The 576,716-nt window shown below is 39.3% G+C and overlaps 1 protein-coding gene across 1 annotated transcript; it reads left to right on the forward strand.

Moving 5' to 3' along the window:
* The first annotated feature begins 50,730 nt into the window (after nt 1–50,730).
* Nucleotides 50,731–460,460, forward strand: KHDRBS2 (KH RNA binding domain containing, signal transduction associated 2). Its single transcript, XM_068407910.1, has 9 exons — nt 50,731–50,821; nt 135,859–135,986; nt 200,624–200,740; nt 276,866–277,012; nt 341,034–341,161; nt 343,585–343,780; nt 419,102–419,184; nt 435,487–435,545; nt 460,363–460,460. The coding sequence occupies exons 1-9, from the start codon at nt 50,731–50,733 to the stop codon at nt 460,458–460,460; spliced, it is 1,047 nt and encodes a 348-aa protein (XP_068264011.1).
* Nucleotides 460,461–576,716: the final 116,256 nt, after the last annotated feature.

Raw genomic sequence — 576,716 nt, forward strand, 5'->3', positions numbered from 1 at the left:
GCTGGCTGCTGTCAGAGTAATGGCACAGGCTCTTTGCTAGTGTGTGCTTGCCTGGCAGGCAGCGGTGTTTGCATGCTGCTCTCAGGAGGGATGTCTTTCTCTGCCTGCATACACAATGTTCAGGGCCTCCCAGGCGTCAGTGGCGGGGAAATGACCTGATCCAGCTCAGTTATGCGGCTGACTGGAGGGTCTGAAGTAGAAGCAACAAAAGCTGACACATCCAAGCAACGGCAGAGGCTGGGGAGCTGTTTGTCTGAGCTCTTAAGGAGACAGTTTTCTTCCCACTTAATTCACATTGAGACAATTATCCTCAGAACTGGAAGGGGTAAAAAGTACATTTTGAAATGAAAGCCTGACCTTTGTAGAGGTGATGACATTTGCCAAAAGGAAGATGCCTTTTTCTTAACGTGTATTTTTCAAGCCCTGATTACAGTGTACTTAACATAGTTTGTAGGAGAGAGAGAGAAAGGAAAGGAAGGCGGAAGCAAGAATGTTTTTAAACACGCACAAAAATTTTAACACTAGTGCTGCATCTATAACTGGATTTAGGAATTAAAATTGGAGAGGGTCTCTGAAGTCATTAAGATAAATCCCCTCCTGTCACACATGTTACTTTGCATTAGCACAGTAGCATCTTGCTTACAAATAAGCAGTAGCACATTCACATGCAGTAACTCTCTCTGTTGATCGGATATCTATATTATACATTCTTCTCATCACATATCTATTGACTAATGGAGATGCACCGTGTTGTAGAACTTTATTAAAGGTTTATTTTTCAAATAAAATTATTATTCATTAGACATCCAAATTGACAGAAAAATGTTGAATGAATACAGACATACCTGTGAAAATATAATTTCTTCAGATGACATAAACAGATGTAAGTCCATCAAAGCCAAAGGATCTATGCTGATACTCACCAATGTACATCTCAAACAATTTTAAAACTCTAGAAATTTAGTTAAACCCTGACCATCGCCAATTTCTTTGGTTTTCTTTCTGCTTACCCCTCCACAGTCTTTATAGTGATATGTGATATTACCTTGTATGCTGTAATGACAGACAGAAATAATTTTTCTGTTGATCCTGTTGATTAGGAGCACCATACTTAAACTGGACTCCTTTTCATGCCTACTGTCCTACTTTTCTTCTTGTCCTCTCTGTTCATACATTCTTGGCCAGCTGCAACAGTCCTGCCTGTATCTTGGCCTCAGACTGTGCTGCTAAAGTTCTCCATGGCTACGATTGGTGATAGACACTGTCGTGTTCATACAGTTTTACAGAAGAAGAAGAGAAAATAAGATGCATTTGTCAGTTGAAGTATTAAGTGCTTTGTCTCAATCAGATCCATTTTTAAATCCCTCCATCGAGAAATTGATCTCCATTAATTTTATTCATCGTTACATCCAGGTACAATAGAGCAGATAGCTTTTGGCCAAAAGGTAGCAGCACTAGTGAAAGAGATTAGCTGGTATTGTTTACTTACATACAGCATCTAACTCTGACAATATTTGAGCTCCACCATTTTCCTGGATGCATTTGTTTTAGGCTTCTGCCAAAGAGAAGGAATGCATCATTCTGGTGTTAGATTTCCTCAGCTGTAGGTCATGGACAGACAGCTGTGATCGGCCCATTTGATCACTAGTGCTTTCAGCACACTTCCCAATACAGGCTGAGCTCCTGGCCCATCCTTGGAAGTATGGTACAGTTGTTTTCCGGTTTGTTTTGGGTAATGCCCAGAACATCATGATGAGCAACTGCTCCTTTGTTCTGATAAAGCTTGTGCAAAAACTCACAGCTTTGATACTGTTTTCTCTTGTAGCTAACATATGGTTGGCAACCACAGAAAAATGAAAAATGTTATTGATATGAATGCATGTTATATGATTCCTAATGTCTATTTGAGGCAATGTCCTGACTACCTAACTTTCAGCTATTCAAAATCTCATCTCCTATTCAACTATACTGCTAAAAGCCATGGTTTGATAATGTTTGTCTTAAGGTATTCTCATCTTCTGTCCTTGAAACTGTTAGTGGGACTGAACCCATCCATCCAAGCCACATATTTTCCCTGGCCCAGCTGTGTTACTGCAGCTTCAGTGGTGGCACTGTGATGGGAATAAGGGATCAACAAATAACCTAGTATGATGCTGAAATAAGGGTATATGGAAACATGACTTCAGTTCCCCAAATAACCAGTGAAGAGGAGGAGGAAGCTTTGAATGTCTCCAGAGTGGGTGCTTCCATTTTAGTTAGGAGTTAAAAGTATGTCATTTGGGCAAACAGGATCTTTCTTTGGGAATTTAAAGGCACTGTGTCTCATCCTTGACTATATGTAAGTACTGTGGATGCTCCCTTGAGGAGGACAGCTTTCCTGGGTTCTTAAAATTTCAGTGTAGGTGGATGGATCCTAATTTTGTTTCTTTCAGTTATGAACTTGCTGTCCTCTCTGCAGTCTCTCAAACTGTCTGAAAAGAATCATAGCTGAATGAAAGCAGCTACTGAGTAAAGCTGGAAAGTCTGAGCAAAGCTTGTCTGTGAAGGGAAGCAAAGATCCCTCCAATTAGCATCCTGAATTGTGAAAGTGCTGGAAAATCTCAGAACTCTGATTTGTTCCTTTCCCTTTGAAACATCAAAGATTGGTGGTGGCCACAATTCCCCGAGACTTTCTATAGCAAAGAAAGCCTCTATAGCCTTCTGTTCCTGGAGGCAAACATAGGCATCGTGATAGTTCTTTGTTTCATCACGTAGCATCATTGCTGTTATTCAAACAGGGTATTTTGGGAAATGTTAGTGTTCTGGCATCCATTATCTCTCCACTTGCTGTAAGAGAATGTAGCATTTGATACTTAGACACTCTTGTGAAAGAAAACATATGAATATGCATATAGGAGATAATTTACCATTTATCATCACTTTGACAGTCACAGCTCCTTATATAAAAGCAATTCCATGCTTCCCTGTTTTGCCGTTTCTGGATGTTAATTAAACAAATGAGGTGAATAATGTAGTAAAACAAGCTGAATATTCAGGTAAAACAAGTAAAAATCCTTTTTCTCATAGTGACATATATTAATTTTTGTATTACTCTTCCATCAGAAAAGATGTAAAGTCTATTACTTCAGGCACTGAAAACAGACTTCCCACAATGATAGAAAAAGCATTGCAAGGAAAAAAAAAATCTTTCTTTTTTGAAAGAACCTGATAAGGACTGGAGAGAGTCTTTTCCCCATTTATATTGCATATTATTTCCCTCCTACAGTCAGTGGGATGAAGGAAAAGTGAGTTATGTAAAGCTCCCAGTAATTAAGTTGTCTTGAACTGGTGATCTACTACATCAAAAGATAAAATGACCGTGAACTACAATGTATTCCACTCCAAACTACTTTCATTATATTTGTAATGCAGAGCAAGAATGCTGTTAAATTAAAACAGGTTTGCTTGAATAAATTTAATCAGTGTGCACACAATATGTTATTGCTCATTTTCAGAACTTTCATGTTTAACTCTGTAGCCATTTAATTTTTGTTGTTGGGGTTTTTTTCCTTTAAATCTATACTGTCCAAAAAAATTTCCAGCTTTTGATGTTGCATTTATAGAGAATGGCCACTAGAGTGCTGCAGGTATCCATTGAAGCTGCAGTTGTGTATATTTATTATCAGTATTTCAGTTTCAGATGTGTTTTTAACATATATATCATATGTATGCTTTTTAAAAAAGTAGATTTTGGTCCTAACTATATACCTAAAACCCTTTAGGATGGCTATGTGTATAAGCAAGCTCAGATCCAACATTTTTGTATGTATAGAAAGGAAGGGTATGACTGTTTACTAGGTAGTCTGCAATTGGATAATGGTTTAGAGGATGGATTGTTCCGTTATATGTCACTGTCTTTTAAAGGGCTACGAAGTAAACACTGTTACATACCCATTTTCTTGTTCAAGCTGTCTATAGCATTAGCAATATAACTGTAATGCGTGTGCTTGTATAAGTAATTAGTTATCCTCAGGTCTAGTGTCCATTTCTGAATTAATACCAACAGAAGATACAAACAAAACATGTTTCTGAAATTTGTTTGAGTGCTAATATGAAAATCACCATAGACATCTCAGTCCTTACTCAAAGTTTTGGAGAAATCTGTCAAGCAGAATCAGTCCAACAAGGAGTCACATTTTTCTGTGCCACATTCCGTGAGATAAGCCCTGAATCCAGTAAGAGTCACTCGCCCTGACTTAGCACCGTACTTGTTCCCCCCTGCCAGTGATTAGTCCTTTTTACAGCAGTAGTTGTAAGAGTAGTAGCCTGACTGGGAGAGACAACATGAGACCCTCTGCTAGAGCCTATTAAGTGTTGAGAAGCCAAGTGCCATCTCATGTTTCTGTGGTTTCAAGGTTGACCTTGGCCCTGTCTAGTACAGCAAAAGCCTCTCGGTCAGACTCCTTCACAGCCGCAAGTCAGAGGATGGGAATGAAGTAAAAAAACCCATCAGGAGCAGTTTGAGATACTACAGTTCTGGCTGTCTGGTTTAACTCAGTCTAAAAGAGCTATAGAAACATCACTTTAAAGCTACAAGAAGACAAGGCCAAAATATTACTCAAAGGTTAGGAAAGGAAAGATTAAAGTCGGGAAGTCTTGTCAGAAAGAAACTAGTACTGGGGTGAAGATGAAAACTAAGCACATCCAGCCTGCCATGAGGAGTCTGTCAGGACACAGGACAGGAAAGGGGGAGATTGCTGGGACAAATAGATTAAGAAACACAATAACAGTTAAAGAACTGGACAAGCTGGCACTGCAAAGCACTGTTACAAGAGAAAGCTTAAAAAAATCCTTGTAAGACCCTGAAAGATGAGGAGGACTGAGGTCACTGTAACTATGACGACCAGCAAAATGGACAGAGGAAAAGAGCTGGCAAAGAAAACCGAAACCAGAATGATTTGACACACACACATGTTCCTTCTGATCACTCAGGGGAAAAGGAGAGTGGAAGGAAGAAGAAAAAGCATTTCAATGATAAGCAGAGAAGGGCAGAGTTTCTTTTGCCTTCCTCCTTTGACTTATATTAAATTCCTTTCCATTTCACACCTTCCATCCTAAATTGGCAGTGTCAAACTCTGCTGTAAAGTTAATGAAGGATGTGGTTTTAAAGTGTTTGATCTTTAATATATCTTTTAAATGTCATCATGTGCCAGGAATTTCTAATCATATTCCTAAGTCTTTTATCAACCTTACAATCTTCTTTTTCCACTTTTATACTGATCTTGCATGGTAAACTCAAAGACCAAGCATGGAAATGTCTGATAATCCACAGATACCAGGCTATCTCAAACACATGGATTAATAAGGATTTACCTAATCTCCAGTGTGAAATTAATCCATGGAAACCTATAAGAACAGGCTGGCTCAGAAAGTATAACCAGCATGCCAAATTCTTCTTTCATTGAAATGCATGCCAGCTTGTTGACTGATGTTCTACTATTAATTTACTCATTCAAGACATTTGTATTTTAAGTGGTTTCATATTTTAATGCAGAACATAATCATCAGTGATTGTGGTGAGGTAGGGGAAAGAGAAATAAAAATGCTGTATGTCCTAAGGAGGGAGCAGAGGGAATCTATGACCCTGATCTTGGCATAGAGACAGGAAGCTCTTTACAGCCACATGAACACCTGTGAAGTCAAAGGCATCTTGTCTGGACAAAACACCTTTGGCCTGTGGAGCACTTTGAAGGGACAGCTCAAAAGGGCCCAGAACACTTCTTGCCACACTGGCTCACGTTCTGTATAGTGTGGCACATTGAAATGTCTGGTGTCAAAAGTTTCTGGTTTAGATTGGCTAGGAAAACTTCTTAGCAGAAGGCATTGTCAGGCTACCGCAAAAACAAGAGTACTTCATATTTTTTAGGAAGCAAGGTAGATGTTCAACCACAGCAGAGTTTTTAACCTTTGAAAAGTCTGCATTGGTGCCAATAGGTACTCAATGACTTAGTTTCACAGAAGTTTTCTTCTGGGAGTTGGCAAAGTTTGATCCTTAGTAATTCATGAAAAATATTTTCTGTTGCAAGACTTCCTAAAACAATAATATATGGCTTTGCTCAGCTGCAGCTTTAAGTACCAATTTGATCTCTTTCAAGACAACCAGTGTTTAGACAAATCAATCAAACTTTTCCAGTGTTTGTGTTAAGCTTCTACACAGAGGAAAGAGGTATGTTTACCTTACTGTGCTATATCTGTTGCTGGAAGTGGGGTTAAGTTTGATCTCTACACTACCTTTTTATAGGTAATGCACAGTCCAGAATGTGAACGGGTAGTGACATGAAAAACAAGGATTAGGCCTGCAGAGGTCTTCTCATAGGTTATTACGTACTTGGAATCAGTGCACTAATAAGATCATTGTTTAAAATTTTATGAGATTTTTACTTCCATGACAGAGAGTGACAAGCCCTTTTCTATATGCATTTAGGACTCTGTATATATCCCTTTGCCTTTGAATAGCATAAGCACTGCCTCTGTTGCACTTCACAAAATAGCAGAAGGGATTGTTTGTTCAGAGTAAAAAAGTTATTTGTTCCTTTTAATCTAGGACTAGTTGAAAGTCCAGGCATTCCGTAAACTCCTCTCTAATTCCCCTAAGTGGCTTAAATTATCTGACATTTTACGCAGCTGAATTTCACTCCAGGTGCAGTAGTAGGTGATTACTGAAGGAACTATAAGCAAACTGAATGACCATACTTAGACTACTTTGTGGAGAGGGAGAAGGAACAAGAACCAAGGATCAGGAAAAGTGTGTTGAGAATTTCTTGGTGATCTGCAGTTAAATGCAGACAACCTTTTAGAGCCAAAGTTGTATTTATTAGCACTCATATTGAGTTGGCATCTATATGTGGATAATTCTCAAAATTGGTTCTATTCTAAACTTCTCCACGCACACCAAGATTTTATTTGACATGTTTCTTAGCAGGATGTTTAGTCAGAGATGAGCATAGATAAAAATGTTTTTCCCCTTTCTGCCTACTTGTCTCTGTTATATTCTTTTTTGTTCTCGATAGAACTCCTGGGAATGTAATATGGGGACCATTACTAAAAAAAAAAAACTCTTTAGATTTCTTGGTGTACGTTGCACTGAACAAATCCGCAAAGTTTAGCCACTAAGCAAAATCTTCAGAAATCTCAAGTCTCTCTGATTTGCCAAAAGCCCAACAAATATTTTTCATATCTATTTATAACAGTGATGCAAAGACTGTTGTTGCTCCTCTTTTTGACCATATTACATCTTAGATGAAGATGTCAGTGCTGTCCCTGAGTCTCTCACCCACTCCATTTTTCAAATAATTTTCTTTCAAAATATCTTCCTTCCTCCTTTTCCAGTGTTTCAAATTAACTCCCTGACAATGCCTACAATAAAACTTTGCTGATCTCCTTTGAAAGTCCCTTAAGCTTCTCTTTTTGGCATAATGACTGCAGGATTTTCATAATGGCTAGCTACCACTACTACTATTTTAAGTTCTGAAGTTTCTTCGTTTCCTCTGATTTTCATTTTCTGTCTGTCTCTGTACATTATTTCTTATGCTCAAATTCGTAATTCCTGATCTGTGGGACAAGGATCATCTCTTTGTTCAGTGTTTGCACTAGGCTTAGAATGATGCAGTCCTGGATGCAGTGCTGATCTGTGACCAGTAAAACAAAAAGCAAACAATGGTAGGAATAGTATCTTTGAAGAAAGAGCTGGTTATTGTCCTGGTTTGGCCTAAACCAGGCCGATTTTCCTTTCAGTGATTTTTACTTTCAGCTAAGTCTCCTCTAAATAACTGCACTTTCTGAAACTAACTGCATGTTTTTGCAGACAGTGTCTGCTTCCAGGACTGATAACGCTCGAAGTTTGTAGTTATCGCTGAGGCACCGGTAGGGATGTTGTGCAGTAAGGCTCTTGCTGTACTTTTTTCTTAGAGAAACCAAGGTCACCGCTGGATTCCTCACTGCTTACAAGTGAAAAGCCGAAGGGGGGGGTGTCGCAGCTGCAGGGGGGAGCAGACAGGGCAGGTGACCCAAAATTGACCAACGAGGGTATTCCATCCCATACACGTCATTCTCGGTATAAAGCGGGGGGATCACGAGGGTCTCGCCCCTCTTGCTCGCTCTTGCTTTTTCTGCTATGGCCGGTGTCCAAGGAGGACTCCGACTGTTTTCCTGCTGCCCCCGATCCTGATCTGTGCATCCCTGAATCCAGCTCTCGACCGTCGCTAGGCCCAGCCTGGGCCTTCCCGGAGCCTGCCCTGCAGTGCTGGTGGTGACGTTGCCGACATCGGGGGAGCTCGATCTTGGTTTTGTATATATATTTGTATATATTTGATTATTCCAATATTATTATTATACTCTTTTTCATTATTATAGGTTTATTAAAACTGTTTTAACTTTCCAACCCGTAAGTCTCTCTCCCTTTTCCCTTTCCCTTTCCCTTCGGGTGGGGGGGGAGGGTTAACAGAGAGCGTCTGCTGCAGGTTTAATCGCCAGCCCAGCTTTAAACCGTGACAGTTATGTTCCCTGGCAAAAAAAAATGTCATTTTCTGGGACCCAAAATGCACAATAAATTGTCAAGTTACAATTGGTTACACTCAGAGTGGAAAATGTGTCATCATGTCCTAAATTAATTTACTTTAGCTTGTAAGAGTGCACCCACCTGTTGAACAGCCATTCCAGAACGCCCAACCAAATAACTACTTCAGCAAAAGTAAAGCCTCCAAGAGAGTTATATCGTAAAAAATATTGTATTACTAGATTTTGGAGTTGTGTGGTCTAGAAATTGCATCAGAGGTACGACAGCTCATTTCTACAATAACATAAATTTTAATGGGGCTTTTTATAAGCTCTGGAGAAAACAAGGGCTCTATAGTGCAGTCAATTAAATCTCTATTTGTGATACAGTAGTCTCAGAGAAGACATATTGGGTCTGTTGATGACTGCATTGTATGGGAAAGACTTCAGTTCTCAGTAGTATTTGCTGAATCAGGGTACGTTCTTTTTCTGAGAAGTAGAAATAAAATTATGTATATTCTATTTCTGTTGCACAAATGCCATCACATAGTACAAAATATGAATTTTGTAAGATGAAAAATATGGAAATAAGACAAGACATCAAATCGCTAATCAGGACATTCTGAACAAAAACTAAGGACAGATAGTAAAGGAAACACTAAATGGGAAGTCAGCTAGAAGAATTCAGTAACAGTTGAACGTTTCCAGATGTTAATATAAGTGACGACAAAAGATAACCTTTTTTAAAAGAAGTTTGTTCAAAAAGGATGAAAACATATTAAAGTATATTTGCATCACAAATACAGTCCAAAAAAAAAGTAAAATCACTTTTTATAAACAAATGTTGTATTTCTGCCTGAATGTGCAAATTATTTTACAATTACTCTAATCTATTCTTGCAACTAAAACTGAAAATGACTCATTATTATGTTCTACATTGTGTAACATTTTATTAATGAGGATTTAGTTTTAGTGCCACGCCATTAAAGACCGAGCCTACTCTTTACAGAAGAGATGTTTGATCCTGTAAATACTTTCTTCATCCATAAGCCCACTGAATTCCAGTGAAATGTTCAGGATCAGACTGCAATACAGATTTTTAGAACTGTAGACAAACATCATAAAAAAAAAAAGCCGAATTAAAAGATAGCTAAACCACGAACTTTGTTTTGAGGTGATAGTAATTAACACAGAAATACAGTTGAAATCATCTTCCCAATATAGGCTTAATTTTAGCAGCTCGTACTCTTAAAATTTTGTTAAAATCCCTCTTGTTAATGCCTCATAATATTTTAGAGTTGTATTTTCCTGTGAAGCCTGGTAAAAAACAACAGAGGAATTTATTTCACGGTCATAATGTTGAATTTAAATGAAATATGGTTTTGAATACACAATTGTAACCTAGCCAATGTAATGTTTGTTGTCTCAGTCACGAATTTCACATTTAGGATTTACAGTGATGAGACTGAATGAGAGTTTCATGACTGAATGCAAATTAGTTTGGGTCCTTCTTGTGGTTATCCTGTCTTTCAGCATATATCCAAACTGCAGTGAAGGAATGAATTCAGTGGGGTGCATATACAAACTTCTGCTGGCCTTAAACTAGTGGTCTTGAGTACTGGTACTGATAGATATCTGGCCCTGACACCACACAGATTAAGACCCACTAGAGGAACTGCATTTAAAGCCAGTGGTTCCTACAACCCTGCTATATGCCAGACCTGAGACAGGACAAATGTGCCTTATTCTTTCCTTCTCCAACATGCTTCTGGGCTTTGTGTTCACAGACACCAAACTGAAATATGTGTAGTTGCTGGCCAAGCTGGCGAACAATATGGAGCTGCACTGAGGCTTGGAAAGGCACTGCCACCGTTTACGTGTAGATAGACTTAATTATTGTCTTATTTCATGCTGTTGCATCAGTATAATAGAGGAAAAAAATCAGGCTCCAGGTCACTAAATAAGAATGAACAATTTTTTTTTATTTAAAAAATCAGCACAATAGAGCTTGAGTAAATACGATCTATTCATAATTACTTTCCACAACAATCATAACAGCTACAAAAAGCTAAGAAACTGCTTACGTATAAACCCCAGTTTGGGCAAGACTTCTTGGAAAAGAGGAGAGACAGGACTTAGTTCAGCATAGCGTTTAATCATGTATGAAACATTTAATGTTAACCTCATGAATAAACGCTCTGTGGTTTGGAGATCTAAATGGGAAAAAAAGCAACAAATAAATAGATGAAATATTTTTCTTTGACATTTTTCTATTTGGAAATATGTTAGGCAGCCCTTCGTACTGGAGTAGAGTATTTTTGACAAAGTCTGTCAAACTAAGCAAACAAACAAGAGGTTTCAACTGCTTCATGTAGAAGTGACTGCACTGCATGATTTATTTGAAGGTAACCACTGAGTCACCCTCACAGAGGATTTGGCTGTTCACAAAGAAATCCTGTGGCTTTTTCCTATTCTGGACATCTAAGGGCTTCTCTGGCATCACCAGATGATTCCTTTTCATCGTCTTGTTGGGAAATGTGACTCTCCTCCCACGAGCAGTACTTCCAGCAGAGTCAGGAAAGCAGCTTGATGCCACTGTTGCCTGCTTGGTGGGTCCAGCTAGAGGGATGCCTTGGGAACAAAGAAGGGCAGAAAGGTGCTAGAAGGAGAGCAGCTGCTGATGCCAGCAAGGCATCTCAAAGCCTCTAAATTGTGGTGAGAAGCACACCCTACAGGGGACAAGACCTGTGTGCTGTACCTGAGCCCACACCAGAGCAGGGATGATTATGGCTCTCAGCCTTGTAATTCCATTGCCACTCTCTTCAGTAATGTGCAAATGCAGCCAAGGGTGGCCAAATATGCTCAGAGAAAATACCAGTGAGGAGATAAAACCAAGTCTGAATTAGCTGCCAGCCCCAGAGAAATTGTTCTCCTGTGTCTATTATCTGGAAAATATTTACATGCTTGAAAGACCATTACTGGCTTGGGAATAACTAATTAACTTAATTTCATGGTGCTGCTTTCCTGAATTTTTGTCAAAATAAATATTGATTTATAAAGTTTTAAATGCCTAAAAATGCCTATTCTATTTCATACCTTAGTCTTTATCGTTAGCTTAGTTATAAGTTTGAATACTATTTAAACACCTTCATAATAGGCAATAACAAGCAGTGGAGAAATTTTTCCTGAAATGTCTTGCATCCTTACTGCAATACTGTTTCCCTTCAGTCTATGACAAGAATCTGAACTTGTACTTGATCACTCGAATGTACAGTAGTTCTGCTGATGTTTCTCAAATACATAAAATTAAATATATGTACAAATCTTTCCATGTTTAAAATCCTGATTAAAAACGAAATCAGTAGAGCAAAAGAAAGAAGAGACTGAGGAACAGGAAGAAGCTTTAGTCTAAAACTGAAAATGAAAACTGTTGAATAATTGACTACCAAACCAAGGAAGAGTACTGTTGTAGAAATTTTTATTGACTATTTATAACATAACGCATTGCAGAGGTCCCAACCCCATTCTGACAAGTGAGAAATACAGAAGAAGCAATTCTTGTCCCTAGCAGTGCAAGTAGCGGAGACAGATGAAAGGGGAAAGATTATTATCAACTTTATTTAAAAGATGAAGAACAGAGAGGCACAGCCAGTACCTGTAACTTGCCTGGTATAGACAGGACATTTTTTAACAGAACACTGATACTGGTTTCCAGCTATTCTCCTTTTTATTTGTTCCTGGTGACCTCAAATTATAAATTTAGCAATGTGTCCTGGCCTGGAGAGCTCACTGTGTAAAAGAAACAGAACACCCAGAAAATGAAACCCACCTGAAGACCGCAGCAGTGGTAGGTCATAGCCTGTGTGTGGGTTCTGTTGATTGCTACCTCTAATCACTGCAGATTTTAACTGGTTTTTTGCTGGATAGAAAGCATCAATTAGAAATGAGTCTTCAGAGGTGATCTGAGTGGAAAATGGCATCAAGAGAGTCATTGATGTGTACCACATTTGCTTATATATGTAGGACAACTCTTAGAAAGTGTATGGAATGAATCACAAGGTTTTGTAGCCCTGACCAGAGTAACAGAACATCTACTACCAGCAAAATCCTGGAGGTGATAAAACATTGATTTGCAGAGCAAGAGAGCAAAGCTTTTTTGAAACTGAGTTATTAGAAATTAAACAATAGCTCTTCCGTCTAAGAAATTCAAAATAGTTATGTTTATTTTACTCACATATATTACCTCTGGCAGTGATTCTGATTAAGAATATGAAGGTAAGTTGCTATCATCGTGCATCAGAGTTGTGTCCTGGTGATTTTTTCCCCCTCTTTTAAGGTCTTTGAAGTTCCATGAGGTTTCCCTTGAATTTTCTCTCTTCCTTGTGAGCACTGCTATTCTGTATTGTCTGGACTCAAAGGTCTTGAATAGTACCTTACAGTTCTAATTCTTGCAGCTGAAAAGATCATAAGATGAATCATTGAATGTTGTTCAAAGAGCTGAACTCAGAAATGTACTGTGTTTCTCAAGAAGCATAGCAAGGATGAAGCCAATCTTTAACAAAACAGAGTTGATGATTGAAAAAAAAACAATTTTGAAGAAATAGCACCTTCTTACAATTTAATCCAGAGTGTTGGTAGTGCTGGATTGTGACAATATTAGGCCCGACCCATTGAACTCATCCCTGTTTGTATTTTCATGGTTTTGAACAAAAAAGAGCAGCAGGGTTCTATGACATGGCTGAATTTAGTAGTTAGTAGTATTGACTGTGAAAGCCTATGTTAGGTGCCCAGTGAACATTTTTCTGTAAGAATGAATTTAGTTGTTGGCTTTCTGATAGCTGCAAATGTGGTACCATTTTGACATGACAGTGCCACATCCTTACAATTTAACATTATAATGTAGAGTTTTAAAGTACTCTCATAGCATCAACTGTCAGGAAACTTGCCTATGGAAATGTCTTTGAGAAGAGGCATGGAAATTTGGATGGTGATGGTAAATTATGTCAGTCTGATGCCTATGCAATGAATCTAGTAGACTATAAAGACAGCTTAAAGCTATTTTAACTCCCTCAATCATTTCTGTACCAAAGAAAAGGGTGGCAGATTTGAGAAGCCTGCATAGACATAGATTGTGATAATATGGGAAAAATTCAAAATCATATCTTAGCGTTTTTCACCAGTGATAACAAGCTTTGAGTACTTCAATATCTTTAACAGTTTTATTTTCTGAAATGCTCAATCAGTGTGTTGACTTCAGTGGTGACTATGAGCAGACATTATCTTTGATGACCACTAGTCTTGAAAACGAGCATTGAAAAATGTTCATTTAGATTCACATAGAGGCATAATATCTACGTGAACAAGAGATTTAAAAAATGACTTAAGCATTCAAAAATAAGTGCCCTTTGCAGGAGCTGCTAAATTTGTTGCTTTTGTTTGGTTTGGATTTTTTGCTAAACACAACATTTTGTCTTGCTATAATGCTTTCCTCACACTTTTGGTAAAAAAATAAAGGTCCAATGGAGGCTTCTGTATTTTATGAATAGCTGGCTCATTTCTATTCCATAGATTGCAGGATCGAAAGATTCCTTGAAACTACTAGGAAAGTAGTAGAAAGGGCAGAAAAGCCCCATCAGGAGGAATGAAGAGCTGTCTACTTCAAGTATTCAACAACTTGGGCACTAGGGAAGACTTGTCTGTTATTGCAGACACTGGAGCAGTTTATCTGCATGGCACAGTGCAGTGTTGGCAGTGCCAAAGGTAGCCTGAGGAACAGGGGAGGGCTAAACTCTGCTAAAGAGATGCTCTAACCTAGGCTACAAAACCCTACTGAGAAGCACAGTGTATTAATTTAGGTAAAGTATCTACAACCTGTGCTAACACACTCCATGTTAGAACAGTTGTCCTCACTGGGCAATGTCTTGTGCTGCATAGGTGCAAAGAAAGTGATTTGCTTGCCGACTGAAAATTAGAGGAGAAAAAACAGCTAGGTTTCATAGGCACTGAGTTGATGGCCTGACATCTAGACCGTCTTTCATTTTCCTTGCAGGACAAGAGGTAGAGAATATGTGTAAAAGCGGAACATATCTTTCAGCACACTTGCCATCTCTTGCTTTCATTTCACAGTTCAATCTGGTTTTGAGATGCTCTTTGGGGTTTACATGATGTGTGAATCTTAAGCTGCTGTTCTAGATGAAATTCTACTTCCACTTCCTGGTCCTATCTAGGCTGCACCACGCCAGAGTATCTCAGAGGTTACAATTGTATTTTGCCTTCCATATCATGACTGTTCTTTAAATGCACACTTGACATTATCTACTGCTGCTACTGAGCACAGAGGAATAAAAATATGAAGTAGTCTAATGGAATGTCCTTTGAGCATTACAAACTTTGCTAAACCCCAAAAAGCACATAAGACAAAATTTATCTCGTTGGTACATTTAAACTTGTATATTTTGTTTGTAGCTCAAACTTCTGAATCCCTGGTACAATACACTGTATTTGTTTACAGTAGTTTCTGTATGATGCTAGCTAATTGGTATTACCAGCAGGGCATGTAGCAATTATTTATGGTTTCTGTCTGTTGATTTCAATAAAAACAGGAGTGGTTCATGCTGAAGTTTTACTGTTTGGTTGTCAAAAGGTAACACAATATTATTAAAAGAGTTAAGGTTAATTATGCATCCTTTTGAACCATGCATTTACAGCAGTCAAATTTTAGCTTCCAGATACAGTCCAAGAGTGTACTATTAAAGTAATCAATTTTCTTGTAAAACTCTAAAGCTCCATTAGTTTTGATTTTTTAAATAATGGGCACCAGTTTAAGAAATTACTGAGACCAAATATATATATATTTGGTCTTACATTCTCTTACATAGTATGGATTCAGAAACATCCCAATCTGGAAGAAACAGATAGGAACTCTCTTTGTTTTTCTGGGAAAATAATTCGGATGACATTGCATTCAGGTGTAAATATTGGAATACCAGGAAAATATCCACAAGATATAGAGAATTCATAGGAAAAAACAAAAAAGAAAATAATAAGACAATATTTAATGAGACAATATTTTAAAACCAGACGCTAGATTAAAGCAGCAGTTCTTTCCTTCCTTTCTTCTCTGGTTAATGATTGTCAAGGTCAGCAACAAAGATTATTTCTGGAGAAAAACTAATTGGTTCTCTGCAAATCACAGATGTAAAGTAGTATTTTGTAGGATGAATGATTAGAATATCTGGGCATTTGAGAAAAATAAGGCAAGAGCCAAATTGTCAGTGTAAAGTTATCCATGAAATGATCATTTTTAGGTCTTTCTTTACTGTGTAAATGTGTTTATATTTATCTCCCTATTCTACTGTTTTACCTAAACAATTCTTACACAAGTCTTCTGCCTTGTTTACTAGGTTGTTTATTTGCAGATGGCTGCTCTTTATTCACTGAGGTCCAAAGGGCTGAACCTCTTTAGGGTAGCAGCTGTCTTTCATACTGACACTTTTCTGATCTTTTTGTCTCTAATGTTATATCAGCAGCAGCCCACAAGCAACATCCTGTAGCCTGCAAAGAGTACAATTACAAACACAGCTATTTATGGCTAACACAGATGTTTTATTTGTTTGTTTGTATTTATGTATATTTCATCTTTTCTCCCTGTTGGCTTCAGGTTGGTCAGGCCAGCCCTTCTACCCTTTGTCATTCTCATAATCATGAGAAAAACATGTTAAACATGATATAGCTTTAATGTTTTCTATTTGCTGCCACACCTGTTTTCATGTTTGTGCAATTTTTATCATTGACTTGTTCTAGAGAGCGAATAAGCCTTCTTTTGCAGTATAGTTACTGCAAGTTGATGACATCAGCCTGTTACATCTCTGCTAGATTCTGCATCACTGTCAGTCATTCTCTCATGGTGAATCAGAAAGGTGCTGTGAAGTAATCCATCATTCAAGTGACTAGCAGGAATATGTTGAATTTCCAGCTAGACTGGGATGGGACATAGAATTTTATGATGAACTTCTCTTTATATTTCTCAAACATTTACTAAACTTGAGGAAACAAGAAATTAGAATACTGAGAAAATGTTGCTGAAAACAGGCTTCCACTTCTTTGCTGTTACCACCTTATGTGACTAAGAGAAGCCCAGACACTTAAGTGTGAAGGATGAAACCCTGTCAGTGGGCATTTTGTCACTGACTTCAATTGAATATGGAATTTGCTCGTGGTTGTATCTCAAAATGTCAGTGTAGGAAACAAGCTTGGCATGTGCTATTTATCCTAGAGGGACTAGAACATCACCCTCTTGCCACAGATACACCAAAAATATGTAGCATCACAGGTGTCTCTCCTGTATGTCAATTCATTGATGCAAAACATCAGATATCTGATATATTTGTCACCTTATTTATCTAAAAAAAAATCATATTTTAGTTTTGGTCTTCTGTTACTGAGTAATAGTGTGAAAATTTAATTCAGTCAAGTCTCATATTTATTTTTAAATAAGCTTTCAAAATCCAAAATGCTTTATATGCATTAAGTTCAGTACTAAAAAAAATATTTTTTAAAAACTATTTATTATTGAAAGAATTGAACCTCTCTTCTTTCCTTTTCTGTTCTGTTCACAACTAATGTCAAGAGTTCCATGTGATGAGGTTTCCTATGCTATGTAAAAAGCTTGGGAGAAGATGGTAAGTCTTTGATTCGTAAACTAATTCAAAGCAGGCAGTTCACTGTGTGAAGTTAATCTTGCAAGTAACAGATTAATCCTGATTTCGTGACCCACACTGGAGTATAATATGACTACTATCTATATTCCTACTTGAATTGTAGGAGTATATTCATATTGATTTATAACTGTCAAAACCATGGTAACATATAAGTGTTCACTCATTTGTATCAAACCATTACTTTTAGAAATAATCTTTTAAAAAACTAGGAGGCATTCAGTTGAATGCATCAGAATGTAATGTTCTGTAAGTGTAAATTTAATGTAAAAAGTAAGTGACCAGTACTTAGGAGCGCCATATAAATTTTCTATGTAGTAAAATTATGAAAATGTCCCTCCAGGTTCTGAGTTTTACTACTGATTACAAGAAAACATCACTTGCATTTCTTTAGCATAAATTAGGTATGTTTGAAAGATTACTGCTTCAAGCATACAAATGCCAGCAAGGTGATGTATTCAATATAAGAGTATTTATGCAGAGATTTCAAGCTCGTTTGAGAGACGTAAGTAAAGCAGCTGAAGTGGACTCATTTTATGCAAAGTAAAACTATAAAGATGAGGAGTCAGGATTAAATAAAGCAAAAGAGCAAGTGAATAAACTAATTGGGAAATAAGCACTGGACAGAATGATAACTCTACACAAAATACAGTTTTTCCACTGTTCAGTGTTTTACTTTGGAGGATATTAAGAACTATTTTAGTATTTTCCATTGGTAAGCATGAAATATATTGGCAGGTATTACAGAAAGTAAAATTTATAATAGTATATTTAACAATATAAACCGACAGTTTAATTGACAGCATAGTCAACAAGTCTCTGATTCAAAATAATTGCTCCCATCAGTAAATTCACTGCATCATGGATGCCATTCTTTCATATACAGAACAGGATTTAACATTATAGACACCTAAATGTAGATGGATCCCAGCCAAGAAAATATTTAATAATTATGTATTCATTTATACCTTCTACAACATTGCGATCTTCAGGTTAGAAACAATTTGTTTTATCTTCTCTAGAACCTGCCACTCATAAAGCAGACATAAAGCTAAATCCTCTTTAGGACGTAGCCACCTCTTACGCACCTGGGGTAAAATCCAAAATAATATTTAAATGTCCCTTATGCTTATATTTCTTATGAAATTTCCTCAGACATTTAAAACTCTGTTCCGTGTATGCCAAGGGCATAAGTTTTTCTTCCTGTCTGCCTTCTAAGGCCATCTGAGATTCATAAACTCTGGGTCTTGGTGCCTCTAAGGAATTTGGTATACATGTTCTGAGTATAATTATGAAATGGCTTTGAGCTTTACAAATAATACAACTTACTTTTCAGTGAAAATTCATTCAATGACACCTAAGGTTTGGCATAATAATCTAGCATTGAAATGTTTACCCTTACTAGAAAATGACTGAATTTAGTTCTAGAACTGTTTCAACATGTATCTACAATTTCTGTTTTCCACAGTGTGTCCCAATAGCCACACTATTTGTTGACTGCTAATTCTATGAAATGCAACTCTGTCAAAACTCCATGGAATCAGCAACAAGACCCACTGGGCTGGAAGGCAATCAGCAGCCTGTCTTTCTTGCCTAATCTCTTAAATTTTCAGTCTGGAGACCCTCTTCTGCGGTGAGAGGGTAAGATCACAATTTTGAGATTAAGTTTGAGGACATTTTTTTTTCAGATTGCTGCTTGGGTTTCTCAAATTCCTTGGGAAAGTGACTTAATTTCCCAGCTCAGAATTCAAATTCCATTTCCAATCTGGATGCTTGTCTGCTAGACATTTTGATGTGAAGAATTACAGCACCTACCGCCTTTTTCTGTCTGCCTCTGATCTCCTGCATGGAATATGGAAAATAGGAACATGGAATATCAGTGTTTGTGTCTTATGTGAACCACAGGAGAACCAGATGTTTCCAAACAGTGTCATCACTGAAGAAAGTTCTTCTTCAGTGGCTAGTGTGAGAACAGAAATGAGAACACCAGTTCATAGTGTAATGGACATATTACCTGCGAAATCTCTGGTCTCTGTCTCCAATACTACTTCTGTATTTTACTTAAAACTTTATTAAGAAAAGACGTGACCTAGGGTCTTATCTCTCAGACACGGACTTTTGATAATAGACTTCAGCCATACCTCCTTTTACTTTCTCTCCTTCTACAGTAAATCATGAATTCCTTACTATGCATCAGCGAAATTTCAGCAGCAGTGAACAATATGTTGGATGCTTTCATAAGGCTGAGTCTCCTTTAAATGTGTGTTAGCCACTAAATTATTACATTTTTTAAAACCGGGATGTTGCCATAGAGTACAGAATTTGCTCCTGTGAATTGTGTTAAATAGGCTCTGAGAAAACCTACTAAGTAGAGCAGATCTGTTTTCTGAATCTTAAAGGGGTTTAGATGCTGAGCTGTGCAGAAGCAGAACTCACAGTTGTCTTTCAGTTCAAACTTTATATTCAAAACCTGAGACGCATATGAAATTAAAGCAGCAGGCATTCTATGTCTAGGAAAGAAACTTTCATTTAAATGTCATTTAAAGTCCTTTTCTTTGCTTTAATTCATAAAGATCAACCTTGAGGATTATTGGGTTTGACTGGGATCTTTAAACTGTAGGCAGTAAAGGTAAGTCATATCAAGCACATCTGAAGACCTTAAAATAAATTATGTATTATGAGTTACACTAACCGGAAACCACATTTTCTTTCTATTGGTTTTTCTATTTAATTACAAAAAAAAGGTATACTAAGAAAAAAAGGCTAAGAAAAAAAATAAATAGAAAACCTCGAAGGTATCAAGGAATTTATTCAAATAAGAGATAAAAAGAAAAAGACTGTGAATGATGCCTGATGGAGAGTTCCCAAATGAACATACACATCTTGCCATGAAAGCCAAATTGTGGGAGCAATAGGTCTTCCACTCCACTTGAGCTGGTGAGACCTAAGTGACTCTTAATGGGAGTCCACCTTAGAATGTTCTTTGAGGCTTCCAAGAAATCATCTTTATGTCTACAGTTTGGGGATATTAAAAAAAATGAAACACACAGATTCTCTTCTATCACACAGGTAGGTCTTCTGAAAAGATAGATAAAAGCTACTATTTTGCAGCTGGTTTTTTTATGTGCAACAAAACCAGAAATTTGTTGCAAGTCACTATTTTCATCACTGCCCTTTAAAACATCTTACTGTGATTTTCAGTTGTGAATGGGAGATGTGTATGTGTGTATGACCATCTCATATTTTTAAAGACTCTGTTTCTCAAAACATGCAATGGATGTATTTAAACATTTGCATTTGCTTTAATTCTACAAGATGTCACTGAAACTCACTCTCACACTACACAACTGAAGTAGTCGTGTTACTGTATTAGGAAATACCCATGAAGTTTGCAAGTACTGCTAAATTTTGATGTATAATATGTCAAATGCTTTATTTTACAGAATGACACAGCCACTAAGAGCCTAAGAAACATGTGCTTGGAGATTACAGAGAAATTTCATTTTACATTTCTAGAGAGCTATTCGTTTCCAGTATTTTTCCTGTGAATCCAACAAAACCTACTCAGCACAGAAAGTGACCTTTAATAAATAGCTTCTAAACCTTTACAAGTATCATAACTGAATTTCAAAATCAGGAAAACCAATTTTTCCACATAATAAAGCTTTTGATGGCTGTATTGAATGCTTTGAAGCCTTTCAAGAAGTTAAAAGTGAGAGATAAAATTTTTCTTTCCTTACAAGCCATTTTCTTTCTGTGTGACTGCACTGTCTCTTTTTCCTACAATAAATCTGTCTTATTAATGGCTAATAGTACTCCATGAATTTGTCATTAGATGTCAATTCAACAGTGACCAGCTTCTAGCTCAACCACTACAGGTTTGTCATGACGCTTGAACTCCTTTTATTCCCTCACTTTCAGACAAAAAAAAACCCTAATTTGCACCCATATTTTCTGTTGACTTGATGTTTTCAGAAAATGTGTTGGTTCATACCTAAGGATCTGTAGGATTTTCTGCATTGGGGAAGATTACAATGCAAGTTATTTATTGCCTTACTTAGGATCACAAAGATGTCTTAGCCACTCAAACTAAAAGGGAAATAAATGGCTAAGTATAGCACTAGCAATCTTCTAAGTTGTTTGTTCCCCCCTCCTCATTTCATTCCACTCTCTCTTGCAAAATGAAACACTATGCTATCATAATTTGGAATTAGAAGTCTGTAAATAATAAATGAATAAAAGGCTATTACCTTCCTTAGAAAACCCTTGAGTGGAAATGCATAATACACAAACACAAGCACTTAATTCTCGCTTTAAAAAACAAAAGTGGTCATACTGACCCCTCTGATCTTAAAGTTCATTAATCAATCTTTAATTTTCAAGCAGAGTACAGTTAGATATGCATTGTGGGTTCTTCCCCTTTTCTGTTGAGACAATGCTGCTCGAAAGATCGTCTGGTCCAATCCCCCTGCATGATCTAGGTAATCCTGCTCCGGCAGGGGGATTGGACTAGATGATCTTCCGAGGTCCCTTCCAATCCCTAACATTCTGTGATTCTGTGATTCTGTGATTTTCCCTCATAAGACCTTTTCTTTCACACTAGTAATCAGTGAATCAACAGTTAGATATTTAAGCTAGTGCTACCACAAGAGGTAACAAATCCTAATGATGCTTTTTAAAAGGCATTTATGCAGATTTTGTTTATAAATTATAACCTCCCATATCTTTTCGTGTTACAGCATTCAAGCTTTGCATACCTGTTGATACAAAAAGATCTTCAACACATACTAGGAATCAAAATATATATTCATTGTGTAAGTGTATCATTAACAAATAGCTCATTATCTTCCCTTGATTAAATGATGTTATGTAGGGCTCTAAGATCTCCTTATAATTGGAAAACTATGTAACAAGAAGTAACTCATCTGACCTATCTTACAGGTGAACCTTTGGATAAGGTGCTTTAGATGCTGTTGACCCAGTCATCTACTGAATGTCCATGGCATAAGATGCAAATCTGTAATTTACTGGATACAGCACAGTTCACATTGTAGAGATCATCTCCATATTCCTTATTGAAAGCGAAAGACTTTGCCTGGGAGAAACTTGCTAAAGTTGATTTCATGTCATTTGGCCTAGAAGAGCTCACCGATTCATACATTGGTATCAGCTGACTTTGAGAGACATGCAGATGATGAGCGTATTCCCGCAATTTTCTAAAAGAGCTAATGAAAGCTTCTATGACACATAGAAAACACCCAGTAATAGCAGTGCTCCCTTCTCGTCAGTTTTTAACCTTCAGCTTTTTCTTGGTTATGATAGAAATAGCAATGTTACATTCCAAAAAGGCACACAAAGTAGCCAGTATTAGATCTACCTCAGCGTCAAGGAAGCATGCTGTTTCATGAATATCATGAATCCACAGCTTATGCCTGCACTTTCTCATACATCAGTCAAAATGTATGGTTGCTGAACACAGGACAAACCACCAAGATATCTCTGTCTTCAGCACTGATTATGATTGATTTTGTATCTACAGTCTGCAGTGCATAGTCCATGCAACATAACATGAATATCTGCTTATTTGTAAGATAGTCTAAGATAATTTACCTCAAAACAATAATTTCTTAGTTTAAAATGGAGTGACTTCTGTTACATAGAGAACTTTATTGTGTAGTTTCTCTCAGTGACCTGCTATTGCTATTTTCCTTAATTTCCCATTCCATGACCAAGAATTTGATATGGATACACAACTGATGTGACATATTGATCGTATCTGCATTTTTGGAAGAGCCTCATTCCAATAGGACACTTACAGGAGATTTGTCTAACAAGCCATCTTTGTACTTACTTTGTTGTGCAGTTGTTCTAAGCAAGGTTTCATCATCTGTTCACTCTTTCAGTTCTCCTGCACAACTGTAGATCACAGGAGTTTGATTGTAGTTACACAATGTTTCTCAGCTGTCCAAAACTTTTTTAGCCATAGCAATTAGAGAGTACTACAGCACAACAGCTTTTGATGCTCTTTGGCTGTGAATCCTTATTTACTGTGATCTCAACCTGTCTCCTTTAAAGGCATAGCCAAAGTGAGTTAAGCTTCTAATCTGAACCAAGAATCTGCCTTTCAAGCAGACATGGATTTTTGGATATGTGGTTGGCAAACGCATATGGAAACAGTGTGCGTAGGCCAGCTTATCATGGAAAAGGTGCAATTTAGAGGTAGCACCCTTACCATAATGCTATGATATCCATGTAACAAATTCATGTACGCTGGTAGTTCTGCGTTATTACCATTTCTTTAGCACTACTCCGCGATACACACTTCAACAAAGATCATGGTTTGTAAAAATGAGCTGTTTCAAAGGACAGCACTGAAATATGCTTGGCAAATACCATCACAAGCATTTCTGGTATACGTAACTGCCTCTTCTGAGTCAGCAAAAATAGCAGCATAATTATTCTGAAGTAAAGGGATTTTTTTCCATTTTAAATCCAGAAGTGACTTGTATATCACTTTTTTAAAACCTGACTATATGGTTGGAACGACATTTATAATAACATCTTCATTTCAGCAATCATCTTGAAAAAGCTACTAATCTGGAAAGATTATTGCTCAATTAAAGTATGCAAATAGATTTGTATTATTCGAATTTAATAATTTTAGGTCATATTGTCCCCAACTGATGAACTGATAGAGTTCTCCTGGAATCAGTTATAGTTATCAACCAACTTGCAAATATGTGTACATGAAAGACAGTCAAGTTCTTCTGAAATCTGCTTGTGGGCTCAGGTGGATTTGTTATTTTTCCATTAAAAAAAAATTCTTTCTGAGATTTATTTCACCCAAAATTATTCCATTGTTTTTATTTACTGTTGCACTTTACATCTTTTTCTGTTCAGCCATGAACAGCCGACAAAACACAAAATAAAGAATGATTTTTACAAAACACAAAATAAAGAATGATTTTTAAAAGTTTTGCTTAAAATTCCACTTGGTTTATAAAAAAACTTACAGATCTATTCTGCAGATAAACTATGACTGTTGATTTACATCTGAATCATAAAGGAGAATGTCCAGCTTTATAAATATTTAAATCAAAGTAATAATTGGAAGAAATGCAGTAGGTGCATTTCATCTTCTTAATGGACAATGTTTTTCTTTTATACTGGATCATAATGACTCAGTAGACAACAAAAGAGACACCCTGTCTTTCTTCAGAACCTATGAAATAGAACTTCCTCTGCTTCTATGTACTATGCGTATCAAATTTCCAATTTTGCATACTCGTTTTAAAAATGTGATTTGCAATATTTCTGACTAGCATTGCGGAGATGGGTGTTTTGAATCTACTGATGTTTTGATAGTAAATTATTCTAAATATCTAAGCAAAGTAAATCAATTTAAGCCTTATGGACACAGGCTGCAGGATCTGTTCTAGGCTACAATGAATTGTTTGGATATTGTAGTTTTTCTAATGGTTAAAATTTTTCTTCTGATTTCCAGCACAAACGGAATGTATCATTCATTAATAATCTTTTCTTGAGTTACTGTTGTCTAGTTCCTAGACAAATGCTGTATTTTACTTTTAATGACTCATTTTTTACCCTTACGTTTAACTTCATATGTTATTTATTAAAAGCAATCAGCTTAGTAAGCTCTTTCATCTGTCATGTTAAATTGAGCAAGCCAGGCTTTTTGGTCATTTTTCTGCAGGTGGATTCTCTATTCCTATCTCTATTCCAGTAGTCTTTCCATTTTTTAGTTTAACTTTCTTAAACTATATAGGAAGGATAAAATCGCAGGGTAGCAGGACATTTGCTGAAACAATGTTATTCTTAGTTTTAAGGTTTTTGTTTGGTTGGTCAGCAACCTCTTGGTATCTAAAGAAAGAAGATGATGAATGCAGAATGTTAGTGTTTCTGTGTTTCAATTTCACCTTCATCACATTTTATGGAACTGCTGCTGTTTAGCTTAGCTGTCTTTTCTAAAGTGATCTATAGTATGCTCCATGGAGAAAAAAAATAATCTTTTCCTTGGTCAAAAAAGTTCTGAAAAGAAAATTTTGTGTATTTTTTGAGTGTTTCATTCCTACCAAATTGTAGCAAAGTAACATACAGAATTGTGAGACATTGTTTCATTTGTCCTCCTATGAGAGAGGATTACCTCTACCTAGCTCATTCTGGTAGATGTTTCTTTAACCTTCTTTTAAAGATCTTTTAAAGATGGGAAGTTCCATCTAAACATGAGGAAAAACTTCTTTACTGTGAGGGTGACACAGCACTGGAACAGGCTGCCCAGGGAGGCTGTGGAGTCTCCTTCTCTTGGAGATATTCAAGACCCGCCCGGACGTGACCCTGTGCAACGTGCACTGGGTGACCCTGCTTTGGCAGAGGGTTGGACTAGGTGATCTCCAGAGGTCCCCTCCAACCCTAACCATTCTGTGATTCTGTGATTCTGTGATCCTAATGAGATCGCCAAAGCCTCCCTGGGCATTCCCTTTCACCATTTTCACTCTTGCATTAGAGAAAGTTTGTTTACTTGTTTTTGTGGCGGGCTAGCCCTGCATAACAGCAAAATACCCATCCACGTGCTCACTCGCACAGCAAGATGGAGGAAGAAAATAGGACAAGAATGGTCATGGGTTGAGGTAAGACAGGGAGATCACTTACCAATTACTGTTGCGGGCAAAACAGACTTGACTTGGGCAAAATTAATTTATTTTATTGCCAATTAAAATAGATTTGGGTGATGGGAAACAGAAAGATAAACATTGTAACAACAACTTTCCTCACGCTTTTTGCAAGGCACAACTTCACTCCAGACTCCTATACAACCCCCACCCTGCCGAGCAGCGCAGGGGGTTGGGGGGTTATGGTCAGTACATAGTGGTTTCTCTCTGCCACTTCTTCCTCCTCACACTTTTCCCCTGCTCAGGCGTGGGCTCTGCACAAGCTGCAGTTCCATCAGGAGATAACCATCTGCTCCAGTGTGGGCTCTTCGCCGGGGCTGCAGGGGAATCTCTGCTCTGGTGCCTGGAGCACCTCCTTCACTTCCTCCTCTGACTTTGTTGTTCCCGCTGCTGTTTCTCACTCTTCTTGTTCCCTCCTCCTCTGACTGTGGGGTGTTTTTGCCCTTTCTTAAATACCTTTTCACTGAGGCACCACCACCGTGGCTGCGGGGCTGAGCTGTGCCCTGCGGCGGGTGGGTTTGGAGCCGGCTGAAACCAGCTGTGTCCAGCACCGGGCAGCCCCGGCCTCTCCTCACAGGGGCTGCCCTGCAGCCCCTGCTAGAAAAACCTGGACACCTACAACCAATACACTCCTTTTTTTCAATTTCAAATTAAAATCTTTGTAATGGAAAATTTTGAGTCCATTAGTTCTGGTACTGCTCTCCACAAACAAGGTTGATAAGTTATTCCCTCCTCCAGTCTTATTTCCTAGACTTAAAAAATTCCACTCACTTTGTTTTCCCCAGAAATCGTGTTTTATAAATCACAGTGCTCTCTAGATTCTTCAATTACTCCATGTCTTTCTCAAAGTACAGCAAATCACAGACCACCCGAGGCCTAAACTGAGCAAGAAAACTTTTATGGACTACAGAAAAGGCATTTTTGGCAGCTAGCCTACTACCCACCCTCCTGCTTACCTCCTGATTACCGCTTCTGGGAAAGCATGACATCAGCTTCAGTGCGGGGTACAATACAACTCCCAAAACACTTTTATCTGTGCAATTGATTATTCCTATATAATTAAGATGCTTGGCTGACTCTCATACTTGGGGCTTCAAAAAGGAAAGAAAGCATTGGGGCTGACATGTGTCTACACTCTTAAAACTTCAGAATTACCTCAGTGGGTCAGCTCTTAAGAGGTTGAATACTCCTTGATTTCTTTGTAGCAAGCCTAAAACCAAAAATATCTACTGTTTAAAACCTAACATTCTTGGAGACATTTATATTTTCTGAATTTGAATACATGCTATGAAACAATTCAATTTTGTTTTTAGTGTGAATCATAGAATCATAGAATGTCCTGAGCTGGAAGGGACCCACAAGGATAATCGAGTCCAACTCCTGTCCCAGCATAGGACAACCCCAGAATTCACACCATGTGTCTGAGGGCATTGTACAAATGCTTCTTGGATGCTGTCAGGCTTGGTGCCATGACTGCTTCCCAAGGTGAACGAAAGGTTTTCTGAAGAAAAGCACATACTTAGAAGTAAGTGACTCAACAATTTAAGATAATAATAAAATAAATATCTTCAGTGCTTGGAATGAAATAATAGTGATAGAAAAACTAACGTTATGTTGAAATAGTTTGTCAAAAACATGTATACCATTACCGAACTCAATAAAGAAATCTACTTGATTAACCCCACAAAGGAAAACATTGTGTTATGTATCCTGTTACTCACTGAAGACATTTGTCTTGTGTTGCCTAGACAGGCTGTCACCATGTTCTCATCCGTCTTGGTTACCCAAAGGATACAACAGAACTATTGATTTGTATTCATTCTTAAACAAATCGTGAAGAGATTTCAGGACTGATAGACAGTTCTGTTGTATTCCTGTGCATAATAATTGCTAATTGAGGTAAATTTATTTATCAGGCAGCTGCAGTATATTTTACTGTGCCTGTTGTTCATCATGCATTCAAATAAGAAAATACCAAGTTATGGTGTACTGATTCCTTAATGCAATGATTCCATTTTGTACACATTTCTGATTAGTGTTCACAGTACCTCATTTGAAAGAAACATGCATGGACAAAGTTCTAACAGTATTATATATATCATTCCTAATTTAGCTCAACTGATTGAGATGTTTTATGCTGTACCTTAAGTTAGTAAAACCAATTTACTTGTCTCTAAAGCACAGGTTTAAGCAACTTGGTAAACAGGAGAGTCAGGCTGTGTTTGAATACTTATTTTAACTTTGTAAATTTAAAAATACCTTTTCAATAGTTAAACAGATGTGTGTTTTTTCCTGTCATGTTCAGTGCAAGTGCATATTCAAACCACACTAAGTGAACGATTTACAAATTCTAACATTAAGCAGCCCACATGGTGAGCCATTAAGTCTTTAAAGTTCAGACTCAATGACTGGGTGTGTGCAGCAGGCACATATTTTCTCATACGAAAACATAATGGAAACTAATTCATGCTGATTAGCAATACCCTTCATTTCTTGTCCTACAGGAAAGAAGAGTCATGTTCTTGGACATTTTTAGCAGTACTTTAACAACTACACAGCAGTTTCAAAGACAGAGCCTACCTCTTCTGCCTCAGATAGGCAAAGAAAGCATTACATACAATGGTGCTTGAATATAACACAAATTCTTAATCTTAGAGTTGCCCAATTTTAACTTCATTAACACTTGAAAATACTAAATGTTTTATGAGTTGCCTTTATATGAAGGGGATAAGAGGCTATAGTTTAGAGTGAGGGAGGTAAATATGTTTCATGGACTGTATAGCTACATCCCTACCAGCAAGGCGAAGCAGCCTAGCCCATTCTTTGGCACTGAGGGCAGCTAGTGTTGAACAGTCTGTGATCACACCACTAAACATGTACACTCCAGATGCTGATCTCATGCTAACTAGTGGTTAGGACTAGGCTCCGACCCCTGCAGACCGCTGATCCCTGCCCGGCTGGGAGAGGGCTTGCTGTTCTACCCCAAACCATTCGCACAGTCTAACAGGGCAAACAACCGCCTGGCAGGGCAGTGTGCCAGTAACATATAGATTTCCAAACACTGTTTACCTTGTTGTAAAATAGTTATAATACTAACAGGCTTTTTAAGCAGACAGAGATAATATCCAGGGTACGTAAGCAGTGACTCAGGACATTTATACTGATCAGTCTCTGCCAAGTCAAACAAATGAGAGCATTTTTACTGCTCTTTCAGATCAATATGTATTTCATTTCTGGAAACTGTTGGCCTACATCTCAGCAGAAGTTATCTGTGAGGCATGTGTAATCCCAGCAAGGAAGCCATAAGAATTTTAAGGAATAAATCCTATAGCTGTGAATTGCTGCTTCTTCTGTAGCTGTAGTCTGGGGCCCACAAGGGCACCACCAGTCCTGACTGTCGTGGCCTGCCCCCCTCACCAGGCCTCCTCTCACCCTGCCCACAGCCCAGGACCCCATGTCAGCTCCCCCAGGCCATCAGCCCCTGCCCCAGCGACACTGCAGCAGGGCAACTCTACAGCTCCCTGCAGCCCTGCCCTGCCTGGCCATAGGCCCCACTGCGCCAGGCCCACTTGCAGGCCCACGTCCCAGCCTGGCCTCTGCCTGTCCCTGTCCCCAGGGAGGCACCCGATGCCCAGGGCTGGGGCTGCCCCAGCGCCCCCCGGCTGCTCTGCTCCTGGCTGGGGTGGTGGGACAGGCCCTGGCTGCCAGGCCCTGCCCTGACAGACCCCTGTTGCTACCAGCACCCAGCCTGGGGAGCCAGCAGCGCCCGCTGTACCTGTACATATAAGATCTGCCACAGAAACCCACTAATCCCATCTTTTTATGGCATTTCAGAACATTCAAGAATATTAGATCCACTTCCAAAATCCTCTTCCCCATCTTGAAGACACAAGATCTGAAAGTACACAAAAAGAACAGTTCACTTCCCACATGCAGAAAAAGAGAAAAATCTATTCAGACATCAGATGAGGCATTACTGAAGAGGGGAAGTTTTCCTTAAATAACCTGAGTAAACAAGGTATGTGTGTGTCTGTGTATGCCTATATATACATATATATACGTACACACACTGTATTTATATGCACAGTAAGATATACATCTCCTGCAGCACAATTATTGACTTGTAATACTGATGGACTTTTAAAGAAAAAGAACATTTGTTAAATAACAATTAAGTGAAAACTGATAAGAATCCAGTATATTCAATATAAGCCACAGCTGAAACAACGACAGTATTGTGTTAGAACTTACTTTTCAAGCCGAGGTTAAAACCAAGATTTTTCTAAAGAGAAAAGTGCATAGCATATTAAAATGGAACTATCTGGTCTGTTCCTCACAGACTACAGCTGTCTGAGGTTTTCAGTATCCTCAGCATGCATTGATCATCACAGCCAGTAAGAGCTGTGTTGGTTTACTGCTTTGTAAAAGATTCTCAGCAATTTGCCTTTTAGGTGAGAGTGCTTGAATTTTTTGGATGAGGTTTTCATCAAAACAATGACTCATCATAACACAGAACAAGAAGAAAAAGGTTCATTATTAAATGCATGGAACTGATCATTGATGGGTAACATGCCGCACTACTATTTTCATGCTTAACAGTGAAAGTCAAGCCAAAGCATGTTTTATAAATATCTTGCAATGTATACCATCCAGACATATATGAGGCTTCTTTTATGTATACACATGTGCAAGTGCTGTTGCAGTTCTGCATGTCAAATATACATAAACATCAGCAAAGACTTCTTTGCATGTATTATTAGCTGAATCAAAACTATGTCTTTTTAAGCCCTCAAATATACGTTTCCTGATTCACCACATATGCTTTTAAAACCTTAGTGTTCCCTAAAACTCAATACATATATTTCACAGTTATAGGATGCAATGCAGTTAGAGATGTCTTTATCTTTCAGACGGACAGTATTCAGTGGCTCAGCATCACCATATAGGCTTTTCATGTGACATCACAAGTGTTTCCCAGACATGCTAACAAGATATGTCTACCTGTTTAACTGTTAATGCCCCTTATTTGTCCCTGTCTCAGTACACACATACCTGAGACAAGAAACTGAACTACTCCAACTACTTGACATTGCAACATTCACATTTGAAATTATAATGTAACTGAGCGTGCACTGCCTTGACACTGAAGGGGATTTGGTCTTCTTTTCATCCCAGTCTTCCCTGATGCTTAAAATGGGTTCAAGCTATTTGCCCCAAGGGCGGTTTTAACATGATCATTTTTAGACACTCTGTTCTTCCTGTCATGCTCACAGCCTAGCCAGCCCTTTCATTCTAGCAAAGCCTTATGCATTCATTTGCATGTAAGAGAGTATTAAATTACTCTACAATTCAAATATTTCAGAACAGGAGAGGAGAGACATAAGTCATATTAAATATAGGAGGCAATTGTAACACATATGGTATGCATGTCCATCACTTTTTTTTGTTATTCCAATGAAAATGAAAAAATCCTTCTCTTTTATTATCTTATAAATTAATCAATCATATAACTTTTTTCTTTTTTCTTTTTTAATTTAATTCTTTTTCTGAAGAAGTGGCTTTAATCAAACATAGTGCAGCACAGTGTGATATCCTCTTCTCAGTGTGACTTTAGATGAACCCTGTTTGTAATGTTTCAGTTTTGCCTATCAGTTTGTTTAAACTGATCAGCTTGAATTAGGAGGATTTATACCAGCTGTTTTCCTCTATTTTTTGCATACATTACATGGATAAATAATATAACTTAGAAACAAAAATCATAATGTTGATATCAGCCCATTAAAAGTAAAATGAAAGTAATTCACAGTGTTAATGTAAGCAGTGGATTCCCTATCATAAGATATCCTAAACCAAAACTGGCTGATTTCTGAAATTCATGTTGTAGCCATCCACAATTACTAAACTCTGTAAAGGAACAGATGAGTAAAAATATTAAACTTTTATACCTTGGGAATCAGGCTATGTCTTTAAATGTTGTTACTTTTTTGACAAAGGAAATGAATGATATTTCAGTTTGCAGTATCCATTTTACGTAGTTTCTCCTTACAAAAAAGAGGGAAGGTAAATAGTGGAAATAACTTATATCTCTATAATAGACCCACTCTAAAATAAAAATCAATGAAATCTTACAATACTAGCTCTACTAATTTGTCCCACTGTTTCACAGGTAGATTTCAATTTGCAAAAGGTTAGCATGAAGTAAACAACTTCTGCATCTTGCAATTAAAAATTATAGGAGACACAAGCTAAAGTACAGAAATTGTTTCAGGTCACAATACATTTGGAAAAAATACAATAAATGCAAACTGTTTGAATATTTGAAAGCTCCCTAAAGTTGACCTCGATAGGACTGGATCAATAGCAGTCAAGGAGAGGCCACTGTTCTGTTCCCCTCTGGGCCAGATGTTTCATTTCCTGCCAAGCTTGTTGCTGTTAATCATTATGGGGTTTGGCCTTATTATAGCTAGCTCAATGAAACACCATTGAAAAAATCCATGACATTACAAAAAAATGTATGAAGCATTCCTATGTCCTTTCAGCGATAAACGTGCTTTATCCACAGATATTTTACTAACTTTTGAATGAATACATGACTACATAGGATCTCAGCAGCACATGCTGATATAGATAAGAATTAGTAAGAATCAAAAATTTTGTTGTGTTCAACTGTAATAATTCCCCTGTCTTTCATATGCAACATTAGTTCAGATTTGACACTTGCCACTGACCTCAATCATTACTACTGAAAATATAAGATTAGCTGTGCTAACAAGTAGGGGGGAAAGATTGGCATCTGATATAAATAAGTCACTAGAAAAGGGCTTTGGAAAAGTATCTCTTTTGTAAAAGGTGTCACATACAGAAACTGAGAAATAATACAAAATCATTTTTAGTACAGTTTGAATTTCGGTTGGGAAAATTCAGTGGAATATGAAATGTCTTATGAAAACCAAGTTGGGAAAGATCCATGTTCATTTATGTCACTTGTCCAATGTAATGAGCTGTAATTCATGCCTTCCTGCCTATTACATGCATTTGTCTATATCCACATCATGTCCCTCCTAATCTTCATGAGTGAAGAGGTTGCAAGTAGAAGATTCTAGATATCCCTTCCGGATGTCTATAATCACACCCATATCTCTTTTTCTTATGACTACCTTTGCCCTGGGAAGCAAAGGGTTGAGATTTTGCTCCCAGTACCTCTCACTGCAGTGGATGTTAATGTGGCTGCAGGAGGAGCAGGGTTCCATGCTTAGATTGTCTGTGGCTTTGGTATGCTGCCAGTCAAAAAAGCAATAATGGAAACCCCAACAGGAAAAAAGCAATTCTCTGTAGTTTATTGCCCAGTCAAATCTGAAGGTAATTTCCTGGCATCAGCCATTGGTATTTTCCTGGCACCAGATCTTTCCCCCTGTCATATAGTTCCTACAAATAATGCAGGTATACAAGCTACCCCAAAAAAAGGCTCCAATAATGTTTCATAATGAAAAGTGTTTATTAGGTAACCAAAATAAAAGACCACTATACATACGACAAAAATGAGATCCTACTGTTAGTTCTGTAATACTGGGCTATCTTGGAACTGGAAGACTAAAAGATTTTTATTTCTTTTTATTCCCTTTATGAGAGAACTATTATTTGTACAGTTTGTGATATTATATGTGCAAGGTACCATATAATCACATATAAAAGCAATAAGAAATCTTACTGGCATCTGTCCAAAACTTTGAAAATAAATTATGTTTAAAATGCAGAAATACACTAATATTTTATGAAGAACTTTTTGGTACATTAGCTACTACGTCATGTAGATTTTTAAAATTGTTATATACATTTTATTTTGCTATTTGTTTTAATTGTAAAAAACCTGCTACTTGTTTGCTGTAACTGGTACAGGCTAGCTGTAAGTTTTGATAATATCTAAACCAGAAAAAAGTGGCACATCCCAAATCCTCCAGGTAATAAAGAGGCATGACGCAGACCCACCAGTCAGGAGGCTGATAATGCATTGTGTTTCTGCACATAGACTATTTAGCTTTGGAAAACTGGGGGCTTGGCAACCCAGAAAGAAGAGCTGGTGTCAAAAATTAAGGATTCATTAAAAGAAGTGGCCTCAGAAAGAAGAAGGGGTCCAAGAAGAAGAAGGTGAAGAAGTGCAAGCAGCAGCAAAACACAAACTGGCACAGCTTTCTGCCTGAGCTTCCCAGACCAGCAGTGATGTGTTGCTGGGATGGAAAGTGAAGACCTAGTGAACAAAGTGAGTTAGTAAGTAAAAACTCAGTCAAGTCAAAAACAGCTTTTGCAGAACTGGATTGTGTTTTAACGTCCTGGGATTCATTTCAACAGAAATTCTAGATCTCAAAGCCTGACTTTAAGCTAGTTAGTGCTACATTCCTTTATAGTTAGTGGAGAGAAATAAGCACCTCTAGAAGAGGATTCACCTCATTTACTTTAGGTATCTATTTATCTGCATTGACTGCAAAGTGAGTTTCAGGTTATTAAAACAGATTTAGCTGACAAATTTTCAGATACTGCCTTAGGTTAGATGGATCCCAACCTCCATGTCTAAATTCAGTAAAACTTCTTCAGATCATATGTGATTCATATTCACAGAAAGATCTTTTCAGGTCACTGTAAGCTACAATACAGGTAACTTTAGGAAGAAATGAGGCTGACCTTTGATGATTAAATTGTGACATTATCAAAAAGATACTGGAAACCAAGGGATTACTTTCTGAAACTGTCTTGAACTGACTACTAATTAGTGTTTTATTTGATAGCCCTTTCATAGCTGGATGTAGCTGGACGAAAATAAACCACAAAGGGAGCTCATTTTTGCTTATCATTAATTTTTACTTAGTGTCATAGACACTTGTGAGATACTGTGGTAATCATCTTAATTTGTCATATATTGTAAGTTGATTTAGTAAGTGTATTCATTTCAGGAGTCTTTTTTTGTTACTTCTCACAAGTCTAATCAAATGAATACTTTTTACAATAAGTTGAATCATGTGATATTGCTCAAACCAATCTGGTGAACTTCTACTTTGTTACAATATTAGATATCACTACATTTTAATATAGAGGGTGAGATAAATTTTTCAATGCCCTGAGGCCATTTTCCATGTTGTAGTGAAGCAGGGCTCTGAGATGGCTTGTTTAGATTTTGAAAATCAAGCCAGTCCTACTGCCATGTTTACAAGAAAAAATGACTACAGTTTACAAAATAAACAACCAGAAATACATAACTTTTCTCACTCTTGCTTTAATATCTACACTCGTAAACCATAACTAGATTATGGCATATGTGGGTGCTTCATAGTTCCTGGGTCCAGTCGTCTGCCCCTGTTGCATTCTGCAGTTGTATCAGGTCCAAACCAAGGTATGCACCTACTGAATGATGGTTTCCACACACAGGAAACGAAAATATATAGGCCAGGTGGAAATGTAGGTACAAACCCTCCTCAAGGAATGGAACCCAGGAAAGTTCTATATTTTAGGAAGCAAATTTTGATTGTTTTAAAGATGCGTCCTTTTAGCCAGCAGTAGGGCTGCTTTTTCATGAGAAATCCAGTGCAGCCTTTGCTTCCCTCCTAGTCCTCACAGACTTAAAGCCTGTTTTGTTCTTAACAGATGTTTGAGGCATCTCTGTTCTCGGTAACTTAAAGAATTGATGTTTTGGCAGTACCCCTTGCAGACAGTTTAGCTACAGTCTTGCTTTAGAGTTCAGACACTTAAAAATGTCTCACTACTTACAGTAATTAAAAAAAATTGCTTTTACCTATAAGTTAATCTCCTTAACCATGTTTTAGTGACCGAGGTATGGTTTTCTCATAGGCTTTAATTCACCTCCAAGAACATAATATTCTTCAGAAAAAACTTGCTTTTGCCTTGATGAGGATCTTAGGAGATGTTAATGCTAGCTCTCTGACAGGATCTAACAATAACGCTTCTGAGTGAAGCAGTTCCACACCACAGGGTAGACTCTTATCATCTTGAATGTGTGATCAACCATGACTCTAGAATTTCAATGAGGAAATAGACTGTCACAGAGCTGTGTGAGTGGCTAGCTCTGGCTATGTGGGATGAAAATCTTCAGTTCAAAGAACCTGTGCTTGTGCAGAAATTACTCATTCTTCTCAACTATACTGTGGCGTTGGCAGTACAGTCAGCTGTCAGATTGCTGTGGTAGTAGGTTTGCAGCACAACTCTTTAAGTGCTTTCTACATAGATACTTACATTAGGAGCATTCTTGGAACTACAGCTTGCTTTCAGAAAATGGGGGCTCTCAAATCGTGTTGAGGTCACTGATAGCACATATGATGTACTTAGTTTCCCCCTCTCAAATAGAAGCATGTCTGCCAAGTAATAGGGATAGCTCTCAGTGCTACCACCAGCGTTGCCAGATGGAAAGGATTTTGAATACAAATGCAGTAAACAGCATATGAATAATTTGGCCCTGAGGCACCCAGTGGAAGGACAAAGAAAAATCTGTTTAGAAGGACAGAGTGAGGGCAGTCTTTGCTAGGATTCAAAGCCACTGAATGTCTATCAATGATGGCTTTAAGCATACAAGGAACATGAGGGACCCTGTGTATGCTTATGTCTTGGTAGCACATACAATGTTCCTAGGCAACCCATTGAAAAAATTTAAGATAACAGAACCCAAGGTAGAGCTTAGCCAGGAAAGCAATACACATATTTTTAAACTATTTTGTACAAAGCCTAGACCTGAATGCGTGTAAAATATCTGTGAAGAAGGGACTGCTTTAATTTCTGAGGAGTGTAATTTTATGGCCTACACCACTGGCCTTTTTTTTTTTAATCTTTTTAACTACAAACCTGTGTTTTTCTATTTTGACTTATGAGGTACCAGATAATTCCTTTTTATTTTTAATTGAATAGTTTTTATCTGATACTGCAATAAATTATGTTGGCATAAATACCGTTATTGAATTCCTTTTAGCTGGGCATCAACTGCATACAGTAATTCACTAAACTAATAGTATCTGAGGAAGTCAAAAGAATAGCACAGTCACACCAGCTGCTTCTTAAATTAAAACAATTTCTTCTTAAGCCTAAAGCAAAGCATAGAACTGTGTGGAAAAACTTTCAAACTTTCAAAGGAAGGTTCACAAAAGCAGGATGACACCTACTGTTTTCTAGGCTGTTATTTATTTTCTTTTACTCTAGTATGTATACAGATATTTTGAGTAAGATCTATGTGCTACTCCTCCCACCCTGGAGCTGCTTATTCCTTCTCCTGAAACTGAATTTCCTGTCCCTGAGTAGCCTTTAGCAGGTACAAGCACAGAGTAGAACACTGGAACACTGGTAGATATGAAGGGTTCATATGGAGCTGTAGTAAACAAGTTGCATGAATTCCATCTCTTCTCCTCTTACCCCAATCTGGACCTTTTTAATTCTCTTCTTTCATTTACTTGCAGTGATGTGCCTTTATCAATCTTATGGGGGCTTTTTTAAAACCAGTCTGATAATAGCATATGTCGAATCTAATATCTTCCAAGTTACTGATGTAAACCACCAACTTTGCCCACCATCTAGTTTGAACAACTTAAATTTCTGCAATACTGAAAAGACCCCCCTAGGAGTGTGGAAAAACTACGAAGAACTTTGATGAACAGATGAAGTCAGTGTTGGGTAACTGATAGTTACAGTTGCTACTTATCCTTTCCCTTTGTGTCAAACTAGAATAAATTTCTTGTGAAAGGTCAGAAGGCAAGAAGATAAAAACAATTTACAGGAACAGGGAACTTAATAAGGTTAAGAGGACTTGAAGAAATCCACTGTTTTCCAAGGGAGAAATTTCTTTGAAATTGCCTAAGAAAGATAACAACAATTTGATGATTGTAGCACAGAATTGTCTCTTGAGTAGGGAGGAAGTGTTACCTCTCTCTAGTTTTGTAGTAAGTATAATTTGGGAAATAAATAAAAAAGTAAACTATTGGAAGCCTCTTCCTTGAGTAATTAAAATCTTATTTATAAAATCATAATGTGATTTCTAGCAAGAGCACAGCCTACAGTCTTAAATGAGAAATGCAGATAACATCCTATTACAATCAAAGGATTTTCTCTCTATCTAACTAGGTGCAGCCACCTGATTCATATGCCCAGAGCTATGTGCCTTGGGGGAACAGGGAGCAAAGTTAGCAAGCTGATGCAGAAATTCCATAACTGGCATCTGGTCTTTCTTGAAGTTGCCTACTTCCAACCTGATGAAATATTCCTTATAGTAAATACACTGTATTTAAGCCAGCACAACTCTCTCTGCTTAAACCAGGAAATTTATAAACTATAAACAAGTGCGGCAGGCAAAATTTAAAGATTTTCTTCCAATATTCCTATTTTATGGGGATAGCTGAAGTTTTTCTGCTAAATGGGTGGCTGATTCTAGCTATATGTGATCAGATACTAGGCTTTGTATGGTAACATATCCACAACTGCATTCAGCAGAAACACATAACCTCAGTATAGAAGAAAGTGGATTAATTATTTTTTCTGTCAGATGGTTTAGTGACTCAGGAAAACTGTAGTATCCAAGAGGGATTAAGTTCTCTGTGTCTTACAGAGAACAATTGCCTAGTTTGGTAAGACATCTACCCTCTCATGAAGAGTTACTGCCAGTACATTATCTAGTACAGCTTGAATCTTATGCTTGTGTACCTACCTAAGTACTGAGTTAAGAAACCTCCTTCCTCTCCCTTTCTTATGCCTCTCTTCCTATTTATTTTTTCTTGTAATTAAATGTAAAAACTGCTTTTTATGGGAGAAAAAGATACAAGCAGAAATGAACTGAAAAAGTAGATGCAAAGTTATACTGTCATTATGCATTCAACATTCATTAGTCTCTTTCTCTCAGCTACACACATGCTCTTTACAAATTTCTCTGAATATAGATTTATACAAGAGGATAAAAAGCAGTTTGGTTCAGCAGAAGACAGGTGTTCAGCAGAAGACAACAGCAGCGTAGAGACTAAACATAAGACATCCAGTTATTTCATTTATATTAAAAAAAGAAAGCAAAGTAGGATTTTGTAATTGTGCAAAGAGATAGAAGACACATGGAATTATTTTTAAAATTCATTAGTCAAGATGATATACAGCTATAGCCTCAGTTGTCTGATATATAAATTGAATGGTATATAACAGAAAGGGGAACAGGATGGATGGAATGGAAACTCTTCTGAATTACTGGGAAAACAAATAACTGAAATCAAATGACCAATCTGACATAGTCTGATGCATCAACATTTTCTTTTGAGAAAGTTTTAAACTCCCAAAAGGAAGTGTCTAAATAAGTCTGCTCTCAGAAAACAAACAAACAAACAAACAAACAAACAAACAAAATTCTACTTCATTTTCTACGGCAGAGAAATACTCCTCCTCCTTTTGTTTTAAAGACCAGCACAAAACTAGACCTTCACGTAGAGTCAGTGGAAGGCAGTGCTGGTGGACGTGACAGCAGTTCCAGCAGATTGGAGTACATCTGCTGCAGTGTCTTTCTGCTTGATTCAAAGTCCATTTTCAATGACAATACTTATATCAAAACCAATCATCATTCAGGTAAGGAAGGAAAAAAAAACCAACCAGAAAAAACTAAAACCTGCATTCATGACGATTTGTTTATTTTTCTCTTTTTAGTAGGCTTAATCAGAAAACTTTTGGAAACATTAAAGGATTCAACTAACATTATAAATACTGTAGTCATTTTGTGCTTGCATAGGTCTTTTATGGTGTGTGCAGTCTGTTCTGGGAAATTATTCCAAAGGTCCTCAACAGATGTCCACCCTATATTTAAAATATGAATGTTTTGTGGTATTATCATGAGCGAGTTATGTTTAAAATAATGTATATGAGGACGAAAAAGTAAATTGCAAATACAGGTGTAGAGAAAAGTAGTTTTGCATAATTCATTAAAAAAAATATTTTAAAATAAATCTCTTCAAATCCCTCAGGCTTTGTATTTTGAAATTCCTAAAAAATTAATGTAATTATATTTTAGGTACTCTTAGGTAGCTGATATTTACATAGTTTGGGAAGTATCATTGCATTATAGATTTCTCACAAGTTTTTATTTTAACAGCTTTTGTTTTCCCATTTGTATGCAGTACGATAAATTTATAGAAATGCATAGTAATTATTAAAAATATTTCGTAAATCTGTAAGTTTGAATTGCCCTTGAGTAATCAAAGTTTAAAATACTAAATCAACATCCTATAAAATTAAGATCAGAAGGCAATATTATTGTCCAGTCGTTACATAAAATTAGTATGTTACTGACTGAACTGGGACAGTGCTTAAATATACGTAACAGTGGTATAATCTGTCCTTAAATTTCATTCCCTCAAAAAAAATTATATAATCACAGAGTTCATAGAGCTTTGGAATGACTTATTTAGAAAATTAAATAATAGCAAGATGAGACTGCACTTAATGCTCTATTCAGAAAAAGAATGACTCACCGTCCATTTGCTCCATGGGGGAACTGAGCTCTGCAATAGCTGAGACTAATACAGCACAGCTCCTGAAATAAAGCAAATCTCTTTGCTCTGGAACAAATGGCAAATAAACTCTGTCATTATAAGCAGATTTAACAACATTTGCTGAGCTTTTAACATTTTCATTCTCATTACTTTATAATTGGAGCTGGTCAGACAGAGAAAACATTTTTTCACAAACTTGCTAAATGTTTGCCTGCTTTTTAAATTTCCTCTCTTTTAAGTTTCCTGACCTTCTCCATTTATTATGTACCTCTCTAAGAGACCTATTATGAGAAAAACTAAATACTGATGACTTCTCCAAAAAGAAACTGCTGGGAGCCTTAAATGGCTTTGCTAATTTTAAGAAGCAAGAAGAAAGGGAAATGTCACTAAAAGTTTTGAAACTACTTGTGATCTGAAGGTTTTAAAATTTGGGTTCATACTGATTTTTCTAAATCTTATTGGTGAGAATGCTCAGTGTGGAATAAGGATATTTTAGGAGTCGAAGTGCTCTTACCTAAAAAGAGAAACTGGGAATTTAAAAGCATTTTCATAGAGGACTTGATCTCTAAGGAAAACTGACTCACAAAGTTTCTATAGTTTTTTATTCTTCTGAACTGGAAATGTCTATACATCCCATTACCCATTAAAAAACTGCGTTCAGATATGCTCAGTTTTGATCAAATAAATTGCAAAATAATTTATAACATTTTCCGTGGTTTATAGTTAATAAAATGCTAACTTGATTTTCAAATAATTTTCTGTCTTCTACACAGTTTCTTTTGTATACTGCTAAGAGCCTTAAAATCATTCAGTGACTGTTCCAGAAAATGTTTGTGCTATGATCCCGTAAGAAAGAAATATATGTGAAGTATTGATTCTATGATTTCTTTAAAAACAGACATCTTTACGAGTGGGGTGAGTACCACTTCACAGCCATCTGCTGAACTAGAATATACATTGTCAAAAGAAGATGTTTTCTGTGGGTTTTTTGTTTCATACTAGTGGTAATACCTGCACTTAATCCTAAATTAGACACCTAAGTAGTTCCTAAATTTTAAGGCACCTACTGAAATGTTCTGCCTAATATAGTTCTTTATACAGAAAGTAGAGAGGTTTAGGTTCCTTTAAAGCTCTGAAGCTTCTCTCTTTCAAGGTCCTCGAGGGTAGTTACTTCCTATCCTATATTTAGCAAGTAGTATTTTTCTTAAACTGCTGTGTTGCTAGTATTACACACTTTAAATGGATTTATAATAAACAATTACAGAAGTTTATACTTAGGAGTATGTAAATTGATAAAGATACTGTATAGTGTCAAACCCTTCCCCATGTCAGGCTTCATTTTGATCAAAATTTCCATAATGTTTGACTATGGTTTGGAGAGTTAGTTGAACTCTTTCTGACCTTTTAATATTGTGAAGTATCTTGAAACTTGTTTAGTGAACAACTTTCTTTTGTGTTCCAGTTTGTTGATGATTCATATGTCCTGTAGTTTTATATACTTGGTTTTAAGATTGCCAGGTGGATACCATTCAGAGGTGAGTTGTCTGGGATTTTCTTTGTGTACTTCTACACTTCTGATAAATAAGTGGAAACTGGCTAAATTCTGTAAAGCTATGTATTGTAAATGCATAAATAGACATACGTTAAATCAAATGCTGTATTTGCTCCATTTCAGATGTTGCAACATTGCAATAGACCAATGGATTAATAAAGTATAATTTTATCTTGTTGTCTGGCTATGGACTTTGAGTACCTGATCAGTAAACTGATTGAACTCAGGCAGTTGTCTCCATTGTGTCCTTCTCAAGGAAAAAAAGTTAACAAAATCAAGCTGCTGATTAATCAATTACAGATAAATATTCTCCAAAAAAAACCTAAACTAAGACCAAACAAACCAGTTAAAAAGCTACAAATGCATTGCAAAAAAAAAAAAAAAAAGCTTTCTTGTGTCCATACCTACAAGCTTCCCTTTTTTTGCTTTCTACTTCTGATAAAAGTTCACTTCCTAGATGAAATGGCAAAAGTAACTTGTTACATTCAGTCTACATTTTCCCATACGTGATTTAATCTCCTTATTTCTAGTTTATATCCTTTGTATCCTCTAAACAATTCTGTTCTCACTTGGGTATAATACTTTCTTCAGTTATTTGTAGATTTACTTACATCTTAGGTAAACTACATATATGTATCTCTCATCATTTTCTCTTAAATAAACTCTATCACATTATTTTGAGTATGGTCTGCCTTTCTACCTCTGTATGCCTGAAGTAGAATACATTTTGTCATGCAAATTACATGCACTTTTTGGAAGACTTATTTTTCTGTTCCATCATCTGTTATATAATGACAAACTCCTCTGGCTTCTTCATTGTCATACACTACTGAAATCTGCTGGAATTTATCAGCACTAATGTTGTTATGAACAAGCTAGATTCTTATGCCTGATCTAGTTATTGACTTCATATCCAGTGGAGAAAAATCAGATTTTGCATAGGATGACTCATCTCAACCAAAGATACATACCTGCAGGTCAGATGAATAAACTGCTGGAAGAGCCTATTTCGACCTACTGACTGTAAAGGGTGTCTGTGGTGACTGGAGTAGACTAAAACATCTGATTTTTAAATGCCTAAAGCTAGGTGAGACTACCAACTTCTGTAACTTGCTGTGCTGAATAATCGGCGCTTAGCTATAAACTGAAGGATTAGCTCAAGGAGGAGTTCTAGGAGTCTAGAAACTGTGACTCAATTATTCTAAATCATGTATCATCTTCTTTGCACCTCAGTTTGTCCATCAGTTTTTATTATTGTTGTTGTTATCCTTCAAGAGAGAAATTTGTATTAAAGGACATTTGCATACTGGAAAAGGATGGCAGAAACTATACGCAGAAAGGGAGGAAGTAAAAGAAGGGTACAAAAGGAATAGTTCTGCATCATGTGAAAAAGAAAATTATAAAGCAATGTAATCAGAGGTTTTGTATGAAAAATTAAGACATCTATTACTTATTGATTGTAGTAAAGTTAGAGGAAACAGGTGAAGTGGAGACTGTGCTATGATCACAGAGCAGATTTTTATGAAAGTGGTTGAGCTACCTGCAATGGATGAACTGTAATATAAAGATCAAAAGGAACAGCAGAGACAGAACTTCAAACACGGGCAAGCAAAATATAAGATCTGGTGTTTACCTACATGTGGAGAGGAGAAAATTATCGTTATGTCATAAACTCACAACCATTCTGTCAGTTTTGGTAGCATCACACGGAAGAAAGAAAACAAATATTCTAGACTGTGTTTTATTCTTTGCTGTTGATTTCCATCTAAGCATTTTTTTTCTGTCTTCAACTGCTGTTCTATAGTTTATTAGAGGTTAGGCTTTCTTCCATGGTGTTTAACCTGGGTCTCCTTTTCAGTTACTTCTTCTTTACATCTCAATAATCCAAAACATGAAATAGAGCTGTAACATACATAGTTTTATTTGCTGTGTGTTTTGATGAACTAAGAACTTGTAATGTGGGTATGTTCAGGTGCCCCATTATCAAACAGTGAAGCCACATGGTCCAAGGACTAGTATCCACAGGCCAGGGTGCAGAGATCAGATGGAGTCTGGATACAGACAGTATCCCAAGAAGGAATTAAATGAACTAAAGTAAAGGAGGTGGGGACATTCCCTCTTTCTTGCACATGTATTGCTGCTTCTTTATTTCTTGTATCATCTATTATAATTCCACTTTAAGGGAACGATATGGTTAACATAGGTGGTAGGAGAAATGCCCTAGTTTTTTTAATCCTGATCTGTAGTCAGTTCAGGAGCCAGATAACCCTTACTTGTAGCTAAAGCAAGTGAAACAGAGAAGAATTTTGAAAGCAAATGGAATACCTGGAATTGAAAACTCTTGTCAAATCTGATCTTTGGTGTGTGAGATCAGAGCGATCAGGAGCGAGTTGAGAGTTTGTGGGTGCGAATTAAGGGGCAGGCTGGCAGGGGTGATACTGTTGCGGGTGTCTATTACAGGCCACCGGATCAGGATGAGGAGGGTGATGAGGCCTTCTACAGGCAGCTGAGAGCAGTCTCGCAATTACAGGGCCTGGTTGTCATGGGGGATTTCAACTACCCTGATATTTGGTGGGAGGCCTACTCAGCCAGCCATCCTCAGTCCAGGAGGTTCCGCCAGTGCATTGATGATAACTTTCTGATGCAAATGGTGGATGAGCCAACTAGGAAAGGAGCGCTGCTGGATCTGATCCTCACTAACAAGGAGGGTCTGGTTGAAGAGGTGAAGGTTGAGGGCAGCCTTGGTTGTAATGACCATGAGATGGTAGAGTTCAGGATCTCATGTGGCAGGAACAGAATAGCTAGCAGAATTACAACCCTGGACTTCAGAAGGGCCAACTTTGGCCTTTTCAAGCAATTGCTAGGGGAAATCCCATGGGAGAGGGTACTAGAAGGTAAGGGGGCCCAAGATAGTTGGTTAGCATTAAAGGGCTGCTTCTTCCGAGCTCAAGATCAGAGCATCCCAACAGGTAGGAAGTCAAGGAAGGGTACCAGGAGACCTGCATGGTTAAACAGGGAACTGCTGGGCAAACTCAAGTGGAAGAAGAGGGTGTAGAGATCATGGAAGGAGGGGCTGGCCACTTGGGAGGAATATAAGTCTGTTGTCAGAGGATGTAGGGAGGCAACTAGGAAAGCTAAGGCCTCCTTGGAATTAAACCTTGCAAGAGAGGTCAAGGACAACAGAAAGGGCTTCTTCAAATACATTGCAGGTAAAACCAACACTAGAGGCAATGTAGGCCCACTGATGAATGAGGTGGGGGCCCTGGAGACAGAGGATAAAAAGAAGGCGGAGTTACTGAATGACTTCTTTGCCTCTGTCTATACTGCTGAAGGCTGTCCTGAGGAGCCCCGGACCCCTAAGGCCCCAGAAGTCAGGATAGAGGAGGAATCTGTCTTGGTTGATGAGGGCTGGGTCAGGGACCAATTAAGCAATCTGGACGTCCATAAATCCATGGGCCCTGATGGGATGCACCCGCGGGTGCTGAGGGAGCTGGCGGAAGTCATTGCTAGGCCACTCTCCATCATCTTTGCTAAGTCGTGGGCAACGGGAGAGGTGCCTGAGGACTGGAGGAAAGCGAATGTCACTCCAGTCTTCAAAAAGGGCAAGAAGGAGGACCCGGGGAACTATAGACCGGTCAGCCTCACCTCCATCCCCGGAAAGGTGATGGAACAACTTGTTCTTGATGCTGTCTCTAGGCACATCAAGGATAGGGGGATCATTAGGGGCACTCAGCATGGCTTCACCAAGGGGAAGTCATGCTTAACCAACTTGATAGCCTTTTATGAGGACGTAACCAGGTGGATAGATGATGGTAAAGCTGTGGATGTGGTCTATCTCGATTTCAGTAAAGCGTTTGACACGGTCTCCCACAGCATCCTCGCAGCTAAACTGAGGAAGTGTGATCTGGATGATCGGGTAGTGAGGTGGATTGTGAACTGGCTGAAGGAAAGAAGCCAGAGAGTGGTGGTCAATGGGACAGAGTCCAGTTGGAGGCCTGTGTCTAGCGGAGTCCCTCAAGGGTCGGTACTGGGACCAGTACTATTCAATATATTCATTAATGACTTGGATGAGGGAATAGAGTGCACTGTCAGCAAGTTCGCTGATGACACAAAACTGGGAGGAGTGGCTGACACAACGGAAGGCTGCGCAGCCATTCAGAGAGACCTGGACAGGCTGGAGAGTTGGGCGGGAAGAAATTTAATGAAATATAACAAGGGCAAGTGTAGAGTCCTGCATCTGGGCAAGAACAACCCCATGTACCAGTACAAGTTGGGGACAGACCTGTTGGAGACCAGCGTAGGGGAAAGGGACCTGGGGGTCCTAGTGGACAACAGGATGACCATGAGCCAGCAGTGTGCCCTTGTGGCCAAGAGGGCCAATGGCATCCTGGGCTGTATTAGAAGGGGTGTGGTTAGCAGGTCAAGAGAGGTTCTCCTCCCCCTCTACTCTGCCCTGGTGAGGCTGCATCTGGAATATTGTGTCCAGTTCTGGGCCCCTCAGTTCAAGAAGGAAAGGGAACTGCTAGAGAGAGTCCAGCGCAGAGCCACGAAGTTGATTAAGGGGGTGGAACATCTCCCTTATGAGGAGAGGCTGAGGGAGCTGGGTCTCTTTAGCTTAGAGAAGAGGAGACTGAGGGGTGACCTCATTAATGTTTATAAATATGTAAAGGACAAGTGTCATGAGGATGGAGCCAGGCTCTTCTCAGTGACATCCCTTGACAGGACAAGGGGCAATGGGTGCAAGCTGGAACACAGGAGGTTCCACATAAATATGAGGAAAAACTTCTTTACGGTGAGGGTGACCGAACACTGGAACAGGCTGCCCAGAGAGGTTGTGGAGTCTCCTTCTCTGGAGACATTCAAAACCCACCTGGACGCGTTCCTGTGTGATATGGTCTAGGTAATCCTGCTCCGGCAGGGGGATTGGACTAGATGATCTTTCGAGGTCCCTTCCAATCCCTAACATTCTGTGATTCTGTGATTCTGTGAGGTCCTAGGTGTACTCACACACACATATAAACTGTACTGATTTAAATTATTATATTGACTTTAATGTGATGTGTCAGAAGGGTAATTCATTATCATTGTGCTCACACTGACCAGTCATTCTACTGTATATTCTCAAACGATTTCATAATTTTTAAATAAGCATTTGAAAACTTTGGAGATTTTCCTGCAATTGTTTGCCTCCATTGCCTTTTGACTTCAGTGCTACATGATAATACACACATATTTAGTTGGCACTGGCAAAAATATGTGATTGCTACCTGTTCTATCTTCAAATAAGCTATAATCTTGTATGCTGTGATCCACTTCAATATCAGACTTAGTAGTAAAATGTAGTACAGATTAACTTTAATTTGGCTTGACACTTCAAACTAAAAAGTTGTAAAATGTGTCTTTGGTTTTTAGTAGCTATGAAAAAAAATTGATCTCCAACTAGCAATGAAGTCATGCTTGATGTCATTAGAGGTCTATATTTCCTGTCTGACAGATTTTAAAGCTTTTTTTTTTTTTAATGAGGTATAAGGTAAAATCTAGAAAAGCATCTCAATGGCTTTGCAGCCTAAGTATCACTGAAAGTCAATTTAACTTTGTAACTTCTGAAACATGGACTTACAGGAAAACTGTCTCTGTCTACTTTGCTGTAAAATGATGTTCAAGCAAACCTGCTCTCCACTCCTTCAACCAAACCTGCTCTCCACTCCTTCAACCAGAAAAAATTAGTTTGATGAATGTAGCACTTCCCACTGTTTAATAAATTTACAGGTGTTTAAATCAAAGCTTCTTATGATCTAAGTAGGTTAAGTACAATTAAACGGGCTAAAGTAACACTATTCTTCTAACACCCCAGATGGAAAGCCCCAAAACTCATTTTCCATATACCTGACCATATGGTATGTTTTGAAAGCTACCACACCAGGATTGCTTCCGAGTGAGTATGGTTTTTATTTGTCTTGAAGGTGCTTTAAGAGAATACACCTATCCACCCGTCTTCTCTCTTTTTGAACTGAGGGGCACCAGCCTGAATGATTCTGATGAACAGAGCCGCAGAAGTATGATCTGAAGACATAGGTGATCTCTCAAGCAAGAAAGTCCTGACCTGTGTTGCAAACAGTATGCCATTTCTTGCTACACTGTTAACCAGGAAAGAAGACGACCTATTCATGCGGTAAATTGAATCAGGGTAAATTATTAACAAAATATCTTAGTTCTATGCTTCTTTTTATTTGTGTTTTTTTTTTTTTTAAAAAAGGAGGACTTATGCCTTCCCTTTATCCCTACACCCAGTTTGCAGTAGAGCTGATTGATTGCCAATTAAACCTTTCAGTTCTGCTATCAGTCCTCTCTGCTTCTCAAGTGTTTCACAAGTTTGTTGAAATCACCCTGCTTTCCTGCTCCTACTCTTTCTCAGCAGGGTAGTTAGTTCTCAGGTATTTTATTTCCCCCCCGCCCCCGAAATTCTATAGAATAATAGCACATTGGCCACTGACATTCTCTACATATTCTTGTAAACCTGTGTAGTTCCTCAGTTATCTGCATGCTGAGTGGAAATTGCATAAAGGTTGTCTCCGTGTGTCTTAGGATTTTGAAAACATCACAGACCAAATTTTTATGCAATGGTTGTAGAGTGTCTTCAAAACCTTGTGGATGCCTTTACAGAGATTTTGTCTCGATTTTTACTTTTCTTCATTCCTTTATCCTCTGCCAAAAAAAAAATTCCAAGCACCACAACAAAAAAAACTTGAAATGAACAGTAGTAGGCAATTTAAAAGGGTATTATTGCAACAACTATTTATTTAATTATAATAAATACTAACTTAGTAGTCTTTGTGCTAAGTACTAAGAAAGATTCTCATAGGGATTGAGCAAAACACACCGTGTTGTGTGGTAGACTGCTCTTGAGGTCCCACAAATGAAGTTTTAACAGCTTAAAATGAGCTAAGCATCTTTTGTTTACTCTCAAAATCAAAACACATTACTAAACTGTTGGGCGAAAATCCTGGAAAAATATAACCTATAGTAAATGTGCACTTAGAGTTAAATTCTAATTAAAATCAATTTGCTTTACTCCAGATGTAGACACTTTAACTGCATAATAGCTTTAATTCTGTAATCTGGGGCCGTGGGAGCTGCAGAGAGCTACTCCTGGAGGCACAGCACGGCATCCCTCGGCAGAGATTGCCATTTCCCCTCAGGACCACCAAGCACCGCCTGCACTCTCTCCAGCTGCGCACAGCAGCCACGGGCAGACATTTCCAGCGCACTCTTTTAAGCAGCAGTGCCTGATCGCTGATGCTCCGATCACATCCTCAGGGGAGATGCTGTCTCGCAGCTCCGGCACAGGCACGCCGCTGACGCGGCAACCCGTTAGCAGAGCACCTCCCCGGCCCCCGCGGGGAGCTGGCGGGCTGAGGAACACGGGGAGCGCGGCGGAGCTCGGGGAAGGCACCCTGTGTGGGGTCGGCTGGGGCGGGAGGGGAGCGGGCAGCGGCAGGAAGCGGCGGGCAGCGGTGAGCAGCGGCGCCTCGGCTCCGCCCGCGACTTCAGCACCGCGGACAGCGCCTGCTGTCACACACAGACAGAGTCACAACGGCCGCACGGGAACAGCCACACACACAGACGCGGCCACACACGCTCGGCCACAGAGCAGATGCAGCCTCAGCACACCCGCTGGCACACGCAGACACACAGTCGCACACCGACGGAGGCACACAGACACAACACACGCCTGCGTGCACAGGCACAGTGGCCCATGCAGAGACACAGGCATGCACGGGCATAGACACCCACCGGGACACGTGTGCACACACAGGCACACGGGCACAAACCCACGTGCACACCCTCACAGACGGACGCAACACCCAAACTCACACACAACACAGCACACACACACAGACACAACATGCTCCCACACACACTTTCACACACCCCGCCACACACGTGCTCACGCTCCCACAGGCACAGCCACAGCCACAGCCACGCACTGACATGCGGTGACGCGGTGACACGCTGACACAGACACACGTGCACACACATGCACACACTTGCACACACAAAACCACAGACGCTCGCACACACACACACAGATATCACATGTGCTCACGCTCCCCCCGACGCACAGGAACAGACACACAGAACACGTACAGACACACACTCACAGACATACACGCACACAGGCACACGCGCACACACACAGACACACTCGCGCACACACCCGCTATCCTTCATGCGCACCCCCGCGCCCCGCGCCCGCCGTCGGGGGCCGCCTGCCTGGCGACAGCCAATGGCGTGGCAAATCTCTCTCGTGGACCCCCTCCTGGCGAGGCGCAGCCACCAATGGGAGCGGCGGGGGGGCGGGGCGCGCCTCGCCCCGCCTCCCTAGTTAAGGCCGCCTGTGGGAGGGTCGCTCAGTGGCGGGAGGGGGGGCGAACGCAGTGCGAGGCGCGCGTGTAGCGGCACCAGCCGATCCGCGCACGCCCCAGCCCCCGCCCCCCCCCCCGCGCGGCGCGAGGGGAAGGCGGAGGCGGTGCCGGGGCCGCTGAGGGCAGGGCAGCGTCCCGCCCCGCCCCGCCCCGCCCTGCCCTGCCCCGGGAGTGGCGGCCGGCGCGGCGCACCTGCGAGCCGCGGGGCGCCGAGGCGGTCGGGCGACGAAGAGGCGGCCGGAGGCGCGGAGCGAGCCGTGCGCCCGCGCAGCCCGCCCCGGCGTGCCCAGGCGCCGCGGCCCCGAGGCGATGGAGCAGGAGAAGTACCTGCCCGAGCTGATGGCAGAGAAGGACAGCCTGGATCCCTCCTTTGTTCACGCGATGCGCCTCCTGGCCGACGGTAAGGCTCCGCTCCCGCCTGCCGCGGCCCAACGGCTGCCGTGGGGCGCCGCGGCCACGCCGCTCCTACAGCCCGGGGCGCTCGGCGGGGCGGGAGCCGCCCCCTGTGTCGGCGCTGCGCGGCCCTGGCCGGGCGCCAGCGGGGGAACTCGGGTCTCCGGGCGGGCGTCGGGCCGGGCCGGGCGGCGGTGCGGCTGCGCTCCCAGCCAGCCTCGGCGCTGGCAGCGGTCAGCGGGCGCCCGCTCCACCGAGGGGGTACTTGGCCGCGCGTGGGAGCGGGGAGGCGCGGAGCGGCGCGCCTGGCCCCCGCCGGGGCCGGGCAGCGGCAGTTCGTGGGGCTCGTGTGCGCCAGCGCCCGCCCCGGGCCGCTCGCTGAGGGAGCCTGTCTGACGGGAGCCCGGCCGCTGGCAACCGCCGTGCGCCTCCGGTCACCGCTTTGGTCAGTGCCCTTCCGCGGCTGCTGGGTAGGGATGCATCGCCTCTGCTGCGGCGGGGGGAGCCTCTGCGGGAAGGGCTTCTATGGCTCCCGGTTTAATTTACACAAAGGCAGATGCTGGTTTCTCATTAAACTCGTTATATCTTGTTTCCCATGCTTGAGTAATAAGGTTTATATGGTAATACTATTATGCCGTTAATGTGGCACTGTTTTAGTTGACTACGCAACATCAAGCGTTGATTGGATATGGCTTATCAATTTCACGATGCTGTTTCATCCAGGACATGATGATTTTCTCTTGGTTTTGTATGGTGATCCAGAACATACTGCTTGTAGCATTTTGTTGTTCGGTGTAACTAACTCTGCTTTCGTTGCTTTAGTTGAACTAGTTCGACTGGCGATTCTTTAAAAAGTTTATAATTTTGTCTCTCTTTTAATAACTGCTCAACATTGTTACTGAGTGCAGGCCTTGTGGTACAGCATTTCAACTTCTACAGAAGTGTAACCCAGTAACTTCCCTTTATATTTCTGTTTCTTCTGAGGTACATAATAATTTTAAAAATCCCTGTTAAATTTGGAACCTAATGCCAAAGGAAGTAGTAAAGAATGATGCATAAATCAAGACACCCTGTCAAGCGCTTAAATGAGACTAAGGCAAAGAAATGTATGATCAGACCATTGACAGAGTCACAAATTCAAATTACCTCACATTCAGAGGTGGTGAATAATTTCCAGAGTTCTGTTATGTCTCAAGGAAAATCATAACTAATTAAAACTTAAAATATTAGCAGTGAGCATCTGTCTCTATGTCAGCAGTCTTTATATTGTCTTTCCTTAATATATGTTTTAATGATTGTGAATGAAGATACCGAGTCCGGGTTTTGCTAGAGTGCTCCTGTTTGATAGTTTGGACATTCAGTATGAATACCCACACATTTAGTACACTTTTGACATAGCTGCCTTGCTGCTAAAGAGGCAATCATGCTACTTTTCACGGTTGTTTTTCTAATAAACATACGATAAACAAAGTCCTTATTTCTTAGAGGGACGTTTTTTGCACCTTGCAGTTCGATCTTTTCCCAGAGGGGGGAGGTATCTACTGAGAGTGTGCGCGTATGCAAGGGAGAGAGAGAAAATGCGTGAAGGACATAATCGAAAGCGTGCAAAGTAAAGTTTAAAAAAAAGGAGAATAAAATACGTTTTTCTTAGGATCAAGTCCATGCGGAAATTGCATTTTGGGCAACTGTGAGACTCAATAAATGATTAGTTTTCTCATTCCTTTTTAGTATAACTAGGACTATGTATATTTTAGTGGATTTTTAAAAGATGAAGGTGAGCTGTCTGTGGAAGCTGTAGGGAATGCTAATGCCAGATTCACACCAGATACCTGGCATTAGCCTTCAAAACACCATCTGTCAGGCTTTCTAGAGATTTGTTTAGAGTCTAACATACGATGACTGTTAAAACACTTTCATCAAGGTAAGAGTATCACTACTTAAGGAAACAAGAATTAATGCAATGGTTGCTGCTGGATATAAATGGAAAGGAAATGTATAGAACTGGCAAAAATTTTTTTGGGTGCCAGAAGCACATGGGACAGTCGTGCAAGGATCTCTGTAATACTGTAATTCTAAGATATGTCAGTGATGAAGTGATGCTTCCAGACTCTGGATTTCTGGTCTTTGAACTATAATGTACGATCAGCTACGTACATAACAATAGCAGCCAGGTGTTATTTGTATGGTACACTAAGCTTTTTTGATTGCCAGTAGATTTTGTATAAAAAGCGTTAAGTGTAGATTTGAAGGCTTTTGCTTCAGAGTTGAGAGCCTCAAGCATTCGCTCTGACTTGAAAGTGCTGTGCTTTTTCATGTCAGTTGCTAGAACCTGAGGTTGGGAAGAGACATGCTGCTGTGTGAAACTGCAGAAGGGCACACAAGTGATAAGCACTCCAGAAATAACGGTTTAATTTATGACACTGGATTTACTTGTAAAGTTAAGACCCCACATTTTTCCCTGTTAATGTGGTGGGTTTTTTTGTTTGCTTGATTTTTTTTTTTTTTGTTTGTACATTATGGTGTACTTATTTTAAAATCAACAGATTATTTATGTTTTTTTTTATTAGGGAGGTCTGTGTCCTACAGGTTGACTTGTGTCAGATGCATACTTGAATCAGTAGCTATTTACCCCTCACCACTGAGGGATGAATAGAAATTACATATTGTAGTCCTTATCTGGGTTTGAGCCTTCATGGTGCCATGTGTGGTGAAACCCACAGAAAAGGGACACTTCCCGTGGTGGAGAATTTGCATACTTCCAAAACAACACAAAGAAAGGTGAGGAAAAAGGTACTAACGCTTCTTAGATACAAAGTGTGAAGGTATAAAACAAATAATTTCTCTAAAAATCTCCGAGGGAATCTGTGGTGGATTCTGAAATTAACCCAGTCTCTAAATGACTAATCTAGTGCCTTAATCAGAAGATACTTTATTTCCCCCTGGGTCATTACCTGTTTCATATAGAAGCAGCTTCTACATGATTATTACACTATTAGAAATGGAACAGCCATTTATAAGTCATCTATTAGAAGAACCTGTGAAGTGTGAATGGTTGGTGATATTTACCTCAGTCTATAATAGTTTGTTGGAACTTTTGCAAAATGCATTGAACATATTTATTCTGATAATATAATCTAGTCAGCAATGAAAACAAAAGACCACTTTTAATGTAACAGGTAGCCAAATTCTAAAGAATAGGCAAATCTCCATCTGTTGGAGAGGGTTTTTCTGTATTAACTGAGCTACTTTGTGTACCAGGCTGTTATAACAGCTGGACGAATCACACTGTTTCGTGAATAGTTTTAAATGATTTTATTGTAAACTGGTTACAGGTAGTTATTTTCTTACCTAAGACTGTACTGCTTCTAGTAGGGAGATAGCCTGATCAGTTCATGAGGACAGATAATGCTTGGTCAGATGAAAAATGTCAAAAGTGAAGAGCGTGTTCTTAAGCGGTACCTTTTGTACCAAAATTGTGCTTATGCCACAGCACACTCTAAAGCTCCAGTGAGAACTGAGAGCCTCTCTGTTCTAGTGCTTCTTCCTACCACAGTAGCCAATGAGCTGCTTATGTGTGTTACTTTTGCATGTATATAAATATTTATTGCTTTGTGTAAGGTGTTTATGATTATGTATATAAAAATAAGTGTGTGGCTTTAGCTGTGAAGGTGTGGATGACATAGAAAGCTACAACTGGCTGGAACTGTTTGGTAGTTCAAAACTTGTTTTGTATCAGTGTTATTTTTAATAAGCTAAAGTGTCAGCTAATTGTCTATATGCTTTTTGGGACAAGTAAATTTTATATATGTGTGTGGCTTTGGAATATCTTGCATAGTATATTATTAAAGCCAGCTACGTGTTTTGTAACATAAACATAAAGGAAAAAGACCTATTGGAAAGAGCTAGCCATAGTAAGAGCATCTCTCCCCATGGAAATACCAGCATTACTTGGGTAATGAGGTAGCTAATTTCTCTCTATGTAATGACAGTACAATTGACCTCAGACTTTCAATTGGCATTCTGAAGGCAATCAGAATCAGGCCTTCAATCTTGAGTTAAGTCTCTAGATTATTCCACATGGCATAGCATGAGTTTGTTGAACGTCCAGTCATGTCAATTAGACTCATATAGCTCAGCATCATAAAGCTTCTTGTAGGCCAGGGCATGATTATTCAACAGGTATATAATTACTTAGTCTTTACACTCAATGAGCATTAGTACAGTCTTTCATAGAAGCCTGCAATAATTGTTCTCACTAGTCTGAAAACTGTTGATGTAATGCAAATTCATTTTCTCTTAGGTTCAGGATTTCAAATAATATATTGGCTTATGTGGGTTTTAAATTTCTTTGGACGCTTGGAGATTCATTTGCTTTCACGTAGGAAGGCAGATTTAGTTCATAACTGTGTGTTTCTGTTGAAAACCTGGGGTAATAATAAGGTTGCTATATGGAAATTATTTGTCTTGGCGATATAGAATGTGGCAATTTTACCTTAGCCCAAGATGTGAAAGACTGTTGGTCAAGCCTGTGACCTGCTAAAGTCAGACCTCTGATACTTTTTATTTTTTATCAAAGTTTCCATTGAAAACTACTTGTGAAAACTGTAAATTTATTAGTTTACTCTGTTTAAACAAGCCTTTGGATTAAAATAAGATTAATGTAAAATGTTAATGTAAATTCATACATTAATATTAATCTGTGAGTGGTCACTTTTCTGCTTATTGTTTCTTTTTCCTGATGTTTAGATCAGGTGAGAAGAAATCTGTGTCCACAAAATAGTTTGTATTAATCATCGTTTACTTTTCTGTCCCAAGAAATGCAGTGTAAATAACTGGAAGATTGACTCAGGAAACGCGCTAATGTTTAAAGCATGTATTTTAGATATCTTGGTTTCATTAGAAACTAGATTTATATATCTGTTATTTGGATTTTTTTCAATAAAAAAGGAGCAATATCAGTGCCAACTCTAGAAGAATACAAGGTACTTACGATTTCTACAAGGCAGCAATGTGCAAGGCATTACAGCCTTGGTTCAAAGTTCACTGAAGTTAACGGGAATCTCTCTATTGCCATTAGTGCGCTAGCAGGCAGTCCTTATGCAAACACAATATATTTACTGATGCAGCTAATATCTTTGTAGTCATGAAAATCAGAAGTACTGCAGGATTTAGAACTGAGTTTTTCTTTTTTAACGTTTTTTTTAAACATGAATTTTTTTTTTTTAATCGTAGTGTGACAGCATGGTATGTGTTCATAATCTTAGGAAGTGCTTTTGCCTTGGAGAATGTAATGCGGATGAATCCCAGGTGATAACCTGATTTAGAGAAAACAAAATACTATAAAATGTTAGAATGAGTATAAGAAAGCAACCTTTGTAAGCGTTTATATTGACCCTAAGTTGTTAGTCATAAAAGCTGGGCTTCGTTAAGAGGAGAAAAAAGATAGATGTGATTAAAAAAAAAAAATCTCTTCTTTTCAGACATCTGAAGCAGCTTAGGACCATTTGATCTGTGATCTTAGAAAACATGTACTTTGAAACACAGTAAATTCTCTTGCAAAGAGGGAACAATATAAATGCAATAGCTGAAGGTTAGATTCTGATACCCTTGTGTAAAAAAAAAAAAAAATAGTGCTTCACTCTTTAAATTGTGCTATTTGAATCGGTGGAGCTGCTTAAGGCACAATTCAGTGCGAACAGCAGAATTTAGTATGAACTGTTTAAGGGAAGGTCAAAGGCATTTGCTGAGGCTTATCTGGATGGCCATAGCATCATCAACACAGAGGGCACTGGTTTTTGGCAACATGAATGTTTTCCTTGGAGAGAGAAGTGTGTTTTTTATTTGTCCTGGGAATTCTTTTAGTAAATTTCTTTCATACTTAAAGTCTCCTCGGTATATTTGTTTAGGGAACACCTACTGTCCATCTACATTGTCCATCTCTCTTCCTTTATGCCTCAAAGTAGATATTTTTAAACTCAAGAATTTGGAATATTGATATCGAAGGGGGATGGGGTGGTAGCTGGGCTTGCACCACTGGGGCAATGCTCTAGTGTTGAGGTAGACCAGGAGGCCCCCCATCCCCCTGGGGTGAAATCAGGGGGTGAATCTGGGATGAAATCGGTGTGCTCAGCTCGCTCCCTGAAATGCCTGTACACCAATGCACGCAGCATGGGGAATAAGCAGGAGGAGTTAGAAATCCGTGTTCGGTCGGGGGGCTATGATCTAGTGGCAATTACAGAGACTTGGTGGGACGCCTCGCATGACTGGAATGTGGTCATGGATGGCTATGTCTTGTTCAGGAAAGACAGGCCACTAAGGAGAGGTGGTGGAGTTGCTCTTTATGTGAGTGAGCAGCTAGAATGTATTGAGTTCTGTCCAGAGGCGGATCAGGAGCGAGTTGAGAGTTTGTGGGTGCGAATTAAGGGGCAGGCTGGCAGGGGTGATACTGTTGTGGGTGTCTATTACAGGCCTCCGGATCAGGATGAGGAGGGTGATGAGGCCTTCTACAGGCAGCTGAGAGCAGTCTCGCAATTACAGGGCCTGGTTGTTGTGGGGGATTTCAACTACCCTGATATTTGGTGGGAGGCCTACTCAGCCAGCCATCCCCAGTCCAGGAGGTTCCTCCAGTGCATTGATGATAACTTTCTGATGCAAATGGTGGATGAGCCAACTAGGAGGGGAGCGCAGCTGGATCTTATCCTCACTAACAAGGAGGGTCTGGTTGAAGAGGTGAAGGTTGAGGGCAGCCTTGGTTGTAGTGACCATGAGATGGTAGAGTTCAGGATCTCATGTGGCAGGACCAGAATAGCTAGCAGAATCACAACCCTGAACTTCAGGAGGGCCAACTTTGGCCTTTTCAAGCAATTGCTAGGAGAAATCCCATGGGACAGGGTACTAGAAGGTAAGGGGGCCCAAGATAGTTGGTTAGCATTCAAGGACTGCTTCTTCCGAGCTCAAGATCAGAGCATCCCAACAGGTAGGAAGTCAAGGAAGGGTACCAGGAGACCTGCATGGTTAAACAGGGAACTGCTGGGCAAACTCAAGTGGAAGAAGAGGGTGTACAGATCGTGGAAGGAGGGGCTGGCCACTTGGGAAGAATATAAGTCTGTTGTCAGAGGATGTAGGGAGGCAACTAGGAAAGCTAAGGCCTCCTTGGAATTAAACCTTGCAAGAGAGGTCAAGGACAACAGAAAGGGCTTCTTCAAATACATTGCAGGTAAAGCCAACACTAGAGGCAATGTAGGCCCACTGATGAATGAGGTGGGGGCCCTGGAGACAGAGGATAAAAAGAAGGCGGAGTTACTGAATGCCTTCTTTGCCTCTGTCTATACTGTTGGAGGCTGTCCTGAGGAGCCCCGGACCCCTGAGGCCTCAGAAGAAGTCAGGATAGAGGAGGAATCTGTCTTGGTAGATGAGGGCTGGGTCAGGGACCAATTAAGCAACCTGGACGTCCATAAATCCATGGGCCCTGATGGGATGCACCCGCGGGTGCTGAGGGAGCTGGCGGAAGTCATTGCTAGGCCACTCTCCATCATCTTTGCTAAGTCGTGGGCAACGGGAGAGGTGCCTGAGGACTGGAGGAAAGCGAATGTCACTCCAGTCTTCAAAAAGGGCAGGAAGGAGGACCCGGGTAACTATGGACCGGTCAGCCTCACCTCCATCCCCGGAAAGGTGATGGAGCAACTTGTTCTTGGTGCTGTCTCTAGGCACATCAAGGATAGGGGGATCATTAGGGGCACTCAGCATGGCTTCACCAAGGGGAAGTCTTGCTTAACCAACTTGATAGCCTTTTATGAGGATGTTACCCGGTGGATAGATGATGGTAAAGCTGTGGATGTGGTCTATCTCGATTTCAGTAAAGCGTTTGACACTGTCTCCCACAGCATCCTCGCAGCTAAACTGGGGAAGTGTGGTCTGGATGATCGGGTAGTGAGGTGGATTGTGAACTGGCTGAAGGAAAGAAGCCAGAGAGTACTGGTCAATGGGACAGAGTCCAGTTGGAGGTCTGTGTCTAGCGGAGTTCCGCAAGGGTCGGTTCTGGGACCAGTTCTATTCAATATATTCATTAATGACTTGGATGAGGGAATAGAGTGCTCTGTCAGCAAGTTCGCTGATGACACAAAACTGGGAGGAGTGGCTGATGTGCCGGAAGGCTGCGCAGCCATTCAGAGAGACCTGGACAGGCTGGAGAGTTGGGCGGGGAGAAATTTAATGAAATATAATAAGGGCAAGTGTAGAGTCCTGCATCTGGGCAAGAACAACCCCATGTACCAGTACAAGTTGGGGACAGACTTGTTGGAGACCAGCGTAGGGGAAAGGGACCTGGGGGTCCTAGTGGACAACAGGATGACCATGAGCCAGCAGTGTGCCCTTGTGGCCAAGAGGGCCAATGGCATCCTGGGGTGTATTAGAAGGGGTGTGGTCAGCAGGTCAAGAGAGGTTCTCCTCCCCCTCTACTCTGCCCTGGTGAGGCCGCATCTGGAATATTGTGTCCAGTTCTGGGCCCCTCAGTTCAAGAAGGACAGGGAACTGCTAGAGAGAGTCCAGCGCAGAGCCACGAAGATGATTAAGGGAGTGGAACATCTCCCTTCTGAGGAGAGGCTGAGGGAGCTGGGTCTCTTTAGCTTGTTGAAGAGGAGACTGAGGGGTGACCTCATTAATGTTTATAAATATGTAAAGGGCAAGTGTCATGAGGATGGAGCCAGGCTCTTCTCAGTGACATCCCTTGACAGGACAAGGGGCAATGGGTGCAAGCGGGAGCACAGGAGATTCCACTTAAATTTGAGGAAAAACTTCTTTACGGTGAGGGTGACCGAACACTGGAACAGGCTGCCCAGAGAGGTTGTGGAGTCTCCTTCTCTGGAGACATTCAAAACCCGCCTGGACGCGTTCCTGTGTGATATGGTCTAGGCAATCCTGCTCCGGCAGGGGGATTGGACTAGATGATCTTTTGAGGTCCCTTCCAATCCCTAACATTCTGTGATTCTGTGATTCTGTGATTTGCAGTCAGTACCAAGAGAAGGCAGAATAGCTGGATAGCTCAGTAGAAAATCCCAGTCAACAGTTAACTTCTCAAGTGCAGAACACCTGAGTAGTGTGGACATTCCTAACCAGGAGGTGGCATGATTGGGCTCCATATGCCAAAACAGAGCCTCATATCCTAGCACCTTCTGGGAAAGGGCTAGTCTGGCCCAACAGATATGTCAGATTCTTGTGTGTTGGATACATGCTTTTCTCCTTTAAGCAATATGCAGACGATACATACTCGCAGAGTTGCTATAGCATGCTGGGCTATTTAATAGTCTATAAAATCTGATAGGATCAGCAGTGACCAGTGCATAAGACTCCTAAGAAAGACTGAACATATACCTAGCCCACCAAAGCAATGCTGTAACAGTAAAATGGTTCCTCCATGACATCTGAGGACACAGGTTTCAAGCTTAAAGCATGAGATGTGTTGGGTCTTATTTTAGAAGGCATAGATATAGCTGTTGTTTGGTAGTTCCGCTCCAAGCTTTATCAGAATAGGAATACATCACGCCTTTCTGTGTCTTGCAGCTGTACTGTAGGCTAAAAATACTGCATAGATGAAACTGTTTTCTTGACCTGCAGGGTCACTGCAGTTATCCGGCACTTCAGTTCAGGGTAAGAATGCCTTTTCAAAAACAAGCAGTTTTTAACTGTTTCAATTTAAATATCTTTTCTCCAGCAAACTACTGAATTTGAAGGAAAATTCAGTGTCCTCATGGCTGACCTCAGAATATAAATTTTTCTTTTAAAGACTTTTGAGAATAAATAAATAATAAGAAAAGTGTTTTCCTCGAGAATTTGAGGTATTAATAAAGCATGCATGATAGGAAAAAAAAATGCTGGTTTGCAGGCTGATCCTGCCTAACCAATGTGAAGGTATGTGTTTGTCTGTTGTTCACCTTGCATTTTTCAGTCCTCGGATGGGTATTGTAGCATAGGGTTAGGAATGTCAGTGCACTGTATCAGAACAAGTGAGGAAGCAGACAGTTTTTAAAATGAAGTGTGTAAACTAGGGAACTTTAATGATGCTACAGTGTGGTCTTTGGCTATATAAACAAATAAAGACTGTTCAGTCTGACCAGAGAAATGGAAAACCTTGACTCTTGGGTAAGAGTCTGAGGTGCATAGTACATGGCGTTTTGACTTGTTTCTTCCTTGTACTATATACCTTCAATGAATACCTTCTAAAACTTCCATCTGTGAGATGTAGACTAATGCTGAATTTCATTCTAATCTTTGAGATTTAAGTGAAAAATGGCTTTATAAGAAATGTATATTATTCTTATTACTTTTAATGCAAAATTATTCTTTTTAAATTTGCAGGCAAAAATAATCCCAGTTATTACAGTCCTCTAAATCCTGTTGTATTTTAATTAGAATCCTGCTGGAAATGAGTACAGCTATTTCCTTATCCTAAAAAGGACTGGAACTAATAAAAACTGTGAAGAAAAATTGTCTAAGATTTTTAGCAGATTAAAGACCTCCAAGCCCCCCAAAAAAACTCTTAGAATAATTTATACCTGTTCCTGGTTTCACAAGTTTTGGTGTTGAAATGGAATATTTTAGTTTGAATACTGAAAAATTTATCAAATGAAACTCATAATAATGCTAATATGGTAATACTGAAGATCATCCACATTTAAATAAGATGTTACAAAGTTCTGATGGTCTTATATGGCTGCATGTAATATAACGAAAGACATCTTTAAAACTTCAAATGCTTCGCTGGCAATGGCGATTCCTGTTTGTTCTTCTTGGGTTAGCATGATCCAAAACCTAAAAGACACAGGGCAGGTCACTGCTGCCTTTAAATTTCTCTGCACCTGCTCAAGCGTTCATTGATACTCTAGCATCTGTTTCTTGTTGTAAAGGTTGCACCTAAAGATGTAAAGCTCAAAAGCTTTTGGTATATACAATACTTTGAATTCTGGGAATTGGTGTAGCTATTGGAAAAAATAGAACTTCATGCTGGTCTGTAGAAGATTGATTAAAATCTGCATTTCTCCTTTTAGCTCTGCTTTGGATCTAGAAGGAAAAGAATTCTACTTGTCTTACAGCAGAAGCAGTTTAGATTTGCTAACTGGTGAAAGCAAGTATGTCTTCAGCAAAAACAAAAGCAGGGATCAAAGCTCCTGGCTCAAAATCAGTCAACTTCCAAAGAGCAGCACTGCAAATTAGAGGAAAAATAGCTTTCCTAGGAGATGTGAGCACTGGAGAAAGAAAACAAATCCCCTCTTGGTGTATTCCCCTAGTTTAATGCTCCCTACGATTCAAATGTACATTTCAAAGCCCTCTCTCAATGCTTGAAGTTAAAGAACTTCCTGTGGAATAAGTGACTGTGTGTGTATGTTTTGAAAATGGCTTTTTGGTGTTGAAAAATTTAGTTACTTTCTTACCTCTCATGGTGTAAATTTTTATCTCGCATATTTCTGATAATGTAGGCTCATATTGCTGATTTTTTTTGAATATTTCTAAGCAATTTTTTTTCTTGCATTTGGTCTTTTTTGAGATTGCAGTAAGAACTTCTTGGTGTTGTCTGGGTGTTGTACCACGTATCCTCTGGGGTCAGAGCGTGAGCTCTAGCTGGGGAAACAGTGAGACTTTATTTTTCCTAAATAGTTAGGACTATGCTGATTTGCTGCAGCTATGAAGCTGGCTTCCTGACTTTCCAGTTTGCAACTCAAACTGATTTTTCCCCGGTTCTGCAGAAATGAGCAGCACCAAACTCTTAAGCGACTTACTGGCTTTTCTCTTGATGTTTGAAGGGTAAATTAAGGAATGATAAAGTGAAGGAGAGTTCGAAGAGACCTTTCTCCCTGCCTGTCTTCAGGTAGCTGTTCAACAGGAAAATGGAGAGTTGCTTTTGGTAAATGATGCTTATTATCCTTGTGTATCCATAGGACTGTACAGCTATCAGTAGATTTAGCTTTCCCATAGGTGCATGTTTGCAATTATTTCACTAATATTTGTATGTAAACTAGTGGGCTTTAGCCCATTTCAAAATTTGAAAGAACTTCCTCCTCATACTCCTAGATCAAGGTAAATATATGAATTATATAACCATTTATTGTTGTGCTCGAAAGCCATTGGTGGGTAATCTGCCATGCTCAGTTCTTTTATTATGTGGACTCCCTTTCCTGATCCTACACATTCCTATTTAACAAGAAGATTGGTCTGTCTCTGTAGATACACTATTGCAGAATGTCCTGTAACTTATTCTGATTCTGTTTTGTTAGAGGTTATCCAGATGCTGTGTTGCTGCTGTTACTGGGGTGGTTGGTTTGTTCTTTGCTTGCTGCAAATGGTTTAGTGCAAACAACAACAGATGAGGTTGTGCAAAATCCTGTAAGAAGTGTTCTAGTGATCAGTGGGAAAGCAAAGGAATCTGTAGGTCAGCAGGGAATGTGGGAAAACAGGTGCTCATGTTATCTGTTTTGTTACTCTTCTTTTTTTCAGAAGACTAAACTGTGAGGTAACCTGGATATACAATAGTTTCTGTTGAGTTGTGCATGACAAAAAGGTGTTTGTACAGTACCAGCTTGTTAGAATGCACAAACCATCTGTTCCAGCATGGAAATACTCTTGCTGCCCCAAAGTGTATGAATAATCTGAAATATGTCAGGTGCAAGGGAGAAGAGGCCTAAGTTTTTTCCACTGCTACAAAGATTTTGAGATAATGCTTTTTTTTTTTTTTAATAAGGAATGCTTGTACTGTCAACTATCCATGTGCTTCTTGTGGCAGAAGTGGAAGGAGATGCCTTAATCGGAAAGTAGAAATGGACTGGCTTGATTTAGACACAAAGCATGATCTTGATGTGATTCTGCATCCATCCAAACACTAAGAAGTCCTGAATTGGAAACAGAAAATAATTAGAAGCTAATACCAACTTTTGGCTGGAGCTTTCCAGTTCTTGACTGTTCACCTCTGTCCCTTCTCACAGCCTTTAAAGATTTTTTTATAAATAATGAAAAAATAGGATGGAGAGAGAAGAATGGGGAAAAAGGAACAGAAAATTCAGGAAAGGTGGAAAAAGGAGAGAAAAATAATAGGAGATTGTAAGGAAAGTAGAGAAGGGGGTACAGAAAAGGATATAGAGAAGAAATTTAGAACAATAAAGTGAAGAACTAAATTCTGGTTTAACAGGTGTAAAATGTTCAGTTACTTTAGCTCTAAGGAACTGATGGAAGCTAGAAATATTGAACCTTTAATAAGGACTTCTGGAAGCTTTTAATTAAGTTTATTCAATGAGAATGGATAGATAAAAGTAGCTGCTAATAAGCATTTGAAAATGCTGTTGGTTATGTAAGAAAAATTAAAATGAGGTTCAACTCTTTCTGAGAAGCTTCTGTGAACAATTACATAATTTTGATACTGTTGTATTTCATGTGTTCAGAGACACGCTACAGGTGTCTGCCATACACGCATATGTATTAAATTAGGTAGTAATTAAACACAACTATGTATTTTGCAGGGATGCTCCCAATTTTATGCTAAACAGCAACTGAGATCTTCCTTGTAGTAACATTTACAGTCCTTCTGGAATACTATAGTTAGCCAGTTAATAGTTTATTTATGCTTTTCATTTTAAAAGGTAGTACTGTACCATTGAACAGATTGAAGTTTTAGATACTGAGTTTGCTTCTTTCTTTACATAATAGAGCCTTCAGACTTTGGATTGGAGTGTATTAGTGTTGTGAGCTGTGAACTTGGACTTTGATTTATTTATATCAGTGGTCTTCTCATTACAGATGGGAAAGATTGTCCAGATTCTGCCATTTCAGTGCTGCTCTTCCAGCTTGTTCCTTTGCATTGCCTTCCCCTGGTGACTGATGCCTCCCCCAGCCTTCCTCTAAGCAGCTAATGTAATCAGTGAACTTCCCACCCTTGGCCACTTATATTCTGTTTTATACTCTTCTCCTATGCTGAGAAGCTCCGTGAAGAGGAGGAGGTGTTTTATCTTTTTCCATGGAGACTTGAGCTGGGAGTAAAGCTGGCAGCTTTACTGGAGAAGGATGTCAGAAACGCTGAGCAGAAGGTGTTATGGTGAGGAAAAAGGCAGGTGACTGGATAGAGTATCTTTAGGAGGGAGGAGGATTGGTTGGTGGGGGGAACTCAGAAAGACAGAGCAGAGCACATGGAAGATGTCAGATGGAGATTAAAGTGAATACTTTTTTCCCTTTAAAGGGCATAATGCTTATCTAAGTGATATACTTCGCTTACTATATACCCATCCACACGAGCAGATAAATAGTTACTGGGTGTATATATATTTTTTTTCTACCTAAAAAACCTGGTGTATTTAATACAACAGCAGTAGAGTAGTGCACTATCCTATGGAAAAATCTTCACTTCCGTCATGTGATTATTCATCTTTGTAGGCCATAACTCTGTGTCCATACCCCAGTGCATGGATAATTCAGTGTAACACTGCTAATGCTCCTTTGAAAAGAAGGTGGTATTATCATGGTGATGTATGCTTCAAGGCTGACTGTTGCAGAAATGGTGACTGCTGTATGTCTTCCATCCATAGAGATAAACTTAGGTGCTGGAATTTCCAAGCATTCTGATTTATCCTCCAAATTAAATGTAATTCATTTTCTGCCAGTGATGTGGTTCAAAGTACATGAGTACTACTATGCCTAGAATTAATAATTTCTCATGCCAAGGATGAGATGATGGTGAACACTTTATCTAGCCTTATGGGGTTCCACACAAGAAAGGTTAGATATGCTGAGATTATATTGAGAAAGCATTCAATTGTGGAGTGTGCAGCTGAGCAGAGAGCAGCAGCCTTCACAGTGATGTGAGCACCAATTCACAAGCAGCAGACTGTCCTATGTCTTTAAAACTAACTTCTGTACTATCCATAAACTGAAATGCAAAATTTTGAGATCACAAAACCAGCTTCAAACAGCAAATGGTAAAAAGATTGTATAAAGCAGTGGGTTAAAGGGGACTGGCAATTCTGAGGTAAGATTGCTTTGCTATACTATCAGTTTTTGCATCTTACTTGCATGGTAAAAGAAAACAATTGGAATGACTCTAATAGAGTCATTTAAGTTTCAGTGAAGGTTATTTTTCTCATCTTATGTAATAAATATGTCATTAAAAATGTATGCACATTTCATAAAACATTGGAAGTCTATGTTACAATTTATTTACTGTAAGGCTTTTCTGGCTAGCTTTACCACTTGCAGTAGTTAAGGGTAATTCAGGTTTACTTACTGGTTTAAAACAAAGAAGTAAAGTGAAAATTAGGAAAAGTTACAATGCAATAACATTTTTTTTCTTTTTCCCCCATATTGATTAGCAGACTATACTCTAGATGTCAGAGACCTAAAATGTGTGACTTCGATGGATTAAAAACTTCTGGATGGCCGAGCCCAAAGAGTGGTGGTGAATGGGGCAAAGTCCAACTGGCGGCCAGTCACTAGCGGTGTTCCCCAGGGCTCAGTTCTGGGGCCGGTGCTGTTCAATATCTTTATAGATGATCTAGACATAGGGATTGAGTGCACCCTCAGCAAATCTGCAGATGACACCAAGCTGGGTGGGAGTGTGGATCTGCTGGAGGGTAGGAAGGCCCTACAGAGGGATCTGGACAGGTTAGATAGATGGGCAGAGACCAACGGCATGAGGTTCAACAAGAACAAGTGCCGGGTCTTACACTTCGGCCACAACAACCCCATGGAGCGCTACAGGCTGGGGGAAGAGTGGTTAGAAAGCGGCCCGGCAGAAAGAAGCCTGGGGGTGCTGATCGACAGCCAGCTAAACGTGAGCCAGCAGTGTGCCCAGGTGGCCAAGAAGGCCAATGGCATCCTGGCCTCTATTAGGAATAGTGTAGCCAGCTGGTCTAGGGAAGTGACCATCCCTCTCTACTCGGCACTGGTGAGGCTGCATCTTGAGTACTGTGCTCAGTTCTGGGCCCCGCACTTCAAGAAAGATGTTGAGGTGTTGGAGCGAGTCCAGAGGAGGGCGACCAAGCTGGTGAAGGGTCTGGAGGGTCTGACCTACGAGGAACGGCTAAGGGAGCCGGGGTTGTTTCACCTGGAGAAAAGGAGGCTCAGAGGTGACCTTATTGCAGTCTACAACTACCTGAAGGGAGGTTGTAGTGAAGTGCAAGTTGGCCTCTTCTCCCGGGCGACTAGCGATAGGACAAGAGGACACAGCCTCAAGCTTCGCCAGGGGAGGTTCAGGTTGGACATTAGGAAGAATTTCTTTTCAGAAAGGGTTATTAGACATTGGAATGGGCTGCCCAGGGAGGTGGTGGAGTCACCATCTCTGGATGTGTTTGAGAAAAGACTGGACATGGCACTTAGTGCCATGGTCTAGTTGACAGGGTGGTGTGAGGGCAACGGTTGGACTTGATGATCCCTGAGGTCTCTTCCAACCTGGTTGATTCTGTGATTCTGTGACTTAACTGAAATTTCAGGTAAAAAGTTTGTTTTCATGTTGCTAGCGTTAACAACGTAGATATGTGCTGCTTGTGTCTCGTTTGTGAGGCAAGTGCATTCCAGTGTAAGCCCTGCAGTCTTATGTTCCCTGGTTGTGTAGGTCAGCCTACCTCTTGGAGTATAGTGCTACTCTCTTCCCTCTCACATGCTTTTGTTTCTCAAGAAAACAAAGATTTGGCACAGAGAGAAGAGATGCTGCGTGTTCTAGTTTTGTTCCAGCGGACTTGCTCCCAGGTTCCAAAGGACAGACTTAACCACTTTGACTTACATGAAATATTGACCACATCTAGCATTCCAAGTTGGATTGTGGTGTTCATTCACTTTTCTTTCCTTATATAAATGAAAATCCTAGGAGACAGATTCCTGCATTAGTTTCTGGCAGTGTGAGCCTTACTGCTAACAATTTTTTTCGAATTGTTACCAGCTGTCATTTTGTTCATGATTTGTACCATTCTTTAACATTATTGGCTATGGATCAGTATTGGACTCCAGAACCATTTTAAGAGGCATATTTTTATTTTAACATTATTTTTTCACTTTAAGTTGAGGATATTGATTATTTGAGATCTATCCTAAGCCATACTTCCCTATATACCGCTTAAACAGAACCACTGAACTATGGCTTACTACAGAATATCTTATGTCAGATACAGCAGATTAGTAAACTAATAGAATTGATATGCAGGTTCATATTATGCGTAGTAGCATCTTCTCATTAGGTTATTTCATGAAAGGGAGAATAATCAGCTAGGAAAAAAAATAGCAAAGTCTTACAGCTTTATGGTTTGTTTTCCTATGTCCCCCTTCCCCCTCCCTCCCATCAACATAATCAAAATTTTGCCCATAGCGTACCAGAAAGATGACTTTTCATATGACAACAATAAGGGTTTTTTCCTTCTGTTTGACTTTATTTTTGACATGGGCTACAAGCCTCGGTGGCTTCCTCAATACAAATATTAGTTTGATAAATTTCAATAGATGTTTCGTAATCTGTAATCATGGTGATGTTAATGTATGCCTTTTAGCATTTTTTTGAGAAATCATCATCTTGGAAACTTGGACCAAAATTTTCTTTTGTACTGAGGGCTTTACCTGAGGTCCTTAAAGTGCTTGGCCTCAGTGCTTTACCTTAATGTAGCAGGTGAAAATTTATTCTGCCAGCCACCTTGTGATAAACATTCATCTCTTCAACAACACTGGCTGTAGGAGTCCCTGTTTTATGTGAAACCACATTATTTATGGATTTTGCTCCACTGTGTTTTTCCCCACGTTCTGAAGAATTGTAAGTGCCAGATCTTTCCAGACTGATTTATGGTCACTTTTAGATCAAATTGCCATGAGGACATCTAGTTTGATACTCGTGTCTCCCATTGAATCCTGTTTAAGTATAGTAACTCTTTGTTTTCATTACACTGAAAATACAGAAGCCATTGGCCCTTAAACTGTTGTAGGTGGGCTATTCCAGTACTCTCCAAGATGACGTGTGACCATTTTGGTCATCTATATTCCACAATACTTAGAAAATTTTGAGATCACTTCACTACATACTTACTTTTCTCATTACTCTGTATTTAGATTTGCTTGTGGTGTACTTTGGACAGGAGTGCTCGTCATTGCTTCCTTCAGACAGCTGGATTAAGTGGGATTTCATTACACAGTTCACTATCCCAAGGCACCTTTGTACCTTTCCTTTTGTCCTCTGGGGCACACAGCTTCTAATTCTGTTTTTTCTCTTACCCTACGATGGTAAGTCTCCCTACTGTTGAAAAACCTGCTCTTCATCCTAAGATAATATTCACGTTGTTCTACATTGTCAGTCCTTTAAACACTGTAGATAAATATAAATGGAGTTTAGTATTCATTATTTTGAGCAGTTTCACGTTTTCTTTCCTTTGCTTGAGGTAAATGAAAACAATTCAAAATGTCAGGAGCATCTGAAGATGGGTTTGGGGGGCTATGACCTCACTGATATTTCATGGGAAAAAAGCCTACTTCAAAATTGTTTGATATTCTTCTCACTATAGAAAGCACTGACTTCTTCCAGAGTCTAGAAGTGGTGGAATTAAGTATGACAGTATTTAAGAAGATAATAAATGTCAAATAAAAATAATGAGTTCAGATGTTGCTTAGCTCAGAACAGAAGGTACAGATAAGAAAACCTGAAGCTTTCTGGTAAAACTAATAGGAAAAAACTTAACCTTTTCTAGAAGATGCCACTAAAATTCCTGCGGAGGAAAGCCAGTGAAAAGCTGGTTTTTGAGTTTCTGTTGTGTCAGACTTGTCAGATGTCACTCTAGTGCAGTAAGGAAGAAGCTTACAATTGGATGTTTTAGCAGCCCATATAGGGTTTGTGCATGAAGACAGACTCTGCTAAAAACTGGATCAGGACTCCAGAGTTAAACGGCTAATATATGCTAAATTGTTGTCCCATGTAGCTCTTCTCATAGCCGACAGCTTTCTGGGAGGATTCTGTTCGGGCTGCCCTTACACTGGGAATAGAATTTAACTGCTATTTTTTTACAAGGAAGATTGAGCTGTAGAGTAAAATGCTAAATTTCAGTCACACCGTTAAGAGTGATTGTCCTGCTTTGCTAAAGCCAGTTTTTTGTTTGAATTGGAATGTTTGAACTATTTTCCATTTTTCATATTGCAGTATTTAATAGAAGTTTTATTCTTTTTAAAGTCAGATTATCAAAAGGTACATTTAATCTTTGTACTTTTCAAGTGGGATATTATCCTTTGCTAGTCCACGGTACAGTTTGTCAGGGAAAATAAATTGAGCTACACTTGAATGTTGTGTTTTTTTTTTTGCTTTGAGGGTATTTTGTTACTTTCCTGAGCTCAGGTGTAAATGTGAATATATTGCAGAAATTGTTGTGGTATTCATGTCATCTGAGAGAAATTCTTATTTTGAATTAATTTTTATTATAACTAACTTAAATATTCCCACAGCCTCTGCCAAAGTCTAACTTTAAAAATACAAAACTTTCCATATTAGGTGTTTCTTTACAAAATCTCTACTTTGCTATTAGGTTTTTTTTCAATGTGTTCATAAAAATTCTGTATCAATTTAGCAAACTATTATATTCTTTCAAAAGGGCATCAGGCATTATGCCAAGTGCAAGGTCCTGCACCTGGGTCAGGGCAATCACCGGTATCAATACAGACTGGGGGGTGAATGACTGAGAGCAGTGCTGTGGCGAAGGACTTTGGGGTACTGGTGGATGAAAAACAGGACATGAGCCGGCAATGTGCGCTTGCAGCCCAGAAGGCCAACCATATCCTGGGCTGCATAACAAGAAGCGCAACCAGCAGGTTGAGGGAGGTGATTCGCCCCCTCTACTCTGCTCTCATGAAACCCCACTGGGAGTACTGCGTCCAGCTCTGGGGTCCTCAGCACAGGAAAGCCATGGACCTGTTGGAACAAGTCCAGAGGAGGGCCATGAAAATGATCAGAGGGCTGGAGCACCTCTCCTGTGAAGACAGGCTGAGAGAGTGGGGGCTGTTCGGCCTGGAGAAGAGAAGGCCCTGGGGAGACCTTATTGTGGTCTTTCCATATATAAAGGGGGCTTATAAGAAAGACAGAGAGAGACTTTTTACCAGGGCCTGTAGTGATAGGACAGGCGGCAGTGGTTTAAAACTGAAAGGGTAAATTCGGATTGGACAGAAGGAACAAAATGTTGTTGACAGGAGTGGTGAGACACTGGAACAGGTTGCCCAGAGAAGTTGTGGGTGCCCCATCACTGGAAGCGTTCAAGGTCAGGTTGGATGGGACTTTGGGCAACCTGATCTGGTGAAAGATGTCCCTGCCCATGGCAGGGGGGTTTTACTAGATGATCTTTGAATGTCTGTTCCAACCCAAACCATTCGACGATTATTGACACCATTTGCTTTGGGTCAATTTGTACACCAAAACAGAGGGAAAAATGTTTACACATCCATATACAAAATATATTAATTGCAGCTAAATGCTACTAAAAGGGTTTTTAGTTCATTGCAAGTTTGCAGAGACTGTAGACTAGTCCTCAGTTTGACTAAAATATGGGGAAAGGAACAAGGTCATTCTCTTGGGCCGTGGTGTTGTTTTGTGGCCGGTATATATAAACAAAGCTTTTGTTTTTGTACAGTTGCAGTTCTTGAGTACAGGTGTACCACTGTGCTTACCTCTGCATCTGTGTAGGTATTTGTCATGCATGTTTTTTGACAAGTTAAACAGAAAAAGGAATTGGAATTTTAGAGATGAAGAGTTGAGTCACCAAGAGATTAAATTACTTGCACAAGGTCATAGAGGAAATCTGTGATCAGACTGGGAACTGCTCATAGATGTCCCGAGTCCGAGTCTGGTTCCTTTTCTTCAGGATAAGCACTCCTTTTCACACAAGATAAAGGATTGCTTTTGAGTAAACCTTTCATTCTGTAACGTGGCTACTCAGTTGCAGTGGAGCAGGCGTCTTGCTTTTTATCACATATACTGCTTCCAAGGCCTCAGCCTTCTGTAGCTGTGAATGTATGGGCAAAAATTCCTTCTAAAGTTCAGGACTGCAAGGAAAGCTTTTTTTTTTCCATCTATTGTTATGACCTCTTTATTTGTGATTGTTACTTTAATATATTTCTGTATTGTTTTACCTTCTTTTTCCATGAAAAGCAGTTATCTCCCTAACAAGTAGTACTTACTAGACATCAGGAGAAAAGAATGGAAGAGAATGATCAAGGGTAACTTACAAGATGTAGCATTTTCTTTTCCTATGCATAGTTAATAATTTAATTTGGATATTAGAAAGAGTAAGGCTTTTTAAATTAGACTATTCTAAATCTAACAATACTGTTATGGATTCAGAATCTGGTAATAAGAGGATTTCACTGTACAATATGAAGTCATCTGAATGTTGTGGATTGCAGTACAGATGTACCATACGACTTTGCAGTATCTGTCTGGTCCTTTATTCTACAGTGTTAAGTGCATTATTTTATTTTTTGTTTTAAACTGCATTATGATATGGTCTGCTTCAAACAGCTGTCCATGGAGGAACACTCCATTGAGTAGTGGGATTTGGGTAGAAAATACACTGTGTGAATGAGAAGAAGCAGATAAGGTATTTTGGGCATTTTTTTTTCTATTTGCTACTGGATTGAAAGTGACATGGTTTCTTTAGTGGTCTCCAAAAATACATTCTTGACTCCTGATTCTATTGCACAGGCACCTTCTGGGGTCTCTGCCAACAGGTAGAGAGGACAACAACATTTAAATTTTCTTTTTAATATAACAACAAAGCCTTTCCCAAAGCTTAACAAAAAATACTATTAAATAATGATATCCTATCCCTAAGTTGGAAAATTAAATAATTATTCTATTATGGTTTATCACTGATAAAATTTTGCTAAATAACACAATACTGCTCAGTAAAAGCAAGTTCTCTTAACTCTGAAACTGCTGAGAGTATCTGCGTTGTATTGGTTCTGCCTTCAGCTACAGTTTGGGCAGCATGTTGCCAGTGATATCAAAGTGATTTTAGATTTTGTAACAGTAAAGTGTTTTTGAACTGATCACTTGCGGAGACATGAAGTTTTGGATACTTTTTTTTCCAACACCAACTTTGTTCATTAATTCATTATTGGGGGGTATAATTTCAACCATTAAAAATTTTAGTGTTGTCATGTGTTTGTCCTAGAAGCTTTCAGTGCAGATAGCAGCTCACTATCCATTTCTTTCCATGGAAAAAGTGAGTGAATTCAGGTAAAACTGTCTCATAACCTGTGAGACATCTCTGTTGCTTACGGTATTCCATAAGGTACTTTTTGATCTGACTGACAAAAGGCCCTCTGGAATTCAGTCCCTCATTTGAATGCCGACTAGTGTAAATGGCATTACAAGCTCATGACCTCTGAATTCTAAAACCTCCTCATCTCTCATGATTTGAATGTTTATAGCCTGAGGTGCATGGACTGGAAAAGGATGTTTGGGCTAGAAGCATGTCACAGTACTGCCAAGATAATGATCTTACCCTGAGTAAGAGTTATTCTGAAAGAAAAAACAGGACCATTTTACAGTAACAATTTATTGAAGACCTTTAAAAAATAATTTTCAGGTGCTAGCTAATAATGGTTAAATAAGCTTAGATGTCTAGAATTAGGAGCCTTGTAGTATGAGAGTGTGTCTTAGTATTTAAGCAGGCAGGAATCCAAAGATGATCCTATAATAAAAATATTACCATCACTTTAAGAAAAAACCTGACAACTTCAGGTGGAAAAAAAAGTAGAGACTTTGTCCATTTGGGTTTATTTCTAAAGAGATTTTTCAGCTATTTTGTACCACTTTACAAACAAACCAGTAGTTAGAAAACATGGATACTGATGATTCAGCACTTCAGAGTTTAAAGTTAATTTTTAAGATTTTTCTTTTGTGCTTCAACATGAGTCGTAACTCATGTTCAAGTCCATTATTTCTAGCCCTGTGGAAGTGTAGAATTAACCTTATGTTGTAAGTATATTGCGTGAACATGAGACTGAGAGATGATGCAGCATGTGCCTCCTTGAGAAAATCTGAGAAGACATGTTTGAGGAACATAATTACTGCTAGTGAACAAAAGAAGTAGTTCAGCCTCTGAAGAATATTTAATCTTTTAATTGTTGGTATTACTTCATTTGAAATGACTCAATAACCCATGCCCGCTAAGCATCTTTTCTGGGTGCGATCTTTCTAATGGTACCTCACTCAATGGGCCTGTTGGGTACAAAAGCCCTGTAGTGCTTTCTTCCCAAGAACTGCATGTATGGAAGCCTGTTAATTGGGTTGCATGTTGGACAGAGGGGGAAAAATTCCTAGTATCTGTTACTTATATGTATATTTTCATAGCAAGTTACTCAATCTTTTCACCTTTTAGTGAGGATCTTGCACCAAAAAGTTCTTAATTAATATTTACTTTCTTTTATTGTTCTTAATTAATATTTACTTTCTTTTATTGTTCTTGTTCGTAATTCTTGCACTTTCCCTTTCCTGAATTGTTGTCCTATGCCATGTGATGCCCTTGTCTCACTTAGATTACAAACTCTAGGAGGCAGGTGTGAGGTGCTATGTAAATACAGTGTGGTAGTACATATAAATGTTTTGTATCACTTGTGGTTTGTCAGGAAACTGATCACTGCAAAACAGACTTGCTTGTAAATGGCATCGGGAAGGTTTGGAGTCTGTTCTGGAGATGCCCCCCATGTAAGTGTCACTATTCATTTTACTTGCTCATTCAAAGTTTTGTTTTGGTTGAGATCTTTCCTGTGGACGTGTCCATAAGGCACTTTCCATTGCCATCTCTAATAGGTTGGTTTGCTTTGGTAACCTTTGGTCTTTTCCAGTTAAGTATTGAACCCATCATCTCTCCAACTGTTCTCTCTGTCAATATCTTCGGAAGTTGTTCTTGATTACCTCTGCAAATGTAGCAACCAATAACCAGTGCATACTGGTCTGGATAGGAAGGCCTTCCTGCCCTCACAACAGGATCTAGACTGCACTGCTCTTTCTTTTGCAAAACAGTATAATCCAGTCATTCGTAATGTACCTCTTGCAACACACTTATATTTTTCTAGGCATTTATTCGTTTCTTAAATAGCAATCTGCTTTTGCCCACTTCTGACTTTATTCTGCCTTTTGTGCACCCACACATTGTATTTTGACTTCAACAAATGTCAAACACATTAAGTTCTAAAACACGTACCTTAATCACTCTTCCATCACTACTCTTGCTTATATTTTCAGAGATGAGGTACTAATGTCACCTCATAAAACTAAGCAAAGATACAGTAACAGCCTGCATGCTTATCAAATCTACTTCTTTAAAACCAGCATCCTGTTTTTTTCAAGTTAAATAAACACTGATGTATTCAAATTATTAATTTACAAGGTTGCAGCAAAGCAGACTGATTGGCAGGACAGTGGGAAAAGAAGGGAGAACGCTGTGCTGGATAATATCAGTTTCCTTTTGAGGAAACAAAAGTTTTTGAGCAGAGAAAACCAGGATGTGTCAAAGACACCAGAGCTTAGTTGAATGAATGCCCTGAAGAGCAAGTAAGTCCATGTGAACAAAAAATATTTAAAGAAAAATCTACAAAACCTCAAACCCCTAGATTGATAGTCAAAGATGCAGAATGGCAGTAGGGGGTTAGGCTGAGTTATTGTACAGCTACCACGGGTTGGGATGACAGAGGAGACTTGACATAAGAGGGATAGGAGACAAGGTAGAGAATTAAGCCAGAAATAATTGGAAGGGAAGCTAGTGTAAGAGTACAAGCATGTAGAAAGTAAAAACAAGACAGCATATAGCTGAAATGAATTGCAAGAGAAGAAAAGTGAGAACAGGTGAGAAAGTTGAGGAATAGGGGAGGAGTGATCCTCATATTGCTGTTAGCAGTCATAAAAAGACTACAAAAGATAAGATAGAAGCAGCAGCAAAGTCTAAGGGCAAAAACAGGGTTTCAGTAAGGTCACAGAAGCAGGAAGGTTTTTATATATGTATTTTAGTGTTATGTGATGGAAGCTGCAAGGGAAAAATTATTTGCATCAACAGCAGGAGGAGTTCTGAAAATGCATCTTACCGTGCTGAGAAAATGCTAACAGTGGTATGCAGGAACATACCACACAAATGTACGCCTGACATGACTTTTTGCTGCTTGACAAAAGCCAAAATGACACTTTTATTGAAGAATGTTACTTTGCTGCTATTAAATCCTCTCCATGATAAGTTAAATGATTTAGCTAGAGATGGTGTCACTTTGTTATATGTTACCTTATTGGCTGTTAATCACACCTTCATATTCCAGCTTTCTCCATAATAGAAGATTTTTTTTTATTAACTATGATTTGTCAGGTGCTTGTTTTATAACACCTATTCCTGGTACTCTTATCTTGCTACTGCTACTTGCTCTTTCAGTGGGAAAGGGCAATTCAGGAAAGATTTACTGAGGACCCAGCTGGGAATCTTCTAGCACCAGACTGCCATGTGTGTTTCTCTGTCATTGACATGGTATAGGCCCTACACAGCTCCCTTTGAAGAAAGGCTTTGTCTGCATCTGTGGAATTTTTGCTTTGACATTAGGTAATGTGTATTTTTTTCCACAGTCTGAAAACATGGTCTTCTCTAAGAATTTAGCATTGTTTTATTAGAACATTTGCAGTTGATGCTCAAGCTAGGAGCATGATCGTAGCAACAATATTCTACCTCTAAATATCTGGTGCAGAGCATGCACAGAAGAGTGGAAGCTGAATGTATATTAATGTCAAGGCCATGTTTTTCACTCTTGGGATCCTCACTGTTCGTTACGTTTGACATCACTTTTCTTCTAGACCTGTACAAAATGTGAAACAGGGAGAAGTCTTCAGTCATATAATACAGGATGCAAAGACAAGGACTTTTAGAAACCAAACTCCATCACTAAGGAATGCGGTTCTTTGCTGTACTATAGTGGTACAGTGATAATGGTAATCATAAAATCATACTGTAAGGCAAATTGAGTTAATTCTGCAGAACCGGTTGGTTTCAGGTGGTCTTTGCAAGGTCTGGAGGTTGTGGGGAGGAAAGAAAAACCATCTTCTTTAGTATCCCCTTTTTTATCATTTAACAGACTCATACAGAATGGCGAAATGTACATAAAACACAGAACTCCCTGTGAAGACCACCTGATTCAAAAGAATAAAAGGCAAAAAAGTTTAATGGCTCAGGTAGAAAAAACAATTATAGTGTTTTGTTATGTTTAAATGGTACTTCCTGTATTTGGATTTGTGCCCACTGCCTCTTGTCCTGTCTGTTGCTGCATACCACTGAGAAGAGTCTGCGTCCATATTCCTTACACTCTCCCTTCAGCTATTTATAGACATTGAGGTCCCCCTGAGCCTTGTCTTCTCCAGGCTAGACAATCCTGGCTCTCTCAGCCTTTCCTCATATGTGAGGTCCCCCGGTCCCTTAATCATCCCTGTGGCCCTTTTTTGGACTCTTCAGTATGTCCGTGTCTGGGGAGCCCAGAACTGACACAGCACTCCAGATGTGGCCTCACCAGTGATGAGTAGAGGGGAAGGATCCTCTCCCCTTGACCTGCTGTCAACACTCCTCCTAATGCAGCCCGGGAGGCTGTCGGCCTTCTTTGCAGCAAGGGCACGTTGCTGGCTTATGGTCAACTTGGTGTCTGCTAGAAATGTTAAGTCTTGTTTTGCAAAGCTGCTTTCCAGCTGTTTGGCCTCCAGCTTGTACTGGCACATGGGGTTATTCTGGGTGCGGGACTTGGCGTTTCCATTTGAACTGTGAGGTTTGCATTGATGCATTTCTCCAGGCTGTTGAGGTCCCTCTGAATGGCAGCATAACCCTCTGGTGTATCAGTCACTCCCCCACTTGTGTATCATTTGAAAACTTGCGGAGGGAGCACTCTGTCCCCTCAACCAGGTGAAGATATTGAATGGCATTGGACCCAATATTTAAGTGCCTTAATCTTGAATTGAATGCTACCTTTACATGGATTCCAAATGTAAATCTATTAAGTAGCAAGAATATGGAGAACACATGCAAATATTGTCAAGATAAGTGAGTAGACTCTTTTTCCTTGTTTATGATTTCTGTGTGGTTAATGGAGTTAGGAAGATGAGTATGACAAGTAGAACAGCAAGAGTCTGTGCGCACTTAATTTGACACGTGTTCTGTGCGAGTTGTTTTTAATACATCTTTGTCTAATAGTTGAAATGCTACTTCCACAGTAAACTTCTAACTTCCTGGAGATTTTTTTGTTGTTGTATTTTCTTCTTTTGCTATGAGTGTTTTTCTGGATTTTTTTTTAAAGTACTAATCTGTTTGAATCCAGTAGTCTGGATTCAGCTTGCAGCCTCCTTTGAAGCTTATTGTTTTGTTAGCGCCTGATTTCCTGTATTATAATTTCTTCTAATTTTCTTTGATAGTTTTGTCAGTGGTGTCACCATATTTTATGTAGTTCTTCTGGTCTTACCTTGAAATATAACCTGCAAAACACTTGCTTTTTGTTTAAGTAAAAAAAAAAAAAAAAAAATTCATAACTGTGTTTATGTATCAGCTAAAGGCTGTCTGGTTACTACAAGTTGTGTAGGGTCTGCTGTTTTCTCTGTACCTGGGAGCAAGGCTAAAATGTTAAACTGATTCAGGAGTTTTTGTGGGTACCAGAGAGCTAGTTTTGAAGAACTGGTGTTTTGGTGCGATGAAGAATAAACAGCAAGCAAAAGACAAGCAGGACATGAGCCATGAGCCCTTTGGAACAGTAAGAAGGTATAGAAGCTTTGTAGGAAATGTATTTGCTCAAGGAATAGGCGGATCGAAATGGGATACCCTCTAATAAAATTCTGTTATTGCAGTATGGTGAAGCTGTTTCTTTTTTGTCTTTTGCAGCAAATGGTAAATAAGAACGTGCAGAAATGTTGGGCAGCTGAGTTTGGGACTCAGTGAGCAACAGAAAAGGGAAGAGAGGGAAATGAAATGACAAAAATTGTAACACCATTCTGGGTTCAACAACTTGGGGATTGAATTTCAAGAGAGCTCTGCACCCCTGTGTGCACCATAAAGAGGGTGTTCATTACATGCGGGATGAAAGTGGACTACTCCTGCAAGTCTGCACACCAAATAAAGCATTACTGCCTCTAACATATGCCATTTAAGACTCTCATACTAATATATATATGTATGGATGCAGAAAGGGAATGGTGTAACTTTTTACCAAGAACTGTTAACACTGAGTGACTGCAGCTGTTTTCCCTGCTCACATAATGAATGATGCTGCAGAAGTGAGGAGCACTGCAGTTTGCTGACTCCACATTGTGGATGCCTCCTCTGTGGGCTCTCTGCTCTCCTCCAGCATGTAATTTTTTGTTTACAATGAGATCAGTGTTGTTTAATTCTATTTATTGGACACTGGAAACTCCGTCTCCAGGTTCAGCAAGGCTAAATGTTAACCTAGTGCAGAAGCTTAAAAAATAGTTTCCTATTAAAACTAATGCAGGTTGGAGTTGCATTAATCTCCAGGGATGATCGTATTTGCCAGCTGGGTGCCTGTTCCTGTTTGGCATAAGAACCTTCATATTCTGTATCTTGTTATTTTTTTCCTGACAATATCTTGACTTCTTTGTGCTGCAGTTCTTCCCTGCAGGAAGGAGGCCAGCATTTCATCTCTAGAGTTTTATTTTTAAAAATATATCATGTCTTTTGAGGCGTGATGGGCTGCAGGCAGTGTTTAAACTGCCACTTGCCAAGTCACGTTTTGCTAATCATTTATACATTCAGGTCAGATAATAAAATTGCTACTGGAAGTTCTTACAGCCAGCAAAGAAAATCAAATGCAATTATCTCAATGACACCAATAAATATGGGCTCCTTAACCTGAGCTTTTAAAGGATACTGGTTATAAGCCCATTTCATAGCAGTCTAAAAGATAATTGCATTTTGAATAAGTCAAATGCCTGTTTTATGTTTTACAAACTGTAGTAGTAAAGCTTTGTTTGATCTTCAGCCTGAAAAGTCTCCATCACACCATCTCTAAGTCCACCAAGGTAGTAGAAAACTATAATTCAGAGATTAAATTATAAGGAATTAAGAGGAAAAATAGGATTTGAGAGGATGAAACTTTAAACTTTTTTATACTCTACAGTCCTCTTTGAAATTTAAATGTGGCACTGAAAGCTTCATAGGGTGCCCAAAAGGTCTGGATATCTTCTGTGCATGCAATTTCTGCTTAAATCTGTGTATATTATTGACAGAACCCTTATTAAAGTAAAACAAAATTAATTAATAGATCTTGTTATGCATTTTCTCTCATTTTTAGTGTATTGTTCCAAGTTCAATTTTGTTAAACTGCTCATTTGGTTTTACCAATTGAAAAAAATATCTGTTCAAGTTCAATAGAAGGAACATATTTTGACAACATCTTCCCTGGCATCCCATTAAAAGCATGACATAGCATAACCCTTCTACAGTACTGGTGCAAGAGTGATTTTATATTCAGTAGAAATTAACATTGTTCATCTTAAAGATACTTGGTTTAAAAAGCTGAACAATTTTCAAAGGTCTTTAGAAATTTGGAACAGTTTCACAGAATCACAGAATGTTAGGGATTGGAAGGGACCTCAAAAGACCATCTAGTCCAATCCCCCTGCCAGAGCAGGATTACCTAGATCAAGTCACACAGGAACGCATCCAGGCGGGTTTTGAATGTCTCCAGAGAAGGAGACTCCACAACCTCTCTGGGCAGCTTGTTCCAGTGTTCAGTCACCCTCACCGTAAAGAAGTTTTTCCTCATATTTATGTGGAACCTCCTGTGTTCCAGCTTGCACCCATTGCCCCTTGTCCTGTCAAGGGATGTCACTGAGAAGAGCCTGGCTCCATCCTCATGGCACTTGCCCTTTACATATTTATAAACATTAGTGAGGTTTGTTTTAAAAGCAGACATGCCATGATTTGTAATAAATCTGAGTTAGCCATTATTCAGTATCTTCTTAATGTTTACAAATATTTTGATCATTTCTGCTACTAATTTACTATTTTGTTTTAATTTGTTATTCTTTCCATTTCTTCTTTTGAAGACTGGTAGTCTTTTAGCTTTTTCAGTCTTTTGAAATCTCGTCTTGAATTTTACTTACTAGAAGCATTGCCGTTATCTCAGCCAGTTTTCCAAGCCCTTTACAGTGGGGTCTCCTAACCCTTTGATATGTGCAGCTCCTTTTCTCCTTTTTCTTCCCCAAAGACTCCTGCCACTGTCTCTTTGCCTCCCTCTTCTTGTCTTTCTTCTTCCATAGTTAATCAGCTGCCACAAAGCAGTTGCAGTCTCTGGCCCCACTTGCAGAGGCCCTGCTGACAGCTGACGAAGCAATACAAAGATGCTCATCCCAACTAGAAAGACTTGATGTCACTGACACAGAGTTCCTGGACCATGGTGCAGAGAGAGAATTGCTTTACGTGCAGCAAGTACAACTTCAGTTGTGGTAGTTTGCTTGAGCTTTGTGCCATGTCTGATGAACTTAGTACAAATTTCATGAAGTTCAACCAGTTTGAAAACATCTGATTGATCTAAGTAATGCAAAACTATTCCAAGATCTTTCACTCTTTAAGATAATCTTACTGTGTTAATCATTTAATCAAAGCAACATCTTTTTTTTTTTTAAACAAAGGCTCAAATAAAAAAGGAACTTATTAGCTCTGGATGTCTTGATGTCATCTGTTACTAGCTTTAACGACCCTTTTTGCTAGTCAGAAATGTGCTTAGTACTGTTTCCTTAAATTTCACCTTAATCTAAAAGTGTGACTTGGCTTATGGTGCCAAGAATTTTAAAAGAAATGAATAGCACTGTTTCTAAAACACATTGCTAGTAAATCTAGATTTCTTCTGTAAGGCAAAAATATACCTATGAATTATTGGGTTTTGATAATTAGATTTTTTTAAGGTATCATTTTTCAAATTACAGTATAAAATAGATGAATAAGAAAAATTATAACATTGAACTAACATAGATGAAGTATTCGTTTTAGGTAATTTTTCTACTCAAATACAACTACTTTCCTCTACAAACATATTTGCTTGAAATTTTGAGAATTAAACTCACAGTGTTTTTTTACTGTTCTGAATTAAAAAGGAAACAAATTTGCTGTTCTCATGCTGTTAGCCCCATGCTACCCCCACAGATTCCTTCTCCAGTGTTGACCCTGCACATATTTAAATTCATTTACAATTATCAGTGATTGAGAGACTGAGTCACATGTCTATTTGAGATATATTTGTCTTGTAGTTCTCTTCGAGCCAGTAAGTGAGAATGCTTCATGTCTTTGCAGCTTTTCTGTCAAATCTGTCAAATTGGCAATGTCAAGCAAAGACATGTCAAGCAGTCAAGAAACTTGAAAGACTTTCATCATCTAGACGCAAGTAAGTATCAGTGTAGCTTGGAGAACAGAGTTTACATAGAAGTAGACTCATAGGTAACTGCAAACAAATCAACGGTAGCTAGCAAGCTGTTTTCTTTGTTCCTCATCACAACCTACAAAAAAAATCATGGAATACTGAATGCAGTTAGCCACAATAGTAGTGATGAGCCATAAAAACTAGTATAATAAAAACAACCCAATTAGATAAAACAGATACAAATATCCTTTCCGTCTGCTCTCCAACCCCAAGTTTCCCTTCCTATTTCTGACTCTGTTACTAAAGCTTTACTAACTTTTGCAGGCATTCTGTTTTGCATTGCTTTGAACACAGGAGGGGGCTGCCAGTGTGTGTTCTCCCCTGGGCCAGCTATTTCTGGTTTTCCTATGCTTAATGTTTTTTTTTTTCTAAAGCAAGCTAATTGTTTTCTTTTTCACTTCAATATTCCCCCATTTGTTCTGGAAATAGTGTGGAGTACTAAAGTGTGTATACACACATATGTGTGTTTTATGTACATATATATGGAAGAACCAATGGAGAAGCAGTAGTTAGCCAAACAACTCCTAAAAGCCTACAGCAAGTCAGTTCTGTATTAAAGATAGCATAGCAAATGGTATAAACCAGGGTAGTGTAGTTCAGTGGTCAGTCACCAACAAAAATGTAGAATCTGCTTCAATGAGCAGTAACGTCTTGGCATAACTATGCAGATATTGTAGCTTTTTGCTCCTAAACAATTCCTCCCTAGTACTCACATATATATTAGTTTGCTTGGAGGTAAAATTGCCAGCTTATTTCTCTTCTGTGCTGCTTCAGCTCATTTTCCCCCAGACAGCATTTTCAAGAATGACTGCCAGATAAGGTCACTATTCCCTAATCTGCTAGGATCTTCAGAGGCATTTTGCCTCTGCTCCAAACCACTTTCTGTTATGTCAACAGGCCAGAGATGGTAGTAAGAAAAAAAAAAAAAAAAAGGGGGGGGGGGGAAGCTGGAGTGCTACCTCAGCCCATCAAGTACTTAGAGAAAATGAGGTTTGAGCATTAGCTTCATGTTTTCTAACAAAGAATCAGTCCCAGTTTCAACCCTGATATTTGAGTTACACCATTGAAAACTGCCATGACATGGTAGTGAACAAATGGCTGTGAGTGTATTTTGACATGGAGGGTCTCATTTGCAACACAGTATTTTAAAGATCAGTTATTAGTATATATGCTTTTCTTTTTGTTTTAAATAATTCCTGAATATTTTAGAAAGTGATTATCAGTATTAAATGTTATGGGAGATTGTATTGGTGATCTCTGTCTATACACACATATATATGTGTGTGTGTATACACACACACAACACAGCTTTCTAGTTGTATACTTTAATTGTTTCCCTTCCACTTTCTGTGATTCCCTGAAGTGAGAATCAAAGTTATTATTTCATAAACATCTGGTTGAATAATGTATTATTTCTCTCCATACAAATACTCATATGAAGTAAAGCAGAAGTGACATAGATTTGGATGAAGTTCCTCTAAAAAGTGTTATGAACTAGGTTATAAATTTAACAGGACAGAGACTTGGCCTGTTGTTATGTATCTCTGAAGCGTCGTATGTACTTTAGAGCATTATGCAAATTTTAAATACTCTGAGCAAAACCATTTATGAAAATGGAGAACTGGTAGAGCACGCCATATTTCTTAACCAGTAATTGCTGCAGGAAACTGCAGTGTCACTACTGGGGTACTGTCCTTACAAGAGCAGGCAGGAGATTGTGAGTTACAGTCCGGGAAGTTTCTTGAGAATTTCAGGTAAACCGAAGATTATAATTAAAGACAGAATAGCACATTTGTGTAGTATGACGAGGTGAATGTAATAGAGTTCCTCTAAGGAAGATTGTGCTTTTTCAGCTTGCCAGAGTTCTTTGAACTAAAGTGGGTAAAGTACATAAAGGTTAGCCATCAGACATGATGTTCCAGAATTTTCACAAAGCCGTTGATAAGATTCTTCATAGTAGGCTGCAAAGAAAATGAGTAGCGACAGAGGAAGGAACATAACTTTAGGTATGGTTTGAAAACTGATTATGCTGAAAACAATTGTAGAAGTAGTCTGCTTCTGAAACAGCAATAGGACCAGAGTTAATGAACACTACTGATTCTGATGCAGAAGGGGGCTGTACAAGTGCAAAATTTCCATATATGTCTAACTTGTGATTAGGTACAGCTGTTCAGAACTGTATGAAACTCCAGATTATAAACGTGACGCAGTCAGATGCACCTACATTTGGGTAACTAGCTTAATGGGTAAGGCTTTTAGGACAGGAGGCTATCATTTGCTGTGGATATTTAGTGCAGGGTGAAGTAGTAAGGGACCAAGAGAAAATAATTATACTGTCGAATATTTTACTTGGTAAGAATGAGATATGAGAATACATTAATTCTACCAGAAGCAATTGGTGCGTTTAGTCATTTTACTTTAAAGAACCAGTGAAGTACAGAATGCAGTTAACCATGACATGACTGATTTGCAATGAATTATGAAAAAACAACTTTAATTTATTTTACAGGAAGGTTAAAGAATTGTAGAACAGCTTAGGTTGGAAGGGACCTCAGAAAATTATCTGGTCTAACCTTTTATGGGAAAGGGAGCCTATATGAGATTATCTAGCACCCTGTCCAATCACATCTTGAAAACTTCCAGTGATGGGGACTCTACCATGTGCCTGGGAGGTTGTTCCAGTGGTTGAAGACATGCTTTAGTGAAGTATTCAGGAAAATTAATTGATCATATCTTTTTAACCTTTCCAAAAAATAATAAAACAAGCAGACAGTTGTAAAATTAAGGAGTGCATTAAAAACCTATAAAATGATATAATCATGCACTATAGTAATACCATGAAACTAATTAACTCTACAGGGCATTTAATAAAAAACTGAGACTTGACTCTCATTTTCTGTAAGTACTGCATACCTAGCAACAGATAAATCAAGATGACTCTCCATTACAGAATGCTTTATATATTCTTTTAAATCTGTATAAGGTGGGTGGAAAAAATGCTATCGGACCAGGAAAACAGTATTTTACTGTTTCTTTTCTCAGGTGGAAATGACTAAGCAAGTTCATGGTCAATGGAAGTTCAGACTGCATCTGTTTACAGGTTTGAGTAGGGACTTCAAAACTGCTGGTCTTTCAGTGTATCGTAACTTCTGAGAAGTGTTGGACTCAGTTGGTTATTTCAATGGGAACAATCCATTGCTGGAACGATCCTAAAAGTTGACTCTCTATGTCCATGTTTGCCTTGTTTTTGTTGGTCATGAATTGATCCTGGTCATTTCGTAATCCAGAAGTCTCACATTGTTATTGCAAAGGAACATACAGAGATGGTTATTTACCTGTACCTGTACATGTATATAAATATTAACACAAGGTCTAATGCCTAACAGAATTCACATAGTTTGGGTGCACTGTTGTGAATTTTGTAGAACAGACTAATGACATAATGCTTAATGACCACCACCCTGCACTGGATCATGTTTGCCTGATGTACTGGCAGAGGCATGAGGCTTGGATGAAAGGATCTGAAGCCTCCTCACTTTATAGTGAACTGGAACGCATCTCTGCTAGGGAGCCTGCGTAGGATGTGGAAAAGTGGTGAGGGAATTGAAGAGTGCACGTTCTTCTGTAATGCCCTGCCCGTTCTTCTTGCCGTACACACAGGCTCTATCTGTAGTAGTAAAAGAAACAGGACCAGGACTCGGGTACAAGGCCTGGCACTTTTTCCCACTTTGTTAAATTTGTGGGATATTTCCTGACGTACTATTGGGCAGTCCAACTGAACTTCTCCCAGACAAGGCCTGGGCCTGGTTCAGAGTTTAGCACGAGCTGGGCACTATTCGTTGCAGGCACTTGCCTTGGTTAGAAAGAGTTTAGGTGAACAGATGTGAGTTGTGTGTGACAGCTGGTCTTGGGGCCAGAGAAAGGTTGTTGGCGTTATTGTATTAGTAAGTATTGTGTTAGTAGGTGTAAATTGAGATGTTGATAGTGTCAGATCCCTTTCATTTGTCCTTCCTCCTGCTGTCAGATTTCATGAGACTACATCCCTCATTGTATGTTTTCCCTCTCCATTCTTCACAGAACAGCTTTCATACTACAGTCATGACTTTTTTTCTGCCTTTGCTCTTGGGTGCGTTTTAGGTGCTTTTTTCCACCCTATTTCCCTAAGCTGCTACATTTGCTGCTCCCTCCTTAAAGCCTCAGTTATTCTGTATTATTTAATAAATGATTCAGAGCTGCTACAATTTGAAAGAACAATTTAAAAAGCAAAGCACATACGATCTGTCTCCTAGTTTCCTAATTTTCTCCCCTCTTCCGTTACATGCACACACTTCAACATGGCTTTACTTTTGCTGTATTTTAGGTTCTAATTTCCTTAGGCAGGAAGCATCTGTGCCTTGTTCTGGACTTTTTTTCATGAGTAATGGGAAATGGTGATAGGAACATCTTGCTTTTCAGAAGCTTCTGCTAATCTTTCTGAAGACATAATGCTACTGATAGCCACAAAGTTGTCCGTCTAGGATGAGCTCTGGTCAGTTTTGTGTTGGAAGAAGATAACAGGGAAACGGGATGTTAGGGAAGAGCTTCAAATGGTACTACACGCAAAAAAAGTCTTGCTGCTTCCAATTTACTCTTCCTCCAAAAATATTGAAGTTATATTCTTTATTGCAGAAAATAAAAATAAGCATTGAAAATATTGGATAATAAAATAAATTAAAAGTAATTTTGATTTAAATTACATCTTCAGAATCCGTAAATCATAGAGTTGGATGCTTATAACAGCATGCTTGTTTCCATTGACTGACTGCAAACCATTAACACAAATTAGAAGCCACTCTCAAACTTCCTTGCAGACAGTGGCTGAAGAGAAAGGCTGTTTTGTTGGGTTGTAATCACAGTGGCTGTAGAATACACACACAAAAGGAAAGTGAAGGAGCCTCACCGTTTTACATTGTTTGGGTTTCCTGGATTGTGAAGACAGGTTTAATCTCACTGTTTGCACATCAAAGGAACGGGCCAGAAGTTGTGGAGTTTATGCTTGCTTAAAGCTGCTGATGCTGTATTAAAGATTTAAAATTTCAAACAACTGTTCAATTTGACAATGGGCAATATGTGCAAGATACAATGCTGTCCACAGGTCATTTTTTCAGCAATGCTTGTCCATGTGCCGGAAGGCTGGAGTGACAGGATTTAAAGGAGTTAAGGGTCTCTGAAATATAAACAAACCAGGAGAATACACATGGCAGCACAAGGGAACAGAAAATCCACTCAACTTAGCTATTGAAATGCATTATTTTTTCTTAATCTTTTTAGCTCTCTTGAAAGGTACATGCATAACATATATATTTGTATGAGTAGTTTTCAACATTGCACCTGCCCATGCTAAGAGATTCTTAAAAATTATTCCTTCTGAAGTCAGCCTGGGGCTCAGCACAGGAACTGCTCAGTTCTGAACCCAGCATCTGTCAGCATTTGGTTTGGTCAGATTATTCTTGTGGAGTCAAGTGGAACACCCAATGTTCGGTATCTTGTACCACTTTAAAAAGTCATTCCAAAAGCACAGATTTCTGAAAATATGGTTATCCATTTTTGTTTACATGATAAAGTTTGTCAAATATGGTTTAAAAATAGTCTTAGACACTCAAAATTGGAAAAATACGGCCTAAGTTCATGTGGTTATATTTCTACAGATATAATTGTATTATGCTGTACACTGCTCCCTGGTAATATTATTTATGTCAAGATTCATATGGCATCTGGAAGACTAAGCATGACATGAGTACTTAATTTATATCTGCCTGAACTGACTAGAATACTGACAACTCTGATACGAACATCTCCCAGGATGTCTAAGGAAAGGGCTACACTTTTCAGATGTCTGTGCTGCATGTGGTAATGGATCCAGAAAAGTGCTGTGAATGCTGAACAGCTGCTCAGGTGGTTTGGTCCTGGAAAAGAATGGATGTGGTGTCTGTACATCCTTCTCTGCATAGTTATCAATTCCTACGTTCACTTTGGAGCCAAAGTCATGCTCCAAGGAGATTTTTTGATGTGAAATGAATTGCTAGGACACCATGAGCAGGCTGAGAACTGAAGCTTTGAATAAAATCTTCCTTATGACAGTACATAAAATATAGAACAGGAAGTCTTAAAAATTGTCAAATAATTCGAAGAGGCTGTTGTAAAAGCCCACAATAACATGTGTTGCTCGGAGAAGACAAAAAAAGAGTTAAATGGAAATAGATTTTGCCAAGGACTGTTAATGCTTTAGTTAACAAATGTCTCTTCTTTTTGTTTAAGATGAGAAAATAGATTTTAAAAAAGTTTTAGTTTGGACTGTAAATACATTTGGGTTTGTTTTCTGTAATCACTGTGAACTTGCCAGTTTCTTGGAATAGGGATGTGAAGAAAATTATATTTCACTTGTAGTGTGTTGCTAAAATTAAGAACAAGCATATTTTATAAGTCTTACATAGATTGGCCTAGCTGACTTTTAGTATATTGAAACAGATTGGTGCTCATAATTTTTGTTCAAATCAAGGTTAATGGACAAGAAAAAATATGGTACATTACATCATGATTGATGATTGAAAAATATATGAAGAGGTATTTCCCACCTGTCAAAATGTCTGTCTGACAGTCGGCTAGTTTGGGTGTTCCCAACCCGCTTGCAGTCAGACAGTGCCCTGTATCTGTTGTTTGTATCTAGAATGGTTGGCTTCTCTCTTGCAAGAACAGTAAAAGTGGTGAAGACAGATAACTCAAGTTCTGTGCTACCACAGTTCTATTAAAATGTCATGAATTTTGAGTATCTAGGAGTCCGAAGAACGGCAATGCAGGTATTCTGAGGCATTGAGTCAGCCTGGAGGTGAGATCCAGGCTGGAGATGAGATCTCATCTTCTAGATGAGAAAATTTTGAAAACCTGAGCAGAAATCAGGCTGAAAATAGTAACATCTGAAAGACATCTTCCTTCTGAAATATATTTTGCTTTATATCACAAAAGAAATGCGATACTATTTTTGAATCAGTATTTAAATAAATGGGAAAAAAACACAAATTGTTAAAACTTTTTCAGTAACTGACAACTCAGAGAGGTAACTGACAGACCATCGTTTTCATCAAACTCTGAACCATGCCGCTAGATCAATGTGCTGTAAACCCCTCTGTTATAACACATTTAAAATGGCCATTTCCTGGTGAATTAGGTGGCAGGCAATGTCTGCCGATGCAGCATGGCCTGTGTGGACTCTGCCTGCCTCTAGTTGGGGTAACTGTAATCCTCAATCACTGTTCTCTCAGATTTGCTCTTTTAAACCAATATTTCATTATGTTTTGTCTGTCACAAGTTGTGTTTAACCTGTTTTTTTTCCTTCTGGATTGTAGGGGCTGGAAATAATTCAGGCTCAACAAAGCCCATCAGTGTAATATGTCCAGATGCTGGGACAATCTGCAGAGTGAGGCGACACATTCACATTCTGCCTTGCAGAACGAGTTGTTTGGGGTGATATTTTTCTTGCTATGGGTAATATTTGGGTGCACTTTAGTTCTTTAATAAGGCACCTACATTTATCTATCTACATGCTCTCGTTGATGGAGATCTAGCTAATGCTGCCCGTGGAATGGGGAGAGGTTCAGCTTAATGTCCACTTCAGTAAGCTGAGCTATTTTCTTGGCTTCATTGTCTCTGCTGATAAGATATCTCAGGTGGGATTGGTTCATTTATCAGAACATGATCGAGTGCCATTTTAGATGTCCTATGGTATCGGAGACATCAGCAGATCTGACAGGTACAGATATGACATGGGGCCTGTGTGAGACCTGTGCCCTTCCAGAGTGGCAGCTGGAGGGTAGAAAGGGTATCTGACATCTCGCTTGGTAGTAAATCGCTATATTTAGGTAACTGAATCAAATCCTTACAATTTCAGTAGATGTCAAAATTGAGATGTCTTAGTCTGAAGCTGAATTCCACTCAGATCTGAGACATCCATGAAAGGCTTGCAAGTAAGACATGGAAACATACAGGAGATTTGCATTCTGCTGCACTGGCAGCTTCAGGACAGGTGAGATGGACCTTCGATATCTCAGATTATGCTAGGGACTTAAGTTTAAGCAACTGAAGGAAGAGCAGAGTATGTACTATAGTCTAAATTTCTCAGAGTTGAAATCAAAATAAAAAATAAAAGTAATATAAAGAGAATCAGTGAAATCAGTTAAATATTATGTGGCTATTTCAGTCCAGGGAAGTGTTTGTGACCAAACTGTCTGAAATCTGAACAACAGTGCAGTGTTGATGCTATTTCATATTCCAGAGTTATATCGTGTTTATACAGTGCAATTTAGTTTTAAATTTTATCTTACATCTGAGACTGAATTCATAATTGTGATTACTAGGATTTTAAAGCTTTATTTCATGTAAAATCTACTTTAAAACCTATACTGTGAAATATGTATTAAAATTTTTGAAAATGTTTCATTTTAATATTGAACAATATATGAAACTTTTTGTTTCAAAAATTATCCTGTATACTTGCTAATAATGTATGTGAATATAAAGTGTAGGTTGTTCTTTTTTAGCACATAACATATGTGACCTGAGTTCCTTTTTCATACTGACATAGCTGATTGATAACCAGTATGTATTAAGGGAGAAACTAGCAGGAAAGGAAACGGTGGAAAAGATAAAATTCCCAGGATAAACAGCTTCAAATGAATTAAGATAGCAGTGTCTGCAGTATCATTTCAGAAGTAATACTCATTTGGCTCTATCCAGGCTGGCATGTTTTGTTCTGAGGGCTGGCAGCCTAGGAACTAAGGAGATCCTAAACCTTAAAGTGATACAGAAGAGTTGGTGTATTAAAACATTCAAAGTAACTGGCTTGTATAAACAGAGTGTGTTGGCAGGACAGAGTGGCTGTCCTTACGGCAATAGTCAGCTGCCTTATACTGTAGGAAGTTTAAGAGTAAGGAAGGAATCACACATTGAAGTGTTTTGTTGCCTTGTTTTTTCAGTCTTTGCTTCCTGAACATTCAGTCTTTGGGTAAAAGAATATTTTCTCCTTTTTTGTTGTTGAAGATTCTATAGATAAGTTCTAATGAAAAGTGCATTTGGGTCATGAGTAAAATTGTTAGCTAGTAATTTTATTAATTAGTCACATTGTTAAAGTTAGTTGCAGGAAAAGCAAATTTATGGCACTGTGAAGTAATTAAGTGCAGAATAACCACAAACCTTTTAACATTCAAGTACAAGAACAAAATGATCTAACTTTGGCTGCTTTGTAGTCTAATAGATTAAACTTGAATTTCTGTGTTGGAAGATTTGTTTTTTAGTATGCTGCATAGAACTAAGCGTATTCATGCACGTATTCAAAATGTGCATAATAATATCTGTCAGTTTTATTAAGTTTCATTGTTAGAGGCTCTGAAAGTTCTGAAACTGGCCATCAGAGAGTGATGGGACCATCTGTAGTGCTAGACTGAAGCTTTGTAATTATGTTCTACATTGAAGTCTTGTGGAGAAGCTGAGGTTCAGTGCTGAAACAAATGCATCAACTGAGCATTGTGTCCGTATGGTACCAGCAGCTTTGTTAAACTTACTAATAAAATTCATTACTCAATTCTGACCAGTAACTTATCTGTAACTCTGTTGGTTAATAATGATGCTCAGACCTTAAGCGCAGAGGAGACTGTTAGTATTGTGGGAGAATTCAGCAGAACATTTACTGTATAAGCAGGTTTAAAAATGGTTGATTTGTGCCACATTAGCATGATTTCTCTGACCTTAAATTTCAAAAGTACATAGAGAACTTTGGTGGACCCCAGTGTTGCAAGAACCTCATACTTCATCAGCAGCATTTAGAGAAATACTTGAAATACTAAACATAATATATTATGTTAAAACACATTCAATTATACAACAGTCTTGAAAGAGATCAAAACTGCCGTGCTTATTACTATTAACATTATAAATATGGCCAAAAATAGGTGAAAGCTGCCCTTCCTTTTTAAAGCTTTTTTAATAGTTCAAATGACAACAGAAGAAAAATATCTTTAACATTCTCTTCTTCAGCTAGTTCCTGGCCTATGTTTCAAAAGTACGTGTTTATCTTCAAAATCACCTTCAAAATGTGTTCACCTTTTTTTTTTCCCCTGCCTGTATGAGCGCCACTGTGGCTATGAAAAAAAATCTTGTCATAGTTGTGATGGCTCTCATACACGGGAAAAAATTAAAAGCATTGTGCCCAATAAGTCTCCTGAAATTTAACACAAAATGTAATGTGACATAACATTTGTAGTTTAACTCTTATGCTTTAGTTTAATCTTGCTTTTATATTGATAAGTCTGGGTAAAATGACTACTTCATTGAACAGTTGAATTTAAGGTTAGCGTCATGAAGTACATTATGATGTATATATTTGCGGATTACTTGGAAATGCTTATTGGAAACCAAGGAGGGAAGATTGGTGGTGGGAAATCATGATGCCAGGATTGGAATGACAGAGGAGGGAAGAAGTCAGAGAAGAAGAGTTTTTGATCACATGAAGTTTGGAGAGGAGGCTGGAAGGAAGCATGCCGAACATGGAGCAGGAGGAAAGCCTCTGCCAGGGAACCTGTGAAACTGCCAGTATTGCACAGGGTGTTCATGATCAGTTTTTTTAAGTGACACCTCTGTTCCTCCTCAAGGTTGACTCAGATGTTCTGGTATCCAAATACATGAGCAGTGCTGACTGCAAACAGTTTGGTCAGGTTTTTTCGTGATGCTCAGTGTGTTACCAATAAAATTTAGAAAGCAAATTTCTTAAGTTGGTCATCATAAAATAAAAGCACCAGCTGTATGTATACAAAGCAGTTCAGGTCTTAATCTCATCTGAATTATTGGGAAGACAAGAGGACATAAACATTTGAAGATACCTCTTCATAGCATCCATGAGGTTTGCGAAGGGTAAAACAAACAAAGAATCATATCAAAAAGGGTTGTGGAGAAGCACAGAATGATTACAGTGAATTTGGTATTCTGATATTGTGGACAGGTATTTACTTCATGTCATTGATTTAATATAAAGCAGTATTAAGCTTTTTAATAAGATTAAAAGTGGCCATGGATAAGGTGTATTGAAATTCATAGCTGTATCTAATTATTTTTTTAATTAAAAATGAGAATGGAGATTAAATTCAGATTTTAAATTCTGCAGGCAAAATAGTTAAGGAGTCTAAATTAGATTTCATTGCTATTTGGACAGCAAAGAGGCCTAGCCTGTTCATAAGATTGTGCTTATATTTTGAGCTCTTTTTGACCATCACTTTCATATACTCTGAAATCCACAGCAATACTAGAAAGGAGAGAGATGTGAAAAATAGCCATACTACATCTGCCATTCTGTTATTATGGGGCTAAGAGTCAACAGTTGCAAAACTAATGTTTTAATTGAAATTGAATTATGGAAATCTTTTTTTGTCTTTGTGTTTGATGTCAAAAAATAGGCCAGAAAACATTAGGGCAGGGTTTTATCTCAAAATATAGGGGATTCTTCTCAACCCTTGACTTAACTGTTCATCACTGCTATTTTTGTAAACTTTCCTAGTGGCGTCAAAAGGCCATAGTAATGAACGTCGGACAGTGCTTACAGAAGTATATGTCATTATTAAAATTTGTTAGTGTGAAAGATAATACAAATTATATTCCAGTAAATAAAACGCAGTTGTAATTGGTGAATGTTTAATAGTGGTCACGATAGAAGTGAAAATTGCTTTATAATCATATATTAACTAACTTCTTAGGGATGAAGAAGTTTATTCATATTTAATCCATAGGGGAAAGCATTCATGATTTTTTTCTAAAATATTGAGCCAGTCACTGACTCTTCAGGTAAGGGTTCTCAGCATCTGTTTCTATGAACTCACGTTTCCTAAGAGGTAGATTGTACATGCTGCTGAGACCTATTGCTTGTTGTTGACATGTTTAACAAGTGTATCAATATATGTAATTCATTGTTTCCAAGTACCTCTAAATATACCATAATTTTCTTTAGACTTCTTAATACCACTGATACACTGAAACAGTGCTTAGATTTAACTTTGATATGCTGCACAAGACTGCTATATGTTACTTAAATCTCTTAAATCTTATTAGTGACAAGAGGAGATGACTCAGAGCCAATTTGGTTTTCAATGCAAACAAAATGCAGGCATTCTACTTGGAACAAATTACCCTGTGAATGTTTATCATTGTAAAGATCGATTACAAGAAAGATGTAATTTTTCAGAGTTTTATGGGAAGGAACTGAGCTAGCCATAAGATGAGAGCAATTGCATATCTATCTACTACTTCATTCTACTGCTTTGGGAGAAATATTATTGGCTTGGTCATGGACCCTTAAGAATTAATAGTTGAATTCAGTAAATTATAATAACGCTTGTAGGTTTTTCAGGGAAAAAAGGTTGCTCCTTAAATAGTAAACTGGAAGCATCTTGATGTTACTCACTTTGCTCTTGTGACCTACATAGAGAAACAGTACTGTTATTACCAACACATTTACCTTTATACTAAGAATATCAAACTCTAAATCAGTTACCAAATCTAGAAGTAGCATGACATGAATGGCATCATGTAACGTACACAAGCATTGAGTTTGTCCCTCTGACATATCCTCTTCCCAATTCATCTGAACTTACATATTGAAATAAATTGCATTCTCAGACCAGTAATGCTGTTAACACATTGTGAGGCTGTTATATTTCCATGGGACTGTGGCATCTAAATGTAGGATTGTGCAGTCTTGTTGTCTTCAACAAGAAGGAGAAACAGAATAGAATGAGAAGGAGTACCTGAAGTTTCAGGCCTTTTTCTTCATTTCAGATGAGGAGGGGAGAGATACATTGAAGTACATTGTGCCAGGGGAGGTTTAGTTTGGAAATTACAAAAAAATTCTTCACCGAAAGAGTTATCAAGCAGTGGAACAGGCTGCCCAGGGAAGCGGTTGAGTCACCATCCCTGGAGGTATTTAAAAGACGAGTAGATGTGGTGCTTAGGGATGTGGTTTAGTGGTGGGCTTGGCAGTGCTGGGTTAACGGTTGGACTCGATGATCTGAAAGGGCTTTTCCAACCTAAACGATTCTATGATTAGGACAATTTGCTTTCATTTCCTATGTCCTTAATCACAGGTATCTTACCCCTTTAGGCTTTATGTTTTAAAAGATAGATGTCAATAGTTTTAACTACATCAATCACCATCATCAACCCGTCTGCACTGTGCATCTCATTAAATATATATGTATCAATTACCATTCATTCAGAAGGCTTACGGCATTCCCTTCACTGCCCCTCAGGAGGGAATAGTACTAGATTCACTATATTTTAATCATTTATTTGGAAAGTATTTTTGTATGTTGTAAATACACGTTTGTGATTTTTAAGGAAATACTAAGAAGCGCTGCGGACAGAACTCCTGGAGGAGAACCCAGGGTGGTAGGGGCAGCCGGGGCTCAGGAGCCAGGGATGGGAGAGGGGCAGTTCCCAGACACAGTGTGTTCCTTCAGAAAGTTTGGGAGACACTATTGCTTCAGCCTGTTAAGCTGTTAAAGTACTTCACCTCTCTAAATGAGTACCCAAAGATACTATTTTATTGTTCAGGTTTTTTTTACTGAATTCTTAGATATTCCAAATTTCTACCAAATTCTGTGTTCTTTCCCTGTGCAACAGCAGACTTCAGTGTTCATGCACATTAATGTTTCAAGTTGATATTTCTCAAGTATGTATTTTATGAATGTGTTGATTTATCAAAGATTTGTAAACTAGTGTTAACTTATTTCCAGTCCAATGATGGTACATGCAATACATTACAGCAAGCCCCATGCAAATTTTGGCTAAATAAAAATGTCTCAGCAGCATAAAATACTAAAAATATGTTGAATTACAGAAAAACAAGGCTCTTTGGAAAGTTGTCTTCAGTATCGCCATGCCCTAAACTGAATCAGCCATGTTATAAGATTCCTCTGTCCAGATTGATCTTGAAAATGCCAGGTGATGGAAACTGCACAACCTGTTTCTCTGGATACTCTATGCCAGAGCTGTTTTGGGGAAATATTTATTCTCCAGTGGTAGCCTTTTTGCAGATACCTTTTCTATAGTTTAAACTGCTGTCATTTCTTCATTCAATTATTCCTTTTTTAGCTTTGCACCTTTGATTCCTAACGTTCAACACCCTCAATGCAGCCTGGAGAGCAGTTCAGTAAATTAATTCTGCAGACCCTGTGTGTGTACTGGTCGGCTTAGTATTCAGTTTTTCCAGCTTTATATGGGATAATGGTATGTACTCTCTCTATGTATTGTACTCTCTGACTGTGAACTCATTAAAAAGATGGTCAGGCACGTGTATATTCATTTTAATATCTGCTGATGAAAATGTTCTATTGCAAACATCAGTCAAAAATTATGTGGATTAGGGACACTCTTGGGAGGATTTTATGTCCATAAAATAAATTGGTACTTTGTGATATATATGATCTTTCTCACATAAGTTTTAAGTGATTTTAAATGAATTTCCAATTAATTGCAGCGTGGTGAAATTCCAGTGTGGTGTATATAAAAATGAACTTGACAGCATCCTTGAAAATTCAGTCTAGCACTGTTCCTGATCAGTGATAGCTCAAATGCTTTTTAGCTGATGAGAATCTCAACAGGAGCTGGTGCAGTGGAGATGTGGATGTGTGCATCTGCATGAGTGTAACACAACAGGAAGAGGAAAGAGTATGCAGAACAAGGTTTTTCATTATCCAGATGATCCTAACAAAATGACAATATTTAGTTGTTATAAATTAGAAGACAGAAAATGGCCGTCACCTTGTAAATGACTTTATACCTGTCTCCCATATGTCCCTTTTCGCACCTAGCCTTAGACTGGCAGCACGCACATTGCTGTGGTCGTGGGGGCAGCCGGGGAGCAGCAGTGCGAGCTCCTGGGCAGGTGCTGGGTACTCCCTGCTGCAGTGGGGCATAGGTGCTCTGACCCCAGTGTGCTGTGGTGCCAGCCTCGGTGCTAGCATGTGCACTCTGTGCCTTGTGAAAGATGGAAGCAACACTTGAAAGGATTTTATTGAGGGTTACAAAGTTGTGAAGGTGGGCTGTCCGTGCAATAAAAAATGACCATATTTCTGGCCGTCATGCAGCAAACTCTCTATGCGCGTAGCTTAAAGATGTTAATGATTTCTTGTTTTCACCTTAAATCTTGCTATGTTATTCCACTGTTGTAACAGTAGCATGCTCTTTCAAACATCTAAAAAGCATCTATGTAGAATTACTTTTTGTTTCTTCCATGCAGTGTTCCATATGTTTTAACACTTGTCATTTTGTTCTCGGTCTTCAGGAGGAATCACAGAGATTCTCTCCTATTTACATAATTTCACATGGGTAATCAAAAAGAAAACACTCTGTAGGAGGATCCAGGAATTAGAATTTATTGTTGCTCTAATTAATGCTTTAACAGTCTAATCAACATATAACAACCACTTATTTTCATTCCAGTTGTAACAATGCTAACACAATCAAAATAATACTATTTCTATTGTGACTCATTAGTAATACAATGAAATCAACAGCTGAAAGTATCTGCTCCTCTCTTCTGATTTGTCACCTCTCTGATTATCCATAGTCCTAGGTCAAGGGCAGGATGGTTTAGTGAGTTGTCAGCATCCCGCTTCTTCACCAAGAATACAATATCAATGGTGGTGGAGGGTTTTCTGCCTGATACTGAGTTTGCTCAGGGTTATTTTTATCTTTTCAACCCCATATTTGGTTAATCTGTAGGGCTTCTTATAGCACAATCGCTGAGGTTTGTTATAGTCTTTTCCCTATATGATACCGTTTCTTTTGGTAAAGGAGAACCATGCAAGTGGAAAGCTGAGGAAAAGCTAAGCTTAAAAAAAAAGTTAAGTGATAACCAGCAGAGCTTATACAAGCTCTAAAGCACGAAGTAGATGCCTGACCTTTGGGTAGTCTTGCTGTTTTAGCTAGGAGAAGCTAGAAGAGAGTTACCTCATCTTAGAGCAAGTTGCAGCAAAAGTTTCTCAAATGTAAGTTCAAGACCAGACAGGGGCAGTTAAGGCGTGTGACCTGGTACAACTAGTTACTGTTTGTCCTTCCACCCCTTATTCCATATCATTCACGTCATACTCAGATCACCACTACCTTTTCATTTTCAAATATATATACACATATCACTAGTTTATGATTCATCTCTATACAAAAAGTTCATTAAGTTCATTTGGTTCAGGATTGTGGGTTTCCATCTGGCTAGCAGTCTCTCAGCAGTCTCTCTGGCTAGCAGTCTCTCTTTCATCATGGTTCGTGCCCACGGGTTGCAGGTTAAAGATGTCAGACTCGAGGAGGTTACTGGACGCCACTTGATGAAGCTAGTTCCGGTCTCATCACCACTGTCTTAACCTGAAAGACACTTATGCAGCAACAACATACAGTTCAGACTTAAGTAGTCTCACCCATAATCAGATCACCTTCAGGGACACATCGGACTTCACCATCTTGCAACATCACCCACCAAGTACATCCAGGTCCCTGAGCAAAAGCAATCCCACGAATGGGTTTACCTTTGCCCGTTGCAGGAAGAATCCAGACAGTTTTTCCCAATAGATTCCTTTCATGTACCACAGGGACTTTATCTCCTTCTACTGTATGTAGAAGGTCTGACTGAGCAGGGCCAGCTCTATTGATAGAGCCCCTGGTGTTAACTAACCAGGTAGCTTGTGCCAGATGTTTATCCCAGTTTTTAAAGGTTCCACCCCCCATTGCTTTCAGGGTAGTTTTTAACAGCCCATTATACCGTTCAATTTTCCCAGATGCTGGTGCATGATAGGGGATGTGATATACCCATTCGATGCCATGCTCTTTGGCCCAGTTGTCTATGAGACTGTTTTTGAAATGAGTCCCGTTGTCCGACTCAATTCTCTCTGGCGTGCCGTGTCGCCACAAGATTTGCTTTTCGAGGCCCAGGATAGTGTTCCGGGCAGTGGCATGGGGCACAGAGTATGTTTCCAACCATCCGGTGGTCGCCTCCACCATGGTAAGCACATAACGTTTACCCTGGCGGGTTTGAGGGAGTGTGATATAGTCAATTTGCTAGGCCTCCCCATATTTATATTTCAACCACCGCCCCCCACACCACAAAGGTTTTAACCGTTTGGCTTGCTTAATTGCGGCGCATGTTTCACAATCATGGATAACCTGTGCAATAGAGTCCATGGTTAAGTCCACCCCTCAGTCACGAGCCCATCTGTATGTTGCATCTCTCCCTTGATGACCTGAAGTGTCATGAGCCCACCGAGCTAAAAATAGTTCACCTTTGTGTTCCCAGTCCAAATCTATTTGGAACACTTTAGCAGCTTGATCCGCTTGTTGGTTGTTTCGATGTTCCTCAGTTGCCCGACTTTTAGGTACGTGAGCATCTACATGACGTACCTTCACGACTAGTTTCTCTAGCCGAGCAGCAATATCTTGCCACAATTCAGCAGCCCAAATAGGTTTACCTTTGCGCTGCCAGTTGCTTCGCTTCCACTGCTTTAACCACCCCCACAAGGCATTTGCTACAATCCATGAGTCAGTATAAAGATACAGCCTTGGCCACTTTTCTCGTTCAGCAATGTCTAAAGCCAGCTGGATGGCTTTTACCTCTGCGAATTGACTTGATTCACCTTGTCCTTCTGTGGCTTCTGTGACTCGTCGTATGGGACTCCATACAGCAGCTTTCCACTTCCGATGCTTTCCTACAAGACAGCAGGATCCATCGGTGAACAGGGCATACTGCTTCTCATCCTCTGGTAGTTCATTATATGGTGGGGCTTCTTCAGCACGTGTCACCTCCTTTTCTGGCGGCATTCCGAAGTCTTTGCCTTCTGGCCAGTCCATGATCACTTCTAAGATTCCTGGGTGATTAGGGTTTCCTATTCGAGCCCTCTGTGTAATTAATGCAATCCATTTACTCCATGTAGCATCAGTTGCATGATGGGTAGTAGGAACCTTACCCTTGAACATCCAGCCTAGTACTGGTAATCGAGGTGCCAGGAGAAGTTGTGCTTCAGTACCAATTACCTCTGAAGCAGCTCTAACTCCTTCATATGCTGCCAGTATCTCTTTTTCAGTTGGGTTGTAATTGGCCTCGGAACCCTTGTATCCTCGACTCCAAAATCCTAGGGGTTGACCTCAAGTCTCCCCTGGTACTTTCTGCCAGAGGCTCCAGGTAGGACCATTGTCCCCAGCTGAGGTGTAGAGCACATTTTTAACATCTTGTCCTGTACGGACTGGTCCAAGGGCTACTGCATGCACAATCTCTTGTTTAATTTGTTCAAAAGCCTGTTGTTGTTCAGGGCCCCACTGAAAATCATTCTTCTTTCTGGTCACTTGATAAAGAGGGCGTACAATCTGGTTGTAATCTGGAATATGCATTCTCCAGAAACCCACAATGCCTAAGAAGGCTTGTGTTTCCTTTTTGTTAGTTGGTGGGGACATGGCTGTTATTTTGTTGATCACCTCTATCGGGATCTGTCGACGCCCATCTTGCCATTTAATCCCTAAAAACTGGATCTCCCGGGCAGGTCCCTTGACCTTGCTTCTTTTTATGGCAAAACCAGCTTTCAGAAGAATTTGGATTATTTTCTCCCCTTTGTCAAAAACTTCTGCTGCTGTATCTCCCCACACAATGATGTCATCAATGTATTGCAAATGTTCTGGAGCTCCACCCTTTTCTAGTGCAGTCTGAATCAGTCCATGGCAAATAGTAGGACTGTGTTTCCACCCCTGGGGCAGTCGATTCCAGGTATACTGGATACCTCTCCAGGTAAAAGCAAACTGTGGCCTGCACTTTGGGGCCAAAGGAATAGAGAAAAATGCATTAGCAATGTCTATGGTGGCGTACCACTTGGCTGCCTTTGACTCCAGTTCGTATTGAAGTTCTAGCATGTCTGGCACAGCAGCACTCAGCGGTGGCGTAACTTCATTTAGGCCACAATAGTCCACAGTTAATCTCCATTCTCCATCAGACTTTCGCACTGGCCATATAGGACTATTAAAGGGTGAGCGAGTCTTGCTAATCACTCCTTGATTTTCTAATTGTCTAATCAGTTTATGAATGGGGATCAGGGAGTCTCGATTGGTGCGATATTGTCGTCGGTGCACCGTGGCAGTAGCAATTGGCACCTGTTGTTCTTCAACCTTCAGCAACCCCACAACAGAAGGATCTTCTGAGAGGCCAGGCAAGGTAGACAGCTGTTTAATGTCCTCAGTCTCTACAGCTGCTATACCAAAGGCCCGTCTATACCCTTTTGGGTCCTTGAAATACCCTCTCTTGAGGTAGTCTATGCCAAGGATGCACGGAGCATCTGGGCCAGTCACAATGGGGTGCTTTTTCCATTCATTTTTAGTTAAGCTTACTTTGGCCTCCAATACAGATAACACTTGAGATCCTCCTGTTACTCCTGAAATACTGATAGGTTCTGCCCCTTTATGATCCGATGGCATTAGGGTGCACTGTGCACCAGTGTCTACCAGGGCTCGATACCTTTGTGGTTTTGATGTGCCAGGCCATCGAATCCACACAGTCCAATAAATCCGGTTGTCCCTCTCCTCCACCGGGCTGGAGGCAGGGCCCCCCTAATTAAGAAATGGATTCGTGCTGCTTACAGGGACTGGACCTTCATTTCTCCCGTGACTGGGGTCCTGTTCACTGGTAACTGGAGCAGCCATCCTCCTAGAAAAATTCTCTCTGGTATTTCTTTTAGCTTGCAACTCACGTACTCGTGCCTGTAGGGTACTGGTAGGTTGTCCATGCCATCTGCTCATGTCCTCCCCATAACCACGCAGGGCAAACCACAGGATACCTCGTGATGTGTTCCTTTTCCTTTGAGCTGGTCCTGTAGGAGAGCGTTTTCTCCTAACAGCTGCAACGCGCGCCTGTGTAGGTAGAGAGTCAAGTTTATTCTCGATCATGGACAGTTTGTCTGACAGTTGTTTAAATGAGTCCTTGTTCTCCTTAGTCAGTTTTTCCACAGCCAAGATGCGTGCCTGCAGTGGGGAAGAAATACTATCTTCATACTGTCGCATACAGTTAGCCATTTCACCCACACTAGATCGTGCCATAGCATCTTCTCCCCATACTAATATTGACAATGTATGGGTATATGTCGGTGGAACATTCTTCACAACCTTCCGGAACATGGATCGGTTGCATTCCACTTCATCAGGATCTACAGGATCTACAATGTCCCGTGGGTGTCTATAAATGATCTCTTGCACAGCCAGTTCTCTGAGGTAGTTAATACCTTTTTCTATAGTGGTCCATTTGCTTAGGTGACTCATAACATCATCTTTATAGGGATACCTGCTCTTTACAGCTGACAAGAGTCGCCTCCAGAGACTGATAGTGTTTGACTTTCTTGCGAGCGCCTTATCAATACCACCATCTCTGGACAGGGATCCCAACTGTCTGGCTTCTCTGCCATCTAATTGCATGCTGTCTGCCCCATTATCCCAGCATCGGAGCAACCAGGTAATAATAGGTTCATGGTCATAACAGCTGAAGTCTTTCCTTATATTTCTCAGGTCCTTCAGGGATAAGGAGTGGTAGGTTATCTCTACTTCCGAGTCCGAGTCCTCTTGTGATAGTTCTGCTTTAGAAGGGCCTTTCTTCTGTGATGGGTCTGCTTTAAAAGGACGATCGAGGAAACCCCCATCTGTGTCAGGCCCTAACTCTGCCTGAGAAGGGCCCTCACCTGGGTCATATGATGGCTCTGCCTTAGAAAGCTCCGAGTCATCATCCTCCTCTTCACAAGCTGATTTCTTTTGGTATTTCTTCCTGGTTACAGGAGCAATTGGTACAGATTCGATAGATGCTGGGGTCTGAGTAGATGCAGTGGCTGTCGTGGGAGTGCTGAGAGTCTGAGTAGCTGCAGTGGCCATCTTGGGGGGTGTAGCAGCTGTGGTACAGGCTGCCAAGGTTTCAGTGGGTTTAGTGGCTGTAGCGGCAGTACACACTGTAGGATCTGAGGCTGTAGCGGCAGTACACACTGTAGGATCTGAGGTGGCTGCATAACACTTACAACTGTCCCTGCACCAATATTTAATCTTATCCCACATCAGAAACACATTCAGGACAACCAAAAATAAAAACATGCCACCTAGACAGCACCATCCTAATTTCGCAAAATCTAGTGGAATCAGCTTGGCAGAAAAGGAGAAGGTACTATTTCCCGAAGTAAAACTGGAAGTGTAATCATTAACAGAATCAGCTAAAGGACGCCTGGAGCGTGCAGATGAAGTTGCTGCTACTGATTCGCGATTAAAGCTGCCCATCATTGTGTCATAGAGATAAGAGATCGGAATATTAACTGCCCAGTTTATCACAGCATAAATCAGTATCAAACCCCATACCAAAACAATACATTTCGACCAGCGCCCACTGCTAAACTGCATGTAAACATTCATAAGAAGCAAGCAATAACACAGTGCCCACAGCAGGTAAGGCATCATTGCAATACTCAACTGTGAAAGAAACTCCATAAAAAGATGAGGTAACACAGCATTCAAAAATGACATTACCATCTTCACTATCTGTTTTAACTTTCCAACCCCTCCTAAATCTCAAAGGAAGAAATCTGATATTCTCTCAGCTGAGTTCTCTGTGTCTCCTCCCACCAGAGCCAGGATTCAACTTATCAGAGCAACCTGTTGGAGCTTCTCTCGAGCCCCACCTTGGGCACCAATAAATCTGTCACAGTTTAAAGCTGGGCCAGCTATTAACCAGGTGGCAGATGCTCTCTGTTAACCCTCTCCCCCCCACCCCAAGGGAAAGGGAAAGGGAAAAGGGAGAGAGACTTATGGGTTGGAAAGTTAAAACAGTTTTAATAAACTATAATAATGAAAAAGAGTATAATAACAATAATAATAGAAATAATCAAATATATACAAATATATACAAAACCAAGACTGAGAGCTTGGAAATCCTTCTCAGGCAGAGTTGCTCCCCCCAGCACGGGCAGAGGGGAAAAGGCAGTACCTCCCCCCAGCACAGGCAGAGGGGAAAATTCAGTAGCTCCCCCCAGCACAGGCAGAGGGGAAAATGCAATAGCTCCCCCCAGCACGGGCAGAGGGCAAAATGCAATAGCTCTCCCTGCCATCACACCTGCAGGCTTTTAACTGGAAAATTGGCAAAGCTGGTACCAATCAGTGGGAGACAGGAGGGCCCCTCCCTCCTGGGCCCCACCTCCAGGAGGCAGTGGGTTAGTGATAAATAGGAAAGTGAGAATGACATGTATGGGATGGAATACCTCGTTGGTCAATCTTGGGTCATCTGCCCTGTCTGCTCCCCCCTGCAGCTGTGACCCCCCTTTGGCTCCTCACTCGTAAGCAGTGAGGAATTTAGCAGTGATCTTGGTTTCTCTAAGACTAATTGGCCTGGTTTGGGCCAAACCAGGACACTGTTATAAAATTGGAGGCCTATTGCTACCACTTGGTCAAACCAAATTTCCTGATTCAAAGGGCTACATCACTACTGGGCTGTGATATTAAAGCAGGTCTATTCAGAAGTTTACTATTGGAGTGGACAAATTTGTCCTCGGGTTGCCTTAATAGTGGTATTTCAGAGATACTTTACTCTTTTTCTGTGGTTAAAATTATTAGAGCAGCCTGTAAGTTATGTACTTATTCTCTCTATATATAATTCTGCAAGTTATCTTTTATAATTTATTTTAATAATTAAATACATATTGTTTCATGAATTGTTAGCAGCTATCATACATTGTTCCATACCATTGCTATGATTGCACAGACTGTAAATCAGCCCGGGGAAGCAGAGCGACTCCTCCTTCATTAGAACCCATAAAACATCACTTCAAAGTCTTCCATCCTATCCATATGTGCTTGTGACTTTTTCACAGGCTGCCACTCCCTTTTACTCCCCACGTGTCCTTTTAGTGTCAGAGAAGGTGAAGAGTGAAAAACGAGGGGGAGCATGTGTGAGTCGGAAGAGAGTGGTGACAACTTGAGTAGGATCTCTTCTGGTAGCTAGTGTTAGAACGTGTGGGAATGTTTCAAAGCTGCACTGGGGAGGTTTAGACTGGACATTAGGAAGCATTTCTTTACCATTAAGGTGTTTCAACACTGGAACAAGCTTCCTAGAGAGATGGTCGGTGCCTCAAACCTTTCAGTGCTTAAGAGGCATTTGGACAATGCCCTTAATAACATGCTTTAATTTGATGAGCCCTGACTTAGTGAGGCGGTTGGACTAGATGATCGTTGTAGGTTCCTTCCAATTGAAATAGTCTAGTCTATAGGAACATGGAGAGAGCCAAAAGCAAGTATCAGTTGAAGGTGGAAGATGAGTGCTGTATAGAAGTGGCCAGGAGACATGTTCCAGTGTGCTGACCCTTTGGCTGTATTCCACTTTCAGGGCTCTCTTCTCCAGTCTTGCCAGCCAGCTTCTCATCTGTGCCATTTGATCACTGTGTTGCTGTCCTCCCTCTCACGTCTTTCTGTTGCCTCCTCTGCCTCCTGGCTTTTGCAGCAAGAGAACTTGTAACCATGCCCTGTGGAGCCACAATAAGCATGTAATGAGTAACATGAAAACAAATGTCTTCAAAAATGGCTTCCATTTGAGGTGGTAGATGCTTTATTCATTAAATGTGTCAGTGTTTCATGATGTCATTAAAAGATGGAGGACCTCAATAGTGCATTTCCATAATTCGGATTGAAGGGATTACATCTAAGACTGGCTTTAGAAGTATTCGTCTAAGCCTGTTTGAGTGCTGATGTTTGTTAATAATGACCATATGGCTGTCATCTCTATTATCCTTAATTTACTGAAAAGTCCTAGGATTTTCCTATCTCCGATCATTGTGTTTTGCTGTCTTTTTATTGTGGCATGTGTCTGCATTTAATTCACTTTTTTCTTCAAATATTTTTTTCTCCTTGTTAATAAATGTCCCACTAGTTATTCTGCTCATTTTACTTTGATATTTACTTTAAGGTCCTGTATTTTTTTTACTTGAGTGTTTCTTCAGAACTCTTGCTATCAGTGAAAGACACGCTCAAACAAATGAAGGTGATTTTAGTTGTATATTTAAGCAATATGTGTAAAGATTTGCTGATAAACCCTGAAGAAGTGATTTAAAATAAGTGAGATGATCCATTTCTGTATTTCTGTGACTTATGTAATGATATATACACCTAAGATGATCAGATTCATATTTTTCCAAGGAATAATAAACACATTCAAGTTTTGGTAACTTAACATGGTGTTTCAGCATTAGGTTGCATTGGATAAAGATTTCAAAATGTATTCATGTATTCAACAATTTATATATTCATTATGAAAAACAGCATATTAATGTTTATAAGAAATATTTATAACATCACACTATAAAAGAATTCATCATCAGGCAATCAAGACCGTTTAGTTTCTGAGGAGTACGTAAAAACAGCAATGCAATTTATTTTAACTTTATCGCAATAAACATAAATAAATGCTTTTTCAGTAAAGCATAGACCTACTGTCATTGGGAAAGAGAAAACGTACAGCAGCTAATTTATGTTCATTGTACTTGCTTTGCCTAATCATGAGAATTGAAAAGAAATTTATGTGAGCAGAGGTGTAAATTGCATGGACAGGTATTTTGTTAATGTCTTATTATTCTGCTGATTATACCACGATATGCTTGCTAGGTATATGTACACAGGTGTAGTAGGGTTTAACCTGTTTAGTCAACACTTTTTTGCCTATAGTTTGATAGTCAATATTTTATGTTGGTTTTTAAAATATTTTTGATTGTTTGAAGAATCACATTATTTTTTGACCTAGAAACTGTATTAAAACATAGCTTTTTTCCACAGCATAGTTTAGACTTGTAGGAAGACAAGTGGGGTAGGATTATATGGTACTGATTGTATGCATACCTCTTTTCAAATAAATCTACTTACTCTACATTTTGTATTGGTTTGCATTCCAGCCTTCTTTGGTATCTTCAGTGTCACTGACATTAAGATAGATTTATCTGTATGGTATCAATATAATTGCAGACAGCATATAGCACTTGGAATATTTGGAAGAATTCTGATTTTGCTTAGGGACTTCTGAAAGTGTGTATAATAGTATACAGATGGCTGCCAAATGTCAGCCTTCAACAAGGTACATCATGGTTTTCACTGAAAACAAGGTATCATTGACAGTGCAAATACCTCATATCTTTTTAGAGTATCTGGTATTCAGTGGAGTAGAAAATCAAATGTCATCAGCCTTACCACGATTTAAGCGATTTATGTGGACCCATTCGGATGAAGCGAGCACGTTTTGAAGGTGGCGACAGCAAGTAACCAGAATCTAACGTGTGAGAACTAGAGACTGATGGTGAAACTTGGGACCCAGGGAGAGCAACCAGAAAGCTTTGCACAGTGAGAGTCCAGCATGCTGCTCGGCAGTGCTGTTCTTAGGGTAGGAGTAATAGGAGTGAAACAAGGGTATAATAATGTCTGTAAGAATTAGACTGATCTTTTGAAGATTCACAAGAAGTACTGTGTTCAAGACCACCGTTAAGGCAACCCCAGATCTTTGGATTTTTATTATGTGCCATTTATTCATTCACTACCATTGCAGTGAATGAAAACTTTTTTAAAAGTGTATTTAAATTAGAAAGAAAAATAACCAAAATACAGAAGATACTTCGGTGTAGGTGGACAGCCAGTTTTTGCCATGATCATTTTGGGTTCATTGTGAAGTGACTACCATTACGCTCATGTTACTTTATGCCTCCTATCATTGCAGAATCTTCCACGACTGTCTTTAATTAAGGGACTAACATCTGCTGTGAGGTCCTTTTCTTCTTTCTACGTTACCAATGACTTAATCAGTTTTGGACTATGACAAACACAACACAGTGCAGAATAATTCAAAGCATTGGCTATATTTGACACCTATAATGTTTACATTATTGTTTTTGTAATTTATTTATGCATCTTGCCTAGCTAATAGCAAGACTGGACTATTAAAGTGATTACTAATGCTTTCTTCAACTTGCTTCTTTACAATTATGATTCTAACATAATTACTATAAATAAATATTTGTCTCTAAACCAAAAAAAATGGTGATCATTACCCTATTAGTTTATTTTCTAGTTGAATCTTGAATAATAAATTCATTTAACTTGAACACATAGTACTCGTGTTTCCTGCCTTAGTTTAGTATGAATTCATACACAATGAGCAGCTGAATTTACTTACATTGCTCAGCAATCCCTACACAAAATTACTGGCATTATTTAAGGCCACCCTAGGACAGAGATTTGATGGCCTTGTAAAGGTATTTTGTATGATTGAGTGATTTGTTGAAGAATACTTACTTTTATTTATGAAGCCAAAATTCCATTGTGCTTGATGACCTTTTGTGTATAGAAATGATTTTAAACAGTCACAGTAGAAAGCACGTCCTGTAGCATAATGAATGATGTAATTGACTTCAGAATTTCACTGATACTGTGCCCACAATACCTTATGTTCTATGAAATAGTTTGAGAACTATAATCGTCGTTAAAAATGTAGAGTTGTACCTACACGACTAGCTTTTCACACACAACAGTGGAGATTTGGAAGGAACAAAAAAAATAAAAAGAATTATTTCTTCTTCATTTCTGCTTGTCTTTATTAGGTGTATGGAAGATATTCATCTGCTAGCAGGAAAAGGAGTAAAGCGTTATAAAATGTGCCTGAACTATAAATAAAACCAGTGACTTTATTAATAGAATATGGTTATTAACATTCTGCTATGAAGAAGTTTAGTTTTTAGCCATCTGTATTTATGACAATTCATATACAGGAGAAACGTTCTAAAATTAGGAATAGCTTTTGCTGTCAGTGCATAATGCCATGCAAGATGAATATTTATCAGTTGCTAAGGGTATGGGAGTTTGATCTCAGGTTCTGACTAGGGAATACCACATTGCCTTTAGTGCCAAGTACATACAAGACGATTCAGGGTGCTACCTAAACCAAGGGGTGTTGGGAGAGAATGTGTGTTCACTTCCCTCTTTCCTGCCATAGACACGCAAGTGAGCAATGTGGGATCAGTCTTTCCTATGTATCTATCCAGCTAATTTTCTCATGTAGATGGTTTTCATCTCTTGTTGTTTCCACATCCTTCTCTCTGGATGACACCTTAAATCTGCCTTATTTATATCCCTTCAAAGCACTTCTGAAGTAACCCTCTTAGTGCGTATTGTCCTTTCTTAAAGTTTCACCTGTGATTTTCTCTTTTCACACCAAACAGGATATATGTTTCTGTCTTCAGATCTCTTCATACCATATTCTCTGTTCCGCCACCCACCCGGCCATTCACCATTCGTTACTGAGATGTCATCTCCCAGCTAAGATCTGCCTGCTGAGCTAACCTTCATCCCACTTCTTACAGATCCTCAAGGAAATATCTTTATGCTTCTCATGTGGTGGTCCTCGATGTTAACACCTGTAAACTGCGTCTCAGTCCCTGCACCTCTGTTTATTACAAAAAAATTATCCTCACTTGTTGTAGCAACAAAATTACTGAGTAGCAGTGACTGAATTGTTATACCTAAAACCTTTTCTTTCTCTCATGATACATACTGTTCTGTTTTCCAAATTGAGGAGCTTCCCGTTTACCTTTTTACACAATGTAATGTATTGTTATAAACAGTTCTTAAGACAGAAAAGTCCTTGTGAGTAGAGGCTGTGTTATATCCATTCTGCTCTTAATTGATTCATCAGTTCCGTATCAGAAAACAATTCTTAAAATTTAAACAAACACTTTTATTTGTATCTCTTTCCTAATATTTAATAATGAAGATTTAATAGGAAAAATAATATATAAACTGGCATTGAAATAAAAGATGGTAATGTTTACTAGAGGCAAATCCTGAAAAAATACTGCAAATAAATGAGCAAATAAGTTAGTTTTATTTTGCAAATAGTAATAGTTGTATTACTTTTTTATATTCATTTGTATTACTGTGTATGATTATTTAGTATTTAAATATTAAGAGTGTTACATAATGGACCCTCTTTAAAGGATGTGCCCTGCAGTGTAGATTTGGTTCTTGATCCTTATGTTTGAATAGGGTCCAGGTTCATGTAAATGCCTAAGGGAAATTATCCTCTAAGAAGAATTTTTCAGACTACTTCTAATCGTCACTTTGCTAATGATCTCTTTTGTTTCTCTCTGTAATGCTTGCACTTTTCATGTAGTCCTTCAAACATGGGATGAAATTTCTTTAAAGGTTATGATGCCATTACTTCATCCTTCTGTAAATGGTTTCTGAAGTGTCACCTCCCCTTCAGTGCCCACAGAACACTGCGGCACGACACTCTGTAGGCAGGTGGCAAGTTGAGATTTCCCTGGCCATGCCAAATAGGCTGGTTTTGCTGTAACTGCAAATTCCCATTCCTGTATCATCATCTTTGTTTTTGTTCTCCTAATATGTCTTAGTAACTTGATTAGGAATTACCGGGAACAGGTTCAGTCTGGTTTGTTTGTTTTTGGTTTTGTTTTTTTTTTTTTTAATCTCACTGTAATGGAGACCAGATTTATGCCTGTACCCAAACGTGTAGTCTTAAGTAAAGCTGTTCAATAACTATATTCTTTAATATTGTACTATGAGATTTACACGATCAAGCAGAGTTAAACTCTTTCAGAGGTTTATTATACTTTGTAAATGTTTGATCTAAGTCCAGAATTAATAGACTTGAATTGGGTGCTCATCCCATTAGATACTTGAATTCCTTCAAAAATCTGGCTTCTAGAAGTCAATATACAATCAGTTGAGTTAAGATTAGAATTGGGTGCCTTCTTGAATTTTGAGGGTAGGAACTAGGCTCCTAAATAATGCCATTGTGTTGAAAGTGTTGCCCTTCCTATTTAGCACCAACATAAAAAGAGTTCTGATTAGGAAAACATTTTTTGCATTTTTCCCAGTGAAGGGAAACAGAAAAAATTCTTGTTCTCACCATTGAAGAGAGACTCCAATGTGGCAAATATATTTAGGATCCAGACATGGGTTTATCCTTTGGTTGTCAGGAAATAAGCAGATATCCACAAGAGTTCCTTCTTCCATAAGTAAAAAAATAATTGTAAATGATAAAAATGAAGGATTTCAATATAAACTCAACTGTTCTTTGTGTATAGAGGTCAACAGCAGAAGAAAAAAATATTGTTACTACATGTGGAAGATTTGTTACCTCAACAATTTCTTGCTGTGATAACAATATAAACAAGATTAAGACTAGGCCTTTCCTTTCGTTAAACAATAATATTGAAGAGTGTAGTAGGTGTATGTTCATTCCTGAAACACCACTGCTTGGTTGGGATTTTGCATAACAGGAAAAACAGACAAGCAAAACCAGGGGGTGAATTATTTCATGTTCACTGAAAAGTCATGCATTTTTCTTGTCTTAGTCCTACTGGTTTCCTAATGGCGTATTTCTTGATCTGAGCATATTTGGTGGAATCTGAATCTCAAAAGAGCCCTTTCATCCTACAAATGAGACTCTGTTGGTACAATGGTGGGAATCATATGCAAGTTTCATAGTGTTGGATCTAGTGCTATACTTGTCTGCAGAGAACTTCGTGATCCAGTCCTGGCCTTATTTGTAAGCATTAAGGATGAAGCTTCAAAAGATGTTTAATCGTCTGACTCCTCTTTATTTCACTATGAATTAAGCACTTAAATGCCTTAAAAATCCAGGGCTAAATTCATTTTTCCTTAAACATGACAGTTTTAGAGCATATCTGTTACCACTAATGTGTTTTTATATTTCTCTTTAGTTTAGGGTTTTCACAGCACATTATATGCTGATCCCCGTGGCACAGAGTTGTTAGAGCTGCTGTCACACAAGTGAAAGATTCTGCTCCAGTTTCATGTTGTCTTTTGTTTACCCCATTCTGCACCGCTTGTGATTTGATTGCGTTAGCTAAGTGTTTCTGTGGACTCTTACATGTAGCTTTCTCAGACACTTCTTCTTTAATAAAACCAGCATGGTTTCTTCTGAAATGTTTTTTTTTCAAATCCATAGAATTTGTCTTTATGAAGTGTTTTCCGTATGGTATGAGGAAGAGAAGATTAATGGAGGACAATAGACAACACTCAAAATATAGTGTAGATCACAAAGGTAAATCTGCATATTTTCCATTTCCTCTTGGCAGATAGCCAGACAACCAGATACGAAAAGTTACGTTATTCCAAGAGTTTCAGTTAACTACATGAATAATTACACCATTTTTATTTGCACATACTGGAATCTGTCTTCATATTATAAAAATAGCCTAGCCTTTAATTCGTGTCCTGCAGTTTTAATTGGTAAAATAAAGATGTTTGCTGTAGCAGCATACATCTTTTGATTAATGAAGGCTAAGTCACTGGAGTGTTCATGTTAGCAGCATCAATTTCTAGGTGGAAAAGCTAGAAAAGAATGCAGAAAGAATAACAAGCCTGTTATTATTCCATGTCACTTTATTGATATGTTAATATTCCAAAATCTGAATTTTTGCCTGCCAATGTGCTATTCAAAGAATATTTTCTATTAGCAAGTTGCTGATGTTTTTTTTGTTTGATTACAGAATGATGTTTTTTCCTGCACTGTTCTAAACGACTGGTAGATAGATGCATGGACTCAAATGTAACATGACTCTCCCCCTCTGCGCCCCCGCCCCCCCCCCCGCCAAGAGCTGAAATTAACCAATTCTATGGAAAATTCCTTTCATGTCTGTATGTGTAATTTCAGTTGCAGAAGTATTTTAAAGTAGGATGTTGTTATTATCTGAATTGCTGAGACAACTGAGTTCATTTGCTAGACTTGGATGCCTTGGACTTTTTAGGATACCCTAGTAAATACCACTGTGGCATTTAACATGTAGTCTATGCTGAAACTCCATTTATGTGAAGGATATAATTTGATGTAATGTATTGTTTTTATTTAGTTTCACCCTTGGCAGGTTCCTTGCAGGACCTGATCTTTACACCCTCATTTCATGTTGGAGCGAGTCCAGAGGAGGGCGACCAAGCTGGTGAAGGGTCTGGAGGGTCTGACCTACAAGGAACGGCTGAGGGAGCTGGGGTTGTTTAGCCTGGAGAAGAGGAGGCTCAGAGGTGACCTCATTGCAGTCTACAACTACCTGAAGGGAGGTTGTAGTGAAGTGGGAGTCAGCCTCTTCTCCCAGGCAGCTAGCGATAGGACAAGAGGACACAGCCTCAAGCTTCGCCAGGGGAGGTTCAGGTTGGCCATTAGGAAGAATTTCTTTTCAGAAAGGGTTATTAGACATTGGAATGGGCTGCCCAGGGAGGTGGTGGAGTCACCATCTCTGGATGTGTTTAAGAAAAGACTGGACATGGCACTTAGTGCCATGGTCTAGTTGACAGGGTGGTGTGAGGGCAACGGTTGGACTCGATGATCGCAGAGGTCTCTTCCAACCTGTTTGATTCTGTGATTCTGTGAGTCATTGATCTGCTACAGTTTCCTTTATCAGGTGTTGCTTCTTTGCAGCAGCACTAACCAGATTGTGTACTGCACATAAGTATATTAAGTATACCTGGGACCATTCTTTGGTACTGAAACTAACTGGCATGAAAATTGCTGCATCCATGCTATTAATGTCTCTTACGCGCCAAAACAGAGGGTGCATGCAGACTTTTTATTGTGAATGGTCCCTGGCCTTTGATAGTGTGCTCCACTGTGGTGCCGCAAAATTGTCTGGGAGAATGCTAGGAGAGTTGTAAGTCCTGCCAGATCCATTCTGGCCATTGGGTGTTATAGTTGGTCAAGTTCTAGTTCACAGCGACACTCCCCGACAGTCAGGGATTTTGTGATTTGAAGAAAGCACTGGTTTGCTTGTAATATAAAACTATCACCTACTCTTCTGCCTTTTTACAGTAGTTCGGGCTCAAGTGAAAGAAGATAGGCTCTTCAGTGCCCCTGAGTGTCCTCTGCACCCTCATTCCTATTAATGTATGCACTTGTCTATACGCTCCCAGTCATGATTGTCCTGTGTGTCCCTGCTCTTCCAGGAGGCAGGAAGAATTGCCAGGCTCTGAAGTGTTTGGCAGTTACCACTTTGATGCCTGAGAATTGCCAGCTTTGGCTGTGGTGGTGTATTTAGATCGAAAGGTACCATCTAAACCTGAGAATATTGAGTGAGGAGCAATGTATGCTAGCAAGTTAAATTTGGTTCACAGAGGCAAAAGTTATTATGCATTTTAACATTTCATATATATATAAAAACATATGTATTTATATATATAGATAGCATAAATTAACAGTTAACATAGAGTACAAAGCGTGCTTAATCAGTGAGAGGGTCTATGTTTGCCCATTTCTCTTTTAGCTGCCGTTCAGAAACAATTCTTAAGCAGTCTTCAGACTTGTTCCCTTGATTTCTCATGTCCTGCCCAATAACTTGCTGTCTTCTTCAAACAGAAGACTGATGAAGTATGACATGAACTTTTTTTTTTTGTTTTGTGTTGATGCTTTTTTTTTTTTGTTACTTTGATGGATCCTGTCATTTTCTTGATTTTCTGCTTCGTATTTCCTTGAGCGTCTCTTACCCATCTCCTGATACCTTTCTTCAGATTCCTTGCTTCTACCTTCCAACTTCATCCTGATTTTCTTTTCCAGAAATATTTTATAATGAAAAACAAGCTGTATCTTCAGAGTGCCTGATGTAATCTGTTGTACAATATTTTTCAAGCTGTCAGAGTGCTTCATTTTACTTTCTAGAATTAAAGAAAGTCTTTTTAGACAAGAAAGGATTTTAAACCATTGGAGACTTCTGAGAAACCAGGAGAAAATCAAAGTGCAAATATTACTCTGCGTGTCTTCTCTATCCTATCCCCTCTTTTTTTATCTTTTAATTATTTAGATATTTTTCTTTTAAAATTGCTTGCACTTTCTATTTTTGTAAGTGCATTAAAAGACCCATATTTCTTTCTTGAAACATCCCTCTAAGCACATCCTTCTAACATGGACATTAATATTCTCAGTCATCCAGCTGGGCAGCCATGAAGCTGTTTGTCTGCAAGAACTGACATGTTCCCAGTGATTATCAACAATTCTACCTTTCCAGTACTAAGATTGCTGGATATTTTCTGATTGAAATGAAAATCTATCTTATATTTTCCTTACTCCATAAAATTGAAATGATTGATCTGTGAGTGCTTCCAACTGTTGCTGTTGGTTGCATCCATCCTATGACAAAGGGAAAGCTATGTGATTTTTATCAGCATTAAAAAAATCCATCAATATACATACCAAGTACTGCTGGAGTATTTTTTGTGTAAAATCACAGAATCACAGAATGAACTAGGTTGGAAGAGACCTCTGGGATCATTGAGTCCAACCTTTGACCTACCACCAATGTGTCAACTAGACCATGGTACTAAGTGCCATGTCCAGTCTTTTCTTAAACACCTCCAGGGATGGTGACTCCACCACCTCCCTGGGCAGCCCATTCCAATGTCTAATAACCCTTTCTGTGAAGAAATTTTTCCTAATGTCTAACCTGAACCTCCCCTGATGAAGCTTTGAGGCTGTGTCCTCTAGTCCTGTCACTAGTTGCCTGGGAGAAGAGACCAACCCCCACCTCACTACAACCTCCTTTCAGGTAGTTATAGAGAGCGATAAGGTCTCCCCTGAGCCTCCTATTCTCCAGGCTAAACAATCCCAGTTCCCCCAGCCGCTCCTCATAGGACATACCCTCCAGACCCTTCACCAGCTTTGTTGCCCTCCTCTGGACTCGCTCCAACACCTCAACATCTTTCTTGAAGTGCGGGGCCCAGAACTGAGCACAGTACTCAAGATGCAGCCTCACCAGTGCCGAGTAGAGAGGGATGGTCACTTCCCTAGACCAGCTGGCTACACTATTCCTAATAGAGGCCAGGATGCTGTTGGCCTTCTTGGCCACCTGGGCACACTGCTGGCTCATGTTTAGCTGTCTGTCCACCAATACCTCCAGGTCCTTTTCCACCAGGCCGCTTTCCAACCACTCTTCCCCCAGCCTGTAGCTCTGTATGAGGTTGTTACTGGTTTGTAACCAGTAGGACCTGGCACTTGGCCTTGTTGAACTTCATACCATTGGTCTTGGCCCATCTGTCTAACCTGTCCAGATCCCTCTGCAGAACCATCCTACCCTCAGGCAGATCAACACTTCCACCCAACTTAGCGTTGTCAGTGAATTTACTGAGGGTGCACTCGATACCTTCATCCAGATCATCAGTAAGATATTGAACAGGACTGGGCCCAATACTGAGCCCTGGGGGACACCGCTAGTGACCAGATGCCAACTGGACGCCGTACCGTTCACCACCACTCTCTGGGCCTGGCCATCCAGTCAGTTCTTAACCCAGTGAAGTGTGCATCTGTCCAAGCCATGGCCTGCCAGCTTATCCAGGAGAATGCCATGGGAGACAGTATCAAAGGCTTTGCTGAAGTCCAAGTATACTACATCCACAGCCTTTTCCTCATCTACTAGGCAGGTCACCTGGTCATAAAAAGAGATCAGGTTGGTCAGGCAGGACCTGCCTTTCCTAAACCCATGCTGCCTGGGCCTGATCCCCTGGTTGTCCTCTATGTGCTGTGTAGTTGCACTCAAGATGATCTGTTCCATGACCTTGCTGGGCACCGAGGTCAGGCTGACAGGCCTGTTGTTCCCAGGATCCTCCTTCCGGCCCTTCTTGTGGATGGGTGTCACGTTGGCCAGCCTCCAGTCATCTGCAACGTCCCTGGTTAGCCAGGACTGATAATAAATAATGGAGAGCAGCTTAGCAAGCTCTTCTGCCAACTCCCTCAGTACCCTTGGGTGGATACCATCCAGTCCCATAGACTTGTGAGAGTCCAAGTGGCACAGCAAGTCTCTAACTACTTCCTCTTGAATTACAGGGGGTCTATTCTGCTCCCCGTCCGTGTTGACTGGCTCAGGGGGTAGTTGCTTTAAGGATAACCGGTCTTACTGTGAAAAACTGAGGCAAAAAAGGTATTAAGCATCTCAGTCTTTTCCTCATGCCTGGTCACAATGTTCCCCCCTGCATCCAATGAAGAATGGAGTTATTCCCTTGATCTCCTTTTGATTTTTATGTATTTATAAAAACACTTTTTATTATCTTTTACTGCAGTGGCTAGATTGAGTTCTAGTTGAGCTTTTGCCTTTCTAATTTTCCTTCTACGTGACCTAGTGACATCCCTGTACTCTTCCTGAGTTGCCTGCCCCTTTTTCCAAAGATCATGAACCCTTCCTTTTTTTCCCTAAGCTCCTGTGAAAGCTCCCTGTTCAACCAAGCCGGAATTCTTCCCCCACAGCTCATCTTTTGGCTCATGGGGATGGCCTGCTCCTGTGCCTTTAAGATTACTTTCTCCAAGTGTGTCCAGCTTTCCTGGACCCCTTTGTTATCAAGAATTATTTCCCATTGGACTCTCTGAACCAGTGTCCTAAATAGGCCGAAGTCTGTCCTCTAGAAGTCCAAGGTAGAGGTTTTGTTGACCCCCTTCTTTCTTTCGCCAAGAATTGAAAACTGTCATTTTGTGGTCGCTGTGCCCAAGACAGCCTCCATCCACCACATCTCCCACCAGACCTTCTTTGTTTGTAACCAGCAGGTCTAGCGGGGCACCTCCCCTGGTGGTCTCTCTAACTAGTTGTGTTAGGAAGTTATCTTCTACACACTCCAGGAACCTCCTAAACTGCCTCCTTTCCACTGAGTTGAGTTTCCAGCAGACATCCAGCAAATGGTTATAATTTGTTGAGAAAAGAAACACTTCCACGAAAATGTTAAATTCCTTATTAGCTTAGCATCAAATTGCAGTTCTTGTGTTGGGCTGAGCCTGAGCAGACCTGTTTTGCAACAGAACAGATTGTCTTGCAACACTGTGTGCCCCTGGAAATTTTCTTCTTCTTTGAGAATGAGCCTGTGGCATTTTTTGAACTCAGGAGGCTGTTTCGTGTGCCAGTCAAGGCAGCTGACAAACTCTTCAGCATGCTTGAATCAATGTGGGTTTGCCCGAATTCTTTCTCTGCCCTGTACATCCTTACGAATAGGAACAGACTGACAGATGTTTCTTTTTACCAGCTGCTGAGATCATCAGTGACAGACGTGTAACCAGGCTTGTTAGTCTGAGACATAAAATGCAGGCAAACTGAGCAGTTTCCTTTAATGTTTTCATTGTGAATTGCATTCTTCTCTGTTTATTAAATATTCCATGATACATAAGCTGCCGCAGCATAAGCCTTTTCATCTGGGCGTGGTTAATTAGGATGTTAGTTGTGAAGCAGGACAGTTCTCAAATCTGGCCAGCCGTAGTGGCCAAACCAGGACACATAGAGAGCTCACTACTGTTTCACCAGTGTGCTGGGAAAAAAAGAGTTCACATCAGAAGGTCTTCTTTGTATGCCTGTAAATGAACAGTAATAGTTAGGTAATTCACAAAGGTGGCACATAAAGTGGAAGAGACAGGAAAGAAGAAAAGATGTTGCCAGATACATAGAAGCATAACGAGCGTTTTCGTTAGCTTGACAATTCTAAGTATGGCAGTTGTTCTTTTTCACACTTGCAAAGGCTTACCTGCCAGCTACCTTTACTGGAGGAAAGAATTGCTTCTAAACAAAAGCAGGACAAATGCCAGATTTGTATGGCTAGCTTCTGGATAACAAAATAAAACAACTTTCAAACTGGTGAAAAAAACAAGCTTAAAGGTACTTCTGCTTTTTAGATGAAATTTCTTGTCTCTGTTTACTTAATTTCCTGAATTCTATTCTAGTTCTTTATCCTGTTCTACACAAATATTCATACTGGGTTCATAGTGCCTCACCTGGCTGCTGTACATTATTCATTAAGCAGTTTAATTATAGATATGCTAGTAAAGAGAAAGGTAATGAAGAGTCTGCACAGTGGCAGCCTGTGGGCTCCTACATCAAATATCATTATATTACATTCCCTCCTATTCATGTAACCTGTGCTTCTGCATTTTTCAGGTATTTAGTGTTCTCAAGTCCTAGGGAAAAACAAGAGTATTGAAATGTCTTTTATGGGAATTTTAAGGAAAAATTTCCAAGGAAATAGTTAGTTTGTACAATTAAGTGATCTGTTTGTCTGCCAGGCCCTTTTCCCCAAATAATTTTTGAACATGTTGGCTAATTTCAGCCATATTTGATGTAGGCGCTTCACATGCATGGATTTTTATCCTTACATCTTGTTAAGAATGAAGACTGGTTGTTGTGTCTAGAGGAGATATTCCAAATAGCAGCCGTGTTGAGGGAAAACATCATAGCTCAGCCCCACATCCATTCTGAAAGGTAGCAAACAGTTGCTTAAACTAACCTCTGAGTCAGCCAAAATATCTGCTGCCTCCTTACCCACCTAAGCAGATGAGATATGTGGGAGGAAGGCGAGATGAAAAGGAACAAATAAGGATATTGTGTGCAAGGACAGGTCATGAAAGATACTGTTCACAAATTTATAGGAAACCGAGATTCATTAATTATGCTCTTTTTACCATATATTTGTCATAGTGACATCAAGGTAAAAGCAATGCATGAGGTCAAGTATTTAGATCTTAGTCTTCTGGAAAGACTGGCTTCTGGAAAACCTTACCTCCCATAGAGCTGAACCCAATCTTTTCCACACTGATAATACAGTGACTTACACTATGCTTGAGGAGTGGACTCACTTCTCATAGGGTCTGGTATAGACTTTTAGGCCAGCTTTTATATACCCTGGGCCACAAGCTAGGAATTGCCTTGAAAATGAGTGTCATTGCTTTGAACTTGACTTGAAATGAAGAAAAGCCACACTTGGGAGCTGAGAATGTATTTGGTTTTATGATATGTTGCTCTTATAGCTGCAGCACTTTGAAGTGGAGTTGAGAACAAGAAATGCGTCTTTTTGACAGGATGAAAAAATGATACCTGGCCATTTTATGCCAGCGTGGGGTCTTCCAGCCAGCTGGAGTTAGGAGTTTAATGCCTGGGTGTCATTTATGGATATCTACTTGTGTAAGGGCTCAGCAAGGATTCAAACTTACTCCTAGCCTGTAACAAATTAAACAGCTGTGTAGATTCATCACAAGCACACTTGACTGCTATTGGGAGCTTCTCAAGTTGCTTGCCAAGTTTCCTGACTGTCAGAACTCCTGCTTACTCTGGGTTCAGTTTCATCTAACTGGTCTTTGTTCATGATCTTGTCTGTGACACATGTATACTTGGTGTCTGAATCCATACTGTCTGGTTAGTACAGCTGCTGACATGGATCTTAACTCTCAAAGGTTTTGGTTTTTTTTTTGTTTGTTTGGTTGGTTGGTTTTTTAAATAAGAAGCAAAGGATCTAGTGGAAAAAAAGGGAGGTTTCCCATCATTGATTTTTGGATATGTGCCAGGAGCATACACTGTACTTGTATCATTTGAAAACATTATCCTGGGCCCCTTTCTTCCCCTTGACAAGATAATAGGCTTTCACGTTTAGCAGTGATGAAGTGGGTTGCAGACAGGTTCAAACAGGTCATCTTTGCCTTTTAAAATTGATTCCTAGAAACATAGTTGGAGGAATTGAAGGATATTTGCAGGAAATGAAACAAGTCTTCTTGACATCTGTATATATTAATTTGTTGCTGTGGCCTCTACAATGAAAAGAAGTACTCTTAAGGCAAGGTGACAAGCCTATGAAAAACATGCATCTTGTTTGCTGTGATATGAGGCTGTAATACCACTCAAGGATGAGTTTTAATTCCCTCTGTCAAATAACCTGGTGTAATGAAATCACATTACCTGATGCTAACATGTTTTCTTTCCTATCAATACAAGTTCACTTGCTTGAAATTTTCTTTTCTAAAGGTGCCGTAGAGAATCCTATTTCCAGGCCGGACTCAGGTTTCCTCCTTTTTGAATAGTTTGTAGATACTTGGTTTATATTCAGTCATAAGAATTGCCCTAATCTTGCCTCGGTTGCCAAGTGCTCTTTCATGCATAGATAAATGGTAGCCAAGAACACTCAGGGTCACTTAACTAAAACTAATACGTAGTTGTTAAACCTATTTGTTACAGCTAGCACTTGTTCCTACTTCTGGAGTGATTAGTGGGCTAGTTTCTGTATCCTTACATTATGGCTGTTTCATTAAACTGAACAGGAATGATACACTGGCCCAAGCATTGGCACCTTGTTAGCATGCCCCTGTCATGTCTGCAGATCAGTATTTTATCGGTTAATACTTAGATATGGCTTAGAAGAGCAGTATGGATGAGGAAGACCTAATGAGTGTGGTGTGGGCATGAGTGTGTTCTGTCAAATTTATTGAAAATTCTGCAGAAATTCCCAGGAGACTTTATACAATAAAATCTTTACAGATTATTAAAATGTCTTAAATTTTACTCATTTTCAGCACTCAGCTTCTTCAGTTTTCACTGCACATTTATAAGTGTGTGAATTTATGTTGCTGCATAAACCATATATTTTTAGATTTTGCTGACAATTTCTTCTGAAGAGGCAGCACAGGAAGGCAGATCATCTTTTAGTATATGTTACTGATGCTTTGGAGCAAGGATCTATTTGTACAGACTTCAAAGTGGAGACTCAGAACAAAGATATGCTGTCCAGTGGGTTTGTGAGTGAAGGGTTACATACCTTTCTGCAGTTAGATATCACGTTTAGTCCTTCAATTAAAATATCTGTTTAGCAAAGGTATTATTTGTAATTGTTGCTCTCAGTCTGAAATAAGGTAAATTAAAATCTATTGCAACGGAAGCAGATCAGTAATCTTCCATTGTGATAAGAAATGGTGTGATCTTTTGGATGAATTATGAAATCCTGGTAAGATTTAGTGCATCTCTGAACATCATTGACCTTGACATTTGCCAGAAACAAACTTAACGTATACATTGGCTATATAGTATTAATGAGCACCTGGATGCAACTTTTCTGTAAATCACAGAATCACAGAATGAATTAGGTTGGGAGAGACCTCTGGGATCATCGAGTCCAACCTTTGACCTAACACCACGGTGTCAACTAGACCATGGCACTAAGTGCCCCATCTAGTCTTCTCTTGAACACCTCCAGGGATGGTGATTCCACCACCTCCTGGGGTAGCCCATTCCATTGCCTAATAACCCTTTCTGAAAAGAAATGCTTCCTAATGTCTAACCTGAACCTCCCCTGATGCAGCTTGAGGCTATGTCCTCTAGTCCTGTCGCTAGTTGCCTGGGAGAAGAGGCCAACCCCCACCTCACTACAACCTCCTTTCCAGGTAGTTGTAGAGAGCGATAAGGTCTCCCCTGAGCCTCCTTTTCTCCAGGCTAAACAATCCCAGCTCCCTCAGCCGCTCCTCATAGGACATACCCTCCAGACCCTTCACCAGCTTTGTTGCCCTCCTCTGGACAAAATAAACTTTTGTGATGAAGCAATGAATGTTTAAGAGATAATGTCATTGTAGAGAGGTAGATATGGTATATTTGATCATATATAGCTGCACTGAATCTTTGGTTTCTTTCTTTTGTGCTTTTCTTACCAGTTATGGATAAAAAGTATATTTATTTTGTATGTAACTATTCATTTTATATATGTGTGTGTACACACACAGAATATTTTCCTGTCTGTATAGCAGTCAGAGCCAATCTTCTCTGTTTGCTGACAGAAGCACATTAGGAAGCAAAGGTCGTATTCTGAGACACTCCAAATCTCTTCCACCTCTCAACAATTCCTCACATTTACTTGGGGTTTGATCATCTCTTCCTCAGTGAACTTCAGTTTTCCTGTCACTCTTTCAGATACAGTCGACTTTCTGAGCCCAAGATCACATCCTAAATGGAAACTACTGTTTTGAAGGCTTGTAGACTCCTTTCAGATACTTTGTGTGAGCAGAGGTTATTAGCTCATTAGTGGCATGGCTAACTGGAAAACCAAGAGGGGTCAGTGAGAAGCCTGAACTCCAAGTAATATTTTATACCAGTTCTTAACTTCAGTAAGTGTGGCATCTTTTAATAATTTTCGATGCTGTGTACTTCCAGATGTCAGTCTTATTCTGTAGCTGTTCTACCTCACAGTACAGAAAAGCCCTAAAAGTCTAAGTAAGAGCAGGAAAAAAAAAACCAAACAAACCCCGCTGTTCATCTCTTTTTTGCTCTGAGGACAGAATAGCAGACTTTTTTATCACTAATAAGTTCTAGGACTGAAGAGAGAAAAAGAAGGTATTTCCTCCTTTCCAGAAACTGTGAAGAGACAGAAAAGCTTCCTTTTTGCTAGTTGCTCCAGCTAGGCAGAGCCACCCTCTCAAGAATACCATCAGCTTTCAGATAGCCAGGGATAGGTAATGAATATCTCACTGGGGACTTACCAGTGACTTCATTGATTGATTTATCTTTCACCCCTACTTATCTGTTCTGCACCATACAATATATAACAATATGTAACACAGCATTGATGTTTTCTGTTCAGATTAATCCAGGAGAGCACTTCAGCATGTCTTAAAGTGCCTTGTTGAATGGACTTTAACACATTAGAAGCTACAAAAATCTTTGTTGACAAAGAACTACATTCCTACACATCATAGCAATGCAGTTTTCTAGGATGTTAAATTAAAGGACACCTAGGAATATGTTCAGAAATAACTACACTCTTGAGATTTTTGTGGGTTTTGCTTTCTTTTTGTTCTGGTCTGAGTAAATCTTCATCCTCTCTACTTCCTCTTTTTACAAGTAGTTTCATTTTCAGATGAAAGAAAACCAGAATTAAATAAAAAATAGAATGGCAACTTTCAAGTTTGCCTTTCATCTAACTGGTGGCATATTCATAATACTATCTAAGCCGCTCTGAAGGTAAGAGGTAAGAAGAGAGAACTGATACTGAGTTCAGCTACTTAGTGAACTGCACACTGCAGTTCTAGCAATACAGCAGCTGCCAACACCAAACTTTCATCCCAGCCTATGCAGGCTAACTCCCCAAAGGAATATACGTTGGACTTCAAAGACACTTTTGAAAGAACCTTAGTCTTTAAAATCTTACCCAGTGACTTGCTTGCTTTTTAACATTTTGATAAAAAGTATATTTAATCAATGTTGTAATTGCTCAGTCCGTCTAATATCAATGTTTTCACAAAAAGCAATAAAAAAACATATCTTGTAGCTAACATTGCTGTGACTCTTTAATTTTATCAACAACTACTCAGTAGGCCATTGCACTCAAAATGCATCCCAGATCTTTTCTGTATACTGCACATGCTGATGCTGACCTTGAATGATTGCTGTTTGTTATTTTTACTGAGAAAGACTGACAATTTGCTACCGTAAATTTCATCATAAATACTATTTTTTTTCATGATTACAATTGGTATGTATCTAGAATTACTTGGAATAGTGTATTGAGGAATTACTTGGCTATCAAACTAGAATTACATGGATTAGTGTACTGAGGAACTACTTGGCAATCAGGCTTAAAATTCTCCCTAGAAAGCTGTGTGTCTGAGCAGATGAGGTTCATAAATTTATCAAAACCTGATATATCCACTTGAGAACTTTTCTAGTTATTTACACTATTAATATTCTCTTTATAGCTTTTCTAATCTATATTGATCTAGCCATAGATCAGTAGATAAATACATTAGGTAATTGTATTTCTACTGATACTATAATTTGGAGAGGAAACAACCCCTTTGGCATATCTCTGCAAGTTGCTGAGAGCTCTGTGGGTCGAGGCAAAATAGTAACCAGGCAGTAAAAATCAGTTCCCTATGTAGAGAAGAGGATAGGAAATCTAAGTTCAGTTTTATTCAGTCTTTGCTCACTTTCATTTTCTCCTTATTTATTTTCTTGTTAATTCTCTTTGGTTTTTAATCAGTTAGAAATATGAATATGATTCTATGAAGTTCTTTAGATCTTTAATTTCTTTTCCACCTGTATTATTACATTATGTTAAAAAAGTTTCCTAAGGATACAGGGCTTATGCAATCATGTTGTTTCTATGTCCTTTTCTAACTTTATCTGCGATAACATTTAAGTCTTTTGGACAAGTTTAAGCAAATTTGACAGACAAGTATAGGTCTGAAAGATACTGTGTTTATAGGATCATAGGATAGTTCAGGTGTGAAGGGACCTCAGGAGGTCTCTAGTCCAACCTCTTGCTCAAAGCAGGGCCCACTATAGGGTCAGACTGGGTCATTCAGGGATTTATCTAGTTGGGTCTTGAAAGCCTTCAAAGGAAGAAATGGCACAACATCTCTGCGCAACTTACAGCGCTGCTGGGCTGTCCTTACGGTGAGAAAGTTTTTTCTTATACCCAGTCCAAACCTTTCTCGTTTCACCTTTTCCTTGTTGTCTCTCATTCCCCCGTTACACACCGCTATGAAAAGCCTGACTCAGTCTTCCCATAGGCACTGGGGAGTTGCTGTTAGGTCCCCCAAAGCTGTCTCTTACCCACAATAAAGGTCCAGTTCCCTCAGCCTCTTCTCACAGGGCACATGCTCCAGCCTCAACCTGCTTGGGTGGCCTCTGCTGAACTTGCTCCACTTTGTCAATGTCTTTCCTCTTCTGGGGGAGAGGGAGGCAAATCTGAACCCAGCGTTCTAGATACGGTCTAATGAGTACTCGCTAAAGGGTGTGGTCACTTCCCTGTGTTTCCTCTACTTTTTGTAAAATAGGCAACTTGATAGAGGGTAACGGTCATTAGGACCAATAGTGAAAAAAGCCTGCAGTATGAATGAAATTTTTAATAGACACTGCGTTTTTAGATGTGCCCAACTTGAAAAGACTTTCAGTACGACATCTTGCCTTATGGAACATCATGGAATCTAATCATAAGAGAAAAATCTGTAAAAGACATGATTTTGTCAATATGGATGCTTTCAGTAGTTCCACAATGTAATTACACATTGTATGTAAAAGTAATTTTTTCGTTTGTTTTCAATTACTAACATGACAAATTGATGCTTTCCACTCCTGACAAATAGTGAATACTCATTTTCTGTTCCTTCTCATACCATTCCTGATTTTACAGGTCTCTGTCATTCCTTTGTGACTTGCCTTTTAGAATTCTTTCCCAACATTATTTTAATAGCCACTTTTCTTGCCTGAGAGCCAGTGTGGTTCAGCTTGAGTTAATACAGTTATAAAGGTTCTGGTGATTTTGAGTGTAGACAAATCCAGTTCATATCTGTCTACAACAGATAACATAGACATATAGGTTTGACCCGCAGTTTTCTTACACGTATTAAATTAATCGCTGGCAGAGGTATTGCCTTACTTGTGTCTGTTGTAATAGGAATTACTCCTTTATCCTCCCTGAATCATCCCAACTAGCTGTGTGAGTTAATGAGTATATGTACACGTAGTGGAGGAATGTTGTTAACAGATGCATGTGTTTCTGGACAAATGCAGTGAGCCACTGGCTAATTTTTCAGAGCTTGTGGCTGATTGTGCTGTCCTAATAACCCCTCCAAACTCCTATTAGACACTGAGTGTTTTTACCTTTAAGTTACCTGTCCTTCAGGGTTTGGCTGTCCTTTTCATGACTGAAAACCTCTTACAATGTTCCCTTCTCATGAATTAAGTTAACTTTAATTTGTCCAGCTGTTTTTATTGAGCCATCTGACTTATTTTTCTCTCTCAAAATCCAATAGCCCTGCTTTCAATTAAAACTGAAACACCTTAGGCAGAAAATGAGCCTTCATGTTAATTGTTAGTATTTGCCGTTTTAAAAATACGCTGGGATTTTGTGTGATTTTAACATTATTGTAGGCATTCAAGGTTCCAACTGTGTAATTTTTTAATGATTTTTAAAAAAGCTGTTTGTAAGATAGAGATGTCTGTGATTTAGCAATTATTAACTAAAAGCACATGTAGAAAAAGTGTACTTCTCAGACTACTAGATAACCTTGCTATGCATAATATTACATACAGGCAAGAGGCTGGTGATATTCCCATTCTGGAAATCACGCCCATTAATGGAAACAGATCACTCTTTAAAAGGGCCTGACCTTGTAACAGCAGCTCATGTTTCTTTAATAAAGTGATGCCAGTACTACAAACACAAGAATGAGGAAAGCCAGATAGGTAAGGTGTAAGGTAGGCTTGCAGAATTCCTCTAATTCGGAGACAAGTGTTGTCAGCAGAAAGGGATGTGTAGATTTCATTTTTTGGTAGGTTGGACAAGCTGGCAAGAAGAACATTATTTTTTGATGAGTTTTGACATGACTCTGAGTGTAGCAAAAGGATGTTTTTACTGTGGGATGCCTAATTTTAATGGAAAAACTATATTCATGACAGAAGTTTTGTAATAGGTGTCAAGTACTTTGAAGTGAACTATAATTAACATAATTTTATTGGCACTGTAAGAGTAAAGCAGATAGTTTTGAAAAAGTAAGAGCTACTCCCTCAGCTATTCCATTTTATACTGAATCAGTGAAGAGAAGGAAAAAGAAGCTATTCCCCTCAAAAAAATCATAAACGGGCTGACAGTATTTCCAGAATTTTACAGCTCCAAGTCTGGAGAGAGCTGAAGATCAGTTTTCATAGGGAAGAGTGTATCTAAAAAGATGCTAGAAGTGCCTTTAGTCCCTGACACTTCTTTAGTGGTGATCTCCTTTGCATGACTGTGATATGTATGTTCTCTTCCAATTAAGAGGGATGAGATACATGTGTATTATAAAGAAGCAAGTGTGAGAGTACTGTTATTGATGAAAGGCGAGAATGAAGCATGCTTGGGGATTGACAGGTACTGTAGGAGGTAATTGAATAGCTCTCTGTCTTCCTGCTTTATTTCAGTTAGCTCAGAGCCAAAGTGGGTGGAAAATGTGTGAAGTTTCTTCTCAAGGAATGCTTTCTTTTCTCTTTTTGCCTAAGATCAGTGTTGTTGAAAATGTACCGTTGAGTTCCTTGTGTTTGTCCTCACTGGAAGAATGCTGCTGATTATGGACCTTCTTTTTCCATTGTTCCCAAAATCCTATACTAACTCTGGATTTCAGTAAACACAAAATGTGTAACGGTTGCATTCATAAAAATAAACACGTAGTTTTAATATCTAAAGGTATGGGTTATGTTTTCTAGTGTGCATTACATGTTATCATAGTTTTCCCAGTTGGTCAGCAGGTCATAGTTTATAACTGACGCAACTTGCTGCACATCAGTGCTGTGAGCCAGCAAGTCAGCAGCTTGATCCTGGTCTGAATTCCTACATGGCAGTGTCCTTCTCCTTCTGGTCTGTAGTGTTCCTACTCATGGAGTGACACAAGGAGTGTACAGAATAGAGGGATACTTTAGGTAAATACAAAAATGTAATACAATTTGTCTTGGTCCTGTAATTAATGTATTGTATCACCTCTGTCTTTTGAGAAAACTCCTCTTCCCACCAGTCTTACCTGAAAGTAACAATGTTCTTGCTACACCACTGTTTTTCAATGACTTGGTAGTCTTTGGACGTGGTCTGAAGAGTCTGTAGCATGTACTCCCACTGAGGGCATTAAATGTGAGGCCCTGTACAGAGCATATGATGGGGAAAAATTTCTCTATAAAGTCTTTGAGGGTTACTTTTGAAGTCTCTAATGAGGAAGGAGAAGACTATGAGCTTTTCAAAGGCTTGCTACCAGCCATTAAATTTGGACAGACATTGTAGGCAGTCTCTTTGCGATAGAGCAGAGTAATTGTGAATTGGCTTCACTTATGGACAGGTTAGATAGATGGGCCGAGACCAATGGCATGAGGTTCAACAAGAACAAGTGCCGGGTCTTACACTTCGGCCACAACAATCCCATGCAGCGCTACAGGCTGTGGGAAGAGTGGTTAGAAAGCGGCCCGGTGGAAAGAGACCTGGGGGTGCTGATTGACAGCCGGCTAAACATGAGCCAGCAGTGTGCCCAGGTGGCCAAGAAGGCCAATGGCATCTTGGCCTCTATTAAGAATAGTGTAGCCAGCCGGTCTAGGGAAGTGACCGTCCCTCTATACTCGGCACTGGTGAGGCCGCAACTTGAATACTGTGTCCAGTTCTGGGCCCCGCCCTTCAAGAAAGATGTTGAGGTGTTGGAGCGAGTCCAGAGGAGGGCGACCAAGCTGGTGAAGGGTCTGGAGGGTATGACCTATGAGGAACGGCTGAGGGAGCCGGGGTTGTTTAGCCTGGAGAAGAGGAGGCTCAGAGGTGACCTTATTGCAGTCTACAACTACCTGAAGGGAGGTTGCAGTGAAGTGAGAGTCAGCCTCTTCTCCCAGGCAACTAGCGACAGGACAAGAGGACACAGCCTCAAGCTTCGCCAGGGGAGGTTCAGGTTGGCCATTAGGAAGAATTTCTTTTCAGAAAGGGTTATTAGACATTGGAATGGGCTGCCCAGGGAGGTGGTGGAGTCACCATCTGTGGATGTGTTTAAGAAAAGACTGGACATGGCACTTAGTGCCATGGTCTAGTTGACAGGGTGGTGTCAGGGCAATGGTTGGACTCGATGATCGCAGAGGTCTCTTCCAACCTAATTGATTCTGTGATTCTGTGGTCACTGCCACCTTGTGAGAAGAGTGGGAAGTTACAAGTAAAGTTATTCTGGGGGATATTTGAGGCAAACTGTGAGGAAACAGGTGATGTGGAAGGACAAGAGGTTTTCTAATAAGCCATTGGTGTCATTGGTACCAGGGCAGAAAGGAGAAAAAGTGATTAAATCTTCAGTTGATTGTACTGTGGAAATGCAATATGAGGAGAAAAGGCACACCCCTTTAAAATGTTCAGTACAACATTTTATAGACAAGCATAACATAGAACCATGTATGAAAAAAACAGCACCCAAGTTTCTATGCTCTTATCATCATAACCCTAAAATGCCTTGCACGAGTCCCTTTCGATTTTCAGATGTGTTTTATAAGGAAGAATAGATCCTTGGCCCCGAGCTTTATAGTTTGATTAATTTTTGCGGTTGTTAGTAGGAGTAGTTTTCATGTAAAGTAGTATCATTTCTGACACGAGTAGCATGGCACATAGTAGTACCCTTCTTGGTACAGTGTGCTACTGGGCCCTGCGCTCGGCAGGACTGCGGGACCTCCGCCGGGATCGGCTCCTTGTCGCCTGCCGTTCCCTGGGGGAAACCCGGCCTCCCCACTGACGGCGCTGTCTTGTCCCAGAATAAGCTGGGACTTGCTGTTCAGGGCTTAGAGCTCGCCCCTCCTCGCGTTCCCTCCTCCTTTGCTGCTCCTGCTGTGTTTGGCGCTGAGTGCTGCGGGACCTCCGCCGGGATCGGCTCCTTGTTGCCTGCGTGGAGGACACCCGGCCTCCCCGCTGACGGCGCTGTCTTGTCCCAGAATAAGCTGGGACGTCCTGTTCTGGGCTTAGAGCTTGCGCCTCATTGCGGTCCCTCCTTCTTCGCTGCTCCTGCTGTGTTTGGTGCTGAGTGCTGCGGGACCTCCGCCAGGATCGGCTCCTTGTTGCCTGCCTGGAGGACACCTGGCCTCCCCGCTGATGGCGCTGTCTTGTCCCAGAATAAGCTGGGACGTCCTGTTCTGGGCTTAGAGCTCGCGCCTCATTGCGGTCCCTCCTTCTTAGCTGCTCCTGCTGTGTTTGGCGCTGAGTGCTGCGGGACCTCCGCCAGGATCGGCTCCTTGTTGCCTGCCTGGAGGACACCTGGCCTCCCCGCTGACGGCGCTGTCTTGTCCCAGAATAAGCTGGGACGTCCTGTTCTGGGCTTAGAGCTCGCGCCTCATTGCGGTCCCTCCTTCGCTGCTCCTGCTGTGTTTGGCGTCCAGTGCTGCGGGACCTCTGCTGGGATCGGCTCCTTGTCACCTGCTGTTCCCTGGAGGAAACCCGTCCTCCCCACTGACGGCGCTCGCTCCTCCCAGAAAAAGCTGGGATGTCCCATTCGGGGCTTGGAGTTTGCTCCTGGACGCGATCCCTCCTCCTTTGCTGCTCCCACCGAGTGGTGCGGGACCTCCGCCGGGATCGGCTCCTTGTTGCCCGCTGTTCTCTGGAGGACACCCGGCCTCGCCGCTGTCGGTGCCTGCTCCTTCCCGATGAGGCCGGGACATCCCACTGGGTCCTTGGAGCTCTGCCCTCGTCATGAGCAGTGTCACGAGGAGTGTCCTGAGACCTGCTCCTGCTCTGCTGCCGTCTCCTGCTCGGGGGGTTGTAGCCCTGGGCATGCTGAACCCCGCTGTGGCTGTCATGGTGCCGCCTTGGGGACCTGTGTTGGCCCCTCTCTGAGGCCCCAGTGTGGCCACGTCCACGTTCTCTGCTGGAAGAGCTGCGGTGCTGGTTGCCTGAGGAATGGCGCCGCCTCCTTCCTCCAGAGCGGGACCGAGTTCTCCCTCCTTCATCATGGCTGGCGGAGCTGTTGTTTGGCGTGATGGGGTACACGGTATAGTTATTTTCTCCCACCTTGCGGTAGATGTATTGGAAAGACAACTGGCAGATTGGGCACACAGCTATTATGCGGGACCACTGCAATATGCAGGAAAAACAGAAATTGTGCCTGCACCAGCCCACAGAGGCTTGGTCATTAATGGTGCCCCAGCAGATTGGGCACTTGAGGTCCTCAGAAGCATCCTGTGGTGCGGCGGCCTGGGGCACCTGCCTGGTGCCGGCAGCAGCCGAAGAGGTGCTGTCTTCTTCCAAGTCCTCCTCCAACGCCATCTTGCACTGCAAATTAAAGAGATACAAAGCTCATGACCTGCCCTGGAGATGAAACTGCAGGAAGCAGCAGAGCTGTGGAAGTTGAGCACAGAAGAGTTGCCTGCTCTGCCTCGAGGCTGTGCTTGTGCTGCCAGAAACATCAGAGACCATCCCGGGATAGATGAATGACACCAGGGGTGTCTTTGCATGTTCTGCTCTCAGGGAAGGGTGGTGACTGACCTCTCCAACACATGCAGGTAGGAATTGGGAAGGCAAGAAAGCGATTCCTGGCCTCTCAGGAACACCAGCCTGAGCCTGGGGCTGCGGCAGGTTGGGACCAGCACCCTGGGCCCTGCTGGTGTCCCCGTCTGGTAGATCCTCTCTGTGCCCTCAGAAGGAACCCGCAGGATGGGGATCCTTTGATCCCTCATCTGCAAACGTCTACCCTCGATGGATGAGGACAGCACTGTGGCCCTTCAGGGCTGCCCCGTGCCCCAGAACAATTGTTGTCATGGGGGTCACAGTGACTTTCTGGTGACATCACAAGGCTTTTGGGGACCACACCCAGAAGACACAAGCCTCAGGGAACAAAAATTTCCCAGATAGCTCATCTCTCAAGACTGCCCCGCTGTCGAGTAGAATCCTATTGCCATATTTTTAATATAAATTTGAACACCAGGTTTCACTGTTCACATCCAGCACTACATTCTGTTTTAGAAATAAGCCATCTCAAGGCATTTCTTAGTTCTCAGCCAACTTTGCAGGTTGAGGGAGGTGATCCTTGCCCTCTGCTTAGAACTGGTGAGGCCACACCTGGAGTACTGTGTGCAGTGCTGGGCTCCCCAGCACCAGAAAGAGCTGGACATACTGGAAAGAATCCAACAAAGTCCATGAGGATGATGAAGGGGCTGGAGCATCTCTCCTATGAGGAAGGGCTGAGAGAGCTGCCTCCAGGCTGTTCAGCCGGGAGAAGAAAAGACTCCGGGAGGGGGGATCTTTTTCAATATATATCATTATCTGAAGGGAGACTGCAAAGAAGACAGAGCCAGGCTCTTTTCAGAGATGCCTAGTGACAATGGACACAAATTGAAACATAGGAGCTTCCCTCTGAACATCAGGAAACCCTTTTTTACTGTGAGGGTGTGACTGAGCATTGGCATAGGTTGCCCAGGGAGCTTGTGGAGTCTCTCTGCTTGGAGATTCTCAAAAGCTGTCTGGCTGTGGTCCTGGGCTGCTGTCTCTAGGTGACTCTGCCTGAGCAGGGGAGGTTGGACTGGATGACCTCTGGAGGTCCATTCCAACCTCAACCATTCTGTGATTCTGTGACTCAAAGCACACTTGTGCAAGTTGAGAAAGCATGTCTGGGTTGCTTGATATGGGAAGATTTGAATGTTTCTAAATGTTCATGAAGATACAGGTTTGCCTCCTGGGATTCTATCATCTGTGAGGCCACGACCTCTTATTTTTTTTTCCTTCAGGGGATTTGTAAGTGACTGCACAGAAAACTAAGCAAAACAAAAGCATGAGAGCTGCAATGAGTTAAATATTGGAGTGAAACCAATTAAAGTCCCACACGTAATTTCACTCTTGGTAAATCTGCAGACTCTTGTTCACATACTAGTAATGTCTGAAAAGCCCAGCTGAAGTAGTCTTTCATTAACTTGAGCAAAGACACCACTTTTATTCCAAAACTTATATGTACTCTCAGTCAAAAAGAAAGTGCAAAACTGAGGAGGGGAGAGTCACAGAGGCTCGTGGAAGTTTGTAATGGGAGCAGTTTGTCCCAGGCTTTATTTCCCCTCCGTCTTGCCTACTGACCATTCAGACTTACAAGTGTCTTCAGCACCTCCTCAGGGGAGTTTAATAGCATTTAAGGCCAGTAGCATCCTGGCTTGTATCAGAAATAGTGTGGCCGGCAGGACAAGGGAAGTGATCGTCCCCCTATACTCGGCACTGGTGAGGCTGCACCTTGAATACTGTGTTCAGTTTTGGGCCCCTCACTACAAGACAGACATTGAGGTGCTGGAGTGAGTCCAAAGAAGGGCAACGAAGCTGGTGAAGGGTCTAAAGCACAAGTCTTATGAGGAGCAGCTGAGGGAACTGGGGTTGTTTCATCTGGAGAAAAGGAGGCTGAGGGGAGACCTTATCACTCTCTACAACTACCTGAAAGGAGGTTGTAGTGAGGTACATGTTGATCTCTTCTCCCAGGTAACAAGCAACAGGACGAGAGGAAACGGCCTCAAGTTGTGCCAGGGGAGGTTTAGATTGGATATCAGGAGAAGTTTCTTCACGGAAAGGGTTATCAAGCAGTGGAACAGGCTGCCCAGGGAAGTGTCACCATCACTGGAAGTATTTAAAACACGTGTAGATGTGGTGCTTAGGGACATGGTTTAGTGGTGGACTTGGCAGTGTTAGGTTAACAGTTGGACTCGATGATCTTAAAGGTCTTTTCCAACCTAATGATTTTATGATTCTAGTTTAATGTATGTGTACAAATAGATACACTTTCCTCACTTGCCTTTGAGAATTACCTCGCTTGCTAGTGTTCACAATGCATCTGAGAAATTAATTCCTTCATTTCATTCCAATACTTACTGCACTTGCAACACTTTTCCCTCTTTGTTCACCTTTGTCTCTCCCCTCTGCATCCCCATAGCACAAACCTTTGTATAATTGCATTGGAACTATCTTAAAAGAGCTTCCTATTTATTAAACCTGCCTGAACTAAGTATTTTATTGACGAATATTGCTTTGTAAACTTGTGCTTAATTGATGCTTGATCCCACTGAATGCAACATACCACATTTTTTTCCAAGTATATTAAAGTAATTTGAAACTTGTCCAACTGATATTTTTAGTGATTATTAAAATAACTTTTTAATACTAAATTGAGGAAGGTGTATCCCATCTGAGTTCTTTTAGGTGTGTTCTCTGAGAGGTTTCAAAAGAGCTTATAACCGTGGCATTTGAGATCTGTCTGCTGGTGCAGGCTTTAAATAAATTATTTGGTCTAGAATAGGCAGCATAAGCGTTTATTAACTGATTGTGACACGGGCTGTTGTCTTACATACATTTTTCCTTACTCTTATTGTAAGTCAAAGAAACTTGTATATGTGTTAGATTGCTGTCACTGTGTTACTCTTCTTCATGTTTGCTTTCTGGGCCTTGAAACTGCATGTTTCTCAGACCCACAGCTGTCCCTTTTCAGCTATAATTAATTCATAATTAGCTCATCATAGGTATTGCCATTTTCGTTTCTGTCAATAATGACACTGCTGCAAATGCAGCTTTTTCTATAGTACCTGTACTATCAGCAAGCTCTCAGGCACCATGTGAAGTGTTCTTTGTAGGGTAATAATTTCATTGTTTGTTATTATCTGTTGCTTATAGAGCTTTAGGGAATAAAGAACTCAAAAATATTCAACCTGAATATATTTTGGGGTTGTTTTTTTTTAAAATTCTGTTGAATGTTCTACATACCATCATTATTATATATATAACGATTACTTACTGCATTTCTTTAAGGAAGAAACTTTTTGTGCAGAAGTTAACTTCATTTCTTATCTTATTTTGTACAACCTTTGAATAATTTAGAAGCATTTGAGTGGAAAGTCAGTAACAACAAGAAGTTTCTTCAATTTTTTACTGCTCTTACTGAAAGTTAGCCGTTGCAGTTAGAATCTGACGATTCTGGCAGGTCACATTTACAAAATAGCATCAAGCTGTGATGATGTGATCCTCTTTAAAAGACTGACAGCCTGAATTGTAAGCTTCCTCTGTTCCTGCTCCCGCTGAGATCATTTGGCTTCAGTTTCAGCTGGGGAAGAATTAGTGGAGGAGTATGACCTGTGGACTGTCACCTCTGCCTCTCAGCACTGGTGGCAGTACAGGTTTTTTCAAGTCATGTGAGTGCAAACAGCACAGGTGTTCAGTACACAGTCTGTATTAAAATGTGTAAGTTTAAAGTTTCTGAGGGTGACAAATATCATCTCACTGATTGCTCTCTTTTTTAATATTTTTCAGAAATTGAAAAATTTCAGGGTTCTGAAAGCAAGAAGGAAGATGAAGAAAAGAAATATCTTGATGTTATCAGCAACAAAAACATAAAGCTGTCAGAAAGAGTTCTGATCCCTGTCAAACAATATCCAAAGGTACTGTAAATATAGTCTAACACTTGTTTAGTCTTTCTTAATACAATGATGCAAAAGTCATAAACTTAACCATTTTTTATTGACTCTTAGTATGCAGTCTTCACAACAGTAAAAAAGAACGACTAGAAACGAAGCTCCTATTTGAATTTACCTGTTAATAGCTATTATATGTTCTAACTTCTGTCTCGGGACCTTTCAGAAAAGCTATTGAAGTGAATGAGAATTTTTTTCTTTTACTTTAAGTAGGTTTTGTAGCTGGTCCTTAGCAAACTGTTGAAGTGTTTTCTGATAGTTGCTTTTTTCACATGTACCATCTTTTTAGAAAATAAAAGACCAGCTAACAAAAAAATTGTAGCAGAATAAAGAAAAAATGTTTCAATAACTCTGAGAAGTCAGATTAAGTGTGCTGCAGCTTCTTCAAGTAGGAGTTGAGGGATTTTCTCTGGTGTAGTAAGTTTTAAAAGATAAAGTAGCAGGATTACTGAAAGCTATGACTTTGACATGTATGTCTCTGTTTATAAAAGTCAAATGTCATTCCGCCACATACTTTCTTCATATTATGTTTTGTTCTCCTCACTGCTACATTCTATGATTAAAAAGCATTTTTTCTTGCAAAAGAGCCCCAGATTCAGCTGTTTCTCTGAAGTTTTAGATTTTATTTTACATGAAGAAAATGTTGATTTTTTTTGTGTGTGTGCAGTGTTGTATTTTATGTAAACAGTTGTTCTAATAGTATTCAAACTGAAATGGTAAACATCTCCATTTATTTCTAGAGTATTTTTTACTTGCTGATTTATTATCACATGGTATTTGGTTCACCATTAGCCTTGATTACACTCTCAGCTTTTTGCTTTATACTTTCATCAGTAAGAGCAGTAAATTACAATGGGTAAAAAGCCTATCAAACAAAATGAAAGGTGTAAAAAATTGAGGTTCAATGATTCCAGCTGACATTTACCTCCTGACTAGTGAATATAAAACTGAAATAATGTAATCATCCAAACGGTAAAGACCTTAGAAATGCACACAGTGCTATAGGGAATTACTTTCTTGCTGCATAGCCTGAGGTGCTTTGACTACCACTAGATTTGTGGTATTTTGTGTAAATGCTATAGGTGACCTGAAGTTCTTAATGAGAATGTAATAGTGCTGTAACTTTATAACAGCAATGTGATAACTATTCAGAATACTATTTGATGAAGATAGTAGAATGAAAGACAAACTATTTAAAAGACAAATGTAATCATCTAATATAGTGCCTGAATATGATTAAATTAACCTTCATGTACTTTAATGAGCTTGCTATATTAATGAGTAGTAAATGATATAAAGTATTTCTACAGGTTTTGAACAGTGAAACAAAAAAAAAATCAGTGCAGTGGAAATGAAATACTTATTCATTAATGTAAAATACACTCTTGGAAAGTTTCTGTAGTTAATTTGCTAGCAATATTCCATGCTCAGCATGGAATTATTCCCAGAACTGCAGGTTTCCTGCCACCATCTGGTAACTATCCTTCAAGGATTGCATTTGCCATTTGTATCAAACTGCTGATTGCTGTGGTCTAGTGTCTTATCTTTTCTTGATGAATTGTATACATTAGGATAGTCAAAATCTGTACACAGTGGTTGCTTCAGATTGCTTTATAAATAACCAAAAAAAAAAAGTAGAAATTGGGTAAAAAAAAAAAATTATATATTTATCAGAATATGGTAATAAGAGTGGATTATCAGACCTGTACTTATAAACAGTTAAGAGAATTGTTGTATGATTGCACCTGAGAGGCATTTATATTTGAAGGAACATTATTTTAAATTATTCATTCATTGTTTGATTGTAAGCTTTTTTGGGCAATGCTGGGTGAGCAGGGTTCTATAAATCTGAAGAAAGTGTCTAAGAGTATAAAATTTTGGAAAAAAATTCTGACTAGTTAAAAAAAAATTCATGTGGTTTACAGACTCTCTATTTAGGAATGAGATCAATCCTTTAAAATTTGCTCTTATTTTAACTACGTGTAGAAATATAAATTGCTCCAAGGGAACGCTTGGCCTGAAGTTTATTATGTTTTTCAGGTTAAGCTGCAGGGAGGGTAGATCCCTTCGGCGACAGCTGTAGAGTCAGAAGCAGCATTTTAAGGTTTGAGCAAAAGTTAAGTGAACACAAAAGGCTTCTAGTGGCTAAACAGCTCTTGACATTGCAAAATAAGTATTATAAAATTGTCTCTACTCAAGTGTCTATGGTCTGATTTCTGGAATTGCTCTGCAGACAACAGGAAAATAAAATCAAAGGCTGTGATTAGCAACAGCTGTCTTGTTACCAGCTGTGTTAAAGGTACAGGTCTCTCTCTTCTGTAAAAGAGAGATCTAAAAAAGAGATAAGGATATTACTTGATAGTTCAGTAATGATCTTTTCTGAGATTAATTATTTTAAGTCTTAGCAGCCCAAGTAAAAAACAACATCTCATTTACACACACTCTTCTATGCAGCAGATATTTTTAATGCCCTCAAAATTTCTTCTGAAACAGTGATGCACTGTCTTGTGCTCATTGATCCTTTATCCTGTCCCATAGTGCCATTTTTTTACTTTCAGGATATGTGAATTCCAGCTAAGGCAGACTAACAAAAATACTCAGAAGACTATTTGTTACTGACTTTTCCATTTTTCAGCTTTTGTAGCTGTTCAATTTAAAACTTGCATGAAAATACCTAGGGCTTGCTCATAAAGATTTCACCATTTATCAGTTGAATGTTGTATTTCAAATATATCAAATAAGGGAAAAGAGTATGTTATTTTAAAAAGAAAGAAAGAAAGAAGCAAACAGATGTCTGAAATGATCTTGTTGCTGAAAAACAAAAGCCACAATTTAGAGGCTTGATGGGCAACTTTATCATTTGCATGCCAATACCAAGCTCCCAGAGAGTCTGAGTTACTGTATGGGCTTAGGGTCATAACTCCTAAACTAGTTTAACTTACACCTTCACTTATTGTCATGAAAATTTTTCTAGAAAACCTTTGATTTTCAGTAAGCATTTTCTCTTCCTTTGAGTTACAAAAAAGAGTTACTTTGGTTTGAGTTACTACCTCATCAACTCCCAAAACCACTATTGTATGTTCAAGATGAAGGAACCCAAGTCAGTTCAAATATATAGATCAATGATTTCTTTCAAGTTGTTGCTTCTAGAAATTAAATTCTTATTTGGTTAAATCTGGTTTTGGGTATTTCTTTTTGTTCTGATCTATCAACAGGTAAATTAGTCTAAATCTGATGGAGCTGAAATGACACAAACAATTCAGAGCCAAAATGCTGAGTTGTTTAACTGTATGACAGTTCACATTCGAGATAAAGAATTTCCAGTTTTAACAAATTTCAGTTACATTGAAATTGCACATTCTGGAAAAAAAACAAACAACAGTTAAGTAAGGAAGAAATTTTCCAAGTTACTTAGTTACTGAAGATTGAGAGGTGTCGTGAAGTTGGAGATGATGACACTTGGAAATAATGAACTGTCCTTTTTTCAGTGAGGGACAGAAATCAATACAATGTCTTCTGAACAGAAGACTGTGTTTAACAATTTTCTAATTATATGTTTATTGAATAAAGATAGATTTGTTTATAAATAAAAGAGGACAGGGTCTTTATTATATAAATATAATTATATAATACTAAATGAAATTAATTACAATTTGCTCTGATGCTAGAATGAGTCATAAAGTTATAAAGTTTTAAAACAAAATCTCAGTATAAGTACAGAATTATATTTTAGTTTTCCTCTACTGGTTTGTTAGATAATGAAAACTATTAAAATATAAGATACTGGAAGGATGTCCTGCTAACTACTAGGATCTGGTAGGGGTGACAGAGATGATAAACAGGTTGGTTCTTCTGAATGACTTCCATGATACAGAGCTGCAAACTGTGGGGCACTGTCTTTAGAGGATGCAGTGTAATAAAGCCTCTTCCCTGCACAGAGGCTCAGCTGATCGACGGTAACGGTCTTGCTCAGAAATATGGTCTGGCTTCATCTGAGCTTCGTAACTCCTGGATGTTTAACTGCTGTTTTCGGGGGAAAAAAAAAGGACATAATCCACCCCCCTCCCTTTGAAAGGCTGGCACCGTGCTTTAGAGTCTGTTAGGGGAAGAGACTTAAGATAATGCCAATGAATACAGTAAATTAAGTTAAATTTCAGATTCTTGATATTCTCTGTTTTGCTTATCTCATGACAGTTCCTTGAATGATGAATAACTCAACTGAACTCACCGTTCTCATTCTTAGTCGTTTTTTAAACTGGTTGTGTTGTATATAACATGTCAGGTTGGAGGAGACACTGCTCTTGAAATGAAATTTATTTTGTTCAAGTAAAATCTTGTACAGTATTTTAATCTCTCTGATATATTAAAACAGAATTCACAGGTGATTTGAACAACAAAGTACTGTATTTCTTTTGTATATGTTACACCTCAGAGTGAATCTCTCTGCTAAAAACTTTCTTAGAGGGCATTTGAAAGAAATTTTGGATGAAATAACCATTTGCAGGAGCATAACTGGTTTTGTACTTTTCCCCTTCTAATAAATTTGGCATAAGTCAATGGGATTATTTTGTTTGTTTTAAATAGTCCCTTATGGAATTACAAATAATTCCAGTGAGCTTGAACACAGAGATTGTATTAATGAAAGTCCTGTCCAGGTACCAGCAGTAAGGCAGCTATCAAGCACTTGATCAGTAATTTCTTAATTCTACCAGGTATGTAATTCATTAAATAGATAGAATTCATTGGTGCTCAGTAACTTGAAACATTCCTTTTTCACACATTTATAAAATGTATCCTTCCCTTATGTATGTTGTTATTTAGATCAGGTTAGAAGTATAAATAAGAGGCTATCTATATTAGTATAGCAGAAATTTCTGAGGACAAGAAGATATATATCAATTGAGCTGAGATTTGTTTCTGAAATTTCCCCCATTAACCATTTTTCTCATTAATTACTGTATTTTGTAGTGTGTCAATTCTACATTAAAAATATACAAGCAAAAAAAATGCTGCAGTAATTCAGAAGACTCCTAGCTGTGGCAGATCTATGGATATTACTCTCCCCAAAAATGAAAGTAAGAACTTACTTTCCTGGTATATTTTATTCAGCAGTATTTCATACAGAGAAACAAAGTCTCTGATGTTTCTGTTTCGTATATTTGGAAGTTTAATTACAGGCATGAACTCAAAAGAAAAAATACAATTGATGGTAAGGGGAAGATGCTACATACTGGGGCCGATACGGTAAGAGAATTTAAAGAAAACAGGTAAAGATTTTGGATAGAAATGAGTAAAGAGAAACTTCAGTCACAGTATCAGGAGAAAAAGACCCTCATTAATGAGGAGAGAGTGAAAAAGGATAGTCATGCCTGAGACAGAGGAAAGAGCAAATAGACTGGAGGATGGGTCAGAAGGTTCGATGCACAAAAAGGAAATACTCTATGTGCAATGATGTTTCATTACATGTGGAAATAATTAGGATAAGGGACATAAAAGAGGTAAGAGACAGGCAGAGTAAGAGAAATGAAATGGCTGAACTCAAAGACAAGGCAAAAAGCAATTCAAAACTCAAGAGAAGGGTCAGGAGTGGGTGTGGGGGCCAGTCTGAACTGGTGGATATGCTAATTGTCTGGCAAGCAATTATCTGCTGATTGACATCTGCTGCCAAACAAAATGCTGTTTTCCAAAAAATTGGACGTCCTTCATGTTTTGATTTTTTTTTTGTTAGTTCTACAAAAACTTTTGAGAAATCAGGGTGAATTGGTTTTCTCTTGGCATGAATTTGTGAATTAATTTTTAAGTATAAAACCAAACTAGTTCCTCATACAAGTGTGTGAGCAAAGGGAAAAAACATCTAGCATGGAGGCAGTTCAGTTGTCCCTTAGTGTTTCCAAATGTGTGTGTTTGTGTATATTAAGAATCTATTTGGTCTGATCGTTTATTGCGCTCATGTAAGGTAAATTCATCCAACTGTGCTGTTATTAACAATAGTATACAGCTTAAGCAGCTTTCTAAGCCTCTGTGAGCAATTTCTGCAGTTCCTTGAACAGATTTTTGTCATTTACTAACCAATAGCTTGGTTTTCATTGTTTTGTATAATCATCTTTTTTTTTGTGATAACTTGTTTAAGGAGCATCTAAACCTGGCTTTGCAAATTTGTTCCTTTGTACAGTTTAAGAATTTGAGACCTTGTTTAAAACCTTAGCTTTATGTAGCACGTAATATAGAAGGTTTTTGTTTGCAAGCTTGTCCAGTGCACAGTGTAAGTTAAAATGATGTTGACTTTGGTGAAGTTCTGCCCTCTGTGTTTGGCTTCAGCTTACCTGAATTTTGGCCTTTAAGGGATGGCTTGTTTTGTTCATTACTTTTGCTTTCTATCAGTGCAGATACATAAAATAGCTGACATGTCAGAAAAATAAACAATATGTATATAAAAAACCTTTAATATCGCAGTGCATATTTTACTATTTTAAAGATTCAAATAAAACTAAAAAAATTCTCACAGTGCTGAATATTTGTTTATAACATTTTATACTTCATAAACCCATGACAATCAAGCAAATAGCTCATACAAACTCACCGGTGCTGAAGAATCCATTGTCAAGGGTGAACTTTTCTGTTCTTGTTCTCTCTTTAACCTAGGGCTCAGACAATGAATATGGTGATTTTTATTTTTATTTAGCATTCTCCTTTTATGTTTTGTTTCTCTCAAACCTGACAGTTGGTATTCTGCTTTCAAAGCAATTGTCATGTTAATAATCTCTAGGTGATCTGTGTGTTTAGTTCCCTTTTAAGTAAGATAGGAAGAAAAAGATATAGTGATACATCCATTAGATGAATGGACAAGAAAATATAAAATTTGTAAGGAAAATGGGACCTGAGCTGTCAGTTCTGTGAGTAGCCAGGACTTCAAACTGTGATTTATATTGCTGTAATGAAATGAGGACCTTGTTGATGCATAAGGCAAGAGGAAATTTGATCTATCACTCAGACCTGGAGATGTTTCAGGAGACTGCAAAAAAAACCAGCTCCAATATTTTTAATAAAAAGAAACAGAGCTAAGTGTCTAACTACAGAATAGGGATTTTTACCTGCCCTACCAGCGTTTTTTTTTCTCCCATATAAGACAAGAAAAAACGTTTTTACTTGGAAGGATACTAGAATTTAGACTGATGCCACACTAAATCTGAAGATTATGCTTGTTCTGTTTTTCAACTGAATTCTTTAAAGAGAAGCCTGAACAATGGAAGGCAGAAAATTATTAATTTGGATAAAGTGTACTGCACTGAAATTGATGCCGTGAATAGTTGTTTAAATAAAGAATGCTTTCTCATATAACTTGAGAGATTTCTACCCCTCCCAGGTCTTGATGAAGTAAGTGAACGTGCATCTTTGTAACAAAATATAATTTTTTATTTTACAAATTTATGGAGGAGATTCAAGCTTCCTTTTTAATTAAAGGCCATTTTAATTTTCATTTTCTAGTGTAATTGTTGCCCATAACCTCTGATCCATGCAACACTGGGAATAACAGGGGCAAAAACTTGTTTATGTTCTGTTTGATCTGGAACTTAATAGTATTTGATACTTTCATTAAATCTCTGGTTTCTGGGTGTACGATATACATAAAATTATTATAGAAAATTTACATAAAGTGTTTAGTACCTAAGATTCAGAAAAATCTCTTGAAAAGGTACTTGAATAAAAATGATTCAGTGATGAAAGACCAGGCCCTAATTAAGCTGCTCAGATATTAGAAAATGTATCTTTGAGTTGTATACTATTTCATTTCTGCTTCATACCAAATTTCCTATTAATCTGTGTTTTCCATCTTGATCATTAATTTTATTTCAAATACAATAGCAGAAATATTTCAAAACCCAAATTATAGTTTTTCAGTATTGTTGACTTCTTTGCTACAAATAAGTAGCTGTTTGTAACCAAGGTATTTGCTTTAAATCGCTTCTGTATGAACTGTCCAACTAATTCTGAAAAGTTCACACACTTGAATAGAGGAAAAGTGTAAAAGCAGTTATCTTAATTTTTGTTTTCTTGATATCCTCCTGTATTCCAGCTGAAGAGAAAAGACAAAACCTCTCAAACCTCAAAACCTCATTCCACCTCTCCAAAAATTTCTTACGAGTGATGTAGTTCTGCTCTTCAGTACAGTTTTTCAGTATTTCCAACTGGACTCAAAACCCAAAATACGTACGAATCCTCTGTCCTGCATTTAATGACAACATGTATTTGGAAAATTCAGACAAATACTGTAGCTGTACTTTCAGTAAAATACATGAATAAAACATCACACAGACATTTTTCTTTCTGACTTACTTAGGACTTGACTTTTCATCCATCTCTCTACTTACCATTTCCATCAGGAGATGAACCCTGACTCCAGTGTTTCCAGGGCCTATGCCAATCTTGCAGAACTCTTGAGTGCACCCAGAAAGTAACTCAATTTTAATAGGTTCCCATTTTTGTTAATGATTTATTTGTTTTCATAATGCTGCTGTTGAAATCAGCTCCCACAACATTAGCTAACCTCTTTGTCATGCTGAGAAATTTTGCTCTCTACAGACCTCTAAGAATTGCTTCATAAAATTGTTCCCGACTGCAGAGGATAACATGTATTCCAGATAACTTCGTAGAGATTCGCCTCTCTGTTCCGTTTAACCATCCGTGGCTGTATAAATCTTTAGCAATGTAATTAAAACTGCAGCAACATAATTAAAAACAAGTGGCACAAAAAATATTCCCAACATTAAAGGACTTTTTTTTTCCTGCTTTTGGTTATAAGACTTTTGAAAGTTTTTTTGCAGGGTATGTTTCCTTCATTTGTACGTGCAGATATATAGTTCAGCCTCCAGCTTTTACTGTTTTCTTCCTTGAACTCACCCTTAAAATTACAAATAGGGGCACCAGATTTCTACTTTGTGATTTACAAGGACTTACTCTGTGCTGTTATGGTGGAACCACAGTATTGTCTTCCATATTTCAAGGTAGGCTTTTAGAGTAGTTATAATTTAATATTTCATATCGCAGAGCACTCAAAGGCCAAAACTAAGTTGGAGGCACCCTTTGTACTCAAATTCCTCAGTAAGTAAACTGGTCTTGCTCCAAGGAGTTGACAGGCTGGAAGACACAGCAGAACTAGGAAATGAGACAAGTAAAAAGATCAACGAGAGAGAAATGGTAGCTGGTAGCAACAGTGTGGAATACAGACAAGTCCTAGCCACTTGCCAGTGGGAATGTTGGTCACGTCTTTTGTTTTCTAAGCCGCCAAAACTCTTGCATTCCTCTCTATTCTTCTTTTATTATTCTTATTTGGGGGGCGGGGGGTGGGGAAGGAAGAAAAATATAATTTATAACATCCCTTTAATAAAATAAGTTTGAGAGCAGGCAGGAATTCAGCTTGCATTAACAGACAGTTCTAATCCAGGAGCATGACTTCATGTTAATGGTGCACAGATTGTGTATGATTGATTGCAGAGATGTGCTCCACCTACACCAGAAGATATTTAGAGGTTTTTTTGCAATTACAGCAGCATTGTTTTTTCCTCTGCTATTTGTATTAATTGAGGATTTTGGGGCTAAAATCTTATCTTCAGTATCATCAGTGCAAGTTCAACATTTTCAGAGGACCTGGCTTTTGGAAACTGAGGGGAGTTCAGCAAGCAAGTCTATTGGTGGTTTATGATAAGAAATAGAATCTAGCTTAATTCCACTTACCTGTGTTGTTGCTTAAGGACTAAAAAGGGTAGTGAACAGTAAAAACTGAATTTTGTCTCTAAATACACAGTGAAACATATCTAGTAAAACTAGTTTGGGTGAGATTTATCAAAGTACTGTTGACTTCAGCAGGAGCAGAGCTAAGCCAGTGACGTGTACTGATCAAAAAGCTCACCTACTTTGTGATCAGTTTTGGATGACTTGTTATTTCCTTTCTTCCTTCTAGCTTTTAAGAGGATGAGTTACCAGTTATGTTAGCATATATGACATCAATATCTTGAAGTTACAGGGAAGTAGAAGAAAATAATTTATGATAAACTGGTTCTTTTACATGATTTTTTAAATATCCTTAAAAATAGCAAGTTTAAAAAAATATACAGAAGTCTATTATCATTTCATAGACAATGAGAAAGAAATGCACCTTGTGGAAGAGAGTTTGTATAATATGGTAACTTAGGTAAGAACAGAATGCGTAAGATATACATTATGCAGCATCTTGATGAAAGAGAAAGATGCTTTTCCTATAAGTGTAAACCAGAATACTTATTGCAAGAAGTTTAAAACAGCTGGAAAGACTTTTGTTGTGGGTGGGCAGCTAAGCTGCTTCCTCATTCCCCTACAGGAGGATGGGGAGATAATCAGGAAGGTAAAAGAGCAAAGACTCCTGGATTGAGATGAAGACAGTTTAATAGGTAAAGCAAAAGCTGCATGTGCAAGCAAATATGGAATTAATTTACACAAAGCAAAACAAGGAATTCATTCACTACTTCCCACTGGCAAACAGGTGTTCATCCATCCCCAGGACAGCAGGGCTCCACCACACGTAATGGTTATTTGGTAAGACAAACACCATCACTCCAAACATCCCCCCTTCCTCCTCCTCTCCCCCAGCTTTATACACTGAGCATGACGTCATATGGTATGGAATATCCCTTTGGTCAGTTGGGGTCAGCTGTCCCAGCTGTGTCCCCTCCCAACTTCTTGTGCACCCCCAGCCTATTCGCTGGAGCAGCAGAGTGAGAAACAGAGATGGCCTTGAAGCTGTGCAAGGAATAACTAGAACATCGGTGTGTTATCAACACTGTTTTGGTCACAAATCCAAAACACAGCACCATACCATCTGCTATGAAGGAAATTAACTCCAGCCAGACAGATCCAATACAGCTTTTCAATTTGAAATGATGCTATCATATAGAATATGAGATTTACTTTCTTTTATTGTGGTACTGTTTCATATAAATATTGTTAATAATAATAGTAATGTTTTTAATAGGGAAATCTAGTGCAGTATGAATATAATATGCTATTTTTTTTTCTCTTATAGACGATTAGTCTACTTGGGTGTTAGCAGAGAATTAGAGAACAGGAAACTGATAACTTTAAGTGATGTAGTAGTGTTTAAAGAGTGTATTAGCAACTTGCTAAAGTTGCTATTAAAATAAGTATTTACTTCTTTTCAAACATTGAAAAAAGATTTAATATTTAAAGGGAAAAAATACAATTGGCACTTTGGAATTACTGCAACAGGTATTTGCTGATCATTTTTTCATATGCCTCTGCTGTTCTAGTCTGAACTGTTCAAATGTGTTGTAAATGCAGAATCTGCATGAACTAATCAGTTCTTGAAATCAAATGTACTGTTTTGTCTTACACAAACACTCTTGAAGAATGTTTCTGCTTCTCGAAGCTGAAGATGAAATCTATTTTGTGTCTCTTCGGGCTTTTTTCCTCTGTTCAAGTGAGTTACAAGGTCACTTCAAGGTAGTCCTTACCATAATTTATAATAACCCTCAGCTACAGTTAGCTAAAAATTTTGAAAATTGTTTATAAAATAAAACATTAACACAAAAGCTAATGCTCTGCATTGATACCTTTGCAGTAGACTTAATGTAAAGCGTTTGACACGGTCTCCCACAGCATCCTCGCAGCTAAACTGGGGAAGTGTGGTCTGGATGATCGGGTAGTGAGGTGGATTGTGAACTGGCTGAAGGAAAGAAGCCAGAGAGTAGTGGTCAGCGGGACAGAGTCCAGTTGGAGGTCTGTGTCTAGCGGAGTTCCGCAAGGGTCGGTTCTGGGACCAGTTCTATTCAATATATTCATTAATGACTTGGATGAGGGATTAGAGTGCGCTGTCAGCAAGTTCGCTGATGACACAAAACTGGGAGGAGTGGCTGATGCGCCGGAAGGCTGCGCAGCCATTCAGAGAGACGTGGACAGGCTGGAGAGTTGGGCGGGGAGAAATTTAATGAAATATAACAAGGGCAAGTGTAGAGTCCTGCATCTGGGCAAGAACAACCCCATGTACCAGTACAAGTTGGGGACAGAGCTGTTGGAGACCAGCGTAGGGGAAAGGGAGCTGGGGGTCCTAGTGGACAACAGGATGACCATGAGCCAGCAGTGTGCCCTTGTGGCCAAGAAGGCCAATGGCATCCTGGGGTGTATTAGAAGGGGTGTGGTCAGCAGGTCGAGAGAGGTTCTCCTACCCCTCTACTCTGCCCTGGTGAGGCCGCATCTGGAGTATTGTGTCCAGTTCTGGGCCCCTCAGTTCAAGAAGGACAGGGAACTGCTAGAGAGAGTCCAGCGCAGAGCCACGAAGATGATTAAGGGAGTGGAACATCTCCCTTATGAGGAGAGGCTGAGGGAGCTGGGTCTCTTTAGCTTAGAGAAGAGGAGACTGAGGGGTGACCTCATTAATGTTTATAAATATGTAAAGGGCAAGTGTCAAGAGGATGGAGCCAGGCTCTTCTCAGTGACATCCCTTGACAGGACAAGGGGCAATGGGTGCAAGCTGGAGCACAGGAGATTCCACTTAAATTTGAGGAAAAACTTCTTTACTGTAAGGGTGACTGAACACTGGAACAGGCTGCCCAGAGAGGTTGTGGAGTCACCTTCTCTGGAGACATTCAAAACCCGCCTGGACGCGTTCCTGTGTGATATGGTCTAGGCAATCCTGCTCTGGCAGGGGGATTGGACTAGATGATCTTTCGAGGTCCCTTCCAATCCCTGACATTCTGTGATTCTGTGATTCTGTGTAATGATAAGGCAGAAGGTAATAGAGCTCATCATCGAACAATTCAGGTTTCAACTGTACCTAAATACACAAGCAGTTCCTTGAACATTGGAGCTAAGGAAGCTATTTCTACACATCTGTGTCTTGTGTTTAGCTGTGAGCTCTGATTTAATGTTTTTCCCGTGGCTGTATGGTGACAAAAGTTCTTCTGTGGATCTTCAGACCTCTTATAACATGAGCTTATGGCACAGCCTTTGCCTTAGTTTGAATGTGTCCTTCTATCCAGCTCCATGCTCTCTCCAAACTTCGAAGATCTTGTCTTTGAAATAGCCACCTCTTCCAAACTGAGTTGAAGTCAACCTATGAGGTCAATATTTACTAGGAAAAAAGACTACACAAGGTGCATGATCACCTTGTCTTGGTTCCCTATGAAAGGCTTGGAAAGCACATGGCCTGAAAACCTGTGGGTCATTTGTCTCCTCACACAGGGCACAGAGAAAGCCTCGGCCAAATACTGCAACAGGGGCATACAAGCAGCTTTCTCCAGAGCCAGTGAGCCTCAAGCAGGTGAGTGTGGGTCTGTCTGGACCAGTTAGTTTAGTGACAAGGGTTTCCTCCCTCTACAAGATTGTCATTTGGATGGTTCTGTAACTCCATTGCAACTTGCCATGGATTTTGGTGGCTTCTTCCCTATTTCTCAAGCTTCAGAGAGAGAGAGCAGCTCTCATCAGAGATCTCTAAAACATAATTATGTGTTGCTATCTAGAGGACTATGGTGATGAAAGGAATTTAGATTCAAAATGCTCTCTTACTTGCTGCGTTGCAGCTATTTAGCCTGGAGTGTGTTTAACCTCAGCCTACTTTCCTGTTTTGTTTTTACTCATATTGAGCAAACAAAATAAACAGGTGATGCTTTCACATGATCAACACGCCAAGGATGTGTGCCAGTTTCGAAGAACTCTGTTTTCATAAATATATCTTTCAGGGGTTTATTAGAATATATATTTTATTCTGTTTTATTAAAACTTATTAAAAATAGGTTTCCCATTTTCAGGCTTTATAGCCCAGTAGTAGCATCAGTATATAAATATTCTCAGGAACTCAAAGAATCAGTTGCAAGATTTAGATTTTCAATTAATAGTAGAGCCACAGGTTTATTCTGAAACTATTGTGTTTCCATGGTTTGGGATTGGGAGTCAGAAGGAAAATATTATAACCTGGGAGGAAACCATGCCCTCCCTCTTCTATTTCAAGAAGTGTAGCAATGCACAGTGCTGTCACTCATACTTTCTTAAAAAAAGACGAGGGGGAGGTAATTCTTCCATCACTTTTCCTAGATACGAAATCATAGTTTTGTTCCAACAGGATATATTTAGAATGGGTGACAAATATAGCAAAGACATGTTTCCATCTACCTACTGAGATAATAATCCTGTTATCTAGGGAAGAAGTAAGTAGCACTAAGGTAAATACTATCACATATGAATTATTCTACTGCAAGAAATGTACACCATGGCATACATAGCATGTTTTCACACCATTTACTCACTAATCACTGGTTTCCAAGCTGATAGATCATCTACTGTCTGATGAGAAAAACTGCTTATTGTTTATGTCAACTCAGCAAAAGAGAATAACATCTTCTTCAGCTGGTTATTTTTAACTGAGGAAAATTCACTGGAGCAATGCTTAATGAAATATTAAAAGAAAAATGATATAAGGTATAGAGAAACATTCAATAATGATAATAATAATGAACCTGTTTCTTAGAAATTAAAGACATTTAATTTTAGTTTTGAATGAGCTATTTCTCTGTCATTTATTGAGAAACAAACTGGTGGGTAGCAGAGAGCCAGAAAAAAATTTCTTTCCGAAAGAGAACAATTTGTTACTGCTTTTACCAGTAAGGAATTCTTTCTGTCTTTTTGTCATTTTTCTTTTTCTGATATACTGGCAATATTGTTTCAGATTGGTAAAAGAGAACCTTGTCTTAGGCTACTCCTTATGACCTCGCTTTAAATACCGATATTCTGATTGAGTGAAAGTGGCCTTTGGAAGAAATAGAAATTTTTTTGTGTAAGCTGTAAAACTTTAGCTCAATTACTTACATAGGTACTAGATACTATAAATGCATAGCTTTACATATAAATTAAAAGGTAGATATAATGTAGGACCACTTTTTATGTCATGTCCCAGCATGATGAAAGACAGTGCTTTTTTGTTTTGCTAGTTTTCAGATCTGAGAGTCTGCATTCTCAAGCGTTTCCAGTGAATTTGTTATGCTGCTTAAAATAATTGGCATACTTAAGTGGATGGGTTATCTGCAGATTTCTAGGGTATGAAGTACTTTTACAGATACGAGGAAGCACACCGGATTTTTGCTATATAAATGTGTTCACATATGAAACTTATAACACTGATGTATAATGACTATATTGCCAAAACTACATTTGACACCTAGTGTCTTACTCAGAATAGTATTAAGGTTTTTTTCATGGGACCCTCACTTCTTTTCCAGAAGTCCCTAATATAATTTCTGGGTGTGAAGATACTGAAGGTGATTAGTATATACAGCAACTCTTTTCTCCAAACTGCAAAATACACAATTTAAAATTCAACCATATAAATCACACTTTGGATGAGTTTTGTCTTGCTACGTTGTCTTACTTTAGTCACAAGTTGCTTGTGATTTACACCATGTCACAGACAAGGGAGTTAGAAAATTTCAAACTGAAATTTAAGCCATTTTTTGGAAAATGTCACTAATGAAGCCATTAACAACTGTGTTGTGCGCTCCCATAAGAGTAGCTAACTCACGTAGAACAGAGTTATAACCCCTGAAATGAGGGGTTCATAATGTAAGTGCTGACACTAACAAAATTCTAGAGGCATGAGTGATGTCACTGTAATTGGCTCAGCACTAGTACAGATCACGTTTTAGTATTCTTTCCGCCTCTGCGAGAAGAGATGGTTTATTTCTTTCAGGCATAATTACATTTGTCACATTTTTTGAGATTGCGAAAATCATACTAGCATAAAAAGGCAAGATGATTTTCAGAGCACTTAACATCATGTTGTTCGTAATGTCATTAGAGAGAAGAGATGATGGGGGGGGGAAGTAGAAAACAGAGCTTTCTACTTTTCAGATAATTTCTCTGTCTTCTGCCCCTTTTTTTTTTTTAAGCATTTCTTTTCAGAAGAGTCTATAGGATAATGGGAACAGGAAATATGTTCTCCTGTGGATATACCTGAAGGATGAGATAAAGGGAAGAGGGAATCTCTACAAATCCTCCTATGATTGTTCCCTCAATGAACAGAAAATTCTGTTTTTTTTTTTCCTGGGAGCTGGTTCCCAGAACACACCATGTTTCTGCAAGGATGTGTTTTGGTAAGCTTAGGCTCAAGCTCACAGACCAAGTACACAGAGTCAGTTGTATGTGCAGGGGCAGAGATAGTTGCACATCAGTGCTCCATGATGCTGAATTTGTCTACTTAGTAAGCAAGTTGACTCAATCTGCTCTAGATAAGGGATTTCAAGGTAAGGGGATATGTAGGCTGGAAAAGGAATGATGATGGGGCAATCAATGTGTCCATTTGCTGGCAATACAAAGTGATTACCTACATGCCTATGTCCAGTTTTAGTTCTCCAAATACAAGAAAGACACAGACAAACTGGAGTGTGTTCAGTGGAGGGCCACCAAGATTATCAGGGGTGGAGCACTTGCCCTGTGTGGAGAGGCAGAGGGAGCTGGGCTGAACAAGTCAGGAGAAGAGTTGGCTCCAGGGGACATAAGGGCAGCTCCCCTAGTGTCTGGAGGGAGGGTGTTGAGGAGACCCTTCACAGACATGCATGGTGAGGGATGAGAGACAGCAGGCATAGCTTGAAACAAGAAATGTTCAGGCTGGATAAAAGGAGAAACTTCATCAGCGTGAGGAGAGTGAAGCTGCAGAGTGGGTTGCCCAGAGACGTTGTACAGATAGAAGACATTCAAATGGTATTTGACTGCAGCCCATTAAAACATACCAACTACCTTTAAATTAGCTTGTTGGGTTTTTTTTGGTACGCTTTCTTTCCCCCCCCCCCCCCCCCCCCCCCCGCCACCTCAGTGGTCTAGTTGCAATAGGTCAGAGTTCAGTAAGGATTTGCCAACTGCAGGCACAGATTTCTGAGTGGGCTGAGCAGCTCAGGTCAGCTTTAGTGCTTTTGTATCTTCATTGTTAGCAGTAAGCAGTTAGTGAATTTAAAGGTAATTTAGGTATGGCCAAAAGTGCCCACAGCTGTTGCATACTTAGAAATGCTCTTAATTCTGTGCAGGATAATGTTACTAGGGTTTTAGTCTATACAGAGGCCCAGCATATGATCCAAAGAAATCAAGAAAAGGAAAAAAAAAAAAATCTTTGTTTTCTCCCACTATCAAAAAGTAACATTCAGAACTGAGAGAATAGAGAGAGGAACTAATAAAAGTGATACCAGTATAAGAAGAGACTCATTATACTTATATAGTTGCAGAGACTTCGTTACTTTCATGTAACAGCTGGAAAGAGAAAACTGCCAAACAAATCACTTTTCATAGCAGATATTCAGTGCAATGAAGAAACAAGACTATTTTTAAATAATATATTACTTTTTTATTTGCATTTCTGATGTATTAGGAGTACTGTAATCTCAAAATGCCTATTTAGTCAGACAAGAAAATGAATGCTAATAACAGGCATCTATGCATGTGAGCTTTCTACTGCCAACGGGATCATATGGGATGAATTAACTGGTACCACAGAGGAAGATAGTTATGTTCTGGGGAAGGAGATTCAGAAGTCATTTTTGAGATAACAGTTTGACTTTGAATTTATCACTGAACAAAGTGATCAATCATTAAAGTACTTTGGAAACTGTAAAAGATTCTGTGAATGCATTGCCCTTTCATGCTTGTCTAGTTTGGCTAAAGGTAATGTTGGAACAACAGTGGGACAAGTCCCTTCACTCTAGTCAGAGAGGGAAGGAAAAAGAGAGAAGGGATCGTCCTAGAAAGGATTCCATCTCAGCTATGTCCCCTGCACCCCCTAAAACCGACATGTCTGCAGACTGTATGATGCACAATTTTAGAGAGAGGCACTCAGTAAAAGAGCACATTCTTTTTTACTGAGAGCATTTACGATAGTTGTACATGATTTGGGTTAAAATCATAGAACGGTTTGGGTTGGAAGGGACCTTAAAGATCATCCAGTTCCAACCCCCCTATCACAGGCAGGGACACCCTTCCACTAGATGAGGTTGTTCAAAGCCCCATCCAACCTGGCCTTAAACACTGCCAGGGACGGGGCATCCACAACTTCTCTGGGCAACCTGTTCCAGTGTCTCACCGCCCTCACAGTAAAGAATTTCTTCCTAATATCTGATCTAAATCTACCCTCTTTCAGTTTAAAACAGTTACCCCTCGTCCTATCACTACATGCCCTTCCAGTTTTCCTGTAGGTCCCCTTCAGGTACTGGAAGGCTGCTAGAAGGTCTCCACAGAGCCTTCTCTTCTCCAGGCTGAACAGCCCCCAACTCTCAACCTGTCTTCATAGGAGAGGTGCTCCAGCCCTCTCTCATCATGTTTGTGGCCCTCCTCTGGACTCGCTCCAACAGCTCCATGTCCTTCTTCTGTTGGGGGCCCCAGAGCTGGACACAGTACTCCACGTGGGGTCTCAGGATAGCAGAGTAGAGGGGCAGAATCACCTCCCTCGACCTGCTGGCCATGCTTCTTTTGATGCAGCCCAGGATACGGCTGGCCTTCTGGGCTGCAAGCGCACATTGCTGGCTCACACTGACTTCTCGTCAACCATCACCCCCAAGTCCTTCTACTTAGGGCTGCTCTCAATCCATTCTCTACCCGGCTTGTATTTGTGCTTGGGATTGCCCCGACCCACATGCAGGACCTTGCACTTGGCCTTATTGAACTTCACGTGGTTTGCACAGGCCCAGCTCTCAAGCCTGTCAAGGTCCCTCTGGATGACATCCCTTCTCTCCAGCATGTCGACCACACCGCACAGTTTGGTGTTGTCAGCAAACTTGCTGAGGGCGCACTCAATCCCACTGTCCATGTCGCCGACAAAGATATTGAACAGCACCGGTCCCAGTACTGACCCCTGAGGAATGCCACTCGTCACTGGTGTCCACTTGGACATTGAGCCGTTGACCATAACTCTTTGAGTGTGACCATCCAGCCAATTCCTTATCCACCGAGTGGTCCATCCATCAAGTCCATGTCTCTCCAATTTAGAGACAAGGATGTCGTGTGGGACAGTGTCAAGTGCTTTGCACAAGTCCAGGTAGATGACATCAGTCACTCTTCCCTTATCCACCAACTCTGTAACCCCGTTGTAGAAGGCCACCAAATTTGTCAGGCATGATTTGCCCTTGGTGAAGCCATGTTGGCTGTCACCAATCACTTCCTTGATTTCCATGTGCCTCAATATAGTTTCCAGGAGGATCTGCTCCATGATCTTGCTAGGCACAGAGGTGAGACTGACTGGCCTGTAGTTCCCCGGGTCTTCCTTTTTCCCCTTCTTGAAGATGGGGGTTATGTTTCCCCTTTTCCAGTCAGTGGGAACTTCACCAGACTGCCATGACTTCTCAAAAATGATGGATAGCAGCTTAGCAACTTCATCCGCCAGTTCCCTCAGGACCCGTGGATACACCTCGTCAGATCCCATGGACCTGTGCACCTTCAGGTTCCTTAGGTGGTCTCAAATCAGATTGTCTCCTATAGTGGGCAGTTCTTCATCCTCACAGTCCCTGCCTCTGCCTTCTGAGACTTGGGCGGTGTGGCTGGAGCACTTGCTACCTCATCCTTGTAAGACTAGAAGCTTACTTAAAGAAAGAGAAAAATAGGCTTTTCCAGGGTGATTAATTTAATCCTAAATGTTCATATGTAAATAGGTTTCCTAAAAGCACCGTTTCGTCTTTTTTTGCTAGAAAGCAGACAACTTCAACTCTAAATTTAGTGAAATGAAACCACCTAAGAAAAGGTAGTTACTGTACTCTTAGAAGTACCACCTAAATATAGAACCTGATCAGAAACATTGAAAGCCATTGAAAAAGCCTCTTCAGTTCAGTTGTTTCTCTAAAGGTGTTCTTTTGAAGGTGCTAGCTCTCTTGACCCATGTAACTTTTTACATCTTAGAAGCAGAGGTTTTATTCCCTGGTAATTGCACATCTTCTGAAGGCAACACCTCATAGGTCCACTTTCCAAATTTCTATATAATGTTGAAGTAAGTTACTATGGGATAAAAGACACTGAAAATCAAATGTTTTGTTGCATGAAGCATGCACGTGTGCACACATATTCAACAACCTTTTAAGATGAGCAATTCACATGACATATCAAGTGACAAAATATGGATAATTTTACCACCATCAGCCTGGGAAAGATTTGTGTTGCATAGAGACAGTATGCAAAGGATGCACAAACTACCAGATAATTGTAAGAAAACTAGCTTATTCGTGTCTAGTGATACCCTGTATCAAAAAGAAAAAAAGAATTCACACTAGACTGTACGTAACATTAGGCTTTTATGACAAGATAGGTTGTTTTTTCTAAAGGAAATATGCTCCCAAGTTTTTATTGTAAAAGCAAATATCTTTATATCTAGAAAGCTGGATCATTATCAGCTCCCCTGTCTTATCCTCAAAAAAAAGGCATATATATGGCTTTTTCTCGTGACAGTGAGAAAATAAAAATCATTTTTGCTTGCAGGCTAATTTCCTGGTCTAGGATGATAGAGATGCGCTGATGGGGTGTAGAACAAGCTAGTTCATGCATTTAAGAAAGGCGTATGAGCCACATTACAACTGCTACAAACAAGGCAAGAGAGTTGTAGAGATTTTCTTTAATTCAAGTTACTGTGTTGTTGCACCAGCAGCAGTCATACTTGGTCTTGCTCTTTTCTGGTGGTCACTATTAACTTCAGCTGTTATGTGACATATTCTTGAGTACTCTGGCAGCAGTGACTTCGATGTTGCTAAGGGTCAAGCTGCAGTTTCAGGCAGTTTTGGGTTTTTTTTCCCCAATGTGCTAGTTTAACTACTATCAGTGTGATGCTGTTGTAAAAGTGGTGTACATAGATGTATAAACTGAAAAATGTATATAATAGAATTCTGGAAGTTATTTTGAGACCCAACTGCTTATTCTTCATCTTACTGTGTAGTGTTCTTTTGTAATATTACTTATCAGTGTGATTAAATAGATATAAAAATGCAAAATGTAATGTCTTTTTCTCCCCCCCGCCTTGATTCTTTACGTTATGCTCTTGAGTTGTGTGTTTGCAGCTATGACAGACACATCCAGTACATGGTACATTCATGATACATACGGCTTGGAAGTAGCATCCCGAGAACAGGCTCCATTTCTTACAGGAGAACAAGGCTGGGCAGTTTTGAAGTACTCTGAGCAATGGGAGGACGTTTTTCCTCTAAATCAGAAATTCTGTTGCCAGCTGATCATAATCAGATGCCCTGCATGCATCACTGCTTTTTGGTTATTACAGGGAGTGATAATACATCTGGAACGATTTGTATTTTTACTGATATTTGGGTAAGTAGCCTACAGGAACTTTTTTCTCATTTATCACATTCTTACATTTAAAATATATGATGCTTAAGGAAAAGAAATACTAACACTGTAGGCATCTGTTTGTAAATGAAGGCTGCATTTATGTCATATAGTGAAGAAACAAATCAAGTCACTGAGGAGACCTTTATCAGAGCAAATTTTGTTGGCTTTGGGGTTTTTTTTTGGTCAAAATGAGATCTCTCTGGAAACAGTCTGAAGTGACATTATGTATTGGTATAACAGCTTGAGATTAATGGCATATTAGGAATTTGATGGTAGCATTGCAAAGGCTTGCATATATTTTAGATTTTTACATGCTCTGTTTAGTTTTACTGAAGACAGTGGGAGTATTCTTAGGATGCATAACAATATTTTTTTCTAGAATAAAGCCTTCACTTACAGCAAGGAAAGTAAAAAAAAGAAGTGATATTGTAGAGTCTGCTGTGCTTGAAAGAGATCTCCACAAAACTGCTTTCCTAAAATCATACACATTAAGTTACTGTTAAAACCTCTCGTGAACACGTTCTCTTCAACAGTTAATTTCAGCCTGGAAATAACTAACTGTAGAAGCAAGGCCTTTATTCTTCTACCTCAAGTAACTTGAAAATCTGTTGAAAAATACAGTTTCTAACATGAATAAGTAAATTACAAGTGAGGTTTTTTCTTCAGTTAGTATGCTGGTTCTCATTTTCTGAATAATTGCCTCCCTCATACTTTATAGCTAGGAAAATAGAAAGAAAACACGGTCTATTTCAGCCTTGTACTATAGCTGTATATAACAGATGTGTCAGAAATATCAAATATTCCTTTCAGGGCTTGAATGTTGAAAATATGTAGGACTTGATTCACTAATCTACAGCTTCACTGTTCTCCACTTTTACATTACTTATTTCATGGCCTCTGGAGTCTATTAAATATTCAAGAAATGGGCTAAGATAAAGCTGGAAGTTTATCAGCCAGCACGATGACTTATAATGGAAACCAGCAAGTATAGGACTCAGGAGATATTGTAATATACCTATTAACTGACCCTTTGATTTTAGGAAATTCTCAATTAAAATATTTTTGTAACACTCATTATTAGTCTCTTAGATAACTTACAGGGAGAATGAGGTACTCTGTTTTGGTGGGGTGCTGCTCATGGACACATCCTGAATCTTTTTTCTGGATGAAAGGAGGAATATTCTCTGAAACTGACAGAAGAATAGCAGTAACAGTACTTCCAACAATTACTATCAAACACCTTTGCAGTAAGCCTTAAAGGAAAAGAGTGTATTGGTCTTAAATTAAAAGTAAATTTCTCAGTCTAGTGAGAGGAGGACTGAAAAGATGATGAGGAAACAAAAAAGGTATTGTGCAGTTTTTCTTTCCAGGGAACAGAAGGCCAATGGTTATTTTGAAGCTTCAAGGATTGTTTTTTAGGAGTCTGGTTAGAAGATGTAGTAGATTTCATGTGAATTGTTATTACTATGTTATTCTGGCATCCAATATATTTGCCAAGTTTTAAATGAAATTTCCAACACAGGAAGTTTAAGGTCATCATTTGACATACATCTTGTGTTAATTCGAAAAACAGTGAAAAGTGGTTGTTATTGTATCCATCTGTAGCAGTGTAAAGCAATTTTACTAGGCTTTGGAATAAATACATATAAGATGATACGCATTTTTCAGCTGAGTCTGACATCTAACTTCATGAATAAAAAAGACCCTATTAATCATGAGGTGATAGAGTCGCTTACATTGTATTTATCATTCTTGTAAGAGAGTGAGTTGTCTCTTGTTAATGTTTTGAGGCGATGCATAGTAATTATACAGAACAAATAAGTCAAGAAAGTAAAAAATACAGTTAACTTGGACAGAAGCTTAAATATTGGCCTCTAACTTTTATGTTAATACTTTAGAAATGATGCTGTGTGCAAGTGGTAAATGTAATTTCTTAATGCATAGTTGAGTGATATGCATATGTGAGTGCATATATGAAGTAACAGTTAATTCCATGGCCTGAAAACAGTTTAAGGTAACTATATATGCTTGATATGCAACATCAGGTGTGCTCATGCAATCTACAGAAAGTGTACAAGGACTGTGCAACAAGGATACAGAAATAGTATTTTCAAATAATCTTTAATAGTATAAATGATCACTAGCTCAATATCACAGTATTTGTTCCCTGGAATCAACACAGCACATTGACATGTATAACCAGAGTATATGGGGAGGGGCACAAGACTACAGATATTTATTGAAGTACTAATTTTTGTTCTATACCAGATGATTTTGTGGGAAATGCAAAATCTTTACTTCTGGGTCAGACTTTCAAATACGAGCTTACTCATATGCCCCTTGAAGCAAGCAGAAGTCATGACTACCAGACTACCATTCTGATATGCAAATGAAATAATCTTATTTCCGTTGATTTGTAATAATCTTAGTGTCTTTTTAACAAAAAAATAATAGATGAGAAATCCCAGTTTATGCACTCTGTCCAACCTTATTTTGTACATATATATGCATAATTCTTGGGGATTCCTGAATGTTTTACCTATGCCTTTAGATCTTGCTTGCCTTTCTTCAAGGAAGGGAAGAATTCAAATCCTTACTCTTAATGATGAGTTGATTGCATAAATGACTTTCTAGTGTAAGACAACTTATTTTCTCCTCCCCTTCTTTGCACTTCTTCTTCCATCATTTTCCTTTGAAATTTCATTCAGTGCATTGTACTGATGGATAAAGTTTTTCTGTAGGTATTGGAAACAGTCTTAGAACAAATATCGAAAATTTGGGACCTCATCTTACTAAACTGAACAGTCTACCCAAATTCAAAGGAACACAGGCTGGATTCTTGGCTAAGTTTGAAGGAACAGAGAACATTTAAACAGGTAGCTATAAGTAAAATATGGTTTCACAAACTAGTGAAATACATCCTTAAGTCTTACGCAGCTTGGATTTAGATTCTTTTTTAAAGCTTCCCACCTCTTTCAAGATCTCCTCTTTAGTGCTATTGTTCATGCTATTGTGTTCTGAAAAAAAAAAAAAAAAAAAAGATTAGAAATGCTTTAGTGCTACTCCATATTTCTTTTCTTACCTCTTAAAAGTTTTGAAGTATGTTAGTGTCTTTTTCTTTCTTAGATGTGTAACATGACATTCTTTAAAGCTGCATTGCATAAAAATGGACAGGGTTTAAACTTTATGGATGACAAGGTGTGCATGTATCAAAAGTAGTTGCTATTTTCCCTTTTAGCTATGTTACAATAGCTGTAAGCAAGCCTTATATATTATAGAAGTAGTCTTCCTAGCTCTGGTTTAATATCAGTATACACTGTAATTTAGGAGTTATCAATATGTATGACAGGGTGGCATACTTCAGCTTTCAGAGCTGAAAACAGATTTAGTACAAAATGGAGAGCTAAAATGAGATACAGCGGGGCGGGCAACATCATTTCCATGATCCTTTTAAAATGTTTTTTAAAGTCTTTCTGATGGTTGTGTTTTTCTGAGAGCTTTTGTTTTCTTCTTCCTCTTGTGCATACCATGGTTTCTGGCTCTTGGTCTTTTCTACTAGGACTTAAGTCTATCATAGGATCTTGGTGACTGTTTTGTGTCTTTGTGTATGTAGGAGGAATAGAAATTTTGTGGGCTACCATATAGTATAAATCTGCATTCGGACTTCATGATCCACATGGTCCTTCTCAATTCTGTGTGTGAAAACTCCCCACATATTTTCATCTTACTGGTTAGGGAAATCTAGAACTGGAAATTTAAAAACACTTCTTCTCCCCCAAGCCCATCGTTGCCTTTGTGTAGAGCCAGCTGTAAGCGTCAGACTTGCATCAGTTTTCACAAGGGGAAGAGGCACTAACGTAGCACACATGAGGCAGTCACACCTCTGCATCTGTGTGGGAACGGCAGTACGTCTTCACCTGCCATTGGCCGCTGCTAATAGCAGTTATTTGTCTAGTAAGACATTAATTATGAGAGCAATTTTTGAGGCCATAAACTAGAATTCAGCAGGAGCTGAAATTATAAATTATATATGATGAGTGATACGTAATGAATTAGTTTTTATCAGCTGTCCTGAGTTACAGGACATGCAAACCAAAGCAGCAATCATTTGCTCAGTGATAAAGGAGCTGAGAGTTAACCACTGCAAGTCTCTCGCTCACGTTGCAGACCTTTCTGTACTCTTGCTTGTCATCCCTTAGTGCAGTTCTGTCTGATAGCTGTTTGCTGATACTCCTGTTGGAAAGTAGTTACCATGAGTATGTATGACCAGTTTTCCAAGCTGTTAGGTGGCTATGGGTAGGTGTCTGCTGGGCTTTAAGGCACCTGAAGTGATCTATATGCAACTCTGTTGATTTAAAGGGAGTTCATTCCCTGCTTCCTCAGATAATGTTTGAAAATCTCCAGGACACCTGCCTGTACCTGCGCATAGCAAATTACGTGTGCGAAATGCACAATCTTAAAGCCACACCTTGCATGTGAAGTGCCAAGTCATCAGCAGATGCAGTCCCAGTAATATCAAGGGCACCATTTTTCTCTTGGCTTCTTGCTAGTTGTAAAACTGTAGAAGCCAGACTGCGTAACAGGTGTTGCCATTTTACTTTCTGTATTCATTATATAGCCGACACCTGATTATGTGTCTGTTTTGTCCATCTTTTTGTTGGTTGTCCCTCACACACTCTTGTTTTCCCATCTATTTCAGATAGACCAGTTTATCTCTATAATACCTAGCTCTTCTGTTATGTATTTCCTTAAGAACAAATGATATGGATTCTTGTCTATATGTATTGTTCTGTCCTGATTGTAAATATGTAGCATTTCTATGTATGTTTTAAGTATGGACACCTTCATTCTTTTCAGGTACACTGTTCTGTCTGTGGAAATGAAAAAAGAAATATGGATTTTAATGCTTTAATAATGCATTGTAACAGGAAGGTGAAAGGGATATTTCAGAGATTCTTATGTATAGGAGCTAATATTGCAGGTTCTTCAGGTGGGTTTATGTGTCTAGCTACTGGTGATAAAATATAGAGTAAAGAATTTCTTAATCCATGGATATAGCTGTGCATTTGTGCATATACTGTCATACAACATAAACTTTTTCTTCTGACTCTGCTCCAGTGTTCACTGTAGTATTTTATGCATCCTCTGTTAAGCAACTGTATTTCTCATTTTCTGGAGCACTGTCTGTACAACTATTTAGTGGGCTCCTATACTCTGGGCATCACTGGGTTTGCCATTCTCAAACTCCTGAGAGATGCATGACTTCTTTCCTTCTTACTAATTCCTCACATCCCTCATCCTTCTAGTCACACAGAGGCTTATCACCACTGAGTTATTCAAAAATCTGCCTCCCACACATGTAAACTGTATAAATTAGAAATGAAAGTTAAGTATTCCCTGCCAGAATGTTTTTGACATAATTTTCTTCAAAATTTAACTTCAATTTTAAAAAGATACTAAAATTATTTGGTAAACATAACCCTTGCAGAGTGGGCATTTTGAGGGTTTCTATTCAAACTGTGTGTAAGGTAGTGCGTTAGGTCCTGCAGGCAGAAGCCACTGTGACCATTAGGGTTGTATCATGTGCATTCCATCCTTGGGATTGAAATCTTGTATGTTCAGAAACTGCTCTTTTCTTCCCGATAAATCCTGCTTTCTTCTTGGCCTCTTCCTGCTGTGTCAGATAATGCATCAAGACATAGTAATGCTTTCAGCCAAGCATATGGATGTCCTGAGGATGACTTCTTCCAGGCATTGGTGTGTTGCTTGTAGACGATAACTGTGTATCTCCACTACATATGTCAAATGCTAACAGGCTGCTTAAAACAACGCTGACTTCATGAATCATTAGAAGAGGATCTGTATTAGCAGTACATGTTTAACTGACGTTCGTTCACTTAAAACACAGGAAATTAAACAAATGCAATGGAAAAAAACCTTACATGCAGTTAACCATGCAAATAATTAGTGTAATTAAATATGTCTTTTCAGGATTATTTTTGGAAAATTGTTGCAGAAAACATATGAAAAGCATTATAAAATATAAGTAGTGTTTACTTATATAAGAGTACAGTTGTTATATCTACTTCGTAAATCTTCAAGAAGGTATTAACTTACCTAATTTTGTACTTAAGTTATACTCTTTTTCATGGGAGTGACTGCTGTTTTATTTATTTCAAGTGCAAGGTCCTGCATGTGGGTCAGGGCAATCCCAAGCACAAATACAAGCTGGGTAGAGAATGGATTGAGAGCAGCCCTGAGGAGAAGGACTTGGGGGTGATGGTTGACGAGAAGCCAATGTGAGCCGGCAATGTGTGCTTGTAGCCCAGAAGGCCAACCGTATCCTGGGCTGCATCAAAAGAAGCATGGCCAGCAGGTCGAGGGAGGTGATTCTGCCCCTCTACTCTGCTATCCTGAGACCCCACGTGGAGTACTGTGTCCAGCTCTGGGGCCCCCAACAGAAGAAGGACATGGAGCTGTTGGAGCGAGTCCAGAGGAGGGCCACGAAGATGATGAGAGGGCTGGAGCACCTCTCCTATGAAGACAGGCTGAGAGAGTTGGGCTTGTTCAGCCTGGAGAAGAGAAGGCTCTGTGGAGACCTTCTAGCAGCCTTCCAGTACCCGAAGGGGATCTACAGGAAAACTGGAGAGGGACTTTTTGCAAGGGCATGTAGTGATAGGATGAGGGGTAACTGTTTTAAACTGAAAGAGGGTAGATTTAGATCAGATATTAGGAAGAAATTCTTTACTGTGAGATGGTGAGACACTGGAACAGGTTGCCCAGAGAAGTTGTGGATTCCCCCTCCCTGGCAGTGTTCAAGACCAGATTGGATGAGGCTTTGAGCAACCTGGTCTAGTGGAGTGTGTCCCTGCCTGTGGCAGGAGGGTTGGAAATGGATGATCTTTAAGGTCCCTTCCAAGCCAAACCATTCTATGGTTCCGTGGTTGTTGAATATACATCAGATCAAAAGAATAAAAAAGCCGAAAAGTCTATATATTATGCTGGTGGGATAGGTCACTATGATAGCAGGTATTTTATTTTATTATTTCTTGTTTTCATTTGTATCTTTAATTTTATATTAATTTAGATAGTACAATAAATGCGATGAGTCTGTGTTTGTCTTTATATTAGTCTCTCTAATGCACTTGTTCTTACATTGATAGAAAAATGTTTTTATGCTGCAGAATGATATACTATAGCTGCATCTTTTCATCTTGGGTTCAGTGGAATTTTTTTCTGGCTTCCCTACACTTACTGTCCAAGTGAGTTACACACATAGAGGAGGAATGTATCAGACGTATATGTTGTCACTGTAGGATACTCCTCAGAGTCCATTAGATAACTTAAGAACTGTTTTGATGCAACCTGACTAGACTAGTTTGTTTAGGGAAATGTGGATAAAAACTGGATCTATTTACTATTACCAGAAGGCACCTTAACACATGGCAGCGGTCAGGGTGGGGGGAATGTGATGTCAAGCTGTTCACTTTACCCACTTCTCCATTTTTTAATCAGTCTGGATTTTTTTCTTCTTTCTCTCATTTTTTCCCTTTTATTTCCATAGTAGTTAAATTAATGTTCTTGGTAGATAAACTACTCTCTCCCAGGGAGGGGGGGATGACATTTGGTGTTGTTTCTTTATGCATTAGAAAGAAGGAAAAAGAAAACGTTCCAATTTCTGTATAAGATTTTGATATGATTTATTGTTCATATGTTTGTTATAGTTCTGGGAAAAGAAATCACTATATTGCTTCAATGGGTTGTGGGTTGGAGATTAGAACAGTAGTGTATTTCATTCAATCAGACCTTATGGATTTATAAACAATCAATACATCTAAGACCTCAAAGAGTTAGCAATGTCTTTTAAAGATGTATTGTTGCAGTAGCAGCATGTTTGTCGAGATAGTAAGGGGCCATATGCCACTTCTGAACTGCACCTGCAATTTGCACTGATGTCTGTTCAAGATGCACCTGCATGGGTTTAGTCTATATGCCCTCTGAAACTGAGGTTAGCCAAAAATTATCTATCCAGTTCAGTGCCCCATAAAGTTTTTGTGACTTGAAAGGTTCCTGCCTTTCTAAGCAGGGTAGATCAAAGAGAAAATGACGATGTGGCTATAGAGATATTATACTCCGTAGAGAGAAGCTGTTAACATGAATTCCCCATCCTCTGAGCAGTTTCATGACTCTTGGTCACACAGCTTGCGATTCCTGCTTTTTAAGCCTGCTAAAATAATTCAATTTCTCCCAAGCAGACTAACCTACTGAGCAGTTACTAACCTTGAAAGTCATATCTTTTTATATATATATTTTTAGGAACCTCTTCTAGCTTGGCATACTTTTTATTCCCTTCTTGGTTATAGCAAATGCATTATAGTTTAATTTTGGAGAAATAAAGATATAATTTTCAGCACTTGATACGCTCAACTGATAAAATGAGAATAAATTGTCCTCATTCAATTTTGAACCTAGAAAGATTTGTTGACAAGTACTCTGTCACATTCTGTCATTTCATAGAAATTTCCGTCTTGTATAATGATCCCTTGTTAATACAGGAGGATGAATGCAGAAGCAGGACACTTCTACATAATATTTAGTCCATCTGTATAAACTTCAGATGTCTTTTCCACTAAGATTATTTTTCTGTTGTTCCATTTGAATTCCTCATGCCTTCATTGCCTTCTTAACAGGGTTTTCTGTTTCAGTGGGTGTTGTAATTGCGAGAAACTAAATGAACCCCCACTATCCCCATTTGTCTTTAAGGCAAGCTAACCACTTAACACAACTTTCAGTCCAATTTTGGTCACTGAAGCATTTTACTGGTTCTGATTAGTCCCACAGAGTGGGAGCATCCTCGTCTTGTCAGTTCAGAAGAGTCATTAAAACCTGTGTAAGCTGTGGTGATGCATGAGCTAGGGGTATGTAAATTCCCTGTTAACGAATGCATTCTTCATCTTGGCAGTTTTTTGCTACCTGCTGTTAACTCTGTAGGTAACCCAGTGCAGCTGATAGAGGAAAAAATATGGAAAGCAGATTGCTTGTAAAGAAATAGCAGAGGTGATCCTTAAACATTCATAATTAAACTTCTTTGGAAGACATTGTATTAAAACTGATTTTCACATCATTTGGGTAGAATAACAATGCAACGTAGCTTCTGTAAAAATAGATTATAACAAATCTGAAATTTTCCCTGTGTATAGAAACCAGAGGAATTAGAACAGCAATTAAGTAACACTACTTAGTAAAAAGATATATTTTAATAGGAAAGATTAAAGTAATATATGTCTTTTGAGCTGTTTTCGTTTGTGCTGCTGGAGCTCAGTGCATGAGGTTGTTCATCTTAGCTGATGCCAGTGCAGAGCTACAGGGGTGATGTGCATTTGAGCTGACCTTGAAGAATATCTCCATTGCAACCGAACCAAGCAAATTTCTTAAGGGTTGGTTTTGTTGTTTGTTTGTTTTTAAACTTGCAGTGATTTTGAACAGTTGTTTTTTTCTAGTAAATGCAAGATCAAGTACTGTTCTTTGTGCTCATTTCAGTTCTCCAGTGGCTACCCATCATCTTGTCAGGACAGTGATACTATACAATACAATTCAGTACAGAACCCTACCAGAGTTTGATCTAATGTAAAAAATATTTGACAATACTTAAACTTGACTGTTGATGCAATCCACATTATAAGAAGGAACAATTGTATTTAAACTGATTAGGATTGTCAGTGTGCAAAAATTCTGTGGTATTTTTTCTCAGTCCAAACCATTTTCCAAAAGCAATCCACTTAGCAAGTACCTGCCAATGTTAATATAAATTTGTTCATTGCTCTTGTAATGCACATCCCAACTATATTGTAATGTCCTTTCAATATTGTTTGAGTAAGTACATATCTTAACTCAAGGCTTTTAATTCTGTTTCAAAAAAGTAAAGGCAAACTTTTTTTTTAGTTACTTCAAAACAGAAATTGTGGGACTGTGGGACTTAAATGTCATTAACAATATGAACAAAAAACCCTGACATTTTGAATTTATTCATCAATATATAGAATAGTGATTTTACACTGAACTAGACTTCTTGCATTGAAAACTAAATCTGGTACTGTAGGAGAACAAAGGATAATATACTAATGCCACACCGCATTCCTGTATTTTCCTTTGTAGTTGCACACATATCGAAGACGAAGCAAATGGACTACATAGGTTACTAGGTTAGGTTCTATACAAAATCCCAAGGACAGAAGGTCAAAAATGCTTGTCAAGTTGTTCTTGTACATCAACCCAGAGAACTGGTGTAACCTCTCTCTGCTGGCATTCCTTCAATGTCACCAGTTACTTATATGAGCAAGGACCTGAGTGGAGTTGGTTTGCCTCACCACCGGCATTTGATACAATAGCAGATGCTCAAGGCATTTTTCAGATCTGACAAACAAAACTGAATCAACAGTGAAGATGCCTGCCTTTCTGAAGAGACAGGCCAAGGCCAGTCAGGATGCCCAGTTTTAAGTGACTGTAGATCAGAGAATCACAGAATCAATCAGGTTGGAAGAGACCTCTGGGATCATCAAGTCCAACCATTGCCCTGACAACACCATGTCAACTAGACCATGGCACTAAGTGCCGTGTCCACTCTTTTCTTAAACACATCCACAGATGGTGACTCCACCACCTCCCTGGGCAGCCCGTTCCAATGTCTAATGACCCTTTCTGAAAAGAAATGCTTCCTAATGTCCAGCCTGAACCTCCCCTGGCGAAGCTTGAGGCTGTGTCCTCTTGTCCTATAGCTAGTTGCCTGGGAGAAGAAGCCGACTCCCACTTCACTGCAACCTCCCTTCAGGTAGTTGTAGACTGCAATAAGGTCACCTCTGAGCCTCCTCTTCTCCAGGCTAAACAACCCCAGCTCCCTCAGCTGTTCCTCGTAGGTCAGAACCTCCAGACCCTTCACCAGCTTGGTCGCCCTCCTCTGGACTCTCTCCAACACCTCAACAACTTTCTTGAAGCGCGGGGCCCAGAACTGAACACAGTACTCAAGGTGCGGCCTCACTAGTGCCGAGTACAGAGAGACGATCACTTCCCTAGACCGGCTGGCTACACTATTCCTAATAGAGGCCAGGATGCCATTGGCCTTCTTGGCCACTTGGGCACACTGCTGGCTCATGTTTAGCCGGCTGTCGATCAGCACCCCCAGGTCTCTTTCCACAGGGCCGCTTTCTAACCACTCTTCCCCCAGCCTGTAGCACTGCATGGGGTTGTTGTGGCAGAAGTGTAAGACCCGGCACTTGTTCTTGTTGAACCTCATGCCGTTGGTCTTGGCCCATCTATCTAACCTGTTCAGATCCCTCTGTAGGGCCTTCCTACCCTCCAGCAGATTGACACTCCCACCCAGCTTGGTGTCATCTGCAAATTTGCTGAGGGTGCACTCAATCCCTACGTCTAGATCATCTATAAAGATATTGAACAGCACCAGCCCCAGAACTGAGCCCTGGGGAACACCGCTAGTGACCGGCCGCCAGTTGGACTTTGCCCCATTCACCACCACTCTCTGGGCTTGGCCATCCAGCCAGTTTTTAACCCCACTGAAGAGTCCACCCATCCAAGCCCCGGGCAGCCAGTTTGTCTAGGAGGATGCTGTGGGAGACAGTGTCGAATGCCTTACTGAAGTCTAGATAGACTACATCCACAGACTTGCCCTCATCTACTAAGCGGGTCACTTGATCATAGAAGGAGATCAGGTTGGTCAAGCTGGACCTGCCTTTCATGAATGCATGTTGGCTGGCCCCGATGCCCCGATTGTCCTGCATGTGCCATGTAATGGCACTCAGGATGATCTGTTCCATCACCTTGCCTGGCACCGAGGTCAGGCTGACAGGCCTGTAGTTCCCTGGATCATCCTTCCGACCCTTCTTGTAGATGGGCGTTACATTTGCTAATTTGCAGTCATCTGGAACTTCTCCAGTTAACCAGGACTGCTGGTAGATAATCGAGAGTGGTTTGGCGAGTTCATGTGCCAGTTCCTTCCTTTCTCTGGGGTGAATCCCATCCGGGCCCATAGCCTTGTGGGTGTCCAGTTGGCACAGCAGGTCACTAACCGTCTCCTCCTGGATTACGGTGGGTTCACACAGCCCCCCGTCCCTAACTTCAGGCTCTGGGGGCCGACTCTTCTGAGGACAACCAGTCTTGACATTAAAGACCGAGGCAAAGAAGGCATTGAGCACCTCTGCCTTTTCCTCATCCCCTGACACTACACTACCCTCCTCATTCAGCAAGTGGTGGAGGCTCTCCTTGACCCTCCTTTTGCTGTTGATGTATTTGTAAAAGCTTTTTTTGTTATCTTTGACTGTAGCAGCCAAATCAAGCTCTAATTGAGCTTTGGCCCTTCTAATCTTCTCCCTACACGACCTGGCCACGTCCCTATAGACCTCCCAAGTTACCCGACCCTTCCTCCAGAGCAAGTAGGCTCTCTTTTTTTCCTTAAGTTCTAGCCTAAGTTCTCTGTTTAACCAAGCTGGTCTTTTTCTCCGACGGCTTGTCTTCCTACACACCGGGACAGCCTGCTCCTGAATATTTAGCAATTCCCTTTTGAAGCATGTCCAGCCTTCCTGGACTCCTTTGCCCTTCAGGACCGACTCCCAAGGTCCTCCAGCCTCTTAAACAGGCTAAAGTCAGCCCGCTGGAAATCTAAGGCAGAAGTTCTGCTCTTGCCCCTCCTTACTTCCCCCACTATCGAAAACTCTAACATTTCGTGGTCGCTATTCCCAAGATGGCCACCGACCCTCACATCTCCCACTAGTCCTTCTCTGTTCACAAACAACAGGTCAAGCAGGGCCTCTCCTCTAGTGGGCTCATTTACCACTTGCATGAGGAAGTTGTCCTCCACACATTCGAGGAATCTCCTAGATTGCTTCCTCTCTGCCATGTTGTATTTCCAGCAGACATCCAGCAAGTTGAAGTCGCCCATGAGTACAAGGGCCAGCGATCGGGCGGCTTCTGACAGCCGCTTGTAAAACACCTCATCCTCCTGCTCATCCTGGTTGCGTGGTCTATAACAGACTCCCACCGTAATGTCCGCCCTGCCGACCTTCCCCCTGATCTTTACCCATAGACATTCAACCTTGTCATCCTCATCATCTTCCTCAATTTCGACACAATCCAAGCACTCCCTAACATACAGCGCTACCCCACCGCCTCTCCTGCTTCGCCTGTCCCTCGTAAAGAGCTTATAGCCATCCACAGCAGCACTCCAGTCATGAGAGTCATCCCACCACGTTTCTGTGATGGCAACCACATCATAACCTTCCTGCTGTACAGTGGCTTCTAGCTCTTCCTGTTCGTTGCCCATACTGCGTGCATTGGTGTAAATGCACTTCAGCTGGGCTAGCGGTCTTGCCCCCAACGCAGGCCTGTCACCCCTAGGTTCATTTGTAGTTGCCCTGGTCTTATCCCCCTCCCCCATCGAAACTAGTTTAAAGACCTCTTGACCAGCCCTGCCAACTTCTGGGCCATTACCCTTTTCCCCTTCTGACTTAGCTGTTCCCCATCTGGCATAAGCAGGCCCGGTGCCGTGAAAGCCACCCTGTGGTCAAAGAACCCAAAATCCCACCTACGGCACCAGTCTCTTAGCCACGTAGTAATCTGTTGTATTTAACAGATATCTGTGTCCAGGCGTCTCAGTCTCACCTCCTCAATGATTCCCATAGCCAACGTTCCCAAGTCTTACCTGTTCATTAGCTAATAGCTGCTAAATGTTTTTGAATGATAGTGTGTTTGTGTGTGGCAATATTATTTAGTCAGAATCTGGCAGTGGTACACAAGACCACAAGAAATGGTCATTCAGTGTAACCGAGGTAGAAACACACCCTTACTTTTAAGTTTCTGCATAAAAGTCTCTGCATGTACCTATTACGTTACTGTAATAGGTACACACCAAGGCACTGCTGAGGCAAAGAATCTAACTACATAAATTGACTTGGTACCTCAAAAGGTGGGAATGGCCACAGTTGTTTCTTTTCAAATCTTGCTTTGTTGTCTGACTTTTAGCAGTGGAGATCTTGGTACCCTGCTGGGCTCTCCAAAGTGTATATGCATTTAGAGGTTCCTGATTTTGGAAAACTTAAATGCAGTAAATCCTAAGGTATAATTTGTTGATCGGCTAGCAGCTGATGGCTATGTAGAAGACTTCAAAGTCTTAACAACTCACAGATTTTTTTCCTTTAATAAGGTAAGCTGTTACCTAACTGCCATTTTAACTCTATATTTCATCATTTGTGGGTCAAAACAGCAAAATGATGGCTAATAATCTGTTCAGAAATTTTGTATCATCTTTAATGTATACCTGTATTTAAAAGCTGTTAACAGCAAGGTTTTCTCAGTGCATTCGCTTTCAATCCAATTTGTATCTGCACATTTTATAAGTTGTTATGCAGAGAAGGACTCTGTCTTCCAGGTGGATTCTGGCCTACTGAGTCTTTGATTCTGAAAAATAAGAATTGATGTCAGGAGCAATATCTGAATGAGCAAAGAGAAAACAAACAAACAAGGAAATCTTTACCAAACAGCCTGGGACATAATGCTTTCTTTTTGTTTTCCCATCAGCTTTTCCTTGTTCATAATCACCCATTTCGAACAAAAATTAGTTTTTCCTTTGTGGTTCAATACACTGAGAATGAGATATTTGGCTGTTGCAGCTAGAACATAAGAATAAGAAAAATGAACGTTTTCCTTATTGATTTTTACCCATTCAACTGGTTTCTTTTTCTTTCACTTTTTAATGTCTGAGCAAAGAGCTCAGTTATTTTTTAGTGCTTTATTGAGGTCTATAGGCAACTGTTAAGACCTGGTCGCAACTAGTTCATAAATCCCTTGGAGTAAATTAAGGTGAAACGACACCAAATAACTGGTATGAAATTAAGAACAATTTATTAATACAGGGAAAGTGGCATGGTCGTAATTGTCTTGGGTTTCTAAAGGCATTGCGAAAAGAGAGAAAAGGAAAAAGGAAAAGAGAAAGAGGATAGAGACTATGAGAGAGAGGAAAAGAGAGATCACCACCCTTGGATCCAGCGACGTAAGTTGTCTGTAGAGTTGGTAAGTTGCTTGCAGAGTTGCTCCTCCGGTAAATCGCTTGCAGGATCAGTCCTCAGGTGGCGGGCGGGAGCGCGCACCAGCATCCCAAGTGAGAAGGTCTAAATACTTTAGGTCATTTGCATGCGAGATAGGAGAGGGTGGTAACATCCCTCTTGTCTCCCCCTCCTCTGCTCGCTTCTCATGCTAATTGGGACGCCTGCGCTTTGTAGTCTTAGATTGTTCTCGAAATGAGTCGGTGGTCCCCCAAGGGGTGTCTGGTGGTCAGGATCCCCCCTAGTTGTGGTGTCCGCTGTATGACCCCGCTTCTGCACAAGCGTGGTTGATGCCTTGCAAAGTTGTTTCACATGTAGGCTGGCCCCAAGGAATCCGGCCTCTGCAGGACTTATCTCTTCCTTCAGCCAGAGTTGTAAATCACAACAATTAAGGCACAGCAGGGGTATTGTTCTGTTCCCAAGGCCCTTATCTCTTGCCAGACTTGCAGGCCTCCGTAGTACACGTACCCTCCTCCAGCCAGAGTTGTCAAGCAAGTTGTTTAAGGCATACAAACTCTGTCTGTCACAGCAGCTTCAGTGTAGAGACATCACACTTTAAGCCCACATCAGCTTTCTCTCTCTCTACCTTACCACAGAGAATCTATGATGGTATTTAATAGGCTGTTTTAGAGTAGAATAAATAGTATAGAACTGATAAGCTTGAGATACACGTTATATATTGTCATATTGTTGTATGTTTGAAAAATGATTTGCAGAATAATATAATTTATTCAGATATTGTGAAGTATTTCTCATAGTTTCTTGTAAGTTATTCATTCACAATATAGCAGAGACTTTCTCACTGGAACTGTGTTGTTTTCTCTCTAGAAGTTCCAGCAGCATAAAACTACTACTAATGTACTTTGTAGTGACCTGCCATTTCAGTAATTTGTTTTCCAGACAATGAAAATTGGTTTTCCTCTTATCTGTAATGATCTGCATACACATAATGAGTGTACAGTGATACTACTAGTGCAGAGCCAGCACTTTTTTTGAGCATCACCATAATGACAGTATGGTGAAGGGTTTTGTCTGTCAGAATTATACCTTTTATGTTCAACAGGACAATTCAGGGTGGCTTCTTTGTATTCATTACTGCAGGTTCTTTTCCTTTTTACTTGTTTCAGATTCCTAATAATGTTAAAATTTTATAAGCATTTTTTAAACATTTTGGGCATGGTCAGAAAAAATACAATACATAATTCTGATGTTTATCACTTGCTTACTAGCCTCTAAGATTGTTTCCTGTAAAGACAGCTTTTGTGAAAGTCATAATGACTAGCAAGTGAAACTTAATAAAGGGCAATTTTAGTTTAAAAGAGCATGTTTTGCAGGGTTCTGCCTCTGCTTAAATACTTTTTGATTATTACTCATTTTTTACCTATTTTAAAATAATAATAATATTTGGTGATTTTTAGATTTCAAATAATTACCATTATTGTTTTGTTTCTCACAATCATTCTGTCTTTCTGGTATTCCTGTTTCTAAGATACGTTTTAAGGTCATGAACCTTCGGTCTTAATCAACTGCACCTATAAAAAGCTTCATCTACTTCATTGTGACTTCATACTGGAAGTGTATTACATTTTAATATTGAGTTTGATTCAGAAACAAGTATAATTCAGAAACAGGACACATTACTCCAATAATGTAGATTCTCCCAGCTGTCTTCCCTCACAGAGAGGAGGGGAAGGAAAACAGGTATTTGGAAAACATCAATAAGAAAAAGCATGAGGTGGACCTAGTACCTATTTATATACTTGTAACATCAGTAGACACATTTCAGTAAATGACTTGTTTCCCATTTCATAGAGAGGAGAGTGAAAAATAAGTTGTCTTAAATAGAAAAGAGGTAGAGCAGTGTTGGGAGATGAAGTATCCTGGAGCAAGACCCCAAAGGAACTGGTGTGAGTCTGTAGGATGGTCGGACAGTGTTCAGCAGAGGAACAGGAACTGAGCTGTGGTTGAATAGGCCTTGTGGGAGAAAGTGAGTATCTCAAAGGAAATGGTACACCAGGATGAGAGCCTCTGGAGTGTATGAGTAGATTTTTAAGACTCAGCAGTCTTTTTTTTTTGTTTGTTTTTTCTCTAGAGATCAGTCTCATGTCCTTATTCCAAGACAGCATCAGCTATACCTTAATGTGTACTGACAGATTTTTGCCTAATGTGCTTTTAAAAATAATTTAGTTTTACTGAATTCTGTTTTCTTCAGTGCATGGCATGTAAACTGGTTGTTCCTGTTTAAAGGATATTCTAATTACTTTATAATTTCTTTCTCTTTACATTATCCACTAAAAATTGATAGGCTCAGAACTTCCATGTTGTGCCCTGTTCTCACAACTTCTTATGTTACCTCTTCTTCAATCCTGCTCCGTGATTTCTAAGCGTTGGGGTAGCTCCACGTCATGGAAGGGTAGTAATTCTTTTACTCTTTTGTAACTGGCAAGAAGGAACAATCTTTCACTCATGATCACCCAGCTTCATATCCTGCCAATCACTTCACCAGCTTTATCCCCCATGTGCTGTTCCAGCATCTCCAGAGATCAGTTTTTAAATCCTCATTTCCTCTGTGGTAACTCATCAGCATCTGTGGTGCTCATCAGCAGCTTGCCATTAGCCTTCTCAGTGTCCTTCTTGTGATGACTGTAGAAATGCAGTTGTGACGTGATTTAGATTATACTGTAACTTAAGAAGTAGGTCATAGCCTTAAATGCAGATTCATAGAGAAAGCATAAACCTAGTGCTTTTGGAAGGCAGTACCTTTGTATTGTAAGTAGCACCAAGGAAGACCCAATGCAGTGCTGAGTAGATGAGTAAATCTTTGGTTCAAGCTTTGTGTATGAATTTGTATATAATGTCCCTGACTATGTCTTTCCTAGGGAATACTGTGGGAATACAAATCAAAATGGCTTAAAACACATGTTTAAATACTAGAATTATTAGAAGAAATTGTAGTAATGATAATAGTCATAGTACTTGCCATCTACCTGCCCTTTTTGTTAGTTGTGATGGAAGTATCCTAGAGAGCTCTTGGAACACTCTAGTTTTAGTGACTGGTCACTAGCTACTCCTGCATATGGACATATGTATGAACAATAACACAGTTTGTATGTGCATTGAAATCCAATCAGATACCACTAAGACACATGGATAAAAATGGAGCAATAAAACAGTAGGGCTTATGCTGTAAAATGCTTTGCACTTCATAGGATAAATAGGTCTGGGAATTACATTGTGCAAATTGATTCCGTGTAGCTGTGGATCATCATCATCTTGAAAATTTTCTGTAGATGCTCTCCTAATAAAACTAACAGCCAAGGACTTAACATGTAAAGAGCAGTAGAACACTGGAAGAAGTTTGTAAGAAAAATATTATTTATGTTATGTATTATATATAAAGTCACATATATTGTTATATATACATTTTGTATATTATATTTTTGTATGTTATGCCTGTACTCTCAAGGATATTGTAAACTACACCTTTTGGGCTGAGATCCTCTTTAAAGCTATGGAAGTCTACATGTCACTATGGTTTGGGAAACAATATTTGCTCTTAAGAGTGGTGTTCAAACCCTTTTATTAAAGAAGGGATATAATTAAAATGATTAATTATACAGTAGTGGACCACAGGGTCTAGTCACATTACATCATTCCCAGAGTAATGACAATTTTTTTTCTAGTCAATAGAAAGTTCAATTATACTTCACTTCAAAATGTTCAGAAAGCTGAAAACTACAAATAATAAAGCCAGCAATCATGCAGTTATTGAATTTTAGTTATCTAGTCAGAGGAGAGTGAACAGAGCTCTCTGTAAGGAATAGGCAGCATAGAAATCAAAAGGTCACATAGATCATATCTTGATTCAAGAGCATCCTTATGATATCAGGATTGATGAGTATTTAAATAAGAAACACTTAGTGAGCCTAATATTCCTCGAAAACTGGTTTCAGTTCATTGGGATTTCTGGGATTATTTTTGCGGTGCTTCTGTAGCAATATCAGTATTGGAGCCACTTAATTTCCTAATTGTATGGAATGTAGCAGATAGCACTGCTGTGCCGAAGGACAGCAAATACTCTACAAACAGCACATCCAGACTCTCATTCTGCCAAGACTCTCGTTACTGAGGACTAGTTGGAGGGTAGGCAAAGGTTACTGCTCAGCATTGAACTACCCGCCCAGTGGCCTTGTAACGTACAATTGATTTCTCCAGTGACGATTCCCCAGAGGTCACTGAGGTAGTGGAGTGCAGGTGTAGAATGAACCAGATTGTGCTGTGTAAATCTGCAACACTGTTTAATGGCATCACCCCAGGACTGATGAGTAGCAACCGGCTGGCGTTCAGAGATAGCACAGGTTTAAGTGTAGAGCTGGGCTGACGAAAAGATGAAATTTTGGCAAGAAGAGCGCATAAACAGCTACTGTTCTTTTAAAAAGGGTCTCAGTGTATTATTGCAGAAGTCCTCTTGTTTTCAAGATCTCCTATGAAAGATCTTTGCTTAACATGAATTAATTTTAGTGGCCATGAATAGCTGAATGTCTGTTTTATGTGCATTTAGATGATGGAACTTCATCTTGTAATGCTGTATTAACATAATCATTGGCATTACAGGAAGGGAATTCCTTCACAAATTATTTGCTTTTATATTGTCTGCTATCAGCTTAACATGCTTTTCAAGAATACTGAAAAAGTTATTGAAGATACTACTTCATGAAAAGAAGAAGGATAATGAAATAGCGTTACTGAATGGCAAGACCAGCTGTTCTGGACAGTTTTCAAGGGAAGGATCTGGTGCTTTGAGGCATCAAGCTTCTGCAGCATCTTTTAACTTTTCTGGGCATTAAACACATTGCTGGAAGAGAGATAATTTTGTTTTGATTTTTTTTAATCATAAAAATAAGTTGATAGCTTATGCTGTGATGTTAGTTGTCTTCTGTCATTTGACTAGACAAGTTATTCCAGATATTAGTGACCCTTTCTCTGCCCTACATTTCAATCTTCGTTTCATTCTCCAGTTCTTTACTTGAAACCGTGCAGAGGAAATGATCTTACAGAAATGGCTTAGTACTTCTGAGTAATCATCTGAAAGAGCACTGATTTCTCTGAACACGCATTGCTAAAACTGGTTGCTACCTTTCAAACAGCTTTTTAATCAGAAAAAAATTATTTTCTTCTCAAAAAGAAGCTGTTTCAATGAAACCACTTTTTTCCTCTTAAAGTTGTATCAAGGTTGCGCCAGGTTGCCTGAAATTGTGAAATGACAGACAGAGACTTGGAGCTGCAAAGGCTCAGAAGTCAAAGAATGGCAAAAGGTCAAGAAATGTCCACGTTGGCAATTTTCTCCGTAAGCTGTCCTTGACTTACTGTCTTTGGGATCCAGTTTCTTTTGCCATGCTCTGAATGAAGCCAATTGTTAGAAATAGTTTTGAGATACAAGAATTTGTTGAGGACTAGAGATTTGTGCAGGGTGTATCAAACATGGAAATCAAAGCCAAATGTTCTTCTCACAGAACCTGCCTATGTTAGAAGATATGAAAGTGAAAGACAAAAGTCAAAATTAAAAAAAAAAAGTCTTTCTTTTGTAATAACAACAAAACATGACTGCAAAGAGGGGAGAGTGGAATTGGGAGTTTTTTTTGTTATTTTTTCCCAGCCAGATCTTTAAGGGGGGAAAACTTGTTTACATTCATTATCTTTCAGCTTGTACTCCCACTCAATTTATTTACTACTTTCAGCTGTATCTTAAAGGGGGCAGACAATTTAAAGACAACTAAATTCTTGCAAGTTCTGTGGACAGTGGAGATGGGATGGAGACCCCATGCAGAGAACATGTGCAAATTCTTTCCATAACAAAAGGGCCATGGTTAGGAACTGGGGCTGTTACAGTTCAGACTGCAGGGAACCAGGGTACAACAGCATCAGAAATACGATGTTATTCTTCATCAGCTTTGTGGAACAACTTTCCTTAAATACCAAGCTTAAAATAAAATTATATATGCAAATTAGATCTGACTCATAAGAATCATCCCATGACTTGAATGAGAAAAGATAAATTCTAATGTTAAAAATGTAGTTATTTCTTTATATTGAGTAGACCATTATCTAAGCTCTGACTACAAAGCATAAAACACCATCACATCACTACTGTTAAAACAAAAAGTTTGTGAGCTTGAGTAAGTGAAGGGTTTTACAACAGTATGGAATAGAATAGAATAGAATAGAATAGAATAGAATAGAATAGAATAGAATAGAATAGAATGGAATATTTCAGTTGGAAGGGACCTACAACGATCATCTAGTCCAACTGCCTGACCAATTCAGGGCTGATCAAAGATTAAATATTAAGGGTATTGTCCAAATGCCTCTTAAACACTGACAGGCTTGGGGCATCGACCACCTCTCTAGGAAGCCTGTTCCAGTGTTTGACCACCCTCTCAGTAAAGAAATGCTTCCTCCTGTCCTGTCTAAACCTCCCCCGGTGCAGCTTTGAACCATTCCGACGTGTCCTGTCACAGGATACCAGGGAGAAGAGATCAGCACCTCCCTCTCCACTTCCCCTTCTCAGGAAACTAGAGCGCAATAAGGTCGCCCCTCCGCCTCCTTCGTGTTCTCCAAACTAGACAAGCCCAAGGTCCTTAGCTGCTCCTCAGAGGACATTCCTTCTAGCCCTTTTACTAGCTTTGTTGTCCTCCTCTGGACACATGCTTCTTAAATTGTAGGGCCTGGAACTGCACACAGTTCTCAAGGTGAGGCCACACTAACGCTGAATACAGTGGGATAATCCCCTCTTTTGACCGGCTGGTTAGGCTGTATTTGGTGCATCCCAGGATGGGGGATTGCCCCCTTGGCTGCCAGGGCACGCTGCTGACTCCTATTGAGCCTGCTGTCAGCCAGCACCCCCAGATCCCTTTCTGCAGGGCTGCTCCCCAGCCACTCCTCTCCCAGTTTCCACTTGTGCACAGCATTAGTCTGTCCCAGCTGCAGAGTCCGGCATTCGGACTTGTTAAATTTCATGCCATTAATGACTGCCCAATGCTCCAGTCTACCTAGGTCCCTCCGCAAGGCCTCTTGTTCCTCGAGAGAGTCAGCAGCACCTCCTGGTTTGGTATCATCAGCAAACTTGCTAATGGTGCTAATTCAATAATTGCTAAAAAGTAATTTTGTTGTTTTGGAGACTACTCAGATTACATTTTTAAACAATTGAGAAATCTGTTTCTAATTGATTTTATAATTGCCTTTTAAACATATTAAACTGTTCGTGGCAGCGCATTACTACTGTCTGAGAACATGAAACAAAACCTTAGTTGCAATATTATTTTTTTAATATTTAAGTTGTGACAGCTTCTAATGACTACTGGTTGAAACACCTCTTTCTTGGAAGAGAAGAAGGTATGTTAATGAAACACATCAGATATTTAATTTACATTCATGAAATCATAAAATAAGGTGAAATAATAAAAATATAAACCTGAAACAAAACAGTCAAGTTTTAAGTAATTTTTGAAATCTTGAAAAAATTTAAAAACTTTGAAGAGTGGATCAGAAACCTATTTCATAATTTAATAGTTAAGTTTCACTGTTTTTTCCACTTTGATCAGAAGCAAAAAAAAAAATCAGAATTTTTCATACAGCAGAAATTGCTCATTTTGAATGATTCCATTTTTAAGTTCTTTTGGAGAAAAAAGTAGAAACGAAGGTAGAAAGACTTACAATTGAAACAAAAACTAAATCCCCAAAAGTAGTGTAGAATGCAGTTAATAAGCAACAAGAAAAAATGTAGATATTTTGATTTTAAAAACATTTTTATGTTAAGCCTTCTGAATGGCTTATTGGAAGGTATTTTTTTCTGTTTCCATGCAGGGACATCTCTTCCTACTTCCAGTTTAACATTTTTCCTCTAAGCCTCACAAGACCCCTATCAGAAAAGAAAGCAAACATTTATGATAATTTGCTTGGTAATGAAAATCATGCTCTTCAAGGAGTTCAATACAGATAATCAGGTTCTTAGGATATGTGCTGTTTGAAATAGGGATGGTGTGTTTTTTAAGCCGAAGGTATCATAACTGTAAATCTCCATGCTTCCTGATTAGAACTGTTTACTGAAAATAATTTTTTCTTCCTAAAAATTGCATTAACGTTGTTTGATATCCTCACAGTTTGCTCGCGTTATGTTGAAGTATCTTCTTCTCAATGATTATGTTGTTTCACTGAAGTTAAGAAGTATTTGTTATTTAAACAAAATATTTGATGCTTCTGAATTGAGGATAGGTTAATACGGTGAATATGAAATAAATGTTAAAGAATCTGACTAACACTACAGTTGATGCAGCAGTGATTGTTGTAACTAATTTTTTCCCAAATGTTTTCTGTTACACAGCATAACTTTCCAAAACCTATACCATCTGGCTGAAAAATTCCCCATTTAACTATGGTGGAAAGGTTATATTTTGTCTTCGAAATAACGCTGTTTATTTATCACTCAGTACTGCGAAATAATCAACTCCTCTCAATAGAGGTATAAGACAGCTTTAATTTCAGTGTCAGAAAGGGTTTATAAGGTGTTCAATGTCTCTGTGTAAGAAAAAAAAAGGCAGAAGATTTAGACTTCTACACTTTTTGGCATGAAAGGGGCATATTTGCTCTGGGATCCTTAGGAAAATTAAGTGCAATGAGTTTTGTTGTCCTAATTAGTTCTATATTTATCTGGTTCAGAAATTAATTCGAATTAAGACCACATCAATTCTGAGTAAATGTGTCCAAACAAGAGCTAAATGCAGTTTAACTACTCCACTTTATAATTTGTTTTAAATACATTTTTTAATACCACTATGTAAACAAAGCCTCAGTCTTTTAACTGGCACCTTCTTCCACACGGGCATCTAGCAGTGGATTTTCTTTGCTGTTTTAAATATAGAGAAGATGTGATTGCAACACATGATCCTGAGTTGTTAGATGCCCCCAAACTGACTAGCTCAGGTGGGTAGCTGAGCAGCACTGTCTGCAATGAAGGCTGTCCTCACCTGGATGAAATCAGTGCCAGACTGAATAGCTACCATACCTTTATGGGTACTGGGTTAAGCCTTCCATCTGCTAGCGGTGTATTTTGCAGCTGCTGCCTCTAAGAGTCGTCTTTCTATGTTGTTTGCCTGTTGCTTTCAGCCTTCCCGTTTATCTGTACTATGGGTTTATAACAGCAGAAACTATCATCTCCATAGGTGCGGCCCTCCCCACAGGTATTCTGACACAGTTACCGTGGAAGTTCAGACCAAGGTAAAGCTCCGTTCCTTGCCTAAATGATTTGTACAGTGCAAAATCTGTAGCAAAACACTCAATATTGGCATGGGACAGTCCATCTCTTCCAGTTATCTTCCTTCTTAACTCTTGACCTGGGTGTAGTCCATGACAAGAGACTTTACCTCCTGTTCTGTGGTTTCTAAGCTTCTTCATTAGCCTCTTCAGTGTGCCTGCACCCATCACATCCAGAAAGACAGAGTAATACCCATCTTGTCCACAGTTTTCCTGAATCATTCAAATATTTCTATCAGATTAATTCAAATATTTCTAATAGTTTAAGTATGTTTCTATGATGCATCATTCAGACATTATGAAATGTTAGTTCATATTTTTTTACAAAATACATGAATTAACACTCATTTGATCTGTAGAATTCTTGGTCTTTGCTTGTATTTATGTTTTGTACTGAATTGAATGTTTTTCATTTCACATAATGCCTATTTTTTAATGAGAGTGTGTTACTTTATTACCAAGATTTGAAAAATGTGGTTTGACAAAACTCCTTAGGTTTGGTGATGCACTCCAAATTGTTTTTCCAATCTGCTGCTACAGCTCACAGTAACGTGGTGGTTTACTTAGCTGGATAGAAAGGAAAAAGTCATATTTTGTTCTTCTTCCTTCAAAACACTTTAATTACATTTATTTGGAATTTTATGCTTCCTGTCTTACCGGTTTTAAATTAGGACAAAGAGTGAGTTCATGCCTTCTCTCTCGTAAGGGTATAGTAGTAATCGGTAAACTTGTCTCCGCCTTACAGGGGAAGAGATTTACGTGATTAACATTTACGTGTAATACTTTAAACACTGAATGACTTTGTATATAGGAAATTCTATTTTAATGCAAACATTTCACAGGGTTTTAAGAGTCTTACAATATTAACCTAATCAAGATGAAACTTTAGTACAGCAGAGACAATAAATATTTTGCTCTTGGATTTCAAAGTGCACGTGACTGCATCTCCACTAGCAAATTAAGCAGCGCCAATGCCTGTTAGGCTCTGCAGCCAGCTATTACGGTCTAGCCACGTCCATAGCATTAAGTCTCCTATCCTCTGTAACAAGATGACTTAATAAAAAATGCATCTTGGAAATCGTTCCTGGCCCAGTTAATTCCCAAGGGCTGCTCACGGATTGTGTGGGAGAGGGCTCATTGATGCCTGGACAGTTGTAACAATGTTAGCAGTACCGATGCCCAAGTACGGTGCTGAGTTTGTCTCCTGACACTGTGTACGTGCATATATGCAGCCTGCACATCCTCCTCTGCTCAGTGGTTTAATAATTTAAAAAGTCTAGCCAAGGCAGAAGCAAGAGCTGCTTGACTGTGGAAGTGAGAGTGGTGCTCTGCCGGCTTGTGCCAGCGTGGAGAAATGCAACGCGGGGTTTTGCAAATCTGCGCAGGCACGTAATCCAAATCACAATATGTTCATTACATTGCAATTATTTTGAATGAAATGAGCTGGAACTTATCACCACGAATCTTTGAAACATAGAAAACAGTCCTATGTTGCATTTGATATACTGTATAATGTATATTTGAGTCAGCTTAAAGTTTAAATTCTCCAGTTTATGGTTCTTACACAATTTCCTTTGGGATACTGCTGCCCAGTGTAATATAGCCCACTAACTTTTGGCAATTTTTAGCTTCCTCATATACATCTATATGAGCTAATTTGGATTGTGCCAAAGTGGAATTAATGAAATTAAACAGAAATCGATTGTTTGACAAGGCTAGAACAGAGTCTTTACTTGTGAAGTTTGTCCTAAATAGTGTTCTATTTTAATAATTTTAATATGTAGTGGGTTTTATTTTTAATGGGATAATGAGATTGAATTTGCAGTTGCAACTAAAAGGAAACCAGTCTGATTAGCTATGTGCAGTCACTTTAACCAAGTAAGGTTTCATAGTAATTAGCTAAATGTGTTAGAATTAGCTAATGATACAGGGTAAAACAAAGAGCTAAGAAAGAAACTGCTTAAAAGGGGAAACATGCCCAATATGTTTTTAACCAGTACATTTTTTTTCTGGCTTGCATTTTCCATAAGTACAGGGAAATCTCCGTTATAAGGAACCATTTTGTATAGAATGGGAAGATATTTATAGCTCCTAATAAATTATTGTTTCTGCTTAGTGCTTGATTTACAGTATTTGTTTTCAGATATGCTGTACTAAATTTTGCTCGGAGACGTTGGCACATTGATTACCTCTAGCTTTCAGATCAATGGGGACTGTGCTCTGCTTATAAAGAAATGAGAGATTACAGTAAAAGATTTTTGATGGAGTTCATTTAAGATACAGAGACTTATTTGTATACATACAGGTCTACTGACAATGGCATTTAAAAAATTCTTTTTAGTATAAAACAAAAAATATTGATTAGCTCTGAAAGCTGTCATTTAGCAGTTTACATCAGACCACTAAAAACATTTACATGAAAATAAGGAGAAACTGAGTACATTGAATATTTCGTTAATTTTCTTTAATGACTTATATTTTTCTCCAAAGTATACAGTAGACTCAGATTGTGTAAATTAAGAGTAATTGTGATAGTGAAAAGGTATTTTTGTCATGTTTTCTTAAGACTTGCCATAAATCAGGTGCTGTAAACATCTCTGAGTCACTTTCTTTTTGACTCATTGCTCATCTTCTCCATATCTTATGATTTTTGTAAACCAATTTGATTGCTTTTATGTTAATAATAACCAGTTCTGCATCACATTGTACCTACCTCTCAAAATTATTGAGGACTTTGCCAGCTATCTCACACCTACAGCTTATAATTGCCTCAAAACCTTATAAAGATAAAATAAATATTAATAAATATATATTTTACAGATAAGCCTTAATGTCTACATCCAATATCAAACACATTTTCACTTCGTCAACTGTCATGGTGAATTCTGTCATATCGTGAATAAATTTGACGCTTTTCAATGTCAAAGTAAAAATAAGGAATTTTAATTAATGTTACTACTTGAAAAGGCTATTTCACAAATTATTTATTTCAGTTTAGCTATTAATTCTTTGTCAACATGGCAAGGCTATAAACTGCTATCTTTGAAAATCATATTTACAAGAGATAGATAATAACTTTTTTAGATTAATTCTTATAAAGTATACATCAGACCAATTAATTGTTATATTTTTAGTAAATCAATAAGAAAACAAAGGGAGAACCCCATTCTGCACTCTTCTTGTTTTTTCCATCTGAAGCAGACCAGCATGAGTGTGAACTGTATAAGAATCTGAGTGTTGAGCAATAGTTCTGTGACAGGGTTACATCCGTATTAGTTACGTTACATCTATTTATTATTCATAAAAATATTATCATTCCTCAACAAATAGGGAAGTAGGATTAGGTCTTCAGCCTAGTTTTGTACATTGCATTCTGAAGAAACACAGGGAATTAGTTTATTCATCGTATTCTGTCTGCATGAAATAAAAAATACACGTTGACAGCTCCCTCTGAATAGCGGAAGGAAACATGCTGCCGTAGATGGGTGTAATTCATTTTTCAGGGCTGATAATTTATTTAAATGAAGAATATAATTTATGTCATTGCCATCACTGTTGTAAAATGCTGTGTTTGCGTCTGAACAAGATCTTGTAGATGCAAATCCAGAGGACTGTCAAAAATTGTATCTTTAGAGATTAGTATTTGGATCAAAGCATACTGCAAATATTTATTTTTTACCATACCTGTTTAAGACAATTATGTTTGGACTAAAATAGAAGAATTCCGTATATATGCCTAAAGTGTGAAAGGAGAATATTGTATCACATCTCAAAGTAAAATGTTGCATTAAAACTTAATTACTTTTGCAGTACATTACAATATGAACAAAATGGTTTTGCTTTTTTTTTGTTTCTAATGATTTTTGCATAGTAACATTTGGGTGACCGTACACCTGATGAAAATAGAATGTGATTTAAGTAAAAAGAGGGTAATACTTGCTTCACTATGACACACAGATTGTCTCTGACTATTGAAAACTCTTGCAATATATTGCAAATCACATAATCCAATTACTGCATGCCATGACTCCCGTGCCTTATAACGAGAACATTACTCTGCTGTGGTTTTGCTCTTCCAGCAGTGACCAACACTGGACACCTAAAAGCAAATGTGCATACAAATAAACTGTGCAGGGATACAGCTCCAAAATATTATCCCAACTTCCAACACGGATGTCCTGAGGTCAGGGTAGTCTCTTCTGATGAATCTGTCAGTCGCTTTTAAAACTCAGATTTGGAGGAATCCTGTGCAGAAAGTTTTCTTTGGCTAGTTTTGATACTGCTGCTTGCTAGGATCTTCTGTTGTCCCTCAGTTTCTGTCCTGCAGGAGGCTCTGGAGATCATGTCCAATTGACCTTCTTCATGCTCCTCATGATTTTAGAGATATGTTGTAGTTCTCAGTTGTGTTTTCCAAAATGAAGAATCATAGCTCAGGACTCACTCTGTACAGAAACACTGGGTTTTTGCCCAAATTGCCCACTCCTGCTATGGCCTTTCTGAAATCAAGAGGCCATAACTGTAAATAGTCTTCAAGGTGGTGTGGTATTATTGATCTATAATGTAGCATAATGCTATTCTCTGCTTTTTTCTTTACTCCTTCCCTAATAATTCATAACATAACACATACAATTTGCTTTTTTCACTATTACTGTGCACTGAGCTATCTTATTTTTCCTGATATAATTTCTGAGGAGTTAGAATCAGCACATCATTTTATTTAAAAAGGTGGGATTTTTTCCATGTGTTTTACATTTATTTACATTGAATTTCAGCTGTCGTTTTATCACCAAGTATAACATTTAGTTTTTTATAGCCAGTCCTGCCTTCAGAGCCCTGATTTACCTTAGCATCATCAGTAAAGTTTGTCTTCTCACTGTTTACTGCTTTTTCCAGCTTCGGTCTCCCACTGGATCCCTGCAGGACTCCACTAATGGCTTCCTCCCAGTGTGAATACTGGCCATTTACTCCAAATCTTTCCTGTAGTTTAAACACTTTTTTTTTTAGTCCATGAGAGGGCCTTCTTTCTAATCCCATGTCAGCCTGGTTTCATCAAGAGCCTTTGATAAAGGACCTTGTGAAATTAATGTCCTTTATATAAATCAGGTATATGGTATCAGCTTACTTTCTTTTCCATATTTGTTCTTTGGGGAACACTGATATATTGATGAGAAATTATTTCCCTTTAAAACAGCCATCTCAGCTCTTCACCTCTCTAATGTGTTCATTTTCCTGTTCACTAATTTTACTGTTTATTCTGATTTTTAGTAATCCAGTTGGAAATTCTTAGAAAATTGCACTACCTTCTTCCCAACCACCTGTCACATTTTCCTTCATTATGAACCCAGATGGAGAAAAAGCATTTTATTTTTGTGGTTTGACCTCATCTTTATTGAATACTCCTTTTATAGCCTGAACATCTGTTAGCCCTACCAGCTCTCTGTCTGGCTTCCAAATCTTAAAAAAATATTTTACTTTCATTTTTTATACTTTCTCCAAGTTGTTTCCCAAACTTTTTCTCTTACCTGTTTTGTGTGGATTTGTTTTTTGTTTTTTTTTCTTTTTTTTTGGCTAGTAGTTTATGGTCATTCTCGTTTTCCTTATTTTAATACAACCTCAGATTTTAAAAGATCTTTTTCTTAATTCCAATATTTGTGTGAGTTAAATACTATTCCATATCCTGCCCATGTAATCTCTTTGATTTTTAGGCATATCCACAGCTGGATCCTTCATACTTCAAATGAGGTCTTTTCCTTTTGTACACACTCGCCCTATCCTAGACGTGTCCCCAGTTCCAGGTGAATCTCAGTTCTTACTCCTAACACCGTTATTTCAGCCTGTGATTGCAGCCTTGCTTTGGCGCATTCCCTTCTCTCTGAATCTGCACATGGTGTAGTGAGAATGTTGCAAAGAACGCTGCTGTGCAGGTCCCAGCTTTCAGCTCCCAAACGTCCTACATTTGGCCTCCTGAAGTTGTGTCCAATATTCCTCAGTTTTTGTTTTATATAAAGACTGCAAATTGCTGCTACTATCATGTCTTTGGAGTCTGTGCAGACTTCTTATGAGGTCCACAGGGTGCACGTTCTCTTCAGAGCCACAAGTACAGATCTCTGACCATGTCATGGTAGCAGGGTCATGGCATGTTGTCACTTCAGGCGTTCCACCTGGCCTGTCTTGAGAACATGAAAGAATGAAGTTGCCCGGGGCTAGCAGTTTCCCTGGGTGACTTGTCCTCTTTCCCACTGTAGTCTGCAGACGGACATTGAAGATAACATATTTCAACATCCAAGGTAACATATTTCAGTTCTTTTTTTTTTTTTCCTCCATACTTCCATGATTTGGAAATAGGAAATAGAACAATCCTTTTCCTAATTTATTACTGTTATTTTTCCCAGTCATTTTTCCTGTAATTCCTTTTTTTCTTCTCATAGTACTTTTTTCTGTGTTCATGTATGATATCAGAAACTTTCATGTGATAAATATTCTGTGGTATTTCTTAGAGAATAGCACAGTTCTAGGCTCACCAGGCTTGAGTGATGTGACGCTGGAATTCGCCAGTGGAAAGCTCCTCTAGGATCTGGGCATCCGTGTTTGTTAGCATGCTTGGCATTCATTTGGTTTGTATTTGCTAAAGATTAACAAGACAGCTGCTTTCTGTTATTCTAAATGTGGGGTGGACAAGCCTAAGAATAACCAAACAACGTGTAATGTCCATACTGTACATCTACAAGCATTTGATAAACCTTAGTCTGGAAGTTATAGTTTTAAAATACAATCATAAATATTCATTTGCTGTTGTAATTATTAAAAAACCCATAGGATGGTACATGCCATAAGAAAGACATGGCAAAGGTGAAAATTGTCATCTGAGGCAATCATTTATGAATTTAGATGCTTTAAATGAAACTTAGAGTTATGCACTAGCTTTTAAATAAAATAATCTTTTCATAAGGCAGTTTTTCATATGAATCTAATGATGAAAATATATACCGCTTTAATTGTGATTTCGTGGATGGTGCTTAAATGTGAGTACATTTGCTAGGTTGTCAACATCATTGTACAGCATTTTAAACAGAGAAGATTACATGCATCAGTAGCTGTCTACTGATTCCATTGTTGTTGCACGTTGAAGTGCACTAGTCTGTTCTTGTTTTGGTACAATATTATTTACAGTTGTATTCAATTATAAGGGGAATAAGATGGTTTTGTAAATAAATTTGCAGTGGGAAAACATTCCCAGAAACTTACACGTGGAACAAGTCCTTAGTTTTTACCTTTAAGAATGTATGAATTTGTTTCCTCTACTTTGCTATAATCTAAATGATTTAAGACATAAACAGTCTTTATTAAATTAAAAAACTTCAAAGGACTTTTGAGATTTCCACAGAATATAGTGTTCCGTGTAAAGTTGCACTTACATTTTTCCCCCAGAGTCTGTTGGAAGTTAATTTTGCTTATTGTTTCACATATTTTTTGTCACATATTTGTTGTGGGTTTTTTAGTTCATTTCAGTGGTTACAGCATTTGCAGACAGACAAATATAAGGGATCGCTCAGGTTATAAATGCTTGAGGGTTGGAAATCAAAACATTTCATCATTTATAACTCCATGAAAGAACTTCCATGTAGTGATTTTCTGGAGGAACATAAAAGAGTATTTAAGGTGCAGGTTCCCAAGAGGACTAGAAGTTGCTCTTCTGTCCATTGCAGGATCTAAACATTGAATACCTAGCTCCAGACCTGGAATTTATGAATTTTGTAAATGTGTGTGAGATACCAAAGTTCATGCAGTTAATGAAATGAATGAGGCAGCTAAACTGGAGATTTACAGCAGCCCACACTGAGTGACTGAGGCTCAAGGCAGACAGACAAGAGCATTGAACGGGGCTGATGTGCTTGAAATTTGGCAAACATAGACACCATCCACCCAACTGGGTCAGATGCCAACGTGAAAGCGACTTTCAAAAGCTGAACCATCTTCCTAGATACCAAGATAATCACTGGGGTATGGCTAACTGTGTCACTTTAACCCTTCCAGGAGAACACTCCTGGCTCCCTTGAACACCTGGAGCTGGGGAAATACTGGATTGACAAAGTGAATCGAAAATATTCACTGCCCTTTTTTTTGCATTGGTAGCTATCTTTAACACATATTTGCAAACACATTCATCCTTTTTGAAGATTGTAGATGTACTGAAGCAGGGTAATTACAATGGAATAAATATTAAGTTAAAACTAGATAGTTATTAAATATACCTGAGGCATTTCTTAATCTTGTGTTAGAGGAGAATTCAATATTACTTCTATAATATTCTTTTAAGTGAGAATCAGATCTTAGTCTGGGGTGTGGGGATAAGAAAAGAAGATGCAAGTGAAAAAAATTAGCAGATCATTTAATATTTTATCAGGTAGGAGCATCCTAGCCACAGTTTTGTTCACTCTGGAGTAGTTGTATGGCAATGGCAAGACTGTGAGATATTACAGCTTGTGTTATTCAAAGCCTCTCAAGCCCCCCAACTCATGCTTGCCAGCTCATTTGTCACATACAGTATGTCTTGTTCTTCTTCCGAGGTGTTGCCCTGGAAGTACTTTTTTTATGTCTTACATTAACTAAGTCTGAAACACAGTTATGTCACTTGCAAAGGAATGCCATCAGCAAAGCATTGCAAATCAGTCTTAGGTTTTTAGATGCTTTTGATGCTCAAGTGTTATAACACTCTATAATTTCTGTTTCTTTTGATGAGACTAAGTAGGTATTCTGAATTGCAATTTGTGAGTACTATGGGCTATCAACTTGGCAAATTGTAAACATTGAAAAATAGTGATAAAGGGAAAAAGATGACATTCCTTGTATGCATATTTAACACAGTGATTGATTCTTCACAGGTAGCAAATCTGTTACATTTATATCAAATTACAGTGTGATTACTCTATATATATCTTAAGCTTGTTCTTACAATCAGCAGTGTTACATGAAATGTATATTCAGGGATGTGCTACTACTGCAGTTAGCCCTGTGTACTGTGAAGTAGGAGGCTCTGCAGACCCTCTGGTTTTCACGCTATAGAGCAAGCCAGGGCAGTTTCAGTTTGGAGAATGGAGAAGGTCTTTCTGTGCCCAGTATTTTTGCTATGTAAACCAACGGAAAGCCATCTGTGTCAGATGTTGAGTTAACACTGGTTATTTTCCTTCCATAAGCTCATCACTGTGAGCAAAAAAAAAATAAGAAAAAGTCTCTTGAGTTAGTGTGCAGTCTGCTCTTGGAACAGAGTGCTGCAGCATGTGGCTTTTGAGAATAAGCTCATGAACAGTGGCAATATATCTAACAGTATTTATTCTGTGTTATCCGAGTTTGTATTCTGTCCTGCCACATTTGATTGTACGGACAAGTAGAGGACAGTATCTGTTGTCTTAAATTTGTACAATTTTCCCTTGACACGTAGTTGAAATTCAAGTATGAATCAGAGAGTTGTCCTACCTGAACACCTCGGGAACAGAATTCAGCACCAGTTCGAGTCTTTGAATTAACACGGTATTACTTAACTGTTTTCACCTTGTCAATGTTGTTTTGGAATGCTTTGCTCCTCTTAAAATATTTCATTGGATTACCACCTCACATCAGCAAAGTCCTCATTAAAAAATCTTGAAAGGTACTTGGTTTTCCTCTCTAAGCTTAGAAAAAGTAGAAGGTAATGAGGTACAAGGAAGAAAGATTATATTTTCTTGCATTTGTCCTTAGTAATAAAGAACAAAAAAAAAAAGTATAGAAAATGTAGCGGGGGAGGGGGAAGAACCAGAATTTTGTAAAATGTTTTTGAGTGCTTTCGTAGGCTGGTTTAATTTCCATAGAGCTATGTGAGTTTGCATATGTCAATCAATTTAAAGTAATACTTTGCTTTGATTATGAATGTGACTTGAGAATAAAATTAATGTTTGCATAGTGCTTGGTATATGTAAATTGATACATAAATGCAGCTGCAAGTGTAATTACTTTAATAACAAAAGGCAAAATCAAGTTGACTAATAGAGTTTTTAATTAGATTAACACAAACCATTTGTGATTTAATACAATGCTGTCTACAAAATTAGATACTATATGGATGTATGTTAAATCAGTTCATTAACATACTGGGTCCAAATTAACTGTTGCTATAATTTCCTTGACTGAAAAGAAATTTGAGTTTTATGCTACATTTTTACTAGTCCAGTATCACTAACATAGATGGGAAAGATAGATTAGTTTTGCGGCTGGGTATTCAACCCTAACTTATCCTGGTTCTTGTTGACTTAGAACTTAACTTTGCAAATATAGCATCTGGCAAAGAGAAATCTTTCACCTAATACAAAATCATACTCAGCTCAGTAAGAGTGAGATGATGTGCTTGGAAATTCCACTGTATTACAAGTCCTTTAGATCTTCCTTTTACGTTCCAAACTCTCCAAGTTAGAAAAAAGTTGGTAGGTTGCTGCCAGTTAGCAAAGAGCAGATGGTGCTTATTACTGTGACCGGTAAATTGTGTATCTGTGGGAGTAATAAGCCCAATTAGCCAAATGTTGATTGTGCTTTTAAGTGTTGTAGTCTTAGTACCTATTTCCATACCTGTGCATATGCTCAATGTAAACTTACTTAATTGTGGTCTTTGAAAAAAGCTTAGTGGTGCACTTCTGCAGTCTGGACTGTTAGCAATTGTTAAAATATCATTTTAGATAATGTGCTTCAAATGAGCCAGTCTTAGATACACAATTCCAAGAACTCCGTGTTACTTACCTTGTATTTTATTTATTTCTAAATAGTAAAAGTTGACTACTTCAGGCTTGGCTAGGATGAATTTTAAAAGGCAGGTGGCTTTTTGTCCTAAAGAGGCCTCTTGCCCTTGATTCAATAGAATATGACTTAAATACAAGGGCAAAATCATTGTTAGCTCAGCATACTCTGCAGATTTTAAGAATGCTGCTCTTTTTGAACTGTTTTCCATTAAGGAACAGTCAGCCCTCAAAGAACTCCCTGACTCTTCAGAGACATGGGTTGGCATCAGTCATGATTTCTGACTGGTGACTAGTTTGCTAACAACTCTAACCTCCCCAACATGGGCAAAAAACCCTGAGAGCCATTCCTGTCTGCCCTTCGCCTCCCACACTGCCCCAGCTGGGCTGGCCAAATAGGGATAAGCTTAGGAAAAAGCAGTTTATTCCAAGTTGTAGAAGAATTGTAAGAAAGGCAAAAGCCAAAGATATGACAAAAATGTGACATGAGTACCCTCTTTCTCATTTCTGAGTTGAAAAAGCAGGCTCTGGCATGGTCCTCCTCTCAGCAGAACCTGGTCCTGCTGTACTTGAGTGCACTTACCAGTTTCATACCCAAGCCCGGCAATGTTAATGGCAGTAGTTTCTGCAATCACTCCCTGACCACCCAAATAAGTAATAGTAGCCACGTACATTCAATAAGGCCTGTTTGATTTTTTTAACGTACTTGACAACTCTTCAGGGTCAAGAGCATGTCTTCCTGCTTGTCTGTGCAGTGCCTGGTACGATGACTCTCTCTGGATATCTGCAATTAAAATAATAACCCCCTTAAACTTATTAATTGCAGATTTAATATAGTTCTGCAGCTTTAATTAGTTCCTTGGCTTTTCCTCAGTTACTTCATGTCAGAGTTGAAAACAAAATCACACAAAATAAAATGTTTGGGTGTCTGACAAATTAGCAGATTATAATAAATCGCACTGCTAATGCACATATTAGAGAAATAGTTATTCAAATTTTCCTGAGTTAAGAAAGTTTAACTGAATAAAGATATATCAGACACCAAACTTTTTTTTAACCAGAAAATTTATTTTAATTTTAAGACTCATTTAAATTGCTTTATTTAAACACCACAACTTGTCACCAAATTCTGACAGAAAATTGCTAAAAATGAAAATTAAAGGGATATTTTTGCTATCTTAATGTAGACTTGTTTCTGGAAGATGTTTGTCTGGAGTCTCTGACCATCTTTTTTGTGGAGTTGTGCCAAAAATATATTTTCACTGTAGCTTTAGATGCTTGCTCTGAGCTAGTAAATAGCCAGACAAATATTGCAGCATCTTCTTCAAGCACACCGTAAATATGAACTCCCAGCACTTTTCAAGATAAAAAAATGTGTAATAAAAAAAGTGTTTATTTCTTAGGTAAATCTTCTAGTCACAGTAGCTTTAATGATTCTTTGTTGCCTGGATTTAATTTATTCTTGAGGTAATTTTGTTTATTTAAACCAAAATTAATTTGGCCCAGAATTTTCAAGAAGCTGTATTTTCCCTTTGAGCATTTAATTTTGAGTCCATTTTTCTCCCCACAGCTTGGCATCAGGCTATTGTAGTCCTACCAAACAGGTTTCTTGGAAGCTCTTCTCCAGAGACTGCAAACATCACATCGCTGTAATAGAAAAATAATGTTGCGTCCTCATCTGGAACACTAAGTTCATTTTGGAAAAGCCAAAAAGTACTAGACAGTGAAGAGGTATTGGAGTAAGCAGCTACATACAGAGGGAGGCAAACTGGAAATCTGCGGAGCTACTGAGCTATAGAATAGAATAGAATAGAATAGAATAGAATAGAATAGAATAGAATAGAATAGTTCCAGTTGGAAGGACCTACAACAATCATCTAGTCCAACTGCCTGACCAGTTCAGGGCTGACCAAAAGTTAAAGCATATTATTATAGGCATTGTCATGCTTACAATGTGTTGAGAAAAATAGAATTTTCTTTCATAATTGTCCTGTACTACCTTAACATGAAGGGAACTCCCCTGTGCATATCAAAAGGTGAGATACTCTTAAAAATAAGCTCTATTCTAAAATAAATAAACCAGCAGAAGTCCTAGAATAGGACCAGAAGAAAACTAACTTATAAGCAGGTCTCAATCAGTGAAGTTTTATTCAGGAGTGAATAATACTATGTCTTCTCTTTTTTTTAGTACAGGACTGAATTTAGAAGGATTTTTTCTCCCATGAACAAGGAAATGTTTTTGTGAGGATAAGTAGCTCTGAAAATGGAAAGACACTTTGTCACCCCACAAAGGAGCTGATAGCAATGGTGAACAGAACTCACTAAGAAATAACAAACCTATTTCATGTTGCCAAGCCCCTGCTATTTCTGTTTTGCTCTTTCTAGAAGAAATTAATTTATTCTCCCAGTTCAGGGCTTTGTGCTGCTTTATCTTACAGCTGGAAACATTTCTCTGTCCCATTCCTTATTTATCTAGGTTTTGTTACTGTTCTGAACACTGATCTGTGTATAAAACAGAAACAGTCACTGACAGAAACACATTTTCTTAATGGCAAGCATATTCCTTGTTTCTGCTTGTAAAACCCAATTAAAATAGTGTTTATAAAATAAGAAAATGTTACTGTTCTAGTAGGGATGTATTTGGGCTACATCAAACAGGGAAACAAATACTCTTCTAAATGTAAACATGCATTTTTTATCAATCGTTGTATTTAGTTTGAGGCTTGAATGTTAATGCTGTAAACTGTAAGTTAGATTTGTTACACCAATAGTATGCTGTCCTGAGGTAGTCAAAATCCTTACTAATATTAAATGGAGTTTTTAATCTTGAAAGAACTGCAGGTTAGAGCTTTATGTTGCAACATAACAGCAAATTATATGATTCTTTGCTTAATTGGTTATCGGCATTCTTGCCCCCATGTGCAGAAGGGAGGTGAAGAGAAAGGTATAGGTGTGGTTTTAAATAGGATGGGTTTTATGGGGAGCACTTAATGCTGCTATATGGTGGAGTAACTTTTGATGTACTTCTGATGGTGCCATGTGGCTGGGCAGGCAGGACTGTGTCCCAAGTGCGTGTGACAGTTCTCAGCCTAAGGCTCCTGCTGGCTTTGGGTAGCACCCTGCCAGACACCCCTTGTCACTGCGCCAGAATTTGCATCCTGTGTCCCAGTGCTTGGGAGGTTCGCGGTGTATCTTGGCACGCATAGGCAGAGCAGCAATGCCAGCCCACCGGTGTGATGAGTCTCACAGGAGAATTGGCCGTTTTATGTCTCTCTGCTTATTCAAAGGCCAATTTACCACATACTGAGAATAAAGTGAGTCCCGTGTATACAACCGAGGTAAGGATCAGTGTTTGATTACAGTTCTCAGCATTAAAAAATGAGGTAGTGATGAAGTCAACAGCTTCTCTCTGCCTAGCTCCCTTAGCCCTGTTTGCAGCTATCAGGGTGGGCTGCTCCCCAGTGAGAGGGCTCCAATGCCAGGAGCCAAGGACATTTAAATATTCTAGTATTAGCTACAGATTCTCTACAGCCCAAGTTCACTATTTTTCTTTTCCCCATCTTTTATACAGCACAGATACAATAGTGGAGCTGTGTCTGTTTGCCTTGGATGCCCGCTTCAAAGTTCAAACTCCCATTGCGCTCATCTCCTGGACAATTTACTTGAATATTCCCTATACTGAAGCAACTTTTCCTGAGTTTGCAACATTATATAAATCAGATGTTATGTAAATATCAACTTATATATGTGTGTGTGTGTGTGTTTAATTTCAGTTCTGTTATAATTCTGCTAGTATTATGACTTTTGAGAACAACACTTAACATATCCATATTAAGGTAAGTTCAAGCATAGCAATGAGAATACATACACATAATGATGTTCTTGAGGTATGCTTAAGACTATATCACTACATTGTATGTAAGCTGCAGGATATATTTTAAGAACTAGTTATTGTACACATTTTTTTTACAGCACTGGTTATAATTAATCTCTGGCATTTCATAGAAACCATGTATGGTATATTAGCATAATAAATGCTGACACTGGGAGACAGACTGCCTGTGCTGTGATCCAGCTTGACAACACCTGGTTAGTTTTAGGGATTCTCTTCTCAGTGTCTTAGCCTGAATCGAGTGCAGTGTGTTGATGTGTAGCATGTTTTACTGTAAGGGGTTTTGGAGATGAACAAGTCTGTGATGATATATGTATTCATGCATGGAGTGCAACCCTAAGCTTTTCATTAATATAGGCAGATTTTTGGTAAGAAATTTCATGTAATTAGTTCTTAAGACTTCTTCATTTTCTTTATACTTCTAATCTTTGGTTTTAAATATTCAGTCCTAGCATATAGACTCGAGCAGAATGTCTCACACTGTCAGTAAGTATTCGCTGTAAGTGTACAAGCACAAAGCTTTGTAGAGGGATGGAAGCAGCACAGTTTGGGGAAAGATAATAATTTTTGTGTGTCCATGTGTGCACTATCATTTTTGGCTATTTCCATGAGTGAAAAATAAAAGTTTTGTGAAGAAGAACTTTGATGGAGACTGAGAAGCCAGACTGTTAGCTTTGAGCACCTTACAGTCTCATTGCTTATGCAGGGTGGAGTATGAAAGTAATCAAGATGCAGATAAATCTGGTGAAACTGTGTGTATATTGGTTGGGGAAGACATTGGGGAGACTGGCTGTGGATACTCAAAAGATGTATTGAGCTGTATTCTCTGTCAGGTTTTATTTTGCACAGGAGAAAGTTTATCACACAGATTTTGACACAAAAGGCATCATGTGCATTTGATTATAAGTAAAGCAGCCCCTGCTGTCACCTAATCATTTTCCCCTGAAGACATGCATCTGTCTCCCCCAGACAAATGATAAAAAAAATCTAAGAAAATAATGTGAAAAATCTTTGCCATAAAGCAGGAAGAGTTTCTTCAAGCACACAGAAAGCCTGGCTCACGTTCATAAATGTGATTGAAAAGTTAAGCCACCTATAAAAACACCTAGTAACACAACAATAACCAAATTTTTCAAGTGGAAGTCTGTTTTTTCCCCAGCAATGAAAGCTTTCTGTTAATACTCTTTCTTCTGTATGTCATCATTTCTCAGCTGTCCTCTCCTAATAAGACCAGATATTATCCCAGAGACATACAGCAACTATTATTTGGAGAAAATTTGTACACATGGTGGAAATGGATCAGAACTAAGACTGCAAAATAAGATCTGCAGTTCCAGTGGCTGTACAAGGAATGTGTGTTTGTGGGCAAGGGTCGTCATATGCAGTCAAACCGCCTGAATTTCCACATTTTCCTTCACTGTCTCTATATGCTTTGGCTCTGTGTGTGTGCGCGTGGCTGTAACTGGAGCCTAAGCTTTCCAGTATTAAAATTGATTCTGCTGAGGTTCTTGTCCAGCATATCTTAATAAAATAAGTAAGAGGAATAACATTGTGTTTCAAATTTCTTACAATTTGTGCTGTTAACTGAAACTTACTTGTGTGCTGGTTTTACTCACATATAAACACGAAGGATTTAATTTTTCATAACTTATTGAGTCAAAGTTAATCTACCAGTATTTTCAGATTTTTGGGAGTTTTGTGATTATAGGCTGGTGCTGAGGGTAGCCAGTGGTCCTAGAGTGACGCTGGGAAGACCAAGCACAACGTTTGAATGTCTGATATAGTGCACTGGCTTTTCTGCAACTTTAGACAAAACCAAATTAAGAGCAATTCAATTATTCAGTTGTAAGTAACTGCTTGCTTCCTGATACGTGTTTTTTAGAAGGTGGATGAAATGTGAGTGTCTGTCTGCTACATAATCAATAGAATTAAAATCCCCAGCCATTTGTTTCCTGTGAAGTGATTAAAATCCACTTAGTACGTAGTTTATGCTGGCCATACCGCTCCTTTGCAGCAATATGTCAAGGTAATTATTAGACAGTTTATGAAGTACTTAAATATAAATGGTCAGCATAAATCTTCATAGAGGGTATTTTAATAGTTTTATTCCATTCGGAGAACAAATGGAGTCGAGCTTTGGCTGGCCTTCTCATAGTCTCCTCCAAACTTACATAGTGGTATAACTCATCCAGCTTTTCTTAATATTAAGTCACTGAAAGGATACAGCAGTACATGGTTCTTCTCTGTTTGGTGATGTATAAGTGGCACAAAAGATTTGGTGCTGTAACTTTTGAACAGCCATTCTGCAGGTAAGGTGGTCCCTGCAGAAGAATGAAAGCTCAGCTGTCTGCTCTTCCATCTCTAAGAAACCTTCACGTACACGAGATGTATAGTTTTTGAAATCTTATTTCTATCCACAGATTCAGTCCAAAGTCTAGTATTAAAGTTGAAATTCAGTCCTTGCCATTCCTTCTCCACCGTTTGGTTTATTTTCATATGAAATTTAATAATCAATTTGAAGCCAAGAACAACTTCTAAGCCAAGTTGTCCCTGGAAGAAGCATAGCTACAATTTCAAGACATAGGATTGTTGATGCTGTGATAGGGGCATCATCTGTAATCCTACCTGAAAGTGGAGTAGGATTTATTGAAGAGTTGATAACTTTTATTAATCACAGATAGAGTTGGAAAAAAAATGCAAGTGTACAAGCTTGAAAAATCTTTTTTTGGAGCTTCAAAGCTTGACAGGTTTTTCTGCAACATTACCACTTACTACTTCCCCCTGTACATGTTATCTTGCTGAAATCAGTTATGTTGGTTTAGGTGGCAATAGGTTTCACCTTACGTATTTATTTTTCCTGTGATTACATGTTATTTTCTTTGATGGTTTAACCAATATTTAAAGGAAGTTACAAGTGATTTATAATTAAGACACTGGACTGAAAGCCAGCGTGCGTTCTGGGGTATGTGGCCTGATTCTGAGTTTGGTTCTTATTAACACGGCTGAGGCATTTGTGTTGTTATGGTCTTGCTGGCCAAAGTGGAAACAAGAATATTTCCCCATTTTCTTCGTTTCTTAAATAGAAGGTAATGCAAAACAAGTTATGTTATAACAGCTTTTTTAGACATTCAGGTATATTTTTGACAGCAGCATATTCTTGATTGCTATTTCTCATTGTCTTGTTCTTTATCTCTGAAATAAAAACAAGGAAGTGCTGATACAATTACATACCTTTTTCCTTGGCTAAGCCTATTATTTGTTGAAAAGCCACGCCAGAGTTACTGTCTGTTCAGACTTTAACATAATTTGTAAACATCCTAAGCAAGTGCTGATGGTTCCCAGTCAGCTTCCAAAGACAGCATGCCATAGAGTTTTAAAAAGATTTTGGAAAGCATAAAAAATAATCAATTGAAGAGACTATTGATTGCAGAATTAACAAATTACTGTTACTTAATAGACTCCCCCATTTTTGCTAGTTTGTGTGGAGATAACATTAACACCTCATCTATTTAATGTTCTGTTCGCTCATTTTCATGTAGACATCTCTCCTCTTCATACAGAAAAAAACCATGTTGTATGTGTCACATGAACTGTGCGGTGTTTAAGAATATTAACATCATGTCAGACAAAGCCCAGCACTCTTTAAAATCCTCTCAGAAAATAGCCTTGTGTATCTACAGTGATCTATCGTTTCTGCTTTGTTCCATTACTGGCAAAACAGATACTTGAAGCCAATACACAAAATAGCACTTATTTTATAATCAATGTGCAAAAGATCAATTCCTAAAAATCCATCTAAAGCTCTAACTTTGCAGAATATATTACTTTGCCAATAAAGCTCGCTAACTCAAGAAAGAATGTATGCGTTCTCTGGGTTTCACCTATACCATCTGATAAGCAAAGATCTTTTTTAGCAGTTTGCTGAACCTAAGCAGCCAATGGCCATTTTTGTCCTAGAGAGGAGCCTCCTGGTCTTCAGTTAAACCATGAATGCTTTTACTGCCTTTCGCTCTAGATGGGAGGATACCTCGGTTCTCCAGACTTATGTCCCAATGCATTAGGCTCAGAACTAAGTAGGAGTATGTTTTTTTAAAGGAAAGAAAACTTTTCTCTTTTAAGCAGCTTGTTTATAAAGTTTTATTATGTTTTTGAAAAAGTACCTCTTGGTGTAAAATAGTTCTCTTATTTGCTTTCTAGTTCAATTTTGTTGGGAAATTGCTTGGACCAAGAGGAAACTCCTTGAAGAGGTTACAAGAGGAAACAGGTGCAAAAATGTCCATCCTGGGGAAAGGATCCATGAGGGATAAAGCTAAGGTATTGTATCTGTATTCTGGTTGCAATTACTGTCAATATGTTTGTTCTTTAGCTGTTACACTTCCATTGCCTGTCTACTTATTAATGACTCAATTAATAGACTCATAATAGACTCTGACTCCAAGACTTGTTTGTTTTTTTCAAGTTACATCAATTGCTTAAATACAGTTTTTCTCTTGCTATGCAAAGCTTGCTTCCCATATAATTGTAGACCACCAAAGTTACTATAGTACTACTGTTATTTAAATAATTAACCTAAAAGAGAAACGAGCTTAAAGTTCATTTGTTTTGAGAGAAGTCCATTACTTCTGTAATATTGGTGTACATAAATAGGTTTTCTCTGTTTATTATTTCTTTAGAGATGGGACTTTTAAAGACTGAATATTTGTTCAGAGCATAGTTGTAAAAAAGATATCAAAGTGCACATTTTGCTTAAATGTGTGTAAAAATGCACTATAGATAAAATAAAAAAATGTGTTTGGGATCACTGCCTGGTCAATGCACCTGAAGTAATTATTTGCAAGGTAAGGCAGCTTCGTATATATCTGATCCAAAGAACAAGTACTGATTGTAGTGTGGTGTCTTGCTTTACAGTCTGTAGAACAGCAGTATTATGGTCAACACAGAAATAACGACTGCTAATTTCACTGAACTATGTATTGCCTTTAGTAATGTTGTGCATTATTCTGCTTTCCTTTCTGTCCCCTCAGCCATTCATCTCAGTAGCTAAAATAATGAAGGCAATAATATGGCATAATAAAGGAAAGACTAATCAGGATTTTATGGTTGGCATTATTTGGTCTTGGTAATGTGTATCAGCAGCCATACTTGCATTATGAGTTCTCCAATTGCAATAGTGAAAAAAACCCCACAAAACAGACATATTAGGCACACAGAATGTATTTCATTTTTTTCAGAGATTTCTTTATGACATTGGGCATGCTGACAGTTCAATTATCTATTTAACATTATATTTTATGATAATAAATATTGACTACACTAAAGATTTTATTTCTAGGCTTTGACAAGTAAAATATTTTATGACTTTTGGCTTACTTCTGGAATGATAAAAAAATGACTCCCTGAATGAATGAATGCATGTGCTGCTAAGTAGCAGTAATTTGCATCAGTATTGCATCTGCCAGCTCCATTCTCAGCCACCCACTCAGATTATTATTTCCAAGAGCAGCAATTGCACAGACAGGGGGGTGTGAAGGGCTTGTTACCAGCTAAAGGTGTTTAAACAAACATAAATAGAGAGACTTAAGTCCTCTGATTTTGAGATCAGTCACTCATCATATCATTTGAATTTCATCTGATCAAAATGAACAGTGCCAGCATGCCAGTTATTGCATTCATTCATGAGTATGTCAGCAAAAACAAAATTCAGGGTATTATTTTTCCTCTTCAGAGTATTTAGTCCTTAAGTGTAATCCGAAGTTAGGTATGAACTTCATGGAAGCTGATTCATGTGAGAATGGTGTAAAAAATGAAGTTCTAGAGTAAAATAGCATTAAATATGGCAGTGATGAAAACAACTTCTGTAGAGAAGGTCTCGTAAGCGACTCTTATCTTAATCCAATTTAGACATTACTGACTCAAAAGAAAACAAAATCCCTGTGCAATTATAGTGAGAGATAGGAATTTTCTGATCTGTGTACATCACTGTTACCAGTTCCAAGCAAAAGAGACTGAGAATGATCATGGGATGGGTAGTAGTTACAATTAGCATTTCAGAGAGGATATTCTACGTTGAGATACTGGTAAAACTTAAAGAAAATATATTTGACTGTGAGCATAAATAATAGTGTGAATTGCTACATCACTAAGGAAAATACAACTTGCTCTGGTTAAAACAGTTTTCTTGCCATAAAACAAGCCCACTAGTCTCATTTACGCAGTATTTAAATTTTATTGATTTAAATACAAATTACCAAAGTCTGGAGGCTTGTTGTGGTTATTTTGTAGCATGCAAGAAATCAGCTTATGTATATTAGCAGATGAGTCTTCCTTCTGGAGGAATTTTCAAGAAAAATCTATGTAATTTCTATCTGCAAACTAGAATTTCCTTAAAGCTGTCTATATTATGCCATGAACCATAATACTTCCTAGGCAGACTGCAGACACGTGTGCTTTTCCCCTCCAGTCCAGCGCAGCTGGGTGCTGAGCTGCGTTGGAGCAGCAGAAACACAATTTCTGCTGGAAAATACTGAATACATTTGTGCCCTAAATCCTTAGGCTGAAGAAGAACTGATCCACTGATTTGGGCTTTTTTAGTGCCAAAATGACAGTAGGCAAATGCTTGGCTCTACATGAACCACTCTGGCCATATTCTATAATTTTGGGCATATGGAGGGGCAGTTTCTGGTTCTGGGAAACCGACTCTGTCAAGGGAGGTATATATGAGTTCCAAATTTCCTTATCTTTGAAAAAGAAATCTGTGGGTAAATTTCAGAGACTAAAGAATTTGGGCTGTTCCTTTTCAGAATCTCAGAGGATACTTAAGAGTGACTTGCGATTTTTTGATATCTGCTGTGCCTACAGTGTGGGAACAGGATAGATTAATTCAAAAAGGCAATGCAACTTACTTAAAATTAATATTATGAACAACTCCAGCTGTGCACTAAATACCACAGAGCTTATATATGTGTCACAGAAAGTTGTGTTAGAAATTGTTGAAGAGATGCCCAAGTGTAACTGCAGCAGTTTTGCAGTATGTTGTTTGGGATATAAGGAAAACTTATAATTCTTCCAGAGTAGCGTGGCTTAAATCTCTGTGCTTAAGCTAATGCCACTGGCTCAGCAGAAGTTTAGTTTTCCATAACAGGAGAAAGATCCTAGAGTGCTGTGACAGGAAAAACAAGCACCATCATGAAACATGGACAGTCCACTAGACACAACAGAAGGTGATACTGGCTTTTAGATACTTCTTCCTTTTGATTTGGCATGCAAAACTGTAGCTAAAATTTGAAATATTTATTAGCTGAATAACTCCCATGTATTTTTAAATCATAGAGAAGATGTTGTTCAACATGTTGAGCATAGCTGTGACCACTGGGAATTGTGCCCACAGTAAGAGCACAGCCAATTTCCAGTAAGTTCTTAGAACAAGTTGAGCTCTCACTGTCTTGCTGGCTTACATCCTGCCACTAAAGGTTGTCATTCCTGTAGTAACACAGTATTATAAATATGCAAATGCATTCTTCAGAACAGGTAGTGATGAGATTAAACATAGTCATATTGAGTTGCTTGGCTTTTGATTCTTTTCCATTTCTTTTTCTTCTTTTTCCAAACAGCATGGGAGGTGATTGTAAAGGTAAACAATCAAACTGAAGGACAGGAGAAATCTCATTACAAGTGGAATGAATTGATTGCTTTCATACATAGATGCAGATTTTCTCCTTTTCAGCTATGCAATGAATGCTTTTCACTGTGCCGTTAAAAAAGATAGATGTATGCAGTGAGCTGGAATAGCTTTTTTTACATAAACTGTAGCAGTAAGAGCATGGATTCACTCTCTTTAAAAGAAGCAGAAAAATATGTAGCAATGTTTCCTAAACAATTCTATTTCCTTACATAGTTACCTGCCAGAGTTTCATAGGAGAGGGCAGTCTTGGGACCATTCCTCCATACTCCCTGGTTTTAGATTATTTATATGGGTCGTATTTTTTATTCAGATTAATTATACACCAAAGTGCAATAAACATGCACTAGATAGTATACATAACGTGTTCTTTGTGTTTTGTGGAACTTCAGAACATCGTATGTGAAAAAGCAAAATGGCAATGATTTCATACAGATGGGAGTGAAAGGAAAATTTTTGTAGGAAAACCAAGAACATTTAAAGAGACAGATAAAATAACCACACGGGTGTCATTAGAACTACCTTTAAGGGCTGCATGACCTGACTGCAGATTTCTGGAGCTTGGGGAGTGTATGGGGGAAGAGTCAAAACCATACTCTTCCCCTTCCACATTTCCCTAAGAACCCTCTGCTGACTGGAGAGAAAATACTGATCTAAGGGACACTGGTCTGAGGTGGGACCTCACTCTTAATAAAACAGGAGTGAGAACAGATCAACAGTGTTAATCACAATCCAGCCATGGTACTTAGCTGCGACATGACTTCATCTCTTTTTATTATGTTTGTTTCAGAGATTAACTACACCAGAGTAGATGAGACTGTATATGGTGAGGCTTGCCTGGAATGACTATATGTAGCATGATACCAGTAATTAATTGGTATAGATAATGCTGGTAAAAGAGAGCAAATGAAGGCCATGATCCCAGATCAATAACTGAAATGGTGAACAAGGCATAGAAAAAGCAAATCATGTTGCGAAAGGGAAGAGGATTGCCTTGGAAAAAAAAACGGCAGGTATAAATCTTTTGCAAAAGAAAAACTCTACCTTGTACAGAATTTTATCTTTTGTCTTGTGTCTTTTCTGTTGCATGTGTAACTTTATGGTGGGAACATTCAAAGAAAGAGATGGTGGAAGTTTTCCAGTAAACACAAGATTATGTGGAAAAGAGGAATGTTGAGGCTCCAAAATTCTGAAACAAAGAAGGGTTGTGAGAGAAATCTTGAAGATGTGCAAGTGTTGTAGTTGAAAATTTTTCAGGGTAAAATGTTTGTGCTTTTTTTTAAAAGAACTTTTTTATTTAAAAATTAACCTAAGTGAATAAGTTTGGAAGAGCTCAATAACCTAAGAACAATGCAATGTTTTGATTTTGCTTTAATAACATTTTGAGTGTTACCCAAAGGAAAATTTTTGATTGCTTTTCATTTTGTTAAAGAAATGGAAAATGGATTTTTAACCTGATTATTTTTTCCTGGAAACTCATTGTTTATCACCTGCAAGACACTTCTTGCAAAATAGATTAAATTGAAGATGCTTACATTGTCTTTGCAGAAGTATTGCATTATATTCTTTCCCAATCCTATTGCTTTACTGAAGCATGAGAACAAAAGTGTCTTCTTTAGTGTTCTAAGTTTCAAAAGCCTTTGAGCGTCACTGCCTGTTACAATCGTTTAAGCGTATGCAGTATGGTTGCTTATGCAATATTTCATTCCAAATGAGAGTGGCAGCATTCTGAACAAGAATAAGAAATTACAAAAGACACTAGAAAGTAAAAAAAAAAAATTCACCTAGTGATCTGTTGCACCAGGTTTTACACTGTTGCTACTCCACTCATTCCAGTGAGGTTGCTCACTCTAGCTTATAGCTATGGTAGTTAAGCGCAATGTGTCATCATGAGATTTCACCTCTTAGAGTTGGAGATACAAATTTGGGAATTTCTATAAAAAGTCCATTTTAGTTCTTTAAAACAGAACCTGTAGGTTTACTATCAGCCTACTGGGAGTTTTGAGCTGGACTTTATGCAAAATCCCTGAAAAGTTTGTTTCTTAGGTAAGATGTTTCTGTTTCATTGAAGTACTTGTTTATCATTTTTGGCTGTAAAATCTCTAAGGAAAGATAGAGCAATGTGTGGCATTGGTTTTAGAAAACTGGCTCACATCCAGAGGCATCAATAGCTAGTTTTAAATCACTAATTGGTGCTCACCCACTTAATCTTTTTCTGTTAGGTTTTCCTTTGCTGTGTGTAAAAGTATTATTTACTTTGTATTTTTATCCCTATAGCCATGGTACCTTACAGCTTACAGCCATTTTATCCCACAAACAGGTTTATGACCAAGAGCAGGATTAGGCCCTCAGCATGCCTTCAAGATATGAGCAGAAGTTACAGCAGCACGCTGCTTCTGCTGCAATGCATTTTTTTTTCTCTTCCTAAATCTTTCCAGCTTCCTGATACTGACTGCTGTGAGGCTCTCAGGGCAATGACAAACAACCAGCAACAAAGAAAAATACAAGCAAAAGGAAACAAACAAAAAGCAGAGCACCCCATATTTTGAAACTAGAATCTTTAAAGGATCATTTTCACAAAGATGTTAACTCTTTAAAGTCTACTGTAATCTGCATTCTCTGTTTTTCCTTTAAGTGGGCACGTCAAAAGGTACCAAAGACTTTCAAACTCTAAAGCTAGGTTAAACCTGAACAAAAATTCCAAAGAACATACTTTCTCCTTATACAGAGAAAACGTAAATCTGTTGGCAAGCACAGATTAAGAGACCATCTTTATCACTGTTTCCTCCAGTTGTAAACTCCTTTTTGCCCTGATAGTGGAGCGAGTTTGAGGTAGATACAGATCACAACCCATATTTCTTAGAATAGCTTTTATTCTTTAACCTGTTTTTACTAACAGCAGATAACTGTTCTCATTGCATATTCACTTATTCAGTCTCACATCTAAATTGCACTCTCACGATTACCTGGTTAGAGCAACATTTGGGAAGCCAGCTCCAACTATATACTCAGAAAATAGAGGGTAATACTGTCAGGTCAGTGGTAGGTGTTCAGAAAGTCCATCAGAGGGTCCTTTGTTTCATCAGATGCGTATGTAATCCCATAGCCTTTATCTGCATATAGCAGTCATCTCGGATGCGGGCTGAGTTATAGAACCCATTGCTGGGTTCTATAACACAGTGTGTGCTGGTGCTCAGCTGCCTCTTGGTGTTTTCAGACTACGTTCTTGAAGGTTCACCAGCACCAATAGTCTCCAGGGCTTACCAGTCCTTGGGAAGCTTTCACATGCCACCTTCTCAGCATATACTTTCCTTTTCTTGAAACTATTTCTCCATCAAAACTTATGGATACCTATAGAATCAATTCATGCAAACTCGCATGGGTGGGATTTTCATGAAAAATGTTTGGATGCTTGTCTTTTCATTGCTTCTCTTATGTGTCTCATCATGTCCACACATGCTGTCTGACCCTTGTTATGTTTCACCAGCTCCTCAGAGCTGTGCAAATTAACTTGTTCCCGGAAGGCTGTTCATTCTCTTTCCTTCTGGAAGACTCCATGTTGCCCAGAGTGCAACAACTAGGAAAAGCAAGTCATCTTCTCTGCTTCCCAGTCACATCCTTTTAACTAAATTTGTGTATTTTAATGTTACAGTAAACAGAAGGCTTTCAGTCTTATATCTTCCCTCTGGCACAAAAAGAATGTATTTATTCAGCAAGAATCTTTCTAGCTGGGAGTCAATAATCTCTTCATTTTTTACCATGTTCCTGCATATTTTGGGTTGCTTGCCTCGTGGCTCTCTGCTTGTTTTTCCACAGATCACGTGTTAGTGCCACACTCCTGGCAGATGGGAGCATCTTTGGTTTGGTAGTTTTTGCAGCTTCCATTGGTTACCTCTCTATCTGTCTCACTGGCTGAGGTGGGAACAAATTCAAAAATATGAGGCCATTGAGCCATGACACAGTTAACTGGCCCTACTGGGATAGATGCTTCCATTCCTGATATTCAGATGATCCTGTCTGCATACCTAATCAATGAGACACCTTCTGATAGATAGTCCCTTGTCTATCAGAAAACTCATACTGTGTTAACAGGCATCTCCTTAATATCATTGACCAGTAACTTTGGATTTAGAACCTGGCTAGAAAGATCAACTGCCTGTTATACTTGAATTTATGCAGTTTCAAATGATCTGCAACACAGTAACCGCTGACTGCTTCAGTTTGTGCTATAAAATTTTGGGCAAGTTGATTTGTTTCCATTTCTTTCAAGTTTATTTGTTTCCTTGCGGTATGGATTTTTCCATCCAAAGGTGGTTTTTCATATTTATGTCGAAGATTTAAGATGTTTTTTCTGACTTCCCTCTCTGAGTTTTAGAACCCATTTAAGTACATAGCCCATCTTGCTGCAAAGAAAGCAGGCTTTTACCTAGTCCCTCTTGGGTTAAGAACAAGTCTCCTTTGTTTTGTCTGGATGGCTCGACCACTCTGACCTTCCTTAGAGGAGTCAGGCTTGAGGAAAGCTTTTTGAAAGCTTTTTATCTGTATGTATATGCCTAGAGAGAGAGAAAAAGATACGTGTGTGTGATACATAGCTCTAATTCATGGTTGAGCATAAGTCATTCTGTATTAGCCAGTTCCTCCCGCTCTCTTCTACACAGTGACTAGAGATGTCTGTCTTTTAGCAACAATTTGAAATTCCCATGCTATTTAACATTCACCTCTTCTATCCCCAAAGACGCAAAATTGCTTCCAAAGTTTCAAGATTGTTTTGTAACCCATTTCCTAAATGTTTCTACAGATTGGTAGGAAATTCCCAGTAGGTGACACCATGTCACGGTTTAAAGCTGGGCCGGCTATTAAACCTGCGGCAGATGCTCTCTGTTATCCGCCCCCCCCTCCCCCCAGAGGGAAAGGGAAAGGGAAGAGGGAGAGAGACTTCTGGGTTGGAAAGTTAAAACAGTTTTAATCAACTATAATAATGAAAAAGAGTATAATAACAATAATAGAAATAATCAAATATATACATATATATATATACAATATATATATTGTATATATACAATATAGCAGGGCAGGAGCAGGGCAGGCTCCGGGAAGGCCCAGGCTGGGCCTAGCGACGGTCGAGAGCTGGATTCAGGAACGCACGGATCGGGATCGGGGGCAGCAGGAAAACAGAGGGAGTCCTCCTTGGACACCGGCCGTAGCAGAAAGAGAGTGAGACCCTCGTGATCCCCCCCCTTTATACTGAGAATGACGTGTATGGGATGGAATACCCTCATTGGTCAATTTTGGGTCACCTGCCCTGTCCGCTCCCCCCTGCAGCTGCGACCCCCCTTCGGCTCTTCACTCGTAAGCAGTGAGGAATTCAGCAGTGACCTTGGTTTCTCTCAAGAACAAGTACAGCAAGAGCCTTTCTGCACAACATCGCTACCGGTGCCTCAGTGATAACTACAAACTTCGAGCGTTATCAGTCCTGGAAGCAGACACTGTCTGCAAAAACATGTAGTTAGTTTCAGAAAGTGCAGTTACTTAGAGGAGACTTAGCTGAAAGTAAAAATCACTGAAAGGAAAATCGGCCTGGTTTAGGCCAAACCAGGACATTCCACCCCTTATTCCATACCATTCACGTCATACTCAGATCACCACTAACTTTTCATTTTAAAATATATACAGATAACATTAGTTATGATTCATCTCTATACAAAAAAAAAAGTTCATCAAGTTCATTTAATTCAGGATTGTGGGTTTCCATCTGGCTAGGAGTCTCCCAGGGTAGGAGAGATGGTACGAGCTTTGTCACAGTTCGTGCCCACGGGTTGCAGGTTAAAGATGTCAGTCTTGAGGAGGTTACTGGACACCACTTGCAGCTAGCTCCAATCTCATCACCACTGCTTCAACCTGAAAGACACTTATGAACACTGTTAGTATCATGCAGCAATTAACATCATGCAGTTCAGAATTAAGTATTCTCACCCAGGATCAGATCACCTTCAGGGACACATCGGACTCCACCATCCTGCAGCATCACCCACCAAGTACATCCAGGTCCTTGAGCAAAAGCAATCCCATGAATGGGTTTACCTTTGCCCGTAGCAGGAAGAACCCAGACAGTTTTTCCCAACAGATTCCTTTCATGCACCACAGGGACTTTATCTCCTTCTACTGTATGTAAAAGGTCTGACTGAGCAGGGCCAGCTCGGTTGATAGATCCCCTGGTGTTAACTAACCAGGTAGCTTGTGCCAAATGCTTATCCCAGTTTTTAAAGGTTCCACCCCCCATTGCTTTTGGGGTAGTTTTTAACAGCCCATTATACCGTTCAATTTTCCCAGATGCTGGTGCATGATAGGGGATGTGATATACCCATTTGATGTCATGCTCTTTGGCCCAGTTATCTATGAGACTGTTTTTGAAATGAGTCCCATTGTCCGACTCAATTCTCTCTGGTGTGCCATGTCGCCACAAGATTTGCTTTTCGAGGCCCAGGATAGTGTTCCGGGCAGTGGCATGGGGCACAGAGTATGTTTCCAACCATCCGGTGGTCGCCTCCACCATGGTAAGCACATAACGTTTACCCTGGCGGGTTTGAGGGAGTGTGATGTAGTCAATTTGCCAGGCCTCCCCATATTTATATTTCAACCACCGCCCCCCACACCACAAAGGTTTTAACCGTTTGGCTTGCTTAATTGCGGCGCATGTTTCACGATCATGGATAACCTGTGCAATAGAGTCCATAGTTAAGTCTACCCCTCGGTCACGAGCCCATCTGTATGTTGCATCTCTCCCTTGATGACCTGAAGTGTCATGAGCCCACCGAGCTAAAAATAGTTCACCTTTATGTTCCCAGTCCAAATCTATTTGGAACACTTTAGCAGCCTGATCTGCTTGTTGGTTGTTTCGATGTTCCTCAGTTGCCCGACTTTTAGGTACGTGAGCATCTACATGACGTACCTTCACGACTAGTTTCTCGAGCCGAGCAGCAATATCTTGCCACAGTTCAGCAGCCCAAATAGGTTTCCCTTTACGCTGCCAGTTGCTTCGCTTCCACTGCTTTAACCACCCCCACAAGGCATTTGCCACCATCCATGAGTCAGTATAAAGATACAGCCTTGGCCACTTTTCTCGTTCAGCAATGTCTAAAGCCAGCTGGATGGCTTTTACCTCTGCGAATTGACTTGATTCACCTTGTCCTTCGGTGGCTTCTGTGACTCGTCGTATGGGACTCCATACAGCAGCTTTCCACTTCCGATGCTTTCCTACAAGACGGCAGGATCCATCGGTGAACAGGACATACTGCTTCTCATCCTCTGGTAGTTCATTATACGGTGGGGCTTCTTCAGCAAGTGTCACCTCCTTTTCTGGTGGCATTCCGAAGTCTTTGCCTTCCGGCCAGTCTATGATCACTTCTAAGATTCCTGGGCGATTAGGGTTTCCTATTCGAGCCCTCTGTGTAATTAATGCAATCCATTTAATCCATGTAGCATCAGTTGCATGATGAGTAGTAGGAACCTTACCCTTGAACATCCAGCCTAGTACTGGTAATCAGGGTGCCAGGAGAAGCTGTGCTTCAGTACCGATTACCTCTGAGGCAGCTCTAACTCCTTCATATGCTGCCAGTATCTCTTTTTCAGTTGGAGTGTAATTGGCCTCAGAGCCCTTGTATCCTCGACTCCAAAATCCTAGGGCTCGACCTCGAGTCTCCCCTGGCACTTTCTGCCAGAGGCTCCAGGTAGGACCATTGTCCCCAGCTGAGGTGTAGAGCACATTTTTAACATCTTGTCCCATACGGACTGGTCCAAGGGCTACTGCATGCACAATTTCTTGTTTAATCTGTTCAAAAGCCTGTTGTTGTTCAGGGCCCCACTGAAAATCATTTTTCTTTCTGGTCACTTGATAAAGAGGGCGTACAATCTGGCTGTAATCTGGAATATGCATTCTCCAGAAACCCACAACGCCTAAGAAGGCTTGTGTTTCCTTTTTGTTAGTTGGTGGGGACATAGCAGTTATTTTGTTGATCACCTCTATCGGGATCTGGCGACGCCCATCTTGCCATTTAATCCCTAAAAACTGGATCTCCCGGGCAGGCCCCTTGACCTTGCCTCTTTTTATGGCAAAACCAGCTTGCAGAAGAATTTGAATTATTTTCTCCCCTTTGTCAAAAACTTCTGCTGCTGTATCACCCCATACAATAATATCATCAATGTATTGCAAATGTTCTGGAGCTCCACCCTTTTCTAGTGCAGTCTGGATCAGTCCGTGGCAAATAGTAGGACTGTGTTTCCACCCCTGGGGCAGTCGATTCCAGGTATACTGGATACCTCTCCAGGTAAAAGCAAACTGTGGCCTGCACTTTGGTGCCAAGGGAATAGAGAAAAATGCATTAGCAATGTCTATGGTGGCGTACCACTTGGCTGCCTTTGACTCCAGTTCGTATTGAAGTTCTAGCATGTCTGGCATGGCAGCACTCAGAGATGGCGTAACTTCATTTAGGCCACGATAGTCCACAGTTAATCTCCATTCTCCATCAGACTTTTGCACTGGCCAGATAGGACTATTAAAGGGTGAGCGAGTCTTGCTAATCACTCCTTGATTTTCTAATTGTCTAATCAGTTTATGAATGGGGATCAGGGAGTCTCGATTGGTGCGATATTGTCGTCGGTGCACCGTGGCAGTAGCAATTGGCACCTGTTGTTCTTCAACCTTCAGCAACCCCACAACAGAAGGATCCTCTGAGAGGCCAGGCAAGGTAGACAGCTGTTTAATGTCCTCAGTCTCTACAGCTGCTATACCAAAGGCCCATCTATATCCTTTTGGGTCCTTAAAATACCCTTTCTTAAGGTAGTCCATGCCAAGGATGCACGGAGCATCTGGGCCAGTTACAATGGGGTGCTTTTTCCATTCATTTTCAGTTAGGCTCACTTTGGCCTCCAATACAGATAACTCTTGAGATCCCCCTGTTATTCCCGAAATACTGACAGATTCTGTCCCTTTATGATTCGATGGCATGAGGGTGCACTGTGCACCAGTGTCTACCAGGGCTCGATACTTTTGTGGTTCTAATGTGCCAGGCCATCGAATCCACACAGTCCAATAAATCCGGTTATCCCTCTCCTCCTCCTGGCTGGAGGCAGGGCCCCTCTGATTAAAGATTGGATTCGTGCAGCTCACGGGGATTGGACCTTCATTTCCCCTATTCATATTTGGGAAATAGGGACCTGAGGCCCATCTACCCTGACTGGAGTCCTGCTCATTGGTAACTGGAGCAGCCATCCTCGTAGGAAAATTCTCTCTGGTATTTCTGTTAGCTTGCAACTCACGTACTTGTGCCTGTAGGGTACTGGTAGGTTGTCCATGCCATCTGTTCATGTCCTCCCCATAATCACGCAAGGCAAACCACAGGATACCTCGTGACGTGTTCCGTTTCCTTTGAGCCGGTCCAGTAGGAGGGCTTTTCCTCCTAAAGGCTGCAACGCGGGCCTGTGTAGGTAGAGATTTAAGTTGATTCTCGATCCTGGACAGTTTTTCTGACAGTTGTTTAAATGAGTCCTTGTCTTCCTTAGAAGTCACTTTTCCCACAGCCGAGACACGGGCCTGCAGTGGGGAAGAAATACTATCTTCATACTGTCGCATACAGTTAGCCATTTCGCCCACACTAGGTCGTGCCATAGCATCTTCTCCACAGACTAATATTGACAATGTATGGGTATGTGTCGGTGGAGCACTCCTCACAACCTTCCGGAACATGGATCGGTTGCATTCCACTTCATCAGGATTTACAGGATCTACAATGTCCCGTGGGTGTCTATAAATGATCTCTTGCACAGCCAGTTCTCTAAGGTAGTTAATACCTTTTTCTGTAGTGATCCATTTGCTTAGGTGACTCATAACATCATCTTTATAGGGATACCTGCTCTTTACAGCTGACAAGAGTCGCCTCCAGAGACTGATAGTGTTTGACCTTCTTGGAAGCATCTTCTCAATACCACCGTCTCTGGACAGGGATCCCAACTGTCTGGCTTCTCTACCATCCAATTCTATGCTATCCGCCCCATTATCTCAGCATCGGAGTAACCAGGTAATAATTGGCTCACGGTCATAACGACTAAAGTCTTTCCTTATACTTCGCAGTTCTTTCAGGGATAAGGAGTGGTAGGTTATCTCTACGTCCGAGTCCGAGTCCTCCTGTGATTGTTCTGCTTTAGAAGGATCTTTCTTGTGTGATGGGTCTGCTTTAAAAAGACGATCAAGGAAACCCCCATCTGTGTCAGGCCCTGACTCTGACTGAGAAGGGCCCTCACCTGGGTCATATGATGGCTCTGCCTTAGAAGGCTCTGAGTCATCACCCTTCACTTTACTAGCTGATTTCTTTCGGTGTTTTCTCCTGGTTACAGGGGCAGCATGATACCTACCGCTGTTGCTGCACTGACATCTAATCACATAGCACACCAGTAACACATTCAGGACACATGAAAATAACAACATGCCCTGTTTGAATTTTGTAGGGATCAGCTTGGCAAAAAAGGAGCAGATACTATCAAAATCAGTTAAAAGACGCCCGGTGTGCGCAGCTACCGATTCGCGATTAAAGCTGCCCATCATTGTATCATAGAGATAAGAGATCGGAATAATAACTGCCCAGTCTATCACGACATAAATCAGTATCACAACGCATACCGAAATGACACATTTCGACCAGCACGCCCTGTTAAACCACATGTAAGCACTAACACACAACGCATACGACAAGTAAGGTATGATTACACTTAACTGTCTTAACTGTAAAACAAGCTTTAAAAAGAAAAAAGGTAACACAAGGTTCGCAAATGACATTATCATCTTAGCTATTTGTTTTGATTTCCAACCCCTTGTAAATCTCAAAGGAAGAAATCTGATACTGCCTTGGCTGAGCTCTCTGGATCTCCTCCCACTGGAGCTGGGATTCGACTTATCAGAGCAACCTGTCGGAGCTTCTCTCGAGCCCCACTTTGGGCGCCAATAAATCTGTCACGGTTTAAAGCTGGGCCGGCTATTAAACCTGCAGCAGATGCTCTCTGTTATCCCCCCCCCTCCCCCCAGAGGGAAAGGGAAAGGGAAAAGGGAGAGAGACTTCTGGGTTGGAAAGTTAAAACAGTTTTAATCAACTATAATAATGAAAAAGAGTATAATAACAATAATAGAAATAATCAAATATATACATATATATATATACAAAACCAAGATTGAGCTCCCCTGTAGTCAGCCACGTCACCACCGGCACTGCAGGGCAGGCTCCGGGAAGGCCCAGGCTGGGCCTAGCGACGGTCGAGAGCTGGATTCAGGAACGCACGGATCGGGATCGGGGGCAGCAGGAAAACAGACGGAGTCCTCCTTGGACACCGACCGTAGCAGAAAGAATGAGACCCTCGTGATCCCCCCGCTTTATACTGAGAATGACGTGTATGGGATGGAATACCCTCGTTGGTCAATTTTGGGTCACCTGCCCTGTCCGCTCCCCCCTGCAGCTGCGACCCCCCTTCGGCTCTTCACTCGTAAGCAGTGAGGAATTCAGCAGTGACCTTGGTTTCTCTCAAGAACAAGTACAGCAAGAGCCTTTCTGCACAACATCGCTACCGGTGCCTCAGTGATAACTACAAACTTCGAGCGTTATCAGTCCTGGAAGCAGACACTGTCTGCAAAAACATGTAGTTAGTTTCAGAAAGTGCAGTTACTTAGAGGAGACTTAGCTGAAAGTAAAAATCACTGAAAGGAAAATCGGCCTGGTTTAGGCCAAACCAGGACACACCACTTCCATTTTAAGAGGATTATGGCTAAAGTAGCATTGCTCTCAGATTGTTACCAAACTATTCAACAGTATTCCTTTCACTTTGGTATAAAACTGACTGTCTTCTCAAGACATACTTGAATTAGCCTCCAGACCATTTCATGTCCTAAATGTGGATGACGTGTCACCTTTTTTTCCATTCTGAGTTTCATAGAATCACAGAATCGTCTTGGTTGGAAAGGACCTTTAAGATCATCGAGTCCAACCATTAACCTAACACTACCAAGTCCACCACTAAACAACATCCCTAAACAATATCCCTAAGCACCTCATCTACTCGTCTTTTAAATACCTCCAGGGATGGTGATTCCACCACTTCCCTAGACAGCCTGTTCCACTGCTTGATAACCCTTTCCATGAAGAAATTTTTCCTGATATCCAATCTAAACCTCCCCTGGTGCAACATGAGGCCGTTTCCTCTCTCACAGGCTTATGCTGCCTGTGAGCTCTGACCTGGATTTCAGGATCTAGGTCTGAAGATCAGACAGTGAGGACCATCTGTTGACTTCTCCAGTCAGGTTCCAGTTCTCTGGATCTTCTGCTTGGTTACTGTAGGAGTATATGAACAGGATTTTGTTGTCCTTTTAGAGAAATCATTTATGTCTCTCAGTAAACGACCTGTTCCTACCCTCAGACTTTTACATGTTACTTATGAAAACAGGTATTGCAATGTTATAGCTAGAGCTCAAGTTATTGCAGTTTATTTTCATATAATTAGATACTTACCTGTACCCAGTGTCCCCTCCTGAAAAGGGACACAGGTCACAAGGTAGCTGTTGTTCCTCAATACTGGAGCTTGTTTTCACTGGTGCAAGATCTGGCCTACCATCAGAGTCAAAATCAGCCATAAGGAATTGCGGGGTCACAGAAGCACCATATTGATCTCCTGACTGTCTCTCAGTCAGTCCCTCCCTGAGGCACCAGTAACAAAAAGATGTCGGTGAAGATTGCTGTGCTGGCGTTTTGCTCACTGAATGTTCCCCAGGAGAGAAAATCCTAACTGAACAAATCAAATAAACTTTATGGCCTTTTTGTCTCTCAGAGACAGATTTTAGACTATAAATTTTGGGCTGTAAATATTGGAAACAGTCTGCCTCATTGATTCTATAACTTACCTGTGATTTCTTGGAAAAAGCTATAAATACCAAACAATTTGTGCAAGCTTGTGTGCTTGTTAGAGGAAACTGAACTGTAGCCTCTGACCTTGTTAATATGATGGTTTTTATGAAATTATTTGATATTATAGAACAAAGACATGTTTCTTCATACACATGGAAAACTGGAACATAAGATTTTATTTTAAATTGGAAAGATGGCAGAAAAATCGAGATTACCATATCTTCCTAACCTTGACCTATATTAATTACTGATGAAAAATTAAAGTTCATAGGTTGGTTACATGCAAAGGTAGGCTAAAACAATCAGGAAAGTGGGACACTCATTTAAGTACTTAAAATGTTTGCAATTTAAATAAAATTTGAAAGTTATTGGAATGATCTCCTTTGACTCCTAAGGAAATCTATAAGATCTCCTCTGATACTTTCAGTATCCCAGAAGTGCAGTTCTTGTACTGCTGTGGCAGTTTTGCTAATGACCAGTAAGAGGAATAAATCACTCTTAGTATTTTGCTGAGTTGAGTGAATGAAGTTCAAATGCAATCTCCAAATATTTCTCTATTAAGTTTTAGACTAAAGTCCTGGTCTGAAGAGTGAGATGTTAGAATGGTTGCAGAGATTCAACCAGATATATCACTTTAAGTATTTCTTGCTATCTTGATTCATGGAGTGATGTGATACTTGCATGTAATTAGTGATGGCATTTTCAAAACGGAATAACCAAGAGGGCAATTTAACTGTGTTAAAAATTTCGTACTCTAAGGCTGATAGTTAAGAAAATTGCATTGTCCTCACAAAAGAATTATAACAGACCTCAAACAGATGCTGAAAAATCCCTGTTTTATTACTGGTGCAACACAGGGGTGATATTAAAAGTCTTAATCGCCTCCCTCACATCCGATGTTAAAACAGACTTACATATTTCTTAGCTCTGACAGGACATTTGTAAGACTTATACTGCTGTTGTTAAAAAGGTGGGACACATTCTTCCCTTTCTGCTAAATTAGACTGCTTCCAAAGGGCAAAACGTTGACATAGTGCTTTAGGTTTATTTTCTCTTTTGAGTTGAAAGTGATGGAGGACCATGAAACTTTAAAGAAGGCAAAGCAAATAAGTGGCAAAAGAGAGGAATGTGGGAAGGGTAAAGATGGACCTTAGTGAAGAAAAATAGGTATTATTTGTAGTATCTGAAGATTACATGCTTTCTGGTTTGCCAGCTTGTAAACATCTAGTAAATTTTTGACCCGAAAACAGTTTAAATTTTTTGTTTGTGAATGTCGTAAGTTTTTCTAAATGCCCTGGCAAAGTAAGCAAAGCTGTGTACACGTGTATTATGCATTAGAAACAAGCTGCTGAGTAAGTCAGCTGCGATCTCCCTCAGTCTGTAATGGTGCCAATTTGACACCCAAAAGTCTGAATTTGACATCCAGATCCATACCAAACTCTTCTTGATTTCGGGTCATTCAGATTTCATCAGCCAGAGAATCATTTGGCACTTGTTCACCATTCAGTTGCTGCCACTGTCCACGGGGGACTCTGGTGCCTCACATCACCAAAAAGATTTGGTTGTGAGACCATGCTCCAACTGGGAGGTCCCCTTCTCCCTCACACGGCATTCGCAAACCTGAACAGCATAGTCAGTGTGAGTCATGACACTAACATCAGTGCCCTTGGAGCAGGCAATGAGTTTTCTTTAAAAAAATCAGCACATTCATGCGTGAGAGAGAGGACCAAAAAAAAAAAAAAAAAAGATATAAGGAAATTATAAGTAAATGAACTCAATGGCTTACAGCAATTTGGGGGACTATAGATGTTTTCACACTGATGTTTTTTCCCATCTCTGCTTTTTCAGAACAGTGATTTATATTCGAAAGTATTTTATTTATCTGCATGAGGCTTCATAAAAACCAAGCTTTATCTTGCTGAGTTTTGTTTTACGATTATTGTTCTTCCTGTTTTACATATAGATAAATGCAAAAAGAACTGCTTTGAATTATTTGCAGCAATTACGTTAAATCCCGGTTTTTCGTGCATAATGTTATCTGTACTCTTGAGGATCATGATAAATACTTTTAATATACTTTAATGGGTTACTGTTACAAGGAATTTTGCATTGCCACAATAGAGGCAGCATTACAGTAAATTAAATTACAGTGCACACAATTAAATAGAGTAATGAAAAAAATCAGACTTGGAGCAACAGCTCTTTGGAGTCCTCTGAAATTCAGTTCCACGATAAACATAATAGGAGAAGATGGTGAGTGGAATTTAGATAGCTAAGCTAGATATTATTTTGTTTGTAATATCTCCATCAGGGATTAATGGTCTCTTATCCAGAGACATTGATTAGTCTCTGGATTATTTTTCTGATTGATTACTGTTGTAATGTAGCATTCCTTTTTCATTTATCTACCCAACATCAATATAACTTTAAAACTATAACCATTGTAGTACAGTTGTTATGCAGTCTGCAATAATTTGTGGCTTCTCAATAACAGCTTTAAGGAAATCTCTACAGATTTAACTTGAGTTCATAGCCATATATTGCCAGAAAAAAACCCGCCTTTCTTTCATCTTCCCTGAAAAAGAGAAATATTAATTTTACATATTGTCTGACAACAGCTCCTTTCCAAGAACACTTGAGCATGACATACATTTCTGTTTTATCAAACATAGCTAAAGGCACGTGTGCATCTCCGGACAGTCATTATTTTGAGTATTCAATGAAATGCATGTGCAGAAGGTATGATATTAACAATGCAAATGGTATTATTGGGTTTTTTTCATTATTTTTCTTATTTCTGTTATTTTTATTGGAGATTAATATGAATTCAGTCCAATATGGCACTGGCATTTGGAGTCAGGAAGAATATAAATTTTGCATTTAGTTCCCATCACTGTGTGACTCTGACTTTCTTTCCTAGATTCTTGGTTTCCCCACAATAAAGGATAACACTTCTTGTCCATCTACTTTAGAGATGTCTGCAGAGAATTAAGTCGTTGATAATTATAAATGTCTTTATGAACGCTGCATGTTATTGCACTAAATTCAGAGTTTTCTGAGTTCGGATGAGTGAGCTGTTGTCCCTTCAGAATACATCCCACTCCTAAGGACACCTGTGGCTGTGCTCAAGACTTTCATGTGCTCAAGACTTTGAGGGTGATTGATAGAGCACTGGAACAGGCTGCCCAGGAAGGTTGTGGAGTCTCCTTCTCTGCAGATACTCAAAACCCTCCTGGACACGACCCTGTGCAACCTTCTGTAGGGGAACCTGCTTTGGCAGGGGGTTGGACTAGATGATCTCCAGAGGTCCCTTCCAACCCCAACCATTCTGTGATTCTGTGGGTTCTTTTCCCTTTTTTGTACTGGTATGATATTTTACCTATTTGTGAAGTTGGATATTCCATTCGTTTAAATCAGATCAACTCAATTTATAATCCAAAAAAGAATAAAGTTTTATTTTTATAGAATTTGGGGAGGAGGTGGGAGGGGTAATGGTTAACGATTAATATATGCACATGAAGCCTTAGCCTGATCCCCATCTTCTGTCATCTTTTGCCTTTCACGCTATCCATGAACTTTCTTTGAAACCAAGTCTTTAGAAGTAACCCTGTCACTTAATACCAGACCCTGATCTCATAAACTGTGTTTGGAAGACATAAGAATGTGGCTGGGTTTTTTTTAGCTTACGAATGCACAAATGCTTTGCTGAATTAGATCATGGAAGGAGGGGCTGGCCACTTGGGAGGAATATAAGTCTGTCGTCAGAGGATGTAGGGAGGCAACTAGGAAAGCTAAGGCCTCCTTGGAATTAAACCTTGCAAGAGAGGTCAAGGACAACAGAAAGGGCTTCTTCAAATACATTGCAGGTAAAGCCAACACTAGAGGCAATGTAGGCCCACTGATGAATGAGGTGGGGGCCCTGGAGACAGAGGATAAAAAGAAGGCGGAGTTACTGAATGACTTCTTTGCCTCTGTCTATACTGCTGGAGGCTGTCCTGAGGAGCCCCGGACCCCTAAGGCCCCAGAAGTAGTCAGGATAGAGGAGGAATCTGTCTTGGTAGATGAGGGCTGGGTCAGAGACCAATTAAGCAATCTGGACGTCCATAAATCCATGGGCCCTGATGGGATGCACCCGCGGGTGCTGAGGGAGCTGGCGGAAGTCATTGCTAGGCCACTCTCCATCATCTTTGCTAAGTCGTGGGCAACGGGAGAGGTGCCTGAGGACTGGAGGAAAGCGAATGTCACTCCAGTCTTCAAAAAGGGCAAGAAGGAGGACCCGGGGAACTATAGACCGGTCAGCCTCACCTCCATCCCCGGAAAGGTGATGGAACAACTTGTCCTTGGTGCTGTCTCTAGGCACATCAAGGATAGGGGGATCATTAGGGGCACTCAGCATGGCTTCACCAAGGGGAAGTCTTGCTCAACCAACTTGATAGCCTTTTATGAGGATGTAACCCGGTGGATAGATGATGGTAAAGCTGTGGATGTGGTCTATCTCGATTTCAGTAAAGCGTTTGACACGGTCTCCCACAGCATCCTCGCAGCTAAACTGGGGAAGTGTGGTCTGGATGATCGGGTAGTGAGGTGGATTGTGAACTGGCTGAAGGAAAGAAGCCAGAGAGTGGTGGTCAATGGGACAGAGTCCAGTTGGAGGTCTGTGTCTAGCGGAGTCCCTCAAGGGTCGGTACTGGGACCAGTACTATTCAATATATTCATTAATGACTTGGATGAGGGAATAGAGTGCACTGTCAGCAAGTTCGCTGATGACACAAAACTGGGAGGAGTGGCTGACACACCGGAAGGCTGCGCAGCCATTCAGAGGGACCTGGACAGGCTGGAGAGTTGGGCGGGGAGTAATTTAATGAAATATAACAAGGGCAAGTGTAGAGTCCTGGATCTGGGCAAGAACAACCCCATGTACCAGTACAAGTTGGGGACAGAGCTGTTGGAGACCAGCGTAGGGGAAAGGGACCTGGGGGTCCTAGTGGACAACAGGATGACCATGAGCCAGCAGTGTGCCCTTGTGGCCAAGAAGGCCAATGGCATCCTGGGGTGTATTAGAAGGGGTGTGGTTAGCAGGTCGAGAGAGGTTCTCCTCCCTCTCTACTCTGCCCTGGTGAGGCCGCATCTGGAGTATTGTGTCCAGTTCTGGGCCCCTCAGTTCAAGAAGGACAGGGAACTGCTAGAGAGAGTCCAGTGCAGAGCCACAAAGATGGTTAAGGGGAGTAGAACATCTCCCTTATGAGGAGAGGCTGAGGGAGCTGGGTCTCTTTAGCTTAGAGAAGAGGAGACTGAGGGGTGACCTCATTAATGTTTATAAATATGTAAAGGGCAAGTGTCATGAGGATGGAGCCAGGCTCTTCTCAGTGACATCCCTTGACAGGACAAGGGGCAATGGGTGCAAGCTGGAACACAGGAGGTTCCACGTAAATATGAGGAAAAACTTCTTTATGGTGAGGGTGACTGAACACTGGAACAGGCTGCCCAGAGAGGTTGTGGAGTCTCCTTCTCTGGAGACATTCAAAACCCACCTGGACGCGTTCCTGTGTGATATGATTAGGCAATCCTGCTCCGGCAGGGGAATTGGACTAGATGATCTTTCGAGGTCCCTTCCAATCCCTAACATTCTGTGATTCTGTGATTCTGTGATTCTGTAATTTAGGCCTTACAGGCAAGTCCTCCTTTCCTGTGCTTACAGACCCTTGCTGTGAAAGTCAATGGCTGAGTGTTGTGTGTTTGTTCTTTGGTGCTCCAACGGATGAATTATTTAGGGGATATCTATAGACTTTGAAGAGTTCACTTAAGAGTCATTTTTTTGAAGTGGAGAAAAAAATTTAGTAAATAAGAACTGCTCTATTTTTCTGTCCAACTACAAGTCCCACTTCATCTCCTATTATATTAAAGAAGTCTGTTACCAAATGCTTTTTATCTGGCATGAGAAGGAAAGAAAAAGGATGTTTCCTTTGTATTATTCGTTAATCCTTCTCCAGAGGACCATTTATAGGGTAGGGAGATATAAGGAATGGCCAGCAAGCCTTACCTCCTTAAAGAAAAACATAATTAACCATGCATATAACTCTCAGCTCTAGTGTAACACTGATATTATATTCAGTCTCTGGCTATTTAGAGACTTGATCCATAGGTACATATGTAAGTCGAAAAATAATGATGTTTCACATTTCTTTAAATTGATGTAGCAAATGTGTACTCCTGAATAGTCTGACAATAAATTATTAATTCTGTTTTACTGTTTCAAGGCCAAACTGTTGGTGTCAACTTTTGCAAACAGAATTAATATTTTATTTTGTTCTTTCAAAAATTTAACTGCGATTGCTGAAACACAATCCACTGAAATTAATCTCTTGCAATTGTCACACAATGAAACATAGGACATTTTTTTCAACTACTTTTAAGTAGGAGGCTCAATCATGGTGCTAAAAAGTCCATGGTAAAATCGATGTGATGTTGAACCTCTGAATCAAAATCTTTTTTTTTTTTTGTCCCCTTGATGATCCAGACTCCATATAATTTCTAATGAGAATCATATGAGTTTCCATCTTTTACAGTTCCTATACTGGGAACAGCTATCTTTAGTTTTGTCTGTTTTCTGCCATCTTCTCTTTCCTCTCTCTTATTACACGTGCAGAGCAATGTAATGAATCTGCAGATTTGCTTTCTTCTCCCATGATGCAGGTACCTATCACAGGGAGTAAAATGGTGTCTCAGAGTGCTGGCTTTGGGCTAGCTAGATTATATACAGTCTTTGATTAATAATGCAGATGGATAATGCTTATTATAGAAACCAAATATTTTGAGGGGAGAAATTTCTTCTCATGAGTTTTCCACTGTTGCAGTTTTGAATGTTCTGCTTGTCCTGCGGCTACAGCCCAGCACTACCACGCAAAAAGACGGATAAATTCTCACTTGTGAACTCTTTCTTCGAATGGCACAGAATGTACCTGGGGAGAGAGATTCCTCCTTTAGTTCTCTAATGCAAGTTACTCTGTAGGCCCTCTGTACAGGAGTGTCAGCAGCCTCCCTAAGACAGTCTAATCCCTCTTTGGACATCCACATCCCCTAAATACATGGAATGAATTCCACTGTCTTCACTGACTTACACAACTAGTTTAGGCACCACACCTGACTTTTGGGGAGCTAAAAGTATGTGAGGTGGATACTGGCTGTTCCCAATCCCACAGTCCCTGAGGGAGTAAGACTATCCAAAATTCCTGTTTCACTTTGAGGAAGCCAATTCTGTTCCAAGTTGTAGAAATAAAAAAAAAAAGGAAAGTGTATGTAAAAACATTTCTCCTGAGAATCCACTTTTCTTCAGTGTTTTAGGGCAGAATTAGTCTTTTATAATTTTACAGTTAGCTTTTATTTTTTCTTGTGTGAATAGTAATTTTATTAATTTCATCTACCTGCATGTATTTCTTACATCTTTGGTACATCCCTACACCTTGAGAAGATAAGACTGCCTGCACTGTAATCCTCTATGCTTAACTGAATTAACAGAAAATATTTAATAGATGTTTCAGTTCACATAGGCATATGAAACAGCAATTTGCAAACTGTCCCATCACACTAGAGAATACATACCCTACTATTGTCAAAATTTAAAAATAAAAATCAACCAACTAAACAAACAATAAAACCTACAATGTGACTTGGAGAGAAAGTAGGAGAGATCAAGGGCAACCGTCTCTTCTAAATGCATGAAAGAATTCCAACAGAATTGATGAACATGTATTAGAACAGAAGAATATGTATTGAAATAGAGTGAATATAATTTCACATTATTAAGTACACAGATCTGCATTCCAATCCAATTTTTTTTTTCTTAAGAATACAAAAACAAATACCCCAAATTTCAGCCTAGCTGTCTTTGTAACTTGAATTGTTCTGTGGGTTGTAGTGAAAATATTTTATGAAGGAAGAGAGTTTTGCTGATCTTAGCTGGTTGGGGCACTCAACTCATTATCCATCGATAATGTGCAACACGAAGGACATTGCATGTACATTCAGAGTGTATGATGCATATAAGTGTCCAAGTACTTCAAAGTAGCTTTTTGAAGTGTTGAAGAAAACTGCAGCTGATATAATCTTCTGAGTGTTAAAGTGCGATTAAAATTTCTCTTTAACGCACAATCCTATCTTTTTCAAATTTCAAAACGGTAACGGGGCTGAAAACATTGGTGCCATTGGGAGGATACCTGCAAAATACCTACATATACGTGGTGTGCTCCCAGCATAAGACGGACATGGAGCTGTTGGAATGAGTCCAGAGGAGGGCCACAAAGATGATCAAAGGGATACAGCACCTCTCCTATGAAGACAGGCTGAGAGAGTTGGGCTTGTTCAGCCTGGAGAAGAGAAAGCTCTGGGGAGACCATCTAGCAGCCTTCCAGTACCTGAAGGGGGCCTACAGGAAAGCAGGAGAGAGGCTTTTTATAAGGACATGTAGTGATAAGACGAGGGGTAACAGTTTTAAACTGAAAGAGGGTAGATTTCTATTAGATATTAGGAAGAAATTCTATTCTGTGAGGTGGTGAGATACTGGAACAGGTTTCCCATAGAAGTTGCGGATGCCCCCTCCCTGACAGTGTTTAAGGCCAGGTTGGATGGGGCTTTGAGCAACGTGGTGTAGAGGAAAGCTGTCCCTGCCCGTGGCAGGGGGTGTTGGAACTAGATGATCTTTAAGGTCCCTTCCAACCCAAATCGTTCTATGATGATATACAGTGATATTCCAAAATGTTTCTCCAAAATCATCAGGAATCTGAGGTGTCCCAAATACCATTCGTACGCGGTTGCTGTTGATGTTTTTGACTTCATGGTGGTAGCCATATTAATTGGAATAACACTCATAATAATATTGCTGGCTTCTTATTTTGAAGTATTTAGGTGAAACATTACCATTGTATATTCTACATCAATTTAAAACAATTTAGAGAATGAATTTATAAGTTATGGGGGTTTTATAATGAGATTCACATAGAGTAACTGCTAATTTTCTTTCTTTGGGGTTTGTCGTTTATTACTTTCCTGCTTAGTCTACCAGATATACTATATATTATTATCTATTGATGCATATTGAGATACAATAATTTTCATGCAAATTCGTTATTAAATGAAAATGTTTACATTCGTTACGTTGAAGTATATCAGTATTAAGGATTGCTAGAATAGTTTATAAATAAGGTTTAGAAGTCTTTTCACAAATAGATTTAAAGTGTTCACTCACGACTGGAAGCTCATATCCAGTACTTCAAGTATAGTGAATAAGGTGTCATTCATGATCTGGGTTATATGAATTTTTGCCTAATTCATATACAGAAATATATTTCAGATGTATCCTGGCAATTTATTCATGCAGGGGGTAGTCTAGAATCATTTTATGTATGTAGTGTAAGAATGCAGCAATAAACCCTTCTATGTAAAGTCAGTTACTTTTTTTCATGTGAGCTTCAGTGAGAAAGGGCTTATGACTTATCATAGACCAGGTTATTTGTTGTATGGACTTTTGTTTCCAAACTGGTCTTCTCCATGGCTCAGCTATAAAATTTTCTTGTATTATATAGAAATAAGGGCAAATTTTCACATTTTGTATTGTAGAATATAGTACAGCGCTGAAATCTAGGAGTTGTCATACCACACTGAATTATTAACTCATCTAGCATTATTTCCTGGCTCTGGAAATAGTATTCAGTGGTTTAGGAAATTATGAGGGGAGAAATAAGGGCAAATAATATTCCTGGATAATTGAAAAAGGTAATATGAATGAGGAGAGAATTCCGTTCTATCATGCATAAGTTATCACCTTATACCATGAAATACAAGATCAAATGACCCTTCACAATACATTAGTGAGCATAGAAGCATATGTTATGCTTTTCCATTCAGCATGCCTAATTAAATTTTTCCAAGCTATTTGTGCCAAGATTTCTTGTTGCATTGTATCAAGAAATGTCACTAGAAAAAAAAATATCTTTTGTGTCTGTGCAATAGTTTATATTTATGGGACTGAAAGTATGGCAGCAGTATTGCAGGCAAGTATTGAGATTCTTGATACCAGAAAGAAAATCTAAGAAAGTATATGTTTAGATAAGAGTTGAAACAAAGCTCTGACAGGCTATACCAGTCTAACAGGTTTCCATATCCTGAGCTTGATTTATTTTTTTCATTTTCTGTAAGTTAAAGAAAAGGGTTTATAGACTTCAAGGAAGTCTCAGATATTATGGGACATGAAAAACTGGGACTTCTTCCATACACCATGATATATTTGTGATAGTTTGTTCCTTTATTTCTGTGAATGATTCATGATGTATGCTCTCATTTTAATTTTAAATATAGAAAAGTCATTCATTATGTATTGAATAGGCCACAGTTGAGTGCCATTAAGAAGATGAATGTGCTTCTGGACTGATAGGCATGTATCTGAGTCATTTGAAATGTTAGAAATTATCCTGTCAGCTTTTGGAATCTCAGGGGATAAAAACAAAAATGCTGAAACGACACATAAAGTGATACTTTTATATTGTTTATTCTTTTCTGCTTTGTTTAGATGCCTTTGGTGTCTGGATTGCTGTAGTCATTAGTTGGATCTTTGAGATGCTTGTAGTTATTTACATGTGGTGTGGTTTTTTTTTGATGTAGGATTTAATTTTTTTATTACTATTTATTACTCTATTCTCAGTTCAGGGAGGTTGTTATTAAAACTAGGCAGTTTCTAAACTTTTAGATGTTTATTCTTTCTATACCTGCACAACTCTCAGTGTGACCCTGACCTGGAGATGGTAAATTCTGCAAGAGGCAAAGGACAAGCATGTTTCTGAAGTTTGGGGAAGCTAGATTAGATTGGACCTAAGGAAGACATTTGTTACAATGAAGGTGGTGAGACACTGGAACAGGTTGCCCAGAGAAGTTGTGGGTGCCCCATCATTGGAAGTGTTCAAGGTCAGGTTGGATGGGGCTTTGAGCAACCTGATCTAGTGGAAGGTGTCTCTGCCCATGGCAGGGGAGTTGGACTAGGTGACCTTTAAAGGTCCGTTCCAACTCAAACCCTTCTGTGATTCTATGATGCTATGATATAAATACAGACTTAGTTTGAGAAGCCATAAAGATATCTCACCTAGCAACATCCAGCCTGAATGTTTATGTCTCCTGAAGGAGAGTAAGAGCATAAAGTTTTCACCTTAAGCTCCAAAGACTTCACAAGCATATGCTGGAGCTTGAGTTTGAATTCAAGCCCATATTTAAATAAAGTCTAGATATGGTCAGGTAGTTTCCGTGACTTTGGACAGGGTTGAGTAGAAGAAAATCTTAAATGTCTCTTATTTCTATTCTGCTCTTATTGCTCAAATAGAAACTGATGTGGGAAACCTCTGTTGTCTCAGATTTTGTGTCTGAAAAAACTCATTAGTATAGTTTTCAGTTCTGCTCATGATTTTTCATATTAACAGTTCATTATGATTTCCGAGATATTTTCCCGCTTCTTTGTCCTGTTATATAATTTTTAATTTATTCATATGCATATTGAAATCTCATTAAGAGGTTTGGGTGGGATGAATTTTTGACAGGGTATAGTGTAATCATTGGGGAAGGGTTGAGTGGAGCATCTCTCCTATGAGGAGAGACTGAGGGAGCTGGGTCTGTTTAGCCTGCAGAAGAGAAGACTGAGGGGGGATCTCGATGATCCCTGAGGTCTCTTCCAACCTGATTGATTCTGTGATTCTGTGAAATACCTTCGGGGTGGGTGTCAAGAGGATGGGGCCAGACTCTTCTCAGTGGTGCCCAGTGACAGGACAAGGGGCAACGGGCACAAACTGAAACATGGGGAGTTCCATCTGAATATGAGGAAAAACTTCTTTACTTTGAGGGTGACAGGGCAGTGGAACAGGCTGCCCAGGGAGGCTGTGGAGTCTCCTTCTCTGGAGATATTCAAAACCTGCCTGGACACAACCCTGTGCAACATGCTCTAGATGTACCTGCTTTGGCAGGGGGTTGGACTAGGTGATCTCCAGAGGTCTCTTCCAACCCAAACCATTCTGTGATTCTGTAAAACTTTACTGAGCATGAGAAAGACAAAACAATAGTAAGTTTTTTCTTACCTTAATCAGACATTAAGATTAAAGTTATTGAGATGAGTAAGAATAACAGTTCCTAAATACTAGATTGTTCTTTATATTTTTCTAAATTTTCATCTAAAAATAAAAAATAGGCTATTTAGCCCTTATAGATTATGTTCTTGTGTAAAAGAACCTAATAAATCTCACATTGCTGTTATTACAGAATTATATCTTATTATCTTATTATCTCTTGGTTTAGCTTTCACTGTCTTACACAATGAAATATGTTCTTATTGTCTCTCCATTCCTGATTGCTTCCCTGGCCTTTATTTTTCTGTTGTTCCAAAATCTTATGAATATTAATATAATTTCAAAAGTGGTTAGAGCATTCTTTTTAGGCATTTCATAAGCATGTTTCTGGCAGACTATCAGTTCAGGTGAACAGTCTTTAAATACTGCATTTCAATTTAGTTTTGGCACAGATAAGAAACTTATCAAGCAGCTTTTGTAAAAATGACAGCTCCAAGTATTTTGTGCAAGATAATATAAAGAGAATGCTGAAATACAAAGTAAAGTGACATTTTTCTAGAGGTTATGCAGATTGGAATAAGGTATAAAATATTCTACAGAACAGCACATAATTGTCTTTTGAATTTGTATGTAAACTCTGAAACCAAAAGTATTCCTGAAAATGGAAAATAATTGGCTTCTTAATAACATCATTCATCAAAGATAAACTTTTGAAAGAAGTATCATGACCAACATATTTATCTACAGTAAAAAGAAATAAGTTAATTAATATAGATACAGTGCTATCTCTGACATGGTATAACACAGAACATAGATTAAAAAAATTTAAAAACTGTCCTCCTATATAATGAAGCTAGTAAATGCATCTGGATGTCATCCAAGAAAAAGAATACTATCCACTAGAGACTGAATAGTGTATGATTTGAGAAAAAATAAACATGCCTCTACTGCCAAGGCCATGCAAACATTAGCAGTGGTTTTTATCACAGAATCACAGAATCACAGTTAGGGATTGGAAGGGACCTCGAAAGATCATCTAGTCCAATCCCCCTGCCGGGGCAGGATTGCCTAGACCATATCACACAGGAACGCGTCCAGGCGGGTTTTGAATGTCTCCAGAGAAGGAGACTCCACAACCTCTCTGGGCAGCCTGTTCCAGTGTTCAGTCACCCTTACAGTAAAGAAGTTTTTCCTCAAATTTAAGTGGAACCTCCTGTGCTCCAGCTTGCACCCATTGCCCCTTGTCCTGTCAAGGGATGTCACTGAGAAGAGCCTGGCTCCATCCTCTTGACACTTGCCCTTTACATATTTATAAACATTAATGAGGTCACCCCTCAGTCTCCTCTTCTCCAAGCTAAAGAGACCCAGCTCCCTCAGCCTCTCCTCATAAGGGAGATGTTCCACCCCCTTAATCATCTTCGTGGCTCTGCGCTGGACTCTCTCTAGCAGTTCCCTGTCCTTCTTGAACTGAGGGGCCCAGAACTGGACACAATATTCCAGATGCGGCCTCACCAGGGCAGAGTAGAGAGGGAGGAGAACCTCTCTCGACCTGCTGACCACACCCCTTCTAATACACCCCAGGATGCCATTGGCCTTCTTGGCCACAAGGGCACACTGCTGGCTCATGGTCATCCTGTTGTCCACTAGGACCCCCAGGTCCCTTTCCCCTACGCTGCTCTCCAACAGGTCTGTCCCCAACTTGTACTGGTACATGGGGTTGTTCTTGCCCAGATCCAGGACTCTACACTTGCCCTTGTTATATTTCATTAAATTTCTCCCCGCCCAACTCTCCAGCCTGTCCAGGTCTCTCTGAATGGCTGCGCAGCCTTCCGGCATCTCAGCCACTCCTCCCAGTTTTGTGTCATCAGCGAACTTGCTGACAGCGCACTCTAATCCCTCATCCAAGTCATTAATGAATATATTGAATAGAACTGGTCCCAGAACCGACCCTTGCGGAACTCCGCTAGACACAGACCTCCAACTGGACTCTGTCCCGCTGACCACTACTCTCTGGCTTCTTTCCTTCAGCCAGTTCACAATCCACCTCACTACCCGATCATCCAGACCACACTTCCTCAGTTTAGCTGCGAGGATGCTGTGGGAGACCGTGTCAAACGCTTTACTGAAATCGAGATAGACCACATCCACAGCTTTACCATCATCTATCCACCGGGTAACATCCTCATAAAAGGCTATCAAGTTGGTTGAGCAAGACTTCCCGTTGGTGAAGCCATGTTGACTGCCCCTAATGATCCCCCTATCCTTGATGTGCCTAGAGACAGCACCAAGAACAAGTTGCTCCATCACCTTTCCGGGGATGGAGGTGAGGCTGACCGGTCTATAGTTACCCGGGTCCTCCTTCTTGCCCTTTTTGAAGACTGGAGTGACATTCGCTTTCCTCCAGTCCTCAGGCACCTCTCCCGTTGCCCACGACTTAGCAAAGATGATGGAGAGTGGCCTAGCAATGACTTCCGCCAGCTCCCTCAGCACCCGCGGATGCATCCCATCAGGGCCCATGGATTTATGGACATCCAGGTTGCTTAATTGGTCCCTGACCCAGCCCTCATCAACCAAGACAGATTCCTGCTCTATCCTGACTTCTTCTGAGGCCGCAGGGGTCCAGGGCTCCTCAGGACAGCTTCCAACAGTATAGACAGAGGCAAAGAAGGCATTCAGTAACTCCGCCTTCTTTTTATCCTCTGTCTCCAGGACCCCCACCTCATTCATCAGTGGGCCTACATTGCCTCTAGTGTTGGCTTTACCTGCAATGTATTTGAAGAAGCCCTTTCTGTTGTCCTTGACCTCTCTTGCAAGGTTTAATTCCAAGGAGGCCTTAGCTTTCCTAGTTGCCTCCCTACATCCTCTGACAACAGACTTATATTCCTCCCAAGTGGCCAGCCCCTCCTTCCACGATCTGTACACCTTCTTCTTCCACTTGAGTTTGCCCAGCAGTTCCCTGTTCAACCATGCAGGTCTCCTGGTACCCTTCCTTGACTTCCTACCTGTTGGGATGCTCTGATCTTGAGCTCGGAAGAAGCAGTCCTTGAATGCTAACCAACTATCTTGGGCCCCCTTACCTTCTAGTACCCTGTCCCATGGGATTTCCCCTAGCAATTGCCTGAAAAGGCCAAAGTTGGCCCTCCTGAAGTTCAGGGTTGCGATTCTGCTAGCTATTCTGTTCCTGCCACATGAGATCCTGAACTCTACCATCTCATGGTCACTACAACCAAGGCTGCCCTCAACCTTCACCTCTTCCACCAGACCCTCCTTGTTAGTGAGGATCAGATCCAGCAGCGCTCCTCTCCTAGTTGGCTCATCCACCATTTGCATCAGAAAGTTATCATCAATGCACTGGAGGAACCTCCTGGACTGGGGATGGCTGGCTGAGTAGGCCTCCCAGCAAATATCAGGGTAGTTGAAATCCCCCACAACAACCAGGCCCTGTAATTGCGAGACTGCTCTCAGCTGCCTGTAGAAGGCCTCATCACCCTCCTCATCCTGATCCGGTGGCCTGTAATAGACACCCACAACAGTATCACCCCTGCCAGCCTGCCCCTTAATTCGCACCCACAAACTCTCAACTCGCTCCTGATCCGTCCCTGGACAGAACTCAATACATTCTAGCTGCTCACTCACATAAAGAGCAACTCCACCACCACTCCTTAGCGGCCTGTCTTTCCTGAACAGGACATAGCCATCCATGACCACATTCCAGTCATGCGAGGCGTCCCACCAAGTCTCTGTAATTGCCACTAGATCATAGCCCCCCGACCGAACACGGATTTCTAACTCCTCCTGCTTATTCCCCATGCTGCGTGCATTGGTGTACAGGCATTTCAGGGAGCGAGCTGGGCACACCGATTTCATCCCAGATTCACCCCCTGATTTCACCTCAGGGGGATGGGGGGCCTCCTGGTCTACCTCAACACTAGAGCATTGCCCCAGTGGTGCAAGCCCAGCTACCACCCCATCCCCCTTCGAATCTAGTTTAAAGCTCTCCGAATGAGCCCTGCTAATTCCTGTCCCAGAACCCTTTTGCCCCTACGACATAAACCTTTCCCATGTATTACAGTCACACCTGGTGTCTTATAAAACCAGCCATTATCAAAGAACCCAAAGCCCTGCCTGTAGCACCAGTCTCGTAGCCAGGCATTAATAGAGAGAATCCTACTATTCCATCCCACGTCATCACCTGAAAATGGAAGGAGGGAGGAGAAAACAACTTGTGCCCCAGACTCTTTCACCAACCGTCCTAGGGCCTTGTAGTCTTTCTTCATCCCCCTCAGACTAGGGGATGCAGCTTCTTCCCCACCTGTCTGGAAGATCAGCAGGGGGTAGTAGTCTGTGGCCCTCACCAGGTTGGGGAGTTGCCTGGTGATATCCCTGATTCGGGCTCCAGGCAGGCTGCAGACCTCCCTGTGATGGGGGTCAGCTCTGCATATTGGGCCCTCAGATCCCTTTAGGAAGGAGTCTCCAACCACTAAAACTCTTCTCTTCTTCCTTGTGGAGGAGGTAGCTAAACGCCCGTCAGTTTTTTCTGACTGTGGTGGGACCTCTGATATAGGTTGCCTCTCCACCACATCCCCATTGGACCGGCTGTATTCCACTAGGGCTTCATATCTATTGCTCAGAGGCACCTGTGGAGGCAAGTTAGGCAAGGAGGGCACTCGCCTTTTGCCACGGCCATAGACTTGCCTCCACTCACTCCTCTCCTCTAGGTTACTGTTTTCCACCTGAGAGGGGCAGAGTACAGTGGTCCCTCGATCCTGGGAGCTCTCCGGCAGGTGCTCCCATTTTTGTTGCAGGGAGGGCAGAGCCTGGCTCCACCTGTCTATCTCCATTTCAGCCTCCCGAATGCTCCTAAGCCTTTCTACTTCGGCTTGAAGCCTTTCAACCTGGTTTTGCAGCTGTGCCGCTCGGCCAAGCAGTTCATCTACTTGCTCACAGCGCACACAGCCCCCTGACACCACAGAGACGGTGTAGCATTCCCTGCAGCCCGCAACCTGCACCATCGCCTCCTTCCGTGGGAGCTCTGTCTGGGTTCCCACATCCATTTTGGTCTTCTTCCACCGGGTAGATACCATTGTTCTTTCACTGAACTGGGAAATACCTGTTGGTGGCACCCCTGGTTCACAGCTCCTTGGCACCTTCCTCGCCTTGTGCACTGGGAGGGAGTCAGTGCCCTCCCCAACGAGTTGCAAACAACTGCAGCCTCTCCTGCCCTGGGACACACCCAGTCACTGCTGACTCACCCAGGCACTGCTGAGTCTCCCTCACCCTCTCCCCTCTGGCCAGGGACTAGTCCCTGCCCTCCAGGAGGCTCTTATCAACGGTAACAGGGGGTGGTGCCTCCGGCTACGCCCCCTCCTCTCCTGATTCGTTGCCGGGAACCTCCGGGTCCGGGGTCAGAGGGAAGCAGCTTGGGGCTGATGCTCGCGGGGGGCTCAGGGGGGGCCCAGAGTACGAAAAACCGCCCGGTTAAGCCCGATGTCGCCCTCGCCCCCGCACTAACCTCAAGTCGCTGCCGCCGCTTTTCGCTGCTGCCGCCGCTTTTCGCTGCTGCCGCCGCTGTCAGCTGTTTGTTCTGGTTTCACCGCGTTTAAATCGCCCGCGGTGCCTCCGGCTACGCCCCGTCCTCTCCTGATTCGTTGCCGGGAACCTCCGGGTCCGGGGTCAGAGGGAAGCAGCTCGGGGCTGATGCTCGTGAGGGGCTCAGGGGCGGCCCAGAGTACGAAAAACCGCCCGGTTAAGCCCGATGTCGCCCTCGCCCCCGCACTAACCTCAAGTCGCTGCCCTACTTACACCAGTAATCATGTTCCTGCCCTACTTACACCAGTCCATCTTCTGCACTGCCACTGACCACACAAAACTTTGACCATCTCATCTAAATCCCTGCTGTAAGTGAATACAGCTACAGATTGAGACGCATAAAGGTAGGTGGCTACATGGAAACGAAGTGTGTAAACTCCTGTTGGAGTCGGTGGAGGTTTAATGGGCACCGTCACTGGGTGCAAAGATCTCTTCATCTGACTAAACCCAGATGTCTTGCTTAAGGCTAGCTGGATTGCTCTCTGGACTCCTTGAACAGTGTTGAATATTGATTTGCTTAAACATGGGTGTCTAGTGCCTTTTAAAGTGCCCTAGGGTGTTTCACCTGCCCTGTACTGTGAACTTGGACCTTAGCATACACTTGCCTCCCACCCTTCATGGTTGTGAAACTTTGGATAACCACTGGTGTGACCTGGCACACTCTGTGTTATGTGCCTCGTACTGCCTGGATAATTACCTGTCATGTGTGTAGTATGGCTTTTGGCATATTGGTATGATTGTGGACCAAGTATTTCTTCAAAATGGAGGGGGTTAATGTTACTCTTGTGACAACTCTTAATTTCTTAGATTCTTCTGAACTACTTCTGGCTAGATTTTATTTTTTTGTCTGGTTAGTCTTTCCTGGGCATACCTTTGTTCTATGTAATGTTCTGAATCAGAAGCACTTTAGCTGGAACGTAACGTGGAACTTCTAAATCCTTCTTCTACCTCTGATGTCTACTATGAATGCCAGTTTCAGAGTTGCTTTAATATCTGGTTCTGCAGTTTCTTAGTGTTTTCAGTCCCCAGTTTTGCTGCTGGACTGAACTTCTGAGTCTCCTAAACATTTGGCCAACTATTCAGTAGGATTCATTTCACTCCACCAGCACTGCTACTGTGTACACAGCAGTTGTCTTACTTGCTGTGTCCTTTCTTGTTGTGCTTGAAAGCCCTTTTCTGTTCTCTAATCGCTAGGCTCTGGCAGCCTGGGGCTTTGAAGGGCAGGCGTGGTGCCAAGTCCTCACATGCTGCCGGTCTTGATTTCCAGAGTAAGCCCCATAAAGAGGGTGCTGTGTATAATAACACTGCCAGCATTAGGAAGCACGGCTCAGTGTTTTTCCCATGCACACAGTATTCTCATGAGCAAAACCCGGGTATTGGTAATCGTGATGTCAATTAAAGCAGACACAGCAGTCCTTGGGGATTGGCAGCAGCCACTGCATCATTCTTTGTCTCTCCTCTTCCTGGCCCGAGGGGGCTGTCTTTGAAGGGCGTGCGAGAAAAAGACAGCTCCATGTACTTTACAGAGCAGTTGATGTATATAAAATAGCCTTTTAAAGCATAATATTCCACATGGAATCCAAATTTACCTCCAAAAAAAGAGATACAGAATGGCACTAGCTTGCTTGGTGAGGAAGGGGTAGCCAGTCCAACAGCGCGTTGCCTGCAGCCTCCCGACCAGTCCGCAGTGCCATAAAAATCACACTGGGAAATTCTGGAAATCCTGAAAAGATGAGGTGGCAGATGATGGCCTGAAGTCACATAATTCAGTAGGTACAAAGCACTGTTTCACAAAACCGGAATATAAAATAAACGTCAAAACCCTGTCAGAAGTGTTGTCTTCTGACCTGGGCCTGTCCCACTGATGAGCTCTTGCATACTTTGGTTTTCAGTTTCTTGGTAGACAGAAAGCATGCACCAGTGCGTGGCCACACGCTCATTCTAGAAACTTCTAATTTGTTATAAAGAGCCTAATTCATTTATTTTTGCCTAAATGGAATAATGGGAAAGAACTATCAAAGAATACCCAGCAGCACTCTAGTCAGGAAAATCTTCATGACACTTGCTTGGGAGCACCATTCTTGTGAATTAAACATTTTTCTGCTTGCTTTAGTTTTGAATAATTCTTCTCCTCAAGCATGCATCATATGTGCTGTCTTTCCAGTCTGGGTGATACGGATAAAATCATTATGTTTTTCCAGTCAGGGTATTCATCTAACTAGTCGTCCTTACTGATTTTTACCATTCCCTCTAAACAGGAGGTGGGGAAAGATATTTTTAATATCTGTTGGTATATACTGAGATATATTTCTGGCAGAAGAAAAGTTTCAAGCCACAATATCCAGTATTTATATTGGAAGCGGGTTTGACATGCCGTGTCTTTGCAACCATAGTGTAAGGCTGTAGGAAAGACTCAGGCATGCTCTGGTTTGAAATGTGTTGTAATAAAGGGATAACTTCAGAATAAGCTCCTCTCAAACCATAGGCATGCGTAGCTCAGAAGATCCCATTCTTTGTTTTCCCTTTGCTCATCAATTTTCTTCTAATGCAGATCTGCCAAGTGGACTTCATCCCCATCATCTCCTTCCATTCCACCGATCATCACATAGGCTCAGGGACCTGTTCCTTACAATGCTGTGCCTGTTCTATCGTTTCCCTTTCACTTTCTGTAACGTTTCGCATTAGATCTTCAAGTCAATTTTGGTTTCATTAAGAACAAAAAAAAGTGTGGGGCATGAGAAACAGGTGTTCATGAGCCTAGAAATGAGTACGGTAAGAATGCTTGCGTGATGTAAAAAGGGGGATTTACCTTTTAAAAGTAACTAGTTAGAAATAACAATAAACCAAGAATAATTAATGACCGTGGGCCACGTTCATTTAATTTCCAGAAAGCCAGTGGCACTCCGGCAGTGTCAAGGGGAACTCAGAGTTCTGGTGTCACCCTGAGAGCACATGAATTTAGAGAACCAGGGTAGAAGGCAGGGTGCTGGGGAAAGGTGGGCTGTATATTTATTTAAATAGTGAACCAAGGGGGCAGGCACAGGAGGAGCTAATTTGTCTTCTGTATTCATCCCTTTTCTAGTAGCTGCTTTAGTATTTGAACATTCAAGTTTTGCTAGAAAATTTTAGAATCACATCCAGAAAGACTCTTGGTAGTCCACTTTCACTAATTCCCTGTGCCTAGAATGCTCATACACTCAGGGAAGTGAAATAACATTGTGGTCAATAAACACTAGGAAAATTCAGCTCACTGGCTAATCTCATGTAAAAGGCATTGACATCAAAAAGTCTGCTGCTGGGTACTTTGGGAGGAAAAAGCAAAGGTCAAAATTCAGTAAATTAAATACTCATTGCAGATTATTTACACAGCTCTACTTCATGCCCATAAATTAGAGACCTTTCAAACCAAAATCTGTGCCATTGCTGCCATGTTAACATATTTGTGTATGTAACTTAATATGAGCAATAAGGTCCAATTTTACTTTTTTTTTGTTTTCCTTCAGACAAGACTAGTAATATTTTCCTTTTCTTTAGAGTGCTCCTAGAAAACTGAAAGATGTTAAGCCCTGTGGTGTCTAAAGGAGGTTTTTTCCTTGTCCAGCCTGCTCTCAGTGAACCCAGGAACATAGTATTTGTGTTGAAAATTGCTGCATGTGGGACTTCATTAATTATTCTTTGTGCAGCTTGGTATGTTTTTTCCTTTTTCCTTGCTCTTCTACTGATCAGATAACTTTCAGGCAATTTAAGAAACAGCTAAAGAAAGGTTAGCCATTTAAGCAGAGTGTTTTTATCCTTTAAGTATTTGAATTGCTGACCTTCTCAGCAGTTAACATATCAGACTTTTCTAAGTGCTTAGAAGGTAACTGGGTTTTGCCATTAAGAAAAAGAGGAATATTAATTAAAATTTAAAAATTAAAAAATAATTAAAAACTTTTCAAGTATGGATCCATTCACTTCTCAAAAGGAAGAAGAACTTCTCAACAAAAATTTATGGCATTTATCCTCTGGAAAATAGTATCATGAAATGAGGTCTCAGCTGGCAGAGCCCTGAGTCCATAAGCCCACGCACCATGCTGTGACATGGAGACTTTTCCCATTTGTGTTTATACACAGTCCAGTTTTACCAGTGTGACATTGTATCCAACTTAGACTAGATCCAGACCTACACCAGCCAAGTCTGCACCTCACCAGGTTGTCCCATGAAGTGTTACCAACTCGCCTTGTCATCATCTTGGAGTTCCATGGTCTAAGGAACTTGTTTCCATGGTACACATATTCTCTGGGATTTAAGGTAAAAAGTAAAAAAGAGAGGAGAGGAGAGGAGAGGAGAGGAGAGGAGAGGAGAGGAGAGGAGAGGAGAGGAGAGGAGAGGAGAGGAGAGGAGAGGAGAGGAGAGGAGAGGAGAGAGGAGAGGAGTTGGACTGGGGCTGCCTACTTTCACATCTATTTCATAGTGAGGATTTTGAGATATCCAGCACTGTGGGACACAGCGGCTGTGCAAAGTCCATGGGACTTCCCCTCAGTGGCACTTCCCTTCTGAAGCCTTCAAGGCAGAAGAAGAATAGAGGATGAAGGGCAGAAGTGGTCATGGAGTGTTTTTAAAGTCCAGGGAGGACCAATGCTATGGTTGGCTAATACGTGGTCATACTGATGCTTATTTTCCTAACCGATCCTTCCAGTTTTTCTCCCTAAAGGACTCTATGGCTTAATACAGGAGTAAAGATAACATGCAGAGTTGTTTGAGTGGGCAGTTGTCCATCCCCTGCAGCTTAGGGCTGCTCCTTCGGTCTCCTCAGAGCAGGCAGCGCCTTTGTTGCCAGACCTGTGGCTGGAGCCGGTGGGCTCTGCGGGGTGTGCTGGTGTCTCTGCCTGGCCCTGGGCAAAACTCTTCTCCCTGTGGCTTCAGAAGGTAAAAGTGCAAAGAGAAGTTACAATTGAATGCATGACTAATTGTTAGAGGAACAATAACCAACCTGTTTAGGATTACTCTATTTTGTTGATTTTCAGTGCAGAGGTTTGGCTGCATTCAGCATTTCTATGAACTGGTTTTGCATTTCAAATAAGCTGTCAATGATAATCTTTTCTCCTAATAACCTCTGAAAAAGGATCCCTTAGCCAGGCTGTACCCAGTACTACACTGGTATGTGGAAACGTGCACATTTTTATTACCAAATACAGATTTTCTTAAACAAACCACATACACTTCTGCTATTAAAATATTTTGTAGGAACGCTTTTTAAAAGAAGCAAGCATGCATCATCGTAATGCGTGTAACGTGAAGAATAATTGTAGTCTTTTGGAAAGCACTCAGTATTGTAGCCCCTTTTCGATGCTTCACTATATAGAAAATAACTGTGATGAAAAATGCTATCAGTTGTTCATTGTCACTCTGTTTCTGGTGCTTTCCTAGTCTGCTGTTGGCCACTCTTCTTGCTGGCTTTCACCCCATGGACAGTTCTCAGACCATCCGCAACCAAACCTGAAAGCTCTCCTGAGATGGAGATGGGTCCTTACCGGAGGCAGTCTCACCTAGAGCGGTGCTCCAATTCGTTTTGCATTGTTGAAAGATGAAATGTGTAAGCATTATGTGCTACATTGTATTTTCTTAGGCAACGTGTGCTTTTAAGGAGTACCTATGTTTTATTTCTCCACATACAAGCAGAAAATTTTCCCATTACCTTTCAACAAAAAACAGACTGTGCAACAGCAATTTTCTTTCCCCTAAGGATTGTAGCCTGTTGTCTGTATTAATCTTCCACACATTATTGTCACCTGCATGCTTTGTTCCAGTATGATGAATTTTTCCACCAGTTATAGAAAACTAGTGATATTTGAGAGAAAATAATCCCCCTGACAGAACGTTGTGGACAGAAAGATGGAAGTGGACAGGGATAAATTTGTGCCATATGGTGAGTCCTATGGCTTGTTTTGTTTTTCTTCTCTATTTTAGTTACTGAGGGATTTCTGGATCTCAGTAACAAAGCACCTGGGATTGTTCCCGTTTCTTTCTTTCTGGTGGAGGTGATTTTATATACTTTATAAATTAAAGTCATCCTATGGACTTCCAAGGGATGCTTGTCCATTTAAAGTTATACACATTCATTAGAGTGCACATTAATAAGGCCATTCGTCATGCAGCACCCAATGCATTTAATCCAAATGAGAGCTCTAAGAATCATCAGAATAGAAAAGGATAAATCATGAGTGTTCCCATCCATGTTGCTATTTTTCTTTCACAGTTGTTTTTTTTAATTATTTTCAGAAAAGAAAAGTCTTGATTGTTATGCATCACTACAAACCTCCAGCATATTCCAACAGTATAACCTGAGCGACAAAGACAATGTACTTTATTGTCCGTGATAGCAGTGTGTACCGCAGCGCTGGGATCCTGTTATTTGTTCCAGATATTTTGTGAGATGCTGACTTACGCCATTTAAACAATGTTAATGAGGGTTATGAAGTAGATTGTCATTGCATTTATTTTAGTACTGCCTCTAACTGAAAGCAGTGTTAATTTTCAAAATTAAGAGGAGATATTAATGCTTCTTTTCCCACTAAGTAGTTTACTGTTAAATGTAATTAATAGCCACATTAAGTATTCTAGTTCAAAATCTTCTCCTGCCTTTTTTTTCCCCCCCCAGTCTTTTGTCTGTCATTATTACAAATGTGTTTTGGTTAGGATGATTTTTGCTGAGGTTTCAGTTATATCACCCTACTGACTTGTTTTTTCTTGCTGAAATTGAGCTCAATACCTGTATTCCAAGGTAGTGCACAGATATTTCTTGAAAGTGTCATTCTCTATAAAAATGTGATATTTTCTTAGGTATTTTGCAGTTTACTGGTTTACTAGCAAGTTACAGATTTATTGCTCCTCTACTCCAAGCTGAAAGAACCCTTTGTTAAAAACAGTGAAATATAAATGGCCAATTACATCTCCTTGTGATACTGCAAACTTGAAAACTTTGTATCAAGTTTATTTCTTTCAAAGGTGTACAGGGTTTTGTACCAGTTCCCACCAGTGTTGCAGAACCAGGTAGAGAAAACAGTAGAGTGTTCCTAAAGAAAGAAATCTTAATATGGCAAGTTCAAGGAAAATGTTTAGCTTTGATATTAATTAAACGCTTAAAATTTTCTTTGTAAATATGCAGATGTAAAATTACCCTCCATACCCCTCATTTTCCTTCCACACCATTTAGTATTTTCCCTTTGAGATTAGAAAGCTGATGAAAACCAATGAGGAAGAACAACATTAGCAAACTCATCAGCTCGTATGTTCTTGGTCAGGAGATGGAGAGCTGTCCTAGCCCTGGAGCGGGCAGCTCAGCAGGGTCCCCATGGGTTGGGAGGGAGTGGTCCTCAGGGTGATGCTCCGCTGAATGGAAACGAGACGTGTCATGGTTTGCTGTTGCTGGAGGGTAGCATCAAAGCATTTCCTTCTTGGGGCGGAAAATAGGGAAGGAAATTGGCTCTCAGAAGCAGTCTCTGAGACAGAGTGCTCCCTGGGGCTCTTCCTGTTACTGAACCAGTTTATCGTGCATGCTGTGTTCAGGTTGACTAAATCCATCACCCCTCGCTAGATGGCTAGTGCAGGACCACAAAAGGAGTTCGTGTCACACCTGAACTTAGAGTACACATGCTCTTAGGTCTTTGTCCTATACTCTAGGTCTGGAAAGTGGTGCATTTCTGGGGAAAAAAAAAGAACTACCCTACAAAACTTTTTTAGCACATTCACCTGTGTAATAAATTAAGTGAAATGGAGTCAAGCAAGCAAGCGAGTAGCACATTTTTTTCACATAAAATTCATTAGAACACGTAAGGAAATTAGGAAAATCAAACACATCCATGTATGAATATAATGGAATGTATTTTTTACGTGTAATACAAAATAATATTATGAATAGAAGATACTTCACCATCAGCTGCAGAAACACACTATGGAGGAACTTACTGTAAGTACAGAATTACTTTGATGGTTAACCATGATTAAATAAGCAAAATTAAAGTAGGAGCAAGTGTACTCTTTTCAAATTCAGTGTTTTAAAATTCCTGCTGTATTTTTCTTATCTTTCATGGAAATTGAAATGAAACTTAGAGGCACTTGAGTCTTTTGTTTCCTGCCAATTTCAGCTGCTGGCAGCCAGTGCCTATTTTCTCAGCCTGTTGATAGGAGAAAGAGTAAATAAAACAAGTAGCAAAAATAAATGATTGGATTATTTCTTTTTTAAAATTTACACAGCCTTAATTTTAAGACTGAGTTTTCACCTTATAAGGAGTCTTACAAAGCTAAGCTAAGATGAAATGCATGATGTGATATGTATATATATGTAATATGTAACTCCTCTAAATTAACAAAGTAATATTACGCAAACCATATTCTGTTTCTCATTCTCTTTATTTTCTCACTATGGGTATCTTTATATATGTTAAAATACAATGCAAATATAAAGCCTATAATGTAACACATATCCTATATAACAGCATAACATTGTGACGTCCTGATATGATACACTTGAAAATCAGATCATTTTCCGTTGTTCTGTTTCATGTTGAAAATAGAGAAGTGTATCCAACGTAGGTCTAGTCATAAACTTCTCACTACTCCATTCTGCAAAAGAAGCAAATACTCTAGTTTTAGTTAGCTGTTGTACTGTAAAACCTTGTTCCTGCCAGGGAGTTTTCTTGGTCTAAACAGTTATGAAGGACAATGACCTCGAATAAGTTTGCAGGTTATAGAAGTGGGTGTCACGGTTTAAAGCTGGGCCAGCTATTAAACCTGTGGCAGATGCTCTCTGTTAACCCTCCCCTCCCCCACCAAAGGGAAAGGGAAAGGGAAAAGGGAGAGAGACTTACGGCTTGGAAAGTTAAAACAGTTTTAATAAACTATAATATTGGAAAAGAGTATAATAATAATAATAGAAATAATCAAATATATACAAATATATACAAATATATATACAAAACCAAGATCGAGCTCCCCTGTAGTCAGCCACATCACCACCGGCACTGCAGGGCAGGCTCCGGGAAGGCCCAGGCTGGGCCCAGCGACGGGTGGGAACTGGATTCAGGAATGCACAGATCGGGATCGGGGGCAGCAGGAAAACGGACAGAGTCCTCTTTGGAAACCGGCCATAGCAGAAAGAGAGCGAGACCCTCGTGATCCCTCCGCTTTATACTGAGAATGACGTGTATGGGATGGAATACCTTCGCTGGTCAATTTTGGGTCACCTGCCCTGTCCGCTCCTCCCTGCAGGCGTGACCCCCCTTCGGCTTTTCACTCGTAAGCAGTGAGGAATTTAGCAGTGACCTTGGTTTCTCTGAGACTAAGTACAGCAAGAGCCTTTCTGCATAACATCCCTACCGGTGCCTCAGCGATAACTACAAACTTCACAGAATCACAGCATCAACCAGGTTGGAAGAGACCTCAGGGATCATCGAGTCCAACCATTGCCCTGACACCACCCTGTCAACTAGACCATGGCCCTAAGTGCCATGTCCAGTCTTTTCTTAAACACATCCAGAGATGGTGACTCCACCACCTCCCTGGGCAGCCCATTCCAATGTCTAATAACCCTTTCTGAAAAGAAATTCTTCCTAATGTCCAACCTGAACCTCCCCTGGCGAAGCTTGAGGCTGTGTCCTCTTGTCCTATCGCTAGTTGCCCAGGAGAAGAGGCCAGCTCCCACTTCACTGCAACCTCCCTTCAGGTAGTTGTAGACGGCAATAAGGTCACCTCTGAGCCTCCTCTTCTCCAGGCTAAACAACCCCAGCTCCCTCAGCCGTTCCTCGTAGGACATACCCTCCAGACCCTTCACCAGCTTTGTCGCCCTCCTCTGGACTCGCTCCAACACCTCAACATCTTTCTTGAAGTGCGGGGCCCAGAACTGGACACAGTACTCAAGGTGCGGCCTCACCAGTGCCGAGTACAGAGGGATGATCACTTCCCTAGACCAGCTGGCTACACTATTCCTAATAGAGGCCAGGATGCCATTGGCCTTCTTGGCCACCTGGGCACACTGCTGGCTCATGTTTAGCGGGCTGTCAATCAGCACCCCCAGGTCTCTTTCCACCGTGCCGCTTTCTAACCCCTCTTCCCCCAGCCTGTAGAGCTGCATGGGGTTGTTGTGGCCAAAGTGTAAGACCTGGCACTTGTTCTTGTTGAACCTCATGCCGTTGGTCTTGGCCCATCTATCTAACCTGTTCAGATCCCTCTGTAGGGCCTTCCTACCCTCCAGCAGATCGACACTCCCACCCAGCTTGGTGTCATCTGCAAATTTGCTGAGGGTGCACTCAATCCCTATGTCTAGATCATCTATAAAGATATTGAACAGCACCGGCCCCAGAACTGAGCCCTGGGGAACACCGCTAGTTACCGGCCGCCAGTTGGACTTTGCCCCATTCACCACCACTCTCTGGGCTCGGCCATCCAGCCAGTTTTTAACCCATTTAAGAGTCCACCCATCCAAGCCCCGGGCAGCCAGTTTGTCTAGGAGGATGCTGTGGGAGACAGTGTCGAATGCCTTACTGAAGTCTAGATAGACTACGTCCACAGCCCTGCCCTCATCTACTAAGCGGGTCACTTTGTCATAGAAGGAGACCAGGTTGGTCAAGCAGGACCTGCCTTTCATGAATCCCTGTTGGCTGGCCCCGATGCCCCGATTGTCCTGCATGTGCCGTTTAATGGCACTCAGGATGATCTGTTCCATCACCTTGCCTGGCACCGAGGTCAGGCTGACAGGCCTATAGTTCCCTGGATCATCCTTCCGACCCTTCTTGTAGATGGGCGTTACATTTGCTAATTTGCAGTCATCTGGAACTTCTCCAGTTAACCAGGACTGCTGGTAGATAATCGAGAGTGGTTTGGCAAGTTCATTTGCCAGTTCCTTCATTACTCTGGGGTGAATCCCACCCGGGCCCATAGCCTTGTGGTTGTCCAACTGGCACAGCAGGTCACTAACCGTCTCCTCCTGGATTACGGGAGGTTCACACAGCCCCCCGTCCCTAACTTCAGGCTCTGGGGGCCGACTCTTCTGAGGACAACCGATCTTGACATTAAAGACCGAGGCAAAGAAGGCATTGAGCACCTCTGCCTTTTCCTCATCGCCTGGCACTACATTACCCTCCTCATTCAGCAAGTGGTGGAGGCTCTCCTTGACCCTCCTTTTGCTGTTGGTGTATTTGTAAAAGCTTTTTTTGTTATCTTTGACTGTAGCAGCCAAATCAAGCTCTAATTGAGCTTTGGCCCTTCTAATCTTCTCCCTACACGACCTGGCCACGTCCCTATAGACCTCCCAAGTTACCCGACCCTTCTTCCAGAGCAAGTAGGCTCTCTTTTTTTCCTTAAGTTCTAGCCTAAGTTCTCTGTTTATCCCGGCCGGTCTTTTTCCCAGACGGCTTGTCTTCCTACAGACTGGGACAGCCTGCTCCTGAATATTTAGCAATTCCCTTTTGAAGCATGTCCAGCCTTCCTGGACTCCTTTGCCCTTCAGGACCGATTCCCAAGGGATTCGGTCCACCAGCCTCTTAAACAGGCTAAAGTCAGCCCGCCGGAAATCTAAGGCAGAAGTTCTACTCTTGCCCCTCCTTACTTCCCCCACTATCGAAAACTCTAACATTTCATGGTCGCTACTCCCAAGACGGCCACCGACCCTCACATCTCCCACTAGTCCTTCTCTGTTCACAAACAACAGGTCAAGCAGGGCCTCTCCTCTAGTGGGCTCATTTACCGCTTGCATGAGGAAGTTGTCCTCCACACATTCGAGGAATCTCCTAGATTGCTTCCTCTCTGCCATGTTGTATTTCCAGCAGACATCTGGCAAGTTGAAGTCGCCCACGAGTACAAGAGCCGGCGACCGGGTGGCTTCTGACAGCCGCTTGTAAAACACCTCGTCTGCCTGCTCATCCTGGTTGGGTGGTCTATAACAGACTCCCACCGTAAAGTCCGCCCTGCCGACCTTCCCCCTGATCTTCACCCATAAACATTCAACCTTGTCATCCTCACCATCTTCCTCAATTTCGACACAGTCCAAGCACTCCCTAACATACAGCGCTACCCCACCGCCTCTCCTGCTTCGCCTGTCCCTCGTAAAGAGCTTATAGCCATCCATAGCAGCACTCCAGTCATGAGAGTCATCCCACCACGTTTCTGTGATGGCAACCACATCATAACCTTCCTGCTGTACAGTGGCTTCTAGCTCTTCCTGTTTGTTACCCATACTGCGTGCATTGGTGTAAACACACTTCAGCTGGGCTAGCGGCCTTGACCCTGACGCAGGCCTGTCACCACTAGGTTCATTTGTGGTTGCCCTGGTCTTATCCCCCTCCCCCATCGAACCTAGTTTAAAGACCTCTTGATCAGCCCTGCCAACTTCTGGGCCATAACCCTTTTCCCCTTCTGATTCAGCTGTTCCCCATCCAGCATAAGCAGGCTCGGTGCCATGAAAGCCGCCCCGTGGTCATCGAACCCAAAATCCCACCTACGGCACCAGTCTCTTAGCCACATATTAATCTGTTGTACTTTCATAGTCTTTTCCCTATTTTCACCAAACACCGAAGGAATTGCAGAGAATATCACCTGCGCACCTACCCCCTTTACCAAACGCCCCAGGGCCCTGAAGTCCCTTTTGATAGCCCTGGCACTTCTCTCTTCAATCTCATCCCTACCCACCTGGAATACTAATAGTGGGTAGTAGTCAGAGGGCCTCACCAGTTGAGGAATCCTCCTTGCAACATCCCTTACCCGAGCCCCAGGGAGGCAGCAGACTTCCCTGTGAGTCGGGTCTGGCCTGCATATGGGGCCCTCCGTTCCCCTTAGCAGGGAATCGCCTATAACAATTACTTTTCTTTTCTCCTTTTTGGAGCTGGTTGCAACCCTCTTACTCGGTTGCTTCTGTTCACGTAGCCCCGTAGAGGGTCTTTCACCTAGATTTGTGTCTTCCTGACACTCAGGAAGACGCTCAGGCTCCAGCACCTCATACCTATTCTGCAGGGGGACGTGGGGAGGGGAGGAAGGTTGGGATGGGATTCGCCTGCCACCCCAAGCAGGGACCTGCCTCCATTCCCCCCCATCCCCTAGGTCTCCTCCTGCTCCTTGTGGAGGAGGAAGAGGATCCTCCACTACCCGCGGAGCATTAGGCCCGTCCGTTTTCCCTAGGACAGGCAGGGAACAGCACTGCCTGCCAACCTCTTCCTGGGATGCTCTTGTACTCCTTAACCTTTCCACCTCCTCCTTGAGTTGGGCCACCAAGGAGATCAGGTCGTCGACCTGTTTGCACCTCACACAGGTGAGGTCTCCGTTACCCTCGAGTGCCAGGGCCAGGCTCTGGCACTCCCTGCAGCCTGACACCTGCACCTCTGCATGCTTCCGCGGCAGCTCCGTTTGGGTTGCCATGTCTTTTCTGGCACCCGCAAGGGACTTAGGGCCCCGCCGAGTGGAAACATACCTGCCTGCCTGCCTACTCTGCTCGCCCTGCCTGCGTGAACTGCCGCACAAACTGCCGCTCTCCTGTTCACCACGCTCCGGGTTGCTCGCGCTCCCCAGGGGGCCCTTCAAGTCTCCCACGGTGTCTCCAGCTACGCCCCCTCCTCTCCTGGGATGGGACTCGGGGGCTGCTGCTCGGGTGGCCCTGAGTACGGAACCCGGCTGATACAGCCCGATCTCACCCTCACCCACACTCACCTCAGTCGCTATCGCTGCTGCCGCTGCTGCCGACTGACAGCAGAAGATTCACAGCTCCTTGGCGCCTTCCTCTCCTTGTGCACTGGGAGAGAGTCAGCGCTCTCCCCAGTGAGCTGCAACGGCTGTGGCCTCCCCCGCCCTGGGACACACACAGTCACTGCTTACTCCCCCTCTACGCTGTGGAGTGTTATCAGTCCTGCAGGCAGACACTGTCTGCAAAACATGCAGTTAGTTTCAGAAAGTGCAGTTACTTAGAGGAGACTTAGCTGAAAGTAAAAATCACTGGAAGGAAAATTGGCCTGGTTTAGGCCAAACCAGGACAGTGGGATAAAAGTTGCTTAGCTCATTTTTATTTCATACATACCGGCATGCTACATAAAATCCGAGTATTGTAGTTTATCTTGATAATATAATAATTACTGTGATCTTCTAATTGAAAGAGGCATTCTGTAATGCCAGAAAGCTGTCAGCTCTGCCTAACTAGGAACACAGAAAACCATGATGGACATTTGAAAAATTCAGTAGCAAAATAATTGGTGCAAAATCACAGTTCAGCAAAGCACTAATCAGCATGTGCATAATCTGTTTAAACACCTGTTATGTCCACTTTATGTTCGGTGCGTAGGCTTTACAGATTCATTGGGAGTCAGATGTGAGAATAATCTGTACAGCGCGTGCACAGAGGTTTGGTCCTCGGGGATACTTTAAATCACAGCACACCTCTAATCTCTGGTAAGAGTAAATGGAGTGAGCCACCGTGCTGTGACGCAGGACAGGGTGTGCTGTTCAGGCATACGCTGGCCGTGGGCTGAGCAGCGTCCATTGCTTACGGTGAAGTCAGTTCTGTCTTTGACGCACCATGAGGTTGATTTGCACAGGCTCTCAAACAGCGGGCATTGTGTTTGACATCACTGGGAAGGTGGCCCAGTAAAACTGCTGGGCAGGAAGGATTCGGTTACGGAGGGAGGAGAGGGTGACCGAGGAAACCCAGGCATTTGGTGGTCCTGTACTGAACACAGTGCAAATTCATTACATAGTTGTATCTCTGTGTGTATGTTAAGTATGCTTTGGTGAAGTACGTAGAGAGAATTTGATTCTAATATTAACATTGAATTTAAAAATTATATACATCAATCATAAGATCCTACTGGAGTTTCTCATTCACCATTTAACTCCATGATATGTGTCTTAATATTACTGCTGCAGTGCCATCCATTTTGCTCTTTCCTTTTAGCTGACGAGAAATTGCATGGTAAAAAGAAATTTAGCAATGTATTTCTTGTATTTTGGACAAAATACAAATAGAGGAGGAAATAAAAATACAAATCTTTTGGAAAAATGAAAAACAAATCAGTATGTCTGACCTTTATCTTTCTCCTCACAAAAGCATTTCATATTTAAGCAGTTCACATGTCAGTAACAATAATCGAGTTACTTAACTGCACTCTGGCAATGCTTCTACAAAAAAACATACAGCAGCTATCTCATACATTAGCCTGAAGCTCCATATACTCTCTGACTTACTGTCCCGGTAGGAAACAGAGATTGTAAATGTTCCAGGAAATCAGTGACGCTTCAGCATATGTTTAATGCTGAAGTGCTAACCCAAAGAAGGATGAAGTTAAGACTGAGCATAACAACTCTGTGTCAGAAGATCGCACTTCCCTGCTCTAGAAGGGGACTTGCTGATCCTGCTTTGTCTGTAATCGTATTACAGGGCCATTTTAATGATGTGATTAAACTCATTCAAGGGTTTTGCTCCCATTAATGGCATCTGAAGACTGCCTCTGAACAAAAATAGTCTCTGGTAGTTAGAAATTTAGTCCACTTTATTTTCCTTCCTCAATGTTTACCATTTTTTTTTCTTTTTTTTTTTTTTTTAAAAAAAAAAGAGAAAACATATGTTCCTTCTAAGTCTTGGCTTTGGGTAAGCAAAAAGCCCAAGCTATTTTAATTTCCTCTCCTAAAATAGAGTCCCAGTACTTCTGAACATCCTAGTCATTTGTCTTTGTACCTGTTCCAGCTTAACTCCTAAGCTCATGCATGCTGCATTGGCTGCAGCATCTATTTTCAAGGAATGTTTTTTGTTCAATATGTCTCACTTTGCAACAAACGTCACTATAAAGAGTCCAATAGAACAACTCATTTAATTTATTGTTTGTTTTAGAAACATAAAGCCAGATTATACCAACACTAACATACAACATTGTCCAAGGATATAAGTAAAAGACTAAGTGCTTGAGCCAGCAAAAATACAAGTGAGACTCTAAATAAAAATGCTTATTTTTCAGTACAGTATAATTTACACAGAGCACAGTAATAGATATTTAGAAATTCAGAATAAAATAGAAAATATTAGGTTTAATATTGTATAATGTTGGTGGGAGTTCCAGTATTTCCAAGCTATAAATTTATTAATTCACTATATCTAGTAAAATATTATGTATCTTTTCCATACTTGAGGATTGATGTTTGTATTTTTTGGGGCCACTTGCAGTTTTACTATTGTGTTGGGTTCATTTTGTAGATATGCTTTCAGAGATGCAATGCCTATGAAAAGGAAAAGAGGGATTTGGGTGAGAAAAAAAGTGTACTTGTCTTATCTATGTAAGCCTAGTAAAGCATTGCATAAGGCCTTTTAGTCCTGTGATAGAGTATACAGATGCTTTCAGGGACTGGCCAGGAGAGCATTAATACAGTAAGCACTGTGATCCTGAGCGCTGCGGCTGCTGTGATGGTGAATAATGCAGAGGGTATAGCACATTTTGCTTCTAGCCTTTGTGATTTCTTCTCCGTTGCCTCTATATTTAGATCATTTTGGTTTACAAATCTTTTTTCATTTAATTAAACCTTAGCACAAGTGACATATTCAAAATGAAAGCAATTCAAGCTGTGGTAGAACCTGAAGTGTAACCCTTTTATCACTCACTATCTTAAATGTTTTTACTAATTCATATCCAATTCACGGCCATGGAGTAGACATTGACAATTGCCTGAATCGTTCTAATGGAGCCACTTTCCTCTCGCTCCTTAATCTCACTCTCTTCTCCCAGACGGGCTAAATTGGTAGCGACAGTGTAAGTCCATTTTCAGAGTGTGTGCTTTAAGGAACACAATGTGTTTTATGTTTTGAAAAGTAGTCATCCAGTCACAGCAGGGGGATTGGGGGCACTTAATTCAGGAGCCTGAGTTTTGTACATAATTAATGGAGAAGGCAGGACGGGCCTCCCAAAGGCAAACGAAGATAACCTAATCTGTTCTGTATTTTTCTGTTCTCAGTATAGGAATGGATGGGTTGTGGTACTGTGCCTAAAGCCAGGCAGAAGGTGACAGTGGGCACACTGAAATGTCTGAAGTTGTGTCAGACATAGGATTTCACAACTAATACTCTATCCAGTTGAGGTTTAGACACTGCACTATCTTTGGAGGAACAAGTACGCCCTGAATGAAAAGAGTAGTGGCCTTTGGGAAGTATGGATGTGATTTGACTTCGGCAGACAAACTCTCAGTTGTGCATTTTTAGAAGAGTCATGTACCCATGAACTGGCAGAAGGACGTGCTTGAGGAGCTTTGCAAAGTAAGGAGGAAAAGGATTTTTTCTGCTTATTTTGATCACTCTGAAAGAAGGAATGCTCTTATTGTGCCATGAGAGAGACAAAATAAAAGAAAGCAAGACATTGTAGCTGTGGGGATTTTTTTTTTTTCCAAAAAGAGGCATGCTAGCTCTGCTCACTTAGTAGAAATGAACTCTGAACGGAAAATATCAGCACTGTGCTGATCCTGAGCTAATGCATCTGCCTAACAGACAGTATTAGTGTGGGGTCTCTGCTGTGCTTGTTGCAGCTATGCAGCTCCTGGCTTTCAGCTGATGTACGTGTGTTCATCTCAGACTGTGGGCAAGACACACCATTTAAACATGTTCTCCTTAGCCAAGTGAAAATGTGACTCCTGAGAGGATGAGATGTGCCTTATGGTCACTCTGAAAAGAAGTTTCTGTTTATTCCTAGTGATTTTATGTGCTTTCAGAAGCCAGCTGGTGCAGCCTGAACTGCTCTTTGAGACCTTGGGCACTCAATATAGCTCATCATGTCCTTGCCTTTCATTTTCAAGTAATGATGATGTTAATGACACAGGAGCTTAAAACATGATTTTTCAGAATAAAAGCACAAAGGCAAATCACAGAATCACAGAATCGTCTTGGTTGGAAAGGACCTTTAAGATCATCGAGTCCAACCATTAACCTAACACTACCTAGTCAACCACTAAACGATATCCCTAAACAATATCCCTAAGCACCACATCTACTCATCTTTTAAATGCCTTCAGGAATGGTGACTCCACCACTTCCCTGGGCAGCCTGTTCCACTGCTTGATAACCCTTTCCATGAAGAAATTTTTCCTAATATCCAATCTAAACCTCCCCTGGTGCAACTTGAGGCCGTTTCCTCTCGTCCTATCGCTTGTTACCTGGGAGAAGAGACTAACACCCTCCTTGCTACAACCTCCTATCAGGTACTTGTAGACAGCAATAAGGTCTCCCCTGAGCCTCCTTTTTTTTCAGGCTAAACAACCCCAGTTCCCTCAGCCGGTCCTCATAAGACTTGTTCTCTAGACCCTTCACTTGCTTCGTTGCCCTTCTTTGGACTCTCTCCAGCACCTCAATGTAAGGGGCCCAAAACTGAACACAGTATTCAAGGTGTGGCCTCACCAGTGCCGAGCAGAGGGGGACGATCACTTCCGTAGTCTTGCTGGCCACACTATTTCTGATACAACCCAGGATGCTGTTGGCCGTCTTGGCCACCTGGGCACACTGCTGGCTCATATTCAGCTGGCCATCAATCAACACCCCCAGGTCCTTTTCCACCAGGCAGCTTTCCAGCCACTCTTCCCCAAGCCTGTAGCATTGCATGGGGTTGTTGTGCCCCAAGTGCAGGACCTGACACTTAGCATTGTTGAATTTCATACAGTTGGTCTTGGCCCATCGATCCAACCTTTCAAGATTCCTCTGCAGAGCCTTCCTACCCTCCAGGAGATCAACATTCCCACCCATGTATGGGTATAGCTGTCACACAGAGTTACAGATTTATGAAGATCCATGGCATCATATTAAGTGGAATTATGCTAGACTACAAAGGGCAGGAAAACTTATTCAAATAGGAAGTCGTTCTTTAAAGCCTTTTAAATTTTCTGAAGTCATGAGAGAGTTGAATTTTTTAAGTGAGACCATAAGTCTTTATCAATATTCTATGGCTATTTCTTAAACTCATCTTTTAATGTCTAGCCTTGCACCAACAGCAAGGAGAAGAACTCTCCTAGTACTTCTAGACCTTGCTGCTGGTGCTCCTTGGTTAGGTAATACCAGGCCTCCCTCTCTGCTTCTTTTAAATGAAGAAATAAGTAGCGTTTCTCCAGTTTGTTCGCAGATAATCTGTGCCGCACTTGCTTTACCTGAACATAATAGGAAATAGCAAACAGGCAGTTTTCTTGTTCAGAAACCCAAGCTTTCCTTTAAAGATCCTACCTCCAAACAGGACCTTTTTCTTGGCTTCCTTCTAAGAAGATTTTCACATGACTGCTTTGTCCCTTGCCTCTGTTTTTCTTTTGCTGGGAGGCAAATAGACCTCTAGCTGCAGCCAAATGGGTACTGAGTCCTGCATTCTGCACTGGTTTGCAGGAAAAAAACCACACTGGATTGTTTCATTTTCCATTCAGGAGTCTTGTATGTCTGCTGGTTTTAACTTTAGCCAGCTTGGTAGTTACATGTTTGCTCGTGTAGCCCAAATGAGTGATGTCAAGCATGCCCACCAGATCTGATAGCTATTGATGAAAGATACGGGTACTGGCCAGCATAAGCTCTATCCAGCACAGATTATATTTTGTTGAACAGCTCTTGTAGCTATTCTACCAAGTTTTGTTGGCAGTACTACTGATGGCACATGCATATCCATCACTATTTTGATCTCCAGCTAGCTCTCCAAGGCTGCCACAGAGGCTCTGCTATGGTGCTTCTGTGGACACTGAGCTGCCTGCACAATAACAGCCGACGGTCCGCAAAATAGTGTCGCACAACCTGAGGGCTGTGCCTGATCAAGTCTTATGGTTTTTAATTTGTCAGAAACTGGAGCAGAACAGAGATAATTCTCATATCAAGCAACAGTGAAGTGGCTGCAGTCATCTCCTCAAAAGATGAAAACAGATCAGAGAAAATCTGGTGCTGTCCTCTAAAACCACCATTATCTATTACACAGAGGATAGTTGCATCCCTTTGCTAATCCACTAGTAGCAGAAAATCAGCAATGAAGATCTTACAGGCCTTCAGGTAGCCTATAAAACCTAAGTAAACAATGGACCAAAAAAGAGAAAGGTATTATATTCTGCCTTTGTTACTGCATACTGTTTTATGAACCCTGTCCTTCTAGCCCTCTATCTCTTTTTCTCCTGAAAATGAAAGCTGAATTTCTGTGAGCAGGGAACAGAAGGATTCTGTTTCCAAGTTGCCTGTTTCTTTATGAACACACTTGGGAAGCAGCTAAAAAGATTGCCCAAAGTGTATGTTTGCAAATATGTTTGACCCATCTGGGTAGAAGGAATGAATGGAAATAAGAAAAATAAAGTACAAAGCAGTCTACTGAAAATAAGCAAGAAAAACCCACACTATTTAGATGAGCTTTGTAATGAATTATACTGGAAACGCTAAAGGAGACTGCTGTGCGTAAACCATTCATTGATTATTCAGATTCCACAATGTTAACAAAAAAGTGTTGTAAACTTAGAGGATGCAGGTTTTCAAGTCCAAAACCTGAATATTTTGATTTTCCAGTGCAGAAGACCAAGTCTGAATTAAAATACTTGCATGCTGTGCTTAGATTCAAAAAGTGATAGAAACAGTGGGTGGCTGGCTCAAAAGATAGGGCATGGATAGATTACAAAAGTAGTCGTCGGTCACAGGCCTCATGTACTGGCAAATGTGATGATTTATTTCATTTTGGACATTGTTTCTGCACTGACCCTTTGTGCTCTGGCCTGGAAGTAAATGATGCTCAAAACCATGCTTTCAGGTTTTTGGACAGTATTTGTGGTTTATAGTAGTCTATTTTGTGTATTGAGAGGGGATTCCATAAGACAAAGGAAAATCCTTCAGATTTAAGATAAATCCAAAGCACTTTATAGCAATACATCCCCCGAAGTCCTGTATGTTCACAAATTAAAACAAAAACTTAAAGCTAAACCAACCCATCACATCAACATGTACTCCAAAGGCTTCCATTGGCTCTGCAGAACCTCAGGGAGCCCTAGCTGTTGAACTTGGACCGGCTAGGTCTGGCAGGCAGCCCATTTGCTTCTTCTGTTCAGCCTGCTGGGAGTATTTCCAACGCAGCATCAATTTTTTTAAATTATTTTTTTCAGAAACATGTTATGCAACAGCATGCGATATCTTGTATAGCAATAGCAATAATATTATCTGGCTCTACATTCATTTCATAAAATATATACTCTATAGGCACAGTTTCTTAACCTCTTAAATTTTTCTGTATTATTACTCCCAATATGGCTTCATAAGGTAGGCAAGAAGAAAGCATGCTGGGCCTCCTCAAAGTCACAATATTTCAATCATCAATCACATGTGCTGACTTAGGAAGAAGGACTCTTTCTGAACATTGCAGATAAACCCACTGCATTCCTACAGCTACAAACGTCTGTCCAGCCACTGATGTCTTGATAGCTGCATAATCTGAAAAAAAAAAGAAATAGCCTTTTCTGTTTTCTGTGCAAAGTAAAGCTGGGGGGATCTCAGTTAGGAAAGTCCATTTTGTTAACCTCTTCTTCCTACACATTGTCTGGAGTCCTGTATTGTCCTGTGTGATAGATGGTGCTAGCAACACTTAAGTCAAATATACTTGCACTGTAGGAATGAAAGAAGAGCAATTCCTAAGGACAGAACTGAGCACAAAGCCAACAGTTTTGGGGGTTTAATTCATCTGACAGTCTGAAGCTATCGTTCAGATAGTCCAGGATCATTGCTGCATTATAGGCAGGTGGTTGGTTACATTTATTTTCCATATTATCCACTTGAAAGTGGCATTTAATTTCTCCTCCTGCACAGCAGGATGCTACGGTTGCTGCATTTCCACAGAAACAGAAGAATCAGATCTCCTGTCTCTGCGGCGAACATGACAGTTCGTCTCATTTGTCACCCTCCATGTGTCTGAGGAGACGGTGGCAGAAAGATTGAAAAACAGCGTGAGAGGGGATTAGAGGAGTTGTGGGCAGTGGACTCTCAGGGACCCTGTGCCCTGGGGGGAGATGCTCCATCGCCCGTTGTGCCTGGCTCGCCAGGTGCTTCCCAGCCTACTGCCTGCGTGGTGCCGGCAGCGTGGGCTGGCAACGGCGGGCAGCATGGGCAAAAGCGGGCACCGGTGAGCACAGTCTGCCCAAACACCTGTAGCAAGAAATGGTTGATGAGAGGACGACTTTGTTGCTGAACATTTCTAGCACAGAAATACTCTCTGGCAGAATGGGATTCAGAGAGGTACTGTGACATAGCATGCTAATAGCAACATTCAAAAAAAAAACCACACAAAAAAATCCTTTCCCTGCAAATGAAGGAGGGAAGGAAGGCATCTTTCCTTCCTGTTAGTCATGTGACACGTAAGTCCCCAGCTGGTGGAGTGCTCCCTGTGGAAACACACGTGCTGTCTGGCACCCCAGGAGGCACAGACCCAGGGTCAGGTAGTAAGGACACAGGGAGGGACAGTGCCAGCCCTGGAGGTGGGTGGCCAAGGGGCGCAGCAGTCCCTGAGCATGACCAGGGGACCGAGGAGCACTGTTAATGGAACAGATGTCACACTGTGGTTACTGGGAGATGCATCTCAAGCGCTTTTCCAGACTGCTATGTGTGTCTCAGGTCCTTGCAGTAATATAACATGATGGCCACTGTGCTGTTGTTCAGACTGCAGAGGGGCAGAACCTGTCCTCGCTTGATGGATTTACTGGTGGTGAAAGTATATAACTGGTAAACCACAACTGAGAGAGGTTTAATTAATCAGCTGTTGTTGTGCATCAGCATCCCCAGAGGTCCGAGGAGAAAGGTCAAAGCCCGAACACCACGTGGCTTTTCTGCTGGGAAACTCCATCATTGTCAAACCCCTCTGTAACTTACGTAAAATGAAAATAAATCATACCAGGATCTGTTGCGCAGTGTTGCTTTTGCAATCACTGGCTTTTTCTGAGTGGAATAAACATTCCACCACACAGCAGAAAAATATGTTTGAAACTGGTAATAGCAGCCTCTCAACCAGCGCTTGCCTGATTGCTCAGGTTTCCACTTCCTTGTTTGTTCTCTGTGGCACCAGCAGTGGAACATCTAGGTCACGTGTAAAATAGTGCAGTTTTCATCCAGCTTGCCCAATAAAAACAGGTAACGCTTAAATATGTGTTTGAAGGAGAAAATTGATATATACAATGTATTAGATTCCTGCTGGTTCTATTACCTTTTCCCAGAATAGTTGAAGTGATGTCTATAATCTTTCAGCTAGCTACAAAAGTGATGCCAGCAGTCTTTAAATTTGTCTGGCATGGCTCCAGTACTTTTTTTTTTCCCCTCATCCTAATCATTTTCATAAAAGAAATCTGACCGATGTTAGGCCTATTTTATACATTGTAGAGTTGCCAATTGTACTTTGATTACTTCTTTATTAACATGATTTGTGCAGATCCAATTTAGATCCTTAAACTGATTTATTCACCTAAACTTCCAAATCACCTTGAACACCGCTGTCAGCCTGAGATGAGTCACCCTGCAAAAGTGCCTGTTTCTTTCCATTGAGAGCTCCGCATGACTAGTTTAGGCTTAAATATCTACCTTTTGGATGTCTAAGTTAAGGTAAATGAATCCTACTCAGGGAACTCAAATAACTGTCCAGATGTCCTGTCCCAGATGTCCCAGATTCTTTCAGACTGGGACCTTTGTCTCAGATCCAGCACATCGAAAAGACTCAGGGTTGAGCGCAGCCTGGGTAGTGTAATTATGTCCTCAAAGAACTTGAGTCATTTGTTCTTTGCACACTTTCAATTAAAAAAAAAAAACATTCCGATGGAAAATGTAGCACAAGAAGCTAAGTCTTTTAGGAGCTGAAGCTCTGCTGAGCTTCTGTGGTGCACGTATTGCTGATTTAGGATTTATTTTTTATTTTACCCTCTTTTCAATTTAGGAAGAAAGGGAAGAAAGGAGAGGAAACGGGTTTTTTTCAGCGTTTAGTAGCAGTTGGAACATTTGAGGATGCTCATACAACAATAAAAATACCCTCATCTTTTGTCTCAAAGCTATGGAGAAAGTTTGCCATAAACAGGGCTGCTGTTCAATTTTATTTTGCGTTCATTTGTACTGGTATTGAAAATGAGCAACAAGGGAGACCACAGGTGCTAAAGCAATAAAGAACTGGAAAACAAATGCAATGCTTCATTTTCAGCCAGAGGCAGGTTACAATGTTTCCTGGGAAAAGGCTTTTAATAGAAGGAGATTTTGTGGTAAACTGGTGGTGACATTAAGCAGAATTGACTATAACTGATTCACGTAATCTGCATATTTTATGATTGTCTGAGATATAGCTACCACTATATGAAAATTTTGCAACACTCAAAGCCTGTGCACAAGGTTATGTCTTCTTGCATAAATCTGAGAGCATAAAGGGGGTTGGAGGAGTGTTTTAAATTGCCAAGGATGATCTGCATGATAAAACTTAAGTGCAAAATGAATATTAATATTTAGTGCAGTAAAATTAGCTGACTCTTCAAAGATTGCTGGTACTTAACCTTTTCTGGAGTACAGTGATCTTCTTTACACTGAATTTTTAAATTATTTTACCCTTGCAATTTTATGTTTGTTTGGTGTGTTTGTGGTAGTTTGTTCTGGTTTGGACGCTGTAAGAGCGCTCGTGGGAGATGGGGAGTTCTGGGGAGAGGAGCAGGAGCAGCATGCTGTGAGCTTTGAGAGGACATGCCCTGTCTGCACTTAGTCACTGACATCTTGGCCAGGCCAGTTTAGTACCAGTGACCCCTTCAGCCAAGGGTAAGCTCCTCTGAGGTGAATGGACACCTAATGTTTCCTTTGGGGCAGTGCGAAGAGCAACATGAAATTCTGAATGTTGGACTGAACCAGAGGAAAGCCCTTGCCATCAGCCAGGCTACTTCCTCTGTGATACTAGGATTTTTGTGTACCTTGCCAAAGGAGTCAGTCTGTCTTCCAGTGAGGATACATCTTCGTTCTTCTTAGGTAAATTATGTATTCTAAAAATTTGCAGTGAGGGACACTGGAGTTCCTACTGGAGTCACAGAACTTAAGTTACCCCAACCAAAAGGTACCATCATCCCCACCCCCAGCCAAGTTATCTTAAGATAAACAAACTTGTCAGAACTCATTTTGACTTCCTTTACTTTTCCTTTATGAGTGGTAGCTTCTTAAATCGCTCTCTCATGGTTCAGAGTTCAGGTCAGGTCTAGACTGCACAGCCAAGGAGCTGGATGTTACCAGAATTGCCCATGGTCTGAGTTCCCTGCACATTTCATGAAAATGAGCCTTCTAGTAAATTGCTATTAGAATTGCTATAATCAGTACTCATTAAAAAATTCAGGGTTTTTAGTCAGACTCATTTACAGCTTATATTGGACTAATATCCTTACAGTTTTCCATTATAAGAAGATTAGAAAATGTGTTCTTCCATCTTTGCAAAGCAAATCACCATCATAGCTGAGATGACTGAGAATCTGTTTGAAAGCAATTTTATTTGCATTCAGTAAATCTGTCAGACATAAAATCATGATATATGTAATATTGCTAGAACATACTCATCTGTTAACTACTTCTGACATTTTTGTGAGAAATCATCCAAGAACTTGCACTCTCAGTAAAATTTATTTGTCTAAATGAATATAATGTGAGTAGTTAGATTTTCTGGATAGTAGAAGAAAAAGTAATTTTGCCATTGAAAAGGGTGTTTATGTTCTTTGTCATTATGCAAAGCCTAATCCTACAAGGAGAGAAAAAGCAAGTGAAATCTGCAAAGTCATGTGTGGCTGTCACATGTGACAGGAAATGTCTCATTTGTAAGACATTAAAATTCTAGCTCAGGAAAAGGTTATGTTTGTGAAAAAGAGTTTGACACACTGGTTGATTTTTCAGGTATTTGATTTGTCTGTTATTTGAAACACTTTTTCAGAAGATAGTGCCTTTTTGAAGTAATTTCAGATATTGAAACATTTTGGTCTGTGTAAGTGCCATTAGAGATACAGCGTTTGCCAATTATTTATGAACTTCCTTTTCCTCTTTCATTCCCAAAAGTCCAGTTTGTCTCCACCAACATGGCTTCCCTCCGCCGATGTGGTTCCGCATCACTGCATGAGAATCAAAGGCATATAGAAAATAGTGTTCTCTTTCTGTATTTGGTGGTAGGATGCTCGAATCTATTTACTGCTTTCATTTGCAATGTTGTGGTTAATCAAGGGACAGCCTTTAGGAAATAGTTATTGTCAATCAGCCCAGTTGCAGGAAAATGAACTTTATAATACAGCTTATCAGCCAGGTCTTTAAACTGCTGGAAGCTGAACCATCCTGGTTCCCCTGCCTAGGCCAATACGGCAGTCAGGGAGAAGTCGTACCCTTATCCCAGGTGTTTAGGGAAGGACCTTTCCTGCATCACAGGTGCCATTGCGTTTCACAGTACAAAGCATTAACATGGAAACCTGCTCAATGGTGCAAACTAGCTAGAAAAAGGAATGAGGAGTTAAACAGGATGATCAGTTCTAGCTTTTAAACCTTGTGCTTGCATGGGCTTCCCAGATGGACTTCAGAGGGCTGGTCAGAGACACAACAACATTACCCTTCAAAAAGTCCCGCTGTGTGGGAGGGTCGGGGGAGGCACCCACCACAGGAGGTGAGGAGGTGAAGGCAGGAGTTGGTTCTCCACATCTTGCAGCAGTTGTGATTCCTGAATTTGCAGCCAAAAGTGGCTGTAAATCTCTCTCCTCTGCACTCTCTCAGCTCTGATTATAATGAGCAGAGTGGCTGAAATGTTGCCTTGCTTTCTAGATGAAGCACTCGTAATACGACATTGAGCTCATTTGAATACTGATTAGTAACAGGATCTTTTAAACAAGATGTGCAGCCTAGGGAGAAACATTATTGGAAGTGAATTCCGTATTTGACACAAAACTGCCTTAAGCATACACGTCTATGTTGTAGATGTTGTTTAATAAAAATATACACCTAACACATCAGCAAGCAATTGCAAATACCATAGGACAAAAACATACTAGATTTGTGTGTTGTTTTATTCTGTATGTATACAACACATCATGCCCCACTAGATGTGTTCACGTTTCCAAATGAGACAGAGTAACATAAGAACGGGCTCAATCTGCAGCTCCTGCGAGTCACAGGACTGAAAACTTGGGTAAGAACATGCAAACTAGTGAAAGTTGAGAAGTCTTCCAAGAATTAGTTGTTTAAGGACATCCTGAACTGCAGGAACATCAGGATTGCCAAGACTCGGCACTAGTGAGGCCGCACCTTGAGTACTGTGTCCAGTTCTGGGCCCCGCACTTCAAGAAAGATGTTGAGGTGTTGGAGCGAGTCCAGAGGAGGGCGACCAAGCTGGTGAAGGGTCTGGAGGGTCTGACCTACAAGGAATGGCTGAGGGAGCTGGGGTTGTTTAGCCTGGAGAAGAGGAGGCTCAGAGGTGACCTTATTGCAGTCTACAACTACCTGAAGGGAGGTTGTAGTGAAGTGGGAGTTGGCCTCTTCTCCCGGGCAACTAGCGATAGGACAAGAGGACACAGCCTCAAGCTTCGCCAGGGGAGGTTCAGGTTGGCCATTAGGAAGCATTTCTTTTCAGAAAGGGTTATTAGACATTGGAATGGGCTGCCCAGGGAGGTGGTGGAGTCATCATCTCTGGATGTGTTTAAGAAAAGAGTGGACATGGCACTTAGTGCCATGGTCTAGTCGACATGGTGGTGTGAGGGCAACGGTTGGACTCGATGATCCCTGAGGTCTCTTCCAACCTGTTTGATTCTGTGATTCTGTGACTTTTGTGTTCAGCATCTCATATGGAAATATTTCTGTACTCCTAATCATCCTTTTCATCTTGATCTTTTTTGGTCCTAATACTTTTTTAAATTGGGGCACCAGAACTGTCTTCAGTATTGAAGGTGGGGGAATAGTACAGGTTTTTCAGTTTCATTTCTTTTCCTTTCTTAAAAATACCTAATAGACGACGTCCATTTAATTGATATTGGACACTGAACAAATTCTTTCTGTAGAACTGAACGTAATGCCTCCAGGATCTCTCTCCTGAAATAATGTTATCTAGAGTCTTTCATAGTGAGCACAGATAGAGCTGGTTTTTATCACTGGAGAATTTTTATTACTGTTCAACTCATTTTCTGGATCACTTATGAACAGTTTAACAGAACACGTCCCCAAATGGTTCTTGTGGGATTCATCTGACAAATTCCCTAAAATGAACACCTATTTCCTAACTTCTGTACTGCGTAACTTAATGAGCGCTCCAACTGCTACCTCATGTAGGAAAAGGGCAGCAGCACCGCTTTTTTCTTCAGTAGGAGTGTATTCAGAACATCTATCTTATTTAGTCCCTCGCTAGTTTATGAATCCCAAAGAAGCTTAAGCCTGAAATAACTATCAGTTCTCCTTCACCCTAATGTGGCACTGCTGGTCAGACACTTCTGTGTCTGAGGAGTATTACTGGGGACACCTCTGGCGTCTATAGATTTCAGTGATAGGAAGCAACGGAACAGGAATTTAGATGGCCACAATCTGACGCTTAGGATCAAAATCATGCCTAAATCCTGGGCATTTAAGTTCTGTTGCAGCTATAAGGTAGGTGGGCCAGGTTATGCATTTAGATAGGGAAAGGCTTGGAAATCTCTTTATGTAGGCACCTACAATAGCAATTAGGCACCAAAGTAATGCCTACGTGCATCAGTGGATTTATTCTCTAGGCCAGTATTTGGGGAAGCATCCTGCATCAAATGGGTGGTTAAGCAAGTCGTTACCTTTAAGTGTGTACTTGGAGCTTTGTGAAATTGGGTTTAACTGTAAACATAAATGAATTCCCAAAGTGAAGCTTCAGTTTTCTTCATAGTCAAAGCTCAGTGCACACATTAGCCCTCTGCTGATTCACCCTTTGGAAATACAAGTTTTTCATTCAGCTTATACATAAAATAGCTTAGGCATGGATTTTGCCCTCCAGAATTTTCTCTATGATAGAAATACTCTTTCTACTATTTCCTTCAGGTGACTATACCCAAAGTCTTTAAAGTACTTGACTACTACACAGCTGGAGTTGACTTATACTTCAGTTCAGTAGTATAGTATATAGAAAAGAATTCATTCAGAACCTTGAGAACTTCAAAAGATTTCTTTTCATACAAGTCCCCGTACTTAAAGACAGAATACCCTTTGCAACTCTTATGATATAAATATTTGTCTTCTTTATTCCTTGGAGAAAAAGCTGCGTTCTCATAGGAGCAATAATAATAATAATAATAATAATAATAATAATAATAATAATAAACTTAAAGACAGAGAAGAAAAACGAAAGAGGATATAGATATTTAATTTAAATTTTCCTGTTTATATAAAAGGTGCAAGCTGGAACACAGGAGGTTCCACATAAATATGAGGAAAAACTTCTTTACGGTGAGGGTAACTGAACACTGGAACAGGCTGCCCAGAGAGGTTTTGGAGTCTTCTTCTCTGGAGACGTTCAAGGCCCACCTGGACGCGTTCCTGTGTGACATGATCTAGGTAATCCTGCTCCGGCAGGGGGATTGGACTAGATGATCTTTCGAGGTCCCTTCCAGTCCCTAACATTCTGTGATTCTCTGATTCTGTGATTCTGTGAAATGGCAGATATTATTTTTGATTAAACATAGGTTTTGAGAACACTGTTTATACTTCACAGATATCAAGATGAATGTTTCCTGAATAATAAGAGTTGTAGATAAATAAATATTCTACTATTATTGTCAGTATATAGAATTCTTAGCATAAATACAAATAATCTTCTTTTCAAGATGTCTGATAATTTGTCATCAGCTAGCTTGTTGAATAACCTAAAACATCAGTAGAGCTTTCTAGTGTCTATAACTTTTGTATCACTTAAAGGTGACTGTTCACCTTCTCTGTCTCTGAAAAAAGTAATTAAAATTTATAAAACCAAGATAACTTGTCTCTAAACAGAATGGAATAAATAGAGCTAGAAAGATGTAATAGAACTAGTAAAATGGTTTCAGGAAATTAAGAATGATAACAGAGGAAAAGAAAGTATGTTTTCCTCCAACCAGTGTAAACAAAGCTATGTCTGCATTGCTCAAAGGATCTTTTTCTCTTGTGCCACAGGCTCATTGCTTTATTTTTGACACAGTAAGCTCTTAAAGTTCTTACAATGTCATCATTATTAACTTTTTTAAATCACTAAGTAACTGTATTTATCCTTTTGAATGTGTTGATTTGGCACTTGACTGCCAGCAGCCTGGTGTAGTTGAACAAAGCCCTGTATCATAGTGAGGAGCCCTTCCTGAAGCAATGGTGAAGTTTGGGAACACGGTCTGTGGTAATTAGTGTTGGTCACTTTGTGCAGAACTGCATCCTCAGCAGTAGCTCTAGCAATCACAACTCACACTGTGGCAGAGCCCAAGTGATGTTTTTTTAAACCCTGAAATAGTCAGGAGTATAATCTAGCAATGAAATCTGCTGATTGAACTAGGGAGTATGTTGAAAACAGCAGGCCTCATCCAGGTGTGTATTTAGGTTGAAAATTAGACATTTGTCACTGAAAAACAATCTCTGTATCCCAGGAGTATTTATCAGACCTGTTCAGCAAAGGCAATAAGTAATTTATGTTTTCTCTCTGCCGACACTTGCAGCCCTGTATCTCAATAAATGTGGTGTTGCTGTCACTTGTCATGGGCTGCAGGCTTTGTGCTAAGGCAGCAGCGGAGGGCTGGGGACCTGCCAGGCTGGCTCTGGGCTGGGCTTGGGCTGGCCGTGGCTCCCTTCGAGCTTACTTACTTCTAGCAGCAGTGGTCTAATGGCCGAGTGATTCTTACCTATGTTGTTTTAGCTTTTGCTTGGATTTGTCCAAGTGTGGTGTAATGCTGATCTGTATTCCTAACTAATACATAGCAATAATAAGTTGTTGTTCTGTGTAGAGGGTGATGCTATGGCCCTAGAATAAAACTGCCACATAGGGCAATACAGGGGTTAGATAGAAGTGGAGGCCTCAAAAGCAAAGGCACAGGATGATAAGGAAGGCTCCAGGGCTGTAAACAGGGAATTGACATCAAAGTCAATTACTGGTTATTAAAGGAGTGCAACCCTGGGAGCTGGGTAAAGTCACTTTGTGAGTAACAAAGAGAGAAAAGAAAAAGTGTACAGCATATGTAAAACTTGACATGTACAGTGAATTTGGATGGGGAATGGAGCTGCAGAACTATGGAAAGAAGCGATTTATGTAGCATGTTCACAAACCTAAAAATTACCCCAAGTGCTTCCTGGAGAGAGGAGAAATTATCACCATTGGTATTAGCCCTCATGCAGCAAAGGACTCAAGGTGCTGCCAACTCCCAGCAGTGCCTCTGCTGCCCAAGTTGGAGCCATTAACCTTAGGATCCCCCAGGGCAGTACAAGGGTGAGCATAATACCAAGGAAAGGGGCAGGCACAAGAAAGTTTGTGTGTATGTCATATTACTTCATATAAGGTACACTTTTGCCCATAGTAAGAGTGTAACAGGTTAGTGGGAGTTCAAACCTACTTTGTAATTTGGATGCAACAAATTGGTAATTAGCCTCTCCTAAATAAAAACATGACATTTTGTACTCTCATTGATTAAAGAAAAGTCTTCCTGCTGAATCTGAATGCCCCCTCAATGCAGCGGTCCCCAGTTGTGATCATAAGTTTTAAGATGAACATAATCTTAGGAAGCATCTTTAGATATGGTAGTTGTGCATTTCTTGAGGAGCTTTAATTTCCTGCATAAGCTTTTCAAACTTTTTGTTGAAATTCATTAGTTATGTTCATTGAATATCTTCATCTTGTTTAGTTCTAGCAGCAGTTGTCTAATGACCAGGTGATTCTTAACTATACTGGTTTAGTTTTGCTTAAATTTGTACAAGTGTAGGAACATTTGTAAGTTTGTGAACTCTGTCTCTGCACTATCAGCTTTCTGGCAGGTAATTTATACATAGATCACTAGTTGTTCGTCACAGTAGCAACTGGTTGTAGCCTCAGTTTTGGCACATAGCACTTCAGTGTGTTAACCTTTCTCCTGAATGTTTATTTCTTTTCACAGAATTTATATTTTTTGTTCATGTAATGCTCACCCCAGGTGTTCAAGCTCTTCCAGTAGTGATCCAATGGTTGTGTTATCGTCACATTCTTCTACTGATTTGTCTTTGTCTTCCTTCTCACCTGTCTAAACAAAAATATGATCTAGGCACAGCTTAGTACCTCTTTGCCCATTAAGACGCTGTTGTATTTCATTATGAAATGCATGACGAAATAAAGCACCCGTGAATTGAAGGGCCTGTTTGCTAAAGGCCCTACTGAATGTACACAAATCTCTGCTCCATTTCACCACAGTAACTATGAGAATTTTAATGATGCATCAAGTACAGTCTCTGTGGCTGACTGCAGGTGTTGTACACCCACTCTCTTAGCTCTGCTGTGTGAGCTCTCCTCACGTACTCACCATCTCCATCTTTATTCTTCTTCCTGGAATGAGAATAACTTGTCTAAAAACAAGAGTGAAGAGATGGCTGAGCTCTTTCAGCTTCATGCTGTGCTCTGCTGAGAATTGTCCCATTCCTCGTCATCCATTCACAAATTGTTCCTCCGTTATTTTTGTTCTGTATTTCCCCAATGAACACTATTTCTTTGTGGGACCTAGGACCTGAAAGCTTTTTAACCCCAAAGCAGGTACCACTGAGAAATTATATCTATTCTGATTTACTTATTACGGTATAGTTCACTTGTTACTTTTACTACAATCAGGGTTGCAGAAAACATCTTGATTTTTGCATTTATGTCCGGATTAAAAATTAATAGGTTTGCGTTTGCTGAGCTGCACGCTCATTAATTTTCTTCTGTAGCATTGTCCATTGATCTTATGAATAATGCTTCTGCAGCAACAGCACCGTGATTATAATCTTTGTCTAGTCTCTCTGCTATGCTTTTACTTGAAAATGCTTGCAAGATATGACATCCACTGCATTTCTCATATTGTTCTTCAAGTACCCATTGTTTCTTTTCATAGCACTATTTGTTACATTATAGGAAGTTCCATGTGTTGTATTGATGAAATTTATCTCTGAAATCTACACAATTCCTGCTGCAGGTTTCTCTTCTATTATTCTTGGCTATTCTGTTATTTCGATTTTGTGAGGACACCTTTTATTCATCAATCTGGATTGTGTAATTTTATTTGCTTTACAAACTCTATTTGTTCTTTAAAGTTCCTTCCAGTAGTTTTATTCAAGCATTTTGGCTGGGGTACCAGCCAGAAATCAGTTCTCTGTTAGCACACATCCCTTTAAAATTATAAGGCTGCTTTCTCATCCAGAGATAATTCATAATTTTTCTTGGCCTTTATGCTCTAATCACTCACACGCTTCACTTTTGCAGAGGTTGGTACTCCTCAAATTTCTGCTATAGAGTTTTATAATTCATTTTCCCTGCTTTGATCAACTGGAAATTATAAAACACAGAAGGTGTTTCAAAATATCTGTTATCTTTTATGAGGGAGTGGGTTATGGAGCCATGAATCAGGTTAAGGACAGGTGGACTTCAGCACTGTGGGACAAGCATGCTGTGAGGCAGCAGGTGAAGATGAAGGATGCCTGAAGCACATAGTGTGAGAGGATCTGGGTTTGGGTAAGGAATATAATGCTGCCACTCTTAAGAGATTAATGGAATTGGCATGCGGAAGGGAGTCAAGAGATCAGGACAAGGGGGCAATTGTCTCTGGAGGGTGGTATGTGTTTCCTCTGCTGTGCTGAACCTGCAATGGAGTTAAACATCACTACCATGCAGTAAATAAGAACCATATCACAGAATCACAGAATCACAGAACGTTAGGGATTGGAAGGGACCTCGAAAGATCATCTAGTCCAATCCCCCTGCCGGAGCAGGATTGCCTAGACCATATCACACAGGAACGTGTCCAGGAGGGTTTTGAATGTCTCCAGAGAAGGAGACTCCACAACCTCTCTGGGCAGCCTGTTCCAGTGTTCAGTCACCCTCACCATAAAGAAGTTTTTCCTCATATTTACGTGGAACCTCCTGTGTTCCAGCTTGCACCCATTGCCCCTTGTCCTGTCAAGGGATGTCACTGAGAAGAGCCTGGCTCCATCCTCATGACACTTACCCTTTACATATTTATAAACATTAATGAGGTCACCCCTCAGTCTCCTCTTCTCTAAGCTAAAGAGACCCAGCTCCCTCAGCCTCTCCTCATAAGGGAGATGTTCCACTCCCTTAATCATCTTCGTGGCTCTGCGCTGGACTCTCTCTAGCAGTTCCCTGTCCTTCTTGAACTGAGGGGCCCAGAACTGGACACAATATTCCAGATGCGGCCTCACCAGGGCAGAGTAGAGGGGGAGGAGAACCTCTCTCGACCTGCTAACCACACCCCTTCTAATACACCCCAGGATGCCATTGGCCTTCTTGGCCACAAGGGCACACTGCTGACTCATGGTCATCCTGCTCTCCACTAGGACCCCCAGGTCTCTTTCCCCTCCACTGCTCTCCAACAGGTCTGCCCCCAACTTGTACTGGTACCTGGGGTTGTTCTTGCCCAGATGCAGGACTCTACACTTGCCCTTGTTATATTTCATTAAATTTCTTCCCGCCCAACTCTCCAGCCTGTCTAGGTCCCTCTGAATGCCTGCGCAGCCTTCCGTTGTGTCAGCCACTCCTCCCAGTTTTGTGTCATCAGCGAACTTGCTGACAGTGCACTCTATTCCCTCATCCAAGTCATTAATGAATATATTGAATAGTACTGGTCCCAGTACCGACCCTTGAGGGACTCCGCTAGACACAGACCTCCAACTGGACTCTGTCCCATTGACCACCACTCTCTGGCTTCTTTCCTTCAGCCAGTTCACAATTCACCTCACTACCCGATCATCCAGACCACACTTCCTCAGTTTAGCTGCGAGGATGCTGTGGGAGACCGTGTCAAACGCTTTCCTGAAATCGAGATAGACCACATCCACAGCTTTACCATCATTTATCCACTGGGTTACGTCCTCATAAAAGGCTATCAAGTTGGTTAAGCAAGACTTCCCCTTGGTGAAGCCATGCTGAGTGCCCCTAATGATCCCCCTATCCTTGATGTGCCTAGAGACAGCATCAAGGACAAGTTGTTCCATCACCTTTCCGGGGATGGAGGTGAGGCTGACCGGTCTATAGTTCCCCGGGTCCTCCTTCTTGCCCTTTTTGAAGACTGGATTGACATTCGCTTTCCTCCAGTCCTCAGGCACCTCTCCCGTTGCCCACGACTTAGCAAAGATGATGGAGAGTGGCCTAGCAATGACTTCCGCCAGCTCCCTCAGCACCCGCGGGTGCATCCCATCAGGGCCCATGGATTTATGGACGTCCAGGTTGCTTAATTGGTCCCTGACCCAGCCCTCATCTACCAAGACAGATTCCTCCTCTATCCTGACTTCTTCTGGGGCCTTAGGGGTCCGGGGCTCCTCAGGACAGCCTTCAGCAGTATAGACAGAGGCAAAGAAAGCATTCAGTAACTCCGCCTTCTTTTTATCCTCTGTCTCCAGGGCCCCCACCTCATTCATCAGTAGGCCTACATTGCCTCTAGTGTTGGTTTTACCTGCAATGTATTTGAAGAAGCCCTTTCTGTTGTCCTTGACCTCTCTTGCAAGGTTTAATTCCAAGGAGGCCTTAGCTTTCCTAGTTGCCTCCCTACATCCTCTGACAACAGACTTATATTCCTCCCAAGTGGCCAGCCCCTCCTTCCATGATCTGTACACCCTCTTCTTCCACTTGAGTTTGCCCAGCAGTTCCCTGCTTAACCATGCAGGTCTCCTGGTACCCTTCCTTGACTTCCTACCTGTTGGGATGCTCTGATCTTGAGCTCGGAAGAAGCAGTCCTTGAATGCTAACCAACTATCTTGGGCCCCCTTACCTTCTAGTACCCTGTCCCATGGGATTTCCCCTAGCAATTGCTTGAAAAGGCCAAAGTTGGCCCTCCTGAAGTCCAGGGTTGTGATTCTGCTAGCTGTTCTGTTCCTGCCACATGAGATCCTGAACTCTACCATCTCATGGTCACTACAACCAAGGCTGCCCTCAACCTTCACCGCTTCAACCAGACCCTCCTTGTTAGTAAGGATAAGATCCAGCAGCGCTCCTCTCCTAGTTGGCTCATCCACCATTTGCATCAGAAAGTTATCATCAATGCACTGGCGGAACCTCCTGGACTGAGGATGGCTGGCTGAGTAGGCCTCCCAGCAAATATCAGGGTAGTTGAAATCCCCCATGACAACCAGGCCCTGTAATTGCGAGACTGCTCTCAGCTGCCTGTAGAAGGCCTCATCACCCTCCTCATCCTGATCCGGTGGCCTGTAATAGACACCCACAACAGTATCACCCCTGCCAGCCTGCCCCTTAATTCGCACCCACAAACTCTCAACTCGCTCCTGATCTGCCCCTGGACAGAACTCAATACATTCTAGCTGCTCACTCACATAAAGAGCAACTCCACCACCTCTCCTTAGTGGCCTGTCTTTCCTGAACAAGACATAGCCTTCCATGACCACATTCCAGTCATGCGAGGTGTCCCACCAAGTCTCTGTGATTGCCACTAAGTCATAGCCCCCCGACCGAACATGGATTTCCAACTCTTCCTGTTTATTCCCCATGCTGCGCGCATTGGTGTACAGGCATTTCAGGGAGCGAGCTGAGCACACCGATTTCACCCCAGGGGGATGGGAGGCCTCCTGGTCTACCTCAACACTAGAGCGTTGCCCCAGTGGTGCAAGCCCAGCTACTACCCCATCCCCCTTCGAATCTGGTTTAAAGCTCTCCAAATGAGCCCTGCTAATTCCTGTCCCAGAACCCTTTTGCCCCTACGACATAAACCCTTCCCATGTATTACGGTCACGCCTGGTGTCTTATAAAACCAGCCATTATCAAAGAACCCAAAGCCCTGCCTGTAGCACCAGTCTCGTAGCCAGGCATTAACAGAGAGAATCCTACTATTCCATCCCACATCATCACCTGAAAATGGAAGGAGGGAGGAGAAAACAACTTGTGCCCCAGACTCTTTCACCAACCGTCCTAGGGCCTTGTAGTCTTTCTTCATCCCCCTCAGACTAGGGGATGCAGCTTCTTCCCCACCTGTCTGGAAGATCAGCAGGGGGTAGTAGTCTGTGGCCTTCACCAGGTTGGGGAGTTCCCTGGTGATATCCCTGATTCGGGCTCCAGGCAGGCTGCAGACCTCCCTGTGATGGGGGTCAGCTCTGCATATTGGGCCCTCAGATCCCTTTAGGAAGGAGTCTCCAACCACTAAAACTCTTCTCTTCTTCCTTGTGGAGGAGGTAGCTATACACCTGTCAGGTTTTTCTGACTGTGGTGGGACCTCTGATATAGGTTGCCTCTCCACCACATCCCCATTGGACCGGCTGTATTCCATTAGGGCTTCATATCTATTGCTCAGAGGCACCTGTGGAGGCAAGGTAGGCAAGGAGGACACTCGCCTTTTGCCACAGCCATAGACTTGCCTCCACTCACTCCTCTCCTCTAGGTTATTGTTTTCCACCTGGGAGGGGCAGAGTACAGGGGTCCCTCGATCCTGGGAGCTCTCCGGCAGGTGCTCCCATTTTTGTTGCAGGGAAGGCAGAGCCTGGCTCCACCAGTCTATCTCCATTTCAGCCTCACGAATGCTCCTAAGCCTTTCTACTTCGGCTTGAAGCCTTTCAACCTGGCTTTGCAGCTGTGCCGCTCGGTCGAGCAGATCATCTACCTGCTCACAGCGCACGCAGCCCCCTGACACCACAGAGACGCTGTAGCATTCCCTGCAGCCTGCGACCTGCGCCATTGCCTCCTTCCATGGGCGCTCTGTCTGGGTTCCCACATCCATTTTGGTCTTCTTCCGCCGGGTAGATACCATTGTTCTTTCACTGAGCTGGGAAATACCTGTTGGTGACACCCCTGGTTCACAGCTCCTTGGCACCTTCCTCGCCTTGTGCGCTGGGAGGGAGTCAGCGCCCTCCCCAACAAGCTGCAAACTGCTGCGGCCTCCCCCGCCCTGGGACGCACGCAGTCACTGCTGACTCACACAGTCCCTGCTGACTCCCCTTGTACCCTCTGGCCAGGGACTAGTCCCTGCCCTCCAGGAGGCTTTTTATCACCCAATCAACAGGGGGTGGTGCTACGCCCCCTCCTCTCCTAATTCGTTGCCGGGAACCCCGGGTCCGGGGTGGCGGGGGGGGGGAAGCAGCTCAGGGCTGCTGCTCGGGGGGCCCAGAGTATGAAAACCGCCCGGTTACAGCCCGATGTCGCCCTCGCCCCCGCACTAACCTCAAGTCGCTGTTGCCGCTGCCGCCACTGTCGCTGCTGCCGCCGCTGTCAGCTGTTTGTTCTGGTTTCACTGCATTTAAATCGCCCGCGGTGCCTCCGGCTACGCCCCCTCCTCTCCTGATTCGTTGCCGGGAACTCCGGGTCCGGGGTGGCGGGGGGAAGCAGCTCGGGGCTGATGCTCGGGGGCCCCAAAGTATGAAAACCGCCCGGTTACAGCCCGATGTCGCCCCCGCACTCACCTCAATTCGCTGCCGCCGCTGTCGCTGCTGCCACCGCTGTCAGCGGCTAACCTGATGCTTAACGTGAGGGTCAGTTACTAAGAGAGATTGCCGTCACTGATACAGAAGCCCGGGGAATCTGTTTCATTCATTTTATGAATCAGAACTGATCAGGTCCCAGGTTTGTTGTTTTTTTTCCTAACATCCAGTGCCTAAGAAGTAACTGTATTTTGATTGTTTTCAGGGTAGTTCTCTACAGTGAATCCATCAGGCTTTCAATGCACATTGTCTTTCACTGCAATTTGGCTCATATCTACGCAAATAAGTTTAAGTAGTTACAATTCCCATGCTAGGGCTGTGAACGAAAGACTGGGCTGCTGGGTAGACCCTAGCCAAGGCCATGCAAGCTGAACAGCATGTGGAAAACTACTGGACATGACGTGGGAAAGCATAGAACATAAAAAGCTATGAAAATCTGACAAAAGTTGCAGATGGCACCATGAGGAACGACTGGACCTCACAGGTGGTTAAGGCAGAATTATATGAGAAATAGCCAAATTCCACAGGTAATTGGACGGTTGCATTAGAGACTTTTAGGGGTGCAGAGTCTTGCAAGGCCAACAGCACCTAGATAACCTTATAAATAACACCATATAAGATAGATTTATGATAATCTCACTCATTTTGCCTTCGTGTAACAGATGCTAGGAAGTCTCATAATCGGTCTTGGTCCTTACCAGTACTGCATGGGGTGTTCATTCATTAGTGTTCTAGTTTGAATCAGAACTGCAGTATAGAGGAGAGCCTCCTGATCATTCCCAATGACTGGGCCATTACTTACAGCGAGCAGAGATCACAGGGCATGAACTGGACTCCTCTCCTATGAAACTAAACCAAAGTTGGGCTTCAGGAGGCTCTCTGACTTCTAATGGGAACTCAGTTTGTGCAACCAATGCTACAACTAGCAGGACGCAAAACCCACTGAAGTACTAGAGAAAGGGTAGGGCTGTCTTGCTAAATATAAGTAGTGTGGGTGTTGAGTACGCAGCACTGACCATTTTGCTGTGCAGTTGGGCTGTGCTGCTTGCTAATGAAAACTTACAAAGGTGTTGTCCAACTTCAAGTGCTCCTGGGAGAGCCTATTCATCCCTACTGCACTTAGAAAACTGCCGGCAGGTATAACCTTCCGTATAGACCAATGTCTCCTCAACAGTGTGAGTTATGTCTGTTGTTTTGCTTGTTAGATGCCTGATGCCTGACATATGATTAAATCTAAGGCTACATTCAGTCCTCAAATACTCAGTCGTATTCACTGGCTTTGGGAAGCAAAGCTTGGTACAGTGCTCACATGGTCTATGAGTTCTTACTCTTCCATATTTTTCCTGAAGTCATTTAAGTTTCTCTCTGTCAACACACACACTTGCAATGAAAGAAGCATTTTCTGATGTTTTACCCTGTTGTGGGAAGAAGTACTGTGTGAAAATTCAGTCTCTAACCCTATGCGTTCCACCAAAAACGCCGTCATAAGATATCTTCAGAAAGAGATGTTGAGGGTCTCGCGGCCCTAGCCTGCTGTTTCTAACAGCTGTAGAAATGACTGCTGAGTTGTGACAGAAAACATGTGCTGAACCTAGGAAGGATGTTATGAAACGACGTGTTTTAATAATTCCTGAATTTGTTGAGAAAATAAAAGAGAAACATTGTTACCATTGTTACCACCATTCAAGCATATACCTAACTTTCTGTAAGACAGGTTTGTGTATAAAATCATGTTACTGGTTTTAGCTGCACAAAATCCTTATCAAAATAATAAGCCAAATATTGCCTTTTTCTACATTTGAAAAAAAATCCTATTTATATTTTTTACAAAGTTTGTTGGCAATCTTCTCCTGAAAGACAACTTTTGGGGCTTTCTGGAGGTTTTTTTTGAATCTTAAAAAAGTGATATGAAAGAAACTTTCAGCAATTACTAGGATGTCACTTTATAACTATTAAAACTTAATTCAGTTGAAATAATTCACGTCAAAGTATTCCAGAAGCTGCAATGAAATTGTTTTTTTCCCAGAAAACTGAAAAGTACTTTAACATCTCATGATAGACTGTTATATTATGCTCTGTTTTTTATGGATATTTCATTGAGATTTTGGTGATAAACTAAAATGCCAAGGATACTTTAACTGTAAAGATAAAAATATTCTACCATCTGCGCTGCTTATCTTAAGTTTTAGTTTTTAGTTGAAGACAATTATGTCAATTTTCAACTTTTTAAAATAAAATAGTGGCTCACATTTATTGAGTTACGATTTTATCATCATCTGCAAAACATTGACATATCATGGAGTCAGATCTAGGGCTCTGGAGCTAAAGGGTGTAACCATTGTGTATTCTGTGAAAAATCAGAAAGTCCTTGGGGCTGGATCTTCTACTGTAGTTAAAAAGAACAGTGCGTATTGTTTGAAGCATAGCATTATGCAAATATTTTTGGTGTCAAGCAATGCTGTAAGTTAGGCAAGGTTTAAATAAGTGAAGTTAATGCAGAATTAAATAAACTAAGTAAATAAGAATTGTAAACTATTGTTAAAATTTTTATATCTTAGATATCTAAGATAATATCATAAAGTATTATTTTAGTATATACTAAAAAGCTATAACTTTTTAGCCAATTTTAAGCAAATCAGTTTACTCCTTTTTCTGTGGTTGTTTTCCATCTATAAAATGTGCATATATATACATATTTTCTTGAAAATTACATATGTCAAAATATTTTTGAAGACTTGAGTTTTCAACTCATCATTTCTTCAGCATACTTGTTGCTGTCTTGTGTAGTAATGACATAAATTTTTCATTATGCTGTCATAGCCAATGACATTAACATGATCACTATTTTATATCTTTGCTTTTTATGCAGAGATAACTACTTTGAATGTGTATTGCAATTTACATTCACTATCTCAAAGCCTTGTTTCGGAGAGTGCATTGACATTTCAGAACATTACCCTAACATAAAGTAGGATTATTAGGCTTATTTTATAGCTGGAAAACTGGGACCCAAAGATCGTCAAGATAAATCTAGGTGAGGTGAATCACCATCTTAACCAGTGTACACTAGATTGCGTAGGTACCATATGTCAAAACTGGGACTGAAATTCAGACCTCAAGTCTCAAATAGAAGTACTAGGGCATACTTCCCTTTAGTGACACTAAAATGTACAGCCTGCAGATATTCATTAAATAACTTAAAGACTTCGATAAACAATCGTATTTGTTAAAGTGCTCCAAAATGGTTAAATGGATCTTTATTTTATTGTTTTGTGAACAGCTAAGACTCAGACAGATTAATGCAGCTTCTCCATTATGGATTTAATATTTCAGTACTTGCTTCTGGAGTATTTAGCATTTTTTCATTGTGCTGATTAAAATCTGTTGTAGATGATAATTATGCTGGTTTTATCATTCAAACACTCAAAAGTGATTTTCAAATCTTTAAGTGGCTTGTACTACACTTTTATTTCTCAAAGGGTTTAGAAGTCTGTTTATATTATATCCTTCTGTCATGTTCTCTGTAAATGCTAAATCGATGCAAAATTAGTAGATTCCCAGTTCTAAAAAAAAAACCTACCCTTTTTTCATAGGAGGAAGAACTAAGGAAAAGTGGAGAAGCCAAATACGCGCACTTGAGTGATGAGCTTCACGTATTAATTGAAGTGTTTGCTCCACCTGGGGAGGCGTATTCTCGTATGAGTCATGCCTTGGAAGAAATTAAAAAATTCCTCGTTCCTGTAAGTGGTTTTATAGCATTCTTCTGTGACTGGTTATGGTTTTGCTGCATTGAATTTGTGCCTTCTTTAAGCACCTTCAGCTCAAGGAAAAAAAAAGTTCTGTTGAACATTCATCTTTCATTTTTTTGTCTCAGGGAAGTGCCAAACAGGCCATTAATTGTCACAGTTGATCCCCTGATATATTTTCTAGATGTTTTGTTATTTCCATTTGTCATTGTTTTTTGCTTTCCTTTCTTGGTTTTTGGAGGGAAGGGTGGATTACTTTTTTTTCTGGTTGCAGACATTCGTCATTAGTATGTGAGTACACTTTCAAGATTTTTGAATATTTAAGTCTGTAAAAACGTTTTTGTATATGTCATGATTTATCTAAATATCTTGCTAATGAAGTTAATGAATTTCTTGTGGAGCAAACAGCATGAGCAAAACTTTCCTCAGATGTTTCTGTTCAGCCAGCTCGTCATGACTCAGATCACAGTTTAGCAATCCTCCATCAGCTAGGAGAGTGCAGAAACATATTATAAAGCTGGGAACTTTTTCAGATCGATTTGTACTAAATATATCACATTCTGAAATATTTACCTTTTTGTCTATTGATTTTACATCAAACTCTCTGAAATTTATTTTCTTCACATTTATACAGTATTCCATGACATTTTCATACTTAAAATTTGTCCTACAATTTAAGCATATGCATGCTAAATAATAAGTAAAGGTTGCTTTGTGTAGTACTAGAATTACGTGTCTAAGAATTGTCTGAGGTCTATCCTGAGACTATTTAACACTCTGAAAATGTTCAGAACTTCCATTCCTTAAAAAAAATATAGTGGGAGCTTGTTTCTATTTGTGATAAAAAAATGAAGTGCAACAACTGTTCATATCTCTCGATAATAACGGAAGGTTTCAATTAATGCCTTTTTATTATGAGTAATGTGAAGCCAAGATAAGAGCTGTTCATGTGAGGCATACACGTTTGCATGGCAGAACTTAAACGTTTTATTTCGTGGGAAATTCTTGGTGGGGGGAAAGGAGAATACATTACAAGTACAATATTTAAGTACAGTATTTAAAATGTTCAAATTTTTTAGAGCAACTAAACATTTTTTTAAGAATACAAAATAAGTAACTTAAAATTGTTAAAAATAAACAGCTGGATATTTGTTTTCAATAATAAAGTTTACTGGCATCAAGGGAGTGCCCATAAATGAGCTACATTTTAAACAAGTTGACTCTGTCTTTCTGATTCTCCCTTTCCATCTCCTTATTATGCTTCCAGTTTGGGAACACTGGTAATAAAATACTATTTCAAATTCTGGGAAATAACCATGAGACAAGAAAGCATTTTTTTCATGATTTCTGACTCTGTATTGGACATGCAATACAAGGGACAAATTAGGTCAGTGTTGTAATGCTGGCAGCATAACATGGAATGACATTTTGGCTGCAAGTTAATGGTGAAGATCTGCCAAGCCGTAACACAGAAAGACAATTTGTAGTTAAGTAACATGTTCCTGAAAAGTCTGGAGTGTTATAGCTAAAAATGGTAACAGAGCCAGTTACAAAGATTGCCAGTCTCTGTCCTTTGCATAACCCTATTTCCAGTTGTTAGTGACTTTGCCAAACTTTAATTTGTTTCTGCAAGAGGTTCCTGTTTAAAGTTTTCTTTGTACATCCTCTTCATTCTGGAAGAGAGCTCCTGCATTACAGCATGACGCAGTGGTGATGGTACCCATTCGTATGCCCCCTGGGTTTGTAACATCCATTACATATTCTGTCCACCCTGAGAAAACCTGTTCTGGGTGAATAAGGGAGAGAGAACAGTGTGTGATGAGAGTGGTGTTAAAATTTGTGGCATGTTGCTGCTGTGAATATTCAGCATCTGTGCAAGCATATATTTTGCGTGACACATTATTTATTGATAAGGATTATATGTATTTTCCAGCACAAGTGTAATAGCTACACTGGAGGAAATATAAAAACAGATTTTTTATTACAAGATTTTGAACTTGGTTGGCAGCGGCAATAATCACTCCAAACAAGTTACAATTGTACTTTATGACTTGCTTGTTAGTTTTATCCCCTCTGCTTCATTTCAGATTTACAACAATTTACAAAGCAATTATTAGCTGGCTGGTTACAACATATGTCAAGGGGTTTACACTCAAAAAGCTTGCACTAGATAATTTCCTTTTTGTTCCCTATTTACAGCATCTCTTGAATTTGTTTTATGATGTTTTGTTGTTTCTAAGACCTAATTTATTGCAGCAGTGAATGCTAGAATTGCATGACAGGCACGAAAGCAGTAGAATCTAACAGTTTTATTTATACCAAATCAAGGATGTAATAAACTATTCAAATGAGTTTTCACATTACTTATAAATTTTGTGAAGTTTAAGAGAAATATTGCCCTCAGAAATTACACTGATTGTGTCAGTAAGATGGAAGAATGTTTTTATACTTTATCTGTAAGTTTTAATGAGACTGAATTTTAAAATAAATGCCTAGAAAACATAATAATAGAAAAAAGAGAAAAATGTAGAATAAGACTGAGAAAAAAAATGAACATTTATTAACTGAAGCAAAGTTTTAATGAACAAGTACTTTTGATTTAATTGTGATTACTTAATTTTCACCTGCGACCTTGCCCAAGAATAGTATCAAAATTTTTACTGGTGAAGATTTTGCCTCTGAGGCAGAGGTAGAAACTAAGTATCACTATTTACACTGGCTGTTCCACATGTTAACACGTTTCAAAGCTGCAGGCAGCTCGGCCTCAGGTGATGCAACGGGATCCCCCAACAGTCATTTCAGTGAATGACTGAACCCCCAATGTCTGCAGCCTTCGGTAGTTTGCCCACTGAGACGCTTTTAAAGCCAAGCTGCTTCATTTACTGTCTGCTGCTTCCATTTCGTGAATGGCTTGAGGTCTGCATGGGAGCTGCCATCGGGGCGTTGCTAACTAGTGGATAAGATTTATTTTGCAACTGACTTTGCTAGAACTTTTGTGGTTTTATGCAAAATTTCAGCTTTTGGGTGGCGGCTGTCTTATATCCAATTACTAGCTAAATATTGTGCTCCATTTTATTTTGATGTTTACTCTCAGTATGAAAATTCTAATATAATCGAAATATGACAGATCAAAAGACCCATGATTAAGTAAATAGAATTAATACCTCAGAGTTTTGAAACACAACTACCTGGTCCATTTTTTTTGCTCCTCAACCTAGTAAGAATAAAACCCAAAATATGCTCCCCCAAGTCAAGGTTTTAGGGTAAAGATCAAATATGGAATTGATGTTAACATAATGTAAATTATCCAGTATCAGCTATGTGGAAAGTACAAACAGTAGGGATGCTTGGGAGAAGGACATGTGTTTTGCAGATTCACCTCTGTGGCCAACACAGATTTGATAAAATCCATAGGTATCTGACTGCCAAGTACTTCTAACTCCAGACTGCCAGGGAGCTAGGTCTGGGTGAGGAACCTAAGGCTGATGTTATGTCTCAGTGCCTCAGAATGGGATGCAGGGTCAGTGAACTAGAAGATGAGATGTTTAAAATGGCCAATATGGGGGGAAATAGCTTAGAAGCTTTTCAAGCTCTGCTCATTTTAAAAGGTTCATAGCTATTAAATGCTGTGAAACTTTTTTCACTCTTAATGAGCAATGAAGTGGTACATACATCATTCTTATCAGATATGACTATATCATTCTGACTTGTATCCAAATGTACACATATGTTTTCTGAACAAGTTATTGTTTCCATATAGTAAGGGGCTATACTGTCTTTAGGAGTTCTGTGCTTCCTAACACATGCAAAATCTTTTTCTGGTAACCATTTTTTATCCCTTTAAGCATAGCATTTTTATTTGACATGGTTAGCATCCCTTGGGACGAGAAGGGAAGCAGATACTGATCATTCAATTTATGTGAGTGCTCTGTAATAGGGAGCTATTACGTAGAGGGCAGGTTGCAGCTGTGGTGACATGACCGCTTTAAAAACATTGTTTAGAACTGTGCGGTCAGATGATCAGAAATTGAACCAATTACCACTTTAAGAGGTATTGTTCAACTTATTTGCATACATTTTCCTAGCCACTTGTATCTGCTTTAAATTGAGGCACACTGACAGCACTCAAGGGCTAGGAATAAGCACATGGTGATTTAATGCAGTCCAGTTGACGGACTATCACTCATGATCATCTGCCTGTATACCTCGGTATTTTCTGAGAGTGTTTATCGGATCAGATCAGATCAGATTCCTTTATTAGGAATTAGTGTGATGAGGCAGCATGTGAATGCAGGTTTTTATGTTGTTGTTGTGAATTCAGGCTACAATGTCTTCCAGACTTTCTTGTAGATACCTAAATCTCTTATTAAGTAGTTAACTTGAATCCTTTTATCTCACCTTGCTCCATACCATTGATTAAAATAATTTTCTTACCAATCATTGAAGAAGAATAAGTGTTCTCACTGTTCCATCTTCCAGCATCAGCTCTTTGGTCTTCCTAACTAAAGATGGAAAATTACTGAGGAAAAAGGCCCTTTCAGTGAAATAAAAAGTTACTAATTTCATACTGGAAGTTATTCATACCAGAAGTATATATGAAAAAATTGCAGTTTGGGGGGAATTGAAAACAAACTTCGATACCAGTTTTTTTTTTCAGTGGGAACAATTCAATAATCTTACAGTTTAAACCCTTGAAGGTCTTTCTCTAGCTAATGTTTGAAAAGAAATTATTTTACTGGAAACATATATTTACTGTATATATAGTAACTCATATACTACAGACCACAGTTACTAATGATCTGTTATACCATGTTGTTCTGGCTTTATTGTAGTATATACAGCACACAGTAACAATTTTTTCTCAAAACACAGGTTTGACTGGTTTATAACAAGCATATGTAGGTATATGACATTTATTTTGCACATTTTTTTATTAGCCATCAGAATTTCTTCTGTGCTACAGTATAATATGTAGCCATATTTACATAACCATTTCACACTCCATGGTTTTGTAATCTTACTTTTGTTTCTAAATAAACTATATTACTGGGGGAGGTTCAGTCTTTTTGTCTGCTTTCAGAGAACCTTAACAGGCAAAACATTTCCCTAACTATGGTGGTGAGCAGTGGCACAGCTCTGTCTCTGAAAGAGACATCTTTTAGACCTGTCAAAATAAATAATTTATACTTGCACATTCTGCAAAGATACGTGCAGTAATAAATAATTACTACAGCAATTATCTAAAAACTGTGATAAGGAAATTATCTGAGCAGCTGTTTCAGTTGTGCTGGGTTCTGTTTTTCCCAGTGTGCAACATCTCTGGCAATTTCACACACAAGTTTTTATAATCAAGGAAAAAAATTGAAAGATTCTGTCAAGGCCAAAATGTCATAGCACTTTAGCTCTTTAGAGCTTTTTTTCTTAAACGTTACTTATCAAATCAAATTATTATAAATATGTTCAAACGTAACTGTACTCAAGAGAGTTATCGTAACTTGTGGACAGTGGTTCTTAACTTTTTACAGACTGGAGTTTTTCTTAATCGTGATATTGGCCAACTGAGCAGCAGCCCTTGCGTAGTTTAAATCACTCATTTTAAGTTTGATGAAAATAACCCTAAAGCTATCCCTCAAAGTGAAGGTTTGGGGGTGGAGATGTACACTGAAATGGCCTTTTTAATTGAAAATTAAAGTTCAGTATTTCTCAGTTGACTGAATTTTTATGTATTTACTGATATACAGTATAGAATACTGGTTCTTTCTGCTGTGAAGCTGTAAAATGGATAGCACAGAATCACAGAATCAATCACAGAATCAACTAGGTTGGAAAAGACCTCTGGGATCATCGAGTCCAACCTTTGACCTAACACCACTGTGTCAACTAGACCATGGCACTAAGTGCCACATCTAGTCTTCTCTTAAACACCTCCAGAGATGGTGACTCCACCACCTCCCTGGGTAGCTCATTCCAATGCTTAATAACCCCTTCTGTGAAGAAATTTTTCCTAATGTCTAACCTGAACCTCCCCTGGTGCAGCTTGAGGCTGTGCCCTCTAGTCCTGTCACTAGTTGCCTGGGAGAAGAGGCCAACCCCCACCTCACTACAACCACCTTTCAGGTAGGTTGTGATAAGATGCCCCCCGAGCCTTCTTTTCTCCAAGCTAAACAATCCCAGTTCCCTCAGTTGCTCCTCATAGGACATACCCTCTAGACCCTGCAATGCAAAGAGCACATCATTCCTCAAATGTCTTTAAATTTGTGTCATGACGAGTGGCTCACCTGTTAGCATGTAAGACCAACAAGTATTTTTTGCCTAGGCTCAGCTCCCCGGCTGCTTCAAGGTGGTATTGATACTTTACAGCCTCACGTGTGCTTTAAGGGTTGATACTCCCACTCTGAGTGGATTAAGACCTTTTTAGATATGCCAGAGACATATTTAGTCTGTGAAAGCAATCCCTTGGTGATCTCTCTCTCACACACAAAGGAATCAATATAAAAGGCAAGTCTTATTGCCAGAGCCAGCCCTTTGTTTTGCCTTTCAGATTAACCAGAGACATTAACCTGATCAGGGATTTTACACTGGCGATTACACTGAGTATTAAGACATGGCTATAGTTTAAAGAAATATTTACAACTTGCTTGGTGAGTCTATGTTCATCAGCAATTTTATAGGCTTGTCTTGCTGCTTCCTCTTGCTAGGGTGTATTTTTTCACCAGTGACAGATCAGAAGCAATTATCTGGGTGTAGGTGATAAAATTCACACAGAGAAATTTGAATCCTACATAATTCCTCCTGGTTTCTTGGTAGCGGGTCTGTAACATGTAGCAAGAAGTTGGCTATGGTATTGCACATTATACTGTACAAACCCCTTTGCCTCAGAGGGACCAGGAGACCCTCCTACACATCTGATATTTCATTTAAGAACTGTGTGTGTGAGTACAAATTTGGCCAATCGTCTCATCAGCAAAGGTTGGGTATTTGACCCAGTGAACAGGCTGCAACTTCATGGTCTGAAAACAAAATTCCGCGTGGTTCTATGTAAAAGTAGGCATGAGAAATGTATCTAAAATAATTGTTTTTCATGCAAAGAATTACCTCATAACGATGAAAAAAAAATTATGTGCAAGATGTTGTTATGTGTTTCCATCATATATACTAGGGGTTTTTTTCAGCCATCAATATGAGGAATTAAAAGGACAATATTGGGGTTGTAAATGTAAGACTGAAAGCAAGCAGATAAGAGTTACTTATTTTGGCTCTTTCAAGGAATTGGTTTGTGACTTAGCCAGGTTACTTTATCTCTGTTTCACTTATTTCAGCAAAAAAACAATGGGATTTTTGAGATTTAATTCATTTGTGGAGGTAGACTCAAAAATTTATTTTCTTGCTTTAATTCAAATTGAAAAGCATAGTGTAAATAATACCCAGGCAGTGTGTTGGGCTTTATGGTTTGTTTGGGGGTTTTGTTTCTTTGTTTGTTTTTAAAAAAGGGAGAAGAGAGAAGGTTTTGGTGGCGTTTTTAAACTTTATATCTTTTTTTTTTAATGTAGCAAAGGTCAGTGTAGCCAGTTCTGAGGATGCTGAGTTATGCTCACTTAGGAAAGCACAAAAGAAGAAGCAGAAATACAGAATAATCTTTCCTCTGTTGTGTTCTTTCAGCTTCCAGCAGTCAAAAATTGAGTCTTTTCCAGACTGTATCCAAACCATCTTGCCTTATAGTCTGTGGTAGATTTTTCTTCTCTTCCCTGAGCTTGTCAAATGCTTTTTGAACCTTAGTTAAGCTTTTGGCCTCAGAAAAACGTCAGGTGGCAATGAGTTTGACAGTTCAGTTATGCACTGAGTGTAAAAACAAAACCCCAAAAGCCCACTTCCTCTCATTTGTTTTAAAGCAGCTGCTTAACACTTTATGAGTGCCCTCATCTTCAGGTGTGGTTAAAAGCAATGGAAAATCTTACACCCGTTCTCACTCTTACATTGCTCTGGATTTGTTTCTTTTCTAACTCCCCCCCCCAACTTTTCTTGTACAGAAGCAGAGGTAGCTCTGATTATCCGTGTGACATACACCTGACTATTCTTTCCACATCTTTCTGTATTTTCCTTATCTTATCCCCCTTTTTTTTTCTTTTGGGATGAAATGGCCAAAATGGCACACAGTAGCCCCATTTTGATAGTCAAGAAGTAGTACAATGATGATCTTCTGTTATTTTATGGTTTAGTGTCAGGTTTTTTTTCTAGTACTATCTACCGTTCTTCCCACTTGTACTAATTCAATGCTTTCTGAATGGCATTTGTAAAAACTCCAGGGCATCTTTCTTGAATGATAATAACTAATTTAAAGCTATTTACTTTCAGTATTTTAATGTTTATCAATACTTAATTATTTTCATGTGCATTATTTTGCACTTAATTTTTTTCTGCTGGTTTTATTTCTAATAATTGGTAGAATGAGATCTTTCAGCAATTCTTTGTAGTAACCTTTAGATTTTATTGCCCTGAATAACTTTAAATGAAATGCTGTCACTTCACTATTCAAATTTTTTAATATAATTTAAAAATATGATGAGTGAAACAGATTTTTTTAATCACTGAATAAACTCTTCCCCTCAGAAAACAGAAAATTATGAAAACAGCCCAGCTATTCTTAATATTCTTTCTCCTATATCCAAAGAAAGAATTATTAATCAACAAGGTACTCTCACCTTTTGACAACTTTTGTTGTGGCTGATGAGACTTTTGATCTCCATCCGTGGAAGTCTTTAGAAATGGGTGTCTCGTTTGCTTTATGCCATGCCATATGACGTAAACCTGTTCAGAAATTATCTGTATGAAGAGTAAAGGTACATTCATCCACAGAATGGACTTCTAGGAGACCAGTGACAACAGCCTGAATATGGTCAGTATGTGCAAACATGAGAAGTAAAGGATATATATTTGTATATATTCCTGATGTTTTGAAAGTTTTAAAGTGTCCTAATGTCAAGGAATAATATGACAGAACTTCATTGGCATGAGAGATTTTTAAAAGCAAGAGTTAAAAACAAAAGATTGTAGATTGACTGTGAAGACCCCTTTCTACAGAAAAACAATAACTTTCATATGTTTTTGGTTCAGCCTCAGTGAGGAAGGGATGGCAAGAACTTATAAATAATCATGGTATGAGATTCAGGGAAAGAGGCAGAAGACAGATTAATAACAATTAAATTTACAAAATAAAAATTCCATATTTAATTGAATAGTTGTGAAGCAAATATGTGGCCAGCAATGCAATGATAATACAAATGAGTTCAAGAAACATTACAAGTAAAAGGAATCCTAAAAAAGATATAGACTTCAATCCCTGGGGATGGTAACTTTATCAATAATATTAATGATGCAGAAAAAAAGCAGAATGTTTCCATAAATGCGAGTTGTGTAGCTGGAAAAATATAGGATGGTGTAGTTGTATCTTACTGAAAGGATGCAATACTTTGCAGTTACTAGAACAGTAAAAAAAGCCTGTTTAGGAAAAAGTCAGAAAACTGGAGAAGAGGTCATAGTGTGCTGGTCTGAGACCAGTTCTGTGAGCAGCAGAGCTAATGACGGCTGATTTCTAATGACTTCGTGTCTCGTGTTTGGATTTTGGGGGGTCTGTTAGGAGATGTGTTCTCTGTCTGAAGCTTTTATGTATTCTAGACATTCACAGCTTCATTCATTTGTGGGGGTTTTTGGTTGACTGTATGTGGGCATTTGCCCTTCAGTAAGGTCACTAACAGTATCTTCTTCACCCTTCTGGATGAGCACTTCCATGAAACTGGGAAGGATTGACAAGCAGTGGTATAGGAAAATGGCCAGTGAAAGAAAAACTTGTGGTAGCAGCGTGACTACATGGTGATTATGCTGTGATCAGCCTGACACCAGACCTTCACTGGATAGTTACAACTTATAAAAAAATTGTGAAAGGAATCTAACCACTGCTTTAATGTTTCTGTGGCTTGATAAAAATAAATTTTTCAACAAATCTGATTTTCATATTTAATGAGAAAGTTTGTTGATAAAATTGTATTAGTGACACCTGATATTTCTGTAAAAATCTGTCACTTGTATGATGTAACAGGGCTGAAAACTTCTAAATAAGGAAGTTTCCCTAAATAGGTGTGTCTGTAGCAATTTTCTTAAGTAGCTGGTATGTGAAACTTCTTTGTCTGTCAAACCTGGTTTGTGTATCAAATTTTAAAGATACAGATATGCATCTTGGTATTAGATTATTTCATTTCAGCATATTCCTCTCTCAACAGAGCAGGTTCCTTTGGGGGAGACCTGCAGAGGGGCACAGGTGTTGCAATACTTAGACCCTATAGCAAAATCTGTAGCCATTAAGCAGGTGAAGAGACTTCTTGTGTGAGAGAGATGCCTCAAAGTGCATCCCCAGCCACCAGCCCCCTTACGCTAACATGCAAAAAATGCTGAGAATTAGGATGCATCTTATATCCTGCCTCCCTGCTAGGTTTAGACACTTTACTTTGGAAACATTAAGATAACAGACATACCTTCAGATAAAGTAAGCATGAAACTAGAAAAGGATTTTGATAAGAGAGGAATCATTCTCTGGACATGCCCATAGTCCATTGACTACAAAGTCACGTTGGTGACTTAGAATCATAGAATCATAGAATGGTTTGGGTTGAAAGGGACCTTAAAGATCATCTAGTTCCAACCCCCCTGCCACAGGCAGGGGCACCTCTAGACCAGGTTGCTCAAAACCTCATCCAATCTGGCCTTAAACACTTCCAGGGTGGGGGCATCCACAACTTCTCTGGGCAACCTGTTCCAGTGTCTCACCACCCTCACAGTCAAGAATTTCTTCCTAAGATCTAATCTAAATCTACCCTCTTTCAGTTTAAAACCATTCCCCCTCGTCCTGTCACTACTTGTCCTTGTAAAAAGCCCCTTTCCCGCTTTCCTGTAGGCCCCCTTCAGGTACTGGAAGGCTGCTATGAGGTCTTCCCGGAGCCTTCTCTTCTCCAGGCTGATCAGCCCCAACTCTGTCAGCCTGTCTTCATAGGAGAGGTTCTCCAGCCCTCTCATCATCTTCGTGGCCCTCCTCTGGACTCATTCCAACAACTCCATGTCCTTCTTATGTTGGAGGCCCCAGAGCTGAATGCAGTACTCTGGGTGGGGTCTCATGAGAGTGGAGCAGAGGGGCAGAATCACCTCCCTTGACCTGCTGGCCACACTTCTTTTGATGCAGCCCAGGATTCGGTTGGCCTTCTGGGCTGCAAGCATGCACTGCCGGCTCATGTTGAGCTTCTCGTCAACCATCACCCCCAAGACCTTCTCCTCAGGGCTGCTCTCAATCCATTCTCCGCCCAGCCTGTATTTGTGCTTGGGATTGCCCCGACCCACATGCAGGACCTTGCACTTGGCCTTGTTGAACTTCATGTGGTTCACACAGGCCCAGCTCTGAAGCCTGTCAAGGTCCCTCTGGATGGCATCCCTTCCCTCCAGCGTGTCGACCGCACCGCACAGCTTTGTGTCTTTGGCAGACTTGCTGAGGGTGCGCCCAGTCCCACTGTCCATGTCGCCAACAAAGATGTTAAACAGGACCAGTCCTAATACGGACCCCACAGGAACGCCACTCATCACTGGTGTCCACTTGGACATTGAGCCGTTGACTGTAACTCTTTGAGTGCGACCATCCAGCCAATTCTTTATCCACCGAGTGGTCCATCCATCAAGTCCACGTCTCTCCAATTTAGAGACAAGGATGTTGTGTGGGACAGTGTCAGATGCTTTGCACAAGTCCAGGTAGATGACATCAGTTGCTCTTCCCCTATCCACCAGTGCTGGAACCCCATCGTAGAAGGCATGATTTGCCCTTGGTGAAGCCACGTTGGCTGTCACCAATCACCTCCTTGATTTCCATGTGCCTCAGTATAGTTTCCAGGAGGATCTGCTCCATGATCTTGCCAGGCACAGAGGTGAGACTGACTGGCCTGTAGTTCCCCGGGTCTTCCTTTTTCCCCTTCTTGAAGATGGGGGTTATGTTTCCCCTTTTCCAGTCAGTGGGAACTTCACCAGACTGCCACGACTTCTCAAAAATGATGGATAGCAGCTTAGCAACTTCATCTGCCAGTTCCCTCAGGACCCGTGGATGCACCTCATCAGGTCCCATGGACTTGTGCACCTTCAGGTTCCTTAGATGGTCTCGGACCTGATCTTCTCCTACAGTGGGCAGTTCTTCATCCTTCCAGTCCCTGCCTCTGCCTTCTGCGACTTGGGTGGTGAGGCTAGAGCACTTGCCGGTGAAGACTGAGGCAAAAAAGTTGTTGAGTACCTCAGCCTTCTCCATGTCTTGGGTAACCAGGTCTCCCGTTTCCTTCCAGAGAGGGCCCACATTTTCCCTAGTCTTCCTTTTATCACTGACATACCTATAGAAGCATTTCTTGTTGTCCTTGACATCCCTGGCCAGATTTAATTCTATGAGGGCTTTAGCTTTCCTAACCTGGTCCCTGGCTTCTCGGACAATTTCCCTGTATTCCTCCCAGGCTACCTGCCCTTGCTTCCACCCTCTGTAGGCTTCCTTCTTGTGCCTTGAGTTTATCCAGGAGCTCCTTGTTCATCCATGCAGGCCTCCTGGCGTTTTTGCCTGCCTTCCTCTTATGTCTCATAGGTACATAAGCCTTTTTTTAGAAGGAAGTCTATATGAAGTATAGTCTTTCTGAAGAGTCACGTGATGGCACCAGAGTCTAGTGAACAGTTTTCTTTAGAGCTGGCTGGAGACCTTATGGAGAAAGAGGAGTGAGGCAGTCTGGTACCCAAAGGTGTAAATGGGAGTCAGTTGGGAATGATGGGACAGAATCTCACTAGTGTATAGAGGCAGGAGCTTGTTCAGAGAGGAAGGGTGAGGATAGATGCAGAAGTCAACAAAAGCATGCTCAAGAGGAAATATCTCATATTTCCTATTTAAATGACTTGAATATATTTACTATCTGCATACTTGCTTGCCATTTTCTCTCAGCTGTTTGAAAGCTCTTTGATGCATGCAGTTTATTTTTACACTTCTTACTAACTAAACACGGAAAAAAAATGGAACTAGCTCCTTTAAACATGCCAGAACAAGATTTGTGTCTGTTGGCCACTAATTCAACTTCAGGAAAATTTTCATGGCTACATAACTTGTGAATGACCCAGTGAGTAACAACTCAGTTACAGCACTGTTGAAAATCAGAGTTTTTAGGGCCAGATTGGAGGAAGTGAGAAATTTTTGGAGGCAGGTGGTGTGACAAGCTGGGCAGGATCTGTGGTTATTTCTGATTAAGGTACATACTCACACTTCTGTTTATAATGGATACTTACGACAGAGTTAGCCTGAGCAAGACAGTACAAGAAGGAACTGAAAACAATGGAAAGTCATTATTTTTCAGAATTTTCCTTTTGATTGTTTCTTCACTTTTCTAAACTGTGTTAAAATTCAAAAGTAAGGTATTGAACAGTAATTGATCCTGGGCTCTTAATTAGGCTCCAAGATTAGGGTTAAATTAATGACCTCATTAATGTTTATAAATATGTAAAGGGCAAGTGTGGTGAGGATGGAGCCAGGCTCTTCTCAGTGGCATCCATTGACAGGACAAGGGGCAGTGGGTGCAAACTGGAATACAGGAGGTTCCGCATAAATATGAGGAAAAACTTCTTTACAGTGAGGGTAACTGAACACTGGAACAGGCTGCCCAGAGAGGTTGTGGAGTCTCCTTCTCTGGAGACATTCAAAACCCGCCTGGACGCGTTCCTGTGTGGTATGATCTAGGTAATCCTGCTTCGGCAGGGGGATTGGACTAGATGATCTTTCGAGGTCCCTTCCAATCCCTAACATTCTGTGATTCTGTGATTCTGTGAAATGAATAGACATATACTGTCCGAGAACTGTCAGTGGGACTACTGGCAGGGAAACAAAGGCAGAAGGTGATTTTTTTCCAGCCAGTGAGGGCTTCAGAAGGTGATGGAGAACTTTGCAGAGAAAAAAAATATCACTTTTGGAGTGACAATTAATAGCTGTTCATTGTTTTCATTATTAGCTTTACATCATTACTTTTGAGGAAGTGAATAAATAATGCTTTGTTCTAAAGACATTATTTCTGAGTTGTTTTAATCTACTCACAAGTCCCTAGCCTGTAGGATTTCCTTAGGTGCCAAACACACGTGGGCCAGCAAGTTAAAACAGATCGGGAAAAGCAATCAAGAGGTGTAAAATAACAGTAGTTACAGCAGGTTCAGGAAACCAGAGCTATTATGTCAGAGGAGCTGAGAAAATCCCCTCAGTTTCGAAAAGGGCATTTGCATATGTAACATGGTGCTAAGTTACACGATAAACAGCTGTAGTCTCTGCCCAGTCATTATCCTTAAACTGATCAATTAAAAATCAGTGAAAGGAACCAATGCTAAATTAAACAAAGATTTTGCTCTCAATTTGATTGAGTTTTCTTTTCTACCTACAGACACATAGAAAGACAGATTGTGCCTTGGGTATTGGCTGGGCTACACTTTTCTGTGTATCTTGCTTTGAAAAGCATTTAATAGATTTACATCAGTCTGTAAAACGAACTGCATCCAGGGTAGGAGCTTGCATACCAAACTGAAAGCAGGTGCAGTTGAAAACAGAGGTGATATAAAGCTCTGAAAAATATTTGTGGAATGGGAATCCTGACAGTCTGCTTCACTACCGTGTCTTCAGTGTGGTACAGTGGGTGATTCATGTCATAAAATGGTATGAGTCCCTGATACACTATTGCATACCTGCATGAGAATGTGGTTTTACCGTCTCCATCTGTCTCCCAAACAGTGTGAATATGTTGCAGTATGTTTAAAGAGATCTCTGTTTTAATTTAGTTAATCAGTCTTCAGTCAGAGCTCAACTTTTCACATGGTCAGAAATCATATTTTCTGCTGGAATGCAAAAGTCCATTTTGTTTTGTATTGCAATCATGTACTGCAATATCACTTAAAAAAATAATTTCTCCTGTGTCACATTTCAAACTAAACAGCTATCTGAGTCATATCCTTATTATTAAAATGGCAAACAAACAAAATCTGAATGTATTTCATTTTCTGCCAAACCCTAGCCTGTTTTTATGTAAATTACTGTATCTAGGGGCCATAGTTGAAGGCTATGTATACAGTATATCAATTAAATCTTGACTTGTACTTCAGCCCTTTAATCAGTTCTGAGCTAGAAGTGATTTTATGTAGTTCAAGGCCAGAGGGAACAAAGAATCTGCATTGAGTTTGTGTATATTAGTATATATTATTATAGTGTATGTAGTGTTCCATGTAATGATACATATTACTGTACTTATTAGAAAGTATATTACTATAACATAGCATAGTCTATTATTATATAATGTTAGGCTGTTAGATTTCATCCAGCTACCCCTATACCAAGACCACCAGATACGGTTGTGCATCCTGCTCTCAGGTCATCCAGGTGCTCTGCACGACAATTGCTCTGCTGCTGACTGACATCCACAGCAGGTAAGGAGAACTACCCGAATGAGCAGCTGAGGACTTTTATTTATGGAAAAAGGAATCTTTCCAACCAGTTTAATCAGACACTGAGAATCAGGAAGGGAGGGAGAATCCCTTTTTAATGCTAAACCTGTCAGTTTTCCTTCTCTGTACAGGAGTAAAGCATTATGTGATACACCTGAGAGGTTCTCTCTACTGGCATAAGCTGACTGGTGTCCTGTCTCAAAGGGTGGCAAGTTTCTTGCGGCACACAAGTATTTCTAGGGAAAATAGTTACAAGGATAGGAAAGAATGCATCTGCCCGGTATCGCATTACGGTCAGAAAAGCTTTTTGACCCTTCTAAGCAACTTACGCACGTCTTCTTTAGGCATGTGTTGATCATGATGGGAATAATCTAGGCAGTTCTCCACCCCCAGAACTTGTGAGGAGGAAATCAAGGGAGAATTTATAGATTCACAGATTCTGAAACCGGGAAGTACGAATATTCCCTTTGAGCCACAGCCCACGCAGAGGCGGTAGAATTTGTCCTAGAAACTGTACTAAATATATGTTTCAGAAAGATATCAAATCTCACTTCAAGTGCTCCAGATGATCTGGAGTTCATCATCTTCCTGCTAAGCTTTAGCTACCCTTACTGGCAGGAAACTATGTCTGTTTTCAAGGTTGGGGATTTTTGCCCCTAAATTCAGTTTCCAGTCAGTAGTTCTGTGTCTTTTCCACATTTAAAGAACCTCCTCTTTCCAGCTATCGGTTATCCTCTTGGGTCTCCAGAGAGAGAAAGTGTTAAAGAAATCATATGTTTCCTCAAACCAGTTCTTCAGTAAACAGAATATTGTTGTTAAGCCTCATTTCATAAGGCTTCTTTTTTCTATTTAACTTCTCTCTCATGTCAACACTTGAATCCTGACCCTGTAGTCAGAAGAGCCATGTAGATTCGTAATAGTAATTTAGCCTTCACATTTTTACCACCTACTAGTTTACAAAGCAGTACCAACAAAGATTTGATATAATTGTCCAAATAGTAAGAATATTTAATAGTGTTGAGCCAAGAAGCAATTTCTGACGACATTGCTCTGCATTTTGATTTCACTCAAATAATAATAATAATAATAAAATAACTAAACCACAATACCAGTTTGCAAATCGTTCAATGTAATCCCTGCTAATACCATCTCAGTTTTATATCAAGACATTAACTGATAAAAAGCTGAGCTTTTTATCTATCCACATCAGGTGAGATGAATAAAACCTCAATTTTCATTGCAAATACAGAACTGAAACATGAGTTAAATGTCTCAGTGTTTTCTGTAGTAGCCTTTACAACTTCATCTAGAAATGTAACTATGTTTGACCTACTTTTTGGAGTGGCGTGGAGGAGAATTGAAGGGAGTAATCATATTGTATTTCCAAATCCCTGTATGTTGCCTTTAATTGCACTGGTCACTCTCATTTCACTGGTATCTTTTCCTTCCACTGTCCATTACCTATGTTAAAAAAAATATTTGTCCATCTTTCTTGCTAACTCTTTTACGTTGTTTTTGTTCTGAAATAGGCATTTAACCTAAATAACTTACTGCCCAGTGCTGCCTTTATAATATCTGTGGCATTTGGGTTATGTGGGCAGCCTACAGGGTGTTCTTTAGCAGCTCCCAGCTTTTGATAACATTTCTGGCTGCAGACTCACATTCCCAGACAGGTATGCCAAGAACAACTCAAGTTTCAAAAAGATGACCCTTTTAAAATGTTGAATGTACATAGTATTCCTGATACAAAATTACAGAAAACATATAGAGATCAGTGTGTACCTAGGCATCAGCTAATTTTCAAGCTGAGCCAACACTGTCTGTCAGGATAGTTTCACTGCTGACTTGCTCTACATTGAACTCAGACTCACTCTTCTTTGAGCAATTACAACCTAGCCTATTTTAGCAACATTATAGTTTTGTTTCAATTGCACGTTATGATATCTAGCAGATATCCCCAAGGTGAAGTCAGTCCCATTATACATTTTTTCTTCCTATGTAGTTAAGAGCAGAAGTTTTAAGAAACATTTTGGGTTTTTGCACAAAGGAAGTGGTCTATAACATGTGCACACCTATACTCCATCCTTTGCCTGAAGAAAGCTCTAACTTCTATTATCCAAGGGCCTGAATCTTCTCTTGTGAACATTGTCCTTGCAGAAAAGTACCATCTTCCTGTCTCCTTTTTCCCTGCTAGATAGTGCTTAAAAAAAAGGGATCTGTTCTGCACCTGGTTTTGGGTACCATTACATACTGTGTGCCAGTTGCTAGATCCCACCAGTGAGCTTTTCTTTGAGCTGGTGTTTGTCCCATCTCTCCCATCTGGAGATGGGACCACATATAAGGCATAAAAGAAGGGAGAAAATGAAAATAACGGGATGGGGAAGTGAAAGGAAAACCAAGGGGAATAAAGAAAATTAAATTAATGTAAATGAATCAAAAACAAAATTAAAAAAAATGATGAATAGCAGTGGTTGCAGCATCTATCAAAAATTTAGATGCCTTAAATTTTGTTTAAATTTTCAGGAAAACTAGCTTTTAAATGAATGTTAGCATAAATATTTGTAATGATTTTAGTTATGAAAAATGAATTCCAGAATCTATGAGAAAACAATACCTGTTTATATTGTTTATTTTTATATTTTTCATTTTAAGTGTGATGGAAACATTTCATAGAAGGGTATATGCAACAACAGGTAAACTCCACATAAAAATTACACATTGCCATTAATATGTTAATAACCTTGCATGTTCTTTATTTCAAAGAGAAATTATGATCAATTATTACAGCATGCTCACACTTTTGATGGAATATTAATAGCTTTAATTTCATTGAGATTGACAAACCAACTGGGGTCCAATTTCCCATTTGAATTTTAGCACATTGCTATTAAAAAAACTTTAAAATGTCACAATATCTGCAAAGATGTTGAGGCCAGCATGACAACATCACATTTTCATGCATGTTGGTTGAGAAATAACTGACCCTAACTGTAAAATTTCCAAATTAAAAAAAAAAAACAAACCCACAAAAAACCACACAATCGTTGCCATATTTTCTTGAACGACGTCAGAGGTATCAGGGGAGGGTTAGAACAGCAGGGGTGGTGAGAAGGCAGGAATAAGCACAGCTGGAAGGAAGGATCAAACACGCAATAGAAAATATCAGGTGACTCAGAGAAAAAGGCACTAAATGGCATTTTTTTATTTCTTTCCATAGACATCAATATTAAATGGAAACAGACCAGTTTTATTCCAAAGAAAATTCTGTAGTGAAGTCACAGAGTACTTCATCAGAAATAGGATGGGAGTTTAGTCATTAACAAAGCTTTCAGGGGGACCAAAGTTAGCTATGTATACAAATACTTTATAGTTGATGGAAGTTAGGAAATATATCTGAATTTTATTCACCACAATGCTAGTACCTATTTTTTTTTAGCAATTCATCTCATAATGTGTTAACCATCCAAAAATTAACATTTGTTCCTCTTGCAGTTAAGATTTGAAACAGCATTACTCGAAGACTTGGGTAAGGGACTGCTAATGGTTGTCCAAGAGTAGAAAACTGTAAAAGCTCTGCTGAAAATATTTCTTTCTTGAAGAACGATGTTAGCGTTGTGGGCACACATTTATATACAGAGCTGCACATGCTCACACACCCAAATGCATTGGCTCCTACAAAACACAAATACAAACTCACACGAACTGGTCTGGGCTCTTCCCACTGTTTTATGCTCCAGAACAAAAATGTGGAGAGCCTACAGACTTAGGCATTACAAATGCATTAATTCTTCTGAGGTAACTCATCAACAGTTATCCACTCCAGAATACTTCTATTGATAATCTGAGCGTACCTACATAAGATTAAGTGCATACAATTATGCACTTAAATATCATCACTGTAATTTGAGAAATTTGAAAAATTTGAGAAATAACTGACCCTAACGATGGTAAGCAGGGTATCGATGGAAAAACAATATAAAAAAATAATCACCAAGTTCATGGCCAAAATTTACCTCAAGAAACAATAATGGTGGATCTGATATGTAAGCAGTTGTATCAGAACAGTAGGAAATGACATGTAAGAATTTTTGCAGATTTAGCCATTGAGAAAGTCTAGATCATTTCTTCTGGAGTGGTGGAAAGTTTGCAAGTGAGAAGGCAAAATGTGGGGCTTTCAGAACTATCAGGTTTTAGTGCCCAACTGTAGCCACAATCCTGCAGGGAAGGTTGAAATTTAAGCTGTTCCCCTCCTGTCCTGTTCAAATGAGACAACACGAGAACTCTGCAAGATCTGAGAGGGCAAAGACAAAATGACCCCAAAGGTGCTGAGGTTATAACCTGATAAAAAGGGCACACTGCTACAGGAAGAATTCCTAGCTTAGAGTCCCTGTTCCCAGGGCTGTTTCTGCATTTTTTCCAATGACACTTAAATAGAAGCTCTATATGCAATCCTCTTAATCAGGAGCAGAGCCTGTGACTTGCTTATCACAATGATGTGCTTTCATAATTTGGAGATCTATTACTTTGATGATCCAAAACAAAAGGTCTTACTGTGCAAACTGATGGTTTTATAATAACATCTGTCTTATGGTAAGATTTATTTGTTTAATTCTAGCAACCAGAAAAGTAGAAGGAAATCTCAAAACTAATGCTAATGAAATCTGCTTGCCACCAAGATCTCACAGGATTATAGGGTGTTTGGAGGCTTTGTCATCCAGGAGGACAGAGTGGGTGGCAATCAGGTAGTCAGTTGTCCAGGGTATTTATTTGCAAAAGGTTATTCAATACTTGGGCACAGGGCAGAGCATTCCCTGATCATTGCTCGCTCTAAGTCAAACTCAAGGAGCAGGAACTTTTGACAAAGGTTGTTGGAAATAAAATATTTGTTAACTAAGTTACGTGTTTGCAGTTCTGAACACTAAAGGCCATACAATGGAAGGAGAAGTAGCTTCAGAAGTTCTATGCACCCCAGTTGGAAGGCGAGTATTGGCAAGAGAAAGCCTGCTGGCCTCTACTTGTGTCTTTTCAGAACATCTGCAAATAATAAGCAACTCTCACTATTACTCACCGTTGCAGAATTCCTGGAGAGACTCTTCTAGGCAACTGCAGGCTGGGGAGATCAAGTATATAAAACAAAGGTGGAAAAGAAATGCTTTCAGTGTCAAAGGAGAGTGTTGGAATGATCTTCCCCTACAAAGGATGGATGAAAGGCAAGGCAGGATGTGCTCATACTTGCTGGAGGAAAGGGAAGGAGAAAATAATAGGATATAGTTGCTAGCGATTCCTTGTTCAAAACAATTTAGCTAGCATGATTTGGGAATGCCTAGGTACGTAATCAAGGAAATTATAATGAGTATTATCAGCAGAAACAGCCCTTAATAATGTTGCCGTTTACTTGGTTTTGGAGAACAAGAGAGGAACGTCCCTTGTTAGTGTGGCTTTCTTTATCAGTCTGCTGTGATTCACAGAATCACAGAATCAATCAGGTTGGAAGAGACCTCTGGGATCATCGAGTCCAACCATTGCCCTGACACCACCACGTCAACTAGACCATGGCACTAAGTGCCATGTCCAGTCTTTTCTTAAACGCCTCCAGAGATGGTGACTCCACCACCTCCCTGGGCAGCCCATTCCAATGTCTAATAACCCTTTCTGAAAAGAAATTCTTCCTAATGTCCAACCTGAACCTCCCCTGGCGAAGCTTGAGGCTATGTCTTCTTGTCCTATCGCTAGTTGCCCGGGAGAAGAGGCCAACTCCCACTTCACTACAACCTCCCTTCAGGTAGTTGTAGACTGCAATAAGGTCACCTCTGAGCCTCCTCTTCTCCAGGCTAAACAACCCCAGCTCCCTCAGCTGTTCCTCGTAGGTCAGACCCTCCAGACCCTTCACCAGCTTGGTCGCCTTCCTCTGGACTCGCTCCAACACCTCAATATTTTTCTTGAAGTGCAAGGCCCAGAACTGGACAAAGTACTCAAGGTGCGGCCTCACCAGTGCTGGCTCATGTTTAGCCAGATGTCGATCAGCACCCCCCGGTCTCTTTCCACCAGGCCGCTTTCTAAGCACTCTTCCCCCAGCCTGTAGCGCTGCATGGGGTTGTTGTGGCCAAAGTGTAAGACCAGACACTTGTTCTTGTTGAACCTCATACCGTTGGTCCCGGCCCATCTATCTAACCTGTCCAGATCCCTCTGTAGGGCCTTCCTACCCTCCAGCAGATCCACACTCCCACCCAGCTTGGTGTCATCTGCAAATTCACTGAGGGTGCACTCAATCCCTACGTCTAGATCATCTATAAAGATATTGAACAGCACCGGCCCCAGAACTGAGCCCTAGGGAACACCGCTAGTGACCGGCCGCCAGTTGGACTTTGCCCCATTCACCACCACTCTCTGGGCTCGGCCATCCAGCCAGTTTTTAACCCTTCGAAGAGTCCACCCATCCAAGCCCTGGGCAGCCAGTTTGTCTAGGAGGATGCTGTGGGAGACAGTGTCGAATGCCTTACTGAAGTCTAGATAGACTACATCCACAGCCCTGCCCTCATCTACTAAGCAGGTCACTTGGTCATAGAAGGAGACCAGGTTGGTCGAGCTGGACCTGCCTTTCATGAATCCATGTTGGCTGGCCCCGATGCCCCGATTGTCCTGCATGTGCCGTGTAATGGCACTCAGGATGATGTTTTCCATCGCCTTGCCTGGCACCGAGGTCAGGCTGACAGGCCTATAGTTCCCTGGATCATCCTTCCGACCCTTCTTGTAGATGGGCGTTACATTCGCTAATTTCCAGTCAGCTGGAACTTCTCCAGTTAACCAGGACTGCTGGTAGATAATAGAGAGTGGTTTGGCAAGCTCATTTGCCAGTTCCTTCATTACTCTGGGGTGAATCCCATCTCGGCCCATAGCCTTGTGTGTGTCCAACTGGCACAGCAGGTCACTAACCGTCTCCTCCTGGATTACGGGAGGTTCACACAGCCCCCCGCACCTGACTTCAGGCTCTGGGGGCTGAGTCTCCTGAGGACAACCGGTCTTGACATTAAAGACCGAGGCAAAGAAGGCATTGAGCACCTCTGCCTTTTCCTCATCGCCTGACACTACATTACCCTCCTCATTCAGCAAACGGTGGAGGCTCTCCTTGACCCTCCTTTTGCTGTTTACGTATTTGTAAAAGCTTTTTTTGTTATCTTTGACTGTAGCAGCCAAATCAAGCTCTAATTGAGCTTTGGCCCTTCTAATCTTCTCCCTACACAACCTGGCAACATCCCTATAGACCTCCCAAGCTACCTGACCCTTCTTCCAGAGCAAGTAGGCTCTCTTTTTTTCCTTAAGTTCTAGCCTAAGTTCTCTGTTTAACCAAGCCGGTCTTTTTCCCCGACGGCTTGTCTTCCTACACATCGGGACAGCCTGCTCCTGAATATTTAGCAATTCCTTTTTAAAGCATGTCCAGCCTTCCTGGACTCCTTTGCCCTTCAGGACCGACTCTCAAGGGACTCTGTCTACCAACCTCTTAAACAGGCTAAAGTCTGCCTGGCAGAAATCTAAGGCAGAAGTTCTGCTCTTGCCCCTCCTTACTTTCCCCACTATTGAAAACTCTTAACATTTCATGGTCACTATTCCCAAGATGGCCACCGACCCTCACATCTCCCACTAGTCCTTCTCTGTTCACGAACAACAGGTAAAGCAGGTCAAGCAGATTGCTTCAGTTGGGATTCCTTCTCCTCCTGGGAAGGATAGTTTGACTACAAGGTCTTTTCAGAAATTCACTGATCATCTCTGTTGTGTTTTCACATATATATATTTATTCGTACCCAAGTTTTCCATGGGGTCTTTTGCTTTTTTGAAGAAAAAGAGAGGATTTGAAAGGCTTCTCGAACTAAGGTCTCACTGCAGTTTTTGGAACAGTAATTCTGACTTACTTTCTTGAGCCTGGGCAAAAGAGTAAGAAAATTATGCAATTCCAAGCAGCATAATGCAGTTTAAAACTACCTGGTGATACATGTAGTTTGTGGGAAATAATTGAAACTGGACAAGAAGGAGAATAACTAAATTACATTTTGACCTAGGATCATACCAAAATATTTGTTGCAGTTGATCAGGGTAGAGTTCCACTGACTACAAATTCCTCTGCTGACAGTGTTGACAGAGTGAGACCCTGGGATTATGTCCCAGGGACATACAAGACTTGCTTTCTTTTGTGTTGGATCTTTACGGTAGGCTTCGTATGGCAGGAAAGGATTTCCAGGTTTATATGTATAGGTAAGGGATAAAGGTGACTACATTGTGTCCATGGACAGGTGTCATAGCACTAATAAACAGCCCAGGAGTCAAGGATCTATTACAGTAATTTCTTCACGCTTTGAAGAGCACTCATTGCGCTCAGAGAAATAGTCAACATTACAAAGAACAGATCTGCAGATGGAGACAAGATCCTCTGCAAGGCTTTAGATATTTTAGGGAGATACTTTAGTAGAGAATTACTAGTTGAATTAAAATCAGAGAAGCAATTTATTTTCTTCAAGGTTAAGTTAGAAAAGATGGAGCCTGATATTGCCATAAAGTGTTGATGTTAATAAAAAGCACTCTTTTTGTCTCATTACTTTAATAGGGTTTGCTTAGGTACGTTCTGCTTTTGTAAAATTGTTAGTTGAATTTATACATTGTAAGGCCATAAATATAAATTAGCGAACAACTTAACGATCTCTTTTCCAGTTAAAAAGCATGATTTGGAGATTATATCCTCAGGAGATTTCTGAGAGCGCTGCTAATGACATTTAATTTTCATGAAGTTCATGTGACTGGGGTTAGGAGCAGGGTCCTATTTTCTCCCTTCCTGAAAGGTCCCTGCAAAGAAATAGGGTACTTTATAGGAAAGGAAGTATAAACCCCTCCCCAAATACACCTCCCCCCAACTCTGTAATAGTCTATATAGTTCATTTTTTAAAAGACTTAGATCTTGAACTGGCAGAGCCACACAGTGGCTACTAATGCACTAGCTCAAACTGTAGGACTACATTTACCAAAAGGATGTAGGAAGCATCTTCTAGATGATGATTGGCCAATAGAGAATTGTCCAAACTATACAAATGTCCCAAATAAATGAAGACTGTAAAAATAGTATTTCCCTTCATGTACAGGGATGTTTACAGTTGTCAATATTTTAAAATCGTGTATCAGCAGCAGGTTGTTAGTGAATCAAATAAGAGGTAGCATTGTCTTTTTAACTAAATTCTAACATTGATTAAATATTGAATGTTTACTCTTATAATTTCATTGTTTTCTTTACTGTAATAAATACACATTGCAGTGTATTAACTTGGTGATTGCTTTACCATTTTTCTCTCTGACTTTCCATTGTTACTTCATGCGCTCCAGGAAAAGATGGAGTTTATGTGAAAGGTTGACTAAGTTACCATTAAGTCTTTATCTTCTTTTTTTATTTTTTTTTTTAAATTTTAAATGAAGCATTCTGCTATGATATAGTAAGTGGAAAAAAAATAATAAGAAATGTATTTTCACCTGTTTCCTTAAAGAAATGAGGCTAATGCCGCTGTGACATCTATGTGTCAGAAAATCTGAAATCGAAAAATTTCAAAGTGGAGGAGTACAGGCTTTAAAGATGTTGTCTACAAGCTATGTGAAAACTGGTTTCTTGGTCAAGAGGAACCTCAAAATAGTATCTTCATCAAGGAAAAGCAAAACTGTAACTTTTTGCATTTTAGCTTTCCCAAACATCGTGTAGCGGTAGTAAATCCATCATGCTGTCTTAAGAGCCAAATAGTCAAGGCATGTGAGTCACGCTTGCAGTACAGAAGCGAGTTGGGTACGACGTGGGCTGATGGCCTGGGAGGGATCAGAAGTGATGCAGCCAGCGTGTTGGGGAAGGGTGGCAGACAGGACACTCTGGGGCCAAGGACGTGGGAGTGCTCCCTTCGGGCTTTTATGGTGAAGTTTCAGGTAGAAGTCAGCAAGGCTGGATTTAGTTCAGCAGAACTCCATGGGGAGCAAAGGAAACCAAGTCTTATGTGTCTTCTGCTAGAGGGAATCGTGAAGATTACTTTCTATTATCTCAAGGCAAGATGACTGTGAATGGCAAATGCAATTTTGTACCAAGTTCCTTAAAAGTCTTAAGATGATGACCCCTTGAAGACAGTGAACTTTTGAGCAATGCTTAATGCGTACACAAGGGCATTAAAACCATTTTTTTTTTTTACTGATTTTGGACGGTCACAGGTCTGCTGAGGAAAGGAAGACTGTTATTAGCCTCTGAGCCTCACAGACCACTTAACTGCCTGCAGGCATACCAATTAAGTGGAATTATCATCCCAATTAACCATTGTCCCTTGCCAGTCAAAACTCATTTGGTTTAATTCAGTTCCCTAGGAAAAGTCCCAATTAACCAGATTTCCTAATTATCTGCATCCTGATTAAGTGAAGTGTACTAGTACAGCCTGCATTAATAAAGGAGCATTTTCCTGTCGTTGCTTAAATCATTTTCCAAAATTTTGGTTTACGGGTAATATTCTCAGAAAATGAATGTCCCAGTTTGGGTTTTTGTTCTAGTAGCTACAGATTTAACAGTCAGTTGGGCCAGCAACATAAGTAATTTCAGCAGGACTTGCTGAGAAAGTGTTATTTGTAAACAAAGGCAACAGAGGTGTTTGTCCTGTGTTGGGCTGAAGATTTCGTTCCGGGGTGATGCAGCCATGAGGTTAGTACTCAGCTGGTGAAAACCACTATTGTTTCTTGATCTCAAAAGATCTTTGCAGACTTACGTGAGCTGAGCTACGGGGCCAGATTTTTGAATATATTTGGACACAGAATTAGGCACAGAATGTATCTGAAAAAGTGTGTTCTCTGCCACACAAGACACATTCAGGTATATTCAGCCCTTAGTCATTATGCTGTTTGCTTCGAGGTACGATTTAGTTTGTTGAGAGCGGACTTCTCAGATACTCCATGGGTCTGTGACCTGTGAATAAACATGAAGCTGAGTTGCCTGCCAGTAATGTGTGACCCTGATACTTCACATCACATAAATGAAACAAGACAATAGAAGTCGTTGGAAGGTGGGAGAGCACTTGAAGAAATTAAGAGCCTAAGATACTTCATTCATTAGATTAGATTATATTGTGAGTAGAGTGTATTGGCTTTGTAATGTTACGTAGCTGAGTCTGTTAATTATGATGTTATAATGATTTCATCCAAAAGTCTCAAATATTGACTACACAGGAACATTTGGGGAAGGAGACAGAGGTGGATCAATTACAGGTATAGAGCGAAGTTCCTCTATGAATTTCTTCTAAATCAGGAATAAAAGATCTGAATACAATTCCGCACCCAGACATTTTATGTGCCTTGTCATGACATCTTAATTGATTTGCCTGAACTTTCCTGCACTTCCTTGTCAAAAAACCCCAAGACTCTTTCTGAAGCCTTGTATGACCACAGTTACCCTCAGTGACTTGCTCGACATGGGCTTAAAATCAAGCAAACTTGGTCTTCAGTTCTGAACAGGTGATACCAGGCTGGGGGGAATTTATCACTGTCCCTGTTTTGGCAGAGGTATGACCTAAATCTGCTAGCATATGATAAATATGCATAGATGGAGCTTTTCAGAGATACAGAGGTTTTCATAGTGACTATTTATAATCCCATACATCACTCATTTGTCATTCACAAAAAACAGGTTTCCAAAATAGTCTCAGGACCTAGCACATAAACCCACAACCACTTTCATTCTCAGATGGGTACCAGGAGGCCTCAGCTGGTGGAAAGGAGCTTTCTTGGATGTCTGGAGGAGCTCTGCTACTTTCAGCAACTGTAAATGTTCCACTTTTTGAATGAACATGGTTTAGCATTTTCTTTTATGGCAGTCTGACCATGACCAAGATGAGTCAAGTCAGCACTAGGAGCCCCATATGCAAGAATTAAGCCCTGCAGTAACCCAGGAAACAACAACCTATCAATCCTGAAATATGAAAAGTGTAGCATACAGCAAAGGGACATTATTGTGCAAAAATGATCACCAAAGCAATCAGGAAGTAAGCAGGCTCAGAAAAAAAAGGATAAAAGCCTGTTTTATCTTTTCTGGGTGGCTTAGGTATCTCTATTTATGTTTTAATAGATAAAAGCAGTAGTGAAAGAGGAAAGGAAATGTCAGTGGCTTGATTGCTTTCACAGTTTTTACTGTGGGAGATATTAAAAACATTAACAATAGATAGTATCATAAGAGGTTTCTGAAAACGTATAATTCTCTCCAGCCAGCTGGGAATGAAAAAGCTTGAAAATGTTTCCCATGTGAAAAATTTCTCTGTCACAATGAAATTTTCATTTTCTCTCTTTTATACTGTGACTTCTCTGTCAGACCCACTTGGGATGTATTGAGCAAGGCAATATTTAAAAAATAATAATTCTCTAGAGTACTCCTTCAGCACTGTCACATAATTTGAAAACAGCTGAACCACACACTTGTCACTCTCTCCAAGCTGAGATGAAATATTTTCATTCATGTTTGTTCTTGAGGTTTCCCAGCTGTCAAGATTTGCTTAAATTTTTAGGTTTCTCAAACCCTAGATAACACGCAAAATCCAAATTGGAAATCAGCACATTTTGAATAAGTATTATAGATTGTACATGTATCATCCTCAGAAGTGAGGGATCAACATTCAACTGATACTTACCTTTTTATTTTTTGAAGATTGATGAAGCAAAATAGGATTTACTTGATTTTCTGTTGGCTGGATGTGTTGTATAGTTGTGCTGATGACAATGATTGAAGGTGTGAATACAAAAAGATAAAATTACCAAAGCCAGAATTTCAGGAATTAACCTGCCTAAGATTAGCCAGGTACCCATATCCTTATGGACATGGGTACATGGTTCCTCTGCAAGCAAACAGTGCAAGGCAGTTTAAAATGGAAATATTTCTTTTAGCTGTATGCACACAATTTATCACTGAAAAGAAAATTAAAAAACACTTTCTCTTTTTTGATTGTTTTTTATGTTCAGGGCCACTGCAAAGTTAACTATTGTTTGTACGGGGAAAGTGTAGAAATGTGGTATTTTGCATTTTTTTTCTTTCTTCTCACTGCTATATTAGTTGTTAGAGCACATCAGTGTTCAAAAGTCCTGCCTCTTCCAAGCATTTTAGCTGCCAAGTTCTGTACTAATTGCCAATACTCAAGGGAAATAGCAGAAATGCCTTTGAAGGATAAAGTATAATGGTTGAAATGGAAACTTCTGATGGCATGATAGAGGAGTACCAGCGGTATAGAAGGAAAGCCTTGTAGAAACCTGGAGTTTTTCCTGATTTTAATTACTTTGAATTGTTTCGTTTGAGTAATACTATCAATAGGAAAACCCTCAGCATGAAAACTAACGTGCTAATTATAATTTTGTGGGATTTAGAGATGGAAGATAGTAATGCAGGTAATCTGTATGCCCCTGACAATGCTGACTTGTTCTTCTGGAAACAATCTGTGTGCCTTGTAAAAGGACCATTAAAAATAATATACAGAAAAATCAAAATTATAGACTTGAAATTTGTTTCATTGCTTTTGGCAGTAGCTTGTGAAAATGTTGTTTCATTTAAGTAACAAAAGAAATATAAGTTAAAAAATATTGCTGTGTTCAGTTGCAAGCAGTACTGTTTTGAATTTTCATCAGCATCCTGAAAGAAATAAGGCAGTCTGGATTTCATCAGAGAGTTATTAATGACAACTCCAAATTGTGGCAATTGTTTATGGTCTTATCCCATTTTTAATCTGCTGATACCGTGTGCCTCTGCATGTTCTGTGAAAACAAATTCTAGAAATTCCCTACCTGTTGTGTGAAATATTTTTTTTTGTCTGTTTAAACCTCACTCCTGCTCACTCAATGAACTGCCCGCTGCTACTTGGGCTGGGGGGTGGTGGGATGTGGGCAGGGGAGGAGAGAGATTTGGAGTGTTACAGTTTCTTATTCAGTTTATCCATGGTCAAATTATTTAATGATTTTGTAAACCTCAGTCTTATCCCCTTCAATATTTACTGTGTCCGGTTCTGGGCTCCCCAGCACAAGAGAGAGATGTACATACTGGAGAGAGACCAGCAAAGGGTCATGACAATGATTAAGCGACTTCAGCATCTCTTGTATGAGTAGATGCTGATAAAGCTGGGACTGTTCAGCCTGGAGAAGAGAAAGCTCAGGGGCATCTCATCAATGCATATTGAAGGATTTCCCCTGAAGGGAGGGTGCAAAGAAGACATGAGCCAGGCTCTTTTCGGTGGTGACCAATGACAGGACCAGAGGTAATGGGCACAAACTGAAACACAGGAGGCTCCCTCGGAACTTAAGGAAACACTTTTTCACTGTGAGGGTGACTGAGCACTGACACAGGTTGCCCAGAGAGGTGGTGGAGTCTCCTTCCTTGGAGATATTCGAAAGCCATTTGGACACAGTCCTGGGCAGCTGGCTCTAGGTGTCCGTGCTTGAGCAGGGGCATTGGACTGGATGACCTCTGGAGGTCTCTTCCATCCTCAACCATTTGGTGATTCTGTGAACATTCACCTCTCTGAACCGAAGAGTCCAGGTATCTGAAGTCTCACCTCATAAGATAGCTGCTCTGTCCCCCAGTTCATTTTAGTTGCCTTCTTGTATTCCATCTCTCCATTACATCCTCCATTATATAGTTATCCATCCTCCGTGTAACACCATTACATCCATCCTGAGATGGGCAGACCAGAATTTCACTTGGTACACACGATTTTGCATCAAAAGTAAAATGAACTGTCTTGTTCTTAGTACCCCTTTTGATGATTCCTGAAGCTTTTCTGGCTTTCTAACTGTCACTTCATATTGAGCTATTTGGGATATTAGGGTCGATGTTTTCACTCGTGTGGAGCACGTAATCTGAGGTACTTTTAACCTCATTGACCAGAGAATTCAAGATTAAGTGTTTTGAGAAAACCCTGTTCATTGTAGCAAGGGTCTCATTGACTTCGATTGCAGTTCTGATAGCTGCATGAAGTCAAGTTCTGGGAATCTCCATTTGGAAACTGAAACATCTAAGAACAAGAACTGGCATAGCTGACTTGCCCAGTACAACTGATCTTTCTATCCCATGTTCTCCTTTCTCATTCACTGTATAGTTTCTGACTTTTGTAGCTGATAAAACAACAGTTCTGCAAGCAATGTTTTTCAGTACACAATGTGCCTTGAACACTATTAGATCCGTACAGTGACTGACAAGGGCTCTTGTTCAAAAAGCCATTTCTTCCATCCTGTCTATGGGTGTATTAAAATTAATATAAAGTGTGTAGTTCCAGAATATTGCAGGAAATCAAAGATAAAGGATAGGAATATAGGCCAATACTTTTCCTGTCTTTCAACTGTAAAAATTCATGTAGAAATTAAATAAAACAGTTAGTAATTAATATAGAGCTTTTGTCTAAAGATTTTCCAGAACACATTAGCAGCCTATTTTTACTTTTGTGATTAAATATTGTACTTTATTGAATGTATATTAATATTTCTTTTGGCAGTTGTAGACTCCTGTAAAATTCTTGTATTTTAAGATTTTAAGTCATTTAAGACTACAGAGAACACACAGAAGTGACCCCATACTTTTTTATTTATGATGTTTTCAAAACATTGTTGGCAGTTGTGAAATCCCTTGGGGAGAACTGAATCAAGTAGTTGTAAGAATGAACTATAGGAGCTTGCAGTTCTTTGTGTCAGTAACTGTTCTCTGCTCTTTATTCTCTGGTAATTCTTAAATAAATTTTAAATCATTGAACATACCTATAGTTATTAAACAATTTAGAGAAAATTAAAGCAAATCTAACTTCTCTTTTCTCAGTTTAGTATGACTAATATTAATTCATGCTTGTATTCAGTAAACCTGTCGTGTTTGGAGACCTTCACCTCCAGTTGCTTCTAGAGAAGCTATGAGTATTATATATTAGTTCAAAACTAGAGATGGGTATTTCATTATTCTCCTTGCTATATTTTAAGCTTAGGGAAACTGGAAATATTCCCCAAATGAAGATAAAAGGAAGCTCTAACAGGACCATGAAGTCTGGAGTGTTGATAGGGTGGTCCTTCCACTCTGGGCTCGATGAATGTAAATATATAAAAAGTCCTGAAAGTATAATCCAGAGTACCGGAATTTTAATAAATTCTAACTGACAAGGAGAAGAATTAACTTTTAACTAATGCTACTACGTTAATACTGTGGTTAAAACACATATCCAGAGAGTGGTCCTCAGCTTAGGGGATATTGAATTCTTAGCTGCTGGTTGTATTAGTGCAACAGAAAGAGTGAGATTTGTCTTCTCTCCGCCATACCGTTCTGCTCATCTCCTAGTGTATGGGTTGACGATTAACATACACTCCTGGGAAATGTGGTTCTGAACTCCATCAAGCAAAGCTGATCCCAGGCTCCCAGAGCAGAAGCTCCAACAGGGAAGCTGTTGCTTCAGGGGTCGGTATTGGGACCGGTCCTGTTTAACATCTTTGTCAGCAACATGGACAGTGTGATTGAGTGCGCCCTCAGCAAGTTTGACGATGACACCAAGCTGTGTGGTGCGGTCAGCACTCTGGAGGGAAAGGATGCCATCCAGAGGGACCTTGACAGGATTGAGAGCTGGGCCCGTGCGAACCGCACAAGTTCAACAAGGCCAAGTGCAAGGTCCTACACGTGGGTCGGGGCAATCCCAAGCATAAATATAGGCTGGCCAGAGAATGGATTGAGAGCAGCCCTGAGGAGAAGGACTTGGGGGTGATGGTTGACGAGAAGTCTATGTGAGCTGGCAGTGTGCGCTGGCAGCCCAGAAGGCCAACCATATCCTGGGCTGCATCAAAAGCAGCATGGCCAGCAGGTCAAGAGAGGTGATTCTGCCCCTCTACTCCACTCTAGTGAGACCCCACCTGGAGTACTGCGTTCGGCTCTGGGGCCTCCAACATAAGAAGGACATGGAGCTGTTGGAGCGAGTCCAGAGGAGGGCCACGAAGATGATGAGAGGGCTAGAGCACCTCTCCTATGAAGACAGGCTGAAAGAGTTGGGCTTGTTCAGCCTGGAGAAGAGAAGGCTCTGGGGAGACTTTCTAGCAGCTTTCCAGTACCTGAAGGGGGCCTACATGAAAGATGGACAGGGACTTTTTACAAGGGTGTGTAGTGATAGGATGAGGGGCAACGGTTTTAAACTGAAAGAGGGGAGATTTAGATTAGATATTAGGAAGAAAATCCTTTCTGTGAGGGTGGTGAGACACTGGAACAGGTTTCCCATAGAAGTTGTGGCTGCCCCCTCCCTGGCAGTGTTCAAGGCCAGGTTGGATAGGGCTTTGAGCAACGTGATCTAGTGGAAGGTGTCCATGCCCATGGCAGAGGGGTTGGAACTAGATGATCTTTAAGGTCCCTTCCAAGCCAAACCATGCTATGATTCTATGTGCAGTGTTCTCTATTGCTGCTTTTTGCATTTTAAAGTGAGCAACACCAACAGGTACATTTCTTGAGACACCTGATGCCGTAAGTGTGTATTGGGCATGTGCTGATGTATGCTAGACAGTCTCTCAAGGCACTACAAAGAAGGTAGACCTGGAGTTCAGAAATCAAGCTGAAGAGCTCATTCCTTTTAAGCCTGTGCTGGTTGTGAATGGTTGCCAACACAGAAATCTCTGCTCTGGTGAACTTTGGGAAAACAGTATAGGGAATCCGTGATGTTTTGTTGCCTTCAAGGTCAGAAAAATCTGGACAGGAAAAAGTTGAGGATTTTAGTTACAGCTTTAGAGCTACCTCTGCCTTACTCTCAATTTTGGTGTCTATGGCTTTGAGTATTCAAAAACACTGCATAAGGAAAAGGCGGACTTGATCTCACATGTAGAAAATTCTTATTTTGTCATCTACATTTTATAAAGGGAAGGCAGACATTGTAATATGCAAGTGTAGGTAACAACTCTGCTATTAAATTTTCCAGTTTCACAAAGAAACTGTTTTGATCAATATTTTAATTTCACTTGGGCAGGATGGGGAAGATACCTCAGCAGATGGTTGTTATAAACTCCATACCTCATTCTGGAATTAGCATACAAAGCTATCCAGCTTGGCACTAACTACATACCATAATTTTCCTGCATGTTCGTGCCAAAAGAAATCTGGCATAGAGAATATTTTTTCTAATTACTTTCAGATTTTATTAATGAACGTTAGACCTGCTTAACCTGTGATTGCTCTATCCATAAATTTGTATGTTTCATAGTTTTATGAGAAAAAAAAACAGTGAGTTTTCATACAGCAATGACCTAAATCACTAATTGTTAGCATTATTGGGTAACTTAATGAGAATGATCAGTAAGCTTTCTTGCTACTGTAACATGCTATTGCCTGATGGTGAGTCTGAGTGAAATCGTTATGCCTAAATTACAAGTAAGCTTTTTGAGAAGAGAGAAGTGCAAATTAAGGGGCAGGCTGGCAGGGGTGATACTGTTGTGGGTGTCTATTACAGGCCACCGTATCAGGATGAGGAGGGTGATGAGGCCTTCTACAGGCAGCTGAGAGCAGTCTCGCAATTACAGGGCCTGGTTGTCATGGGGGATTTCAACTACCCTGATATTTGCTGGGAGGCCTACTCAGCCAGCCATCCTCAGTCCAGGAGGTTCCTCCAGTGCATTGATGATAACTTTCTGATGCAAATGGTGGATGAGCCAACTAGGAGAGGAGCGCTGCTGGATCTTATCCTTACTAACAAGGAGGGTCTGGTTGAAGAGGTGAAGGTTGAGGGCAGCCTTGGTTGTAGCGACCATGAAATGGTAGAGTTCAGGATGTCATGTGGCAGGAACAGAATAGCTAGCAGAATCACAACCCTGGACTTCAGGAGGGCCAACTTTGGCCTTTTCAAGCAATTGCTAGGGGAAATCCCATGGGACAGGGTACTAGAAGGTAAGGGGGCCCAAGATAGTTGGTTAGCATTCAAGGACTGCTTCTTCCGAGCTCAAGATCAGAGCATCCCAACAGGTAGGAAGTCAAGGAAGGGTACCAGGAGACCTGCATGGTTAAGCAGGGAACTGCTGGGCAAACTCAAGTGGAAGAAGAGGGTGTACAGATCATGGAAGGAGGGGCTGGCCACTTGGGAGGAATATAAGTCTGTTGTCAGAGGATGTAGAGAGGCAATTAGGAAAGCTAAGGCCTCCTTGGAATTAAACCTTGCAAGAGAGGTCAAGGACAACAGAAAGGGCTTCTTCAAATACATTGCAGGTAAAACCAACACTAGAGGCAATGTAGGCCCACTGATGAATGAGGTGGGGGCCCTGGAGACAGAGGATAAAAAGAAGGCGGAGTTACTGAATGCCTTCTTTGCCTCTGTCTATACTGCTGGAGGCTGTCCTGAGGAGCCCCGGACGCCTAAGGCCCCAGAAGAAGTCAGGATAGAGGAGGAATCTGTCTTGGTAGATGAGGGCTGGGTCAGGGACCAATTAAGCAATCTGGACGTCCATAAATCCATGGGCCCTGATGGGATGCACCCGCGGGTGCTGAGGGAGCTGGCAGAAGTCATTGCTAGGCCACTCTCCATCATCTTTGCTAAGTCGTGGGCAACGGGAGAGGTGCCTGAGGACTGGAGGAAAGCGAATGTCACTCCAGTCTTCAAAAAGGGCAAGAAGGAGGACCCGGGGAACTATAGACCGGTCAGCCTCACCTCCATCCCCGGAAAGGTGATGGAACAACTTGTCCTTGGTGCTGTCTCTAGGCACATCAAGGATAGGGGGATCATTAGGGGCACTCAGCATGGCTTCACCAAGGGGAAGTCATGCTTAACCAAATAGATAGCCTTTTATGAGGACGTAACCCGGTGGATAGATGATGGTGAAGCTGTGGATGTGGTCTATCTCGATTTCAGTAAAGCGTTTGACACGGTCTCCCACAGCATCCTCGCAGCTAAACTGAGGAAGTGTGGTCTGGATGATCGGGTAGTGAGGTGGATTGTGAACTGGCTGAAGGAAAGAAGCCAGAGAGTGGTGGTCAATGGAACAGAGTCCAGTTGGAGGCCTGTGTCTAGCGGAGTCCCTCAAGGGTCGGTACTGGGACCAGTACTATTCAATATATTCATTAATGACTTGGATGAGGGAATAGAGTGCACTGTCAGCAAGTTCACTGATGACACCAAACTGGGAGGAGTGGCTGACACAATGGAAGGCTGCGCAGCCATTCAGAGAGACCTAGACAGGCTGGAGAGTTGGGCGGGGAGAAATTTAATGAATTATAACAAGGGCAAGTGTAGAGTCCTGCATCTGGGCAAGAACAACCCCATGTATGAGTACAAGTTGGGGGCAGAGCTGTTGGAGAGCAGCGTAGGGGAAAGGGACCTGGGGGTCCTAGTGGACAACAGGATGACCATGAGCCAGCAGTGTGCCCTTGTGGCCAAGAAGGCCAATGGCATCCTGGGGTGTATTAGAAGGGGTGTGGTTAGCAGGTCGAGAGAGGTTCTCCTCCCCCTCTACTCTGCCCTGGTGAGGCCGCATCTGGAATATTGTGTCCAGTTCTGGGCCCCTCAGTTCAAGGACAGGGAACTGCTAGAGAGAGTCCAGCGGAGAGCCACGAAGATGATTAAGGGAGTGGAACATCTCCCTTATGAGGAGAGGCTGAGGGAGCTGGGTCTCTTTAGCTTGGAGAAGAGGAGACTGAGGGGTGACCTCATTAATGTTTATAAATATGTAAAGGGCAAGTGTCATGAGGATGGAGCCAGGCTCTTCTCAGTGACATCCCTTGACAGGACAAGGGGCAATGGGTGCAAGCTGGAACACAGGAGGTTCCACTTAAATATGAGGAAGAACTTCTTTATGGCGAGGGTGACCGAACACTGGAACAGGCTGCCCAGAGAGGTTGTGGAGTCTCCTTCTCTGGAGACATTCAAAACCCGCCTTGACGCGTTCCTGTGTGATATGGTCTAGGCAATCCTGCTCCGGCAGGGGGATTGGACTAGATGATCTTTCGAGGTCCCTTCCAATCCCTAACATTCTGTGATTCTGTGATTCTGTGTTTAGAAGACATACTAATCCTCATAAGGACAACGTTGTCATTGTTAAGGTTATTTAATAAAACTCCTCTCATTTTTGTAACACACTTGATTTTTTTTAGTGGGGGAACAATTCCTCAGTGTATGTTTCTGTGAAGGGACGAAAGGTAGTATCATCAGCAGAAACTCTTCCCCATCCATTGTCCATCTCATCCGCTGACTCAGTATACATAGCATCCTAACAAGTATTTTCATTTCATCCTAACTCTAAAATAAAATTTAAAAACCACAAACCACTATGCAAATAGAGGCCATTCCCTATAGGATAGTGTGAAAGCATATTGGCCCCAGGAGAATTTTGTGAAATTCCATGCCTGCTTGTGTAATTAGTATATTCCGAAGCCAACAACACGTTGTTCACGTACCTCTGAAGTAAGGATAAAAAATACCTCTGACAGACATTAAATACCTTCTAAAGAGATTAGGTAGTTACAGAAAAGGACCGAACACCAACAAAGACCAGGAGCTTCTTGCTTACTGTGACTTCTCTGTGAACAAAGGTTTTTCATATGAGAAAAGTAGTATGGATAACATTTCAATATCAAAGACTGATGATTAAAATAATAAATAGAATCTGAACAGGGAAATTGAGATGTCTGTTTTAGACCTTAAAATACAAAGACTATTGACACGCTTTTCAACAACATAGAATCAAAACAGGTGGAGTTGAGTCCTCTGAATGCCCTAGCACCAAACTCCTGTCTTCTTTTCCATAGTTCATTAAAGACAGCTAATGAGCAGCAAAGGTAAACACTTTCCTTCTTTGCATACTGGGACACAGGCACCCAGTGGCAAGAGCTGTGTGGCAGCAGTCCCACCGCCACCAAACTCTCTCTGCCAGAAGAGGAGGGGAGGCCCAGGGGAGTTCTCCCACCACCAGCTGGTACACATTCTGCTGTTAGAAACTCCTCCTAGATTTTGGTGTTTAATAGTCTGTATCTTCAGCTTCTTTGGCCTCTGACTGGTGTGGCATAATACAGGAAGTTGATGTCTTCATGGAAGTGTGACTAATAATGTTATATCAAACTTGAGTTTGTTTCATCATTTATTGTGTCTTACAGAGACATAACTGGAATCATTTGTCAAGGATATGACATTAAAAATGAGAACCCTACTTTGAGTTTGTCTCTTGAACTCAGCTTTGTAACTCAGTCATTCATCTCGCTTTGGAATCATTCAAAATATCTGATGTAACAAATTTGGATGCAAATGTCTCAATAGTTTTTTTGCCAGTTCATTCATTTAACAAATGGCTAACTTTGTTTAAAAAGAAAACAGAACCATAGAAAAGAGGACGGCCATTTCTTCATGAAAAACGATTTTTCGTGTCTGCACTTTACTGAGATAGTAGGTATCCTCTTTTTCCTATACTTGAAAAAGAAAGTTTGGTATGCTCATCTTTGTGATATGTGTGACTGATGTGTGGTGTGTGAGTCAGGCCACAACCTCGCAGATGTGTGTTCAGCAATGTGAGAACTAGGAGAGTTTCCCTATAAAGCTCAAGTCTGGAAACACAGGTAGGCTTTAAGACCTACTAATGGGATAATAGAAACCAGGGAGTAAAAAGTCCAAGAAAGCAAGCAGTGCTTGCTGTTTTCCATTGGATATGAATGAAACTTTATGTGCTTTGTAAACTTATATTTTAACCAATATGATTGAATGAAGAAGAGGAGAAATGAGCCCTTTATGATTATTATCTTTTTATTCAGGGCCAGGGGAAATTAATTTATAAATAATGTGCCTGCCCTTTACACTGTTATTCATGTTTGTGAAAGCTCCACTGGCTGTTCTGGAATAACGATAGCTTGACCCAATGTTCAGTGCAAGAATTCTGATGCTTAAACTGTGCTGCTGTGAGTGGATTCCTCTATCTGTTTCCAGCCTGCTAGTATTTACTTTTATATGTATGCTAAAAAAGACAGAAAATAAGGCTAATGTGATAATTAGTAGAAATAAAATAATATGTTTTGCATAGCAATTTCTACATGTGTTTCAACTTCTCTGTATTTTACATTTTGCTTATGCACGGCTGAAACTTTTTAGTGCATAGTTTATCTTTTTCTTTGGGAATGGACAGGACAGATAGTTCACATGAGGGCAAGAGTAGGACAGTCCCATAGGGGTTCTGCATCACTACGCCAGACTAGGAATGTTTGTCTTATTAAGGGGGTGCTAATCGTGATGTTGTTTTAACCCTTTTATTCCTGATGACTAAATATATACCTCATAAAGAAAAATCAGATCAGCTCCCCATGAACTTGTAGGTGAGTTCCCAGATGCCCATGAACTTGTAGTCAAGCACTGGGAAAGGGTAAGAATTTCTGCTTTTGATTCACTGTATAATCTTATGGGGGATATTTAACATTGATGCAACTTGATACCTAATTAGGAAAATAAGCATAATCATACTTAATTACTGTGCCTGTTTCATAGGGGAGTATGAAGATAAATTAGGTATAAGAACTTGAAATATTAAAATCTATGTAAGTGCATAATATGATCCACTCGTTCAGTCTGCTGACCTCAACTTATAATGAAGAAGCTGCAACAAATAAATATATTGGAAGGATTTATGTTAACTAATGATTTTTCTCCTATAATGGTGCTTAACGTATCTACGTCAGAGCCTTCTCAAATTGTGAGAAAAGAATTGGTGGCAACAACTCAGAAAATGACATCAAAAGAGAAAGAAAGGCAAGAAACTGAAAATTACATGAAATTCCTTTCTTCTTAATGACTTACAATTCTGTTGTCAGTCTTACACAAATAGTTTTCAACAACAGGGACAGGGATGACTGTTGACCGTAATATTTGTGTCTGACATGGTAAAATAAGCAATGCCTCTTGAAATGTTGCATCATTTAGCAGTAAGCTACAATATATGTACAGATATGTAGATTATTATAACCGTGTGTTGCTGAAGTGCAGCAAGTATTCATTGCTAAGAAACAGCATGCATGGACGGATTAGCTCAAACAAGCACAGCAAGCGTTGATGATGGTGATGATACAAGTGACCCACTTAGGCAGGGAAAAAAGAAGAATGATAACTATGCGAAACAACAGTCAGGTGGCTATACTAAACATAATAGACTACTTAACATGTCTGTAGCCCAAGGGTATAGACTTAGCTACAAGCTGAATATTGGTAGGTCGTTTATCTAGCATGTCAGGAAACGAAAAGGCTGTTCTTTAGTAAAGAGGAAAAAAGAAGTACTGGGCAGGAACTGAACGTATTATCCTTATGGTGCCCACTGTTTTCCCAGGAGATGAAAATGGGTGAATCTTGTGTAGAAGAATAAAGGAAGCTTTAGGAAAAGGAACCTTTAGAGAGATTGTTAATTTAAGACTATCCTCAGGTACCCTCATTCTGTTACATTCCCTTTCACTTGTCCTTTCTTACAAACATGATGACTGATCCACGCTAAAATAGTGGGATGCCCTGTGTCTAGCCCATAGTCCTGTGGTGGAGTGCCCCCATCCTAGACTATGAGTTAGAAGGTTTTGAGTGGGACTCCACTGATCTCAGATAGTGATGCTCTTCCATGTCCATTGTAGATGCCATGAGGTGGAAAAGATGTTTAATTCTTTCCTTTAGCAAAATCCTCCTAATTTTCAACTGAGAAAAATTGTGTCTCCTTGGAAAAAGAGGTGAGACCGATAGCGACTGCAAGATTGGAATAACAGGTGGAATCGGAATAACAACAGTGAAAGCTGAATGACATTTGAAATGATGAGAGGGTATAAACAGACCAGAGGAAAAAGGTGGGATTGAGAAAGTAGAAACAAGGAGTGATCACAGGGTGAGTGGTGAATGGAAAAAGGAGGGGAAATTATTTCCACACTGCAGATTTCACCCGTGGCCTTGCAAAACCCATGGCCAGACTTAGGGCAGACCGACAGGATAGACGATTGCAGTGACAGAGAGCAGCAGCCGGGGAGGATGCAGATAGTCTCTCAGGTGCTGCTGGAGTCACTGTAACCAGTGACATCCTGACAAAGCCCATGTCTCGGTAATGCGCCCCATGGCACCGTGAGATGCCTGCAGAGCCTGTGTCTGCCCGAGTGTGTCTTTGCTACGGTTGGTACTTGTTTGACAGTTCTTGATTTCGTGGTGACTTTGTTCCTTATGTCTTGTTTATTCGCTTGTGATGTTTCCTACACCATCTGTTCCTTCCCTCTCTGCTTTTTCTTCTGTTTGTAAGATCGTAAGTTGTGTTCAGTGTAAATATGTATGTATACTCCTCATCTAGTGTTTTAAATAGCTTACGTTTTTGATTAGCACAGAGCTTAAGTGCCTGCCCTTACTTTGACCTTCAGACAAATGGCCAGATTTCACTCTTTTTTACCCTTATTGTAAATCCTATATAACTCTATTGGATGTAATGCAATTCCACCATACACTGCTATAACGGCAAGATAATTTAACTGAGATGCAAGTCACACGCCCATTCCATCTGGCCGTAGGAAAGATGGGTGTGTGGCAGCTCAGGAAGAGCTCTAATTCTCTTCTATGCTGCACAGGGCTCACAGCCCCAGCACTGGTCACAGCCATGGTCACCACCACGCCGGTGTGATTGCAGGGGGCTGCAGAGAGTGAGCTGTCAAAACAGGAATCACAGCTACTTCCTCTGTTTTGCTACAGAGCTTTCTGTTTGAGAATTCATGCTCACTTTCAGCTATAAGTCTATCATACGACAGCTCAGCATGATGGGCATGAGCTCCAGTATTTCATGTACCATCCCAGCCTTTTGCCATCCTTGTAGCCTGGTTTCTTGGACCATCCTGCCTCCATCTCCTAGTGCAGTTGCATACTTATTAGCAATATAGTTGCCACCAGTCCCTTTAATATCTTTAGCAGTGGTGTTCTGAACAAGAACTCCAAGATATCGCTGGCCTCATTGCAGCTTTTAGGAGTGAAGCAGGAGGCTGTACTTGTGTCCTTTAAGTAGTCAGAGGATCACAATGCACACAACTTTACAAGCAACATCAGCAAGTTACTTCTTTGCTGCTCCATGCCTGGGTCATGCAGGCTCCTGTCGTTGTCGGAAGAAGTGATGTGCTCTACAGAACGGGGAAAGAACAGCGAGTCCCCACAAATTTGTGCTGATATGAGCGTTTAAAGAATAGGTTGTTTCTTAGGATGTCAGAAATGCTGAACAACAGCAGTGTCGGTGGGAGGGTGGGGAAGGAGAAAAAAATCCCTGTGTGTCATAGTTCAACAGCAGTAACAGCACATTTTTGCACTAGAAAATAAACTTGTGGGTTACCTTGTCTTGTCACAGAGCTGGGTGAGGGAAGCACTCGAGAAGCTCTGGAAAGCAAACTGGCATCTTGGAGCCTGATCCTCTTGAAGGCCAGTGGTTCTTTGTCATTGACCACAGCAGCTGCAGCACCCCAGCATCAGTGCTTTCTTCTTTTACTAATGTTAATAAAAAGTGAGAGGCAGATGATAGCAGTTATAACTTGACAGTCTCTAGGTTTAGTGACAAGTTTAATAATAATAATTTTTCTCTTCGTGTGATGCATTCAGTGATTCTTTCTAATGTTCGTAAAACCTTTCAAAACAGTAACATGACTAACCAAAAGAGTTTTTTCAATATATAAAATTTCTTAGCAACATAATTCAAAAATCTTTCAAATAAACATGGATTAAATAGAATGATCCAAGTAAATAGATATTAAATATAATATATTTGACATCAAGCAGGAACTATTCATGCACACAATCAATGAAGGAACTCATTAAACGATATTATTACTTACTATTCTGCTTATGATTCAAGTTAATCAACTAACAGAAGCATTTTTAAAAAATTAACAAAAATTTTCTTGTTTTCATTTTATTTTTTGATTTTTTTAATCTTATGTGTACATGAGTTAAACTGGAGTTTGTTTTTAGTGATTCTAGCCCTCCATGAAGGTAGGAAACTACAGCATGTATCTTCTCATACTGTGTTCATATAGGAGGAGTGGACCTGAGCACATACACTGCTTCCACAGTGTTTATGCTAGTTGTCAAAGACCTCTGCCACATAATAAATGTGAAGCAGGAGATTAGAGGATAGTGTCACCAGAGATATTGCAAGGTTATTCACTGACAATTGTAAATGCATACCCGTAGTTTCACACACATAGCCCCTGGATAATTTGAAAAATCAGAGCAAACAAACAGTGCAGGTGATTGCATTTGTTGTTAATACAAGGAGCAGATTACCCTGGAATCCTCTCTTTCTGATTTCCAGAAATCTTCTCCATCCCTGCACATAATCCCCACCATTTTTTTGTCTCTTTCCCCGTTGAATAATCTCCAGTGGCTCCAGATAAAATTCCTTTCCTCTGTTCATGTAAGTGCAATTCTTTCCTGGTCTGAGTATGGTGAACAGATTTTAACTGCCCAGGACAAAGAAGTGGGAGATGACTCAAGGAAGAGATTCAAGTCCTAGAAAGGCAGCGGTTTCAGGGTTTCCCACAAACAGAACAGACAAAGACTGCTCTTTTTCCTCTAGATCTTCTCAACTGGATTTCTGATGAGCCTTTTGTTGGGGGTGGGAAGGAAATCCTCGAATGACACACTCTTCTCCACTGACATGCCTCTGCAGCAATCAGATTACACTGTGAGCTCTGTCTTTACTGGGGAAAAAGCCTAGAAATGTTATGTTTTCATTTCAAATAAGAAGTTATGACTCCATGATTTCTTTGATGTTCCAGGCAATGATTGCTGGAACTGGCACAGCCTGACTTACGAAAAGAAAGTTTAATAACTTCTGATAGGTTATTCTTCAAACTAGTGTTAAAGGCATTCACATTGATTTTTGTTAGAAGAATTCACTGAAGTCAGATGTCTCTTTTCCCTGATTTTACTTGCCTCAGATTTTTCTGTTACGTAGAAAAATAGATGTTGTTTGTAATGAAAACCAATCTTCAGCCTCTACTATAGCACTGAATGGAAATATTTTCCTGACAAATAGCATGTGGTGTTGCTTCCTATGTAATACATAAAGAAGCAGCTTCTTTCCCTGCCGTGTTTAATGCAGTGACGAATATTCCGTCAGCCTCACAGTAAAAATCAAGAAACTTGTGGTTTAGGCTGGCTTTAGGTGAGTGGGCTTGTTCAGGTGTTTAAGTAAGCAAAGGAAGAGCGTTACAATATGCAGGACATACGTGTGTTGCAACTCTGTCATACTAATAACAATGCTTGTTCTATAACTTGCCACGTACTGTGGCAGTCCTCCTAAAACAATTATGAAATCTTTATAGTAAACACTCTGGTTTTCAGCTGATTAGGATGTTTCCATGAATGCAGACGTAACATTTTGCTTCACTGTAACAAGCCCATTTGAATAACAGAAACTGTAATTATGGGACCTTTGTGATCGTTTTATGATCTTTACTGAGTGCATGCCGAAGCCCAAGAACGAGAGGGAATACTTATGCAGACTCTGATGTGATAAATGCCTTTCTATTTACCCAGGTTAAATTGTGCATCTAGAATGTTGCTGTAAATAGCTCTGCCAAGGTCACTTTATGGCCAGTGCCCAGCAGACTTGTACATCACATGAAAGTGTTCAGTAATTTAGGCTATATTTGAATTTTAGTAATCTGGCCTTTGAAAGCCTCCAAGTACCTTTCCTGTCAGACTAATAGATTTAAAAGATCTGGATGAATGAGCAATGTAGTTGTGTTTGTTAGATGGCTAGCGTGCTCTATAGTTGACACTTTTCCTATACTGTTACAGAATAAACCACTAATTTTTGCTGTACTGAAGGAAAGAAAAAAGAAAAAAAAAAAAAACAAAAAACACCAAAAGCAGCACAGATTATTTACCACTAAATACAAGACGAATTGATCTATTTTAAATAAGCCTGTGATACCATAAGGAACCAGAGAAATATCAGAAACAAAACTTAAAAATTGAGCTGATAGATCATGTACAGCATATCCGTCCTCATGTGAGGACATTCTCTGTCCTAACGTCTCCAATCTACCCAAGGCTGTCTTGGCTCTCTCTCTCTCGGTTCAGTTATAAATTGTCTTAGGTGATCCCTAAAAGACTGCTCTATCTATTATTTCCCTGTCTTCCTTACAGAAAATTCCTGCAAATTCAGGTAAATGCCCCTATTAAAGGACATATCTCAAAACCGTTCCTGTATTTTCATATTTTATGTGTATTCTATTCTGCAGATAGTTATAATTTACACTTTTAGGCAGATACGCATTGCTTAGTGCGGTCCACACATTGCTTAGCTATTTGTTTGCTTTGTTTGTGTACATGTTTAGTGAGATTTTTAATACCTGAAAAACTGGAAGCAATTTTAAACAGAAGCTTGTAATTGAAGGGATCAGTCAAGGAGTCCTAACTATGTTTGTTTCTTAGTTTTGAATTGCATAAATGTATACGTTACCTGGTGGGTATTGAATTCAAAGAATAAACTCCAATCGTAGCACCAACTTTACATAGTGTTAATGAGAATATACATGGAGCCATTCACTTGTTGTGGGGCAGAGCAGTGCCAGCAGGTTAGTGTAACTGGAAAATACTCAGGAAAAAGTAACTGAGAAAAGGAAGACTAAAAGAAAACTCACAAGGAGGAATGTAAGTGTTTTATTTTTATATATATATAAAAATAAACACACAACAGATGATTGAAATAACTTTTAAATTTACAGTGATTATCATAAAAAGTCATGATTTCTAGATCACTCCCCCATTATGACAATTCTGATAGAATTATTGTATTAATTTGATACGGAATGCTGATCTTCAAATAACTGACAGCTGAATATGGGTAATATGATTGCAGAAAGTCCTTTAAGTTGCTAAAATTAGTATAATGTTACCAGCAGAGAGCTAAAACAAAATGCTTTGTCTGGCGTTAAAAAAGAGACTAACCCTGAAGTCATTAGAATTCTCTCTTAAAAACAACAGATAACAGAAAATGGGTTCTTATTTTTCAGTGTTCTTACTTGTAGTATGAGGAGAAGACAAGTTCTCTAAAAGAGTGTGTATCTATAACAACACACAAATAATCTCGAAGTCTTTTAATACATAAGGGTATTTTTATATATATACACACATATAAATATATGCACATGTATGTATGTATATGTACACACACATATATATGTTTTCATTGTGTTTGTTGTTTTCCAGCTTTTAAATAGCAGTGCAATCTTGACCTAGAGAGAAAACATGTAATATTTTAATACTTTAGCCAAACATAATTGATAGAAAATGTCCTCATGCTAAACTGGCATCAATCAGTAGAACGGTGTAATCATGAGTACTTAATCATAGGTAGAAAATCCTAAAACAGTGAAGAGAATCTCTTCCTTAAGCATTTCATTATCTGGAGACCTAAGTGGACATAAAGCAAAGCAAGGTAATAACATAAAGCATCATTATCATGTTGTTCTATTCAGGCTTGAGTGACACTGAAAGAGCTGAATTTGTCTGACAAGAAATACATATTATTAAATCTGGTATGTTTTAAAATAATAACCATATTATCTATCTTATAGCACTTAATCTTTTATTTCATGAAATGAAAAAAATTCGGTCTGTGACAGAATGGTTCACACAAATAAAAAAAACCTCCTTCTAGCATGATTATAAGAGAAAGAAAAATCTGGATATGTGATCCAGATGGAAGCCATTGTAATGAAGTTTTCATTTTGAATGGCAGTGTGTTTGAGATCTGTTTTCCTTTCACCCTATAACCTCGATAAATCCTCAGCACAGGTGTATACTATGCTTAGAATGAAACAGTGCACCTGGGCAAAAAATGTGTGATATCGTGAAAACTTGAGTAGTTGTTTCTGTCTCTGTAGAGCTGGACTGTGCTAGTACTCAACCCTAGATGCATATGAATAATTCCAAATTAGTAACTGGTGAATTGGTTTGTTATTGCACCTTCTTGGTCTGTGCCAGATGAATGTGAAACATATAAACTAATTTTATATCAGGCTTGGTACTTGCACTAAAATGAGAAGTACTGATGATGTATGATGATTTATTTCTTACTTCTACTTCAAAAACCTGTTTAATCACATCAGTGTCTTAAATGGATGAGCATCTTTCCATAACTTACACATCTGGTGTATTAACTTTAAGTGAGTGTTGCAGTACTCTGCTATCTTAATCCAGGAAATTCATTATCCAACATCTGTTTTCGAAGGCAGCTTACAATATCACTGATGACAACTAGTTTCCATAGTTTCCACGGGAGTAATATATTGTATTTTCCACATCAGCACTCACTGCTGAATAGGAAACAATTCAAGTAATGGAACTATACAATAACAAAAGAAGAGGAACTACAAAGTTTTGCAGATAATTAAGCTTTTGTAATAGATTTCAGCAATGAAAGACAAAACCATTGTCATTACAGGAGAAAAAAGAATCTAACATTTCTCATAGGTTACTGTAAAACTCAGGTTCTAGCACTGGATTTACTTTTGTCCTAGTTATGCTAGCCTACAGGCTCAGATCATTGACTTTATACTTAGATAGCCAGCTATTTGTTGAATTTTATACAGAAAACGTCACACATATTTCTTCTGTTCTACTTTTACACCCCAAGGTTTTCCTGTAAAGCAGGATTATAACCCTTAATTGCTATAGAACAACTCCATTCCACATTAATAAAAACACAAAATATTTGGCAGTACAGAGGATCAATAAACACGTTTAGATATTAACTGTTGGAGTAGAAATATTTGTAGTTAAAATACCTATCACTTGGGGAATGAAAAAGCAAAATCCAAGGATTTTATTCCCACGAAACAAATTGCATAATCCAGTGCCGAATATTTTTCTTGCCTGATTTTTAAATTTAAATGCATTCATTAAGTGTGTGAGTTTACTTACTCTGTCTTAGAGTAAGTATGCCGTGGGACAGAATTGGTCAAGTATGCTACCGCAATAGAATTAAAAGCTGTAAAAAGTAAAAGGTGAAACTAAGTTCCCATTTGAAATCTTGCCTTTAACTGTAGACAGACATGCTGTCTGTGCAAATGTTCCTCTGGCTGTCAGTGGTGTATGCCAAATACCGCTTTCAAAAAATTCGTATAACATGACTCACCAACATTTCTGCATTTTGAAATGGCCCTTTGAACTGAAAAGAAAAAAAGCTTCAGACAGACTTTTCCTTTCATTGGTATAGTTTAGGTAACCAGAAAAAAATCCTTCAGTAAGTCAGAAAGTTTGGTACTTTGTTAAATTACAACTGTGTATAAAAACAGTTAGGAAAAGAAAATGTGTACCACGTTGAAAAAAGCAAATTCATTTTCAGAGCGATGAACACTAGTTCCTTGCAAAATCTGTGTTTCTGTATACAAGATGAGTACAAATACGGGCACTCACAGTTGCACATAGAAAGAGTATATTTATAACTGTGCAAATACAGTTTTTTGTGTTTCCAGTCCTTTGTGGCTGCACAACCATGTGCTTTGAAAACATGGGTGTAAATGCATGCTGTCTTAACAAAATACAACATGGAGATAAAGCCTGGCTAGTCTTAGCTGGCCATGTTCTGTGGTGATCTGAAACTTCCATGGCAAGAAAATCTCAGACCTAAAAGAAACAGAACTACTATGGAGATTAAATTACATCTTAAAGGAGGTGGGCGTGATGCTGCAAATAAGAATTAATATACATTTGAAGGAGAGTGTGATGACAGTTCAACACAACCTTTTTCTAAATGACTTCAGCCCACATTCTGGGAGCATTTAATTCAGCATAAGAAATGAGTCATTCAGCTGCAGAGTTTTGTATGGGTTACTAGTATGAACCCGAAACTTGTTTTTAAGCTGCCAAATAATTCATAACATAGGGTTCCCTTTCGCAGAATCACAGAGTGATTGAGGTTGGAAGGGACCTCCAAAGGTCATCTGGTCCAACCTCCCCAACAAAGGGGAAAAAAGGCAACATTTTCAACTGCTGTGTTGGCTGCGTAAAACTGAGTTTTGGCACGTTGCGTTCTATAGCACGTACAGGCTTTTCCCTTCATTCTGCATATTTTAGGTTGGTGCTGGGAAACGGCCCTACAGGTGTGAAGGAAAGATTGCTTTGCCAACAGGACAAAACCTGGACAAATTTGAAGTGCTCCTGGTTTATGCAGGGCACCTGGCAGTGTTTGAAAAGCTACTGGATAGGCTTCTATCTTTAATTCTGTTACATCTAGGTTTATGCTTAAATGTTTAACAAGAACTGATATATTTACAAATACTCTGCAAGACGCTTAATCTCTTGCCAATCTTAAATGAACCCAAATGAAGTCAATCGATGAGGTGAAATTTCCACTTAAAAGAAAACGACCTGGTGAACTCCCCAAATAGTTGAAGAAACGTGGCACTTGTAAGGCTCTGCTTCTACTAAGAAAGGCTTGTTTGGAGATTTTCCAGAATTGAAAAAACTATGGGATAGACTCGATAAGAGAGGAAAACTAATTTATTGGTCAGTAATATGTATTGTGGTATTTAAAAAAGATTCTTCTAACAGCTCGCTCAGCCTACTCTTGCTTCATAAGCCTTTTCACAAGGGTACAGATGATAGTCCTTACCAGTCTGGAGTCAGTATATACTCAAGAGCACAAATGACATTCGAGGGGAGCAGTTCATTATAGCACAGTCCAGAGTCTCCAGAGAAAAGGTAGAACCACTTGGAAGTAAATAAATCAATATAGGTTTGCTTTTGTTTTCACAGAATCACAGAATGTTAGGGATTGGAAGGGACCTCGAAAGATCATCTAGTCCAATCCCCCTGCTGGGGCAGGATTGCCTAGACCATATCACACAGGAACGCGTCCAGGCGGGTTTTGAATGTCTCCAGAGAAGGAGACTCCACAACCTCTCTGGGCAGCCTGTTCCAGTGTTCGGTCACCCTTACCGTAAAGAAGTTTTTCCTCATATTTACGTGGAACCTCCTGTGTTCCAGCTTGCACCCATTGCCCCTTGTCCTGTCAAGGGATGTCACTGAGAAGAGCCTGGCTCCATCCTCACGACACTTGCCCTTTACATATTTATAAACATTAATGAGGTCACCCCTCAGTCTCCTCTTCTCCAAGCTAAAGAGACCCAGCTCCCTCAGCCTCTCCTCATAAGGGAGATGTTCCACTCCCTTAATCATCTTCGTGGCTCTGCGCTGGACTCTCTCTAGCAGTTCCCTGTCCTTCTTGAACTGAGGGGCCCAGAACTGGACACAATACTCCAGATGCGGCCTCACCAGGGCAGAGTAGAGGGGGAGGAGAACCTCTCTTGACCTGCTGACCACACCCCTTCTAATACACCCCAGGATGCCATTGGCCTTCTTGGCCACAAGGGCACACTGCTGGCTCATGGTCATCCTGTTGTCCACTAGGACCCCCAGGTCCCTTTCCCCTACGCTGGTCTCCAACAGGTCTGTCCCCAACTTGTACTGGTACATGGGGTTGCTCTTGCCCAGATGCAGGACTCTACACTTGCCCTTGTTATATTTCATTAAATTTCTCCCCGCCCAACTCTCCAGCCTGTCTAGGTCCCTCTGAATGACTGCGCAGCCTTCCAGCGCATCAGCCACTCCTTCCAGTTTTGTGTCATCAGCGAACTTGCTGACAGCGCACTCTAATCCCTCATCCAAGTCATTAATGAATATATTGAATAGAACTGGTCCCAGAACCGACCCTTGAGGGACTCTGCTAGACACAGACCTCCAACTGGACTCTGTCCCATTGACCACCACTCTCTGGCTTCTTTCCTTCAGCCAGTTCACAATCCACTTCACTACCCGATCATCCAGACCACACTTCCCCAGTTTAGCTGCGAGGATGCTGTGGGAGACCGTGTCAAACGCTTTACTGAAATCGAGATAGACCACATCCACAGCTTTACCATCATCTATCCACCGGGTTACGTCCTCATAAAAGGCTATCAAGTTGGTTGAGCATGACTTTCCGTTGGTGAAGCCATGCTGAGTGCCCCTAATGATCCCCCTATCCTTGATGTGCCTAGAGACAGCACCAAGAACAAGTTGTTCCATTACCTTTCCGGGGATTGAGGTGAGGCTGACCGGTCTATAGTTCCCCGGGTCCTCCTTCTTGCCCTTTTTGAAGACTGGAGTGACATTCGCTTTCCTCCAGTCCTCAGGCACCTCTCCCGTTGCCCACGACTTAGCAAAGATGATGGAGAGTGGCCTAGCAATGACTTCCGCCAGCTCCCTCAGCACCCACGGGTGCATCCCATCAGGACCGTCCAGGTTGCTTAATTGGTCCCTGTCCCAGCCCTCATCTACCAAGACAGATTCCTCCTCTATCCTGACTTCTTCTGAGGCCTTAGGGGTCCGGGGCTCCTCAGGACAGCCTCCAGCAGTATCGACAGAGGCAAAGAAGGCATTCAGTAACTCCGCCTTCTTTTTATCCTCTGTCTCCAGGGCCCCCACCTCATTCATCAGTGGGCCTACATTGCCTCTAGTGTTGGCTTTACCTGCAATGTATTTGAAGAAGCCCTTTCTGTTGTCCTTGATCTCTCTTGCAAGGTTTAATTCCAAGGAGGCCTTAGCTTTCCTAGTTGCCTCCCTACATCCTCTGACAACAGACTTATATTCCTCCCAAGTGGCCAGCCCCTCCTTCCATGATCTGTACACCCTCTTCTTCCACTTGAGTTTGCCCAGCAGTTCCCTGTTCAACCATGCAGGTCTCCTGGTACCCTTCCTTGACTTCCTACTTGTTGGGATGCTCTGATCTTGAGCTCGGAAGAAGCAGTCCTTGAATGCTAACCAACTATCTTGGGCCCCCTTACGTTCTAGTACCCTGTCCCATGGGATTTCCCCTAGCAATTGCTTGAAAAGGCCAAAGTTGGCCCTCCTGAAGTTCAGGGTTGTGATTCTGCTAGCTATTCTACTTTTGCTTCTACTCTTTATACAGAAGGAAATGTGGGACTGGGATGGGCTTGCTTTTGGGGTTCTTGAGGTTGAGGAATCCTGGGACACAGCTTGCCAAATATTTCAAAATAACAGTGCTTTTATTTCACAGTCACCCCGCTGGCATGCACATGGTGATGGTGCTTGTCCAGAGAGCGTTTTGGGGAAGTTAATTGCAAATGTTTCCTTTAGCAGAGACAAGGAAGTAGATGCTCAAAGGAAAGAGTAGAGGCATGAAGAGGTGTCTGTCTTCTCCTTTTCATCATGTGCAGAAAAGTAAACACTGATGGTTTAACTGCTGGTAAACGGGCCTACAAGAACAGACAAGCAGACTTGAGAGCAATTAAAATTTTCCAGTTTGTGTACCTTGAAATCACCAAGTTCAGTGATAAAAAAATCTGGGTTATTAACCACAGCAATATCAGGTATGATAGTTCTCAGAATGCCTCAGTAAGGCTCTGGGATGACAGCAGGAAAGCCTGGACTTCAAAAATTTCAGGTTAAGACAGAAATTTCCAACCCAAGTTGTTTATAGGAGGTTTTAGGAGTCTGAGAGAATCGTGAGACTTTTACCCAATTCACTTAGCTCAAGCAGTGGTGAGTGTAAATAACAGTGCCGGTTAGTCAGACATGCCTGGGAGAGAGCTGGAATGGAGAATTTAATCGCGTAAACCCCAGGCTGGGAGGCTTAAATTCAATAAAATAATCTACCTTTGCTGCTAAGTAGGATTAGTTGTATCCACCAGAAGCTGAGAGTACTCAGCACCTTGAGGTGTGATGAAGTCATATGTGTTTGATTTGGCTTGCTATGCTGAATTTAAATGCATAATGAGACATTGATATCCAGTACCTATCCAGATTTAGCATTAAAACAAATGGCAGACATTGACAATTTAATTAAATTAAATATATTTCAGTTTTAATTAAATACATTTCAGTTAAAATAATTGATCATTTGAATTATGAAAAAAAGAAATAAACTAGTCTCAGTTAATTCCATTTACAGCACTCTTCAACAAAACAACAGTGATGAAGTTACTGTCATTTCTCTAATGTCCACTCTTATTTTCTATAATGAGGTGAATTATTATATTGAAAGATGAGGTATTTAGTTGTCCTAAACTTGACACATTGAACTAAATTTAGGACACTTTACTTGAATTGAATGGAAAAGCAGAAGGAACGTCTAGCACGGATTTCCATGCTTCTAAAATCAATAATGCTGAACTGGGTTGATTATGGCTAAATAATAGCTTGGAACTAATGGGTTCACAATAACTTGTATTCTGTTCCAAATACTTATGCTGTAAGTCTATATAATTGTTTAGTTGGAAAACATGTAATGTAAGGTGATGGCTATTTATTCCATTGATGTTAAGATAGCTCACCATAGGTTTTCTAGCAGAATAGAAGACAGGTGAGGAACCAATAATCAGTGCATCATTCAGCTAATAGTTTTGTGTTCACAGCTGAGTCTTATTAGCACTAGCTTTTATTTTTAATTAAAAATTAAGTTACATTTTTAGTTATATGACTAAAAACCCTCTATCTCTACAACTTGCCACCTGCCCCAGCTTTTTGTCACAGAAAAGCACTGAAATCAGTGGGATCTTTTTTCTTAGTCAAGAACACAGGTCTGATTTCAAACCCCAATCATGCTTCTAGAGCAAAATCAGGGGTGGGATTTGAGACCATCAGGGGTTGTCCTAACAGCCAGCAAGGCTCTGAGTGCCTGGTTTGCATGTGTTTGTGGGGTTTGTATGTGTGGGGTAACTATCCTGAAGGCCTGAACACAAGTGGAGTCAGTGGCTCTCACACGTGTGCTCTGAATTTGTGCTGAATGGGAAATCTGCTTGGCAAATCCAGCTTAGTGTGGTGCTTGGGTAACAGCTGCTGGGATCCTCTTTCCAGATGGAATGAGTGAGTCCAGTTTTAAGGTGGCACTGAGCTCAGCAAGGTACTTCAGCACCTTGAGTACCTTAACATATGAGTCATGCTCACTCATATGTTAAAACACCTCCTCAATCTGACCTTGTATTTCCAGGACAGAAAAAAAAGAGAAAGATTGCTCTTTTATGTCCCATTTCCTAATTATTCAACCATATTTTCACTATCCCAATTCAGTCTGCGAATTTAAGAAAGGAGATTTATGGCCAGGATAATGTTAGCCATATTAAAAATTAATAATATTCCCTTAGGAGCCAGTCTACAATACATGCTGTATTTTAAATACCTATACTTGTTTTCATACAATTTTAGTAAACAATTACAGAATCTTTTTGCTTTAGCTTTTTAGGAAAGACTGAATGATTAGTTCTAATATGAAAGAGTGATTAACATTTGGCTTGGAAAAAGTTCTGTGAGCATTCGTTTCACCCAGTTCTCATGTGTGCACTATCTGCTATAACAGAAGAAAAAGGAAACAATATTTCATCTCTGTGAATAAAAAAGGAAGTAACTTAGTAATTCCTTTTTTCTGAATTTCTGATTCATAGCACAGAATTAGATTTAATAAGGTTTTTCTTTGATAAAGGACCAGATTAATAGCTTCAAAGAGACCTAGGCATTTCGATACGATTCAGCAACGGGCATTCATAATAAGCAGGGAGGAGCACCATATGTGCACTTATGTACCGTTATTCAAATAGTATAAAAAATTAAAACAAATGTAAAAAAATGTTTGCAAGTGCAGAACTGTATGTATTGCAGTAGTTAAGAAACTAGGTAGGGTCACCCTTTTAAAATACTTTTAAATACTTTTAAATACTTTTAAAATACTTCAATATGTCTATAACAGTAAAATAATGTGAAATGGAAAGAAACTGAACGTGTGTTTTCCAAGCCCATTTTACCTCCTTCCCCTATTTTCCCTTTCAGTGCCATGTATAGTTGCTGATTGTGTTGCCTGGAAATCATGGAAAAGTATTGAATGCTATTTGTTTCTTTTATTACAGGAAATATGTTCAGATATTAGGAAGTTGGAGTTTAATCTTCAATGATAAGATTATCATCGTGAAACTCTTTAAAAGTTTAGTTTAAATTCTATTGTGTTGCGTTTCCATAAAATTAAATCAGTTTATATGAAAATCCACTGGTGGGCTTGCGAGTCAGAAATGAAGTTGAAGAACTTATATGCTAATGAATCTGGTATTATCTAGGGAAAATGATAGCTAAGTCTGACGTTCTTTATCCCATTTGTATCTCTCCAGTACAGCTGACGTTTTCCTCTTGAGAATAAAGGACAAGAGGACACAGCCTAAAGCTTCGCCAGAGGAGGTTCAGGTTGGACCTTAGGAAGAATTTATTTTCAGAAAGGGTTATTAGACATTGGAATGGGCTGCCCAGGGAGGTGGTGGAGTCACCATCTCTGGATGTGTTTAAGAAAAGACTGGACATGGCACTTAGTGCCATGGTCTAGTTGACAGAGTAGTGTCAGGGCAACGGTTAGACTCGATGATCCCAGAGGTCTCTTCCAACCTGGTTGGTTGATTCTGTGATTCTCTGAATACAGTTTTCACCTCTGTCCAATGCATATCATCAAGATTACCTGATGCAGGAATATACCGTATTTGGAGCAACACTTAAGTGTGTGCAGAAGCTGGGATGAAATACAGAAGCTCATATACTAAATGGAATATCTTGCTATAAATGCATCTGTTTAAAAGCTGTTTTTCCACTTCTGGGTGCTGTTTATAAATAGATTGTTTACCTGTAAGTCTTCTGGCAGCATTCCACAGGACAGCCTACATCTCTCCCCCCACCACACTGCCACTCCTTGGGTTAATAGTTGTGCTTGATCTGGATCTTCAGTCACTTCTGTTTAGATGTTCTCAGTGAGAAGGTCCTTTAGCTGTGGAGCTTATTTCACTTTTCCCCTGGAGCCTAGATTGTTTGTTTGATCTAAAGCCTGTCTCCTTGTGCAGCCACGTGGAGAGGGCTGGGTTAGATGCACCGGTCTTGAAGCAACGTAAGAAGCTAGAAGATTTTGAGAGGCAGAACTTTTTGCTACCTGGTAATAAGCAGGAATTAGCTGATATTCTGTTAAAAAAAAAAAAAAAAAAGCAGAGGTAATTGTGTTAAAGTACCTGAAACCTTCCTTAATACATGCTGCAGAGCAGAAAAGGAGACATTATAAATATAGATGCCATGTCTCCTGGTGGATAATTTTATTTACAAGGGTTTATGCAATAACAAAATAAAATATATTCAAATTAAATAATAACAAATATAGAACTGATAAAATTTTACCATGTTACATCTTAAATTGTTGAGCTTGAAATTCTGACAATATTTTCACCTATATGTGGCTGCATTAATTGTAGCACTTGCTCAGTTTTATACACTTCATTCCTAATCTTTCATACATCATGTCTTCAAAAAGGGTGGAGAGACACTTGGGAATGAGTGTATCTGTACTTGGTACATGGTCTAAGCTTTTCTTTGTAAATGATTTTCTGCCTCCTGTTACTGCTTGTCATTTCCTTAATCATCTTTCCTTTTGTCTCAGATTTTATTCTAAAAAGACAAAACCTACGACATCTTACGCTTGATGCATACCTGCCTAATGGAATTATTAAATCAACTTTTTTAAACTTAGATAATTGAGAAAGTACTTTTTGCTAATTTATTGAGCTTGCCGTTTATTTTCTTTTTCCAATGACATGATTTCAACTTTTCTTATTTGATGTTTCTTCCCTTTCCTTTCAATATTTTTTGTTTATTTATTTCTATATTTGCCCTCTTTCTCACTTGAAGTTTGGCATAAACTTCAGAAAGTTGAGTCTAAATTATTTTTAGATTTTTAGTTTCTGGGACAGTTCAGATAGTGACCCTGAGATTCAATAGCAGCTTCTTTTCACTGTCTTTTCCTCATGCTTATTGAATTTAGTGTGAAGGGGGACTCCTCGCATACCTACCTGCTTGTTCTCCTGTGGTCGTCCTCTGTATCATTACATTGGCTATCCATGAATCTCTCAATACTGAAACTAATCTAGATTATAGCAGTTCGAACCAAGCAGATTTAAAATATCTTTGATTCCAGCACTGAAAATTGCTCTTGTATTTTTACAAGAGTGCTATTACAGACCATCTTCCCAGCATGTTTTGTTGTATTTTTTTCCTTAGTATGCAAAAAAGTCTTGGCTCTGGGGAAGATGTGCTGTGCTGATTACTTTGGGTTAGTCAGATTTCTGTGTAGCAGGAGTGCACAAGAAATACAGATACTGTGTTTTCTGCCTCGACCTCTGACGAGGGAGAATGTAGAGGCACTGCAGCCTCTCCAAAGCCAAGCCCTGTTGGCAGCCTGAGGTTTCTGGAAGGAGTTTCTATGCCTGCTGCTGCACTGACAAAGGAAGGAAAGTCTTCATCCTTTTTCTCGCTGTCAGTCCAGCTTTGCCACAGTCTGAGCCACCAGTTTCTTCTCTGCCAAGCATCTGTGCCAGGCAGCAAAGCTGCTGGTGCTGGTGCAGTGCCATCAGGAGAGGCCATAAAAGAAAGGGCTCTCAACAAACCTGTAGTAAGATATTTTCTTGCCTAAACTTCTCATCTTTCATTGCTCTTTCCAGTCTCCTCAGGTTGAGCAGCATCTTTTGTTTACTGTGGCACATGGGACCAAGACAGCGTAGCTGTAGCCGGGCTGGATGAGACAGGCACGCTAAACAAGAGTAAATGTGTCTGAATTTTGCTGGCTGCTGTTGCCATCCCTGTTATCCTTGACAAGGGGGCTGCAAACCTACAGTAGTGGGTTAGCAGGAGGCAATACAGCACCTGGCACAGCTGGGGAAAAAAAAAAGATGTGTGGGTACTACGTATAGCTTGTTACTTTTTTTGTCTTTAACATAGACTATAGTAGACAATGACTCCAGCCTTAAGAGCAATTAGTGATCTCATTAGTAGTGGAGCTCCAACAAACAGCTGGGGAAGAGCAGTGGCAGTCCTACTCCTCTCCCTGCCTCCTTTGAAGCAACTGGGTTTTCCCAGAGGACCAGCCATATCACATCCCTTCCTTCCTAGGAGCCAGTGTAAACACCCAGTGCAAATCCATAATGATTTCTTCAGGAGTAGGTGGCTACACCACCCTTCCTGCAGCCTGCTATATGCCCTCTGTTCATATTACCAGTTCCCTTATATATCCCCTTCAAGTGATAGCTGTAAATAAGCACAAGTCTCTGGCAGACAGGATTCACTTGGAATTAAATTCAGGGATAGGGAGCTGTCAGCTAACTGATTCTGTGGCATCGTAGCTGTCGTTTGAATGAACTACGGACCACAGTATCCATTTGTCTGGGGGCCTGTGAGCAAGAGGAGTGGAACAAATTGGGGCAAATGACTGAAATTTAATACAGGTTTCTGCAAGTTTTCCAAATGTCATTCAGCCATCTTCAGTGTGGTTATTTTGTGTGGCTAACAGCATTTCCATGTAAACTGGAATAATCTTCTGTTAAAAGCTCTCTTTAGTATGAAAAAAAAATTAAATTGATTGTACAATTAGATGAGGCTTCTTTTGCTCTGTTCTAGCAAAGACTAAAATATCTGGGTCGAAGTTGCATAGCAGTTGCCTATGCACAATTTACACTCTGGGATTGGCAGCTTCTCTTCAGGTGCCGAGAAGCAAGACATCCCCCCTCCCTTCGGCGCTGCTTGTAGAGTGTGGTGCCCCATGCTGATGATGCCAGGCAGATTTAATTGTGCATGCTCAAAGAGAAAAATGACATCCATGCTTGGGTTAGTGCTCTCTGTGGCAAGCTGACAAATCCCCCAGCTGTCAACCAACCTCAAAGGCAAGTGTACGTGGCTCCAGCTTATGTCTCCTTGCATTCTGCCCATAGGCATTTATAAGCTGAAACTCATATTGGCTGCAACACATTCAGACTGCTACTGAGAGAAATGTATGGTCTATTTTACGTGTTGCAATCTCTAAGGGTGACCCACACAATTAAGGTTTATTTTTCAGACAGACTACAAGCAGGTAAAGACAGCAATTTTTTGCACATGTGGCAAGTGAAAGGGCATAATGTTTATGTGGGTCTGGCTAAGTTGCTGATTGCTTAGGGAAAATCGTTTCTTCCCTGGGCTCAGATGGATTATATTTATATTTTTATGTATTTGTTGAGGCTACTGGCTGCCAGAGAACTGCATGCACACAAAATGGCCTTACATAAGTGCTGACATATATATGGGCAAATGCAGAGGCATGTGTTGCTAATGCAATATTGGAGTCACGGAGGAGGACTTCTGGCAGAAGGATTGTCGCTTGTGGTGCACTGCAGGCTGTCCATCTAAACCTATCATTGCCTGGCACCTATGCTCTAGTGAAATAATCAGATCAATCTGCGAATGGGCAAAAAGCCATCTTAACAGATGGCTTTGTAGGTAACCAGGAAACCATGCATATACATTAACATGGGTTCAGAGAGCATGGATCTTATCTAGGAACATCAAAACAGCTGTTGGTTTTCAGCTCCTCCGTATACTGTTGAGAACATATGCCATACCCATCAGACACCCATGTAGGGTGGGCTAGAGCCAGCTCCCACGGTTCTGATAAACTTTGTAGGAATTGATTGGTTGGGCATGGTCTCAGCCTCAGATTAATCTCGTGTTTTGCAATGAACTTTGGATTATTATTAGAGAGGCAAAGAATGAAGTTTGAGGATGCAGTTGCATCCACCTAATTTACATGCCCAGCTGAGACGCTGTCTCACCCAAATTTTAGGTGATGGAGAGGGCGAGAGGGCTATCCAACCTACCTGGCACTATTGTGTAAGTTTCTTAAGCAGACAGTCATAGAGAGAGGCTTTGGATATGTGCAGGGAAAAGTTCGATATGTTTACATTTTTTAAATGCATTGGAGTCTTAGGACAGGATCTTAGAGTATACAGAAATAACAGCAAATGCCAAATATCTCTGTCAGCTCAGGATTTAGTTGACCAAGCTTTGCTGATACTGAGTAGCCAGTGCTATTTTTCTGGTTTGTAACAGTTTGATATTAAAGCACTCAGCTAGAAAGTGGGAGTTCCTGGGTTCTTGGCCTCTTCAGTGTAATTAACTACAGATCCTGACCCCCTGAGTCACCTCACCATGCTTTGAAGCTGAATCATAGCACAGCTCACACTCATGAGGCCACAGTGAATGCAAAGAAGCAACGAGTCCAGGGAGATCCTCACCACCAGTTACTTTCACAGGCTTAATGCTTCCCCATATACACAAGGGAGCATAAGGACGATGTCTCTTTTAGTGTCCAAAATTATTATGTATCTAAAAACAAAGAAGCAAACAAAAAAGGGCCATATTCACATCACCTAGCTCCACCTAAAATTCACTGGGACGTCTCTGTCCTGTTGTCTGGCTATGGGTTTTCTGAGTATGTACTCGAAATTTTAGGCTAATTGAAATTTAAGCTGCCTGAAAACAGCCCCAAGGCAGCAACATTTAGGGGAGATACTCTAGCTTCAGTGAATCTATGCAAATACATGGAGCCCTGGTGCTCTTTTACTGATGCTGGGAGCTGGGCAGGATACAGAAGTGCCGCAGAGTCCAAATCCGTCTCCTGTTTCCTTTCAGCTACTTGAGCGTGGGAATAGAGGATCTAAGGGTGGGGTGTACATATGTCTGTGAATGTGGTGCTCTCTGTTGGCAAAAAGAGCTTCAGAGAATATTAGATGCCTGAGAGAGAGAGTTTCGTAGTTCAGGCAGTGCAGACTGAGATTTCCAGGACAGTAGGACCTCTGCATAGGCCAGGTAGGGAGCACTTGAAGAGTTACAGGGAAAATAACTACAAGAAAAACCTTTATTTTTGTGTCTACTTTCTCACTCAGTTAAAATCAAGGGATTTAATGACTTAAATAGAAGCTGTTAATATGTAGGTGTTTGTAGAATTAAGATACCTGTAAATCTGTCCTTGTAGTAGCAAAACTATGTGGAGCATAGTCTGCTCTTTGCATGATACATGGCTAGCTTAACTGTGTAAGGAATGTGTGTATTCTATAAAACGTTATCTGTATAAGGGACCAAGTGAGCGCTATTCATACTTCAAAATTGTCAATGTGAAGAATTGTGATTATCATTTTAGGTTTGACTTGCATAACTCTGCATCTTTAAGGTAGTTTACATTTAACCTAAATTACTGTCTCCTTAACTATGGAGTTAGAATGAAATTCAGCTGTCACAGATAAGAGTAATGGTATTTATTAATAGTGCAAATCATTCATGTACATGGAAAGAACTTAAACGTGCGAAGCATATCAGGGCAGGAGATCACAATCCTCAAGGGATTGAGTTATGCTTGACTTCTATGAGCCTTTTTTATGCTAATGATAAATATATATTCCCAAAATGTCTGTGCCTTGCCCTTTGATTTCTTTATTATCTCTCCTCCCTTGTCACTACGTGTTTCTTGTTAATTCAGAACAGGTTTTGCAGCTTGCGTCATACTTTGCTATATTTTTTACCAAAATGGTTTATTGAGTTCTCTAGCAGCTTACATGCTTTCCCCTCTTTGCAGGACCTCTCTGCCACTGCTGCCAGAAGGGTGCCCGGGGTGAGCTGCCACCATTCATGCTCTGATACTAATGGGTTCCCTTTTTTCCTAGAGCAGTCAAGGCAACCAACCTAATTAGTCATTCCCAACCCTCATTAATAAACATAATTTTGGTAATATGGGGTAAATGTGTTCATGTACTGTAGAATACTGAATGTTTTCTGTAAATACGTAATTTGTTTTTTAGGCACTTACATAAACATTACAATTTATGGTGGCCCTGGGTGCCACTGACTTTGCTAAGGTTGTAAATCCTTGGTATTTCTAAAGTCAAGAAGCATGTTTAGGTGAAGAGTCATGGGCGTGGGTGGTTAGCTCACCTGGAGTGGTTGTTTGCAAACATTGACCACCTTGATATGAGTAGGTGGCACCCTTAGTATGATCAGTAAATGAAAAAGCTGTTTATAAATTATAATCTATTTAAGGATACGAACAACAGCAAAACATATAGGTTACTACAGATTATCATCTGTAAGAATAGCTACAAGACTATTAGAGAGATTTAAGAAAAGCTAAGAAGTACAGAACATTTCTCATGAGCTTATTTTAATACGAGGAGTAGGGTTTTTTTCTGAAACACAATATAGTACTGCAGTGTGTAGCTACTTCACTATACTTTCTTCAGTATAGGTATGCTTTGCAAATTCTTGTACTCTCTCTTGGGACTAGATATATATGAAACATCAGCAGCATAATTTTGCTGGTGTGCTAGGCCCTGAACACAGCTACAATTAAATATTCAGCAGGATACTCTGTCTCTAGCTAGACTCGTGTAGCAGTTACGAAAGATTAATTCAGTGTTATGTTGCTGTTTAATGAAAGAGTTGCAGTGAGCATTTCTGTTGAAAATTTCAGATTTCAGGTTTAGAAATTATGATCTTTATTATGCTTTTTAAAGAACACATAACATAAATGATCTATATAGAGTTATAATTTTTTATTGAAATATTTCTCTTTCAAGATACCCATCCCAGAATCTTTATTACTGTCCTCCTTGCACTTTGTTGTCTTTACCTTGCCATTTCAAAATATATTGTACATATTTCTTAACTGGACATGCAGTAAATAACCTGTAGAAAAACTAGGGCATTGCATAACAGAATGGTGTAGATTTTCAGATCTTGCTGTATTATAAATTTAATTTGGATTTCCTGTTTTGTCAATACTAAGATTTTAAATATGTGTATCTGAGGAAGGAATAGCAGCTTTGAGGCAATTTCTGGTAGAATTCATTTATATGGCAATGTTCCAAAGGAGAGAGATTGAAGCAGCAAAACAGAAAGTTCCAATTTCTGTTCCTTCCAGGTCCTTTCTCTTTTTTTTTTTTCCCCCCCACGTCTTTCTCTTACAAAATTTACTTGCATTATTGATGAAGTTCAGTCCCAGCACTGGTGTGGAATCTGAAGGGTAAACTCAATCAGCAAGTTTGGAGTCCTAATCCTTGTAAAGCCAGTGTGAATAACAGATGATATTAAGCAAGGCACAGTAGATGGTACCTGTTCAGCAATTGCTGTAAATGTGCCCTCATTGATTCTATCTGTGTTTTCCCCGCTGTGTTTTACAGAGCACATTGATTTAGGAAGATGTCTTTGCTTATTACCATTAAAGTTAGAATTATAGAAAAATTTGCAATAAGATTTGGGGATTGGTGTGAACTAAAAGCCATTATCTGGTTTATTAGCAAATTAGTGATTTTTTTTTAATTATGATTATGCTGCAAATATCACGCATGATATTGTATAAATGGGATTCTTTTCTAAATGTCATTAATAGATTTTACTTACGCTGCATTCCCTAGAAATTTAGAAGGGAAATCGTGACCAGGCCTACACTCTTCTAGAACACAACAGGGTCAGCATCATATCTTTAAACGGATTTCCTGAACCTCCTCAGGAAGGAGAAGGAACAAACAAGGCCCCAGTTCTATCTCACTGTTCGCTTGGTTTTTAACTTGGCTAAAAAGAGGCGTCACTTGTAATGCGTCCTGGACAGTCACCCACCCAAGAAGCAGCAGGCACTGTAGCATTTTCAGACCCTTGCATGACAGTCAATGGCAGTTGCCTGTGGAAGGATGGAAAGACTGAAGGGCTGAAATTCAATAATCCTTTCTGTTTTGAGACACTAATTAGTTGTCACACAGTTCTGCTGCCAGCAAGACGGCTGCTGCAGTGGGATCTTATTACCACGATCAACAGGCAGAGCGCTGAATACAAAAAGAAGGAAGCTAAAGAAAAAGGAACTTCTGACTGAGACAAAGGTTGCAAAATAAGTAAAAATTGCCCAATATTATGTATTTTGTATCAGTAAGAAAAGGAAATTCATCTGATGTTTTGTTTACTAAGCCAGCAGAAGCTTACAGTGCTGGAGTTGATACCCTGCAGTCTTAGAATGGTCCTATTTTATATCATTTAACAATTTTGTATAGTAAACATAGCTTTGTTACTTATGAGTCCTAAAGAGAGAGCTCCTTTCAGAAGTTGTTTATTGGATATACAGAACAACTGAAGGCTATGTTCAATGATGCTAATTGATATTGGATTAAACCATCCAATCAAATGACTCTAGTGTAAATTTTGCATGCTAAGGTACAATGTAAGGCGGAATTTGTGTTTCAAGTGCGTAAAGGTAGCTAGGGATGTCTGCCAAAAAAATGTAAAATATTTATAAAATGCATTTTTCAGTCTAATTTCAAGTTGTTTGTGAATGGTACCTTTTGTATGTGAAAGTCCATTTGCATCTCGTATACAGATGTGTTCTTATTGTCTGCTTTGTGTTTATGCCTTCTGTGTTTTGTCTCTTATTTTGTGTGTACATATTCTTTATGGCCACTATAACTACCCATATAAATTTGTCTGTCCACATATTATAGGTAGTTGTCCACTCTCACTGTATGTTTTTTCAGCACGCAAGTGATAAAGCAGAGCAATTCACCCAAATACCATCCATGTATTTTCTGTTTTGGGTGGTTTGGCAGCTCAGCCAAAATACAAAGTTTCAGCAAGTTTCACCATTTGCATTTCAGGATTATAATGATGAAATTCGCCAGGAGCAGCTGAGAGAACTGTCATATTTGAACGGTTCAGAGGATTCAGCACGTGGACGGGGCATTCGAGGAAGAGGGATCCGTGTGCCACCTGCAGCTCCTTCAAGGTGTGGTAACCTGAACTATTATGCTAACAGCTTTAGAAAGTGTAAACAATGGTAAAACAAACAGTTAAAAAAAAAAAAAAAGAAAGAAAATCACATACACATCATGGTCAGTAAACCAAAATGTTTTTCTTCTGATAACTTCTGTGGTCTGTGTTGTGCCAGGTTCTCTGATCTACAGTTCACAGGCTACAGTGGGTGGTATCCGAGTATCAAACAACAAATCAGAGCAGATTATGAAGCCAGTGAAAGGATACTTCTAGGAAAGAATATTATTATGCAGGCACAGAATTGGTATGGTCAGTAGCATAAAATCATTGGTCAATAAAATAGTGTAGTCAGACAAGGCTGCATAGTCTGGATGGAACTTTATTTACCAAATAATTACTTTTTTGTATGCATATTATATCTACAATATATATATTGCATTATATTTTATTTGTTGTATCAGTTTTCAGTTTTATATAAATTTCATTGGCATCATCTAAAAACATTGGTGTATGAATGTTTCCTGAATTCTTCCAAATATTTTTTCATATACCAGTAACATAGCTCTGCTTGTTCATAAGGCCAGTGTCTAATCTTAATACACTCTTTGAGACTCATTTTTCACTGTGAACCTTTAAGAAATTTGTTGCCTCAGGCATCTGAGTTACCTAGCTACTTCTAGGCATCCATAGAGATCATTTCAGGATGGATCCTAAGAAATCCACTTTTATTTTGGAGGAAATAGGATATGGAGGTACCTTATTTTATGCTGACAGAGGAGTTGTTCTTTGGTAATTGAACTGGCTGATCTTGCCTATGACCTGTTTTTTTCCCCCCTGAAGGTGTCTATCATATTTTCCCTCAGTTCTTCTTGAATGGGATTTTTTATCAATGGTATGATGCCCATAGATAGGATTTTTTACACTTGTTATTCGTGACCATCTTCCACTCAAAGTCTTTTTGGGCTCAGAAACCAGTCTTCCTTACACCTGAGATCTCTGAAAGGTTTGACTTAATAATGATGTTCAGACTGGCAGCTTTTAAATTAGGTTCAAAGCATAATCAGTGGAGTGCTGACCCCCACTTCCTGCAAAATACCCAAATGATTGGATCAGTTGGACAGATACAGGATCTTGGATGCTTATTGCGGCCTTTCCATATGTGAAGGGGACTTATAAGAAATACAGAGAGAGACTTTTTACCTGGGCCTGTAGTGACAGGACAAGGGGCAAAGGTTTTAAGCTGAAAGTTTAGTTTGGACACAGGGAAGAAATTGTTTTTGATGAGGGTGGTGAGACACTGGAACAGGTTTCCCAAAGAAGTTGTTGATTCCCTGTCCTTGAAAGTATTCAAGGTCAAGTTGGACAAGGCTTTGAGCAACTTGATCTAGTGAAAGATGTCCCTGCCTATGGCAGGGGGTTTGGATTAGGGGATCTATGAAGGTCCCTTACAACCCAAACCATTCTATGTGATTCTGTGATTCTAAAATTGGCTACTGAAACTTGTAGTAAAGTAGTCAACATCACAAGCTAGCGCTATGGGTTTGGTTGTCTCAACAGGGAACAAGCCACAGCTCATACTGCTGCAGTAGACCTGAGTTCCATTCACAGCTCTGGATCTGGGTGTCACACATGGTTATACCCAGCACTTACAGTATTCAGAAAGGGCAGCACACTCAGGAGCGTACTGCTCTGAAACAAAACTCACAGATTGCGACCCTGATATATCCCCCTTCTAATTTATCAATGGTATAGTTTCAAGAACCTCTTTTTAACCAGTAGCAGCTTCTTCTGACTTACCGGTTAGTACAGCAAGGTGGATTTAGCGCAAATAAATGGGAGGATGCTAAACCTCTCTGTGTTTATCTGTATGTGCTGTTCTCTCTGCACAGTGGGGGAAAGCAGATTCCTGTGCTACCTTTCCCTTGTGCTGAACTAAATTAGATGGGAAGAAAAGCTCTTATTCTCCTATTATACTCTTGCTTTAGATTGCCTTGCAAGTTTCTGCAATCCTGCATCATCTTCTACCAATCAGTTTCTCCCACCCATCAATAAACACGAGAATGAGAGTGATGACTGCTCTTGTAAAATAGTTTGAGAGCAACAGAAAAAGTTGCTTACTTTCTTCTTCCTCTAAAACTATTCTGGAGTAACTCTGCAACTCCGTGAATTACAATGATCCAGAATTTCATTAGTACAAGCAACAAGAAGATCAGGTGTAAAAGGCACTGGATGGCTTAAAAATAATGCCTTTCCATAATATGAGTTCTGCCTGAGGTATTGCCTAAAAGTGCATGACATTGTAGCTGCCAAAACCCCAGAGTTATATGGTACTTTAAATAGTAGTAAAAATGTAAGAGCCTTTAAAATGGGGTAGCACTTGCATGTCCTCCCTTGCTGTACACGCCAAAGCGATCATTCATTTTTTGCTCCCCGCAGGGGACGTGGGGGTGCAATTCCTCCGCCCCCACCTGGACGAGGTGCCCAAGCACCCAGAGGAACACCGGTGACCCGCGGAGCCCTCCCTGTCCCACCAGTGGCGAGGGGTGTGCCCACCCCTCGAGCAAGGGGCGCCCCGGCTGTCCCAGGCTACAGACCACCCCCGCCACCTGCACACGAAGCCTATGAAGAATATGTAAGTAACCACATGTATGAATAACAGATGTGAGCCAAACTCTGTGGTGAACATCAAGTACCTCTGAATTGGAAGACTCTAGGACAATTATTCCTTTGTCTCTACTGCTTACTCCCTGCTGGTGAATTACAGCCTGGGTGATGCAGCGTGTCTGCAGACCTGTTTTGGGTGGTTCGGGTTCATAGTATTGTTCACAGCTTAGTTTTGGATATGAGAAGGTCGTGCTTGGTTGCTTTCAGGGTATCATGAAAGAGCAATACAGATATTCTGAAGATTATATTATAATTAAAAGTCAGTTGTTACTGTAGGCAAGTTCTTAGGAAAAACAGATTATACTCTTTGTAAGAAAGTTTTTTTTTTGTTCTTCCAAATCCCTTTTATTACATATAAATATATGTATGTATATTTGTATTCAACATTGTGTTACAGATACATAACAAATAGTAGAAATTCAGGTAATTTTCATGAAAGCTGATACAATGATGCATATTTAGCAAGGAGCAGTACTGTCACCTTTTCTTACGAGCTGTTAAAAATAATTGTGTTGTAAACATCAAATCTTTCAAGTCATCCTCCTTAATGTTCCCTCCTGGAACTATCACCATAACAACAGATATCCAAGTAGAAGAAAAAAATACCATCAAATATGATTTCTGACTTTTTCCAGCCGTGGCAAATCCAAGGGTAGGATGAACATCCCGTCCATTCCACAATCCTAGCACTAGGAGAACAGTTGAGAAGATACACTATAATTGAGAAGATGCAGTTTTATTCATTAATGGTCTTCCTAGAACAGAAGAAAGGAAACTGAAACAGATATTCATCTTTGTTGGTAAAGCTTTACTCAACCATCTATGTTTGTAGAGTGGAGATTAGATGACAGCCACTTCAAATCAGGGATGCACATTCTGTTAATGCCAAGAGTCACAACTGGACAACAGCTGCAAAAAAGGAGGGGAAGAAAGTCACTCTCTGTTACTATTTACCTCAACACAGTTTCCATCTTTAAATGAGATAAAAGCCCTGCTAAAATAGGAATATAAAAAGCATACCCTTCCTTGATAGTATATTATCTGTTAGTATAAAAATATACGAGACCTTCCTTTCTGTGCAGAACTGAGTCTTTTCCTAATCCATGAGTGACAAATTTCAAAACAGAACCCTTATAATGTAAGATTAAGATTATAAATTAAGTAAATATTTTCTTTTTCTTTTTTTTTTTTCATTTACAGTTCTGATAGATGTCCTAGGGTATTAAACAGTTTTTAGGGAACATTTCTCACGTTTTTTCTGGATGGTAAATATATGGAAAGCAGGAGGAGAAATTGAGGCAGCTGGGTTATCAAGATTACGAAAGCATTCAGCCAGTTCCACATTGTTTTGAAATGCTTACACTCAGGAACATAAAATATACACACAAATGAAGGACTCATTTTCATTTGTGATAGATTATTCCAATAAAAACGAACAAATGTGTTTGTGTTTCTATTTTGCCTACTTAGTAGCAAGAAACATCTTGTCCTGTACGACAAATTCAGATGTTTTGGAGATCCTTCGGTCTCCTATGTCCTTTCAACATCTGTTTTCCACACCTGGGAATATATGGGCTTCCCCTGACTTGATGTCATCCAACAGTTTGCAATGAAAATCTCTCGCCATTTTGCAAAGACTTGTAAGTGCAATCCAAATCATCTTGGTATCGTACGGACTGGGAGAATAATTAAAACTCTCTTAGTGTACAGGTAGAAGTAAAAATTCACTGTCATATGTCTATATATGAATTTGTAAATCATATTTTAGGGGAAAATATTTTTAATTTTGCAGGAAGCAATCAACACAGTTTTTCTTCCCCAGTAAACACTATGTCACGTATCTGACTGGATACTAAAAGCGAGTTAATCTATTTGTTGACCAGCAACAAATGTCATGTGTAATTGTTGTTCTTTCACGCTGAATCCTAGAGATGAAAAACTAATTTACAATGAATAATTTATCCAATTTACTTTGTCTCATTTTCTGCTTGTAAGCGTATTACAATTTCTTCATGTGTTTATGGTTTTCATTTTTGACTACAATATTTCACTGCAATTTTTGACTACAATATGCAAGCACCATTGGTTTCATTAGTTGTGCACATGAATGCAATGTCATTGATTGTGAGTATCCATATTTTTGATTTTTCTTTGCTCTAACAGAAAATAGTCATTTGAATGCTGAGCTGAAAGTGAACTCAAGAAATAGAATAGGATGGCTGCAGCAGATTTTTTTAAATACTTAAACAGCATTTCCTGAAGAAAAATCTTTAGATATTTACTCAGCTCTACTAATCAGAGATTGTATTGACTGACCTTGAAACATCTGACTGTTCAAATCAGTTTGGATAAGCATTTAAATGTTTGGATCATTCCTTTGTAATTATCCAATGTCTAAATATTTTGAGGTTTCCTCAGGGTCTCTGTGAGAGTCCGTAAAAGAAAATGTCTAAAGGTTTCTCAAGAACAGTGAAGTCTTGTCGTTGTGGTGAATAGATTCGCATTCAACATATTGAATGTCAAGCCCAGCCAAAGGGAAAATAATTTAGAACAACTTTCAGAAAATAAGAGGGCTAGAGAGGGAGGGGGGAGTGACACACCTCATACCTTTTTCTTTACTTGCTTTTGAAACAGATATATAGCTTTTATTGGGTGCAGCGTAGATAGTCTCTCAGAGGAACTTCAGAAGGCTATCTGCAGGAGGAGGAGGGACAGACATTAGAAAATATAAGCAAAAGGAAAGAAATAGTTCCTATGTGAACTTTCCTCACTTTGAAAACAGTTTGTTGTGTGTGAATTTGGATGGAGAGCTTAACTGACAGCTGCTGTGCAGCTTCTGGAATCAGAGAGGTTGTCCTGGGTTTGTATCCCAGAGAATAAGAGTGCTGTTCAAAGTAACTAACCTTAGTTCAGTGTGACCGATCTGTACGTGCTCCTCTTCTGCTGAAGGAGAGGTCCACCACAGTGCAGTTCAGCGCAAAACCTTGAATTGGTCATTGTGAACTTCCTCAGAAGCAGCTTCTTTCACAAAGCTGAACTTAGCCCTTTGCCATTGCTCTCTGAGATATGATTTTACACCTCTGATCCACAAGCACTGCTATACTGAAGATGTCCCTACCTGCTGGAAAGGATTCAAAACGTCATTAAAAACCAGCTTTCTGGAGCTCAGTTTCTGGTTGGGTTTTTTGGGGTTTTTTTTGTTTTTTTTTTTAACTGAAAACCCCACAGTGTGTCTCACCATTACATGCATTATGGATCATACTCATACTCTTTCCACAAATGCAGTACACAAATTAATTTGAATTATTGCTTAATTCTTCTTTCCATGTATAGCAATACATGCCATTGGCAGCAATGGCTCAATCTGGAACTTTCTAAGAGTACTGATTTAACACTGAGCTGTGTTGTTACTCCCAGGATGCTGAAGAGCCTGACGTGGATGGTAGAGAGAGCAGCAATGCTAAGAGGCTCCTTGGGGAGAACTAGTGACAAGACGGCTGTTTGGGATTTATCAAACAAATTATGTAAATTAGGTTCATACTCTACATTGCATTGGGCAGAGATGTTTTGAGTAGAGAGAACGGTACTGGACTTGCATTTTAATTGCCTCTTTTAAACTTACATCTTGTGCATTTGTAGTCTGAGGTATTACTCTTGTCTGTTAGACAGCTGATGTCCCATCTACAAATCTTAAGAGTTTCTGTATCAGTGCACCAAGATAGGAGATGGTAAATGAAAATGAGTTCAAACATTGTTTCAGTCCTGCATCATCACCTGTATTGACAAGGCCAATGGGAAGATTGATTTTGTGCCTTTTTTTCATTACAAAAGTTAAGATATGTTTGGTTGGACATCTACTTTTATCATCTACTTGAAATACAGTAAGGAAAATTAACACTGGTATCATCTTCACAAATTGAGGGGAGACTTCTAGAGTCTTTTCTCAACAAGAATAAGCAATTTTAAAGGCTAAGATCTTGTTGGCAACTTATGAAACAGCAAAAAGATGATAGACATGCCTGATTGAAGTTCATCATTTATACAGAAGTGAGAGTGAGAAGTGCTTGAGTAGATCTGCTGCTGGAAGGGACATCCTACTGAGGCAATAGAGCCAATGTTCAGCACAGTGTGTTTTAATCTGAGCATCCAGACTTTTTCACTTAAGATGAAAGCTAAATATTTGAAGGGTGCTTAGCCCAAATATAAGCCAAAAATACCATTGCTTTCAGACCTTGTTTTGCAAGGCATTTGACTCTGGAGCTATATTTCTGTCTTCTGAATCAAAAGCTAGTAATGAGCTGTGATATTTTTCTTTACATTTTTTAAGAGCTATGGTCAGCCATGCTAAGGGGTCTATTGCAAGTCTAGAAATGACTTAGCACTTGTTCCCTTACCCTAGATGCAAAGAATTACCAAAACAGAATAAATTTGGGACTAAAATACACATTGCTTTTATATTTTACCTGCACTTGCATTTTTACCCCTGGATAAGAAAGGGTACTTTTTACTCCTGGATATGAAAGGGGACTTTTGCACTGAAAGCCACTCATCATAATATGAATACTTAGATGATCTTCTTGTATTTACAAAGAAATACATAATTTGTTTGCAAGAAATAGGCCAGTCTGTCGAGACACCAAGAAACTGGTACAGCCCCTAGGTCTAGGACAACCAGATTAAAGAGCAATTTTAAATGCAAATATTCTTTCTCACCTCTCATTTCACTGATCAAACCAGCCAAACGCAGCTTCTTGTTATCTTCTGGAGTGTGTGAAGAGTAATGTTTGTAGAAAGTCACTGGAAAAGAACCACACAATAAGATAGATTGTGCTTTTAATGTCATGCTGTTCTTCCTCTCATTTCAAGCTATTTAAAACGAAAGCAAATGCCACATTCAACTGTTTATTCTAAGCTCGGTGGTTATTTACATTTTTCAATAGTTTTCAAACAAACTGAAACAACTAAGCTCATGTTTATTCAGCACCAACCTAGACAATGAAAAGACTGACATTAAGAGGCATTTTGTCACACTTTAACATTTTGAAAAGAATGATCAACATTTACATGTGACTGCGATCCCCAAAATTGTGCTTGTGGAGGCTTTGTTTAATATTTTAAACTAGAACTCTGTGGGATTTTAAATCCATTATATCTGCTACTTTGAATGTAGATGTAAACTGTTTATAAAGACCTGCACTTCTGCTTCATAGCATGTTTGTGCGTGTGTTAGTGCTTTAATGCATATGTTAAAGTGAGCAATTGGTACTTGATTCTGCTACTTTTGAAGTCAATTCCTATAATCCCAGTAAGACATTCTCAGTGAGAGTGAGATCCAGACAACTAAGATGACTTGTTCCAAACCTTAAAATAGTGAAATATATAGGATATAATGGTAGTCAAAGGGGATTATTTTCTTTTTTTTCCAAGTTTTAAGATGTACCACGTACTTACATCTATGCCTCCTTTGGATGAAAAAAAATCAATGAAGAATGCACTGAGACTAAAGAGCATTTGAATAAAGCTGAGATTATAGACATGGGAATCTGCATGGCTGAACAACATATTGATTAAATATGATTGATTACCTATTTATGCCCAAGGCACATAGAAAAAGAGCTAAGCTATATTCAACTTATATCTGCTGTGACTTGAAAAATCAAATTTTATTTTTACTATAATAGCGATAAACAGGATAATGTTTATATTATCCAAAAGATACTATTGAGCTTTAGAAGAATACTGTGAATGATGGTGTCATGAAGGTAGAGTGGATTTTTCTGTTAGTTATTCAAACTTTGGTGAATTTGGTCTGTCGATAGTATAAATATAATTATTGCAAAAAAATCCATCAACATAAATACAGAATTAAAGTAGTAGCAACTCTTCGGTGTTTTTCTAAAAGCAAAAACCACAGTCAGCATTAAACCTTCAGTGTCAGGGAACCTGCAGTTCTAGAGTTTTTTGCTTACCTGTGCAAACTGTAGTTTGGGTCTTATTCCTAGAGATGACAGTCAGGATAAATAAAGCTTGCCCCATGAAACCAAAGGAACTGTCCTGAGAGCAATGCATCAATAAATGTGAATGATGCTTTCAGACTCATCACTGCTATGAATTTCTCACAAGTTGACAATGTGCTGTAAAGCAGACTCTATTATATCATTTTCTTGATTTGTCTTGATTTGATTGTAATAATCATATTTATTCAATGGGTTAAACTTTACTCATAAAATACATAAAACTAATGTCTACTTATAATGCTGCAGAAAGATTTTGTGGAGGATAAACTCTTTTGTCATCCTTTTAATGCTCTCCTTACTTCGCAAAAATAATTCTCTTCTTGACATTAGTTATCAAGTTTTCAGTTCAAAATTATTTTCCATGCTAGACAGAGTATAAAAGAAAATGCTGATGCAGCTGTGCATGTTTTAGTATTATACATGATGTTAATACAACTACAACATAATAAATATTTATATTTGTTATATAGAGATATAAGTTAAGGACATCTCTCAACTGATCATCCAGCCTTCAATATGGTCCTTAAATATTGCTAGTGTGCATGGTTGTATTCGTAAGATCCTACATAAAAAATATATGGAGTATTCTCCATAGAGACAGCATTTGTCTGCATCATGTGATCACCACCTGATCATTAAACAGTGTGATTGTTCAGGAGCCTGTTACCAAAAATACTTCTCTACTGTCACTTGGATCTGTCACAGCTTGTCACTTGGCTGTTTATCTAATGGAGACCAGTCTTGGTTGGTACAAAATAACTCTATAGGCATTTGCTGGCTAAATTTTATTATGTGACTGTATCTCCACCCATGTTATCCTTTTTATGACAGGTTGCAAAGGTGAGTTATAAACTTACTTACTTTTTGGTACAAGCTCACACAAACTTAGAGGATTGCTGTTAAAGACTTGGGAAAGTCCAAATTAATTAGAGTTGTTGAGAGTTCGATTACTGTGTGAATTCAGCTCAGGTGGAAGGCTTGGGTTTTCTCTTTCACTTCTCAAAGTTTCTTATCCAGATTTAGTCCACTGAGGTATTAAAAAGTTGAATAATTTTGGACCACAAGCTTCATCATGACTGGTGAATTCCCAGGGTGCCAGGCACACATAAACTCCGTGGTAAGGAGAAGGGCTCAGTGCAGGGTGCTATTTCTTGCAGACTGCTAAGTGCAGAGACTTCAGCTGTGCCAGGCAATTACAGAAGCCTTGAGCTTTGCTTTCAGGAAAGGCTCTGGGTGTAAGATGCTATGGCACTTAACATTACCACACCAGGCTGCCTTCGGTATACTAGACTTACTCATGTGTTTTTCAGTCTAGCCTTTTGGTAAACTCAGCGTAGTGACTTTTTATTATAGTAGATAAACAGAGTGCTCTTTGTATCGGTAGATTTAAAGCATCCTCCTAGACAAACTGGCTGCCCAGGACTTGGATGGGTGGACTCTTAAATGGGTTAAAAACTGGCTGGATGGCCGAGCCCAGAGAGTGGTGGTGAATGGGGCAAAGTCCAACTGGCGGCCGGTCACTAGCGGTGTTCCCCAGGGCTCAGTTCTGGGGCCGGTGCTGTTCAATATCTTTATAGATGATCTAGACGTAGGGATTGAGTGCACCCTCAGCAAATTTGCAGATGACACCAAGCTGGGTGGGAGTGTGGATCTGCTGGAGGGTAGGACGGCCCTACAGAGGGATTTGGACAGGTTAGATAGATGGGCCGAGACCAACGGCATGAGGTTCAACAAGAACAAGTGCCGGGTCTTACACTTTGGCCACAACAACCCCATGCAGCTCTACAGGCTGGGGGAAGAGTGGTTAGAAAGCGGCCTGGTGGAAAGAGACCTGGGGGTGCTGATCGACAGCCGGCTAAACGTGAGCCAGCAGTGTGCCCAGGTGGCCAAGAAGGCCAATGGCATCCTGGCCTCTATTAGGAATAGTGTAGCCAGCCGGTCTAGGGAAGTGATCGTCCCTCTGTACTCGGCACTGGTGAGGCCGCACCTTGAGTACTGTGTCCAGTTCTGGGCCCCGCACTTCAAGAAAGATGTTGAGGTGTTGGAGCGAGTCCAGAGGAGGGCGACCAAGCTGGTGAAGGGTCTGGAGGGTCTGACCTACGAGGAACAGCTGAGGGAGCTGGGGTTGTTTAGCCTGGAGAAGAGGAGGCTCCGAGGTGACCTTATTGCCGTCTACAGCTACCTGAAGGGAGGTTGTAGTGAAGTGGGAGTTGGCCTCTTCTCCCGGGCGACTAGCGATAGGACAAGAGGACACAGCCTCAAGCTTCGCCAGGGGAGGTTCAGGTTGGACATTAGGAAGAATTTCTTTACAGAAGGGGTTATTAGACATTGGAATGGGCTGCCCAGGGAGGTGGTGGAGTCACCATCTCTGGATGTGTTTAAGAAAAGACTGGACATGGCACTTAGTGCCATGGTCTAGTTGACAGGGTGGTGTCAGGGCAACGGTTGGACTCGGTGATCCCAGAGGTCTCTTCCAACCTGATTGATTCTGTGATTCTGTGATTCTGTGATTTCATGTACATCTAACAGAGTACTACTGTTTTGTGTATTTATTTATTAGGAATTTTCACTGTAGCTAAAATATGAGCTTTATTAATATAGTAAAATGCACAGTTTGGGAACCACATTATATTAATTGAAAACTTTTATAGGTTGTTCCAAAATAGTATTTTGATTTTACTGGAATTTTAAAAGCATGTGTTTAAAAAATACTTCCTGTTGCAGGAAGCTTTCATCAGAGTTCATCTATGTTCTTCTCTTCGGTTCATTTGCAACATTTTCATCTTGCACAAAATACTTCTGCATGAAACTGCAGAGATAGATACATACTTAGCAACTGCACTTAAAGACAAACATTACAGAGTGCAGTTCTGTTTCATTCTCTGGCTGATGGGCCTTTTAGCCAGTTGCCTCTATCCATACACTTAATGCTTACTCAGGATAATTGAAAAAGAGGATTTGTATTTTGTACAGTAAAAGGCCTGAAAAGTAGTTTTACAGGCCTATAATCTTTTTTCCCTCATTACATTCAGTGCATTTGAAACTCTGAATTTCAGTTATACATAGGAAGAAAAAGGGTTGTGCTGCATGAATCATCTATCATCTGATGTATTTGGGTGCAGAAGCACCTGTCCAGGAGTATGCCTGTTCTTTCTGGGTATTCAGAGGAGGCTCAAATATATATGTGAGCCTAGATTTTCATGGATATAGGCCTGCATATATATACCCCGTGTGTACATTGGTATAGACAAAGCTGGCTCAGGCTGTGCCTTGGATGCAGGCCGTGTACAGACACACGGCATCAATTGCTTCCCCACCGGCAGCATGTGAATGTCCCGTTGTCTACTGCTTTTGGAAGGAGGGGAGTTTATGACTCTCCAACTGCCTTAGCATTTCCAGTAAATCTTTGCTTGAGTATAGAGATACAGGCTTACATTCTGATATGGATATGTGTATGTTATCTATAGCTACACCACAGAAAAATGTGGTCCATTTCTTCCAGCATGTGTGTTTATAAGGACTTTCTATGGCATAGAGCTCCTCTGCAGCCAGCAACGTGCCTGAGTAACTGTGTAAGGAATCAGTCTGAAGGATCAGATAAATAAAATTGAAAGCGTATATTTTCTTTTCCAATAATACAGTTTTGGGAAAAAAAAAAAAGTAAATGTAGAAAATAAATGTAGAAAGGAAAAAGATACTAACAAGTATTTAAAAGAACAGTTTTACTTGTATAATAGATGGACTGGATGAAGCACACGTTTTTTCCGTCTTTAACTTCTTTAGCAGTGGTGGTATTAAAGTGACTGGGACATTCATATGAATACCTCTTTGTCAGATAAATAGGTCAACGTTGTTCTCAGATATGGTCAGTTTTAAAACAATCAGATCAGTTATATTTTATCAAAGGTGCAGACTTAGTATACCTCTTTAAACTGTAGCAAAAATGTCGAGAAAATTGATCTTGTTGTGAAACACAGTACCTTGAGTTTGACCTATAGGGCTCTTACAGAGTGTAGCAATCACTAGAAAAGGGAGATGCAGTATAATGGCTCTGGGACAATAAACTAGAAGGCTAGAGATGAAAAATGTTCTTTCTCTGTACAGACCTTTTTTTTTCCTCATGAAATTACAGTTGCCTGCATTTCAATAGCTTCTACAGTCGTTATAAGTGCTGTTACTCATAGACAGCTAATAGTGCTCTGACTACCTGCTGTTGTTTTGTAGCTCTTGGTATGGTGTAAAAATCTGTGGAGTGCAACATCTGAAATCATAAGAGTGCAATGTTTGTTAAGTAAATACTTCTTATATATTAGTGTCATAAGAATATATAAGAATACATTAGTATCCCGAGGACATTCTTCCAAACATACCCCTGTACCCTTATGCAATACAGTATAACTGCATTTAAATATTTCTCAAAATCAGTATATCTGTCCAAGTGGAGTTTACAATATGACATATCAGTTCCTAACAAGGTGCTTTAGCTGTAGCATTGGTGTTCGTACAGTCCTCCAGCTCTCCTGGACCAATTTCTGTAATGAAAATATTAATAATCCTTTAGATAACATGCTATCATGAATTCTTTTGATCACCAGATGTCTGTCAGATGTAAATTATTTAAGTGTGAGTGAGAACACAGAAACTTTAAGGTTAGAAACCCCATATCCTGTTATCTTTTATTTGAACTTTCCGGTCCCTGATTGTTAATGGAATCATAGAATACCAGGTTGGAAGGGACCTCAAGGATCAAGGATCATTGTTGTCTCTTACTGTACACCCTTGAAACTTCAGACATCCAAATTTTTAGAAAGCTGAAGTTAAGAAAAAACACAGCCAGATATCCCAAAACTGAGTCTTTTTTGGGGGCAATATATAAATTCATGTCATGTAGTGAACTATTTTAATACTTTAGTTTCTCTTTCTCCGCAGTAGAATCACACAGCTTTTCCCAGTTTCCTTTCTTAGTTTTTTTTCCAAAAAACCTCAAAAAATAGTTATTAACACTGCTTATTAATCTTTCTGAGGACTAAGCAGTAAAATGAGCAAGTATACATTTGAACTGTACACGTTTGGGTATTTTAAAAATAAATTGTCAAAGTCTGATGCTGCACCATTTTTCTCAACACTGGATTTCTAGAATCACATGTAGCCCATGCACTTGTCTTTATCAAGACTTTGCATGCGTATACCAGTCCTCACACATGCTGCAGCTGGGAGTTTTCTGAAAAAAATAATACGTTTAAAAGAAAAGACATTGAAATTCAAACTATATTTCTTTTCTATTTTATCAACCATTTACCATCAATCTTTCTACTTTTTGGACAAACACTGCCTGTACTATTTAACTGACATGCACAGTTAAAATGTATGCTTGTTTCTTTTAAAACAAGTCTTATTTTAAGAATAGATAATTCTGTTTTTATTACCTCTTTGCATGTTATTGCAAAAAATGGCTTCAGAACCAGGTTTGGTTTGGCTTGGTTTGCTTTTATTGCCCAAATTGCTCAGGTATGTAAAAGCTTACCCTGTTGTCTTAATTTTATTTAATTATCAATAATAATAAAAGAATAAGTGCTTTTAAACTGAAAATAAATTTTGGAAACAGGGATTTCCAAGTATTTTGACCGAACTACATCAGTTAACTAGATGGTATGCAAATAAAGAAAAGGGATTATAAACTAATAAAAGTAAGTGAAGGTTCTGTATATCAGGCTGTAGGGGAGATGCAGATGGGACCTGTGTTTCATTACAAGTTAAATTGTGCCAAATTTAAATGTGGACACTGTAGCTGGGAGAAAAAGAAAAAAGCAGAGAGTCGCTGAAACGCAGTTGTTGAGCCTGAGTGCATCTATCAAATAAATTAGAAGTCACAATACTTCGGTCATTTTTCACTTTCATTGAACAGCTATTTCACTTTCTTACAAGGCCACCCTTCATGCAAACACCCTAAACAAATAAATCCAAAAAGTCATTCAGCGTTCTTCTAACTTATTTCTCTTGAGGTACCTATTACAAGTTGCCATTTTGGAAAAAGCAGCAGAGGTGGCTTGTATGTGCTAAACATAACACAGAGCAACAAGAGAAAAAAAAAGGTAATTTTCATTGTGTTTTATTCATTTCACTCAGGTTGTGATTTTTTATTTTCTAAAGGGTAAAAAGTCTCTGATGCAAGTGATTTGCCTTGTATTTTCATGGTCTTATTTTGTGTAGTACTGGAGTATAATTACAAGTGATGTTACTACATCAGTTGTAGCTGCAGTCAATAAGCGTATGGCTGAATCAGTGGTAAATACGTGTACTAGTTCTATTTCCATGCACGTTGCAATATGAAGGGGAGTGGGAGTGTTTTCCTCCTGCAGAATCTGTTGCAGCCCAGTGTTGTTGTATCCACTTGGGTGGGGAGCATCAGGAATGAAGCTTTAAATCCCTAAAGGCAGAGGAAGAACTGAAAGTCTGTCTTGCATCTTGAATTAATGAAACGCTGCATAAAAAAAAAGCAGTAAAGGACTACTTTTACTCTACTTTTCTAAATTTCTTTTTAAAAGAAAGACTTGACTTCTTGCTTGCAGAATTCATACAGAAGTAATGTGCACACCTTGGTGTCACCACAGAGGGCTCAGTGCTGAGAGCAGGACTTGCCTTCCTGCAATCCGAACAATAGCACCTAAATCTTGGAGAGGATCAAGCTCTGTTTTCCCCCTTTCCAAGAGGATGGCTAAAGGGTACTGAAGGGTACAGCACTGTAGGGTACCATTCTTAGGTACCTCAATTTTCCTGCGCGTCATACAAGAAAGAACCTCCATCTTGGATGTCATTACTTCCAGTGTGGTTCTTGTGTTTATCCAGGATCCAGAAATTTAAGATCCTAAATCACACAAAGTTTGCAAACAAAGCAGTCTTCTAAGTCCTTAAATTACTTTTGAAAACAGAGCTTAAATTCTAAATAACTTAGGTTATTTTTTTTGCATGCCATTCATGTTGTAGAAAACTTATGAGGAAAAAAACTATTCTGGCTTTTAAAAAAAATCCTACCTATCTGCTTTGACCATCCTATCAGCTTCCTAGGAGGAAAGCAGACTACAATGTGGCAAGGAGACAATACTGTTTTGATAGTCCTGATTGAATGAGGACATTGTTGAGGTTAAATTCAGTTTTGAAAGAAAATACTTTGAAAGGGTCTGCTTTCTTTCCTCGGGACTTCGGTCAAGCTGTAGACAGAGTACACAGTCATTTGTTGTTTGTGTTGGAGGAAGGAAATTGTTATGAAGAACTAAGCTTCCACTTTGTTTGGAAAATACCAACTCATCCATACTTGATCAGAATTTATATATTTGGGGATAAACTAACAGGTCACTGGATACAGTCTGAGAAACTCTTAAACATTCTGTAGAGCAGAAGTAATTAATGAAAGCTGAACGATGTTAAAATAAACTTTCCAGCTGCAGTAACATGAGGTTTTTCCTTCCCTAGTTGGGGGGCGGTCGTGTTAAACATTTCCTTTAAAGCTGTGTATCTGTGTTGCCACAGTATGAGTGTACGAATTTGTATGACTTAGATGTTTAGTAGGTGTGATATAAAACTAGAACATTATTTTGGGGAGGAAATTACCTTTTGTTATTCATGTATTTTCCATCCTCTCAAAATGATGCATGCTGACATAATAATTTGCTTTGTAAAGAGCACTTTTGCTCTGCTGAAAGTGATGGTTAATTTTACACTAAGTTTTATCACTGGAGGTTGTGTTCTTGAACTGTCCTGAGATTTACTGACCTTCTTAGAAAAACAAAATGAAAAATCCAAGGATATACTTTGTTTCTAACTTCAAAGCATTATGAACCCAATGCTTATTTATTTCTTGAAGCCTGCTTGATGCAGCCTAGAATTTTATGACTGCTTTATCATTTTCTTATCCAGTAAAAAAATTCCTGAAAGTCAACGTAAAAAATTCTGTAAAAAAGACCAAGTGTTGCTGTAGCCTACTTGATCCTCTGTGAGGAAGGGAATATAGAGGGAAAGAAAATGAAAATCAAATTGACAAAACCAGCAGTATTCTCAGGATGGATTCAGGTTTGCATATATGATCTATAAGTTGTCTAATCATCATGGTCCTTAAGACTGCATATTCAAAAAAAAAAAACAAAAAAACCCAAATTTATTGGGCTTTTGGAGATAAGGATAGTCAGTATTTTGTGTTGGCAAGTGGCCATGCAAGTCTGTATTCCATCTACTGAGCAGAGTTCAGAAGTATAAGCAATGTAATAAGTCAAAAATCTGTGAATGCATCACTGCAAATCCAGAGTGGCTCTTCTGAAAAATGAGATGAAGATCAAAGTGAGCACAGTTGTATTTCTAGGTAGAAAATTAGATATTCCAAGAAAATTACTGTTAGATAGGCTGAAGCAAGCTTTGGTCCCCTGAGATACTTCTTACTTCTGGTTGGACCACCCAGCAAATTGCCGAAAAAGTTACTGTCATTTTATTCTTCTCAGCTATAGGTTTAAAAACTCTCCCACCTAGGAGCAGCAGTAATAATTTTCAGGCCTTATGCAATCAATAAGGAATTAATGTAAAGCAGGTGCATTTTCTCATGGATGAAGTTAGAAGGACAGTGGGCTGAAGCTCCTAGGTGTTGCTGTCCTTACTCCAGTAAGGAGTTCAAGAGAAGGGGGAATCTGAAATCTGTGTAATTATCTTTTACTCCACATAGACTGGGTCTGCGATGAAAGCCAGAAACTTCAAAGTAACATTTCAGTATGTGCCAAGCAGGGAGGGACTTCCCCCAGAGCTGTGGTACAACCTGCTCTTTCAACGTAATTTCTGAAGTCACCCAGTTAGCAGGAGCAGGGTATCTCTGTCAGACAAAGAAGAAAATGTAATAGATTGCCTAAATATTAGTACAATCCATCTGCAATGGCTTGATTTATTTTTTTAATTGATATAGTGCTTCTAGGATTTTAGATTAGCAGTTTGGATTTAAATAGCCCTAAGGCAAATCACGAGACAAATTGACTCTTTGGATTAGAGTTGCTTTCCTTTATAGTCCTTGGAGGGGTACAAGAACAGATAAACCTCCAACAAAAAGCCTTGTTTAAATTTTAGTAAGCAACTGTCAAAGACACAGGGGGTATCCTTTACCAGTCCTGGAGAAAAAAATGCATCATATGTAATCTGTCAACTAAGAGGCTTATTGAACACAACTGGAATGTAAAGATTATTCCAAAGGGTGCTGGCCACTGTCTGAGTTGCCCTTGTGATTTACAGCCACAATACCATGCCCTGCATGGATTTCATGACATAATAATCTGTCAGTTCTCAAAGCTATAAAGTCATCCCTTGGAGATAACTGAGTGAGTCTCACACTGATGGTCATTTCAGGACATGACTATCATTTCTTTGCTTAATAATAAAATGGTGATGTGATTTTAAATGTCATGCTTTAGGTATAAGACTAACAATCCTGTTAAGCTATAATGCAAGTGATGATAGATATTATAAGATACTGTAAGTACTAATCTAGTCTGAAGTAATGTATTGGATCTATTTCAAAGTGGATAGATAGGAACTGACAAGGGCCTATAAGCAGCTTGGAAAAGAAATGGGATGTCGTAACCAGGTTCTTTAGTGACATGTTAAAAATATTCACAATCATTTTTACTTAGATATGGAGAACTAAAGAGTTCCAACAATCTTCATCTGTGAAGTGCTATGATTTTATTTATTTGTGTTTATTTAAGATCCCAGAGTTGTTTGGATAGTGTACAAATACGAGACACAAACACACATTCTTCTCCAAAGAGTTTCCATTGTGTGTAAGAATTTCTTGTAGTGGTGTTGCCGGTCCTTAATGTCATCAGAATGGTGACTGAGCACCTTACAGGAACACGTTAAATGAGGCTGAATCATTTATATACAAGTCCTTCTTTACATTGAAGTCTACTTAAAGATTAACATCATTTAACGTAGTTGTATCTAATTGAGAACTTGTATATGTTTAGAGAAATTATTAAGTTTTCTTTGTAGTTAGAGAGCAGGAGAGGATGCTTGTGACAGCTTCATGTTGGAGCACATTCTATCATCTCTGACTGGTTCCTGAGGAGTTTCTGTCTCAGGAACGAGGCAAGCTTCACCTTGTGATTTACAGCTGCAATACCAGACCCTTCATGAATGTCATGACATAATTGTGTGTTGGTGCTAGAAGCTGCAAAGTTTTAACTCCTTATAAAAAGTTCAGTTCTTCCTGATAGTGGAAGTTTTCAGCCAGCCTCCGGGCGGTAGAAGATCTTTGAGATTTTTCAGTCCAGTCAGCATCTGGAATATGAAAATCAACAGTTTTGAGGCTTTCTAGAGAGAGAAAGAGAGATATAATGTATGCAGAGGAATGAGGACTTAGATGTCACATGTGATAATAGATAGATTTTGCTAAGAACTGAATCAACCTTTATGCAGACATGCCATGTTATGGCATCGTATACTGGTGTTCAGGCCTGTGCTCTCACCCTGTTTAGATTAATAGTGAATAAGTAGCTGGGGAAGCTCAGAAACTATGAAGTTCTCAACTAGACCTAATCAGAATATACTGATGTCTATGAACAGGATGTGTTAGACTATCAGATACACTTGCAATAGTCTTTAACAAAGCCACAAGAAGTTCTTACAGAAGTATAAATTCTACTGAACTTTTCATTTGAGAAGATGGGTTTTTCTTAAAAGTTAATATACAAGAAGTGGTTGGGAATGCAATGAAAATATACTCAGGTCTCTATTCACAAATTGTCTTCATATTGTCTAATCATTGAGGTGCTTCCTATACACTTGAACTTTCTTTGAGTCATATACTCTGCACATGAACGTTGTTAGCATAGTGACTGACTATTTTAAAAATGTGTTTATGTTAAGTGCATAGATTTTCTTTTTTGGGCAAATAAGCACAATATGGATAATAAACAATTTGTATCTGTAATTAACTTTTTAAAACGCAAAACAGAAACTGATAGCTATATGCCTGATATTTTTCATTGCAGGCTTACTGCTATCATACAACTTTTCCTTCACCATAGATTTCTGACAGCAGAAATACAAGGGTAGTCTTTGTTCCAGTCATTCCCTATAAATATTGCTGATTCATACAACACACTACTATATGGATGCTGATCCTCTTGATCTGCTTGGCCTTGATTTATTCTTGGTACTTCTGACTTTACTAAAAAGCCATTTCATGTTGTGGGTGAGACAGGAAATTCAATCATGCCCCAACACCATGTTTTGTATTCTTCTTATTTTTGTTTTGCCTCCTCTGATCTCACTCAGAAGCTTTCAACTACAAATTAGAGATGGTATATATGGGATATATAAGCCTCTTTCGGCTTATCTGGTTTTCGGTATCTTTGGTCTAAGCTTTGAGAAGTGGAATATAAGATACAGAAGTCTCTTCTGAATCCATGACTTGTGTCTGCAAGCTGCAGTTTGTAGGCAGTATGTCATCACCGTCATAATGAATGTGGTATTAAAAAGCACATTCATCTTTCCCTATGACACTTTTTCAGCAAGGTATGTAAGAGATTCTACAAATAGCTCTTAGTATCAAAGGATCTTGCAGCGAGAAGAGAAATATCCAAAAAACAAATACACCATTCATATTGCATTCTCTTGATTACCTATCCAAACTCATAGAATTAGTGTCGTAGATTTCATGCATTATTTATATTACATCAAGTGTATAGTAGGCACTTTGGAAACATACATTAAAGCAAAGCCTGGGCCAAGATGTGTACATTATAACAAAGTGTGGACCAATGGCTGAGGGTGGGAAGGGTAAGTGAAAGCTCACTGCTATTGATATGTAGCAGGGTCCAGTCCTTAAGGAATTAATTTTGGAAGGAAGGTTGGTTGAAATGTTGATGCAAAAGAGCCATGAAATTTCGAACATCTTGCAACAAGTAAATCCAACTTATACACGTGACTTTTAGAAAGTCTCTTAGGAACTAACTAAAAAAAGTCTTTTCAAGGAATCTTTTCATCAAACACTAGGCCCAAAGTTGCTTTATTCCCATATTTTGAATTGTGGTTTTGCTTTGAATTAAAGACAACTCTCCCTATCCCCTGAACTTTCAGAGATCTTAAATCTGAACTGAGCAGAAGCTTTTTGTGGTTCTGAAAGTCGCCGATTATAGTCAAAATCATTAATAAGGAAAACCAGCTGTAGTGAATGAGTAATGATCCTAACTCTAATATCAGAATATTCCTGTAGAATTGTTTCTTCTTGCACTGAAATAAAAGAATTGATGTGGGTTAATGTCAACACCAAAGTTATTCCACAAACTGTTTTCCCCCAATTACACCTCACCTAGATGCAAAAATCCATCCTTTTCTTTATGAAAATACACAAAGGTACACTCATTAAGCATCAGGAACTTAATAGAAAAGTCATCTTTGATCTGTACAACAGATGCATTTTCTATTGACTTGAAAGTCATGCCTGTAGCTAAAATTATATAATAAAGTAGAAAACAAATTAAAGGGAGGGAACAATGAAAATAGTACTCAAAGTATTAAAGAACAGATTGAGAATTTGGGGTTGGATCTCGGGGAGTGAAATCTTCAACGAAGACTAAGAATCAGAATTCAAAATTAGGATGTCACAGTCTTCAGTATTTGCCCCAGACTTGAGCCTCCTCATATTTCAGTCAATACCACAACAGCCCGCTAAGGGAGTCATTAAAAGGAAAACTGTATACAAACAGAGGGTTTGTTCATCGATCATTTTGGTGTGTTTCTGTAGTACTGGCAAAGAATAAAGGTCATTGATATGAGAAACACTTGCTCCCAAAACGCTTAGTATTCTATACGGACTTATTATGCAGTATTATCAAATCACATTAGATTGCATAAACTTCTCTGCGGTGTAATCAAATGGAAAAAAAATTGCAGATGCGGTGCATCAGATTAGTTTCACAAGAGCAGTATTTATATCTTGCAAGCAATGACATATGCTGAGAGAGATACTGTTTCTGGCTTGGGAGACAGCACGTTTTTTTTTCCTGAGAATTATCCTGTTTCCTAAAACTGTAGCAAACAGATATTTCAGGAAGTGTACAGTTGCAAGACTATCTCAGACTGTTTTTGCATCCGTACAAATTATGCATTCACTGATAATTAAAGTGTTTTGAAAGAGAATCAGCAAGAATAAAATAAACCTCCAGACTGTACAATTTTCTAGCATCTGAAAGGAAATTGCTAAAATACATCTTGAGTAGACAGTGGACCAGCTTTTTTATTCTGGATTTGAATTGGTACACATGTACTGAATCAAGTTTAGACAACACAAAGAACCTGAAGGAAAACTTGAAGCAAGAAGGGAAAAGAGATATGAGGGAGCAATAAAAGTAAGATGATAAAAAAAAAAAAAAGCAGATGAAAAGCAGATGATGAAAGCAAGCAAAGACAGCAAACTTGAATTTTCAGAGAAAAATTTAAAGATGGTGTTGAAATAAAGGAATGAAATCTAAGGAAAGACGGAAGTGTTTGGAACAGTGGAAGAAAATGCCTGTCTATGACAGAGAGATTAAAAGCCCAGCTAAGAGAATGAGAGCAAAGCAACAAACCCTGCTATGCTTGTAATGAGGATCAAGGGTCGCTCATAAAGAGGAGGAAAGAGAACCAAAGTAATGGAGTGGAAGAGAAACTGGAGAGGAGAAGTGAGTGGGAGAAGATGCTTTGAGTAGAGAAAAATAAGAAACAATAGACATTGAAAGTCTCCAAATTCTTTCGATACCAAATAAAATTTAGTGGGTGCCAAAGGACTTAGCATGTTGGAGAATCATGCATGAAGAGGGGTGATTTTATTATTGTACCTGATTCTCCCTGTTTACTCTCCATGGTTTCCGGTAGTGTCTTCTTGCATTGTTGCCTTGTCAGTCTAGGCCAAGTCAGGACTGGCAAGCTACTCTTCTCCTATTGTCTGCAACCTCCAGCAGTTTCTCACATTGTTGTCACATTAGCTTAACCTCAGGACAGGGCTGGCCAGCTGCACACATGCCGTAAAACATATTTATATCTGAACAAGACTGGTCCATTGTTCATGATGGATGATACTTGGCACAATTTCTCTGAATGTGTGTTTCTGAAATATATGAAGTTAAATGGTTCAATCAACCTGATGCATTGCAGAATGTCTCCCAACAGCCAATGCCTTGCAGGATCACATCTTACATGACTAAAAAATTGAAGCCATGATGTATTATGAGGTTGTATATCTTTCTGTCCATCTTTGTCACATCACTAAAGACCAGCAAAATCCCAAATCGCATTTTTCTCAAAATCTAAAAATTAAACAAACAGACAGACCTTCACACTATATGTGATATATAAATTTGTAATCTAAGAAACACAGTGAAATTCAGGCTGGGCAGAGAATGGATTGAGAGCAGCCCTGAGGAGAAGGACTTGGGGGTGATGGTTGACGAGAAGCTCAACATGAGCCAGCAGTGTGTGCTTGCAGCCCATAAGGCCAGCCGTATTCTGGGCTGCATCAAAAGCAGCGTGGCCAACAGGTCGAGGGAGGTGATTCTGCCCCTTTATTCCGCTCTCGTGAGACCCCACCCAGAGTACTGCGTCCAGCTCTAGGGCCCCCAACATAAGAAGGACATGGAACTGTTGGAGCGAGTCCAGAGGAGGGCCACGAAGATGATCAGAGGGCTGGAGCACCTCTCCTATGAAGACAGGCTGAGAGAGTTGGGCTTGTTCAGTCTGGAGAAGAGAAGGCTCCAGGAAGACCTCATAGCAGCCTTCCAGTACCTGAATGGGGCCTACAGGAAAGCGGAAGAGGGGCTTTTTACAAGGACAAGTAGTGACAGGACGAGGGGGAATGTTTTTAAACTGAAAGAGGGTAGATTTAGATTAGATATTAGGAAGAAATTCTTTACTGTGAGGGTGGTGAGACACTGGAACAGGTTTCCCATAGAAGTAGTGGCTGCCCCCTCTCTGGCAGTGTTTAAGGCCAAATTGGATGAGGCTTTGAGCAACTTGGTCTAGTGGAAAGGTGTCCCTGCCTGTGGCAGGGGGGTTGGAACTAGATGATCTTTAAGGTCCCTTCCAACCCAAACCATTCTATGATTCTATGAGATGTATTTCTTTTGGAGTGAGAACAGTATTTTGTCCAGGATCTATATATTCATGTTATTAGCAAATAATTGTTTATTGGGCTTCAATAATTTTGGATTATTTTCTTGGAACATTTTAGTAGGGCCTTCTTTTTTTCCTAAAAATCTCATCTCCCATCATAATTTCAAAATACATCCCTTTGTGAGATTATAATTTATGATGTTAACATGAATGAGATGCTTACTTTCTAACTGTCACCAGGCAACAGTTTAGACTATCCATTCCCTTATACTTATTTGGGTATGACTATTTTGAATAGCCAGATCTAGTTCCTTCTCAAAACATAACAGTTTCTCTTGGGCTCAAACTGTGGTTCCACGTATAACCTCTATCTTATGAATTTTTAGGCTTGCCTAAAGAAAGGCTTATTAAAAAGAGCATCAATCAAATACTTAAAACTGGCTTAATAATATACATTGACCTTCAAATATTTTTCTCTGGTACAAGGAAGTGCAATGGATGAATCTGCTTGCTTGTTGTTTTCAACTCTATGAATGTTGTTGGTGTGATTTGAAAAGTATCCATTGTTACTTGTCATATGAATCGACCATATTTCTTGGTCTTTGTGCTTAACGTCTCAAATGTATGCATTATGTACTAACCATTCATGTGGAGTCTATTGGTCTATTACAGCATTTTGAAAATTTCACGTATACTGTCTGATTTTAATTTACCAAGCATGTCATCCTCCCACTCCCAACACTAACCATTTTGATGTTAAATGTTTTTTGCTGTGTTCTTCAAACCAATATCCCAGATCAATTTATGACTCTAGTGTAGGAGGCAACTTGCAGATACTTACTGGATTTTATGACATTTTTATTTAAGTATTTTAACAAAGTGGCTCAGCTATTACCTGGACTACTTCAATTTCTGCTAGGGAGCTATAATACAGACACAAAAATGAAAATGGGAGAATCTAAAGGATGAAACAAAACTAGTTCAATAAGAATCAAGATATGACAAGAAAGGTTGCAAACGTCTTCCTCCTTCCTACACAGTTCTAGTAGTAGTGATCACACAAAATCCCCAGGCATTTAAGCAACCAAAAAATACAGATTTGAAATGCTTTGTGCATTTAACAATTTTATTCAGTTATGTGCAATTTAGCCCTTTGAGCATCATTTATTTCTAGGAGCACTTTACTCCCAGTAGCATGTCCCTGTTTTCCAATGACTTACGCCAACCAGCAGAAGAGTGGCAGAATAAAGTAGCACTAGAGAAAGATAAGTGGGGGCTTACGTGCTGTTCTGCTGAGCTCACTTTTAACACTTACTTGCAATACTAAATATTTTGATCTGAACTTGCACATCCTATTTGGATGTGGTTGCATGTATTTAAATTCTGGAGCCTTTGAACTAGTAGAATATTCTGCCTGTGCTTTGAGTCATCTGAAGCCCTGTGGCAGTGTTGGAGCAGCATTGCACTAAACCTCATCTGAATGTATGTTACTGAGTCAGATGCAGGCATCCTCACACTTTTTACTGACTTCACATTTACTTTCAAAATACCACCTAATCACATGCGTAGGAAGGAATAAATAACCTAGCTTTAAAAAAATCCTTCACAACAAAGTTCTGCATTTTCCCTGGCAGGATTTAAGGAAGGTAGTGACTCATACTCCAAAATATGTATGGCAGCACATGAAGGTGTTCAGTCATTGAAATAATATCGAGCAGTCCACCACATTTCTGATAGTGGTCTAGTGTGTGTTATACTGATGACAGTAATGTGTTACAAGTACAAACTGCTAGAATGTGCTGAGATGAAGATTAGTTTGCTGCATATATCATTAGTGCTATAGTAATCTGCAAGAGTAAGTCTTGGTGAGTACATTCTTTTTTATTGGAGAAAAGAGGATTATATTCAGAACTGTCCCTAAAAGAATTTCAGGAGGAGGCGGACTGAGGAATTGGTGGTTCTTATTATGTGTTTCATGTAGGTGTAAGGATGAAGGCAAAATTTTTGCAGAAGTGACAGAACACATATAAATGGTGAGATAAGTCAACAGTACATTTCTTGTGCAAAGACTTAACTACATTTTAAAAGATTATTTAAAATGGCAGGTGAAGAAAAGGTGGCATTCTTAGGATCATACACAGAGACTGAATCATGACACCAGTAATATCAGAGTAATTCCTAAGAAAGCCTGGCACTAACAAGGAAACAAATAAGGTCACAGGGGCGCATTCCAGAAAATGTGAGAGCTGTCTGATACTGGGGATAGTCGGAAGAGAATCCTGGCCACTAACAACAGCGACCAGAGTAATACTTTATACTCTTACGATTTTTTCCTTCTGAATAATGTCAGATAATATCATCTTTTTTAAAAAAAGTTGTTTATTTTCAAATAGCTATGGCTAACACAATGTCCAGTGAATTTTTTTTCAATATAACACCACAATGTAAAAGCCTCAGACTAAATCTCTGTCTTAGATGGAATCTCATTCCACAGATTATTATTAAATTAATTACATGTTATTGTCACAGAAAGGTGCCATTTTTCAGGATTATCCAAAAATGAAACAAAGCGTGCTGTCATGTTATATTTCATCATAGCTAATTTAACTAAGAATGTGTAATTTTTCACTGGCTTATTTCCTTTACTACAGTATCTCATCAGCAACAGGACAGGTTTACAGGTTGTTTTCCCTTCTCCATAGCATTTGCATTCTTTCCTTAAGTTCTGTAAGACAGCTGGAAGATATCCAGACCATAGTTTAAATTGCATTTCCAGTCATTTTATTTTACCTCTTCATTTTTCAGCTCAAGTCCCTAAATTGTATACCAAATGCCTTTAAATGAAGAAAGTGCAATGAAAAATCCCCCTTATTCAAAACACTTCCACTGTATCTGCATAAGCCCAAGCCTTTTATCAAGTACCTACTACTTCTTCATCAGTGATCAAAAGAAATGAGTGTGTGTGCATGTTTTATTAGAGGACTGTGCATGACTGTAGGAGTATCCTACAGTGGTTTAGATCTGGCTTGCAGTGGTTTAAATTAGGCTTTGGAGGCCTTAGGTTTAAGGCATTTTTAAGTCATATCTACAGAAAGACTTGGAAAGTTTATCAGCATTCCTAACTGCTTAATTCATTCTTAGGTCTTTCTAGAGGCAGTACATGGAAGATACTGAGGACAACAGGCTTTAATTTTAACCAGGGTGCTTTGTCCAGAGTATGATCTCCTTCCTGTAGTATGACTTGTCAGCCAGAGGCTCTGTTCTGCCCTACGGCATATTTACAGAAAACACCAAGATTTTAAGACAGACTAAGAGTGAGGCTGAGACTGTATTCCCAGGAGGCACACATACACACACCTCTATGCAGTATACGTATGCACGTATAGCTGGCCAGCCATAAAGAACAGATGGAGGGGCACACTCAGCACTCACACAAACACAGGCAGCACCAGCAGCCTCATCCTGAGCAGGATGAAAGTCCATTAGTGGGAAATACGCACATATGTACACAAACATGCTATAATTTAATTTGTTTGCTTTCATTTTACAATATGCTAAAAAATGCCTCATGCAGTTAAGGAAGAACCAATGGAAACAACTTGCAGTAACCCATTTACTTTTCAACACAAATTTCACTAGGATACTGAGTAAGCAGTAGCCGTTACTTCCTATGATAAACTCATTTTACATCCTTGCATTGTGACAAGTGGCAAAATAGGGATTCTCTGCAGTTTAGGAGGAAGCAGCGGACTAAACACCATTTAGGGTTAATTCTAGCAAGGAAGACAATGAAACAATAATTTTAGATGTGAGAGAAGCTAGAGGCACATAGGTTGAGGGACTTTTTTATGCAGCTTAGAGTAAAAGGACAGTTATTTTCCTCTCATAGCACTAAGAATGGAGCCATAATGGCTTACAATTGTTTAAAGGTCATAAACTGCAACCATATATCAGCAAATTAGCTAATGTTTGCCTCTGGGTAGAGATACATGATGAAAAACAAATGAGGAAAGGTACTCATGCATTGCACTTTGTAGCTACTGGAAAAATTAAAGTTCTATCTTCATAAAAAAAACTGTTAAAGGGATGTTATGAAGGGTTGTGCCCTGGTAGCAGAACAATTACTGTTCCAAATGGGCATGTTTTTTAATAAATGCTACTATAGTAAGTCTGCACCTCAGTGCTAGCAGTTTTAAATGATTCATGCTGTAACTGAGAAGTTGTATCTGCAGTGTGAAACCATGAAGCAGAATACTGTATTTCCAGCCCTTTGTAGACAGTGACAACCTTGAGTACTACAAATACACATAACTGAATAACCAAAGAATATCACACAGTGGTATCACTATACTAATAATTTTTGAGTGCAGAGACAGTAATGGTAAGCAAGACCCCAGACCTTTCAAACCATAAATTGGTTTATTGCCATTTTGAATAAAATAGAGTAACAATATAATCATAACAAAGCAATAACATTTTGATCTCATGACCCCACAACCTCCAGGCTTTTGTGTAAAGTGCATAGGGGGTTCCTGAAACTTGCACAATGATTCTTCAATTCCCACGTTGCTTGTGCTCAGCATCTTTTTATTGTCTTTTTGCTTCCGAATTACATTATTTTTAATGTGAGATGACTATGTGAATTGTCCGTGTTGTGGAAAAATCTAAGTAAAACTTGTTTCTCTTTGCTGTTTAACATCTTCCCAGAGAAATTCAGCAGCTGAGATGCCTTGTATGTTTTTTGTCACAGCATGACTCATGAGCTCTTTTTTACATTCTCATCTCTATTTGTTTACAGTACACCATGCACAGTAATCAAGGGTCTGATCAAATTTACATTTCTTTATATCAGTATGGGGTAAGTGAGAAATAGAGTACGTGATCAGCTCATTCAAGTAAGGTGGAGTCCACATACACAAAACAGTATTGTTTTGGCTTGTTGTTTCTACCATTAACTATTGCTAATTTCAATTGTATAATGACCACTAATTTTAAATGCAGTGGGGACGTATGGCTAGCTCCGTGAAATTCAGAGGAGGCACTTAAGTTTCCATACAGCATGTGAAGATCAGCGTGCTAAAACAAGAAGGCCCTTTTAAATCACATACCTCTCCAGGACTCAGGAGCCACTCTCTATTGCAAGACTTTCCTTCATTTTAGTATCCATAACCCTAACTATAGACACCTCACCTCAAGCCTACACAAGAGAGCCAGGATGCGACATGTCACTCACCCTTGGAGCCAGCAGCGCGGAGCTGCAGATGAGACACTGAACCCCAATGGCATGCTGTACCGCTGTGATGTTTAAATCCTCCCCCAAGCAGGAAAAAGTTAATTTTTTGTATTCTACATCTTGGATAGTCAGTCTCCCAGGCAACTAGCAATAGGACAAGAGGACAGAGCCTCAAGCTTCGCCAGGGGAGGTTCAGGTTGGACATTAGGAATTATTTCTTCTCAGAAGGGGTCATTAGACATTGGAACGGGCTGCCCAGGGAGGTGGTGGAGTCACCATCTCTGGATGTATTTAAGAAAAGACTGGACATGGCACTTAGTGCCATGGTCTAGTTGACATGGTGGTGTCAGGGCAATGGTTGGACTCGATGATCCATGAGGTCTCTTCCAACCTGATTGATTCTGTGATTCTGTAAACACTGACTTTTTAAATAAGGGAAGTGTCCTCTCTGCTGATGGGAATTGGTGAAGTGGGATTCTGTAGAATCACCCATAGGGCTGGGTGCTGCAGACAAAGGATTTACCTTGTGGGTAGGGTCTGGAGTTTAGCATGTCAGGAAGGTAACATTGAGACAATTCTGGTTACACCCAGAACCTGATTTTCAGACATCTGAAGAATTTTAGTGATAAAAACTTACATATTTCTGACTTACGTGGTATGTGACAATGGCAGTTTTGAGAATTTGAATTTTAGACTTGAGTACTTAAAGAGGCAGTGTTGCAGACTTGTGCTTCAAAGCAAGTGTAATCCTAAATGTCTTCAAAGTGTTAGTAACCTAAGGCATTTTCAAATGCTATGAGTCATGTTTTCCAAAAACCTCAAACCACATCAGGAAGCTGTCGGAACAGGTCTGCTGCTATAAAAGAAAAAATAAAGAAATCTACAGGCTAGGGAATAGTAATCTCATGTCAGGGGCACTTGAAAGTGGTGATGAAGGACCTCATACACTTGTCATTTTGTACAAAGACTATGCAAGATCTTTTGATCAAAAGCTTATATTTGTTCCACTTTCTGGTATTTAAAGGTCAGTATTATTTGCGTACAGCCCTTCTACTACTTCTTTTCTGGCAAGCATCTGGCTTGCGTATGTAGATATTTGCATAAGCCAAATGATCATCAACATTGATTATAAATGTTTTTGTGTTTTAGTAGTACCCAAGGACTACAGAAATCCCATGTGATACACTTAGAGTATAGTTATGTATAATGAAAAACTCTTCATCCCAGAACATTTACATTCTTGAAGCCTTCATACCCAAAAATGAGAAGGGCTGAAATAAAGGAAGAAGGACCTCTTGTGTGGGGAGAGTACCATCAAAGAAGCATACAAAGCATGTTTTTTAGTCCAAATATGTTTTTGTGGAGACCACTTTGTGATCTTATACATATTATATTTTCTCATTAAAAGAGAAATTTCTGCCTTTTGACATTTCGCTGCAGCAGGCATGCTTTGCAGACAATACATCTGTAACAATTCATAGATACATGAAACCAATTAGTTGTAGTGATCTTGGCTTACCAGGTGTCACTGCTGATAGTTATATTAACTTTTACTGAATATAATATGATAGAGCATAGAGCAGTGATGGGGGTTTCTTTGCCAGTGAAATAAATAGCTGGAGTCTGAATGCTGTTCTCACAGTGTTGTAAATGTGGGGTGGTTCCTGTGAAGGCATGGGTTTATCACAGCTAAATTCAGAAAAGAGAACTGAGACTGTTTGTGATGGTTGCATAAAACTAATCTTTTTTCAGAGGTGAAAACAGTCTTATACTGCATATTTTTTTCCATATTCTTCATCTAGATGTACTTCCTTGGATACTATTTACTTATCTTCAAAATAACTGTCTCTCTTTATTGACTGTATATGGATTCTAGATTTCTTATTAGGCATGTAAAATTAAGTTCTCTTATGCTTATATTAATTTTCCAAACTGCCCGACTTCTCAGGAAGGGGAACACTCTTATATGCTACAGCATTATGCAGGACTGTCCCCAGTCCTGGGGGACAGTAGCAACTACTGAAAATTGGTGTTTTTTGCAACTTCTAGTAGTCTTAAGCAGACGGTATTGTCTTGGCAGTATACTAATCACCACACGGAGGTAAAGAGAGTTATATTCTAGTTCTTATTAGATATTTTTGTTTGGGATTTTGGTTTTTTATTAAATGAAAGCCATCTTCTGTTGGAAAAATGATGCCAAGAAAATGTTAAACTCTGGTATTTCTCCACAAAGAATACATTTTCTACAGAGACCACTTTTGACCGCCCATACAAGGCACTTTATAGCTAAAAGAGAAATTGCTGGTATTTTAACATTTTAATAAAATACAACCCCAAACCTGTCGACTGAGGTAATGTATAGTGTGATATAGTAGAGTCCTGGGAAATATGCACTGAGATGTTGCCAGTAATGAAACTAAATCTGCTTTATGTTAGTCTGTTTTACAAGATCAAGAGCCGCAACGCTTAACTATGTCAAAAATAAGAACCCATGTAGAAAGGTACTGGTCAAATAATGGCAGCTGCAAATTAAAACAATAATATTGGCATGGGCAAGGAGTCAAAGTGTTGATAATTGTATATTCAGAACTACTTTTCTCTCCACATGTAACTATGAACTCCAGTTAGTAACAAAATATTAGTGTCTTTGAAATGAGATTTACAGATTTAAAGTTCCAAGGAGGCTGGTAAAAATGAGTTTCTGTTTGCAGACTTACGCATCTTCTTCCCCTTACACTTGCTGAGACCAAGTACACAGACCGTGGTGAGTAAAGGTTAAATAATTCCCTTACCTTTGGAAAGAAGGTTTTCCTGTCAGCATTAATTTCAGTCAGCTGCATAGCAGATGATAATATGGTGACTCCTTATCATTAAATCTGATGCAAGGAACAAAAGATAAATCATGAGTTAAGCTTAGATCCAATGTTGTACACAATGCCACCTAACAAAACTATAATGACCCTGAAATATGGGTCTGCAGTCCTGCCACTTGGTCTAGCCTTCCTAAAAATATAAACCCTCTATAAAGTCATCTAGGAAGGGTAGGCATCTCTGAAGATAAGAAAGAGCAGTTGTGTGAATGGAGAAGCTTTCCACTGACCTGACTGGGATGGAAGAAGACATTCTGGGACTTTCATTCTCAAAAGTGATAAAAATCAAAGTATGAATATGATCTTTTATAGATTTACTACAAGGGTGAATTAATTCACGTGCTGTGTCCTTGTTAAAACATATGTATATATGGGTGACATTTTACTGAAGAAAAAAAAAAAAAAGTCATATTCTGCAGTAACTTCCTCTACCAAAGAAAGAACACAAAATAAACTTGCCACAATGAGCGTGTCTACATTCACTTCAGTACTACCAGACTGCAAGGCAAATTCACACCTAAGTAGAACCACGCAGGCACCTTAGATCACTAATGTAGGTACACCCAATCTGCATACAAGATCAATGACTAAAACAGGGATCATGAGGGAAAAGGTCTGCTTTGGCTCCTTTACTTTAACAGACTCAGCATAGAGCTGAAATGCAGCTCTGCTGTAGTGAGGAGACTGGAGCAGAGTATCTGGTTTTATGCCTGTAAAGATCACGTCCAAGGGGCACCTTCTGCTGCCTCTTGAGTCCTGAGGAGTCCTTGGGGACCCCTGGGTGCAAAGAACATAGTTGAGAGCGGTCCATACAGTCATTGCAAGCTGTCAGAAGTCAGAAGGAGACGATGCTGCAGTAAAATTATATCATCACTGAAGGCAATGTGCTCTTTTTTCTATGGTTTATCATTTTAACACTGTGTTGGTTATTTGTAATTAGGTAGCTGTTACAGGATAGGAGAGGGAAAAGTGGTGAATAAGGCTCAGCTATAACACAAGTTACTAACGTTTTCATCCTACTTGAAATCTCTTTCAAAAAACTCGTTTTTTCATTAAAGTGGCCTTTCTCATTATTATGGTCTCCATATCTCCTGGCATCATCATTACTGACATATATGATATCTGTCTGCAGTATTTGTATGCATATTTCACACCCCTTATTTATATGTTTGGCAAGGCATCGTTAGCACTAGACATACTACATGCTGAACAGTATGTTTTAAAAGGAATAACTATTAAATCTAAAAGTACTTAATGGGTTTTAGTTTTCACTGAATTACTCATATATAAGAATATTTTTAAACAGGAGATGTAGTTTAGCATTTGTTTCCTTGTAATGATTGTGATCTTTACAGTGCAACAGACAGTTAAGCATTAGCTTCACTGTGAGATGAGTATAAACTGAAGTTATTTTGAGGTTTTATATTTTTTATAATAAAACAAACTAAAAAAGAGCAGACTGCAATTTTTAATTACTAGTCTAAGATGAATACAAGTAGCATAAGTCCAAGCTGGCGTCCTAATTAAGACAACAATATAATATACAATAAGTATAGCTTATTATATAATATAGAAAAAAAGTGTGCGTCTGCACCATCTTATTTAAATGTGCATATATAGGAGCTTGTTTTGAACTACAAGAATTTGCTGAACTTATTTCAAGCTGAACATATATTAATACTTTGGAATATTGGAAAAAAAAGGCTTCAACTTCATTAACAATTCTTCTTTGTTTTATACTAAATCCAAAAAAGCCAGACTGAAATCAAAGTCATGTATCATTTTAATAGAGGTAGGAAAAGAAGCACCTATACAATTTCTTAACATAATAAATATGAAAATTATTTCATGCATTAAACAACAATACTAGTCTAAAATAGATGAGTAAAATCACATGATTCATTTTTCCTGATTGGTTTGAAGTAGTTACTCCATGCTAAAAGCCATGGGCCAGATGCTGATGTTCTCATAATATTACTTGATGATGATGCCACTAAACTCTATGGAAATAATCATGAAGTAAAGCATTAGTAAGTATCAAGCTTAGCAAGGTAAGAAATTTTAATCAATAAGTGACACAATCAAAATTATGGTGAGAAAAGTAATGAAAGGGGCCATAATTTAGTTTTAAGAGGTTACTGTTGGCATCACCTTTTTCTCTACAATGCCTAGATTTGCCTGAAGGTTTTCCATTCAGTTGAAACCTCAACCCATCTATCTTAGGAAGGACACAATGCCACTGGGTACTTTGTGATACATTTATAATCTGAAGATACAACTTGAAAACACATCAAAAGCTAATGCTGAGATGCAAAGGCAGTTGTGCCAAGGAAGCATTAGGAAGGGCTTGGAGAAGTGGCCACAGAGATGGCAGGTGATGCTTCCTTTTAATCCTTTGTGCACCAGTGTGAAGTGGAGGAAACTCCCTGGAAAGGGACAGGATTGCATCAGTGTGACTGGCTTTGGAGTAGCTGCCTTACAGATGCTGATCAAGCTGTTATACTTGCGATCAGAGGCAAGTTCCCTGTCTGCAAGAAAAATAAGGACATGTTGAATTGAACAGTGTATGAATATGCAACTATGGAAAAATTAGTACTTCCAAAACAACACCCACACACCTTGGGGAATGTGCATGTCAGTGGTTGTATATGTGCACAGTACCCGGGCTCCACAGGATATTCCTTGAGGAAGGGCAAAGTCCGGGAGGTACGCAGTGCGAGCTGGGTTACATCACGGGGATTTCTAAAATACAGGGCAATTTCACACCAAAATGGCTGGTGTTATACTTGGTCTTGTAGCACCTTTTTTGTATCATTAATAGCTGCCTTGTCCAGGAATCCTGAATGATTAATGTTACAGGAGTGTATGCTAGCGTTTAGTTTAATTTGTCTTTAGCTGATATCTGATAGCTAGTGACCCTGTGCTGTGTAAATAAGCAGCCCTTTGATTGCTGTGCAACAATATTAGTGACAGTGATTTGTGGACAGAGGGGTATAATGTAAAGACTGGAACATACAGTATGGGGAAAAGAATGTGCCAGAATATATGAATGACACAACAATATCCAAGCTATTTCAAAAGTATATTCTAGAGGCTGCAGCAACTGCCTGTCCTGGAATTTAATCAGAAACCAAAGCTTTGAAAAGACTCCAGGTCAAAAAATGGAGGTAATATCAAAGTGTCACTCAGGCCAGCAGGCAATGCTAACAAATTGCCATGTCTTTGTCAAATGCTCATCACTCATTTAGTGTCAGGTAATGACCGTACAAATTGGAATTGTATAGATCGGGCAAGATGTTTAATCCAAGTAATCATCCTTGCTCTTTTATTACATGAGTGTCTAGTAAACTCAGAAAATGTTGAAAGGACTGTAGTATTTAATAGGAAAAAACTCAGAAATAAATTCACTGTAAAATAGGATTAATGGTATAAATTTGTGGATTAGCATAAATCCTATTTACCCCTACTTAATAAAGCATATAAAGCAAGCAAGGTTTATGTAATAGGATTTAATTTTATTTAATTTCCTTTTTTAAGCAAATATCCAGTTGACCCTAACATATAGAATACAAAAGCCAATTTGTGAAATACTCCGTAGATCCGCAGAATCTCTTGTGATTAAGGGTAGTGAATATACTTGACACAGTTGTGTGCAGGCTTCAAATTATCCATGTTACAACCTTGCTCCACAGCTGCCATGCAGGAAAACCTGTCACTAAAATCAAAGGGAACTGTATGTTTCTATGAACTTAATAGTCTCTCTCTCCCACACACATTTTTGTTTAAATTATTTTATTTGGAAAGACTTGGAAATTTATACTATCCAGTTGATTACACACCCATTAATATGATAACATTTAGTTGTTTAATAAATGTTCTGTGTTTGCATGTATTTAATCATTCGATATGTTTATGTGTATCTTGAAATAGTTTTCCAGCCAGTAGTTTCCTATTCTGACTGTAACACGTGAAATTAGCTTCAACAGTGAATGATGATAACAGGCTTGATTTTGTGTGGATGGTAGACTTAATTAGCAGCTTTCTTACAAATATCTTTGTGAGTTTATATTACTGAATAATAAAAATAGTCTTGTTTGCATTAGAGTAGTACTTTTGTCTCAAGATAAAGGTTAATCATGAGATTTAGGATATGTAGAGCTGAAAATGTTTTATTACTGGACAGAGTTTCTTCTCCAGGAGCTCCTCCTGGCTGTAAATTTGTTTATTTTTATCCAATGTCTTTGAGCAGTGTAGATAAGCAACAACGTCTGAAAGTTAGCTAACTCATAAAATTAGCACAATTTCAAAGCTGACAGCAAGATATTAATACTCAGAAATAAATCATCTCAATTTAGCTACTTGCAATGAATTTGCTCTACCATCATTACTGTCATTTTCATTGCTCATAATTAATTTCTAAGGCTTTAGGAACATTTGAAAAGCTTACGTTTGCATGTGAAATATTAAGTATCTTTTCCCTGGACAGTCCTGTAGAAACTGCTGTTAGTGCTTATGACTGCACCTATACTCCCTTGAACTCTGCATGGCCGTGCTATTGATTTTCATGCCTTTACATTTGTAGTGATACATTCTAAATACCAGCTATCAGGTCTATTTAGTGGCTGGAATTCCTTTCACCATGTGAGCATTTTCATTATTAACCCTACTGCCCATATGCTGCTTATCTTGATAACTCTCTTTTTTTAATTAGCAATAGACTATTTCAGAAAGTCAGGCTTTGAAGGTACTTTTTCTGGTTGCTTATGAAAAAGCAACATTAATCTTGTTCATCAAAGATGACTGCAGAGGAGAGCTATTGCTCCTCAGGTGCATAAATGAATTCCCCACCTCAGATGAGCTAAATACTGCACTGACTGAGGAAGCTGCCAGCACGTGCGTCCTCAAGGAAAGTGCCATTCAACATAAGCAGAATTCCTCCAGTCTGGAGGATTTGAGATTTTCAAGAAAACTCCTGCCTAGTAGCTCTTTTGTTTTTTTAACTCCTATCACTTTCAGAGATTTTTTTGTTTTCCTTCAAGAAATGTTTTTTGATATTTTTTACCTTAATTCTGTTTCTGAGGCAACACAGACTACATGAATTGCTGCTAATGTTTTAACTACAGCGTCCAAAGTAATTTGCTTGGGATCAGATGCAAACTTCCTAACCTCACCTTCCACATGTTCTGTGAGACAATCCTGAAGCCATCTGGTGCAGTTCTCTGGGAATGCTTTAATTTCTTCAAATGCATTTTGGTACATAATATTTTCTTTCAGTAGTCATGAAATGAACAAATACAGTTGGTGCTTTTTTCAGGCCGTCCCTGATTTTGATATTTAATGCCAGTTCATTTCCGCTTTCTCCATATGTTCAGTTGATGGTCTGAACATTTTGGATAAATGACTTAATAACTACAGCAGAGAATTTGCACAGGTTGTTTGACAAGCTGTTCTGGTATGTGATTGATATTACTAACAGCCTAAAATTTCTGCATTTTCCAAAGAGCAGACAACTTCTAAAACCCAAATAATTAAGTATTTCCATTAAGTTATTGAAAACCGTAAGTTATTGTTTCCAAATAGCAAAGAATTTAGATTTTTAGAAAATCTACTTAAAATGTAACAACTGAATATTTAGAAGACATTAAAGTAACTCATCAGTAAATAACTCAATAACCGGTCATTGTTTGTGAAAGGCGCTTTTACAAAACATCATGTCAGCATTGTGAATGGCAGCACTGCTACAACCTTGAGAAATAGGCCTCTCACGAATTTGGTAATTAAATATAATTACCAAATATAGTTATGAATTCTAAGTATATTTTTTAGGCTATAGTAAAGAAAAAGTGATTAATTTTTAAAAATATGCATTGGCCTAAGTCTGTGAAAGAAATCAACTTTTGATATAAACCTCACAGCCAACATCTGATATGCTTGTTTATTTTAAATCACGTATCACTCTGGAATTCAGTGGAAGTGTTTGAAAAATCCCTACAAATATGTCCTTTGTGCTGCTTATTCATAAGCTTATTTAGGAATGACCTTCCATGTCTTTTTTGTTTGAAGAAACCCCCTTGGCACCAGTAATTCTGCACAGAGGTGGTTAGGGACAGACAACTCATGGGCATGGTCTTGCGATCACATCTGAGTTTCTGAACAACAAGCCCTCAGAGGCCCTTCTACCTACAGACACGCACTCGTTCTACCTCCCTGAGCTCCTCCATGAGCTGGTGGGAGAGGGGTAGGGATGAATTGGGACATCCCTACCCCTTAATCCACTTGGCAAGGTCCAAGAGTTGATTCTCTTCAGCGATTCTAACAAGCATTAATGTGTTCTCACTGGGGGAGTGCGGTGGGTAGGGTGCATGATCTAGAAATATAAAACAAAATCCTATCCACTACCACTATTGAATAAAAATTAAGAAAGCTTTTTTTTAGTCATTTGCTCTAGACCTCCACGTCCGGACAAAATTATTACCTATTTCAGTAGCTCAAGTGCTGTGTCTGATTAGCTCTTTAAAATACCGCTAAGTGGTGGGGCTTCATTTATTTCCCTTGATACATTAACCTATTGCTTGATGGCCCTCATGGAGAGGAAATATTGTCTCTTCTTCAACTTATACACTTCTGGTTTCATATTAAAGAAAAAAATATTTCTTTTTAATGCCATTCTCTTGGGTAGGAAGAAGGTCATGCTCTAATTTATGTTGCACTATATAAGGTTTGAGCTGTCCCATGTGTCTCAGACGTGAATCTGAAGTTCTAAAAGAATAAAAGTAAATATTAATTATATCATTTGTTCATTCATTCTCTTCTTTTCTACTGACACTCCCTTATACTTCCCCTTCTTTCCTTTTTCCTGCCTATCTCATCTTTTGAATTTTATTTGCTCCCTTTCTTCTTTTGTATGTTACAGACATTTTTGTGAAATCTAACCACTTTATAAAAATGTGTTGAAATTGCCTCAGCTGAGATTTATATATCTTCCTCATCCTTCTGTTGTAATTTTCAATGTATCTACATTTTTTTGTAGAAGAGTGAAGGGGGATTTTTTAATATATTTTTTAGTTCTTCAATATTACCAGAAGCTTTTCATCATGAAAAGAGGTGCACATTCTGATAGAAGTTCCAGTCATTTCACGTACACTGAGGAAAGATGGCAAAACATGACTAAAAACACAGATTCATAAGTTATTCTTTATTTTAAATCAGCTTTCCCCTCTAGTGTACTAAATATGAATTGAATTAATCATTTTCTGCATCAGGCATTATGGATAATGTATTTTGCTACATGGTTTTAATTCATTCAGCAATATGGTACAAGCTGAAATTGGATTTGCTGTGCTAATCCTTTTAACAAATATTCGAGCATCTTCAACAATATCATCCCACTCCTTGAATCCTTTCCCTCTGTCCATGTTCTTTCATATTAATTGGAAATGTCGCATCTTTACTTCTAAGAGCATAATGTTTCATATTGCGTCTTTCATATCCTGAGACAGTGTACTTCACATCTACTTCTCTTTCTTGCCCCTTTTCAAGGGTCTGCTTCTCTTCTTTAAATCAACAGTAAAACAGTGCATGCATGTACAATAGGAGGGCAGATAAAAATAGTAACTGTGATAAAAGACTTCTGAGAGAAATGAATTCTGAACTGGTTAAAATGCCAGCTAATGTATGATATCTTTTATTTAAGCACATATTATTACAGAAACCTGAAGTGCACAGGTATGCTTTAGAAAACAAATCTTAAACATTATGTCCAATATATCAAGATATCTTTCAAGTTACAAATTTGAATTTCCAACACATTTGCATTAGCATTCCATCTTGAAGTCATCTATGCAACTATATATTTAATAACTCCACCCAAGTAATTTAATAAAATACTGAATAGCACTGGACCAAGGATAAAGCCCTGTGGCTTTTTATTGTGTCTTTCTATTTTGATAGTGATTTTTGATAATTATTCTTGTGAGTATGATTTTTTCAACATTTCTGAACCCGTCTTTTAGATGGATAGATGTTGTTTTATCAGATGGGTTTCCCTAGCAACTCCACCAAAAGGCAATTCAGATCTTACACAGGCCAAATTATCTATGAAAATGCCATTTTTTTCTCAGTTAACAGTACAAGAAATGTAAAGAAACAGTGCTCTCAAACTAAGTACCTCAGTCACATACCTAAAACTAAGCTGATCGATTCTAGGCCTTTGTCAAAAGTAAAATCTGTGAATTCCAATAACCAAGATTGAAAAGGTTGAACGACAGCTGGCTAAACATGAGCCAGCAGTGTGCCCAGGTGGCCAAGAAGGCCAATGGCATCCTGGCCTCTATTAGGAATAGTGTAGCCAGCCGGTCTAGGGAAGTGACCGTCCCTCTGTACTCGGCACTGGCGAGGCTGCATCTTGAGTACTGTGTTCAGTTCTGGGCCCCGCACTTCAAGAAAGATGTTGAGGTGTTGGAGCGAGTCCAGAGGAGGGCGACCAAGCTGGTGAAGGGTCTGGAGGGTCTGACCTATGAGGAACGGCTGAGGGAGCTGGGGTTGTTTAGCCTGGAGAAAAGGAGGCTCAGAGGTGACCTTATTGCAGTCTACAACTACCTGAAGGGAGGTTGTAGTGAAGTGGGAGTCGGCCTCTTCTCCCGGGCAACTAGCGATAGGACAAGAGGGCACAGCCTCAAGCTTCGCCAGGGGAGGTTCAGGTTGGCCATTAGGAAGAATTTCTTTTCAGAAAGGGTTATTAGACATTGGAATGGGCTGCCCAGGGAGGTGGTGGAGTCACCATCTCTGGATGTGTTTAAGAAAAGACTGGACATGGCACTTAGTGCCATGATCTAGTTGACGTGGTGGTGTCAGGGCAATGGTTGGACTCGATGATCCCTGAGGTCTCTTCCAACCTGGTTGATTCTGTGATTCTGTGAAAAGTTAAAAAATAAGAATAGGGGACCTGTCTTTCTGTGAACGGGGATCTTAATTAAAGATATAATGAGTCAGAGTCTAAAAAAAAAAATTTTAGTGTTAATGGTTGCAGCTTGAAATTGTTAGTCCAAGGGCATACAACATAAGTTGTTTTTTCACTTATTTCTTGGTAGTGTACAGGCACAAATTCAAGTTGTGGCTATAGATGAGCTACTAAATAATAATGAACACTTTATATTTGCTGTCTCAGAACAGATACTGTGCTGAAGGGTGAAAATAAGATACGGAATTTTTTTTTTAAATATTTCAACAAATGCAAAAATGCAATCCAAAAGATAAATTTTAAATTTGTCTTAAATTTAGGAATGAAGCAAATAAAATCCTCAGAGATTATGTAGATGCTTAAGAAAATAACATCTGAGCTTAGCCTGCAACAGAACTTAAAGATTAAACCAGTATGAATATCAGATACAAAAAGTCTGTGAAATAATCAGTTTTAAATGCATCAGTGAGAATGTTAGCAAAATTATTACAATTAACTTTTTTTTTTATTTATGTGCAGAGTGAGATATTTTTGGAGACTGAGCTATCAGAAAAATGAGATTTTGAATATTGAGAAAGCAAGTGATACTCAGAACTCATTGAAAGTTTCTGAACAAAGTGAGTTCAAAATAAACGAAACTGTCAGAAAATGTATATGGTCTCTTACTAAAGCAAAATTTCATAAGAGTGGGGTGCCAAAAATATTTACACCTAGAATCACTTAGCATGTGGAGAACATGGAGAAAACTCAATTATAAAAGCTAGTGAGAGAATAAAAATTACGCCTGCAATGAATTAAAAAAAGCCTCAGTGCCACATTCTTCCTACAAGAAAGATTTTTCTGTGCTTAGAAATAAATTACTGAAATAAAAGAAATTATAAACAGAGTAAAAAAACATTCTGATGCCCATAGTTGAAACAACTATATATGGAACAGCTGTATCACGTGTGTATGTGTATAATGTTCAGCTATAGACTGTGAAAAGTGGAATCAAATCTTGCTTCTTAGGTTCTTTGATTGTTTCAGTTAAGTACTAGAAGAAGCAGCTGAAATACTTTATTGATGCCTGCAAAAAGGCTTTTTGCATATACTGCTACTTTTACCTGTTATCTTAATTATCTATATTTGTTCAGTCTTCTCCGAAAGAAAATCTTACTCTATTAGGCAAGGTTCTTATCTTTTATAAATAGCTCTTAGTATTAATAATGCAGTGTTTAAAGCTTCTGTTTCCATTTCAAGCTGATTTTGTCCTCTATTCACCAACAGCTAATAAAATGTTTTCAGCTTTGAATAGGTGTGTGTGATGTGTGGTCAGAAGGAGGGGTTTTCTTTTTAGGAGTCAGTTGAATTTATTTATATGACGTGTGTCCAGCTATGAGAGTAAATTTAATCATGTATCAAAAAGTCTTTCCCTTTTTATGCTAGATCTTAAATATATAACAGTGCCTTCAAGATATTTGATGTAAGATTGACTATATTTACCCACGCAAGCATCGTAGCAGTCTCTAAAAAATAATTTGATACCTTGGTCTGTTGAGGTGATAAAAGAACTACCAGCTGAGAGTTTCCCAGCAAGTGTCCCTAGACCATCTGGCTTCTTCATCCCCTGAGGGAGGATGTAAGCAGGGAAACACCCTTGTTCATTCATTTTCAGTAACCAAAGTTGAGACTGTCTCAAAGCTGCTCTGAATTATGCCAGATCTATTAAACAAACATAAGCTTTGGTACGCATATAGCACCAGTAATTGCTCAGAAACTACTGATAATGTGAATGAGATGTGATTGGTACGTTTAGTTGCCTATAGCTGGTGCTTGTCCAATCCACAGAAACATTGCAGTGGAAGGGATGTCTTAGTTGATCTACTCTAGTTCTTTACTACTGCAGTATAGTATGTCTGTCATAAACCTGTGTTACATTTATCCTCCTTCTACTCATTTGCAAAACTTTAATTATGTTTTCATTTGCAATGTACTCCAAAGCTTACTGAGGTTGCATCAAATGGGCTTCTAATTACTTTTCTTTAATGTAAGTGTTCTGTTTATTATCTTCCTGGAATAGGGTACCATCCCCAAACTGACAAAATTATCAGAAGTGCTTGTAACCACTCTTCGAAGAATTAATGTTCCAGGTTGTTGGGTTTTTTTCCAGAATTCTGGTGTAGAGTTTGGCCAAGAATTCTGGTAAAATAATTAGACAAAATCTCAGGAATGATCCAAATGTATTTAATGCAGCCTCAGTCCAGGGACAGGGACTAGTCCTCCATTTCTGCAGTCCATTGGTCAGGCTGCAGGAGAACTTGACTCTTTCCCTTGGAAACTCGACTGGTTGGAACCCAGCCAACCACTCAGCCACCCACCCAGCCACTCTGAGCACCTCAGAGTCCACACACAACATCATGGTAATGGCCCTTGAGATGAAGCCTCTTGCTATCAAGTACTCACATACCATGTGTAGACCCACAGATTTCTCACATTTGTCCCTAATCATAGTAGTCACTGCAATCCTGAACCTGAATTTGTAAGGAATTTCATTTATAATGAATTCTTCAGTTACTTATGAAATTTATTTCTCTGCTTTTAACTCCAGTGCATGAAATGTTTTTGTGGAAGTACTGTATGTACTGTATTGTGATGTTTCTCTAGAGTACAACTTACAGGTCATGTGGCTTTTTACTTAGAATTTATTAACATAAATTACCCGTATTATCTTCAAATTTTCTAGCTAGTATTCAAGATGAAATATCTGCACACCAAGAAACATTCTTGTCAACATAGTAACTGTATGTTATTGACACCACTTCATGTTTAAACTATTAAGGATTGTATAAGGATTATATTTAGGCCCTTGTCATTATGGTTATATATCTTATTCATATGTATATTTTTGTCTAAATTCCAGGGACAGATGAATGATTCAGACCACCAACTAAGCCAAACCAGAGTCCCTGACAGTCTATGGGAACAGATAGTCATGACAAGAGTAGTTGTTCTACTATATTCCCACATCTTTTTTTTTTTTTTTAGGCAGGAATGGACCAAATAATGAAATTCTAGAGGTAATACTAAACTTTTGAAGAAATACTGAATGCTATGATAGATTTTGATTCCTGAGACCGAGTAAAGTCTTTTCTTTTCCTTTATACATGCAAGTAATAAGGAATAGCAAAGAAAGTCATATCAAATATATAGTAAGGCTTGCCATAATAAATTCCAGTTTCTTTGAAAACATTGCATGTGATCAGTGAACCTGTTAATGTTTTGTCTAGGAAATTTATGTGGTCTCCCACCTAACAGACTGTACATCTCCTGCAGAATAATCAGGTTGAATGTAATTTAAAACCAAAGAACTGCTTTAGTTTTCTAGATTGAAGAAGGGATATTTTGCTTCTCATAAATCATAAAGAACTTGAAGCCAAATTTGAAGGATAAATATGATACAGTGGTTTTGCTGGATGCTAGCATGTGTAACAAGGGGAACATAGACAATTTCAATTGCTTTGGACAGTTGAAGTTGTCAATCTATAATGCTGCATACCACATAGTCAGCCTTGGGCACATCAGTGTTCTAATTACAGAAAGTCTGGCTCTTCACCAATGTTTTAACACTTGATTTATTTCCCGTTCAAGTTGTTCAATAGAGCCAGAGTTAATTGTTCTTCCAAATGAGTGTTAAAAATATAAAGATCTGGCTTCATTAAGTGGAGGCTGTACTTATTATGCACCACTGAGTTGTAAATCCATGTAGAGGTTAGAGGGTGAGATTTCAGAGCCCTGTGTACAAAACCACAACGTGGATTGGTTTGTTTTGCTTACAAATTACAGTTAATATCTGATAACTGACCCTAGCTGCCTTTTCTTTTTTAAAGAGGAAGTTAAGCTGCTTGAAAAAAAAAAAGTCAAGCTAAATATATTAAAAGTAGGCTAATACATTTTATTTATTTCATGTGTTGTTCACCATTTACCTAAAAGGATCACGGTATTTCTTCGCAATCCCAGTGTACTTTCTTTATTCATAAAAGGGAACAAGCATTTTTCTGAGTCCTTTCCTTCTGTTTAAAAGATTCCTCCCAAGCACCTTACAAACCAGCAATGTATCACAAACAAATCATAATTTCCTGTTCTCGTGACCTACATACTGTTAGAGTTGAGCAATCTGATGCTTCTAATAGCAAATTTGCAATTCAAGAAACAAAGTAAGTTGGCAGGTATTTTGAACGTTTTTAAATTCCTATTGAGACAATAAAGCAGGGTAGAAGGAGTAACCTGGGTTTTTCTCAGGAGCACCTAAAGTTTATTTGCTCTTTTGTTCTGTGTGGGTGCGTATATGTGTGTTTGTCTTGCTGAGTTTTTTTGGGGGAAGAATTGCACTATTCCCTTGCATTACTTTTTTTCTTAAAATATATTCAAACTTTCAGTAAGGAAACATATTTGATTTTTAAAACTCTTCAGTTTGGATTGAATTGAATAAAGCAGCACAGAAGGCTCTGCAGTGTTTGTGGTTAACTCCAGGAGAAAAGCCATGCAGACAATGTGTTTTTCTTTAGGAGCGAAGGGTAGGAAGACGTGATGAGAATGGCTGCTGGGTTAGGGCTGGAACTGATCTGCAAGATGGAGGAGGTAGTGAAGACATGGCAGGTGCAGCAGCAGCATGATCTGGGGAGGGGTCTCCTGATAAACCCATAAACGAGGACCTCAGGAGCAGCGATGCAGCTGCACATGTTTTGAGGGATTCAGACAGTGGTTGTGGAGGGAGAGAAAGGGTCTCCCAAGGAAGAGTATGACTACAAGGGTGTGACGGGAGAATGAAATTTATTAGTGGGAAAGTAATTTCTAAGGCAGAAGTTTGTTTCTCTGGTAAGTGGTAACAGAAGATGGGATAGCAGGGAAGAGCAGAATCGTTCTCCATAAGGAGAGTCGAAAACTGAGCCAGAGACCCATGGCCAAGGAAAGATGATGCTGATCATCAGATGAAAATGGGTGAACTCAGGAGAAGAAAGGAGAGTAGGCAGAGGGTGCAAGTTTCTCACCAGTGCAAAATAATGCTCATATGGTCGTTTCGGTTTACCTAGCTGGAAGGCTGTCAAGAGCTGATAAAACTCATCAGCAGATGCAGTTACCTGGGAAGGCACCAAGATATCAGTGTGGTAGACATGAAGAATTTGAACAGCAAAATGAAGGAGATGATAGAACTATTCTTGTATTTCTAAACCTAATATTGTAGAGAGAGAAAAAGCCTGACATAATATTAATAATGATAATAGTACAGTAGAGTATATTTTCTTTTAGGGAGCAGGGAGGGCTGGCAGCTCCCTGGGGCTGGGGGCTGGCAGCAGCACATGCTCCCCTGGGAGCCAGGGCCCGTCCCACTGCCCCAGCCAGGAACAGGGCAGCCGGGGGGCACTGGGGCAGCCCCAGCCCTTGGGCATCGGGCATCTCCCAGGCCGGGACATGGGCCTGCGGCAGGGGCCTGGCTCAGCAGGGCCCATAGCCTTGCCAGGCAGGGCTGTGGGGAGCTGGAGACCGGCCCTGCTGCCACGTTGCTGGGGCAGGGGCTAAGAGCCCTGGTGAGTTGACATGGGATCCTGGGCCGTGGGAAGGTGAGGGGAGCCTCATAGGACTGAAATGGGATCCTGGGCCATGGGCAGGGTGGGGGAAGCCCCAGGGGGCTGAGCAGGGAGAGTCAGGGCTGGCACTGCCCTCAGGGCCTGGGCATTTTCAGCAAAAATAGAAAAATAAAGTAAGAATGTTGTATAGCAGGGTATGTTACTATGATGACTATCAAAAAATAAAGGACAGAAGGGAAAAAGAAATCAATGTAAATAAAAAATCACTTCAGGGAAAGATTTTTGTGTTTAAAAGCTCTCAGATCTGCAGGAAATCTGCTTCAGATATGGACAGAGATATCTGAAAGGCTTTAGGGAGAAATACCATGAAAAATTGTGTCAGGCTTTAACTTTACACCTAGAAATCAGAGCACAAACATTACTAAATAGTTGAAGCAAATAGGAAACTTTTTTTAATTAAAATATTTTAAATGTACAGGTATACTAAGATAAGCACTATGAATTTCCTTAAATTAATTTTTCTGAAATTTCCTTAAACATATTCCATGAAACATGAAAACCAAAAATAGCACCTTTTTTCTGCAGCATATAATTCAAACCCAGGTTATAGAGTATTTGTAGCCAATAATATTTGGGTTTAGTCTTCAAATTAGGAGCTACTGTGAGATGTAAACCTTTCTAAACTGTGATGTGCCAAATAAGCTCCATTACGGTTTGTCATAGAAATATTTAGAAACTGACACTTTCTGCAACCAACATTTGAACTTGACATTGAGTTTGCTGGAGGTGATCAAAGGGCTTATCAAAATGCATTGGCTTAAATATCAATAAAACACTGGCTTTGGATCTTGTTACTGATCAGGTTTATCCAAAGCAGAGACAGATTTCAAAGGTCATCTTTATATCAGACTACAACAAATATTTTAGGAAAGTTTTCAAGGTTTGGTAGCCATCACAAATATGTCTTTGCTAAATTCTCTCACATGGAAAAATGTTTTAGCGTATCCAAGTTGCAGAGTATATACTCGGTCAGCAGACTAATTGTGGTAGTACGTCTCATTAATAATGCTGAATGCTGTAATAGGTTTTCCTTAATTGCTGCTGCATTTAATGAGAAGCAGCACAACGCAAGCCACGTTACTGGCCTGACAATTTGTTCTATTGATTTATCATGCCTGTTTTACTGCTGTCTACCCAAAAGGACTGCAAAACATTTGTCAGATATTTGTGGGTTTTGACTTCTTAGCTCCACAAACATACAAGACAACTATCTCTTTCAAGCATTGCCACATAACTTGTTTAGTCTTACCTGGATTTTTCTTTTTTTCCTTTCCCAAATGCCAGCTACAGTCTTCACTTTGGTAAGGCAGGTTGAAGAATCCATTGGAAAGTATCTGAAAAAAATGCTGATTATGTCTAAAAAAATGCTAGTAATGTCATAAAGGATGCCTCTTCCATTTTATAAAACTTAGTTCAGCTAGCATTTTACATTATTACACTATTTGTTGTAATAGTCTAAATATTTCTCTTGCATTGTGTGTAAAATATAACAGAAAACACATTTAGAGAAAGCAACGCTAAACGTTCATAGATTTTTCTTGGGACATAACAATGACAAGACTGTACTTCCAAGCACTGAGTCATATGCAAGTGTCATAAATGCCTAGTTGCAATAGCTCACATATAATAAATGTTCCTTGAGAAATTACTCAAGTGAAATGAAACACCACGGAAGTATTTCTACTAGAAGATGCTCATAAAAGCCCTGGACAGAAAAATGAAGGCACAATTAAAATTTTACAAGGACTGACTGCAAATTGTAATTAGAAATATGCACAAAAAACTGTGTTATAAATGCATGATGATTCATTGGCTGATGAAATCAATAAAAAGAATCCCTTGTCAAGTCTGCCTCTAGAAGCTTCTGCTTACATTATTGTTACCTACCATTTTGGCAAAGAGTATCCAGAGAGGTAAGAGAGTCTCTGATACATTTAGCTGCAACAGCATCTTTGTACACATTTAAGATAAAGCGAAAAAGAAAGTAAGTTGAATTGAGTCAAAGGACATGCTAGGTAGTACAGAACCCAGCCCTAACCCGTAAGAGGATGTTTACGTGTCAATATCATACACTGGAGGGTGCCCATTTGACATAGAAACAGTAGGAAGAATTACATAGGATGTGGGCTGTTTGAGAAAATTTATGCTATTTCTCTAATAACTAATATGAGCATAGGTGAGACTAGGAAAACAAACCAATAACTTTTAGAAAAACACAGGGATAACCATTTCATTATGTAAACTGGTTACCTTTGCCTAATTAGAAGACTTTCTAAAGTTCAGAGCAGATGTGGATCCTAGGTCCTTGGCACTATCTACTGGACTTATGCTCCTCACCAGAGAACACAGCTTTCAAAGCAATGAGAAAATCTGGTTTACCACTATGCAAGTACAGTACAGTATCTGAATCATCTCCTGGCTGTACTGGAAAGAGATCTGAGGCAGTTGCTGCCGCTCTTACTTTCTCAGAAAATCTGACTTAGCAAGAGAACTTAAGATCAGGGAACTGGAAAGACATCTGGGTGAGTAGTAGCTTACGGTTTCCTCTGAAAGTTCGGATGCCTGCCTTGCCTATGAAAATTAACTCAGGGCTGCTTTTTTCTTTTAAGTGCTCAGAACTTAAAAATGTGGCAGAAACTAGTTCTGAAACTCTTGCAAAAGAAAATTGCAGTGATATCAAACTATCAAATCCATCAGAAAAATAACTTTTCATATCTTGAAAATCAGATATCTGGAGGCATGTTACCTGACAGACCTCCTCCTCAAATCCATGACATTATTCTAGCAGGTTGTATTTCACACAGCAGAGACCAAAGAGATGGGTCATAGCCACCTGAGGGGCTGGAGATGGATGACAGACATGGAAGATGGCCATGATTGTGACTCAGACTAACTCATGCCAGTGCCTTGGGCTTACATGCTAGGACTAACTGCTGAAGTCTAAGTGTTGCCAAAACCTTTATATTTGTAAGTCTTATATGCTTACAATAAATAAATAAATTCCAGAATAGATGTTGTATTTGAAAGAACACTATAGCATGACTGTCATTGCGTAGATGTCAAAATTATCAAGGAGGTGAAAAGCAGTGATAGAATCAAAAGATTTGAAGAAGCATCAGAAACAGTTTATCAGAATAGTAATGACAAATTCCAAACTGTAATGCAAAAATGTTTGCCGTGGGTATACTTAACAATTGGCTTCTGTCTTTCTACGATCAAAATAAAGGAAAAATCACCCTACAACAAAAATGAACATTACCATTTCCTCTTCCCTTCCCAGACTTTGTTTAGTGATTGTGAATAAGCTTTTGTTTACAACGTTCTCTAATGACTCTTGAAGAGTTATGATAGGGTACCCTAGTTTAAGGACTTTGTTGCCATCTCTTCTGGTAAGTCTTAAAAAAAAGATTACACTGCTGTTCGTAACAAATATCTTTTTTTCCATCAGTCCCTGTTCTTATTTGATACTAAGTGGCACTCTTCTGAGGTGCTCTGTTCCACAAACTCATGTTTGTGCTCCTGACAATTGCTGTTTATGTATAGGATTACCTGTTCTGATATATACAGGTGCACTGCTCAGGTTGTCATTAGCTGGGAATGGGTTTTCATTCCTAAGATCTAGAGAAAAGCTGCAAAGGTACACAAACAGGTATGAATAATTTCGTCCATGTCTTCTGAATTTTGAAGCACAAAGCTGTGTATTTTCAAGCAGCCTTCCTCAATCTTGAAAATGGTATATAAAACCTTCTCTTTATGTTATTCTAGATGTTCCTTACTATGCTATCAAAATCTTTAAGGCCAGCGATCTGTAGTGGAACAATGTCCTGATTGTCTGTTTCCTGTCTTTCCTATCATAGTCATACAGTCTTTGCAATTGTCACTATGTAGAAAATAGAGTAAATCATATCATATTTTTCCTTCAGAGCTAGCTGAATAATCCAGTACATCATTTACATACATTGCTTGCCTGCGCTAGTCAGACTTAGGGGTATGAATTATTTTAAGCAAATATTTGACAAATTAAGATTCCAGCATATTTTGAATATTGTAGCATCCTGATATGCCTTGATCCAACAAAGCAATGATGTCGTATGAAAATTCCTACCTGTAACAACATCTAAATCTCAGTAGCTTCACCAAAAATTTGTTTGCACTTTGAAGAGGTATTTAGATCAGAATCTTCTCTCGTAAGCCTGAGATTTGTCTGAGTCAGTTAATGAGGAAATTAGCCTGTGCATTCAATTTGCCTAAATCAGTAAAGAAGGCACCACTATCAACTGCAATTGATTAAACTCCTCCACTCCTAATCAGTCAACTGTATAAATCAGAAACTGCTAACTGCCTCTTTTCTACTAAGTATATCAACTGTGCTGAAGAGAAGAAAGCAGATACTTCAGTCAGGTGAATGGTTGAGCGTATGTTCGTTTGCATTGTTTTTTGCATTTTTAGTCCTCAAAGTTGGGCAAGGATCTTGAGCAAGTGATAATCTGCAAGTTGTAAGAAATTCTGCAGAAATTATTCTGATTATCCATCTCCAACCATGTCTAAACTAGAAAGTTTGTTAAATTCAATATGACTTCAAAGAAGCCGTCTAATTCTTTCTTTCATGAGTCAATACTCAGTACCTTTCTTTTAGGATCTTTGTGTATTATACATTTCAACAGAAAATCTCATGCTATTACTAATAATAATGATTGATATCATGTGGTCCAAATAAGGATTAGTGATGTGTAGTGGCGGCTCAATTTAATAAGAAAACAAGCTGTGCATAGGGTAATAATGAGGGAGATAAATAGGTGTTTCTAATGTATACCTACTTTTAGTTTTCTTTATGTAAACAAAACCAAATTTCTTCAGCTGCTTACTACATGTTGGCACATCTATGTAGGTTCTGTGGCAGAAGTAGATAAATGAATTTCAGTCCTCCATAGACCTGTCAGAAAATGTGCACACAAAGTTTAATTGCTCTTATATTCACGCAGTCATGGTCAAGGAAATAGTACAAGAGAAACTGTAAGGTTCAGACCTACCAGCATTTTGCAATTTTTATGGTAGTTCACTAAGCTCAAGTTTACAGATTTGGAGAACTGAGGTGCTTGGACACTTCTAATTACTTCTAGAGGAAGATTATCAGTTGATTGTTTTCTTCTCCAGTTTCTTTGGTGTCTGGCACTACATCCTTTTCATTGGCAGTGAAAGAAAGATGTTCTCTGGACAAAAATTTTCTTGCTAATATATGACAGTCAGAGCTGCTTTTGCGGTTCTTATTTCCTTTTTCTAGATTTATTCTTCCTCCATAAATTGTAAATTATTGACTGTCAACAATGCCGAAGACAAAGTTCACAGGTTTTTTTGAACAGCAGTCCTGTCATTACTACCTTCCACTTACCTTGGTTGCACTTAACTTGGTTTTATGTATTTTAACATTAGATGTTCTATTGTCTTCAGTATGTCTGCTTTTCTCCCTTAAACATAGTGTTGCAACCATGAACTCGACCTTAAAAAAACAAAAAGCCCACACTTTGAAAATGATCACTTCCTAACAACTACGTATCGTAAAATGAATAAGAGGTTCTAGTTCTTGATCTAATATGCTGTTTGGAAAAAAAATACATTTCAGAGATTGAGGAAGTGACTACACTATATTTTTTATTTCATGATTTTGCTCCCTCTTACATTCAATGAGCACCTATCTTAGTGGTCACATATTTGTAATGACTCCTTTGCTACCTTTTATATAGCTCTATATTTATTAGTAAATGGTTCATGTCACAAAAGAAAGATTACACTTTTTCTTTGGTCAATAGTGTTTCTGCAACTGACTGCTGAGATGGAATTTCATTGAAATTAAACTGAGTCTAGGCAAAAATAAGGTCTAAAATAATACTGAGATTTAATTTCATAGAATCATAGAATCATAGAATCATAGAATGGTTTCGGTTGGAAGGGACCTTAAAGATCATCTAGTTCCAACCCCCCTGCCCCAGGCAGGGACACCTTTCCACTAGACCAGGTTGCTCAAAGCCTCATCCAATCTGGCCTTAAACACTTCCAGGGTGGGGGCATCCACAACTTCTCTGGGCAACCTGTTCCAGTGTCTCACCACCCTCACAGTAAAGAATTTCTTCCTAAGATCTAATCTAAATCTACCCTCTTTAAGTTTAAAACCGTTATCCCTTGTCCTATCACTTCATGCCCTTGTAAAAAGTCCCTCTCTCGCTTTCCTGTAGACCCCCTCCAGGTACTGGAAGGCTGCTAGAAGGTCTCCCCAGAGCCTTCTCTTCTCCAGGCTGAACAGCCCCAACTCTCTCAGCCTCTCTTCATAGGAGAGGTGCTCCAGCCCTCTGATCATCTTCGTGGCCCTCCTCTGGACTCGCTCCAACAGTTCCACATCCTTCTTATGTTGGGGGCCCCAGAGCAGAACGCAGTACTCCAGGTGGGGTCTCACAAGAGCAGAGTAGAGGGGCAGAATCACCTCCCTCAACCTGCTGGCCATGCTGCCTTTGACGCAGCCCAGGACACAGTTGGCCTTCTGGGCTGCAAGCGCACATTGCCGGCTCATGTTGAGCTTCTCGTCAACCATCACCCCCAAGTCCTTCTCCTCAGGGCTGCTCTCAATCCATTCTCCGCCCAGCCTGTATGTGTGCTTGGGATTGCCCTGACCCACATGCAGGACCTTGCACTTGGCCTTGTTGAACTTCATGCGGTTTGCACAGGCCCAGCTCTGAAGCCTGTCAAGGTCCCTCTGGATGGCATCCCTTCCCTCCAACGTGTCGACCGCATCGCACAGCTTGATGTCGTTGGCAGCCTTCTGAGGGCGCACTCAATCGCACTGTCCATGTTGCCAACAAAGATGTTAAACAGGACTGGTCCCAATACCGACCCCTGAGGAATGCCAGTCGTCACTGGTGTCCACTTGGACATTGAGCCGTTGACCATAACTATTTGAGTGCGACCATCCAGCCAATTTCTTATCTGCCAAGTGGGCCATCCATCAAGTCCATGTCTCTCCAATTTAGAGTCAAGGATGCCATGCGGGACAGTGTCAAATGCTTTGTACAAATCCAGGTAGATGACATCAGTTGCAATTTAAGACGGCTTGGAATTTTCTAACTTATGAATTGTATATTTTAACAGAAGCTTCCTGCTTATGGTATTGTCTTTTTCTTTACTTTATTCACTGGTTTATGTTTTTTGTTTGTTTCCTTTTTAAGCTTGTATGTGCTTAGTGGAAGCAGGAAGTCTGCTAACTGTGTGAATATCATATGAAAATCAGTAAATGTTTAAGAAAAGCAAATATATACAAGCTAAAACTAATTGGTGGTTGAATGTCAGCTATTAAATCATTATTTCTTTTTGCAAGCAAAAAATAAGGAGAAAATTAGCTACTTGAGACCAAATTCTCTTCGAATGGACTGCCCACTGAGCCAAGCACTCCCTCAATACACATTATACCAAGTGAGAGTGTTTTTCTTTTTTAGAGACTGAATTGGAGTTTAATTTGTTCTTTGCATCCCTATTACAAAAAGCTAATTTAATACTGTTATCAAGAAAGATTCCTTTAATTACATCAATCTATAGACTGATAGACATCTATAGCTTTAACACAAACTGCACTGGATATTTGAAGCTGCTGTATAATAAATATAAATATCTGAGGGCACGGATATCTAAAGAAACAACATGTGTGTGTTATATACTACTTAGAGAGCTATATCTTGTGATGGTCTTCCAGCTTACCTGTGCACTCACTAATTCAGTTCCATGCAGATGGCCATTCAGTTCATGGAGCACAAAGGTAATGTCATTACAAAATCTAATATCGAATCTCACCTTGAAACCTGACTTCCCTTCCCTTCTAGCTGTATTCTCCTACCTTCAGTTCACAATGCCTGAAGGTCAATTCTGTAAATCTACATGAGCTTCTCCATCCTCATGTGACCCAACCCAAGCTATTGACTGAAAATCTAGCTAGCTGCTGCTTAGCTCAGATCAGAATTCACTATACAGGTCTATGGGACCTGATAGGATGCACTCATGTCTGCTGGTGCTGTCTGGTGAAGCCACTCTTTATAGTCCTTGAACCATGGCAATCAGGAGAGGTTACTGAGGACTGGAAGAAGAAAATGTCACTCCTATCTTCAATTAAGGCTATGGTGGAGAATCTGGGAAACTAGAGGCCTGTCATCCTTACCTTGGTCCTGGAAATGTGATGGAGAAAATTCTGGAAATGTTTTCCTAATGTCTCATGGATATGAAAATGACTGGGAGTTGTCTACAGGGATTTACAAAGGGGAAATTGTGCCTGACCATCCTGATAGCCTATGATAAAATGAATAGCCCAGTGGGCAATGCAAGAACAGTGGATATTGTTTATCTTGACTTTCGTAAGGCTTTTGGCACTGTCCTCGTAAAATCCTCATACACAAACTGATGAAGTACAGACTAAATCAATGGACCATGAGGTGGATTGAAAACTGGCTGAACTGCTGAGCTCAAAGGGCTATGATTAGTGGCACAAAGCCCAGCTGGAGGCTAGCTGCTAGTGGATACCCCAGGGGTAGACATGGGGACCAATACTGTTTCACATCTTCATTAATGACCTGAATGATGGGACAGAGAGCTCCTTCACCAAGCTTGCAATTGATACAAAACTGGGAAGAGTGGTTCATGCACCAGAGGCTTGTGTTGCCACTCAGAGGGATCTCAACAACCTGAAGAAATGAGCTGATAGGAACCCGGTGAAGGTCAAGAAAGCAAAATGCCAAGTCCTAAAACTGGGAAGGAATAACCCAATGCACTAGGACAAGCTGGGGTCAACTGTTTGGAAAGCACTTTTCAGGAAGAAGGACCTGGGGATCTTGGTGAACACCAAATCGACCGTGAGCCAACAATGTGCCCTCACAGCAAAGAATGCCAATGGCATCCTGGGTTGCATTAGGAAAAGCATTGCCAGCAGGTCAAGGGAGGTGGTCTTTACTCAGCACTGGTGAGACACATCTGGTGAACTGGGTCCAGGTCTGGGCTCTCCAGTGCAAGAGAAATGGACATACTGGAGTGAGTGCAGCAAAGGGCCATGAAGGTGATTAAGGTGCTGGAGGATTGACATACATATGAGAGGCTGAGTGACCGGAGACTGTTCAGCCTGGAGGAAAGGAGACACAGAGAGATCTTATCAATGCATATAAATACCTGATGAGGAGGAGTAAACAAGACACAAATTCTTTTCAGTGGCACCCAGTGGGAGTCGCAAGTGGAAATACAGTGTCAGGAACAGCAAGGACTGGCTGGATCCAGGAGTCAAGGCTGGTATCATGGCTATCAGGGCAGGGGCCTTGCCACCCAGGGCCCTGTCCCACAGTGTCCCAGCAAGGCAAACCCAGAGATGGTACCTAGGTTCAACCAAGACTCCACATCATCAGACAAGCTTGTAGCAGAGGCAGATCTGAGGTCAAGCCAGGAAGTCAATCCACAGGTCATGATCAGGTCTAGTGAGGATGAACAGGGTCAGACACAGCCCAGTGACTGTCAGGCAGACCCAAGGTCAGGCTGAGAAGCCAATCAACCAGTTGAGGTCCAGATCAACAGGGTCCAGGCCAGGCACAGGCACAGCTGTGGCTGAGCTGACGACTGGCACTCCTATGGTATCACTGGGTCAGGGAACGAAGGCCAAGCTGAAATGCGGCTCATGGGCCCACAAGCAGGGGGTGTCGATGCAGGCTCCAGGTGAGGCTGGTCAGGGACAGTAAAGTCTATAAGTGCACCCTGGCATACAGGCAATTCCACTTAAATATAAGACACTTATTTCACTATGGATGTAGTCAAACAGTGTAATAGCATGCTCTGATGGTGTTGTGGAGTCTCTGTCCTTGACAATATTCAAAACCAGACTGGTCCTGAGAAAATTGCTGTGAGCAAGGGCGAGCTGGACTAGACAATCTCAAGATCCAACCTTCCAATGTCCAGTTTTTTGTAATTCTCTGATAACTAGAGACAAACATGAGATTAAATTTAGGGTAAGCATGTGGCCGTAGGTAACTGCTATGGAATAGATATCTTTCAATTCACATCCTATCTTACCCATAGTAACTTAACTATTTTTCCAAGCTCTCAATCCTTAAATGTCTTTTTCTGTTCCATAAATCTGCAACAGAGATTCATACACAAGCATATTTTTTAATTTAAGCTGTTTCATAAAATTTATGATTCTTAAATGCCTTAAATGGGCATTAAAATGTGTAATTAATTAAAAGTCTGGCTATATATGTACCTACATTCCGGAAGTTATAAGTTTTCACTCCACAAATATTTTTCCCCAGGTTCATATGCATGTACAAACACCACACAAATACACTCCTCTTTACATCTCCTTTACATAATATATTGGTGCTGGAAGAATCTAAATTGGATCACAAGAAATCTTGACTCTACTATTGTGTACCTGCTGACTCCGTGGACCTCCTGTTGATATCAGTGTGAGTTCTGCAAACTGAGGGAATGCAGCATAACTGAACTAAGATCAGTCGTGTAGATCTAAAAGAATTTTCCCTTACAATACAGTATTGCATATTGTGGGCTTTTTTGTTTATGCATTATATATGACCTCTTTTCTGATAGCTAAGCTTTCATCTTAAAGTTAAAACTCAATACTTTTCATATCTGTATTTTTATACAAAATCCAGATTTCCATTTGCTATTTCGTCAATGGTATGTGTGCAAGACGTATTTGTCTCCTTTTGGAAGGGCGGGGGGGGAAGCTATATAAAAGCAGTTAGTTTTCTTTGTATAGGACACCTGCTGTGCTGATTTGATGCCAGTTCTGGGATGTATACCACCGAATTAGCAGTCATGCAGTTTACTAGATGTGTTACAGCAATAAGAAATTTACTTAATCTTGCAAAACATACTTGCCACGGTTCAGTACAACTCCAATCCAGCTTGTGTTAGCAGAAAGTTTTAACTCTCCTCGTGCTCCTAAGGACCTAATTTTACCCCCATTAGATACAAATTTTCTACTCTACCAAAGTTAATTAGTAGCTAGATATGCTTGAGAAATTTGGCCCCAAAGCACAAGCCTAATAAAACTAGTCTAAAGTATACTTGATGATACAGGAATGACTGGAATAGCTGAATATTTTAATATCTTTTTTAATATCTTCTCATATTTCTGGGTAGCATTTGTTTGAATGTACAGGTAAAATAGAGGTGAAAGACTGAGCTACAGTCAGCACCATTGGACAGAAAAATACAGATTTTCCCTATGTGGAAAGTAGTGCGAAGACAAGAAGGGTAGGATTACCATCATGAGTGTCATTATTTGTCTGTGTTTATTGAGTAATCTATTTTTGCATTCAGTAAACTTAGTTTAGCTCCTTTTGCTGTAAGAAAGATATTTAACTTTAGCTCTTAGGACCTTCAGTGAAAAAGATGCAGTTTTCTTAATGCTGTTGTTGCAGACTCCTTGGTTCTGCTGTCTTTATATTGCTCATTTCCCTGTAGTGTTCATCTGTTTTTGTTTTGACTTATCAACAGAATTGGAGAAAATAATGATTTTCTTTTTTTGAGGGGAACAACAATCTTTAGTTTTTATTTTAAAAAAGAAAGAATAAGCATTTGTTATAGCCACAAAAGCTGACTTGTGATCAATAGATAAGATACTAATGGGCTGTTTTCCTGTCACTTAAATTTTGATGTAATTCTAGTGTCAGCACTTAAAGTAGGGATGTGCTTCTAAGAAGCCAAAAGGAGCAGAGAGAAGCCCTCCGTAGGTCAGCTAGCATCACAGACTCAGATAAAAGGACCTGTTTCCTATGCACCACCATGTACTTTTACCTTTTCCTTATGAATATACTAGCATGAATTTTGGCCATTTGAAATAAAGTTGAGCAGAACTTAGTATGAGACTACTGGACAATTAATGTCATTGAAATAGTGAAATAGTGAGCTAGCCATAAGCTGCAGGTGTATGTTGGCCAGGAAAAATAGCTTTATGCTCGTAGGGTTATAGCTTTTCTAATCAAACAGTTGAAACCTTTTCTAAGCCAAAAATTTTTCTCTTGAATTCAAGACAAAATCTGATGTGTGACAGACTGCTAGATGCCATCCAGACTCCTTTCCAGATGCTCTGTAAGTTCAGCTTTCCACACAGGGCTCTGCCTTCAATTCCCTTGAATTTTGCTATGCAAAAACTGCACCCAGCTTCACAAGACTAACTCATTTGATCTCTCTGCTAGTTAATCAGAAATCATGGAATCATAAAATCATTTAGGTTGGAAAAGACCTTTAAGATCATCGAGTCCAACCATTAGCCTAACACTGCGAAATCCACCACTAGACCATATCCCTAAGCACCGCATCTACTCGTCTTTTAAATACCTCCAGGGATGGTGACTCCATCACTTCCCTGGGCAGCCTGTTCCAATGCTTGATAACAGTTTCCGTGAAGAAAGTTTTCCTGACATCCAATCTAAACCTCCCCTGGCACAACTTGAGGCCATTTCCTCTCGTCCTATCACTTGTTACCTGGGAGAAGAGACTAACACCCGCCTCACTACAACCTCCTTTCAGGTAGTTGTAGAGAGCGATAAGGTCTCCCCGAGCCTCCTTTTCTCCAGACTAAACAACCCCAGTTCCCTCAGCCGCTCCTCATAAGACTCATGTCTAGACCCTTCACCAGCTTCGTTGCCCTTCTTTGGACTCGCTCCAGCACCTCAACGTCTTTCTTGTAGTGAGGAGCCCAAAACTGAACATAATATTAGAAGTGCCACCATACCCAGTTTGAAAGTTTTATGGTTAGGATTTTGCTGCTAGATTCATCTTTTTCATGTTAAATGCTTTCTTATCTGCTTATCATACGTCAGTAGCAGTTGCTTATGGGTTTAGATAGACAAGCAAGCATTGTCCAAATGGAATGAGGCGATATTATGCACACAGAAATATTCCCATATTCCTTGTATTTTATATTAGAGAATATGTTTCTCACTCCTCACAGGAGTTTGTTTATAGTTAGTTCCTTCATTCGCTATATTTACAACCTGCAGTCTCTGTGCATTTCATGAACTATGATCATAAGTTACATTTATGCATTTAATTTTGATGTGTTTTTTACTCCTGTCTGAAGCTAAAGTTTGGGGGGTGTGCCTTGGAGAGAGAAATACTGTGAGGCAGTTAAGCACAGTCAAATTACTTGAGGCAATGACACATTTTGCTGTGCTGCAGTTTTCCTTGGCTAGGATTGTCGGCTTCTCGGCTTCCATCGAGCCAGCTCTAGGGAAAATGCAGAACTGGAACTGAATCAGCAACCTGCCTGCTTCCTTCCATGCCAGGGTAATGAGCATGCCTGTCAGGAGGAGATAGCGGGTCTGCTGTCCCCCAGGAACAAGTTTTGCTATTGCATCTGAGTTTTTCACAACTCCTTCACAGGTAATTTCCTCAACTCCAACACATAGGTTAGGCACAAATATACCTTCAGTAAAAGTAAGGAACTAATCAAGTTACCTTAGCTAGAGAAAAGATTTCTGTATTTAGAAATTCCTTGCAGCTCACAGAAACACCACTTTAGAATAAGGAAGAACATACATTGAAACTTAATGTAAAATTTTCTCATTTTGTTATGCAAGATGGTTTGACTTAATTAGATCTCAAGCTTTCTATCCATGAGACAAGAGGACATCAAATTTTCATAAAATATGTAAGATGCAGTTACAGAAAGAAGGCGGGGATATTTTTGAGGCACTACATAAATATCTCACAATTGGACATCCACAATATTCAAACATACACACGCACAGATACTTTCTTTGTGCTTTAAGGCATTGTTGTGATCCATGCTGAACAGGAAGGATGAACATTGTGTGAAGATGCATAGCATAAGATAAGCCTAAAGAGCTTCTAAGTATAGCTAAAAATAAGTCTGGAAATTCAAAAATTAATGTTGAAATGTTATCTGTCAACTTTCTGTACGACCAAAAGGTAAGTTAAAAGCAAGTCTTGTTTGGCAGCACACATCCTCATGGCAGTTGTGAGGCATTTCTCCAAAGCAGCTGCATCCCAGGAAGATAATCAGATACAAAAGTAGAAAGGGGCATCCACCTGCTTACATGAAAGATGAGTCAAGTTGTGCAAAATTTTGTTGAGGAGGTCAAAGAGAAAGAGACTGAACAGACCACAAAGTTCAATGCTAAAGATGGAATGAAAACAATGTTATCCTCTTACCCCCACACACCCCTTTTTGTTGAAACACAGTACATAAAATTTCTCTTAAAAATATATTTGGAATAACCTGGAGAACTATAGACAGCAAACTGTACTTTTCTACTGGAAAACTGGTAGAAATTATGAAGAATCAAACTGACAGATGAAGCTAACACATGAAGAAAATGCTTTGACACAAACATACGCATGTTTTGGAGAATCAGTGCAGCCTATCTATAGGCTGTATTTTCAAAAATATTAGAGCTTATGCATGAGGCAGTGAAAAAGTTAATGGGACAAAGGTTAGTCCACTGACATTTCTGAGAAGACTGTGATTATGTTCTTTGAAAAAAAAAGCTCTTAAAGGTATTAAGCCGTCATGTTAAATGAGGAATAGTGTTCTCATGGATTTAATTATTGAATAAAAGATAACAAAGTGTGCACAAATCCCATAGTTTGCCCACATATGGAATGGTGTAACTCCAATTTAAAAGACTGAAAATGAAACTTTTTTTTCACACAGGAATGAGCTTTTGAAATCTGTGTCACAGAATGTTACAGGTGCAAAAATGAGTTTAAAATTAGTTTAAAAAATTATTGCAAACATTCATGGAAAGTAGGTCAACCACAATGGGCACTTGCAACCACTGACATAGGAAGTTCTTACGTGACTGTTGGTTAAAAGTCCACAGACTACTTCTCAGACTATCTCTGAAATATCATCACTCTATTTATTCTAGATGGTACTTCTGTCTATACTGTTTATACTTTTTCTCAAAATATTTGCTACCATTTGCAGTCAGAGACAGCATACTAGGCTAGTTGGAGCTTTGGTGTGGTCCATGATGTCTGATCTTATGTAGGGTGGACACTTAGTTTTATGTCACACCGGCATTGGTATAACCATAGCTGTTATACCTCAGTTGTCTTACTACATTAGAATAAATTGCAGTCACAAAGATGTGTTCAAGTAAACGCTTCCACTACATGCTTTGCCTGTGGGCGTGATAGAAAATGGCATGTGAATGGTGTATGCAACCACTATGCACCTTAGCAGCACCTTGGCTTGGCACACAGGAATTTTGAAAAACTATTACCTGTCTGTGGTGATTGTTATCTCTGCTGAAACCTGAATAAGTGCTTTCCGTACCACAAAACATCATGGCTTAGATTGGTTTTGAAGATCTTTTTTCTCAAGAATACCGCTTTTTTGGGGCGCCCTATGGCCTTCAAGACATCCACAGAGGACCAACCATGTCTCACATGAGGACTCAGGAGAGACCTCTGCCCTGCTGGACTAGAAGGCAAAAGCAAGGATATGTTTGTTAGGATGTCTAAAATGACAGTAGATAACTATGTGCAGCTGTTGAATTGAGCTCTTACTGTCTGCTTTGTGGTCAGATGTGAGTCACCCAGTTTTCACACTGGCAACAAAATGACTTAGTCTTAAACTAGACAAATCCACAAAATTGTGCCTTTGATGCCCAGCAGGCACTGATGAGAAAGACCTCTTTCAAAGAAGAAAATTATGTTGCTTATCCAAATGGACTTCATTTTAATTTTTTTCATATGGATTTTTTTCTCAAACCTAAAGTCACTTTTATGTTGTCTATTACATTCAGCTTCTGCACTCCACATCTTGAAATACAAGAGCCCCTTGGATCCTCAGACACTACAGATGGCAAAATGGACAAGGAGAATGTTGCTTTTAATTTCTACAAGGAGTGTTTTCAGTTCTGTCTGGCTGCTCTGATTTTCATTCCTATGTTGACTGCAAATGTATTCATCAATCTGCCTCAAGGTCAAAACTGAGATACAGCTTTCTTCTATTGGCAAGGTGGCTACAATTTCAAAGATGAAGGCTTGATCACCAGTGATGCAACACTTTATTTGAATACTAAGAATTTAGTATTATTTCAGTGATGCTTGAAATTAGGTGCTATAAAAGTTCTTCCCACATTTTATAATTCTGAGCCAGGTTCTAGGCTTCCCAGATGTTCAAGGTGATGCTCAGGAGTTTACCAATCACCCTTTACTGATACACCTCCAAACATTTTACCAAGGGAATAAAATACTGCTAGCTCCAGTGCCTTACTTCCTATTTAATATTAATGCTAAATCGACAAGTCAATATTCAGTACACCTGATTGAAATCTATGTTATTGGCTGGCTACTGATATGTGTAGAAATATGGAAATTGGGAGGAGAGCTTCAATTCTTATATTTTTAGAGGGATACCTTGTGAGAAAACAGCATCAGAGTTAAGTCAGCTTCTTTTTCTTCTTGGATGCATTAACAGAGTGAGATTTTGGTAGAGGTGATGGCTTCGTTTTAAGACGATGAACTTCCAGCTGTTGTTTTGCTAATCTACTCTAGCCTCTTACAAGTAGAGTTCTTTGACTCAGCATGAGGGGACTCAGAGGTGTGAAATATTTTCATGAGCCTGACTTGGATATTTCTTATGTTAAAATTTGAATACAGAGAATCACTAGTGAAAAAAACAGTCTGTCTCCTTTAAATCCATATGCCCTTAATTAAGAAGTTTGTTGCAGACACAAAGTATATTTTTATGTATTTATTTCCTTCAGTGTTTTATTATCCTCAGCATTTAGTTTTGAGTTTACAAACTTATGCAACAGACAGTTTAATAAACTGAAAAAAGCAGAAAGAGTTAAAGAAAATCACTTTTTTTTTACTTTAAGTCATGTTTTGTTGTCTTATGTAATCATGTATATATTTTTAGACTAGACTAATTCCTAGTCTTGAGTAGGAAAAAAAAAACAACCCTCTGTCCCATGGATTTTCTGTTTCAAAACCCAATGGAATACTGTACTGAAGCACTATATAAAGTGCTGACACCACCTCTGTGAATCATGAAGATTTTTTTTTTACATGGATTCCTGAGTCACTGACCACTACAATCACAGCTAAATCATGTCTTTATTTTCTCCAGTGCACTAATAGAACAGGGACATGCCAAGGAGGAGGCAATACTGCCACTGTGGAATAGTGGTCTACCAGCCGAATAGTTAGTGATGAAACATTACCAGTATGAACCATCCCTTTTTAGAAAATTTTGAGGCTTTAAAGAATTGTGACAGTATCTTTAATCTCTGTCATTATAGCTTATAAGGTGAGAATAACCTTCTGCTCATTTTTTTAAATATTTAAGCAGAGTCTAAGAATTAGCTGGCCTCTTCTCTCATCTGATAGTGAAAAAATGTACCAATATGTTTCTCCTTTTTTACTTGAATAAATGCTGACTTCTCCTCTTTGACTTCACTATTTAGCTATGAACACTCCATTCTTCAGTACTTCCAAAACTGACATAGTGGCTTTTTGAACTTACTGCCTAAGACCTGATACAAATTTCAAAGAATTTAAAAATTCCTTTTAGTATTGTTGTCCTTTAAAACAAATAAGACCCAAGACACAAGTAGATTTTTATCTTATCCAGGGCAAAGTCTTATCATGACGTGAACAAGATAAAAGTGAGTGTGTAAAGTGCTGAAACAATATTTAAAAGGAAATAGTCATTAACAAATTATTTCTTTTCATTCTATTGCCCTACTTTCTCTTCATGAAGTAGAGTTGATTAAGATATATTGCAATCTGTATTTCATACCATAAAAATATCCCTCTATAAAAATAAAATAAAATAAAAATAAATAAGTTCTTTAAAAAAGCTGAAAGTTGCATCAATAAAAATAAACAAAGGCTAAAAGTCTTTTATGACATACAGGGAAATGTAATAACTGAGGATACGACCTGAGTGGTAGGTCAGGATGGAAAGCTTCTTTTTATAAAAATCTTGGGGTTTTTCTAGAAAGCTGGAGAGACAACAGGAATGTTTTGTGTAGAAACTGTTTATATAAGTTTCTGCTCACATGTGTATGATTGTATGTGTTGTGGGGGGACACACATAGTTCCTCCTAGAAGATTAGTGCAAATTGACTTGTCATGCAAGCTTTAAAATATAAACTGTTGAAGATCTAAAACCACACAGAATTATTTTCAATGCTGAATATGGAGCTAAAAGCGTTCTGAGCTTAGTGAGAAATTCTAAGGAATGACAGCAAAATTTATTAATTCAAAAAACCAGCAACAACACAAGATTTCAAGTACATCAGTCAAATGTTCCCTGCAATCTATACTGTGCTTCCACATCTATGGCCAGAGAATAATCTCTTGAAACACTTTTTCCTTTTAGAAGGTAGTCAGCCTGTCACACTTGACACTATTTATCTAATGTAGTTGTTAAAAAGAGGAACTAGAAATTACATCTCACCAGAGATTTAAGTTACAGTGAACATCACTTTCTGCCTTCCATACTTTTTAGTGAGCCTCAAAACCACATACACTCACACAATGTAATTGTATGAAAGGTATGCAAATATTGCTGTTTCTCAAGAGCAAGATAGGTGCTCGTGTGTGTATATATGTATGAATATGTATTTATATGTCTGTATTCCTTAATATATTAACATACAGTGTACAATAGAAAAACTTGTTTCTTATAAAAATTTAGATATCTACAGTGCAAAACATTTTTACAACTATATCAGATGTTATGATTGCAGTGGTCAGCTAGAAACCTTGCTCTTGGTTTATAGGAGCTCATCAAAATCTAGAATGGCACTTTTTCCAAAACACTGGGGAGTGCAAGGTAGAACAATGAATTATTATGCTTTTTAAGAATCAGTACATCTTAAATGTTCCTATATTCAACACTTTATTAGTTTTTGATTGGTAAATATACTAAAATAAATACTTGAAAACAAATGGAGATACATTAGCAAAAATTAAATCGCAAGCTAAAGAATTGGACTAAAAGAAATGTTAAGATTCTCCACGTCCATTTTCAGTTACACTGTTGGACACCATCAGTAGACTGCATAGCAACTGGAGCAGTCATGGCCCTGGGTGGTCTGTACAGCTTTGGGAATCCAGCCCTTGAGATGCCCGAGAAGGCTGTTGAACTCTGCTTTTGGTGTCTACATTGCAGTGTTTAGAGTAGAAGTGGTATTGTTAGATGTAAACTACTATTTCTATATGGTAAATGAGAATCGGTACTAGTATTAACTGGACTGATTGGCAGCCCATGAATATTTTTAATCATTTTTTTTCTTCATATCTTGTCAGACTGTGTCAGGAAAGGTCAGAATCACTATTCTGAGATGAATAGTCTCACAATGAAAGGGATTGTTGGCCTTTCTTATCTTTTCTTATGTTTTTTCTTCCTTTTTATTCCTTGGCAAGCATTAGAAGAATTAGCACAGAGATATAACTCAGTGTTTTCAGTACATTGATCTTTACCTGATTCTGTATCTTTAATGCACTTAACTCAGTTAATGTATCAAATATCTGGTCTATTTTCTGAGTTTTCAACCATGAATGATAGCCAGCAGGTAAAGACTAAGCTAGACCAAAGTAATTAGAGCTGCATGGTAGAAAGAGTGTAGCATTCAATAAGGGAAACTGTTCTTACTATTCCTCCTTCCTTCTTGTGTCTTGCTACGATCTGGGGTCATGACACATCCCTGTTTGCAGCACGACAGTGATGCTGCACCAGAGTCTAGGAATATGCCATACATAATAACAGGATTTTCTTTCTCTAATACAGATTTTGTTACTGTGATCCATATCTACATCACTTTGATCACCTAAAAAAAATCTGCAAATTTTGTCTGGTGCACAGCACAAAGGCTTGCTGAGTAAGCTGAGTGTCTTGCTATGAAAGCCATATTCTGAGGTCTGTACAGACTTCCTGCGGCTTTCTAGGTGGATTTTAATGCAATAAAATTACATCAGACTCTAAGGATTTAATTCAGGCAGGTCATCTATCACCACCTGAGAGCACTTGTGTTAGAAGGCTTTCACTTTAAGGGGCTAGTCATACTGTTTAACACTCTTGATCCAGTACAGTCTAGGTCCCTCTGTTTGCTGGACTCAAGGAACAAGAAGGGTTTTGTGGAGGTAGGGATCTGTATAAGGTTTTTATGAAGATTTGGGGGTTCTGGCTTGTTGCTGTGCTATCTGCTGATCAGTATTTGTCTGTGTCAGGATTGCATTTGACTTTGAATCTTTATATTTGAATTATTTTTAAAAGAAAACAGAATAATATAACAGACATTGGAGAAGACTGAGAATATTGAGTTGGGAGAATACATCTTGCTGGTACAGTGAGATATATTTAGTTGTATGGGATAAAGTTAACAGAGGTGTCTGACACAAAAATCTATTAGGCTGTCAGACAGTCTCCCAAGAGAACGTGGAATCCCTACTACTGGCAATATTTAGAATTTGATTAGAGAAAGCACTAGAAAATGTGCTGAAAGGAGCAATCATATTTGACAGGAGCTCCTAATAGATGATCTGTTCTTTCCCATCCCTAATTTCTCTAATTGCATGCTCAGACTTGAGGAGTAACAATTTAAAGACTACCTCTAAGTATCTCAATAAGTACTAACCACTTTTTACTGTTTTGCTCATTTTTATACTCACGAATGATAGGTCCCATCACATTCTACATGTTTGCTTTTAATTATACCTGGCCTTTCTGCAATAATTCCTGTAAAAGATTGTGTTAGTTAAGTTCACTCTTCTTACATATTTTTAAAGCCAAGAAGAAAATTCTGCTTTACTTCTAATCCTTGCATTTTATACATCATGCTAAACTGTATTTCCTAGTCTTACAATATCTGTTAGAAAATGAAGTATCACAGCTAAGAAGATGCTGTGAGTAGGCACTTTTTTCTTTTTTTCATGTAAAGTCCACAGGAGCAAGAAGAATTTCCAGGAACATTTTTGTTCAAACGTGATTAGCAGCAGTGCGAACATTGCACTTGTATAAGTTCAATCATTGTCATAAGCAGAAAAAAATGAGTTCACCTCTTCTGCAACTATTATCAATTTAACATTTAGTTTCCCTAGAACTAGATTAATTTTCAGAACTTTTAAAATCTACCTGTATTTTTCACAGTAAGTTTCATTATGTCAACTCTTCAAAATTTAAGATTGAATGAAAAAAAAAAGTTTGATCAATTCAAAAATTATGCAAAATGAATAAATTACATAAACAAGACAATTTAAAATTCATTGTCCAAATTTATTTTCACAAATATTTTTCTATAAAATTAGATTGTAGGAAATATGTGATGAACTATCTCTGTAAAAATGTAGAACATTTGGAATTTGATTCAGCAAGTGATGTAATTTATGAAAAAGGTGTGGGGTATCTGACTAAGATTAGGATATAAAGATTCCAACATGAAGAATGGCTGAACTTTCATCTAGACCTGCTTCAGGATTAATAAATAAATAAATCTTTATTTTCCCTGTGTTTTGAGCACTTTAAACAATTTTCTCTCTGATTCCGCTGTGAAGTTTTGTTACTGTTGTGTATTAATGATTCATGGAATACTTAATGGTTAAATATATTTAAGTAGAGGATAAAAATGGATCAAAAACAATGGGATTGCACATAGAAATAACCTAAGTATTTTCTTTTATTTTCTTGACATGGAAAATATAAAGCTATTTTTGTGGAGCTTATTTTTTTTAATTCTGCAGTAAAATTGGACAGATCTCCTAGCTGTTAATCATGATGACTCCTACAAGGCTTTTCCTGAGGGAATTCTGTAAATTCACAGATACAGGCAGTTTATAGAGTTTAAGGATGTATTTACTAGAGCACATTAGCTTGCATTTGGCCAAGTTGTATTTAATCGGCCTGCTTCCAGCATTAATAATACATCAGAGTGAAATTTGATTTAAAATTAAATGCAATTCAACGTCCTGTAAAGCACCTATCAAAGCATTTCTGCTCTTTGCTAGTACCTCAGCATTTACTTGCACATTTACAAGCTCTGAGATGGAAAATCCTGTGGTCCAGTTTTCAAGGGTTGGAAAATAAAAAGGAGAATTTCAACCATTCAAGACCTGGAAATTTCGTTTCCTGGGTTATTATAAAGGTTATTTAAAGTTGAAATGGTTTACTTTTAAGGCATTGTGTCTAGCAAGTCAGACCACTCTGAAATGCTTTAAACCATCAATAAGTTCCTGAACTCAGACAGAAGAGTTGTCAGTCTTTAGTAGGCACTTGTAATGATTTCTATATCTGCTTTACAAGAAACCTTAGTGCTCCATGGACAGATTTTATGTCAGATCAGTCTGCTCAATCTATCAATTATACAGCTCCTGTAGTGGGAGCATCAGGATTCTCAAGAAGTTCACCATCAGCTTTGCTTGAAATTTAGGAGGGAGAAACATTAGATGTGATAAAGAGATTAAAACCAACAGTGGGTGTATTACAGCCCATCCTCCCTTGGCAGGCAAAGGCTGCTTTCTACTCTATTAATTTCAGTTCATGGTAAAAATAAATCTTTCGTTTAAATGCCATTTATGTGATATATTGTCGCCAGTGCAACTTGCTACTGTAATATATTATCACTCAAGTACTATGTAAAGCAGTACAATTCATCAGTAAAAATCACAATTAAAGAATCCTTTCTTCCAGGATCCCAGAATCATAGACAAGTGCAAAAAATGCAACTTATTGCAGATAGACAAAGAAGATACTCTGCATTATTTTTCATCTCCACTTGCTGGTTATTACTAAAATAAGTCATTTTATTGATAATGGAAGAAAGAGATGTTTCTGCAAGACATTCCTGTGTAATAGAAACTGAGTAAAGGATTGACACTGAGGTTAGGATGCTGTTCCATAAGAAGAGGCAATATGAAAAAAAGCAGAAGTAAAGTGGGAGAGGAAATGCTTTCAGTGCTGAAGGTAGCAAGGCTGGGGGACAGGGAAAGTGCAACAAGTTAAACAGATGTAAGCAGCAGCTGATTATCCAGAGCTTTGACATATGAATTAGAATTTTTAATGTGACTTTGTGACTATAAGAGAGCTAACAGAAGGCCTTGAAGAAATAAAGATGTTAGTCAGATGAATGTTGTAGTATAATAATTGTAGAGGCAATTTATGCTGTAAGCTACAGTCTTGCAAATATGGAAGGAAGGAGAAAAGTCTCATTTCTGTTAGATTTTCTTTTACATTTTCATTCTGTTCTGATTTTCTTTTTAAGTACACCAAAATGTACTTTAAGTATTATTCATTTACTTTGCATTTAGTTGAAAAATTATGGAAAAAATAGAAAAAATATGAAACCTACATTTAGGAGAATACACAGCAATTTCTTGAAGTATCTGGGATTCTGTTTTACTGTGACTGCTTTTGCACCTCACAACTATTTGCTTCTGTGGCCCCTGCCCTATTTTTATCTTGCAAACAATCATTTTTAGGACTTCTGGGTAATAAGCTTGTTTAGTTTGACTCATTCTTATTATCTTAATTGTTCAACATGAGGTCTATTTAAACCATTGAAATATGAGGACATGAATAGCTCATTTATGTTCTCCACTTTGAATTTGTAAAATATCCGTGACTGTGATTATACTGAAATTTCAATTATATTTCCCTGACTATGTGAAAAACATTCACCTCAATACGTTTTACCATCCATTTATAAAGGTGTTTCCCATTGCTGGTATGAAAAGAATAAGACTGATTTCATTAAGAGGTCGAATGTGTTGAGATTTCTTCATTGCCTCTGGCAAGCACATCTACTTTGGGTTGTCTTAGCCCTGTAGACTCTAGTTCATATATTGCATTTATGAAGTTCATAACATAGAGCTCTGATTTTTCAATTGATTAGTATTCCCATTTTAATTTCAGCATTATTTGTGTTATTATTAGTACTATTTGTCATCTTGATGGATATAGTGCCACTCTATTTAGTTGTCTTTGAGTTCATCTCCAAAACGCTTGGTGAGATCTCACCAGTGCAGGAGATATAGATCATCTTCAACAAACTAGTGATACCTAGTTTCTCTTTTTTCTGACCTTGGAGGTATAGATGAAGAATTCAAGGCCGGCTACGATAACAGTCATACCTGCTTAGAAATAATTTAGTTAGAATTTCAGTTTCTAAGCATAAATTACGATTATGGGAATCCTTGCTCAGCAACAGACTAACTTCCCAAGTACTTCAGTGAGATTCATCTGCTTTAACTGTAGGTTTTCAACACTGAATGATCCAAATCTGAAGTAATTACAGTTTTTTACCTCTTTTTGTAGTTGATAGAGAGAAATTGCCATTTGTCTAAATTACATAAAATTAATGTATTGAGATGTGTTCCTCTACATCTACTCAGAGCTTCCCCCACGTTAGAATGATTTGAGGACTGAGCACCAAACTCATGAGTGTGACTGTGGTGGAAGGCAAGTCCTCCCCCTTACAGCACTCTAGAGAGGCTCAACCAGCTCAGCACTCACAAATCGTTGTGAATACACACAATGATGGCACTATCTGCTGCTTTTTTTTTGAAGGAACAAGTAGAGAAGGAGGTGACAGTAGTACAGGGGCAAGTATAAGATCTATGATCTGCTTTTAACTTTAGTTAAAATTGCCATTTCTCTGTGACATGATTTAACCACCTTAAATGCTCTTTGCAGGCAAAATCTGAAGATTCATTAAGCCAAACAGGCAGTATGACTAGTCAAGGACATGAGTCATACATCTGGAAGGAGAAGACTTCCCAGATGTATTTATTTTCTCGCCAGTGTTTCACATACAGTAAAAGGAGTGGGATTTAAGATTTCCCATAGTTGTTAGCATTTCCTGAGATGTAGGTGTGTAGTCAGTTGCATGCCAGATTGTCTAACCCAGGATCTTCTCTGAATAGACTGCCGTCTGTTTGAGATGCTATTCTGACATGCCCACCCATCCCCATGCATCATTCACAGCGTTCTGGATTACATCCTGAGTCTCTGGTCACTTCAAAATTAAGCTTAGCAGCACTGATTTTTACAAGCTCAGCTTTCACTGAGCAATAAATTCCTTCAAAAGATGAACTAACTTATATAACTAAAGGTTAGTTATCTAAATCTTAACACATCTGTCCCGGGCTCCCTTTATAGTCATTGGAAAGAACATTCTCATTTAGAGAGCAATTCAACTTGTCCTCAAATAGGCATCAAAACTGTATGGGACTAATTACCCTCTAAAAATGTTTTATTTCTACCCCTTTCATATTCATATGGGGGTTTACCACTAGCTTAGTGGTAGACGACTGGCTTTTAGTTTTCTAAGGTAAGGTGATGTGGATGAGTGAGATAATATGGATGTGGCCAAGTCACAACAGAAAATAGAGTGCGACGGTGTTTGTAGATTTATGGAAGCAAGAAGAAAATAGTGAAAACTGTGCAAATGTCCCTTTACTGGGAAACAACTGGTTTTATTTAGAGTTACAATTAGAGGTTGATTTTTATACCCTCACTTTCTCTGAGGTACAATAATAATTTTTGTGTACAGCTGGGTGCGGCTAATGAGAAGGGCTGCCCTGGTTCTCTGGCTGAAGACCTTTTTCTTGTTCACATATTTGCCAAGTAAAGTATAGACTGGCATAACTCACTTTGACTTCTTCTTGTTTGTGTTTTGCTTTTGTTAGAAAAAAAACTCTAGATATTTTGCAGTTTACTACTTTAGAAAGAGTTGGGTTATTTTCTATGAAAAACTAATTAGTTCTGTCTTCCTTACAATGTATTTTGTCATGTATTACCAGGACATACACAAAAAATTGTGAGTAGGACAGTTTTCATTAGAAGTATTAGAATTATTTTCCTTCTTGGTTTCCCAGAGCTGAAACCTACCCTTTTTCAGAGCATGCTGTGAAAATCCTATTTTCTAAGGCTATTCAGAGAAGAGGTAATTTAAACTTGTTGCATTTGAGTGTGGACAGTTATTGTTTGAAATAGGGTTTTAACATTAAGTAGGAAATTCATGTTTAAAGAGATCAGATTGCATTAGATTATGATACACTTGTTACTGATGATACTTATTTTGTTTGTATTTCTAATATTTATTTCAGCATCTGAAACTTCGAGAGGATTTGAGTAAATCTAAATAAATAAAATAAATCTTTCTCCATGATATCTTGGGTGTTGAATCAAATTGATACTTAACTTTTTCTCGGGTAGTAGAATGTAAGCCTTTTTTCCAATTATGTCCCTTTTTTCTTCTACTCCCCTTTTTCCCTTGACTATAATTTTCTTTATCAGTGTTGGAGTAGTGCATATTTGCTTCTGAAGTGAGTAGCATTGCTCCCAATGCTAATTTCATGTGCTAGTCTGAGATTCTTCTAAGAGTTTTTCCTGTCTTCACTTTGTGGGGAAAGACTGGTAAATACTATAAATATGCTCATTTTCAAATTAGTCTTTTCTTGAATTGAGCTGTATTTTTAAATTTTCCTTAATTTTTCTTTTTTTTTAATTATTATTATTTTTTAATTCTAAACTATACCAAAACTCCTCAAAATCATCTATAATTTTTTATAAACATTGTTAGCCCCACTGCAGCTCCAAATGTGTGTTTCTGTTCCTTTATCTCTGGTTCAGGATTTATCATTGTAAGGCCAGAGCAGATCCTAGTCATTGAAAGACTCACTTTCCTTTTCCCTGACACAAAGTGAAGGGGTCTTTTTCTTCTGTTTGGAAAGATGTATTATTAAGAAATACCTGAGATAAAGATACCCTGGCATAAAAACCTTGCCTAGAAATGGCTATCAGTTTTACTCTGAATATTTCTAATAGATCCCTGTTTCATATTTTTCCAGTAAGCTTTTGCTTCTGAATGGTGGTGGCAGCTACCATGGGGAGAAAGACTCCTCACACAGACAAAGAGTCTTCCCAAGCAACTAACCCTGGTCCCTTGGATAGCCTTGAGAATCAAACCTCATCAGTAACTTTTTGGAGTTCAAAGGAGCCTGTTTTCCTTGGGTCCTGCTTATCTGTGCCCTCATTAACCTCTTCAAAGGACTCTGAATATTTAGGGAAGCACTTTCTTCCCCTTCACTGAAGCCAGGTGGCTTGACCCTGTCAAATTTTCATACAAGTTTTCTAATACTCTGACGAGCATGGAGGTGGATTCTCCAGTGGCGGACATTGATCAGGTCAGGCACAAAGTCACTTTATCTGAGATATTTCTGCTTGAAAAGCACAGACCTCAATTAAAAGGTGTAAGAACTTACCTACAGGATGGAAGGTCTAAGTGTTATACACATATATGTGAAGATCTCTGGTGAAATAAATGAAATAGTAGAAATTGTAGAAGAAAAAATGTCATATTCAAAACACTGACAGCATGGGAATCAATCTTTTTTCCTTCAGTGAGTGAGAATACAGCACTAGTAACTTACTTAAATTCTCTAAGAGGACAGCTCTGTTCCTATCAGCATACACCTACAGAACGTTTATCAGTTTAATAGAGTTTGGTTTTCTGATTGTTTGTTTGTTTTTAATACAAGGACTAATAGACCTAGAGAGTGCATGAAGGAGTCTGACTCTATTGCTGAGTAAAAGATTGCACTGCATTTAGAGAGAGCTTCCTGCATTCTGGTCTCTGGATTTATACAGAACTGCTCTTGGGAACACCATCCTCATCACGCACGGAGCGCAGGATTTGTGAATTAGAATGTCCTCAAACCCATAGCTTCTGGATCTTAACAGGGTCTACATGGGAACTGGGTGTCTCATCTCTCAAAATGTGCATGCAAGAAATACTTTCAAACATTAAAGTTGTAGGTTCTGGGGACCTGAAGGTTAAAGAGAAGAAAAATGCTCAGTGAATTTCAGGCACTTCAAGGATGTGAAAGGAGCTATTTGGGATCTTAATTCTAGATGCCTAAAGGTTTCTTTGGCACAAGGGTGTCTGGGTGCAATACACCGTATTAAACTTTGAATAAATGCTATTATGTACCTCCTTACATAAATAGTTCACCTGTAGTATTAGAAGATAATTTTCATACAGATTGACACAAATAGGAGAACATTATCCAGAAAATACTTTTTCTTTATTAAAGATGCATTGTGCTTTTTTACACTGTCTCTGTTTTCCAGCCATTCCACTTGAATCATTTGCACTGTATTGACCTGCTCTGAGCCTTTAGGGAGGCTGTTAAAATCTGTTACATGAACCCACAGAAGTGTCAAATATTAACAAGTGTTCTCTGCCCGGGTGGTGCTGAACGTTGATCCACCTCAGGCGTGGAGAAACTCAGAGAGCTAATTTGTAATTGTTGCCTTTCCTGTTCTCTCATACGGTGGGTAAGCATGCTGAAATGTCTTTCCTCTAGCTATTCGACTTTAGATAGGAACTTTCATCACCCTCATCTTCACAGTAGCTGGATCCCACCCAGCAGCATACTAATCGACGTGACTAACATCTGTCTGATATGGTTCATTGTTTCTCTCATCCTGTCCCCAGAAGCAAGATTGTGTATTTAGCCATATAATGTTAAATATAGTCATCTGCAGGGGTATGTGTTTAACTGTACTTTTTGATGTGAGGTTATACTAATTAAGGCAAGACAAACTGGTGCAATTCCACCTGAAATGGAAGATGTTGAGGTTTGTGTGGACTTCAGATTCTGGGAGAGGCCATTCCCTGGTCTCAAAATGGGACTCTCTCTCCTGTCCAGAAAAGTTTTCCCCTACTGAAGGCTGACGTGGGTGCCTGAGAAAGTGGCAGCACCATCTGAAGTCTGTACCTTGTCCTTCCTTCAGGCGACACAGCACCCCAGGGGTGCAATCTCCCACCTGGAATCCACAGTCACCCTCACTGCTGGGTGGGAGACCAGAAGGACAGGCAAATTTAATATGCTTGACCTAAGGAGACATAACTGAATGCTTGCTCCTTTGAATGTTTTCTTTAAATCAGGAGTACCAGTGAAGTCCAGTTCAATACCATTATGGTGTTTAATTAGCATAAATAATGAAGTATCAAACTAACCTTGTACTTTGTGATGTTATGATAGTGTACCAGAGTGATTGTTTATTGGACTCCTGTTATTTTGGAGCTGCCCCCTGCTCTCCCTTCTACCCCAACCTAACTAAACTTTGGACAGCTTGTGGAAAACAAAAATATTGCCTTCTGCTGTAACTAATATTTAGTCAAAGATTTTTAAGCCCTCTATTTCCTTTAGCACTCCCCATAACAGGAAAATTTTCTTGTGAATACAAAATTATTATTTCCTGTTTAACTAAAAATATTAGCTCCCAAAATTCATAGAGGAAAAAAAAATGTGTTTCCATACAGCATTTCTTGTCTACTCTGTTGTCCTATATATGAAAAAAAAATATCAGAAGTCATCCCCTGGGTTATCTCTTTATTTGTTGTCTGATTCCTGAGCACCCTTTGGTTCAGAGGCAGCTACAATGGATCATAATTGCCCATGGCTCCCTCAGTAGAAGATTCAGACCTTAGATGAACAGAACTACCTTCTGAAGTTACTTGTGCCTCTCTAGCTTAGGCAGACTGAGCATTTGTCTGAGTCCTTCAGTTAGGTCTCTTAAGTCCGGTGGGAGGAACCTGTGTTAAAACATTTATTATCTGTCTACATTTAGCCCACACCCAGGGCTGAACAATAACAGTTTTTCTCTCACCCAGTGTCCCTTCCCCAACCAAGAAATGGAATTGGGAAAAGGAGGGAGACTCATGGATTAAAATGAAACAGATTTAATAAAATAAAGAAACCAATATAAATGATAGTACAAAACATACAAAATTACACTTAGCTACAAAGTTGTAGCAAGTTGCTTCAGCAACAGCAATCGTTGGGAATGAGAAAAAGGGGTGTTAAAAGAGAGGAGAGCTAAAAGAGCCCCATCTCTCCCTGTTACTGCAAAATAGTAACCAAGAAAACTCTCTAAACCGAATGATAGTTTAGAAAGCCGACATTGGTTTATTGCAGCATTGGGTGCATGGGGGATCTCTCCTCCTAGCACGCACACCTAGGGACAAAAGCACACTCGTTATATACATAATAGAAAAATGAATATTCATACAATTCTGAGTAAAGCCCACCTATTCCAAGAAACCTTATGCATATGCTAATATGGTATGTAATTGTCTTTGCACATGCCTACTAAATTGGGGAAGGGGTCTTGGGTGGTCTCTGGGGGTCTCTAGTGGTCGTAACCCCCCATAGTTATGCTGTCCGCTCTATAACCCCGCTTCTGTGCAAGCGTGGCCGAGGCCTTTCTGTTGACACATGCAGGTGGCTCCAAGGAGAAGATATTGTTCTGGTTCTTACAGGATTTATCTCTACTCCTGGCACCAGAGCGGTGAATCAAGTCAGTTAAGACACTACAAAAATGTTATTCAGAGTCTTGCTTATCTCTGGCCCTTCTTTGTAATTAGTGAGGAATTTAACAGAGACCTTGGATTCTCTAAGACTAAGCACAAGCAAGAATCAGTGGCGACTATAACTCTAAGTGTTATCAGTCCCAGAAGCTGACCCTGTCTTCAAAACATGCTGTTAGCTTCAGAATGTACCGTTATTATAACTGAAAGGAAAATTGCTGAAAGAAAAGTTGGTTCTGTCTAAAGGTTACACAGAGTAGGCCTTTTAGGGCCTACTTTGACGATTACTTTTACTAAACTATCTGGTATCATCCCCACCAAGCTTTGCCTTTTTTAGTGAACTTGATGTTCACAATATAGAATACACCTGTGGGCCAGCCCAAGTCAGCTGCCCTGGATTTAACTGCTAATGGCCTTGATCACCATAGCTGGCCACAAACTGAAACAAAATCCCAGTGAAACCAGGACAATTAACTTGTCACAGAAAAGCATGTCTTTGAAAAGAGTGGGATGCTCAATGAAGGAAAAGGTGCTTAGTGTTAAGTTATTTATAAAAATAATAACCCATTATTTCCTTCACAAATGTGCACAAATATTTTTTCTCATATATTGTTTTTTGGGGTTTTTTTAAATCTACTGATTGTTATGATCTTATCACAATAACATTCTTAACGATGTTGTACAGTCAATATATTTTTCCTGCCATTTGTTCATTTCACCTATAGGTATTTATGGAACCATTTATATAACAAATTGCTAGGAAATTATTGTTTTCATTATCATTCATCAGTATCCTACATAGATCCCGCTGAAGCACTGTGGTTTGGACAATACACCACAGTTTATCAATGAATAAACTGACTTGTTAAATGATTAACTGATTTCTTTACCCTTGCAACATACAGGTTGTTCTTCACAATTCACAATTCCCGTCAGTAGGCTGAGTGTTTTACATAAGATGGGGCAAACATAGCACACATTGCCTGTTGATGCAGGTTACTTTTACAGCTTGATAACATTCTTTGATTTATCGCTTTTCTAAGCTTTGTTGTTCCATTTTTCCCTTAGGGATATGATGATGGATATGGGGGTGAATATGATGATCCAAGCTATGAGGCATATGATAACAGTTACGCCACCCAAACACAAAGGTAAGCATTTTATTAATTTTTCATGTAAATTTCCTGTTTTATTTTCCACATTAAATTCTACAGAATCTCACAGTACTTTAAAAAGTTGTCAAAAAGTAATAATGGCAGTCAGAGTTTATATACAGAATTATTCAGATGAAGGAAAAATGCAAACAGCTATACTTTTTAAATTGTTGCACATTAAGTGTTTTTTTTTTAAAAAAGCAAGTGATTATATCATTTTCCTATTTGATGTCATTCTGAATTTGTGCAATTTTTTTTCCTTTACTAGTGCATAGTTGTCAAGAGCACTTCATATTTATGGCTTTTACAGTGTTTTGGGCAAAACCAGAAGCAAATTTAAAAAAAAAAAATCATGATGGTAAATACCTGCCACTGGTTGGCATCCACCATAAAGGTAAACTGTGGAAGGGAATTGCATGCCTGAAGTAAGACTGAAACTATTTGCTTTCAGCCAGTTACTTTCTCAGCAACTCTCAGAATTGATAAAAGCAACCAAGTTTGAAAATTTTATTTTATGTCCTTACTGTGTGCGATAATGGGGAAAATTACATTCACATCTTTTATGATTTGTGTCACTAAAATGAGGCAACAAAAATGATCACTTTTTATCTACACATACACCACATGCACTCATATATTAATTCGACAGTTGGTCCATGTTTATTAAATATGGAATGACATCTTTTGCATAGTTAAGATGAGGGATAAAAGAGTGCTTCAGCCAATTATTCAGAAAATGCTCTTGTGGGTTGCTAAGAGGACATGTAAGATTGTGGAAAAGCAAATGAATTTTTAACAAGAAAAGACACAGATTTTAACTGAGTTAGTGATTCTTGCTAGGCAAGAAAGCAATGTATACGTGCAGAGTTCTGCACTCCAAAGACCAGACGACCTTAAACTTGCTTTTTGTTTAACCATCTTTTTTGTTGAATGCTTTGCTGATGAAAATGCCTGTCAGAATTACGTTCAGCTCCAGAACTGATGTAGCGAGTGGCACTTGAGCTGATAAAAAAAAACTTTGTAAGTATTTTTATAACCAGTGAAGTATATTTAAAAGGATTTGTTACACCTAAATGTGAACTCCATCAAGTATACTTTAACAACACTTTTAAGTCATTATACATTACTAGCTGCACCCATCATGTCATTGTGTAGGTAGGTATTCTTATTTTCAAATGTACTCCAACTTTTTTGAAAAGAATTCAGCCCATCTTTTGCTGCAATACTGAGTTGTCACAGGAGATATTGTCTCTGATGTAAAAATAATAATTAGTTGGAAATCTCTCTGCTGTGACACTGCTTTATATCATCTGAATTAACCTGTAATTTCTTTGCAAATTGATGTCCCAGGCAACTAAATGACAAATATATCAAGTTTATGAGGAGTGTATTATAATCAAGCTAGAATTGGCAGTGATAATTTGACTCAAGAAAGAAAACTTATACAGAGTCACATAATTTTGGCAATTAAACAGCTATTAAGTTTAGTCATCAGATATGTTTTCTACTAACGTGAGCTACCTCCAGGATGCCTAATCTATTTAAAATATGCAACTAAAACATTTTCTTTTGTAATACATGGCAGGACACGCAGTCATACTTATCTATGTTGAGTGGCACTGAATGCCACAAATAGTCTGTTGATTTCAAAGAGAGCACTTTCAGAATAGCACAGTACTCATTTCAAAGATTTAAAGAACGAATGGACCATTAGATAAGCAGTTTGGATTTCTGTACCTTATTGTCTATTTAACTTCACACAAATGCCTCCCTGCTGAGCCAAAATAATATAATACAGTGAAACAGCATGACCAAAATGTTTGGTTAGGTGTATACGCGAAAAAGTTTTCTCCCAACCTCAAATCTTGGTTATTGGTATACTCCAGTCATACGAGCAAGACATATCACCTACACACCTAACAAAGAAGATAAGTAGAACTGCTTCAGAGTACTTATTCCTCTCATCCAGTGTGTGATTTACAGGAAAAAAATATTAACAAAAACTTGTAGATAATGTCTGTGCTCAGAGAGAAAAAAATCATTACTGCCCTCTGCAGGGATTGACTGAAATACTAACGCATGAGACAAGAAAAAATTGTAGTCAGTGGCTTAATGCAGAGCTCCGAGATTTCTGTTTATGTTAAGGGCAGAATTTCCACTTGCTTTTTATGGCTCATTAAGGAATTGATATGGAAATTCTTAGAGAAGATAAAAACTCTCATCTGACTGTCTCACCACGCATGTTGACGAAGCATTACTCTCATCATTGCTTCACATTGAAGAATGTGTTGGGGGGGAAGGATGGGACAGGGATGGGGACGGATGGGATGGGATGGACAGACTGAATGCAAGCTGAGTTCAGCTTGCTTTAGAGCACAGCACACGCTAAGTCATGCCTTGTTCCCCTACTCACTCAATGCAGAGTGAAGATAGTGCTTGGGTAGCCTGCCACCACCACCCCTGTTACCTATACCTTTGTCTTCCAGACCTTATATCTACTTCCCATTTACTCACCAGAGGCTTTCTGACCACATATATTCCTTCTGGGGGCCCTTAGTCCTGGTTGCCCAAGAGGTCTGATTTAGACTTTTTTATAAATTAGGCTCTGCCAACAGCAGAGAAAATGAGCACGTGGTCAACATACACCTCTATGCTACAGCACAGGATTATGATTTTGTAGAAGGAGCGCCAAAAATACCCAGTCCCAGGAACATCCAGATGCAAGTGGAAATAAACACTGTCCTTCTGTGCACAATTATCTGAAGATTCATACTAAAGGTCAGGGACAGCGTTACAGGTCCAGCAATATATTTTGTATAGGTCCTTCTCTAATGAACTCTACCACTGCCACCCTTCCAGACAAGAGCTCTGTCTGAGCTCTGATTTTTAGACTGAAAATAGGGGGATGGGGTCACTTGTGGAAGAGACCATGACAGAGTCTCAGGATCAGACTGGAATGAAACCCAAAATAAGTCTACACGGCTGAATGAGCTAACAGGCACCTCAAGAGTACTATGAAATGGACACAATAATCAACTTGAAGAAAGAACAGCAAGACCATCGCTATGGTAAGTGCCACATGTACCTTATTATGTTTGGGGAGACATATGTCAATGGTGAGGCACAGAAGGGAGGTAAGGGAAAGAATTAGCCTGATGTTCTCAAACAGCAGTGTCTCATCTCAGCAACCGGTTAATATCCGTCTAAGTTTTCCACCCCCTTTGCACTTGGTACTTAAAAACTTGTAGGAAGTATATTCTGCTTGTCTAACAGAATTCTGGCATTAAACAAAATTGCTGTCACTGCACAGGTGTTTAACTGGACTCAACCCTCACCTGTGAGCCATTCTATCACATGCTGCCCAATTTCCATTGCTAAGGTAGATGTCATTCCTGTGCAGGCCTGTAAAGGTATGCTGCTTGTCCACTTTTTGGTGATTATTAGCAGTTCAAACACGCTGATATTTTCAATGGCTTCTTACCTTCAAACCATGTTGGAACATGTGGTGGCAAGGATTCTTCCTTTCCGTTCCCACTCAGATATTGATTTAAAGAAATAAATACAATTTTTACAGGTCAACAAGCAAGCCCATAAAACAAAATTCCAAAATGGCAGAAGTATTAATTTCCAACTCAGCTGTAACACAGAAGATGTCGGAGAATCCTATTAGTTTTCAAAATACAATACTGTCACGGTTTAAAGCTGGGCCAGCTATTAAACCTGTGACAGATGCTCTCTGTTAACCCTCCCCCCCCACCCGAAGGGAAAGGGAAAGGGAGAGAGACTTCCGGGTTGGAAAGTTAAAACAGTTTTAATAAACTATAATAATGAAAAAGAGTATAATAATAACATTGGAATAATCAAATATATATATAAATATATACAAATATATACAAAACCAAGATCAAGCTCCCCCAATGTCAGCCACGTCACCACCGGCACTGCAGGGCAGGCTCCGGGAAGGCCCCGGCTGGGCCCAGCGATGGTCGAGAGCTGGATTCAGGGATGCACGGATCGGGATCGGGGGCAGCAGGAAAACGGACAGAGTCCTCTTCAGACACCGGCCATAGCAGAAAAAGAGGGCAAGAACCTCGTGATCCCCCCCCTTTATACTGAGAATGACGTGTATGGGATGGAATACCTTCGTTGGTCAATTTTGGGTCACCTGCCCTGTCTGCTCCTCCCTGCAGGTGCGACCCCCCTTCGGCTCTTCACTCATAAGCAGTGAGGAATTTAGCAGTGACCTTGGTTTCTCTAAGAATAAGTACAGCAAGAGCCTTTCTGCATAACATCCCTACCGGTGCCTCAGTGATAACTACAAACTTTGAGCGTTATCAGTTCTGGAAGCAGAGACTGTCTGCAAAACATGCAGTTAGTTTCAGAAAGTGCAGTTACTTAGAAGAGACTTAGCTGAAAGTAAAAATCACTGAAAGGAAAATCGGTCTGGTTTAGGCCAAACCAGGACAAATACACTTTTTGATTTTCTTAGCAGGAACTTTTAAGTCTATTGAACCACCACCACTGTCCAGGATTCATGGGCTGAGAACACTAGATCACCAGGAGAAAAGGATGAAAAGTTTTGTGAGAGGATCTACAAGATCTGCCTCTTTGTTTACTCAGAGGTTGGTAGGGAATCAGACTGTACCGCAGGCAGTGTGGCCACACTCCTCAGCCAAGACCAACAGAATAATTTTGCAGAAGTGGGTCAGTTGCCAATGAATCGGCTGAGAACCCTGATGGCCAGAAGAGCCATCTTCAGGTCTGCTACCACATCTGTAGTCATGTCCACCAACCTTTGTGTCTCTGCCAGCACCAGCAGTTTCATTTCAGAGGTACCATGTCTCACAGCTGAAAGAGGTACTAAGGAAATCTGGGACTGACTGGCCGGTCACAGGACAAACCAGGAAGGATATGTTCTATTTAATCCACTTGTGCATAACCTGTCCAACCATATGCAGTCTAAACAATGGTGCCTGACAGGGAAAAGCAAAGGAAGTCAATGATTGTCCATTGAAGCTTAAAATTTGGGTTTGATATAATTTCCCTGTTCCACAGTGCCTGGCATGAACTCTCACACATCAATCAGTTCTGGTTTTTGTGAACAGGTAGTTGGTATATTGTCAATGGCTTCCAGGGCTTTTTGGTTGGCTTGTTTTTCTGTCCTTTGTTCTGTCTGGCTTTTGTTAAAAACATAGTTTGGCTGAAAAATGAGTTGCTGAGTGGGTGCTTACTAAAGAAAGAAGAGTCTGTGACTCGTGTCCTAGGCTGTAAATAGACTTGCAAATATCAGAAAACCTGTACCATACTGACAAGAAGAATAAATCATTCAGTGATAAAAGATAAATGAAAATAGTGCAAAACATTACTGTTACAAGTGCCATCCCACAATGACACAGGTCTCCTCAGGACATATCTTCATCTATGCTGTGACTGCAAGATGACATAGGTAAAGGGCATTTCTCTCGCCTGCCTGGACCCAACCCCACTAATGGTAGTAACCCAATTTTAGGGTCTTGAAGCAATTCTTGGCAAAATATTTACTGTTAATCTTTCAAATACTTTATGTAATGCTAAAGGCAACAGTCCTCTAGACACACACACCATGCTGGTAAGCAGATCATTTTGGGACAATTACTTGTTTTTAGTGTGTCAAACACACGCTGCAAACCCATCCTGCATCTGCTAAGCTAACAAGCGAACTTCTGTTTCTGATGTAGAAATGCATCTTTTAGGTCATGTCATCTCTGAACTTCCTCTCTAAGTAGTTAATGGTAATAGACAATCTAAATCTTAACATAAAGAAAGACGGCATTAATAAGTCTGAAATAAATTCTAAGTTTTTACATGATCTGAAGACTTTCACACATTGTGTTAGATAACTGCCAAAATGAAATTATCTCAGAGGAGTGAAGAAGAGAGAAAAGAAAGGTGCAGTGTCAGAGAATTTCAAGTTGACTGGCGTAGCTTTCAACTAACGAAATTATATTTAATTCAAAAGATATAATTATCTGTGGTTCATACCTATAGCTGTGGTGTCATGTGCAAAGTCCCATTGGGCTCCTGTTTCTCAATGCTAGTAGCAAAAATATAATGAGAACAACAAGTTTCAGGGCATGTATGCTGCCTGTGTTCATTTGCCTGCCATGACATAGTTGCTATGACCATATCATAGTAGTAGTGTCCCAGTAACTGTATATTCATAGCAATACCTCTCACGACAACCTGTGCTAGGCTCTGCAATTCTGATTCACGTTCTCATAATGATTCAGACTCACTGACAATTTCAAGAGCACATTCAACCGTTGAGACTGAATATACAACAAGTTATTGACTTTGAAAAGAAACTTAGTTTTCCTGGTTATTCTTGCTTCTATTGTTAAGTTCATGCTATCTACTGTACAGCTTCTATTTACAGCTCCTTTTTCTACACCATGGGCTGCTAGTACAGGGGATTTAGGAATCACTTACTTATTTCTGATCTGATATGCAGGAATATAACATGGGACACAGTTCAGCCCATGTCACTTATGTGGTTACGGTACAATCACTTCAGTGCAGAGACGTGCTGCAAAATGATTTAGGAAGTAAAGCAAAGAATGTTTTATCCAGTTGGATCTCCAGGAATTATTTACTTTAGCAGTGTATATTTACCTGAGCTCCAGTTCATCCTGGTTACCCTTGCTTGACCACCAGTTATCAAGACTTTGTATGTACATCTAGTTCCAAAGATGAGTTCTTCACAAACACAGTGCTGCAACTAAAATATCACTTTCAGACTAGTACACTTGAAAAGACAGCAGTACATAGTTCTGCTGGGCATACATGCTCTTTGATGGACCCTGCCCAATGGACTGTTCTTCTCTCCAAGCTCCTTTTGGATTCAGCAAAAAATGATGGCCCTATGTCTCGGTAACAGAAATTTAGTATAAACATTACCTGGGGTGGGGGGTGGCGGGGAGAGGGGAGAATAGTAAAACAGGACTAGGTTGCTTGGTAATCTCCACACATTTCAGTAAAGAATCATGTAGTTAACTTTGTGTGCTTAGAGGTAGATGAGATGATCTAGGTGACATCTTAAGGTCTCTTCTATCTCTGTTTTCTGTTACCTTTTCCCCCTTTTCTTCACGCATGACTAGGTTTATTTCAAGATAACAATACAGGATAATCTGATTGGACTAAGGAAGCTGTTTTGTTACAAATATAAAGAAAGTAACCCAATTTTCAAACTCCGGCTTGATTTGTGGGGCTTTTATGACTGTTAGAAATCCTTTTAGGAACAATTAAAGTAGATCTGATGTTTCAAGCACTAAAAAAGTAAATGTATTGAATTTATTTTTAGTAGAGTAGGATACTGACTTTCATATATTCTGCATGTTGTGTTAAATTGCAGTAAACAATTCTCGTCCATTCCTTTAGGATGATCTCATAATAATATCGTATTGATATCTTTATCAGATCTTAATTTTTTGCAGATAGCATTTTAATGTATATACACAAATGTAGACAAACTGAAGACTATAATACATCTCATAATACAGTACAATGCAGCACTGGATGAACTTTATTGTATTGTGTCTCCTTACTTATGCTGAAAAGGGGCAAAATTCGTTAAGGGAAAAAATGTTAAATACAGAAATATCAAGAGAATTAAGAGTTATATTAATTTTATTTGCCACTACAAAGGAAATTAATATCATGGCCAACTCATGTGAAGCATAAACTATCTTAGATGCTCCTTTTAGTTTCAAGTATTGACGTAGACTTCTTATGACAGTGCCAGGGTACATACAACAATAGTGCAAATTACAACACAAAACATAAACAGTCATCTCACTGGCATCTGTAAACATGAGAAGAGTTAATAAGTCTGACAAGATTATGCAAGAGTGAACTGCTGAAAACTTTCTGCTGTGCATCCGAGGGACAGACAGCAGCAGCATTCAAATTGCTCATAGCTTTTACTGATGTGATAGCTGTCTTGGAGCCACCCAGTTTATAGGACACCTTTGTCCTTGTAAATGATGTAACAGCATTAATTCATTAGCATCACTGTAAAGTCTAGAAATCCAAGTAGCTGATCAGCATGTTACTGTGCTACAGTTGTACAACTGAAATGCTTATGCATTCTTCAAAGATCTTTGAGTGAAAACTCCTGAAAGCTTCTACCTGCATGACAGAAATGACTCTTATATTCCATTTTGTGCTTTGGCTAAACAGATATTAAAGCCTTAATAAAAGCAGAACCTTTTTTGATAGATCCTTTGAAGGAAAACTTCATTTGAAAACTTCTGAAACTCTAATTAGAACAGTTACTTGAGAAAACCATTGCCAGTAACAAATGGCTGTTGTACAGCAGATAACTTCTGATCCCTGTTTCTGGATTCAGTCTTCAGCACTATAAAGCTTGCTTATATGTCCAGATAATGGGGAAGCCTACACATTTCCCACAAGATATTCAAATGACACTTATGAGTTCCTTACCTGCTGGTAGACTTTTGTGTGGGAGGAGAAACCTAGCAGACTTCTAATAAGTTCCTGTCTCTTTTGAGTGTCTCCAGTGTGTTTGCACCTACCACTAGTAGGTGTAGTGTAGTTCAGTGTTCCCTGTCTGTGGTGTCCAAATATACTACCCTCCCACCAACTGAATCCCCAGCTATAATGCTGTGGAGGCATTTCCAAGCAAAAGATGGCAGATATGCTCAGTATAAAAATAAGATCTTTGGCTGTTTAATTGAATACCAAAAAAAATAGGGGGCAAATATTTCTGGACAGTCTTAAGACAGAGAGTTGCCATTCAGAAATTCAAAATCATATTCACATATTCTCTTCCCTAATGTCTTGCTGAGGAACTTTAGTAAACAACATTTGTCAGATTCATATGTTCTGATTGCACTCAGAAGGAAAACATGGAGAGAGGTCAATGATCTTCCTTGACTGCAGAATGAATTTGATAAATGCTTAAAGTAATGATCAGATACCTTTATTTAATCAGCTAGTCCCACTGTGTTTGACTACTTGCTTTTTTTCCTGCAGACTAGTTGTGGAGAGAACTATCCATAGTAAAATGGAACAATTTTGTCGTTAGTTTCAAAATGATGGCTAGACAGAACTGTGAATAATCATTAATTTACTTAGCAGATTATCACATGCTTAAATCTTTTGGTAATATGATTGGAGGTTTACTCACTTCTCTCTCACTATCAAAATATGACTATGTAGACACAACTATAACCCAAGCTGCAATAGGTAGAGTGATTACACTGTTTTCCGTAAAATGGGATATTCATTGTTATTTTCTCTATTGTGCACTCTCTCACTTTTTCACCAGTATGCATTGTATTTATACTTTGTCATATCATTTTGGCTTTGTGCTTATATCCACCTGTTCATAAATAAAGATTTCCCTGTATTTTATTTCCAACCTGTTGAAATCAATCAAGCCAGGAAGCCTAGAATATGATATTTTATGTATCTTCACAGCAATCCACTTATGGCATTCATCATCAGAAACTGTTTTCAAACGCCACTTCTCATTTATTTGATTCAATGAGCAAAATGGAATCAAATATCATTGCTCTGAAGTAGATAAGAGTTTTTCCTCTAAAACTGGATAGGATTCCTAAAATTCTGCATCTTTCCCTTTGCAAATACTTTGTCTGCAGACATTTCATATTATATTCTGAAATACTCAGTGATAGTTCTCTGTGTATGAGAAAAGTACAGTGGAATGGAGAATATTTGAATAGAAATCCCCATGTGTCTTTTGTTCTAGCAAATAAATGGCAGATTGGTTTCTATTTCAGATTTTGCAAAAAGTTCAAAACCCAAAGTCATCTTGCAGTTATGATGGCTGTCCAATCCTATGCTCGTATAGCTCTACTGGCTTCATTATTTTTTTTTAAATTCAGATTTGCATTAGCATGGAATCAAACATAGGAAAATGCCAGAGACAGATGAGACCTGGTTTAACTTCGGGCATGTTGTAAACTACGAAGTAGTTCCAGGGAGTATTGTAATGGAGACATTCTTCTCTGCTAAATATATTGGATACAATCAAACTTGAGCTTTCAGAAAAAGGAAGACTTTATCCACTAAAATGTTCACCATATTATTCCATTAGTTCTAAAGATCTATTCAGTAACGGGCTGTATTTGTTATTTAAGGCTGAATTCTACAAGAAGTTCCTTCATTCAAAAGACTTCTCATCTTTCCTATATATGTAATGCTCTGTTAAGTAGGCATGTTCCAGTAAGGTTCAGATTCCTAGGAGGATTATTTCTTTATTCATACATTTCCACTATGAAATATTATGAAATACTATTTTATAAAAAATACATATATTGCAGTTCATGTGAATGCAAATCTTGCTCACCTGTCTTCCAAGCAGAAGCATACTGCTTTGTGTAAACAGCTTTTCTTTCATGGCCAACTATGTGTTAAGTCCTGCTGGCTCCCTCCCTTGTGTAGGAGGAAGAAGCATTACAAATGCAGTCTTACATGAAACGACTGCAATAGCGTTAGACAGGATCCTGTTAGCATAGGAGCAGAGTATTTGATTGTATCAGTTATCAATGTTGAAAATTGTAAGCTCTGAGGATTACTCAACAGAAATGATAGTGAGACAGAGGGAGGTAACAGGAGATAGGAGACCAAGACCTCAAAGGATCCATTTGAGGAAGAGAAAAAGAAAGAATGAGAGTTGTCTAAAAATACTGAATCCAACCCCTAGGGATCCTTGTGCATTATCCTGGGTATTGGCTTCACTCGAGAATCTGTTATCTGAAGCTAACCCAGACTGGGATATATCTGTAAGGAGTGCTAAAGTTTCATTTAACTGTATCTGTCTAAAGTATAGATGATGATTGCAAGCTGACAAAGGCCAGGAATCCCTCTTCAAAGAGTGCCAATCCTAAAACACAATATTGGTTCACTCTCACATCGTTGAGTGCCATAACACAAAGAGGGTAGTCTCTCAAGAGTTATTTTTATGTCTTCAAAGGCTAGCATGGAAATTTTTCATCTGTTTGATTATGAATCCGAACTGTGGAACTTCACTGGCGTCAGCTGAATCTGTAGTTTGGACCAATTCAACTATTTCACAAAAGGAGCCTCATTATTATTTAATGGCTGAGTTATAACTCCAAGGTTGATCAAAAGCCTCTTTTCTAAATTGACTAGCTCTTTCCCAAACATTTCGTAATAAAAAATTCCTATAATATTCTAGAATCTACTCTCCCAGTTAAAAAATGCAACCATTAAGAAAGAAAAATAAGATATAATAATGTCTTTGTGGCAAAAAAAAAAAAAATCTTTTAAATCTAGCTGAGCAGGTCTTAATCAAAGGCTTTCACTTTCTTAGGATCTTTCAGGATAGACTACTGAACACACTTCACCTGCACGGATTCACGTTAGCAGTGTTTAAAGGAGATGAACCCTTTCTTGTACCTTTCAGCTTTGCCTTTAGTGGGTCCATTGTATGTCTGTAACCATATTTTGTGCTCCACAATTAGAGAATAAAAAGTTAGATGCATCTTTCAGCAAGTAAAAGCAAAGAACAAAGAAAGAAAGGAAGAATTAAAAAAAAAAAAGGTGAGGCAACAAGAAGTACTCAAGTTCTTCAGCTCTTGCAGTGTTCTGCTGCCTTATATTACAGAAGCTGTAAGAGCAGCCAGGGAACCAGATGGTAATGATGCTAACCCGGGGTCTCTTGCCAGCAGCTTACTGCAAGTGCAGGAAGAGATTGGTCAAAGGATAATGCAGTCTATTCCTTAATGTCGTTATTTCCTATACCTACAGCCATTGATCTCTGAGTGGTGAACATCACCCTTCCCTCAGGTGGCTTTTTGAGTCAGGGGTTTGTGGCTTCAATCTTAAATCTTTTGTTTGCGGTTCTCTGTTTAAACCACCTTAAACACCATTCTCCACAGCCTGCTGGATAACAAGCTGTGTGGTTTCCCATGGGTGTTGACACAGTCAAACTGGAATTCAGTTTTGCTTAGCTATCGTCAGTTTGAAAAAGTCCCAGTTAATGAGAGGTTAAAAGCCTCTACTGGCTTTTAAGGTTGCTGTTTAGCTACAGACTCTGTATTTGAGACCTTCTCATATTGTGGGAGCACCAGATCATTCAGGTTGGAAGGCACCTCACGGGGGCTCTGATCTCTCAAATAAGGAACGCCTTTTGTGTTCTTTTTTTGGAACTGATCTGCATGAAAAGAAAACATCATAAGTTTATGGAAACATTGATCCCAAATCTTTAAAAGTAACAAGTTCAAAAGCACTAACCGAAAGCAACAGTTATGTTAAAAAGAAGCATAAATAGGTTATGATTATGAAGTTTAACAGTAAATGTATTATTAATCTTCTTGGCCACAGAATAGGATTAAGGACAGAATCTTTGTTGCAAAATTTTCATCTAGATAGAGAAAAATTACATCAGAGGTCCTCAGATTGCAAGCCATTTGAGATATAAAAATAATTAAACTACTTGTAAGATTCATAGTCCTGAGTATATCAATTCTTCCACAAGTGGTACACGTAGAAGATTACTAAAGCCTAAGTCATGGCACACCAAGACCTCTATCTTTCAGAAGTCTGGTGTTAAAGTATATTTCAAAGCTTTGAAAACTTAGGAGTAAAAGCTGAGAAGTTCTTAATGAGTTAATCTTATCTGCTTTATAAAATGTATTGCATCCTGCTTTCAGGTGGGTGCATGTACTTAAGTAAATTACACTTCATGTTGCTTGAAAGTAATGAATGCTAATGACAGATAATGGTGTTTTGTTTCCAATTAGCACTGCCAAGAGATCTGAGGTTTCTAGAGCTCATGATCACCGTATTTTCCAGGAACAGTCTAAGAACTTTAAAATTATATAAACTATTTTTATTTATGCTGATTTCATTTGCTGATTGTTTCCTTCCACAGTTGGTCATAATGTGAACGGACTACATCCCTCTGTAGTTCAATAATTAAAAAAAAGACCTTATGTGGGTAAAGCCGTATTGTATCACCCATTTTTTTATAAACATCATTCATTGTTCACTTTAATAAAAAAAACAAAGGAAAATGTTTACAAATAAATGCATGCAATATATTGTAGTGAATATTCAGAAAGTTTTAAAATAGAGCAGACTGATGAATAAGCAGTCTGGCTTACAAAATGTGAGTTTAAATCAGGTGTTTCACACTAACAAATAAATTTGCTTCATTTAGGTATTGTTCAAAACACTTTCTAATATGGGGTAGCAAGGAATTTGAAATACCATTTTGTCTCAGATCTATGAAAAATTTATATTGTTAGGGGAAATAAAGTTGGAGAACTTAGATCACAGTCAAGTATTGTGCTATGAATTATGAATTTTCAGAAATGTGTTAAGTATTGTTCTCACAGACATCAAATATGCAGTATATAACAAATCACTTCCTTTCTACACTTGCAGTACAGTTTGTTTCTTATTTTAATGGTTTGTGTATTAACTTTGTGTTCTGTTTATGGTGTATTTCAGTTCCAAACATTCACTATGCAGGATTTTTATGTCACATCCTTATTGTCTGTACAATTGTGTGTTTCTTCTCTAATAAAAACGTACAACAACAACAACAACTTTGCAATTAATTTTTACCTGCTCTTGCAAGTCTTGCATTTTGCTGGATTTTATATTGATAATAGCTCAAGGCCCTACTCAGTGACCACTGAAAGCAGGACTGCTGTTGATAACTTATTGGCCTTTGGATTGGGTCCCAAATGCACTCCTTTTAAAGCTGACCTTTGGATGCAGCCACTTAGTCTTGTCAAATGTATCAGGAAGAAATATTAGCATCTTATCCACTGACAGAAGATGAGAGTTCTGGGGTTTCTGCTCCTGTAACTCCACTCACTAGTCCAATATCCTGCTCTACCTTCCTCTTCTCATTGGAACAGGCTGCCCAAGGAAGTGGTGGAGTCACCATCCCTGGAGGTATTTAAAAGATGAGTAGGTGTGATGCTTAGGGACATGGATTAGTGGTGGACTTGGCAGTGCTAGGTTAACTGTTGGACTTGATGACCTTAAAGGTCCTTTCCAACCAAAATGATTCTATGATTCTACCCAGGAAAGCAGGCAGTATGCCAAAATGCTGCTGTTTAAATTGTATTACACAAGATTTTTCATACTGCCAGATCAGGATGGTATGTCATCTGTCTGTTGTGAACTTTTCAATTAATTTATTAGGTCTAAACCATGAGCTCTGTAGATATGACTAGATACATGGTTTAACCCTGATGCTTCCAGTGCACTAGTTCACCTTACATAATCCTGTAATTTTATTTAACTGGCTACTAGAATCATTGCAAAATAGTGCAGAATGCTTAGTACGTTCAACAAATAAAAGATGTATTCTTCCTGTTTGTTTCTTGCACCATTTCAATAGGGAGGTGTATGTATTTAGATCATTAATTTTCAAGTAACTGGATGTGTCCCATTATCCTGGAAGATAATGCTCTACAGTGACTATGTCCTATAGAGCTCAGATGGCATTGGGAAAAACATTTAAAAGTATTAACTTCGTTTTCATTCATGTCAATTTCACTCACATGTCCACTTTTTGCAGATGCTTTAGCAGATGAATTTCATCTCTCTGAGATACTGATGTCAGTGTATTATCCACTCACATGAATGACTTCTGGCTAAATTGCTGAATGCACAACAATTATAGTTGCATTTTCAGTTCAAAAAAAAAACCCACAGATATTTGTAGCTAAAAACTGTCTATGAGAGCTGTGCCTGGCCAGTCAGGGGATGGCGTGTCCCAAATTAAACCAGCTTGATTGACAGTTATCAGATACATGCAATCAGTGCTCTCAAGTGAGGTACAGCATATGAATTATTCTCAGAAATTATTCCAATAATAGTTATGAATAGCTATTAAGTTCAATAAATTAAAAATCTGATTACAGACAGTTGGTGAACAAAGTCCAAATTAGTTTAAGAAAATAATTGTTACAGATTGCTTGTTTATCTCTGTTGCATTTGTGAAATATTTTTACTTACACTCCACTGTGAACTAAGCTCCTCTTTCAAGTGTGAACTAATATTTTTAAAATGATAACCCAATATGGAAAATTGCCTGAGCAATAATGTTATAAATAGTGCAACATTGAGCTGATTGCCTGCTTCTGTTCATTTTTCAAGAGACTATCTATCTCACACTGTGTCCAAGGGAAAAGAAGCAAAAGTGACAACAACAAAAATTAACAACAGGGAAGGTGTTACATTTTTTGTTTGGTTCACTGCAGACGGAAGAAATACAATATAGTAGAATACACGGAGTTTGTAAGTTTTTCTGGGCAGAAACTGATTCTTGTTATGTCTGCCTGGTACCTGGTAACAGCAGTAGTCTGATCCTGAATTTGGTACCAGGTACCAAATACACAGTGCAAGCTGTAAATAATAATAGCAGTCAAGCAAAAGTGTGAATAATTCCATTTCCATTTCACTGTGTCTTTGAGGTCAAATTTTCTGGGTGTCTGCTCCAGGTAATAGCTGGGGATTGATGATTATCAGGCTGTAACTATGATCTGAAATCTTTTGATAGCATGTTAATATGACCATACATAATTTTTGTTAAGTAACAAAAAGCATTGAAAAAGTGATTTTGAGAGTCTAAGCCTGATTTTCCCCTCCGTGAACCTCGCTAGTTTCAATATGCATTTTTTTGGTACTGTATAAACTTTCCATGGGTGTCCCATAACTGCATAAATACAAAGGCTGTGGAGAATCAGGTGTCTCTTTACAAGCAGTAGAAACATACTTCCTTCTTCAGGAGCAAAGCTGAAAACCTGTCAGTTTTTTTGGTAAAGATGAGTAGTTTACAGGTTCCACACAATACAATACAGTCAGCTTTGGGGAGAACAAACTATGCTGAGTTTGTTACCGCATAAATGTTTGGAATTACAGATAAATGAGATTAATACCTCTTTTGGCAGTTTAACAATCATGAATAATGATGTGGATGGTCTTTTTTCGGACCTTGTTTTTGCAAATAGAATTTCTGTCATTGTTTGTCACATCTCCTAGGTTTACGTATTTAGGACCAATTTTGTTTTGTGCTCAGTAGTTAAGAAATGTGATGTGCTGTATAATATCTATTATTGTCACTGATACATTTTCCTTCGTATTTTTTAAATTCTCACTACCCCTGAAACTAACGGAATTATACTATCAAGTAAAAGTGTTAAAATACATTTCACTTTCTGTGCTCTGTTTTTGGTTTGAGTTGGTTACCTACAATAACAGTGACATGGCTATCTGAATCTGTTACAGTGTGCCTGAATATTATGACTACGGTCACGGAACAAGTGAAGAGGCTTATGACAGCTACGGTAAGGTCTATTCTATCTTCAGCAACAGTGTGAAATCAAAAGAAAAAAAACTGTCACTGACAACTCAGAAATTACTTCCACATACTTTTCTTTCTTCCTCTGCTTTCATAAAGACTGAACAAAATGGTTTTGTTTAACTTTAGGATGAGGTTTTGACTTATTGAAGTAGGACCAGAAAATTGGACAGATCAATTCTGACCAAAATTACAAAGCCAAATAATCACAGTCACAGATCAGCTTTAACAGCAACACTGAAATTTCTGATTAGTGCCTGAATATATTTCACAGTGTTAAGTTTCGGTCTGCTTGATGTGCCAACAGCACTCTGCATCTGCTACTGTCATATGCATGACTTCAACCAGCAAGTTTTGTGAGATTTTGAAATATAGACTTAATCAAAGTGGAAGGAGAGGGTGCTGTACCACCGTGGGAACCCCCACTGCACCAAGAGGTGAAGGAGTATCTCGGGCCATACAAGGCAGTAGGAGTAGAGGGAGTGCTGTACCCTTTCCACCTCCCCACCAAGCCTGTGTCTGAGCTGGAATAGTTCCACTTCACAGGATCAGAGGACATGAGAGGAAAAGAAAGTATTCCTCCAATGTGTACAACCCATTTTCTAAGTCTGTTGTTTGATATTTGTGATGTGTTTTGATAACTAATTAGAATCCAGTCCGTCTTTTCCTATCAATATTTTTCAGTACATTTTGCCATCAGATGGCACAGTGAATCTCACTGTTGACATTTTCACTCAAATAATAGAGCAAGACTGACCCTAGTGTTTTCAGCAGAGATGTCATGCTTAATTTCCTACTACTAGTAAAGTATCATAAGTTTTCATGGTGACTCCCAAAGCATTGTGAAAATGAGAGCTCCTGGAAACAACACTGCAAGTAAAAGTTACTGTGAGGGGTTATATAGGGGTTGCTGCTTGAAAAAAATAGTTTTATTCATGCAGCTGTGAAGCAAATGTCACTGTAATGCAAACTTGCAGTTCCCTTTGTATTTGTATAGAAATCACGAGACATTACTGAGACATTGTCAAAATGATTACACTGCATAATCAGAAATAACTTAATTTCCTCACAATACGTTTGGATAATACAACATGCAGTCAAGAACATTTTCAGTGCTAAAAAGTAATAATAATAACAATTTATCCATATGAATGTGTGTGGTTCAGTTACCCTTTGTTTCCTCTTTTAATACCTTCAGTGAAAGACATTTCCTCTCATCTACAGATCCCCTCTCCACCTCTCCTCCCAAATACATTGCTAAGGTTTTGGGCAATGCAAAAAAGCATAGTCTGAGCTCAGCAGTAAGAATTACCCACTGCTTAACTTTTAATTAGACTCCTCCCATGCTCAATCTCCATATGTTTGGGCAAGACATTTAAAGTAATGTCACTCTTCTTCCAAACCCTCATTTGTAAAGCTAAAAGAAGATTACTTGTTTTCCCAGACGGGGTTCTGAATGGACTAATTAGCTAAGGCTTACAAAGCGTTCAAAGAGTGGGAACATGACTAAATTTGTGCTCTGCGTGAAGTTACATTTTTTTTCCATTCAGCGGCTGAAACAAACTCAAAATGCCTGGGTTTGCTTTGCTAGACTTGTCTTAAAATACATGATTGATAACTGTGGACTTGCTTTTTTGCTTAAACTATTTTCTGAGCTGGCATTTGAATACAAAGTTCTGGAATAGTTTTACAAGTAACCTGGAATAAACTTAAAAATGGAATAATATTCCAAATTGCGATTTTTCTGCTTTCCTAAATCAGACACATTTCGATGAGTGTTTGTGCTCCTGTTGGTTCACTTACTTTAGCATATTAGTAAATTTGCTAGTTCTGTGCTCTGGAAACCTGTGCATGAACTTCCTTCATCCCAAAGTCACCGCCATTTATCTGAGGAGGTGATCTGAGTATATGGAGCTATAGAATATATACTTAACTTCCTCGTTTTCTGAATTCTTGGTACATATACTGATGTCCTCTCTATATCTGACTTTTTCAATGCCTCCCACCCAGCCAATAAGCAGTGTGGTGCCACCCCTTCTGACTCTTATGTAACTTTTACCCTAATTATCTGCTCCCAGAGAACTGTTCCCAGTTCTCTGCTTCTTTTTCAGGATGTTTTGCAATTCATTGTGAGTCTTCTGAATCCATCCCACTGTATAAAATCAGCCATCCCTTCGTATTTCCCCATACTGCATAAATCAACAGAGTCTTTCTTTCAGCCCAGTTCAGTTTCACACCTTGTTTTACCTTCCACAGCAAGACTGGAGCACCTTTCTTATGAGGAGAGGCTAAGAGAGCTGGGTCTGTTCAGCTTGGAGAAGAGAAGACTGAGAGGGGATCTTAACACTAACAAATACCTTAGCGGTGGGTGTCAAGAGGAGGGGGCCAGACTCTTCTCAGTGGTGCCCAGTGACAGGACAAGGGGCAATGGGCACAAGCTGAAACATGGGAAGTTCCATCTGAATATGAGGAGGAACTTCTTTACTTTGAGGGTGGCAGAGCACTGGAACAGACTGCCCAGGGAGGCCATGGAGTCTCCTTCCCTGGAGATATTCAAAACCCGCCTGAATGCAACCCTGTGCAACATGCTGTACGTGAACCTGCTTTGGCAGGGGGTTGGACTAGATGATCTCCAGAGGTCGCTTCCAACTCTTAGCCATTCTGTGATTCTGTAATTCTGTGACTATATTGCTCCTTTACAATCCTTTCTGGAACACCTCTGTAATGCAGAATTCCCCCAAACTCTGTGTAAGACCACACACAAATGGTACATGAACATAGAACTGATGTTTTCTTGTTGTTGTCTCTTGGATCTTTTGTGTAACAACTTGTCTTTTCACCCTTATCCCTTCCAATAACAGTATCTGAATTATCAAAAATTAACTAGGTTGGCATTTCTTTATTTTCTCCCGTGCATCCTCTTTCATCCAACTTAGGGAGGACAGTTCTCAATCCCGAGAAGGTTTTCTTTTATTCTTTTTCATGAAGTAGATTCACCCAAATAACAATGCTACTTCGTACTTTTCTCTTTTAAGCATAATATAGAGCTCTCTGTAGTTTGCTAGGTATTATACAGTACCATAGTACTCCCATGTGAACTGCCTGCTATGACTTTTCTTTCTATCCAGGCTCCTGAGAAGTAGCAGGTGTTCTTTGTCTCATGGGTTCTTCTATGCTCCTTTTAAAAGAGCTTGTGGAGGAGTCTGATTGGGGCCACTGTTTTCTCAGAAGTTCCTCAGATTTATGCATTTGTGGAACACTCGTGGTTAGGGTTGCAAAAATCACAGTGGTGCTTCAGAGCAGAGCCCACCTGTACACCATGTCATTTTCAGGAAGTCCATCTCTTTTGATTAGGTGGACTACTGAGCAAGAAAGAGCCTAAGTCACTTATCTGAGGCTAGGCAAGATGAATTCTTCCACACTATTCACTGCTGTATAATCCACAACTTGAGGTAACTGCCTTGACTCCTTGTTCAGTTTCTGATGTGAAGGTTCCTGAGAAGTCGATCCCCTGCAATTCCAACCAAGGAGCCTTCCAAGACAATAGCAGAGTCAGCTGAGAGGGATATATGTAAAAATCCACTATTTCCCATGACTTAGGGATGTTCCGTGAATGAAAGTTCATAGCACAGAACCCTCTCATGCAGTTGGACACTTAAACTCTATTGTGATTTTATATGTTTGCCACCCAAGCTCTCAGAAGGATCAGAGACAATTCAGGCATTCCCTGCATTATCCTCTGGACACCTGGAAATATCCTCCTAAGGAATTATGAGATTCCTGCAAATTTTCAATTGGATCAGGATTATGCAGCTACTGCTAGAGAATTTTGAAGATCACTGTTTTGGGCTGAGGAACATAAATTTGGGACATATGCCTGAAAATCCTCTTGTGGATGTAACCCTTATAGGCCTCCTCATGTGAGTGACAAAAGGTATCTTTAGCAGGCACTTTAAAAGGCCAGCCACTTAAAGTACTGTACAATTTTCAAAAATGTAAAGCATCCCCTCCTCTGATTGCACTCATTAAGCATTTATGATACCTATGTCACTGAAGGTCTTGATATCTGCAGACATGAATTTAAATCTAGGAGCCTAAACTAACATTGTAATTTTAACTTGATGGTGATGCTTGTTTTAAAACAGAAGGCATGAAATTGGATTAGTTTATGAACAAAAAGTTTATATCCATTGCTCTCATTATACTTTAATAATTTTACGTTTTCCCTTCTGGCAGTGTTGTCATTTGAGGAGGTATCTGGTGAAAACATGAATTTAATGATTTGTCTTATAACTTAATTAGGATAAAACGTATGATTACAAATTTGGTACTTAAGAACCTTTCCTGCTCGTATGTAATGTCATGCCCAAGTCCAAAAAAGCACCTTCCCTGGACAGGACCTCTGTAAAGGAAAAGCTGTTTGTACACCCTTCACATCCTCATTTCTTTCTGCTTTTCCTTGATTTTTAGAGGAACCAGCATTCTCAATACATCTGTTGTATCATGTTAGCCCAGTCTAGAAAGATAACAGAGATAGTATAACTTGCTAGCAAGGCACATCCAATACCTTATAAGCTATCTTAATTATATTCGACCTGCCTCTCAGTTGTTTTATCTGAATCTGTTTTCTGCATTGGACTGATCAGAGTACTCAAGGTTTTATTTATCATTTGCTGTTTCTGTCTTAGTTCTTCTGAAAGCTGGGGACTCCAGCAGACGAGCTCTGCCAGTTCCTGCTGCAGAAGGTTGAAGAGGCTCCTGCCTCTGCTTCCAAAGGTTGAAACTGCAATAGTGAGGATGGAGGAGAGTAAGACTCTGCCTATGGTCAGATGCTATAGTTCACAGCCTGGTGCATATACTGCCTTGTGTATTACCTGGAAATGATGGCAATTTATGTTTTTATGCCAGGTCATGAACTGCAGTATCTGAGAGGCCAGTACACATGGACTTCTGTTGCTACTACCAAAAAAGCAGAAACCTTAGGTAGAGGGTGAAAGGAGAGGGTTAAAGTCTAAAACCTCCTAAACCACCACAATTAAATTAGAACAGCACCATCTGCCAAAGGCCTTAGGCAAGAGTTAGGAAGTTTAATCTGTACCTTGCCTCCTACACAAAGAGGGAAGTCATAAGTGAACTCCACTCACATTCCTGTTGCTATACAGCAAAAGCTTGCAAGGCTGTTTACCTCATGTGCTGTCATTGCGGCAAGGGGCCATTATTTAAGTGTGCTCTATCTTCACCAAAAATTTTCAAATGTGCACATTTTCTCTAATTACCACATTTTGTAGTGCATATTCTACTCCAGTTTAGCATTAAGTGCTTACTCGTCAACAACTGGTATTTGGGTTTAGGATAATTCCATCTTTAATTAAAATGGGGGAGTGTAACTGTTTGATATAATTCCTTTTAATGTAAGACACCATTTAAGTTGTAAAATGCTGCCAAAATTATTTAACTGACTATTGCACAAATAATTACTTGCCAGTTACTCAAGATGAGAGCTTTGCTGTTGTGATGACAATTAGTTTACTAAGTAATGCTCTACACAGACAACGGTTTATAAAGAAATTCTTCATAGGGCTTTATAGGGCTAACAACTAAAAATGTACAGCAATGTTCCACTGCTTTTTTATTATCTTGTTTATTATTTAATTCTGTGTTTATCCTGAAGAGTGTATCGTCTAGTTTGGGTTTTTTTAGAATAGCAATGATATAGTTTCTGCTGAAAAAGTAGAAGTAAAAATAAATATATAGTGATGAAATCTGGGGAGGAAAGAGTGTATGGAGGGTTCAAACTTCAGGAATTCTGATAAATAGGTTGGTTGAAGAGATGTTACCCTAGGAGACATAAATCCTCATACTTCATGACGAGACATAAGCATGTTCATTGCATGGAGAAACTCAAGTAGCTATCATCCTAGTGTGAAATAAACCCTGTATTGATTAATCTATGGCAGTGACAAAGCCAGATAAAGCCATGCTGCAAAGTATACAGAAAAATATTTGTAAATTTTGAAAAAGCACTTCTTAGCAATTGCTCTGCTGGTGAAGAGGTTTGTTCAGCTGTCAAGTCCAAGTTCCTTCCTTATTTTTAATAACAAGTTTGGTATTATAGGTCATTGGTCATAATATTCATGATGGTCAGGATGCTAAGGGTTTCTTACCCTATTTTTTCTGGGCTAGCCCCATTTAGGTCTTCAAATGTAGGAAATCAAGTGCTCAAATAAGGTAGTGACTGATATGCAGATGTAAGAGAGGTAGGTCTGATTCTCATTACAGTGTTTGACTTCATATAGCTTGTGATTACAGGCAAGATCTTTACTAACACTAATTAATAAAGCCTTACTAATGTGCACTGATTGTTCATTGATACCATCTGAGCATATGCATTTGGTATCCAATAGGAAATACCACTGACAACATACCAAAGAAAACTTGCTTTGGTTTCTAGGTCTTGGAGCATCTTAGTATTGATAAGGCATCTCAGAGGTAATAGAACACAGATTGCTCCAGGGTGCTGGAGTGTGCCTTGACAGAGCACCTGGCAGGGAGGTTAGTGCATGCTGGGTGCTTCTACACTAGCATAGGACCAGGAGTGCTCTTTTGAAGCAAATTTCCCAGTTGTCTTCATTTACCACTCTTCTTTTCACATCACCGAGTAGGCTCAAAGTATGTGACTTTTAGTTTGAAACTAAACCAGAAGCTGTTTCACTCTGCAGGTCATTCCTATTTGTACACACTGTGTGCTAATATTGATATAGCACCTGAGTCCTGATACCTCTCCAGCTGTCCAGGCTAATGACCTTGCCACATGTGCCATGGTTCTGTCCCAGAAGATGCTGGAGTGTGCCATGGGTCTGCATGACCCCCTTTATTTTGGGGGAGGAGAGCCATCTGGTCTCTCCCTGAGCACGAGGCAGGTGTACACCCAGCCCTCAGAACTCAGAATTTCTCCTGAGCTGTACAGCTCTCCATTTTTCTTCCACCAGAAACAGGAGCTGTTGAAGACTTCTACTGCATATGGACAGAAGATATGCCAAATAACTTGCCCTCCTTTATTCTTCTGTTTCAATCATTCCTATACTTACTAGGGAATCAGAGATCCAGTTCCTACTCTGTGGGACAGAATGAACTGTCAAAAGCATTTCCTTGATTTTCTGCAAAATTTTATCATTTCTTTTACTGGAGGAATCACCTTAGCTCTCTCCCAAATAGTATTCATTCCCTCAGAAGAGATTTATAATTTTCATAAAAGCATGGTATTGAAAGTCTGCAAGAAAAGGAACACATTTTGAATTCAGCTATGACAGCTACTGTGGGGATGATACTAAAGTTATTGCTGTTATATTGAATCAGTGTTTTAATTAGGTTATAATTCTTTACAAAGTTCCATATTTAAACCTGTCACATTCTTTTAACTGACTGTATATCCTAAAACATTTGTACTGCAGTTATTGTACTAGAACACTGAAAAAAAACACATGTAGCATGGGAAAAGAGAGTGCTTTTAATTTATAGTAACTTGTTGTGCTTCCTCTATTACTCCTGAATTATAAATCATTTTATATTACAGAATAAGAATAAGTAAATCACGCAAAACTTTCTTATGTAGTATTTCACATGGTAATTTCACTGCCTTTCAGTGTGGGAACAATAGAGTTGGAGCATCTAAGAAAAAAGTCCTGTAATACTGATGTACATGTAATATTGACCGTCTACATAATTCCAGACACGACACAGTATATCACTGCACATATCGTGTTGTATTACTGTACAGTAGTAGGAAATTATTTTTTACTGAATATAGGAAAATAAAACTCCCTCCACACTGTTATATGCGCACTTACCTCACAGTAACACTGATAATAGTCTGTCTACACCCTGTGTTGCGGTTTCCCAAACTGTTTACATGTGTATCCTGATGCTGCTCCTTTCCTGTCTGAGGCAGATGTTTACTGCAAAAGTGTCTGAAGCCCTGTAAGAAATTATGTTCTCCAGTACTTGTTACTGCTTCTCTTGCTGACATTACTTAACCCACAGGGAGAGCTGGCAGAGTGGAGCACATGAGCAGTCCTCATCTGCTCCAGTGCTAAGTCAGCTGCATCATTTCTGTGATTTTCCACTACCAGTTTAAGCCAGGGCAGCTCACAATACTAGATCTGGAGTACCTGTGCAGTCTAATTTGTTAGCCCTCCTGAAGGGAAGGTACTGTCAAACACAGGGACAGTAGTTTTTTCAAACATTTACAGCTAAGTTCAGAAAATAGACTATTAAACCACAAGGTTTTCGTAGCATTTTTTGGCTTTAAGCCATATATATTGCATACGCAGCAGGTTTATTAAATAAGTGGTATTTAGCATGGTATGACTAAGCATAGTGATTTTGAGCCTATGTTCCAAAAGCATTTTTTGTCTTCTGATGAGATCACAGAATCACAGAATCAATCAGGTTGGAAGAGACCTCTGGGATCATTGAGTCCAACCATTGCCCTGACACCACCATGTCAACTAGACCATGGCACTAAGTGCCATGTCCAGGCTTTTCTTAAACACATCCAGAGATGGTGACTCCACCACCTCCCTGGGCAGCCCATTCCAATGTCTAATAACCCTTTCTGAAAAGAAATTCTTCCTAATGTCCAATCTGAACCTCCCCTGGCGAAGCTTGAGGCTATGTCCTCTTGTGCTATCACTAGTTGCCTGGGAGAAGAGGCCGACTCCCACTCCACTACAACCTCCCTTCAGGTAGTTGTAGACTGCAATAAGGTCACCCCTGAGCCTCCTCTTCTCCAGGCTAAACAACCCCAGCTCCCTCAGCCGTTCCTCATAGGTCAGATCCTCCAGACCCTTCACCAGCTTGGTCACCCTCCTCTGGACTTGCTCCAACACCTCAACATCTTTCTTGAAGTGCGGGGCCCAGAACTGGACACAGTATTCAAGTTGCGGCCTCACCAGTGCCGAGTACAGAGGGATGATCACTTCCCTAGACCGGCTGGCTACACTATTCCTAATAGAGGCCAGGATGCCATTGGCCTTCTTGGCCACCTGGGCACACTGCTGGCTCACGTTTAGCTGGCTGTCGATCAGCACCCCCAGGTCTCTTTCCACAGGGCCGCTTTCTAACCACTCTTCCCCCAGCCTGTAGCGCTGCATGGGGTTGTTGTGGCCAAAGTGTAAGACCTGGCACTTGTTCTTGTTGAACCTCACGCCGTTGGTCTTGACCCATCTATGTAACCTGTACAGATCCCTCTGTAGGGCCTTCCTACCCTCCAGCAGATCGACACTCCCACCCAGCTTGGTGTCATCTGCAAATTTGCTGAGGGTGCACTCAATCCCTACGTCTAGATCATCTATAAAGATATTGAACAGCACCAGCCCCAGAACTGAGCCCTGGGGAACACCGCTAGTGACCGGCCGCCAGTTGGACTTTGCCCCATTCACCACCACTCTCTGGGCTCGGCCATCCAGCCAGTTCTTAACCCATTGAAGAGTCCACCCATCCAAGCCCCAGGCAGCCAGTTTGTCTAGGAGGATGCTGTGGGAGACAGTGTCGAATGCCTTACTGAAGTCTAGATAGACTACATCCACAGCCCTGCCCTCATCTACTAAGTGGGTCACTTTTTGTCATAGAAGGAGACCAGGTTGGTCAAGCAGGACCTGCCTTTCATGAATCCCTGTTGGCTGGCCCCGATGCCCCGATTGTCCTGCATGTGCCGTGTAATGGCACTCAGGATGATCTGTTCCATCACCTTGCCTGGCACCGAGGTCAGGCTGACAGGCCTATAGTTCCCTGGATCATCCTTCCGACCCTTCTTGTAGATGGGCGTTACATTTGCTAATTTGCAGTCATCTGGAACTTCTCCAGTTAACCAGGACTGCTGGTAGATAATTGAGAGTGGTTTGGCAAGTTCATTTGCCAGTTCCTTCCTTACTCTGGGGTGAATCCCATCCAGGCTCATAGCCTTGTGGGTGTCCAACTGGCACAGCAGGTCACTAACCGTCTCCTCCTGGATTACGGGAGGTTCACACAGTCCCTGTCCCCAACTTCAGGCTCTGGGGGCCGAGTCTCCTGAGGACAACCGGTCTTGACATTAAAGACCGAGGCAAAGAAGGCATTGAGCACCTCTGCCTTTTCCTCATCCCCTGACACTACACTACCCTCCTCATTCAACAAGTGGTGGAGGTTTTCCTTGACCCTCCTTTTGCTCTTAATGTATTTATCGAAACTTTTTTTGTTATCTTTAACTGTAGCAGCCAAATCAAGCTCTAATTGAGCTTTGGCCCTCCTAATCTTCTCCCTACATGACCTGGCAACATCCCTATAGACCTCCCAAGTTACCCGACCCTTCTTCCAGGGCAAGGAGGCTCTCTTTTTTTCCTTAAGTTCTAGCCTAAGTTCTCTGTTTGACCAGGCCAGTCTTTTTCCCCGACGGCTTGTCTTCCTACACACCGGGACAGCCTGCTCCTGAGTATTTAGCAATTCCCTTTTGAAGCATGTCCAGCCTTCCTGGACTCCTTTGCCCTTCAAGACCGACTCCCAAGGGACTCCGTCCACCAGCCTCTTAAACAGGCTAAAGTCAGCCCACCGGAAATCTAAGGCAGAAGTTCTACTCTTGCCCCTCCTTAGTTCCCCCACTATCGAAAACTCTTAACATTTCATGGTCGCAGTTCCACATTTCAGGTAAGAAAGGTACTATTTGTGATTTGAAAGACAGCCACTTCAGCTGTTCTCACACAATTATAAAATGCACAGACACCAAGTCAGAAAACCCTGCGTATGTTGAGGGCTTTGCAGATAAGCAAAAAGGGAGCAGAAGTATGAAAAAATAAACAGGTGCTCTCCTTAAAGACAAAAAAAAAAAAAGACAAAACCTGTTCTTGAATTTTTGTCTAAAATAATATATATTTGTCCAACTAGGACACCAAAAAAGTGCAACTGTCTTTTCTGTGTGGCTTTATGGGGTGAAATCCTGGCTTTGTCAATGTGTAGCTGAACTTTAGTCATTAGCTTGTGTAGGGCAGTTTCCAACCATTGCTTAGTACTTTGTCTACATCCATATTTTCATGGAGGGAGAAGTTTGGAGGCTTAGTAGAAAGACAGCACAAATTGAATTACCCAAAGAAAATCATTCTAATTTTCAGTGTTCTCACTTTAAAGTTAATTGTCTTGTTTCTATTGGGTCCTCTGCTCAGCACATCTATAGCACTTTTACTGCTCAGGCAATTAATTACATCTCAGAACACTCCAGGGAGGTAGATATTCCTGTCTCATTCTACCAGTGAGGAAACCATACCACAAAATACTAAACAATTATCCAAGGTCACTGAGCAAACAAGGAGTAGAGCTAGTAATCACAATTCTTGAATTCCACTTATGCTCCGTCTCTAGTGTGGTGTGCCCTCTCCAAATTTATGCAGTAAAATGACCTTGCAAAGAAGGTAGAGATTTTTTTTTTCTCATAGGAAAGAAAACTTTTATTCTTGTAAAAGCAGCTTCTATGTTTCTAATAGCACTGAAAGCTAAATGGCAAATCAAATTAAACCACTATCTTAATTGCTGTTATATACATCTTAACTATCTAAACAGAATAGTTCCTTTATGTCTTCCTGGCTACCTGTTTCAAAATAATTGACCAGAGATGAATAAAATTGTGCCCAAAAATTGTGGGCAATATTCAGATGTTAAATAAGTTACCAGGAAGAAGAACTGATCAGGTCTTTATTATTACAGGGAATAAGCAATGAATATATGTGTTGAATTATTAGGAAATAACATATTCATATGCAAATCACATGCTCTTAATATGTATTTTTTTTAATTTTAAAGCATCTGTTAATATGATCTGCCTTTTAGTTACTTGTATTGTTGCCCTCTGAATTTGTGAGAGAGTTTTATTCAATGCTGGAAAATTCCATGACAAGGTTTCAGAATGCTGACTGAAGAGTAGAAAGCCACATGAAATTCAACAAGGCCAAGTGCAAGGTCCTGCATGTGGGTCGGGGCAATCCCAAGCACAAATACGGCTGGGCGGAGGATGGATTGAGAGCAGCCCTGAGGAGAAGGACTTGGGGGTGATGGTTGACGAGAAGCTCAACATGAGCTGGCAATGTGCGCTTGCAGCCCAGAAGGCCAACCGCATCCCGGGCTGCATCAAAAGAAGCGTGGCCAGCAGGTCAAGGGAGGTGATTCTGCCCCTCTACTCTGCTCTCATGAGACCCCACCTGGAGTACTGCGTCCAGCTCTGGGGCCTCCAACATAAGAAGGACATGGAGCTGTTGGAGCGAGTCCAGAGGAGGGCCACGAAGATGATGAGAGGGCTGGAGCACCTCTCCTATGAAGACAGGCTGAGAGAGTTGGGGCTGTTCAGCCTGGAGAAGAGAAGGCTCTGGGGAGACCTTCTAGCAGCCTTCCAGTACCTGAATGGGGCCTACAGGAAAGCAGGAGAGGGGCTTTTTACAAGGGCAAGTAGTGACAGGACGAGGGGGAATGGTTTTAAACTGAAAGAGGGTAGATTTAGGTTGGATATTAGGAAGAAATTCTTTACTGTGTGGGTGGTGAGACACTGGAACAGGTTGCCCAGAGAAGCTGTGGCTGCCCCCACGCTGGCAGTGTTCAAGGCCAGATTGCATGGGGCTTTGAGCAACCTGGTCTAATGGAAAGGTGTCCCTACCTGTGGCAGGGGGTGTTGGAACTAGATGATCTTTAAGGTCCCTTCTAACCCAAACCATTCTATGATTCTATGAAAAAAAAGTGCCCTGAAAATATGCTTTACTTGAATCTTGGACTAGAAGACATTTAAGCATGTGATGATAGCCACTGCTTGGGGTAGAATTTTGGGGTAGATGGACCACTGTGAATTTTTCTGTGCTTTCAATACTACATAGGTGAAATAGTAAGACAGAAACAACTTCATATATATCTCTCTGTGTTATAAATGGTACCATTTAGTGACCCCACATTCAAAGGAATTTCACAGGTTAAAAATACTGTGACCTTTTTTTCATTCTGACTTTCCAGTAAGAAAAAAAAATTACTTAAGTTCTGTATTTAAACAGTAGATCAGAGCTACTGAGTCTGCTAGCAATTGATCAAACAATAATCTTTAAAGATAGTCTCAGCTAATATATCAATAATATCTGTAATAGATACTGGAAGTATTTATATTAGTCAGTGAACACAGCAACTAGGAGTCAATCTGAATTGTAAAAAGCAGTGCAAAAATACTAACGTATAGTTTCAATCAATCATAAACCAAGGGTGCTGATTGCATGTGATAATAACAATTAATTTATGTATCCTCATGGTGAGCTTCAAATATCAATTCACAGGGAACATACAGCAAATTGAAAGAAGTATCCAGGATAACGAAAAGGGCCGTGCTCATGACTTCATATTTCCTATCAAAGTAGCCACCAAAAAATTTGCCATGACATTTGTTACCACACTCAAAGCAATCCTCATGCCCAGGCACACTCAGACTCCTCGTCTGTAAACTCTCTTATGTTTCCATCATGCCACCATAACTCACACTTTTAATTTCTGAAAGCAAAGCACACAACATTCCTTCTTAGCTAAGAACGGCAACATCAGAGAGATGACTGAGTTGGCAATAACACCAAATTCCTGGAAAAACTGGACCCTCGGCCCTCAGTTGTTAAGCTGCTTGGGTGGATTTCTTTTCAGTTATTAATAAAATGAAATGTATTTTCTCCATTGCCTGACATGCTTTCCAGATATGCTCTCTAGTTCATCTCTGTGCCTAGTTTCAATTCTTATGTCCTTATCTGTGCATCTGTCTTTGAACTCTTACATGCTGCTTCCTCTGGCATTTTAAGTATCTTCCTTTACCCTTTCACCCCCAGTTCCTGTGAGCGTAGGCAAAAAATGCTGTTATACCCCTTTACTCATCATCTTTTCATTTTATAAGTTCTCTAATTGTTTTCTGATTAACTTTCAGTCGTTGACACCTGATAGCACTGGTGACAGTCAGAAGTAGAAAAGGACAGAGGGTGGGAGGAGCCTGCTAGAGCAGAAGGACTGGATGGCAGGCTGGACGCCACGGAGAAAGTGGGGAGGTTGGACTTCATAGGGGTTCTTTGCACAGGAGTGAGAAGGAGTAAAAGGAATCAGCATTAGAACTGCCCTGCATGTCTCTTTAGTTCTTGGGCATATTGATTCACAGACTCGGTGGCAATTCTCCCAATTACCTTTCTCTCTCTCCAATGCTACAACTCTTACCTGCTCTTCATCCGAAATCCCTCTCAGTTTCCACTTCATTGACATGTCACTTTATTAAGATCAAATACGTCCAGGCTCTCGTTTCTTTCCATTTTGGCGTGGTCTCTCAGAGAAAGAGCAGGCTCTACTGCTCTCACCAGCAACTTGTCTCCTTCACAGCATCTTTTGAGCCTGTTTTTCTTGATTGTGTGTGTTCTCCAAGATCTGCACCCCTGATTTATTCAGTTTTTTACATATCATGCCCAACTTTTAACACTTTTTTGGGTTTTTTTTTTTTGGGGGGGGGAGGGGGGTGGTGGTCAGGGCAAATAATAGATTACTTTCTCTGGTAAATAATAGAGGTCCTGTGCCTTTTGCCCAGGACCTCTCCTATTGCCCTCCTGAGCAGTACTGTAGCCCAGAGGACACCAGATCATCTGTGACACTTCTAGAATCAATGTCTTAGGTCTGAACACTGGGCCTAGAATCACATCTGGTTGTATGTCCATTGAGTAGTAAATGCAGCTTGTTCCTTTCGAAGCAGCAGCTATGAGTTCCCATACAAAAGAAAGTAAGAAAAATTAGCAAGGGATGTAGGCAGATAAACATATAAAACCATGGGTGAAAAGAAGTCACAGTCTGTATTCTACTTCACAGGTAATTATTTCATGACGTATTTTTGCCTGCCTTAATTTTAAACAGATGTATTAATTATAATAACTAGGTAATGCATTCTCAAAGATACGATTTTTTACTAAAAAGGAAATCTCAAAAAGGGTCTTCCACTATATAGTCAACTACACAACTGTAATAGCAAAAATAGTCTTTCTAACCTATTTCTGGAATCATTGCTTCTGCTGGTGGGTGGTAACTTGGAAACCATGATTCAGAGGAAACCATCATTCCAGGGGTTAGCGAGACGGCTGCTTCCCTCAGTTGCATTCCCCATGTACTCGCAATGATGTGTTCTCATATTTCAGTTAGCGTTAGAAGCAAATACACTACCAGGGAGACCAGGAGACTTGGGTTCACCATTCAGTGGGACAATGGTCCTATTTCACAGACTCTGGGCCTTTAAGGGCACGATCCCTGTCAAAACTAGATACTGAAGAGATCTTGCTCTGAAAGCCCCACCGTTTTGCTCAGCAGGTTTCTGTTATTTTGTAAAATCTGACATCAGTGGTTGGTAAGGATGTTCTAGAAAGGGACTCTTTCTTCCTTTTTAGTTCTAGAAGTATCAGAGTAATCCAAGGAGAACAGTGGAGACATTGCAGAAATATTTGCAGCCATTTTACACAGTCTGCAAATTTTTCTCATGCCATCCTGGCATGATTTTAATGATTTATAAAGAAATCCACTACTTACGTCTAGGTTTTTTTCACTGAAATCTCTGGAAACATGATACATGATCAGTACATTTTCCTTAAAGCTCAAAATTACTTTAAATTTTTTTTATATTCAAAAAGTAGGAAACAAAAATTGTTTCATTTTTACAGATGGCAGAAAAGTGATATCCATCCTCTTCTGAGCAGGTCAAAATGTGTGATCTCAACCTGGTCCACAAAACAGATCACAGAGTAAAAGGAAATGCTTTTGCTGGGTTTTCATTGGAAGCTTGGTAATAGAGGTGCAGGGTAGTCAGCAAGCAATTTTGAAATGGTTCAGTGGTCCAAGAGATTTCAGAACTACTCAACTATTAAAAAAACAACAACAAAAAAAAAACCCAAGCAAATTACATGGAAAACCTAGGCTATGCTAAACATTAACATTAACAAATGATTACTGCAGAAACAAGGACATAACCTCACACAATCTGAGAAGAGTGAGTCAGAAGGGAGACCAGAACTGGAATTTAAGTGACAGTTTTAACTGGAAGGATGGATTTTCAACTGATATACTAGTATGCTCACAGCCTCCTTAAATGCTGTAGGAAGCTAAATACAGACACAAGCTAGTGATTCAGTCTTGTCCATGCTTACCTTTTCACATCACCTGCACAGTCTGCTTTGTTTCCCGTGCAGAATGTGCCAGAGTATCTTTGATTTTATCAGTGACTTGCACAAAAGGGCACTGCATTCTCCCTTGCTAACTAATTGGTTTCTCAACTTCTGGCTGATTGCCAGATACCTATGACAGACATCCAAATAAGACCATTGGCTGTGTCATTTAGGAGTAGACCATTCCCCTTGTACCAATGGTCTGCCATAATTCTGTCTGTTGAACACCCTTAAGACTGCTAGCTGCAATATATTTTGCTGATACAAAACTGAAATAGTTTTGCATTATTGCCTTCCTAAATGGAAAATGCAAAACTACCGCCTAAAATAGGTAGAAAGAAATTCTACTAAGAAAGAAATTTTAGCTTTTGTTCTGGTTCTGCCACGCATGAAATGCTTGTGTACATTAGAGATGAAAATGCAGTCCACATGTAATACAGCACATAGGCACCAGTCAGAGGAGAACCATGGTCTAGGAGATGAGCAGTCAGGAATCAGGAATTCCTCAGTTCTCACCTGTCTTGCATGCAATAAAATATAATGAGCAGAAGCTCATGTTGAAACACAATGTAACTCAGCCTGGGAACCAAAATGGCTGAAGGGTCTTTTGACCCTTCTGTTACCCAACAAGTGACCCAAATCTCTGTGTGACTACCGAGGTAGTCTATATGGCTTTGATCCTTCAAGATTATTCCTGAAGATAGAGCTTTCCATTCTCATGAGTCCTCCTTGATGCTAGAAAAAAAGGTACCTTGGAGTACTAGAATTAAGATATGAAAGAGCAACTTTGCACATCAAGGAACCTTTAATTACTAGCATGCAGATATATTCTTCTTCATTAAAATTCCCTGTAAGAAACAACACTAGTAATCTTATTTTCTTTTTTTCAAAGTGGCTGCATCTTGTAATTTATTGGCTTCATGTGGTTCAGAGACTCTTTATAATGTTCCGTCATATCATCTTGCTTTCTCCACAATAAATACATAATCCTTTATTCCTGTATGAGTGGTAGACATCAGTGTTTTTCCAGTTGAAGACTCTAATCCTAAAACTTTCATCTATGTTTTGGCTACGGATTCATCTGTTAATGCAGTAGAGTCTGTCATAAAATATCAACAAGAGCTGTCAGCTGTCAACCATCCTCTCATATTTTGATGATGGTATTACCAAATAGATATAAATCAGTTGTGATCTTGTTAAAGTTTGAAATCAAGCAAATGGGTCCACCATGTTACTGGAAAAAGAGCATAAGAGACTTGTACCACAAGTTAGGTTTCTGTTCTTGTTCTGTATCAGAAGCTGGTACAGCCACAGCAGCAATTTATGTTAAGAATACTGGTATTCAAGGAAAAACAGCTTCTTCCAATGGGTAATATAAAGTAATTTTTACTATATGAGTACTGGCAGAAAGACTGTACGTTTCACCTTTATATGAAGGTGTTTCAGTCCAGAGGTGGGGGAGGGGACTCGAAGGGAACAAGAAATTGGTTTGTCTTTGTGTTGTACATTTAGTGAGTGTTTTTAGTACTGTAGTCATTTTCATTTTTAAAAATAAAGCTGGCTTCTTTTTTATCTAAATCTTAGTTCTTCCCAAGGCCTCTCTGCAAATGCAGTGACACTTCAGCAAAGGGTAATTGAAGACGCTACACATTTACAGCAAAATGCCATTTTTAAAGGGTATAATGAAATAAACTGCAGAGGCAGGATTTTTAAATTCACTATATGGAAACTGATTCCTGGTAGGAATGAGAGACCTGAGGATTTAGAACTATATCATATTGGCTGCCACTTCTTCAACCCTCTAGGCAATAGCTTTCCACAGTAAACTTTGGTTTCATGTGACCATAAAACCCCTGATATTCAATAAGAGAACATCCTGAGCAGCTCAAAGAAAAAGAAAATAAATGGAATGAACAACAAAAAATCACAACAGGAATGTTTCTTGTTCTATGGCAAGAGCAGCTGCTACCAAATATTCTCCAGAGATGTCCACTCCTAATATGTGCTAGCCTGAGCCTTACTTCAGCTCTGCAGCTGACATTCCCCCTCCCCAAGCTTTCCCCTCACACTAAAAGGCAATAAGATAATGAAATGTAGTTGCAGAGAAAACATCTTGCAGAGAAAAAATAGCTTTCATAATTTTAACAGGCTTTTTATGTTTTATATTTTCATTTTTCTGTTTTCATGGAGCATTATCTTATATATTTCACAGAATCACAGAATCACAGAATGTTAGGGATTGGAAGGGACCTTGAAAGATCATCTAGTCCAATCCCCCTGCCGGAGCAGGATTACCTAGACCATATCACACAGGAACGCGTCCAGGCGGGTTTTGAATGTCTCCAGAGAAGGAGACTCCACAACCTCTCTGGGCAGCCTGTTCCAGTGTTCAGTCACCCTCACCGTAAAGAAGCTTTTCCTCATATTTATGCGGAACCTCCTGTGTTCCAGCTTGCACCCATTGCCCCTTGTCCTGTCAAGGGATGTCACTGAGAAGAGCCTGGCTCCATCCTCATGACACTTGCCCTTTACATATTTATAAACATTAATGAGGTCACCCCTCAGTCTCCTCTTCTCCAAGCTAAAGAGACCAAGCTCCCTCAGCCTCTCCTCATAAGGGAGATGTTCCACCCCCTTAATCATCTTTGTGGCTCTGCGCTGGACTCTCTCTAGCAGTTCCCTGTCCTTCTTGAACTGAGGGGCCCAGAACTGGACACAATATTCCAGATGCGGCCTCACCAGGGCAGAGTAGAGGGGGAGGAGAACCTCTCTTGACCTGCTAACCACACCCCTTCTAATACACCCCAGGATGCCATTGGCCTTCTTGGCCACAAGGGCACACTGCTGGCTCATGGTCATCCTGTTGTCCACTAGGACCCCCAGCTCCCTTTCCCCTACGCTGCTCTCCAACAGCTCTGTCCCCAACTTGTACTCATACATGGGGTTGTTCTTGCCCAGATGCAGGACTCTACACTTGCCCTTGTTATATTTCATTAAATTTCTCCCTGCCCAACTCTCCAGCCTGTCTAGGTCCCTCTGAATGGCTGCGCAGCCTTCTGTTGTGTCAGCCACTCCTCCCAGTTTGGTGTCATCAGCGAACTTGCTGACAGTGCACTCTGTTCCCTCATCCAAGTCATTAATGAATATATTGAATAGTACTGGTCCCAGTACCGACCCTTGAGGGACTCTGCTAGACACAGGCCTCCAACTGGACTCAGTCCCATTGACCACCACTCTCTGGCTTCTTTCCTTCAGCCAGTTCACAATCCACCTCACTACCCGATCATCCAGACCACACTTCCTCAGTTTAGCTGCAAGGATGCTGTGGGAGACCGTGTCAAATGCTTTACTGAAATCGAGATAGACCACATCCACAGCTTTACCATCATCTATCCACCTGGTTATGTCCTCATAAAAGGCTATCAAGTTGGTTAAGCATGACTTTCCCTTGGTGAAGCCATGTTGACTGCCCCTAATGATCCCCCTATCCTTGATGTGCCTAGAGACAGCACCAAGAACAAGTTGTTCCATTACCTTTCCGGGGATGGAGGTGAGGCTGACTGGTATATAGTTCCCCGGGTCCTCCTTCTTGCCCTTTTTGAAGACTGGAGTGACATTCGCTTTCCTCCAGTCCTCAGGCACCTCTCCCGTTGCCCACGACTTAGCAAAGATGATGGAGAGTGGCCTAGCAATGACTTCCGCCAGCTCCCTCAGCACCCGCGGGTGCATCCCATCAGGGCCCATGGATTTATGGACGTCCAGATTGCTTAATTGGTCCCTGACCCAGCCCTCATCTACCAAGACAGATTCCTCCTCTATCCTGACTTCTTCTGGGGCCTTAGGGGTCCGGGGCTCCTCAGGACAGCCTCCAGCAGTATAGACAGAGGCAAAGAAGGCATTCAGTAACTCCGCCTTCTTTTTATCCTTTTTATTTCCTTTTTTACAAAAGCAATCTTTGATACCTGTTTTAACCATTCAGTATTTTAGTCTAGAGTCAGCTAATTATTTTCTACTGGCCACAAAAGTCAGCAGTGATTAGCAAAAACAAAATACCAGCAGTAAAACCATGCCCATTAAAAAACAACTGGCTCATTAACTAAAATGCTTCAATTCAGTCAAACTTTTTTCTGTTACCTCTCCTCACTTCTGGAGTCTTTGGGATATAGGTAATTTTTTGCAGTTGTAGATCTGTAGCAAGATTAGATACTCCAATTAGACAGATAAGAAAATGACAGATATTGTGATTTTCTAAGGGGGCTATCGTATTTTTTTCCTACTAAAGGAAAGTGCATATATGATGAATTTCATTTATTATTCAGGGAGAATTTTTAAAGTCTTAAAAGTCTTTAAATGTTATTAAAAAATAGGCAGCGGCAACTTTTCAACTTCAAAGGTGAATGGCAAGGAGGAATTCGTTCTTAACATCAACAATGTTTTTATTCTTTTTTAAAATGAAATTTGGACAATAAGGAGGTCGGTGGATATATAATACGTTATTTACACTAGAAGAATAGACTGAACATTGCTAGTGGTTGACTATCTTAAACCAAAACTGGAAAGAAATCTGCGTCACAAAACTTTAAACACCCTTTGACAGCTCTGATGTGACTGGAGGGGCAAATTCACCCCTTGGTTTTGGGAAATATAGTTGATTTCGGGGAAGGAGTGTCTGAGATAAGTAAGATAGCGGGCCAGTAACACCTGTACCCAGAGGAGCAGAGGAAAGTCATCAGAAGATAAGAGGAAGGAAATAAATGTCCTCTCCAACCTGCATTTAGACCCTTTCACAATTCAACATGAGTGCCAACAAGTGATAATATTGTGTAGCATACGCTGCTGGTCAGGCTGTGGGCCTGGATCTGGTCTATGATCTAATGGCCTGATGGACCATTCATACTCAAAATTCACTCTGCATCCACTTTAATAAAGAATCTGACTCCAAGCAATCTCTACATAGTATAAATCATGCTCTGCCCTGTGATAATTTTGGGGACAAAAATTGATGCCATTATTGGCAATATCTCCAGTCACCAGTGTCTCCCTTGGTGACTGCCAGTGTAAAGAGTTTGTATTATTCCGTAAGCTCCCAGGTGTTGGTTGCTACCTCTCAACTAAAACATGGTATCTGACCCTGTGAGCACTGTTTCAATTCAATGTGGTTTACTTTGCATTAAAAACCAGACTATTTGCACTGATGCAGTCAACCACGTCTCAACTGAAAAGGTATTTTGTGAATCCACCTCTTAACTGTAACGAAAGATGTGAGTGTTCACTCAGTTTCAGTGCAAGGTGAAACATTAATTTACCTTCAGTGTTGATTTGAACTAACCAATTTTGCTTTGCCCTGAAATGGAACACCCATGAAACATTATTACGTTTCCGTTCATGGTATAGCTTCTTCAGCTAAGAAGCTCCCTAACTATTCTGCAAGAGCTTCTTTATACTAAATATCAGTATCTTTGTACTTTTCCACCCATGCAACATTTAAAGAGAGTTCAGTTTCCCTCCCATGGCCAGGAGACCTCATCCTCCTTTACCCAGGAGGGCTTCCTGACCTGTCAGAGAAAGAAATTGTGACTTCAATTTCCCATGTGGGTGGGCCGTACCTGGTCCTGTCCATGTTGGGTAAGATTTCAATTTCGCAAAGTTTCTTCTAATAAGATGGGTTTTGAACCTTGTTTATTCACATACTTCCTGTGTTAGGGCTAAAAGCGTGGTACGACTGACAGCGAAATATATTGTATTATAAAGGTTTTGTAAATAGTAAACCAAAAATATAACATCAGCTTGCCATTCCATACATGTACCTAATATGTCACCATATTGCTCAAAAATTAATTTGGAACTTGGACTCTTAACATATGCATATAAAAAGAAAAATCCAAACAATTTTTCTGTGCTTGTACTGTGCAACAATATCACTGTCATTAATATGGAATTCTATGTTATTATCGATAGACATATTAATCAAGATGCAGAAGAGAAACAAAGGCCCCTGTATATGTTAATTTCACTGGGGAATCTTGTCATTTTAAGCTCATCATAACTAAATGATATGAATAAACTATTTAAGAAGAGACTAGTGAAGACTGAGCTTTAGTAAGTTATCATAGCAACTGAGCCCAAAGCAATCAAAATAAGGACCTTTAACTGAACTCTTGTTCTGCTCTAGAAGGTATATTTATGAAGTCTTTGCCTGGGAGGAAAATGTTGCTAATCACAATAAAAGAAAATCATTGACATATCTTAACGGAGATGAAGATTTGTTCGGTTCCTTTTTATATTTAAGGCCATCATTCCTTTAATCAAGTAGCTGACTAAATTTAACGCAATGTAGTTAGCCTTCATTGAAATGTATGAATAATACAATCTTGATTTTTAATATTCTCATGTACTAGCCTATGTATTTTGTTTTGTGTAGAAAGCTCTAGTCTCTTGTTTAGGTAATTCTGTTAAAAAATGGAACAAAATTCTTCAATGCTTTGAGTGAATTGCCACAGATGCACTACTTTCAAAAAGTTAGGAATCCATCACTGCTTTCTGGCAGATAACCTAACATTTGAAAGCCCAGTCTCTCCTTCCATTAGTGGGAATGGAATACAAGAAAAAGAGAAAAATTAACTGAGATTGGGTTCACTCTACAGGTACATCAGGGATCAGATCAAACTCAAGAACGTCTCTACTTGGCTTATTAGAAAATAAATGAGAAAGTTGCATGTAACATGAAAAATGTAGTGAAAGTATGTTCTTCTCCACTATGAGCAAGGAATATTTTTGCCCCTGCTTACCATAGCTAATATGTCTCACATTGGCTCACAGCTTATCCCCTTATACCTAGGAGTTAGGCAAGTTTCACATTTGTATTTCATATAGATTAATTTTATTGACCATACTGAGTCAGGAGTACTCATTTCAATACTTGGTCACTGAGTGGGTTAGCAAAAGTCTAAAACAAGACCTGAGCAAGGAAAATATGTTCTGAAATGTTAATTTCTTCAACAGGCTCTTAAAAAAATTTTGTATGGATCAAGGTATAAAAATCATGTACCTCTTAAAAAATAGATACAACTGCATTTTTAAATTTATGGGGCAAGGGCCTCAAATGTTTCAAATCTTCAGCAGTGGTTTGAGACTGGTTAGTTGAGCTTATTACTGTGTTACCTATTTATAAATGAAGTAAAATAGCCCTATGTTAGACTTAAGGAAAAGGATCTATTTTAATGTACCAATCAATTAGTTTTGTTTTGATAACAACAGCAAGTATACTGTTTCATCATCAATTTGAATCTTCCTTTCCCTTTCCCTTTCCCACTGGCTTCAAGTCACCTTCCAATCTTTCAAACTCCTCTTTTTTCAATCTCTGTTTTTTATGCACCTTAAAAAGTGTTCTTTTTTTCCCTATCATCAGAAGGCTTGACCCTTACTTTTATATTTTACAAACATTAATATTCTACACATACCTGTAATACAAACATGCTGATCACCAATAAAATAAAACAATGGAAAATAACTAACATTTGCCACACTGATTTCTGAACAGCTTCCATATTTCATCACAAAGACATAGACAGAATATCATATAAGTTTGGGGTTTATGTAGAGATTTTGAAACTTCCTTGTGAACATGTGTATGTCAGATGACTATTGTAACAGGGGTAATATTGCACTATAGTGTGATGTAAGACGGATGATATACTATGATTTCTACATTTCCATTTTAATCACTGTGTGTATGATCAGTTGAAGTCAGTGGAAGACAAAACCAGAAATCATTTGTCAATCCACTAGCTGATTTAGGAGAGAGTTCAAGTTTGGGGTTCAACTGCTGGACCACAACTGTAGGTAGCTTCCTGTTTGCTCCTTTGGAAGGCTTAACTTCCAGAAACACCTTGTCTGTAGTGGAAGGAAAAAAAAAAAAAAAGATTTGTAGAAGCTTTGTAAAAACTGAACTAGCCTTACAGTTTTTAACTTATTCTTCCTGAGCATATTTCATTCACACAAATCTGAAAAAATATTCTAAAGATAATGGAAAGTAAAAACTATTTGGCAAAACTTTTTTGCTTAATGTAGTAGCTTTATTTCTACACATTATTTTTCTTCCATTATTTTCTTTCTTTTGGTCTCAAATGGAAGTAAAAAATCAAATGTATTTTATTATCTTTTCATTATTCAACTCCTCATCTTCTTAACATACTAAGTGCATTAAATGTTATTCACATTGGTGCTTTAGCTTAAATGCTAGAAGCTCAAAACATCAAATAAATTCTGAGCTGGCAGGCTAGTGCAATGATTTTTCCAGAGCTGACTGTACTGCCAACACACTAGGTGCTCGTTCTCTGCTGAAAGTGAAGGAGTAATTTTTTTTTTCATTCTGAGATAGACAGGTTGCCTGTGTAGAGAACTACAAGGTTAGTTTTCCGTAAGTTTTTGTGGGAGGATAAAGAAATGGATCATAACACCATCCTCATTTGATTTTTGTAAAGCTTTCAGCCAAAACCCTCGAGAATTTTGACAGCCATTAGCAGTGGCATCACTTTGTTCTTTCAAGTTTAGGTATTTACAAAACATGTTTTTCTCTTCTGTTTTTAGCACAAGAAGAATGGGCCACAACCCGTTCCAGCCTAAAGGCACCACCTCCAAGGTCAGCCAGAGGGGGTTACAGGGAACACCCCTATGGTAGATATTGAAGGTCCTCCTCATCTGTGACCTCATCTCAAAGACAATTAATAGCCTGTGGTCTCCACAGAAACAGCAACAAGACAAGTAATAGTCCATTTCTTTTCTATCTTAGGGATTACTGCTCATTACTATCCTATGTACTACTTGTATTTCCTATAACATTGGAGTGACATTGGCATTAGTATTATTTTATAACACGGACTTAAAAAAAAAACCACAGACAAAAAACCTTTGGCAAGCATTGTCTATAAACCATTCAAAGATGATGTTCCGTTGGTTGTATTCATTGCTGTGTGTAACTTAAAAAGCATGACACTGTTACAGATCTCGAGTCTCTCTACATACTAGCTAAGGCTGAGTTTTTGTTTAGGGTTGCTGAAAGACTGTAATATGATTCTTTTTTCCCTTTTTTTTTTTGAACCAGACAATAATCAAGTTGTAGATAAGATATTTTAACCTGTCTTTTTTAATATATGTTAGTTTAGATTAAGATGTTTGATCTTAAGTTTGTAAATTTAATTTTAAATGCTGTTTTAAGGGGGTTGAAAACAAGCAGCTACTGTATGTATGTAGCTAACTGAATTTGTTCAGTGTTTTAATCTGTATTTGTTAAAAAAAGTCACATAAAGTTACATGTGTAAGCTTCTCTAAATAGGAAACCATAATTTTGTCAAATATGTTTGCCATAATTTGTCAATAAAGCTGAAATCTTTTGTAACAAACTAAATTTGGAATTACTTGTTTTCTAGCTTTAAATGCCTGCTTTATTTCTTTTTTCAAGAGATGCCTAAAATGTTTTTTATATAAAAATTACAAAAATGAACCCAAGCCTGTTTAAGATTTTTTGTGTAAGACTTTAAAAGTTGTATTAATAACTTCTGGTTGTTAAATAATTTAAAAGTTAACAAACTAAACTGTTACATGAATCATGGTTAGTATCCACTAATGTATAACATGTTAATGGAAAAAAATGCTTTAGAACAATAAATGGATTTTAAACTATCCTTTAAGCTTTATCTTGCTAAACACAAACTCTGATTGACTTGTTTGTATTAGCATGTCCCTCGTGAGAATGTAATGGAGTTTAAAGAGGTAAGATTACCACTTACCACTGTTAGACTGTCTAAATGATAGTTCTTCAACCTTTGAGTTTCCCCGCACATTAAATATCCCATTCAACATGTAAGCATTGCATAGATTCACCTATTTGTTTTCACTCAGAAGAGTGCGTTGACTGCATTTTTCGTAGTATATAACAATTTGTCTTGCTAAACAAATCATCAGTGTCACTGCCCAGTTGTTGGTACTCAACTTCAAAAACTTTATTTGTAATTTTCAGTGCTAAATATCACCGCCCTTGAAGGCAGTTTAGAGGGCTGATATTTCTTTTGAGACTATCAGACTTGATGGCTGATGATTATTAAGGAAATATGTCGCAGGACTCAAAGGATGACTAAACGTTAAACAGGTAACACTAATAGTAACTCTGTAATTTTGAGTATGCAACAGTAATGTTAAATATTCTCAGTTATTAAGTTACTGATAGTTAAAAAAGTAAACCTACCAAAAGATAACAAATAGGTATATAGGCTATTAAAACAACTAATTAACATTAACTAGTGACAACAAAATTATTCTACAATATATAACCCTCAAGGTAATAAACAGAACTAAAATTAACTATAATAGTAATGCAACTCTTGCTAACAACAAATATATAACCTAAATTTTGATGAAAAAAAAAAAAAAAAGAACAGAAGACTTGATAGTAGGGATGCCAAAACTGTTAATCCTTTAAATACAGTCTTTTTGTTTACAGTGGCTTTTTGTCAATGTGATTGGTTTACTTTTTTGATGAGAATAAAGTACAGGCCTATTGCTGTTCAGTTTGTGAACAAAATCTCTTGCAGCTGGAGTTGCATGCTAACTCTTGTTGAATAGTTTATGAAGCGTATGTTTTGTCGTTTGAAGTGTTCAAAGTGAATTTAGTAGGTTACATGATAGTTACATTGAGTTTATTCTGTCTCACTATTTCAGGGACCCACAGGCACTGGACATCTAAGCAGCAGATCTTCTGAGAAGTGGTCAGGTAAGCGTTGCCACATCTCAGGGTTTTTTCCTATTTCCTATTTTATCTGTGCATTGCATTTGTTTTTTCTAGCACACAGGAGCATATTCAGCTAGAGTTTTAAAACAACTAATTCTTTCCAGCAATGTTTCCCTGCATAGCAGTGTAGTGGTTATGGTATAATGGCAATCAAAGCATTTGCTTTTATACGGTATGATACCCTTCATTTAAATGAAAGAAGTCTTGCCGTCTAGCCTTTTAATGGTAAATATTAAGATGCTATACTTTATAACTGCTTCTGCTTAAAACAAGAGCTGGTGTTTATTAAAAGCATGCCTACATTTTGGAAACAAACTAGTCACACAACATAGAAAAATACAATACTTTCTTCCTTTTTCTTCTCAAAATATTTATCATTTCTTCATATGAAAAAAGTATCTATAAAGAGACAGGAAGTTTGTTATTTATTCTTTTGCTTGGTAAGTTGTTCTTTTTTATGCTTTAGAATGGCAGAGACATTAATGGTATTACCATGTAATGGCATGGATCAAGGCATACCTTTCCATATTTCTCTCTTAAATACATTTAAAGATAAAGGTATATCTTGGATAACCTTCTTATATTGACTTCAGATTATATATGAGATTTTTGGTTGAAGACAAATGTGATTGCTGGAAACATCAAAAAAAAAAACAGCTCAGATGATAGAGCTTCATCCACTCACCCAAAAGCGTCAACCTAATCACAATACAAAAAGTACAAAATCTCTTGCTCTCTCATGATTGTTAAACTAGATAAGAATTAATAAACAAGACTGATGATGTTGTGCACCGAATACACAATCCCAGACACATTTGTTACTTTGGCATCTTTTCCCATGATTGTGGTCTGGCTGATTTAACGTTTTCCAGCTATCGTTGTATTCAGCGGTTACTTACACACCACAAGTTGTGTTGTATAACAAGATGTAAAGGGCTTAATTTTCCTCTCCAAAGGGTTGCCTCAAGACCTTTATAAATTGGTTTGATTTATGTGCAACAGCCACTCTACAGGCCAAAGTGGTACAACACAGCATTAAGATTTGTCTGCATATTACAGTGACATCCATGTGAGTGTACCACTATAGTAAAAAGCCTCCATCTACCCACCTTGCGTACAGTTATACAAATGTGCTTCAGTCAGTATGTTATAAGAAAAACACATCCACTGCTATAAACACAGTTTCGTACTGGTATAACTGTGATTATAGATTATTATACATTATATATTTTACTATATAAGTATTTCAGGAAATGCTCATATAACTTACTGAAATGATTAATTACATAAAACTGTGAGCAGGTCATACCCGATGTAAGTGAGATCCAGGGCAAGGTACATAAAATTAATTTCTCACTTGTACATGAGATTTTTATGTGAGGGTAACTAGTGTGAACTCCTTGAGGATGCACTCCAATAAATACAGCTTTACAGCAGTGTTCTTTAATATCATTATCTCAAAGTCCACTTTACAGCCATTATTTGTGTAGATCAAAAAAATGCAGAATATGTCAGTAAAATGATGCATTGTGAAATATACAAGAATTATTTAGAAAAAGTAGGTTCATAAGTCTGTACAAGCAACTGTTTGTGCAAACATTTGTTCTAATGATTTTCAGGAAATTAGTATGAAAAATTACCCATGACTGCACGTGCTGTTCTGTGCTAACTACAAAGTGTGTTTCGCATCAGTTCCTGGAGAAGTCTTACAGTTAATCAGCTATGTCTTCTTAATAAAAAAATCCACCTTCTTAATTTGTGAAAGAGTAACAGGAGAGTCTGTTTATTCTAATTAACAGTCGTCTTTAGGTCTTCCATGAAAAGCTGTGATGTATTCCACACATCCACCAGTCAGGTCAGCCATAATTCTGAGGTCCTGAAAACTTACAGGCATCATCAGAAAACACAGAACTGCACTTGTGCTAAAGGTAATTCCAAGACACTAATCATCAACCAAACATTTTCTTTGGATGAATTCACATACCAAGTAGCTTTGTTTGTAACACGAAGAAAAACTAGTATAAAATATTAAAACAATGAGTGAAAAACACTGGAAAAGAGAACCAGAGTTGAAAAAGCAGAATTTCTGTTAAAAGATTTCTAAGATTTTTTTTTTGTCCAGGTTGACCTCATCTATAGAACAGTTTGATCTTTAAAAGAAAGTAGTGCATTATAATTCTCAGTTCTTAAAACAGCAAAATATGTTATTTTAGATAATTGCACTAAAATATTCTTAATTGTACCTCTGCAGCATCAAGCTAAATTTTCTATTCACTGATTTCTTTTTTAAAATGGAGCTGTCTACTTTTGAAAAATTCTTTACTTTCTTGAGATAGTAGATAATATGTGCATTCCTGGGTGAAAACCCTTATTACCCTAAATAGGTAGGCTATTGCATTATAAATGCAAACAATGCACATTCCGAAAAGTATTTGTTATGAATAGAATCAATGAGCTGGTTTCAAAACTGATGATTTCTGGAGGTGGGTTATGCGACATTTGACAGTCCGCGTTGTTGAAATGGTGATAGCACAGTGACAGAATCCGTAGCTTCGTACGTCACACTGACACAGCTTCATTTGCTGGAAATTTAGTCTGAGAGGAGGGGATGATTTTTAAGTCCAGCTAGAAACAGAGTAGAAAGAAAGTGCCAAGAGGCTGAGAGCATTGTCACCTGCTGGAGCAGAACCCACAGAGCTGCACCACCAGGGACAAGCTCCTGGAAAAGTAACAGATGAGGAAAAATTGCACTAGCGGACTGTATTCTGTAGCAGATTTGTTGCATGCATTCAAGAGCCGTTTTAACTGAAAGAATTAATTAGATATCCCTGGAGTAGCAACCTTTATCAGAAAGTGAAGTAGCAACATGTAACTATTTCTTTCCTATACAGTTTTTCTTACACTGTTTGAACAAGAAGATCTTAAATCTTCATATGAATAAAGGAAGAACCTTAGGAAGTACAGTATACCTGACCTGACCTCACCTCAAAGGATATTGACAATGTTCTTCCAGCTCAACAAGGTCCTCAACCTCCACTCAGAATAATGGAGCTATAGCCATAAAGCTAGGAGATATTCCTTGCTGCACATGCCCCATTCAGTCTATAACCCAGCAGTAATTACTCCATTATACTTGAATGTGTGCTGACTTCTAAACGGAGTAACACTGATGTTAGTGAAAGTGAGTGAGTGCATATAAAACAGATCACACTGTCTACCGTAGCTCTGAAGGAATGGATGCGAAGACCTGGTCAGTAATCACAGCAGACTGGAAGAGTCTGTATCTCCCTGTTGCTAGGGAGCTGCCAGACCACAGCCAGGACTGAGGTACTGAGCTGAGTATCTGGAATTTAGTAAAGCAACCAAGTTCCATTAGAATCAGGATAATAAGCATCTATGAGTGCACCAGTTAACAGGCTTGACATTTTATCATGAGAATATGGATTTATGGCAGCCCTCATGTAATAGCATCCAGGATTATTATCTGAAGGTTAAAATCAAAAACAAGTAAGCGATGTATTGTGTTCAAATAAAAACCAATTATTCTACATTAATGATGTACTTCCTTCATGTTTAACAGTACGATTGGTGTTGTGTATACTGTCTTTCTAAGAAGTCGTATCCAAAGTTTTGTGAGAGTCAAATAATGCAGTTAGTTGGTTTGTTTCTGGTCCTGTAGGTTAGATGCTAACATTCATTTGGAGACATTAAGGAAAATGATTCCCACTGAAAGATTTGCTGATCTACATAGTTATTAGACAAGTTATGAGCTTAGCTCATGAATATGCTGATATCTTTAAGTGAATGCATGCTGTATATTGTGTGTATTTTCTGAAACAGTGGAATCTAAAGACGAGCTGTGGCTCCCAGTATAGTAAAGGAAAGATTTTCTGTCCTTTCACGATCTCTGGTTGACTAACTAATTAATATTATAACTCAGCAGAACGTTTTAAAATTGCTGAAATACATCTCTAAATCATGCATATCTGGAACAAAGTTTTCATTCCCAAACAGAAGCAATGTCTGTCAACTTAAGCATAAGAAATGCAGATTTCTAAGCTTCTACTAAAAACGTGTCACTGTTTCAAAGGTTTGTTTTCCTTATATAAATCCTAATAAAGGGCTATGTTTAGTACTTATTGAAAGTCATATATGCCTCCTTTCCTAAAATAATTGAATTAACTTTGAAATCTAGGATGCTTTACCAGAGAACAGCAAGATTTATTGAGAAAGCAATTTCAGGCTTTCATATTTCAAATCTGTACATCAGAAGGAACACACCCGTGATATAATGGTATAGGTCATCATTCACATATTAAAAGGAGAAAAATGAAAGAAGAGGCTGTGTAGTTGATTTTGTAAATCCTGTGTATGCCCAAAGAATTTTTCAAGATGCTGTATAGAAACAGTCAGAACTTTCTGATATCTTTTAGGAACATTTGGGTGTACAAGTAGGATAGTGGAAATGCTTGAGTGCTCTGGTAAGAGTAGAATTAATTTTGAAAACAATGTTTCTCATTTCTTCATGTTGCTGCTGTACCATATTGATTTAATTGAGGTATAGTTTCTTATTATACAGTGTTGTTATAAAGTGTGAGAGTACCTGCTTATATCACGTCTGTCACTGTTCTTGCCATGCTGGATGCATTAGCTGGTGATGGATGTCTTACTCCCAGGAAAACAGGGAACACCTTTGTTATATGCCCTTGCATTACCGGACCTTCATACTGTGTTACCACTTACAAGTCAGAGGTGCAAACTGCTGAGCTGCTCATTTATGACTTCTTAGCATTCTGGGTGGTTTTTTTTCTTTACTTCTGCATAGTAAACAGAACAAAATGTGCGAATATTTTGTATCATGATTTACTATATTCACTTATGGCTCCATATTCATTGCTCATCTAATAAGTGATTGTATTTCTTCTTGAACTTTATGACAATCCTCTACAACCGCTGGCAAAATTCAGTGGGAAGTCCTTGCAAGTATAGCCGCTTTCTTTTTCTTTTTTTTTTCTTCCCAGAACATAATTGTTCATACACCTACTTAGTAGAAAAGATAATCAAGAACACTCTCATTCAAATGAAATGCTGCTATTCTCTCATAATATATGACTTCAGCTTCATATACTCAGTATTTAAAATTGATAGGATTTTTTTCTTATTCTGTATGGTATTTTGAACATTACATATCTTTTTAATATCTCTATTAGAATCCATGATGTAAAGATACAAACAACTGACAGGAATGCTCTGTTAGATTGGTTTCCAGTTAAGCAAAGTAGCTTTTTGATGGAGAATTCAATCCTGCTGATCTTACTCAGGTTTCACTCACTAAAAATCCATGCTGATGTCAAGGAATGAAAAGGGAATATGAAATTCAGAATTTGATCTGCAGTCATTTTTACAATTTTTAATTGAATTCAAACAGAACATGTATCTGCTAAGGACTGGATTGTGTCATTCCAGGTGATATCCCACTTAGTGGGCAGTGTGAAATAACCCTGACCCAGGAATAATACTTCAGTTACAGTACTAACAAGTACTGTAGATTTTACTTATTATATCTTCAAAACTAATTTTCCCATGTGCAAGAAAAATACTTATTTGAAGGTATTTGCTTAGGACTGTCACTGACTCCAAATCTCAACTTGACAACAAGTTCATCCATTTATGGTAGTCACCACTTTATTTTCATGCAATGAGAACTAACAACTTTCTGAAAGAAGCACAGTACTTTTCTTTACATAGTCTTTAATGACAGTATTACTGAACTTGTTTGCAGATCTAAGGCAAAAAGGGGCTGCCTGCTAGACTGTAAAGGCCTGTGAGATACATGCTTAAGGGAACCTAGTGCTCATTTGAAAGAAGGGAAGACAGCCGTCTGTTATTGTGACACCAAAAATATTGCACAGCTCTTATAAAGCTTGAATAGCACCTAGAGAACTTAAAAAAAGTTGCTGCATAGAACTCAAAATGCTTACTGAGGGAAGCAAGTATTTTAATCTCTGCCTTGGTAATGGAGAATTAGAAAAACAGTGAAGCTGAATGATTTGGCTAAAGTCACTCAGCAGGTCAAAGAGATGTAATCAAATGTAGTTAGCAAAGCAGCAGGTGAGGGTAAGAAGTTGCATTGGGAAATGAAACACAGGATGTATTCGGAGCTGTCATTTGTTTTGAGAACGGAACTCCCTCGTCCACAGTACAGATATACTGTCATCACTTGAAGCCTGACAGGCTTTACTAGGCAACTGGATGAAGCAGCTAGCAGAATGTGTGCAGGTAGTGAGAATACATACATATGCAAGATTTACATTGAAGCAGCCTGGTTTTATTATATTTCTCCATTTGCATTATAGCTGTATTTTTCTATATCTGCATCACGTGTTGCCAGGGTAAGTTTCTCATGTTGTGTGTCTGATGAACAAAAAATACATCTCTTAACACTGATAAGGGCTTGAGACTCCTGATAATACCCAATGCCTTCCTTGTAGCACTGAGCACAGTAGGATTGGACCCTGAAATCTACATATTATTAAACTTTATAGGGCTGACAATTCTAGAAATAACAGTTCTATTTTAGACCATTTTGGGGATAATTTTAAACTCAGAGTTGGGTATTTTTCTACTTTGCAGTCTACTTAGCTAGATTAAAGGAAGTAAGACACCTGGCTTTGTAACACACAGCCAACCAAAAATAACCCTAAGAATATATGTAAGGATCTGGAAAACAGTTTTAATTTTTTAATCTAAAATAATTTTTGTACTAGGTTCTTCATCTGGACTTATTTGGTTGACTCATTCTCATTCACAGCTCTCACAGATAAAATACAGAACTCCAAAATAAGCTATACATCTTTAATCTGTCCTGCATCCATTTGTCTCATCTTAAAATTTTATTATTTTGTAAATGTGCTATTGGGAGGGCTGGTAATATTATCTACCACTAAGATCACCAGTCCTTTCTATAAATGCAACTGCGTCCACTCCAAATTAAATTTTCCATGATAGGTATCTGCTAATCCAAGGATTTTGGCCAAAATGCCAAACAGTTCAGAAAAATACAAGATTTTGGTCATTTACAAAATAATAAAAGTTCCTCTTTCATCAGGAAATGTCTACGAAAATATATTGCAAAATCTGTGTCACAGTACACTCCAGTGCTTTTTTCTCATGCATGAGAGTGTAAGAACTGAATTCTTTGGTCAGACCATGAATCTATCCTGACCAGTGTCTATTTTTTTTCGATCAGAACCAGATATGGATGCTTGGGGTGCATGGTGGAGGGGTCAGGAGAAATATGTAGAACAAGTAGAAGCTCTGCCTGTATTAGGAAAGTAAACGACACTAGAATGATCCTATCTCAGACTTGTCTTCCCAGTGCTCGTATTTTTAACTCCACTGTCTTGCCTAATGTACAAATGGACAGCTGTGGTAATGTATAAGGGTTGTGTGCACAAATAGGCTCTTATCCATGGAACCAGTGGCTGACATTCCCAGATGCTGGGGTCTGTGCAGGGAATTGGGTTACAAGAAAAGTGGGGTGAGTTTTATGACCAAACAGCTGAGTTTGACTAAACCAGAGGAATGGATTATATTCTCCTTCAGCATCTCTACCGGCAAAGTTTTGTGTGAGGGGAGGCAAATTGCTCAAAGTAAAAGCCCGCTAATGCTGTATTTCTTGTTGCCTTGAGAACTTAGAGAAAATCATGAGATCTGATTTTCATCAGAATTGCAAGTGGCATCATCAGGAGTTGTGCCTGACTATGCAAAGTGCTGTGTAAGGTTAGGTATTTAAAAAAGCAAGCCTTGGATTTCCCACGTTATATAACAGCGATGAGTGGTTTATTTTAACTCAGAAATATAATAATAAAAATTAGTCACACTGATGAGGTATTCACATAGTATAGCCACAAGTGGCACAGAAAGCCAACCGCAAAATTCATGATTTTGTCAAGAAAAATTAAAGATTTGAATAGAGTTAAGCAAATTAATAAAGGAACAACACTTTGAATAATGAGGATAAAAAAAAAATACTGAATAGCTGTTCTTTCAGTACCCTTTCTTATGCGTGAAATCAAGCAGAAAAAAAAAATTAACTCAACCATTGTAAAGACTACATCAAATGTATACATGAAAGGAGCTGAATTAGGGTTTCACTGGCCCGTAATTCATATTTCTCTAACTTCAGAGCTTACTTTAACCATTTATTTTGCAGGCACCTACCTAATACTTTCCATCATAGAAAAATTTCTCCAAGTTTATGGGAGCATTTACACAGTTTGCAAACTGAGGGTTCCTGCAGTTTGGAACAGGAACTTGCTTTTGGTAGAGGGAATTCTCCTGAGAGTCCCAGAAATGTTTTTTTTGATGCTTTCATGATAATCTGTTCATTTTGGAAAATATCATGAGACATCCAAAAAGTTGCTCTTTGCCAACTCAGTAAACTTGCTAGAAGCTATACAAAAATGTCTGTGTTCCCCTACCCCACTGATCAGAATTTTTTTCTTTTGTGTGAAGTTACCTTAGTGTGGCATTTGGGGAAATATTGAGCACTTTCATCACCTAGCTTCAAATACCTGGCTTTTGCCACTACGGGTACCTAGGGCACCTATACATTCAGTGGAGTGGTCTCTGCTTACAGAAAATAATTCAAAGTGCCTAAGCTGCATACTCTGAAACACTGTCTGGATGTACCTTCTCTCCACTGGCTGGTTGAAGAGTCTATCTAACTAACTAATGCATTTAAAAAATATCTCCTTCTTCAGCCAAAATCTTCAAATTATCTCTCAATCCACTGATTTTAATAGGAACTGATTTTAATTAGTCTCTCATAGACCTGATTATGTTAATATTATCAAGAAATGAAATACAACTCCAACTAGACCTGTTCTCACGAGTTCCCATTCTCATCCATACCAGCACTCAGAAGTAATTTGCTCAGGATGTATATAATTACTCTGCTGTATTATCTGCATAAAGAGTGTTGGTGTTCATAAAATTCACTGCGACAAACCTCCTTTTTTATTACATTGATAAAAGCATACTCATACTACTGTTCATGGACCATGAGCCTCCATCTCAAATAGATGATTACAGATGGAGAAAAGGTATTGAAGGCAGCACTTCATAAATTTGTAGATTATAAAAAAGTAAGAAGTTAAATGAGAAAGCTGAGCTAAAATATCACTGAAGTTCCATATAGTAACTTTACAAAAAAAGTTCAAAAAGTTAAAAAAAAAAATCAAAATTAGAAATGCTAGTATTTAGTTTGCTCCCTTTCCTCATTTTTGCTCTGTTGTGCACATTCATTATTTTGGAGACCGTAAGCAGATGGTGACATGCTCTTCCATTCTACTTGTGTTTCTTGCATGGCAAGGGAATGTGTCAGAACTGTGTAGCAATTTATGTTGTTATTTTTTTGTAACTGCTTTATCTCATAGCTTGCAGAATTTGGAAGGTAGTGTCTTCCAAGAGTTTTCTGTCATCCAAACTAACGCTGTGTCACAGAGATGCTGTGTGAAACTACATAAGTCATTTAAGCTAAAATATTAATGTGACAACTAATTTTGTGTTCTTCACTGAATATGTCTGCCCAACTTTGTATTGATTTTCAGATTTTTGGAGCCCTTAGGGAGGTGCTGTACCTTTTGAACAGCGTTCAGGGAATTGAGAACCTTCGACATCATTTCCAATAAATAGTGAGATCTGAAGGACTGAGTCTCAGATTGAGACTCTCCACAGCCCTGTGTTCTGGACCTACCATTACCACCCTCTCTAGGACATGTCGGCACTCAGACTTACAGTGATCTTCCAGTCTATCAGGTGAGCTGTGGTATTTGTTTATTTGTTTTTAGTTTATCTCAAATGTGAGATAATTCAGCTTACCTCAGTCTGCAAAAAGTAAGATTATTTTAAACTAGTTCACCTTATGTTTGCCATTAGAGAGCTCATATATCATCGTACCTATGATGCATATTCCTTTGAGAAAGGATAGTTCGACAATGTACCTAAGTAAGTTCTTATGCTCACTTTCTGTGGTAAAGAAATGTAATATTTAATCATCTTTCTCACAGAAGTAACATAAAAATAATCAAACTATATTTGTGCAGTAAGTACGACATCGAAATAGTTTTTTAAAATGCCAAATATTTGGAGAAATCATTTCCCCTTGGGATGAGTTAACTCATTGAGATGGTCATGTTAAAACCAAATTTTGCAGATTCCGGGATTTTGGGCTCTGTTCTCCGCTTATTCATCTAGAAGAATCTTGGTATCTTCACGAACTGTTGTGAACATACACTTATTAGTGTTTATAAGGTTGCCCTGTATCATACAGAATGCTATTCATCAGAACCAAAATACCTTTACTTATAGCCTAATCTCCTAACCATTGGACTACATTTCCTAAAATGGCTTACAAGTGAGACTTGGAAGTAGGTGATCATTTTCACTCTGTGTGTAAAGAAAATGACTTAGTGTTCTTCGAAACTCAAAGTAGTGACTCCTTTTGGTGATAACTTCAGATTTTAATAAGTGAAAAAGTGTTTCAGGGTGGTGGAAGACCCTACTTGTATTTCTAGAAGGTGAACAGAAACCTGTGGAGGATGAAGGGGAAGTCTGATTTTTCCCCATCCTGAGGAAGCCAGAACTTCATAGTGAAATATCAATGTTCATCTGCTTCCATGACTTCCTTTGCATTTTCTGACTTCCTTGTTTTTCAGCTGCAAATATATGTGCATATATGCTCAGTTCAGGTCCAAAGGGCAATTTAGCCCCTCTTCAGGTATGTGTCAAAAACGACTGGGATCAAATGCCCTCTACTGTTTAGAAAATGGAACTAGATCCCTAGTGTAGACCATGTAGATGTTTTTTAGATAATTGATGTTGGGTGAAATTAATCTCAATCTTAATAATTAAAATATTAAGGAACAGAATTTTAAATTTCAGTTGTGGGAGATACATTAAAAGCTACAGATTGTGTGTATCATGTCATATCATAAATTAAATTGCACAGAGCTGAAGGAACACAAGGCTTGACACATATGCTTGTTCTTGGAGTTTGAGGCAAGTCTGTTCTGTGCCCAGTGCTCTAGCCTCAACTTCAGGGTCTCAAAAATCAGGAGTCACCACCGACACACAAGATCTAAATATCCTCACCCAAAACCTTTCTTGAACTTCTTGTCTTGCATCTTTATACAGATACTGTATAAAATAATATATTACAGATTTTGAGACAGACAGCTGCTATTAATGAAAGCCATAGAAGTACTGAAGATGCATATATTACACTAATATTTCACTAATAGCTTGAATTGCAGCTGAAGTGAGCCTACTTTCTTTTTCTAAAAGCATCCCTAATGACTAGGATATGTTGCTGTACTCATGCAATATAGTAATGATCTGTGAAAACAGGTAAGCAAATAAGAAGATAAATTTTCTAAGTATATGCATTTTTCTAAAGGCAGGTAGAATTAAATGTTGAATATTCAGCCTGAGCCTAATAGATATAAGACACTGTGGACCATACTAGTAATAAATACATTAATCTGTTAGTTAATCATAGCTCTTACTGGTGAGTTCTGTAGCTACATCTGTAACTTCTCTGCAGCATGTAGGTTTGGGTGATGAAGCATTCCTTGTAGCACTGATACAGAGATAAATGTTTAGTTAGGGCTGAATCTAGCCTTTAGGCTGATTTCTAAATTTCACAGTTTAGGCTGTGTCCTGAACTCTCTTTTCTCTCAAAGTCAAATATTAATTTTAGCTTTTATTGACCTGACCAGCTGACTCCACTCAGCATTAGGTTCTGGTCAAATGCACCTCTCCCCCTCTATGTCTAAACTGACCGACCAAAGAAGTTGTTGTGTTCTTCAGACATGAAATGGATTTTTATTACTAAGGTCCACAGTGTAGATCATTGGAAGTTACATAATAATGTGAAAGGACATATAATTGAAAGTCTATCAGAAGATAAAAGCGTATCAAGCTTCCCAGAACATTTGCATGGCAACTCAGACAACATTGAAAGAGCAATTCAGTGTTTAATGCATGCACCTCCAGTGGCTGGGCTCTTCCACAGCACTCACTCTTGAAGTATCAATCACAAAGTCTGTAGCATAGAATTTAATACAGGAGTTTTCCATCAAAGAATTTAGCTGTTGCAGTTCACAGTAACTTTCTTTCTAGCTCAGCTTACCTGCTGAGGACACAGTACTTTGTCCTTGAGTAGGCAGGATTGCTCTCATCTTATTCTTCCCGCTGGAGCAGAGAGGAAGTAGAGTGTGAGTACATACGGAGCAATGCACAACAAGTAACTGCAATGCAGGCATATATTATTATTGGATTTTTTTAAAATTGTCAAGCAATAATACATGAGAAATAAAAGTAAGTCTGTAACCATCCTGAATTCTCCTAAATAAGCAGTAACACCATAAAAGATGCCTGTATTTACTACAAATAATAAAACTGTAGCATTACACTAATCAAATTCAAATCAGTTCACCTGCTTAATTTTCAGTGAAGAGGTGCTTATGAAACACAAAATGAACTCCAGAATGGAAGGTTCACTGCTTCCTAATCAAAAGCAGTCAGCTTTAAACACCAGCCAGTCAGGTGATCAGTTTGTCATTTCTCAGCTGCGCTCTTGGAGGGAAGTTGTCAAGAGGGCTTGACAGCCTTTAAACTTCGAAGAGTATTTTTTGCCTGTTTCTGGACATCATGTTAATCTACAAAAACTCCTGGGAGGCTGGGAGGAGAGGCAGAGTAACAGCAGTTCTATGAAAATGTATTTGCAGCAATGAATGTCAAGCAGAGTTTATGGTGTGAAAAAAATGTGTAGTTCCTGAAAAGAAATTTTTACCACCCCTCAAGTCTGGTTCTTTCCTGTCTAATTGTGTCCAGCTACTTTGGGGGACTGAGAAGCATCAATGATTAATTGCCTAGGTGTCAGAGAAGTACAGGCTTGTAATGCATCATTAAAAGCCAGAGATCGGGGTGTCTGAATTAAAATGGGAAGCTCTGAATGAATATATTACTGCTCTATACAATTAACAGCACCAGCCAGAAATCATTTACTTTCATAATTTAGAACAATGGCAGCTCTCCAGTGAAAACATATTTACAGTAGTTTTACTTTGCTTTCTACAGGCTTAGTACAAAAGGGAGAGACAGAAATTAATATGTACCAAGGCAGTAACAGAGAAACGTGTCTTTGAACTATTCTTTCCTTTTTATCAATGAGCCCTGCTAAATAGGGGAAAGTATATGAATAGGTGGAGAGCATCTAGGTTACTGAGGGCAAATAACTCTCAGAGGAATAACTTTGCAATTTGAGCAAGAGAGTCTGACCTTTAGGTGACTTAGGATGAACAGGTCTTCTCTGTTTTAACCCAGCATGAGCAGCAATTGCAGGCCAGCCAACCTGAAGTCACTCAACCATCTTTCCCTATGTGAAGGTCTGATTTCCCCTCCTTTGGCAATTGTACCATTGTCCTGGAAGAATTCTCTAATGCTGACTAATGTCTTCTTTTTCACATCCTCAAGTGTGGGACCTTATACATATTTTAGTAATTTTTGGTATTGACTGAACTCCCATTAAGCTTCTGAGGTTCTTAAATTGCTTCTTGAAGTTTGTCTTGTAACTTAGGTTATAAAAGTAGCACCATAAACATTAATTGAACAGCCATTAAGCAGTATGGCTGTTTGTTTTGGGTTGATAGAGGACATAAAGCTTCATACCCTGTGGTGGAAAACAATTAGATCTGATGATGAACATGCTATTAAATATACCATTACCAGACTTCTGTCTGTTTAACTTTAGAAAATAGCAACCAGCTGTAGCCAAAGCATACACAAGTGATAGAAAGTCATATTTTAGTTGTCATGTCATAGCCTGTTATAAATATTGTCATTTCTAATGTTTTATGCTAATGACAGTGACTAATGGTAGTCATTACCTCCATTCATTCTCATAAAAAATTACCTCAAGAGAGGGTGATCATAACTAGAATGCTGTTTAAAATTGAACTGTGTTTTTCTAAAATAGCAAACATAAAAAACATTTAAATACTAAGAGGTTGGCTAGCTAATTTATTTTGTTTTGAGTGTGTTTGACAACGACAGCTGTTGTTAATTGTGCCGTGAGTTGAACGGATATTCCTTTTAGAAATATTTTTGGCATACTAGCATGTGTATACGTGTTGTGTCTTCATATGGTCTCTGCAGAGTGGGATAAAAGGTGAACCTCACAGTGGGATACCTGTGGCCAGAAAAAATGCTGCCCCTGCAGTGCCTTAATATTAAGAACATTGAATTTCCTCATCCATTTCTTATTTCAGTTATGAACTCTGCTTACTTGACAGGTACAGAGTACTTCATTATGTGCACGAACAGAAATGCTTAAATGGATGAAGCAGCTATTTACGTCTGATAGGAGCTAAGTGGGACATTAAATTAATGCCAAGCAAGTGAGTGCTCATTTTAGTTTCGTTATAAATGGCTGCGGCACAGCAGTAATGTGTTGACTCTCATGTGCTGACAAGTTCTATATTTCTTGCAAACTTCCCTTAGAGCTCGATGTGGAAAGACAAATTTACACTCTGCATGATGAAATTAGCAGCAGATGCGTTAATAATTGAATAAGGATCTCCAGATACACACCATAGTTAAGCAGGAGAGTTGGTGACTGGCTGGTTTTAATTAGAGGCTTCTGTCAGATACACATATATATCTATATGCACTTACATAAGCCCCGAGTTAAGAGCCTCTGCCTGTATGTAGCCTTTGGTATCAAATCTGCTTCCTGCTTTCAGAAGACCTTGCATAGTTACATTTGGCAGGTCCACAAGCAGACTGACAACCATGAATCTGGGCAGAATGTGGTCTTGCTCGTCCCTCCTTCCTCTGTGACTGTTCTTAAACTTACAGCCAAATTCAACACAGTCCCTTCTGAATTTGTCTCCAGACAGTGAGTGGAGTATGAGTGACTGAAAGACTACCATTGTATGCAAGACTCTTGCCATAGACCTCCACATCTGGAGTTCCTATAGAGTTGAACATTTTCCTGAACTGCAAAACCCAACTTCTCTCAGGAAAACATTAAGATACTGTACTACCATCTTCATTTACATCCCTGAAAGCAAAATTGATGTCCATTGATTGAACCACATGCATTGCAGATTCCAGGTTTGGAAAAGGAAGGAGCTTGTGTCTTTTGGACAGTAGCAAAGAAAACAAGGGGATTGCCAGAAAAAAGAACTGTGCTTTTTAAAGATACCACCAAGGCCACGATGCAATACCTAATACTTAAATTGCGATCATTTCTCACACCAAGTAATATTATGCTCAGGAGACACTGACAAAGCAGTGTGACATCTCATAGACAGCAATACTACTGGGGTAAATTCTCATAGGTTTAAAATCAGCACTTTATTGCACTAGTGCCAAGAGAGTGATAGCAATTTGAATAATCTGAGAATTTGTCCCAGTTAGAACAACAGTAGCAAAATTTAGCACACTATTACTAGATTTACTCCACATAGTTGTCAGCTCTACTAACTGCCCATGCAGACTTCAGTCACTGGTTTTGAGTTGCACAGGTTGAACTGACCTCTGTGTTTTGCTTTCCTCCCATTGCAGGTTATTTTATAAATCTCAAAGTCTGGAAGACAGAAAAATTTAACTTCAAAATATCTATCAGTGTATTTTCTGGAGTTTCATCAGCTTTTTCTGGAAGACAGAAAAATTTAACTTCAAAATACCTATCAGTGTATTTTCTGGAGTTTCATCAGCTAAAGGAAAGGTAATTCTAATCTTTAGTTCTTTAAATATATTGCAATATTTTGAGTAAGCTATAGTAGGATTTAATAAAGTGGTACTGTCTTTAAAACAATACTTATTAATATCAGTATGAAGTTCAATTCCTTCTCTTTAGATATGCAACTGTTTTTATTCAATAACAGTGGATATGTTATTTATTCAGTAAGAGTTTCGTATCAGTCTTGTCCTAATTGAAATATTGGATTTGAGATCATTTTAGTATAAGAAATATTTAAACAGTTTCTGTTGTCACTTGAAATAGGAGATAAGTTTCTGAGTTTCATATTTGTATAATGAAATAGTGACTCAATCTATTAGACACCCTGAAATATTCTGCAAGTGACTCAGCGAGGAAAGAACAGCATATTTTTTCCTTTGTAATGTTGGACCATGATGCAGATGTTAGAGATCAGAGAATATCAGATGAAGGAGTAAACATGCTAAAAGAATACCCTGGTTTCAGCATCACTTCTTTTGAGGTGCTTGAAACAAAGATGTGGAAGTTAAGTTGGATTTACGTATACCTTTTTTGTGGACAGAGGTAACATTTCAGAATAATATTTTTAATTTGATTCACACATGTATAATACATTTCATTGTAGTTTAAAAAAAGTAATGTTACCATCATCTGAGTTTTTAAGGGAAAGACTAAGTACTTAAGGTCATGTACTGCTGGATGAGAAGAATATGCCTGAATTGCATAGAGCAAAGAGGAATAAAGAAGCTATATTGATGGGGACGGGGGGAGAGAGATCACGAGTCATTAACTATGGCTTTATGCTTCACATCTCTGTACGGTTTAATCCTATTAACTACTTTCCATTCATTCTGTTATTCCCATGGAATAGGATTCTAAGTGTGCTCCAGGTTAGTCATGAATATTATGCAATCCAATGACTTTTGTATCTTTTGTTAGCATACACAAGGCATGTCAGAGGTGCCACTGTTTATTCTTAACATCTGAAGTAATCACCAAGTTCCACAACTCCGGGCGGTTATCACTCCTGTAGAAGCAAAGAGGTATTTCTAAAGCCTTCTAGTGAATGAATAAACCAATGGCTTTTATCCAGGTTTTGCAGATCACTGGATATTCAAAACAGAAAAGCAAATTAAAAGAACCCTTTCTTTTTTGCTATCACAGTAATTTTGCATTTGAGTATATGAAGGTTTGCTAATATAAAAGCTATTCAGGAAGATATGGAGTGATTTTCTTCTAGCACTGCCTTGAAAAGTAGCAATAAAAGTTGCATTTCAAATTACAGCTTTCCTTGAAATGTGGTGTAATTTAGAAAAAAAAAAAGGCATCTCGAATACCAGATTTTTGTCCCTTGGTGACTTCCAATCAGTGGTAATCCACTTAGAAGTAAAAAGATAATTTTCTAATTGCCAGTCCAGTAACCTCAGCCTGAAGATCAAGTGGCTACTTTTTGGTTTATGCCTCATCGCTAATATTGATGCTTCTGCAGGCTAGAAATTTTTCTTCCCTTATACATTCACCACCTTCCAGCCTTCATAGTTTTCCTCAGTTGCCCCTTTCTCTTATTATGTCTCTTCTGAATTGTTGCCCAGGTGTTGTTTAGATGCACCGTTGGAATAAGTTGGCAGGTCTGTTGGTACTCCATTTGTGTATTTGTTCTTTTATAAAAATTTCCCAGAAGAATAAATCATACCTTAAATTAGATATGTGAAATGAGGGAAAAAAACAACCACCTTTTTTTACATTTTTTTTCTCAAGTTAAACACGATTATGGAGAAACTGGTAATGCTGCACCCTCCATAAGCATTCCACTGAACACTAGCTGTAGGAATGGCCAACACAGCTGAAGCAGAGCAAGATGTTGCTAGAAACTGGACAGAATACCAGTTCTTTCCTTGGGAGCTCTTGGAGTGACAAAGTATGGACAGTGTCCATAGAGAGTCCCTGCCTACCATATTCAAGCAAAACAAACACATATAGATAGGGTCACTGTGCATATCCAAAATATTCTCTGAGGGCTGTGGTAGCTGTGCTGAGCTGGTAGGGCTAAAAATTCAACACAGTCCTAACAGAATGCATTTGAATTCTTTCTAGCCCACCCTGAGAAGAGCAAGGGCAAGTATTTCCGTGTATTCTCTGTAAACCTTCTTTGAATTTAACTTTTTTCATAAAATCATACCCTGTCATTCATCCCAGCAAGTAATATCATAAGTTTACTTTTTCTTCTTCTGTTATTTGAGAAAGTAGGACCTATTTTTCCGTATGAGAAGTGCAGCCTCTTCTGATCACAGGAAAAGGTGTGTATTTTTGCCAGCTTTCCCCTTTTACTTTCCAGTTTACTGGAGGATACTTTCCGCTCCCATCATGGTCTTCATCAGTTCCCTAACATTTCTTAATCCGTTTCATGTTGACACTTTTCTTGCTTCCCTTCTGTCCTTCTGATAATGCAAGGATAATGCATGAGATATCTGCTGAATTTGGAATTAAAATGTCTATTTTGAACTTCACTATGCAGAAATGTCTAAAATTGCGTACTAACTTCACACGTGCAGTTCCAATGTCCAGTATTGCACAGTGTACCAGCCATTAAAGAAGTAGACTTTTTCTTCCAGGTCTCACTTAGGAGTTGACTTTCCCACTGCTGGAACAGTGAACCCAAATTTGTCTTTCAGATACTCTTTTGAAATACCTATCTCCCACACAGTGAAAGGGTACTTCAGCTGCAGTTTCCTATCCTTTCTGTTACCCTACGTTTGCTAATCACTACTCCTGTGGAACCGATATGAGATTTGCACAGATATATTAAAGCAATTTTGGTGAAGATAGGCTTTTGCAACTTAAAAATGGCAGTCTGCATGGGGAATAGGATGAATATTATAGTATGAATTGATAGTGGTTAAAATCCTAATCCAAGCTGGAGGTCCATTCCACATACTTTCATCAGCTTGTAAAGTGTTACTCAATACGCATCTCCACAGATGTATTTGCATGCTCTGAATGTCTCCCCTAATGTACTTTTATACTTGTCATTTTAAGAAATAAAACTTTTTTAGAATCATAGAATGGTTTCAGTTGGAAGGGACCTTAAAGATCATCTAGTTCCAACCCCCCTGCCACAAGCAGGGACACTCTCTGATTCTATGATTCTGTGATCTAGCCTACTTATATTTTTAAGTACTTCCTATTTTGGCATTTCACTTTCAGCCATATTCTTATAATTAATTAAAGTATATTCAGCATCAGTCTTTATATGAATATCAAGGTGGTGTAATATTAGTCTTTTAATATGGCTTTCCAATCATTCCTATTGCAGAATCTCATTCAGATTCTTGTCCTCTCACAGTCGATCTTTGTCCAGAGAGATTTTTAAGGTGTAACAATAATGACATAGTACAGAGAGCAACATTTTTTGTAATGAGTGGGTTGTTTAATTGGTAGTTGATTGGAAAGCACTTTCACTACTTAGCTACTGTAAGGTTTGTCTATGAAATCAGAAAGGAGTCTTATCTCTGCACAGCACCACCAAACAGAGTACAAGGATTGTGAGACTTCTGCAGCCTCTTCTAATGCATCATATAGTGACAACAGCAGAAAAAGGATTCTGAATTAACAATGTTATCTATGTCTATTGTTCTTGTGTTCCAGGTCTCTTTCTCAGCATTTCTACTGTCTCTGTACCTGAGAAGTATTTTCCTGTAATATTGTAACATTTTTTACATTCTCATAAATATATTTTTTGAGTAAGAACCAGTTATTTTGTAAATATTTGTGAACTGTAGACAAGCATTCAGCTCATCCCAGTATCTGTGGATTCAGCTGGCAGAGTGAGCCAAGTGTAACAATACCCTGGCAAATAATTCTCTTAAAGAATGTATATGCTTCAGAGGTACACATACATCAGTAGAATACTGCAAATACCTGTCCTATCAACCAAAGGGCAGGTAAGTCCATCACATGGAAAGTAGTTAGCACAACTAGTTCTCTGTGAGAATCTGGAAAAGGGACAACAAAACTGGTTTTGTCAAGGACAAAGGGGAGTAAAGGGCAACACAAGAGTAAACAATAATATATTTAGGCATATACTTTAAAAGATTTGAATGATCCTGATCCAAGCAAAGGACAGTTAAGAGTGATAAATGTAATTACCCTGAAAAATAAAGATGAGAAGTCATTTAGGCTTTTTACTAAAACCGCAAAGCGTTGACTTACCATAAGCTATAAAAGTTGTCATTAAATCATCAGCCTTTATGAATAATTGCCTCTTGTGGTTTCTGAGATGCTCCTTTCTCTCACAGTACTCCGAGTATGTACAACTCCGAGAACAGATACCTGTAAGGAAGTTCCAGTGTCAGACTGACAAAGAAAGTAAAAAATAAAAAAAAGTCATATTTTACTACAGTAATGAGAAATCCTATTCACCTCAGTGGGTCTAATCATAGGTGCATAGGTTGTAAGATCTGTCTCTAAAATTATACGGTGCTAAATATAAGAGCACCGACAACAGTTTAATAAATGGGCTACATCAAGTTGTTTCAATGGTGTTCTGTGGAGTGTAGTCTGTGTACCAATAAAAATCTCCATGATTTTTATTAATTCCATTAAAGTAGCGCACCACCTCAAATATTATAGGCATCAAGCGGACTCAGTTCAGGGCGAGCCCTTCATACATACCAGAGGTACCATTTCCTGAAATATGGCTCTGCTGAGCCATAATCCCTAAATCAGAAACACAAATGTTTGGATTAACAAGAAATTGAAAGCCTCATTCTTTGTTGTTGGCCTCCCAATACGTATTTTTTCACTTTCAGTGTTATGTGCATGACTAACATTCTTTATCCAGGACTGGAAATGCAGTGGCTTTTTGCCATAGTGACCACAAAGGACAACAGTGATCAAATTCAAGCCAATCCAAACCTCACTGAAGCTCACTGACTTCAGGAGATTTGAAATCAAGTCTTCAAGTCAGTGCTACACATATGATGCAGTATGAAGCAACTGAGATTTGACATTCTTAAGAATCAGAGAAATAAAAGGATATTTATTTTATCCCTTTAGAAGAGCAGACGGATCTGATACAGGAAAAAGTTGAGGAAATATAAAATGTAAGCTTATGTGTACTGTCATTGAAATCTATTTGATTTTTATATACATAAAGTTTTAGCATTCCGCTGCACCAGAGTCTAAGTGTTTAATAACTGTTAAGTGTTCCAGCACAGAGCTGGAACTACTGTCTGTCGTATATGCAATGCATATATATGGAATACAGAATGAAGATATACAGAATAATCCATCGTACAAACTAAAGCTATAACAATGATCAAACTGCTTAAATTCTAATGCCGAAGGAATTAAGTTTGAAAATCTTTTCCAGAGTAGTTTATTTTTGACAGGTTTTTTTTTCTTGAAGAGAGTAAATAAGAGCTAGTGGAGAGCACTGAGAAGTTGGAGAAGGGTGAGGAAAGTCCCGTCTGAGTTGTAGCTGTTGGTGCTCGGGACCTGGGGCACAAGCAGTGATCTTGGAAGTACTGCCCGTTCCATTTTGTGCTGTGGTTTTTAGGCCGTCTGGATCCCAGTAGGACAATCCATAATCAAGCCTTTGCTGGGGTTTTGGGGCTTCCAGTCTTCCTCTTCCCAAGCCACACTCGAGCCACTGCTTCCGGGCTCATGCCAGGGGTTCTAAAAGAAAAGTTGTTGGAGCTCCTCCAGCTCCATATCAGGAGGACAAGGAACCAAGTGCTCCAGGTGAGAGGGTTTCCTGCAGCCTCTGCTCATAAAAGTAATGGATTGGTAACTGCAAATTGGAGCCAGCAGTGACCTTTCTGAACCAGCAACTCTTTGGAGCCTGAGGTGGTCACCGGGCATTGCCTTTGGCAAGATGACAGGGGAAGTCACATTTCCACTGGATTCTGCCTAGCTTTACACACGTTCATCACAGGTACTCAGTGTCCACTCAATTTTTTTTGATTCCACAAATCTATTTGACTGGGAAGTAACTCTAAGTAAGTTTCAGGGAAGACTGGGATTGTCTACATACAAAAGACTGATGAAAATGCTTTGAAAATGCTATAAAAGAATAAAAATGAAAATCAGTAAAATTGTTTTAATAAGTCCTTCTCATGCACTGGACACATTAGATTTCATTATACTCTATAAGAAGAAAGGAAGTTTTTCAAATTTGTTGTTAGGTTAGGTGTTAAATTTTAGATCTCTGCACTAGAATTTCCATGCGAATTCAAAATTATCAAAATAATTACTTTTTGTCTATGCAAATACGCAGGTTTTGCTTTCATTCCTACTCTGTCATAAGAAATCCAAAATTCTAGGCAGTATAAAAAAACGGTCCCTGAATCCTAGTGTAAATATTCACCTATTTCCCTTTTCAAAAATAGAGTGTAATTTTACCAAACATCACTTTAACCCTAGGGTAAAGGAAAGTAGCTCTTGCCATGTTAAATAATAAACTGTGTAAATTTCAGCGATTGGGTATCTATTCTATGCCTCCAACAGGAGAATAAGCTGTTTCCAGTGGTTATGAATTTTAATGTTCGTAATTCAAAATAACCCATATACTGATATCATTCAGGGGAAATCTAGTTTTTCTGCATCCTATGTTTACCAAAAAGGTCTTAGAAAACAATACAAAATCATATTCTATTATGGCTGCTGCCTTGACACTAGAATTGACATAGTGCAGTGCATGTGAATTTATAGTTTGTACAGTAGTACATTTGATCCTTGATTTTATTATTCTAATGTCATATAATTCATGTCTTTCTAGATTTTGTCACAATGAGTTACTTGTTCACTTGAAGCAAGGCAAGAAAAATAAGACCTGAGCCTCTTTAATCGTAGCCATGAAATGAATGTAAGAGTTGAGAACGCTGGTCTGGCCGTGGCTGTCTGTGTGTGCACGTACCCATATGCCATCCACTGGACTGTGACAGGCAAGAAGGACACAAACATGGGTGAAAAAAATAGCATTTGATTTCTGATCTCAGGGATTTTCTGTGCCAGCAACAATACCGGCAAAGAGCATCCCAAACCTTGGCTTAGTCTATGTTGTAGAATAATATTTGTACTTCTTGCACAGAAAAGAGAACTCTTCCCAATTTCTCAAAATGCAAAATACGATCATAGCCACCATTAGTAGGATCTGTTCAGGGTTTTTTCACCTTTTTTTGTTGTTTGTATTTTTACTTGTGAATATTAAAGCCACATTTTTGGTGAAAAACCTATGAAGAAAATTCTTAGAATCACAAATGTACCTGGGAATTTTTAATCATTTGTATTTTAAGTAACCAAGTTTACTTCATCACTGTTGTGCGGTTCGAATACCTGTAATTGTAAGGTATACCTGCATGCCACTTTGATGAGTACTGCAAGGTTAAGAAATAACCTGCAGGAATTAAAAGGCTTGTCTTTTTCCAAAATGGGTCAGCGGTTATAGACTGCTTCATTACCTATGAAAACTAAAGGAAATTTGCATGAAATAAAACTAAAAATTTGCGTGAAATAAAAGTGAATACAAGGATCTGATGGCTTGACAAGCCATCATAAAGTGGTATTTGGAGAACTGAGTCTGTAGAAACTTGCTTTACATCTAACTTCAAACAAAAATTTATTATGGAAACGTCTTTCTGCTACCAGGAAATCTATCCAGCTACCAGGGAAGCTGATTCCTATAGGATACGTATATAGCTCATGTCTTAAGAGAAGAGGCTGAGCTACTTAATTCTTTGAGAAAGTTGTATGACTTTTCTAAAAAAAAATTAAAAAGAAGAAAAGAAAAGAAAGCAGAAGGAAAAAAAGGAAAAAAGACATGATAAAGAAGAAAAACCTTAACCTTACAATCCATTGATAAAATAAAATTAGTTTTCTTGAGTTTGGCTTACTGGTAAAATATTTGGGAGCACACAAAAACGTTTCATAAACACAGTGAGATTTCCTGTCATGTGAAATCCCTGTCCTTCAAGGGCGTGGCAAGAAAACTGAGTTACCTACCTAAATTGTATTTTTCTAACTAAAAGCCAGAATGCCCTGACAAATTAAGCTGTCACTAGTTAATGCTTTCAAAATACCACATCCCAACTCTTCATGCTTATTTAATTAGACTTCACTTTTTCCTCCCTGTCATTTTAAACGGTATTTGTGCATTTGTTAATCTCCAGGCTCTTTTTTTCACAGTCCCTTGAAAACAAAACATAAAATCAATGATGCTGAAGTTTATGTAGGCTTAATATTAGGCAAAAAATGAAACTGCCTAGTCCTGCTGTCGATAGGATGCATTTATGTAGTTCTCCATGTAGCAGTTTAAAGTATGGTAAGTGACAGCAATATCATTCTGAGAAGAGGAAGAGCCATATGGCTCCATTTTATGGGCGGTTGGTTTTATAATATCTCAGAACAAAACATTCATGATATTTAACTGATTCAGATTGCTCATGTAGATGGGCAAAGTAGCCATGCACAGTGCCGTGGAGTTCCATTCTTTTCCATGTACTGCTCTGTTAGGAAAGCATGCCGAGGATTGTGGTTTATCAAGAAAAAGGAGAAATGTTTCCTCCAAGGAATCTATAGATTCAGCAGGAGGTTCTCATGGTTTGCGTGGTTACTTGAGATCAGACTGTGGTAACTAGTTCATACCTGTAGTCTTTAGTGCCTCCAATAAGAATGCCCTTGAAGGCATCCCCAGGCAGAATAGGACAGTCTATGGTGATATGCCACACTGCTATTTCAAATATGTAGACACTAGAAAAGGTTTCAAGTTCACATTTTGGTCACTATACGTGTGTGTGCATGTGGCTGGCTACCCACTTGTGCATCCGTATGAATACTAGATCTCTGAAAGGATCTTAAATGACTTGCTTTGGCTTTGCTCCTTCCTTTTGATACTGAGCTGTCTATATGAATTGAAACTAAGAAAATAATTAATACAGTATCTAGTTTCATTGTAAACCCTTCCTGATTGATGATTTGCCTTCTCCCAGGACACAGCATTATAGCACAAACCAATTGATATAACCTGCAGCTAAAACTATTTCTTGGGAGTTCTGCTTCTTTTCCAGGGAAATGTGTTTTTCATTAATACTAATGTTCAGACTCAGGAAAGAATGTGTCTAAGGAAGTGTTTTATATACAGAACTTTAAGCTATTGCTCTCCTTGATGATACTACTCTTTTCCTACAAAGAATCAAGTGAATTACCACCTGTCATTGCATCACCATGTTTGTCTCTTAATACTTGTGTGCGATACAAACCACTTAAAAGAAATTCACTGCCCAGACTAGGTGGTTTCCTCTGTTACACCAATATGTTTTTCTTATTGTATCTTTTGTTTTGGTAAGTGCTAATAACAAAGATTCTTACCTAGTGCTTTTAAAATGCTTACTGATCTTCAGTGACAGAAAAAGTAAACAGTTAACAAATTGCTCTGATAGATAGTGCAGTCCCTCAGGAGGCAATTATAATATCGCAGCACCAACGTTGGTTATTCTCTGTCAGGAGCATCATTAACAGTCATTTTATCACCACCAAGTGTGTATGTAATTCTGTAACGTCAGTCCCAGCGCTGGGCAGTTCTCCCGGTCAGAGGTTAACTATAGGCAAAACCACTTCACTATTGAAACGAATGTGGAAACCAGCCTAAAGTGTTAAACTTCCAGTTTAAAGTCCCATTTATACAGGCATTTACAGATAGCAGAACCAAACTGTGAACACAAGTGAGCAGTGTATTGGCTTTTTCTTTAATTGTATACAACGGGATATCTTGTGTCTTATTTTTTGTTTTGATTAATAGTTTATTTTGGTTTTAGTCTGTTTTAATCCTGAGTTAGCCAGAAAAATAATCATTTTGAGAAGGACACAGTGTCACTATAGATAATAAGTTGGATATGAACTATGGGTGGGATGCTATTTGAAGACATATAATCCTTGTAAGAGTAAATAGGTAAATACTATTTAGAAATTGGCACAGAGTTATTTGTTCACAATATTAGTGAAACTTTTACTGGAAAGCCATGTGCCATTATGGCTTGTTGAAAAGGATGTTGAAAATCAAATGTACAGAAAAGAGTTCTGAAATGAAGAAAATTTAGGGAAAATGTACCAACAGTGAAACACAAAAGAAACTATCTATTAATTCAGTCGAGAGAAGACTGAGAAGTAGCTTGACTACAGCCTTCAGGTACATACAGGCAAAAAGAATTTCTGACAATTAAGAGCTCTCTAATTTAGGAGGAAGGAATGTATAATTAGCTGGAGCCAAGAATTCCATTCTGTCTCCCCTCCACCGAATTAACAATGGGAGCTTTTAACCATTGCACCAGTCTGTGTCCTTCTGAAAGATATGCTACATCTCATACAGAAGCTACAAAGGCTGACAGAAAAAATTTTGGGACCACACGGGAGATTAGACTAGACAATAATGTACAATTTCTTCTGTCCTTAATATCTATTTCTGGATTTAAGAATCTGTAAATCAAGATGAATTAAGGTTCACAGAATCTGGCCCTCAGTCATATATATTTTATCTTTTAATTACATTTCCATTTGAGGATTATAATTGCGTTCTCATACGACTTCATCTCTGAAACTTTTCTACAGATCCCAGAAATAAAGTCTTTCTTATTTTATAATTAAACTTTGAACCAAATAGAAGCTCTTCAACTTGAGACTCTGAACTGTCATGAGGAAAATTTAAATAACCATCATTTTAGCTTCTTTGTTACGAGTGAACACAGCAGTGATACAGTACAAAAAGTGTTCATGTCTGTTACAGCCCTTGAGCTATACAAATGTGTTGATTCTGTTTTGATCATTGCTTGATATGCTATGTCTTGATGCGGTCTTATTCCATTCTCTTTCTACAGGTTAGAGAGACTTTAATCAAGAAAAAAAATCTAATGAACAGCAATTTGAAACACAGCATTTGGAAAGGTCAAAATGGTACATTACATCCTTATTATCCAAAAGAACAGATGAGTTTAATATCCTGGCAGCATTTTCCTTGTGAAGAAGATATTAAACAGAACTGAAAATGGCACAACGTTCCCTCTTCCTTTCTTATGACAAAGATTGTAACAAGATGATGGAACCATACAGAATGATTCTCTTTCTGCTTTAATGTTCAGGCTGTGGATCCTGCCTAGATTTCAAAAACCTAAGCTAACCAAAGAGCCAACACACATTCTATTCATTTCAGGTCATTCACGACACATTTTCCTGCATATACGACCCAGTTTCTGTTAATATTTTCTAGTCTTAAAGACAGGAAGAGAGGTTAACAGAAGGTACACAGTGCAATGAGTTTTGGCAAATGCTAACTGTGTTGAACTGCAACAAGTTATAATACGCTGCATCAGCACTGCTTAAAACGTAGATTTTTCAGCTTCTGTTTGAATGGACCTAGGAATAGAGAGAATCTATTCCAACACACAATGCATTGCATGTGTCCTGCTTTGGAGTGTCCCTGAAGGTATGGAACTGTTTGAAGGCAAAGGAATTTGTAGTATATCCCATAGGTTGTTAACAATTTGAATAATGTAAGGAACTGCACAATTTACTTCCTTAAATCATCATCTGTGTGAAGACTCTTCCTTTTACTTTATAGGTCTAAGGAGAGAAAAAAAACTTCTGGAACTTGATTTTATATTTTAACACTAAAATACACCATCAGGGTCCTCATGTTAAATCTTATTATGACTGAACAAATGCTATGCTTAAAAGGTCCAAAAATTAGTATATGGAGTCCAACTGTATTAGTTACTTCTATTCATTCCACAAGAGATATGAGAAGTCTGCTATTACATAAGAATGTAACAAGTTATATATTAAAGATATTTATAATTATTAAAGAAAAGACTTTATAATATTCCAAAAGGTATTTGTATTGAAGTATTGCTAGCTGAAGTAGACCTGCACAGATTTGCACACACTCACAAGTAGAAAATCATATTGGACTTCTTTCTCCACACCATCGAGGGAATACATTTGAAAAAAAAATTTCTCCACGGTACATTGCATGCAGCATCTTGCTGAGAAAAGCCATTCTGCTTTGGTCAAGAGAGATGAAATGAACAAACCCAAAATATGTTTTCAATATCTGGAGTGAATATATATATGTGTATATATACATATACACTTGTGTTTTTCTTTTCCTTAGGTGATTTTATTTTCCACTGGAGATTGTAAGTGTATTTTTCCTCCTTTGTTTTGCAACTATAAAGTAGGATAGCTTTTTCAACGCAATGACAATGTGCAACCTATTTTGAAACTTCAAAGGGTTTGCAAAAGTACAGACAAAAATCCCTAATGGGTGTTCATTTCAGAAATGCCTACAGAAATTAATGCTTTCCATGTGTCTAGAAAAAATCCACTAGACACAAGTTCCTATAAAGTTCCTTGTGATTTAGCTAATAGTCCTTGAAACTGAAATGACTACAAATAGCTCTTTTCTGCTTCCCAACCAGATACACCAGCCATCGAGTGTGCAGCCTACAGAAAATAAAAACCAAAACGGTTTTTTCAATTCCTAATTATTATTCACAATAGAAATCCATGAATCTTTATAATTGGAATGACTAAGGACTCTGACCATAGATACTTTTGCTATGAAAAAATAAAATATATTTTGTATCCATTTTTTAGAAGATCGTGATTAGGGAACAACTGAGTAGAGAATCCAGGGTATTGAGGGGGAGACTCAACGTGTAGTAACACAACTCCGTGATTTCTCAGAGAGTGAGTCCAATATATCAGATAAAGACAGTGGGTTTTGTTATGCTCTTTTCAGTTTGCTCATGATTATGCAAAATGCTGTTACTGTGTCACACACTATTTAACATGAGGAACACATTGAACACATTATGCAGCTTTATTTAGTTATTTCATGAAATGGATTTTTTCCACTAGGTGATCACAGTCATTCTTTTTTGAAAAATTACCAAAGTAATCAAGAACATCTTATGAACCAATACTCCAGTTTGAACTTAAACTTTAAGAGGGACCTACTTACATCACTTATCTTCAATAATCATGTGATTGGGCATTTCTGTGAAGTCTTTCTTTAATGAGGAAGGTGAAGAGTAAAAGTTGAATGTAAAATGTTGGACCTGTGAACCCATAAGAGTCACATCTCAAAGCAAAGGATCATGGAATCCTCTGTGAAGTATATTCATTAAATTAACAGCAAATGAAAAAAGGATGTGGCTGATGGGAAAGGTGTCATACTGAAGCAAGGTCACAAAAGAGAGACATCAAAACACAAGAGACCACGTGCAGCACACACATTCCCACACACATGATTTTGCACCAGGAGGTGCTGGTTTGTTGTAATCCCAGTAAGAAGGGCACTCAGACTCTGTGAAGTATTGCTTAAAATACCACTTATTGCAGCTAACACTATAAAGAAAAAGAGGTTAGCACAGATAATCTTACACCCCTTCAGATGCTGGGAACCCTGAGTAATGTACCGTCGAATGGGCCTCCAAGGAGAGTGCAGCATCCTGTGCAGATCTTGTCCATGTAAAGGTTACCCAACATTTCAGTCTTCTGAGCTCTTGTAAGGTTTCCCTCAAAGAAAATAACTCAATTTACCATTTTCACTGTCAAACAAAAAAGACGTGCACGTGAGAATTTGTTGCTGCTGTTTTAGATAAAGGCAAGGACCCACAGGTGGTACAATCAGAGGAACCAAGTGGCAGCAGCCCACAGGCTGCTTCGTTACAATTAGCCAGCTGAGTTTGTCCTGCTGCCAGAGGATATGCACAGCGCAACACAGACCTGAAGGTCGTGTTGTGTGCAGAGCACAGTGCAGGCCTGCACCTGTTCAAGGTAATTGCTATGTGGGCCACTAACTGCTCCATGTAGAACGGTGTTCTGGTCAGGATCTCTGCACGTGAATACACGTATCTATTTTGCATCTGCTTGTAAAAAGCTCGTTTTGTGCTCCAAAGTGAACTGATGCATTGTATTCAAATCTGCACACATTAAAAATCTGTACATGTCTATTGCAAACAGTCCTTTGTACAGGTCTCTGTGTCCCTCAAGCTAGAACTGTGCAAGTCAGATAGGTTTAGAATTACGCAATTCATACCTCCAAACACTGCTAAAAGGCTTTGTAAGTACATTTTTGCAAGTGTGTTTTTTGTGCCTGCAGCTCAAAATCTGGTTATACTTTCATTTGAATTTGTTTTGTTTTGTCATGCAACGTTACTTGATATTATATGAATAAATAATCTATGAGCTAGAAAACACACTAAAATCAAAGGAGTGAAGTCAGTTGCATTATTAAAGAGAGATTAAAATGATTTGACATGAAAGGCATTTTAGAAACAATACAGCCTGTCTGATTTACTGATGTGCACAGAAGCTAATACATCATTCAGCCCTGCTACCACCTGACAGCTGCTTAGCATATGATGGGAAATGTGATGGTGGTCACAGTCCAGTTCATAGTGGACAGGTGTCAGCACCACAAAAATCATCATTACAACTGGCACTAATTGGCACCTTTGTTGACAGTCTCAGCAGAAAGGCCAGTGGTTGAATCTGCACGGAGACTGCCTTACAAGCTCCACTGGCGAGGGACACTGGGCTCTGCTCTTCCTTCGCTGAAACCATCCTTAGTTTTGCACATATTTCAGAGGAACACAGTTAGGTCCTGACGCTCTTTATTTGCCGGTAAATTCTATGAGCATGCGCATTGCTGTGGCATACCTCTGGAAGTGATGCCTCTGTACAGAGGGTTAGACACATTGCGGAGACACTGAAGCCTACCCACTGACACTTGCCAACAGAAGAGCCTGTGAACTTAGGCTTAGGGTGGAAGATGACCAAACGGGATGAAACCAAAGGCTGTTGCTGATGTAAAGGAGAAGCTGCACGTGACTCATATGGGGCTCTGGTCTCATCCAAGCTTTTCTCAATTTTAGTTTATTTTAGATGCAACTGTGAATCTGTGGACTTCTGGTAGCCACTTTACTCCTCCGTGCTTCTTTTGATTCTTTTCTATGAAGGTCATAATATTTGTCTCACTCTCAGACATAATATGAGGCTTTGCTAACTAACCAATGCCTTGGAGTGTTTAAACACCTGTGATGGAAGTCAATAGACACATTAAAACTCAGGCTTCAAACCTATAGGAACTTTAGTTTCTTAATAATCCTGTTAAATAAGTTGTAGGCAATGACTATCGAATGTATTCATTTTGCATTTACTCATCTTTCCATTCCTTCTGTTGAATATTAAACAGTTTCTTCTTTTACTCAGCCTGCCTTCTCCAAATCAGCATTTAAAACTAATCTTCCTTTGGTGTACAGAAACCTGTACTGTTTGTGGGTTAATTATCACTTACTTTTTTTTTTTAGCTCTATAGAAAATTGTAATATAGGTCAATAATGTGGCTGTAGGATTTGAGAATGTTTTCATGGTAATAAAAAGAAGAAAAAATGGGTGATAAGTTTGATTGCAATTAGCAGCAGTAACTGAAAGATAGAGAGGTTATTAGAGCTCATTAGTACCTTTTTCCAAAGCGAAGAAAGAAAGGGAGGAAAGCAGCAGGGAAGGAAGGAAGGAAGGGAGGAAGGAAGGAATGAAGGAAGGAAGGACAAAAAGGAAAGGAAGGACAAAAAGGAACGGAAGTAGAGAAAAAGAAAAAGTAGGGAGGCTGGGAAAAAGGAAAGACAACAGTTCTAGTTTCAAGTGTATGGAAAAAATGTTGGATTTGTTGCACATGGTATTGTTGGTATATAGATAAAAGTGAGAAAACCAAATTGGAAAATCAGCACACAAAGTCAGGTAAAACAGATCATAAAGGTCTGAAAAAATTGTGTAAAAAGCCTGAGGTTTATCTGTTTGTATCATTGTACCTGAGGCCTACCTTCATTAGAAACGATAAGGGTATAAGAGAACATGCGCACTTACAGAGGCTCAACACAGCCACCAAGCCAGATCCTGATCTCTCCCCATTGATTTTGCACTGCTGTATTGCATCTGATTTCAAGGAAATGTCTTCTCATTTACATGCATCTACATAAATTCAGGATCAAGCCACCAGCTTTTGCTTCTTCCGGTGTTAATGAGCAGTGGCTGCTATAGTGCACTCCTAAAGACACTCTGGAAAAAGAATATGTCATCGTTAGCCTAATGAGGGGAAAGAGGGAGAGAGATTGCAAAATGTTTTCTCTCTAGCCCAATTAAAGGGGAGAGAGCAAGACAAAGAGAGGGGGATGGTGTGCTAGAGGGAGAGCTGTGTACGTGACGGATTTCTTCCTGCCTTTAGCTACAAGAGCATTCTCGTTAGGTAGAACTGAAAAATTCAGGAGGATGTGAGAATACAAAGGATAAATCCTTCAACTGAAATCAGACTGTGGCAGCATGGACCAAAATAGCTTGCTTGAGAAGGAAAGAATATGATAACAAGTACTCTATTGTCATTAGGCTTCTTAAGTCAAATTATCCATGCAAATATGAAGAAGCAAGGCTTCTCTGGCTGCTGAGAGCCTCCTTGGCATCCACAGTCACCTTTCAGGACAGCTCTAGAGGGAGAGAGCTGCTTGTGTACGAAGGACTTCACCAGTCTGGACGTTGCTGAGCTCACTGACAAGTGCCAACTCGCTGTTTATAAAACAAGCAGAGCTTGGTCCCATGAAGTTTTGTGCCAGTAATGTCAGCCCTCTGGCCTGCCAGAAAGATTGCCTAGGTCTCAAAGTACATACTAGATCCCAAACTCATACTGTCCCATAGGCTGGGCCTGGGTGCGGTCAGAAGGTGTGGTAGCTCACCTGGCCCAGGCCTATGCCAAGTACCACACCAAAAATTTCACATTACAGATGACTGCAAGCCAGCACTCATGGCCACATGCCAGGTTAGTTTAAGTTTTTTCATGACTCAGAAGTCTCTGGGGTTGAGTGTGCTGTTAAGAACTCCAGGTGCTATGCAGGGAGTTGAGGCTCCTAGCCCAGGCTAAAAGCTGCCGTGTCAACATTTGCGTGTACATCACTGAAGCCAAGGAGACTGTTTTCTTTCCAAAGACAGAAAAGAGCATTGCATTCAGTTGTACAGAAGGAAAATGTACACATATTATATCGTATGACAGAAGAATACCTGCTCTTTTAGGCTGCAGCAGAGATATAAATGGGCTTGCTAGAAAGACTTTTTGCACCCACAGCTCTGCTGCTGACTCCACACGCAGCTCATGGCACATTTCTGCCATGCTGTGACCACATATTAGAGATAAACCCAGCCCATGGGCCTCGATCTGCATGCTGCTGACTGACTGCATGTGACACATGGTCCATGGGCAGGTCCATGGTGTCAGCAACAGGACAAACACACAAGCAGGCAGATGATGGGTGACAGTCAAATTCCTTGTGTGCAGACCCTAAAATTTAATAGGACTGCATGGTTACATGAAGATGCAAGGTTTTTTTCTATAAGTTATAGATACCTATGACCAAAGGTAACTAGGAAGGTGTTGAGTTTCCTTGTCATCACATTGGCCACCAGCCCCTGATGGGTCTCCAGGATATATCCCACACTGTTCTCATTACCTGCACAATGGCCTGAGCCATGCAGAGAGCGGAAGGAATTACCTTGCATCCCTATTTCTATATAATGCTCAGTCACTGAGCTGAACGATAAAAAGCAGGCTTGATGTGCCTGGTATAATCCAGTCCCCAAATGTTGAATTCCTGTTACTTATTTTAGATCTCTCCATATTTCCTTGCCTTCTGAAATGTAGCAGCTTTGTGAGGTAAGCTATTGCTGCCCTTTTACTATTTCAAGTGCCAGAACCTTTAGCTAGGGTAAATGATTTTGCAAAGACTTGCTGTGCTCTGCTAGTCTTACATATTGCAGTTTCCCCAGGTAACTAAAAAGAAGTTGAGAAAGTTGAGAGAGACTTGCATTACCAGTCTCTTGCTGTAATTATTTTTCAATCTGTGACTCCTGAGTCCCCATCCTGGGAGACCTTTTGGCTTGTTCCATCATCAAGCCATGACTGGATTAGACTTTTTTCCCCTGCTATTCACCACTTACCTGAGAACAGCCAACAGAGGGGGAATATTGAGTCTGGCTTCTGGTTGTTCAGCAGGAGTCACGGGATGATTTCCTAAGGCTTCCAGTGAGGAATGCAGAACAGGAACAGCTCCATGAATTCTCCTGTCAGCACACCAGAAGATGATGGAAAAAGCAGCCTGTGCTGCTTTGGGGAGATGGGTAACTCTGCCAGCAAGACTGGCAGTAGCCCAGACTCATGCAAGCGAGCCCAACTCAGCCTTGTTTGTATAATGGCAAATAAACAGGAGGTGAGGGAAGGCTGCAATTAGGGGACAGAAGCTTTCAATCTCCTTACAACCTTTTTAGGTTATTCCAGATTTCTTCCTGGGCTTTTGTATATTATAAATATTCTAGCTAACAATGACAATGTCATAAGATTTCCATTCAAAACTTTGAAAGTTTGAGTTACTGTCTCTCAGAGGGCTTTTGGTATGTTAGATTCCTTTCTCCCCTTTTATGGTTTGTTTCTTAAGAAGTATTAAGCTTCCCAGTAAAAAGCTGCCCAACTCACCTTTGTAAAACTCAAATTTTCTCTGTTTTGTAAATTAAAAATTCTGGCCCACTGAATTCTGATATTCTAGCGGTGCACTCTGTACTGGGTGCTAGCAAATTCAGTGAATACACGACTCAGTACTTTCAGCTCCTCTGTCCTGAACTACAAATATCACAAGATCTGAAACAGAAACATCCTTGATGTTTGAGAACAAGATACTAAATTCTGTTTGATTTAGTGATAAAGACTGCCACTTTGGGAGATAAGATGGCTACCTAATGAAATGATATCATATTTGCTTACAAATGCCATCCTCTAAAATGTCGTACTTAAAAATAAATTAATCACTTATTGTTTCTGTTGGGAGTTTAGCACAATGGTAAAGTTTAATGGACAAATGTTAGTTCAGTTAACTGCAGCTCACATACTGGGGACTGAAAACCCATCACATAACTGGATCTCTTTAAAGTTTACAAATGGCAGGTCTTTGTGTGCCAGCCTAGAAGTAAGGGCCTTATATTACCCAGCAATTGTCTAAGGTGATGTAAGTAGGGAGAAGATGAGTACAGTCAACATTACTATGATGCAGAAACTACTCAGACACTTTCTGGTTACTTTCCCCTTCCTTTCGTATCTCAACCACTGCAAAGCCTGCCTCACATTAAGGAGGCTGAAGTTATTAACTTCAATGCACAGCAATTTAATTTTTATATAAAAATACTGTATTAAGTGGAAGAGTTATCTGCAAAAGCTACAAGTAAAAATTCAATCTCAATCAGCAAGACCAACACAAAAGGCCAATCTAGTCTGAATTATCAGTCAGCACTTCAACAACATTAGAATTATTTCCATAATTTAGAATGACCCTAGCAGTATTTTGAAATTATATTTAAAACTGGAGTGGTTATTAATCAGGGAGCTATGGCAAGCCAGCATCATGATCAGCAAAAGGGTGGAGACAGATACTATATCATTTTGATCTTACGGAATAAATTGCTTTTAACCACAAAACTTCTTGCAACTGTATCTCTTCATCATTTGAATGTCCAGAAAAACAAGCAGAGTATCTTGCAATGGTTTAGGAGGCTTTTACTACATGTCACAAGAAGAAAAATGAAATTAAATTGCATCTTCAAAACTGCAGGGTTTTTTCATTCATATAGACCTAATCTTCATCAAATCTCAATTTCTTAGTCATTAGGGTGCACAGTAGGACCTGCAGTAGCCCTGACCATATCAGACCAGAGCTGGAATGATTTGTTAACATCACTTGTCTAGGGATGACGTTTCCTTACAGGAGATAGAAAGAATTTTTTTTTTTCTTTAGTTTATAAAACTCCATGGCTACAATTTTTTTTTGTAGCATTCATTCCTATTTTCACTGTGTAGAAAGCAATATTGTTAAAATTTTTTTGATAATGTTACTTAAGTACTTGTGCTTCTAAGAAGAAAAACAACATTTATTTTTTGCTTTTGAGCAATGTGGGACTCTTGCATTCATGATGTGCTTCAACAGGCCTCTTCTTTTCCAGTGTAGCTAAGTTATGTCCTGAGCATCACCACTTGGGTATTGTTAAAAAAGGAGATGTAATTTTGCTTCATCTTATTTCTTATTCCAAGCAAAATAAATGGCATCAGTGGTTTCTCTGCTCCTTTGAAGTTCTATTTTCCATGGATCAGCAAAATTTTATTACAAGCTCAGTGAAATCTGGCCAAATTTACTTTTATTATCTTAAAAAAAGGAAGGTCATTAAGGCTATTTTTTCAAGTAATGCTCATATTCTTTGGTGATCTTAAACATTAAACAAAACAATTTCTTTTTATGTATTAAAAATGGGAGCTGTCAAGCACTTGGTTTACATAATCCTATTTCTGATTAAAGCATCTCATTTAGAGAAGCTAAAAGTGCCAAAAACTGCAGACAATAAAGTGTTATCTGAGGAGTATTTTATTTCTCTGAAACACAGTTCAGACAAAGCTGCTCAAAGTAATTATCCACGCAAAGAGCTGCTGAATACTGTTTTAGTTAAAAAATCAGAAAAATCTTCAAAGCTTTTCTCTGTATTAAAGCCGCTTCAATGCCAACAGTACACACTGAATAAAACCCTTCAAATATCTCCTAGAAGATCCATAATTCAGTTAGTTTCTGAAGAATGAGGAAGAGAGCTGTACGTAGGATTTCCTGGGCTATTACAGTACTAGCCTAAAAAGACTGTGTCATCTTTGTTATCAAATAAGATTGAAGCAATTCAACTTGTTAATTTTATTTTATTCTGGCCACCACCCCTAGATAAGGAGAGTAGTGAAGGCTGCAAGTCTGGGTAAACGTTGAACCCACTGCTATGCTGAAGCATCACTCTTAGCTCTGGTGTTGAGAAGGAATTGATCAGAATTTCCCAGTGACTCTCAGAAAGACACTTCACCCAGCTACCATCAAGCATTCCTTTTGCAAGGTAAAGATAGTTACTCTATGTTTTGCCAGAAGCAAGTGAACTAAGGGAAAGATCCTTCCATATCTCTCATCTTTTGGATACTCTTCTTATGCATCTGCTACTGGCCACTGACAGAGCTACACCTTTGGACTGAACTCGGTGTGATTTGTCTTATGGGTCAGTCTTACACCTTTTATACTCAGCTGCTTTGAACCAGCAAATTTTCTGCTCTTCTTTCCACACTGCTTTTTGCAGATACTCTTGTTCTATTTTATGTAGGCACAAAACCCACAAATGTTCTTGCCAGATAGTTACCCAACATCCTTATTAATTACTAGTTGAATGTGTATTTCAGTTGTCATGACAGGAGGTGTAAAGGTGTCAAAGACACTTTTAAAAAAAATCTCTCAAATATTATGGACACAAAAATCCCTTACAGCTCAGTTACAGTGTCTTCTGTCAAAGCAGAGACTTTGGGAAAATTCAGTCTGAATAACAGCATGTTCATGCTTCAGGAATTTCCACTGAAACAGTACAGCATTCTCATTGAAAAGGAAAAAGGTTTATTGTGGCTTTCTCTGATTTGCCAATGATTTTCCGTAAGACTTGACTCTTCCTGGTATGGAATAGCATACAACCGAATGACAAGAAAATAGAGTGTTGCCTAAACATGATGTTTAAACAGCAAAACAAAAACCAATCCAGGCAATATTAGCAACACAGCAAACAGATGAGGGGATATTTAGGGCTATGACAACCAATCTAACCCTGTGTCTGGACAGGTAATATAACACATAGGAGAGAATGAAGTTATTTACTGGCTGCAGCTCCCATATGATACCAAGTTGTAACTCTCCCCTCATAGTCTGCCATGTTCATTTGATGATATTTCAGACACTGAAAACAAGTAGATGAAAAAAAGTGTCTTACTTATAAGCGCCTGTGAAAAGCTTGGGGTTTAAACTATAAAAAAGGGAGTTGTGCATGTTTTGTTTTTAATTAAAGCTCATTTGGTAAGTGTACACCTATACCACACCAGGTAAAAAGCACCTTCTTTCTATAACTTTCTTCACAATTGTGTCAAACTCCATTTACATGAATATTCAAGAGCCATAAAATATAAGAAGCACAAACTGAGAAGAAAACATGCAAAGGAAAAATGTAACTTTTCGGATATATGATAGATTACAACATAAAGTACAATACACTTCACCTTGAAATATTGCCACAGTTTCTTACACTCATTACACAGATGTTTTCATTGTCCTTACACATCTGGGTGATCTTACTACCTTACTAAGTGAAATAGGTATGTGACAACTCTGAAATTCAGCCCTTCAAACAGACACTTTGTGTCTAAATTTAAGGATACACTTTGAAATTTTTACATGAAGTTTTACATTTTAAAAGTATCTGGAATTGCTACACTTCTATTTTTTCACCATATGAAAACATTGAAGTTGATTTTAAAATGTATTGCATTTAGAATGAGAATTAACTTCACTAAGTCTTATCTCAGTAGGTCGTCTAATACCCCCTAGAAAATAAACTGGAAATTACTACTCACACAGCTGAAGAAGATGAAAGAAAACACATATTTAAAACATTCAACCCATAATAACATTCAAGAACCAATGTATTAGAGTAGTCAAAACCATAACATATTCATGTGCTATATTGAAGTCCCTGAAAAGGAGTTTTAAATGAGCAGTTATAAACACTTAGTTGGTTCAAGGAATTCTAACAATGTGAGACTGCATGAATGATAAATACCTAAGCAGAAAACAAATGATTCCTTTTATCCCCAAAGCCAACACACAATCTTTCAGCATCAGAAACTCTATGAAATTGGAATATATGGGTACACACTTTTCAAATACCCCCTTTTGATCCAATTGAAGTAAAAAAACATCTTGCACACTTCAACATTGAATTGCAGAGTTTTCTTTCACCCCTGAGACGCAAAATGAGAGTGAAAATAAGCACTGCATTCATGCTTTGTGGTTCAGAAGCAAGCAATTCTCTGCCTTGTTTTCTCTGAAGAGCATGCAGGAGCTTGCCTGTGTAGTTTGTGGAATGAAATCCAGAATGCAGCTATAGTTAACATATTTCAGAAAGCATAATAATTCCACGTGTTCTGCCTAATTTCTGCTGCTGGAATAGCCAGTAAAATATGTCACTCTTCTTTTGAGGAAAGGATAAATCTTGAGTAGAATAACAAACATAACACTAGCAGTCAAGTTGTGGTAGTATTCGAAATGCATGGTTTGAGTAAATATAGAATGGTATGACTTTTATGCACAGGTGATGGACTGGAAATTTTGGAGAATAAGGCTGACAAACCAACCAGAACAAGCAAATGATACAAGCTTTCTCTTCCAAACCTGGAAATGTCTTTTCCTTCTGGGCTGAAAGTGTGAGCTATATTCTATTCCTCTATAATTGAGCTTTCTGCTAATACTGCAAATCAGTGCGCTGCTTCTATCAACCATCAACAAAAGCTGAGTCTTCACGTAGTAACAGCCCTGCCCACGTAGGCATCTGTCTCTGAATCGGAAACCATAGGATCATTACAATCTACAATGCCTCATACTTTACACTGGGTTACAGCACATGGTTCTGTAGTTCTATGCAGGAAAATGTAATTTGGGAGAAAAAAACCTAGCCCCTGGATGGCTGTGAAATTCCACACCCACTCATGAGAAGTGCTAACCTCCTTCCACTTTCAGAGAAATGCAAAGGGGGGCTTTTCTGTTGGTACATTGTACTACACATGTAATCTCAGATAGCTTGTCTTTGATACTTCTGCTTCTCATTAGGAAGGTATGTATCATTTTTCTCTTTACTGATCCCCAAAGAAATACAATAAGTAATGGTTACGATTCTGCTTTTCATTGCTTTTCATTTTTCACCTCTCCTTTTTATCTGGATCCTTTAAAATAAAGAAAAAGCAGGTGGCTTTTGTTTATTGTTTTTTTGGTTTAAGCTGTAAATGTACTGAAGTATCTAAACAATTGTTTCCAAAGTGTCTTCTCTAAAAAGTTAGATTTTATGACCACTGAGGTGCATCCTCAGCCATATGTAACAGGCCAATGCTGACACTTAAATGTCAGGATAATCAGAGAAGTGCGTAGCTAACGCACAGAGCCCTGGGGTCATTACCTCATCCAGCATGATTCTCTAAATGTGTTGGTCTGAATTCACATCAGATGTAAACTATTTTACATTGCATGCTTAGCAGAATTTAAATGTGATGTGACATTAATAAAGCATAAAGGAAAAATGCTAATGCCAAAAGTCTTTCACATCGTATCTGTGCTGGGCATCCATTCTTCTCCATTAAGGATCAATTTTAGCAATGCCCGTAGTCTTTTCTTGGCTCATTTTTTTCCCCACTGCTCGCAGGAGTTTTTAATGTACTGAGTGGGCCTGAGTCCTAGGCTATCATGTAGCCCTGTTCGTTGACCTACCATGATGAATCAAAAAGGAATAAACAGACTTTTTAACACACTGTGAAATGGTGAATTATTTCCTTCTTTGTGAGTATGTTTCATGAACCTTCTTCCAAGAACAGGGACTCACATGCTGCTTTTACAATGCTGGTAACATAAGAGATTTGTTTGTCTCAGATTTTACACCTTTGTCCTGTTTTTAAACATCATTAAAATAAAATCAGTTTAAAATCTCATTACTTCACCCACTTTTTATACCCATGAAGGACAGTGTGTTCTTTGTTTCAGTTGAAGGGCTTTTTGTAATTGCCAGTAAAAATATAAAAATCTCGAATGACAGAGCACTCTGAAGGCTGTTTTGAAAATATCACATTTCCAAGGGCATATGTACAAAAACAGTACAGAATCATCGAGTGTGCTTGTTAAACAATTGTAAAAGCATGCACTACGTGGAAGTCCAACCCTGGTTCTTCCACCCATGCAGCTCTGGGGCTGCAGCGTGTGATCAGCAGTGGCGCACTACCTTGTCACCCCCAAAGCAAGCACACCAGTCAGCTGATTGCTCCCCACAGTCCCTCCTCACTCCTCCTTTGCTCTGAGACAGCCACTGGTTACTGCCACTCTGTGCCCATTAGCAGTTGTTATATCTGCCCATCAGTAGCTCACTCTGCACATCCAGAGTAGATCACCCACATTTGCAAGGACCTCTGCTCATCCCCTGAGCCACTGGCAAGTTGGGGTTGTTCAGCCTGGAGAAGAGAAGGCTCTGGGGAGACCTTCTAGCAGCCTCCCAGTACCTGAAGGGGGCCTACAGGAAAGCTGGACAGAGACTTTTACAATGGCATGTAGTGATAGGATGATGGGGAACGGTTTTAAACTGAAAGAGGGTAGACTTAGCTGAGATATTAGGAAGAAATTCTTTACTGTGAGGGTGGTGAGACACTGGAACAGGTTGCCCAGAGAAGTTGTGGATGCCCCCACCCTGGAAGTGTTTAAGGCCAGATTGGATGAGGCTTTGAGCAACCAGGTCTAGTGGAAGGTGTCCCTGCCCATGGCAGGGGGGCTGGAACTAGATGATCTTTAAGGTCCCTTCCATCCCAAACCATTCTATGGACAGTTTGAGGAGATGAAGGAGAAGAGAGAGGAGGTTCTATTTCCTTTTGCCTCATAGAGATGAATCAAATGGGACACCCTCATCAGCCTCCCCGCAGATGATGCCTGGGATGGACAATGAGACAAAAGTCTCCAAAATACAACCCTCTCCCACCCCAGAAGTTTAGATCAGCACAGGCCGTTCATGAATTTTTTTGCAAATAATACTCCTCCCCTTTCAGAGCTATACAACTCCCCTCCAGCTCAGTGTCTGGTCTGGTTGTATTTGAACAAGCAGTGGGTGAAAGAGCTTTCTGACAGCACAATCTCATACAAATTTAATCTGTTGTGCAATCATGCTGCAACTACATTTTTCAAAGCTATTCTTTTTCAAAGGTTATTTTCAAATACTTTTTTTTCCCCTGCTTGATCTTCCCTACATTTAAAAGGCCACACAGGAAGATTTGTTGGCAATTTGCTGTATAGGTAGTAGGGGAGGTGGGAAAAAATATTTCACTTGGCACGTGGATGGGAAGTTATTCATAAATCCTGGTCACAGGTGTGTGATGCTTGATCTCACACCAAGGCACAGTTTCATTTCAGTCTGTTTCTGCCATTATGACTGATGCAAACCCTACTTTTGTACTGGCCCTCAAAGATGAAATGCTACTTTCTGTGTCATGTTTGAGTGAAGAGGAAAAGTGACAGAAATGTGATGTGGGTCTGACAGGCTGTTGGGATTAGTGCCTTGCTTAGTGAAATTGATTCCAGGATAAACCCTGGCATAATCTGAGGAGCAAAGGTCAATCTCTCTGTCAAAATATTAGGTCCCATTTTTCAGCCTCCTGCAGCTTCCTTTTTAGGTAGCCATCCTAAACACTTTCAGCAGGAAAGGTACCCCAAATTCATATCTTCCAAGAAAGACACAGCCTTAGTGGATGAAGTCTTACAGCCTGCAAGTATTCCAGCCGTATCTGATGTTATGCACATAGCTCTTTTCAGAACTCTGTGTCCTGTCAGGGCATATAAATTCAACAGGCTTGGTAAACAAGTGGCCCAAAGGGAGCTGCTACCAGCTGCATTATAAATATTCAAGACCCAGTCAGCTATAATTAGTTTATTCCCTTATGGTGACTTTAATACATGCCCCTCCTTCCAGTCTGTATATTTTGTTAAAGTTCCTCCTTTAGAACAAAAGCTTGCCTTAGCAGTTTTATTCTCCAAGTACAAAGAAAATCTTCCAGCTGTGCAATAGCACTGTAAGTGTGTCTTATACATACAGGAGGGAAAAAATATTTCCTCCTTTCTGATGGGAACACCAGAGTTTTATTATCCTTCATGTTTCTTCTGAAAGGAAATATCACAATTTATATGTTTTGTTCCTCCAAACCTTGTATCTTTCTGCATTTTGCTTAGTTATTGTATTTTTAAACATGAAAGAATGTAACTTACAGTCTCATCCCCATTAATGGTAAAAGTGTCTTTGCTTCTGTGTCATCTAGAAATTCTGTGAAGTGCCTCCGTTCATATCAGAAGCATTGCACAAAGCTGGAAAATACAAAGTGTTGGAGTTTGCCTATCAGAAAACATATTTTATTGCATATTTGCAAAATGAAGCATAAACATATTAAAAATTAATCAATGTTACAAAAGCAGAACAATCCACAGAAAATCTACCCAGTTAAAGGGGCAAGGGATAAATTAATTGAACAAGAAATTACCTCTTCAAACAGAGATTTCTAGTGTTCAGCACTTGAAGGAAAGTAAGCTGGCATATTTCTGAGTTTAAAGAAATTGAGTTCAGATAACTCTTTCTAAATACTGACGCTGCTGTTCAGCAAGATCACTGCACAGTGCCACTTCTTGCTTGGTCAGAGTCCTATCTCAAAAGCTGGCAAGTGGGGACGTAGCAAGCTGAGTGGAGTGTGATGAACCTACCTGGTTGTATTAGACATCCACTGCCATCTATGTTGTCTTCCTGTTCTACAGCCTTTTCTAATGTAGAATGAAAGTTTTCAAAGTCAGACACCAAAACGGTCATGACATAGGGTCCCGTCCCTGGAGAGGAATCCAAACTCAGCTCCTTTTGTGGTGGACTTAGTATATAACAGTTCAGTAGCTGGAACAGCTGGATTTTATAAGTGACTAATCCCCATTTAAATCCCATTTCAAAATGGAGTGACCTTACTTGCCGTACCATTATAGAAATATTATTAGGATTATCATACAATCTAATGACAAAGAGGAGTGCTTTTAAAGGCAGGACTTGGAGATGTATGTAACTTTCTTCAAAGCTCAAGAAAGTTCAGACCAAATGTTTAGTATTGGCTCATCTCTATTAATAGTAAGAAATTGTAAACTCTTTTGCAGCTAGAAACATTCAGAGAACAAACACTGAGAACAGATGCAATCAAAACAGAACTTTGACATTTGTCAATGGAGTGAGGTGATGTTTAGTCAAGCTGTCAGGGCCCTGAGGGTGCTACCAACCCTTTCTGTCCCTGTCCAGAGCCCCAGGGCCTTCCTCCACCCTGCACCCAGCTTTTCCCAGATGGACCCTTGACACAACTCATTAGCTCACCTTATCTGTGTGTGTATGAACCTTTTCCCATTACCACCCCAGTCCTGCTCAGTTTCGGTCTGGTCAGTAAAGTCATATTCCCTGCTTGTGCCAAGGATGCCCTTACTCAGCTCCTGGCTCATCATCCCTTGATGAGGAGGGCGGTATACAGCTCTGCTATTGCTTCCCCCTGACAAAGGCAGGGTGAAAGTATGACACAGATTGCTTTAATCAGAGAAAAACTTAGACTAAATAAGAGTAAATATTACTGACTGGATTATGTGACTGATGGTAAGCAAAGTGATTTTATTTAAAGGTAAAATCTGAAGTGCCAGACCTGTGGCACCGCAGAACGGGCAGTGTCAAAGGGCAGTGTTGGGATCAAGACCTCTTATCCCAGACCAACAAGCTGCTTACTCTGGAAGCGGTGTCTGGCTAGTCACCTCGATACAAGCTACATGGCTGCACAGCTTCACAAGCAAAGTTTCATTAGCCTAACTGATCTCTTTCCCTGCCTTGAAGCTGAGTCATTAGGTAATAAAACAACCTTGCTTCCAAAGCTTAGCCATTTTAGAAGTGCTCGAATTTTTACACTTTAACTCCAATTTTATCTTTGAGTATCCGTCAGGTACTAGTAAATCAATGGAATTAAACTGCACACGCATATAGTGAACTGAATGCACATGGGATTCATCTAACCTAACTTCAGATAATCAGAACTAGACTGTAGGTAAACTGGTCAGGCTGGGCTCCTTTTTTAGGCAACGGAGAGAGAGATTTTTGTAAGGGCAAGATTCATCAGATTTATTTTGGACATTATTTTAACATAAAATAAGTCACATCCTAGAACAGTCCTTCATGTTTCTCATCTAGGACAAGGAATGCCACCAGGCTGGAGATAGCAGTGGCAGTGCTGGAGGCTGGGTAGCTCTAGGGAGGGACTTGGCCAAGGCTGAGAAATGGGCTGCCAGGAACTCCAAGGAATTCAACAAAGGCAAGCACAAAGTGCTGGGCCCGGGATGCGCTAATGCCCTGCAGCAGGTTGGTCCGGGGCCAAGTTGCTAATGAGCAGCTCTGCGGCCCTTAGGGTGCTAGGCGCTAAATTGGGCTGGAGTGGGCAGTGTACCCAGGCAGCAAGAACAGTCCTGCACCCCGGGCTGTGTTAGCAAGTGTGTGGACAACACTACTGGGAAAGGACACATAAGGACAGCCACAAGGATGTGGGCCTAAGGAAGCTCTAGCAGCTTCTAAAGAAGACAGTCAGCTGCCTTGACCCAGGGTGCCTGGAGCCTTTGATGGAGTTACCTCCTGATGAAGGGGGGTCAAGCACCCTTGGAGCTGGTGCTATGGAGAGGCAGGTTCTGCTTTGGGAGCTTCTTGATCTTCTGGGGACACGGTCCAGCATCACTGGGGAACCCCTGTTACCACAGGGCTTTGTCAGGGATCTCTTCCCACTCTTCCTCCAGAGCTGTGGCAGCCCTGGTGCTCCCACAAGCATGAGGATCAGGCCCTGGCTGAGCTGCAGGGGCCTTGCCACCCTCGGCAGTCTGGACCTCAGCTGTCCTTGCCAGTGCTGCTGAACTAATGGTGTGTGCCAAGTGACACTGTGCCTCCAGCTGCCATCTGGGTCTCTGGCTTTGCAGCTATAGCACGGCTCAGGACTCCACACACCAGCAAGTGGATTGTGGCCTCCAGAGCCAGTAACAGGGGCTTACTTTTCTGACGGGATCCTGGGTACACTGGTTGGTGCATCTCATGTATCAGTGGTACCTATGCCAGACTTTCTCTATTTATATCCTATTGACACAAAGCACACTAGTAATGGTGAGCTCTGGTAACATCGCTCTTCCCATAATGGAAATAAAACTATTTAAATATATAGTCTTTTAAAGGACAAAGCAACTTCACATGTCATCTAGTTTCTTAAGACTCCAGTCAATCTGGTTCCTCTTGTCCTCAAGACATCTTTGTGCACATAGATATTTTGGTAGGCCTTACTCTGAATTTTGATACTAACAAGTAGATAAAGACCTTTCACTGTCATCACCCTGCTCTCCACTCTTATAGGACACCTTTCCAGATCCTGTCTAATGGCTGCCTTCTCTGGTGTAGCTCTCATACTCCTGCCATATCAGTGCCTAGCCCCTGTATAAGCATTCAGTTCAATATATCTCGTATCTGCTGTTAGTGGAAAGCAATGTGTTTGGCGGTCCTGTTTGAACTTCCTGGTGCTTTATCGTAACAGTATTTGGCTTGTTGTTCCTGCTGTTTAACTTGGCCTCTCACTTTTCACACTTCGGCTGCATCTGGTATTTTCGGTGCCTAAAACTATATAGTCTCAGAATAGCTTGTAAATAAGTCATTGGCACTCGAGGCTGATAACTAGTACAGTCTGACTGTAAATTTGATCTATATACTTTCCATTTAATTTTGATCAAACTGAGGACATCTCTCTGAGATCATGTTTCTCTAAAAAACTGTAGAACTAAATGAATGAAAGATAAATGCTGAAGGCAATGATGATCCAAGCTGTCAGAAAAATCAAGGAATTGTTTGATTTCTTCAGTGTATTCTGGCACCATGGCTACATTTATGATGGGACTTGGCTATTGCAACAAAGGACTTCAGCCTCAGACATTAGGAGCCTGGTGAAATTCCACTCACTGTTACACATCTATCCTCTACACCATACATGGACAATTAGACATCAAAGAGTGGCAGCCCCGAAGTGTATGAAACTATCTCCATTAAAAGTAGGAATACTGAGGAGCTGTGTTTCTTACATCTCATTCCCCACTGGAGCTTGCATGCAAACTGAACTTCAAATGAGGGACTCATTTCCCTCACTTCAGCATGCATTCATAGTCATATCTTTAAATCCTTGTATCTTTGTATCCTAGAAGGGGATATATAAGTCTGTTCTCAAAAAAAAAAAAAAAAAGGCTAAAAAAATATGAGTAAAATTATTTCTTTCTCTGAAACTGTAGGAAGTTTCAGGGTATAAAGAGGGGCAAATGTTATCACTCCCATCTTTTAATCCAGAGGATCACAGCACTAAGTCTGGATGCATAAGATGAAAGCTCACCTCACTCATTGACCAATCTAGTTTTAACTACTTTCATAACTCCCACAACAGGTTACCTGTTCTTGTGCACTATCCACTGGTGGGGGGTTTTTCCCCCCCATTATACTTTCTCTTTCTTTGGATGCTTTCTTTTTCTTTGGACACTGCTTGTTTTTCAAAACTGGTATGTTGCGTGGGAATGGAGCGAACGGAGCTGAACAAAATTAAAATTTCTGTGCCTGAGCATAAATGAAGCAAATCTGGATGCTAAGCTATCTTCCTCTGCCTATGGTGATGATACAGAAACATGAGGAAAAGCACCAGACTAAAGGCAGTCTAAAGTGAAAATCCCCAAAACACCTGTGGAACATCAGGTCTTCATCTCTAACTGTATCTGTCTTCAAATATGCTATACTGCACACTAATGTAGGCATATCCCTCTTTGCCAAAATTCCCCTTCAGACCAGCTTTTTCTGATAATAGTAGAACAAAAACACGCAGCAACCCCGATATAAGAATTCAGTTAATATAATCTAAAAATTCCACCTCATTTTCATCCCTTACACCTAACTGTTACACATTAGAAATCTGACAGACCACACTGTCAAACTGAACTATTGAACTCGGAGTGACAAAAGTCCCTCCCCAGGCAAAACACTTAAATCATTTTTAGAGTTAATTTCCTGCTCCCAGACAGAGAACAAATCTAATCGGGTTTACTTCATTCTTCTGACGAACAGGAAAATGTTGCCTGCATACTCAAAAAGGGAAAGTGTCCTAGAAGGCAGCCAGAGCCCTCACGTTGCAGCACCAAAGAAGGTTCTTCTGCAAAGCAATGCATGTGAATCAGTATGTGAATGGGGATTCAGATTTAACCTGTCAGATATTTCTGGTCTCCTGCTAATCCCTTTTTATAATGAAGTTATGAACTGTTTACAAGCTAACAGCACACATGGGAAATTGAAAATAGTGAGGAAAATGTAGTATGGCTGCAGGTGTATGTTTCAGAAAACTGGCTATGCATTTAAAAAGACCATCCTCTGGTCCCTCTGAATTCCTGGTGTCCAAGGCTTTTCCCAGGTTCTAAGGAACATTTCCATGAACGTTTCTGGTAATAAAACTTCCATGAGCGTTGGAAAGAACTGGATGAGGTCAGTAGATGACTAAAGAGAGTTTGTAGAATAGTGAACAAAAGTGTATATGCATGTGGGAACAAAAGTGTATATACATGTATATATGATACAGCTTCAGATAAAACAGGGTGAATTAACAGCTGAGTCACTGTATTATCAAAGATAGAAGACAACCAATAATAACTTTCTAAAGAAAAGTTGTCATATTCTATTTCTGCATGTGTTTTTACAATTCCACTGAAAAAGTAGCACCTGAGCTCCTAAGTATTTCTCGTTTCTTTTGACAGAAATAGTGATTTCTTTTGTGAAATAGGGATTTCTTTTGTGAAATAGCAGATATACATTTCAGTCTTTTTGAAGTGGTTTAAATTTAACTAAAATTTTCCCAATTTCAGGATGTGATATATGAATTTTTATTGCTCTACAGAGCCAAATGCTATACTTAGAAAAAACTGAAAATACTGATATGGTCAATTTAAGTTTACTTAGCAGTGATAAGTTTTCAGTCCATGCAAGGAAATAAAATGTTCATTGCTAAAAGCATAAATCCTCATTTATATTTAATTTTAATTTTTGTGCTTTTTTTTGTGCATTATATGGAAGTACAAGGATGAATTACATGAATGGGTATAGAGTTCTTAATTACAGTGTTTCTATAAACTAGGGAAAAAAGTAACCACCAAGCTAAAGTTGTAGGGATGAACAATCATAACAATTAGAAACTCACCGTTAAAAAATAATTAGTTCAAGTCACTGTAAACTATTTTTTCAAGTCATTAAAAACTACCATTGAAAACAGTCATTTCCAAGTAGCTCGTTCATACTAGTTGCTTTACCCAGAATGTATCTCATTTATTTTACTCCTTTCTTCTGTCTGTCCAGAAATTCTTCTTTCTGCACCCAAATTCATCAATTCATCCCTAGGGACTGACAAAAATTTCTCTTCCTGCTGAGCAATAATATAATTTACCATACAGTATGATCAATTCTGCCACAAGAATTAAGATAGTTAATGCCATTGCTTACTTCCTTAATTTTACTTTCTCTGCAAGCCCACATAAACTTTTCCATGTCCAAAAGATGCATATCTCCAAACTGCTCCTCAGTGAACTAAAATTGACCCCTTCTGGCACTTAAAGAGAAGGAAATATTTCTTCAAATATGTATTCTTCAAATACAAGCACAACATGAACAAACTAGTATGCTAAATTTTCAAAGAAGATCACTTCTAGAGCCCTGCTATAACAGATTAAATTGCCCAAGGATAATGGGTAGGGAAAAGAAACCAGTGGCCTAACTGAAAACTGTAGGATACTTTTCTCCCTTCAGGAAGCATATAATGGAGGAAGAAGCATCCCAGTTTCATTCCTGTATCTTCAGACTTTCTCTGTTCCTTTCTTTTTAATGTAGATACTACTAAGTCTATCTTCCTGCAAATCCTAGACTATTCTCTGGGTTTAATATGTGCTATCTGCAATAAAATAAATAGGTTTTGTTTATTTAGTAAAAACATTATACTTAGCATTTCCTTGTAGTAAAAAAATTTCATTTCAGGTGGTTTTTTTGTATATGTGAACTTCCTCTATATTGCAAATATTTCACTAGCTCAGTCTATATTTTGATAAAAACTGATATTTGAGCAATATGCTGTGAAAACACGCCATTTATTTATCTGCTCTGTGGTTATTAATGGGATATTATACTGCCAGGGAACAAGAACTCGAAGTTTAAAAGTCAGGGTTTAATTATTTTTTTAGTATTGTCTGTTGTCTAGCAGAAGGTTACGGGATCCTTCTGCATTCCATTAGTTAATATTTTGTGAGCTCAGCAAAACCATCTTTAGGTCAAGTTACAAGATTAATACAGTGTAATCACTTTTTTTTTCTTTAAGAAATTTCTGTGGCTCCTATTTAAAATAAGCCCATTTATGCAACAGCGTAACAAAATGGGTGGAGACATATCCCGTAATGTCACCTTTATTGTGCATCATCAGCCAGGTGATTGTACCGCTGAATATCTTGACCCTCTAACTTCAAAACACAGGTAGTTAAAAATTAAAATCAGGATATAAAAGAAGAAACTAATTGACTGCTTCAGGTAATTTGGAGAGAGCCCACAATATTTAAAACACATGAAAAAAATGGATCCATGTAAACTATTTAAATAACTGCATGACAGTGAATGCATTTCTTAACAACTTTTAGCAAATGCTAAGTTCTCCATACGATGAACTTTACTGCTTCTTCTACTTCATTATGGTATATTTCTTGGCAAAAGTTTTGCTATAAGTATCTAATTGTCTTGCTTTTGGAAACTGCAGTTTCATCCAATTATTTCATAGGATGCAATAGAAAAAAAGAAACTTCATTGCTTTATATGTGGCCATTATTCCAGACAGATGGTACGCTCTAAATACCCAGAAGCATCATTCAGATGACTTTATTATAAAAATTCAGGCAAGATTAATATGTGATGCTTACGAAGTGATGTACAGCTAGATCGTCATTCCAGAATCAGTCTTTAAGATAAGAATAAAATGAAAATATGTATGGCATATTCGCTTAGGCAGAGGGGCTGAAGAGAGATAAGAAAAAAATGCCAATTATTAGGTTCTTGACTGGAAAGTGGTACAAGTAATTCACTCATAGAAAACAATGCTCTCACATTGAAAATCATTAATGGAACTACCGTTAGCTTCAGTGGCTCACGATCCAACGGAAGACTGTCTCTACTGCATCCAAAACCCTACACTGGAATTATGCGTTCAAGGTATAAATTCTGTAGTGCAAATAGCTTGGTGATATGATTTATTTTCAAAGGTGCAATTGCAAAGATTTAAAGGTTGTCATCATGCCTATGGAGTCATAGCTCTTGTGGACCAAGTGGCACTTTCTTTTGAAAGACAAATGTTGCCTCTCATGAAAGAATAAAGAAGGTGTTTACAACTCTAAAAACAGTCTTGTCAATAAGAAAGCATTATTTTATGTTTGCTATTAATTGTCAAAATAACACTGTTGTACACTAAGCAGTGTTATTGAAAGATTATTGAAAGATTATGGACAGCAGATTTATTAGCAATTCATCACAGATTATTTAAAAATATTTGTGCTTTTTAGTGTTGTTTTCTGTTATTACAACAACTGGTTTAACTAAAACCATACCAAAACAATCTGCTTTTCCCATTTCCTCCACTTCCTCACCGGAGAAACACCGATTAGAAAGGTGGAATTTTCAAGGATCATTATACGCACTGTGCAATGCTAAAGAAAGTTAGTATTAACATGTGCCTGTGGCCTTTGTTAAGATAAATTTACCTCTAGATTGAGACACTATTTTGAGTTTTTCTCATAAAACACCCTGTCATTCAAAAAAAAAACCAAACCAAAAACAAAGTGAAAAACTAGGAGTGGAGAGAAATTAACATATTACTTTACTTTTAAAGGATACACACTAATTCATTCTGAAAGGAAAGCATTTTTTTTTTTGCTTTTCGTCAAGAAGCATCTAATACAAAGCAACATGGAAAGAAATTCTTTTGGATTGAATTTTCAGTACAGTAGTAAAAACATGAGATACAAGATTTTCTGAGAAAGTGTTGCCTTTTCTAAAAAAAACTTGCATAGTTGGGAAAAAGGACAGCTTTAAGGCCAACAAGTCCTTCCTCAGGTTTGGAACAAAGGCAGCAATCTTCCAGTTGAGTTGATTTAAGCTTATCTTGATTATCTTAAATAATTAGATTACTTTGAAACAAATCTCAATTGTGATAGACAAGCCTGTGAAGAAATATGAAAGAATATTGGGAATATTATTTCCAAACATGAATGAATTAGACATTAGTGGTAGAAATGTCAAATATGACTGAATATGAGAATTACATAGTCAAATTAATCTATTTCCTCCATTGTACCCCAATTTTAGAAAGTTGGCACCAGTGACCACTTTTGGCTCCTTACCAGGGACCTTCAATTATACCTTTGAAAGTTAAAGTGACTGTGGCAATATTGATTCCTGGGGAAAGAAAGGAACCAAGTAAGGAAAAGTAAAAGGTTATGTAGAAGTCCTAGAGCCTCAGACACAGTAATAGCTCTGGAAACACAGGCATTTTGGTTTTGTTTTTGCATTGATCTCATTTAGTATAACCAGTTCAGATAACTGGATGAGGTACAAGTCTGTATTTAGGTGAGGCCTTCATCAGTTACACTTAGGAGGAAATAACGTTCAGCCTACACTTCTGGCAGACATACTTGTAGTCAGTCTGGTGAAAGAAACTATCAGAGGGTGTATAGCATAAATCGGCAAACTGCTGAGAAAAACTTGAACAATATCTCTGAGAAGGTCTATTCCAAGTCGTAAGAACAGGGTCTAAGAACTGTAAATACAGAACAAGTTACTCAAAAAAAAAAAAAAAAGTGTTTCTTAGTTGCAGTATAGAAATCTGTCAAGTCATCAGGGAACTAAACCTGGGATCTTCACTTTCTTAGTTAAATTATCATTATAATAGACTGGGGGAATGCATCTGTCAAAGTGACAGTTTGCATATGGTCTCTAAATTGTACAGTTGTTTCATATAGTACTGTAATCCTTTTTGCATCTTAAGCTTTCAGTCAGCATCAGTGATTCATTGAAACTTGGTCATATTTTAATTTAGTAAAAAAGACTATGAACTTGTCTGAACGCAAAATATACCATCCTCCTGCTTCATGTGTTTACAAACATGCTTACGTTGTCTGTGGGTTAATCAAGCAAATTTCATGAGCACTCTCATGTAATTAATGCAACATGGCACTGCAGATTAGTAACTGAATATCAGTTACTGCCAGAAAGCTTGATTTCTAAATAAATCCATTTATGATGTAAGTAGGGAGGGATCTGGTCTCATATGTGTAAAACATGGAAGGAACAAGCACACAAGTAGAGTCTCAATGGTAAATGTGTGATTCCACTATAGTGCATAAACAGAGATCCACGAGGTTATTATTTGAATAAAAATGTTTTTAAAAAATGCGTGATTTATTTGAGTGCATCTAAAAATTGTCCATGAATGTTATCTGCTGGATAACATCTACATGAGACAATGAGAAAGGAAAAAATACATTCTATTTGGAGACAGGAGAGCTACCATACCAAGGAAGCAGAGAGGCATACAGCAAATGTATGGTAATTGTGAACTTCTTAACCTCTGCACAACTTTCACACCTTCTCATTTAAGATTGCTGTTATGAGCATTTTTCCTGTTCCACACGAATGGGGCTTTAATTCACATGTACATCACATGGACAGTTGAGGAAGAACTATTATGAGCATAAATAAAGCCAGTCTTATCTTGAAACACATAATACAGCAAGTGCACAAGCAAAATCACTGCAGAGAAGTCTGGCTGCCTGTGGTCTTTTGGACACAGATTTGCATCTTGCAAGTCCAAATATAAAATCACAGAATCACAGAATTGTCTTGGTTGGAAGGGACCTTTAAGATCATCAAGTCCAACCATATGCTGCACAAAAAAAAAAAAAATGCTGCACAAAAGCTCATTCCTCTTTTTGGAGTCCAGAAACTCCCATGACACTAACAGAATTAATTTGGGTATGGAAATTATTTTCTTCTACCTAACTTGCTTCTAACATAGTTGCTTTGTAAAATAAAAGTTAGGACTATTTCAGACCAATGCTTCTGAAATTAAAAGGAAAAAGGTATTTCTAAACATAAACCCTACAAGAAATATTCTGCTCTTAGTGGTTATTTTACCACTTTTTATTCTAAAATTGTTCCAATCAAAATAGTTCTATTTAATAACTTCAGAAAACCTGAAAAAAAGTAATGTAAACAAGGGGAAAAGGCTTGCTGAAAATATAAGGTGGCAGGATTTTATGGTATTCCTTTAGTAAAGTTACTTCATGTATTTGTTTTCTTTAAGCTGTGGCAGAACATTCGAGCCATTCTCTGCCATAAGCAGCCATCTGTCACATCACTGTCCTTCATAGTTTTTTTCATTTCTGTGTAATAGTATGCATTGACTGAACATATGGCCTAGAAGGTGGACAAATGTCCCTCATGGCTAATATAAACTCTTCAGAGGTATTTGCTGGTGGAAATCATTGCACTTATTAATAGAGTGAGAAAACTTCCTTCAAGCAATCAGTTCTTAGCTCAGGAAACCATCGCAGGAGGCTCCAGTTCTCTAGCATCTCCTTCATCACCCTCTGTAAGCCAGTTTGCTGGTCAAAGCATGGTACAGGCATTGGTTGATCTGGCCAGTCTTAGTTTTCTCACAAAGAAGGACAAAGGTCATTCTTCTTTTCAGCTAAGTACAACTGTTTAATATTAGGGCCTTACTGAACTGGATGAATCCAGAAAGGAGGTGGGGATGTAGAAGAGGTTTTAAAGGTTTTCAGTGTTTTACCATGTGACTCAAGTGTTCTGCAGTAGTCTGTCTTAGAGAGAATATTGAGGAGAGATGGGTAAGTAGCACTGGGGTAGCTAGATGCTCTGAAGTGCATTGCCAAAAACAAGTAGAGGAAATTCAGCCTGCTGTCGTATTTTCATTTAACCTGGATGATGCTGGGTTAGATGAAAGGATAGGGTTTTAAAAACCACCTAGATCTGATGCTGACCATGATAAGCTGGAGAAGGAACATTAGGGAAGAAAGCACCAGCAAACAGCAAACCATTCTTTAGAGAGAGGGAGGCATCTCATCTTCCACTACAAATGTTTTAGAAGAGTGTGTCCTTTCCTGAACTTCTACTGTTGCAGAGTAGCGCAGGCCACTATTAGTGAACAAGCACATTACAACCTTTCCTGTCCAAAGCATATCTCACCACATTCTTAATAGCTTCATCATATTAGATTACACCCATCTTTGAAGTCTTTTTTGAAAATTCAGCAAATGCAAAAGAAAGTGACTTAGGAAGCAGAAAGTACCTGTCCTTGAAACAGGCCATTTTATCAGTTTGTTTTCTTGAACACATTCCATTAGCATTATCATAAAGATTCATATTAGCAGAAAATGGGTTTATTGATCTTCAAGTCAAGGTCATAAACTGATTATGAAGGTCATCAATTAATCTGAGATGTTCCATAAGAAAAATGGCTCACCATTATCCAGATCTCTTGGAGAGGTATTTTGAAGTCTTATGTATTTTTTGTAATGAACACAAATATGTGATGGCATACTTTTAACATACCTATATGAAAACAACATGGTTAATTAATTTGATATGATCACAAAGCACATGAATAGCTTTTTTTTTTACTTTAGGAATAGGCTTGCTAAAGTAAAATATAAATATAAGCCAACAGAGAAAACAACACTTCCTACAGGTTTGCTGTATTACTAGAATATATCTGGTGCTGGGAGTTTTCCTGGTCAGCTGTTATGTTTTGTGGCACCACTTGTCCAAGTTTTTTAAATTGCAGTTAACAAATGCTATGAAGATTCAATAATTATCTAACCAAAGACAACCTAACAAATATAGTCTTAGTCCCTGTCAGTGACAAGTGTCAGTTTTCTTGTTATACAGAACCAGACTTGACTAGTTATACTGTAGTCTTTAGCATGTTTATGTGATTTCAGTAGTGATCATTCTTATTAGTGTTTGAGCCTCTAAATTGTAGTAAAGAAATAACTGAGGACTTTATTATATCTAGAACAACCTAATAGGGCAGCCCCAAAATATGACTATAAACTTTGAAGGACTACAGATAGTTACAGATACAGGAGATGTTTATCATCTGAGTGAATTGCTCCAGATTATTCCCTGTATTCCAGTTTTGCAGGTTGCTAAGTGTCTTTCAGGACACTAATGATATTTGCCTTATCTTCTCCAATGCTCTGACCTTCAAGACAAGTTAAAGAAGCCAGGCCTCTGTCCTCAGATGTGCCAAGAGCAAGACCATTAGTTGTTTGAATGGACCTTAGCAGTCCCTGATCATACCTGCATACAGGGTACATAACCTTCCACACTCAAATCATTTTGCCAAAATAGTGGACCAGTTTGTAATGTCAATTAACATTTTTGACCTGCATGCTCACAACAAGGCAATTAGAAGCAAAAGTTAGTGGTTGATTGATTTTGATCTATTTGATGCATTCTGCTGCTTTTACAAAGAATGTGCAAAGTCCCTAAATGCAGGAGTCATCTTCCAGAGAAAAATAAACCTGAAGTTCCAAGGTTTTCACTCAGTACAGTCACCTTATTCTTTGTGCTTTTTCTCAGGGTCATATTGCAGTGTTAAGGCAGGATGTGTCCTTCAGCCTCTCTCTTAAAGATTTTTTGAAGCTTTTATTTTTTAAGCTCCTTCTATTCTGGCCTGCCCAAAGCAGAATCCTCCTCCTGCAGCTGTCTGTATTCACCTTCAGGTTCAGTCACAACATATATCTGCATTTTGATGTGGAGATTTATACTGTCTTCTAGAAGAGCAGTCTTCTAGAACTTAGACATGCTTAAACATTTTGTGTGCCCTTCCCAATGCCACCTCCTCACTTTTAAGCATATTTAATCCATTAATAATAACAAGAAACCTAAAGATTTAGGCAAAATGGCAATATTTTTTAAAATGTGAATTTCCAAGTTGCTTATTTCTTATTCCCTTTCACCTATGACAACCTCTGAGCCCACCAGACTTACTTCCTAGGCTCCAGATAAAACGTATCTAAGGTAATTGCATGGCAGTAGTTAGAAAATGAAGCTTCCCTACTGCTGTCTTGCAATTTTCCTGTTGGTCTTATTTTCTTTACATTGATCTCCTACAAAGTGACAAGTATATTTTAAGCTGTTCCTGTTTAATATTGATGACAAAAGCAAAACTATTTTCCCTAGTAAATGGCTTGATTGCTTTGCCTGTAGGAGAAAGACCAGCAAATGGATGGAGTGCACTTTGGCAGACACACATATTTGTGAATGGGTCTTCTTTCTGCACAAGGTGCTGTGACATGAAACCAACAGAACATAATTAGTTTCTCTTAGGGAACCAGTTTTTCTGAAGGCTTGGTTGCGAGTGGAGGTATGGTGAAGATACAGTGCTGGGAAGGATACTGTGATTTATTTCTTTTTTCTAGTTCAGGAGTTCTGCAGGATTAGGAAGCTGATTTCCCTCTTACCAGCTGCTTCTTTTCTTAGGAAAGATGAGCAAAGGAGAACTGCCATAGGTACATTAAAATATCTTTTTTAAAAAAAATAATTGCTTCTTCACCTTATTTAGGAAAAAAATAAAAGAGGGTCATTAGTCCAAATTCCTCAAACCTATCTAAGTGCCTTTCTCCCTTAGAAATGAGTGGAAATTAGGCACTTGAGTCGCTGGAGAATATGCCTGCCTGGCCCTAGCTGAAGTAACTTTAAGGCTTTCCAGAATGAGAAGCGTGATAGAACAACCTACAGAGATCAAATAAAACATACCAAAGCTTCAAAAACTGGCATTCTCACTACAATTTCTCTATTAGAATCATAGATTCATAGTGTAATTCAGGTACAAAAGGACCTGAGGAGGTCTCCAGTTCAACCTCCTGCTCAAAGCAGGGCCAGGCAAGGGATCAGACCAGGTTGCTCAGCGCTTTACCTAGTCTGGTCTTGAAAATTGCCAAGGAAAGAGGCTGCATAATGTCTCTAGGCAACCTGCTCCACTGCTGGGCTGTCCTCATGGTGAGAAAGCTTTTCCTTATAACCAGTTTGAGCCTTCCTTTCACCTTACAATTTTGACTCTCATCCTCCCACCAGGCATCACTGTGAAAATCCTGGGTCTGTCTCCTTAACACCCTCCATGTAGGCACTAGGATCCGCTGTTAGGTTCGCCTGAAGACATCTCTTCTCCAGGCTGAGTAATCCCAGCTTCCTCAGCCTCTCCCCACAGGGCAAGTGCTCAGCCCCCAAACATTTTAGTGGCCTGAGCCAACTCACCCTAGTTTCTTGAGGTCTATCTCATACTGGGAGCCTAAAACTGGATGCTGTATTCTGGACGAGGTCTAACAAGTATCGAGTAGAGGAGGATAATCCCTTCCATCTGTCTACTTGCCATGATTTTCTTAACATAGCCTATGACACTATGGGCTGTTTTTGCTGCCAAGGCATACTGCTGGCTCACGTGCAGTTCACTGTCCATCAAGAGCTCCCAATCCTTTCAAGCAGAGCTGCTCCCCAAGCAGCCCCAGCCTGTATCATTGAAAGAAGTTCCTCCTTCCCAGGTGCAGTGCTTTCTATTCTTCCTTTAATTACATGAGATTCTTATGGGCCACTGCTCCACCCTGTCTGGGACCCCCTGAATGGTAGCCCTGTCATTGAGTGCAATTGAGAAATTTTCTTGAGTTCTCTAAATAAGGCTTTGTCTGCTTACCCACCCAGGACATGGGGTCTCCCACCACAGACTCCCACCACAATACCACCATCACTTACCTCTCCTCTGGTCTTGACCCACAAGCTCTCAGTCAGCCTGTTGCCCACCCTTTAGAAGAGCTCCCTACATTTGAGCTGCTATTTCATGCAGAGAACACCTCCCCCCTCCAGCTCCCCTGCCACTATCTTACTTGCCAATCTTTCCTGAAGAGTTTGTACCTATCCATTGTGGGTCTCCAGCTGCAAGCCTCCCCACTATGTCTCAGTCATCCCTACGGTACTGCATTTCTCTTGGCAAAGAGGGTCTTGCCACATCTTGTCAGGTAGATCCCATTGCTCTCATTCTCAGCCTTTAAAGAGGTTCCTTTGTTTGTAAAAACCAAATCCCCATCTATGATACAAATTCTGTACAAGGTGTTGACCTACAGGGTTGCCTGCTCCTCCCCAAGCCCTTCCCTTAGATCAAGGAAACACCACCAGGGCTCCCTTCACCCACAGGCTCACTCCAGAGGCCCTGCAGCCCCTCCTGATGTCCTCAGGGTCTCCCCTGAACAGATCATTGGTGCCCACATGGATGAGCAGCAGAGTGATCAGCTAGCAACAATGATTAAAAGGTGATATTAAGAAGCGATTCAATGTGTTTTTATGGTCATATCTTAAAATGTTTTGTTTGGAGATTCATTAAGTGGCTAGCTTTCACTTTCAGGAAACAATTACCTGTCAGAAAAAAATAGCTGCAGCCTTCTTTCTGTCTTCATAAGGAAAGAATTAAAAGTATTTAAGAGATTGTGTACCTGGCTCAGATTCTGTTTTCAAGTTCATGGGGTATAAACCCACAGAAACCTCATCTCGTAAATGTGCTTTAATCAAGCTGAATGTTCTCTTCTGCTAAGCATTTTTATTTAAAATGTAGCTCTTCTGGCTTTATACCAGTGTTACTGAGAGCAGAATGTGATTCATTACAGTCATCCTCTCCTTTTTTAAATGCCATTATTTTTAATCCTCAGTTTTATCAAGGCCTTTCAAGTGTCGTGCTGATGTTTACAGGGTGGCCAAGGAGCATCTTTATTTTCAGTCAAGGTTCTCCTTTAAAACACCTTGCCGGTATAATGTGCCTGTGTTTGATTATCTAATCTATGAACAGATCAGTCCTCTCAGAAAAAAATGTTAACTTGCTCCCAGGAGGCCAGAATAGCTGTTACACAGACATAGATCTGCATCCATCTCTCTTGCATCTTTGTGATTCTGGTGAAATAGATTAGTTAGCAGCAGAAAATACTTTTTACTTATATCATAGTTACTGTCCATGAATCTCAAAGCACTTCTCCAATGTTAACAAAGATAAATAAGTGTTAATTAAGATAAATAAGTCATCCAGGCAAGTATGACTATCAATATTTTGTGGATGGGGAAATTAAAGTGAAAGGAGCTTAGATGACTTGCCCAAGGTCATATTGCAAACAAACAAGAGGATCAAGGCAAAATAAAAGGCCTGTTTTAACTGTTAGGTCATTTTTAATTCCAAGCTATAAGCTTGAAAAATTATTTGTATTGCTATGAATATTTTGACATTTTAGTTAAAATAAACAAACAATCAGTTATTATTTAACCCTTATTAAGTTATTATTTAACCCACTAAAACTTTTGGGGAAAAAAATTGGAGTATATCAAGGTGCAAAATGACATTTTCAAAATGTTGTATAATGCTCTGAAAAAACATTGCTCAAGCATGAGTCCTTAGCGACACATCCTATAAGGAGACTAAGAAGCTAATACCACAGTTTATGTTCCAGCATCATCTTCATCATCACTAGCATATGCAACCTGTGTGCTATAAATGTTTACGTACCTAATGGAAGACAGATATGAAGCAACTAAAATATCAATATTTGAGCTATACCTCAAACCATGAGAGGGAGGGTTTTAAATTAGATATTGGCTGTCAGCTACATGGTGAGGCCTGAGGTCTCAAGGGAAATTCAGAGCACACTCATAAAAGAAACACTCTGCAAAAAGAGGACAAAATGAGAGAGAGTGTTATTTATTTGCCCACATGTGGCCACTTCAGGCATGATGGGGTGTTTCATTTGGCCTCCAGCTGCAACTCTAACAGAGTGGAATTGTCCCTTTGCCACTGTCATGTTTGCCAGACTTATGTAGCTATTCTAGATATTCCAGAGCGTCTCAAATAGGACTACATACTTGTATTTAGGCAATCCCACAGCACGCGTCCAGGTTTAGTCTTCTCACATGAATGTAGTAAATGTAGGTCCAAGTCCCCTCATCTTTGTCTCCAAGCTAAGAGGTCTTTGCTGTTACAGCAGCGCTACTTTGTATAGGTTGTTATTACAACTGTCTTGAATTACATTTTCCCACAACCCAGGGCTGGGGCACATTTGCCCACAACCCACTACTGGGCAAAAGACTGAAACATATTCTTTTATTTAGCTCAATGCACGTTAGTTGTTCCTGGAAAATTAGGCATTTCTAAAAAGGAAGACTGACTCAAATTGAGCCCCTGGCATATTACAGCTCTTAGGAGCATGAGGGAGAGCTGAGCTCTTGTCTGTTGTCCAAGCTGCACAGAAACAAGTCCACCCCTACCCTGAACTTCTCAAAGTGATACTGTAACCATGGAGTTATTTGGGGATAACACACCTTCTTTCTCATGATTTCTTGATGAAAGCGGGCTGAAATCCAGGGCACAGTCCATAAGTCATGGCTGAGGAGCCCACTGCATGTCAGGAACATAAAGATGCCTTTACAACATAGATGTTAATATAAATAGCAGTTAAAGCAGATGCTTTGTGTTTAGCAAGTACACATTCTTTATCAGGTACATGGTGAAAAAGTTTAAATCCACTGCTAGAAGTCTCTGTGAAATCCATATATCCAAGCTGTATTTCATGACGGTTGTTGGAACACTAAAAGCAGTTCTGTGTTGTGCTTCTAATCTGCGTCAATCACATCATTGCTCTTTAATTCATCCAAGAAAAGCTAAATGTGATTTACATGGGCCTTGTATCTGGTACACGTGAAAAAATCACAAACTTGAATCAATATACTGTCTGTTACTATAACCAGCACACTGGCATTATAGAAGAAAAAAATGCCTTCTGTTTTTGACCAGCCTTGTTCATGCAGCAGCCTGCCCGCTGATTAGAAAGCAGATCATGCTTTCCTTGGCATTTATCCAGTTGCTGTCTGGACTGAAAGGTTACAGAAGCACACATACTATGGCTCTGCAAAAACTAGAAAGGCCAGTGAGTCACGTATCCTCAGTGCCTGAGGCAGAGAAAATACTGTTCCCTTCTCAGAGTTTCTTTCCACCTTCAGGCTTCTAAGGGAAAGTCAGACTTAAGGTATCAACCTGCATTAGGAAGTTTGGAGACTGACAGTTTTATTCATTTTTTCGTCAGATTCGTAAGTGCAATGCAGCAGACAGCATATGAGATTTACTTCTCACCTACTATTTGCACCAGAATTTCCACCTGGAAACCTAGCCCCTCCCCCTTCCTATTTCATTTTCATAAAATGTAAAAAGGAATAAAGGTTGAGACAAGAGCTAAAATTCAATTCAAGCTGTAAAAGAGAATTGTTTGGATTATTGGTTTTTCGATAAGACCGTCTATTCTTTAGCCACGCATTGATTGGAAATGTTCTGATTTACAGTATCTTCCCTGATTAAACAACACAACAAACAATCAGGTAACAAATGTGCTGAAAATGTTATTGTTCAGTTTGTAACAAGATTCTTCTACACTGCCCTTAAAAAAAAATCACAGTCCTAGCAAACCTTCTATTTTAGTGAGAGACAAAATACCCTAAGTCTGAATGCTCAAACTAGTCCTTTGGCTCAAACTAGTGCCAAAAAGTATGTACATCAACGTATGTCTGCTCAACAAAGCATATCCCCATGCAGTTGCACCCATGTTACTCCATGGTGAATTAGCTCAGCTATCATAAGCAGTGTAGCCAGATTAGATCAGCAGTCTCCCTGCTTGTACAGATCCCACTTGAGCACAAGAGCAACAAGCTGATATGCCCATGTCTGACATGGCACTGGAGTTATTCACAGGACTGAATCCAGACTGAATGGCTGGTTGGAAATTGTAGAGTGGCATTGGCTTCAGAGTTTTTACATAGCATGATACTCGTTTTGAGCTTTGTCCTTACTAAGCACAAACTAGTCAGGCTTCCTCTAACTAGCAGGTATGTCATGACTAACTTGTGGAGTTTTCAACTCTTTTTCCTTTTTTGTGGCCTCTCTTCCTGTTCAAAGTCCATCACAGTCAGAATTTCTGCATGTCATCTACAGCTTCCTTCCCAAGCCAGGTTAGAGGTCTAACAGTGAGGTTAGCCATATCCTCCCAAAATTTCCACGCTTCAAAATCCTTTTCAACTCCCTGAGTTTGCTCCAAACCACATTGGTATTTCTATATAGCTCCCTAATGTCTCCTCTGTATGTGTAAGGTCTGCTTCTGATTTGATCAATCAAGCACTTGGCTTACACCTGGGCACTGCCAGGATTCACAGTCTAAGGATTGTTTTGTCTGCCATACCTGCAGCATCAGATCTGAGAAGGTTCTGTTCTGAACCTTCTGATGTTCTGAAAACATCCCCTTTCTTCCCAACTTATCCGAATATAAGGCATGAAAAGCTTGTTACAAGTGCTCATAAGTGCTGAAGTGTGCAATCTTCGTGTTTACTGTATTAAAACGTATGCAGGGACTGAACAGTGATCCCAGAAACTGAATGTTCACCACATCAGCGACAGATAATTTCTTCCCGGAAAGAAATTTAGAAATGTTTGGTCACTGTACTAACACAAGCTCAAGTAAGAGCTTGATTTCTTTATACAGTGAGCATGACAAAGAAAATCTAATGCATTTTCTTGAATGACGTTAATATATTTTCCTTATCACTTTTTAACTTGGCTTAAAATATGATACAGCAATTTTCAGGTAGAAAAGAAAAGACTAAAAAGTGTGCAATTCAGCTCACAATGGATTTTACAGGCCTGAATGGAATTAATTACTGAGAAGCTGCACATGTAGTAATTAATTTCATGCAATTCAGCACCATCTGCAGATGTATTATTTCCTTTCAAAGCTACTATAATTTGATGTAAAATAGAAATTGTTAGGAGTTTTTAGGCAGCAAAAGATTTTCTATCTTGTTTATGCCAAAGCAATTAGATGAGGAAATTAAATATTATTTGAAAAACATAACCTCTACACTGAAGAGAAAATGACTTCCAGTTGTTGGTAAGGGAAGTGCTTGCAATTACAGAGATTTGGGGAAAAGGAACTTTGATTTAGGACTGGTTTTGTGGTTTAAAAAATATTCATGATTCTTTGGCAGGAATCACTTATTTGCAGGTGAAGTGTATTATTGCATCAAACTTTGTACCAATTGCGAGCAAAACCTACTGAGTATACATCACTGTTGAAGTAAATTCCAAAACTACCTTATATTATTTACATATGTATTATATATAAAAATGTTACTTTAACTACTTTTCCCTTCATCAGTTTGTATATATCTGTCCTGGAACAGAAAACAACTGACCACAACAAATGACACAAACTGCTTTTCTTATATTCAGGGTTTTTTTTTTTATCCTTTTCAACCCCTATTCAGGGTCCAAATTCATTTAAATTAAGCAGTTTCTTAAGCAGTGTCCTGAAGTATTCAAAAGCATTCCTCAGTTGCATCTTTAAAGTCTATACAATTTAAAGCCAGCAATACTGCCAAAGAACAGATTAGAACAGTGTACTAGAACTTACTCTATGCATCAGTTGAACTATCAGTTTTGTGCTGGGACCTCTGGAAAACCAGACCTGATATTTTCCAGGTATTCATGTAGCACCTAACAGAAGGGCTGATTCTGCCGTAATACTGTGACTGGGAAAGAGTATGTGTTTGGGAGGGAGACAATAGCCACATAGCACAGCTTTTTTTTCTGTGATATGTCAGGCAGTATGCATTGTTCTTTGGCAGTAATAATGAATGGGTTACAGCCCCATCAATCTATGTCCATTTAACACAGAGTCACATTATCACAGAATGATTCCTGTTTTGAAAAAAACATGTAATTATTATTTGCATTTGTTAGTACTTACAGTATTCAACTTCAGCTGAAAGCCTGTTGTCCTCTGTAAATATAAACCCTGTGGCAATGAGAGCTGAAACAGCCAAAGAGCAGAAGCCATATAATTGCAAGAAGAGGTACAAGACCAGTTAGACTCTATATATTTTCCACCTGCTGATAAAAGTCTGGACATGATGATCTTAAAGGCCTTTTCCAACCAAAATGATTCTATGATTCTATGGTTTTCCTTTGTGTCAAATATCCACTGAAGTCTCATGTTTAGCAAGCAAACTAGATAACAGCGTTAAAATTAGACTTGGAGCTAAAGGAGATGCCATCACGATAATCACAGAATCACGGAATCACAGAATCACAGAATGTTTGGGGTTGGAAGGGACCTCTGGAGATCATCTAGTCCAACCCCCTGCCAAAGCAGGTTCCCCTAGAGCACATTGCACAGGGTCGTGTCCAGGCGGGTTTTGAATATCTCCGGAGAAGGAGACTCCACCACCTGCCTGGGCAGCCTGTAATGTAGTCACATATGAGAATGGTATAGGGCAATACAGATGACTGATTTTAGTGCAATCGCTTATCAAAGCAAGCAGCAGCAAGCAAGCAAGAACTCTTTCCAATACTTTTACAAAGAAAACGTGAAGACTTGCAGGCACAAGTCTATAGTGTTCCCACAACAACTACTTTTAAACAAGCAGAGTATCTTTACCTAGACAAGCGAAGCTGGTCAAACACGAAACACTTACAGTGAGGTGTCTTTATTTTTGAAGAGCAGTACTAATGCAGCTTTTCAGATGAATATGTACTAAAATGCAGCGGGCAATTGGATCTGTAAAATCCCCAGTTCAGTCCTAAGAAAGGAAAAAAATCCTGAAAGACTGAACGTGAATGTCATTTTGAGGGTCTGAATAGGGCAATACGTCTTTTTGAAAAGGACCTTGAAATCACACTTCTAAAAATGTCAGAGGAATTGGTTATTTTTGTACTGTTCTTACTGTCGTTACATTCACTGACAAGAGAAGAGATGAATAGTTTGAGGGAAGGGAGGCTAGAGAGATTCACTCACTCTGCAGCCCTAAGATTTCCTCAGGCCTGGGTTGACTGCCATTTCCTGATCCTTCTGTAATGTTTATCACAACAGGTTTTCACCAGCCTTTAATGTTTTATATATTGTTAATGAATATTGCAATTCGGCCTCATGAAAGCTTGAATTTAAAGGACTTAAGTTCAACTCATGGCTCCATTTTTTGACTGAAAATTATTTAGACTAGTGAAATGTTATCGTTATTTCTGGACAACTTTAAACAAACAAACGATGTGATAAATTTGTAGCTATCTGGTAAAAACTTCCATTTTTAGTTATATACAGTGTTAAACAAGCTTATTTTTGTTGTTTCTGTTATATGATGTAATGAATTACCCATTATTCACATTATGAAACTCTTTCTTATGGAACTGTCCATTTGGAATAGTTCAGGTGACAATATTATAATCATAAACCCATGACATATGTCCTGTGCTGTAATGAATGATATCAGAGTCTTCTTCCACTAAAAACCTGCCTTATAAAGACCCCCAACTCTTGAGCAAACATTGTGTGGGGATTACATGGCTTGTTACTATGAATGTTGGTACAGCAGTTAATTACACTGTAAATGAGGTGGACAAACCTTGACTGCCATGCATGCTCAAAGACTTATTCTTTTGATTTCTGGATACCATAAATGGTTGTATTTTGTTCAGCATGTAGCCTTATTACATACTAAATCTGTCTGTAATGTCAACTTTATGTAGCCAGAGCTTCTCTGTCGTATCAATATTTTTTAAAGAAAAATATTGGTATAAGTAAGAAGTGAGAAGCAAGGTTTTATCAGTCTAGTGGTATATAAAAGTACATAAAAGAAACAAGTATGTGAGAAGACTGGCAATGCATAAAGGAACTGAAACATACTAAGAGGCTTATGCAATGTGCTCACTCTTCTTACATGAGCCTTTGAGCGGTAACCTTTCAGGTACACTTCTGATTCGATAATTCAAACTTCTAAGTGTCTGCAAGTCTCTGTAAAGTCTTCCTTTCCTCTCTCCTAAAGTAACAGATGCAAGAAGATGAAATAAACAAAACTGGATTGAACTATTTCCTGTTTTCTTCTTCTCTTCATTAAAAATTCTCCTGTATCCCTTTACACTGTAAATGCTGTCACAGCTTGGCACAAAGGACTTTGTGTTTCATAACAGTTGCAGTAGAAGAAAAGTAACTTGAATACAAATATTTATATGTCTTAGACTGACTTCTTCCCTGGAAAATTTTCAAAAGTTAAGTGAAATATTTTGCATTAAATGAAATAACACCACTTTTTTGAATGTTCAGGCTTCAGAGAAGATACAATTTTACATAACAGCATAGGAATATCACATTCTAGTGAATAACAACTGATCATTCAAAAGTTCCGCTCTCTAGAACATAGGAAATGTAGGCAATATGATGTGCCACAAAGCTAGCAAGGCATTTAAAAACAAGCATCTTCCAACATTCACCTCCAGCACCTACAAGCCATAAGCTAGCAATTTTTTAGCACAAAATTCCTAACAGACCCTCCTACATTTTTCTGTCCTAAATAACATTCACTATAAATACTGGGGATTAATATACACAGATCACAGTGAGAGAGTAATTAAAAAAAAAAACAAACAAACAACTTGCAAAGCAAATAGTTTGCTCAATGATCACCAACTTCCCTTTAATACTCTCTTAGATAATGCAAATACAATAATGTTTACTTCATCTCTATTCTCCTTATCACTGAAATTCTGTTTTCTACAATGCAGCTGCTTGAAAAAAAAGTAGTGTTTCATATCAGGTATTAATATCACCGAGACTTACTTCTAGTGACAGTAAGGACATAACACATTGCTTCTCCACCTTCTAGTTTTTGTAAGTACTCCCAGTGACAGAAAGCATATCCTTATTTTTAATCTATTTCACTTGTAAATATATAAATAGTTGTCATCCTCATGGTTTTTGTGCCCAGATGAAAGTTACAGGTGGATAAATAAATAAATAGCAGCTCATATCTCTGTAGTCCACCCTATATCCTTAAGAAAGTGAGATAATACAATAACCTTCTGTCCATGAAATTTAAGAAAAAAATGATGGAGCTAAAACCCAAAGCAATAAACAATATTTCTTTTGACTTTGGTAGATTTTGACTCCAACTTCACCATGTTCATGATCTTGAAATAATCTTTCAGTCTATCTAGTCCCACTGTTTCAATGGGCATCGAGCATAGCAGAAAAGATGCCTGTCAGATGCTTGTGACTTTAGATAATGAAGTGACCCATGAATGTTTGTAAACTGGGGGAATGTACCTTGATTTGACTGATGTTTTAGCCATTGCTGTGGCAATTCCTGTCATCAATGTTGTATCTAAGTTAAGGGTAGTGGTAAGAAGAAATAAGTTTTCAATGCCATAGAAAAATAGCCCATTAGCTAGTAATTCTCCTGTGAAACACGAGCCCTGAAGCTCTCAAGTTTACCCAGTCTGAATCAAGCCTTCTCAGATAATCAGGTGAAGGTGGTTAGTGAAAACAAAACACAGTGCCCTTTACCAACAGCACACAAGAACAACCTGGCCAGCAAAAACATTCCCAGTGGTTACTGATTCTCATAACCCATGGGAATTTGCAGCTGAGTCTAGTGAACAAACTCTTCATCACTCTTACTACAGTTCACAAAAAAATATACTAATGACCCTAGAACATGAAAGGACTAGTTTACAAACCATTAGGATAATTTAGATGCTTTAAAATAATCCTAACTTAAAAAAAAAATCAAACTGAACTTCATCCAAGGGTGGAGACATTCAAGACACAGTAAAAGCAATCTCAGATTTACAGCAGTTATCTTTAAGAATTTGTGTATGGCAGATGAAGGACAAAAGACAGAAAGGGAGCAGAGTAGGAAATTTTTAGGTCACAGAATCACAGAATGATTGGGTTGGAGGGGACCTCTGGAGATCATCTAGTCCAATCCCCTGCTAAAGCAGGTTCACCTAGAGCACATTGCACAGGGTCATGTCCAGGTGGGTTTTTAATATCTCCAGAGAAGCATACTCCACAACCTCCCTGGGCAGCCTGTTCCAGTGCTCTGTCACCCTCCAGGTAAAGAAGTTTTTCCTCATTTTCAGATCGAACTTCCTGTGTTTCAGTTTGTGCCCATTGCCCCTTGTCCTGTCACTGGGCACCACTGAGAAGAGTCTGGCCCCATCCTCTTCACACCCGCCCCTAAGGTATTTGTAAGCACTGATAAGATCCCCCCTCAGTCTTCTCTTCTCCAGGCTAAACAGACCCAGATCTCTCAGCCTCTCCTCATAAGAGAGGTGCTCCAGTCCTTGTCTTTCTTGAACTGGGGAGGCCAGAACCGGACACAGTACTCCATGTGTGGCCTCACTAGGGCAGTGTAGAAGGGGAGGATAACCTCCCTCGACCTGCTGGCCACACACTGTTCCTAATGCACCCCAGGATACCATTTGCCTTCTTGGCCACAAGAGCACAATACTGGCTCATGATGAACTTGCTGTCCACCAGGACTCCCAGGTCCTTCTCTGCAGAGCTGCTTTCCAGCAGGTCAACCCTCAACCTGTACTGGTGCACGGGGTTATTACTCCCTAGGTGAAAGACCGTACACTTGCCTTTGTTGAACTTCATTAGGTTCCTCTCCTGTCACTCCTCCCAGTTTTGTGTCATCAGCAAACTTGCTGAGTGTACACTCTGCCCCTTCATCCAGATCATTGATGAATAAGTTAAACAGGACTGGACCCAGTACTGACCCCTGGGGAACACCACTAGCTACAGACCTCCAACTAGACTCTGTGCCACTGATCACAAACCTCTGAGCTCTGCCATTCAGCCAGTTCTCAATCCACTTCATGGTACACTCATCTAACCCACAGTTCCTGAGCTTTCCTATGAGGATGTTATAGGATACAGTGTCAAAAGCCTTGCTGAAGTCAAGGTAGACAACATCCACTGCTCTCCCTTCATCTACCCAGCCAGTCATGCCATCATAGAAGGCCATCAGATTGGTCGAGCATGATTTCCCTTTGGTGAATCCATGTTGACTACTCCTGATAACCTTGTTTTCCTCCACATGCTTAGAGATGGCATCCAGCATGAGCTGTTCCATCACCTTTCCAGGGAGGGAGGTGAGGCTACTGGCCTATAGTTTCCTGGGTCCTCCTTCTTGCCCTTTTTGAAGACTGGAGTGGCACTGGCTTTCCTCCAGTCCTCAGGCACCTCTCCCATTCTCCAAGACCTTTCAAAGATGATGGAGAGTGGCTTGACAATAACATCTGCCAGCTCCCTCAGCACTCATGGATGCATCCCATTGGGGTCCATAGATTTGTCAGTGTCCAGTTTGCCTAAATGATCTCTAACTTGTTCCTCCTTGACCAAGGGAAAGAATTCTTTTCTCCAGACTTTCTCTCTTACCTCCAGGGTCCAAGATTTCTGAGGGCCGGCCTTAGCAGTAAAGACTGAGACAAAGAAGGCATTCAGTAGCTCTGCATTCTCTGTATCCTTCATCACCAGGGCACTCTCCTCATTCAGCAGTGGGCCTACATTTTCCCTAGTGTTCCTTTAGTTGCTGATGTACTTGAAGACGACCTTTTTGTTGTCCTTGACATCCCTTGCCAGATTTAGTTCCAAGTGGGCCTTAGCCTTCCTTGTCGCATCCCTGCATACTCTGACAACCTTCCTATATTCCTCCCAAGTGGCCTGTCCCTTTTTCCCCATTCCATAAACTTCCTTCTTCCATTTGAGTTTTGTCAGAAGCTCCTTGCTCATCCACGCAGGTCTTCTACCCCCTTTGCTTGATTTCTTACTCATAGCGATGCACTGATCTTGAGCTTGGAGGAAGTGATGCTTGAATATTAACTAGAAGGTCAATTAGCATAATGTGAATTCTCAGGTGGAAAAAAATCAACTGGAAATATAAGCTTACTATTTATATAAAACGAGCCAAAACAACCTAATACTCTTGTAAATCAATGTAACATGTTGTGGATTCAAGGGAAGTGGCTTATCCTGTATATGATGACTCTCACATTAGACTTTTTAAGCAAGCTAAGAAAGTGTAAGCAAGATTAAATCATTCTGGAATAGGCCTGCTGTCAGAATGACACATGAAGAGGAGTTCCTCACACTTCTGCTCTGCATCCAGCCTTATTCAACAATTCCATTCATGACCAAAATAATACAGACTAGAGCGGGGTTTTTTAATCTCTGCTGCCAACAGGAGGCTAGTGGGACTGTATGTATTTTGGAGACTAGGGTTGAATCCAAAATTGTCTTGACAGAATAGATAAATAGCTCTAAAAATAATCTAGGTTGTGGAAGTGGGAATAGCTGACCACAGGCTTCAGAACAACTTGGTTCTTTGGAAAAGTTATCTGGAAGTTACAGTATATCAAATATTGAATGCAAAACTACATCGTGCTGTCATGAAAAAGACAAACATCAGGATGAAAGATATGTCTTCCTCACACTCTATTCAGCACAGGAAACTCTTTCTTTACTATATCATACCTGCTCTGTTCAGCCAGAGTATGAGTTCAGTTTTAGGAAACATACATGCAGAACTATTAGAAAGACTTCAGAGGATCAGATGCATAAAGAACAATCTGTTAAAAAAAATAATTAAAGAACTGGGGTTGTTTAGCATAAAGAAGGGATGTCTGCGAGAAGAAACCTTAAAATAGTCTCCAGTCTCGTAAAGACTGCTGTGACAAGGAAAAAAATAATTTCTACTCCACATGCATAGCTGATAGGATGAGAAGAAAATACTTTAACTACAAGGAACAGTAATTCAGGTGAGATATTAAGAAAACATTTTTATGACTAGAATTGAAACACTGGAATAGATTACCTTGAGGCTGTGGTGTCTTCATTGTTCATGGTGTTTAAGAAAAAGCTGAGCAGACCTTAGATGACGAGTGACAAAAAAGGAATAGGTTACCTTATGGTAAGACAATTGATTAGGTGACCTCCTAAGGTCATTTTCCAATGAATTTTTCAACGCAGAGTAAGACTTAAAATTATACTCCTCTGTGTGTACACTAAACCCTGTGCCCATTCTGTCACCTTTTTCCTACTTATTTTCATCTCACATATTTTCAAGGGAACTTTGTCTCTGCAGCAACCACTTTCATCTTAGACATCACCTTCAGCAATGAAGCACGCAACAAAATTTAAATTTTCTTACACGGCATCAGAAAAAATGGTTTTCTTCACGTTTCAAAGACACTCTACCAAGCGGCAAGATGACACCATTTATTTTTACACCAGACATGCAATTTTTGTGTCTTTCTGAGGCACTGTCATGCCTGACAAATGCCACTCCAAAGGCAGACCCCCGGGACTTCCCTGCAGAGCACAGCACCAATGAAAGGCCCCAAGGGATGCTTGAGGACTTTCTCCATTTCCCTGTGGAAGCCATAGCAACTGAAGCAGACTTAGGATTAGGAAAGCCTGCATTCATGTACTTTTTCTGTCCCAGCTGCAGCTTCCTAGCTCATGGAGAGGAGTGATGACCCCAGTTGTACCTCCCATGTATCAGTGGTTCTGGCTGTACTAGCCAAGCACTCCTCCTGTCGGGGCAGTCTTGTGGCTCAGTGATTAGGAACTCAATTGCCCGCAACTTAGACACCTACACATCCTTATTCTTAGCTGCAATCTGGCCCCATGGCATTAAAAGAACACACATGAGAAACAGAAAATTCAAATACTTCCTCTTTATGACAGAGTATGAATAAATAAGTGTGAAAGATTTATAGTACATTAACCATTGGAGAATTCAACCACTATAAATATAGTGTACTCTTGAAATTATAGTGAGAATTTGGAAGTAATTGAAGGATACTATGTGCAAATGTGTCTATATACAGGCAGGTCCATTCACCCAAAATTGTAGAGAATAAATAACATGCAATACAATTTCTTTTATACCAAAATGACACTCCAGAGAAAATGGAGAGCAGAAGCACAATAATGTGACAGAAAAAGGCAGACAAAGGACACTGTAAAAATGCTCAGGGGGGAGAAAATGAGAAACGGGAAAAACAGGACAATATGCTAAGGAAAAAATCTAGGCTGCAGAAAGGAGAAATAGAGGTTAGTTGACATGATATGCTAAAACAAAGAGATTAAATGAAAGGGATAGGTGTAATGGGGAAATAAAAATAAGACATATGACAAAAGAGAATAACGCTAACAGAGTAGTATACAGAAAATAATAGCTAATACGATGCAGATAAATAAAAGAGAAGAAGGGAAGACTCGAGGTAGGTTGGACATTTCCCTCTTGAGACAAAGAGATTTGCATGAAAATGGCGCAGGAGCAAGTGTGTGAAAAACTAAATGCGTGAGGAAACAATGGGAAAAAAAAGTAAGATGAAAAGCTGTGAGTTCTGTTATGGTGACAATGTTTCTTCCATTTGAATGTGCTCAAATTTAGTAGTACCCATAATTGCACAAACACGCCCTGCATAAAGCTTTGCACCAATGTCATAAAAGACAGGATTTTTGGAAATGAGAAAGATAGTCTGATGGGGGGAGGGGAGCACAGCTCACAGCATCTATTTATCAATATCTCAAAGAATATCATTCATAGTGCTAAAGGGCTTCTCTTTCTTCCTCCAGTGATTTTCCATATGCCCATTGCATACTAGTGACTCAAGGTAACGTACACAGAGGATTAAACTCATGAGGCCATAGAGTATCCAGGACACTGACATGGGATTGGAAGACATGACACAGAGTCTACAAGAAACTGGTGCTTTTTTTTAAAAGTATCAGCTGGAGTCCAGGCATATCCTAATCTTCCAGGGCATCTAAAATAGCATGAGATACGTAGGCAGCCAAGTCCAACCCATGACCCAGTTCTTAAGGGGATAGTGCTTGACTTTGTTAGACATAATATCTGCTGTAAAGGTTTTACAACTGTGTGAATAGAGCTGTATAAGGTCATTTCACAGATGTGTTCTTAGCAAGCACTAACAGGCAGAGAGAACACTACCTTATTACCTTATAACCTGTCTGTATGTGATGTGGCTGGGAAGTTGCTGGTAGGAAATAGCTGTGACTTTCACCTTCTCCACTACTACTCCAGAAATCTGAAAACCTAACTCAAACTCAAACGTTCTTCACAAATCAACAACCAAGAAGTCATTCAAAATTAGGTCACCTTGTAAAATCACCACTCTTTCTCTCAGGGAGAAATTCATACACTTAGATATTGGAGGGAGGTCCTTAAGACATCATCTTTATACACAGGATTTACATCTAACTATGTCTATCTCTCACCCTCTTCACTGTGCCATGTGACAGGAATTTCAGATGGCATGAACTTGAGCTGGAAGAGCAATATCTACTTCTTTTTTAGAGAAATTGATTCAGACTGAAATTTACTTTAAACGGGTTTGTATTTAGATTTGGTCATGTCTTCAGTAACCAGGAAAGTAAACTGTTGGTGAAAGTAGTAGAAACCATAATGTTTTCTACTAAAAAGTGAGCTGTAAAACTGGGACTGACATCCCACATGGGTGGTAACACTTTTGTCAGCCTTATAGGATGAGAAAAGACCATCTGCTCATTGGCAGGGCATGAGGACAATTCTATTCACCTTAACCAAGCATAAGGACAATTTGCTCTCTCTCCGCCCTAGACAGTAGAATTTATGGATGGCTCATATAGTAGTAGAGGCTTTACATTGAACCAGACAAAAAAAAGAAAAACCACACAGGATAAAAAAAAAAGAAAGGCAAAAAAAAAAGTCCTCTACTTTACTAGGTATTCCTGCCATAAAGGTAGTTGTCACGGTTTAAAGCTGGGCCAGTTATTAAACCTGTGGCAGATGCCCTCTGTTATCCCCCCCCCTCCCCCCAAAGGGAAAGGGAAAGGGAAAAGGGAGAGAGGCTTCCGGGTTGGAAAGTTAAAACAGTTTTAATAAACTATAATAATGAAAAAAAAAATATAATAATAATAATAGAAATAATCAAATATATACAAATATATATACAAAACCAAGATTGAGCTCCCCTGAAGTCAGCCACGTCACCACCGGCACTGCAGGGCAGGCTCCGGGAAGGCCCAGGCTGGGCCTAGCAACGGTCGAGAGCTGTATTCAGGGACGCACGGATCGGGATCGGGGGCAGCAGGAAAACAGACGGAGTCCTCCTTGGACACCGGCCATAGCAGAAAAAAAAAAAGCGACCCTCGTGATCCCCCCCCTTTATACCGAGAATGACGTGTGTGGAATGGAATACCCTCGTTGGTCAATTTTGGGTCACCTGCCCTGTCTGCTCCCCACTGCAGCTGCAACCCCCCTTCGGCTCTTCACTTGTAAGCAGTGAGGAATTCATCAGTGACCTTGGTTTCTCTAAGAATAAGTACAGCAAGAGCCTTACTGCACAACATCCCTACCGGTGCCTCAGCGATAACTACAAACTTCGGGCGTTATCAGTCTTGGAGGCAGACACTGTCTGCAAACATGCAGTTACTTAGAGGAGACTTAGCTGAAAGCAAAAATCACTGAAAGGAAAATCGGCCTGGTTTAGGCCAAACCAGGACAGTAGTTTTCTCAGACCTTTCAGGATGTTGTGCACTGGGGGAAAGTGAGAACAATCTGGGAATCATTAAGAACAATCCATCATCCAGGCTTCAAAGAGAAGACAATCAAGGTCATTACAAAATTGTTCTTTCTTCTTCCTAGCACACCAGGTCTGAGGATCAAGATGACTCTTTAAAACTAAGTGATGAGAGAAGTAAAACTTCTAGGAACAAGAACTGTCCCTAAGAAAAGTATGTAGGAAATAGAAGTTTTAAGTTTTTTCACAAGTAAATCATAACCTGCCTCAGCAAATCTAGGGCAGACATACTTGTGATCATCCCATTGAGCACCTGGCACTTGAGACTTGTTTCTCTTGTCTAATGTCTCTCACCTAAGAATAGCAACAGGACATAGGAGAACAAGATGCACTTCATCTTCCTCACTTGGACTTCCCAGAAGAAGAAATTGACTTCACTTACATCTTCAATGGAGACTACTGATTTCCAATATTCTTTTCAGCTCTGCTTTATTTGCCTTGTGGGCATCATTTTCATCACATTAGCAGTTACATTGTCTGTTTAGCATTTTCTTACCTTTTTGTTGATTCTGTGAAAAAAAGCTGGAGCAACATTTGTCTAAATGGTAAGAGCTACACAATACAAGAGTAAAATATAGGGAAATATTGTCATTATACATTAAAGCTCTTAGAATGCTGTATTTGTGTCAGAAATATATACTTTACATGAGATGATGCATTCTGCTTTCAGTTTTTAAAAATCTAACAGATTTTCATTTAATTCAAAAACGTTTCAACCATATCCAACCTGCTGAAAATCCTAGAGAAAAAGCCCTCCTTACAGCAAAAGTACACTTGGATTTGTGGCTTATTACTCATGGGATAAGTACAATACACTATGGAAAGAAGAGGAAAATGTCTTTATAGATTTTCAGTAATTTCATATCTCCTTTTGAATAAAATCAGCAAGTTACAAAGAGCTGTTAAATATTTCAAAATTAACAATTCCCAGTATTGAGGTGTATCAATGATTATAATATGCAGCTTTCATAATCAAACAATAAACATACACACCTTCTAGCTAGTAATTATGGTAGATTTGTAGAGTAGTACTTTCTCCCCGCAGTTGTATGTCACTAAAATCATGACATATTCAACAAGATAACTCAGTGAATAAACTGCAATTAGCATGAATGCCAAGCCTGGCTGTTTTGTTACATGGCTTTAGGGCATTTCTGTTTTCCATGTCAGTCAGCAGCTCCAAACTCAATTGCATTTCCAAATCGCTTATAACTAAAATCTTATTAGTTGCATGTAAAATGTATTTCTGTGTTTGGGTTCTAAAAGTGCAAGTGGAACCGTGCACCCTTTCTTGCTTACTACAACAGAAATTGAAGGTGTGCATAAAAAGGTGAACAGTTCCTTCAATACATGTCCTTCAACTGTCAACTGCAAGATTAGGACTTTCTTTGAAAAGACTGCTTCCCTGAAGATGCTCTTGTACACTATATTGAATCAAAAACCTGTACTTTAAACTCTTGAAAAAATGCATCAAACAGGAACTTGTGAACCGGTTCTATTTGCCATCTGTAGAAATAAATATTTGAGCCAAGGGGGGAAAAGTTTAATTTCAATGCATGTTAAGCATGGTTCCACAAGCAGCTGAGATTCATGCGATGAGACACAGGGAGTAAAAACACGAAGCCAGTAAAGGCATTTTCATGTTCATGTGTACGCTTCTCAAGGAACATTAGAGGCCAGAAAAAGCATGACTGGTTGACCTGATTTCCTCTGTGAAAAGCATTAAAACAGTAATGACAGCAAGGAAAAGATCACTATTGTGATATCTTTTACCTCTCTTGCCTCTGCTTTTGAAAAGTCTTCTCAATACCAGATTTAAGAATCCCTGCATAATATTGCATCTTAAAGCAGTTCATTAGAAGACTACAAATGGTTCCAGTGGAGAGAGAGTAAGACACCTGTTGTCAGTAGGCAGTCCAGTGATTGGGGTCATATGAATCTGCTATTGTAAGCTGAGGCTTTTTGAATGCAATAAAAATTTTGTCTGCATTTTGAAATATATTTGTATTTAGAAATTCCAATTTTGTTTTTAAATTCCTTCCCAATTTATGTTGTCTGCCAAGTCTATTCTTAACTATGTTTACCCCTTGATGGAAGATGCTACAGCCCAAGAAAGCCTGAAAATGACCAAGCTATCCAGAAACTCAGTCATCATGAATGGTGACATGGGTGTATAGCTGAGCTCCTCTTTGAAACAGACCTAAATGATATGGAAGGTGTCCATGAACAGCAGCTGGAATAAATATTGTAGGAAAAATCCCTTTAAATAAACCCAAAAATTATTTCGTTTGTTTTTCTGCATTTTTTCATTAAAATACAATTGTTGCTGCAATAATACATTTATTACCAATGTATTAAAAATATAGCATTTTGCAGTGTAATAACATTATAATACTTTACAATTTGTAAAGGAAAAATTAACAACATAATGAATGGTTGAAATGAGGAGTAACCAAACTGCATAACAGTAATGCAGTAATCCTTATGGAACAAGGAACAATAATTCTAATCACATGAAAAGAAGGAAAAGCAAGGTATATTAGTGAAAACACATTAAAGAAATTTTTTAATTTGCTTTAAAAATATCACAGATCAGAATTTACTTGTTGCTAAATGACATGGCACTGGCTAAAATACTTCGATCAATGTTCTCTGATATATTCGAGGAGCCACAGTGCAGTCTTTCAAGTTGAAGAATGTCTTTGAGATTTATAATGCATTTGTCACTTGGCGGAGGGAATTCTACTCTCCAGTTTACTTGTTTTTTGGCAATCAATAAAGCTATTTGTACAAAAGTCCCCTTGAATTTGTCTAGTCTGGTATTTTCATTTCTGTGAAGTAAATAAACATGGGATAAATAGGAACTTTTATTTTAACTATTCTATTTGTGGCTTGAATCACTTGAGACTAATACTTTCACAATTTAGAAGAAGTTCAAAACATATGCATGGGGTCACTTTCATTTTTAAAATATCTTGGACAGCAAAAACTAGTAACCTTTACTGAACAAACTAAAAGATTTGTAGCTTGTAAAAAAGTACTAATATAACTACTGACATTTAACAGAATTTAATACTTTAAAACTGATTTACATTTTTCATTTGTCCGTGGGCAAGCTTCTGCAGACTTCATTGTTTCCTGTACTTCATGTTTTGTGATGAATTTGTAAGACCAGAGTAAACTTGAGTTTGAAAAATTGTCATCTACCTCCGCACCAGTACTCTTTAGCTCACAATATGTCTGAGAAACACTTCTGCTGAAAAATGTATTTTCTGACCATTCAAGGGTACATCCACTTTATACATCAACACTGAGGCAGTCTCCGCCATCATATTTTTTCTTCCTGCCTCCTCTGAAGTGTTTTGTATACCAGTGATAAAAGTCAGCATCTAAACGGCATCCACATGATAATTCCTTCTCATTCTCGACATTGCTTTCTACTTAGTTGTCTCTACCTATTACGTGTTACTAGTTTCTCATTTTATGATCTTGTTTTAGGCTTTACAAGGGTGCTTCATGCAGAGATGGTGGAAGCATGTAAAGGCAGAGAGCCTTGTTGGCTTTTCACATCTGATGCTTGGTATATATAGTTTGCATTATGCGACAATATAGACTTCCTAGGTTATGTTTGCTCTCCAGCAACCCAAAGACTTCATCAATGGCTTTTCTTTTTATACAATCACCTTTGTATATGGCCTAGTATGTGTGAACTTATGTACTTGTTTATAGATACATCTCTTTTTGTTTCTGTGTCTGTCAGTAACTTCTAAACATGCAGCCAATTTCAAGTTAACGTGATAGAGCAACAGGATTTTCAAAGTATATGAGCTTCCAGAAGTCCCGTGAAAATAAGCTGCCAGGTGAAAAACAGATCAGGACCAGTTTCATGAAGAAACAGAGTGCCTTCCGATTACAGTGTCTTTGTTTCTTCTCTGCTTGAGGAACCATCTGCTTGAGTTCATAATTAGGTAGCTGACACCATGTAATTGGATGGAAAAAGAACACGTAAACTGAACTACTTTATAATCCAGATTTTTTAAGTGGCAAGAGATATTTTGATTCTTGAAAAATTAGGCTTCTTATTGATAATGGCTTATTGATAAGAAGAGCAATAAAAGAAAAGGCTGGAATGACTTTAAGGAATCTACAAACTTAACTAGAATAAAGTGCTTTGATGGCTGGTATTCTCAAATAATTGGCTCATTAACCTTAACTATATCAACCTTTTCTCATTATCAAGGTTAAATAATTGAATGGATAGACTTCTGGGGAACTTGCAGTCTTACACAGAAGAGAACCACTTACACGGTAGAAACCTGCTGTTTAAAGAAGTTGTTTGTGAGAGAGGGAGAATATTCACACACATACACACAAATTAATAAATACTTGCATTTTAATTGTGAGAAAACACAACAGAAAAACAAATGAGTGGCTCTGACAATTTTCAAGCAGCAGTCGTGTATTTATAAAGTATTTATTTACCACTGATAATACCTGTCAAATTCTGCTTTCTTGTAGATAACCAGCAAAGATTATTTCATGTGCAGGCCTCCTCATTCCCTAGCTATGTTTCTCGAAATTGTTTTAATGACAGAAGCACCTGAAGTCCCCAATCAACAAGCAGGTCCCCATGAAGCACGACACCACTGAGATTTTTATGGAAAAGAAAAAAATCTTACTCCAAATGAAAGAGAACCAAGAAGATGCTGTCTAGTAGTCATTACACAAGGGATATAGAAGCACCAGTTTGGTAGTCTATGTATCATCTAGATGTCACAAAAAAAAGATTAAAATATACTGATATAAGAACAGTACGCACCAAATTGGTGGCATTACAGGGAATCAGGTTCCTGTGCTGTCCCTATTCTTTGTATAACTGAAACACATAATTGCAAATGTTGGCCTTGCAGGGACAGTGGGTGATGGTAACCACCATGCACTGCTCCTCTCAGGGCAAGAAGCTACCTGCTGCCATCACCACTACTACATTCACCTTGCCAATGGGCTAGAACTATTTCTTCCCCACTTTTGAAGACATTCTCTGCTACTGAGAGCCACTGCAGGAGGATGAGCAAGGGAGTAGTTTGCAAACACCCTTGGGTTGGCAGCAGAAAATCATGGTCTGAGCACCTGGAAGGGGCTTGAAACCTGAGAAGTGACAGTAGGAGGAGGAGCAGTGCTCAAGTTTCAACTTTCAGAAAGATTATGAATTTATCTTTTCCTTAGGGATAAGGTGAGAAGGGGGGTTGAATTATTCATTGCACACCAGACTCAGCAGCAATACAAGGACAAATGATGCAGACAGGGGCAGATTAGAGAAGTCCCCTAGGAATGGAGGGAATCTCCTAGGTAAACCAGTGTATTCAAATGCACAAAAAGACCCGAGATATTACTGAGAGATCAGTCCAAACAGGCACCTATAAACTAGTTAGTTACACAGGGTAAATATGGAAATTTAACTAAGAAGTGATATATCCATCATCTGGAGACCCTACTTGATACTCCAAATAAAGCTATTAAATAGGAGAAGCCTCAATAAAAAAATTCAATCTCATCTTATTTCTCCTTCCCAAGATGCTCCCAAGCTGTTCTTTTTCTTTTTTTTTTTTAATTGTTTTTGACTCTCAGTATATCTGCAATGTAAACAATATGAAATCAACATCACCACTTAAGATGCTGTGGTTTTGGAAATCTATACTGCATAAATGATCAAATAAAAAGGTAAAGGTCAGAATAGTGTCTTGCTAAAAAGACTGGCAGCTAATTGGAAAAATCTGTCGACTTTGAGCTCAACTAAACTCCCTGTTGCATTTCTTCAGAATGTATCTGATGTTTTATTTATATGTGTAGTGTGTTGTGATTTTGCCTACTATGATTTGTGTTTGTTTTTCAGACTGTTCTTGCAGATATCTGGCATGGAACTAATCCTGTCTCCAGCTCATCCCCACCCCACTTCTAACCTAACTTGAATTATAGCTTGATATTTGAAAGATTTCCTGCAAATAATCTTGTCTTGAGTGGGAGGATTATAATAATGTTCAGAACATTGATCTCAGTGAAACTTATAGGGCAAAAAAATTGCACTGAGAATCATGAGTTTATCCACAGGCATAAAACATTCTATTAGTCAGACAGTTCATAAATATGCGGTGAGGAATGTGTAATATTAAACTGGATGACGCAGTTAAATGGTTAACAGACAAGGCTCAAGTAATAGCTATACAATGCATTGCATTTCTAAGTGCTCTATTAGAAATCTCATACTTTCAAAATGTCCTATAAGTACCTTTGTTTCATGGATGAATGGTAACTAATCTGAGTGTTCTCTAATGACTTGTTTTTAGACAGAAATAGGCTCTGAATATCTCAGTACTGAAGCCCTTTAAATTATCTTCAGATAAGCAGTTAACATACCAATGGGTCCAAAATATTTTGTCACTTCATTCATTTAGTCTTGACTTGAAAATACTCTGAAGAAATGACTTCTTATAGTAGAAAGGGGTGAAGAAACAGATGCTGTCTATATCACACAGTTAACACCACACATGGGCATTACAACTACCAAGCAAACCTTGCATGATTCCCCTCTAAAAACACACTGCAGTTGGAACAACAAAAAAAGCATCTTCCTATCGTCCTAGGCAATCAATATCATTTTCTGCAAAATCAGGGGGAATCTTTAATCACTATTAAACTTTTCTGAGCAGAGACTGAATACGAGCTTATGATTTGCTCACAATTACAATTTTCTACATAAAATGTGCTTTATCATTGTAAGTAATAAGCAAGGTCATGTAAAAACAGGGCTTTCTCCTGTAATCTATTCATTTCAGCAGCAAGGATGATTGTAAAGCTATCAGACATCCAGACCTCCAACAAGTTAACTCTTCAAGGACACAACAGGAGATGTGCAATAGTCACTCTGAGCTGCCACTATGGAGCTTGTGCGCTATAAAGGAAGTGACTTGCAAGTGTCTATTGTATGTACCACTGCTTTGTATATAGTATAAAACATATACATACATTTCACATAAAATATAAACGCATATAAAATATTTTTAAAGGAGATTTCCAGAAGGTGAAGGGTGAGAAGAGATCATCCATTATTTAGATGTTCTTAAAGCAGTAAAAATTGTCTAAGCTGAAGACTATCAGTGGCAGAGGTCTGACTAGTAGTATGACTTTTGGGATATTTATCCTCTCTGTCTTAGCTTCTGTGTTCCAGGAACCACCACAGCTGTTGGGTCTTTCACATGGCACCTTCAACCCAGCATTCCATATCCAGTATGAAACCAGGTTTGCTGCATTTGGTACCCAAAGGAGCAGATAAAATGTTACAATGACATAGAATGACCTGATAGGACTGCAGAAGTCTCCACTGTCTATGTCTATCTTGACTTAGGCCCACAGCAAAAGCATTGTTCATGCTCCAGAAAAGAATTGCCATAGCAGGTGTAAGGAAATCCACCACTACCACCACCACTGATCACCAAAGTGCTGTTAACAGAGAAGTGGTAACTTTGGAAAACATCTGCAAAAAACACCTTTTCACCAAAATGTGTCTCCTAACTTAACTGTTAAGATAAACACGCAGGTAGGCAGTGACACAGATGGGCAAATGTGAACTACAAGTTAGGGATCATGAAAATGAGTTTCTTAAAACTAGAAGCTTTCAAAGTAGAGGAATAACTGTAAGGTCAAAAGGAGTCATTCTAATCTAAACTAGTCTCCCACCTAAAACAGGTCAAAAGTGTTCCCTTTTGTTACGTAACATCTATAAATGTTCAGCTGAACAAGCTTAGCATCAAACTTCCATTTTTCGGTCTATATACAGCTTTGAGGTGGAGCAGCAGACTAACCAGTTCCTTTTACCTCTGTCATGACCATCCCTCGAAGTCTGTGCAGAAGAAGATATGAGAAGGCAGGACTGGCTTGGATGTGACTGACCGTCTTGCGTGCGCTGAGCACTCACACTTGCGCACCAGAGCTGCGTAACTCAGGGTTTCCTCCCATCTGAAAAACAAATCCTGGTACCTGCCAGCTTGACACACTCACAGTGAGGCTGCAGTGAACACCAATGTGTGCGGGTCCTGAAGCTGCCTGCTTTGGTATCAGCAGAAATCATAAGAGCCCAAAGGCTCTCATATATGCTGCCATACACAGTGAACTGACATTTTCTTTTACTGCCCTCAAGACATTTGACCAATTTTGTAAACAGACAAATTAACTAGCTATTCTCTTTCTAATTTTGTTTTACTTATATGGCTATTTTTAATTTATGGATACTGTTAGTTATCTCTCATTCTCCTCGGATACTTCTTGCCGGTTCAAGTAATTTCTTTGCATTACACCGGTCGGCTATTGATCTTGATCAGGTTGTTACCATGTTCTGTTACTCTACACATTTCTTTGGCAAAGTGCTGTGCTCTTTTCCCCTCTCATTGTTACAGACTGCAGCAATTTTTATTCTCAATTAAGTTGTTTCAACTTATGTCTGTGTTTATGACTCTTTTTCTTCAGATGAAGTGCATCTATTCTGTCTCTCTGGACATCTGTGAAGGAGTCGTGCACAAGGGATTAACTGTTTCTGGAATTCATTCGATTACACAGCTCAGGAAGGTCTTTGTACTTAGAACAAAGACAGTGTCTCCCATTAGTTATTTATACTCTGACACAAGACTTGTCTATGGCAGGAGACAATAATTACGGGTGTCACCAGGGTTCAGAGACAGTGGAGGTCATGGATCCTTGGATGTCTTTTCTTGTTCCATTAGAAAAAGATTTTACAAGAGCATTCAGATTCTTTTGTACTTGTAATTAAGTTCTTGGAGAGAGAAAAAAATAAATTCATACGGTTCACACAAATCACTTAGAGTAGATATCTCCTACAAAGATTGCTGTTCCACAAAGCAATAGTAGCATTATAATACCATATGCTTTTGATGAATGATAGCTATATCAACACACAAACATTTTATATATCATTCTGTCCCTTGTGCACCTATCTGTAAACTAAAGCATGCATACTCTGATTCCAAATCAATTTCCTTCTGTCAGGTAGAAAATGTAGCTGCCCAATACAAATGCAAAATGAGAGTTTCACCTAGAAAATGTTCAAGATTTGTAAATTATTTTTCCTTTGTGAAAGGGATTCAACAGTTATGGGAAATCATTTAAGAATTTTTTCTTTAAAAGCACTTGTCCAGTTGAAAATGTGTTCATCAAATTTTATTTGTAATTGCTGAACATCATAAATACTTAATAAACACACAGTTGAACATTTAGATACAACTTTAACAGATCATGTTTAGCAATGACTGCATATTTTTGCACAAACGAAAAAAAAACAAACCACCAAACCTGGAGATATTTAGAGATCTCTCTAAAGAAATACTTAGACTGGCAAGAAGGATGTTTGTTGCACATTGTTATTCAAATCATTGCTCCCTCAGACTTTGAGGTCATGAATTCCGTGCAGATCACAGCAGGGTGTTAACCAACCCATTCTGGAGATCAGTTTTGGGAGAGTATTTGAAGAATAAGCACACGTACTATATTGAGTTTACTTGGTTTCAAAAGTGAGCAACGCGTACTTCAGATATGCCTGTTTGTTAGCTCCAAAAGCTACAAATAAATACTCAAGGAAAGACCATGGTGTGGATATTCTCTGTTCTAGAAATCATCCAGTGAACAAAGACCGCTGAAAGCAAATAATTAAATAGACAAGAAAGAAAATGTGTTCAACAAGTGGCAATACAAAGTTTACAAGAGAATTTAGGCAGTAGCCTGGACTTAGTTACTCAAGGGCAAGTGAACTCAAGCTTCCCTTTACTCAGATTACATCATGACATATGTAGTCTTTGATATTCATACCCTATTACTTCTACAACAAGGCTTATTGGATACAGTATAAGTACATGGCCTTTGCACAGATAAAATGAGAGAGAGCAGGGAGGAGTTCTGACTTCAGGTGATCTTTCTGAAGAACAATAATATTTCAGAAGTGATGTCAGAAAAGACATTTTTCTTCTTTTTTAAGGCTCCGTATTCCTAAGGACAGTTTTGCTGAGTAGTTTTCCAAAATCATTGCTGCTCATTTGTTTTGTTTCACAAATTATTTGGGACCATACTGTTGAACTGCTACACATACGCATCAGATCCATGTGAATTTCCTGCACTACTTGCTATGCAAGCAATTGCATGTTCAGTAGTCAGCGGTAACTATTCCCATGTACATGCCAAATGTGAACAACTAAAGCAAGCTGTCATGGCTTGGGTTGCCTCCCATTAGCTGAAGGTTGAGCATGTGCATGTGAAGAGTCGCCACAGAGCAGCTGACACTCAGTAGTGTGCACATATTCTAAGCTTTTAAACTAATTTGGCTCTTTAAAAGCCCTGTTCATGTAATGCTCTCAAAGTGCTTATAATATATATCTATCTCTCCTTTCTTCTCTCTTATTACTTTAATAGCTTAATATGGACTTATCTAGCATGTGCATTAAAAGGCAGAACACGTAATAGAAGCAGAAGTATAAATACCTTGTCTGCTTTAGGAAACTACACCAGTTTAATTTTGCCTTTCTCATTCAAATAGCATGAGACCCTGGTGTAAACAAGGACAATAACATTAAAATATGCTCAGCAGTATTGGTCAAACCAGCTAAACTCATGGTTTAACTGTTTTCATCCAAGCTACACACTACATGCTATCACCGAGTTAACCACCTTTCATAAGAAGCTTCATTTTTCAGATGTTGTCAGAGAGTATATACTATGATTGTATAGAAAGCTGACATAGAAATTGCAGGCTGTGGTCACACAGCACAATGTTGTCTCAGGTTAGAGGTACCAGGTAAACTAACACATCACATCAATATGCACAGCCCTGAACATTAAGCTGAGTCCACTTTGCAGTCTAACAGTTTTGGTAACGTGATACCCTGCCTGTTAGCCCAAAAAGAGAATCGCAATGTTTTACACATGATCTCATCCATCTTCTTCATAAAGTCTTCTTTTGTACAAGACTAATAAAACCCATCCATCTTTCCTTGGTGGTCATATATTTTAAATTTAGCTGCTGTCTCGACTCTTTCCAGCTTGCATACATCCTTCTCAAAACATGGCGCATAAAACTGACACAGAAGTTTAGCTGAGACCACAATGTGACTGAGTATCAATGTATATGAAACAATAGCAATGACAGATTTATTTCTGACATGATTCATAAAGACACTCTATTTTACAGATTGAATACTCTATATCAGAAATTATTTCTCTAGCATGCAAGTGGTCTTTCACTGCTAAAGCAGAATAATTATCTCCCTGCGTATGATGCTTCTATTAATACTTTAGAATATCATCTGCCTGCTATTTGGAAAAGTCCTACCATGTTTGTTGACTGGTTTTCTCTTTCTGAACCATTATGGATCTGTATTTTACAGTTGTATTTCATAGAACCATAGAAGAGTTTGGGTTGGAAGGGACCTTTAAAGGTCATCTAGTCCAACACCCCTGCAGTGAGCAGGGACATCTTCAACTAGATCAGGTTGCTCAGAGCCCCATCTTGTGACAGATGCACTCAACAACAACCTGACCTTGAATGTTTCAAGGGATGGGCCATCTACCACCTCTCTGGGTAACCCATTCTACTGTTTCACCACCCTCATCATAAAAAATTTCTTCCTTATATCTGGTCTAAATCTATCCTCTTTAGTTTAAAACCATTATCCCTTGTCCTATTGCTACAGGCCCTTCTAAAAAGTCTGTCTCCACCTTTCTTATAAGCCCACTTTAAGTGCTGAAAGGCCACAATAAGTTCTCCCTGGAGCCTTCTCTTCTCCATGCTGAACAACCCCAACTCTCTCTGCCTTTCTTCACAGGAGACGTGTCCCATCCCTCTGATCATTTCTGTGGCCTTCTTCTGGACCTGCTGCAACGGGTCTATATCTTTCCTGTGCTGAAGACTCCAGAGCTGGACGCACTATATTTCACCTTCCAGATTTCATCTTCCTGATTTCAATTCATGTCTTGAATAAATCCAAAGCTAAAGCAAAACAATGGCAAAGGACAAAAAAGAACTTGCTCCAGGTTTGCCTCTAAATAGAGGCCTGAATGGGTTCAAATATACAGAACTAGTGAAGCCTGTTTCTTGGGAAAGAGAGTGTGAAAGCTGCAAAATATCACTAGATGAACAACTTAATTTTCAATATCCATTACTGTCACAAGTGCTGAATAGCAGAGGATGTGGGGAAAAGTTGGAAGAAGAGGCAGCATCATTCATACTACTCAGCCCAGCTAACTTCTACTCATGCCTTTGAATGTGTTTTTAAGGCCCTTCAGGATGCTGAAAATAAATGGTTTCTCTTTACTCCAGCACTCTAAACTGCTAGTGAAAATATTGACTCATACTGAACTCAGATTAGGATTTTGTCATATTGCATGTGATAAACCTTTAGAGTTTGACAGGCAGCAATTGATAGCTACATTACAGTTTTTCAACCATTTGTGCATCAACATTACTGTAATTTCATCACCCATAATTTCATCATATTTCTCTGAGAGTGTCATAGGGGATATCATCAAAAGCCTTACTCAAGTCAAGAATTATCACATATTCTGCTTCTCCTTTTGTCCTCTAAACCAGTTATCCTGTCAAAGAAAGAAATTAGGCTGGTTTGTCGTTATTTGCTCTTAGCAAATCCATATTAGCTGTCTCTTATCACCTTATTATTCTCCAGGTACTTTCAAATTGATTGCTTAATAAATTGTTTCAATAACTTTCTAGTATTGAATTTATGCTGCCTGCTCTATAATTCTCTGGATTCTCCTTCTCTATGGATAGGTACTACTATATCTGCCCTTTTTCAATCCCCCGGAGACCTTAACTGTCTCACACTAGATCTTGGAGATAAATGCTGATGGTATATTCGACTCTGATGATTTATTACTTGAAGCAGACGTTTGTTTACAAGAAAAGCTAAGTTCAAATCAGTATTTCAAAGCAGAATATTTGCAATATTATATAATTTTAGCTGCAAGTTTAAACCCACTCTATGGAAATATCATTGCCCTCAGGAGATGTTTGTGTCCATTCTTTATAAAACTATTACTACACTTAAAAATAACCACCTAAAAGATTATAGGTGGATTTATAGGAAAATACAGAAGGTAGGAAAGAAGAAAGGCAGAAAGGCAGGAAGGAAGAAAGGAAGGAATATAAGGATGGAGGGAGGAAGAGAGGGAGGGAGAGAGGGAAATATATTTCCAAAAAGGTAAATACAGGCAGGTAAGAAGCAGAATCACAGAATGACTCTAAAAATGGTTTCTAGCTAAATCTTCATTAACACAGCACACTAAAATAACAATAAATAAAAAATAAACAGAGCTCTTCTGAAGCAGAACACATGAAAATACTAAAACTAGTTTGTCTGTCCTTGCTTCTACTTATATATGTGAATGACTTCCTGAACTGTCCCAGGGAGGCTGATCTGGAAAAACTAAACTACAGCTTCCTCCAAAATATAGCTCTCCCTACAGAGGTGTTTCTTATCAGTTTAACTTAAAGTGTTTCAGGCTTTGTTTATGTTCCTGGAAACACCTGTGAAGTAAATAGTTGCCCAGATTAAAAGAAAAAAAATGTAGCTTGAAGCTAAAAGACTAGGCTGATTTTCCAGACAGGTTTGTCATTATTTAAAGCTGCCATTCTGTTTTTAGGAGAGAATTAAGTACTCTGCATGGAAATGTTTCCTAATTTAAAGAACCTTGTGTGCATTTTTATTTTTGAACTTAATCACTGGTGAACATTACTTTGTGCATATTCCTAACTGTTCTCATCCATAATTTTATGCACAAAGTATTAACTGTAGTTTGCTCATATCAATGTTGTTATTTGCATTCATGACTGCAAGACCATGGTCTGCTATTATCTTCACTGGTCTGTGAAAATAAGATTCTTTCCAGAGAAATCCTTCAGTTTATCAAATCCCGCTTTCACTCTGGTAGCAGCTGACCATAGAAATATCTAAAGTACAATAGAGATAATACTTCAGCAACAGAATAAAGTCAAAGCTGAAATTCTCTATTGGTATTTAATTGAATATACTCAATAATACTAGAAGTAAATACTGACTGTACTTCAAAAACTCTCTTAGGTAGGTGAAAGAAGTAGCACATAGGGAAGAGTTACTCTGTAAATGGAAGGTAAACATTAAGGTCATTTATCCAGTTTAAGAGATAAAAAAAGAAAACACTGCAGACACAGCTGGCTTTCAACATTTCCTTCTCCTTAGAACAGATTTGTCTTTTTATAGATTACAGTAAGCTGTAAGGAGAGTAAGATGTCAAGGAACTGCAAGAAATCCTTTATGAAACAGGACAGGGAGACAGTGAAGACTGGCAAGAAGTGAAGACAACTAAAGTGAGTGGGATATTTCTAAGAGGCATCTCTGCTCACAGCGTGTCTCTTGTGGATATAAACAATGGCTTGATAATGAGTAAGGCTCTGTTTTCAAATGTCCAAACCTGATGAAAGGAGGCAAATTCTGTTTCAGTCTCCTATTGTTGAATTTGCTGGAATGTGCTCCCATGTCTCATCGCACGCAGCCTGCACATACGAATGCCCCTGAGGCCCTGGCTCTGTCAGCAACAGCATTCTCCTCTTGCTTTAAAATATTCCACATATTACACATGTTCCTTTAAGTTTCCTCTGGTGAGAAGAAGCAGAAGACTATGTTTAAGGGGTCATTTTTTGTTCCATTTACTGCTAATTGTGAATATAGCCTGTGCAGCATTTCTTCGCAAAAATAACTTTTCATCCTGTCTCATAGCACATCACTTCTTGTTTTCTAAAAGACTGCTGCATTCGGAAATATCCTCTGTTTTTGATCTGCATCCATTTTAGCTCTCTCTAGTGTCTTCCCCTCCCCCACAAAATGTTACTCGTTGAAATTTCAATAAGACCATTCTATTACCTATTTAGATGCTCATATCATAATCAAGGTACCTTGAGATTCAGGATTGCCTCCAAAACCTGGAAATTGTCTGATTGCCTGACTGCCTGAGTGTGAAAATGAGTGAAAATGTGAACCTTACCTGTGGCATTACAGCCAGTTATGGAAATAATAACTGGGAAATTTAAGAGACTGTGGTGAGATTACTGATTATTATGTAAATCTCACCAGATGATCTAACCAAAACCCACGCAAGGCAGTGCCACAGATGTTAATCATTAGATGTCAGTGTCTATCAAATTACTTAATATGGCAAAGATTGTGTGCTACATATGGAAAAATATTAAGTTCATATTAAACTCCAACAAAAAATGGATTTAATCAGAGGTTAATTTGATTCTGACAGTAGTATGAGACCTGTTCCAACAGTTCCAGGCAGTGAGAGAAGCGAGGAAGATGATGCCTTGCAGGATGCCTCAGACGAATCGCTTTACAGAAATCTCTCTAGAGATAAGAAGAAATATCTAAGTAAGAAATACAGTTGAGTTGCAGATGGTTCTTAGAAGACACGAACAGGGCAAATAATAAAAGAAGCATCTTATTGGGGAAAAATGGGACAACACAAAGCACTAAAGAAATCATAAAAAAAATAGGCAGAATGTTTTGCCAAAATAAAAGGCTCAGTTAAAAACAGGAAAAGAAAACAAGCTATGAAAATAATATGCATAAGATTAAGTTATTTAGAAACACAGTCAAACCAATGGTACAATCGGTAAAAAAAGGCTAACTGTAAAGTGACAACAAATGCCAAACAAGAGCCAGCAGGATGGAAGGAATATTTTGACAAAGTGCTAATCCCTGCTGACCATGCAGATCCAAGCAGACCAGGCATGCTGGAAGGACAGGGCAGCTTTCAAGGCAGAAGGGATGTGAGCTCTATGCTGCCAGCAGAAAAAGGAAGCAGAAGGAGCACTGATGTAGATCAGAAGAGGAGCGTTGATGGTGCAGGCTGCATAACTGCTGAGCGGTAAATAGCTAGAAGGACAAGTGTGAACAAAGCATCAGAAGTACAATCTTCTAAGCTTTTTAACAGAGGTGATATTCAGTGACTGGCAAAACACAGCGGCTCTATCAATCTATAAGGCCACCTACCTAATTCAGGCCATGCCAGATATGAATCTCATTGTCAGTTTCTGGAAAAAAAAAAAACACATGAAGAATGAGACTTTTAACAGATTCAGACTAGTTATAAAGAAAGTTGTAGAGGAAAAGTATTGTTTCAGATGAGGTACTACTTGGATGTACTCATCCTGAGCTGACCAAAGACAAAAAAGGGAATAGGGATTGCGGTGTTTGCTCTTTTCACTGACTTTCTGAAGGCATTAAATTTAGCATTTAGAAAAGCATTATGGAAAGCAGCAAAATCATATGATGTTCTAGATAAAACAGATTCTATTTAAAATGCATATACAAAACCTTCTCGAGTGACATTGGTAGCTGGCTCACACTGGAGGTTAGAGGAAGAGAGAAGATGGACTTCCTGCTGTTTGACATCCCTCTATGCTGAATTAGTAAGGGTGCTGTAAGAGATGTCAGATGAGAAATTAGATGATCTAGAACTAATCATCTGCTGTGCAAACAGCACTACACAGGGTCAGTAAATTGTGGTGAAATTTCAAGTGTACTACAGAAGTTTGATTACCACTGATGATTCAAGAATGAGGTCTGATGAATGATGGGAAAGCTGATGGAGATGTGTCCCAGCTATAAGTGTTGCATGGAAATTGAGGAAATTGGGAATAAAGGGTTACTAACAGCTTTGTTAATAAGCTCATGAAAGCAACATTCTAAGAGGATTCCTCAACATCCTGTAATTTGCTATATAACATGAACAAGGCTTCAAAACACTGTAGAATGAATATAGGGTAATACAGAATTATTTTTATGAAGAACTTATGAAGAAGGATGGAGGAGAATCCCTGATATGGAGATACAGGAGTGGCAACATGCAAGAAAGTTAGAATGGGAGGAACAAGACAGAAGAGAAGAGAGGATGGCCAACAGCTAGATTGCTGTACATGGGGACACGAATTAGGTTTAACTGAGGTAAAAGCACTGAAGAGGTGTCACAGGGGAATTCAGTGTGGGATAGCTGCAAGAATGGAACCACACCAGTCATTGATATAAAATTTATTTACCAAGGTAGGTATAGCAGGCAGGTAGTGATCACCTCAGACGCACACCAGTCAAGGCCCCTGTCCCTGCCCCTGGACCCAGGGAACAGGAGATACACCTCTCACCTCTCAGTCCTGGCTCGCGGCCCGGCCACTTGGCACAGCGTTTCCACCACAGCCTCAGACTTCTGCACAGTGTCAAACTTCTGTGTACAGATGTTACCCACGAGGGACTAGGAATGTACCGGGAAAGATGCATCGCTAGTAATATATAATATATACATAATGTACTTTCAAATTCTTAGAAATGATCCATAAATACCAGGAAGACAATGTGATTTTAGAAGGAAAATAAAAAACTGTTGCAAAAAAATGCTTCTCAAATGACAGTGCCCAGTCCATCCTTCTTTTAAGGAAAAGAGACTTCAGTTTAAAGACTCAAAGGTTGGAATTTGATCAGATCACCGGTATTTGATTCATCTTTGGTACCCTGTAGCACACTGAGTACTAAAAGTCTCCTCAGTCTCTCCTGTAAAGATGGTACGAGCTTCACCAGAGCAGGTGCTGGAGGAAGGAGCCCGAGCTGAGGGTAATGCAGGTGCTTAGTGCTGTGCCAGCTGATAGGCTCTCCTCCATTTAAGACAGTACCTCAGAGACCTACTCCAAGTAGGAGCAGGAGTATTATGTTTCTTCTTGATGTAGCTCTCCAGTTATCTCTGTACCTCTACTTGTAGCTCACCTCCTCGCTTTTTTCAGCTGAAGATGTATATAGCAGACATCCAAATGGCCCCTCTGAGAGTGCTTATTGAATTTTGCCACAAGTAAGTCATGCAAAGATATTTCCATAGGTAATAACATATATAGATGTATCTGGTGGATAAAATTATTGAAGTTATCCTAGAGCTTTGGGAGCCAAAGTAAAAACTGAAGCTTCTAGTGAAACTAAAGATCCACTAACTTCAGATCTTCAGATACTTCTGAAGATATTTTATTAAAAATCAGTGGATGCATGGTAACTATTTTTTTATTAATCTTGACCTTTGTGCCTAAACTACAAAAACGTTTTCAAAAATGTATCCTGTGAGAAAGAAGACAGCACTGAATTGTGGTGCATATCTAGGAAGCACATATAGATAAAAAATACAAATTTCTCCTTTCACAGAATTTCAGTGAAGTCAGTATATTTATGCATAGGTATGAAAGGCCATGGAGCTTGGGGCAGGACCCTGATGACCAGAGAAATGCAGACGTTGCACCTAAGCCAAAAGGATGGTCTGGAGAACTACAGAACAGTCAACCTCACTTCAGTTCCTGGGAAAATCATGGAGTGAATCCTCTTGGCACATATTTCTACACACAAGAAGGAGAAGAAAGTGGATTGACCAAGGGTTAAGCATGCTTGACCATCATTATAGTCTTCTATGATAAAATGACTGGATTTTTGGATGAGGTGAGAGCAGCACATGTCTTTTACCTCAATTTCATCAAGGTTTTAACACTGTCTCCTTCAACATCCAATGTAACCAAGTTACAGCATTGGGGTGCAATGGGAAGACAACTAGATAAGCAAAAAAACCTGTTCAGTGGTTGTGCTCAGGGTAATGATTACTGGGTTAATCAATGGCCTGGAAGAGGCAAAGGAGGGGACTTTCATCAGGTTTGCAGACGACACCAAACTGGGGGTACCTATTGATATTCTTATGTACAGGGTTGCCATTCAGGAGACCTAGACAGGCTAGGGCAACCTCATGTAACTAAAATAAAAAAAATGTGAGAAGTCCTGCACCTGGAAAGGAAAAACCCCCTGCAATAATATGGGGTGGGGCTGGTTGGGAAGCAGCTCTGCTTAGACGGAGCTGTTATGCCTCGGCAGTAAAGACAGCCAACAGTGTCCTGGGCTTTTCAGTATCCTGAGAATCACAGCCAGTAGATAAAGGGAAGGTATTATCCCCCTTTACACGGTATTCATTAGACCTCATCCAGAATACAACAGTTTGGGGCTGCCCAATACAGGAAAACAGGGACAAAGTGGAACAAGATCGGTGAAGGTCACCAAGATAGTTGCAGCTGGAGCACTTGCCCTGTGAGAAGAGGCTGAGTGATCTGGGATTGTTCAGCCTGGGAAAGAGACAACTTCGGGGGACCAAGCAGCAGTCCCCAGTGCCTATGGGGTGGATATTGAGGAACACCTGACTCTTCAAAGCAGTGCATGGTGGGAGGATGAGGGACAGCAGGCACAAGATGAAAACAGAAGTTCAGATTGGCTATGAGGAAAATAAGTTTCACCATAAGAACAGCTCAGCAGTGGAGCAGGTTGCCCAGAGATGTTACGCAGTCTTTGTTCTTGGAGATTTTCAAGACCCAACTGTAAAAAGCCCTGAGCAACCTGGTTAGACCCATAGCTGGCCCTGCATTAAGCAGCAAGTGGGACTAAAGATGTCTTGAGGTCCCTCCACACCTGAATTATCCTACAGTCTTGTGATTCTATGAGATAATCATATGAATACATGAGCACACTCTCTAATAAAATCTAAATAATTTAAATTCTTAGAAAATTTAAAGCAGATCTAATTTTAAGTCAAAATTCCTTATCTTAACAGTCCAAGACCCTTTCAGCAAAATCAGTTAATATGACACACTTCAGCAGTATGGGAGACAAAAAAGGCATGGTTTTCCCAACAGTTTTTGGATCGATTTGGAACACGTTATCGAGAACCTAACAGAACCTGTTAGATCCAGATTTGCTGAGGGTAAAACTTCATTTCTATAGTGTTTATGTATTTCAAAGTGTCTTAGCAGAAACAATATATCCATTAAGAAGAGCTTAAAAGGCAAAAAAACTATTAGAGTTTAACAGGTGCATATAAACTAATAAAGAAGCAGACACTTCAAGGGACCCATTTTCACTGTTTTCCCTCTTGCTCCCACATAAATTTAATGCAGTGTTAGAATAGGTAACTTCACTAGGAGTGAATGAACTCTGAAAACATTGGGCATTCATGCTTGATTTCCTTGAATCACTGATTCAAGTTTGCATTCAAGTTCTGAGGCTAAGAATATAACAAAATTAGACATTTCACTAATTTCCGCAGGAAAATTTCAGTGCATGTGATTTGGCACCAATGTGAGTGATGCATAGAGGCTGGGCTACTGGACAGCTTTATGAACAATTAGGACAGAGGGTAAACATTGCAGTGCCATTTGAATGTCGATGCTGTTTCAATATTCGATAGTATGATTGCTTTACTGTCACGCCTTCTGGAGAAATTAAATATGCGAAAACCTTCGTGGTTTTCCCCATAGCTTCTACCTGCCAGCATTTGAATACAAATCAGCTGCAGAAGCCTCCCTTGAGTTATTCTCAGAACAACCTTCCTATGTGTTTCCTCTGAATGTAAATGTCAGCTTTATCACTAAGCAGGCCATGCAGCAGCTTGGTCTGGAAACAGCATCCTCTTCCATCATGAACCAGGATGAGAGCTCCAAGTGCCAGGAAGTGGAGTTCAACATGCACACCAGAGCCTGCCAACACACTCTAACTTAAAGGTTTGCACAGGACATTTCCGTGCTGTCCCAGCAGTCAGGATAGAGAAGAAATTGTAATTCAGTTTCATACTATCTTCACGAGTTTCCATGGTGATGCAGGATAAAAAACCTGCAGTAACTCCTCTGTGCTACCAGTATCTTGGGAGACGGAGGTGGCGGTTTATGGTAAGGAGCAGGAGCCTCCCAGACATTTCTCTGCTCACCCGTGCCGCAAACATGAATGCATGTACCAACTGGTGTGATACAACAGACAGCCACATGATCCAGTAATGCCAGAGGAGCTGTTGCTATCACTCGTCAGTACAGTGGTACCTCTTTTGGCAGTATAACAATATGGCTGTATGACATTTACAGTTATGTGTGTACATTCATTAAAGAAATTATTTGTCTCTGAAAGGAAAATGGAAGTCCAGCTAGCAGCATCTTCAAAAATTAAACTAGATTGTTACCTTCAGCCAACTTTTCATCTGTTCAGCCACCTGTATTAGTCAATAGGAATGAGACTAGCTTTGCAAATATTTATTACTTGGAAAAACAGCAGAGGCAGATCACACACCAAGGTCTTACACCCTTCTTTTTCAAGCCATGATTATGGCAGAGACAATGCCTCTGTAGGACAATATAATGGGATACAATGGGTTAAATCATTATTTTTATAATACAGATGATATTCCCCTGTAAATCTATGAAAGTCAGGAGTCCGAACAGCTGTAAGTCCCAGCTGAATTCTACAAGCTACACCTGTCAGGATGCTCAGCACCCCAGAGGATTTGGCTTAAGTATTTTAAGACAGACTTTTAAGAGGTTGGGTTTTTTTAACCTAACCTGAAAGTTATGACCCCATGCTAAGGACTGTTAACCTTTTGCCATTCTCACTAATATCTTAGCTAGTAGACATGTTTTGAAGTTGGTTACTAAGCAATCAAATAGGTAGTCTTTGAAGAAGAAGAGTCTCTTATAGCTCTTTGAGACTGCACTATGGTTTTCATGTTATGATGAATGTAATTTGCATCCTTTGGGTGCTATTTCCTACTTGTCCTTGCCTAACAGAAAACATTAATATCACTAAGTCTTTCAGAGGGACGGAGAGGAGCTGGAGAAGCAAACAAATGTTTCTTATGCCCCAATTTAGGATCATCGGAATGATCCATAAAGGAAAGCTTTTTAACAGGAGACTGGTAACTGACACTTCAGCTGCAATAAGATATATACCTTGATGCTTGCACACACACAAAAACATAAAAATAGCAAATTTGGCATTCAAGCTTATATTGTTGACAGCATAATAATGCAATCAAAACTCTGCTACAGAGAAGTAAGTAATTCCCCAAAGCCTTTGCATCATTGCAAACTAACACACACTCTATAAGGTTGTTTATAAAGGACAAACTACTCATAAATATGATTGGAAGGTACCCTTCAAGAATCTCCTAATGTAAATACTCCATCAATGTCATCCAAATAAATTGTAAAATGCAATTACACAAAAAACAGTTTTTTGAAACTTAACTACTTTGTAATAAATAATTAACTTTGTGATATCCATTGCACATAACTTTCTTCAATAAACATCAGTTGGAGAATGCAGAATAACTTTATCACCACATCACAGACCAAAGAAGACAACACTGAAATATGGCAAACATTTCTACCAAAAAAAAAGGTATATGCAATGTTCTTAGAAATATTTAAGAAGAGCCATCCATGTATAACACAGTGATCACAAAATCAAACCAGCCATTTCAGCTCTCTAGAAATTGTGACTTCAGGGAGAACTTGGCTCGTATTCAGTCCTGATTTAGCTACATGGCTGCAACTAGAGACAATTTAGACACCCAAATCAGAAATTAGGCCCCCAGTGACTATATTACTAAATTTTATAATCACTGCTCTATTGGAGGAATATGTGGTGAAAATCAGAAACCTCTGTTACTAAAACCTGTTTTCTTATTTCTCAGAAAGAATGCTTCTGTTGGTAAAGTTTGGGCCAATTGGATAGATGAGATTTATGAGCCAGAGAAACACACTCTGAACTGGAGTACATGGTGTTCCCACTAAGGATGCTGCTGACCTGCCATATCAGTGCAATATGGTGGAGCCAACCCTCAAGCACCAGTGAGGATTAAAGTGTACCTCAGAGGGAAATACAGATGTAACTGGCAGAACTGTGCCATTTATTTTCCTTTTTTTTTTTGAGAGAAAGATTTTTTTAACATTGATTTTGAACCTAAATCACAAAGACAATTTTCAAGCCTTGCACCTTATGCCAAGTAAAAAGATGTGCGAACAATGAAATTACTCTTCCTTTGTTCAATACGGAATATTTTATTTTTCTGAAATTGCAATGTTGGTGTCCTGGTTCCTGAAGGGCCCAAAATATCATTTTTTTTTGTTCCATAAGATAGACCCATATTGCTCTGAAAAGAAAAAAAAATCTTAGTTTTACACATATACCCTAATAAAGGATCTTAACAAAACAGTGCATCACAAATTGTGAAACATTGCTCTTTTGAAAGGATAGCAATTCCATATGATCCTCAGCTTTTTCAGCCCTTCGTTGTTCATTTTTGTGTAGTACTACAGACAGGTTAGCTGCTACTGCAACAGATTGCATTGGTGCTATTAAGAAATCATCTTCTATGCAATATGGGTTTAACCCCAACCTATTCCACTGGTCTGAATGACAGCATTCATAGTGAAGCTTGTGAATCGTTGAATATCCAGGGTGTTCTGGAGAACAAGTCTTATGAGGAGCTGAGGAATCTGGGGTTGTTTAGTCTGGAGAAAAGGGAGCTCAGGGGAGACCTTATTGATGTCTACATCTACCTGAAAGGAGGTTGTAGCAAGGAGGGTGTTGGTCTCTTCTCCCAGGTAACAAGCAACAGAACAAGAGGAAACGGCCTCAAGTTGTACCAGGGGAGGTTTAGACTGGATGTCAGGAAAGGTATCTTCACGGAAAGGGTTATCAAGCAGTGGAACTGGCTGCCCAAGGAAGTGGTGGAATTACCATCCCTGGAGGTATTTAAAAGACAAGTAGATGTGGTGCTTAGGGCTATGGTTTAGTGGTTGACTTGGTAGTGTTAGCTTAATGGTTGGACTTGATATTAAAGGTCCTTTCCAGCCAAAACGATTCTATGATTCTATGTGTTTGTGGCCTGCCTGCTCACTTTTGCAGTAGCATTGGGTACTAAGATGACATGGGCAATAATAACTGAACACAACCGTAGCTCGCTCTGTAATGCCTTGACAATACCACTTCACCACACAGAAAAAATATGCTCCCACCCATGTTGTAACTCTTATCTTGGATGTCCCTTTAATGGACTAGCTGCTCCCATGCACCGTTTCTTCATGTAAAACAATCTGTTTATACTCCTGGGCTCCTGAAAGTCTGTAAACCACAGATTCTTCCCACACACACACCTCCCGCCCTGTATTACATTTCTGCCCTTTCAATTTACGTTCCACTAAGAAGTGCTGATAAAGCTACATGTGTAGAGATTAAAGGCAGGGTCTACTGTGACTTACAGACATCAAAAGCCAAGAGCAGTACGAGGCTGGAGTACATTGTATGGTACTGGCTTTTGTTAGCCGCCAAAAGCCTCTCATTATCATTCTTGTTGTAAGTGCTCCCTACTGCTTCTCTAGTGATTGTAGGTGCCCATCAGAGGTGATAAATACTACATCCAGAGAGAGCACAGGTGATTTAATTGACATGCAAGAGGAGGAACTGAGGTGGGTGGGTGCAGTGACCTGTGAAAGCTGGTACTTGTGACACATCACACGTTACATTTCCGAGTTAATTTATTGCTTGCAGAAACAATCACAGTTTGTCTAAAACAAGATTGCAAACAGAAAGGATCTTTTAGTGGTAAATACACTGTAGAACCGTGCTCTTACCACTCTCCCAGCCATGTGATGCAGAAATACTGGTGTAAAGGTTTTTTATATACATACCTTTATATATATATATATATCTCTTCCTCTGGAGAAGCAAGTACCTATTCCAGTGTAAGCTACCTTCACAGTAGTATAACAAAATGTGCATTCTCATAAAGTTACACCCCTTGAATGCATGAGAATGAGCATATTGCTTTTTCTTAAAGGCTCATCCATCCCAGTACCCCATCTCCAGCACCAGCTCTCAGTGGACCTGGATAGAAAAGGGCAAGAACAGAAAAAGTGCACATAGTATTCCTGAGTGCTGTCCCGTCCCACTAATCCCTACTGGAGGGACTTCATGAGCCTGATGTGGTTTCTATATTTAAAAATTTAGGTTAGAAACCATAACATAATTTTGCTTAATAATTCATAAACTTAGACCAGATATAAGTCTTTTTTCCATTTTTCTGCACAATTTACTGCATTTTACAGAATCCATCTACCTGCAGTTCTAATTCCAGGTTTCCCTGCTGGTATTCAGGGTGGCTTATGGGTTCTTTCCATTTCCTTCACATCTAGCTCATCACTCTCCCAATATTTCATTCCTTTCTGTCCATTTCCTGCAAATTTCAGTGGGATTGCTCTGTTATTTGTTCTGTCATGGTGATCTCATTTTGCTCACTCATCTTAAATCTTTCTTCTTTTGTTCTTTAGTGTGTAAGTGATGTGCAGCATAAAACTCTTGCAACACCCTGTATGAAAACACCAGAATGTATTTTCTGTATGAACAAATCAGGAATGTTTCTTTCACTCTTAGTTAAATTGTTGGCTTTCCTCTAAAATAAAAAGTCATTACATATTTTTGTAGCTTTCAAATGGGCTTCTACACATACAATATTCTTGAATTTATTGTTGAAAGACAGAGCGTTACTTCACTTTTACAGGTAAATGAAAAATAAATGCATGTGGATTATTATATCTTTGGTTTGGTTTAGGGATTGGTTTTGTGAGTTTTTCTTTTTACTTCTGACTGTTTGGGGCAGTGGTAAAATTATATATATATTTAATTGCAAAAACTGGTTTAAATATCTTCTTCAGTGAAAAATATGTTTGATTAAAACTTCCAGTTTAACATACATTCTTTCAAAAATTTTATGTAGAGGAATTTAGTTAATTGTAACTAGGTATTATGTTGTAGACAAGGCTATATGGCAAAATACAGAGGAAAAAAGTAAATAAAGAGTGACAAGAATAGCATGAATGTAAGATGATGATGGCAACATGAACAAATGGTCTAGGGAATGATGAACCATGCAAAAAAAAAAAAGTTTGTGAAAAAATGGGAGGGTATTATCTTTGTATGTGTTGTTAGTTCACATAAAGTATTCTCTCTCCTCACCTCTTTATTAATTTGTTCTGGATGCAATGCCTCTATTTACACAAAGGCATTTGCTCTAACACATTATCTGCATCCTGGGCCAACTAGTAGAGGGTCACTCATGTACGGAGTGCTGAGAGCCAGACCTTCTTTGGGGAGACTGACGACCCACACAGCCCAGCACCTGACTTCTGTCTCCTTTCCCAAGGTGATCGCCCAAAGCTTTTAATAATCATTTTCTGTGAGCTTTTAAATTTGAAAGAGTTTTAAATCTCTTGAGGTTTACATTTCAGGTTACTAAAGCAGAGTTCTTCCAGTATTAGGCTGAGGATATGTTGTTTATGTCCTGGGGGCTTTTGACCAAACTGGAGCTTGGGGTGTGCAGGATCCTTATGTTGGAAAACACAGTGTCTCTACAGGACACAGTTCTGGGAACTACCTCCAGAAATGCACTCTGTTTTTGTCAAGAAGAGAACTGATTTACTCTAAAGGAGAGTACGGGAATGAAAACAGTATGTATGGATTAGGCGCAAAACAAGGATGTAAATTATTTGACAGTGTAGGTATACCTAGTGAGTTCACAAATAGTCTCAGGGGTTTCCAAATAGAGCCTTTTCACACAAAAACTTGGTATTATGGGAATGAATTAGAAGCTGGAAGTAAAGAGTGGTATACTTTGTGGCACAGATTTGGACAAGAGGAAAAGGATAATAATGAATATGAAGGTAAATGGAAAAAGGTTTGCGACATGGGCAAAGCAGGAGAGGAATCTAATAGGAACAAGAATTCTGCAAAATTATACAGAAACCTATGGTGATTTCTTTGAATTGAGTTTGTATGCAAGAGAAAACTAAATCAGACATGACATGAATGGGTTATGAGTTTGTGGGTTTATGTTACTATAGAGCATGAAAAAAAAATATAGAGGAATCTATGTGGACTGTTGAATAATACCATACTTTCTCACTCAACATTTCCTTCCTTTCAGTGTTTCTCTATAGTTATTCAAGGTACACTGGAGGAAATATGTAGATATACATTTTTCTCCAGTTTCAGTACTATATACTTGAACAAGCAAAACAACAAATTCCTCTCGGGTTGTCAAGCTAGTAGGTGGTAGCAAACACACGTCTTGCCAATTCCCAAAGGCCATTCTGAATTCTTCCCATTTTGCTCCTCTTATGTGCTTTGGAGGATATATTAATCCTAAAAATGTAGTGGAGTAGCAAAACAGTTATGTAAATAGTCCGGTCTGGCAAATTCCTTCATCTGTGTGGAAAAAAGCACAGGAAAGGAAAATTCAGTAATTCCACATTAGAAACATGAAAGACAAAATAAAAAGCAAATACATATTATTCTTTAAAAAAAAAACAAAACAAAACAAACTCAAATTTCTAGTCTCTGCTATTTGATAAACCTCTGTGTTGTTAATGAAGAGCTTAGACAAGCATTATTCATCATCACAGGATTTCAGGGTGGTAAACCAAGAAAGGAGAATAATATTTTGCTGACTTGACAAGGCAGTCTAATATTTTGAGAACAATTGTTTACTCCAGAATATTTTACAAAAGGGTGGGATTGCAGAATATTATGTAATTTCTGTTACTACTTTTCTATTTGCTTCATAAACCTTTCTTTTTGGATCACCTCTTTTTTAGAGCTTACATTTTTGCTTAATTTAATCTAAAAGTGCAGTTATCCAAATTTAACAACTACATTTCTGGACATAAGATCTTTCTAGATGATAAAGTCAAGAAACTCTCTTATCACAGCAAATAGCTGAATGATCACTTTATAAGATTATCTGTAGAAACATGAAGTACGAAGTAAACTAATTGTTTTTAAGGAAGTTTTGTTTTGAAAAAAAAATACTTTGAAAAATCAGATTCCTCATATTTAGAATTCAATTCTATTAGCTTAGATTTAATAACAGCAACATAAAAACAACCATTTGTGTAAGATTTTAACTGGGAAATGAGAAATTAGGAAGATTAATTTTTCTTGTTGTAGTATTTGTTAGAACTTAATCTTAGACTCAAACTGAGCTGCGTCTACTTCTTTTGAAGATATTGAGAATGATTTCTGGGTGGGCCCAGAAGAAAAATGCATTTTTTTAGCACACATTGTCTTGCTGCTAGTAGTAGCAAAGTCCTGCCACCTCTCTAAAGCATTTATTTTTAAAACCTTCTTTTGTCTATTCAAAAAAGAATTATAATTAGCACTTATCTGTCATTTTGAAGTCTAATTAGTAAGCCTTGCATTCTTATTGAATTATGAAGAGTTGAAGGTCATGTCATACATCATTTCAAAAGTAAATGTCCCCTAAGTTTTTAATACAGTCTTGAAATTTACCACTTTTACAGATATGACATTTGACATTAAAGATTTCAACATCATTAGAACACAGGTTAAAAAGAAAACCCCAGGTTTTATAAAGTGCATTGATTTTCTTATTTTATAAGGGGAAATCTGATTTATTAGACTCATTTTCTAAAATCACTGAATAGCATGATTCACCATTTGCAGAGGTTTTATACCAGTTTATTTCAATCACTTTGTTGGAGTTACTCCTATGTATTTTGAAATGATCCAACACAGAACTAGGTCCAACTACCTATACATGCTTTTCAACACTTGCATGGTCATATTCGACTTAGCATCACAACCTTCTCTTCTCCCTGCCCCACCGATTACAGAAGCAGGATCCTCTGATAGCAACAGAAAGCCCAAGTGATTTTCTGCACTGGAGGAAGATACGCAGCTGGGAAATGGTCTGGAGAGCAGACAGCCTCTGGGGTGGGGAAAAGCAGAGGTGTGGGAAGAAGTTTCCAAGTTCCCTGCAAACAAACATGGGAAGAGGGCTCTGGCTCACCCACAGCAGAGAGGTGGGAGCCTGCAGGGTTCAGGTCTCGCAGCTGGCCCCAGGTAAGTTGGTGTCTTGTGGAAGGAGGGGATTGAAGTCCACAGACATTGCCTTCAGATTTTACACCCCACAGCTTTGCTCAGACAGTGCCAAGACCCTTACGGCCTTGGCTGGAGCGACTTGACTGTTCAGCATCTCCTGGGTGCTCCTTAGCCCAAAAGGCAGCCCCATGGCACCTTCTCCCTGCTGCGGGTGGACTGCTGGGTATGAACAAACCTTCAAATCAGCCTGCACAGGAATAGGTCGCTTCTGTGTGTCTCTCTCATGTCTGTGCTCACAAACTGCACCTACAGTTTTGGTATGGGCTGCTAAGGGAAGACTTCACACCTGGAAGAAAGTGTACATTTGAGAATCAGCAGCAAAAGTTTCAGCAACTTTGGTTGTTTTGCTTATTACAGTTCTCCTAACTGAACTCTCAACATTTGTTATACCGATTGCAATATTTGTGCAGCAGAATTGTTTCATTTCAAAATACTTTAGAAATAAAAATCCATCTGTGTTCTAATTTGTATTTAGTCAGTGCTTTAGACATTACATTTGAGTCTCTGTTGGTATAAATAAAACCAATAGATTTAACAGGACAAAAAGCATTTTGTTTTTTTTTCTGTGGTTTCTTGTTTTTGCAATGCCTGACTCTCTGAAGGGGTTTTATTTTTAAGGCTTCACTGTGTGTTTTGCTGCCTAGTTAACAAAACAACTGGTAAAAGCATGTGCACCTGTACTACACTTGCCTTCATTCGCAGTGTGCTCAGAGAGAAGGGAGGGAGGTGAAAAAGAACGCAGCAAACCAAGTTGCAAAGTGCTAAATCAAACTGCATGTCAGTGTTGTGAAACCTTGGAAGCCCTTCAAAAGGATGTTGGCATATCTGTCCTTTCTATCTTAACAAACTGACAAATGTCTTGATTGGCTTGAGCAGATCTTTCAGTAACTATTACAGAATTATACTCCATGGCAGATAATCTACTTTTGGGGGTCAGCCACTTCTTTTATGGCTACCGCTACAGAGCTACCACTAAAGATTATGAACTGGTTCTAAGCTTACAGTTTATAATGGAAAATAGGGCACACATCAAAGAATATTGGTATTATATTTTTCTCAAACTGAAATACAGGGAAGTAAGAAGTGGAAGAAAAGGAAAGCTTAACATTGGGGCACCTGGTGAGAAACATGAAGTTCTTCCTAACATGGAGGAAATTGTAATTCTTCTAATAAGCCATTACAGTGACTTGGAAAAGAAAAAAAAAAGACAGCACTCACCTTTCAACTCCATAAACCTTACATTTAGGGCTTAGAGATATCAATCTGAAACCCAGAACTGATAGAAGGTATTCCTGAAGCACCCACGAGTACATTCAACAGATGCAGCCTCATTGCTTTGTAAATAAAAGCCCATATTTTTACTTGCAGTACTGTTATTAAAAAAAAAAAAAAATAAAAAAGAAAAAGAAAAAAAATATCATTCACAGTCTCAGCTAAATCTCAGTTCTCAGTTCAATCTCAAGATCAGTCTCAGGTCTTACTTTGATGTCAGGTCAACTTTGACATCTCAAATTTAGGCAAAAAAAGGAACATTAGGTAAAAACATAAGGGCACAAATTTTTGCCTGTGGCTTGCCCATAAAAGTTTTGTTTCGCACCATGCCAAATGGTGTTGCAAGATAAATGATGTCATCTATCCTAGAAGCATGGAAAGCTAAGTCCCCATGCACCTCTCTTTAAAAAAAACCTGGCATTCTGCAAAAGCCAGTTGTAGCCCTCTATCTGCTCAGCTGAGAGGCTGAGGATGCCATGAACATGCTGAGTCTCCTTTTTCCCCATATGATAAATTTGAACTAAATAGTTTTTGACATCTTTTAGCACAAGTCAGAGTCAAAGCAAACCAATTGCCTGGTTTATGCCTTAGGCCTAGACAAGCAGGGTAACCAGAGGACGGCCATTAATCATCAACAAACTACAAAGCAATCACCATGCCAAGTAAAAGGTAAAATCAATTACAGTGACAATTAAAGTGGTCAGATATCAGTCTTCCAACCAAAGCTCAGGCAAACCATCATGCTGCTATAAATATACAGTGTCTGGTCTGAGAATAAATTTTCATCTATTGGGCTGCCTAAGAACATGAACACAGAAAGTGGGTCCCTCCTGAGAAGACCTTGCAGGCAGATTGGAACACTGCTGGTAGAGCCAGACTCCTGAATGTTGTTTCTCAGTTGAGAGAGGTACCCCCTTGAAAGTCCTACCTCGGGCACCTAGACTTCATATAGGGTCTGGACTTCCAAAAAACATCAGCCCTATATCAGTTTACATTTACACTGCTTCCAAAGGACAGCCACCGAACAATGCTTTTCTGGCTCAACTCATCAAGGATCCTTGGCGAGTGGCCCATAGTTAACATTAGTTGAAAAGTGCTTCCTGCTCTATGAATGAGAAATTTGAACACACAATCAATCAAATCAAAATGTACGTTTTGTAACAAAGTACAACAACAACAACAAAACGATCAAAAACTCACTCCCATCAGGTTTTAAGTACAAAATACAATTTCATAGAGTGTTTTGTCTGGGTTCTACTTCTTATTGCATTCCCAGGATCAGTTTAGATTTCTCTAAACTGTAGATCAAAATTGCTAGGTTTACAGACTTGAAAATTCACTGTGGCTACGCCCTATTTTGAATTCCTAACAAGGCAAGGTCATTTCATACCAGACAGCTAATAGCCAATGCATTCAAGTAGAAGGAATTAATGATGGACTTACTTACCCTCCTTATCTATTAGAACTAAATCCTCATATCAGTCTTTCAGCTTTTAAAAACAATTATTCAAAACATTTAAAAAATAAATATTCATATAAAGATGCATTTAAAAAGCAACTGCAAATAATAAGATTTGAAAAAAAACTAGTAGACAAAATGCAAAAGCATATAAAAATGCATGGAAACTGCTCTCAGGTTCATACTTTCTGACACAGAGTCTGCACAAGTAGGTCCATGCCTTTCAAACCTCTGGGACATTTTCATAAATTAATTATGGAATGGCATCCATTTATCAATATGTAAATGGATGTGCTAAGTAAATGAATCCAACATACAGAAAAACTAGCTACATACATAACTATTCTTTAAAAGTGAAATGGGCTGAAGCCCAGCTTATCTTTGCTGACAAGTTTTACTGTGGAACAAAGCTCATATGGTTATTATTCAATTTTTAGTGGGAAACATTGCAAAATATATGTTGATTTCACTTATAACTGTGGAATTTCAGCTTAACAATCTACAGAAAGTAGGGGAAGGAGCTTTTATATATTTTTATTTTTAACCATGAAATATACTTTTTCTTTCTTATTTTTCTAACAAAAAATCTGATCTATAATGAGCGCTATCAACTGTCTCAGACTGTAGGCAATGCAGTGATGTACTTTTCTCTAGATACTGGTATTATATGTTTTTAATCTGTTCAGTTCAATAAACATGTAACAGCTTGGACTAAAAATATTAGTTTAATGCTTTAATCATGGAAAGCATTTATCTGAGATAATCTATAATGTTTTAAAATACAGGTTAATACTAAAAACTTGAACATAGGCAACACATTTATCTCCAAATATTTATCAACATGTATGTTGATGACTTGTCAAAATTATCAGTGGTTACAAGGTCTTAATCTGTCTTTCCAATCAGATATGGACATCTTTGTCAGGTTGAGGGGTTAGTTTTATTCCTTGATGGATGCCAAAGGTTGAAACAACAACATGTGTGAGGTACTGTACCTGACTCAATAAACGGTGAAAGGTTTGGCCTCACAGAATCACAGAATCAATCAGGTTGGAAGAGACCTCTGCCTCACTCTACATCACATAAGTTTCCTTGTCTCCTTTTCTCTTCCATGCAGTAATACCTCTATCGAGGTGGGTTTCTGCTTGTCCTCCTGACTGAATATATTCCAGAGGTCCAATAATTCTCTTGTGCATGTGAAGTCTAATACCTAGGCCACCAGATGACCTTCCCTGTTTTAGATATGTTTTACATTTTCCTATTTCTATAATTTACTTCAGTAGTTAGCTTATTCAAAGGTATTTCTTCCCTGCACTCTTATCATTAACCTTTAATAACTTTTTCTGCACTTAAGTCATGAAAATAAAATGACCAGTTCAACATAACAGTACAAGATGTCTTCAGAACATAAGAAATTACATTAAGACTGGGGAAATATGAATATGGCTTCTTCACTTTGTCACTAACTTACTGTGTGTCCTTGAGCTTTCTGTATTTATAGATTCTCTCTCTAAAATCGTAAAAGTAATAACAAAATGTGTTCTATGCACACATGTATGTATTCCATATTATATATAAAAGCCATTCTCTTTCAACATTTTACAGCCTTTAGTATAGGCCTGTCTCTCAAGCTTTCAATGTTAAAGCCAGATTGAATTAAACACAAATGACTACTCTTACAAAGGGAAAACACCAATCTGCTGGGCGAGACAAACCAAAGTTCTGCGGGATAAACTCTTTCCCCCAGCCTTGCTTTCTAGTACAGCAAATTTCAGCATTTTCCCAAGTCCCAGCAAATTTTAAAGAAACCCCTGTACATTCCCAAGACAACCACCTACAAGTACAGGCAACCTCCCTCCTCTGTTCCAGGGTGCCTGCTGCCCACACTGTCAATCGCACCTGCATCTCCAGGGATGTCCTCTTGCAGTGCATGTTCAGGCTTTGCCTGGCAGTGAAGAGTACAGAGGGTTTGGCTGAAAAAGTAGGCAACTGCCAGAATAGCTGGTTGCTCTTCTATGCTTCAGAGCCCGAGCCTTTTTCACCTACAAGGTACTAACATATTAATCTATGTATGAACAAGATCAGAATAAACACACCCATATGCTCTGCCAGTCCTCCTACCCCAAGTTTGTAAAGTCCTTTGCATTATAGGGAACTGCTAGGTTCAAAGTGGTTCTTTACAGGTCTCTGTCCACAGGCAACTTTGTCCTTGTGCTGCAGCATGGAGACCCTGTAGTTCTAAAAATAATTTGCTTGCTTTAGTCTTGCACCTTCATTACTCTGAAAATGAAAGCTCTTCGAATCACTCATTTCTTAGCCAGACCATGTAAGTTCTATGACAATCCCCCATAGAGCAGCTTGCCAAATAAAAATACATTGTCCTGCCATAAATGTTATGAAAAACCTACTACCTAGCAGAATATATCCTTGTTATGATGAAAAATATCAGTTACATTATGGCTTGGATTTTTTTTCTGTCTGAATGATAAAGGCTCAGGAGCCTGATTGCTTCCTGTACAGCAAGAAGGTCATTCTATGAACTGAAAGTTGTGAGGATTGCACAGGCTAGGGCTATGTCAGATTTTGTTTGCTGGAAATATTAAATAGATACTTAATGACCCAGAAGCAGTTTCACAACTTTTATAGCAATTGCAAAAGAGTTGCACAAAATATTTGATAACTGTACCATGAAATATTCAGATACATTTCTGAGAAATTTTTTGGTGATGCTGTAGACATCACAGAGACAGTGGCAGAGGAAGAAAAAATAAATCAAGTTTAGTCTATTAGAGAAAAGATGTCAGTCTAGGACCTCCAGAGACTGTAGAGTTGATAAACAGTTGTTGATTCAACAGTGTTTGAATTACGAGATAGAATAAAAAAAGAGAAGGGTGAGATAAGCACTGGTGATTGGGGCGAGGGGCTAAGAGGAAAGAATCATAAATAAGTCATAGGCTCTAACATGACTAAAATCTATTTGTACGTTTATTGTTCAAATGAGACACTGGAGGAAGAATGTCATGCTGTACAGTGCAGTCAAAACTAAATGACATAAGAAATCCCAACAAACCTTGATGAAATAATGCAACAGGTGGCTGGAACCTGCCTAGAAAGTTTACTGAGGATCAACAACACTGTCTGTGAAACGGTTTAAACTGCAGAGGTGGAAGAAGAGCTATTCAGCAGCTAAAAAGATCAGAAATCCCAGTGTGATATTCATCCTGAAAAAAAATGTCCAGCCAGCAGAATCTGTGTTATATGTTGATATAGATAAAGACATATGTTTTCACTCTAGGTTGCAGTATGATGTTGGAACAACTTGAGCTCATTTTAAATGAGCTAGCTCAGGTATTGGAAGCAGTGTAAATGCTATGCTATGCTGCAGTATTTATTCTGCAAAGGCAATTAGAGCTCTCTGCTTCTATGGCTACCTTCCTTCTAATGACTTTGCTTGCTACTTGCTTATCAAAGCAATCGAGTTCACAGAAAGCTATTTCCAATATCTCTGCAGTCTTTAAAAGGTACATGTACCCAGATGTCACAGTAATGTAAGACTGAAACAAATGTTATTGGAACTATATCTCCAGTTTCCTGTCTGGTTAGGAAAAGGATACTGAACAAATTCTACTGAGACAGATAGCTAAAATAAGCAAGCAAGTCTGAAAAAAAAGATGTGAGGGCAATGTCGGCTACCCAAATAAATGACTGTCTTCATTAAAGGCTGGAAATCACGCAGGCAAATCAGTGGCTCAGTTGCATTCTTCTGAAAAATCTTTACTGCGAGAAAATGGTCTTTGGCCTGATTTCAGTTCTCGCTAGCAACGTCCATAACACAGGTGAACTTCAAGGAGTTTCAGCTTCCCTGGAGTAATTTCAGCTTTACCTGGAGTAACTCTGGAGTAAACTTGAAATGCACAGTTCAGAACTTCTCTTTGCTGGGACCGAGCACCACTAGCATCAAAGGCAGGCCAGTACTCTGTCCCACCAGAGAGAAGCAAAAGAAGAGATAAGGGTAGGAAGCCTGCAAATGTCAGCCTGTTAACGGTTCTTGCACCTTAACCTCACATCAAAACACGGCAAGGGAACCCTCTTCTTCCTTATTCCTAGGTCCCTGTTCTATATAGTAGCTCTGCTAATTGAACCTGATTTGGTATGTGATAGATAAATTTGTTCCTTAATACACTATACCAAGATAGCTACTTTGTAGATATATGTTGTTTGTCAAAGGCTTGTACTAATCAAATCTGCAGTAATCTGTTTCACTTTTAGGACCCTTTTATGTTCACCTTCTAGTGAGTTTAAGTATTTTTTTACTTGATGGTTAAATAATTTCTTCTTCAGATTAAAGTAAAAAATATTAAATTTCAATTGCCTTTAAAAGCCTAGCAATGTTTTAGCTTAACTAGACTTTTAAACAAATCCCTCTTTAACTATATTATTTTCCTTAGCAGTGGGAAATCTACGCTGCTACAACAAAAATCGACTTTCCTAGTGCAGCTCAATTTTGAGTTGTAATGAAATTCTCTACTACTGCTGAAATGGGTATCTTCTAAAACATCTTTTAAGATTTTGTCCATGACGAATGTTCTTGGAACTGCCTTCACAGCAAGGTTTATATTGATGACAAGAACAAGTAAATAGAAGATCAACAAGAATTTCACCTGTTGCCTTCAGTATTTCCAGGAGAGATCAGTTCATTGATTATTTCAGAAGCAACTGTCCCATTCACCCACTTCAAGGTCTCTTTGCTGGGAATGCACCAGACAAAGTACCTATTCCGTAAAGGCAAGAAGAGTACATATTTAGAGTACTACAATTCAATGAATTTCTCCCCAGCAAGAAGTTATTTCTCCATAAAATGTGTGAACCTAACTGCAAAATAAAATACATTAATTTAAATAACCACTTATGACATAGTCAGTCATTCTGGTAGCGAAGCAAGCTTACTTGTGATGTCCAACATGGCAAAATTCAGTCTAAATAGCTAAAATTCAGGAAAGAGAAAAACAACTGAAAATCACATCTCCTAATGGAAATTGTCAGAGGCATTGACTTCTGTCACACAAAGATGCATACACATAAACACACAAAAAATAATCAGTCTCTGTAATTTTTTTATTCTTTCCTACAACACAACACATAGAATCATACAATTTTTACTATTAAGCAACCATGGGAACAGTAGGCATTATATTATTTCATGCATAGCCACCTCATGCACAAATGGGGTCTAAAACCTTGAGTAAATTTCAGCCCCAGCCACAACTTATTGACGCATTAAAAAGCAATTGGAAAATGAAAGGAAGAAAAAGGGCTATACAGCTAACTTAAATCCAGATAGTAGACTGATCACATTCCTAGAATCAGACGAACAGATCTTCCAAATATATCTCAGAGTGTGATTCAAGTTTCAATCATGGTAAAAATGAACATATTCAAGAGATTTTCCAAATCTCTAGCAAAGGAAAGGAAGTTAGAATGTTGGCTGTCGTATAGATCAATACATTTCTTTAGATGAGATTGGTTGCATAGCCTCATTCAGCTACAGTTGCATTTGAATGTCTCCAATGAAATCCCAGCCTTCAAATGTATCCACAATTACACATGAAATCTTTGCAGCTGTTTCCAGATGCACGAGTCTCCACAGATATGTCCCAAGTAAAACTAGGAAGGATAGCACTTTGTTGTCAGAATGAGTGAAAAAGCAGATAGTCAAGCATTATAGAAAGATAATGATACTTATCTCAGTAATAACATCAGGTACTTTATGTTTACAGAAGTCTTTACTTAAGTATACACTGGGGCACAAAATATTCTTTTCCTCTGAATTCAGAGTACAGGAAATAACTGACAGTGCCACTGTCTTAAATGCTTCTTTGTGTAGGAAGACTGGCAGCACAGAGTGTTATTGTGCTGATATGGTGCTCTAACTCTCACCCAGATATTGATAGAATAGATGGGATTCATCTCATCCTACTCTGAAAATTAGGTGGTTAGTAAGGTAGTAAGCTAGAACAGCTGCCCAAAACAGATAAGATGAACCAATGGACAGACACATGGTTTTGTATCCATTGATGGTAGCAGGACTATAGCATGCCTAGCTGAAATATGGCAACTAGGTGAATTAATCACAATGAATCCCCACTGTGTGTTATATGCCAATCTCAAATAAAAATGTTACTTGCAGCATCTTTACTGATACTTCCGTCAAAGTCAATCTCAGTATTATGTTACTGCCATTGTGGTAGAGCTATATCAGGGTCCCTAGCCATAGCTGTTAGCTAGTCTTGGTTAGCTGAATCTCTTTCCACTCTCTGACTGCCCGATTTCTCTAAAAAATTCATTAAACCTTTAATAATCATAATAAAAACAAGGCAAGAAATAAAGAGAGAGAAAAAAAAAAGGGGGGGAAAAAGCCAAGAGAGGATAATAAGAAAGAAGGAAAACTCAGGAATAAAAAATAAAAGAGGGGAATAAAGGAGAGTGAGGACTAGAAAAAGAATAGAGGTATATCAGTTAAATAGAGAGGGAGAAAATAGGGAAGGAAATGGAAAACAAAACCCAGAAAGGAGCAGAAAAAGGTTGAGAAAGAAGACACAATTACTCCATTTACTATAATTAATCCATTTGATTTAAAAGATATAAAGAATTATTTTAAATCCCTAGTGAGTAGTAATCATACTCACTCATAATTCAACCTTGCTTTTGCAAATTTTTAAGGGCAAAGCCCAATATGATTATTTAAGGAGTAACAAACTAAAATAGCCTACAGGTTGATAACATTAGTATCCCATTATTGTGAAAGCTAAATAAATTCTGCTTGCCCATGGGAAAAATGAAAACAAAGGCATTTTTTTGATTAATTATATCTGTAAAACTAGTTAAATTTTGCAAAGCCGTATCAGTAAAAAGATATCATGCCTTAACACCCAGCTGCAATATAATATGAAAATGTTATTATTGTATCAAAATGAGTCAAGAGGAGACACATACTCTCATTTGAGTTCCTATTGTTTACACTACATCTATTAAATCAGCTTCCTAGATAGTTGAAGTAAATTTCATGTCAGCATGGGAGTATTAATGCCTGCAATCTGAACAGAAGAAATCCTAATACTTTAGTCTGAATGAAATGTGGCAATATCCATTTCACTCAAAGGCCTTCTTTTTGTCATTTGCTATTCCTTAGTCTTAGCCTATTACAGATGCCCTAAAATTACTTTATGTGGAAGGAAAAAAAAAGAGTTATGAAAGGTTATCAGCTTGTAAACCATTTGCTGAAGAATAACATAAAATGGGCCTGCTGAGTGTACATTATTTCTGTACTT

Source organism: Nyctibius grandis, chromosome 1, assembly GCF_013368605.1.
Source record: "Nyctibius grandis isolate bNycGra1 chromosome 1, bNycGra1.pri, whole genome shotgun sequence".
Lineage (NCBI taxonomy): Eukaryota > Metazoa > Chordata > Aves > Nyctibiiformes > Nyctibiidae > Nyctibius > Nyctibius grandis.

What these genes read in the sequence shown, in the direction of transcription:
- KHDRBS2 (XM_068407910.1), top strand. Translation starts at nt 50,731, where the DNA reads ATGGAGCAGGAGAAGTACCTGCCCGAGCTGATGGCAGAGAAGGACAGC. An exon ending in TTAAAAAATTCCTCGTTCCT is followed by an intron (nt 277,013 to 341,033) that starts GTAAGTGGTTTT and finishes TTTGCATTTCAG; the next exon opens with GATTATAATGATGAAATTCG. An exon ending in AGAGGCTTATGACAGCTACG is followed by an intron (nt 435,546 to 460,362) that starts GTAAGGTCTATT and finishes TTCTGTTTTTAG; the next exon opens with CACAAGAAGAATGGGCCACA.